The sequence below is a fragment of the Sorex araneus genome, chromosome 7 (genome assembly GCF_027595985.1).
Source record: "Sorex araneus isolate mSorAra2 chromosome 7, mSorAra2.pri, whole genome shotgun sequence".
In the NCBI taxonomy this organism is placed as follows: Eukaryota; Metazoa; Chordata; class Mammalia; order Eulipotyphla; family Soricidae; genus Sorex; species Sorex araneus.
The window spans coordinates 45,614,528-46,191,243 of NC_073308.1; the positions used below are offsets into that span (position 1 = coordinate 45,614,528).

Consider the following 576,716-nt stretch of genomic DNA (forward strand, 5'->3'; position numbering starts at 1 on the left):
TATTAGATGGTACTTGTAATACAGGACAGAACTAGTTATTATGACTAGTTATTACAACTAGTTAAATACAATACTAGTTCTTCCTTCCTCCCAGTTTTGTTCCCCATGGCTGCAGTTCCTCATGCCCAATCACAATCCAAAAATATTATAGATGATATTTTGAGAGAAAAATCACATCCACGTAACCCTCAATGCTATATATAGTTATAGCATTGTTGTATATATATATATACTATAACTATATATACAATATATAGTTATAGTAGTTCTAATGTGTTGTTATTGTGATTAAGTCTAATGATGTCCAATTAAACTTTCACACCAGAGAAATAGCTCATCGGGTTGAGTTCATGTTTTGCATGCAAGAATTCAGAGTTAGAGCCCAAGCACTTTATGGTTCACCAAATACCTCCAGGTGTGGCCCAAAATACACACACACAACAGAGAGGGGCGGGGGGGAAAGAGGAGAAAAGCTTTATCACAGGTACATATGCTTAGGGAAAAAAAAACATAGAGTGCAATATTTTCCACATTTTCAGATGTGCACTGGATGTCTTGGAAGGTATCCCTGGAAATATGGAGTGGGATGTACTCCACTTGCCAAATGAAGGACTGTAATCCAGTTACTGTAGAAGTGCAGGGGATTGAGTAATACCAGGAAAGGGAAGCTATTGAGTAAGTGAATCTCCAGGGTGAAATTCAATGGGAAGAGAAGGTGACTAAAGCATTCAGGAAGGAAACAATTTCTTAACTAGAGGACGTATGTGCAAGGAGGCTCACAGAAACAGAATTTTGATTTGGGATAGTTACTTGGGGGAAAGAAATTGGATTTGACTCTAATGGGATTTAGGGCCAAACATGAGAAGCATATGACATGACTTTGAAGTGGAAGAATTCTTAGAGATATGATGTCCATTCTCCTGTTTTGTTTTGTGTAGAAGACACATATTGAGCACTGCTGGGTGTGGCTAAACCCACATACAACAAAATCCAGATAATGTGGAACTTTGTGACCTTGGACTCTGGACTCAACGGACAGGGAAGCAGAGGTCCTCTGCCTGCTACCCCCCAATCTCCAGTGACCCAGGAGCCACACCCTGCCACACCCATAAGCCACACCCTGCCATACCGTGCCTCTTCATTGGCCACCCTCCAGATCTCAACGGCTGCTCCTCCCAGACAGGAGTATAAAACGAGGTCCCCATAGCCATGCCACCAGACTTCGGGCCTGGCTTTTTTCACTAGGGGTGCCTGAGAGGGGGGCAGGTGAGAGCCCTCCCCACCCCAAGGGACCAAGCCCCGGCAGCTGACCTCCACTACCCAACTGTCGCCACTCTCCAGGCTGATTTCTGACCACTTATAGGACACACATTATAAGACACTTACTATCCATTTTCCATTATTACCATACCATATTTGATGGAGTTTAGCCATAGGCAACAAACCATAGAGAGTAATATATATATATATGTATATATGTATACACACATATATTATATATATGTATATGTATATACACACACACCTCTCAGAGAGCCTGGCAAGCTACCAAGAGTATCCCACCCACACAAGCAGAATCTGGCAAGCTAGCTACCCGTGGCATATTCAATATGCCAAAAGCAGTAATGATAGGTCTCATTCCCCTAACCCTGAAAAAGCCTCCAATCGTTGGGAAAAACGAGTGAGGAGACACCTTCTCCAGATGGAGCCCTGGCGACACTGAGCAGCAACTAACACGGCTCTGGCTTGCGGGACTGGGACACATCCGAGTTGCTGGGAGGGGGCACTGGAGTGGGGCGGCGCCAGCCCAACCTCCTAGTGGTCCCGGCCGCCGGAAGTCACGCCCTCGACCCACCCTCGGCGCCATATTGCCACATTCAACAGAGAAGAGGCCAGGCATTCTGGTGAGCAACGCAGCCGGAGAAATGCTCCGGACGCAAAACCGGGCCAACAACACCGGGGATCCAGACGGAGGAGGTGCAGCCACAACACCTTCTCCAGATGGAGCCCTAGCAACACTGAGCATCAACTAACACGGCTCCGGCTTGAGGGACTGGGACACATTCGAGCCGCGCGGCCGCATTAGCGGCCACGTGACCTTTTCTAAAAACTGAAAACATGCAATCTTTTAATGGAAAACCAATTATCAAATGCTTCCTTAGTAGGGCTGTCTTTCTTTGGGGGAAATTCCAACAACAATAGTGAGTTTTGTGTTGCAATATGGAACGTAATCAAGGTAAAGAGAAAATGAAGTGAAATTCTTCAGTTATACAGTTTGGGGTGGGGGGGCGGGGGCAGTGGGTATACTGGGGATTTTGGTAGTAGAATATGGGCACTGGTGAAGGGATGGTGTTTGAATATTGTATAACTGAGACATAAACCTGAAAACTTTGTAACTTTGTACATGGTGATTAAATAAAAATTAAAAAATAAATAAATAAAAGATAAAACTCAAAAAAAAAAAAGAGTGAGGAGAGGCTGCTAAAATCTCAGGGCTGGGAGGAATGGAGATGTTACTGGTGCCTGCTTGAGTAAATCGATGAACAATGGGATGACAGTGATACAGTGGTAAGATACATATTAAATTTATGTATATAATGAGATATGGGTTGAGGAAGTTAAGATAGTTATTTAGTTACAGCATCGTTTGTTTTGTTTTGGATACCACAGGCAACAATGCTCAGGGGTAACTCTTGACTCTGCACTCATGAATTATCCCTTGATATGCTTGGTGGACCATATGTAATGTTGAGGACAAAATCCAGGTTGACTTCATTCAAGGTGAGAGCTCTACCCACTATACTGATTTTCTCTCCAGTCCCTAGTTCCAGTCTTGCTGATTAAAAATAATTTTATTTCCTCATAAAATTTCGAATGTCTTTGAAATGCTTTAACTTGTGGTAGTGTACTTTGACATAAGATAAGTACTTCACTGAAGTATAAGTACACTGAAGTATAAGGTAAGTACCATACATACTTTTACTTTTTGAAGATTACCCTTGGATAGTCTATAACTTTGCATTTTAATATGCATTTTGGATTCAACTCGTCACCTTCTACAGGAATAAAAATCTTCTGAGATTTTATAGAAATAGTACACGTCTATAAATCAATATTACAAGACATCTTAATAATTTTATTTTTACAGTTATTGATAAATAAGAAATAAAAAATTAAAAATTAAAAATCAGAGTCTCTTACCCCCACGCCTGGCTGTCTTCACCGGGGCCCTCAGGAGGGGGTGGGTTGAGTTTCCCTCCCCGCCCAGAGCAGAGCCCCCACAGCCGAAGACCTCCGGAACCCAGCCAGAGCCATACTCAAGGCCCCTCCACACATTTGGATGAGCCTCACACATGACGGAACAGGCAGAGGAACCCAGGTGTGTGGGACCCGGGGCTGAGATCTCCAAGCCTGCTCGGATCAGGACTGGGCCTCTTCCACCCAGATCCCCCATTTCCCAGTAGCTAGACAGTCACACCCAGAAACTGCCTCCGGCAATATATCCCGTCAACGTTAATCCCATCATCGGCCAACATCCAGAGACTATAAAACCAAGCTCCTGGAAGTGATATCTTATAGCCTAGTTCTCCCTGTTGGAGAACTGGCAAGCTACCGAGTGTTTCCTGCACCCATGGGAGAGCCTGGAAAACCCCCCGTGATGTATTCATATGTCAAAACCAATAACAATGAAAGGTCTCATTCCCTTGACCCTGAAAGAGCCTCTAATGCGGCCACCACTGGGAAGGACGAGTAAATAGAGGCTTCTAAAATCTCAGGGCTAGGATGAATGGAGACATTACTGAGACCACTCAAGAAAATCGACAATCAACGGGATGATGATGATGATGATGATTGAGAAATAACTGAATGATGGTACATATCTCAATTTATTCCACCTTCTTTAATATCGCTCAACAAAAATGTTTAGTGTTTTTCAATACAGAGATTTTGTCTCTCATTAAGCTTTTAGCTTCCGGCTATCAGGGAAATTTTTTGATGATATTGTGAATAACATTGTTTTTTCTCCAATTTGTACTACTAGTAATAGAAAAAATGAATTTTTAGATATTGTATATATCCTTGATGATATTGCTAAACTTAATAATTCAAAGAATTTGTAGTTTTCTTGTGATTTCCTGACATGTAAACATATAAGCTCTGAATTAAGGTAGTTTTACTACTTTTTCAACCATTGGCTCTTTATTTTGTGGGAAGAGGACTTTTGCATTGGCTAGATCTTCCAGTGCAATATTGATTAGAAATATGTTATTATCATTATTTATTTTGTTCAAATCTTAGAGAAAGAGCATCCAGTATTTCACCTTAAGTAAGATATAAACTGTAAGATTTTCATGCATTTTTTATTATATTGAGAAAAATTCCTTTATTCTATGATTGGTAAGTTATTAAATTTTATCAGATTATTTTTCTTTGTGTTGAGCTGTTAATTTGTTTTATCTTCATTCTGTTAATGTGGAAAATTGCATCAATTAATTTACAAATGTCAAACCAGTTTAGTCTTGGAATAAATCCCATTTTACTAGAATATATTTTCTTTTCTATACAATTGCCAAATTTGTTTTACTGTGGGTAATAAATTTCCTGTTTTAATTCTTGAGGGATATAAGATAATACTTCTTCTATTCTTATGCCTTTATTAGACAGGTTTTGGCATCAAAGTTGTCCTGGCTTCAGAAAATACACTGGAAATTTTTCTCTTCCCCTCCATCTTCTAATAAAATGTTAAAATTTATAGTATTCATTTTCAAAGGTGCAGATGAAGGTATATTTGAAAAAATGTCATGTCACTGTCACTGTCATCCCGTTGCTTATCAATTTGCTCGAGTGGGTACCAGTATCATCTCCATTGTGAGACTTATTACTGTTTTGGGCATATCAAATATGCCACAGGTTTGCCACGCTCTGCCATGCAGGCAAGATGATACTCTTGGTAGCTTACTGGGCTCTCTGAGAGGGGCCGAGGAATCAAACCCGGGTTGGAGGAATTGAAGCCAGGTCGCCCTCATGCAAGGCAAACTTCCTACCCTCTGTGCTGCATTTTAAAAAATAATTTATCGACATAAGTCTCTGGGCACTGAATTTGTCCATGAAATTTTGAGTTATATTATTTTGATAGATATAGAGCTATTCATTGTTTATATTTTCCTGTGTCAGTTTCCAAAAATTGTTCTAGAATCTTTTACATTTACCCTAAGTTGTTTCACATTGGCTCACAACATCTTTTTATCACTTAGTGTCTGTAGCAACTGTAGTAATATTTTCATTTTTATTTCTGAATTAATATTTTTCATTTTCTATCTATCTTGTAGTCTGAAGAGCTATCAGTTTGGAGTTCTTTAAAAAATGTCAACCAACTTTTGTCTTTATTACATTTTTCAAGTTTTTAAGTTTTCTGTTGCATTTGACTTTTGCTCTCTTAGTTGTTTTGGGGTTTTGGTTTGTTTTTTTGTTTTGTGTTTCTTTGTTTGTTTGTTTGTTTTTTCTTTTGGGGTTGCACCCGGTGATGCACAAGGATTACTCCTGGCTCTGCACTCAGGAATTACTCCTGGTGGTGCTCAGGGGACCATATGGGATGCTGGAAATTGAACCTGAGTCGACTGCATGGAAGGCAAACTCCCTACCTGCTATGCTATTGTTCCAGCCCCTCTTCTCATTGTTTTCTTCTATTTTCTTTGGGTTTAATTAATTCTTCTATCTTCTTGACCTTGAATATTTGATTTCACTAATTTTTTCTTAATGTATGCATTTAAAGTTAGAGACTTTCTTCTATTCTTTGCTGTAGTCTCAGGCAACTGATTTCTCTAATGTAATTTGAAAATAAGTTCAAAATAGTTTCCAAAATAGTTTTATATTTCAGTTTTTCTTTTTTTTTATATTTAAAACAATGTTTCTTAATTTCTCAATATTTAGAGATTTTCCTAGGCATCTTCATGTTGGAGTTCTGGTTGCTTTTTCTTTTTCCCTCAAGGGGGATCCCAGGTTTTAAGAGCGTCAGGATCACTTTGATGCAATAAAGCACTGGAATCCTTGCAAGGATCCCAAACGGCATAGCAGTCAGAATCTCATCCACAAATGCAGAAGACAACAAAGCCCTCTCCTAGACCCCCTAGCTTACTTTTATTATTTGGAGAACATACTTTCTATATTGTAATCTCTGATATTACATAGGACTGGAGCAATAGCACAGTGGGTAGGGCGTTTGCCTTGCATGCGACCGAACCGGGTTTGATTCCTCCGTCTCTCTCAGAGAGCCTGGCAAGCTACCGAGAGTATCCCGCCTGCATGGCAGAGCCTGGCAAGCTCCCTGTGGCATAGTCAATATGCTAAAAACAGTAACAACAAGTCTCACAATGGAGACGTTACTGGTGCCCGCTCGAGCAAATCGATGAACAATGGGATGATAGTGCTACAGTGCTATAGATATCACGCATGATCCCTGAAGCACCACCAGGAGTGATCCCAAAGAACAGAACCTGAAATGAAAACTGAGCATTGCAGGGTATAGCCCCCAAACTATATTCATATTTCTAAATATATATAAATAGCATTACTTCAATTGTATATGCAAATGTTTTGAATAATATAAATATACATATGAAGAAATGCTATTTACACACATTTGGAAATACTATGTCTTTCTGAAGATTGACGTCATTATTGCTATGAAAGGTCAGTTTTTTCATCTGGCAATCCTGATCTTAAAGTCTAGTTTGTCTGAGATAAAGCAATCATTTGATAGTACTTTTCTCCCAACATAATTTTTTTTAATTTATCGAACACTTGTTTGTTTTAAATAAATAAATGACCATGAAGTTATTAATAAGCAAAATGAATGACTGATGGTTTAAGGAACAAGGTAGAGGAATTGGGAATACTGTTTTATTTATTTTAAGTTACCTGCAGTACTCATAAAGTGGTAGAGTGTTACTTGAAGGAGTACCCATATTTTTTGTAACGATATATTGTAACACAAAAAGCAAGCACTAATAGTGTAATTGATCATCAGAATGAAAATTGTAATCTGTGGAGTTCATGCCCAATTCAATAAGCTTAATCAATGGCTGTATGAATAGCAGTACTCCTACATTAAAAAAAAAAAAAGAAAAATTGTAATCATATAAAATACTCAGTTAAAAACACAGAAAAGGAAGAAGGGAAGACAAAGGAAATATTTTTTTAAAAAACAAGGGCAATGAAAATAGTAACAAACGTTAATCTTAATATAAATGTCAATAATTACTTTACATTGAAGTAATCAATTTATGCTGAGGACGAGAAGACAAACCTCGGATTGTGAAAATATTTTCAAAAGGTACTTCTAATAAAGGACTGCTATCCAAGAAATAAAATGATGTTCTTCTGAAAGTTTTTATATAGTAAAATATTGGCAAACAAATAAAATTTTATATTTTTAAATCAGCATTTAAAAAAATCTTAAAACATGCATAGGAAATCAACAACATATTTTCTTTAAAAAGACCTAGACAAGGGGCTGGAGTGACAGCACAACTAGTCGAGTGTTTGCTTTGCACTCGGCCGACCCGGGTTCGATTTCCAGTATCCCATATGGTCCGCTGAGCACCGCCAGGAATAATTCCTGAGTGCAGAGCCAGGAATAAACCCTGTGCATCGCTGGGTGAGAGCCCCCCCAAAAAAAAACTTAGATAAATACCTCATTCATGATATATAGAATGTGGGTAAGAGGGATATTTTAAAGAACTAGAACATGAGCTTTACAAGTAGTACTCAGTTCCACCCATATGCTATAAAAAATAAAATGAAACATATTAGAGAGGGAAAATAGGCATATTGACAGATATTCCACAACATCTAGTTAGTAAATTGAAAATAAAATTCACAAGAGACCCTCACATACCCATTAGCATGGTTAAAATCCAAAGCACATTACTGTTGTGAGAAATGAAAAATGATTTCTTAAAATAATGTGGAAATTTCTTACAAAATCAAATGTATGTATATAGTTTTAATTTTATATTTATTATATTTAAATATATTCTATTTTAATATTTCTGAAGACCTAAAACCATTTTTAAATAACATAATACACACACACATATATCACTGTCATCCTGTTGCTCATCAATTTGCTCGAGTGGGTACCAGTAACGTCTCCCTTGTGAGACTTGTTACTGTTTTTGGCATATCAAATATGCCACGGGTAGCTTGCCAGGCTCTGCCATGTGGGCAGGATATTCTTGGTAGCTTGCCGGGCTCTCCAAGAGGGATGGAGGAATTAAACCCGGGTCAGCCTCGTGCAAGGCGAACGCCCTACCCACTGTGCTATTGCTCCATATAGATTTGTTTGGGAGACATGCCCAACAGAGCTCAGGGCTTACTTCTCTTGCTGCACTCAGGCAACACTCCTGGCAGGGCTCAGCATTCCACATGGGATGCTGGGGATCAAGCCCAGGTTGGCCACACACAAGGCAATTGCCCTGTCTACTGTACGATTGCTGTGGTCCCTATTTTTAAATATACATATTTATTGGATTGTAGGTAACATGATTACAACGTGTAACTTTTGCAGTTTTGACATACAAATTTACTGCACCTTCACTACCACCACAGCGCCCAAGACCTTTTGCTACTGTCCCTACGTCAGTTCTAGTTTGTCCTTTCCTGACCCCTGTTCGCACTAGAGCTTGGTAATTTCCGTTATACAATCAAAGGCCAAAGGTTTGTCATCTTTTGATATAATATATTCCCTTGTCTTGTTTCTCTAGAAACCATAACACCAACATACTCATAAGATCCAGAAATTATTCTCTTTGCTAAATTTCTAAACAATTTGAAAATAAACATTTTACACAAAACCTTTACATGAATGTTTCTAGCAGGAGTGATTGTTTACCAAGACTTGAAAGCAACCAAGATTGTCTTCCATGAGTTAACAAAGAAATTGTGGTACATCTGTAGCACTGTAGTCCCATTGTTCACCAATTTGCTCAAGCGGGCACCAGTAACATCTCCATTGTGAAACTTGTTGTTACTGGTTTTGGCATATCGAATACACCACGGGGAGCTTGTCAGGCTCTGCCATGCGGGTGGAATACTCTTGGTAGCTTGCTGGGATCTCCAGGAGGGATGGAGGAATCGAACCCAGGTCGCCACGTGCAAAGCAAATGCCCTACCCACTGTGCTGTTGCTCCAGTCTGTGGTACATCTAGACAATGGAATATTGTTCAATGCTAAGAAGGTATTGAGCTATGAAATGAAACAAAGGAAACTTAAGTGCATATTGCTGTAAAAGAAAAATAATCTAAAAAGGTCACAGGACATTTGGAAAAGCAATGCTGTGGAGCAGTAAAATCAGTGGTTGTCACAAATTAAAAGAGAGAGTTGAGGGCTGGAGAGATAGTATAGAGAGTGAAGCACTTGCCTTGCGTACACTGAGACCAGATTTGCTCCCCAGAAACCCATATGGTCTTTCAAGGACGGCCATTATATCTGTTTTGCAAACTGGCATTTAAAAATACTTAACTGTTGAAAGATGAAAAGTAGACTTTAGAGCTTTTTGCATTTTAAAAAAGCTATTTCGGGGGGCTGGAGCAATAGCACAGTGGGTAGGGCATTTGCCTTGCAAGCGGCCGACCTGGGTTCAATTCCCAGCATTCCATATGGTCCCCTGAGCACCACCAGGAGTAATTCCTGAGTGCATGAGCCAGGGGTAACCCTGTGCAACTCCGGGTGTGACCCCCCTTCCCCAAAAAAAGATATTTTGAGGGCTGGAAAGATAATACTGTGGATAGGATGTTTGCCTTGCATACAGCTGTTGTGGGTTCAATCCAACACCTCATATAATCCCCTGAGCACTGCCAGGTGTAGTTCCTGAGTGCAGAGCCAGAAATAACACCTGAGTATGGCCAGGTGTGGCGCACGTGCAAGAAAGAGAGAGAGAAAGAGAAAGAGAGAGACAGAGAGAGAGATATGAAGAAATTGAGCATGTGAAGTTTTTAGAGCAATGAACTTCTTTATATGATATGTTAATGGTTGGTACATGTAATTAGATAGTGTCAAAACTCATAGCATGTATAATACAGAATGTGAATACTAATATAAATTGTGGGCTTTGGGGGATGATGATGAGACAATACAGGTTCAACAAATGTGCACAATGGCACATGAAACAGGGGAAATAGTTGGGACACAGTATTGCAATCTTTGAAATGCAAATCAAATTAAATTTTCTTTCTCCACCAGTTATAAAGGCCCACCCTGAAAGCAATTATAAGACTATCTTGGAACCACATTTCTTCTCTTTTCTCATTGCAATGAACTTTTCATTATCTTCTTCTTCCTTGTAGCACATTCAGGACATGATAATTTGTCTTCTAGGTCTGGGAATGAGAACATATATATTGGAAGCAGCAGAAAAGATATTGTCCTCTTGGAAGTGTCAGGTCCCTAGGCCTGAGTGCCCTGGAATTGTAGGTGACCCAATCCTGTGTACGAGCAGAAAGGATCGGCCACTGCCCCCCACACACTTGACATCAGAGGCTTGAAGCAGAAGAGTGTCGACAGATGTAGGGATTAGCTATGGACTTTGCAGCTTTAGGCAGAACGAAGCTTCAGCTGCAGCAGTTCTTATGCTGCCACTGCGGCTTTTCTGAACTGAAGTCATAACTTAAAATACATTAGTCTTGCTTTCTCTCACTCATCGCATGGTTTTTGCAAATCCTTGCTTCTTGGTCTCCATTTGGTTGGTTTTTTTTTTAATTTTCTTTTAGGCACCATGATCTATAATATTGCTCATCTTGTGCTTCTTTGTACATGACTGTAATCTGACCTTCTAAGATGTTTTAAGAATATTTTGGTTAGTTTTGTTATACTGTAACATGGGCCTCTAATAAACTTCTATTTCTGGACAGCAGCATGTAAATTAAGTTACTGGCACCAATTCTGCAAAATGTCCCAATGCACCTTACAAGCATTGGGACATGCTGAAAAAAATGGTCAGCAAGGGAAGAATTGGTGAGTGGTCTTAATTTTCCTGGGCTCTTCACAAAACACCTTATCCCACTTCATTAAGTTTCTCTTCAGCTGGAACCAATGTGAGAATTACATTCTACATGATTCTGCCCCAAAGACGTCTCACAGCTCTTTTCTTTTGAACATGTCATTTCCAGGAACAATCAGAGGTAACTAAAGCCCAATGTCTTAAGGACTCTGCAGTTTTACTCTTTTTATCCTCATGGCTTCATTTCTCTCTTGCTTGCATTGCATATATATTTCACTTTCTACTTATATTATGTTATTGCTGAATTCCCCTTCCTCATCAACATGAAGTTCCAAGATTATTTGTCCCTGCAAACAGCTCTTAATTCCCAAAGAAGCCCTGAACTAAAGTCCTTGTGAAAAAAGAATGAGCATTCTTTATTCTGAACACATGTGCAGTTTTTCCAAGAGGAACATCGATCACGATTTACTTTATGAGGAATGAAGCTTAAGAGTTAGCTATTTACAACACCCCAAACTGTAATCTGGATGGTTCTCACTTCAGAGTCCTTCCAAAGGGCTGAGATCCTTCCCCCAGAGAACCGCTGGTGCTTTCCCATTGCTCTGGCAGCACCGGAAGTAGTTTTCCAGTGATGTGTTTTAGAGACACAGAATGGCATCTTAGCATAGGTCACGGATCAATCCGTGTACATAGAATCCCACGATAAAAACTTTCCCTCTCGGGGCTGGAGCAATAGTACAGCGGGTAGGGCGTCTGCCTTGCACGCGGCCGACACGAGTTCAATTCCCAGCATCTCATGTGGTCCCCCAAGCACCGCAGGGAGTGATTCCTGAGTGCATGAGCCAGGAGTAACCCCTGTGCATCGCCAGGTATGACCCAAAAAGCAAAACAACAACAACAACTTTCCCTCTCTAAGTCTTACTCCAGGGATTTTTTGTTTCTAATAAGTTTACTGAAGACTCCTTTCAGATTGGCGCTCTCGGGTGTCAAAGCTTCTGCTTACCTTAGAAATGCACCCCACATCCCACCAGATAGCTGATTGTCTCCAGTTCTGAGCACCAGGAGAATCCCAGAACCATTATCTCTTACTTCAGTGACTCAAATGCTATCTATAGGAAATACATTATTTATTCATAACTTCATCACTAGATTTTAAATATTTGGAAAGCATCTAGCAAACATGCGGTATCATCCAAGCGAAGACACGGATGGCTTGTAGCTCTGGGCTGCGTGGGATGTAGGAAATGTTTGTGTTTATTTCTTTGGCTTCTAGAATTCTGCTTTCTTTATAAGGTAACATTGGCACTTCTGTTTCTATTGGGAATAACTTATTGAATAAGAAACTGGATGGATAAATGAAAAGTTATGGAGGCGTTTGCATTACAATTTTAGAGGAAATGAAAGACACAAAGACCCTGGGAACAATACTCCAATTTGTGCAGAATTAAAATAGCTTCAACACAGTATAAGAGGGGATGATGTGGTCACGAAAGAATATTTTGGTATGTCTAGATCTGCCTGATAATATACCCTAATTCTGTTATTATTTAATTAATTCATCATATTTACCAATCACTCCAATTATGGGCCTCTATGCAAGGATCTGAACATACAACAATAAGAGAAGATAATCCTTGCGTGGAACAAGGCACAAAGCTTTAGTTCTGTTAGATGAGGGTTCTTCCCAGTGGAAGGTTGGTTTGTACTTCTCAGTGCATCTAGTGAAGGCAGTCGATCCTGAGAGACTGTAAACTCTTTATAATAGTGTATCAAAGTTCAATCACTGGAGAGAGTTTCTTGGCTTCACTCATTCAGCAGGGGTATCCAGAATAGATAGCCCTGAGCACACAGTAGATAGGCAGCCAATATATATTCCAATAATGAGCTTTCTAGTTACTCAAGCTACAAATTTATTCCAAAATGCTGAATAAGTTTATTATCAATTTTGTTGAAGCATTCCAACTTTGAATGAAAGTGGATTCCTACTTTCAGGGATTCTCAGTCCGCAGGGTGATCGATGCATATACACTTACATTATTTTGCTCAAGGTTCCATAACAATTGCCATAGACTGGGTAGCCTCACATCTCTCATATAGACACAAGGTTGCTTTCCTCTGAGGAATCCTTCACCTCTAGCCACATCTTCATAGAGTTGTCCCTAAATAAATGTGTGCTCCTGGCAGCTTTTTGTGTGTTTACATGTCTACTTCTACAAGGGCACCAGACACATTGGATTATTATGAATCTCCAAAAGACTCAATCTTAAGTTAATCACTCCTTAATGCTGAGAGAATTAGAATTCAACATATGAATTTCCAGAGCAATAGCACAGCGAGAGGGCGTTTGCCTTACACGTGGCTGACCAGGGTTTGATTCCTCTGCCCCTATCGGAGAGCCTGGCAAGCTCCCTGTGGTGTACTTGATATGCCAAAAAAAGTAACAAGTCTTACAATGGAGACGTTACTGATGCCCACTCGAGCAAATCAATGAGCACGGGATGACAGTGACAGTGACATATGAATTTGAGAGAAACATAAAATTCAACCCATTAAAATGTTTATGTTGTAATATGACTAGTCATAAATAAGTTTTAGCAACATGTAGCTTTGTCTTAACAGTAGGAAGGAAATTTTAGATGATACTAGTACTTCCAGTGTGCAAATTTTTTAAGGCATTTAAATCCTAAAACTAGTTTGTATTAAATAGAACCATATTGAAAATATCATCAACTCTAGCTTCTAGAATATTATTTCCCTCTTAATGTGAAAAGTGATCCAATTCTCAATATGTTCCTTTTCAGTATGAAAGCCAGAGTTTAATTCACATTTTAATTGATATTTATAGTTTCTTTGATGTTGTGATACAAAAAAAAATCATTTGGCAGAGATTCACTCTGTCGGTAACTTTCAGATACTAAAATTCTGCTCACCATAATTACACCTAAAAATGACTGAAGCTGTGTTTTGGTCTCAATGGTTAATTTACCAAGATCTATTCCAGAAATTATTTGGAGGTGGGGGTGAATAAAATATGAAGTTTCCTTTACCACTGAAAGTAGGCTGCTAAAAACTGACTCAGTATTAAACTGAATCAATCAAATCAACCAGTCTATCTTTGATTTATTCACGCAATACTTTATTCAAATAAGTGTGTGTTAAATTAAAGAACAGTAAATCAATGAAGTATTTGTTGAACATATATTATTTGCCAAGACTATGCTGAGCTCCATGGGGAATGCAAGAACTATATGAAAGGCTCCCTTGGACAAGAAATTTACAATTAAAATGAGGTATGAAACTGCCACCCATGAGATAGAGAATAATTAAATGACTGATTGCATGGTAGCAATGACAAATTGGGTGAGAATAATTGGAAAGGTTTTAGAGGTGCTGTATGCAAACAGAATCTTGGGTAATGATTATAATTCAAATAGATGGCAACAAGGAGGAGGGAATTCGAGGTGAGGGCTGTGGTAGATCACATTGTGAAACAGAGCTGATATGAGGGCCGGTGGGCTTGGAGACCATTTGACTAAGTCAGATAATCGATGTTAAGTGAGGAAGTATGGTAAATGACATTGGAATTACTGCTAGCTGATCTTAAATCTTGAGTTGAGAAGTTTTGACATACAGTAAGTAAGCAATAGCATATCTTCTTAATACTCTTTTCCAGACAAGTGACATAATTAAATAATCACTGTATCACTGTCATCCCATTGCTCATCAATTTGCTCGAGTGAGCACCAGTAATGTCTCCATTGTGAGACTCGTTGTTACTGTTTTTGGCATATCGACTACTGTATGGGTAGCTTGATAGATTGCTGGGCTCTACCTGGCAAGAGGGATGGAGGAATCTAACCCGGGTCAGCGCTTGCAAGGCAAACACCCTACCCACTGTGCTATCACTCCAGTCCAATTAAATACATATTGAGGTTTAAAAAAGGGGGGCAGGGGCTGGAGCAATAGCACAGCGGGTAGGGCGTTTGCCTTGCACACGGCCGACCTGGGTTCGATCCCCGGCATCCCATATGGTCCCCCAAGCACTGCCAGGAGTAATTCCTGAGTGCAAAGCCAGGAATAACCCCTGACCATCGCTGGGTGTGACCCAAAAAGCAAAAAAAAAAATTAAAAATTAAAAATAAAAAAAATTTTAAAAAGGGGGCAAGGTAAGATAAAGTAAAAGAAAAAGAGGTAAGAATCTGGTTGAGCTGCAAAAGGAAGTTGCAGCAATCTGGGCAAATGGAGATTTGCAGGCTGTAGGGCTAGAATAAAGCAGAAAATGGACTTCTGGGGAAAAATAAGATTATTTGGGGGGGAAAATAAGATTATACCCAAGAGTGTTTATATCATTATATCTGAATAACTTGCGAACTGATAGTATCACTAATAGAAAGGAGATAAGAAGATTGAACCTGTTTGGGGGAAAAATCAAGAGGTACAATCTGATGAAATTTCCATTTGTTCTTTATTTCAAACTTCGTGAGTTTTACTGTAAGTTCATAACACCTGGGAGCAAAGTCTAGTTCTCTGCATGGCCTAGAGTGTAATTGAGTATTCTAAGCGGAATAGTAATAGGGCTCTTAAAGATCAAGAACTGGGCATAAGATAATAGACCTGGAGTAGAAGCATTTCATACGGGGGCTTTCCTCCAAGTAGGTTTCTACACTCTGCATTTGGCGAGGAGAGGAATGTTTTGGTTCAGGGGAGGACCTATCAGGGCAGTGCTCAGTGCTTACTTCTGGCTCTTTGCTCACTCCTAGGTGCTCAGGAGACCATACACATTGCCTGGGATTGAACTGTTGTTGGCAATGCGAGGTAAGCAACTTAAACTCTGCATGTCTTCCTTTTCTTCCTTCCTTTCTTCTTCCTTCCTTCCTTCCTTCCTTCCTTCCTTCCTTCCTTCCTTCCTTCCTTCCTTCCTTCCTTCCTTCCTTCTTTCCTTCCTTCCTTCCTTCCTTCCTTCCTTCCTTCCTTCCTTCCTTCCTTCCTTCCTTCTTTCCTTCCTTTCTTTGTTTGCTTCTTTCTTTCTTTCTCTTTTTTTTTTTTTGCTTTTTCGGGTCACATCCAGTGGTGCACAGGGCTTACTCCTGACTCTGCACTCAGGAATTACTCCTGGCAGTGCTTGGGAGACTATATGGGATGCTGGGGATTGAACCAGTGTTGGTCGCATGCAAGGTAAATACCCTACCTGCTGTACTATCCCTGCAGCCCCACCTCTGTATGCCTTTCTGTTCTTTTATATTTCTTTTTTAATGGAATAAATGCAGATACACATTTAAAACAGAACTTAGATGTTTTCAGATCAATGGAGGAGCAAGGTCATGAGTATGGGATGATTGTGGAATGAGCTCCCCTGGCAAAAATAAAGGAGAGTGAATCAGCTCAGGAAATGAGGGTCAATCAGAAAAGTAGTAGAACCAGAAATGTAATGAGACCCTAGGAAGGATACAGTTTCACAGGGACAAGGAGTGGCTGGAGGTGTGGGAGGGATGTGGGAACAGAGAAAAATCAATACAGCTGAGAGTCCAAGCTAATGAAGGACTAAGAATAAATTGTTTGACTTCAAAAGCATCAATAGCGTCCTCTAAAAGAGCTTCCCTAATAAGCATCAAAAATGGAACCCAGATGACAAGGTTAAGACTGAAACAAGGAGAACTATATATCTTGGCATTGAAGCCTTGACAATCAAGACAGAAAATGGGCAATGGGTTGCGATGCCTATTTGAGGCACTGTGGACTGTAGAAAACAGAATTGTGTAGCCCTGCAAAGGATCTGCTGGATGTGTAAAAGTCTAAGTTGCTCATAGGAAGAGTCTCAATATGCAGGATTCAGTCTCTGGAAACCAACTAAAGCCTGATTAATAAAAATTGCATAGGTACTACTTAGCCGTTTTCAATGTAGTTTGAGCATTCTAAGAAATACGTATAACTGTCTCTCTAAAACAAGCTTAACAGAAGGACAGCAGTCACGACAATCAGCATACCACAGTATGAGCCCATGCTTAGGTGGTGCAATGAATTGTTTGTTTTCTGTGCTGTTGCTGCCTAGATTAAAACCTCTGCTGGTTGCTCCTGAGTGGCTTAAAAGCTAATGCTTGAAAGCAATGCATGCAACTTCACTGAAATAGCCAAATTAGGCTTAACAAATTGATTTCATTACATGTGCCAACACTAATAAGTAGGTTATGGCTGCTGAGGATTCAGAGTTAGGAACATTCTGAGGTATTTTTAGGGAAAGGTTCCATTTGATTAGCAACCTTTGATGTGGGGACTAAAGTGGTAGCATTTAGACTTTCTAACTTCTGTCTTCCTATTAAGTGATTATCTCTTAATGCAAGGTATGCTAAAACCATGACACATTATTTATTTATTTGGGGGCATTTGAACCACACCCACTGTGCTCAGGTGCTATTCCTGGCTCTGTACTCTGGAGTGTCCCCTGCTGGTGCTCAGGCACCATATGTGGTGCCAGAGAATTCTATCCAGCATCTGTGGGATGCAAAGTAAGCAACTTAAAATCCTGTAATGTCTCTCCATCCAGTCTTAAAACCATGGCACTTAAAATTTGTTCTGTTATCTTTTCTATGCAGTCAACTTAGTGGAGACAAAAACCTATGCTATAATGCAAAAGAGTCTCTTGAGAGAGAACAACAAATGAGTAAGAAGAGTCTAGAATTAAAATTTGGTATGCAGAGGAATAACTTGGACTGGAGGTATAGAAAGTTATATAGTTATTATAAAAATATTTATATTAGAGAGAAAGGATTAAATAACAGGAACATAAAATGCGGAGGAGCAGAAAGAGAAATAAAAAGATGGAATCTCCCTTTTCTTCCTTCTATTTATTTCTTCAAGTATTATTTTCTTCATTTTTGTCCTCAAATCAATATTTGGCAGATGGATCCCACAAGGCACGTAGCAGGTTATCTTTCATGATTCATAAAACCTCCCAAACTTGGCGTCAAAGTCCAGTGTCGCTGCAGTAAGACAAGTCTTCCAGTAAGTGAGTAAAATCTGCTTAAATTGTGAAGGTCCAAAACTTCTTTTCTAGATAACAGATAAGCCAGCAATTTTACTTCCATGTGACTCATTATACTGACCTGTACTTCTTGTTCAAACCCAATTCTAAGTCTTTATTTAAATTCCAGCCTAAGCGTTCGAAAATGTCTATGCTCCACATATCCAACTAGAAGCATCATGAAATATTTATTTAACCTTCAAGAGTAGGACTTTGTAGTAGATGGACTAGTTTTGACCATGCTAAAAGCTTACAAGTCCTTGGTGGCCTTTTTAGTTAAATTCAGTGTCATGGAAGCAATTCAAGACAGAAATGCAACAAATTCAAAACCACTGCTTTGTCTGGGTATCTTAATGTACATTATTTATGCTCCCTCATCCTGGAGACAATAGAGAAGGAGAACAGAATGAATCAGCAATTTTTCTTTGCAAACTTGTGTGAAGAATGAAAAGCAGCAGCATGGAAGTGGGGTGACAGAAAATCTTAAGAATATTCCTTGGTATGAGATATACCGGACTCAATTACAATGTACAAAGGCGTCTACCCACTTCTGGTATTTCATTTTAAAATGACCAGGCCACAGTCCAAAAATGGGTATCCTGATGAGCTGCTGCAAGAAGAAACAAAATTATACTCTGAATAACCTGGAGACAGAGCATTCCACATCACCTGGCTCCTTCCTGAACAGGAACTTCGGCATTTCAGGATGATTTTGCCCTGTAAGCCAATTCTTACCATTGCTAGAAGCCGCTCTCATTATCTGTGTCTCAGTTCCCAAGTCAAACGAGGGTTAAAGAAAGATAGTGGAACTGAAATACAGCCAGCAGCTTTCAGGAGCAACAGTCTTTCTGGTAAGACTGGGGTCTGGTTTATTTGCATGAGAGACCCTCCTAGGGTATAAAAGAGTTTTGTGAGATCTGAAGATGGGTTTAGCATCCTTGTGGGGATATGTACTTCTTGTAGAGACATCCAGGTACCCCAAGAAATAGCCTCAGATAAAGAAAGAGCAAGTTAAAGGGTCCACCTTAGCTTCATAGGCGTGCAGACATTCGTTCCTTCCAGAGAAGAGAAGTGAATAATAGTAACCTCCCAAGAGAGGCTCCTCTTATGCTATTAGTGCATCTACTTTCATAAGTCTGGGCTTTATGCCCCTATAGAGGCAATTATGAACAGAGTCGCTTTCTGGCTGCAGAAGGAGCTCAGAGAATAAAGCCTTGAAAGAGCTTGTCCAAGTGGCTAGCAAGGTCTTTCCTTTTTGTCCTTTCTTTCTCATGTATTATGACATTTATTCATGACTTTTCCCTAATTCATAAAAAAAAAATTCATCCAATTTTTTTAAAGTCGTTCATATGCACCTTAAATGAAAGCCACTCTGTGAAGATTCACATAAACTCCAGGGAGTGTGACCCCTTCCTTTGTGAGCCCAGAAGGTCACCCCATTGAGGAGCTAAGAAAGAGTCCCCAGTGGGAGGGAAACTAAGATGATTTCAACATGAGTGTTTTCTTGCGGGTTCTCAAAACACTAATATCATTATCAAAAAGTCGGATAGAGAAGAGCCTCATAAAACTCTCACTTCGACCTAAAGACAGGACCTCATCGGGGATAATTGTTCATATTCTTATAGTGCAGGCCAGCTGCATGCAAGGAAAGTGCCTTACCTCCCAGTCCCCATTAGTGAACACTTAAGGCAGGGCTCTGCTGACTTGCATTCTGAACAAAATCCACAGTCATGGTGCAGTCTCTCCCTGCCCCTCCCCGACAATCTCCGCCCCACTGCAGTGTTCTGCTGCATGCCATTAGCATTCACTGTTAGAGAGCCTCAATTTTGCAGACAGCCGTGGCCCTTTAAAATTTCAGTTCGTTAAGAGGAATTGGCTTCAGTCTGATGAAGGTGATGAATCACAGGAGCTACAAGGGAATAGCATATATTTCCCAGTGTCTGTTCTTGGTCGATAATAAGTAGTGAAAGCAAGGGTGCATGGTCATAGACACATTCTGGTATAGCCTTTATGCTAAACCTTGTGGGTTTGGATACAAGTTCCTAAGACCTGGGAGCACAGTCCATAAGCCTCCACCTGGTCTTTTGTCTGAGGTTTCTACAATCTTAAGCCTTACGATCAATAAATTCCCCCCTGTTTTCAGCACTTAGAATACAGATTTGAGAGAAGACTTTGATGTTAATAAGTCTGAGTCTAAACAGCATGAGGGCAAGTCCATCAGGGTAATTTGATTAGTGTTGTTAAGTCAGCTGAAAATACACAGTCCATAGTCTCCAGAATTTCTTGCACACTCTGATATGGCTGCTTATGGTTTATTCATGATTCAGTGATGCTGCAGAAAAAGCCTGTAAAATGTTCTCCGCTTCTAAATGCATGTGTTCTCTCTCTGCTCTCAGCTGGATCTATAAGTCTCAGCAGGGACTCCAGGCTTGTGAACATGCCATTCCTAACAATCCCATCCCACTGAAAATTGGGGTTTGTTTTTTTCCTAAGGTCTAGTGGAACTTACTTCTCCTTGACAAATAACATTTTTTTAAATGGAATCACGGTGAGATATACAAAGTTACAAAGTTGTTTGTGATTGAGTTTCGGGTCATACAATGTTCCAACAACTGTCCCTTCACCAATGCACATTTCCCACCACCACGGTTCCCAGTTTAAAGGATGAGAACCCTCTTTTAAAGCTTTACATCAATGTTTTTATTGTACTGGTATTAATTTGATAGTCTCACTAACCAATTTTTAAAAGGTACCTAGAACATTTACAATCTTTTGAATATGAATGATTAAAGGGGTGGGCAGGGCGGGATGGGATACTCTCAGTAGCTTGCTGGGCTCTCCCGAGAGGAATGGAGGAATCCAAACCAGGTTGGCCGAGTGCAAGGCAAACACCCTACCCTCTGCGCTATCACTCCTGTAAAATGGCCTGCAAGGGCTGGGCTGCAGCTCAGTGCATTGAACGTGTAAGATCCTGCATCTGATCCCCAGCACCCTCCCCAAGAGGAGCGGAAGCCTCGGAGACTTAATGGCAAGTACCCATGGGATAGTCTATATGCCAAAAACAGTAACAACAAGTCTGACAGTGCTACGACAGTGCATGCTTAAAAGACTAATTCTGTTCATTTAGACCAGCTGATCCCCTCTCCACATTTGATTAACCATTATGCAAACCTAACGGCCAACTGGTTATTAGATTATTTGTAAAGAAGATAGGAAAGGAGACAGAGACTGATAGATTTATGGAGCTCTCTTGGGAAGACAGGCTCAGCTGGAAAGCTTTTAGAAGCAATGATGTGAGAGCGCCTTCAGTGAAAGCCCTGCAAGTTGTCTTCTTACCCCGTCAGTCACAGTCTTGTTTTGTTCAGAACCTGGTAAATCATTGACTTTATTGGAAGGAATTAATGCCTGCCTGTCTTACACTGACCAGATCACCATCTGCACCCAAAGCCTCTGATCTAGAGATTAGTCTCTTTGCTGTGGGCTAATGATTTCATTTCATATTTCCAACCACCGCAAGGGAGGGTAATTAAAAATTTTAAAAAGAGGGATTTGTTCTTAGCACATCAGCATCTCTCAGCTGAATAAAATCATTGGCTTTGAACAAGTCAATTAACTTCATCATTCTTTTTTTGGTTTTCTTTTGACAGTGCTGGATTATAGAATTCTGAGCCTCCTACATCTGAGGCATGTGCCCAGTTTTTCTTGTTTTTGCTTTTGTTTTAGGGGGCTACACCCAGCAATGCTCAGGGATTACTCTTGACTCTACACTCAGGAATCACTCTTGGCAGTGCTCAGGGGACCATATGAGATCTCTACCCATCCAGGCCAATTTTTAAGTAGGGCATCTTATTTCTGTTCATAACAACTTGTGTATATTAGTATCTAAGAATCTGATACCAAAATTATTTGCTTCTGAGCCTTATGCAGAGTATAAGGTCCATAAGGACAAAGTCACAAAATAGTTCATTGGTGATTATGTGCTGAGAGACATATATGTATCATCTAGAATCTAGTTTTTTTTTAAATATGCAGACTGATAAAAATTTTGAAGTAAAAATATCTTTTACAAATGTGTGGCTAGCAGCTTTGACTCTTTTGCATGGGTTATATACTGATATCTCCTCTGAAATGCCTGACATAATTTAATAAATTTGATAGTAGTTGGTCCTGAGGCTTTTTATCATAGGAAGCAGTTTTATAGATTATATGATAAACAGAGAGGAAGCCTCTAAAAGCACCCATGGTAACTTGAAATAAAATACTAGTGTGGATCCTAAGTAAAAAATAATATTATTATGTTGAGTGCTGTCAGATTATGGAAATGAAAAAGGCATTGAAGATTGTGATGTTAGTGAAAGGTGATTCCTGCTTACCTCCAGTAAAAGAATCTTAAGGTCATTAAGGTAATTAAAATGTGAAAAGAATAGCATGGACTAAAATGTAGTAATAACATCTTCTAAAAAGAGATAAGAAAGAAAGAGCAAGCACTGGAGCAATATCACAGCAGATAGGGCATTTGCCTTGCATGTGGCTGACCCAGGTTCGATTCTCAGCATCCCATATGGCCCCCTGAGCACCGCCAGGAGTAATTGAGTCATTACTGAGTACATGAGTCAGGAGTAACCCTGTGCATCGCCAGGTGTGACCCAAAAAGCAAAGGAAAGAAAGAAAGAAAGAAAGAAAGAAAGAAAGAAAGAAAGAAAGAAAGAAAGAAAGAAAGAAAGAAAGAAAGAAAGAAAGAAAGGAAGGAAGGAAGGAAGGAAGGAAGGAAGGAAGGAAGGAAGGAAGGAAGGAAGGAAGGAAGGAAGGAAGGAAGGAAGAAGGAAGGAAGGAAGGAAGGAAGGAAGGAAGGAAGGAAGGAAGGAAGGAAGGAAGGAAGGAAGGAAGGAAGGAAGGAAAGAAATAGGACCAGGGAGAGAGAAATAGAGTGGCTAAGGCCCCATCAAGAATAATACCAAGAACAGAGCACAGCAGGGTATGGCGAAAAGAAAAAGAAAAAAAGAAGGAAGGAAGGAAGGAAGAAGGAAGGAAGGAAGGAAGGAAGGAAGGAAGGAAGGAAGGAAGGAAGGAAGGAAGGAAGGAAGGAAGGAAGGAAGGAAGGAAGGAAGGAAGGAAGGAAGGGAAAGAAAAATGATAGCTATAATTATTCCTCGAATGAATCAGCTACCTACTTGAATAACCTGACTAGTGTTGTTGTCATAGATTTCTGTCTCCAATATCACTGATATTTAAAACAATAAAATTCAGTACAGATGCACAATTAAATAGTATGTTTGTGCATATTTAATTAATAATATTTAATATATATTTGTAGGTACATTAAATCATAATAGCAAATCAATGAACTTTATGTCTTGAAAGTTTAATCCTCAGAAATGACTCATTTCAGCCAAAAGAATCTTCTCCTTATGACTGATAGTCAATTTCTATGAGCGAATATGTACATGCCCCTGCAATCTAAAACATAAAGTGATTCTCTCTAAGGAAGGGCAGATGAAAGCTCTTTCCTAACTATATGTAGAGAGAACATAGGATAGGATTTCAGTCCTGAAGGTGATGAAGTACAGGTGATAATGAAAGATGGTAAAGGAAGACACAAATCATTGAGCACTGGATTAATCCAAAGATGTTGTTAGCCCATGGTCTGTGGCTCGCCAACTATATGACCTTGAGCTCGCCCATTTAGTAATATCTCTTCTAGAACTTAGACCTCAGTGAATTTACTCTCTTAAATTGTGATCTGCAATTTCTAATAAAATTTCTTATAATTACATGATCAGCATTTGTTCCTTCATCCAATAAACATCTATTGAATAGGTATTGAATATTCCAGGCCTTATATTACCAACATATTGTAATTTTCTTGAAGGCAGGTTCATTTTTATATTTTCTATACCCAATTCTAATAATTGGGTGTTTAGTAACTATTGTTGTATTAAATTAATAGTGTTAATTTGTTCTTCAGGTTTTTTGTTTTGTTTTGTTTTTTTTGCTCTTTGGGTCACACCTGGTGATGCACAGGGGTTATTCCTGACTTTGAACTCAGGAATTACTCCTAGCGCTGTTCAGGGGACCATATGGGATGCTGGGAATCGAACCCGGGTTAGCTGCATGCAAGGCAAATGCCCTACCCGCTGTGCTATCGCTCCAGCCCTGTTCTTCAATTTTAACCAAGGACTAAAATGCTGCTGTTTAATGCTGTGATGCTTTGCTGTGTTCATAATAATATGACTTTTAGAGACAGGTATTTAAATTCTGGCACTTATTAACTTGGAGAATTTTTTTCTGTATATAACTTGATATTATTACCTATGTTGCTAAAATTCACACAAAGTCTTTAATGTTCTAACACTAAGATGCATAAAGTTAATAAAATAATTGTACTCATTAAATATTAAATTTCAATGATGCAACATTAAGATATACAAAACTATAGTTTAAAACACAGTAAAAGCAAAATGCATGATGTTATATAAAATAAATATGCATATAAATAAGTTGTAAGAATATGGAAAATGAAAATACTTCAAACGTTAGTGAAGTAGAAGTGTAATTTTAAAATTAATTTTTATTAAAAATGCTGTGACTTACAAAGTAGATTATTATATAGATGTTTCAAACATTTAGTGTTCCAACACCATCAGTGATCTTTTCTCCACCGGTATCCAAGTTTCCCTTCCAATCCCAACCTGGCCCTTTAGGCAGATAGCAAATTTACTTTGTTTTGCGTATAAGTAACTTGGAGAATTTCATTTCAGGATGATTCAGGATTCTCATATGCAAATAAGGACTGATAGTTCCTAGTTCATAGGATAGTTGTCAGGATTAAATAAGAAGCTTTCTGTTAAACCATCCTCAAAATGACTGAGAAAGGCTCTCAGTAGACTATAGTAATGGTTTTTTCTTTGTTTTATTTTTATTGAATCACCATGAGATAGTTACAAGCTTTCATGTTTGGGTTACAATCACACAATGAAAAAACACCCATCCCTCCACCAGTGCACATTCCTCACCACCAATATCCCTGATGTACCCGCCTTTCCCACCCTCCCTCTGCCTCCATGGCAGACAATATTCCCCATTTTGTCCCTAAATTATGTAGGTTTCTGGGGTTCTGCTTTACACTGACTACATTTACCTTGCAACTTTCCTCTGAACTAATTCTCAGAAACCAATTCAATGAAAAAATATGCCTCTGATGTTTCATTGACAAGGTGACATTAAAAATGCATCACCACACAATGGCCCTGAAACCTGAAAGTCAGGCTAGACTGAAGCCCAGATCTCACACTGCTAACAGATTACTGTTAGCAAGTTATTACTCTATTAGCAAGTTATATAAATCTCTCTAAAATTGTGTTATTGTTTATAAATGCCAGGGAAGAAAAAAAAAACAACCACCAGCATTTATACTCACTTTCCATTCAACATTAATTTTTATAGAGTCTTTCTGACTGGTAGGCATTTGGAATGCAAACAATACTTACATAGCATTTCTCTTGAGTTTGTTGCCCAGGAATAATGTAATGACAAAAACAAACCAGATGGTACATGGACACACGCAAGGTGGCACACACTTTGTATCTGGTAAGTATCCCCACAAAGTGCAATCTGACAAATGAGGGGATCTTTGAGGTCAACAACCCCTCTGCCACTCTCTCTTGCCCTTTTTTTTTTCTTTTTGGGCCACAATCGCCGATGCACAGAGATGACTCCTGGCTCATACACTCAGGAATTACTCCTGCCGTGTTCAGGGGACTATATGCAACGCTCGGAACAAGCTGCGTTAAAGGCAAATGCCCTACCCACTCTCTTGCTTTTTTTATTCCAAAAGATGACTTTACACATCCCTCCTACCATCCCTCAGAAGGCTAGCCGGTATTGGGTTAGGACTGCTCCACCTTCCGTGTATTCTAGTTAGTGTCTGTCCTTCAAATCATTTGAGTTATCTCATAATTCACATGATAAAGAAATTCCAGAAATTGCTGTAGTTCTCTACTTCAGAAGAAATAGAAGCTTTGGGGCTGAATCTTTGAGTCTTCCCTTCTTGGCAGCCCAGCATTCCTGGTGTGTTTCAGACAGCTGATCATACTTCATGAGCAGACCGGGGAACACATGAAGAGTTCAGACACAACCTCCAGCATTTATACTGCATCTTCTACTCATCTGATTGCTGACTCACTGGGTTGAGGACAGTGTTGATTTTTAAAAACATAATGATTGTATCGGTGGGTGTTGTGTAGGAATACTTAGTAATTTCCCACTAGCCTAATGAAAATCTGCTCCTGGTCTTCCTGATTGCAAGGATTGCAAGTGTAGAGGAATTTTTTGTAGTAGAGGTAAGCCTGGAGACTGTCCTTTGGGAATTCTTTCACTTCTGATTGCTAGTCTTGGGAGATCAGTGTCAATCATGCATTTCATAGAACATAACATACTTACAAGCATTCGTCATTTATTTCCCTCTCAGAAAATATTTATTTGTTTAATCGATTGAATTTCTGGATTATCTTTATGTGAGTCCAAAATTCTCTGGCAATTCTGGCTTTTATTGACCTTGAGGAACACTATTAATCAGTTTATTAGTTTCTCAGTCTTCAGATTCCACTGTCCATATTCATCAACTTTGTATGACAGAAGATCCTTTGTTTCTGAAGAGACAGGGCAACATTTCAATTGCTCTTCAATAGAAAACATCAATCTTTCTTTGGAGCGTTTTATGCTCAAAATAAGAATTAGAAGGAGCATATTTAAATTCAAAAGAAATAGAATTTAAAGTTTAATCCTATCATATATAATAATTATAACTCTAGTATAGGTATTCAACTAAAACCTTTAAACTTTATATAATGTTTTAGTTTTAAAGTTTTATTCTGAAGCCAGAGAGATAATAAGGCAGGTAAGTCATTTGCCTGGCATGCAACTGTCCCTGGCTCAGTCCCCAGTACCACATACCAGAGTGATCCTGGAGCACAGAGTCATGAGCAAGCACTGAACACCTCCGGCTGTGGCCCAAAACACACAAGAAATTATTTTTATCAAAAAATACATTTTTCTGGGAAAAGAGCAATGATACACGGAAATATTAAGTTGGGCATCACTTTTTTTTAAGCTTTTTTTCTTTTTGGATCACACTCTGCAATGCTCAGGGGTCCCTCCTGGCTCTGCACTCTGGAATTACTGTTGGCAGTGCTCAGGAGACCATATAGGATGCTGGGAATCGAACCTGGTTTGGCCGCATGCAAGGCAAACGCCTTCCCCACTGTGCTATTGCTCCAGCCCTGGGCATTACTTTATTTTTCCTGTGTTTTATATAGCTTCTCATTTCTTCCCATGGAATCTTTATTAGAAACATTTTTTAGAGTTGCACGTTAATTAAATTTAAATTTTGTTTTAAAAGAAAATATTTATTTCAAGCTTTCATTTTCAAATATTGTTACTTAAATAGATTTCAGGGTTTTTGTTTTGTTTTGTTCTGTTTTTTGGGTCACACCTGGCATTGCACAGGGGTTCCTCCTGGCTCTGCACTCAGGAATTACTCCTGGCGGTGCTCAGGGGACCATATGGGATGCTGGGAATTGAACCCGGGTCAGCCACATGCAAGGCAAACGCCCTAGCCACTGTACTATCTCTCCAGCCCCTCAGTTTTATTTTTATATGTCTTAAATTTCTTTTCTCTAAGTGTCCAGTTCAAAGAATTACCCCACAATTGTCTCTAAATCCTGTATCTCTAAATTCTTGCTTCCCTTCAGTAATCCTCTCATGAGTATGCCAAAGTAAAAGGTTTTAAATACCCAGCTTGGTACAGAGGTTAAGACACTTGCCTTTCAATGCTGCCAACTGAGTACTACCAAGAGTCATTGTGAGCATGGCTGGGTGTAGCTCCAAATTCAAATTAATTAAGTAACTTGCTGATTGTATACCCTGCTTTAAATTCATTTATGTTTAATGGATTCTACTATGGGAATCTGTCTCTCCCAGCTCAGACTAGGCATGGAGTTCCTAATGATTCTCTTTCCTGATCCTCAAAATGACCACATACTTTTTTTAATGGCCCCTACTCACTCTCAAGAGGAACATCTAATAAGAAAGTCAGCTCTTATATAATAGAAAAAAATTTTGGCTCAGAGGGGGGAAAAAATCTGCCAACTACTCTCCCATCTTCCATTTGCAAGCTCTGAGCCTTTCAAGAGTGATGTAACCTCTCAGAGTCTCAATCACTTCATCTGTGAAAAAGGGATAAAGATTAATCCTTGCAGGCTGCTGAATTTACAACAATTACTGTGTAGAACCATCAGAAATAGTTCTGGGATGCACTTGGGGTCAGAAAGGAGATTTGCACCAGGCATAACCACGGTCACATTTCAGGCATCTCATAGCTCATGTCCAGATTTCCGGATAATTTCCTAACTGATTGGGGCTCTTCTCTTCATTAATGGATTCTGCACTACCATGCCAGGTTAATCAGCTAAAAGCATTGCTTTTATTATGTCACCCTCTTGGCATAAGAACATATAGCAGAAAAGTATAAAAGTTCTCATCCCAACATTCAGTGTCCTCTGACCCAGCTACAACACAGAATCTTGCCTCTCACCCAGGAAGTATCTCCTCCATCACTGCACATTGCCAGCTCTTCACCTATCCTTATTTTTAAATTTTTTCATTTTATAAGTTAGTTCACAATATTTGATGACATTTCCTATTCAAACACCAATCCCACCACCATTACACCTTCCCACCACCAAATTCAGGATGTTTCCATCCCAAAACCCAATCCCTGTCCCAAAACACAACCGAAAGAATATATTTTGTATTATCTGTTATGAAGAACTGCTAACATGTTTAAAAAAATTGTTCATATAGAAAACAGTGTGAAGATTGTTCTATTTTGGCAGGAGCCATTAAGACATTCTATAGGATAGCACTAACATGTTGTTAAATTTTGGGTGACGTGAGCTTTGGTATATATATCTGAAAATATGCATATATGCATATGTATATATTTCCCTCTATGATTTGTTGCCCACTGTCTGAACCCCATCAGATATGGTGTGGTAATTATGGAGAATGGGTAGAGAGTGTCTTATGACGTGTCCAGGAATATGTTCACTCATATGTGAGGCTCTGTTCGAGCATGTGGGGAGAGCCTTGAGCGTGGCAGCAGTTGGGTTGTGGAGGTCGGCTGCCAGGGCTGGGTCCCTTGGGGCAGGGAGGGCTCTCACCCAACCCCACTCTGGGATGCTCAGAGTGAGAACAGCCTGGCGTGGAGTCCGGTGGCATGGCTATGAGGGTCTCGTGTTATACTCCCTTCCAGGAGAAGCAGCCGTGTGATACTCACCCACCCTCTTATTCATTGATTATTTCCTCTCTAAGCTTGCCTCTGTCTTCCTCCTACACCTTCATAGATAATTCTTTATGTTCATCTGTTTGTTGGTGTGTGCACACCTTTTATTTGGGGGGGGAATTGGGGGGACAGCGAGTGCTCAGGGCTTACTCCGAGTCCTGTGCTTGGGGATCACTCCTGGCCCTCCTGGCTCTGAGACTATATTCAGTACTGGGGACAGAACCAGGATCAGAAGCATATATGGCCAAGAGCCTGAACTATCTATCTGCCTGGTCTTTTGTGGCCAATTCTATCCAAACTGTCTCTCACCCTTCAAGAGCACCCCAGCATGACACACATATTTTCTGCCTATTCAATTTATTCAACACCCAGAGCAGTCATTTTATGCATTCCCTGCCCTCTGAGTATTCACAGCCTAAGAGAAGCAAATAATTGTGTTAAACAGAGTGCTAAATGCATGATAGAACAGACAACTGCTCTGCTAATATTCCACTCCCATTTACCCTGAGCATTCACATTGCTCAAGCTGTAGCATCTGTCACAGAAATTTGGGCTCAGTTACTTCCATCTCTCAAAGACAACCAGTGGGGATCCTCATTTTAAGCTTGTTTGGAGCAGTAAAGGGGATGGATTGAGGTCAAGAGGCCAGACTGAGAATGTGACCTCAGGCCACTTGAACCTAACAAGATGTTTTTGTTTGTTTGTTTTTGGGGGGGGCTATTATTATTATTATTGAATCAGCGTTCATGTTTGAGTTTCAATCATACAATGAACAAACACCCAACCCTCCACCAGTACACATTCTCCACCACCAATGTCCCCAGTGTACCTACCCTTTCCAACCCTTCCCCTGCCTCCATGACAGACAATTTCCCCCATACTCTCTCTATACTTTTGGGCATTAAGGTCTGCAATACAGATGCTGAGAGGTCATTGTGTTTGGTCCTTTATCTACTTTCAGCACACATCTCCCATCCCGAACGATTGCTCCAACCATCATTGACTTAGTGATCCCTTCTCTATTCCACCTTCTCCCCCAGCTCATGAGACAGGCTTCCAACCAGGAATATTTATTCCTGGTCCTTGTGTCTACTGTCCTTGGGTGTCTTAATGGGATGTTAAGGGCAGAACACATTGTGCTTTTCAGCTCAAGCTTCAAGAATGTCGCTGCATCTGCAGACACATCTTCTGCTCTCTTTTGTTCCTAAGGTTCTTCCTAGCCTAACAGGGTCGGGAACATCTCTCTGAAGACCCAGTCACTCACTCCAGCTGACTCTGGCAGCAGCACCACCTTTGCTCAGACTGCAGCTCCTCCTGCAGGAAGCCAGGAAAGACTGTGACAACACCCTTCACCAGGGACCCACATGCCACCCAGAGCACTTGGTGGATATCCAGCAGCTGCCTCCTTCCTTCCTCCAAATTGCTACTGGACAGTAACAGGCTATAGGGAATCCTAGGGTCCAGTCCTGGGTGGGCCTCTCCTCAAGGCTGAGGCCACATTGGGCCTTTCCTGGGGCTTCTACAGTAACCTCGTCCCACACCTGGACAGAGGATTCTGGATGAGTGACTGTGTCTACCCTCTAATGACCGTGGCCTGGGATAAGAAAGTGGACTGGAATCACTGAATTATTTGGAGGTGTCTGCATCATGCTAGAACCTTTAGCATTATGCTTCATCTCAATAACTATCCAAAAACAATATCCTTATCCCTGTTTTGTATAAGAGAGACCTGGGAAGCAGAAAAATTAAGTGATTGGAAACCCAAAATTAATCAATATTTTATTTTAGAGTATAAAATATTTTATTTTTTTAATTTAAAAAAATATGGAACACTTCACGAAGTTGTGTGTCATCCTTGCACAGGGGCTATGCTAATCTTCTCTGTATCGTTCCAATTTTAGTATATGTGCTGCCAAAGCGAGCACGATATTTTATTTTTTAATTGTAGGGTGTTTGCCTTGCACTCTGCCAACCCAGGTTGATTCCTCCGTCCCTCTCAGAGAGCCCAGCAGGCTACCAAGAGTATCTCGCCCGCACGGCAGAGCCTGACAAGCTACCCGTGGCGTATTCGATATGCCAAAAACAGTAACAACAAGTCTTACAATGGAGATATTACTGGTGCCCGCTCGAGCAAATCAATGAACAACGGGACGAGAGTGCTACAGTGCAATAAGTCCATACCAGCAACATTGGTCAGGATTGGGTGGTGGAGGGTGCGGGGAAGATTTACAAGTGTGGACAGCTCCCAGCAGTGCTAAGCCCAGCCCACGGCTTGATGGCTGCAGTTGTATTTGGCACCTGATTTCTGGACCAGTATTTCTTATAGATGATTTTAAACAGAAAATTTGGAGTTTCTTGGTCCTTTCCAATAGCTACAGAGTTGTGTATAAACATAGTATCATTTGCTGAATGGATATCCCATTGAAGTAGAAAATTGTGTCAGTCTTCCATGCTCAGACAGACCAGCTCTGCAAGAACTGCACTGGTGAAGGGATGGGTGTTTGATCATTGTATGACTGAGACTTAAATTTTGCAAGATTTGAAGTGTTCTCACCGTGATTCAATAAATTAAAAATAAAAATAAATTTTAAAATAACAACAACCAAAAAAGGAACTGCACCTTCCTTGGAGCTTTGCTGGGGCATGCGCATCCAGGATTTCTGGCCAAGGTCTGAGGGTCCAGGACGCCAGAATGGTCACAAGGTCAGTAGGCCTCAAGGGTGACTTATGTGAGGTGGGAAGGAGAGACGGTCACTTTCTCCCCATCCGCCTCTGCCACCCAGGACCCAAGGTTACTGGGTTCTTGTCTCACCTCACAGAAAAGAATTTCAGGAGTAGAAGAACATAGAAGTAAAACAGGTTTGGAGGGGGCTGGAGCAATAGCACAGCGGATAGGGTCTTTGCCTTGCATGCAGCCAACCCGGGTTCGATTCCCAGCATCCCATATGGTCCCCCGAGCACCACCAGCGGTAATCCCTGAGTGCAGAGCCTGGAGTAACCCGTGTGCATCACCGGGTGTGACAAAAATAAAAAACAAAAAAAAACTAGATTTGGAGGTTTTTGAAGGGGAGGAGGGAAAGAAAGTGGGAGAGAGTGGAGAGTAACGCACTCAAGAGAGAACCTGGTCTTCTCCAAGGGCAGAGAGAGCCCCTACACACATCCCGGCATTAGGCATAAAAGTACACAGCTCAAGAGGGGAGATGCGGGTGCCACATGTGCTCAGTCACATGGGCACAAACCGCACATGGGCAGCATATGGGGGCCCTTCCTTTGTTCAAGGTGGCTTTTGTAGGGATTTTCCAACCTGCCCCCACGTGTGGCTTCTATCTAGGTAAAAGTCCTTTGCTACAGAAGATCCCAGGGGGAGTAGTGTTGGAAGCGGTGATGGTCTTCTTTGAAATTCCTTTCCTGGCCTTTTGTTTCTGTTGGAGCTTCTCTGGGTCCGTGGCTGGAGCCAGGTGAGGGTCTTTATCAGGCCTTAGTTCCTGTTTTCTGCAAGGCTGGCTTCAGGGCTATCACTTCCCAGGAAATGTACTGCCTTGCCATGCGAGGCGGCTTTCCCTATCTGCCTGCCTGCCTACCTCAGGCAGTGTCCAGGACCACCCAGGTCTGTGGGGGCTGTGGGGTGGGGGGTGGGGAGTGGGGAGATTGCCCAAAATGCCGGGTTTCCTTACTCGGTGGCCATGCAGGTCCTGGCCAGCTGACGGTGCCTGCACTGGGACACCCAGCACTCTTTCAACGTTGCGCGACCACTTAGCCCGTGCTTGAACACCCAGGAGCGGATGCATTTCTCCCCCCTAAATAAAACGGATTTTTTTCATCAGTTCCGTTAGTCCTATCTAAGACCACTAAGAAACGTTGAAATGTAACCTAAAAATTCCAAATACTTCCTGCTTTACACAGTGTGGGCCTGAAGCCTGGGACTTGAGTCCCTCCTGAGAGCTATAAAAGCCCCCACCCCCACCCCCCCACCCCCCACTGCTCTTCACTGGCGCCAGACTGCCTGGAGCAGTTGGATTTGCAGCGAGGCCCAGGGAATTTGGCGCCGCGCCTTTAACAGGGCGTGGCGCCCCTGGCTGCAGTCGGTGCCGCAGTGAGCTCGCTGGGTGCAGGGCTGCAGCCTCCTGCACACTCCCCCTTCTCGGGGCTAGGCTAAGCCAGGGCCCAAAGGCGTCTCCCGCCTGCGGCCAGCTACCAGCAGGACCACCCTGAATTGCTTAGCTTTGATTATGCCCCCAGAGTCCGCAAATTAATACCTGGGCGGTGAACTGCATAAACCGATTTCCTTACACAGGGCTCGGGGTCAGGACTTTGCGCTAAGGCTAGAGGAAAGGCGCGCTGAATGCTGAGCACCTCCACTCCAGAGCTGGGCCAGAGCCGCTCTCTGCTCTACTCAGTAATGCTGGCAGAATTTCACGGAGTTCTAAGGTGTAAGCCACTGGATGCAATATCACAACTTCCTTTACAGAATGTGACTTTTGGGTGGGGAAGTTGGCTTGGACCAGACCCTGCGACACTCTGTGGGGTCTGTGCTCAGGGGTCTGTGCTCAGGGTCTCTCCAGGCCAGGATGGGATGGAACAGGGTTGGCTGCATGTGAAGCCTTATCTCCTTATCTACTATCCCTAGTTCCTCAAGGATGTGACTCTTCTCAATACTTAAGACAGAAGAACCTTCTAAAAACAGATTATTTGCAAGTCTCTGACACAAATTTTTAGGGGAGGTTCCTTGGGGGGGGGGCTACCCAAAAGTGCTTAGGGAGGTGCTCTTGGCTCTGTGCTCAGGGAACCATAATGCAACGCCTGCAGCATGCAAGGCAAGTGCTTGACTCCTGTGCTATCTCTCTGGCCCTGTTTATGTACCTAGAACACGGTGTGCATTTGGCTGTCACTTGATCCCTTGCCTATCTCTATGTTCTAATGTCTTATAAAGTAAGATCCCCCTTTCTCAAGAGCCTGATGTTACATAAAGAACACCGCACCAATTAAGTGTCTTTCCTTGTCTCTTTCAAATTCCCACACCTCCCAGCTCTAACAAAAATGACAAACCCAATTTGGCCGTTTAAAATAGCAGGTCTCTAGGATAGCCCCGTGTATATCGAGAGAAATGTCAAAAAAGGGAAACAAAGATCTAAATATTCCCCTGTTCTCATTGCTTATAATTTAGCTTGTCAAAAATCATCACAGAACTAGATGTTCCAGCCCATTCTGGGACGCTCTAACAACATTTGCCTCCCACTTATTCCTTTGTGAGAAACAAAAACATTAGGCAGGAGCGAGAAAGGTAAGAGCCCCATAAACATTAGTTTATTGGAACATTTGCCATAAGAGAATCCACTCTATAAGTGGCTGAATACTGTGCCTTAGGATAAAAATAAAGAGGGGGGGGCTTAATACATTTTCGGATGTGTGTGTATGTGTGTGTGTGTTTGTGTGTGTGTGTATGATGTTTACACATACCTATGCAAAGTTTTTTTTGGTTTTTTTTTTAGCTTAGATTTAATATTTCTTGTAAGCTCTTGCCACCTTATGATCAAACCACATCAGAGCACAAAGCAGGGAGTGTGTGATTCTATGGTTGAGTTTTTTGGTCTTGCTTTGGCCCCTGGGGATTGAACTAGGCCTTCATATGTGCAAAGCAGGCTCTCTGCCATGAAGCTTCCACAGCTCTTTCATAAACTTTCATAAACAGGCGGACTTCTTTCTTGGACTAAAGCTTGCTGGATGGCAGATTGTCAACTTCCTTCATCAAATTCGTATGTCAAGAGTGTAGAATATTGAGCATGTTTTTTTCTAGGAGACTCCTTCAGTACATTGGAATAGAAGAGAAAGGATGCTTGGCTTCTCAGCGGAACTAGATTCAGGTTTGCCACTAACCAGATAATGTCTATTCTCCTTCCAAACTGGATTGAAAGGAAGATGTTTGCAGACTCACACAGGATGCAGTTATTGGGCGAATGCATATTATACCTTGAGAGAAATGTACCAGGAAAGAAACAAAAACAGTAAGATCTACTTCTGAGTAGATGGGATAAGATGTGATAATGGGATTTTACCTACCAAAAAGTGGTCAGACTCAATATAGAGTACTCAGTTTGGTGTGAAAAGTTCAAAAGCCCCTAGTACAGGCCAGCGATAGTACAATAAGTAGGGCAGTTGACTTGCAAGCAGCCAAGGTTTGGTCCCCGGCATCCCACATGGTTCCCTGAGCACTGCCAGGAGTAATTCCTGAGTGTAGAGCCCAGAGTAATGCCTGAGCATTGCCAGGGGTGACTTGAGACCCCAACCCCCACCATATGGAACAAATTTTGTGTTATAAGTATTTGTAGAATTACACTTTTTTTTTCATTAAACACAATTTTATTTTCAGTCCATTGGGAGCATTTCAGGCATTTCTACTGCTTTCTGGTCTATGTGCTTCCGGGTGAAGATTCTAGTTCACGGCAGGCTCAGGCAGACCTTCTCCTCTTCTTCTCACCTCTTACTTTGAAACATCTAGATAAATAAATGCCCATTATCTGAGTAATAACCTTGTTCACTTTCCTTTAAAAAAAAGGGGGGGGTGGGGGGCTGGATTGATAGCACAGCGGGTAGGGCATTTGCCTTACACTCGGCCTACCGGATTCGATTCCCAGCATCCCATATGGTCCCCTGAGCACCACCAGGAGTAATTCCTGAGTGCAAAGCCAGGAGTAACCCCTGTGCATTGCTGGGTGTGACCCAAAAAGCCAAAAAAAAAAAAAAACTGCACCTCATATGTAAAGGCTCAAGGAGGTAACTCATTCTTTTTTTATTATTATTTTTTATTGAATCACCGTGAGCTACAGTTACAAAACTTTCATGTTGAGTTTCAGTGATGCAATGATTAAACACTCATCCCTCCTCCAGTGCTCATTGTCCACCACCAATGCCCCCAGTATCCCTCCCCATACCCCTTTCCACCCCTTCCCCTGCATCTGTGACAGACAATTTTCAGTGAGATAACTCAGTGGGTTGGAATACATCATTCCCTGCTCTGATCAGAGTTGCTCCAATAATCTGGTGGCTCCCAGAACCAAAAATCCCGAGTAGCACTACATCTACCTGGGCAGCCACGCCAAGTCACCAGGTCTACACCTGCAGGCAATGTATCAGCAGGAGTAACCTCCAGAAGTGAGCACTGCTGATAAGTTCTTATAAAAACAAAATTAAAAATAACATGCATAAATAAAATGTGATTCACCTTCCATGTATTATATCCTTTGGAAAGACAAATTCCCTGAGCATCATTGGATATGACCCCAAAGCCCAAAAATGAAAAGAAAGAAAGAAAGAAAGAAAGAAAGAAAGAAGAAAGAAAGAAAGAAAGAAAGAAAGAAAGAAAGAAAGAAAGAAAGAAAGAAAGAAAGAAAGAAAGAAAGAAAGAAGAAAGAAAGAGAGAGAAAGAAAGAAAGAAAGAAAGAAAGAAAGAAAGAAAGAAAGAAAGAAAGAAAGAAAGAAAGAAAGAAAGAAAGAAAGAAAGAAAGAGAGAGAGAAAGAAAGAAAGAAAGAAAGAAAGAAAGAAAGAAAGAAAGAAAGAAAGAAAGAAAGAAAGAAAGAAAGAAAGAAAGAAAGAAAGAAAGAAAGAAAGAAAGAAAGAAAGAAAGAAAGAAAGGCAAATAAGATTCATCCTGGCAAGCTGAGAGGGATATCGGCCTCACAAGTCCCTTGAATTTTATTTTAAAATGCAGCTCTGTAAATGACGGCTGAGATCTATTTGTCAGTGGACAGGATGTCACTGCTGTAGGACATGAACGAGGTGATCCGAAGGTTGTGATGGATAAGAAAATGCACTTTCCTGTTGATGGGAGGAACTGCTGCCAAGTCTGCAGTGATTAGAGACAGCTAGAACTCTCTTCTCTTCTCTCCTTCTTCTCCCCTTTCTTCTCGCCCTTTCATTTCTCCCCTTTCCCTTTCCCCCTTCCCCCTCTTCCTCCTTCCCCTTCCATTTTCCTCCCCTTCCCTTTTTCCTCCCCCTGCTTTTCTTCCTCTAGAGGCAATGAAGGGCAATGAAGGGCGGAGAGGAGAGAGCAGCTAGCGGAAGGTCAGGCATCCTTGACCTTTGCAAGAATCATGCCACCAGTTCTTCCTTTTTCACCTTGCTCCAGCCTAGGGGAACAGTTCCCATTTCAGCAGCTTTTCTGAGGAACTGGGGAGTGCTCCTGGAATGAGAGCCAGCCCTGCAGCTGCACTCACTGAAAGCTAGAATGGACGGGGAGAAGCTTGGTTAGTGGAAGGGAGAGGGGACAGTGTTCTGCGCTGGGATGTCACTGTTTCTGGGAGGAATGTCTGCCATCACAGTAGCTCTGTGCACAGAAAACCTCCCCCAACAGACTAGCCTGTGTTGAGCCCAGGCTAAAGTCGGCTCAGTAGTCATGGCCTAATTCTGGTCCTGGTTGCTGTTGTTTTTCTCTTTGGGGTCTCTGTAAAATCATTTAAAAATAATTTTCCCAAGCCCATAAAATGAAACAGCAGGGGCCGAACAGATTGTATAGAGTTGGGTGCTTACTTGACCCCAGTTAGTGCTTGAAATTATAAATAGTTATTTTTAATTGTATACACTGTGTTTTTTTTTATAATGCAGACTTCTGGTAAAGATTGATATATAAAGTAGACACATCATGGCATTAACAACAATTATATAGAACAATTATGCTCTCAAACTCAAGAAAATAAACAAAATCAAACAATTACAACAATACATGGATGAAAGTGAATGTGGTTTCTTCCTTTCTTTTTCAAAATATATTATTATGTCTGATTTTAGTACCTGAGTTACCAATAACTGAGGGTAAGTTAAACAATCATCATCATCATCATCATCATCATCATCCCGTTGATTGTTGATTTTCTCGAGCGGTCTCAGTAATGTCTCCATTCGTCCTAGCCCTGAGATTTTAGCAGCCTCTCTTTACTCATCCTTCCCAATGGTGCCGCATTGGAGGCTCTTTCAGGGTCAGGCGAATGAGACCCATCATTATTACTCGTTTTGGCATATGAATACGCCACGAGGAGTTTGCCAGGCTCTCCCATGCGGCAGGAAACTCTCATTAGCTTGCCATGTTCTCCAAGAGGGAGAACTAGGCTCTAAGATGCCTTGTGGCGCGCACTTCTGGGAGCTTGGTTTTATGGTCTCTGGATGTTGACAGTTGAATGTACAACTGCTAGCACAGGTTGGGGGTTCATTTAAGATGTGTTTCTCTTTCACATGATATAAAGAAACAAATGCTTTAAGCAAGGTCAATGCCCCCTTCATGAAAATATCTTCAAAGAGCTTGTTAGTGAGGCAACCAGAGTCATAGGGAACACAAAGCACTCTGAGAGGAGGTGTCAAGCTGGTCTATCTTTAAGATTCAGATCTTAGTTTAAGGTGGACCTTCCATTGCTGGATCTCGATAGAAAAAGAGTAAGAATTATCAGGCTATAGTTTCGAATTGATGAACACTATAAGGTTTTCAGTGAGAATTGAAGTCCCCAAGAGATTCTGAAGAGGTTTTCTCAAGATGTGTCACTTTGACAGTGACTTGGTGTGAGTTAAGGTTAGTCAAGGCCCAGATGGCTGATGAAACTAATCCCTTAACTACCTAGAAGAATAGAAAATGGGTCTATCACCCAGAATTAACATTTTTATCAGATGTAGCCTTTCTAGTACAGAAGCCAAGTCACATGGTAGAGCAAACATCTAATGTTAGAGAGCACCTTGATCTTGTCATATAGAGTTCTGGTCATCCTCCTGCCATCATGCAAGTTTCTCTCCTCTGTCCTTCAAGCCCCAAACCTTTATCCCATTCCTTAACATATATTCTCTTATTTTGACCCATTGGCTTTATCATATGTATATATATATATATATATACATAAATCATCTATATATTCATATATGTATAAATATCCTTGTATTTTTACATGTGTGTAATGAAATTTGTTAACGCTTACTAATTTGTTTAATTGGATTATTCGGCCAGCCTAACAAAAGCTCCAAGAAAGAAAATTCTGATTTGATTTGTAGAGTATTTGCACTATATATTGAATGCAGCCGTCTGATGTTTGTTCACATGAGTTTGACAGGAACCCAAAAAGAATCAAGAACTGGACTCAAATTTAAAACCAGAAAACTCCCCTGGGGTTGAAAATGTAATGTTTTCTTTCTCCTTCCCCACAAAGTCTATACAAGAAAGAAAATCTGTGGTCTGAACCCTTAATCAGAAAATCTTTCCTTAGGTTTATAAATACATTTGATAGTGTCTCGAAGGACCAGCCCACGAGACTTTATTGATCACACTGGCGCCCACCTGTCTGCAACCTAGCCTTTCTAAAAATATTTTCCTGTTTTCCCAGAGGAGCCTCTACTTTTTTTTAATCCCACCCACCTCCCCCTTCCCTTTGTTGTTGTTAACGTTTTCAGCAGTGGTTTCAGTGGCAGATTCTCTCACACACTTAACAGTGGTGTTCACATGTTTTGAGCTACAGAGCTTGCCTGGAGTCTGGTATGGTTATGGTGCTTCCCTTCTCGGCCCAGGGGCTCACCAAAGGAAGGTCACACTCCTTTAGTTGTGGTGCTTCCATCTTGGCTGTGACACACAAGTTATAACAGACACTGCGTTGCTCTTGTGAGTGCTCATCAGAAGCTGTATTTCTTATGAGCCACTTTTTGGGAGCATGCAGGTGAGATGACTCTCTAAGGCGTGAGCCTGCCATCTTGCAACCTGCCAGCTTGCTGCTAATGAAGATCGTTGGTAGATTAAATCTGTCATTTAATCTAGAGCTTAATGGGCCCTATCAGAGCTGCAGTGGAACTGGGCTTTTGCTGTCGTTGATTTTTTTCAGGCAATTCCTAAAATGAAGTTGTTGGTGACTTTCTCTCTATTGGGCAAGAGTTTCCAGAATAGTCTAATGCATTAATTTTGAAGCACCCCATTTGGCCAAAAGCAACACAAGCGAATTGATCCATAGCACTGAGTTTGTGGAGTGACAGTTAAAAGGGAGGGCATTGCACACCTTGGGGAAGAAAAATGAGTACACTGGTGATGGACATGGTATTGGAATTATGTAAATGTGGAAGCATCGTTAGCGGCATTCTATTCAAACTGGCCCAAAGAAATTAGAAAACTAAATTCCAAATTAAAACAAAACAAAACAATTAGCAGGCTTTCCAGGTAAAGATTGTTGCCCATATCTTTCCCCACTTCCAAAAGTTTAAAAAAAAGGACAGGTTGAACTACTATTCAGAATGGACAGTACCTTAGGACACCAGAAGTTGGGGAAATTCATTGTTCATGCTAGTGCCTGCCAGTCTCCCATCCATCTCTCCTAAAAACACACTTCTGGGGCTGGAGCAATGGTAGAATGGGTAGGGGGTTTTGCGATGAATGCGGGAGGGAGGAAGTAGAGAAAAAGGGAACAGAAAGAAGAAAGGAAGGAAACAAGAGAAAGAGAAAGAAAGAGCACGAGAGAGAAAGAGAGAGAGAGCAGGAAAGCAAGCCAGCCAGTAGGCCGAGACTGAAGCAGAGAATTACACCATGAGTCAGCTAAAAAAGAATGCAGAGAAGCCAGGGCCTCTGCAGTGGATTTGAATGTAGCTGACTCACAATCTTAGAGTGACATCTAGAGTTGATAGAGTATAGATCAGCTAGTCCTAGATAACAAACCCCTGCTCTGTATTCATGCTTATAAGGATTCTAGTTTACCAATCACTTAACTTGTATAAATCATATAAACTGTTCTATAACTAATTTTTTTTTAAACTGGGAGTCACGATCTCTTATGGGGCCTCAAAACAGTGTAAGGGTCATGAACAATCTTAAAATTTTATTTTAGGCTCAGACAAATAATACAGGAATAAAGGTGTGTGGGCAACCCCAGTTCATTCCACAGCACTGTGTATGGTCTCCCAAGCACTGCCAAGAGTGACCCCAGAAGACAGAGCCAAGAGAAAAGTCCTAAGCACAGCCAGGTATACACCCCCCACCCAACCACCATAGAAAGAAAGAAAGAAAGAAAGAAAGAAAGAAAGAAAGAAAGAAAGAAAGAAAGAAAGAAAGAAAGAAAGAAAGAAAGAAAGAAAGAAAGAAAGAAAGAAAGAAAGAAAGAAAGAAAGAAAGAAAGAAAGAAAGAAAGAAAGAAAGAAAGAAAGAAAGAAAGAAAGAAAGAAAGAAAGAAAGAAAGAAAGAAAGAAAGAAAGAAAGAAAGAAAGAAAGAAAGAAAGAAAGAAAGAAATGACAAAATTTGTTTTAAATAAGGCTGCATTCTCCAGGAAGTCACAAGTTGTCCACCCCAGAGGAATGGGGTCAGCCAAAGGTCTCTGCTGCCCTGGGGAAAACGGTATTGACCAGTTTTTCAAGTCTGTGTGCTCTGGGGGAGCTCCAAAGAAACATGATGCCCCAGAAATTAAAATGGAGAAACACAAGTCTACTTAGCCAAGACCAAATGGTGACAGGGTGAAAGGCTTGTGCTGCCAGTAAGACTCACCAGCAATATTTCCAAGAGGCTTGTTGCAAAGAATACTTCCCATCCTGGCAATGAGGTAAGGCGCCAGCACAGAGAGCAGACCTCAGGGCCAGAGGGAAAGCTCAGTGGGTGGGATGCCTGCCCTGCATGTGGCTAACCTGGGTCCCATCCAGATGGTCCCTGAGTCCCACCGAGAATGATCCCTGAGCACAGGGCCAGGAGTAAGCCCTGAGCACAGCTGGGTAAAGCCAAAACCAAAAAAAAGAAAGTAGATCTTGGAGAAACCAGCTGTGAAGGGGAACTTCACTGTGTGGTTCCCAGTACTGTTCCTAGAGACCCCAGAGACGGACTTAACCCTATACTGATTTGCCAGGGATATTCTTCTACAAACACCTAGATTTGGCCACTTGACAAGCTCTCACAAAAAAAGACATGAGTACAGAAAATGCATAGGATGAAAGGCTTTTTTCACTGGAGTTTGTGTTCTTGGCACATGATCATCTTGTGAAGAAATCCAGGGGTTAGTCTGTTAGGGGCCATTGGCTTAGGCAGAAAAGGAAGAAGAATTGCAATGTAACTGAAATCCTCTTCCACTAAGCAAGTTGAGACATCAATAGATGACTACTGCCTCAATTATACAAAAAAAAAAACCACCTTGAGCAGAGGAACTGACCACCACAGTCTTACACAAAAGGAAGAGAAATCGCACCTTCAAAAAAACAAAATAGGGGCTGGAGCGATAGCACAGTGGGTAGGGCGTTTGCCTTCCATGTGACTGACCCAGGTTCAATTCCCAGCATCCCATATGGTTCCCTGAGCACTGCCAGGGGTAATTCCTGAGTGCAGAGCCAGGAGTAACCCCTGTGCATCGCTGGGTGTGACAAAAAAAGAAAAAAAAACCAACAACCCAAAACAGATACAAAAACAAATTAGCTTTGTTTTTTCAACCAAGTAAATTTAGTCTAGTTATAAGAACATGCTAAGAAATACTTCTGAATCACCAAATTTAGTGTGCTTTAAGCACATAGTGTGGATGAAAAGTACTGAATTACATGCAAAATATAATTAATAGAGCTTCACAATAACAATTATATTTTGAAAGGGATAATGGTTAACAATAAGAATTCATGAGGTTATTGTATGCTGAGAGTTCATAAGAAGCACACAAATCCATTGCCTATGTAGATCAGAAGACAAATTATAAGTCTTACATTAAATAAATCTTGTATGGGCTGAAAACTCTGGGGCCTTCTCCGAATGGGAGCTGCTAAATCAGCACCACCACCGCAATCTCTCCCCAAACCCCCTCTCTCAACCCCTCCCCACCACCACCAACACCACCACAACCACCAGAAATCCCAACATCCCTGGCCATCACTGTATCACTCTATCATCCCGTTGCTCATCGATTTGCTCGAGCGGGCACCAGTAACATCTCCATTGTGAGACTTGTTACTGTTTTTGCATATCGAATACACCACAGGTAGCTTGCCAGGCTCTGCCTTGCAGGCGAGATACTCTTGGTAGTTTGCCGGAGTCTCTGAGAGGGGCAAAGGAATCAAACCCGGGTCAGCCACATGCAAAGCAAACACCCTACCTGCTGTGCTATCGATCCAGTGGTACAATTGGTTAGCACACACGGTCCTTATACAGCTCTGGCCAAAGCAACATATTTTGGCATAGAAATGGTCCAGCTCCAAAAATAATATCTAAAAGAACACAATGGTGCTAAATCTTCCCAGGAAGACTGGTTGGGGCTAAAAACTCTGAGGCCTTCTCAGAATGGGGGGTGGGCAGATTTCTCTTGCCACCTGAAGGCACCATATCTCTCAGCCACTCTGACGTAGAAAGGACCCAGCTCCACAACTGAACCTCATCAAACCACCAAATCATCCCAGCTCTATAGCCCCCGGCATACGTAGCCGTGACAGCTCCAAATTTCATAGTATTGTCAGTCCAACAGGGCCACAGCAAATCTAATGGGAAAGTTGCATAGAAGACCACCAAGTTGAGTGAGCAAAAACAGTAACACAGAAGATTCAGCTAGCACCCACCAGCCTAGTAAATCCATAAACAATGACTTTGCTAACATCACGGTGCGATATAAAAATCATCATACACTATCCAAAATATGGTTCCTTTTGCCTTTGACAAGCAGCGTGAAATAAAGGTGTTTGTGCTTTAGCTAAGAAGGTGACAGGTGGGAAACTGGAGACATTGGTGGAGGGAAGGTTGCACTGGAGGTGGGATTGGTGTTGGAAGATTGAATGCCTGAAACAACTGTATTATGAACAACTTGGTAAGTCACGGTGTTATAATATAAAATGAAATTTTTCAAAACTGTCTTGTACTTTTTACAGGCAATATACTGCGCTTTCCTTCCATCGTGATAATTGGGCAGGATTTACTATGTGACGTGGTATGGTTTTAATTTTGAACATAGAAAATTGATTTAATTTAATTTCAAGAAAAGATACCACAAAGAGTGGGAAATATTTGTTTCCGTTATTAGTCCCTTAAGCCCCCCCAAAAGAGAAAAATAAGTAGGGACACATAGGATATTTATGCTTGAGGCAAGATAGTCTAGATTATATTTGTTGTAAGTTTGCTTCTTCCAAAACAAACATTGCCATAATTGTGACAGAGTGTATAATACTAGCCAAAAATAAAGATGCCTAATTTATGAAAAGCAAAACAAGAATAAATAGAGCTGGAGAGATAACATAAAGGGCTGAGTGCAGGCTTTGTATCCCTAGTATTGCCTGCTTGTCTGAGTACCACTAGGAGTAACTGCCCGGCAGAATCAGGAGTAACCCCCAATCACCACCAAATGTAGTTCAAACTTCCTCCTCACATACCAAATTTTTGTTTGAAACAGATTTATTTGTTGTTTTTTTTATTTTTTTTGGTCACACCCAGCGATGCTCAGGGCTTATTTCTGGCTCATGCACTCAGGAATTACTCCTGGTGGTGCTCAGGGGACCATATAGAATGCTGGGAATAGAACCCGGGTTGGCTGCATGCAAGGCAAATGCCCTACCCTCTGTGCTACCGCTTCAATGAAACAGATTTCTTGTGAGACAGAGAGATGGAGATAAGATGTTTGTACTTCACACAGCTAACCTCAGTTTAATCCTGTGTGCTATATTGTACCCCTAGCACCACTAGGGGTCATCCTTGAGCACAGAGTCAGGAGTAAGCCTTCAGCATCACTGGGTGTGGCCTCCAGACTAAAATAAATAAATAAATAAATTTATCATTTATCAGTGTTTGCTTGATTTGTACACAAATATATGTATAACATACATATGCGTGCTATACATATATGCATATGTATAATATACATACACCTAAAATATATGTGTGTATATTATAAAATATATGCAATTGCATTATAAAATATTTGCAATGTGCATACATATGTACATGTATATACATGTATATACTTGCTTTGCATATGTAAGTCACTGGGTTCTAGCCTCTGTACTGCAAAAAAGTAAAATAAAATCTTGCAAGTCCTTGGGTAGGAAAGTATCAGCAGCCTTTGTCTAAAATATCTTTGTGAAATAATTTTTTTCCTAAATCTATCATTAGGCTGTCAGTAGATTCTATTTCAGTTATTATATAGGCTCCTTCTGTATAATTGCTTGAGAAGGTCAAGAGAACCTAGTCTATTTTCCTAGTTATTGTTTGGCCTGTTGTTCAGGATCCAGCAGATAGAGGTTTCAATCCTGCCTCTGTCAGTAACACAAATCACTCTCATTCTCAATTTCCTTTCATAAAATAAAGGTATCTATGAGGATCAAATGAAGGAGGAACAAAAACACAGGTTGACAGAACAGGTGTTGAAGCTGTCTTTTCATTCCACGTACCCTCACATAAAACATCTGCCTCCCTGTATTGCAAACCATAATGCCTAAAATGAGTGAGAGAAAGAGAGAGAGAGGAGAGGTATCTGCCACAGAGGCAAGCAGGGGTGGGTGGTGGCTTGAAGGAGTGGGAGGGAAACTGGGGACACTGGGGCTGGGAAATTACACAGGTGGAGAAATGGGTGTTGGACAGTTGTATGACTGAAATGCAATCATGAACAGCTAAAAAAAAGAGAGAGAAAAAGACCAAAAATGATCAAAGGCTGCTAGTAAAGTGATTAATAAAGATATAAGCAAGTAGGTGACATACATTATTTCCTTATCAAACCTGCTATGACAAAATACGGATATAAACGATAAAGTTGAGTTTGCCTAGTTGTGAGTTAGGTGAACTCAAGACCAAAGTGAAATAAAACACTGTCACTGTCATCCCGTTGCTCATCCATTTGCTCAAGCGGGCACCAGTAACATCTCCCATTGTGAGACTTGTTGTTACTGTTTTTGACATATCGAATACACCACAGGTAGCTTGCCAGGCTCTGCCATGTGGGCACGATACTCTCAGTAGCTTGCTGGGTTCTCCGAGAGGGGCGGAGGAATCGAATACGGGTCGACCGCGTGAAAGGCAAATGCCCTACCGCTCTGCTATGGCTCCAGCCCAAAATAAAACAGCATTTGTTAAATATTCAGGCCTGAAACTTTATCATGAACAGTATTGTAAATCACAGTGCCTAAATATTTTTTTAGAAAAAGTAAAAGCAGGCAAATAACAACATAAAACACATCAGCTTCTGATCATCCTACACGTTGGGAAACAGAGGGACAGACTCCCCACCTGTGCTCTGGAGCCTGGGCACCGCTCCCAGTGATATCAGCTGGGTGGCACTGGGCCTCATGTTGGGAGCTGGGCCCAGGGGGCAGGGGATCTCCAGGATGCCCTGGGTGGAGCTCAGGAGCAATTGTTTCTCCTGCTTGATCCCAGGCTCTCTGTTCCGGATAACTGGCAACCACACTCCCCTTGGCCAAACACAGGATCTTCTGAGCCCCTTTACACACTAGGAAACATTCATGGATATGTTCTCAAGGGCCATTTAAGCAACAGCACTTTATTTTATTTTTTTTTATTACTTTTTGCCTTTTGAGTCACATCATGAGATGCACAGGGGTTACTCCTGGCTCTGCACTCAGGAATTACTCCTGGCGGTGCTCAGGGGACCATATGGGATGCTGGGGATCGAACCCGGGTCGGCCGCGTGCAAGGCAAACGCCCTACCCGCTGTGCTATCGCTCCAGCCCCAGCGGCAGCAATTTAGCAGCAACATTTTAGTATCTTACTCCAAGGTCAGGGCATGACTCAAAGAGCTGGAGCACATGCTCTCCATACAGGGGTGCAGGACTTGATCCCTGGCACAGAGAGTCCCCCAAGCACCACCAAGAGTGGGCTCTGAGCACCTCTACCTATGCCAAAACAAACAACAAAATTATATTTTATCAGTTTATTTAACCCAAACCTTTCACTCTTGACATCTAATTTTGTTTGTTTGTTTGTTTGTTTGTTTGTTTTTTGGGTCACACCCGGCGGTGCTCAGGGTTAGCCATGTGCAAAGCACATGCCCTTACCCACTGTATTTTCACGCTGGTCCCAACAGCCGGCTCATTGATTTTGCGGGGGAGGGGGTACACCCAATGATGCTCAGTGTTAAGCTAGGCTGCCGGAATCCAGGCCAGACAACACTGGCCTTCGAAAAAAGCTTTATTGAAAAGAAAAAAAATCGCTTCTTGGCCTTTGGCTAAGATCTAGTGTAGGATTGGAAAGAAAAGCACCTGGAGAACACCTCTAGAGTAAAGGCATCGTGTGCCCCGGGAAGCGAGCGAACTCTATATAAATCTTACGTTGCAAGGATGCGGGAGGGCTACCTCGCCTGAACCACATGTTCACATTTAGCTGGGGCTTAATGGGTCCAGGAACATTCCGTTCCTCTTTTTCTCAGGAAAACCTATTAGCCACATTCTTCCACCCCAGGAGGAAGAATGTCAAGTCCTGCAGCTGTCTGCTGGTCCTGCCTTCCGCACAAGCCTTACTCCTGGCTCTGCACTCAGGAATTACTCCTGGAGGGGCTTGGAGGACCACATGGGACATCTGGGATCGAACTAAGTTAACTGTGTGCAAGACAGGAGCCCTATGAGCTGGACTGAGTCCAGCCCCGACCTGGCCTGTCTTTACGAAAATCCTATCCAGTGATATCGCTCTGGGTGACTTCCCACCCACTGGCTGTACTCATCTATGAATCCTCAGTCTTATTGTTTTCAGAGTCCAATGCTGCAACCCCCACACAATAGTCCTTACCCTTCTCACAGTAGCCCAAATAGTTGTCTTCTTTATTTTTCTCTTTTCTTAGGGGACAGGTGTGGGGGCCATATCACAGTGTTCTGAACTTACTCCTGGCTCTGTGTCCAGGGGTCATTCCTGGAAGTAATGGGAGGGGACCATGACAGCATTCAAGCACTTTAACCCTATGGTATCTCTCCATCCCCAGTCTTACTATTTGAGTCAGAAAGGAAGGCACGTTTGTTGTTGTTGTTGTTGTTGTTGTTGTTGTTGTTTTAACAGCCCCCGAGAAAGGTCACATGGCATAGGCTTGAGGCATTTTTAACACTTGCAAACCAAAATGAAAGCTGTTCAGACTCAACTTTATCCTCCAAAGATTCTGCTGTATCATTCAGGCTCCTGGGCTGTGGGAGCACTGGAAGTGTAGTCTTCTGTGGCAATCTTATGAAAACTGAGAGTCAATGAAAAATTGCTTTTAATCACCAGCATGTCTGGATTCTAGGGAGGACTGGGAATATGAATGATCATGGAGCAAGAATCTGTGATTATTTCTGCTTCCAGATGATGCAGCCAGTGTCAAAACGAGCTTCCCTCATCTAGAAAATGTGGGTCACGTCAGTAAATCACAAGGGCGCCTGCAGCAGCCTTGAACAATTTATTTAGAAAAACCCGGTTTATTTATCTCCATCAACATGTGTTGTCTTGTTTACTTTTCTGACAATGAGGATGTGTTCTCTGACACCGCGAGCCATTTGGTAAGCCCGGAAAACAGTGAGTATGACAAATGAGCTGGATCAAAACAGAAGCTGTAGAGAGAATAGAAGGAATCCTTTCCATTTTATTTTATAACTGGACAGTTTAATCTTCTCTCCAACCAGCTCTTTCTGACTCTTTCTTCAAAAAGGAAATTCATTCTTTGACAGAGAATTATGGAAATTTTGGACATTATTAGAAATGTGTCTTGCATTAAACTAACCCTAACCATTACCAGACTTAAAGCCAGTAAATAAATACCAATTATCATGAAATGTGTTATATTGTTTTCTAGTTGTTACATGTAGTTACTACTTCATTAATCCTAAAAGTTCGTGTTCTCCTGGAATATCCACAAAACTTGAAGCAGCACTGGTTGACAGTAGATACGTGATATTTATTGGTGACCCAAATCTCATATGGGAAATATTGTACGTGAAAAGAAAAAGTCTAATATTGGGGAGTGGGGGAGGTCCTGCAAATACTAGTAGTAACCTTAATCTGTAGTCTGTTTATTAAAACAGATGTTATCTTTCATTTTTACTGTAACATCTAGCACAAGACTGATCACATAATGACTTCAACAGATGATTGGTGACTTGAACTTCTGCTACAGGTGACAGTGGGAATGGCAACCCAGGTTTGCCACACTTCCTAAGCTTTCTTCTTTTCATCCAAAAATTGGCCTGAGACAATGAAGGATTTTCTGGGGGGAAAAAATTTATATCAAAATTCTCATCCTGAAGGCTGAAAAAGCAAGCTATAAAAGAAAATGATGCATATAAATTCTTTCAATAATCTTAAGAACCTTGACAACCTCCTCTCTTTGGAGGAAGGTAAGTCACAGTTAGTATGTGCTTTGTGTAGAGGGAGGTGAAATCAGGACGCTGTATAATCATAAAAGAACAGCATAGTGCCTGGGCCACAAAAGTAGAGTTTTGCCAGCACCGAGTATACTCACTCTTTACCTGCTCTTTATTCCTCCGGATCCAATGTTTCATTATAATATAATTCAGTGGCTCTAGTTTGGAGGGGGGTTGTTTGTTTGGAGGGGAGTGATGTAGACAGGTAGATAGGAAAGGGTCCATGGCAATAGAATTCCTGGGAAGTCATAAAACCAATATCCCTGAGGCTGCAAAGATCACACAGACACAGGAACTAAGGTCTGATAAGACTTCACCTGGTGCCAACAGACCCAGATAATGCTGAACCCACACCCTTCCCCAGAAGCTCCATCAGGAACAAAAGACAAGGAAGGGAATTTTTTTTTCTTTTTGGGTCACACCTGGCGATGCACAGGGGTTACTCCTGGCTCTGCTCTCAGGAATTACCCCTAGCGTTGCTCAGGGGACCATATGGGATGCTGGGAATCGAACCTGGGTCGATGCAAGGCAAACGCCCTACCTGCTGTGCTACAGCTCCTGCCCCAAGGAAGGGGATTTTAAAGAGAACCATCAACCACTTCCAACTCTACCCCCTTGGCAATCTACTCTTCCCAGAGGGATCTCAGGGTGGCAGGGTTGATCAAAGAAAGTGACCATCTCTCTCCTCATCTGCCTCACATAATCCCCCTCCCACCACCACCACCATCCCCCCACCTCACCCCACCATGGGGGGACACCGACTTCAGGAGTGCACCAGCGGTGTTCATGGTTTACTCCTGGTTCTGTACTCAGGAATCACTCCTGGTAGTGTTCAGGGCACCATATGTGGTCCTGAGTAAACTGGGCTGCACACATGTGAAGCAAGATTTTTCACCTGTGTATTTTCTCGCTGACCCTCCATATTTTGCATTTTTCTTTTAAATGACTTGACTCAAAGGAAAATACAGTGCTTCAATAGTCAGTTGTCTCAGGCTGTCTATCATATTCTCTGTCATTCTCAATTTGAAGTTTCACCTCCTATCCGACTGTGGGTACTCCAAAGCCTACTATTGCATTCCAGGTGGTGGAAATTTTTTTAAAAGAGAGGGATTGAAAATGCACCCTTTTCTTCTGTGGCCACAATACAATACATTTCTCACATCCTTTTTCCCAGGATGCAGCAGTACTCTCACCAAGTGCCACAGGGGATGGAAAGGCAGGTTCTATTTTAAATACTTCTGTGCACAGTTAAACTCAAAGGTGAGAGTGTATACTGCAAAAGAATCAGCACTTTGGTTTATAACTTGTTTAGTAATTTAGATTTTCCAGGTGATAGAGAGAGCAGTGGCTCTGAAACTTGTTTTGAAGGTGAGACACCTGGAAATCATGACACAAACATGACCTTGAGATGCTCAATATTAATATTTCCAAATTTTTTCCCTGGAACATTATAGTTTCACAAGATTGGAGGGAAAACATATGATGCTAAGGTGAAATAAATTTGGTAAATGGTATAACTATACCCTTTCCTGAAGAATTGTGAATACATTTTCATTTTTAAGACAAAAAAAAAGTACAATTTTATTTAGTTCAGCATACCACAAACTTATTAAACTGAAGCCTGTATGTGTGTGTGAGTGTGTGTGTGTGTGTGTGTGTGTGTATAAGTCCAAATTTTCCTGGAATTGGTGAATACACATTGGAAGATTTCCTCCTCTAAACTGGAACCAGCTCATTAACAGAAAATCTGCATAATAATTTTTAAAGTTCAATTACAAATTCTATGTTCCACACAAAATAAGCTCTTGGACTAAGAGTAATTATATGTTTCTGAGTGTCTCGCTTCATATGGATATAGGTGTGTGTGTACAAGTCTCTTTCTCTCATCTTTTCCTACAAAAGTAGCAGGTTAAAAATATATATTTTTTTGTAAAATATGACAGAAAACCTTGTAAGAGCTCTATTGATTGGTTAAGTTCCTCCAGGATTTGGTGAAAATTCCCCTACTGATGCATGAACAAAACATCTCAGCCCCACGTCATAAAATAATCTATAGGAGAATAACTTGAAAAATAAACTTTCCTGATTGCAGGGCAGGAGTATTGCTGGATGTGACACCAAAAGTCAGGGAAAAAAAAGAAAAAGAAAAAGAAATGTTTCCAATACCAGTGATCAAACCCAGAGCCTACCAAGATATCTACCTTTCTCTTCTTTGCTATTCTTTTCATCAATGGTCTTTTAAGACACAGTTCCTGCTTTCAAGTATGTGTGACCTATTTTCAAGAGCAAAAACTAACACACAAAATATAGCCCTTTGAAAATGTTTCCTTTTATGTGGTAACACAGAACAGTTGTACCTATCTCCAATTATTCTTTGTCTCTCAAAAAATATTTCAAGAGCTGGAGAGATAGTACAGTGGGTAAAGTGCTTGCCTTGCACTTGGTGGATCTGGGTTCAATTCCTAGAACCCTATATAGCCCAGGAGCCCTGTCCGAAGTAAGCCTTAAGTACATCCAGGAGTGGCCTAAAAAAAAATGAAAAAATTTTAGTAAACAGAAGTCAATTTAGGGGATCACAGTCATTCCGGAATAATTTGAAACCCTTAACTTAGAGGGTGAATGCTGGAAACCCAGGGAAAGCCGGGGTACTGAGGAAGGGGCTACCCTACAGAATCTGCTCTGTGTGAAACGGGAGCTCTTCTTTCACAAGCGAGGATTGCCCCCTCATCCTCCTCACCTGCTGGGTCCATGTTCCCCTGCATCTGATCAGAGATCAGGCTCACCTGCTAATCTCACTCACATCCTGACTTTCCTGGCACCTTGATGCCCATACAGAGTTTCCCTAAATGCCTACATGGTGGTTCCATTCCCCCCACACACACACCCAGCCCTAGGGCTAGTTCTGCTGAACATTTCCACTATTACAGAAGAAACATGATGTGTGTTTGACCAACACGTACCACTCAGCACCACCCTATTGAGTCTGGGCAGTACCGGGCACTAACACACATCTCCAGTGAGATTCAAGGATATCGACATGACAGAAGGACAAGAAGACCTTAAGTACCTTCACATTACTTCATGAAAGTTTTGCTTTAAGTATAAAAGATACTTAAGTATAAAAAAACTATAAAAGTATAAAAATTATAAAAAGTATGAAAACTTTTAAGTTTTAAAAATTTTAAACAAAAAGAAATTTTAAACAATTTGGGGGGTTGACAACAAAAGACTATAGACCTATAAAAGTGCATTATTTTATTATATATATGTGTATATATACATAAATGTATATATACACATATATATACACAAAAGGCACAACTTCTAACAACATTTCAGTGGTTTTTCATAACAAACAATACAAAATATATTATTTTGGTTCTGCTTTGAGGCAAGTATTGAGGTTCGGGATGGAAACACCTGAAATATGGTGGTGGGAAGGTATGATGGTGGTGGGATTGGTGTTCGAATATTAAATGTAATGAAATATTGTGTGTTTTAAAAAGTGCACTATTTTAATCAGTAAATGAATATCAGGGCTTATAAACGTCTTGTAACTGATCAATGTGAATGCACTTCTCATTCAGATACTCCTTTACTCCCAACTCTGGGGACATTGGTAAAGGTTATTGGTCATTTGATGATTGATAGTTCGCTGGAATTAGCAAACACAAGTGTCCCCAGGGTCACATTTGGTCCCCCAAGCCTCATCAGGGGAGCACAGAGTCAGGAGCATGCCTTGACATAGGCAGGTGTGGTCCAAAATCAAACAAGCAAACAACAAAAAAAATTACTTTTAGAAATTGCTTAAAGACACACCCAAGGAGAGAGACCTGTCACCGGCGATGTCCAGGCCAGGTGGTTTTCTAGTTCGTTTAGGTTCAATTTGGTTGTGATCTTTTCACCTTAATTGCTTTATCTTTTTGTCCAGTGTTGGCAACTGGAGGAGAGCGCTGAATGTGCAAGGAGGTTAAAGACAAGCAGAAGAGGAAAACGCTGAGCATGAGGCCAGCAGGGTCAGGGAGCCGCAGGACAGCCTGTCCTCTTTATTGACTGCAGCAGGCAGCCAACAGCTTGCAAAGAATATTAAGGGGGAGGAAAGACTCCAATAAAAAAAAAATCAATAGCTGATGACTTGGCACTTCAACAATGTAGGTGACAGTACACAAACTGAGTGAGCAGAGAAGATCACAGAGCAAGAGTTTTCTCTTGTGCCTGAGTGACATAGGACAAGCGCAGTGTGACACCCACAGGAAAATCGGACTGTACAAGCCCCAAGATGGATTTCAAGAATGTTTTCACCCCCTAGTGGTTCTACAGAGTCCTTGAAAACACTCTGAAACTGTAACTGCGTATCTCACTGTGATTCAATAACATAAAATAGAACTTATTTTTTTCTTTGTTGGGTCACACCCAGCGATGCACAGGGTTACTCCTGGCTGCACTCAGGAATTACTCCTGGCTGTGCTCAGGGGACCATATGGGATGCTGGGAATCGAACCCAGGTCGACCACGTGCAAGGTAAATGCCCTACCCAATGCTATTGCTCCAGCCCCGAAAATAAAACTTTTTAAAAAGAAAAACCACTGAGGCTGTCTCCCCTCTGATAAATCCATTAGTCCTGCCTCATGGGAATACTCAAATACTAGTAGATTATTTATGTAAGTCTTTAATGAAATACTTAGCAAGTCATCATCACTATTGTTAATATACCACATGTTCATATATGTTAACCTATTTATATACTAATTGTTAATAAATCATTGCTACTAGTATGTAGCACTGTCATCCCATTGTTCATCGATTTGCTCAAGCGGGCACCAGTCACATCTCCATTGTGAGACTTGTTGTTACTGTTTTTGGCATATTGACTATACCACGAGTAGCTTGCCAGGTTCTGCTGTGGGGGTGGGATACTCTCGGTAGCTTGCCAGCTCTCTGAGAGGGACAGAGGAATTGAACCCGGGTCAGCTGCATGCAAGGCAAACACCCTACCCACTGTGCTATTGCTCCAGTCCAACCATAAGTAGTTTTGTTTATTCTTTTTGGTTTGGGGGCCACACCTGGCTGTGCTTAAGGCTTAATCCTGGCAGGGATTGAGGGACAAGATGGGATGCTGGAAATTGAAGCTGGTGGGCTACTAGTATGTAACATATATTAGGGTTTGTGAGCTACTTCCTTAGTCTACGGAAATTTGGAATCACTGCATTCTTTAGAATTTATTACGTTTATATTTGCAAAAGATAAAATTCTCATACGAAGTACAGATTCAGTATTTAAAAATAAATCTTGGGTTTGGAGCAATAGCATAGCGGGTAGGGTGTTTGCCCTGCATGCAGCTGACCTGAGATCCCATAGGGTCCCCCGAGCACCACCAGGAGTAATGCCTGAGTGTATAAGCCAGGAGTAAGCCCTGTGCGTTGCCGGGTGTGACTCCCCCAAAAATAAAAAATAAAAATAAATCTCACCCCATGCAATGAGTGTCCTTAATTAGAGCTATGGAACCCTAAGCATCCCCACTGAAAGATCTTCTGACTGTACCGTCAGGCGTGTAACAGTGCCGGAGGACAGTGCTCAGGGCTCAGCACAAAATCACCTTCCTTGTGTCCTACACAGCAGGCATTTGTCAAAAGACCTAAGTGTTTATGGAATTCCTTGGAGCTGTGCAACACGAAGCCCTGGATGGGATATACCTGGATAAGCAAAAAAGCCATTCTGGGACTAGAGCCATAGTAGTAGAGTGGGTAGGGCATTTGCCTTGCACCCGGCCAAACTGGGTTCGATTCCCAGCATCCCATATGGTCCCCTGTGCACCTCCAAGAGTAATTCCTGAGTGCAAAGCCAGGAGTAACCCCTCAGCATCACTGGGTATGACTCAAAAAGCAAAAAAAAAAAAAAAAAGGGGCTGGAGCAATAGCACAGCGGGTAGGGCGTTTGCCTTGCACGCGGCCGACCCGGGTTCAATTCCCAGCATCCCATATGGTCCCCTGAGCACCGCCAGGAGTAATTCCTGAGTGCAGAGCCAGGAGTAACCCCTGTGCATCGCCAGGTGTGACCCAAAAAGCAAAAAAAAAAAAAAAAAAGGCCATTCTGACTGAGAGGGAAAGAACTAAGTAGAAATAGCTTGTGCCTCCCTATAGCTACATCTTTGGGCACCAGAGGCACTACCCAGACTTTTGTGCATCCTCAGTCCTGGAAATTATCCCCCTGTACTCAGGCCTCCTTTAGCAAATCTTTATTCTTATGAGATAAATGCAATTTAAATTCCTTAGGTAGACAAATGAAAGGTCACCCTCTCCTTAATTCAGTCATTTCTACCTCTGGGCTTAAAAAAAAAAAAGAAAGGAAGAAAGAAATAAAAAGCTTTTTTTTTTTACATTCACACTAAAGAGTCATTTAATGAAAATGGAAGATGGGCTCCAGAAAATAAATTATTAATGAGAACTTTTTCTCCTGGAAGGAAATTAAATGACTAGCAAGTAGTGCTGTTACTAGGTTTTAAATGACTTTAATTTCTTAATAGCAATTGGAAAGAGAGAACCAATGTTATAATGAGTAATTTCTGATAACAGCAATAATAATGATTTTACTTGAAATCTTATTATTCAGTGAGAAGATTACTAAACAATTTACCAGAGTGTGGGCTAAGGACTATAAAGTCAATTTATAGACAAATGGGTTGCCATGATAAAGGACTGGTCAAAATAGGCTTGTGTTTTTACTCATTTGAAATGAATCCAAGCAATTATGTAAGAAAAAGGAAGCAACTTTGTTCTCATAGTCCATGGACTCTTTGAAAAATTGTGGGAACAGAGTGGGTAGGGCTTTCGCCTTGTATGCAGCCAACCCGGTTTGGTCCTTGCATCCCATATGGTCCCCTGAGCACCACCAAGAGTAATTCCTGAGTGCAGAGCCAGGAGTAACCCCTGAGCATCACTGGGTGTGACCAAAAGGCAAAAAGAGAGAGAGAGAAAGAAGAATTAAAGAAAAACTGCAATGGATATGTGAAAAGTAAACAATCTAAACCCCTGCTGCTCCTCAAACTTGGCTGTATACTGATCTCTTCTGCAAAGTTGTAAAATATGAAACTGAGTCCCACCACTAGAGATAACAGCTTAGTGGGTCTGAGATTCAGGCTAGAATTGGGATTCCTCAAGTCTTCCAGGTGATTGTACTTGCAATCAAGTTGGAGAAACTTTTGCTCTAGCTGGTGTCACATCCTTTTATCCAGATTCTAGGGCAAATGGATCTTATTATCTAATGTATTTGTGATTCAACATAAAGGAGAATTTTCATTTAGAAGCAATTATATATGTGTGTCTGAAAAGCATGAAAAAATTAAAATTTTGAAACACAACAGATAATATAATATTTGTTATTAACATGCAGTTTTCTATTTTGTACATATCTGCTATAGTCAGATGATTGTATATGACAGATATATAAAATCATAGTTTATTAAAAATGCATTCAACAATACTTAATTTAAATTATACTAGCCCAAAATAAATGACAATCACTTGAAAAAATTAATTTTGTACTTACATCACTTGTATCACTTGTCATCCCGTTGATCTTTGATTTGCTCAAGCAGGTGTCAGTAACATCTCCATTTGTCCCTGTTGTATGCTAGTGTATCTGCTTCCTCCAGGAACACAAAGAGCCTCAAACCACTCGTTCAGGGTTTTGACGAAGAAGTCTGACCATCTCGTAGGTGGGCGGCCATGCAGTCTTTTAACATCCCATGGAATCCAGTCTGTACAGCTCTAGTCCAGCGGTAGTCTCTAAATCACATTATGTGTCTCGCTCATCTGATTTTTGACACCTTGGCAAACGAGACAGAGTCCCTGATTCTTGATCATTGACAGAGGTCGGAACTCCAGATTCCTTCTTTCACTTGAGTGAAATGATATTCCAAGCATGGCTCTTTCGATTCCTCTTTAGGATACTCGAATAGTGTTCTCATCCTGTTTGCGTAGGGCCCAGGTCTCTGAGGGGTATGTTAGTGCAGGAAGAAAGGTGGAGTCTAAAAGATGTGCCCAGAGCCAGAGTTTCTTCATCCTCTTGCCCACTACTTTGATGCTCTTGAAGGCATTCCACACTACTCTCTTCCTCCTGTACAGTTCTGGCTCCAAGTCGTTCCTCATGTTGAGCTCTTGACCCAGGTACACATAGCTGCTGCATTCAGAGATGTTCGTTCCATTGAGAGCAAATGGAACGTCAGGGACTAGTTCATTTTTCATGAACACTGTCTTGGTGAGATTCAGCTGCAGTCCAACCTTTCCATACTTTCTGTTGAAGTGGGCCGGCATTTGTGCCACTTGGCTAATGTTTGGTGTTATTAGAACGATGTCATCAGTGAATTGGAGGTGGTGTACTTGCCGACTGTCTATCTTCATTCCCATTCCATCCCGTTCCGGTCGTCACATGATGTTCTCAAGGGTGGCACTGAAGAGTTTCAGTGAAATGTATGACATCATTGGTCTGAATGAAACGAGAAGGCATCGATCACATCACGTACTTATACATTTTTGAAATACCAATTGCCAGGGACTTGATAGATAGTACAGCAGGTGGGCTGCTTACTCTGCACACAACCAAACTGGGTTTTATTCCTGTCACATCATATTGTGCCCTGATCTCCTCAAGAGTAATCCCTGAGTGATTACTCAAAGCCAGAAGTAAGCGCTGAGCACAGTCAGAGTGTGGACCTCCAAATTTACTTAAAATATTTCACTTAAATTGAATTCAGTCTGAAATCAAAGCCCAAAGAATCTACAAATAATGAAATGAGAAATTTATATAAGCAACAATATTGTTTGTAGTTAGTAGGTGATAAACAATAATAGTTTCTCATCATTATAAAACTTTCTTTTATAGTGAGAAATAAAATTCCTTTTTTTTACTGAATCACCGTGAGATACAGTTACAAAGCTTTCATGTTTGAGTTTCAGTCATACAGTGATCAAACACCCATCCCTCCATCAGCGCACATTTTCCACCACTAATATCCCCTGTATTCCTCAAACCCATCCCTACCCTCCCACTGTCTCTATGACAGACAAGAAAAAGATTTTCTCACTCTTTCTTATGTTCAAAACAGCTGTTCTGTGAGAACTTTTTATATATGGTGATTTAGGTTCCCAGGATCTGTCTGCCCAGGGTCCTACCTTTTCCTACAGTCTCTTGGTCCCCCTCTGTACCCTTAGCATACAGCTGGCATTCCCCAAAACATGAAGGATGGCTTTGAAGGATTTTCTGTAATACAGCATTAGGACCAGCATACATCTCTTCTGTATGCATCCTGTTTTCTAAATCCTATTCACATGCCCAGACTGGGAAATGTAGGGGCTTTTTGTTTAGGAAGAAAAAGAAACGGGCTCATGAACATCTATTCTCTTGTCAATGAAAGTATTTAAGAAGGATGGATGAGGTGCTGTGGTAACTCAAAGCATGATCATTCAGCTGATGAAAATATTTATTTCTCTTATATACTTAAGTCTTCATGCACAATTCCTTGGATCACAGCTTCCAAAAGCCTTGGAATTCCCTAAGTCTTGAGAGTGATACAGGTATGCATCTCTTATTATGTTAATAAGGTCACTGACTAAGGATTGGGGTTAGTTGCCAGAACCAGCCATGTGATTAGAGGTTTGGGACTTTCATCCCACCCCTGGACCTCTAAAGAAAGGGGCTGGGCTGAGACTGAGTTCACCCATCACGCCTAAGTAATGGAGCCTCTATTAAAACCCTCAAAAGTGACTGGAGAGCTTCCAGGTAGGTGAATATGTGAACATTTGGAGAGAAGGAATCATTTGAAGTGTACATGGAAGCCCTATAACCCTTTATCATATCTTGTCTTGTGCAAATCTTCCATCTGATTATTCCTAAATTATACTGTTTCCCCAAGTGCCTGAGAACAGATGACTGGTTAAAGAAACTTTGGTACATCTACATAATAGAATACTACGCTGCTGTTAGAAAAGATGAAGTCATGGCCTTTGCATATAAGTGGATCAACATGGAAAGTATCATGCTAAGTGAAATGAGTCAGAAAGAGAGAGACAGACATAGAAAGTTTGCACTCATCTGTGGAATATAAAATAACAGAAAAGGAGACTAATACCCAAGAATAGTAGAGATAAGTACCAGGAGGGTGGCTCCAAGTCTTGGAAGCTGGCCTCACACGCTGGAGGAAGGGGAAGCTCGCATAGAGAAGGGCACACCAAGTAAAGTGTGGTTTGAGGACCCACACGTGATGGGAGATGCACTCTGAAAATAGAATATAGACCAAACACGATGGCCACACAGTGCCTCTGTTGCAAACCACAACACCCAAAAGGAGAGAGAGAACAAAAGGAAATACCCTGCCACAGAGGTGGGGTGGGGGGTAAGATGGGGTGGGACTGTGGGAGGGATACTGGGAACATTGGGGGAGGAGACTGGGCACTGGTGGAGGGATGTAAACAAAATGCAAACATGAAAGTTCATGTTTGTAACTGTAACTCGTGGTGATTCACTAATAAAAAAAGTAAATAAAAATAATAATAAATTATACCATTTCTTTTTGTTGTCACTGTATTTCATTTGGAGTTGCTGGAGGTCAAACTTGGGGTCCTCATATGAAAAGCATGTGTTATAGTCTTTATAAAAATTAGTGATCCAGGCTCCTTAAGTTCTGCCACCCTCGCAGATTAAAATATCCTGAGAAAAGGGCTCTGGAATCTTCTGATTATCACCTTTGTTTGGATATATTATTGTATAATAATCTAAAGTCTTAAGGAGGGTTTGTGGGAACCTGCAATCTATGACAGGTTGGTCAGTTGTGACTGGCACCTGAAGAAGAAGACAGTCTTTGGGACAGGATGCCCTTAATCTTCAGAACCTGATGCTATCACCTGGAAGATAATGTCAGAACTGAACCGAATGAATTGGAGAAGCTCTACACACTGGAAATTTTGTCAGGACACAAAATTCAATTGCTTTATGCAAAAAGAACTAGAAAAGTAGTCATTTAAAGTGAGACTTGAAATCATTAGGATTTGGAAATACAGAGTTAAATTCTATGGGGGTAGTGCAGAGCGATAATACGGTAGGTAGGGTGCTTATCCTGGATGCAACTGACCTGAGTTTAATCCCTGGTGCCCTTTATGGTTCCCCCAATTCCCACCAGGAGTGAATCCTGAGCTCAGAACCGGGAGTGAACCCTGAGCACTGCCAGGTGTGACCCAGGAACCTGAAAAATGAGAGGAAAAAGAAAAAACCTTTTGTGTGTGCAGTGTACAATGACAGTAAAAATTACACACAAAGGCAAGCAGAAGGATAGTATGCTCCGTACCAGGATCAGGAAACTGAAATGAAAGGGGAGGGCAGTGATAAGCTGGCTAATGCTCACTGACAGAGCAGGAAGAATATGTACTAAAACAACAGGATACCTGTCTTAATAGCTGAAAAAAGTCACTAGTCGCTGTTTCTACATGTCCACTGTCTTGCCAGACCTTGCACTGAGTAGTAACCAGAGAGATGTCCCTGACCAAGCAGGACTCCTAAGGAAACTGCTCCCAGCACCGTGGTCCCATCACTTAAAAAAAAAATTATTGAATCACCATGAGATACAGTTACAAAGCTTTCATGTTTGAGATTCAACCATACAATGATCAAACACCCATCCCTCCACCAGTGCACATTCTCCACCACCAGTGTCCCCAGTATTACCCCCCCCCAACCTTCCAATCGTCCCCCTGCCTCTATGGCAGACAATTTCCCCCATACTCTCTCTAATTTGGGGCATTATATTTTGTTCAAATTTTCCCACCACCATTCAAGCCTGCCTGCCAAGGGCAGATGCTAGGTCATTTATTTTTCCACTCCTCATTTTGCATATCATGAGAGGTTATGCGGCTGCAATAACGGCCATGTGCTTCTGGAATTCTAAGATTGTAAATGGTTGGGTTCCAGAGGCATCTCTGTAGGGAGCTAATCCTTTTTAGGATTCAGTTGGGAGTATCTGGACCCAGGCTGTTGGTGCACCAAGACTGCGCTTGTAGGCAAGTTGTGGGCACGACATCCAGCCTTAAGAATGGACGGGGAGCCCTGTGGATCCGGCTGCGGAGCGAGCATGATGGAAGAGCCCAAGGGAGCGCCCTTGGACTCCAGGCAGCCCACTGAACTAATTCCGGCATGGGACCAGAGACCCCACAGTGCGCTGAAACAGTGGGAACCGGGCATCCCCCAATTCTTTTAACCTGTCTCTCTCTCTCAACTCCTCCCTCCTGAACACAGTGCAGGACTTCTCCATCTTATGAGCACCATAAAAGGGTAAAAGTTTGTAGTGATGTTATTTCTGGTTGTACTTTCCCTGGACTTTATACAGAAACCCAAAACCGCGCAGCCGCGGCAGCGGCCGCGCGACCTAATGTCATCTTAGCATCAGCAATATGTAATGGTTCGCTTTTAATGGGACGGACTTTTGTGGGAGATCCTAACAAGAATAGTAAGTCCTTTGCTGAAATATTGAAGGCAATCAAAACGGTAGCCATCTCTCTAGACTAAACTAAGCTATATCCCCACGCCAGCTGAGAAGAAATTTTCTTCTTTCTCGGGAAGAAACGCGGCGTGTCGTCAACTACAGTGTGATGTCCATTAAGCAAACAGACCTGGTGGCGTGGGAATGGGATATAAGGGGAAAAATTATGTACATGGAACAGCGGGACGCTGGTGGAATCTCGAGCCGGAGCCGATACCAGCGCAAGACCTTCGGTTCCAGAAACTGCTTGCAGACACTCTACTAGTCTATCAACTAAGCCAGAGCCCCACGTCTGCTGATGACGGGAAATAACCATCCTTTTCGTTTTTTGTTTTCGTTTTTTTTTTTTTTCCCTTGTCAGGCAGCGTGGCGATTACTAAACAGGCATGAACTCGGTGGCGCGGGGCAAGGGGGAAAAAGAAAAGTTATGTAACAAACAGCGGGACTTAATATCTCTATATTCTTAGTAGTGGAGAACTATCAAATGCCTCCTTGGCAATAGGACTGCTTTTCTTTTTGGGGGGAAAACCCAACAACGGTAGTGAGTTGTGTGTTGAAACATGGAATGTAATCGAGATAAGGCATAAACGAAGTGAAACTTATCAAGTACAAGGGTGGGGACTGGGGAGGTGGGAGGGGGCGGCAGGTATACTGGGGGGGTTGGTGATGGAAGATGGGCACTGGTGAAGGGAAGGGTGTTTGAGAATTGTATAACCGACATAATCCTGAGAACTATGTAACCCTCCACATGGTGATTCAATAAAATTAAAAAAAAAAAAAAGAATGGACGGGGAGCCGGGGAGGGACTGGCCGGCTCCACTGCTACCATGTGACTTGGAGATATAGGTCTGGAACCCGATACCTGTGCCTTACTCTAGTAGGCTATTGGTCATCAGGATTCCATCTGGAGTAGGCGGGGAGACTGCACCTGCTCCATCTGGGGTGCCCCCGTGAAATCCGCTTAGTATGGGGCCCAGAGAAATCTCTGGCTCTGTGGCGCCTTCCGGGACTTGGTGCTGCCCTGTCTCTGCACCCAAGCTGTTGATGCGCCAAGATCACTTTTGACCGGTCTCCAGACACTACTGGTGGTTATGGATTTTCAGCATTATACCTGAATGGGAGATTTGAGTGAGGGACTGAGAGCAAGATTTGGAGGGGTGGGTTAGAGCTCATTCATAGCGTCCTCAGATGCCTCACTGTGGAGTTCAGATTTTTTCATTAAGGGGGAAGAGGATGTTCACTGAAGAATTTTTTAAGTAGGCAAGTAATACGATCAGAGCTCTGTTTAGAGGATGCTGACAGCAGCTAATTTGAAATGATGTACAGAGAGGCCGGAAGCTGGGATGACATGATCTTTGTAAATGAATGATACATTATTAACACAGTAGGGAGGTCACATCTAATTAGTTGTCACAGCTATTAAGGTAAGAGAAATATTGCCAACATCTAGAAGAGACCCAGCCCTACTGCCTTGTTCTAATTATCTACATTTTTAGCGGTAATCACTGTTGCTCTCTCTGTGTGAGATGCAATATTATTCTGACACGTGGCTGAGTGCTCAGCAAGCACCATGGAATATCCATCTTCCATCTGCTGTCTCAGCTTTCACTGTAAGGATAAGAATATACTCTAGGGGCTGGAGTGATAGCATAGCAGGTAGGGTGTTTGCCTTGCACGCGGCCGACCCGGGTTCAAATCCCAGCATCCCATATGGTCCCCTGAGCACCGCCAGGAGTAATTCCTGAGTGCAGAGCCAGGAGTAACCCCTGTGCATCGCCAGGTGTGACCCAAAAACCAAAAAAAAAAAAGAATATACTCTAGACTACCTGTCAGAAAAGTTTCCCCACATGTATTTTCCCACTATACCACTTCCTACATAGCCATACATCACACTTGAGAGTGTGCAATGGAGAATCTAGACTCCCTGCCTTGGTCCAGCTCTCTCCACCTCATGGTCCTGTATTACTTGGGACTTTGTTTCTTTCCCTGTCTGAGGTGGAGCTGAACTAGACTAATGTCTATACTTTGTTACAAAGAAATAACAGCTGATGTGGAGGCAAAAGTGTTTTGGGAATATGGTGTGCTTTACAGATTTAGAAAACAAGTTAAAAGCAGGTATTTTAACTGAAGGAATTTTCTGAGATTTGAACATGTGAATAAAATAATAACAACAACAAATGATTATCAAACAAATATTGCAAACTTATAATAACAATCTAAGGAAAGCACTGTTGTTGCACTCTTGTCCCATTGTTCATCGATTTGCTCGAGCGGGCACCAGTAACATCTCCATTGGGAGACTTGTTGTTACTGTTTTTGGCATATCAAATACACCACAGAAACAATCATGGGAAGGGGCATTACCAGCACGCCCTCAGCCCAAATAATATCCAGAACCGCTGCTTGCAAAACAGACCTTCTGCTCCTAAAGACTATGGTCCAAGAGGTTTTCTAACCCATTTTGGCACCCAGAGCGGCTTCTTACAGAAATGCATCTAGACTGTGAACTGAGCTAAATATCAGAAATCCAAAACCGAGCTCATAGAATCTTCATTCTCATCAATGAAAAGAAATTATTAAGTGATGCCTTTTCAGCAGGCCTGATTGTTGGGGGAAAATTCCAAAGAATAATAGTGAGTTCTCTATTGAAATATTGAATGTATTCAAAGTATAGAGAGAATAAAGTGAAGATCATTAGCTACTTAGGTGGGGGTGAGTGGGAGGGGGGTATTTTGGGGTTCTTGGTTGTGGAACATGTGCACTGGTGAAGGGATGGGGGTTCAATCATTATATGACTGAGACTTAAACCTGAAAGCTTTGTATTTTTTTCACGGTGATTCAATATAATAAAATAAAATAAAAATACGCCACAGATAGCTTGCCAGACTCTTCCATGCAGGTGGGATACTCTCGGTAGCTTGCCGGGCTCTCCAAGAGGGATGGAGGAATCAAACTTGGGTTGTCCGGGTGTGCAAGGCAAATGCCCTACCCGCTGTGCTATCGCTCCAGTCCAATCTAAGGGAATATAACATATATTATATTTATATGTATAATTTAATATAATTATTTATAATTAAAGAAGCATGTTGATGAGTCATGAATTTAAACTTTTACTCTATTAATTGAATAAATGGAAATATAATAATAATCTAAGGAAATGTAATGCATGTTATCAATTCCCATTTTTTATCGTCAAACCTGACATTCCAAAGAACCTCCAGTTTTGTCTAAACTGATGCTGACCTGAGCGGCCCCTAGTGCAGAGACTCTATCCCTTAAGCATCTCTTTGAATGCAGGAAAGCCTGATGCAGGAAAGCCCAATGCTTATGTTTTTCTTAGAACTTTGATGCCACATCATCTCCAGCATCTTTGACACTTCCTGGCATTCATGCTGAGCTTGTGTATGAGCCTGATTCTCTGGTTAAGATTTTATTCTACGTGGATGGACACAGGTCTCAAGTATCTGCACACCTCCTGCTGTAGCCTCGTGCTTCACACAGTCCCTGCATGTTGCTCTCTGCTCTTACCACAAATGGATCTGGTTAAACACAGGCTTCTTATCACATTCCCCAGCTTAATTCCTCCTGATAACTTCCTCGCTTCAGAAGGAAAAGTCTAGACTGCTTGGTAAGCAGAGAACGCCACTTTCTGGCCTCTGCTTACCACTCTCGTCTCATTCTATAGCAACATGAAAATATCACACACACACACACACACACACACACACACACACACACACCACATACATACACAGAGAATGTAGCTGCTTCTTGCCTGCAATTTCCCTGGAACGTCACCTCTTTGTTTCACCTGGACAAATTCTTTTGTCCACCCTCTAATTCCGTTTATGTTTTCCATCTCCCCTTCTAAGAAACCTCTTCCCGGAAACTGGGAGAGAGTACAATGCTTGTCTTGCATGCAGCTGACCTGAATTTGATCCTCAGAACCCCATACTGTCCCTAAACACCACCAGTAGAGACCACTGAGTACAGAGCTAGGAGTAAGCCCAGAGCACTGCCAGGTATCCCCCCATCCCCCCACCAAAAAAAAAAAAAGGAAAAAGGAAGAAAACCTCCATAGCTCTTTTCAATCCAGTATTAACTTTTCCATAGCGCTCTATACATAATTGTATTGTCACATGGTACTGCTATTATTAGTATCTATGTTTTCCCAACTAGACTATGGGCATCCTCTTGGTCATATCTCCACTTATACCCAAGTATTAGCATGGTGAATAATTCATTTAAGGAAAAAAAAACCTCTTTTAAAGAAGCATATTGAGTAAGTGATGAATTTGAACTTTTGGTCATTTATTGAATGAGCTGATAGCTGATAAAATAAATCTATAACTGACAGAACCAAACCCCTGACATCTGTTTCTTATATAACCTTTCATCGCCTCAATATTGGCTTTCTGTTTATCTCCTCTTCTGATCCATAACACCTCTTGTCTACTTCTTGATCACCCAAGACCTTTGCGTATCTTTGGGGCTTTGTTTTTTTATCTTTTTTAATTTTTCGGGTCACACCTGGTCCATGCTCAGGGCTTACTTCTGGCTTTGCACTCAGGAATTATTTCCGGCATTGCTCAAGGACCAAATGAGATGCCAGGGATTGAACCCAGGTCCCCCGCATGCAAGGCAAATGCCCTCCCTGCTGTACTATCACTCCGCCCCAGCCTTTGCGTATCCTTTCTGTGTGGTGGTTTACCACAATAAAGCCAAACTGACTGACACGCCGTCCAACAGCATCAGTCGAGAAGAATCAGACAGATGAACATTGTGGCATGTCCAGGCTGCAAAGAAGCCTCAACAGCTCCAAACAAGGGGATAAGCTGGTTCACAGTTTCCTCCACCCTGGATCCCTGGCACAAGACACACAAGCCATTGTTTCCATTGACAAGTACATTAAGAGTAGTTAGCAAGCACATTAAGAGCAAGGGCTAAAATATTTCCATAGCTATGGTCTTAGGGTGATACACAATCAGCACACACATTTAAAGGATAGTGTTAAAGCCATGGTAATTTCTTATTCTATACTTGCCTGGGCCAACACAAGTTTACCTTTGGTCTCATTGTAAATAGGTATTAAAGTATATTACTCTTGGCTGGGCAAACATGTGCTGCTTTCATATTTTAAATAGCTATACTTGTCTTATTCAGAGGACTATCCTAATCTGGGGGTTATTATTATAGGGGATTATTTCCCACATTTCTGAATGTTTCACAAGTGTCTGTTCAAAGGCACCAAATAGATATCATATTATTTTATTTTTTTTAAATAATTATTACTTATTTATCATCTGATTTCCCCAAACAAATCATCAGAAGATAAGCTTTTGAAGAAACTTTTTATGCAAGTTTTTGTTGTTGTTGTTGGTTTGGTGTTTTGTTTGTTTGTTTGGGGTTTTTTGGCTACACTAGATGTCAAACCCAGCATCTCACACATAAATGAAAATTTCTCAACTACTGAGCTATATTCCCAGGCCCTGGTGAGAGTGATTTGGTTTTAATCACTTCTGTATCCCAATATCTAATGGGATATCCAGCACTTAATAAATACTATGTAATGTAAGGATTTGGTATACATTACTATTAATTTTCATTCCTGTACTAATATGTAATTACCTTGCTGCTTCATTTTTATTTCCTTTTTGGGTCACACCCGGCTATGCTCAGGGGTTACTCCTGGCTCTACACTCAGGAATTACCCCTGGCGGTGCATAGGGGACCATATGGGATGCTGGGAATTGAACCCGGGTCGGCCGCATGCAAGGCAAACGCCCTACCCGCTGTGCCTGCTCAAGGTGCCTGCTCAAGGAAATCGATGAGCAAGGGGATGACAGAATGTAAGGATTTCCTCCTCTATAAATTGATCTGCCAAGGCTGTTTGTTTTTCCCTATCACGCTTTCCTATATTCAATGTGAATTTGATTTTTTAGTCAAATACTCTATGAGTATCTCTGTATGTACATACATACAAAACTTTACAGCTGAGTTTGACTGCATGGCTATGTGTAAGAGGAAATGATGTGCCCAAATTCCAAAAAGTCTCTTGTCTGAAAAGGAGCTGATACACTTTCCCTTCTCTCTACGTCCTACTTCTTTTTTTTTTTTCTTTTTGGGTCACACCCAGCAATGCACAGAGGTTACTCCTGGCTCTGCACTCAGGAATTACTCCTGGCGGTGCTCAGGGGACCATATGGGATGCTGGGAATCGGACCCGGATCGGACCCGGGTCTCGGTTGCGTGAAGGCAAACGCCCTACCCGCTGTGCTATCACTCCAGCCCCTCTATGTCCTACTTCTTAGGACAGAGATGTGATACTGGGCTCCCTCCTCAATTAGGAGAGAGCAAGGTTCTGAGAAGTACTAAAACTGTAGTGTGTGTGTGTGTGTGTGTGTGTGTGTGTGTGTGTGTGTGTGTGTGTGCCATTCCTGTATCCTTGTTTGAGCATTGAAACCAATTGAAAGCTTACGGGTTTCTTTGAACTAGGTTCTAAGATGGTTTAAAATTTAGACTTCAGGGTCTGGAGAGGTAGTTACAGCAAATAAGGCATTTACCTTGTACATTACCAATCTGGGTTTGATTTCTGATACCCCAGATAGATTTCATCTAAAATGCCATCAGGAATAACCCCTGAGCACTGAGTCAGGAGTAATCCCTGGACTGGAGCAATAGTACAGTGGGTAGAATATTTGCCTTGCACACAGCTGACCTGGGTTCAATCCCTAGCATCCCATATGATCCTCCAAGCATAGCCAGGAGTAATTTCTGAGTCCTGAGCCAAGAGTAACCCCTGATCATTGCTGGACACGACACACACACACAAAAAGAGTAATCCCTGAGCATCACTGTGTAAAACCACGCTCAAAACCAAAACATAAATAAAATTTAGACTTCACTATACATAGAACAAGAGTGTACTACAAACCTGGTCTCTGTATACTGGTAAAAGATCTGTGATTTCCTAGTTTGAATGTGCTAAATGAATCAGAGTCCAATCAAGAAATCGTAAAATATACTAGACTTTCCAGATATCAGAGATGTAATTTAAAAAAATAGGCTACACGGATGTTGGAAGATTAAGGCAACTCAGATATTAGAAACTACAGGAAATAGATTCCATTTCAGTGCTAAAGGAAGGAAAGTGATGAGGAGGATACCAAGAGTTAAGAGCTTGGAGGATGACTGGGTAGGTTGGCTGGTATCTACATTTTTGAGAAGATATTACACAGCAGTAACAAAAATATCTCTAAGAACAGCATCACACAGCAGATTCCATAGTTCTGGAAGAAACCAGGGATTAGGGTGTGCTGCTAGAAGGATGCCAATGGGCAATAGAAACAGAAAGGCTGTTTCACTGTCTCCCACTTCTCTTTATCCCACTGAAACTCCACCTCATGGCTTGTCAGCATAGAGCAGGGTACCAGAGATGAATGGATCCAGGGCCTCTCATTTGCACAGCCCCAGCAGTAACATCAAAGAGCAAAACATTGAGGATGAGTTTTGAACCCAGAGTTCTCGAGTGAACAACCAGTACAAACCCTTCATGCCACATTACATTCATTGAGACATTACATTCATTGAGGCTCAGCTCTGGGTGATGTGTTGGGGGCTGCCATGTAAAGATTGGAAGGGAAGAATTGTAAACCACACATTGTAGTTCCACTGCTGCAGGGGGCCAGTTTATCAAAGACATGCTGGCAGGTCTTGAAAGAGCTTTATTGACAACAAGCTGGCAAGTTGAAAAACGGCTACTCACATCTTCAAGACAGCATCTAGCTGTACTGTCACAATAATTGGTTTTATAGAAAAACAGAACAAGAGGGCTGGAGCGATAGCACAGCGGGTAGGGCATTTGCCTTGCACACGGCCGACCCAGGTTCGATCCTCAGCATCCCAAATGGTCCCCTGAGCACCACCAGGAGTAACTCCTGAGTGCAAAGCCTGGAGTAACCCCTGTGCATCGCCGGGTGAGACCCAAAAAGCAAAAAAAAAAAAAAAAAGAAAGAAAAACAGCAGAACAAGAGAAGCACTTTTTGAAAAGGGTAGGTGATAGAGTAGTGAACATAAGAATGACAATAAATTTCTTCATGGGCTAATCACCTGAGGCGTACTCCATTTTATCTGCTATCCTAAACCAGCTTGCCAGGCTCTGACCATGTGGGTGGGATACTCTCAGTAGATTTCCAGGCTCTCCGAGAGGTATGTGTGTGTGTAAACATGCACACACGCACACACACATATTACTGTATGATTTGTTGCCTACCGTTTTAACTCCATCAAATATGGCGTGGCAATTTTGGAAAATTCTGAAAAATGGGTAGGAAGTGTCTTTATAATGGGTCTGGAGTGGCCTGGAACGTGGTGGCAGTTGGGTAGTAAAGGTCGGCTGCCAGGACTGAGTCCCTTGGGATGGGGAGGGTTCTCATCCGCCCCCCTCTGGGGCACCCCAAGTGAAAACAGCCTTGCACGGAGTCCCTGTGGCGTATTCGATATGCCAAAAATACTAACGATAGGTCTCATTTCCCTGGCCCTGAAAGAAGCCTCCAATCATTGGGAAAAACAAGTTAGGAGAGGCGGAACAAGCGGGAACCAGAGACAGCTTTAGGAATTGGGGTTCCAGCAAGTGTTTGCACCCATGTATGGAGACTGTGAACTAAGCTTTTGCCCCACGCCGGCTAACGGAGGAAATAACCTTCCTTCTTGGTCTCTCTCCCCTCCGGGAGAAGGCGTGGTGTCCGACATTTTGTGGGTCCGTTGAGAAGGTATGAACTTTGGCGAGGAAAAAAAAAAAAATGTGTGCTTTGAACTTGAAACAGCCGCGGGATACAGGGCCAGCCCCAGTCGGGGCCGCGCGGCCGCTACCGCGGCCGCGCGACATTTTATCTCTCCATTCACATCAATGGAAAACTTATTATCAAATATTTCCCTGTTAATAGAGCTGTATTCTTAGGGGATAAATTCCAACAAGAATAGTGAGTCTGTTTTGAAACTCTAAGAACAATAGTGAGTTATGTGTTGAAATCTGGAATGTAATCAAGGTAAAGAGAAAAGGAAGTGAAATTATCACTCACCTATGGGGTGGGTTGGGGGGTGAGGGGTGGTCTGTATACTGTTTTTTCTTTTGTTATTTTGTCTGTTTTGTTTTTGCTTTTGTTTTTGTTTATATTGGTGGTGGAATATGGGCACTGGTTAAGGGATGGGTGTTTGAGCATTGTGTAACTGAGATATAAGCCTGAGAAGTTTGTAACTTTCCACTTGGTGATTCAATAAAATAAAAAAAAAATATATTCAGTTCTTAAATACTTTGGTCTTGTTTTGGAATCACAAAGGATAATGGACAGCACACCTTTTACAATTAAGATTCTCAGCCGTAGCTTTAAGTTTTGGTATTATGATTTCTTTAACTTTGCAAAATACAGGGCAATTTGTATGTAAATTTATCATTGAACTCATGTTTTTTTAAGGTTCTTATTAGTGATTATAATACAAAATTATTTCAGGCTATACAATTAAGTGCAAGTTTTACGATACTGGATATATTCAGAAAAAATATTATTTTAGTTACTAAATTAAAGTATCAGACATAATGCTTTATTCTGGTCAAACCCTTTGTTTTATAAATGTGCAAACTGTTCTTTAACAACTCTCTGTTTCCAAGACCATTATGATGCACAGATTTTAAAGCACGTAAAAGCCCATAATAAATCCACTTTAATTCTTGCAATTGAGCTCATTTCTATAATTAAAAAATGAAAACCAGATGGTAACTATTTGCACAACCTGGAAAAAGTAAGAGACAGATTTGAGAGTCCTAGTTTCTTTTGCTTTGATTTCCCTCTCCAGGCTCACTTATTTCAATGCCTCCATCCCATGGAAATAGAGCGACTTAAAGTTTAGCATTTCATATTTCATGGCTCTAGAATTATTTGGATTTGATGTGAAATGATATGTGTCTGGGCCTAGATCTATTCAGTGCTTCTTAGTCCTTTAATTCTACAGCATTATGACATATATAAATGTATGAATTTAAAGTTATTTCCTAGAGACTAAGAAGTCATGGTAAGAAGTCATGGGATAGAGAAAAGTTCATAAATTTTGCCTGGAATAAAAGTCTTCTATAAATGACATCATCCTGTTTTGGAAACCAGTATTAAGTCAGCCTGATGGGTATGAATTTTAAAAATTTTCTTGATTGTCATTACTAACTCAGGGACATAAATGTAAGGAATAAAACCTTTAAAAGACTTGAGCCTGCTCTGAAGGATTGACAGTAAAACAAAATGCAAATCCATGCATTGTAACTTCAAAATATTTGTCACAAGGGGAGAAGTCACAGATATCAGTATCATTGCAAGTGTTCAGTGATCATTTCAAATCTTTTTTGAACTACTTTAAGAAATCCATTTTGGGGGTTGGAGTGATAGTACAGCAGGTAGACGTTTGCGTTGCATGCGCCCGACCTGGGTTCGATCCCGGCACCCCATATGGTCCCCCAAGCACTGCCAGGAGTAACTCCTGAGTGCAGAGCCAGGAGTAACTCCTGAGCATTGCTAGGTGTGACCCAAAAAGCAAAAAAAAAAAAGAAATCCATTTTTTAAAAAATAGTTTAGTCACTTTCCTTTCAGTCCTTGGTTTTTGGTAAGCAGAGCACCTACATGGCTCAGTGTGTTAGCAGACTTGGATCCGAGTAACTTTAATCATTTCCCATTTGTAACAGCCATCTTAAAAGATAAGCAAAATATATGTAGTAAGACTCCCCCAACCCAAATGGGCACCTTCACAACAATTAACTGAACAATTTCAGTATCAAAATTTCATGGTATTTTTTGTACCTCGGGTGTATTCCAAACGTTGGAATGTTCCTATATTAAAAGGAAAAAGAAAAAGGAAAAACATGGAATTTTCAGATTCTGGTGTTTTGTTAAGGAGTTTATCACATGTTTTATAGACCACACACTTTGTGTCATTAAAGTTTGAATAAATCTTGACAGTCTTTTCCAGTATTTTGTTTTCATGACTTAATGGCAAACTTCCTTTAAAGTAGATGTACTATTTTCCACTGATCACATTACTCTACAAACTACTCCCTAAGATTCATAATGAATTAAAGGCTCACGAACTTAAACTCCTGTCATTATTACATGACATTGGAATGTAATCAAAGATTGAAGCAAAGTAATGTCTCAGTAAGTCAAGTGACCCCCCAAGAAAACTAATGGGCCATCAAAAGGAAAACACTTTGCAAAATTAAATATTAGATAGTGGTAGTGTATGTTACATTGCTTCATATTAGTATACTAAGGTTGCCATATACTAAGGTTGCCATTAGTATACTAAGGGCTGCAGAGATAATACAAAGAGATAAGGCAATTGGCGTGTCTGGGTTCAATACCTTGCACCACGTATGGTTCCCTGAGTACAGTGATCCCTAAATACAGATCGAGAAGAAAGACCTCAGTGCACACACACACACACACACACACACACGTGTGTTGCCTAAATAAAAGAAATTTCGTTTTCATATACATTCATATAAATCTCTCTGATATATATATCAGTTATATATATATGCATATATATCTGATTCTATGGCTTTAAAAACAGAAATTGATTCTATGGCTGATTTAAAAACAGAAATTCATTTTCTCCTAGTTCTGAAAGCTGCAAAATCCAGATCAAAGTTCTAACATGGATTTGTCTTTGGTGAGTTTTCATCCTAGCATAAAGCTACTTTGCCCCATATGACATTTCCTCTTTGTGCCTGTGGAAAGAACAAACCCCATAGTCTCTTCCTTCTCCTATGATGTTACTAGTCCTATCGGATTGGGACTGCACTGTTCTGATCTCATGTGACCTGTAATTTCTTCTCATAGACCCTATCTACAAACACAGTCACATTAGGAGTCAGGACTCCAGCATGCAAATGGAGTATAACACAAGCATCAAGTCCCTAGCACCTTTATAAACATTATTTTTCTGGAGTTTGGACATAAGTAGGGAATAAGGAGGTCAGGGATGTAGCTCAACAAAAGAGCATGTGTTTGGGACTGGAGTGATAACATAGAGGAAGGGGCATTTGCCTAGCATGCAGCCAACCTGGGTTTGGTCCCCGGCATCCCAAATGGTCCCCTGAGCATGGCCAGGAGTAATTCTTGTTTTGTTTTTTTTTTTTTTTTTGCTTTTTGGGTCACACCTGGCGATGCACAGGGGTTACTCCTGGTTCTGCACTCAGGAACCACTCCTGGCGGTGCTCAGGGGACAATATGGGATGCTGGGAATCGAACCCGGGTCGGCTGCATGCAAGGCAAACGCCCTACCCGCTGTGCTATCGCTCCAGCCCCCAGGAGTAATTCTTTAGTGCAGACTCAGAAGTAATCTCTGAGCAGCATCGCAGGATGTGACCTCAAAAGCAAAAAAAGAAAAAAGAATATGTGCATGTCATATGTGAGTTCAATTTCAAGCACTCAAAAAAAAAGGTAATGAATAGTGCAGTCAAATTTCAAGAAAATGAATCTACTTTACTAAAAGTGATGTCCAAGTTAGTAGTTAAAGATCAGAAGAAAAATTAGAATCGGAAAATCAGATGCAGCTCATAGGTACTGACCAGGAGAAATTATGGAACAACCAAATTCAAATGAATTTGAACCACTTTGAAAACTGATCAGATAAAGGGGTTGGTGAGGGAGGGAAATGCCAGAAATGAAAAGAGTGAGCCTCACATATCCACCACCACTACTCACCACTGTTCCCTACTTACCCGACAAATCCTTGCCACAACTGTAGCACTCTGTGTCCTACCTCTGGCAGTCAACATCTTGAAGCCAAATTGAGTCTCCATACCTTTCACCTTGAGTGACTGTTACTCTGCTACTCAATGTCAGAAATTCATTTTAGGGGTATTGGGGTGACAGGAGGAAGAACACATCCAGCAATGCTCAGGGGTTACTCCTGCCTTTACACTTAGTAATCACTCTTTATGGTGCTTGAGGGACCATATGGGATGCCAGGGACTGAACTAGATTGGCCATGTGCAAGGCAAGCAACTTACTCATTTTGTACTATCTCTCAGGCCCCAGAAATCCATTTTAGAAGTAATACGCAAATCAACTGAGTAAATAATACACAAATCAACTTAGGTCCTATAAGAATTTAAGACCTGGATCACCAACTATAATGTAGTCGAAGGCCATGTGGGGGAAGGGAGTTGCGGGCTGAATGAGGGCTAGAGACTGAGCACAGTGGCCACTCAACACCTTTATTGCAAACCACAACAGCTAATTAGAGAGAGAGAACAGAAGGGAATGCCCTGCCACAGTGGCAGGGTGGGGTGGGGGGAGATGGGATCCGGGAGGGTGGGAGGGATGCTGGGTTTACTAGTGGTGGAGAACGGGCACTGGTGAAGGGATGGGTTCCCGAACTTTGTATGAGGGAAGCATAAGCACAAAAGTGTATAAATCTGTAAATGTGCCCTCATGGTGATTCACGAATTAAAAATTAATTATTTAATTAAAAAAATTATAATGAGTTAAAATATAAAAAAAAAAAAAGAATTTAAGACCTAACCTTATCCTAGTTGGCCTCCTCCATTTCCAAAAAACACATCTGTCTCACCTTTTTTTTTTTTTTTGTAAGGAATGGGGTGGGAAGCAGGCTCGTTGTTCATCATTCAAATGCCCTTACTGTAGCTGAGGAATCTCCACTGGGCAACTGTTGGAGGTTGCTAAGAGTCTGTCTCACCACGAAGTTCACATTTTTACAGTGATTTCCTCATACCCTGCTGATTGTAGTAGGGTGGACAAATAGGCCTCAGCAAATTAGGTCCCCTAGCAGGACGATGCTTTGGATGCAATAAAAGGGAGGGGCTACAGTTATTTCACTAATGGCATGAGTCAATGGCAATCTGAGATAGTATTTTTAACTTTCCCTCAGTAGGAGTCCTAGAGTCAGACCTGCCTACAGCATGTACTGGAACCCCAGTCCTGTGCTCCTTTTGGTTGTTGCTGATGTCTATTTTCTCCAGATTCCTTATCATTTCTGTGAGCTCTCTGACTATGGTTTAAAACATTTCACTTGGGCCTTTTGGCCCTGCTGCGGATCGAGCATGATGGAAGAGCCCAAAAGAGCGCCCTTGGACTCCAAGCAGCCCACTGAACTAATTCCAGCACGGGATCGGAGACCCCACCTCGGGCTGCGACAGTGGAAATGGGCATTCCCCAATTCTTTTAACCTCTCTCTCTCAACCCCTTCCTCCCGAGCACAGCGCAGGGTCCACGGCTTTCTGAGCGCAAAATGGAGACGTCGAGCCTCTCTCTAGGTTTCTCCATCTTATGAGCACCATAAAAGGGTAAAAGTTTGTAGTGATGTTATTTCTGGTTGTACTTTCCCTGGACTTTATACAAAAATCCAAAACCGTGAGGCCGCGACCTAATGTCATCTTAGCATCAGCAATATGTAATGGTTCCTTTTTAATGGGTCGGACTTTTGTGGGAGATCCTAACAAGGATAGTAAGTCTGTTGCTGAAATATTGAAGGCAATCAAAGTGGTAGCCATCTCTCTAGACTGAACTAAGCTATATCCCCACGCTGGCTGAGAAGAAATATCCTTCTTTCTCGGGAAGAAACGCGACGTGGCGTCAACCATAGTGTGGTGTCCGTCAACCATAGTGTGGTGTCCATTAAGCAAACAGACCTGGTGGCGTGGGAATGGGATATAAGGGGAAAAATTATGTACATGGAACAGCGGGACGCTGGTGGAATCTCGAGCCGGAGACAATACCAGCGCAAGACCTTTGGTTCCAGAAACTGCTTGCAGACACTCTACTAGACTATCAACTAAGCCAGAGCCCCACGCCGGCTGATGACGGGAAATAACCATCCTTTTCGGTTTTTTTCCCTTTGTCAGACAGCGTGGCGATTACTAAACAGGCATGAACTCTGTGGCGTGGGGCAAGGGGGAAAAAGAAAAGTTATGTAACAAACAGCGGGACTTAATATCTCTATATTCTTAGCAATGGAGAACTATCAAATGCTTCCTTGGCAATAGGACTGTCTTTTTCTTTTTGGGGGGAAACCCCAGCAACGGTAGTGAGTTGTGTGTTGAAACATGGAATGTAATCGAGATAAAGCGTAAACGAATTGAAACTTATCACTTACAAGGGTGGGGACTGGGGAGGTGGGAGGGGGCGGCAGGTATATATCTGGTGGTGATGGAAGATGGGCACTGGTGAAGGGAAGGGTGTTTGAGTATTGTATAACTGACATAATCCTGAGAACTATGTAACCCTCCACATGGTGATTCAATAAAATTAAAAAAAAAAAGTTAATGCCCTGCCACAGAGGCAGGGTGGGATGAAGGGGACAGGGTGTAGGTGGTGGAAGGGATACTGGGATCATTAGTGGTGGAGAATGGGCACTGGTGTAGGGATGGGTACTCAATCATTGTATGACTGAAACACAAGCATATAAGTTTGTAAGTCTGTAATTGTAGCTCTCAGTGATTCATTAATAAAAAACTTATTTATAAATTAAAAAATAAAACATTCCACTTTGGGCTGGAGCGATAGCACAGTGGGTAGGGCATTTGCCTTGCACGTGGCCGACCTGGGTTCGATCCCTGGCATCCCATATGGTCCCCTGAGCACCGCCAGGAGAAATTCCTGAGTGCAAAGCCAGGAGTAATGCCCCCTGTTCATGGCTGGGTTGACCCAAAAAGAAAAATAAATAAATAAATAAATAAATAAATAAATAAATAAATAAATAAAGCATTCCATTTCTGCTTAAACTGACCAGAAGTGCTCTTCATTAGCAACTTAGAAGCCCAAGCTGCATACAACTCTGGTTCTGATAGTGAAAATAAAATTCTAAGCCAAAAGAATGACTAAGAATCTGGCCTATCTGCAATCATAGAGTAAGAAAGCTTAACACAATTTTATTTGGAGCCAATTAAAATATAAATACAAAATAATCTTTCACTTTTCTCTTTTTTCCCTGAGACTTTATGAAGGTCTCACAGACTTAAAAGATCTTTTTCTTGTTGTTTTTTTTTGGGGGGGGGCGGGGGAGGAAGGGTTGTATTGTTTTGGTTTTTGTTTTTTTGATAGTCAAGTTAAAACACCCCGGGACTCTGAAACGCCTAAGCTAAGAAAGGCATACTCTTTTTATTTGCTTAGCAGCCCTTGAAGCCAATTCTGTGCAGTGTATCACAAAAGCCAAAAAACTTTAAAACCATTACAGATTACTTCTAGACTGCAAAACTTAGCCAAGTTTGAGAAGTAATTTATTCACAACCTGATGTGTTCCATCAAGTGCAAGCCCAGGGGTCTCTTTCATATTGAGTGTGACAGGCACAAATGGGCTGCCGTGGTTTTCAGAAAACAGAGACATTTGGGGAACAATTTTGGAGGAACATTCAAAACTTTCTAGCACCACAGGGCCTAATTTGCTGCTGTATAGAATTTCGATGATCCTAATTTTAGAGTTTTATAACACCTGCTGGTAAAGCTATCCAACCTTCTCTTACTGAAGTGGTAAGAGATAATGTTATCCTGCAAGTTGGATAATCAGGAAGGGGGGAATGGTGGGTGGAGAGGGTGTATCGTACTTTCTTTCAGAGAGAAGCACACACAAGTCAGCATGAAGCATCTACATTTTCACTAAGAACTAATTAAAACTACTTGAGCCTTCACTAATTAGAACAATTTCATCTTAGCTAAACATGTAGAAACTCCTGCAGCCAACAGAGGGTATGAGGCTAGTATAATTGCCAATGTATTCGGTGGATCTCTTTATCTAGCAAATATGCATATTTTCTTTTTTTTTTTTTTTTTTTAAATATATTATTTATTTATTTTATTGAATCACCATGTGGAAAGTTACAAAGCTTTCAGGCTTAAGTCTCAGTTATACAGTGCTCGAATACCCATCCATTCACCAGTCCACATATTCCACCAGAAACTCTGACTTTTATGTCAAACTTACTCCATTGAGAAGCATGGTGTGGTTTTTCAAATGTTTCTTGACATTAACAACTCCATTTCTCAATTAGCAAAGGGAGTAAAGTTGATTATGCATATCCATGGGGTGACAATTTATATCTGATTAACCAACTCTAAGGTAAACATTTAAAGGTCACTCGGAATTACTTTAATTTTTTTTTTTGAAAAAATAGTCCTAGCTCTCCCTCTGCCCTACTCCTCCTCCCACCCAGTTGAAGTCTCTATTCTAAAATGTAAGTTTCACAGTCTGTAGAATTTAAAATTTAGTTGTATTTCATTTGTTGTTTCATTGTTGTTTCATTAGGAAACAACAAATGATATTCCGATATCATTTTTTTTAAGAACTATTGACTAAACATAGCTACAAAACTAAAGAACATATCTATAGACCTACAATGTGTTCTGGTAACCTATTCATGAATATATCATTATACCTGAAGGTCTTCCAACTTTTTGTTCTGACTAAAAATAGTTGAACTGTCAGGGGAAAATGGGAGAGATAATTAACTATTCCCTCTATCATGAAGATTAACTGTTCATCCTTGTTTTATGCTCACTGGACTACAAATAGATGTTAATAGTCTTGGATATGAGAAAATTCAGAAAAGTAAATATAAATAGTCACTTGTTCTTGCAGTAGTCAAGTGGTCTTATGATATTCTGTTATTTGGTTTGATGCACCTATAGAATATAAGCTTTATTAGTGTTCTGTGTAAGTCATTGATATAAGTGCTTGGCACCTTTTTTATAAGTGGCACCTCTTTTAGATATGAGATCCTGTGATCTCAGTCCATTATATTAACATATTTTTTGTCTTCTGCATGTTTTTTTAAAGAGTAAACTGTTGTTGGTAATTAGTTTTTCATTTAAAAGTGCACATACTTGGGGCTGGAGCGATAGCACAGAGGGTAGGGCATTTGTCTTGCACGCGGCCAACCCGGGTTTGATTCCCAGCATCCCATATGGTCCCCTGAGCACCGCCAGGAGTAATTCCTGAGTGCAAAGCCAGGAGGTAACCCCTGTAAATATGCATATTTTCTACCCAATTTGAGAATTAATTTCATTGAGGGCGCAAGACCCAAAGGTAAACACCAAAAAAACTGCATTTCAGGCAATGAGTGGATAGCAGTAGAGAAGCTGAGGTTGACCAGTTGGATTAAAAACAGAAACAATGAGATCAGGATGCTACATCCTCTGGCTTTCAGCATTTCCTTTAGTTATGATTTCCTTTTTATTTATTTTGGACAATAATTAAAAGTTAGCTGTCTCCTCCAGAGGATTTCTGGATGCCAATAGGAAGGTGGAAGTTTGATGCTGGTGTTTGATATTTAGTATCTGATACGGATGATTTTGACAATTTCTTCTGCCCTTGGTTTCGACCTTATTCTGTGTTCTGTCAGGGCATTTGGCATAAGAGAAAACACATAATGAGATTCTGACCAGGACAAGACCATGCCTCACCATCAAGATTTTCTAGGTGCTGTGAAAATTCGCCCCCATTTGGAGTTGGGGTACATTTCTAGGTGGGGACATGGGCAGAACTTTCGAGGGACACAAGTGAGGGGAGGGAAACAGGAGCAGAAACAGGAGTTTCTTGAGAAGTGATAGATAAGTGATAATCAAGCCCTCATACTGGAAACAGAGAGAAGATAAGAGGTCTCAGCTTCAAAAGTGAAAGCAGAAATTATGGGGACATCAGGCAGAGAGTCTGTATCATTGCAAAACTTCTGACTCCCAATCAAGGATGTAAAGAAGTAATTCTTGGTGACAATGGAAAAGAGCAAGAAGTGAAGAGCAAGATTGAAATGTCAATCCCTTGCTCTTGAGCACAGCAGAGGGCAATTCTTCACATTCAAGCCTACCCAGTTCAGTATCTTGAAGAACATTCACTGACACCGGGCACCCAACCCTATGAAGCTGATACATCTCAGGCAGGGTTAGTTCCAAAGAGGAAGGAATGAAAGCTTTTGAGAGACTGTTGTAGGACAACAGAAAAAAAACTTTCTTATACAGCCCTGCCTTCCAGCAAGGCAGAGCAGCCTCCACACACGCAAATTCCACCATACCAATGGGCCCAGCCTCAGAGCTGTGAAGCTTTGCAAGCTGCTACATCCTTCCAGGTAAATCCATCACCTGGCTGACAGAAGACCCGGCTTTTCAGAATGTGGGTGGGCAGATCACCTCCTTTCTGACTAGGCCTGGCAGATTCTACACCCAATTCTGCCATATCTGCCAAAAACAGGCCCAGCTTTATAGCTCTGAACTTTTTCATATTGTCACACCCCCCAGCACAGGAGGAACACAGCAAACTTGATGGGGGAAGACATATATGTCCACAAAGCTCAATGAGCTAAAACAAGAAAACACAGAGGGTCCAACCAGAACAACCAGCTCAGCTAATTCTCAGACAACAACTTTAGTAACACCATTGAGAGGATGTTTAATGAGATCACAGAAACAATGGCACAAGTCATCAAAGAGCCAGCAAAAATCAATAGAGACTCTGAACACCAGATTAATAGCAGCTGAGCTGATCAAGAACCGCTAAGACAAAATGAAGGAAACTGCTAGTAAACAACAAAAAGTGGGAAATAGTCTGAAAAGAAATGAACAGCAATAAATGATAACTTAATTTGCTATGATTATTCTCAACATGTATATAGAACTTGAGACACTAATGTAAATATTTATTAATGTTTAAATAATTATTCTGTCAAATATTTTCAGGGAGGGAGAAAGGAAAGGAGGAAGGAAGGAAGGAAGGAAGGAAGGAAGGAAGGAAGGAAGGAAGGAAGGAAGGAAGGAAGGAAGGAAGGAAAAAAGGAAGGAAGGAAGGAAGGAAGGAAGGAAGGAAGGAAGGAAGGAAGGAAGGAAGGAAGGAAGGAAGGAAGGAAAGAAGGAAGGAAGGAAGGAAGGAAGGAAGGAAGGAAGGAAGGAAGGAAGGAAGGAAGGAAGGAAGGAAGGAAAAAAGGAAGGAAGGAAGAAGGAAGGAAGGAAGGAAGGAAGGAAGGAAGGAAGGAAGGAAGGAAGGAAGGAAGGAAGGAAGGAAGGAAGGAAGGAAGGAAGGAAGGAAGGAAGGAAGGAAGGAGGAAAGATCAGGAGAAAACTCTCACCAGGCACCCAATCTGTCAGCATGCTGATCTTGGGATTCTAACCTCTAGAACTGTGAGAAATAAAGGTCTATTGCTAAAACCCTAACCCCCATCTATGGTATTTTATACTAGTTAGCCCAGCATAGATGAAGACAAGTTGAAATGAGTTAGGAGATGACATTAGGAGACTTTGACTCACTTTGCCTTGTTCTCTGGCATTGGAGGTTATTCCCATAATCAACACTCTACGAGAATTTCTCAGTATTCATGTCCTCCTTGCTCTCATTTGCTAACTTCCTGCTTTCCAAGTTGCTGTTCCGCCTGACCTCTGGGTTGGGCTTTGCTGTGCTTTCCTGGCACTTCAGCTTTAAAAAATGACATTTTTCTCTGTCCACTTCTGGGGTCTCATGCTCTCTGACGACCCTGCCAGTACAAATACTACTTCTGAATGATAACTATGCAGTCATTAATGATGAAGTATTCCACCATATCTTAAGATCACAGTTCTATAAACTCATTTTATAATAGGACCCTATAAGTAATTGAATCACCACGGATGGGCCTCTGATATATGTGATACATGCCAAACTCATATCCCAATGGATTGTGTTATGCTAGCTGTACTATATCATTTTAGAGACATTTTTGCAGACTTGCAATAATAAACCCCCCAACCAACCATTCCCCTAGAGCATATCTGAATTTTCAATAACTAAGCTAAAATATTGCTTTAAAATGCTTATCTCTTGAGTGTTCCTTTTACAATAATTGCCATAAATCTGACAATAAGTACAAGGGAAGAGAAAGAAGCTGCATCAGCAAATCTACAATAGAGTCTCGTTTTCTGGGACACACCCTATTTGCGGTGCCTATGGGCATAGCTTTGTTGTTCCATGGCTAAATTTTTCAACGGTAATGTACTTTAAAATCCCAATGACTTGCCTCCTGACACTGTTAAAATGAGATCTAAAGTATATTTTTAAAGCATATTTGCAAAATAAAATGCAGGGCACAAAACTGGAAAGCAAGCTAAGAGCAGAATGCTAAAAAAATATAGAGAGCAAAAACTTTATTAGCATACATTTATGTGTTTGCTGACATATGACAAAGCAGCATTCCTTTCAGAAGAATTCTGGAGTTGAGTGAGGACTTGGATTCCTAAAGAGCAAGAATAAAATGGAAACTCTTCAATTAAGGAGATATGCTCAACTTCCAATTTTATCATCTATAAAACATCACTAGGGAAATTTTACATAGAAGTTTTCTTCATTTATCCAGGGTTCAAAATAATGATATACTATGAATTCGAAGGTTTATGTTTGTCTCTTTACATGCTAAAATTTGTATGCTCCTGTCTTTGATGATCTTGAATCACAGATCCTTTAAAAAATTTGATTAAAGACCAAACAGATAGTGCAGCAGGTAAGGGGCTTGCCTTTTAACCAGCCAACCCAGGTTCAACCCCCCCAGGACCCCATGTGATCCACTAAGCACTGCCAGGAGTGATCCCTAAGAGCAGAGCCAGAAGTAAGATCTGAGCACTTCCAGGTGTCATCTAAAACAAAAAAATAAATAACCTGGTATTATCCCCATTCACCAGGGCTTTGCAATCTGCAAAGCATTTTCTCATGTCCCCACTTTGCTCTGGAATCAATGGGCAGTTCAGCAGGTAAGTAGAGGAGAAAACTCACAAACTCCAAGTCTAGCAATTGGGTCTCCCGCTTCCTAGGCTGTCAGAGCTCCTCCCCCAAGTCCACCTCATTTCAAGTTAATCATGTCCCTGGGGTCTCAGAGAAAAGATGTTCTTCCATTACTTTCAAGGAGATCTGCCCATTCCTCATCTCCTCTTTTTTGTTCTTTGCTATCTTTGGGGGGCCACATCTGGCTGTTCTCGGGTCTGATTCCTGGCTCTGTGCTCGGGGATCACTCCCGGTGAACTCAGGTGCCAGAATTAAGCTGCATTCAAGGTAAGCACCCTGCCAACTGTACAATCTCCCCACCTCCATCATCTCTTCTTTTTGTGGGGCAGAGATAGAAAAAGCTAAGTCTTCCCTATTTTTGAAAGTCTTGATGTCTCTTATCAAGAGATGGACTCAGTGACCCACTGAGAAAGCCAGACCGTCTCTCTTCATGATGAAGCATGAATAAATGACATACTTATGGCAACAGAGATTTCAGGCCTTAAATTATTGCACTATCCACCCCACAGCAGAGCTGGTTTGTTTCTTCCAAGTTCCAAGTGTTGTCCTTCTTGAAGTGAGGAATTCACATTTTGCTTGACTTAGCAAGACTGCACTCACCCAACGGATTCAACTCCATTGATGCTATTAATCAACTGTACTGGGCCAGCAAAAGGCCTTGAATTTTAAGTCCTAGAAAAGCAGAGAAACTTCAGATTGGGAAAATATGTCAAAAGTCATTTTTTCCTGCAAGCAATTTAAAATTTGATCTGCTTACCCAAACTTGGCCTAATACTGGTAATCCAATTTTATGCAGATTCGACAACAGCATCAGCAAGAAAAGTCTCGCAAACCTTTTAGGAAATAGCAACACTTTTCAGACACAGGGTCATCAGTGGAAGTTCAAATACTCTTTTAACATCTTCATCGTCTTGACTAAGATCACCACAGACTTCCTGGCTAGATTGCCTAGCATCCCAGGAGAGTTTAAATAACTAACCTTGCCAAGTATTTTCAAAATCACATCATTCTCTCTGAATTCGATTTGGCCCAAAAGGTTGGCATAAGTCCAGTTTCCCTTTCACTGCTCTTGGACATCTTCCCCTGTTCCCAGTGCAGCCTCAAGCAAAAATGAAAACTCCAGAAAACGTATGTTCATTTCCTCTAAACTCAGCCCCTCCCTGGGGCCATAACCTCTTCCTAACTTTCCCTGTAATACACAGTGCTACCAGTAAAGGGACAATATCTGCATTTTACTCTACAGCATATATATGTTAGAGTTATTTACCCCAGAGTATGAGCAGACTCATGTTCAGCTCTCAGTCACAGGTGAAGGAAACGTGAGAGGTGGCCTGGCACAATGAAAGTCTTAATTCTATGCTTAGGGCTCTGGCCTGTGTCACCTTCGGAACTGGTCTGAGCAGAGTCCGAGCAAAGCGACCATAATCTTTTCTCCTACAAAGATTCTTACCTCTTCCCACTCTGCCCCGCCAAAAGCGCTTAAAGAGCCAGAAGCATATTATATTTCTTTTTATAACCAGTTATTCGTGAGACCTACTCCAGTTTCTTCATTGCAGAAGGGCAAGGTTGTTTTACTAGTAAGAGCAGAGAGGCTCAAATAACAAATAAAAAGAGTTGAACCAATGTTAAATGACTTGGGTTCCAGGGCTGGAGCAATAGCACAGCGGGTAGGGCGTTTGCCTTGCTTGCAGCCGACCCGGGTTTGATTCCCAGCATCCCATATGGTTCCCTGAGCACAGCCAGGAGTGATTCCTGAGTGCAAAGCCAGAAGTAACCCCTGAGCATCACTGGGTGTGACCCCAAAAAAAGCAAAAAAAAAAAAAAAGACTTGGGTTCCAACCCATTCATCCATCCATGAAAGCAGACCATGTACACCTTATGACCAATGTCCCCTTCTGCTAAATCTCATCTACCCTCAAGTGAGAGTCAAATTATTCCAGAAGCATCTTCTAGTTGAGTACTAACTCACTATAAGCACTGCATTGAGATAAAATGCTTACATTGGTTCCCCTCTAATAGTCTTAGAACCCCTAAAGTTTTATTTCCCTACTGACTTCTTGCTGGGCACTCTAAGAAAGTGGGTGAAGGATGAGAATTCATGATGCTTATTCATGATGCTGTGGATAATGAGGGCAAGTTATTGCTCCATTCCCCGCACTAATTCCCAGGATACTGGCCAAAACATGTTCCTTCGCTGGGCTTTAGTTTCCATACATCCAAGTTGAAGAGATGAGAGATGAAGAACACTAAAATCCCTTTGGCCACTAACATTCTTTCCAGATCCCACCCACAATCTAAACCACTGCCTCTTTTCTCTGTGATGAGCATGCCGAGATGAGTTGTAAGAAATGGCAAGGAAGCAAGACCAAGAAAGCAATTCCCCCTCTCCAGCAATATCTGTAAAATATATGCAATTATTTTTCACAGTCAAGATAGAGCCACACATCTCGATAAAATTCTAATAGCTCTGGGAAATATTAAAAAGGCATTCATTGTACATTTGTGCAGCTTTAGTAATTTAAAGACAAAATGAACATTCATGGTAATAACCTATTGCCATTAGCACAGTTTGAGAGAGGACAGAAGGGGGAGGGAGATGGAAATAGGAGTTGCCTTTACCTCTCCAAATTTCTCACTGAAGTGTAGTTAAGTTTGATGTTTTAATCCTTAATTAGAAAGTTTTTATTGATTTGAGTTATTCTGATGTACAGTTGCTCAGACTGGGATATCAACAATTCAGGTGGTACAGTAGAAGGGTGGCCTTCATGAAGAATGGCTTCCACCCTGAGGCCGGAGGGTTAGGAGAGCAAATAGGGCATTTGCCTTGCTCATGGCCAACCTTGATTTCATCCTCTGCATCCCATATAGTCCCCCATCTCCACTATGAGTGACCCTTGAGCACACAGCCAGGATAAGCCCTGAGCACAGCCAAGTGATAGCCCAAATAAAACAAAACAAAAAAGGTTCCCACCCTAATCTCCAGAGTCTATGAACATCACCTTATGGAACAAAAAAGTGAATGTTACTTTATATAACAGAATATGTGATTCCATCAAGAGTATTGGGAAAAGAGTTTATTCTGCATCACTCATGGTAGTGGGGAGAGTGACTTAATGCAGAAACATAAGAGAGAGGGAGAGGAACTTTTTAATAACTCTTCTATGGATTGTATATGCTTAAATTGCCCAGAGAATGAGCTGAAGTGATAGTATAGCAGGTAAGGTGTTTGCCTTGGATACAGCTGACACGGGTTCAATCCCCGGCATGTCATATGATCCCCCAAGCACTGTCAGGAATAATTCCTGAGGGCAGAGCCAGGATTAACTCCTGAGCATCGCTGGGTGTGACACAAGAACAAAAAAATAATAAAATTGCCCAGAGAGGGTACTGGTAGGAGGTGGGGCCTTTGGAGAGTGGGTATACTATAGGGGTGGAACCTTCCTGAACAGGGCCCATGCTTTACAAAACAGACCCCAGAGTGCTCCCTTCCACCAAGTGAGGACACAGCAAGAAGACAGACATCTCTGAACCATGATCTTATCAGATACTGAATCTGTTGATGCCTTAGTTTGACCTTCCCAGCCTTTCAAGCAATACACTTCCATTGTTCTTTGCCAGAGCAGCTCAGATTGATGGAAACACACGACAGGAGAAGACACAGGCGGGACTTGCTCTTCCCCAGTGAAGCAGAGCTGGCAGTAACACAACCAGGAGGTCAGAATGCCCCATACCACCAGGTGGAGGACACAAAGAAACAGAATCCCCTTAGAATCTGGAAGAAGCGGAGTGATGACAACACCTCAGTTTCAGATGCCTGGCAACCAGAAAAGTAAAGAAGCAAATTTCTTTCTTTCCTTTTCTTTTAAATCTTTTGTTTGTTTATTTATTTGTTTTTGCTTTTTAGGGTCACACCTGGCATTGCACAGGGGTTATTCCTGGCTTTGCACTCAAGAATTACTCCTGGCGGTGCTCAGGGGACCATATGGGATGCTGGGAATTGAACCTGGGTTGGCTGCATGCAAGGCAAATGCCCTACCCGCTGTGCTATTGCTCCAGCCCCTCTTTTAAATCTTTTGAAGAGAGCTTCTTGCCCACACACCTGGCTGTCTTCCCTGGGGCCCCTCGGAGGGGATGGGCTCCAGCTTCCCTCCCTGCCCTGAGCAGACCTCCCGGCAGCCGAAGACCACCAGAACCATGCTACAGCCATGCTCAAGGCCCCTCTCCACACATTTGGACAAGCCTCACGCATAAAGGTACCAGCAGAGGAACCCAGGTGTGTGTAATCCCATCAACGGCCAACATTCAGAGACTTAAAAGCAAGCTCCCAGAAGCTTCTTATAACCTACGTCTCCCTCTGGGAGAAACTGGCAAGCTACTGAGAGTTTCCTGCCCACATGGGACAGCCTTGCAAGCTTCCCATGGTGTATCCATATGCTAAAGCCAGTAACAAGCTGGATCCCATTCCCCTGACGCTGAAAGAGCCTCCAATGTAGCATTGTTGGGAAGGCCGAGTGGAGAGAGGCTTCTAAAATCTCAGGGATAGGATGAATGGAGAAGTTACTGAGCACGCTCGAGAAATAGATGATCAACGGGATTTCGTGATTTGTGATTTATGATTCAATCTTTGTTTTGGGGGCCATATCCAGCAGTGCTCAGGACTTAGATTATGCCAAGCAGTGCTCAGGGGAACACATGTTAATCAGACCCAGATCAGCTTTGTGCAAGGCAAGTACCTTGCCTGCTGTACTGTCTCTCTGATTCCCAAGGAAACAATTTCATATTTTAAGCCTCCAATTTATTACAGCAGCCCTAAAAAACTAACACATGAAGCCAAAGTACTTCAGTAAAAAGATAGTAATTATTCATCATTATAAGCAAAAAATACCTACCAAGATAACATTTGACTTATTATTCTAGTAATTATTTTAGAACTATACATAAAACATAAAAAAAATTAGGAGACTTAAAGAGGTTCTTGGGCTTTTTTTCCCTAGAATTCTCTTTAAAGCCTGAAATAATGAGTTCTGTTTTAAATGACATCTGGTTAGCATCACATAATGCAATTTTTCCTATTTCTCCCTAAAGGAGCCCAAATCTAATGTTAATAGGTAATTTATCATCAGAACCAGAGTTTCTTTTTAACATAAGTTTAAATATATGAAGTTTCTTAAATAAATATTTGAATGCATTCATATCATGAAAGAATAGGATTGACCCAGCAAGTCTAAAATTGTAAATAAAAATGACACAGTATCAGTAGTGGAGGAAAACAGACATTGTGATGCAAGTGTGGTACTTGACTGTTGTGTGCATAAAACCCTACCATTTACTGTAAGAAGCAATGCCTACCCAAGTCGCTGCCCACGAATGGCCCATTCAACTACTGATTAAGCTGCTTAACGGCCATGATCCCAAAGACTCACAAACGAATTTCGGAACCCAGCGGTTTTTGGCAGAAATCCCTCCAGATTTAATTATTAAAATTTCAGAGTTCGAAAATTGCAGCTATTGCGGCCACATGACATCATATGCTATTCATAATCAGCAATAGAAAACAAATTGTCTAATGTTGCCTTTTTGGCAGGTCTGAGTCTTGGGGGAAAAATCCCAAGCAATTATGGTGGGTGTGGTGTCAAAATATTGAATGTAATCAAAGTAGAGAGAGAGTAATGTGGAAATCATCTGCCACACAGGTAGGAGGAGGGTGTGGGGTGCAGGGTATACTGGGGTTTTGGTGGTGGAAAATGTGCACTGGTGAAGAAATGGATGTTTCATCATTGTAAGACTGAGACTTAAACCCAAAAGCTTTGTAACTGCTCTCACGGTGATTCAATAAATAAATTTATAAAAAAAAAAGCAATGCCTAAAATTAAAAACTATAATTTAAAATATATAAGAGGGGCTAGAGAAATTATACAGTGGGTAAGGCTGAGCTGAGTTTGATCCCCAACACCCCAGATAGTCCCCCAGGCTCCTTTAGGAGTGATCCCTGAGTGCAGAGCCAGGAGTAAACCCTTAGCACTGGCGGGTATGATCCATCACCGGCCTCAATGTAAAATAAATTTTTATAAATGAGATATATGATTTTTCATCTACACTAAATATGTGCTATTATATGAGACATAGCCACTATGCCAGGCATAGAACAGGTGAAAGAAGATAGGTTGAAGGTTACACAATGTGCGCGGATGCAGAGAGACACATGGCAAACACCAGCCATGCCTCACCCCCACCACTCAGCAGATCCACCTCCACATCGAAGAACAAGAGTGCTTGTTCCTCCAACTTCCCAGGTCTGGGAAATTCTTGGATAACCTCCCTGGGGCCTTTTTTGGGGTCAATTATTGCCAAACAAGTCCTTAACTCCTGTACTAGCTCTTCAACCCAATAAGGCATTTTAATTAAACACAAATTAAAATGTTTTCAACTAATATTCATAACCTATTCATAGCTCTTTAACACATCAGAGATAATTATCCCAGGGGTGGGAACTGGAGATATAGCCAATCAGCTGGACATTTACCTTGCATGTAGCAGACCTGGGTTTGATCCCCAATATTTCATGTGGTTCCCCAAAGCTTCCAACAGTGATTTCTGAGTGCAGAGCCAGAATTAAGACCAAAGCACCAGCACATGTGGCCCAAAATCAAAAACAAACAGACAAAGACAGATGATTATCCAAGAATCACGTATCACTGTCATCACGTTGCTCATCAATTTGCTTGAGCGGGAACCAGTAACATCTCCATGTGAGATTTGTTGTTACTGTTTTTGGCATATCAAATAGCCAAGGGTAGCTTGCCAGGCTCTGCTGTGCAGGTGAGATACTCTCGGTAGCTTGCCAGGCTCTCCGAGAGGGGCGGAGGAATCGAACCTGGATCAGCTGCGTGCAAGGCAAACACCCTACCTGCTGTGCTTTCGATCCAGCCCAGTAAAAATTTAAAAATATATATGTTAATAACAAAATAACAAGAACAGAAACCAGGGACTAGAGTGAGATCTACCCAAGGCAAGTGGGTAGGGTGCTTGCCTTGCACACTACCAAGCTGGGTTCAATTCCCCTGAGTATCATTAGGAGTAATTCTTTAGTGTAGAAACCACAATCTGAGCATCTCCAGGTGTTGTCCAAAACAAAAACAAAATAGAAACAAATGGCCACTAATTTATTTTTATTTATTTATTAGAAAACCACTGAACAGGGGCTGGAGCAATAGCACAGTGGGTAGGGCGTTTGCCTTGCACGCGGCCAACCCAGGTTCAAATCCCAGCATCCCATATGGTCCCCTGAGCACCGCCAGGAGTAATTCCTGTGTGCAGAGCCAGGAGTAACCCCTGTGCATCGCCGGGTGTGACCCAAAAAGGAAAAAAAACTAAATTCTAAATTTTATATATTCATGGGGCCAACTTAGCAGTAGAGCATTTACCTTAGTATATGAGACCGTGGGTTCAATTTCACACACACACTCACACACACACACACACACACACACACACACACACACAGAGTGCTAAGCCACCTTTGCCTTACTAGCAAATGAAACAGCAAAAACAAAATCTGACAAGCAAACATTTCATATCCAGTCAAACCATAATTGGACAGATATGCACTGTAGCACTATTGTCCCATTGTTCATTGATTTGCTCGAGCGGGTACCAGTAACATCTCCATTGTGAGACTTGTTACTGTTTTTGGCATTTCGAATATGCCACAGGGAGCTTGTCAGTCTCTGCTGTGAGGGCGGGATATTCACAGTAGCTTGCAGGGCTCTCTGAGAGGGACGGAGGAATAGAACCCAGGTCGACAGAGTGCAAGACAAATGCCCTACCCGCTGTTCTATCGCTTCGGTCTGGATGGATATGGACAGATACTATTGTTTTTGGTTTGGAGTCACCGTGGACACTGCTGAGGGGGTTCCTGCATCAGTGCTCAGGGATTACTCCTGGTGGTATTCATAATACCAAAAATCAAACCTAGTCCTCACACATGTAAAATATGCACTCCAACCCTTTGAGCTATCTCTTTTACTCCAAGATAGATGAGACCAGGCAGTTTGGGGACCACATCCTACAGTTAAAGTGGTCTACTCCTTATTCCTACTGAGGAATGACCCCTGATTCTGCTTAAGGGACCATATGCAGTGCCAGGGACAGAACCCAAGTTGATCACAAGCAAAGTGCCTTCCCCTCTATACTATCTCTCTGGCTCCTCCAAGATGGTTTTTTTTAGAAAGAAATATATAGGTATTTGTATAAAATTACTTTTTCATCTAATGCTTAAAGGAATTTGACGTGATGTTTCTGGAAGACACTTTAAAAATTTTACATAGGAAACACATAAAATATGTTCATTCCTTAATGCAGAAATTCTAGTTCAGAAACTTACCATAGGAAAATATTCGTGTGTTCATAGATTTACATAAAAATTTACCTCTGGTTGAGAGAGGGAGTATGGGGTGAAAGTGTTTGCCTTACATGTGGCCAATACTAGTTCTGTCTATGAAACTGCAGATGGGCCCCCAACCACTCCCAGAGCTGATGCCTCGCATACAGTCACAAACAGTCTCTGAGAGTAAGAAGGAATGTGTCTGCCACAGAGGCAGGGGGTGGGAAGGGGTGGGATGGCGGTAGAGACACTGGGAACATTGGTGGTGGAGAGTGGACACTGGTGGAGCGATGGGTATTCGAACATTGTTTGACTGAAACCTAATCATGAAAATTTGTAAGTCTGGAAATGTATCTCACTGTGATTCATTAATTATTTTTAATTTTTAAAAAATGGAGACTGGAGCGATAGCACAGCGGGTAGGGCGTTTACCTTGCACGCGGCTGACCCAGGTTCAATTCCCAGCATCCCAGGATCGGTCCCCCGGGCGCCGCCAGGAGTGATTCCTGAGTGCAGAGCCAGGAGTAAGCCCTGAGAATCGCAGGGTTTGACCCAAAAAGCAAAAAAAAAAAGAAAAAAGAAAAGAAATCCTATCATTATTGTAACTCATAATGACTGAAATAGAAAATTCCTTAACATGCTCCATATCCCTGTATAATCTCCGGGACGCCAGGGGAGCCCTGGCGGCTCTCCCCCTTGCCACCCGAGGTGGGTGGTCTTGGGCCACTCACCCAGTCGGGACGGCTCGTTCCATGCAGCAGATGGAGGAGGAAACGAGGGCCAAGCCAGTTGATTGATCAGTTGCCATTTATTCCATTCTCCCCACATGCCTGTTCTAGTCTCACTAAGCTTCGCATTCTCGTCTCACACTGCCCCTCATTCCCGTCTCCTCCTGTCTCTCCCGCTCATCTCTCCATGCTCCATCTCGCAGTCTGGGCTCTCTCTCTCTCTCCATGTGCCTGCTCCTGTACTCTTCTACATCCTTCTCTCTGTGTCCCCCTTGCTAGTCTCTCTGTGCTCCATCCTTCTGTCTTGCTCTCTCTCTCATCTCTCTCCAACTCCCTCATCTCTCTCCCCCAGCACTCTAAGCTGATGCTTTACCCAGTCCAAAATCAACATAAGAAAGCCCTTCCTGAAAGGCTGGACCAGTTGGCATTCCCACCAACAGTAAAGGAGCATCCATCCCTTTTCCTCACATCCACGCCAGCACTGGTTGTTTTTGTTCTTTTGAATGTGTGCCAGTCTCTGTGGTGTGAGATGATATCTCATTGCTGTTTTGATTTGCATTTAAATTTGTGGAGTGTAGGGTAGCATCACATAAGTCTGACACCCAAGGATAGTAGACACAAGGGCAGGGAATTGCCCCATAGCTGGAAGACTGCTTCATGAGCGAAGGGGAGAAGGCAGATGGAATAGAGAAGGGATCACTAAGAACATGATGGCTGGAGGAACCAGTTGGGATGGGAGATGCATGCCGAAGGTAGATAATGGACCAAACATGATGACCTCTCAGTGTCTGTGTTGCAAGCCATAATGCCCCAAAGTAGAGAGAGAGTATGGGGAATATTGTCTGCCATAGAGGCAGGGGGAGGTGGTAAAGGGGGGGTATACCAGGGATATTGGTGGTGGGTAATGTGCACTGGTGGAGGGATGGGTGTTTGATCATTGTGAGATTGTAACCCAAACATGAAGCCTTGTTTCACAATCTCTTGGTGATTCAATAAAATTTAAAAAATAAATGAAAGAAAGAAAGAAAGAAAGAAAGAAAGAAAGAAAGAAAGAAAGAAAGAAAGAAAGAAAGAAAGAAAGAAAGAAAGAAAAAAGAAAGAAAGAAAGAAAGAAAGAAATTCTCCCTGATACTGCTCGAAATAAAATTTAAAAAAAAGAAAAAAAAAAGAAAGCCCTTTCTGGGCTGGAGCGATAGCACAGCGGGTAGGGTGTTTGCCTTGCATGCGGCCGACCTGGGTTCAATTCCTAGTATCCTATATGATCCTCTGAGCACCACCAGGAGTTAATTCCTAAGTGCCTGAGCCAGGAGTAACTGCTGTGCATCGCCGGGTGTGACCCAGAAAGCCAAAGAAAAAAGAAAGAAATAAAGCCCTTCCTGACTGCCCACCAAGCTCAAGGGTGGAAACACCACCTAATGGTGTTCCTCTTCTTCTTAGTCCAATAACCTAATTGACATCTTAATCAATATATTAATTCTACTTCTTAATATTAGTTATTTTTGTATGGACACAGTAAGAGATACAGTGAGGCTTGTAGGGAGACTTTCCTGGGAACATCTTGCCACAGACTGAGACTGCAGTGCTCAGGCCAAATTAATCTTTTCTAACCCTAGCAGGGTCTGAATCTAGTTATTACTTTTTGGATCATGACAGAATTTGTCCATGATCATGCTCTTAACTTATAGTTAAGCATCATGGAAATTTGGCCAGGCCCATTTCAATGCCAGGGTAGCACACAGCTCACGGCTTGCCCTGGGTCCATCCAATCCCTCATCAGGATCCTGCTTTTGGGGCGCTAGGAAGTAAGGGCAACTGAGACTTAGGTTGAGAGAACAGATGTCTAGGAGGTAAATATCATTCAGAGTCAATTAACTCCCACGTTACAGAAGCATAACATTAACTGTCTTCCTGTGTCAATACAGAAAGGACATTGCCCTGAATAAACTATGCAAAGGACTTAAGGAGAAGAGAAAAACAATATTTACAAGTAAACAGGGCACAAAGAAAGACGTTACAAATAAACACAGAGGAATGGGAGCACTGTGATGGAAGTAACCCAAAAAACCTAAGCTCCCTGCAGCAAGGCAGAAAGGACAAATCGATGTTATCCTACATATCCCTAAAATTGAGAAGGCCTGGGGAGAAAAATTCTGCAGATTGGAGTAGTTATCTGACAGCTGAAGAACTTTTTATCTGTTCTCTTTTCACCTTGACACACACCTCTTGTGCAGTAAACAGTTTTCAGATGAGTAAAAGCTCAATTGCCACTATATAAAATCTTTATTTTTGCAAACAATAAATAAAAATCTGCTTTTCATCAAAAACCCACTAGTTATATAACATAGGAGACCCTGGCAAGCTACCAAGAGTATCCCTCCCGCACACAGAGCCTGGCAAGCTACCCGTGGCATATTCGATATGCCAAAAAGAGTAACAAGTCTCACAATGGAGATATTACTGGTCCCCGCTCGAGCAAATCAATGAACAACGGGACGACAGTGCTATAATGCTACTAAAAAAAAATCAAACTCATTAATTCATTATAAGAGTCATTCAATTATTGGAAATGCTCAGAACACATCTATTCAAGTTTATTTAATAAATGAATTAAATTCACAGCAAAAAAATTACATACATACAATATGGTTCATACAATATGGTTCACATACTATTGCATAGCATATGTATAGCATATGTATATGTGTACATATGTATTTGTGTATACATGCATAGAAAAGTAGACAATCACTTTTTGCTATAGTATTTGTGGGATAATAAGTTGTTTTTGAGTAGTTTTTTTTTTGTTTTCTTCATTATGATCCCCTACCATGATCATACATTTTTATATAAAATGACCACTTATTCCTTTCATAATACGAAAAACATCAGTAAACTTTTAAGTACAGGTGTATTGATTCCAGCAGCTTCTTGATAGAAGGACAGCAGAGTACACTCCCTGAGAACCTGTAAGTTCGGGTTTGACAGCTGCGCAACACCTGGGGCAGCTGCATACAGCCTGAAAGAATTTCGTCAAGGAAACTGATGTCGAAAATTATATGAAGGAAGGAGAACCAAAAGGCAGCCAGGAAAATCTTTTTAATTGGCATCCTAAAATAGTCCCTGCAGGGATTATTTGCTAAGCCATGATTTTTCACTGCACATTAGGTCAGAGCCAGGAAAGTCTATGAACTGCCATGGAATGTTTATCCAGCCCACTAAATCATATGCCTTCCTCGGCTATTGACTTGTAGAATATCCTTATGTACCTTCCTCCAGCCTGATCTATAAAACAGGAAGAACAGCCTCTAAATTAAAGACCTGCCGCAGGTTTCCAGTTGGATGTCACTGACCTAACCTATATTTCTACTTCAAAAGACCCACAATGGGGCATACACCCGATTCTCCGTTCTACCACAGTTTTTTCCTAACTTAAACTCCTTCACCTGTCACACCATAGATCACCAAACTGCAAGGGAAAAGTTACTACGTGTAAACATATTTAAATGAGACTTTGATGGTTTTGAAATCCACAATCTGCAATTTTTTGTATAAAATAAAATAAATTTTGATTTAATTATAAATAAATACTATATAATAAAATTTTATATAAAATAATCAGGAAAACCTGATTGCCAAAAACAGTAACAAGTCTCACAATGGAGATATTACTGGTGCCCGCTCGAGCAAATCAATGAACAATGGGACGACAGTGCTACAATGCTACTAAAAAAAATCAAACTCTTAATAATTCATTATAGGAGTCAGGAAAACCTGATTATTTTCCAGAACACTTAATTCAGATGTTAACTCTGAGACTTAGATCTTACTGCAAGTGTATCTTTTCTTGATATCCCAATAGAGGCATGACGTTGTCTGATTCTGCTGCAAACCATTTAATACTTTTGAAAGTCTTTTTCTTCCAGAGAAAGTTTCATGTTCCAAAAATATATTTCAAACACACTTCCATTAATTGTAAAGCGTACAAGTGTAAAGCGTACAAAGCATATAAATCATACAAAGCATACACACATATATATATACAGATATACGTAATGTATAATTTTATGTATTTACTTGATTGGGTCCTAGGATGCCTAGCCAATATATATCAAGCATACTTATAAATTATAAATGTGTTCGTGAGGGTGTTTCTGAGTGAAATTATTTGAATTATAGGAATTGTAGACTGAGAAAATACTGAAAAATCCTGACGTGGGTGGATCTCTTTCAACCAGGTAAGCAAAACAAAAAGACTGAGTCAAGGAAACACCTTCTAACATCTTAGGGAATTCAAAACCTTAAAATCAATTTTGTAAAAATTTTTTAAATTTTTTTTAAAAGACAAGAAAAGCTTCTCAGCACTTAGCACTGAGAATGATAGTCACAGTCTTATGGCTGCCCTCTACTAAGTTAATAAAGGTCTAGTTAGCCTTAGCTTGCTAAGGAATTTTATACTTGTTCAATAACTAATTAACTTTTCATTTATATTAAATGTTCTATGTCTTCGGGTGGTTTTTTACATCTATATAAAATGTTATTATATTTTACTTTTTAATAAATATAATTATAATTTATAAGTATACATAAAACTTATAATTTATTAATTCTCTAATTTATAATATACTTTCTAACTTAAGTCAATATTCTCTTTTTTAGGATAAAATACACCTTATACTTTTATAGATCTATTCAGATTTTCCCTTAAAATATTCTTAATTCTCTCCTCCCACTAGGATTTATCTATTTCATGTAAATATTAAAATGTGCTATCATAGAATTATTCATACAATTAATTTTTAATTATATACCTGTGTAAAAGGAAGATAGACCATTTTTAAATTTCAAATTATCATTGATTTACAGTTTTGTTAATTTTATTCATGTATGTGTGTAAACATCACCATTTCACAGTGAATATTTTTTAATTTTTTAAATGTTTTTAATTTTTAAACTTTATTTTCATAAAGTTGTTCATAATAATTCATTATACTCAATATTTCAACACCAATCCCACCACCATTATTTCGAAGTTTCCCATCACTACGCAAGTCTGTCCCACAGGCAGATGCTAGATAATTTATTCTATTTTGCCTGTTATGAATCGTATAAGATATCTGTAAGGGTCTATCTCACTGTGATTCAACAAAAAAGCAAAAAAATATATGAGATATCGCGCAGCCAATATCTGTTTGAGAGGACCTAAACACCTAAAAAAAGTCTTTAAAAAGAAAATCTTACCCATGAGATTATATAACATATTGCATGGTAGCATCGATATATCATTTTAATATATATCAGTATGTGATTGATAATACAGTTGATATAATATTAATATATAATATTAACAAGCCATTTCAAGTCATTGTGATGAAAAACACTAGGTCTCTGAATCTGTTGACTATAAGTAAGTTTTTATAATTTACTCTTGGCAAATTTTAATTCTCAAACTGCTAGTAAGCTCCTTGAATGTACTAGAAAAATCTCAAAACACCTGTGTAAAACTATTGGGCCAATTTGCAGTTAGTTTTCTCAAGGAAATGAATTACATAAATAAGAATTCTGTAAATGTTTTCAACTTGATTATCTCTATTCAGTTCCTTTGCTGGTTCCTCATCATCTCCCTGAACTCGATGTACTGGAGTATCCCACTGGATACTGGAGTATCCCTTTGATACTGGAGTATCCAAGGGTACTGGAGTAACCCTTGGACCAACTGTGTTTTCTATGTTCAGCCAGTCTCTAAAAGATCACATTCAGTTTCCTTAGCTTCATTGCAATCTTTTCACTATTTAGAATGTGTTTGCCCCGCTCAGACATTCACTTGGACTGTAGGTACACATAGTCATTCCCACTTTGTCTCACGTATATCCCCAAATTGCCAAAACTGAGCTCCTGGCCATTGTCTCAGTCATTGGCAGCTTTCAAATCCCAGTTCTTTCTTTTCCATGATATTTCATTTGTACGTAAGCTATCGATTGTACCTACAAAATGTACTGAGTCTTGCCACTCTGCTACCATGGCCCTGGTTAAAACTGTCACAATTTGGGGCTGGAGCAACAGCACAGCGGGTAGGGCGTTGCCGACCCGGGTTCGATTCCCAGCATCCCATATGCTCCCCCGAGCACCACCAGGAGTAATTCCTGAGTGCATGAGTCAGGAGTAACGCCTGTTCATCACCAGGTGTGACCCAAAAAGAAAAAAAATAAAAAACCTGTCACAATCTCTTGTCTATACTAGAGCATAAAATAATTCCTCTGCTACCTTTAATTGTGTTCAGGGGGGAAACAAAATTCTTCCCAATAGTTCCAAATCTGTATTAATCTGTTATCATGGAGAAGCAAATGTCAAACCAAATTAAAAATGCAAGGACAATCCAAAGTTACTTCAGCAAGACGGCAAATCAGGAAACCGCAGGCCCTTCTTATCTCATGGAAACACCAAATAAACAATTAGAAATCAATTAAATGATTTTACAGGCATTGCAAAAATAAAAATCTATAGCAGTCAAGCATAATCAAGGGGGGAAAGCCATATTCAAAATGATAGAAAATTTTGTTTCTTCCAATTCCCTGGTGAGCTGGGGTTCTAGAAAAGCAGTGACTCAGTCCCCAGTCCTTAATCAGAAAACAAACTTCTATTTAATTCGTATGTGGGCTGTCTGAGGAGTTGACTTTAATATTACCTAACTCAGAACTTAATAGTCAAAAAGTTTGGCTCTCAGAGTGAGGCAAGTCACAGGAGCATCAGGCATGGCTGAGGAAACCAGCAAGAGATCTAGAATCTGCCTGTGACAGTCAGACATGAACAGTGGTGGGAAAATTCAAAATAATGGTGGTGGGAAGATGTAATGATAGTGGGATTAGTGTTGATATATTGAATATAATCAATTAATGTAAACAACCTTATGAAAATAAAATTTAAAAATAAAAAAAATTAGAAAAAGGAAAAAAAAAGAGTTCTGCAAATCCGGGACTGGAGCGGTAGTACAGTGAGTAGGGCGTTTGCCTTCCATGCGGTCAACCTTGGTTCGATCCCCAGCATCCCATATGGTCCCACAGCACCTCCAGGAGTAATTTCTGAGTGCAGAGCCAGGAGTAACCCCTGAGTATCGCTGGGTGTGGCTCTTCATCATCATCCCTTTGATCGTTGAATTTTTCGAGCAGTCTCAGTAATGTCTCCATTTGTCCTAGCCCTGAGATTTTAGAAGCCTCACTTTACCCGTCCTTCCCAACAATGCCGCATTAGAGGCTCTTTCAAGTTCAGGGGAATGAGACCCAGCATTGTTACTGGTTTTGGCATATGAATATGCCACGGGGAGTTTTCAAGGCTCTCCCATGTGGGCAGGAAACTCTCGGTAGCTTGCCGGGTTCTCCCAGAGGGAGAACTAGGCTATAAGATGTCCAGAAGCTTGGTTTTATAGTCTCTGGATGTTGACCGGTGGTGGGATTTCACGGGGTGGGGGCAGTCCCTGGGTGTGACTGCCTAGCTACTGGAAGATGGGGAATCTGGGCAGAAGAGGTCCAGTCCCGATCCGAGCAGTCTTGGAGGTCTCAGCCCCGGGTCCCACACACCTGGGTTCCTCTGCTGGTACCTTCATGCGTGAGGTTCATCCAAATGTGTGGAGAGGGCCTTGAGCATGGCTATGGCTAGGCTCCGGAGGCCTTTGGCTGCAGGAGCTCTGCTCAGGATGGGGAGGGAAGCTGGAGCCCACCCCCTCTGAGGGGCCCTGGGGAAGATAGCCAGGTGCGAGGGCCAGAGACTCTCTGCCCTAAAAAAAAAAAAAAAAAAAAAGAGTTATGCAAATCCACAAACTGCCAGAACAAAGATCACTAATCAAAGACTATCGGATTGATAATGCCCTCAGATAATGCCATTATAATTCTCTCAGGGGGTAAAGTTCAGGGAAATTAAGATATTTAAGAGAAGCCATATAGGGCTAGAGAGATAGTACATGGCTTCATGTATTTGACTTGCATGTGGCCAATTTAATTCAATCCCTGAGCACAGAGCTCAGAGTAGCTCCTGAGTGTGGCCTTAAAACACAAAAACTCTATCGGAGATACAGAGATAGAGTACAGCAGGTACTTGCCTGCACTAATAAATAAAATGAGGAGGTCGGAGAGATAGAGTACAGCATTTGCCTTGCACTTCGCTGGTTGAAGTTTGATTCCCAGCCCCTTGTATGGTCCCCCAAGCCTGCTAGAGGTGATCCTGTGTATAGAGTCAGGAGGAAGCCCTGAAGCGTAGTCAGGTGTGGTCCAAAAACCCAAACAAATAAAACAAGTCACCGGGGGTAAAAGGGAGAGCTCAAAGTGAAGAAAGACAAGGGGGCCAGAGTAACAGTAGAGAGGAAAGGACATTTGCCTTGAAGCACAGTGGGTAGGGGCGTTTGCCTTACACGAGGCCTGACCCAGGTTCGATTCCTCTGCCCCTCTCGGACAGCCTGGCAAGCTACTGAGAATATCCCGTCCCCACAACAGAGCCTGTCAAGCTACCCGTGGTGTATTGGATATGCCAAAAGCAGTAACAAGTCTCACAATGGAGACGTTACTGGTGTCCGCTGGAGCAAATCGATGAACAACGGGATGACAGTGCTACATGACAGTGCTACAGTGCAGTTAATTCTCACCATCCCATATGGTTCCCTGAGCACCACCAGGACCAATTCCTGAATGCAGCAGCAGGACTAAGTCCTGAGCAGTGCCAGGTATGAACTAAAGACCACACAAGAAACAAAATGAAGGAAGATGGGACTAAAATATTTCAAAGAACGTAGAAGCCTTCACATCGGGCAAGTTAGTGCAATTTTTCAACTAAACAGAGCCACTATGCAAAATTAGGAGAGGCAGCTGTGGCTTTCCATGTATAATTTTTTTTAAGTCACAACATATAAAAAAGAAACAAAAAAATATATTGCATTGTGGAGTCAGGAGGCAGCAAGTTACTATCTCTGAAGATGCAAAATTATCAGGTTTACTTGCTGCAGACTTTAAAAATTGTTGAAATGCAAAAAAAAAAAAATGAAACAAACAAAACCTTCAAGGCAACAACTAAAAAGCAAGGTACCACATGTAAGAAATCCTCTATGGGGGCTGGAGTGATAGCACAGCGGGTAGGGCATTTGCCTTGCATGCGGCCGACCCGGGTTTGAATCCCAGCATCCCATATGGTCCCCCGAGCACCGCCAGGAGTAATTCCTGAGTGCATGAGCCAGGAGTGACCCCTGTGCATTGCTGGGTGTGACCCAAAAAGAAAAAAAATAAGAAATCCTCTAAATGACTATCTATGTTTTTTAGCAAAAATCTTGTAAGGGGACAGTGGTTAAGGTGCTTGCCTTGCATGTAGCTAATCTGGGTTCAGTCCCCCCGTCCCCCAGTACCACCAGGAATGATCCCTAGGTGCAGAGCCAGGAATAAACTTAAAGCACTGTCAACTATGGTCCCCAAAAAACAAACTAATAATAATAACAATAACAGTAAAGACAGCATTAAACGTGCACTGGAAACAGCAATAGCAGCATGACCCCCATGGCAGTTATTACTGATCAAATGCCCAATTTAGGACCCGGACACAGGAAGAGAGCAGCTGCAGATCCACTCTTAGGGTCATAGTTTCCTCGTTTGGTTTGGTTTGGGCGTTTCGCCTGGTGGGATTCAAGGGACCACGTACGGTGCTGGGAATTCAAACTGGGGCTGGTGGGATGCAAGATAGGCACTTAACCTCTGTTCTATCTCTCCAGACCTGAGAATCATCACTTCTTAAACTCCCTGCGGTGACCCAATGTGGGTGCAAAACAATGGAGGAGAGCTACAAAAAAGTCGTTTAAAAATACATTTATGGGGGCTGGAGCGATAGCACAGCGGGTAGGGCGTTTGCCTTGCACGCGGTCGACCCGGGTTCGAATCCCAGCATCCCATATGGTCCCCTGAGCAGCGCCAGGAGTAATTCCTGAGTGTAGAACCAGGAGCAACCCCTGTGCATCGCCGGGTGTGACGCAAAAAAAAAAAATAAATAAATAAAAATTAAAATACATTTATGGGTCTCTCAAGCCCATTCTCTTTTGAACACATATCGTAGCTGCCTTACTCTTTTAAGTCAGGGGTCTCTCTCTTGAGCACATATTCTTTTTATTTAGAAAACCCTTCATGGTTTTCTAAATAAATTTCATTTAATAAAAACTATCTTGGGGCCAGAGCAGTAGTACAGTGAGTAGGGCGTTTGCTTTGCACACAGTAAACCTGGGATTGATCCCCAGCATCCCATATGGTCCCCTGAGCACTACCAGGAGTCCCTGGAAAGATAGGGGATTTTTATTTGGTTTGGAGGCCACACGCTGCTGTGCTCAGAACTTACTCCTGGTTCTGCCTTCAGAAATCACTCCTACCAGAGACTGGGGAGCCATTTTGGGTGCAATGATTGAACCTGGGCAAGCACCCTACTTGCTGTACTATCAATCCAGCTTTAAGAGATGGATATAATAATAATAATAATAATAACAATAATAATAATAATGAGGTGGATTTTTTCGGGGGTAGGGTCTTTCTTATTTTTTTAAGAGGTGGTATTTTAAAGGTCCATCTTTGCCATTCCGAACGTAGTTCTCAGTTGACAATCTATAAGAACTTTTATTTTTAAAAAAACAGAAAAAAATAGTATTTTTTATTCTTATGTTGCTAGACATTTCTCTAATAAGGCATACCATACACAGCCATACACAAAAACATGGATACATAAAGGAAAAGATTGATCATTTTAACTACATTAAATGTAAGTTTCTGTTCATCAAGGGCAGATGAACATTGCTCAGAAAAGTAAGTCACTGAAAAATAAGCATTTGTGACATATATAGTAGGCTTATCCAGATTCTGAATTGCAAATATATATATGTATGTATATATGAAATACTAATAATACAATGAAAAAGGGGGAGACAGTATGAACAAGAATGCATCACAAAAATGCGTGTTCAACTGAAAGACATAAAAAAATGATAGGCTTAATTTATTATCAAAGAAATAGTCCAGTAACTTACTATTACATATCCTCTGAAAGTTAAAGGACTAACAATGCCAGTTGTTTATGAGAATATAAAATAAAAGTAGTTCTCATATATTGTTGATGGGCATTAAATTAGTCAAGAACTTGGCTCCTTTTTTTTCTGGAGAGGTCATCGTTCTTGAACAAATCTCTCTTTCTATCTCTTTCTCTCTCTCTCTCTCTCTCTTTCTTTCTCCTTTTTCATATTTTCCCAAATAAAACTATTTTACTAAGCTAAAAAATATTTAAAAGTCCACAAATAAAGCTTGTCTCTCTGGGTTAAAAAAAAAAGGGGTACTAATTTAAGAAAAAAATTGAACAGTATTTCTTTTTTTTTTTTTTGGCTTTTTAGATCACACCCAGTGATTCTCAGGGGTTACTCCTGGTTCTGCACTCAGGAATTACTCCTGGCGGTGCTTGGGAGATCATATGGGATGCTGGGAATCAAACCCAGGTTGGCCAGGTGCAAGGCAAACGCCCTACCTGCTGTGCTATCGCTCCAGCCCCAATTGAACAGTATTTTTTATACTCTTAAATATATTAACATGGTTTCTGGAATTCTAAGGTAATTGTTGTCACACATTTGGATTCCAAAATGCACATTGAATCCAAGAAGTCATGGTGTCATTTTAAGAATTTAAGCTACCTGTGGGGCTGGAGCGATAGCTGAGCAGGTACTGGAGCAGTGGGCATCAGTAACCTCTCCATTCTGAGACTTATTTGTTACTGTTTTGGGCCTGTTGAATACACCACGGGTAGCTTGCCAGGCTCTGCCATGAGAGCGAGATACTCTCAGTAGCTTGCCGGACTCTCTGAGAGGGGTGGAGAAATCGAACCTGGGTAGGCTGCATGCAAGGCAAACACCCTACCCACTGTGCTATGCTCCAGCCCAGCACAGCTGGGTGTGGCCATAAAAACAAATAAACAAAGCTATCTTGGAAGGATGATAAGGAATTCTTTATTATTAAAAAATATTTTTTATCACTGTGAGATAGTTACAAAGCTTTCATGTTTGATTTTCAGTCATACAATGATCAAACATCCATCCCTCCACCAGTGCACGTTTTCCACCACCAATGTCCCCAGTATTTCTCCTTCATCACCCTTCCCCCACCTCCATGGCAGACAATTTTCCCCATACTCTCTCTACTTTTGGACATTATGGTAAAAACTGATTTCTTAAAGAAACTTGAAAGAATTAAGGATTAGGAGTCAACCTGACTCTTTTTTCTTTTTTTTTGAGGGGTGTCATATCTCAAAGTACTCAAGCTCACTTCTGGCTCTGCACTCAGGAATCACTCCTGGAAGTGCTCAGAGGATCATATGAGGTGCCAGGGATCAAACCTACTGCAGATGACATGATACTATATTTAGAAAATCCCTAAAGAATCTACAGAAAAGCTCCTATAAACAATTGGCCAACTACAGAAGTAGCATGTAGAAGTCCAAGGCTTCCCTATATGCAACTAATGAGATAGAAGAAATATTTAAGGGGCTGGGGAAATAGCACAGTGAGTAGGGTGTTTGCCTTGCACGAGGCCAACCCGGGTTCGATTCCCAGCATCCCATATGGTCCCCGGAGCACAGCCAGGAGTAATTCCTGAGTGCAGAGCCAGGAGTAACCCCTGTGCCTGGTGTGACCCAAAAAGCAAAAAAAGGAAAAAAATATTTAAAAGACAATCCCACTCATAATAGTGTCTCTCCTGGGAATTGGTTTAATTAAAGAGGCAAAAGACTTATAGAAAACATTGCTTAAAGAGATAAAAGAGGACACAAGGAAATGGAATTACATCTCCTACTCATGGATCAGGAGAATTAATGTTGTCAGAATGACATCACACAGCATCACACAGATTCACCCAAGGCATCACACAGATTCGGTGAAATCTTTATAAGGATACCCACGACATTTTTTAAAAGAAATAGATCCAGGGCTGGAGCAATAGTACAATGGGTGGGTGTTTGCCTTGCACACAGCCAACCTGGGTATGATTCCCAGCATCCCACATAGTCCCCGAGCACTACCAGGAGTAATTTCTGAGTGCAAAGCCAGTAGTAACCCCTGTGCATCACTAGGTGTGACACTCCTCCCAAAAAAATCAAATGCTCTGAAATTTGTATGAAACGAATATGGAACCCCAGAATAGCCAAAACAATCCTCGAGGAAAAGGAGATGGTGGGCATTGCTTTCCCCAACTTCAAATTGTACTAGAGGTAAGTGGCATGGTAGGGGCATGGAGAGTGGGGAAGAGGGGTCAGGCTGTGGTGGAGGGAAATCCGGGACTTAGTTGGAAGGAGTGGACATTGGTGGATGGATTGGTGTTGGAATATTATGGACCTGAAATTCAACCAAAAATAACTTTCTATCTTTGTCATTCATGGTGGGTCAATAATTTTTTTTTAAGTAAAAGATGAACTTATGCAATTTGCTGCTACATGGGTGAATCTGGAGAGTATTATGCTGAGTGAAGTTAGTCAGAGGGAGAGGGTCAGACACAGAGTGATTTCTCTCATATTCGGGATAAGAAGAAACATAGTAGGGGATAAGAAATGCCCCAAAGCAATAGGAACTAAGAACTGGCCCTCAGGAGGAAGTTTGCCACAGTGGGGGGGGTGGGGGGCGGTGGGATGGGGAAGACAGGGGAGCTGGGGAAATAGGACAAGGAAGAGATCATTAGGACAATGATTGAGGGGGAGAAGGGTGTTAAAGTGATAAAATGATGGGGCTGGAGCAATAGCATAGCGGGTAGGGCGTTTGCCTTGCACGCGGCCAAGCCGGGTTCGATTCCCAGCATCCCATATGGTCCCCTGAGCACTGCCAGGAGTGATTCCTGAGTGCAGAGCCAGGAATCAGCCCTGAGCATCGCCAGGTGTGACCCAAAAAGCTAAATAAATAAATAAATAAATAAATAAATAAATAAATAAAGTGATAAAATGATACCCTAACAGTTACAGTATTGTACCTAGAGTCAAAAAGGAAAAGAAAAAACACCTGCCACAGAGGCAGAAAGTGGATATCGGGAAAACGGAGTACACTGGTGGAGGGACGTGAACGCTGGTAAAGAGATTATTGTTGGGACATTATATGCCTAAAACACAATCATGAATAATTTTGGGATTTATGGTTATTCCAGAGAGTCTGTTGCCCGCACGCCTGGCTGTCTTCCGCGGGGCTCCTCAGAGAGGATGGGTTCCAGCTTCCCTCCCCACCCCGAGCAGAGCTCCCAGTGGCCGAAGACCACCGGAACCCAGCCACAGCCATGCTCGAGGCCCCTCTCCACACGTTTGGACAAGCCTCACGCATGAAGGTACCGGCAGAGGAACCCAGGTGTGTGTAATCTCATCAACGGCCAACATCCAGAGACTTAAAAGCAAGCTCTCAGAAGCTCGAGGCTGCTTCAAGGCCGCACAATATCTTGTAGCCTACTTCTCCCTCAGGGAGAAACTGGCAAGCTTCTGAGAGTTTCCTGCCCCCATGGGACAGCCTTGCAAACTTCCCATGGTGTATTCATATGCTAAACCAAGTAACAAGCTGGATCTCATTCCCTGACCCTGAAAGAGCCTCCAGTGCGACATCGACAGACATCTTTGGGACGGCTGAGTCTAGAGAGACTTCTAAGATCTCAGGGAAAGGACGAGTAGAGAGGTTACTGAGCCCGCTCTAGAAATCAACGATTAACGGGGTTTCATGATCATGATCATGATGGTTATTCCATTTAAGGAATGAAAATTAGGAATTGAAATAAGTAAATGAAGCGTGAGCTCAGATTACTTTATAACGCAAAGCAGGATCTGAACAAAGAACCCCTTTCTTCAACCAATACAACACACAAGCAATTGTGATGATAGAGAAAGAATCTTTAAGAAACTTACATGATATATTTTTAATCAAATAAAACTAACTTTGTTGCCTAAGGATAAACAATGTAGTGCTAGGACCATAAAGCAAAGCAAAGAAATCATTTTCATATTATAGGAAAACTGGTATGCCTCCACCTTCTCTCTAGGGGAAGAGGGTCGGATTCCCGGATTCTGGTCATGGAGGTGATTCCAAGTGTTTGCCTTATATTAATCTTTATTACATACATGGATTTTATATGATTTATGCATCTGTGCTGTATTTTTTAATGATTTTTTTAAAAGAAGTCAGGGTAGTGATTCATTTTGGAGAGAAAGGTTGAAAGAGGGCATGAAGGTTGTGAGAACATGGTAGCCTTCCCGTTTCTGAGTCCAAGTGGGAATTATTAGAGGTGTTTTTAAAAGTGGGCCAAAATCAACATCCAAGATTTTTTTTCACTCTTCAGTATGTATGTTTTACTTCAATAATAAAGGTTAATTGTTTATTTATTTATTTATTTATTTAAAAGGGATGCTAGCACAAAAGAGCCTTCCGTAGTCACAGCTTAATTTACTCTTTATTTTTTATTTTAGGAAATGTTGCCTTTTGGTATCATCTGTGTCATGGGAGAAATACATAATTTCATACTCCATTTCGAAACAGTCCAGATGCTGTTACATTATTTAGCTGGCGCTGTGTGGAAGCGTTGCTTAAAGAGACATTCTGTGCCAGAACTCGCTTCGCCATATATCATGTTAAGCAGCAATGATTTGTGTTTTAAATTTTGCCTAATGCTTTTTGTAGTATTTATAAATGCTCATTACAAACTCTAGGCGCTATCTACAGGGAATCTTGGCCTTTCCTGTTTCTCATTTCCTTCATTTTTGGAGATAACATCACGGTGTATAAAGAGAGAACCCTGTTATTTCTAAACCCATAGATTCATCAAGGCTGGGAAATGTCAAATCAGCACCTGAATAAATAAAACACAAGCCCATTAGAGCAAGCGTATGTGACCTGTCAGCATCATTAGGCTGGGCTGTGCGCAGGAAGCCAGCTGGTAGAAGGCCTTCTATAATGATGGCATCTCTCGAGAGAGCCTCACAAATCCAGGCTTTGCTTTCTGAATAAGCATTCTGATGTTGACTTTCCAGGCCGGGGTCTCACTTCATTTTCACATTGCTGTAATTCAAACCTTGCCCCCCTAGGAGTCTTCCCACCCTGCTGTGAGTGGATGCACCCAACTAGATTCCATAAGGAAACTTAATTCCACAGACCTAACACACAGAATCACCAAGCAGTCACAGAATCTGCTAGGACTTCCGTCTCTGATCTGCTATTCTTAAACGGAGCCTCTGCCGAGAACCCTTTGTTTGCGAAGGTAAGTTTGTCCGTTTAGCAATACAGTCTCACGTGGTGAATATTAACGACAGTGTAAAAAGGAAGAACATGGACCAACACACATACCCTCCAGATTCATAACCCAGCCTTGCCACTTCTTAGCTGTGCCACGTTAGACAAGCTATGAAAACTTTCCTGGCCTCAGTTTACTCATTCAAAAATGGGTACCCAATTCAATCAGCCTAATCAATGGCTGAATAAATAACAGTACTCTTCATTTAAAAAAAAAAAAAGGGCACCATGATGTAATAGGAAACATTGGATAAAATAGTATTTTTTTGTTGTTTTGGGGATACATTTATGGTGTGTAGAGTTTACTTCTGGCTCTGCTCTCAGGGATCACTCCTGGTGAGGCTCAGAGGACCTGTCTGGGGGGCTGGGGACCAAACCCAGGTCAGCTGTGTGCAAGGAAAGTGCTTTCCCTGCTGTACTATCTCTTTGACTCTATTTTTTATATTTCTTTCCCAAGTACTGATATTAGCAATTTTTTCAAGAAAATTGACTACTCCAGCCACTAAAATTAAGAATTTAAAAATAGTATTAGAGGCTGGAGAATAGCACAGTAGGTAGGGCGTTTGCCTTGCACGCAGCCAACCCAGGTTCAATTCCCAGAATCCCATATAATCCCCCGAGCATTACCAGGAGTAATTCCTGAGTGCATGAGCCAGGAGTAACCCCTGTGCATCACCAGGTATGACCCAAAAAGCAAAAACTAATAATAATAATAATTAAAAAAAAATTTTTTAAAAATAGTATTAAGTATAAAATATAGAAAACAGCGCATGTAGTAATCATTTTCATTGTTTGATAATGATGGAGGTGGTGGTGGTTAGCTGTGTGAACTGTCACTGTCACTGTCATCGATTTGCTCATTGATTTGTCCGAGCAGGCATCAGTAACGTCTCTCATTTAGAGACTTATTGTTACTGTTTTTGGCGTATCCAATACTAGTTTCAATAATTTAAGTTCTCTGATTTGGTTTTTTCTTGTCTATAAAATGAAAATAATAAGAAAAAAATAGTGCCTGATCAGTGAATTAGTTCATTCTTAATCCCATTCTGCCGTTATACGCATTTTATACGTTTTTCTTTGGGGGGGGTAGGGGAACCTCCCAAGCAGTGGTCAGGAGTTGGGGGGGGGGCAACCAGCAGTTCTCAGTCAATCAATTCAATGCAAGAACCTGACGATGTCGTGCTGTTTGGGCTGTGGGGGCCTGGAGATTCCTGGGTACCCCAGAAGTGCTGGGAGTCTCCAAAGCTGCAAAAATGCTCAGGAGAATTTGTGGTCCTAGGAGTCAAACTGGATCAGGCTCAAGCTGGCCGCACCCCCTTACTGCTGTCCTATCACCGCCCCTATATTTCCTCTTTTTCTTTCCAGTTCGTTCTCTACCACACACAAACTCTGTGGAGAACTATAGGAAACCATGATTTCAATACTTGTCCTTTAAATTCCTTTTCAAGGAAAACTGTTCTTCTTTTATTTATTTTTTAATTCATTTATTCTTTAATTAATGAATCACCGTGAGGGTACAGTTACAGATTTATACATTTTCGTGCTTGTGTTTCCCTCATACAATGTTCACAAACATATCCCTCCACCAGTGCCCATTCTCCACCACCAATAAACCCAGTATCCCTCCCACCCCCCAATCCCATCTCCCCCCACCCCACCCTGCCTCTGTGGCAGGGTATTCCCTTTTGTTCTCTCTCTCCAATTGGGTGTTGTGGTTTGCAATAGGGGTATTGAGTGGCCATCGTGTTCAGTCCCTAGTCTACTTTCAGCACGCATCACCCTTCCCCCGCGTGGCTCCAACCACATTTTACTTGGTGTTCCCTTCTCTGTCTGAGCTGCCTTTTCCCCAGAATGTGAGGCCAGCTTCCAAGCCATGGAGTCAACCGTTGGGTACTTTCTTCTACTATTCTTGGGTGCTAGTCTCCTACTCTGTTACTTTATATTTCACAGATGAGTGCAATCTTTCTATGTCTGTCTCTCTCTTTCTGACTAATTTTACTTAGCATGATACTTTCCATGTTGATCCACTTATATGCAAAAAAACTGCTCTTCTGTTAGTAAAATTCCTTAATACTATGACTTGGTTTAAAGTGACAGCTGGGCATTAATAATAGTGAAGCTCACAGAAAGAAAGTTAAATCAATGAGAGGAATGAGTAACAATTTTGAAGTATGGAGCAAGCAGTTTAAATTAAAAATCAGAAGAAAGGTTAAAAATTTATTGTGCGGGGGCTGGAGTGATAGCACAGAAAATAGGGCGTTTGCTTTGCATGTGGCCTACCCAGGTTTGATTCCCATCATCCCATATGGTATCACGAGCACTTTCAGGAATAATTCCTGAGTGCATGAGCCAGGAGTAACCCTTGTGCATCGCTGGGTGTGACCCAAAAAGAAAAATCAATGGGGGCGGAGCGAGGTCAGCAAGGAAGGCACTTGCATGTGGCAGACCCAGGTTCAGTCTCCAACATCCCACATGGTTCCCCAAGTCCAAATGTGCCCCCAAAAAAGAAAAAAGGAAAAACTGTAGTGAGGGCTCAAAGGAATGGTGCGGTGCCTTAGCATGTCTGCTTCACATGCATTTGGTCACAAGTTCAAATCTCACATGAGCCACGCATAATCCTAGCAACTTTGCTGTTTTAGTCCAGCAGCTCCACTGTCTGTGAGCCCTGGTGCCACCTGAGATTTCCAGTTGCACCACAGCCAGGTGTGAGTAAATGCCACAAAAGGATGTGACCCCCAGGATGCACACAACTAAAAAGGAAATACATGGAAGCACCACATCCAGGAAGCAGAAACGAAAGCCTGGCAACAACGCATGGGAGCACTACTGCCACTCCTGCTGGACATGAAAAGCAGAATGTGTGATGGGGCTGGAGTGATAGTACAGTGGGTAGGGCATTTGCCTTGCATGCGGCCGACTCAAGATCAATTCCCAGCATCCCATAGCACCACCAGGAGTGATTCCTGAGTGCAGAGCCAGGAGCAACCCTGGTACATCGCTGGGTGTAGCCCAAAAAAGCCACACACACAAAAAAATGCCTGGTATATCTACACAATGGAGTACCGCACAGCTATAAGGAATGATGAGATCATGTAATTTGCTGCAACATGGATTAAATTAAAGATATCATGCTTGCCCCAAAGTAAAGAGAGAGTATGGGGAATATTGTCTGCCATGGAGGCAGGGGGAGGGTGGGAAAGGGGAGTATACTGGGGATATTGGTGTGGGGAATGTGCACTGGTGGAGGGATGGGTGTTTGATCATTGTGTGATTGTAAACCAAACATGAAAGGTTGTAACTATCTCATGGTGATTCAATAAAATTTAAAAAAAGAATAAAAAAAATAAAGATATCATGCTAACTGAAGTAAGCCAGAATAAGCACAAGAAGAGGATAATATCACTTTTATGTGGTGTTTAAAGTAATTGGATGAGGAAATGCAATGGTTTAAAGGAAGGATGGCTAGATCATTGTAGGCCCAGAGCAGAGGAAGGAGAAGGAAAGAAACAGAGTGAAGGGGAAGGGTAGAAGAGATAGAGGAGAAGCAATGGGGGGCAGGAGTCAAGAGAACTTTAGCAACATTAGCGGTGAATGATCGAGCTAAATATCCAAACCACAAAATCAACAACATGAGAACCAAATTTTTTGGAGGGCGGAACTGGGGAGGCAGAGACTTTCCTGTAGAAACTAGAAAACTTGCTAGACAAATTCTAAAAGAGTTGTAACACTGAGCTCCAAGCTTTAATAACCAAACCTTAAAATTTGGTCAAGATGGCTGGGGTGGGTGGGTAGCGCAAGGAATCTGGGAACACTGGTACAAGAAAGTTGACACTGACTGCAGGATTGGTGATGGAACACCGTATGTCAAAAATCCAATCTTGAATAACTTTGTAATTCAAGGTGCTTTATAAGATAAAATTTTGAAAAAATACATTACACTAATGCAAAATATAAAAGAAACTTGTGATGAGAATTAATTCTGCTAATCACCTTAAGGTGATATAGAACAAATTACTTTGCCTAATAAATAATGCACATAGCTACTTTGTAAATAATTCTATGTAGACCAAACCCCTAATTTTTAATATTTAATATGCATAATTTTATTTAAAATGTTTATTGAACTTAAATGTCATTATACATAAAAATAAAGTGGAGGGGCTGAAGTGATAGCACAGCAGGTAGGGTGTTTGCCTTGCACACAGCCAACCCAGGTTCAATTCCCAGCATCCTATATGGTCCCCTGAGCACTGCCAGGGGTAATTCCTGAGTGCAGAGTCAGAAGTGACCCCTGTGCATCACTGGGTGTGACCCAAAAAGCAAAAAATATAAAAATAAAAAAAATAAGTGGAGAAGATCACATTACTTCTGCCTAATTAAAAAAGAAAAGAAAGGAGGAGTAAAGAAAAATAAAAAATGTGCGAACAGTGTGTCCACTTCAATACCAAGATGAAGAGGGCAAAAGTGTTTGTATTTCTTTTCTTTTTTTTTAAGTTTTTAGGCCACATCCAGAAATGATCAGGGGTTACTCCTGGCTATGTGCTCAGGAATCACTCCTGGTGAACTTGGGGGACCATATGGGATGCCACAAATCAAACCCTAGTCAGGGTGTAAGGAAAATGCCCTGTCGGCTGCACTTTTGCTCTTGCCCCTCGAACTTCTATTTCTGATCTTTCGCAGAGGGGTGATCTTCATTCCCTTCTGTGTGGTTAGAGACCTCCTCCTGGGTTGGTTTCTGGACCACTTTGCTCTGCTTCTGTTTATATGTCATCAAAAGATGAAGAGAAAACATGGTCAAGGGGGCTGGAGCAATCACAGCAGGTAGGGCATTTGCCTTGCAAGTGGCCGAACCAGGTTCAATCCCCAGCATTCCATATGATCTCCTGAGCTCCACTGCCAGGAGTAATTCCTGAGTCCGGAGCCAGGAGTAACCCCTGAGCAACACTGGGTGTGACCAAGAAAGAAAAAAGAAAACTTGGTCAAGGGGAATCAGCTTGAGATCTTTTTATCCCAATGGCACTATTGAGCTGTCTCACTCAGAAGGGCTGAGTGTACTCAGCATTGGAAGTGAGCATAGCATATATTAATATTCCATGAACTGAAATCACCGTGAGACCCTGACATTATATCTCTACATAGCGCTTCTCTAGTTATGGTGATGGACAATCTCCTATGGACTGAAAAATTTATAAATGCTACAAATATTAAATTGCCAGAAAATATGTAATGAATAAAAAAATACAATTTCTAAATATTTTATTATAGGATTAAATGATTATATTTAAATAAATATAATAGAAAATAGCAAAAGCAGGAAAACTACAGCTGGAAATGTTAAATTGAACAAGATCTGTGAATTTCATAATTTAAAAAAGAATATTATTGAGAGAAATTAAAGATTTAAGTCAATGGAATAGTGTATGACCATGGACTGGAAAACTTAGTATTCTTTTTTTATTTTTTATTTTTTTGGCTTTTGGGGTCAAACCCAGCGATGCACAGGCTCCTGGCTCTGCACTCAGGAATTTCCCCTGGCAGTGCTCAGGGGACCATATGGGATGCTGGGAATCGAATCCTGGTTGGCTGCATGCAGGGCAAACGTCCTACCCTCTGTGCTATCACTCCAGCCCCAGTATTCTTTTTTTACTGGGCAATCTGACTACAGTTGAGTATCCAATCTGCCAGAGCAGAAATTAATATTTTTGTATTTTTTTTTCTTTATTTTTTTATTGAGTCACCATGTGGAAAGTTACAAAGTTTTCAGGTTTAAATCTCAGTTATACAATGCTCGAATACCCATCCCTTCACCAGTGCACATATTCCACCACCAAGAATCCCAGTATAGCTCCACCCGCACCCCCACACCCCTAACCCCCCCACGCCCCTAGCCCCCCACCCTTAGCCCCCCGCCTGTGTAACTAATAAATTTCACTTTACTTTCACTTTGATTGCATTCAATATTTCAACAAAACTCACTATTATTGTTTGGAGAGTCTCTCCCTTAAAGTCAGACCTGCTGAAAAGAAAGCATTAGATAATTTGTTTTCCATTGCTGAGGATGAAGAGGTATGAGGTCGAGTGACCACACTTAGCGGCCTCTCGGTTTTGGGTTTCTGTATTTTAGTAACTAAGTCCAGAGATATATCTGCCAGAAATTGCATCATTGTAAGCTTGTACCTCTCAGCTACTTTATATTCCACATATGAGTGCAACCTTTCTATGTCTGTCTCTTTCTTTCTGACTCATTTCACTCAACATGACACTCTCCATGTTGATCCACTTATATGCAAATTTTATGACTCCACGTTTTCTGACAGCTACATAGTATTCCATTGTGTAGATGTACCAGAGTTTCTTTAACCAGTCATCTGTTTTGGGGCACTCTGTTTTTTTCCAGATTGTGGTTATTGTAAACAGTGCTGCAATGAACATAGAAATGCAGATGTCATTTCTACTATACCTTTTTGCCTCTCTGGGGTATATTCCTAGGAGTGGTATTGCTGGGTCAAATGGAAGCTCAATTTCTAATTTTTTGAGAATCGTCCATATTGTTTTCCAAAAGGGCTGAACCAGTTGGCATCCCCACCAGCAGTGAAGGAGAGTCCCTTTCTCCCCACATCCACGTCAACACCGGTCGCTTTTGTTTTTTGGGATGTAGGCCAGTCTCTATGCTGTGAAATGATATCTCATTGTTGTTTTGATCAGAAGCAGAAATTAATATTGTGTTTCCCTTATGACACCATTCTTCATGGTAACAACCGAATTTAGAAAGGTTCCTGTCCAGAGGCCAGGCTGGGGGGCCAGTTTGGGGAGGGGAGTGGGCGGATATAGAAGGGAACCTGGGAACACTGGTGGAGGGAAGTTGACACTGGTGGTGGGATTGGTGCTGCAATATTGCGTGTCTAAAACTCAACTGTGAATAACTGTAAATCTCAGTGTTTTAATTTAAAAAATGTGTTGATTGAAAAAAAAATTTCACTTCAGTCATTTGAGGTTGATTCAGGAGCTCAATTTTACAAAAAAAGGAACTAAGAATTAGAAAAGCTAAACCCAGAGCAAGGCTGGAGAGAGAGTACAGTGTGTAGGGCATTTGTTTGCATGAGGCTGACCTGACATGTAATTCCTGGCACCACCTCTGGTCCCCTGAGCACAACCAGTAGTGACTTGGAGTGCAGAGCCAGAGTAAGCCCTGAGCACTGCTGGGAGTGGCCCAAAAGCAAACAAAAAACAGTGACAAAGTCTAGTATTATATTCAGACTAACTATATTTGTGTCCTCTATTTTACTACACAGCCTCTTCAATGACAGAGTGATGTTGAGAACTTCCATCAGTTTCCCTTCTATTTTTTCATCATTTCCCATTTTGTTCTCTTCATTGTGCATGAATAAAAAGAGCCACAGGAGAGGATGGAGAGTTGGTGCAGCTGATAGGGCACTTGCCTTGCATGTGATTTTCCTAGGTTTGATCCCTGACATCACATATTGTCTTCTGAGCAGAGGAGTGATCCCTGAGCAGCCAGGAGTAACCCCTGAGCATCACTGGGCATAGCCCAGAAAAAAAAAATCGAATGATAATGACTCAAGAGAGAGTAGGTTGCCTATGAAACAGAAGAGAAATATTTTCAAATCTAATTGTTATCCTAATAGAAATCTGCAAAACAAGGACAGGATGCAGTTGAGAAAAGTAGGGAAAGAGAAAAAAGAAAATAGAAGATGTCTCACAAATTAAAGATACATATTAAAGATATTAAAAATATAAATTTCTTAAAATTAAAACCCTGAATCATAGTGCTGCATAATCTAACTGGGTCCTAAAAGTGCATTTTTTAAAAAATCTTACAGCCATTAAGACAAAAATGCTAAGAAAAATAGGAGACATATAGGATGAATTCAAGTAATTCAGCTTTCATAAGGTAGATGAGAAAAAGAACAGAGAAAATTCAATGCAGGAAATCATTTTTAAAATTATAAAAAAATAATGCCAGTTGGAGCCACTGATTGGCCTTTGTGAATAAAATACTAGAAGTTTATTTGATTTCGGAGGGACAGGGCTGGGCCACACCTGGCCGTGCTCAGGGGACTATTTAGTCACAGGAATCAACCTGGTTCTCCCTCAAGCTGCTTAGCCCAGTGAGAGATCGCTCCAGCTCTAGAAGGAAGTTTTTTTCTTTCCCTTTTTTTTTCTTTTTGGGTCACACCCGGAAATACTCCAGGGTTATTCCTGGCTTTGCACTCAAGAATCACTCCTGGCAGTGCTCGGAGGACCATATTGGATGCTGAGAATTGAACTCGGGTAGGCCGAGTGCAAGGCAAATGCCCTACCCGCTATACTATCTCTCCAGCCCCTTTTTCTCTCCCTTTTTTTAAAAAAATATTTGTTATCGAATCAGTATGAATAGTTATAATTGGGTTTCAGTCATACAATGTTCCAACACCTGTCCCTTCACTAGTGTACATTTTCCACCACTAATGTCTCCAGTTTTCTTCCCACCACCGCCCCCCGCCCCCGCACCACCACCACCACCCCAGTCTGCTTCTATGGAAGGCACTTTTCTATTTTTCCTTCTCTCTCTATGTCTCTGTTTATCTCTGTCTCTCTCTTTCTCTGTCTCTCTTTGTCTCTGTCTCTGTCTGTCTGTCTGTCTGTCTGTCTGTCTCTCTCTCTCTCTCTCTCTCTCTCTCTCTCTCTCTCTCTCTCTTCTCTCTCTCGGCATTATGGTTTGCAGTACAGGTACTGAAAGTTTATCATGTATATCCCTTTACCAACTTCCAGCACTCACTTTTTGTCCAGAGTGATCATTTCCAACGGTCACTGTCATAATGGTTCCTTTTCTCTTCTGCCCTCTTCCCCGCCCTCCCTCCCAACACTTGTGCCAAGCTTAAAAGGAAGCTTTTCTTCCTTCCCTTTATCGTCATGTTGAGATGACTTGGGGAAGAGCTGGGAATTGAACACTCGGCCCCATGCCTGTAAGTGCTCTACCACTGAAACTACTCTCAAGTCCTCTGGAGGAAAGATCTTTGAGAGAAAAAGTTTGACACTGATTATATCTCATTAAGGTTTCCGCTGAACACAAGAAATAACTTTAAATATTTCTAGGAAAACAAGGACCCAGAAATGCAAATTTATTTCTGGAAAAATTAACTTCAGGACTTATTCTAGTTATAAAAAAAATAGGGTTTGGAGTAAAATCACAGTGACTCTGAGGAACTGCCTTGAAGTGGACAATCACAAGTTCCAATGCCCAGTGTCCCCTGTAGGACACTGTTTGAACCTGACAGTTCTGTGATCTGGGATCCCTGGCATCACAAGCAATTTGCAGCTGCACCACAACCACGTGTGCGCGTGCGTGTGTGTGTGTGTGTGTGTGTGTGTGTGTGTGTGTGTGTGGTATGTGTGTGTATCAGGAAAAAGGAAGTAACTTTCAGCAAGTAGCTCAACTAAAAAGATAAGTGAGTGCTCTGGCAGGAAGTTCTGCTCTTGAGCATGTGTTGGAGGACAACATGAATCCCTCGGAAGCATCACGTCACTTGTGTTCCTTCGCTGAGAATGTGACCGCCAGCCAGCCTGTGTGCAAGCACCACAAGCAAAGGAGTGCCAGCCTCAGGCACTCTGGGACAAGTATGCAAGCACCACCAGTTAAACAAAAAAAAAAGAAAATGTAAGTCAAGTCAGAAAGTACAAAATCCAAACAACTATAGAGTGAACTGAAGAGCAAATAAAGAGACTCTAAGAATGTGTATGTGTTTGTTTTGGAAAGAAAATAATGGAGCCGGAAAAGATTATTTTTACAGCAGAGGGAGGAAAAAAGGAAGGGAAGAAAGACAGTGAAGAGGTTTATAGGAGACAAGTTAAAATGGAGATCAGATTTTTGGTTTTTGGTTGTTTTGGGTTTCTTTTGGCTTTTCAGGTCACACCTGGCAATGCATAGGGGTTACTCCTGGCTTTGCTCTCAGGAATTACCCCTGGCAGTGCTCAGGGGACCATATGGGATACTGGGAATCGAACCCGGGTTGGCTGCGTGCAAGGCAAACGCCCTACCTGCTGTGCTATTGCTCTAGCCCCCAGAATAGGATTTAGGAGCATAGAATCTCATTTTTTTTCTTTTTTTTTTTTTGTTTTTTTTGTTTTTGGGTGATACCCAGCAATAGCACAGCAGGTAGGGTGCTTGCCTTACACACGGCCGATCCGGGTTGGATTCCTCCGTCCCTCTCAAAGAGCCCAGCAAGATACTGAGAGTATCCCGCTCGCACGGCAGAGCCTGGCAAGCTCCCCGTGGCGTATTTGACATGCCAAAAGCAGTAACAACTCTCACAATGGAGACGTTACTGGTGCCCTGTAGGATGACATTACTTTGTCCTCCTCCCCAGTAATGTCATCCTACAGTGCCCACTCGAGCAAATCGATGAACAACAGGATGACAGTGACAGTGACCCAGCAATACCAAGGGCTTTCTCCTGGCTCTGCACTAAAGAATTGCTCAGCGGTGCTCAGGGGACCATATGGGATGCCGGGTATTGAACCTGGTCAGCCACTTGCAAGGCAAACGCCCTACCCACTGTACTATCACTCCAGCCCCAGGGGTTTATTTTTTTCCTATAGATCTAACTGCATTCTTTGATTTTTTTCTGAATAGTATCTTCATAATCATATTGGAAATGTTATTTATTTAAAATTAATCTACAGAGATAAACAATTAATTATAATTACCAGAAATTAAAAACTAATAAAATGGAGCTGGAGAGCTAGGTCAGGGCTAAGGCAGTGCTCAGGGCATACTTCTGACTCTGCTCAGGGATGACTTCTGGAGGGGCTCAGGGGGCCCCATTTGAATCGAACCGGGCTTGGCAGCATTGAAAACAAACACTCTACTCACTGTACTATCTCTCCAATACTGTGAGTTTTTAAACTGATAAACCAATAAATAGAAATATACAAGTGTGCTATTTAGAGTTTGAGGGCAAATAAAATCTGTCATCCCCTTGCTCATTGATTTGTTTGAGCGGGCACCAGTAACGTCTCTCATTGAGAGACTTATTATTACTGTTTTGGGCATATCCAATACGCACGGGTAGCTTGCCAGGCTCTGCCGTGCGGGCATGATACTCTCGGTAACTTGCCAAGCTCTTCTAGAGGGGCGGAGGAATCGAACTCAGGTCGGCCACGTGAAAGGCGAATGCTCAATGCTGTGCTATCACTCCACACAGCGAATAAAAGAACAAGTAATAAAAGTGAATACTTTTTCAAGGGGGCCAGAGAGATCATCCAGAGCTTAAGACATTTGCTTTGTATGTGACCAATCCTGGTTTAAGTCTTGGCACCATGTATGTCTCCTGAGCACTGCCAGGGGCTACTAAGTCAGTAATCCCTTGTGAACACCGCTGTATGCAACCCAAATACCTCACCTTCGAAAAAGATGTTACAAATGAAATCAAGGAATCAGGGAGCAGAGCTGGAGCAATAGAACAGTGGGGAGGGCATTTGCCTTGCATACAGATGGTGTAGGTTTGATCCCCGGCATCCCATATGTGTTTCCCAAGCCAGGAGTAATTCCTGACTGCAGAGCCAGAAGTAACCCCTAAACATTGCCGGGTGTGATTCCCCCCCAAAAAAAAAGCGCCAAAATAAAAAAAAGAAATCAGAGGGCTTTTTTCTAAAACATAGACTTTATTTGATACAATGTTTTGAATAGAAAACTAAGATTATGCTCTTCTCTACAATGAACAGAAAAATAATAAAAACTAGGGGCTTGGGCCAGAGACAGTACAGGGTGCAAAGTGCTTGTTCTGACTCCAGTTCAACCATGGCACCATATACCATCCCCAGAACATCACCAGGAGCGTCCTCTGATCACAGAGCCAGGTGTAGTACCTGGGCACCACCAGGTGTGACCCCCAAGCCCCAAATATAAGCAAAGAAGAATATTTCAGGTAGTTACTTTGCTTTTTGTTTGATGCCCTCTGCACAATCACTGTTTTTCACTATGTGTAATGTAAACAGTGGTCTTAAAGATGTTCTTTTATTGGTTCTCAGAACCTGCTGATTCACTGGCAAAAAAAAAATGGATTTTATGAGGTTATTAAAGAATGGATCGATCTTGGAACCAGACAGAAACAGTATGGAGTTAAGTGAAAAGGGTCATTAATGATCCCTGAGCACCAGCAGGTGAGCCCTCCCAGAAAAGAAAAGAAAGGATATACTATGATAGGGAGGTTATCCTGGGTTATCTGGGAAAAATCAATATTAAACCAGAGGATCCTTCTAGGAGAGGGCAGTAAGGTCAAACTCACATTCATGAAAAAGTGAAAACAGAGGCTGGAGGGATGTACTTTGATGATGGAGGAAGAAGCTGAAAGCCGAGATAGGCAAGTGCCTTCTAGAAGCTGGAAAGGATTCTCCTTACAACCACCAGAAGGAGCACAGTTTAGTGGACACATTGATCTAAGCCCTTAAGACGCATTTTTGAACTTGACCTCCAGATCTGGAAGACAAACACAGTTGTTTTTGGTTTTTTTGTTTAGTTTTGTTTTATTTTCAGATCACACATGGCAGTGCTCATGCCTTATCTTGGCTCTGTGCTCCGGGATCACTCCTGGCTGGGCTCAGGGGAGCACAGGCCGACCCAGGTTCACAGGAATTGAACCTGGGTCGGCCACCTGCTAGTCAAATGCCTTACCCCCAATTTTATCTCTCCAACCCAGGCAATGAATAAATTTGTGTTTGTATTTTATATTGTAGAATCTGTGGGCCAAACCCAGAGTTTACAGGTGCTACTCCTGGTTCTGTGCTTAGGGGTGACTCCCCAAAATACTCATGGGAGTACAAAAGAATGATCCAAGTTCAGGTGTTGCAAGGCCAGAATCTTCACCCCTGTACCTTTTTTCTGACCCTATTTTGTATTATTCTAATGCACAAAATTTATAGTTATTTGCCACAACATCAACAGGAGAAACTAATTCACCGTGTATTATTTTTATCACTTAAAAAAGAAATAGAGGGGTCAAAGCAAAGTAGGGCACTTGCTTTGCATGTAGCCCACCCAGGTTCAATCCCTGGTGTCCCACGTGATCCCCCTGAGCCTGCCAGGAGTTATCCCTACACACAGAACCAGGAGGAAACCCTGAGCACCTCTGGGACTGGCCCCCGAACAAAAACACAGACACAAAAACATCCTAACCCCACACCAGGCTGTCTTCACTAGGGCAACTCGGAGGGGGTTGCGTTGAACTTCCCTCCCCACTCCAGCAGAACCCTGGCAGCCGAAAACCTCCAGAACCCAACAACACAACCATGCTCAAGGCCACTCTCCACAGGAGATCTCCAAGCTCACTCAGAACGGGGCTGGGCCTCCTCCCCTCAGCTCCCAAGTTTTCTAGTAGCTTGGCAGTCACACCCACAAAATGCCTCCAGTGCCATATAATCTCATCAACACCCAAGCCCCAGAGACTATGAAATAAAGCTCCCAGAAGGGAACATCACAGAACGTCCTGGAACGCATGGCCACATCCAGGGCCACGCAACCTCTTATACTCCAGCCCACTGACATACCAAAAGTAGCACACGTTTGTTTGGGTTTAATATATATGCTTGTAATCTCTTATACCAGGGTTCAATGGCTCCAGGATAAAATACAACAATCTCCACACACTTTCCTCTTACGGTGGTGGGGAGGCACACAGTGGTGGGATTGGTGTTTGAATATTATCTGTAATGAACTATTGTGGACAACTTTATAAAAATAAAATTTAAAACAAAATTAAAGAAATGGAAATCATCAAATGTAAGCACGCCAGGGAGCAAGCATGTCCTGGAAGGAAGGCCTGCTCCGCTCCTGGCTGCCTGCACCCACTCCGGGGTGCTAGAGCAGAGAACAAGCCCAGACTCAACACGGTGCCTAGACCCTAAGAGACAGGGAAGGTACAGTGGCCCTGCCTGCCCCAGTCAGGCTTAGACAGGACTGGTAAGTGGTCACAAGGTAGCATCTAAAAGCCTGCCTTCCTTCTCCCTACTCTACTCTGCCTTTCTCTGCTGGCCCTCAGCCCCCACCCCCGTGGAGGGGAACTAGCAGGAGAACTTTTCAGCGCATCACTTAGATTGAGAGGGTGATTTGGGTTTGGGTCTTTTGGTTTTGTTTTGTTTTGTTTTGGCTTGGCTTTTTTGGTCACACCCAGTGATGCTCAGGGGTTACTCCTGGCTCTGCACTCAGGAATTACTTGCTGGCAGTGCTCAGGGAACCATATGAGATGCCGGGGATTGAACCAGGGTCAGCTGTGCAAGGCAAAGGCCCTACCCTCTAAGAAAGTGATTTGGAAAGCACCAGTTGTTGGTCTTACTAGTGTGCTTTAAAAAGGCATGCCCTGGGCCTGGAGAAATAGTACAGAGGATAAAGTGCTTGCCTTGCATGTGGGCTGATCCGGGTTCGATCAGCCCCATACGATCCCCTGAGCCCACCATGAGTGATCCATGAGTGCAGAACTAAGGCTAAGCCCTGAGCACAGTTTAATGAGGCCCCAAAACTCAAAAAATGAGTTAATTAATTAAATTAAAAAGGCATGCTTCACCCATAGGCCCCTCATTTTGTTATTATTGATGGTGGTGTTTTGGGGGACATACCCCATGGTGCTCAGGACTTATTTCTGATTCTATGCTCAAGGCTCACTCCTGAAAGGGCTCTGGGACCATATATAGATCCAGGGATGGAACCTGGGTCTGCAGAAGCTAGGCAAGCATCATATTCCTGTCTATCTGGCTACACTCCAGCCCACAACCCACCTGACTATTTTTTTCCTGGTTTGGGGGCCACACCCAGTAATGCTTAGGACTCACTTCTGGCTCTGAGCTGAGATAACTCCCACTGGATTCGGGGGATCATATGGGATGCCAGGATTGAACCTGCGTTGGCCTCATGCAAGATAAGTGCCCTAATCACTGTCCTAGTACTCCAGGCCCTCCACCTCACTTTTAAGACAACAGTGAGCAGGGTTTAAAGGCACAGGAGATGTTTGAGGCTGGGAGATCATCCTGCAGGTAGGACCACTTGCATTGCATGTGGCAGTCTTGAGTTTGATCCCTCTCACCTTCAGCAGTGGTCCAAAATCCAAGAACCAAAATAAAATAAAATAATAAAAACTACTGGAGATGTTCTTGGCAGTCTTTATTCAGAAAATAGAGCAATTCAAGCAAAACACAATCTCTCTCCAATTAAGGATTGGGAACTCAAGTACAGTTTGTGAGGCAGGAAGTAGGGCTAAAAGACTGCATTCAAGCTGTTTTTTATTTTTTCAAATTTTCTCCATCAAAAAACTTCATGCCAATGAAAAGACCATTAGCATTGATATTTTTCTGCACCTTCTAAGTCATTCCTTAATCAAGGCTTTTTTTCCCCAGTCAATATGATCACTGCACTGTAGCACTGTCATCCCATTGTTCATCGATTTGCTCGAGCGGGCACCAGTAACATCTCCATTGTGAGACTTGTTATTGTTTTTGGCATATCGAATATGCCACAGGTAGCTTGCCTGGCTCTGCCATGCAGGTGGGATACTCTCGGCAGCTTGCCGGGCTCTCCGAGAGAGACAGAGGAATTGAACCCGGGTCAGCCGCATACAAGGCAAATGCTCTACCCTCTGTGCTATTGATCCAGTCTCATAATGATAATTCTATTAAAAACTAGAATGAGAGGGACGGAGAGGCAATATGGGAGGTGAGGCCTTCCATGCCGCCACTTCAGTCAACCCTGGTTCGATCCTCAGCACCACAGATTGTTTCCCAAGCAGAACCCGGGGTCAGTCCTGAGCACTGTGCCAGGAAGAGCTTCTGAGCACCACCAGGTATGGCCAAATCCCTCCCCCTAGACTTACTCCCCCCCTCGCCCCAAAGAAAATAAAATGAATAGCTTCTGTGTTATTTTATATAATATTCCTTCTTTATATAAGATTCCTTCTTAAAAGGATCAAAACCTAAAGGGGTAAAAAATACCTTGAACAAAGAAAATATTTAGTCAAAGGGAATGTGTACAAGAAAGAAAAGTGCTCAATGTGCAGAGGGATTTTCCCTTAAGGAACTAAGGGAAAACCTTTAAAGTCTGTGGATATTCTAACAGGTAAAAGGCTGCTGGAAAACCAATATAAATTTTTTTCGGGGGGGGGTCACACCGGAGACACACAGGGGTTACTCCTGGCAGTGCTCAGGGCACCATACAGGATGCTGGGAATCAAACCCGGGTTGGCCTCTCGCAAGGCAAATGCCCTACCCGCTGTACTATCGCTCCAGCCCCGAAATTATCATGTATCCCTTTTCCCCAGTGAAGAAACTGAAGACAAAGACTTGCCCAGTGCCTAACAGGAAGTAAATGGTAGATCCAAGACTAGTATGCCAACATTCTGACTCCAAACTCAGTGCTCCTGTCTTCCCAAGCTGCCTGTTGTCACAGATCTTTGGGCATGCCAACTTAGCTTATTAATGGGTCAAAAGATTCAACTTGGAAACAGTGTACATCACTTCAGCTCACAATTATTAGCCAGGGAAGTCAGATCAATAGATGAATCAGGCAGGATGTGATTCCTTCTCACAGAGGCAGGGACAGGGAGTGAACAAACGGAAACCAGGATACAGTCGGCAGCACCCTTTCCCTCTGTTCCTGTTCCCACAGTGGCATCAGAAACTTAACAATCTCCAGGCAAGCTCCCTGGCCCTGGGCCTTGCTGGATTCTACATTTCTCAACTGGGGGCCGCGTGGTCCCCTGGTGGCAAAGGTACCACAGGTGAACATTATGCAAAGGGGGAAGCGGGAAGCTATCACAGCACCAGATTAAGGAGGTCAATCAGCAGGACAGTGAGGCCACTGGGAAGAAACAAGGTGGAAGGAGGCCACAACTGGGAGAACGATGAGGAAAACTATCCTAGATCACCCTGCATTGGCAGCCTTATGTTTCAATATTTAAGGGCTCTAGCTTCTTGGTCTAACAGTCTCTGCTACATTACACTTTGAGCATGCATTGGAGGGGGAAAGGGGACACTGGTGAAGGGACTGTGTTGGAACATCATATGTCTGAAGCTTAATCACGAATAACTTTGTATATCAGGGCACTTCAATTAAAAAAAAATATATATATATATAACACTGTAGCATTGTAGCACTGTTGTCCCATTGTTCATTGATTTGCTCAAGTGGGCACCAGTAATGTCTCCATTGTGAGACTTGTTGTTACTGTTTTTGGCATATCGAATATGCCACGGGTAGCTTGCCAGCCTCTGCCGTATGGGCAGGATATTCTTGGTAGCTTGCCGGGCTCTTTGAGAGGGATGGAGGAATCGAACCTGGGTCGGCCGCATGCAAGGCAAATGCCCTACCTGCTGTCCTATCACTACAGTCTATTTATTGTTTTATCAAATATATAAATGAAATAAATATACCATGAACACGTTTTATGATTTAGGATGTGTTAGGCAAAAATAATGTGTGGATAGATTTTATTAAGTAGCATCTATAAAGATACTGTGTGATAATAATCATGATAGTGATCCAACCCTATCAGTTGGGATTTGATTCCACTCTGAGGGACAGAGAATGCAACCCGGGATGGGAGAGATAGTGCAACAGGGAAGAGCACACTCTTTGCATGCAGGAGCCCTGAGTTCAAGCCCCAACACCACATGGTCCCCTGAAAATCACCACTCCCAAAATAGCATTTTTATTGGGATTGGCATAAGAACATTTATTCCTTGGAAACCTGAGGAGATATGATAAATTTTTTCTCTTAAGAGTTATAAAGAGAAAGGAAGTAGCTAAGAGACAACAGGTTGAAACAGAAATGTGCTAGAAATGCTATTATAGAAGCTAAAACTAACGTAGTCAGTGTTTATACAACACTTTTTAAAATTGACAGTTACTCATTAAATCCTCACCTCAAGTTTATGATTTGTATTATCATTCGTGCATGACAAATGAGAAAAGTGAATTCAAAGACTATAAATAGATAAAATAGAGACAAAAATTTCTTAGATACACTAGCCCTTAACTGATACCTCTGGGGGGACTCTGGATGGGGCTGGAAAAGCCCCCCACCCTGCTGAAGCCTTTGCAGCCACTCTCATGCCTCAATAGCTATGGCCATTCCTGTAGCCAAACTCCACCACCTCACAACTGAGCTCTGCAGAAAAGCCAAAACTGTTGAAAACTTCAGGAACACTGAGATTTGGGGCCTGAAAACTCTGGGCCTTCTGGTACTGGGGGGAGGGACTGGGAATGGACTGGACCCTCACCCTATACCACCTGAAGCCCCAGTAACCACACCTAGATTCCACACTGCCACTATGTACACTCACTACCTAGTTAAATATTCTGTTTTGTTTTTTTTTTTGAGACGTCTCCAGTCCACAATACTAACATCCCAATAGGAGCGCACTAGATTGGGTGCGAATGTAATGTAGAAGTCAACTAGGTTTGGCTAATAAAAGCATTAACACAGAAGGCTCAACTAACAACAGCAGCTCAGTATATCCTCAGACAAGCACTTAGTGTCCCCATGGTGAGATGTAACAATTTTCACAAATTTTCTTTTACTAAAGTATTTTTTTATAATTCCATTAGCTATTCAGTGGTAATTCCATTAGCTATTCAGTGGTAATGAGCAATATAAAATAAATTATTGTGGACTGTGACTCGAACAGGCTGGAGAGGTAGTTGGAAAAGTGGAGATAAGGGTGGAGGGAAGGTCACGGGATGATAGGATTGGGGTTGGAATATTGAATGCCTGTAACAATGGCATCATGAACTACTTTGTAAACCACAATGTTTAAATAAAATGGAAAAATGTAACACTGTCGTCCCATTGTTCTTCAGTTTGCTCAAGTGGGCACCAGTAACGTCTCCACTGTGTGACTTGTTGTTACTGTTTTTGGCATATTGAATATGCCACGGGGAGCTTGTCAGGCTCTGTTATGGGGGTGGGATACTCTCAGTGGCTTGCTGGGCTCTCCGGAGAGACGGAGGAATTGAACCCATGTCGGCCGCGGGCAAGGCTAACACCCTACCCTCTGTGCTATCGCTCCTATAATGCAAATAATTTTTCCCAATTAAAAGACAATGAATGAGTGTTCTCAGAGTTTAATTTCAGAATCTTGCCATTTCTCCCCGCTCGCACACCTATGTTTATAGGACTGGACAAAATCCAGATGCCTGTGTTGGAAGTAGATGATGGTGACTCATAAAATCTCTGGCTGAGGACTAGAGAGAGAGTACAGAGGGCTAATCCCCTGCACCACGAACATCCCCGAACACCACCAAGAGTAACCCCTGAACATTGTTGGGTGTGGCCCAAAAACAACAACAAAAATATCTGGATGGTGTATCTGGACACTGAACATCTCTAGGAGGTGACATGGTTGGGTAATTGAAGAGAAGATACAAAACAACTTTTTTTAGTATAAGGACTCTCAGACATGGAAAGCCAAAATTCTCCCATGTGTGGTACAGCGGGGAGGGCCCTTGCCTTGTACATGGTCGACTGCAGTTCAATCCCAGCAGGAGTGACCTCTGAGCACAGAGCTAGGTGTGAGCTGAGCACTGTGGTCAAAAACAACAACAACAAATTCTCCACATGCTCTGCTGCCTCAGATAAAACTTAGCCTGTTTCTTACATTGGGCTGTTTCTATCAATGCTCTCTGAACTACTAGATTTCTAGTCACTGTGAAAGTTGTTTGGTTTTACTTTCTCTTTTTTGTTTGTTTTGTTTCTTTACTAACAAACATCATATCCATGTTCATTGAAGGATTATTCATAATAGTCAAGATGCAGAATTGGCAGTTGAGTGAATAAGAAAGATAAAGGTATGATGATATACGAGGTGGGCCCTAGGAATAATACCCAAAAAAAGCAGCTATGGTATAATAAGCAACTACAAGGATATATTCTTTGGTGGGTTTCAGTTTGGGGTTTTTAGTCTTGATTTTGGGGCCACACCCAGTGGTGTTCAGGATTTTCTCTTAGCTCTGTGCCCAGGGATAACCCCTGGCAGTGCTCTGGGGATCCTGTTGGTGCCAGGGCTCAAACCTTGGTGGGCCATGTGCAAGGTAAGTGCGCTACCTGCTACACTAATGCTCCTGCCACAATAAGGAAATATTCTTGTTACTATGTGGATCAACATTGAGGAAATTGTGCTAAGTAAAAGAAGTCAGTCACAGAACACTGTTATTTGACGCCTCTCATTTGAATTCGCTAAAGTGCTCAAAATCATAGACTATACGTTCCTAAATATCATGAAGTTGTTAATGAAAAACTAGAGAGAATAGGGAGGAGAAATTAATTTAAATAAGTTACTCCTGGTTCTTGTATCACTTGTACCACTTGTCATCCTCTTGATCTTCAATTTGCTCGAGCGAGTGCCAGAAATGTCTCCATTTGTTCCTGTTGTGTGCTAGTGTAGCCCAATGGTATTTACTCACTCCAGGAACACGAAGAGCCTCAAACCATTTGTTCAGCGTTTTGACGAAGAAGTCTGACCATCTCATAGGTGTGCAGCCACTCGGTCTTTTGACGTCCCATGGAATCCAGTCGGTAACAGCTCTAGTCCAGCAGTGGTCTCTGAACTGAATTACGTGTCCGGCATATCTAATTTTCGATGCCATGGCAAACAAGACAGAGTCCCTGATACTTGATTGTTGACGGAGGTTGGAACTCCGGAATCCTTTCACTTGAGTAAAACGTGATACTCCAAGCATAGCTCTTTCGATTCCTCTTTGGGATACCTGTGTTCTCATCCTGTTTTCGTAGGGCCCAGATCTCTGAGGCGTATGTTAGTGCAGTGTGTAAACACAAAAAAGAGGCATGTGGCTCTATCTCTCTCCCGCTGCCCGTGTTCGGTAGTCTTGTGCCACTTCCCCCACCCCGGGGAGGTCTATGGCAATGGGCAGGCGAAGAAAGGAATGGGAGCCAGGCTGGTTGGTCTCAGTTGCAGTTTATTCCATTCCCATCTCCGTTCTCCTCTGATTCTCCTCCTGCTTCTTCCTCACCCATCCTATTTCATTCTCCTCGCTCTGGATTTGGATCTGGCACCCCCCCTACTTGGCACACCCAGCCCACTCTTACAGTTTAGTTAAATCCCTAAGCATGAGGGGTTGGGGTTTACACATAGGTGTGGTCACAATCAATAGGGGTAAAGTTCTTTCCCTCAGTGGATGCTTCTCCTAGGACAGATTCTCTTTCAGCAGGACAACCCACCCAAGGGCAGAATCCCGTAAGTGTGTTTCTCCTCTACTCTTCCAACTAACATATAAGCATTCATAATATTAATCATTTTGTATGGACACAGTAAGAGATACATTAAGCTTATAGAATTGCTATTCTGGGGTCATCTCAATCTCAGACTACAGTGCTCAGGCCAGATTAGTCTTTCCTATCCCTAGCAGGGTCCTAGTCTTGTCGTTACTTTTGGATCATGACAGCATTTGTCCATGACCAAACTCTTATAGTTAAGAATCATGGCGCTTTGGCCAGGTCCTTATTGATGCCAGGGTAGCTCACAGCTTGCCCTGGGTCCCTTCAGTCCCTCGTTGGGGTGCTAGGAACTAAGGGTAACTGAGGCTTAAATCAAGAAAGCAGATGCCTGGGAGTGAATAATATTCAAAGCCAATTAAATCCCAAGTTATAATTGTCTTACTTTGTCTATACAAAAAGGACATTGCTTTAAGCTAAACTATTCAAAAGATATAAGGAGAGGAGAAAGGTAATATTTCACTCATACATATAAAATCATAGATTTCTGAGGACTCTGACCTTACAAGTTAACAGAATCTGATTAGGGGGAAAAGGTGATAGACTGGTTGGGGACGAAAGCATAGAGAGGAGTTTTACAGATCAACGCAGTGGAATGGAAGTGTCTCAGGAGCACTGTGATAAACCTAAGCTTCCTGTGGCAAGGGGAACAGGACATACCACTGTTATCCTACAGTGCAGAAAGAACGGTGGAGTTGAAAAGATGTGCCCGGAGCTGGAGGTTCTTTGTCCTCTTAACCTTTCTCCAGTGCTCTTGAAGGCGTTCCAAGCTGCTCTCTTCCTCCTGCACAGTGCTGGCGCCAAGTCATTACTCATGTTGAGTTCTCGACCCAGGTACATATAGCTGCTGCATTCGGAGATGTTCATTCCGTTGAGAGCAAATGGAGCGTCAGGGACTAGTTCATTTTTCATGAACATTGTTTTGGTGAGATTCAGCTGCAGTCCGACCTTTCCACACTCATGGTTAAAGTCAGCCAGCATGGGACTGGAGCAATAGCACAGCGGGTAGGGCGTTTGCCTTGTACGCGGCCGACCCGGGTTCGAATCCCAGCATCCCATATGGTCCCCTGAGCACTGCCAGGGGTAATTCCTGAGTGCAGAGCCAGGAGTAACCCCTGTGCATCACCAGGTGTGACCCAAAAAGCAAAAATAAAATAAAATAAAGTCAGCCAGCATTTGTGCCACTTGACTAATGTTTGGTGTTATTAGAATGATATCATCAGGGAAGCAGAGGTGGTGTAATTGCCGACCGTCTATCTTCACTCCCATTCCTTCCCATTCCAGTCATCACATGATGTTCTCGAGGGTGTCACTAAAGAGTTTTGGTGAAATGGTATCTCCCTGATGAACCCCTCTCTTTACGTCAATGATCACTTCCTTGTAGAATGGTGAGATCCTGGTGGTGAATCCGCAATACAGCTGGCAGAGAATCTTTTTTTTTTTTTTCAAGCATATCAGCCCCATATTTTATTTTTATAAAATGATTCTTCATTACTTGGGATGATTTGGCCTTATTTTTTTTTAAGGTTAGGAAGAGTAGGAAGAGCATTAGTGAAGGATCTGGGGGTGAGAAGTATAATGTTAAACTACAATTTTTTTTTTTTTACAGTTATGGATTTATACACATCTGTGCTGATGCTTCCCCCATACAAAGTTCGGGAACCCATCCCTTCACCAGTGCCCATACTCCACCACCAGTAAACCCAGCATCCCTCCCATCCTCCCCAATCCCATCTCCCCCCACCCCACCCTGTCACTGTGGCAGGGCATTCCCTTCTGTTCTCTCCCTCTAATTAGCTATTGTGGTTTGCAATAAAGGTGTTGAGTGGCCACTGTGCTCAGTCTCTAGCCCTCATTCAGCCCGAAACTCCCTTTTCCCACATGGCCTTCGACTACATTATAGTTGGTGATCCCTTCTCTGAGTTGCCCTTTCCCCAGAATGTGAGGCCAATGGCAGAGAATCTTGATGTTCTGAGTTTGAATGCCCTGTTTGGCTAGGGCTTTGATGACCGCTTCAGTCTCCACAGAATCGAAGGCCTTCTTTAAATCGATGAACATTAGACAGAGTATCATCTTGAACTCTCGAGAAACTTCAATGAGTTTAGTCTGTGTGGATATGGTCAATCATGTTGAATCCTTTTTGGAACCCGGCTTGCTAGCATGGTTGTGCTTCGTCCAGTGTTCTGCATATTCTATTCAGGATGACTCGAGTGAATTACTTGTAGAAGACGGACAACAGGAAGATTGGGCAATAGTTGCTGATATTGTGGATATCTCTCTTCTTATACAACAGAACGGTCCTGCTGATTTTCCACTGGGACAGAACCTTGCATTCAGACTGGTAGCATGTGAAGAGCCGAGCCAGTGTATTGACGAGTACCGGCGGAAGATTCTTCAGGTGTTCGGGTCTGACCTTGTCTGGACTCCTGGTTCTATGTTCAGTAATTACTCCTGGAGAGTTCGAGGGATGATATGGGATGCCAGGGGTCAAACACATGAAGGCAAACACCTACCCACTGTACTATTGCTCTGGCCCTATACTTTTTTTTTTCTTTTAATAAATTTATTTATTTTTAATTAATGAATCACCATGAGGGTACAGTTACGGATTTATACACATCTGTGCTGATGCTTCCCCCATACAAAGTTCGGGAACCCATCCCTTCACCAGTGCCCATACTCCACCACCAGTAAACCCAGCATCCCTCCCATCCTCCCCAATCCCATCTCCCCCCACCCCACCCTGTCACTGTGGCAGGGCCTTCCCTTCTGTTCTCTCCCTCTAATTAGCTATTGTGGTTTGCAATAAAGGTGTTGAGTGGCCACTGTGCTCAGTCTCTAGCCCTCATTCAGCCCGCAACTCCCTTCTCCCACATGGCCTTCGACTACATTATAGTTGGTGATCCCTTCTCTGAGTTGCCCTTTCCCCAGAATGTGAGGCTAGCCTCCTAGCCATGGAGTCAACCTCCTGGTAGTTGTTTCTACAATTCTTGGGTGTTAGTCTCCCACTCTGTTATTCTATATGTCATAGATGAGTGCAATCTTTCTATGTCTGTCTCTCTCTTTCTGACTCATTTCACTTAGCATGAAACTTTTCATGCCGATCCACTTAAATAAAAAATTTGTGACCTCCTTTTTTCTAACAGCTGCATAGTATTCCATTGTATAGATGTACCAAAGTTTCCTCAACCAGTCATCCGTTCTAGGGCATTCGGGTTTTTTCCAGATTCTGGCTATTGTAAACAGTGCTGCAATGAACATACATGTGCAGATGCCATTTCGATTATACTTTTTTGCCTCTCTGGGATATATTCCCAGCAGTGGTATTGCTGGGTCAAATGGGAGCTCAATTTCTAATTTTTTGAGAATCGTCCATATTGTTTTCCAGAAGGGCTGAACCAGTCGGCATTCCCACCAGCAGTGTAGAAGGGTCCCTTTCTCGCCACATCCTCTCCAACAGCGGTTGCTTTTGTTCTTTTGGATGTGCGCTAGTCTCTGTGGTGTGAGGTGGTATCTTGTGGTTGTTTTGATCTGCATCTCTCTGATGATTAGTGATGTAGAGCACTTTTTCATGTGCCTTTTGGCCATTCGTATTTCTTCTTTGGTAAAGTTTCTGTTCATTTCTTCGCCCCATTTTTTGATGGGGTTGGATGTTTTCTTCTTGTAGAGTTCAACCAGTGCTTTATATACCATTGATATCAACCCCTTATCTGATGGGTATTGTGTAAATATCCTTTCCCATTCTGTAGATAGTCTTTGGGTTCTGGTCACTGTATCTTTTGCGGTGCAGAAGCTTTTTAGTTTAATGTAGTCCCATTTGTTGATCTCTGTTTTTACTAGATTGCTTAGTTCTGTGTCACCTTTGAAGATACCTTTATCTTCAATATCGTGGAGGGTTTTGCCGACCTTGTCTTCAATGTACCTTATGGTTTGTGGTCTAATGTTGAGGTCTTTAATCCATTTTGATCTGACTTTTGTGCATGGTGTCAGGTCAAGGTCTACGCCCATTTTTTTGCATGTGGTTGTCCAGTTGTGACTGGCCCTATACTTTTAATATTGCAGGAGGAAAATGTTCTAGATGCACAGCAATGTAAATACACTTAAACTACCAAATTTCACATTTAAAAAAATATTAGAAATGGTCCCATGATGACAAGAGCTATAGTACAGCCCACGAGGACAGAGCAATAGTACCGTGCCTTGCACGAAGCCTACTCAACTTCCATTTCCGGCAACCCAAGAGTGATTCCTGAGTGCAGAGCCATGAGTAAGCCCTAAACATTGCTGGGTGTGACCAAAAAACTAAACTAATAAAAATTAACTATGGGAGGCTGGAGTGATAGCACAGCAGGTAGGGTGTTTGCCTTGCATGTGGCTGACCTGGATTCTATTCCCAGCATCACATATGGTCCCCTGAGCACCACCAGAAGTAATTCCTGAGTGCAGAGCCAGGAATAACCCCCATGCATTGCTGGGTGTGACCCAAAAGGCAATAATAATAATAATAATAATAATAATAATAATAAGCTATGGAATCTTCCACCTAAGGAATTTCTTTTAGGGAAAATCTGACCCATTTCCTGTTTCTAAGTGCTAGTATTGTGAATATAGTTAAGCACAATTCATTATTATTAGACACACAAATTGACACAAGCACATGTAAAGGCCGAAACTTTATAAATATTTTTGTCTAAATTGCAAAAAAAGCCACATAAAATAATCACAGACCTTTTTTTATTCTAATAATGTTTTTTTTTTTTTTTTTTGCTTTTTGGGTCACACCCAGTGATGCTCAGGGGTTATTCCTGGCAGTGCTTGGGGGACCATATGGGATGCCAAAGATCGAACCTGGGTCAGCTGCTTGCAAGGCAAACGCCCTACCCACTGTGCAATCGCTCCGGCCCCCTAATAATGTTTTCTAAACCTTTATACCTCTGAGTGAATTCTTTTGACTCACTGGAGACAATAAACTAAAACTGACATGAGGAATATAAAAATAAAAATATATTTATATATGAAGTGGCATATATTCTCGTTCTCATATATCTGTCTCATTCAGAGAGACTTTCATTACAAAGCAAAAAATTGGGAATCGGAGCGGGTAAAGCAGGTAGGATGTTTGCCTTGCATGTGGTCGACCTGGATTAGATCCCCAGCATCCTATAGGTCCCCCCAAGCCCTCCAGAAGTGATACCCTAATCATGGCCACATGGCTCAAAAATGAAATAAATAAAGCAAGAAACCATAAGAGGTAAAATAGTGGCCATGAGGTTGATTCCTATCTGACAACCCAAGTTCTGACTCTCCACTCTATTCACCTGTATCAGAGGCTCCCAAACTCGTCTGACATTTATTGCCTGCTTTTTAGGAAAGAAGAAAGTTGGTCACTTCCCTCCCCTCCTACCCCAGGAAATTAAACAAAGAAACAGAAAGTATCCTCAATTTGGGGCTGGAGAGATAGCACAGCGGGTAGGGTGTTTGCCTTGCATGTGGCCGACCCGGGTTCGATTCCCAGCATCCCATATGGTCCCCTGAGCTCTGCCAGGAGTAATTCCTGAGTGCATGAGCCAGGAGTGATCCCTGTGCACCGCCGGGTGTGACCCCCCAAAAAAAAAGTATTCTCAGTTTTACCTGAAGCCTCCAGTACACTGCTCTCCCTGTACTGTTCCCCCGCCCCCTGGAACAATAGGCGTGATATTGCTCACTTAGCTAAGCACTAGATGCTAGTAGGGCTTTCACAAATGAACTAATGCAAAGTTCTAAGCACGTTGTAACATTTGGGTAGTGGAAATAGCGAGACTAGCACAAACACCTGTTCGTACTTTAGAAGGCAGGTTTGAGAAGAAGTTGAAAATTCGCATTAGCCCGAGCGAATAGCTGCAATTTATATTTGTGACAGCAGGTGGCACTAGTACCATAGCTATCTAATATTTTGACTGAATTTTTTTTTTTTAAGCATTCTTTTCCAGCTCGCTATCTTTAGGAAAAGCAACATTATTCCTGTAATTAAAGAATATATGCAATAGTCTTCAACTTTTATAGTTTTATATATTTTTCAGTAACACAGCATGAGCACACAGTCAATTATTGCTTCTAAGATGATACAGACAAATTCGCACTAACTTTATAAAATTTAAATTTTTGTCCGGAAGTTTTAATCTCAGTTCATTATCTTGACTCTATTCTTTGACCAGACCATTGAAACAGGACGTTTTATACCTATGGTCTTCTATAATACTACAAAAGGTGATGCCTTCTTTTCCAAGATTCCACAGAACATGCATTTATTTATTAGTAGGAATGTGAAGGAAAAAGACTGAGTACAATGAGAAGAAAATTACTAACAGCATGACACCTCTCTAAAATTTTTTATTGAAATGCTCACAGTAAAATTATATTTTCCAATTAAATTTGTGTCATTCTCACCAAAATCCTCGGTTTGAAAATATTCCAATGGCGGGGGTTAGGGGGAAACCACACCCTGAAGGTGCTCAAGGATCACTCCTGGCAGATTTAGGGGATCATTCAGGGTGTTCCCTATCAAAGCAAGGTCAGCACGTGCAAAACAAATGCTTTCCTTACTGTGCTACCTCTCTAGCCTCATATCTTCATGTTTTAATATCCTGTACTATTGCCGTGGCATCCCAGGGGGACTAAGAAGTATGACCTTATTTCTGTACATCTGGCTTGAAAAATAACCTGGATCCTAGCTTCCTTATATTATAAGGTTAGAAGCCTTTCCTCCCTCCCTCCCTCCCTCCCTTCCTCCCTCCTTCCTTCCTTCCTTCCTTCCTTCCTTCCTTCCTTCCTTCCTTCCTTCCTTCCTTCCTTCCTTCCTTCTTTCCTTCCTTCCTCCCTCCTTTCCTCCCTCCTTCCTTCCTTCCTTCCTTCTTCCTCCCTCCCTCTCTCCCTCCCTCCCTCTCTCTCTCCCTCCCTCTCTCTCTCCCTTCCTTCCTTCCTTCCTTCCTTCCTTCCTTCCTTCCTTCCTTCCTTCCTTCCTTCTTTCCTTCCTTCCTCCCTCCTTCCCTCCCTCCTTCCTTCCTTCCTTCCTTCCTTCCTTCCTTCCTTCCTTCCTTCCTTCCTTCCTCCCTCCCTCTCTCCCTCCCTCCCTCTCTCTCTCCCTCCCTCTCTCTCTCCCTTCCTTCCTTCCTTCCTTCCTTCCTTCCTTCCTTCCTTCCTTCCTTCCTTCCTTCCTTCCTTCCTTCCTTCCTTCCTTCCTTCCTTCTTTCCTTCCTTCCTTCCTCCCTTCCTTCTTTCCTTCCTTCCTTCCTTCCTTCCTTCCTTCCTTCCTTCCTTCCTTCCTTCCTTCCTTCCTTCCTTCCTTCTTTCCTTCCTGTGCTGAGGACTGACTTCTTGCTCTGTGCTCAGGGATCACTCCTGGTAGTGCTGGAGGACCATATGTGGTGCTGAGGATTCAACCCAGGTTTGTTCTGTGCAAAGCCAGTGCCCTACCCACTGTATCATCTCTCTGGACCCTGGACAATCTTCAAGAGTTAAAAAGTACAGTGGGTAGGGTGTTTGCCTTGCAAGAGTTTTGTCCTTGCCTGAGTCCTATCTCCCCACCTTTCATATAGTCCCCTGAGGCTGCCAGGAAAGATCTCTGAACTCAGAACTAAGAGTAAGCCTTGAGTACCGCAATTTTAACCGGAAAAAAAAAAAAGTTTTAAGTCAAATTCTCAGGGGTGAGATGCTCATCCAGATTCAACTTCAGGTAAACAAGGGTCCTCTGCAAAATGTGTCTTTGCAATCACACCCCAAAGTCTCACTTGCAACCATAATTTTGTGGTCAGCTTACAGAGTTTATTGCTGATCAAGATCAACATAAAGGGTGGGGCTGTCAGCTCACACCTGGTCTGGGAGGTAAGACCCAGATCCCCCAAACACTTTTTAAAAAACATCTCTTGATAAAAGAAGTGTTTTTTTCCCTCCTTACAGGAGGAAATCAGAATGTTACCATGCAATCCCGTACCCCTGAAATGGACCCCAGGGACAAGAGGACAGCAGCAGGCTGACCTGTTTAAACTCTTTCTAGCATGTGAAATACTGTTACAGCTGGGGGCCATAAAAGCAGCATAGGGATAAAGCATTTGCCTTACATCCTGCAGGCCCCAGTTTGAACCCCCAGCATCACACCTGGTCCCCCAGGTACCACCAGGGGTCTCTCCTGAGCACAGGAAAAATCCCTGATGACCTTAGGTATGGTCCCCAAATAAAATGGAAGTTACAGCTAAGTTCTCTTCTCTGTTAAAAGATGGGCAGATTTAAGGAAGGGGGAGGGGGAAGTGAACAAGAAAGGAGGGAGAAAGTGGGGGACAACTTTTCAGAAACCGATATACACTAAATCAGATGCAAGAGTTTTGATATACTTTCTATGGGCTGGAGCGACAGCATAGCGGTAGGGCGTTTGCCTTGCACGAAGCCAACCTGGGTTCAATTCTTCCACCCCTCTCGGAGAGCCCATCAAGCTACTGAGAATATCCCACCCCCACGGCAGAGCCTGGCAAGCTACCCGTGGTGTATTGGATATGCCAAAAACAGTAACAAGTCTCACAATGGAGACGTTACTGGTGCCCACTTGAGCAAATCGATGAGCAACAGTATGATAGTGACAGTGACAGTGATTTTTTTTCCTTTACATTTATAATAAAACCAGAAGAACCAGTTAAAAATATTAAATAAAATCCTGATTTATTTGTTAACAGTAGTGATTCTATGGCCAGTTATACCATCACCAAGTAACGATCATTTGGTCATCTCTATTTCATGCTCATATTTTCTTGCATTAGACAGAACCAACTCTGACTGTCTAACATTGTATCACAGGATTTTATTTCTTATCTCTTGGGAATATAGAGCAGTTCACATTTGACTCTATTGCCTGTTGCCAGTCTTTGGGCAAAAGTGATAATACAGTGGGGTAGGTTGTTTGCCTTGCATATGGCAAACCCAGATTCGATCTGGGCACCCCATATCTTCCCCTAAAACCACCAGGAATGACCCCTGAGTTCAAAGGTCAGAGTAGGCCCCAAGCACTGCCAGGTGTAGCCCTGAAACAAAAACTTAATACATAATCTTCCTCATGTTGAAGTTTACTAAAAATTACTATGAAGAATGAATGTTACATTAGCCAAATGTCTGTTGCATCTCTACCAGATGGTTATTTGGGTTTCCACTAAGAGCTTTTGGTTAGGTAACTGCTATTAACACATTTTCCATTACTTAACTGATCTTGTAATTTTAGGATGGTTTACTCTGTATTGTATATCTTGTACTATTTTATTGTGCATCTCATAGCTGTTTTATATTATGTTGGGGCAAAAATTAATTTGTATTTATATTTTCTCCCACATTTTATTTTTCCTGCCAAGGCTTTATGTGTGTGTGTGTGTGTATGTGTGTGTGTGTGTGTGTGTGTGTGTGTGTGTGTGTGTGTGTGTATACTTGAAGGCACAAAACCAAAGGTGCTCAGGAATTATTGCTGGCTCTGCACTCAGGAATGTGCTCAAGGGAATGTGTGTGGTACAAGAAATTGAACCAAGGCCTATCACTTGCAAAGCAAGCACCTTATCTCCTGTACTATCTCTCTGACCCCAAGGGTTATATTATTTTTTAAAATAAGATAGGAAGCATCCCATCTTCTATAGAATAGTTAGTATCACAGTCTACTGATCTAATATTTGAATAAACAAAAACATGTGCATTTATATTTATTAAATGTGTCTGGCACTTGTAATATTTTGGCCACGTTTCAATTTTCTACTATGTTGTTTGCTTAGATTTTCTTCTTCAGGGCTCAACTTTGTTCCTTTCCATTTCTAATTACTTTGTTGTGATTTTTACCGTTTCTCGAGGAAGTCTAATGTAAATTTACTTCTCTATGATTTTTATAGCGTCCCATATTCTTTCTTATTCCCTGCTAGAGTAAATCGATGAACAAAAGGAGGACAGTGCTACAGTGCAATCATTCATTTTATATTTTTTGTTTTATTCCTGATCAGTGATCTATTCATTTTATTGGCACTCCCCTGCTTAAAATGGTCTGCAGAATAATGAAGAAAATAAAAGGATTTTGAATTTTCCTGTAGTTCACATTCTCCCTAACTAGGAGTTTCCTGTCTTCAGATAATACACAAAGAAGTCTAACATGAATAACCAGACAACAGAATTGCAACAATCAAGAGAGGCCTTTTGGCAATTCGTAGGATAATCAAAACATAGCTCCGGGGCCCACACTTGCTTGGCTCTTGAAACACCAACCAACCCGTACCAAGGGCTGACTTTCAAGAGTCAGACTGTTTCTAAATGCAGTTTGCCTCCAGAAAGAACACAGCGGAGTTTCTTTCTCCTCTCCTAAGAGACTTTGCGCATGGGTGTTATGAATGTTCTGAGGAACAATCCCCGAGGCGTGCTTTTATGGGAGGGAAGGGCTTGTTTAAATAAGACCAGGCAACATGACTAAGAGACTATGTGAGTAAGGAAACCCTAGGGCGCTGATCCAGCTGATTGTTGCAAAATATCGAAAGCTCCCCGGTTATCTGGAAAGAAGTGAGCTCAGGAATATGACCTGAATATGACACAAAGCAATACTGGGATGGAGTCATACCTGAGGCAGAAGACTATATATTTAAAAATGTGCCGGTTGGGGCCGGAGAGATAGTATAGTAGGTGGGGCACTTGCCTTGCACAGGGCCAACCTTGGGGACTGGGTCAAATCTCTGGCACCTCGTATAGTTCTCTGAGCCTACTAGGATTGATCCGTGAAAGCAAAACAGGAGTATGCCCTGAGCCCTGCCAGGTGTGGCTTAAAAACAAACAAAAAAGTGCCTGTAAAGGAGGCAAGCTGTGGAATTGAAAGGAAACTGGACATAAGTAGAAGAAAGTTGACAACAGCAAGTGGGATTAGTGTTGGAACTTTGTATACTTGAAACTTTTATGGGCATATTTGTAAATCGTGGTGCCTCATTTTCTAAAATTGTTTTATTACTTTAATGGAGCCAGAGAGATAGTACAGAGGTTAAGACACTCACCTTTGCATGCAGCTACAGGTTTGATAATTGTTCGAATCCCTGCACCTTATATAATATCCTGAGTACTCTCTTGTGTGGCCTCTGAGCAGAGATCCCAAGAGTAACCTCTGAGTTCCACCGGATATGACCACACATGTGTCATCAAGGGCCCAAAGCAATAGCGTAGTGTGTTGGGCACTTGCCTTGCATGTGACCCACCTGGGTTCAATTTTTGGTATCGCGTAGAGTTCCAAACCCTTCCAGGAGTGAAACCTGAAAGCAGACCCAGGAGCAAGCCCTTGGCACCAAAGGTGTGGCCCAGCAAGCAAACACAGTATAATCATTGCCGTCCAAATGAGCAATCTCTAAAACTTTGAGCTACTTTTATTGTAGCAATAATAATGCTATGCTGAAGGTAGGTCCTTTCGAAGGACTGCTATTCAAAACCATTTTGACTATAGGGACCAGTTAAAGAAAGACAAAATATAGTTGTTCAATCACAATGAACTAATGGACACCCATCTCTAGCTCCAAAAGAAATAAAACCAAGATCTCAAAACAATCACTACATTTCCCCATTCAATTCATTGCATTGTTCAGTGATTAAGACATGGAAACAATCTACATGTCATACTGTGGATGATCGATAAAATACATAAACAATAGAATAGTAATCAGACACAAGAAAGAAGAAAATCTAACCATTTTCAAAAATAATGCTATGCCGGGCTGGAGTGATAGCACAGCGGGTAGGGCATTTGCTTTGCACTCGGCCGACCCGGGTTCAAATCCCAGCATCCCATATGGTCCTCCAAGCACCGCCAGGAGTAATTCCTGAGTGCATGAGCCAGGAGTGACCCCTGTGCATCGCCGGCTGTGACCCAAAAAAGCAAAATAATAATAATAATAATAATGTTATGCCTTTCTTTGACCAATGTCTATCTCATTTCCCCCAGTCTGTAGTCACTGCAATTATATTCTATTTCTGTGACCGAGGCATTTTTCTGATTCCACAAATAAGTGACAATTCCTTTGTATTTTTACCTTAGTTTGTCTGACTTCCTTCACTTAAGTGGCCCTAAAGGTCCACTCTTATTTTTTGCAAATGTTAGATTCTCTTTTTTTTTTCCAGATGATCAATATTCCAATGCCTGTGGATACCATGTCTTCTTTATCCCACTCACCCACAGAGGGACACTTCAGTTGTTTCCATATTTTGGTTATTCTGAACAATGCAGTGACCATGTCTAAGCCCTCCTCTCCTTACAAATCTACTTGTTCTTAATTTCCTCTATTTTTTCAGGTTGAAACTCACATTATGAAGAATTTTGTGGGGCTGCCAACCACTTTACTTCAATGCATTTTTTTTTTTTTTTTGCTTTTTTAGAGCAAGATTCAATGTCTTCAAGATGCTCTCCTTTAATATTCTGGGCTGTGGCTGAAACAGCTCTTATTGATCAAGATGACTTTTTGCATTCTGATGAAGTTTCTCTGGGAATTGGCTGTCCTGTAACCGACATAATTAAAGAGGTGTCTGAGTTTAATTACCTTGTCAGTGAGTGTAGAACGAAGACAGAGACTTTATCCAGTGGGGTGAATTTTTATTCATATCTCCACTATAACAATGCATCAAGGAGTCATTGGGGGGAAAAAAAGCACACTTTGAAGTTTGCTATTTCCTCCCACTCATCATTTGAGGCCACCACTCAAGTACTACAATAACAATTTTACAAAGTCCAAAAATTACCTTTTCTCTGATAAGTCTTGTCCTTACAGAAATCAACCACCATCTGCCTGTTTGGTTTTGCCTATTGGATTCCACACTTCCAGGATCCCTTCTTAAAGATACCCCATAAGTCAATCGAACTTATTTTTTGCTACACTCATTAGTTCACGAGAGTGTAAATATGGCTGTGTTCTAGATCAGTCTGTAACAGTATTCATAATCTAAACTCTGGGGAGTTCTTAAATTTAATTTCTTAATTAATTCCTATAAATTATGTTATTACTTTTCCATGACCTGAGAGGTCATGAGAAGTTAGGGTTGCATTAGTGCATAACACTTCATGTGTTTGTAAGTGTTCCTTTTAAATAAAGTGTCAATGTGGAACTTGACTCTTTGTTGTGATATGGATACATACATTAAAATAAAAAGGTCTCCTTGTTCAGTCCAGAGCAAAGCTCTCGCTTGTGCCTGCCGTCTTAGTTGGAGACAATAGAGGTTAGGCTTTTTAACTTTATGGTTTCTGTAAGTCAGAATAGATTTCAGGGCCAGAGATCTAGCTAAACAGGCTGAGGTGGGCATGCTCTGTATGCAGGAGGCCCTGTGGTCTTTCCCTGGCACTGCATGGTCCACGGGAACCGTGTGGAACAACCACTACGTACAAGGAGAAAAAAAAAAAGAACAACAACAACAAAAACCTAAAAAACAAAATTCAGAGGATCTAGACCCTAGAACCGACACTACTGTTTTCACAAGCCCCTGCCCTCAGGGGTTGGAGTGATAGTACAGCAGGTAGGGCATTTGCCTTGCACACAGCCACCCTATATTCATTCCCTGGCATCCCATATGGTTCCCCAGCACCTCTAGGAGTAATTCCTGAGTGCAGAGCCAGGAGAAACCCCGGAGCATGGCTGCATGTGACCCCTCCCCAAAAAAAAAAAAACAAAACAAAGCAAAATAAGTGCCTGTCCTCTAATTTCTACAGTAACACACAGACAAATATACATATATATACATATATATACATATTTATATATATATTTGAGTTTTGGGTGACACCCATCTGAGCTCAGGGATCATTCCTGGCAGAGCTTGGGGGACCATATGGGGTGTCAGGGATTGAGCCCAGTCACCCATATGCAAGGCAAGTGCCCTACCCACCTCTGGGCTATCACTCTGGCCCCTGGATTAAGTGGATCGAGTGGTTCTTTTCTTCTTTTTTTAATTGAATGATCATGAATTTCAAAGTTACAAAGATATTTATGATTATGTTTCATATGTTGTTCTGACACCAATCCCTTCACCAGTGCCTACTATCCTTCACCAAAGACCCCAGTTTTTTTCTCACTTTCAGCCTAACTCTGTGGATCAGATGTTTCTTCTTAACAGTTGGCTGACTATGACAATAATCTAAATACAGTCCATTGGTGAAAGGAATCTGACACTCTATTGGTGGGTGTGGTGTTAGAACATTGTATGCATAAAACTATCATTAACAAGGGCTGGAGGGACTGGAGCCATAGAACAGTGAGTCGGGCATTTGCCTTGCACACAGCAGACCCAGGTTCAATCACCAGCATCCTATATGCATTCCATATGGCTCCCAGAGCACTGCCAGGAATAACCCCTGAGCACAGAGCCAGGAGTAAGTCCTGACCACCACCACCAGGTGTGGGACAAAAACAAAAACAAACCACAAACAAACCAATAAAAAAAAAAGTTGTAAATCACCATGTCTCAATAAAAATTGGGGGAAAATAATAATTGTGCCATTGTGTTGAAGGAGCTAAGAATAAATCTTTACTCCTTTGCAAATAAAAGTCAAGTTTAGATTTTTTAACTTGCTGCTTTTCCTACATAATTCAGGGATTGCAGCAATTTACTACTTTTATTTATGTTATTTCTAAAAGGCTGAATAAAATTTTATATTTTCTCTTTCCTTTGTGGTAATGTTTTAGGACATGCTAAGTTTATGTAGCTATAATCATAGTGTGACATATAACGTTTAATTACCTTTACTGAAGCTTACATCATAATTTTTCCAAATTTCTTGTGGATTTTAATCATCTCTTATTTTAAGTGGTTTTATCAAAATAATTTCCAACACATATATGACTTTTTCAAGATGGCAAATCCTTTTATCTCCTTCGCATCTGAAAGTTGATCTTTTCTATCAAAGAAATCTCTTCCAATTGCTCAATCACCACTTTCGCCCAAAGGGAACTTGGAGCACATTTTGCTACAAAGAGACCTCAAGTTTTGAAAGTTTGCCTTAATTGACATGAGAATTTGCAGTAAGTCATTTTACTTTTACAAAAGACCTACATGCATACCTGTTTTCACTAAGGGAAACTAATCCAGAGAGGAATTCAACATTTATAACAAAAGAAAAAAATGCAAATAGCGTTCAGTATTGGTTTGCAACTGGGGTCATTCCTTCCCGAGGTAGGATGTGAGCCTCAGCCCTCAGAATGGCATTCTCAGCAGCTTCCCTTAACTACATGTATTTATCATATCATTCCTGTATTTCCTAGATTAGTATATTGTGAGGATAGTTGAGTATATAGTGAGTTTTATGCGTCACTTGGAAGGATTTGGAGCATTTGGAAATGCTCAGAAAGGTTTCCATAAAAATGACTGCTAATGGCTGCTTCCCTTCTGCATATGAAAGGTTTCATAGGAATGTTCCCCTTCCATTCACCAGGGGAGACCTGTATTTGCCCCAAAGAGCAACCTAGAAACAAAACAAAAAGCTTTTTGTTGTGTTCATGAGAGTGGTGAAAGGGTTCATAAGCATCAGTCTCACAATGCTGGTATAAATAACTTTCAAATACTGACCATCATCGCCCCATTCATGAGAGAAACTGGGAAGATCCAAGGAGAGATGCAAAGATGCTCCCAGCCAAATCTTTTGGAGTAAATAATGGGGGAGTAAATAATGGAGTAAATAATGGGGGGAGGAAGATTAAGTAGTGATGTGAGTTTCTAAGGTGTGTATGAGTTTCTAGGTCTACAGAAATCACTCCCCTTGCCCAGTTCAGCTCACAGAACCCAAATTACAACGCATCGCTTTGCTCTTTATATAAAACCACCCTGCCCCAGAGCACTTGCCCTTAGAAGATTGCAAAGCAGTATTTAGAGTCAATTAAAATTTTTTTTATTTTTTGCTTTTCCTTTTCTGGTAGTCCCAGTTCTATGTAGGAACAAAGAATAAGCCTCTTCTCTTCTCTGTATAAGAAAAAAAAAAGTCTCAAACAAAACCCATTGCTTTTCTTGGAGAAGCAATCAAGTCAAGCAGATTTAGTGGAATAAAATTGGTAATCAAGGGAGTCTTTGCCAGTTGTCTTCACATTAATTTAGTCTGTTAAGTATTTTACAGGACAGTCACATAGTCCATGTCAAACTAGACTCCAAAATCATTTAACCTCTGGGGCCGACGTAATAGTATAGTGGGTAGGATGTTTGCCTTTCGCACAGCCGACCTAGGTTAGATACTCCGCACCCTAAATGCCCCCCAAAGACCATCAGAGATCACCCCTCAGTGATCTCTGAGGGGCTGGAGCGATAGCATAGCGGGTAGGGCGTTTTTGCCTGGCACGCGGCCGACCCAGGTTCGATTCCCAGCATCCCAAAGGGTCCCCTGAGCACCACCAGGAGTTAATTCCTGAGTGCATGAGCCAGGAGTAACCCTTGTGCATCCTCGGGTGTGACCCAAAAAAAAAAAAAAAGAGTGATCCCTGAGTGCAAAGCAGGAGCAAACCCTGTGCAATGCTGGGTGTAGCCCGAACACACACACACACACACACACACACACACACACACACACACACGAAAGATAATTTATTCTTATTTCTTTCTCCAAGACAGCTTCAAGCAAAGCCAAACTGTTTGTTTGGTTTTGAAAGACTGTTTGTGGAATATCCTTAGTGTCTCTCATAAAAAAATGTGAGAGGAACAAGGAGAGGCTATTTCTGGGAATCATTCCACCTTTCCATCCAGTGGACCTTCTCAACCTGATTTGAATGAACGATTTTAAATAGCTCCACTTTTTATGATTTAAATGTACTTTCAACATTAAATGTACTTTCAACATTGGGATTTAACCATCTGATATAACAAAGTGGATGAACTTTAGTCTTTAGAGGGAAAAAAAATAAACATAATGAAAACTGTAATTAAAATGTCCATTTCCCTGCAACACCCTTGTTGCAATTATTGTCAAACGTGAAATATGCAGGGCCCAAATTCAAATCTCAAGTTTTAGAAAAAGCCTACAATTCAAGGGTGGTGGAAGAAGCTAAAATAATTTTGTTAGCAACCTAGCCCCCTGGATAAACATTAATATTCCGATATGTATTAAATTTAAATGATCCCAGTGAGTCCGGAGAGATAGTACCAGGGTAAGGTGTTTGTCTTAGATCCTGTTAACACTGTTTGAATCCCTGTCACCACATGTGGTTCCCTGAGCACTGAACCAAGAATTGCCCCTGAGCACTGCTGGGTGTGGGGCAAAATTTTTAAAAATTATTTTGTTGTTGATTTGGGGGGCAGTGCTCAGGGTTTACTTGGGGGCTCAGGGGACCATATCTGGTGGTTTGAATCCAACAATATCCTGCCCAGCCCCACTTAAGCTAAATTAAACTTTACACTAATTAAATATGCCAGTACTTTTATGAAGGCCCTATTCCACAATGCAACTGATTTGTCTCATCATGACCCTTATGTTCTTAGTGGCTGAGACAGGTGTGAGGAACTGAGCCGTAAAAGAATATGGAAGGAAAACTAATAAGGAACAACGTGGCTGCAAAGGCTAAAACAAGGTAGACAACACAGATGACCAAGAAAAGGACAAAGGGACCAGACAGATAATGCAGGAGTTAAGACGTTCATCTTTCTTTGTTTGTGTGTTTGTTTGGGGGCCTCATGTGGCAGTGCTCAGGATTTACTCCTGGCTTTTCATTCAGGAGTTACACCTAGTCCAGTTGGGGACAATATAGGGTGCCAGGGCTCAAATGGGTCAGCTGCATGCAAGGCAAATGCCCTCCCACTGTACTGTTGCTTGGTCCCCAAGGTACTTACCTTGTGTGCACCAGGCCCTGACTCTGATTCCATCTGGCACCGTTTGGTCTGACCCCTTAGCAGTGCCATGAGTGACCCCTTAACATAGAATAGACTTTGAACACTGCTAGTTCTGTGTCCCACAGTACCCCCTCACCCCACCCCTTTATTTATTTAATGTGAAATGAGATGCTCAAACTTCAAATCTTGACTCATTCCGTTGGACTCATCTTGTAGCCTATGTCCAAGGGTAAGATCCATGAGTTCTGAGAACAGAACTATGGGACTCTTTAAGTGTTTCAACAGAATTTACAAGCATTGGGGCTGGAGTGATAGTACAGCGGGTAGGGCGTTTGCCTTCACTCGGGCGACCTGGGTTCGATTCCCAGCATCCCATATGGTCCCCTGAGCACCACCAGGAGTAATTTCTGAGTGCATGAGCCAGGAATAACCCCTGTGCATCGCCAGGTGTGACCCAAAAAGAAAAAAAAAACAAAAAACAAAACAAAACAAAAAGAACTTACAAGCATTGTGTTTGTTTGTGTTGTGGCAAACTTTTCAGAAACATGTTGATCAAAGTACCTGAGGAAATCAGAAGGCTCGTGGTAAATTGGCTCTGCTGACGGGCCATCCGTGGCTCCATTGTACATCACGACCCAACTTTTGGGCGGGGGTGAAGATGGAAAGAGCTGGAGAACAGGCTTGCCATGTGGGAACCTGGGTTGTTCCCTTGTACTGCATAGTCCCCCAGCAACTCCAGAAGTGGCCCCTGCGCACTGGTGGGTGTGACTTCCAAACAAAAAAACAGAACCCAACTTCCTTCCATCGCTACCATTCCTGTTCCGGCCACTTCCCTTGCGCTCTCAATAGTCTCTTCATACCACAGCAGGTAGATTTGATTGGGTGGTTCAAAGGCGCCAGTGTTTCTTTTAGTAACATATTATTACTAGAATAAAGTCCTTATTGTACCTGTCACAGTCTTGCTTTGTCTGGCCACACTGGGCTTCCTGAACCAAATTTTTTCCCTAGGGTTACCCCTTCCTCAGCACTCTCCACCCAGATTCCTAGCTGGTTGCTGTTGTTATTTGTTTTATTTTATTTTGGTTTTGGGTCATGCCCTGCAGTGCTCAGAGGTCACCCTAGCTCTGCACTCAGGAATGATTCCTGGCGGTGCTTAGGGGACATATTGGATGCCGGTGGAATTGAACCCGGGTCTGACACGTGCAAGCAAGTGCCCTATCCGCGGTGCTCTCTCTCCAGCTCCTCCTTGCTGTTTTTCCAACCCGCCAAATAGGCCTTCTGGCCTTCACACTGACTGGTCCCAAGGACAAGCATACTTTCCCCGGGCCCCTCGCTTCCTGCAGATCTTTACTTCAGTGTCACCCTGTCAGAAATGCCTTCTCCAACCACTCAATATAAACCAATTTACTCCATCCTGTTCTCCAGACTTGAACCTTTTCTTGTAGGCCCATCCTCATTTAGCTTACAGTAATGTGTTGTCTTATTCTCTTCCTCTCAAGGAGGAAGAAACACCTGGCCACCCACCTATGAGATGGTCAGACTTCTTCATCAAGACCCTGAATGAGGGGCTGGAGTGATAACACAGTGGGTAGGGCATTTGCCTTGCACGCGGCTGACCCAGGTTCGATTTCCAGCATCCCTTATGGTCCCCTGACCACCACCAGGAGAAACTCCTGAGTGTAGAGCCAGGAATAACCCCTGTGCATTGCTGGGTGTGACCCAAAAAGGAAAAAAAAAAGACCCTGAATGAACGGTTTAAAGTTCTTCGTGTTCCTGGAGTGAACAGACACAACTGGGCTACACTAGCACACAACAGGGATGAATGGAGACATTACTCGCACCCGCTCCAGCAAATCGATGATCAACGGGATGACAAGTGACAAGTGATTCTCTTCCTCTAGACTGCTAGCTCAATGGTGGAGGAGGAACTTCTGTTATTCACTCTGTTGTCCCTAATTATCCGTGGAAAGAAGAAATGATCTAACTGGAAAATAGGTTCATGGTGTCACTGGCAGAAAAAAACAAAGTATTTTCTAGAAATGGTAGGATTCCTTCGGGAAGTCTAAAACATCTTTTTTTGGTTTTGCTTTGGTTTTGGGGCCGTACCTGATGATGCTCAGGGCTTCCTCTCGCTCTGACCTCAGGGATCAGTGATGGCAGGGGTTTGGGAACTAGACGTGATGCTGTCACCATGTGACATCGAACGTGGGTCTGCCCTGGCCTGCATTACTGCTTGTGTCACCTGCTGTGCTATCTCTCTGCCGTTTTTGTTTTTTATTTTTTAATAGGAGTCACACCCAGCAGTGTTTGGGAGTGCTTGGCAGGGTCATTAGGGTTTGGTACTTGGCTGTGCGGGAGGGGAGTGCCAGGTTGGCCGTGCTCTATTGGGTGGGGCAGGCATGGTAGGGATGAACTCCAAGTCTTTGCAAGAGCTAGGTATATATATATACATATATATATATATGCCCGATTACCTCAACTATCTCCCCAGGCCAACATTTTCTTTTTGATTTTTTTTTTTAGCATGGGTGAGTGGTGGTGGTGAGATACATCCTCAGGGCTTACTCCTGGCTCTGTACTCAGGCTGGTGGTGCTCGGGGGAATCATATGTGATGCTGGGGAATCAAACCCTCGTTGGCCACACGCAAGGCAAGCACCCTACTCACTGTATTATCTCTCCAATTCTTTTTTGATTTTGGGTCGCTCCCGGTGGTGCTCAGGGCTATTGCTCACTCTGTGTTCGGGAGACTGTATGCGGTGCCAGGAGCTTGAACAAGTGTCCAGCAGGATGCAAAGCAAGTGCCTTAAACCCCAGGGCAGGGGTGTTTCTCAGCTCTCTTTTTAAATTTTTGCTCTCGGTGGTAGGGATTGAACCCAGTGCTTTATTTTTATTTATTTATTTATTTTTGCTTTTTTTTTTGGTCACACCCAGCGATGCTCAGGGGTTACTCCTGGCTTTGCACTCAGGAATTGCTCCTGGCAGTGCTTGGGGGACCATATGGGATGCCGGGGATCGAACCCAGGTCGGCCGCGTGCAAGGCAAGCGCCCTACCCTCTGTGCTATCGCTCCGGCCCCGAACCCAGTGCTTTATCTCAGAGCCACACTTCAGGCCCCTAGTAACAGATTTTTAATCATCACCACACTTTGTGAAAATATGCCTGTTGACTGAAAAGAAAGTCCCAGAGTCGCAGATAAGTTGGTTTATTTTTTTTATCAGACCCTTCTTCAACCAGGTTTCAGGCCAAGTTTTCTCTCTTTCTCTCTTGAGAATGGGCCATGCGGGAGGACACACAGAACGGTGCTCAGAGCTTACTCCAGGCTCTGCTCAGAGACCAGCAGCGCATCAGCCGCGGGCAAGGCCGTCCCTGTTGTACTTTCTCTCTGGCCCTTTTCCTTTCCTTTCTTGTTCCAAACAGGCAAAACAAACAAACAAACAAACAAACAAAACCCTTCCGGGACTGCAAAGATAACAGAATTGAAGAGCCACTGTTTTCCGACAAGCGGGTGGTAACTTTGAGACATTACATCTTTGTGGGGGTCGCAAAGCTTCCCCGGCCCACCCCCTCCCCAGCTCCAATGCTCATCTCTGAGCGTCTCCAGGGCGGGGCTTGAGGAAGGGCCCCCACAGGGGCAGGCCAAAGGCGTATTCAATCTTGGTCCGCACGCCAGAGCCAGGGCTGGGGTAAGGGTGCCAGCCGCGCCCCTTTCCTAACGGGGAGCCCTGGAGCTGCGGAGAGGACAGTTTTTGGTGGACACCTCCCGCACGTGCATCCTGGTGTTTGGGGAGTCGGGATTCCAAGTTAGGACCTGCAAGTAACCGCCCCGTAGATGGTGCGCCACGCATCCACACATTACTTAGAAGGAGTCGGTCCCCAACGCATCAGTTCACCTAAAGTCGAATGTCCCAGCTCTGATGGCTATACACGGTGCCGCGGGAGGTGGCCAAGGGAGACCTTGTCCGCCCGGAGTCCGCTTCCGGCTCTCTCGGTGTCAGTTAAGGCTCCCGGGGGAAGCGCGGGAGGAGTGATTCTCATTCATTCAGCAAATATTTACCGTGCGCCCGCCGCGCACCGGGCACTGGGGGGTGGGGGGGACAGGACCCCGGGGGTGGGGTGGGTGCAGCTAGCGGGGAGTTCATCCTCGGTGCCCTCGGGGGACCGGGGCGCCACCCGGCTCCCCCTCCGCTGCCCCCCGCCACGGGGCCTGGCCTGGGTGTGCCCAGCGCTGGCAACGCCCTCGGGGGAGGGGGGACCCGCCCCGCGGGATCCAGTCTCCGGGGTTTAATCCGGTGGCTAAGGAGCGGCGGGCGGAGGGTGGGGAGCCAGGGGGCGGGGTGGGGGTGGGGGGGAAGCAAAACCCAGATAAAAAAAAGAAAGAAAAAAGCAAAATCAACAACACAAAACTGGGTCCCGCAGCCGGCGGCGGGCAGCGCGCCAGGGATCCGGAGGCGGCCCCCGGGCTGGGGGTTGGGGTGTGTGTGGGGGGGGACGGACGGCGAGTCCCGGAGGGCGCGGCCGGCGGGAGGGGCCGGGGCGGCGCCGTCTGGGACGCGCTGGGCCCGGCAGGTGACCCGGGCCGGAGTCCGAGCCGAGCCCGCGCGGCCGCAGCTGGGAGGCGGCTGGAGTTGGCCGGAACATGGCGGAGTAGCCGGGCCCAGGTCGCCGCCATGGCCCGCTGGATCCCCACCAAGAGGCAGAAGTACGGGGTTGGTGAGTGCGCGCCCCCCAAGTTCTCCGCGGGGCTCCCGCCGCTCCCGCGGGCGCCGTCCCCGCCTCCTCCACCCCGCGCGCGCGCCCGCCCGCCCGGGGCCGCCCCCGGGGTCCGGGTCCTTTCCCCGGACCCTTGTTTTTGGGGGTGGGTGATGGTGGTGGTGGGGTCTCTCCGGGAGGTGCGGGTCTTCCCGGCTGGAAGTGCATCTGGGCTCCGGGACGGGGACTCCTGCTCCCCCCCCCCCGCCCGCGCCCCCAGATCCCGCGCAGAAACGTCAAAAGCAGGGGCTCTCGCCTGGCATTTTTTCGGGGGGGCGGTGCGCCCAGCTCTGACTCTCCCCTCCCCCAGGCCGTCCCCCCACCCAGGCCGTGTAGTTGGGTGCCCGAGCTTGCAAACGGCCGCAGGAGCGAGTGTTTGCAAGTCGCGGGCAGCGCTGGGCTGTCTGACTTTCTGGTTCTCTCGAACCCCCATCCCTCGCCTCCCCCCACCCCCCACCCCAGACAATCCTGGAAGGCCCACGATCGCCTTTCCCCAGTCGCCCCGAGACACGGGGGCCCTGATAACAGTTGTAAACTGGACGGGCAACTACAGTGGTGGCGTGGAGGCGACCCGAGGGACAGGAAGTGTGAGGCGCGCAGCGGGTGGCCGGCCCCCGGGCTGATGGTGCGGACGCTGCGCGCCTAACGGAGCGAGTCTGCGCTGCCGGTCCGGACTCGGCTCCTGGCGTGGGACTGAGACTGTGACTGCTCCGGGACAGGTCGCGCACTCGGCGCTCCTGACAGCGCCGCAGCAGGGACCCCCGTTAAAGCCTCCACCCCCAGGATGGGTGAAGGGATCGCCCGGGTGTTGGTGTGGGTCCGAAACTGGCGGTGCGCGCCTTCCACTCGGTGCAAACCGTGGTCCTTCCACGTTTGAGTAAGGAAGGGAGGTGTACTGAGTTCTCTGCGATTACTGGGTCAGTAGTCTTTGTGGGCGACTCCCAGTAAAAAAATAGTGTGTGTGTGTGTGTGTGTGTGTGTGTGTGTGTGTTTTGTGTGTGTGTTGAGAAATTGATCACTTCCTCTCCGGTTCATTCATTTGGCCTCTTTATAATTTAATGTTTCCCTTCGCTCCCTTCCACACCCCTATTTTTCCTTCCTTCACTGTTTCTTAGGGAGTGGTGCCTGTACCTATTCTGTGTTTTCAGCTTTTTGACGGAGAAGTCTGTTTGACCTACTCCGGACAACTCGAGGTTCTTTTTCAACGCTTGAGTCCCTTAAACCATATACCTTCCTATTTACTACACTGCTCTCAACTAGTGAGACTTTAAGTCTGCCAACGGGTGTTTAAAAGCTTTCCGCGTGGAGGGAAGAGGAGGAACTGGATGCATATTTTGTGCGTGCGCAGAGTTCCTTGATTTTCAAGACTTCTGGAATAGGCGGAGATATTTTTAGACTCCTCAGACTCCTACAACTCAGAGCTGGGAGTTGTTTCTGCCGCCCCAGGCAACCAGGTCATGGTTGGTCATAAGGCTTCACACGGGGCCTCCTTCCCAATCACGGTGGCACTTACAGAGCCCCAGTTATGTAAGTGAAAGGCCGGCGATCAGAGTAGAGGGGTGTAATAGAGGGGTGTAAGACTTTATCTTGCCTGCTGCTGGATCCACCCCGTAGCACCGAGTCAAGTGCAAAGTAGAGGGAAGTTGTTAAAATATATGTATTTTTAGTATCATCAAATACTATTAAACCAAGGCACATATAGCAGTGCCTAATCATTAATTGCTACATATAAATAAGTTACCAATTCTAGTTTTGTTGAACCAAGATAAAAGCAGTTTCTAAATCTTTATGACTGTCATTGTTAATGCAACTAGATCCCCCAAGTGTGGTTTTTATTGCTGCAGTCTTAGGAGCAAATATGATAGGATAGGTTCTCTTTTCCATCCCTGCCAACCCCCCCACCCCACAACTCTGGAGTTCTGTCACAGTGTTGTGTATTACCATCACAGTAGAAAAATATTTGGAGTGCATTTCCAGAACAGGGGTGGAAGTAAGGTTGCCTCAGGTTATAATTTGGGCCATTTACCTCTATTCCACAGGGAATTTGATTAATCTGGATTTGACAAAAGAACCACTGTTGGGACAGATTAAGTGTAGAGGGGGAAATTGCCATTTCTATAACACTTTGATGTTTTCCTCACCACCCTGCCTGAATAAGCCTTCCGGAGCCTCCAGGGTAAAGTCTGAACCGGGCCCAACTCTCCAGGCTGCTATCATCTGCTTGAACATATCTTCAGCAGCCTTATCTTCTCCGGGTTCTTTCATTCTTCCTCCAGTGCAGACACTGCCCTTTTTTGCTCTTGTGCAATGTGTCCTGGGGAGTCCCTCCTTTGGGACTTTGCCCCTTTGTGCTGGTCCCCAGTGCAGAGTGCCTCCCCATCTCTGTATCCCAGAGTCCAGCCGTTGTCTCTGGGCTCAGGCCTCTTCCTAACTCTCTGCAGGTTCCCAAACAGTGGAAGCTCTTTGTGTAGTTCCTGCAGTGTGCCATGCTCGTTTTATAATTTTTTGGGGTTCTGTACATCAAGAGAACTGATTTTTTTTTTTTTTTTTTGCTTTTTGGGTCACACCTGGCAATGCTCAGGGGTTACTCCTGGCTCTGCACTCAGGAATTACTCCTGGAGGTGCTCAGGGGACCATGTGGGATGCTGGGAATCGAACCCGGGTCAGTCACGTGCAAGGCAAACGCCCTACCCACTGTGCTATCGCTCCAGCCCCCAAGAGAACTGATTTTGTATCTTTGTCCCTTAAGAGGTCAATTGTAGGAGGTATTGCATGCTCTCTTCCAGTCTGCCACAAGAAAGTGAATCTTTTTTTTTAAATTAATTAATTAATTAATTTATTTTTAATGAATCACCGTGAGGTACAGTTACAGACTTACAAACTTTCGTGCTTACATTTCAGTCATACAATGATCGAGTACCCATCCCTCCACCAGTGCCCATTCTCCACCACCAGGAAGTGAATCTTTTCTTGTAGAGCCAGTCACACAAACCTTCGGGTTTTCCAGAGCATATAAAGTTTCGTTTCTACTCTGCTGCAGTCTGTGAAGTGTGCAATAGCGCAGTCGGCCTAGTCCTGTACTGACCGAGGGAGACAGCACAAAGGACTGGAGTGCGTCCCAGCATCCACCTGCCTCCTCCCTAGGATTCATCTTACTCCCCATCCCCACCCCTGGTCAAAGCACACTAACACTGGTCTACACAGGCATTGCCCAATCTGATTGACTGAACATGGACCAGAGTGGGACCTGGGACTCCCGAGCTTTACTAGGGAGCCCCTCAGTACATTACTTAAAAAGACAAAATGTGCATGTCTTAAATATGTGTATATATACGTACCCCTATATATGTGTGTGTGTGTGTGTAATATTAGCTATTGGGCCACACCCAGCTGTGCTCAGGCTTTACTCCTGGCTCTGTGCTCAGGGATTCTTCCTGGTAGTGCTTGGGGCCCATATATGATTATGGGGATTGAACCTGGGTCTGCTGCATGCAAAGTAAACCTAAACCCCCTGTACTGTCTTTCCAGTTCAGTTTAAATAAAATTCAAATAAAATTAAAAAATTTTTTCTTTTCCTTTTTGGGTCACAACCGGCGATGCTCAGGGGTCACTCCTGGCTCTGCACTCAGGAATTACTCCTGGTGGTGCTTGGGAGACCATATGGGATGTTGGGAATCGAACCCGGGTCGGCTGCATGCAAGGCAAACGCCCTACCCGCTGTGCTGTCGCTCCAGCCCCTAAAATATTTTAGTGTTTAAAAATATTGACCCTCTGAGCTTCTAGTGAATTGTGACCTTTTTGGTGGGAGGGTTTTGTAAATCTGAGAACTTTGGTAAAGCCAGGCGCCATAGAACAGGATGTGCAACATACGGACTCTGTTCGGTTTGTCTTTGTACTGGGCTGATGCTCTGAAGCAGACAGACATAATTTTCATGATAACTTAGTGCAGTTTTTTTCCCTGTTAGGTTTTTGTTTTGTTTTGGGTCAACCTGATGGTGCTCAGAGGTTACTCCTGGCAGGTCTCGGGGGACCATATGGGACGTCCAAGAATCTAACTTGGGTAGGCCACATACAAGACAAATGCCCTACCTGCTGTACTGCAACTCTGGTCTCTCGCTGTTGGGTTATAAGCTCTCGGACCTTGGCAGCGCTTTGTTTTGTTCAGTTAGATGGCAGAAGTCAGATGTGGCAGCTTGTCAGGATCTTTGCTTGTAAAACATTTGGTATGCTGCTGAGGAAACAGGAAAGCACCAACTGGGTGGGTTTGTGTAAATAAAATCATCTAGTTGGATTTGGGGAGGATTGCTAACACTTCAGAGTATCTGGGTGCAGATTTTGTTGTTGTTGTTGTTGTTTTTCTTTTTGGGTCACACCTGGCGATGCTCAGGGGTTACTCCTGGCTCTGCACTCAGGAATCACTCCTGGTGATGCTTGGGGGACCATATGGGATGCTGGGAATTGAACCTGGGTCGGCCTGCATGCAAGGCAAACACCCTACCTGCTGTGCTATCGCTCCAGCCCCATGATAGCTGTTTTGAAGCATTTTAATCATTCATATTACCATTTGTGAAGATAGCGCACTGGCCTCAGTTTGAATTGTGCCGAGCAGTCAGCCGTCATCACTGCTCACTGCTACTATTGGCTGATCCTGACATAGCATAGATTTTTCTCTGGGGATTGAAATGCAGTCTGGTCTCTCTTAGTTCTTAAACAGCACTGTTCGCACAATCCCTAGCATTAAGTGGGCCTCAATGACCAGTGTGTGTTATCTGTGTTACTAAGAGAAAGAACCAATAAACATGCTTCTTTCAACTTCTAGTCCTTTGGTGCAGAGGTGTGAAATATTTAGTGCTGAGTGCTTGGGAAGTACTTTCCCTGGAGCCAGGGAAAACTTTGCTTTCTTCTTTTGGTTGTTTTCCTTCTCTGTCTCTGTCTCTGTCTCTATCTCTCCCCCTCTCTGCTTGATGACTTGGATTGGTATGGAACACTTTTATGTGCATTTTTAAAACCTCAGTGATAGTAAATCTGTAAAATTACTCCTCAATTATTAAGCACATTTAACCAGATTATGTTGATGATGGATTCATTTCAAAATGATTTGTTACTATTGTTGAGATTTGTGACATTTACCATGTCTTTATAATGGGCTCAAAGATAATACGGGGAAATACTTACTTTTATTCTTTAAGTTTTCATCAGTTTGGTGGTGCGAGACTCAGCTTGTCTAAAAGTATTTAACTTTGTAGATTATCAAGTGCAGGTGAAAATTAAAACCAGGTTCTTGTGACTCTTCTTTAATGCTCTCAAATGTGTAGCAATACTGGGTATGCCCCCCTTTCCAACAAACAAACAATCCTAAAGATTGGAGTTTAGTGCCTAAAAAGTGAAATTAATTGTTCTGTTTCGGTTGTATGAACTCTCTTTGGCCATCTGTCTACGCCAGTGAACCTCTTTTTTTTCCTCCCAGAATAAGTGGGAGGGGGTGGGAGGGGGTAGGATTGGGTCATACAGGCGATGCTCAGGGGTTATTCTTGGCTTGTTCTCAGGTGAGATCCTTGGCAGTGCTCTGGAAACCGTAAGTACTGTCAGGGATATGAACCAGGGTCAATGGCTGCTGCAGTGAAATGCGCAGCAAGTGCCTTACCTCCTGTTCTAGCTCTCCGGCCCCAGGGCTACTGTTTTTAAGTGCCTAAAATCAGATACAAAGGATCGTAAATGAAAGCAGCTGTATTGAAATAGTTGTCAAGACATTTCTCAAAACTGATGATACAGTATGCATGTTTCTTTATTAACGCGTTTTGTAACAAGATGTAGTTAGGGGTCTGGTAACTACCATCCTTTTGAATTAGCAATATGCATACAGTGATGTTTTTTTTTTAGCTCTTCTGCAGTAACCATAACGTGATATGAAAATACCTGTGATTTCTATGAAGTAGCACAAGCACATCTAATACAACTGTAGTTTATTGCCTGCAATTTTAATTGAAATAAATTTAGTGTCACTTAGAAAATATAGATGGCAGGGTCAGAGTGATAGCACAGCAGGTATGGCATTTACCTTGCATGAAGCTGACCTGATTTCAATTTGCAGATGGTCCACTGGGCGCCACCAGGAATAATTGCTGAGTATAGAGCCAGGAGTAACCCTAACTCCCTCCCTCGCCCCCTCAAGAAACTATAGATGTAATTATTCTTCCTTTTCAAATCTGTAGATCCGGTGAATTTGAACACAGGTTAAAAATCCTTAGCTGAAGATCACACAGCTAATTACAGAATGAGAGTAAGTTACAACAGTAACACTTGTTAATCATTTTCCTGTATGATGAGATAGTAGTGGATTGTCCTTGCTTGATGTGTTTGCATTTTAATAATGCCAAGTACAAGGATAAAAGGAAGAGAAGGTTAATATTTATTAATAACTTACCCCTCGACATGCCCTACTCCAAAACCATTTATTACTGCGTTTTTCAGGGACATGTGGCCGTCTCAGACTTAAGGAGTTTGTGTATGTTGGTTGGGGTGTCCCTATGAGACTTTAAACTTTTCCGGCATTGCAGGTTTCTCCCAGTATTTTAAAGCAAAGCATTCTTTTTTTTTTTTTGCTTTTCGGGTCACACCCGGCGATGCTCAGGGGTTACTCCTGGCTCATGCACTCAGGAATTACTCCTGGCGGTGCTTAGGGGACCATATGGGATGCTGGGAATCGAACCTGGGTCGGCTGTGTGCAAGGCAAATGCCCTACCCGCTGTGCTATCGCTCCAGCCCCAAAGCAAAGCATTCTTAAGCTAGATTGATTAAAGAAGCAATTCTCGGGTCAAGAGCGATAATATAGCGGGGAGGGCATCTTGCCTTGCACGTATCCGATCTGGGTTGGATCCCCGGCATCCCTTATGGTTGCCAGAGCACAGCCAGGAGCATCGCAGGGAAAATAAAGAGGAAATTCTCGTTTATTTATATGGAAAACTTTTTGAGTGTTACCTGACTCAAAAACTAACCTGGTAAATCATACCAGCTAGCAGACCACATCTAAAAGAACCCACTAAGCTGTAAGGGACTCGGGAGTACTGTCATGTGTTCACGACTCATGTCGCAGTGCCCCTGGAGAAGAGCTTGGCGTTGGCCCTTATGGTGCTCAGGGTCGGAGCTCCTCTGTGACGGCCCAGTGCAGATCCAGTGATGGCTGCTTCTGTCACTGTGTTGTCAAAAGCAAAAGTCACCGGGGTGGAGCTATACTGTGGTTCTTGGTGGTGGAATATGTGCACTGGTGAAGGGATGGGTGTTCGAGCATTGTATAACTGAGACTTAAACCTGAAAACTTTGTAACTTTCCACATGGTGACTCAATAAAAAAAATTAAAAAAAAGAAAAGAAAAAAAAAAGAAAAAGTCACTTCAGGTTTCTTCTGGGTAGTCAAAATGTGTACAGTGAGATCTGTGAAAGTGAAGTGGCCATAGTGCGGGCTTTGGAAAAGTGAGGGCTCCCTGGAGTCCTCAGACTGGTTGTCCTGGTCTCTTTACTATAGTTTCCCGAGTCTACAGTAGTTTCCCTGAGGCGACAGTATGAAGTAGGGTATGCCACCAGACTGATGGCAGAAGCTGGTATGATTATCCTGTGACCAACATAAAAGAACTGGAAATGATTTTCCAAGTGCTTTTCTTTGGAAAAATTGATCATAGAAAAGTATTTTGCTAATACATATTTGGTTTATTATATATTCTAGTTTATTTATTATGGTATAGTAGATTTGTTATTTAATTAACAAATAAGTGTTTTTTTTAATTTTTAAATTATTTTTAATTTTTTAATTTTTTTTTTCTTTTTGGGTCACACCTGGCGATGCACAGGGATTACTACTGGCTCATGCATTCAGGAATTACTCCTGGTGGTGCTCAGGAGACCATATGGGATGCTGGAAATCGAACTTGGGTCGGCCGTGTGCAAGGCAAATGCCCTACCCGCTGTGCTATCGCTCCAGCCCCTGTTTTTAATTTTTATATGTGGGCCACCTCTGGCAGTGTGCAGGGCTTACTCCTGGCGCTGTGCTCAGGGATCATTTCTGGCAGGACTTGGGGACTGTAAGAGGTGTTGGGGATTGAACCCGGGTTGGATGAGTGCACTATCTCTTAAGCTCTCCAACAAATATGCAGTTTTAAAATACTTGTTGAAAATTCTAATTTAGGGGTTCTCAGTACTTTTTCTGAGAAATTTGGGCACCGGTGCTTTACCTGGTATTTCATGTAAATCATTGAAGCAGTGCTATGATTTTCATATACTGTGGACTTTTCCAGATAACAACAGTGAGGTGCATAGAGATCAGTTTTCATCTACAGGCAGTGATTTCACTCCTGAGCTGAAATACTACTCTACATATTTCCCTGATTTCAGTCATATTGATACCAGTGTTTCTCTTTTGGGTGATACACCACCCAAAAGAGAAACTGGGAGTTGTGAAAACAATCCAGGGGGTGGTAGTAACTTTTGGTGCCATTGGGGTACTTTTGGTTGTTCACTTAGAGAAGGTAAAGGCTGGAGAGATGATAATACAGTCTGGGTTGACCCCCAGCATACATATGGTCCCCAAGCCCTTCTAGGAATGAACCCTGAGTGCAGAGATAGGATAAGTCCGAGCACTTTTGGGCATCACAAAATAAATAAATAAATGAAATGAAATGAAATTACATTAAATTAAAAAGAAGAAGAAAGAAAAGAAAAGAAGGTAGATTTCCTGGGGGTGGCTGAGTGGTGTCTTTTTCTGGAAGGGGGCTGGTACGGAAGCACTTGGAGGGCCCTGTCCGGGCCCCCTGCACACCAGCTCACGTCTTTGTTACCATACTCATTGGCATCTATTGTCTTTTCTTCTTCGTTCCCACTTTTTGCTGTCTGCTTGTCTCTCGCCCCTGCCACACACAGAAAGCAGTTACTGAGAAGTGAGTACAGCAGGGAGGGCTTTTGCCGTGCATGGGGCTGAGCCAGGTTCAATACCCAGCACCATATATGGTCCCCCGAGCACCACGAGGAGTAATTCCTGAGCACAAAGCCAGGAAGGAGTATGCCCTGAGCACATCTGGGCTGTGGCCCGCAAACCCAATCAAACTAAATAACCGAACAATGAATTGGAAAAAGAAAGTCTTACACCCCTGGCATTACAGGAGAACTAGCATTATTTGCCATGGGACAAAGCCACTGTAAAGACAAAGGTGACAGAAATGAAGCCACAGTAGGTCACACCGGTGCTTGACCGGGCTGGAGCAGAAGGTCATCATTTTTTCTGGTAAAGAAGGCGGAGGCTTCTGCCCAGCCGAAACTTTCTCTTCATACCACAGTTCTCTTATGTGTGGGAGTTCAAATAAGCTGCTGAAAGGAATGAGTTAGTGAATGCTGAGCTAGTGTCCCTAAGCTAGGGTCAAGTCCAGGTTCCTGCTTCGAATCACGTTTCCATTAACTGAGCACCATATAAACTTAGTATGTGTCTTTCTGCTTATGTGAACATAATTCCACATACATCATGAATTCACCAACATTGAATTCACTGCCAGTGGCTCTGCATCAAAATTGAGCCAAATTTATGTAGCACTTAGCTTCTTATCTGGGGCGGGGAGGGAGGATATGGGACCTTGCATAGCCACCTGCAAGGCAAATACCTAACTGTGTTGTCTTCTTGGCCCCTAGTCGTCATCATCATCATCATCATCATCATCATCATCATCATCATCATCATCATCATCATCATCTCGTTCATTGTCAATTTTCTCAATTTTCTCAAGCAGTCTCAGTAACATCTCCATTCATCCTAGCCCTGAGATTTTGGAAGCCTCTCTTTACTCATCCTTCCCAATGGTGCCACATTGGAGGCTCTTTCAGGGTCAGGGAATGAGACCCATCATTGTTACTGGTTTTGGCATATGAATATGCCACAGGAATTTTACCAGGCTCTCCCATGCGGGCAGGAAACTCTCGGTAGCTTGCCAGGTTCTCCAAAAGGGAGAACTAGGTTATAAGATGTCGCGCTTGGTTTTATAGTCTCTGGATGTTGGCCATTGATGGGATTACACAGTGTGTGTGTGCGGGGGGGGGGGGGGGGGGGAGGGGTGAAGTTTGTGGGTGTGACTGCCTAGCTACTGGAAAATGGGGGATCTGGCAGAAGAAACCCAGTCCCGATCTGAGCAGGCTTGGAGATCTCAGCCCCGGGTCCCGCACACCTGGGTTCCTCTGCCGGTTTCTTCATGCGTGAGGCTTGTCCGAATGTGTGGAGAGGGGCCTTGAGCATAGCTGTGGCTAGGCTCCAGAGGTCTTCGGCCTCGAGAGCTCTGCTTGGGGCCGGAAGGGAAAGTCAACCCACCTCTTTTGAGGGGCCTGGTGAAGACAGCCAGGCACAGGGGCAAGAGACTCTGCCTCGGCCCCTAGTATGTTCTCTAAAGCAAGGGTTGTGTGAACATTATGGCCTAGAAGAGTCACTGAAACCCCAAATTTTGCATTACTGGATAGGAAGGGAACAGTGGGGATTTGCTGCTGCTTCTCTTTTTTTTTTTTTTTTTTCATTATTTGTGGCGGTTTCGTGAACGAAGGTTCATTATAGGGTTGGCTAAATGGAAAGAAAAAGCTTGAACAAAGTGGTTAGCAGGGTTTTATAGGTTCTGAGTCATTGGATTAGAGTCTTGTTGAGCACATGAGTTGGAGAAGAAAGATGTAGCCTAACTCGAATTTAAATTCACTTGTTACTTCCCATTAAACACCCTTTCTCCCCCGCCCCAAGCAGCTCGTTCTTACAGTAAGACCGTTTATACCCTTCAGAGATTAATTAATAGGAGGAGAAAAAAAAACAGATCAAGGAAGTAGCTCAGTGGGTGGAGTCCGTGCTCTGTGCACGTGGTTCTCTGAGTACTGCTGGGAGTGACCCTCATGCACTGTAACCGGGAGAAGACCCCGAGCATTGCTGGGTGTGGCTCAAGAGAAAAAGGAAAAGACAGATTAGAAGTAATGAGGGAAAAAAATACAGAGAATTAGGCAGGGGCTTTGAAGCAGAGGTAGGAGTCACTCAAATTTCAGTATTAATTTTAAGAAATGCACGAGTGGGGCAAAGGGTTAAGGAATCAAATTTCATTTCAATGAATTTTTTTCCATAAAGGAGAGTTATTCCAACTTCTTGATTATTCTCAGCAGTATTTACTGTAATGACATTATAATTATGCTCTGCATATAAAGTATTTCTGTACTGTCGAAAGAAATAAAATGGAATATGGACCAGCTCTTTTTTTTTTTCTTTTTGGGTAACACCTAGCAATGCACAGGGGTTACTCCTGGCTTTGCACTTAGGAATTACTCCTGGCAGTGCTCGGGGGACCATATGGGATGCTGGGAATTGAACTTGGGTCTGCTGCGTGCAAAGCAAATGCCCTACCCGCTGTGCTATTGCTCCAGCCCCAGCTTTCTTATTTTTGGCTTGCTTTTTGGGCCATACATAGTGGTAGACTCTTGGCTCTGTGCTCAGGGATCACTCCTGGTGTCAGGGATTGAGCCCAGGTGAGCTGAGTACAAAGCAAGCTCTTTGCCCACTATCTTATCTTCAACTTCCTTATATAATTCATTTCAGTTCTTTGAGATGAATTGTAATAGATTGGTAATAAAATATGTACTAAGATTACAATAGAATTTGATCCATGTGCATGGCTTAAAAATTTGAACATGGAGGCTGGAGAGACAGAGTACAGAGGGTAGGGCGCCTGCCTTGCACACGGTCGACCTGGGTTCCGTCCCCTATATCCCATATGGTCCCCTGTGCACCTTCGGGAGTGATCCCTGAGCATTTCTGGGTGTGCCCTCCACCCAAACCAAACCAAATCAAAACAAAACAAGTTGGATCTGTGGTTATATAGTTTGTTCTTTAGGAAATATTTTAAGGGAGAGCAAAATAATTTTCTCCCAGGTCAAACAAGGTAAACATTTCCCCTGGGTATGTCTACCCTTGGTGGCCACTAAAGAACAGAAGAAATCCTGTGACCTTAGTTTGTAAGTAGCCTCACAGATTTGAAAAAAAGGATTAAATAAGGTTTTTCTTTGTCCGTTCCCCGAACCCCTTCTTCGTCCTGCACTTCTTGTGCTCAGGGCCTACTCCTGAAGCTTGGAGATCACTCTTCGGTAGCACTTGGGAAACCATATGCAATGCTGGATGTTGAACTGGGGTTGGCTTTCACCCCTAACTCTTATACCATCCGGCCCCTGGGGTTTTATTTTTAAGTTTACAAAAGCACAGCTAAGATCTGGATAAGAAATTATTTTGAGAAAGAGAGATGGGTAAGCAAAAGACGGTCTTGTTAATTTTATTTTTCCAAGGGATGGAATCCTGGAGCTGAAATCAGGCCTCATTCAAGGGATTGTCTGAACTGTTGCTGGCATCCAGAACCCAGCAAGAGACAAGAGTAGTCTTTGTCTCTGCCCAGCCAAGCTCAGTGCCCTCGCAGAGCTGTTGCTGTTGGAAGGCGCTGTTTTTGGAGATCGACCGTTCCGGATTGTGCCATTTTTCTCTTCATCTTCCTCACTAGATTCAACCCTGGCACCAGTTGAAGTTGCCGGACCTTGAGACCTGGGGTCTGAGAATCGTGCCTGTGCGTTCTTTGTCTTTTAGGACTTGAGGGAAGGAAATTGTGTCAGAGTCATTCGCATTGGAAAATAGCTCTTTGCCGAGTCAGCCCTGGTGAGTAAGAGCATGTGCTGACTGGTGGGTTACCTGCGCACCTGGGGCAGGATGCACTGCCCATCACGGGCGCTTTCTCTGAGCCTGGGGCTGTGCCCCACCCGGCCTTTCCTGCCAGAGACCACTGATAAGAGCAAGTAAGCAAGCTGTTAGAAAATCCAAATATCATGCACTTGGGTGTATAGAATTGTACATTTTTATTATCGTTATTATTATTATTATTATTATTTGGGTCACACCCAGTGATGCTCAGGGGTTACTCCTGGCTCTGCACTCAGGAATTAACTCCTGGCGGTGCCTGGGAGACCATATAGGATGCTGGCAATCGAACCCAGGTTCGTGGCTTGCAAGGCAAATGCTGTGCTATGGCTCTAGATACAAGAATCGTACATTATTTATTTATTCATTTATTTATTTTTACTTTTTGGGTCACACCTAGTGATGCATAGGGATTACTCCTGGCTCATGCACTCAGGAATTACTCCTGGTGGTGCTCGGGGGACCATATGGGATGCTGGGACTCGAACCTGCGTTGGCCCCGTGCAAGGCAAACGTCCTACCCGCTGTGCTATCACTCCAGCCTCCGTACACTATTTTAAGAGGAGATTCTGCACACATTTCCTCTTGGCTAACACCCTCATTTGTGCGGGGAGAACAAATGCCCCTAAGGTACAATATGACTTAACCAGTATCACAGAGCTAGTAGTAAGTTGTGTTTCAGCTTGCCTTTGAGCAGCTTTATGATTCGCAGGAGAGAGCAAGTTTCTTTTTTTTTGTTTTTGGGGCCACACCTGGCAGTGTTCAGGGCTTACTCCTGGCTCTGCACTCAAGGATCACCCCTGGTGGTGTGGAGACCGTATGGGATGCTGGGAATCGAACCCGGGTTGAATTTGTGCAAGGCAAGCGTCCTATCCACTGTACTTTCACTCCATCTCTGAGAGCAAGTCTCTTTATCGCGTTTACTTCAGGGCTTGAAGAGTGAGTTTTCCCTACTTAGTCCTAAGAGGAAAATACCTATGTCTCCATTGCTTTTTTTCCTAGGTGGAGGTTTTTATATAAAGATTCAACTATTGAATGATCTCCTCACCTCTTTTATTGAAGTGTAATAGATGGCCTTAAGATATGACCTTATATTAGATTCATGTGTACCACACTATTTTGACATTTATTATACACGGTGTTCTTCTGCAATCTGGAAGTAAAGTAAATTCCTACAAAACCTTTCATAAGTCCTGATGATAAAAGCGTAGAAGAAATTTCTGTCATTATTATTATTTGGTTTTGGGTCCACACCCAGCTGTGATCAGGGCTTACTTCTGACTCTGCTCAGGGTTCACTCTTGGCAGGGCTTGGGGCCCATATGTGATGCCAGGGATGGAACCCAAGTCAGTCACGTCCAAGACAGGTGCCCTACCCTCTGTACTGATGCTCTGGCCTCTGTGGAAAATATTTTCATAATTTTATAGTCCCAAAGTGAACTTGAAATCTTATTAAATAAAATATTTTAATTTTATTCACTTCTGTTAGGAGACAACAGTCAGCGGTGCTCTGGGCTTATTCCTGGCTCTGTATTCAGGGATCACTCCTGATAGGGATTGGGGGACCATTTGGGGTGCTGAACACGCTTGACCGTGTGCAAGGCAAGTGCCCTACTTGCTGTACTACTGTTCCAGTCTCTAATAAAACCTACTCAATTATACATAATGAATAAAATTTATGTATTGAATGAATAGAGCCTTTTCATTCAATACATAAAACCTCAAATAACATCATCAGTATATGGTAAAGGGCTGGGGAAACAGTCCAAAGGGCTTTAGTGGATGTCTTACCTGCAAGAAGTAAGGTAAGACACCACATATAATCCCTATACTGCTTGGCCCTCCAGTACCAGTTGACATGAGCAGCATCACATTGCCTGGCCCAAGCACTGAACTATCCAGTCTGTTTGAGCATTACTTGAGAGTTACATCCTACACACACACACACACACACACACACACACACACACACACACACACACACACTCTGTGAAAGCAGGAGTTTGGCAGTGGGGCAATGCATACTTGCAGGATGTGTATTGTAGAAGAATTCTTGCCAAACACATGCTGACATTTGCACTTTTCAGCTATTTTTTTTTGTTTGTTTTGGGGCCACACCCAGCAGTGCTCAGGGGTTACTCCTGACTTTGCTCTCAGGTATCTCCTGACAGTGTTCAGAAGGATTGAACCCAGGTTGATGTGTAAGGCAAGTGCCTCTTCAGTCCCTAAACTCATTTTTTATTTTATTTATTTATTTATTTTTGCTTTTTGGGTCACACCCGGCGATGCACAGGGGTTACTCCTGGCTTTGCACTCAGGAATCACTCCTGGCGGTACTCAGGGGACCATATGGGATGCTGGGACTAGAACCCGGGTCTGCTGAGTGCAAGGCAAACACCCTATCCACTGTGCTATCGCTCCAGCCCCTAAACTCATTTTTTAAAATAAATCACATTCCATGTCTAAGTGAAATGGTACAATATTTTCTTTGTGTTTGTGTGTGTGTTAGCATTTTGTCTTAGCATAATGTCAAAGGTTGATTACAAATTTTAATCTTTTTATGACTGAATATTGTGCCATAGTACATACAGGCACTACTTTTTCTTCAGCCATTCATCTGTTGGCAGATATTTTGTGGTTTCCATATATTGGCCATTGTTAGTGCGATGGAGTGCACTTATCTTCTTGAGGTTGTGTGTTTTTTTTTTTTTTTGCTTCAGATAAATACCTAGGGGTGGGATTGCTGTATCCTATGAGAGTTCTAGCTATAATTTTTTAAAAATTAAATCACCATGAGATACAAAGTTGCAAAGTTGTTCATGATTGGGTTTCAGTCATACAGTGTTCCAGCACCCATCCCTTCACCACTTCACCAGTGCAGATTTCCCACCACCAATGTCCCCCAGTTCCCTTCTGCCCTCCCCCTACACCCGTCCACCCTCTGCCCTCCTGCCTCTTTGGCAGGCACTTTCTTCTCTCTCTCTCTCTCTCTCTCTCTCTCTCTCTCTCTCTCTCTTTCTCTCTCTCCCCCTCCCTCTCTCTAACTCTCTCTCTCTTTCTTTGTTTCTCTCTGTCTCTCAGCTTAATTTTTTTTGCAGAATTTTCATACTGTTTTGCATAATCACTGAAATAGTTTACAGTTCCGCCAGTGGTGTACAATTAAGTGTTCCTTGTATCCTCACCAGTGCTGGTTATTTCTGGCCGTTTTGGTGATAGCCATTCTAGTAGTTGGGAGTTATTATCTCATGTGGTCTCGATTTGCATTCTTTGATGATAAGTGGTGTTGAGTACTTGTCATGTGTTTGTTGGCCCTCTGTATGTCTTCTGTGGATAAATATTTAGTTCCTACTTATAGGATTTTGGATATGAACCCTGTATCAGAAATTTGGTTTGCAAATGATGTCTCTTATTGGGCTGTTTTCCTTCCCATTTTGTTATTTTCCTTTATTGCTTCAGCTTCCCCTTTTTAAGTGTTCGGGAAGGAAGTGTGTTTTTTGGAGGCTCTGACCTGCAAAGTGGAAGTCATGGTGTGGTTCCCTCATGGTCACATGTCTCAGGCCTGCGCCAGGACCAAGTGTGCAAGGCAAGCAGTGTGCAAACCGTGTGCAGGTCCTACCTGATTACATTATTATTGTTATAAGTATTGTTTTAGCTTTGGGGGCACATTTGGCAGTGCTTAGGACTCACTCCTAGCTCTGCATTGAGGAATTATTCCTGGTGGTGCACTAGGGACTGTTTGGGACTCTGGGGATTGAACCCAGGTCGGCTGCGTGCAAGGCAAGTGCTCTACTCCCGTGCTATATCTCCAACTCCAAATTACTTTATTTAACCTTTTTTTTTAATTGATTGAAGCTGGGATTTACTGTTAATGGTGTTTCCTCACCATGATTCATTTTAGACAGACTTGACCTTGTTGAATTTGGAGGCACAGTTTCTGTTAATTTACTTGATTCTATATTATTTTCCTCAATCAAACCAGAGAGCTTGGTTGACTCAGGTTCACTCCCTGGTATGGGCACTGGACTCTGCCCTGAATGCTCCAGGAGTGATCCCTCATCAGAGAAGCTGGAGTAAGACCTGAGCACCACTTGGTGTGGCCCAAAAATGAATAAAAAATCTTTTTCAGATCTGTTCATTCAGTGCACCAAGCCCTGGGCTGCTGCTCTGGGCATTTTGCTTGTCCTGTTTCATTCATTAGCCTCCCCTCCTGCCTCCCACTGCTCTGCTACACCACCCCCTCCTGCCCCTCCCCCCCCACTCTCATTATTCTTTCATTATTGTTTCTATATGATTGACTGATGGTGGCAGTTGGTTGCAGGGTAGCGCATGTGGTTGTGATGCTAATATAGCCTTGGTTGCAGAGCTTGCTGGAGATGACACACTGTTTAGGGAGAGCCACTAGAGGGTTCAGGCGGGGGGTGCCAGAGATTAGACTTGGTGGCCTCATTGGCCTTACGCTGGCAAGGTATCTCTAGGCCCACACTTCCTGTTTATAAAAGGGACGGGAGAATGCGATGTTTGGAAGCAGGGGGGGCGTGAGGGGAAGGATGCCCAGATCACCCTTGACCCCCAGAGTATAGGGAGGAGAAGGGCAGAGAAGGAAAGAAATTGAGGGGCTGGGGGAGAAGAGCTAGACAGCACCAATGGGGAGTAGGAGTCCCAGAGATCTGAATACGTTGGTAGTGGCATAGCTAAGTATGTAAATCACAGTCAAGAACACTGAGAACGCAGTCAAGACACTGAGAACAGGAGAGCCGTACTTCACCAACCAGATTTCAGCTTGCCTGTCAAGGTGTCAGGCTGGGGATGGGCAGATGGGGTGGGAGGGAAGCTGGGGGCTCTGGTGGAGGGAAGAAGACATCAGTGGGGGGTCTCAGTGCTGGAACATGGCATGTCTAAAATAGCAACTGTGAATAACATTGTAAATGATGGGGATTAAATAAAATTAGAAAAAAATCAAAAGTAAAAAAAAGGCATCCCCCAACTAAAAAAAAAAAAATTGGAAATTGTGTTAAGATTGGATTCTCATGTGGAATGAGAATGGTGGATGGTGGAATTCATTGTGGATTGAAAAATCCAATTAAAATTGGCACAGCTTCTGTGGGATATTGGTTAAAATGTAAAATGCACATACCCACTGACTTAGCAATTCCATTTTTATGAGCTTTTATTGCAGAGATATTAAGGTGTGTGGAACAATATGCATAAGATTACCTAGTGTTATAGTAAAAATATGGAAACAGCTAATTGTCAAATAGATGAGAATGGGTTTAGAGATTTTTTGGGGGGGGCACAAATATATAATGGAATTCAGTGTAACCAGCCATCAAAAAAAAAATCAGATTTAGTGATGGACAGAATGTCTAACAAAGATGACACTGGCCTCAGTGGTCATAGGAAAGTATCTCCAAAAAGTGAGACTGGATTAACTGTTTATATATTGAAAAATATACTGAACCCCTGCTTAATGTCAGATGTAAGCTCAATTGCTTCTTTTGGCAGGGAGCAGGGTGCACACTAGGCAGTGCTCAAGGCTCACTCCTGGTGGTCTTGGGGACCATACGGGGTGCTGAGATCAAACCTGAGTCAGTCAGATGCAAAGCCTTACCCATTATCCTGTCTCTTCTACCTCCTGAGAGCTCAATTTCAAATGTATCAGAGGTGTAACGATAAAATATCTTAGATGAAGACATGACAGAATGAGGGTTGGGGCCATAGTACAGCGGGTAGGGCATTTGCCTTGCCTGCATCCTACTCGGGTTTGATCCCCAGCATCTCATATGGTCCCCAAGCAATGCCAGGAGTAATTCCTGAATGCAGAGCCAGGAGTAAGCCCTGAGCATTGCCGGGTGTGACCCAAAAAGTCAAAAAAAAAGAAAAGACATGACAGAATGAATGTTCTTTTTGACCAAGATTTTTTAAAAATTAATTTTATTTTTACAAAGTCGTTCACAATAATTTATTACATTCAGTATTACAACACCAATCCCACCACCATTACCCCTTTCCATACCGTATTTCAAATTTTTCCACCCTGACACCCAAAGCCTGCCCCAAAGCAAGGCCTAAATAATTTATTTTGTATTGCTTGTTATGAATAACCTACTAAAAATGATCCCAAAAAGTTTCCTTGGAGGAAAGTGTGTGAAGATTGTTATATCTCACCCTGGAGCATTAATCCCTTGTATAAGAGATTACTAACATGATGTTAAACGTTGGACCTTGTGTGCTAATATGTGGTGTGCTCCTCTTGGTACTTCCAGGTTATGAGATGTTGTGCACTCCAGGTATTCTAAAATTTTAAATATAGCTAGAATTAAATTTTTAAGTGGATGGTGAATTTGGGGTCTGGAGGCATCTCTGCAGTTGCTCTCTTCTGAGATTTATTTCAGAGTCTCTGGATCACAGCCGTTAATGAGCTTATATGGCACTGGAAGCAGTTCATGGGCGTGACTGCCAGGTGAGCGGAAGCACAGGGATATGTGCGTGGGCGGAGACTGCCCATTCCCAACTCCTGTGCACCTGGAGATTTCGGTTTGACCAAGATTTCTAAAAGGGATTCAAAAACCATTAACTTTAAAAGAAAAGACTATGATAAGATCTACTGAATTAAAAACCAAAGACTCCCTTGAGAGATGACATTTCCAGTACACAGACTTTGCTGTGATATTGCACATATGTAAAAAAACGACAAAATCTTAAGATTAAACAGTAATCTAGTAGACAAAAATGGTCAAGAGATAAGAAAGAAAAAATATCTCTAAATGTCCAGCAACCACATGGAAGGGTTTTGATAGCCATTGGTCAACCGGATGATGGACACCCAATTGTGGACAGTACAATCCCAAGAAATGGGTAACATTGAAGAAAACACAAAAACAACACAGAAATACTAGCTGCTGCCCGTAGTGTGTGGTGGTCAGCATCTCCTGCCCTGGGATCAGTGTACTTTGGTCCAGCAGCTTTAGGAAATTGTTTAGTGGACCAAAAGGGAGACATTCATCTACCCATGACCCAGCAGGTTCCACTCTTCAGAAAGGAAATGACAGGTCCACAAAAATACTTGTACAAAGTGTTCATAACTACGCTTTCAAAATAGCCCCAAATTGAAAACCACACGTTTGTCCGTCAGCAGTGGAGTGGATATATCTGCCATGGTGATCTCATGTAATGAAATGCTGCCTGTCAGTGAGAATGATTTATATGCACACACAGAAATGTGACCCTTCCAAACCCTTCCAAACCTAAAGCGAGGTGAATTGCGGCAAACTCGACACACCGTGCCTCTGAATGTATGAGAGTTTATGTACCAGTACAGGCAAGGCTAATTGGTTTCATCTGGATTTATTTTTTTCCCCTTCCCTTTGTAGTTGGGATGGCTGCGGTCAAACACTTTGGCATGCAGTGCATACACACTTTGGTGGGTGCTCCGCAGGGCTCTCATGCATGTTAGTAGTGAGACTCACACTTGGTTGCAGTGTACTGGCGGTCTCAGACTTCTTATGCCAGGGATTGTGACAGGAGTGATGCTGGCACATGGACCAGTGCCTGGGCTTGAACTCTGGCCCTTGGGCTTGCCATCCAGGTGCTCTTGAGCTGGCTTTGCCCTGTGGCGAAGCTGTTTTTAGCAGACGGGACTGGGTTACCTCCTCTGTCTGCAGGAGAGAGTTGGAGACTGTGCTGCACAGGGCGGGAGGAGAGCAATGTTTGTTTGGTCTCGATATGGGTTCGGTGGGCATACCCCGTTTGCGAAAAGTCAGTGAACTGTCCACGTATGATGTGCATACTTTTCTGCATTTTCAGCTTAAAAAATAGTAGAAAGCGTCAGCTCTGTGTATATCTTCTAATACAGATTTTTCACAGTATATTTGAATAAAAGGACAAAATGCACAGAGTGTGTGCTATTAACTTCTATCATTAGATTAATATCCGTGCCATGTCCATTATGCATCAGGCACTACTCTAGGCACTCAACACAATAGACAAAGAAGAATGTGCGTGGACTTGTGAATGCTGGACTATTTCTCAAAGTAAGAATGCAAGAAGCAGCCCATTGTTTCTTGGAAGGGAATGTGTGATAGGGTGCCAGAATTAGAAAGAAGAGCGTTTATTTAATCTGCTTCACCTACTAAAGTTGGTGCAGTGCGAATGGATACCAGCTTATAGAAATAAATAGAATTTGAAAATCCTGTTATGAATGTCCTTTGTGACCTAAAGGAAGCAAGTGTTATCCTCACTGCTGTCGAGGTCTAGCAACTGAAACAGCTACGGGTGGTTTGGCCCAAATCACAAAGGATATCTGCACTAGATTTGACAAGTAGGTCTTCTACACTCTTTCCAGCTTCGCTGAGTCTTGAGTTTTCTATCACAAAACCAACTTTATGTGTTTCTATATTCTTGATGACTATCTGTAACTTAACACTTGGCTTTTAACAATTCAGCTAATTACTCTGGTTATAATTGAAAAACACATCTACAATTTCACTTCAGTTTAGGGCAAACTGTATTTCATGTTTATACTATTCTTATGTCTTCCTAATCTTAAATTCTTAAACTTAAGGGATCACATTTCATTAATTTTAATTTGTTGTTTTTCAGGTTGAAATGACGATTTTTATGGTGGATAGGCCATTAGTTGCACATCATGACTCCAATCAAAGGCAATGAAGTATATCAGTGCTCTATTTTAATAAGGTAGTAGAAAGTAGAAAGCACGCACAACACTTGACTTTCCATTCCATAAAATAATGCATTACAGGGGGTTGGAGAGATAGTACAGTGGGTAAACCCTTGCCTTGTATGTGCCTGACCTGAGTTTGATCCTTGGCACCACATATGATCCCCTGAGCAATTTCAGGAGTGATCCTGGATCTCAGTACTAAAGTAACAGTTGTATATGATCCAGAAACCAAAAATACAAACTAAAACCAAAGACAAACAAAAAATACATTCATATTTGCGAAATGCATTTCACTAAAGAAACAATTTATACATGATTATTTCTGTAACCTAACAGCACTACAGTCTTTTTTTTTTGTTTTTGTTTTTTTTTGCTTTTTGGGTCACACCCAGCGATGCACAGGGGCCACTCCTGGATCATGCACTCAGGAATCACCCCTGGCGGTGCTCAGGGGACCATATGGGATGCTGGGATTTGAACCCGGGTCGGCCGCGTGCAAGGCAAACGCCCTACCCGCTGTGCTATCACTCCAGCCCCAGCACTACAGTTCTGATCTGCTTAATAAATTTTTTTTTGTTATTAAGAAGCCATGATATACAAAGTTATTTATAGCTGAGTTTTAGACATACAGTGTTTCAACACCAGTCCCACCACCAGTGTCAACTTCCCTTTCCCAGTGTTCCCAGATTCCCTCACCACTCTTTTCCCCTGGAACTTGCCTCCTTGACAGGCACATAAGTTTTAAGTCTGGTTGTTGTAGTTCATTGTAGATTTTTTTTGAATTACAAAATAAATCATGCTCTAAATTAACAACTATAGAGATGAGGATGTAGATTGATTCAGCGCCATGTGGTACACTCCATCAGAATCATGGTTAGTATTTTCAGTCCTGCAGCCTCTGTTGGATGCCTTGTGGCCCATCCGTGCTTGAAATCAGAGTCGTGAAAGTTGATGTAAGAGCCATTCGATACCGAGTGAAGTTTTGGAGCACAGCTTCTTGTGACTGTGACTTTTGAAGTCCAAGTGTGCTAACTTTTATTACTCTTTGCCTCTGTGAAGTCATACAAGGCTCCAAGCCAAGTGAAAGGTAGGAATAAGATTAGCACACTTCCTGGTCCAGCGGGCAGCGTGCAATCTTTATCTGAATGTTCTCTGGGCGGGAGCCTTCTTGACAACACCACCCTGACAAGCAGTTGCCCTTATTTAATTACGAAGTTGTTATATTGGTTTGCTTTGAGCTGGTTCTCAGAGGTCCAGACTGGATTCTGGCCTGGGGCCAGGATCAAAGCAGCTCTGGCCAGTAAGGTTCTGTCTTATTGGAAGGTATCTTCCAGGAAGGCATCTCAACTCCCAGAAGTTTCTGGCTGGTGAGGCCTTTGTTCTCTGTTCCCATGCTTTTGAGGAAGCTCTCAGTCACTGACTCAGAACTGCCTGAGATCCAAGGAGGTGGAAGTAAATAGTAAATCACACAGAGTAAGTTAACGCACATGAATCCTTTGAATCAGGCCAACTGGAATTTGAATCCTCCTTCCTGAGACTGGCTTAATGATCTATTCTGGGGAAGTACATCTTTGCTGAGAACCTGATATCGTCCAGTGACTCACAGGGGATTCACGATTATTTGGGTAAGAAATATGTAGAAGATAGAATGAAGGAGTCGACCAGACTTCACGAGAGTTGTTTCCTTCCCTTTGAACTTGCAGAATGCTCCAATCATCTCCCGCTTCCAAAACTCATAAAACACCAGTTCTACCTCCCAGCTCTAGGTCAGCCTTTTCTGGTTCCATCACACACATCATCATAAAATCTAAAACCAGGGGCCAGAGCGATAGTACAGTGGGTAGGGCATTTGCTTTGCACGAGGCTGATCTGGTTTAATCCCTGGCATCCCATGTGGTCCCCTGAGCACCGCCAGGAGTGATTCCTGAGTGCAGAGCCAGGAGTAACCCCTGAGCATCACCGGGTGTGACCCAAAAAAAAGCAAAAAAAAAAAAAAAAAAAGAAAATCTGAAACCAGAATCCATGAAAGAGTGAATCCTGAAGGATTATTCAGTGCTTCTGTGCGTTTTCCTTTCAGAAGATAGATGCCATCTTGGGTTGAAAACTCCAGTCGTGTTTTAAAAGTCCCTCACAGGCCTTGGAAGTACCCAGTTCATTCCTGGCTTCATGAGGATCACGGCTCAAGCTGTTTTGAGATCGCCTGGTCGCTCCAGGGAGGTCTGTTTATAAGCTCACATTCAGGCATGATTTGATTCTGTAGAATTCTTTTCATGTTTGAACTCTGATCTAAGCCAAGAGCCTTGGAAATTTTGAATCTGACTTTTACATTTTCTACCCTGTCTTATGAGTCTGCTCGCTCAGTTCAGAATTTAATGAGACTTGTTTCAGAAACCAGGAAAACCACCCCTGTAAAACAAGCCGGAAGCCTGTCTCATTTCTTCTCCGATGATCTTTTGTCTAATTTTGTAATTTTGTGACCAGAGGGCAAATTTTAGGCCTAGAAAAGGCCATTTGTTATACAGAGTTGGACTGAAGTATCAAAACAAAGCGTATGATAAGGGACATATGGACATGGCTTTTGGGTATGATTTCTCTTTCTTTTTTTGCTTTTTGGGCCACACCGGGTGGTGCTTAGGAGCTTACTCCTGGGCGGTGCTCAGGGGCTGCTCCTGACACAGCTTTGGAACCCCATGATGTTGGGGATTGAACTTTGATGACCTCCTGCATAAAAAGCATATACTCCAACGCATACGCGATCTCTCCAGCCCTGCTTTGATTTCTTTTGAGTCTCAGGCAACCAAATTCTCTGTTAAGAAGCTTAGTTAATAGTTTACAAAACCTTAGGGAAAATATCATACCTCTGTGTTGCTATCTCCCACCTATCAATGACAGATGGAGGAAACATAAGTGATATCTAAAATGAAACATATGTTCTACCGTAACGTGTCTTTATCAGCAGCCTAGGGTGACAGGTTTTTGTATGCCTGTAGAGGGATTATTTGTCTGCACCCAACTTTTTTTTTGTTTACTTTTGTTTGGGGGCCACACCTAGTGGTGTTCTGGGGTTACCCTGGCTCTGCACTCAGGAATTACTCCTAACATGCTCGTGGGGACCATATGGGATGCTGGAATCGAACCCAGGTTAGCTGGAGGCAAAGGAAGCATCTTACCAATTGCACTATTGCTCCAGACCCAAGGAGTCTTATTTCTTCACTCATTAGACTTTGTTAACCTTAGTTCTGAGCTTGTTTTTCTTTTTCTTCCCAAGCAGGGGTGGGGGTTGGGGTGGGGTGGGGTGGGGATGGGTTAGAGTAAGAATAAGTTTGCTTTTAAAAAGATAAAAAATAGGGGCTGGAGCGATAGCACAGCGGGTGGGGCGTTTGCCTTGCACGCAGCCGACCCAGATTCGATTCCCAGCATCTCATATGGTCCCCCAGCACTGCCAGGAGTAATTCCTGAGTGCAGAGTCAGGAGTCAGCCCTGAGCATCGCCGGGTGTGATCCAAAAAGTAAAAAAAAAAAATAAGTAATAATAAAAAATGAATAAACTTTTGGAATTTATTTAGGAATCAATCCACTTCCTAACGATCACTTTTTCGATTGTTTGGGGTCATGCCCAGGCAGTGCTCAGGGCATACTGGCTCTGCACCCAGGAATTATTCCCAGCCAGGCTCGGTGGATCCCATATAGGACGCACGGGATCAAACTCGGGCCAGCCGTGTGCACTGCATGCACCCTTCTTACTGTACTATTGTTTTGCACCCAAAGTCACGTGTTTTTTATGTTCTTGGACGCTTAAGGCCCAATGGCCAGATCGAGTGAACACAGGAGTACCGGTATCAGGCTTAGGAAACTGGGCTTCTATTTTGGTGTTTGTTAAGACACAATCAAATGGCTAGATTCTCTTAGCTTATTTTTTTTTCTTGAATACAATACAAATCTACTTTTTAAAAAATATTGCTTTTGTTCTACCTTCAGATTCTTTCTACTTACAGAGTCTTAAGAGTGTGAAGAATTTTCAGGTTTTTAAAAAAAATAATTAAGTTTTACTTATTTTATTGATTTGTTATTATTTATTTGGGCCTTTGGGGCCACACCCACTGGAGCTCACTGACGGTTTCTGGCGCCGCTCTCAGGGGTGAGCCCTGTTAGTGCTTGGTGACCACACGTGGTGGTGGCCAAAGCAGGGTCGGTGAAGGGGCGGTGTGCAAGGCAAGTGCCTTCCCTCTTATGATTTTGTCTTTATTTTCTGAAAACTGTGAACTAAGTGCCAGGAAGTTCACATTCATCAACTAAAAGCTTTCACATTCAAAAGTTGACTTGCCATTGAATTTTCTACCTGAAGACTTACTCATGAGTGGTTTGTCAGGAAAAAAACCGGGGCAGAGAAACTAATTTCTTCATGGTCTTTTCCTTCAAGTGCCTATTGTAATTGGATCCTTCCCCCTCTAGCTTCTGGGTGGCTTTCTTATACTCTCCAGTCTGGCTAAATGATCTAACTAATTTCTTCCACTAAACACTGAACTTGTGATCTTGTTTATGTGGTTTCTGCCTCAGTCCAAGTCAACTTTTCCCAGAGTGTTAAAGGGAGATTGGTTATAGGGGAAGTGTGGGGTGGAATTTTGGAGAGAGGAAGAGGGGGGGGGAGAGGGAGAGGGAGGGAGAGATTTTGAAGTATGAAACTACTCTTGCAAGATTGTCATGGTCACTGTTACTGTCATCCCGTTGTTCACCGATTTGCTCCAGTGGGCACCAGTAATGTCTCCATTGTGAGACTTCTTGTTACTGTTTTTGGCATATCAAATACATCATGGGTAGCTTGCCAGGCTCTGCCGTGCGGGTGGGATACTTTGGGTAGCTTGTTGGGCTCTCCGAGAGGAGGAATCGAACCCGGGTCGGCTGGGAAGGCAAACTCCCTACCTGCAGTGCTATCGCTCCAGCCCGTTTTTTAATCTCTGTAGTTTAGGTTCTGACTTTCTCCTCTCTTACTTGCATTTGGATATAGTGAAAACACACACACAGACACACAGACACAGACAGCCTCCTCTCCCCCATGGTAGGTTACTTGTTTTCCAGATGTCCAGAATGAATCCTTTTGTTGCCAGTTGGTGGTGAGGGGTCTGTGGGGGATCAGTGGTTCAGCAACATGCATAGCATCTTTACCAGGAGTACATTGCAGCTCAGAAAGTTACTTTATTTGCTCATTAATAAGAAGCAGCTTCTTTTCCATTTAAGTAGGGCTGTGAGATTGTAGCAATCTGGTCACAACTTCAGGCTCTAATTCAGAATCTCTTGCTCTTTCTGCCATATTTACAGTGATTTCCAAAACAGGTCACATAAAACACCACTGATTACATATAAATAGTGATGGAATAATCATGAATAAAAGTGAAATAATTGAAGACTATCAAAAGGTGACATAGGGATACAAAGTGATTCTATGTTTGAAGAATGATGCTACAAACTTGCTTTTGACATAGGATTGAAAACTTTGATTTTTTTTTTTTTTGGTGGGGGTGGGGGTGGGCTGTGTTTGGGCTGTTATCTGGGGAATCAAACCTCGATTGGCCACATGCAAGGCGAGCTCCCCTTGCACTGTACTGTCAGGCCCCAAACTCTGAAGTTTTCAAAAAATACACCCTGAAAAGCACAGTAACATCAGGTAAAGCAGGACAACAGGATCTGACTGTTGAATAGGTAGATGCTTAGCCTTTTGATGGAGAACTAGTCGATACAACTAACACCCGCTCCTAGAAGTTTATTAAAGTCATGCTTTGCCTATCTGTGATCAGTGCCAGTCTTCAGATTTTTCTATCAGCGGTTTTCCACTGTGGTTCTTTGGTTCCCAGATGTAAAGAAGTTTTGAGAATCACTGCGTCAAAGGACCCCAAGGTATGAAGCCACAGTTGTCTTAAGACTCAACAGAAAAAGGGCTGAAGAGGAATATATTTGGGTCACAGGAATTTAGAAAAATGACCCTAGTCTAACAGGGGATTTGGGGAGCTCTAGGGAAGAAGTTGAAGATTATGGAGAAGGGATTTCAAGTTGTGGGGGGGGGGGTGGTCTGGGAGCACTGGTTGAGCAGAAGGAAGCATGTAAGACCTCTGGATGTGGGTAGTGAGGACAGTGTCCATTCTGCCTGGACCACGGTCTGTAAAGGAGAGCAGAGGGAAACGGCACTGGTTATTAAACATCAGCTTGGTAGTAAGCATTGTTCACCTTTGTTATTTTTCTTTTTGATGACTAATGCTGCAATTGTGGTTTTTTGTTTTTTTTTTTGCTTTTTGGGTCATACCTGGCAATGCTCAGGGGTTACTCCTGGCTCTGCACTCAGGAATTACTCCTGGAGGTGCTCAGGGGACCATATGGGATGCTGGGAATCGAACCTGGGTCGGCCATGTGCAAGGCAAACACTCTACCTGCTGTGCTATTGCTCCAGCCCCGCAATTGTGTTTTTTCATATTAACTGGACTGGGCCTAATTCTTTAGCTTTGCTGATATCTGTGGTGTAAGCCTTCGCTTGTGGCCAAGTCCAAACTGTTTCGGGATAGCAAATAGTTCACAAGATTCCTGAAAATTTAAGCGGGATGCCAGTCCAGGCCTGTTGCAGTGTACTGTTGAGGAGCCTGGTTTGTTGCCTAAGTGACAGCTTCTGAATTTGGGCGCAGCATGCTGCCTTTCAGAAGACCCCAGGAGACCAAGGTAGCTGTGTTTTATACCGCACCTGAGCCCAGTGCCATGGCAGGCTGCTCTGTGGGGGATGCACCGCTATATGGAGGCCGTTGCATTGTCTGGATGAGGACATGCAACGTGCACAGAGTAAGTCGAGTCAGGCTGGTTCCTGCCCTGAGGACTGGAATGAAGGGATCATAAGACTTTTCAGAATGTATGTGGTAGGTGGTTTGGGCCACACTCAGGGGTGCTCAGGGCTCATTCCTGCCTCTGTGCTCGAGGTTCACACCTGGAAATGCTGGAGGAGAATATGAACTGGGATCTACCACATGCAAGGGAAGCACCTCACCCCTGGACTGTTTCTCCAAGATGGCTATATTATACATATATATATTATACATATATATATGTATATATATGTATAATATATATATTATATATATATAGCCACTTAGTGGCTGCTTTTATTTTTTATTTTTTTTACTTTTTAATTTTTTTTGCTTCCTGGGTCATACCCAGTGATGTTCAGGGGTTACTCCTGGCTCTACACTCAGGAATTACTCCTGGTGGTGCTTGAGGTCCATACGGGATGCCGAGGATTGAACCCGGTTTGGCCGTGTGCAAGGCAAACGCCCTACCCACTGTACTATTCGCCCCAGCCACAGTGGCTGCTTTTAGAGAGAGTTCTGTCCATGGCAAAGTTTTGGGCTGAGAAACTGAGGAAGCCGATTGGTAGCAGAAAGGGGGCAGATGTGAGGCGGATTTAAGCCCGTGAGAGAGGGGTGTTCGTTCCCCAAGCCTGAGAACTGTTTTTGTTCTCAATGGCTTTCCAATTCTGCTTCCCCGACCCACTTTTCCTGAGGTAACTTGAGTGGGCCTTTGTTCCCGGCAATGTTGCGACCTAACCAGAAATGGATGTGACCCTTTAGAGTATCTTTCCAGAGCTTTCTGTGAATATGGCAAGTCTCTTAAGAGTGGAGAATAGCTCAGGGGCTTCTGGTTATGATTAAAATCTGCCTCTTAAAATCTCCTTTATTTCTTCGCATGCTTTTTGTCCCTGCATCTTTCCAAATGGCTAATACATTCCCCCACCCCAATTCTTTTGCATTCCAGAAGGACTGGTTTGGAATCCAGAATATTGAAAAAATAGCCAATCGGAAGAACATGGGATAGTGGCGCTATTTTGTTGGCACTTTCTCTCTTAGAGAATGATGAGAAAATCAGGCCAGTGGCACCAGGGAAGGAAAAGGCGTTCTTTATTTGCTGAGGGCATCTGGTGAGTGTGAGTATGTGAAAATGCTCTGCACTGACTTCTGAAATGCCAGTTGAAAGAGGCTTAGGGCAAATTTGAGCCTTCACCCTTGTCTCATGGTCTCACCATGTGCAAATTTGTGAGTCATGAGATTGTTGGAACTGGGAACACGCTTTGCCCTTTTTCGCCCTGGGTTTGGTCACGCACACAGTAAAGTGGTTGGCTGGGGGGTGCGGTGGTCTGAGGGCAAGCTGGCATTTCTGGGGGTGACTTCTTCCTTTCAAATCAGCTTCAGGATGGGGAATCAACTATGATGGGCTTGCTGACAGTTCCATCACTAAGCATTTCTTGGACCTGGTAGAAGTTGCCTTTTTCGGTTTTCAATTTCCTCGTCCATTAGGAAGGCTTTTTGGCCAAGAGAATTTTCACTTTTTTGCTGGAGAAAAAAGGTTCCTTCAGTGGGCCGGAGTTATAGTATAGTGGGTAGGGTGTTTGCCTTGCATGCGGCCGACCCAGGTTCAATCCCCAGTATCCCATATAGTCCTCCAAGAACCTCCAGGAGTATTTCCTGAGTGCAGAGCTAGGAGTAACCCCTGAGCATCACTGAGCGTGACCCAAAACCCAAAAGGTCAAAAAAAAAATGGTTCCTTTAAAACTAATGGAGCCTGTGAATTCTTCCCACAGGGAACTGGGCATACCAGTATTGACAACATTTCACAGAGTGTTTGTGAATCTTCCAGAGCTCTTGGATCATCATGAAGAAGAACCTTGGTATTAGATGATGTCTGAGCCTTTTTTCTCTTGGTACAACTTTATTTTTCAAAGACTTTTTGGATGCTGGAAGGAACCTGAATAGTGAGCAAGACTCTCCTTTTTATCAAATGAGAGACAACCAACTTCTTTAAGCACTTAACTTTTAAAATTTTATTTTATTTCTTTTAGCTTTTTGGGTCACACCCAGCGATGCTCAGGGGTTACTCCTGGCTCTGCACTCAGGAATTACTCCTAGCGGTGCTCAGGGGACCATGTGGGATGCTGAGAATCGAACCCGGGTTGGTCGAGTGCAAGGCAAACGCCCTACCCGCTATGCTATCGCTCCAGCCCCAGCAACAGCTTCTTAATGGCTTTGTTCTTTGTGGTGTACGAAGCCTCGAGCTAGTGGAGTCAGGCCCTCAAATGTGGGTGTTTGTGAGCAGCACCTGGACAGTTTGCTGAAGTCCCAGAGTCCTCCGCCATAACCAGAACCTCCACAGTGTGGGTCAGGCCTCTTTTGTGGTTTGTTTCAAAAACTGGTGTATGGTCCTGGGCTAGTCATGGGGAGACATCGGAATAAGAGAGCTGCATCTCGGGGACTTGTTTGAGAGGGGAGACTGGGGCAGTGCCTGAAATGTTTTCTGGAATGTTTTGTGTTTGTGGAAGAAGCTGATCTGGTGCATAAGTGAAGCATAAAACATGCCAGAAAAAGGATTCAGGAGGTACACACATTTCTTTGCTTCTTATGTTGGTAGTTGTTTGTTTGTTCGTTTGTTTTGATTTTGGCTACACTACAACCAGCGGTGCTCAGGGGTTGCTCCTGGCTCAGTGATCAGAAATTACTCCTGGCAGTGCTTGGGGGACCATATGGGGTGCCGGGGATCGAATTGGCCCATGCAAGGCAAATACCCTACCCACTGCTATCACTCTGGCCCCACATATTTCTGATTGAAGAGGTCAGAGAGCTACTAAGCCAGTTTCCTCATCGATCCATGGGGATGATGCCAGAGCCTGTCATAGGGATGTGAGAAGAGGGGCTAGTGCCTAGAGCTTTTCAAACAGGGTCCATATAGCAGATAATAATTGCTCAATAAATGGGACTGAGCACCTGAGTCTGAATTTCTGAACTATAAATGGCCATCTGTCTGAATAGTTTATCACCTAGTACACTTAAAAATAAAACTCCTTGGGGCTGGAGCAATAGCACAGCAGGTAGGGCATTTGCCTTGCACGCGGCTGACCTGGGTTCGATTCCCAGCATCCCATATGGTCCCCTGAGTACCGCCAGAAGTAATTCCTGAGTGCAGAGCCAGGAGTAACCCCTGTGCATTGCCAGGTGTGACCCAAAAAGCAAAAAGAAAAAGAAAAAAGCAAAAAAAGCAAAAAACCAAAAAAGACCCCATATATGTAAAGAATTATTCAAATAGAAAGAGGCAACATTATTAAAAAAAAAAGAAACAAAACTCTAAAAAAGCAAACCACAACAACAATAAATAAGCTATTAGCTTGATATTGGATCATAATCGTCTAAGTCTAAATCCCTCTGTATAACATTATATTTTGTTCCTGATGTTGATTGTTGTTTGGGCTGGAGTGATAGCACAGCGGTTGGGCTTTCGCCTTTCATGCGGTCAACCCGTGTTTGATTCCTCCGCCCCTCTCAGAGAGCCTGGCAAGCTACCCGAGCGTATTGGATATGCCAAAAACAATAACAATAAGTCTCTCAATGAGAGACGTTACTGGTGCCCGCTCGAACAAATCGATGAGCAATGGGATGACAGTATCAGTATCAGTATCAGTTGATTGTTGTTTAATCCAATACATGAGAACCCTTTTTGATGTCTTTGTGTTTTTCTTTTTGTTTCTGGGCTATACCCAATGGTGCACAGGTCTTATGACTCTGTGTTCACTCCTGGTGGGGATGCGGGGACCGTATGTGGTACTGGGATTCAGAGCTGAGTTAACCTCATATAAAACAAGTGCCTTATTTTTTTTGGGGGGGGGGTCACACCCAGAGATAATCAGGGGTTTACTCCTGGCTCTGCACTCAGGAATCACTCCTGGCAGTGCTGGAGGACCATATGGGATGCCAGGAATCAAACCTGGGTTAAACGCCCTACCTGCTATACTATCATACCAGCACTCAAAGCAAGCATCCCATCCTCTGTACTGTCTCTCTGACCCCCATATATACATATATATGTATTTATCATTATTATTATTATTATTATTATTACTTTTAGGGTCACACCTGGTGATGTTTAGGGGTTATTCCTGGCCCTGCACTCAGGAATCACCCCTGGCGGTACTCAGGGGACCATATGGGATGCTGGGGATTAAACCTGGGTCAGCTGTGTGCAAGGCAAACTTCTCGCTGAACTATCGCTCCAGCTCCTCATATTAGTTTCTTTTTCCATGTTTTGTACCAGCCTTTAAAAAAATCAGCCATGGATCAAGCATTATGACTGCAGGTCAATACCCTGTGCCCAAGGTCTGGAGGAACTTAGACGGAGCCGAGGGAGGTGGGGGGGAAGTAGGTACTTGTAAAAGTCTGGCCCTGTTGAGTAGCTTTCACTAAGTACAATACCACCTAGAAAGGGGACTGGGTATACATCTGCTCACAACATCTGGATCTCATTTCACTTGGAGGGTGTTTTGAAAGGAAATATCCAGAGGCATCATGTGACTGTGACCAATTCATTCAAAGCATTTCAAGTGTGCCTGAATCATTTTACTTATGTGAAAGCCTGCAAGTGAGAGGACTGAAACCCTCCGTGGGCTGCCTGTGTGGAGCCCCTGGAGAAGGAAGGCGCTGATAAGGCCAGTGTGGTGTCCAACACTGCCGTCCAGATGGTGCTGATTGAATCCTGTGCCCACGGAAGGCTTCCCGTGTACATGCTCAGGGACCAAATGAAGACTTTAGGGCTTAGCAGTGTTTAATTGACCTCGAAATTTTGACTGCCAAAACTCCGATTAAGGTTCATTTGCTGTTTAGAGAATAGTCCCTGGTGGTTCTAAGGATAATCTCTTGATTCCAAGAAAAAGACACGGTTGATTCTGAAGCATGAGCTTTGTGAATTGTCCGCAGTGCTTGTGGGTGGGCAAGTTTGTTTGAAAAGGTTTCTGACGAGGTCCTGGCTCACGGTGGTGTGGCGGGTGTGTGGCTTGGAATGAAGGATGGAAAGCTAAACCTTGGTCTCAGTGGGAGTCAAATCAAGAGAGAAGTTTCCTGTGGATCCAGCCAGACCCACGAAGCGGGGGAGGGCCCTCTATTTCCGTCCTGAGCTGGGGGCTGCACGGACAGCCCAGTTGTGTGGCTTTCAAACTGTCCTGGGGTAGCTTCTGGTCCTGAGCGCTCCTGTCCTCCAGAGAGACAGTTGTTTGTTTCGAAGAGTCTGGAGGCGCCTTGAAAAAATGCATGAATGTAGCAAAACAAAGCTGATAATTTCTAGGTTTCTCCCCAATCTGGCTGGGAAAACTAGCTTTTCCTTTGTGTGGTGCTTTCTGAGGGCCGCGTCTGAAGGCTTTCAAGGAGACATGAGAAATGGAGCGGGACCTGGGAGACAGAGCTCGTTTCGACTCATCTTTCGGCTTTCCTCGGGCTCCGTCAGGGTTTCATTAACATGGTCTTTCTAGGAGCCTTCTGAGAAATGTCAACTATCTCCGTGAATACCTCCCCAAGCTCCAAAGGGAAGTCATAATGCAAATTAAATGCATGTCCAAAATGACAATATTCTTTCTAACCCTGACATCATCAACATGCTTTCTTCTTAAAATTTTTGGTGCATTGTGCTTGGAAAATGTGCCTTGTCACAGTGACCATGGCAGAGACATATTGGGGACGGGCAGAAGGGCGGGACAGGGAGATGGTGCTTGAGTGAGCAAACCTGGTCCTTAGCTTCCCTCTCTACCCCTCAACCCATAGAGAAGGCCTGGGGGGTGGGGAGCGGGGGGTACCACACTGGGCTGTATTCAGGGCTTCCTCCAGGCTCTGCTCTCAGATTCATTCCTGGCGGGCTCGGAGGACCTATATGGGATGCTGGAGATGGAACTCGGGTCAGCCTTGTGCAAGGCTGCCCACGGCACTGCTGGTCTAGCCCGAGAATGCGTTCTTTACTTCATTTAGCAAATTCCTCTTGAGTTGAAAACCTTGCGTGTTCTGCTCTTGTTCTGTTCTGTTGCTTGTGTTCTGTTCTGTTCTCCCGTTTGAGTTTAGGGAGCAGGGACATGTGGAAGGACATGTCCTCCGGGCACCACCCCTGTCCTGCATATGGGAAGTGGTGTGGGCTTAACTAATCCAGGGATGTATGGCGAACAGACCCTTTCAGCACCGCTGATGGAAGTGGCATCTTAACACCTGAATGGAGGTTTGTCTGATGCCACAGTACCTGAGCCCCATATGTGCACCGTTCATTCACTGTCAAACCTCCGATTTTGTACGATGAGTTTCACTTTGGGGGTGTTTGCAGAAAGCCCTCACTATGTTCTTATCACTTGTCGTCTCGTCTCTCGCACCCCACTGTGTCAAGGACCAAGTTGGGCTCAGGGCTACTTCACCGAAGTGCTTCTTTGTCCCTTACTGCTGGTCCAACGTGCCAGCGCCTTCTTTTCTGGGGTGGAAGCGGCTCCTGTTGGTGAGGAGACATTGGTGGGGACGTGCTCTGTACCCTGTACATGAGGAGCAGGCAGGGAAGAACGGGGGTTCGTCCTGATGTCCAGGAACCATATTGCTGCGAGGTGATGACACAGCAGAGGGCCAGAGTGGGGGGGGGAGGCTGGCTCAGGGTTCAGATTGCAGCTCTTGTTTTTTGTCCTCTGCAGGCCAACTCCCCGTCCCCTCTAATCAGGGCAGGCTAGTGACGCAAGTGAAGGTCTTGCTGTGCTTCTGGCCGGCCCTCTCCCCCAGGCATCCCCGGCCCAGGCTCTGGGAGGAAGTGGCAGGCTCAGTCATGGGAGCTGGGAAACTGCGAGGCATCCCGTTGCTGGGGAATTCCCGGCTCTCTGAGAGGGAGTCATCCTCCCACTGTGTGGCCGGCCCCATCATTTTTAACCTTTTTTAACAAAGGTTCAGCCGGGCTCTTTGTGTCTGTCTGAAAAGCATAGGGGAATTGGGTGACCAGCTTGATTTCGGCTTTAAGGCACGGATAAGCTAGGGTGACACGGTGATCGGTGCATTCTGTGGGAACAGAGCACCTTTGAGCAAAGCGGAGACACTCTGTAGGGTGGAGGGGGGTAGGGGCACGGAGCAGGCTTTATTCCCATGTCCTGGATTCCTGGGACAGGTCTGGGACGTCCGGCTCTGCATCTCAGTAGTCGAGTCTGGCCCGAGGGGCCTGATATGACAGGCTGGTGGCAGAGGTTCACTTTGGGGGAGGGACACTGCGCCCTTCCTGGGGGCGGACAAAGGAAGTGTTCTTCTCCCGCAGGACAAGACAGCCCTTCGCAGCCTACTCGGCTCTTCATGCTGTTTCTATTTCTGGCAACATCACTTCTGACTACAGTAGTTGGAGCCCCACCTCCCCCCACTCCCACCCACCCGCCATCATTTTTAACCATAAAAAGACCGTCCAATAAAGCAATGTCCTATTATTAAAGAGCTTAGAATAATAGGCGGTGGGAGTAATTAACTTTGGTATCACCCTCTCGGTGTGCGTTAAGTTCATTATAATTTCTGTGTGACGTGATCAGAGGTAAGAGACATCAGAGTTTCTCTCGTAATCTTTTTCAAACCCTGAAGACACTTTATTTAAAAATTTTTTTTTTTTTTTGCTTTTTGGGTCATACCCGGCGATGCACAGGGGTCACTCCTGGCTCTGCACTCAGGAATTACCCCTGGCGGTGCTCAGGGGACCATATGGGATGCTGGGAATTGCACCCGGGTCGGCCGAGTGCAAGGCAAACGCCCTACCCGCTGTGCTATCACTTCAGCCCCCCTTCAGACACTTTAGATGTGTGTGTGTATCTACACATGTTTAATGTATTAGGTAGATAATGTATACATGTGTCTGTGTATGAGAACATTTCACATGTGTGGTTTCATCTAATGTGACAAAATTAAACAGGAGATTTTGTGTACAAGTAAGTAAGTAAGTAAGTATCTCTGGATATTTTTATAATGGGCGTCTTAAGAAATGAAGCAGTCAGTTGCTTGAGTCACTATCAGTTTGATGAATTTACCATTCACTGAGTTAGCCCTCATCTGTGGAATTTGCTTCTTTGAGAGTTTTAGGACCAGTTGATATCGGCGTCAGATGTGCCAGATAGCTGCAGTTAGAATCATGGTTATTAGTGCCTTTACTTTCAGGTACTCAGAAATCAAGCTGGGTGGGATATTCTGGTGGCAGACAATGACTGGAAGTGGGTCCCGAGGGAATGTTAATAGCGGGTTGTGCCCAGCCTGGTGGGTGTACATGCCTGATTTCAGAGAGCTGCGAGGTAATGTTAGAGAGCACCATGCATGGCACTGCTTTAACATTGAATCATATGGTCAAAGACTGAAGCGGGGGCTGGAGCGATAGCACAGCGGGTAGGGCGTTTGCCTTGCACGTGGCCGACCCGGGTTCGAATCTCAGCATCCCATATGGTCCCCTGAGCACCGCCAGGAGTAATTCCTGAGTGTAGAACCAGGAGTAACCCCTGTGCATCGCTGGGTGTGACCCAAAAAGAAAAAAAAAAAAGACTGAAGTGATCCGTTCAGTGAGGAGGTCGTTTGCCTTACATGCAGCTGACCCGGGTTTAGTTCTCGGCAGCCCATATGATCCCTGAACCTGCCAAGAATGATTCCTTAGTTCAGAGCCAGGAGTAAGCTCTTAGCACCGCTGGGTGTGGTAAGAACCAAAAACAACAACACACACACAGTGTGTGTGTGTGTGTGTGTGTGTGTGTGTGTGTATACACATATATATGTATGTATATATTTATGCATATACTTTTTAAAATTTTAGACCTTCAAATGCCTTTATGTCTAGAGTTTTCTCTGGGAAATTCAGATTCTTCCAGCAGAGTTTTGACTTCAGACCTTGGCAGTACAAGCGCAGACGCTGGACTCTTGGACATTACCAGCAGGATAAAGTGGCTGGGAGCTCATTAGGACCCTTTAGTGGGGGACTGTCTTTGTCTTGCTTCACCCCAGCACCCGTCTCTCGCTCATGTCCTTGAGTTTGGAACAGCCCTCATTCAGTTTTTATAGAGGATAAGCTTCCTGTCTCCTGTGGGGGTGGAGAGGGAGCGCTATTTACAAGTGTGGAGGCGGGAGAGATGCCATTCATTTATCTTGCCTCTCAGATTTCCTCTTTGAACTGTCTGCTTCTTTAGACTCTTTGCAACTGGGGTCGATTCTTTTTTTTTTTTCTTTTTGGGTCACGCCCGGCGATGCACAGGGGTCACTCCTGCCTCTGCACTCAGGAATCACCCCCGGTGGTGCTCAGGGGACCATATGGGATGCTGAGAATAGAACCCGGGTCGGCCGCATGCAAGGCAAATGCCTGACCCACTGTGCTATCACTTCAGCCCCAACTGGGGTCAATTCTTGTAGCTTTATTTCTACAGATTATTTTTCACAACCTCCAGCATTATTGAACATGTAGTTTTTAAAAATTGTTTTCCAATTCTAGCTAAATTATGCTTAAAACCTCTTGTTTGTTTCTTGGGGCCAGAGCCATAGTACAGGGGGTTCGTAGTACAGGCTGCTTGCTTTGCATGCCGCTGACCTGGGTTTGATCCCTGGCACCCCAGATGGTCCCCTGAGGCCCACCGGGAGTGATCCCTGAGCACAGAGCCAAGAGTAACTCTGACCACAGCTGGGTGTGGCAAAAACCAAAATAACAACAACAAAAAAAACCCAAAGCCAAAGTTTCTTACTATTTCCAAAGGAATATTTATAGTAAATATTCCATTTAATAGTAAAATTTATAGGAAATAGAAGGAAAATTTCCATTAAATATACACTGGCCTTACTCTAAGAATACTGATTTGGTTTTGTTGGGGAGTGGTTCTTGGGCCACATTCATTGGTGTTCAAGGGTCATTCCTGCCTCTGTACTCAGGAGTCACTCCTAGCAGTGTTCTGGGGATCATCTGTGGTGGAGGGGATTGAACTGGGATTTGCTGCATGCAAACTAAGTCTTAACCCCTGCCAAATAGTTGAAATATTTAAAGATTACTTAAAGTATTTGATTCTTAAAAACTTAGCTACAGTTTTGCCAGATCTGAAACTTCAGTTAAACTCCTCCTCATAATAATATTCGTCACTATCATCAGTCATGTTGTATATCACTGCCACCATCATCTCATACAGTCGCAACCATCATCAAGCATCATTTCATCATCTTATATATTACCGCCATCATATATATATTCCTTCCCTCTATCACCATCTTGTACATCATTACCATCCATGTCTTGTTCCATATGGGATGCTGAGAATCGCACCATATTCATCTTATACATCACCATCATCATATGTATAATTTTCATCACCATTTTCCTCTCATACTTCATCGTCATCCTTTACTTGTCACCATCACCATCAGTCGATGTACAATTGCAGGGACTTTAAGCACTTGACATTTTCCTCTCCTGAGTCCCCTCAACAGTGCTATGCAGAAGACACAGTGTGTGCCAGTTTGGCAGAGGAGAGACTGGAGACTTAGCACAGGTGGTTCTCAGCCTGTGGCCCTGAACCTACCGGTGGTGGAGCTGGACTTCATATGTGGCCACTTGGGTGCCCAGGTTCTTTCATCCTCTTCACTAACTCTTATTTTTTTCTTCCTTTTTGGATCACACCCGGCGATGCACAGGGGTTATTCCTAGCTCATGCACTCAGAAATTGCTCCTGGCGGTGGTCAGGGGACCATATGGGATGCTGGGACTCGAACCCAGGTCTGCTATGTGCAAGGCAAATGCCCTACCCGCTGTGCTATAGCTCCAACCCTGTTCTCTAACTCTTCAGGGCTGTCCTGTGCTCCCTGGCACCGGGTTCATCTTCAGGGCCTTTGAGAGTGAAGAAATCTGCTCTGTTTCTTCCCCTTCTGCTCTGTTACTCCAAAGGAGCAGGGAGTATTCGTTTTTTTGCCGTTTCTGGGAACATTATGTTTTCTCTCAAGTTCAACTTTGGGTCAGTCTCTAACTTGCTTCACGCTGTTTCAGTCTGTACTGCAGTGTAGGAAGAATCTGCTAAACAGATTCTGTACGTGGATGGTGCTTTGGTTTGGTTTCTAAAAGGTGGATGCAGACTTTTTATACTTTCTTCCGGTAATTCCAGTATTAATTTCAAGAGAGATCTAAAAGGCGGAACGTACCATTGGGGGCCTCTGCCTGTCACTTATAACCGAACTTCATCTTTAAAATCAGTGGAGGGGCAGCACTGCGGGTAGGGCATTTGCCTTGCAAGCAGCCAACCTGGGTTTGATTCCCAGCATCCCATATGGTCCTCTGAGCAATGCCTGGAGTAACTCCTGAGTGCACGAGCCAGGAGTAATCCTTGTGCAATGCCGAGTGTGACCCCAAAAGAAAATAAATAAATAAATAAATAAAATCAATGGAAATATAGTTCCTTTGGCCCTTGTCATGTTCGTTTCGGTTTGTGTCAGGCCTGGATCTCCCACAGACTCAGACAGCCCTTTATTTTCTCCAGTATAAATGAAAGAAGGGTGCCATCGCTCCCCTAGCAGCCTCACGGCAGGTCCAAGAGAATAAGTAAGGCGATCTCTGTAAATCCCCCCCGCCCCATCAGATAGGATGGAGACCAGGAATCATATCTCGCCACACTACCATGCGGAGACTCATTAGGAACATTCCCTCCTACCTCATCTGCCTTTGTTCCACCTGTTCCCACCTTTCAGCAGACATTTTCCCTTAAACTGTGGGATGGTCTTGCGGATTCTTAATAAGGACCCAGCCCCCTCAGCCAAAGAAAACTTTTCTAAAGGCAGTGAGCCATTCGTGTTTCCTTTCCTGGCAGCTGGCTTCCCATCTGCAGGAAGGATGGCATGTTTGAGGCCGTGTGACAGAAGGTGTTTCCACACCTGAAACCTCTGGCAACTGCCTGGTCAGCAAACTGGGCAGTCCAATGTCCTTCAGAACCCCACTCTCACCCGACCGGGGGTGCTGCTCTGAGGGCTGCCACTCTGCTCGCTTTTTGGTGGTGGTGGTGGTGGTGGTGTGTGTGTGTGTGGGGGGGGGGTTTCCTTTGAAAGCCCTGGAGCCGAGTACCCGATTTTTCAAGGGCTCTATTCTCAGGCCAAGATATGGACTCTGTACTCTAAACAGTGTGATGTGTTAGAATGTCCTGTGATAGAAAAAGTGAGTCAGTGAAGGAGTTTTAATGTTCCCCATAATGAACCGAAAAAGAAGATGAGTGATAAGAACGGACTGCTTGTTGCCGCAGTGATAGGACAGCAAGTAGGACACTTGCCTCCTCACAGTTGACCTGGGTTCCATCCATGGCACCCCATATCGTCCCTCGAGTACCACCGGGATTGATCCCTGAGGATAGAACCAGGAGTAACCCTTGAGCACCACCCAGTGTGGCCCCCAAATAAAAACAAAACATAAAATAATGGGTCGCTTTTATTATCAAGAGAAAGAATGTCTTGGGCTGGCGACAGTAACAAAGATATTTCAGCTGAGATCAGGGGGCTGCACAGTGGGGTCCTGTGAGCATCTCCTGGCTGACTGGTGACTTCCTCCTTCCGTTGGTGAGAGGTGCATGCTCTGGTTTCTTCACCGCCTCCTAAAGACACTGATCTCATCGTGGGAGCCCTGTCCTCAGGGCTTCATCTCTGCCCAACGTCCAGTACCATCACAGTGAGTGAAGGCTTCAATGCACGAATGTTGTGAGTGACACAAATATTCTTTCCACGACTATATATTATGGTCATTCCATGACTATCTGCTATCTTAGGCTAGATATCTAAGGCACTTGCCTTGCACACAGCTGCTATGGTTTAATCCTACCACCAAATATGGTCCCCGAACCTGCCAGGGGTGATCCCTGAGCAGAGCGGGGAGTGGACCCCAAAACAAAAACAACAACTATAAAGCGTTTTTACTTTTTTGTTCTTTTGTTTTTCTGCAAGCTACCTGTGGCCTATTCGATATGCCAAAGACAGTAACAATAAGTCTTACAATGAGAGACATTACTGGTGCCCGCTCGAACAAATCGATGAGCAACAGGATGAGAGTGACAGTGACAGTTTGTTTTTGGACCACACCTGGCAATGCTTAGCGGTTACTCCTGGCTCTGTGCCCTGGAATCACCCCTGGCGGTGCTCTGGGGTCCATATGGGATCAAACCTGAGTGGGACAAGTTGAGGCAAACACGTTACCCGCTCCATTGTCTAGCCCCGCATATTTACATCTTCAAGTGGATTTAGGGCCTGTTGGGTAGATTCTTAGAAATCCTTCTAGGAATTAATCTTTCTTAGTAGAGAGTCCCTATACCTTGGGTCAGAACTGTGGATACCCCGTCACAGTGAAACTCATCCTGTGAGTTTCTTGTGAGTTTCCCTGGCCATTAACCTGACTATTACCCACTCTCCTCACCTGAGAGGGAAAAAAAATTGCTTTTTTAGAATACTACTGTATCTCCCGAAAGATGAGGATTTCATCCAATTACCGTTAATTGAAAGAATACAAAAATGAATGAATGAGTGGCTTGGTGCTCTGGAGTTGCCCCAAACTCACAAATAAAAGAGAAAAAAAATAAAAGAGAAAAATAATAAAAGAGAAAAAAAATTGAAGAGAACTAAACTAAGTTTAGTTAAGGACTAAATTTAGGTAAGGACTAGCAGGGATCAGCTTGAATCTCCTCTGCAGTGGAAGACAGCCTTCTCCCCCACTATCCCTCTCCCCCCATGCTTAAATCCATTAGATACAAGGACAGAAGCCAATAGTTGGAGCATAAGCAATTTCATGTCAAAGCCAAGTAAACCCAATATATAAATGGGCAAATGTAAGATATTTTTCCAAAGCAAATATCTAAATGACCAAAAAAATTTTTAAAAAATTTTATTTTAGGGGGGCCGGAGCGATAGCACAGCGGGTAGGGTGTTTGCCTTGCACGCGGCCAACCCGGGTTCGATCCCCGGCATCCCATATGGTCCCCCAAGCACTGCCAGGAGTAATTCCTGAGTGCAAAGCCAGGAGTGACCCCTGAGCATCGCTGGGTGTGACCCAAAAAGCAAAAAAAAAAAAATTATTTTATTGAATCACGGTGAAAAAAAATACAAAGCTTTCAGGTTTAAGTCTCAGTCATATAATGATTAAACCCCCATCCCTTCACCAGTGCACATGTCCCACCACCAAGAACCCCAATATACCCCCCACCTAAGTAGCTAATGATCTTCACTTTATTCTCTCTATACTTTGAATACGTTCAATATTTCAGTAGAGAACTCACTATTATTGTTTGGAATTTCCCCCTAACAATCAGGCCTGCTAAAAGGCATCATTTAATAATTTCTTTTCATTGCTGAGAATGAAGACTCTATGAGTGCTGTCGCGGCTGTGCGGTTTTGGATTTCTGATATTTTAGCTCAGTTCACAGTCTAGATGCATATCTGTAAGAAGCCGCTCAGGGTGCCAAAATGGGTTAGAAGACCTCTCGGATCATAGTCTTTAGGAGCAGAGGGTCCGTTTCGTGCGTGGCAGCTCTGGATCTTATCTGGGCGGAGGGCGGGCTGGTAATGCCCCCCTCCCATGATCCCCTATGAGCCACGTCACTGCAAATTCATACCTCTGGGTTGGGAGTCTTAGGAGGTGGCTCTCGCCACATGGGTGTTGCCATCACTGCCACTTTCCCTGCAGAAAAACAGGGTAGAGAGGGAAAATCCCTCCCGGGCGGCACGGGGTTGTAGCACAGCTCATAGTCTAGATGCATTTCTGTAAAAAGCCACTCTGGGTGCCAAAATGGGTTAGAAGACCTCTGGGATCATAGTCTTTAGGAGCAGAGGGTCCGTCTATATAACCAAAACATTTAAGAAAAATATCTAGGGGCTGGAGCCATAGCACAGCGGGTAGGGCATTTGCCTTGCACGTGGCTGACCCAGGTTGGATTCCCAGCATCCCATATGATCCCCTGAGCTCCGCCAGGGTTAATTCCTGAGTGCAGAGCCAGGAGTAACTCCTGTGCATTGCCGGGTGTGACCCAAAAAGCAAAAAAAAAAAAAAAAGAAAAGAAAAGAAAGAGAAGAAAAATATCTAAATGATCAACAAGCAAATGAAAAAGGTACCCAGTGGGGCCGATAGTACAGCAGGTAAGGCACTGTTCCTTACCTTGCATGTGACTGAACTGCACTGGAGGCAGTCCCGAGCCTTACCAGGAGTGATCTCTGAGTGTAAGCCAGGAGTTAGCCCTGAGCACTGTTAGATGTGGTCCAAAACCAAAACCAAAAATAAACAAAAAACCAAAACAAACGCCTCTCACCCTTAAAAAAAAAAGAAAGAAAGGGAAAGGAGGAAGGAAGGAATTTGAATAGTACACCTACACACCCACTAGAGAAAGCTGAACGGCACTCCCTTAAGGACTACTTCCATTTTATCCTGCGGTCCACTTCTGGGTATATACCCAGACCCAAAGAATTGAAAGCAGTCTCAAGGAGAAACCTAGGCACTTGTGCTCCTAGCTGTATTATTCCCGATAGCCAAGAGGTGGAAGCAATCCCAACGTCCATCCATGGATGGATGGTTAAATGAGGTGTGTATGGAGACAATAAATTCAGGCTAATCAAATGGTTCAGACACATAGTACCACATGATTGAACCCAAGGATACTGTTGTAAGTGAAACAGGCCAGCCACGAAAGGAACCATACTACATGATACCCCGTATATGAGTTATCTACAGCAATCAGATTCATAGAAACAGGAAGTATTTACTAGATGCTGCTTGGAGGGAAAGGGGCTAGTTACTGGGTGCAGAGTTTCAGTTTGCTGGCTGAGAGTTCTATAGACTGATTGCTCAATTGTGTGAAAATACTTCATGTTACTAAACTGCGCGTTTGTAAATTAAAAGAGCAAATGCTATGGAATGTGTTGTGCCACAGTTACAAACTATTTTTAAATGAACTGAGAAGGAAGGCAGAGTGGATCATCCGCAAGCATTTCCATGCCCGAGGGGCCAATTGCCGTGGGGGCTTCTTCTCGCTTCCTGTTTACTTGGAAAAAGTGGAGGCTCATGTTACATGTGAGCAACCTGCTTTCCGAGTTTCTTCTTTTGTGAATCCATTTAGCAACTTACACAGGATGTCTTTCCAGGTCAGTGACTCTACTCCTGACTCATGTGCCTCCCAGAGATGGCTCATTATCCGTAGAGTATGTGTGCCACGATTTATTTGGCGTTTCCTTTTTTCTAAACTTTTAGGTTATTTCCACCGTGGTAGCCGCTACAAACAGCGCTTCAGCAAACCATTTTATTTGCATTACCTTGCATACCAATGTTCTTCTTCCGCTAAATTCCAGAAAATAATTGCTCGGTCAGGAGTATTGGCATAAAATTTTCTGGAATGTTGCCAAAGAGCTCATGCCCTCTCCTCTCTTTGTTAGAGGGCAGCTTGCCTATCCCCCTTTTGAGTATTGGCGTGCCCGTCTTTCCAAGTGTTCTTGTGAGAGCTGCTTTGCTTTTACGAAAGACCTACATTACTTTGTGCTCTCAGTACCTGAAAGAAAGCCAAGGAGGATTTTTTTTTTTTTAATAACAAAAGGCTAGCATGAGACAGGGAGGAATGGAGACGTTACTGGCGCCTGTACGAGCAAATTGAAGATTAATAGGGTGACAAGTGATACAACAAAAGGCAAGAAGTGCAAAAAGGTTCAGTGTTTGTTTCGCATCTGTAGCACTGTATCACTGTCGTCCCGCTGTTCATGGATTGGCTTAAGCAGGCACCAGTAACGCCTCCATTGGGAGACTTATTACTGTTTTTGACATATCAAATACGCCATGGGGAGCTTGCCAGGCTCTGCCTTGCGGGCGGGATAACTCTGGGTAGCTTGCCTGGCGCTCTGAGAGAGACGAAGGAATCGAACCCAGGATGGCCGCGTGCAAGTGAAATGCCCTACCTGCTGTGCGATCGCTCCAGTCCTTTTGTAGCTACCATTTTATTTTTATTTTTATTTCTCGATGGCTCCCAAACAGTGCTCAGGGACCCTGGGGCCACCCCCCCCCCCTGGTGATGCTTGGTGCTCAGGGAACCTGGCCGTGCTGGGGATTGAACTCTGGGCTTAGCCTGAGCACATGTGCTGCAGACCTTTGCGCTCTCTCCCACTGACGCCCCCGCAGTCTTTGAGAGAGACTGTTCACACCGGGAACAGCCTCAGTGGCTGTGTCAGGCTTCTTGGTCAGGACAGTTTTATTCAGGGATGCCTTGCACAGAATCTCCTTCCTGCTTTTACCGCATGGTAGTGTCATTAGGTTTAGTATGTTTTTTTGTTATTTTGGTATGGTTTTTATGTTTCTGTGTTAACTTTATAGGAATTTTATAATCTCTCATTTTTGCATTTAGGTATAAGATCCATTTGAGTGTAATTTTGTGCAGTTTGCTTATTTTTTTTTGGCTGTCGGAATACTTAAGAACATTTCCAAGTCAGTTGTGATCGCTGCGTTTACGACTACTTCCAGCTGCGAAAGCTTTATCAGGAATGCACGTTGGCTTATTTTTGAGTTCTAAGGGAACTCAGTATATTTTGAAGTCTTTTATTGACGGTATCTTTTACCAGTAATTTCTCCCTGCTGTGACTTACCTGCTAGTTCTCTTTACAGTTCTTTTGCAGAGAGGCAGTTTTAAGTTTTAATGAGGCACAGTTTATCGTTCTTTCATCGATTGTTGCTTTAATGCTCTATCTAAAAAGTGATTGCTAAGTCTGAAATCATTGAGGTTTGTTTCTGTGTTCACTTCATAGGATTTTTATAATCTCACATTTTGCACTTGTAGCCGGGGAAGCTACCCAGACGTGAGATCCATTTGAGTTAAATTTTGTGAAGAGTGTGAGACAATAGGAAATCCTCAAAAAAGATTTGAATTGGGAAATAGACACTGTATATGTTGTTAAGATGTAAAGTTGGGGGCTAGAGAGATGGTACGGCAGGTAAGGCACTTGCCTTGCATGTGGCCAACCTGAGTTTGATCGGAGCATCCCATATGGTTTCCTGAGCACCATTAGGAGTGGTTCCTGGGTACAGAGCCAGGAGCAAACCCCTGTGCATTGCAAGTGTGGCCTCCAACACATAAGAAAAAGTTTTAAGCACAGCAGGATTATGCTGCCTAGCATTATGTTACCAATAAAAACTAGTTCTCATATTGTTTTAGAAATGATAGTTCATCTTCACACTGTTCATATAATTATTCTTACTTTTAAAATTTAATTAATTAATTATTTATTTTTAAAAATTTTATTTGGACTGGAGCGATAGCACAGTGAGTAGGGCGTTTGCCTTGCACGAGTCCGACCCGGGTTTGATTCCTCTGCCCCTTTCGGAGAGACCAGCAAGCTACCGAGAGTATTCCGCCCGCACGGCAGAGCCTGGCAAGCTACCCGCGGTGTATTGAATATGCCAAAAACGGTAACAAGTTTCACAGTGGAGACATTACTGGTGCCCGCTTGAGCAAATCGATGAAAAGACGACAGTGCCACAGTGCTACTTTTAAAGTTTTCTTTCTTTTTGGGTCACACCCGGTGATGCACAGGGGTCACTCCTGGCTCTGCACTCAGGAATTACTCCTGGCGGTGCTCAGGGGACCATATGGGAATCAAACCCGGGTCGACCTTGTGCAAGGCAAATGCCCTACCCGCTGTGCTATCGCTCCAGCCCCTAAACTTTTCTTTCTTCCTTTTTTTTTTTTTCATTCACTTCTTACCTGCTCATGCTCTGATATTGTAAAAAGCTTCTGGGGCTGAAGGGTGGTAGGGTATGGGTGAGGAGTGAGTTGTGTGTGGGCATATGATATAGGCTCCTTAAAAAATTATCTTGGTCATACATGACTGCTTCTTTTCTCTTTTTAGCCATTTTTTAAATTAAAGTGCCTGGATTTACAATACTGGTTTGTTTGGTATTTTTTTTTTTTTTTTTTGGGTGCCTGCTCGGTGGTTCTCAGGATTCACTTCTGACTGCTCATGGAAGGCTCAGGGAAGTATATGTGGATCCGGTGATTGAACCCGATTTGGTCTTTTGCAAGGCAAAAGCCCTGACTGCTGTCCTATCTCTCCTGCTTACAATACTGTTAATTGCTCTTTTCTACACACATATTCCAGCATGACATCCATAACCATAACCATCCAACATGACATCCATAACCATAACCATCCAACATGACATCCATAACCAGAGCCTGCATCCCTCCAGCAGTGTCTCAAGGGTCTCTCCTGGCCTCCCTCCCCCATTTAAGTTCTATAGACAAAATCTCCAGTTCCAATGACTGGCTATTTTGTTGTTGGGGTTTTAGGAACACATCCGGCAGTGCTCAGGGCTTACTTTTTTGCTCTGTGCTCAGGGATCACTCCTGTGGGCCTACAGAGACATTATCAGATGCCAAGGATTGAACCCAGGTAACCACGTGCAAGTCATCTACCCACTGCGCTATCTTACCAGCTCGACTTTGGCTATTTGTTCTTTATGTTTCTTTATCACTGTCATCCCGTTGCTCATCGATTTGTTCGAGTGGGCACCAGTAACATCTCTCATTGAGAGACTTATTGTTACTGTTTTTGGCATCTGCAATACGCACGGGTAGTTTGCCAGGCTCTGCCATGCGGGCGCGATACTCTCGGTAGCTTGCTGGGCTCTCTGAGAGGGGCGGAGGAATCGAACACAGGTCAGCCGAGTGAAAGGTGAACGCCCTACCGCTGTGCTGTCGCTCCAGCCCTAATGTTTCTTTATATCCTACATATAAGCAAGATCTTTATTTGTTAAAAAATTTGTGGTGGCGGGGGCTGGAGCAATAGTTCAGCAGGTATGGTGTTTGCCTTGCACGCAGCCGACCCAGGTTCGATTCCCAGCATCCCATATGGTCCTCTGAGCCTGCCTCAGGGAATTTCTGAGTGCAGAGCCAGGAGTAAGCCCAGGAGTAAGCCCTGGTGTGGCCACAGAACAGAACAAAACAAAACAAAAAACAAAAAAAAAGAAGAGAGAAAGAGAGAAAGAAAGAAAGAGAGAAAGAGAAAGAGAAAGAAAGAAAGAGAGAAAGAAAGAGAGAAAGAAAGAAAGAAAGAAAGAAAGAAAGAAAGAAAGAAAGAAAGAAAGAAAGAAAGAAAGAAAGAAAGAAAGAAAGAAAGAGAAAGAAGGAAAGGAAGGAAGGAAGGAAGGAAGGAAGGAAGGAAGGAAGGAAGGAAGGAAGGAAGGAAGGAAGGAAGGAAGGAAGAGAAAGAGAGAAGGAATAAAAGATTTAATTTCAGTCAGGAGTAAGCCTAGGAGTAAGCTGTGGTGTGGCCCAAAACAAACAAACAAAAAAAAAGAAAGAAAAAGAAAAAAAAAAGAAAAATTTAAAGGGTAAAGCTGAGTTGGTCTATAGAAGTATAAAAAGTGTTTTAAAACATTTGTTTTTAATTTAGTCACCATGAAATCACGGCACTACTCATGATCAGGTCTCAGGCGTACCGTGTTTCAACACCCGTCTCTGCACCAGTGTCCACTTCCCTTCCCCAGTGCCCCCTCACCTCTATTTGCCTCCCACCCACAAGTCTGGTTTTAACGGACGTTTAAAACCCAGAGTTTCTGCACTGTGGTGTCCAGTACCGTTGCTGATGGGGCTTCAAACCTAACGCTCTACCACCTTTCAGCACCACCTCCTCCTCCCAGTTTAGTGCTCCCCTCCCTATCCTGTCCCCCAGCCCCCTCCAGTGGCATGTGTCCTGCTGAATGCCAGTTCTCCTGTTCTTTGTTTCCATCCCCCTTGGGAATTCGTTATTCCACCATCAGGTTCTTTATATCCCGCATATGAGAGAGATTATTCTGTGTCCATTTCTGTCCCTCTGAGGAACTTCACTCAGCAGGATGCTCTCCAGGTCCCCCTGGGTAGGAGCAGATTTCAACTTTATCTTTTCTGAGGGCCGAGTCATGACATACTTCCATTGTGTGTATGTGCCATAGTTTCTTTATCCAGTCATCTATTATTGAACACTTGAGTTGGTTCCAGAGTTTGGCTGTTGTGGGGACTGCAAGGATCAGAAAAGTGCAAATGTCTTTTGTCCCTTTGGGTTTTGAGATCTTGGGGTATATTCCAAGAAGGGGACAGCTTGGACAAATGGAAGCTCAATTCCTGGCTTTCGGAATGTTCGTATTGTTTCTAAGAAGGCTGAACCAGTTGACATTCCCGCCAGGGGTGCACGAGCGTCCCCTTCTCCCTGCTTCCATGCCAGGACTTTTGTTCTTTTTCTTCTTGATGTGTGCCACTCTTTGTGGTGTGACATGGTATCTTACTGTTGTTTTGAGTTGCATTTCCCAGATGATTGGTGATGCAGAGCACTTTTTTCATGTGCCTTCTAGCCATTTCTTCTTTGAGGAAGTTTCTGTTCATCTCTTCTCCCTGCTTTTAAATTATTACTATTATAGTTTGATTTTTTTTTTTTGCTAAACCTGGCAATGCTCAGGGGTTACTCCTGGCCCTGCGCTCAGGAATTACCGCTGGTAGTGCCCAGGGAGCCGTTTGGGGTGCTGGGGATCAAACCTGGGTCGGCCACATGCAAGGCAAAGGTCCTACCCTCTGTACTATAGCTCCAGTCCCTCTTCTCTCCATTTTGTGATGGGGTAAAACATAGTTTTTGTTTTTTTTTGTCAAAATCCTTTTCTGTTAGTGGTTTACAGAGTAGAAATTGGAACTCTGAGCACTTTCACTGGGAACAAATACAATTTAGTCTTGGTGATTGCTTAGTGGGTAATGTATAATATCAAATAAAATGCAACACACTTAAGCAGAATACCAGGAAATGTATTTTCCACTAGCGTTAAAGTGATTTTTAGTTTGAAATGCCAGAAAAGAAACCAGACTAGATTTTTTTTTTTTTGTGGAGGAAAATGTTATTTTCCTATTAACATTTAGATTTATTGTAAATTAGGTTAAATTTTTATGTGAATAATATATATTTTTTGTGAACTAATTATCTTAATTCTTTGGGCATTCAATAATTGGAGGGAAATCAAATTTGTTAAACTTCTACTTCTGTTTGTCTTTCTTTTTTGGGCTGTAGCCAGCAGTACTCAGGACCTACTTCTGGTCCTGCACTCAGGGATCACTCCTGCACGGTCATGGGACCATATGGGGTGCTGGGTATTGAACCCGGGTCAGTGACATGCAAGGCAAGTGCCCTACTTGTATTATTATTCTGACCCTCTATTCCACATTTTTTTTTTGTCACACTCAGCGATGCTCAGGGGTTACTCCTAGCTTTGCACTCAGGAATTACTCTTGGCTGTGTTTGGGGGATCATATGGGATGCCGGCCGTTGAATCTGGGTTGGCTGCTTGTAAGACAAAAGCCCTCCTCACTTTGCTATTGCTCTGGCCTGGTACCACTTTTATTTCTTTTCAAATATTTGTGAAAACAAAGTAGAAGTCAGGTGAATAGTTGGAGGATTGGTGATTGGGTGTTGGGACCAAGTACAGAGATGTTTGGGTGCTACTTCCAGCACTGTGCTTAAGTTTTCTTGAGATGCTAGAGATGGAACAGGGTCAGCTTCATGCAAGGCAAGAGCATTATTAGCTATACTATCTGTCCAGCTCAAGTTTGTAAGGTTAGTTTTTGGTGTGTGTGTGTGTGGGGGGGGGTGGTGGGAGGGTGTGGGGGAAGCACACCTGGTAGTGCTCAGGGCTTACTCCAAGCTCTGTGCTCAGGGATCAGGGCTTCCTTTTGGCTCTACAGTCAGGGATCACTCCCAGCAAGTTCAGGGACCTATTGGGTGTTGGGGATTTAACCCGGGCCAGTTGCGTGCACAGTAATCTTTTTATTGACTGTACTATTCCTTCAGTTCCTTTTAACGCTTTTTTAAGTAGAAATTTTTTTTTAGAACTCAACTCTCTAGTTTTGTGGTACCAAAAGGCATTCCTGTTGACAAGGACTGAAAATACATATAAAGGACTGGATTTGCGTAATTTAATGGTGATAAAGTTAGTTACACAATTACCTATGGTTTTTGTTATATGACAGGGGTAGGTTTAAGTGCTCTGTGTTTATTATCCTTTAGTCTCAGAAGACACTGTCTTTTGTAGCTGTTTATGGGTGAGGAAATTGAGGCACCAAAAGGTTCAATAACTTCCAGTAAGAATCTGTAAATATAGGGGCCACAATTTGCACATAGCCTTAAGTTCCAGAGCTTTATGATGAGCGGCTATGTAGTATTGCAGAACCAATCCCCATAATCTATCAGATTGCTTTTTTTTTTTTTAATCTGTTGCGTGGAGATCTTGTTTGCTCTTTTCATTGTGATGCTCAAATACGAAGATGCAGAAGTTCTTGAAATTTTAGTCTTGAGTCTTCTGAAGCACCAGCACTACCTGGGAAACGTATCCATATGCAGATTCTCAGCCCCCATTCCCTGATGAATTGGCCAATTTAGGGGTAGACCCAGTAATTTGTATTACAACAGGCCCTTGGGGCAGTCTGATGCATGCTACAATTTCTAAAGCACTGGGATAATGTATACAAAAGTTTATTAACCTGCAGTAAAGTAAGCAGAACTTCATTGTCAGTATGTTACATGTAGATTTAGCTTTTTTTTTTTTTTTTTTTTTTTTTTTTTTTTGCTTTTTGGGTCACACCTGGCGATGCACAGGGGTTACTCCTGGCTCTGCACTCAGGAATTACCCCTGGCCGTGCTCAGGGGACCATATGGGATGCTGGGATTCGAACCCGGGTTGGCCGCGTGCAAGGCAAACGCCCTACCCGCTGTGCTATCACTCCAGCCCCTAGATTTAGCTTTTTTTGTTGTTATAATTAAATATTGAAAAGATAAAAATACACAACTTGTGGAGAGTGTAAAGAGAAATAGTAATTTGGAAACCCGATATATTCCATCCAATGGACTGGGAGAGAAGGGTTTCTCCTCTTTCAATTAATTAATTAATTGATTAACTTGGTGGTGCTGGGTTTTGAACCCAGGGTCTCACATATGCAAAGCAAATAAATGCTCTATTGCTGATCTACATTCCTGGCCCAGGGTTCTCTGTATTTCAGTCCCTTACCCATGTTATTTAATATTGTCTCACGTCTCAGCTCTACCTGGGGGATAAAAAAAAATAATGAAATTAGTGTATTTTTTATCTTCTAGATTTAAACAGTTTTACTGCATAAATGTATGTATATTTTAAGAACCTTATTGTTTAGTTTTATAAGATATTAATTTTTCATATAAGGACATTTTTGTATGTTTGGTTTCCTGTGGTTTTTAAAAATTTGCTAAACATTTTATTAGTGTGATATGCCTATTGCTGCCTGCATCCGTTTTCCCTGCTATTTTTTATAATTATAAACATAATTCATTTTCCTTTCACATCGTGTATTTTATTTGATTTGGTTTATTTTTTGATCGTGAATGGAAGATTTTGTTTACAAAGTTGTATTTTTTACATATAAAATGATAATTTAACAAACGATCAAGTCAATGAAAACTTAGAGTCAGAAATTAATCTAGCATTGAAAAAAAAGCAAAAAGACCCTAATGAAAAACTAGCTTGGAATGCTTATAAAAGGTCAGTATGGTTGGTGAGTTATGGGAAAATGGGAGAATGGAACAAGATGTGATATAGGAGGGAAATAGGATGCATTTTGATGGTTCATATGCATTGTTATAAGAGATCTGTGTTTTATTTTCTTACTGTATTTATAGTGGTGAAGGGTTCTTCCCAGGTATGCTCAGGAGGTCCAAGAGACCCTCCTAGGTTTTCTCAGACGGATGTTCAGTGGATGAGGTGCTCTTTGGGTCCCATGATACTGGAGATTATTGAACCATCCTGGCAGTGCCCCAGCACTGAACTGAACTTAACCCTCCAAGGCTGAATTTAATAGTGCTTAGGGGACCATGTGGTCAAGTCATATGCTACGCCTGTATGTTCCTTATTCCCTTAACTGTCGAACCCCAAGATAAATATTCTGTTGTTGTTGTTGAGTATGGTGAAATAAGTTCTTATTGCATTAGCACGCTTATAGAACTTCTTAATGTATCACGTGTATATCACTGTCATCCCGTTGTTCCTGGATTTGCTCGAGCGGGAGCCAGTAATGTCTCCATTTGTCCTAGCCCTGTGATTTCTTAATGTATAAAACATAAATAAGAACTACAGTGATCTGAAGTTATTGGTGTTTACAGAGATGTAAAGATTTTTGAAAGGATGTTAAGAGGTAGAAAGTGGTACTGGACGGGCTTTCTATGTTATAGCTCTTGGCCTGAGAACAGGACACCTTTGGCACACAGTGTAGCTAAAACTCCTACAGAAAAAAGGGACACTTTCCTGACCTCTAAAAATAACAGATTGAGACAACTACAGCGACTGAGAATTAAAGGCAGAATTTCAGATATTAGAAAGCTAGGGAGCAAGAGTAGTAGGAAACGTAACAACTTTTGTACACAAACTGTATCACTGTTATCAGTCATCCCATTGTTCATAGATTTACTCCAGCAGGCACCAGTAATGTCTCTATTCCTCCCAGCCCTGAGATTTTAGCAGCCTCTCCTTACTCGTCTTCCCCAACGATTGGAGGCTCTTTCAGGGTCAGGGGAATGAGACCTATCGTTACTGATTTTGGCATATTGAATACGCACGGGTAGCTTGCCAGGCTCTGCCCGTGCAGGTGGGATACTCTCTGTAGCTTGCTGGGCTCTTCTCGAGAGATGTGTGTGTGTGTGTGTGTATTACTCTATGATTTGTTGCCAACTGTCTGAACTCCATCAAATATGCTGTGGTAATTATGGAAAATGGGTAGGCAGTGGTGTCTTATAATGTGTAGTATGGCCACTAAGCGGCTGCTTGGTCTGGAAAGCAGCCTGGAGTGTGGCGGCAGTTGGATAGTGGAGGTCGATTGCCGGGGCTGGGTCCCTTGGGGCGGGAAGGGTTCTCACCTGCCCCCCTCTGGGGTGCCCCGAGTGAAAACAGTCTGGTGTGGAGTCCCGTATACAAACTATATAATTCCATATCCTACTTGTAAATTACATGTCCACATTACAAGGAAAGAATCAAAAATTCTAACATAGAATCCTCAAATTTTCGTTTTCAGGTATCAGTTATCAAATGGAGTTTGTTTTACTTTCTTACCTGTAAATTACATGTCCACATGTCAGAGGTAAAGTATCCCATTGAAGGAAAGAAAGAACTGAAAAGAAATGTTATTTTACACGAAAGATAGATTTTGTAGTGAGAATGGAACTGAATTAAAAATCTGAAGATAAGGAAACAAAAGGGGCCATTTCTCAGAGGAATAAAATAGAAACAGAGACTCAGAATAGAATGTATAAATGATCTGGGATATAATCCAAAATTACTCAGCAAAAGAAGAATTGGGACAGTATGGCTCATTCACAAAAGAAAAGAAAGTCGATCTAGACCAATCCTGTTTTGAGCCAAATGTTGAACTGACAAAATAATACCAAGCAAAACTCATTAATAGAATGGAAAACACATTACGAATAAGTGAGCAGAAATGAAATATCTATTGAGAAATAAAATATGCTTATAAAGAAGCATATATAATTTTGAAAATCTAAAAATGAAATTTACAGTTCTCTAAAATCACAGAAGGTGATAAGAAGGAAAGAATCAAAACCTCGAACACAGAATCCTCAAATTTTTGTTTTCAGATATCAGGTTAACAAATGGAGTTTGTTTTCTTTTCGTAAGTCTCTTAATTTTCTCTTGCAGGTTTAGCTGGTTTAGTGACAATGACTTCCTTTGATTTTTGTTTGTTGGGAAGCTCTTTATTCCTCCTTCAAACATGAGTGAAAACTTAGCTGGATAGAATAATCTTGATTGGGTGACTTTTCCATTCATTGCTTTGACTCCATTTGTCACTCCCTTCACATGTAGTGGGGAAATCTGCTAATTGTCTTTAGTGGGGCTTCCATTATATGTGACACTTTGCATTTTTTTTCTTGACTTTTACAATTATTTCTCTTTGATTTTTGTCCTTCCAATGATAATGTCTCTTGGGGAGAGTATCTGGTTGGGCTTCTGTTTGGAATTCTTTGAGTGTTTGAGATCTGGGTGTTCCAACTCTTCTCTCAGTCTGGGGAAATACTTGAAGAAATAATAATTTCTTCAAATTAAAAATTTTGCCGTTTTCCTTCATTCTCCTAATCCTGGAACCATATGATGTCAGTGTTATTCCTCTTGATGCCGTTGTCCCTTATGGCTCTTATGGTTTCTTCATTGTGTCAATTCTTTTTTTTCTCTCTCTCTAATCTGTTTTTTTAAAATTTTATTTTATTGAATCACCATGTGGAAAATTACAATGCTTTCAGGCTTAAGTCTCAGTTATACAATACTGAAATAACCATCTCTTCACCAGTGCCCATATTCCACCACCAAAAGAAAAAAAAACCCAGTATACCTCCCATCCTGTCGCGGTGCCCCCTCTCCCCCCGACTGATAAATTTCACTTTACTTTCTCTTTACTTTGGTTACATTCAATATTTCAACAAAAAACTCACTATTATTGTTAGGAGTTCCCCACTAGAGTCAGACCTGCTGTGAAGAGATATGAGGTCAGGCTCACCGAGCTCGGCGGTCTACGCAGTTCAGTTTTGCTGTGATCCTACTGAGCTGACTATTAAAGTGCCATGAAATTTGAGGTGTCAAATGTATGTGGTTGTACAGTACAATACCTATAGATCTAAAGCAATTTGGTAGTGTGGAGTTTGGTGAGGTTTAGCAGTGGAAACTGAGCTCTTTTTTTTTAGAAAAGATATTTTATTTTTTTTATTTTAATGAATCATCATGAGATAGTTACAGACTTAAAATTTTTGTGATTACGTTTCAATCAGTGTTTGAGTACCCATCCCTCCAAGTGCCCATTTTCCACCACCAATGTTCCCAGTGTCCCTCTCAATACTCCCACCCCTTCCCACCCCCTGCCTCTGTAGCAGACACATTCCCTCTTACTCTCTCTCTCTCCTTTTGGGTGTTATGATTTGCAGCATAGGCACTAAGCAGCCATCATGTTTGGTCCACGGTCTACTTTCATTCAGCACGCATCTACCATCCAGAGAGATCCCTTCAACCATCATTTGCTTAGTGGTCTCTTCTCCCTCCCACCTGCCTTTTCCCCCAGCACAAAAGATCAGCTTCCAAGCCGTGGGGCCACCCTCCTGGCCTTTATCTCTACTATCCTTAGGTGTTATTCTCTTATTATGTTTAGAATCTGGGCCCTTTCTATGTGTAGGCTGTTGGGTGTGCACGTGGGCTGCCATGACTTGAGGCAGAAAGGGGAGTCTGCTACCCCTAGTCTGGGAAGTTCCCAGAGTTCGCAGCCTACCTGGGAATATTCAGTGGTATTGTGTGCTTTGGAGAGTCGTATTGGACTGTTACTGTGCTGTCAGGATGATGAGTGTCACTGTAGGGCAGGTTTCTGCCCCTTGCCTCTCCCATATCCAGCTAGGCTCAGTGCTTACTCCTGGCTTTTCAATCAGGAAATCGCTCCTGGCAGTGCTTGGGGGACCATGTGTGATGCCAGGATTTAATCTGGGTCAGCTACATTCAAGCCAAGTGCCTTATCTGCTGTACTATTGCTCCACTACAGGGCAGTTTAGTCCCTCTAACTCCACTCCTCAGACTAAACTTAGTGTCTCAGAAATATCTTTCTGGGGCCAGAAAGATAGTGTAGCAGGTAGGGCGCTATTTTTTTTTTTGGTTTTTAGGTCACACCCGGCAATGCACAGGGGTTACTCCTGGCTCTGCACTCAGGAATCACTCCTGGCGGTGCTCAGGGGACCATATGGGATGCTGGGAATCGAACCCGGGTAGGCCGCGTGCAAGGCAAACGCCCTACCCGCTGTGCTATTGCTCCAGCCCCAGGGCGCTATTTGTGCTCTTTTTTTTTTTTTTTTTTTTTTTTTGGTGTAGTGGTGGGGTTTGGACCATACCGGGCAGTACTCAGGGCTTAATCCTGGCTTCGTGCCCAACGGTCACTCCTGGTGGTGCCTGGGGGACCCTATGCAGTGCCAGGGATCAAACCAGTGTTGGCTGGGTACAAGGTGAGCACCTTACCCCTGTGTCATCTCCGCCCCCTGTGCTTATTCCTGTGTCTATGTCTTAATTCACTTGTACACCAGTTTCTTTGAACATTGATTTCACAGCAGGTTTTACTTACAGTTCTTAGGAAGAAAATACACGACTCATAAATTTACAGCATGCTGCCAGTATAGAAAAATACAGTGGGAGCTGGAGAGATAGTGCAGGGGTTAAGATACACGTCGGTCATGCCCTTGAATTGTGTTCAGTGCCTCAGACATCACTGCTGCTGCCCTGGAGGCCCCTTGGCATCATCAGGGTGGCCTTAATGGTTCTTGGCACTACAGGATCTGAGCATCACCACATCCTTGCATCCTCCTTCTGAACCATTCTGTCCTGAGATTCATCAGGGGTAACCTCGGGGCCCCCTGAGTGTTGCTTGACAGGCAGTCCCCACCAAAAGAGGCGGAGATGGATGCAATGAAATTTAAATATTGGGTCTGAAACTCTTAAGGAATAGATATTCTCAAACAGTATTCAGGGGGCCTGGTAACCACTCTTATTAGTAATTTCTTGACCACCTGGAACATCAAGGTTAAGGCCCAAGGATGCGATGTTGGGTTTCTATGTGGTACTAGAAATCAGACACAGGTTAGGTATATGCAAGCCTGTGCCTTCACCCCTGTACTATCTCTCTAGGTTATTAATTTTATCAACTATTTTATAAATACCTTAAGGGTTTCTAAGGAGGCTGTATAATTTGCTGGTGTGCAGCTTTATGCCATCTTTGTCAGTTTGAGCTTTTTCTTTTTCTTGTCTTTCACCATTTAAATATAGAATAGAAGTGATGAGAGCAGATTTCTTCACCTTGTTCCTGGTGTCAGGGAAGCACAGTTAATATTTGGTAATTCAGTTTGGTATTAGATGCAGGTAAATCATGTATGCTATTTATCTGGCTGAAGATAATCTCAATTTGTTTGAGGGTTTTGTTATGGATAGAGAATAGATTTATCAAATGCACTTTGTACGTCTATTAAGGTATCATATTTCTTTCTTTTTTTTTAAACACCTTTATATAACCAATTATGTTGACTTTCGAATTGACTTATTTTTCTGTTATTGAATTTTAATTTGATTTTTTTGTATTCAAAGAACATGCATGGCGTGATATGAATCTGTTTCAGCTAACTGGGAGCAGTTATTTTGTCTGATCTTTATCATTTCTGGGTCTTTTTCTATTAATTTGATTTTCTGCTAACTATGGGTAACGCATTCTTTTTTTTTATTTTTATTTTTTGCATTCCTGAGCATCCTGAACTACATGTCAGATTTTACATTGGGAGTCTGGGCCTTATTCTAGGACACTTATTTTTTTTTTCTTGGTTTGCATTTGGTCTTTGCTAGACAAACACTGCCCACAACCAAGAAATTATTCTTTTGAGTATGCAGCCACGTTGTCATGCATTATTATAAGGTTTACAGACTCAGTTGTGAGTGTGGAATTGACCCTTCTGTGTTAGCTGGGAACTGACCTCCTATTTCCTTGACTTTGGGTATTTCCTACACGTGCATATGCTGCCCCATTCTCACCTGAGGACACCAGGGGTAACTGCTGCACCTCTTTCCCTTTGAGTTTCTGACCACACATTCCTGCCACCTGGACCTTCCTGAATTCCCAGTTTTCTCTCCTCTTTGTATTCCCTGTGGGTTCCCCCTAGCTGCACTTTCCCTGGACACTCTCTCAGACAGTAGGTAAGCAGAAGCTATTCCCAATTTCCCTCGTCTGTTTCTTTACTCTCAGGCATCCCTGTCCTGCCCATCTTGCTGATCAGAGTCTGAAAACCAATGTGTTCTGCATTTTGCTCCATTTTTAATTATTTAAGGCAGGAGAAATGTTCATCTTAATGGTTCTTAAGATGTTCTCTAGTCCACTCTAACCACAAGTGGAAGTGGTATACGTGCTCTCTTAGAAAGCCACACTGCTATTTCCAACTCTATTTCGAGTAGCGTGATTTAATTTTTAATTTTGTGCTTGTCTTACCCAACATATTGAAAAATCCTAGTTTCACAGATATTACCGGTAGTTACTGATCTTTATATTTCTTCTCTCTTTATATTCTTACACCAACGCTAAGGTAAATGTTAGTCTGGATAAGGTCATTATATTGATGGAGAAAATGAAGATGGGAAATATTATCTTCACACCGACACACAGACACACACATGCGCGCCATTTCTTTCATCTCCTCATTTATGAAACAAGGAAATATAATTTCCGCATCTCCTCAGTTTCTTTCTAGAGCTGTTTGACTTTCTCATCTGCTGTTCTTCCCACTGGCTATTCATTCTCTCTCACTCCTTTCCCTGGGCTGAGTGAGACTGTGGTGCGTGTAGTGCTGTAGAAGCTGCTGGTCCATTTTTCTCCCTGCCTGAGTGGTACATTGGGTGGAATTCCAGCTGAGTGCCCTAGGTTGGAAGCCCTCCTGAGAAGTAAGCCGTCACTCAACGTGTTGTTGGTATTGCGTCTGCACCTTCGGGTTCAAATGGTTGGTTTTTGGTTTGGGGGTTACACTCAGCAGTGCTCAGGGCTTACTCATGGCTTTGTTTTTAGGCCTCACTCATGGTCGGGCTTTCCTAATCCTTTCTTAAGTGATGCTCGGGATCAATCTTAGTTGGCTGCCTGCAAGGCAAGAGCCTTAGCCGCTGTACTGTCTTTCCAGCTCCCAGTTAACACATTTTAATGGGTTACATTAATGGGTAAAAAAAGAGTTATTTATTGAAGTATAGTTGGCTACACTCTGTTACTTTCATGTGTACAATATGATTATTTTACTTTTTTGTAAAATGAAAAAATGTTGACCGTGGTTTGTCTGTCTGTCTGTCTGTCTGTCGGTCTGTCTGTCTCTCTCTCATACTGAGTGGCGCTCAGTGCTAATTTCTTACTTGTTTTTTGTGCCATACTCAGTGGTGTGTTTCTCTTTTCAGGAATCACTGCTGGCAGTGCTCAGGGGACCGTATGTGTTGTCTGGAATTGAACCAGAGCTAGGCGCAGCAAGGGAACTGGTTAAAAAAGTTCTAATATTCCCTGCCTCTCATGCTGCCTCTCAGGGGATCTCCGAAGCCTGCCCGGGTGGTGGTCTTTGCTAGAGTCCCAAAGCACCCCTGTGCTTCACAGTCACCCGTCTCCCCTTCCATTGACTAGCTTCTTTCTCACCACCACAGCCCTGCCTGATTTCCTGTTTCCTTGAGCGACTTCCAGTGGCGTGTTGGTGAGGGCTGTCTGAGTATCTCTGTGGATGTGGTTGTCAGCACGCGGGAAGTGGGGAGCTGAGCAGAGCAAGAAAAGGGAAGGGGTTTGGGAAGGTGGCTGTCACTAACTCAGTGACTCAGTTCCAGGGGCTGTGCATATGTTCTCCTTTTTGGCTTCCCAGAGCCTTATGGAGAAGGTACTGTGGCCTCTATTTTTAAATAGAGAAGCTGTGGGCAAATGCTTCTCTGCAGAGCATGGAGATGTTGCTCTGTAATTTCCATCAGCCCACTTTGATCTACCTCCTTTCAATACGTCATGTCAATTTCTTTCTCTATGGCTTAGATGTTTTAAGTACCACTGAAAGGATCAATAATCAGTTTATATTTGAGAAGCATTTCCCCAGTTAAAGATATGTACTCCATCCACAAATACATAGAATTCTGGAAATGGAATTTTTCATAGAATGACTGATTCTCTGTTCTTTAAGCTATCTATTCTTATCAGTGGCCTAGAAAACAAAATTTAAAATTCAGAGACAGTAGGGAGAGAGGACAGATGGCTGGAGCATGGCCTTGCATGTGCGAGACTCTTGAGTCCTGTCCCTGCCACTACATGGCTGGCTCCTTAGCACCTTCAAATTGCCCTTCTTGCCTCAGTACCACTGGACCTGGGCACAGAACGTCAGGTTCTCATACTAGTCAAATGTCCCAGGGAACTTCTCCCAATTGCCCTTACCGTTGTCTAGAAATCTCCCTGTTTCTACAAAAATCCCTGAAGAGGAGCTGGAGAGGTAGTGCAGGGGTTAAGGTGCTTTCCTAGCACACTGCTCATGCAAGTTCACTCCCCAGCATCGCATATAGTCCCCTGAACACAGAGCCAGTAGTAGACTCTGAGGAGCACCGGGTGTGCTCCCCAGTCCCAGAATAAGACCCTGCTCCTGTAGAAGACTGCTGCTAAGTTTAGGCTTCTGTAATTATTTATAGCCTGAAGATAGTTCTGAGTCAACAGGATGGTCATCTCATCCAAAAAGGACTTATTTGGAGCCTAATTGTCATTTTTAGCATGAAGTCCTAGATATTTACTTCTTGGGTCATGTATACCATCGACCCTGATTCTCTATTTGTATAGTAGAATGGAATTAAACAGTCAAAGGAAAAAATCCACATGGCCTTCTGTGACCTCATCACAATTGAATTCAGGGTTTAAAGATGTGATGTCTTTCTTTAGTTATTATTATTATTATTATTTTTGCTTTTCTGTTTTGGGTCACACCCAACAATGCCGAGGGGTTACTCCTGGTTCTGCACTCAGGAGTTACTCCTGGCGGTGCTTGGGGGACCATATGGGATGCCGAGGATTGAACGTAGGTCGGCTGCATCCAAGGAAAATGCCCTCCTGCTGTACTATCGCTCTGGTCCTCTTTCCTTTAGTGTTTTGTAACCCCAATAGCCTAACTCAGAAAGACGTAGATCACTAAATGGTTGGATTTGGGGACCAGGATGATAGCTTAGAGGGGTAGATCCTTCTATGCATAAGGCCCTGTGTTGGGTCCCCAGCATTGTATGTACTCTCCCCCTGGCACATCTAGGGAGTCCTTGTGGCTCCCAGTACCAGCAGACTCGGACAGGAAACCTTTGGCACTCATTGTAGGGCAAAGGATCCCTGAGAGAAGCCTTAGATCAAACCGGGATCCCTCTCCACAAACGAAGTTTCATCAGCGCCTGCAACACATGCATACAGAACTTCTTATTTTCCTTGTAAGACTTTTCTTTTTAAAGATTCCTACCGACCAATGAAAGAAATGTTACACTTTAGATATACTTCAAGGGTTTAGAATTTGAAGGCGCATAAAATAACCTGATTGATTATGAAAATTGTAACTCACAAACTTTTCATGATAAAATGTGGCCCCATCTTTTAGGGCCTGTAAAAGTCTGTTGTGTTTGTTTCTTGTGTATAACCCAAAGAGCACAATTTCTTTTCTTTTCCTTTTTTCTTCTTTTTTTCATACAAGCCTGCTTCCCCAAAGCCAAATCAAAGACAAGCGGTAAAATGCAAACTATGTTATATTTGTAGGCACTATCTTGTCCTCTTGACCCTGCCAAATCACACTTTTCCTGATATAAACAGCAAGCTGCTTAGGGAAGAATTCCAGCAATTCATCTTTCCCAACCTTGCACATAGCAGCCCGCAAGACAATTTGTGTACAGCAACTCCCTGGCCTTGTTTAATTTCCTCAGACAAAACAAGAGATTGCAGTCCTGCCTGCTAGTTCAAAAAGGCACATTGTGTTTCTCTTGCCTCTGACCACTGTCACCTCATGAATCAGAATATCTGGGACTTAGGGACCCTGAGTCATCTGGTGCGATGCCTCTTTTGTATCTCTTGGAAACGGAGGGAGACACAGGCTCTTTCACAGTGGGGGAGCTGAGCCTTCAATTCTGTTTTGTTTGACCCGTTGGGTCTCCCTTTTATCTTTGTAACAGTTATTCAGGTTCTAGATAGGAAACATGTTCCCTGGAGTTCCTTAGTTGTACGCCTTTTCCAGATAGCATGATCAACAGTTACTGATTCATAGGATAAAACTTGTTTTTCTAAGACTCTCCTCTAACTCTCTTGTTTTTGTAAGACTTGCTTCTTAGAGAGATCTAAGACTAAACAACAGATTGAGGATCTCTCAGTCTCTTCTTTCTTGTTTCCAGGTCATTCCAGGGCATCGTAGCTGTGCCATGTTGGACCCTCATGGTCATCCCAGACAAGGCCTTGGTAATAGATTTGCTGCTTGGAAAGTCAGGTTTATTGGAAATTCAGAAATGATTTAGCCCCTGGTGTCTGAATTCTGTTCAATGGCTGTTACATGTGTGGAAGTTAAGCTACAAAATCGAATGGAAATATGAGATCTATTTAGGAGGGGTTAGAGATCTCAGAATCCTAGAGTGAATAGTTAGAATGAATCGATGACAAATACAAGTGACTGGAAATCTTTTTGGTGTTTATGTACAGTGAAAACAAGCTTCTCACTAGGGCCAGGAGAGGTGGTCCTGTGCTTTTTTCTTGAGTTACTACTAGGAAGGCATAGTTGCTAGTAGGAAGGCATAGGCTTTTTTTTCCTGAGAAGTGCAGAGTGCTATGGAGTTTAGGGAAAAAGTGGAGAGTGGTAGAGTTGATTGGTAGATTTTATAAGTCGCTTTTATGCTTCGAGCACCTTCTTTGGGTCTAATCCAGTGCCTCAATATGTAACAGGTACAAAAGTAATGTGTAACTGGGTTACATTTATGAGAGGTTTACCATGTGATTAGTGAAGATGGTAATGCAAAATATCATGTGATGAAAAATCCAAACTATTGAAAGGGAAAATTGTTGTGAAACCGCAGAGCAAAGATCGTGCAGGACGATAGGGTACTAGGTAACTATTCATTTGTTTTACTGGAAGTCTCCATGGTTCTTGAATTGTCAGCAAGGGAAAGATAAGCTGTTTCAGGCAAGATTTGAGCACATAATTTAGGAAAGAATGTCAGAGTCTTCACTGGATAAGAGGGTGAAATTTAGCAGATAATGGAGGGCAGTAAAAAAAAAAGATGGTTAAGACTGGGATGCTTTTTGTATACTTTGACTGTCAGCTTTACGAATCTAGGATTTAAGGAAACATGAATGCATACACGCATGCATGCACGTGTGTGTGCGCGTGCTCGCGCTTGAGTGTGTGTGAGTTTACTGCAGTTCTTGGTAGGTATCTATACCTGGAGCTAACAGTGCTTTTGACAAAGAACGAGGAAGAGACGCTTGGTTATTAAGCAACACATTGTGACATAGAGACCTCAGTACTTCCTGTTCCGTCTGAGAGCTGGGCCAGGGGAAGGAAGCAGTTCAGTGGAAGGCTAAGGAGAGTCAAGGATGTGACTACCTTTTTCTACCTTTTCTGCAGAGAAACAGCCATGTACTTAGTGGCCAAAAAATTTGAGTTCGCTAACAGTATCTTCAGAAAGTAGATTAGCCATTGTGGTCTAGAGGCCCATGGGCAGGTCTAGGATTTAGGAATTTTTATTTTTTTCTTTTTGGGTCACACCCGGCGATGCACAGGGGTTACTCCTGGCTTTGCACTCAGCAATTACTCCTGGAGGTGCTCAGGGGACCATATGGGAGGCTGGGAATCCAACCCGGGTTAGCCGCATGCAAGGCAAATGCCCTACCCGCTGTGCTATTGCTCCAGTCCCTAGGATTTAGGAATTCTTAACGCTTGCTGAAGTCTGTGCATTTTCTCCAAACCTACTTCACTGGCCAGTCGGGTCTAATTCCAAGTCTAGCAGTCAACAGTCCTAACATAATTTATCCATACTTGTGTGCCAGGACTACAGAAAAATACTCTTGGGATGATTTCTTAAGAAAAAAGAGATTGTGGGTATATGTGTGGGGGAGTGGGCCCCACCCTGTGATGCTCAGGGGGTCCTTCAGCTCTACACTCAGGAATTACTTTTGGTGCTGCTCAGGGGATTTTATGGGTGTGGGGCATGGAATCCAGATTGGCCGTGTGTGAGGCAAGTGCCTCTGTATTATCTCTCCAGTCCCAAGAAGAGATTTTTTTAAAAAATAAAAGATGTCACTAACAGATTGCAGTGATAAAAGAAAAGACCTTCACGGCCAAGCTGCAGATGTGGGGTGCATTACAGGTTCAGGAGCAGTGAACCTCCCATCACGGACAAATGCAGGGACATCTTGATTCCCTTTTAAAAATTATTTAGCTTGGGGCCACACCTGGTGGTGGTCAGGAAGCACTCCTGGTAGGCTTGGAGGACCATGTCGATGCTGGGGATCGAACCCTGCTTGGCCGCATGCAAGGCAAGCCCCTTACTAGATGGGCTGTTTCTCTGGAACCTTGTGGGATCTAGCAAATAGGTTGAGGGATGATCCTTGTGTTACTGAAGAGATGGGGAATAATGTGTGTCCCTTGGTCATTGGGTAAATGGTTATAGCTAAATATCAAAGATGAGCCTTTTTCTGATAGGATGCAACTTACCGTGGAAGTGGTAAGCCAGAACTAAATCTCCTTAAACAAACAAAATGATGAAAACGAGTGTCACTGAAGTGACATACCCAGAAATCTCTCCATTTTCACTATATAGTTCAGTGATTTTTAGTAAATACATAGTTGTGCAATCATCACTGCAAATAAGTTTTAGGGTGCTTCCATCTCCCTAAAATGCTCCAGTACTCACCATCACAATTCCCATCCCCAGACCAAGGCAACCAATAATCTGCTAATGTCTGATCGGTTTGCTGGTTCTAAACATTGAAAATAACTGGGCGACTAGAATAAGCTTTCTTTAGATAGATTTGATTTAGCTCAGTGGAATAACGTCTGTGTTGTAGCATGTGTCTGATTGCCAAGTAATATGACAAGGATATGCCATATTTTATGTACCTGTCCGTTTGTTGGTTGGTTCATCCTTTGCGTTATGACTGTTGTTAGAAGTGTTGCTTTATGGTTTCCTGTGGCCGCTGTAAGTAATTAGTAAGGCTTGATCAACAGAAATCTATTCTGTCTGAGCTTTGGAGACCAGGGGTCTGAAATCAAGGTTTTACCTGGTTGTGCTCTATCTGGAGACCGACCTTTGGGAAAAAATCCTTTCCCTGCCTCTTTCAGCTTCTGGTGCGTGGCAGCTCTTGATTTGAAGTCACGTACTTCAGTGTTGGTTGGCTTCCCTCTCCACACTTCCTTTCTTCCCTGTATCTCTCAAAACTCACTATGTCACTCTTCGCGTAAAAGTGACTGCATTTAGGACCCTTCCTGAAAATCCAGGAGGAGCTCTTCACTCTCATGAGCATTTATTTAGTCAAATATTTTGCCACATTTATGGGTTTCAGGGATTTGTGTGGCTGTTTCCTGGGGCCACCATTTCCTGCCTGCCCTGGTGGCCAGGGTATCCCCGTTAAGTCACTGTGCAGACATGTTTTTGTTTCTCTTTGTCAATAAGTGGGAGTAGATTGGTAGGCTGTGTTGTAAAGTGATATTGAACTTTCCAAGAAACTGCCAAACTGTTCTTGGAAATGATTTTATCATTCTGTGTACCAGCAGTGTACAGGAGTTCTGGTATCCCACCTTGTTGCCAATGTCTGTCTTCTTCTTTTTTAAAAATAATGAACATTCTAGTAGGTGTGAAGTGATGCCTTGTTGTGGTTTCAATTTGCATGTCCCTTATGACTAATGATACTGAACATCTTTTTTTTTAATGTGCTTTAGCTGTCATGGATGATTCATGGTAAAACATTTCTGCAAAGCTTAGTTACCCATGTTCAAACTGAATTACTGATCTCCCCCTCCCCCTCCCTCCTCGGGGCCAAGGTAGTCTTCTGTTTTTCACAATCTGCCCTCATCATTGCCAGTCCTAAGGACTGTGGTGATTGAGGGCACCTTGATCAGGAAGTTACTGAGGCAACTGAGGTCCCCAGTGTGCCTGGAACTTGGGTAAGGGAGGTATCACGCATCATTCTGTGTTAGTCTGTTTTTAGAGGGTACAGTGGCCTCTTTGGCTACGGGTTACAGTGTCAGTGACCTGAAATGCCTTGCCCTATGCTGCAGAGCTTATTAGCAAGGCCCTACAATATTATGGACCAGCTCTTGTCTGAACAGCAAGGTACTGACTAATATAGTCCTACGATATAGCCTTACTGTAGTGTGATTCTTTCCCTTCACCTATTTTTCATTCCTTGTAATGAAATAATTTTTCTATGAAATAATTCTCTGTAAAATGAAAAATAATATTTCTCTGAAGAACATTTCTGCTTCACATCTTCCTTTAATAGAGCTAAGGGTTTAGAGAGAGGACGGGGGGTAAGGCATTAATTTCCTCAAAGCCAGCCCTGTTTGATCCCGGCACTGTTTATGGTTCTCTGAGCACTGCCAGGAGTAAGCCTTGAGCACTTCTGGGTGGGACCCCCAACAAACAAACAAGTTTAAAAAAAAAAAAAGGACTGTAAAACCTCTGATTCAGGGCACAAATCTGTGTGTTTGTGACACTGTGACCAGTCTTTATAACACAATGTAGACTAGACAACCAGCCACTTTTTTTTTTTCTTTTTGGGTCATACCCAGCGATGCACAGGGGTTAGTCCTGGCGCTCATGCATTCAGGAATTACTCCTGGAGGTGCTCGGGGGACCATATGGGATACTAGGAATCAAACCCCGGTTGGCCACATGCAAGGCAAACGCTCTACCTGCTGTGCTTTCGCTTCAGCCCCCAAACAGCCACTCTTAACACAATGTAGAGTAGACACTCCAGTGGAAGAGTGACTGTAAAACACCACTGTGGGGGTCTGGGAGGATATTCTGTGCTGGCCTGTGGGTGTCTTATTTGAAATTATTAAACAGAAAGATACTGGTTGTATAAATAGATCACCAACCACCCACCGAATGCGCTGCCAGTGACTTTGCATTTCAACTGCCACTGACGCCTTCCCCCCTCTTTCTTTCTCTTTTCCAGCCATCTATAACTTCAATGCCTCTCAAGATGTGGAGCTCTCCTTGGAGATCGGGGACACGGTCCACATCCTGGAGATGTACGAGGGTGAGTCTGCAGGGCCTCTGCCAGACTGCAAAAAAAGCAGTGGTGGTTACTTATTAATAAGGCACTTAGCGCAAACATCAACATGCTTTTACTTCCTAAAGTGGTGCTAGTCACAGTTCAGGAAGTACTTAGGTTATACAAGTTTGTACGGACTGAAGATGATTGCGAAACTGCCCGATGAGCGGTGAGTGCAAACATGCCCAGACACCAGAATCCCAGAAGGTGACTGTGCCGAGTGCAGCAGCCCTGCGGCGCCCCGGCGCTGGCTGCGGACCCACCGACCCCCAGGTGCTGGAGGATTTCCGGGTCCCTGGGTGGCGGGAGCGCCAGAAAGGGCCTGCTGCCTTAGCAAGTCTTTCTGCTCACCCCCAGAGGTTGCCAGGATGAGGGAGCCATGTTGGTGCTGCTGAGATTCTTTCAGAGAATTAGGTCAGGACGGCTGCAGGGCTGGGAAGTCGACTCACATATTTCCTCCCGGTGACATCAGGCTGGGGGTGATGCCAGTTACCCTGTTAGAGGCAGTCACCAGGACTCCCCCACTTGTCTGAAAAAAAAAAAAAACAAAACAGACAAATAATGCCAGGTGCACTCCCATTGCATACCACCCCAGGCTTCCAGCTCCAACTCAAGCCCTCTGAGTCTGACAAGACCCCCACAGCCTCCTCTCATCAAAACCCCCAGTGCTGAAGTGAGGGTCTCAGAATCACCTCAGGATCCCGGATGTGTCGGGCTGTGTTTTCTCTCCGAAGGTTGGCACAAGGTCAGGCTGCAGCGCTGTGCTAGGGCACATCTTGGTGTGTGAGGTCCCGGTTCCCGCCCCGGCACTAGAAAAAACTTTTTAAAAAGTGAGCTGATTTGGGGTATAAATAATGATCCAGAACTAGAATATTACACAAAGGGCCCCATAAAGTAAATTGCCTTTTGTTTCTGGCTCATTTTCCCTGGCAAACGAAATTTCAGACTTATCCAAGTTACCTCATCTATTATTAATCACTACCTTTTATTTATGATTAATATTATATATGTATAAGGACCTTTAAAATTTCTCTTCTGAAAGGAAGTTAGGCTGTTTCCAGCTTGAGGAGATCATTTAAAAGCCTGCATAAAAAATTTAAAAAATTAAAAAATTAAAAACAATTAAAAAAATTTAACAAATAAGTGAGCTGAAAGAAACCAGGGAGGGGCCAGGCCTGTAGTACAATGGGGAGGGTGCTTGCCTCGGACGTCAGGAGTAAGCCCTGAGCACCACGGGGTGTGTCCCCGCACCCCCAAGAAAAGAATGGCATTATTTTTTTTTCTTTTTTGAGAAGGTCAGGCGTGTTTGAAGGCAACTTTGAATTTGTAGTGATGAACCTCCCCCACTCCATGTCTATGCTCCAGACAGTGGGATGGCAAAGGTGGGCATTGAGAATCTCAAGCAGCCCCCAGGACAAACCTGGATGGTGCAGGATGCAGACGTGGACGAAAGGAAGTGGGGTTTGGTCACTTCCTGGCAAAGCTGAGTTAACTGTCCATAGGCAGCACAGAGGATCCTGCTGTTCCTCCTGCCTCTCTCTGGTGTCCGGCTGAGGCTGAATGCTGCTCTGCCCTCCCACTTCCCCTCTCTCAGAAACAGGCTTGCATGTCTCTGGAAGGCAGAGGAGAGGCTGTGCTGCCCACCCGCTTCCTGCGTAATCCTCTCCATTGTGCGTTCTCCTCACCTTCGCCGGTCCATTTGGTCATGGAGGCCCTGGCATCTCTCGGTCCCACCAACACATGGGCACCCTGTTTATCTCAGGATCCTTCCACTTACTGGGCTATGCCACCTTGTCAGGGGCCAGCATCCTCTCTCTGTCTCGGCACACAGATTTTCTCACCCAGTGGGTGAAAGAAAAGGCAATAATTCAATTTTTGACTGTGCCACGTGATCAGAGTCAGGAACTACAGAAATGATACCTGAAAGTAGTCTCAGCGTTTTAGTTATTGTAACTGTTTTTGGACTTGATATGAGGGAGTTACAAAAAAATACCAAATAATATGTTTATTTTAAGATCACTGGGTACAAAGTTCTTTATGTAGCAGATTCTAGTCTGTTTTTTCTCCATGTTTAAGGTTTAAGCTTTCTTCCTGCGTTTTATGTTAATAGCTTTTTTTTGCTTTTTTTTTTGCTTTTTGGGTCACACCCGGCAATGCACAGGGGTTACTCCTGGCTGTGCACTCAGGAATCACTCCTGGAGGTGCTCAGGGGACCATATGGGATGCTGGGAATCGAACCTGGGTCGGCCGCGTGCAAGGCAAATGCCCTACCCGCTGTGCTATAGCTCCAGCCCCAAGATTTATTTATTTATTTATTTATTTTTTACAACGAGAGGTGCAGTGGTGGGGTACGGGTGGTGGTGGTCGACCATATTAGTTGGTGCTCAGGGACTACTCCTGGCTCTCTCCTCCTGGGATGTTCACGGTATTATGTGGTACCAGGGACTGAACTAGGATCAGCTGCATGCAAGGCGAGCTTCCTAACCCGGTACTATCTCACCAGCCCCTGACTGAGATTAAGAATTGTCAAGTCTTCCACTCAATGGCCCTTTGTTTCTCTTTACAGCAATAGCAGGTTTTTGCTCTGGGTCTCTTCAGACCAGCTTTTCAGTCCTCCCAGTCTTAAAATTATTATAGTAGACATTTTCAGTTTTCAATTCATGTTTCTTGGCCTGCCTGTCTGCCTTCCTGCCTGCCAGCCTTCCTTCCTGCAGGTATTTGAGACTTATTCCTGGCTGTGTGCTCATGGGTCATTACTGACGGTGCTCGGGGGACTATTTGGGTTGTTGACGATTGAACCTGGGTTGTCTGTGTGCCAGGCAAGTGCCCTTTGCACTATACTTGGCTCCAGTCTGGAACTTCTTCCTCCCCCCCACCTTTTTTTTTTTGTTTGTTTTGAGGCTCTCAGCAGTGCTCAGGGGTCACTCCTGGCTCTGCATTCAGGAATTACTCCTGGTGGTGCTTGGTGGACCATATGGGATGCTGGGAACTGAACCTGGGTTGGCCGTGTGCAAGGAAAAAGCCCGGTCTGTTGTATTATTGCTCTGGCCCCTCTTTTTTTTTTTAAATTTGTTCGTTTTGGGGCCACACCTGGTGATGCTCAGTGCATGCTCCTGGATCAGCACTCAGGAATCACTCCTGACAGGCCTGGGTACCATATGAAATGCCTGGGATCTAATATGTGTCAGCTGCATGCAAGGCAAGCACCATACCTGCTATACTGTTTCTCCTGCCTGAACTTCTGCATCTTTATTTTTTATTTTACCTGAGTAATACTTTCTGCCTTTATCTATTATGTCAGGAGATGACAGCCAATTCATTAGCAGTTCATGTGCCTTTCTTTTTTTTTTTTAATTTCTGACCTTACAGAAGCATTAGAAATTAGCTTCTCATCTGGTGAAGGACCTTTCCGTAATCCAGCAGATGTCCCACAAGGAAAACAACACCAATTGCAGTCCTGACAGTTCTGAATTTTGATCTTTTTTTCAAACTATAATCTGCTAATTCTTTTTCCTCTCCTGTTAATTCTTCAGAGTGTGTGCATGTGTGTTACCAAGCTTTCTAATTCAGTGGAGTAGAAAGGTATAGAGTTGGTCTGATATAAACCAGACGGTATCTTTTAAGTAGATATTCAGAAATCTTTCTTAATTTCAATGTGGTCTCAGTGCAGTCTTTGCAATGGATAAATAGAACATTTTTGTCCTCAACGGATTCGTGTTAGTGGTGCGTTAAGGGTGTTTAATATTTATTATATTTTAACGAGGGGCCTCCCAGTTGGCTAGCGAACATCCATATTTTCCCACATCCACAGACCTAGCTAATTTGGTCACTGAAGATCGTCCAATGTAAGTATATCGTTTAAATATTCATCTAGTTATTTATTTGATTTGTAATGTCAGGATCTACCCAGGGCCTCACATATGCAAAGCCTGCGTGTCCACTCTGAGACACTTTCCTGGCCCCTGCGCGCACGCGCGCGCGCGCGCACACACACACACACACACACGCATTCACACATGGACACACGCACACACGCGCACGCGCGCGCACACACACACACACACACGCATTCACACATGGACACACGCACACACGCGCACGCGCGCGCACACACACATACGCACGTACGCATACATGCACACACGCACGCGCACTTCTGTTTCAGATTCCTTCCAGAGCTTGAGCTGAGCAGCTCCGGTGGCCCCGGAGCCTTGACTCACACACTGGTGCGCCTGCCTGGAGCCTTGGCCCGTCGCTAATCAAAGACCAGTGTCCGGGCCCTGATGCTCCCTGCGCTGGGAATCCTGACGGCGGGCAGCTGGCTTCCCTGTTAGTTGCTCTCAGCGGCTCTCGGAGTGCCAGCCCTGGAACACATTCCTCTCCAACAAGGACACGGGTGCCCATTTCTGTGGACGGGGACATTTGCCAGGGTGTGAATGAGCAGGCTTAGAACTTGAGCTTACCGAGTTCTTTCACCACCAAGTGGCTTACCGGTTTTACGGAGGTTATATTCTATTAGATTACATTTTCCAAATAGTGTCTCTTTTACGGAATTAATTTTTCAAATAGTGCCTGCCTTGCCAGATGCAGAGTGATAGGTTCTTATATCTGCTAAGGACTGAGGGTTCCTGGCTGGATCCTCAAATTCTTTTATTATTTCAGGCAGTTCAAGACTTAGCAAGGGCTGGACGGCTCTGCAAACATTCAACACAATGGGAATGCTGAGTAATAGCGAGCGCTGCCCCTCCTCCTCACCTCTGCTTTCCATTAGGGGGTGGAAAACGCTGAAAACACTCACAGTTCTGCCAGACAGAATGGAAGGGAAATGCTGGAAAGGTTTTATGGCCCCGTGGGTTCTGTCCGCTTCCTCTTGGATCTGACTTTGGGGGCCCTATTTCTGTGCACTGTGCCCTCCCTGACCTTGGAGATACACGCATGCCAGACTTATGTGTACATTTCCGGTGTGGATGAGTCCACCTTTCTGGAGCCCAGACACAAAACATGTTTTCTGCCCAGAATCCACAATGGAGTATCTCCTGGGACTCCCCCTGTGCTGCTTCCTGCTCCGTGATGGAAGGGATCACTTCAAAAGTGGTAGCTCCTTGAAGGCAAAACCTGCTCTGCCTCCCCCATGCTCCCCTCATTAGCAGGGCCTGACAGAACATCTGGCAGTGACCTGGCAGGAGCCTGTTGAATCAGTGAGAATAAACTGGGCAGGTGAGGGGAGGTTGTGAGAGCAAACTTGGGAACACTGATGGAGGGAAACTGATACTGATGGTGGGACTGGTGCTAGAACATTAGATGTCTAAAACTCAACTATCAACTTTGTAAATCACAGTTCTTTAATAAAATAGAAAGTTAAATAGGAGGTAGGAGATCATAGCAGGCTTGGTGAGGCACTCAAGCTCACGTGGCAGGAAGGAGGAAGGGGAACAGTGCTGTGATGATCTGGATCGTACAGGACAGAGCTTTTCTTTCCAGGAGGAAAATAGAGGCGAATCTAGTGCATTCCAGCCCTGTGCAAGCCGCAGACTGTGGGAGGGCTGTTATTGGTGAGCTTTCTCAAAGGTTGATTAGGGTATATCTTACATAGCATGTAATTTACCCATTTTCAGGATGCTATTCAAGTATCCTAAAGTTGTACTTTTGGGACATTGTTTGTATCACCTGAAAATACTTCATAAGTGGTGTACCCATCAGCTCCAGACAACAAACAACCAAATTAGATTTCTGTATATGTCTGTTCTAGAAACTTCATGTAAGCAGGATCATATAGTGGATGATGGTCCCTTGTGAGTCAGTTCATCTCAGCACTTTTTTCAGGTTCATCCACATTGTAGCATGTGCCAGTTATTTATATCACTTATTACTGGGTAATACTCAGTGTGTGCATGTTTTATCATCAGTCAGTGGACATTCGGGTTGTTTATATTTTTAAGTATTATGAATAATTCTGCTATGAACATTATGTACAAGATTCTGTGTAGATGGGTGTTTTTATTACTTTGTGGGTGTATTCCTAGGGGCATATGCTCAGTGTTTTGAGAAACTGCCTGACTGATTTGTCTCTAAAATAATGATACAAATCTGAACAAGAGGGCTTTGATCACTCCTTTTTTCATCTGACCTTGCCCCAGAACTTTATTGCAAGAGGGATGGGAGTGAAACTAAGTAAAAAGACATATACTTCGTTTTAACTTTTGGGCCACACCCAAAAGTTAAAGTGCGCTCAGGACTTAAACTCTTGGCTCTGTGCTTGGGGCTCAGGGATCACTCCTGGCATAGCTCAGGGGATCATATGTAGTTCCGGAAATCTAACCTGGGTTAGCTGCATGTCGGTAATTGCCCTAACCATTGTACTATCTCTCTGACTCCAGAGAAGGACTACCTGAGATGAGATCGTTTTTGTCTCTGTCTAGGAAAACCAACCTGGGGCAAGACATTTAAATTTTCCATATATAGATGTCCTTTGATGTCGCTCCTGAATTAAAGATGATTAAGTGAAAGTACTTTACGAAAATGTTTCAGCGGAGACTGGATCGATAGTATGGTGGGTCGGGCACTTGCCATGAGCAAACCCTGAGCACTGCTAGGCCTGTCCCACCTAGCTTCCAAAAAGTTGCAGCAACCCTGTTACCATGAAATCTTCCTTTCCCGCGATTAACCAGATTCCGGTCACAGGGACTGCCGCCTCACCAATGGGTACTGACTTCCTCCATTAGATTTATATCCATTGAGTAACATAATTTTTCATTCCAGAAACAACTCACAGGCTTGTGAAGAATAGTTTCTGGGAATATGCATCACACAATCAACCCCCATTAGAAATAATAAAATGAGATAATGTGTCAACAATGTCCCAACTCTGTAGAGGAAGGCAAAACATAAAAGTTTTGTGTTAGTGTAATTTTTACAGACTTTAAAGATAGCTTGAATGGGACCAGAGTGGTAGCACAGTGGGTTGGGCGTTTGCCTTGCATGCGGCCGACCTGGGTTTGATCCCCAGCATCCCATAAGACCCCCAAGCACCGCCGGGAGTAATTCCTAAGTGCAGAGCCAGAAGTAACCCCTGAGCATTGCTGGGTGTGACCCAAAAAGGAAAAAAAAAGATAACTTGAATGATTGGAAGAGAACAGAACACTGAAAATTTGGAGGATTAGGAAATGGAAATAGCACTAAGTGCAGGACACCCTGAAAAAACACACATTATTTTAGCTGTGTAGAATGAGTTTAAAAATGAACCTTAATAACCTGAAAACTTTGTAACTTTCCACATGGTGACTCAATAAAAAAATTAAAAAAAAGAACCTTAATAAAAATATCGCTTTTTTATATGGGGAGAAATAAAAATAGATTATGGAAGCTGGATAGTAAGTACAATAGGTAGGGAGCTTGTCTGAATGGGATTGAACCCGGGTTAAATCTCTGGCACTGACTGTGGTTCCAAGCACCCAGAAGTGAATCCTGAGTGCGGAGCCAAGATAAGTTTTGAGCACTGCCAGGCATGACCCCCCCGACACACACCCCCTCCAGTAATGATTATGGCATGAGCCATACCTGTTTTGAATCTCATCTTTATCAAATAGAGGTCAAGGTTACATATTGTAGGTAAAGTTACATGACATTTTATTTGGCCCCATGGCTGATAAAATTTAATTTTTTAAAGCTTTGTTTACATTTTTAAGAATTTGACTAGATTGGGGCCACACCCAGTGGTACTCAGGGGCTACTCCCAGATCTGTGCTCTGGAGAGTATCTCCCAGTGGTGTGTGAGACCATAAGGTGCCAGGGATTAAAGAGGGGATCAGCACAATTAATGTGACTGTCTAACAGTCTTTTAATAATAAGTAATAAACAATATAAGAAATAATAAACTCTGTTAGAAACAGTAAACTTTCTAACAGTCTTAAAAGATATGAGAATATAATTGAAGATTTTTTTCTTTTTCAAGTAGAGGCATAATAATCTTCTTCTGGAGATGTGCTAATAGGTGCCCTTTAGTGGACCTTATGATTCAGCGTGTTCTTTGCCAACTGTTTCAGAACATTTGATTTAAGAAAGTGATGGTCAGGGCCAGAACAGCAGTGCAGCATGTAGAGCACTTATTTTGCATGCAGCTGGCACAAGCCCCACCAGGAAAGATCCCTGAGTGCAAGTCAGGAGTCAGCCTTGAGCACCACCTTGTATAGCCCACCTCTACCCCCCCCCCAAAAAAAAGGAAATGATGGCCACATCCTTCTGTCCCATATGCCAGTCATTCTGGAAACTATACATCCTTTTATTGTTGCTCTTTTCCGTTCAGTTTCTTCTCTGGTTGGCTTAAGCGTACTCAGTGGCTGTGAATGAAAGACTAAAAGAAAGCAAGAGTAAGTTTTTTTTTCTCTCTTTCGGTCACCCCCGGTGATGCACAGGGGTTACTCCTGGCTTTGCACTCAGGAATTACTCCTGGCGGTGCTCAGGGGACCATATGAGATGCTGGGATTCGAACCTGGGTTGGCCGCATGCAAGGCAAACGCCCTACCCGCTATGCTATCGCTCCAGCCCCAAGCAAGAGTAAGTTTTGAACCTTGATTTAACAGCTCAAGTCAACTTTGATGGTCATGACATTAAGGTATTCTGAGTATCTGTAACTTTTGTTAGTCTATTAGTTGAGATTGTTAAAAGTGTTTAGAAATTCAGAGTCTATAACCTCAGTATGTCCTAGTATAAAAAACAGGTGACTTCACAAACACAAGTGGCAGTGAGCCCAGCAGCTCAGATTTTATGACAAGAATTGCATGCAAACATTCTGGCATTAACCTTGAAAGCTGATTTGGCCATCGGCATTTTGGCCAGTCTGCCCGTCACTTCCCACATCTGTTTGACCTTTACCTTAAGTACAGCTTGTCAGTGGCCACTCCGGGGGACACGTATTCCTCTGAGCTGTGTTTTTCAAATACCTGTGGCAGTAGGAGTGTGTTTACAGCAAAAAAACTCATTTAAAAAGTACAGCCAAGGGGGCTGGAGCAATAGCACAGCGGGTAGGGCGTTTGCCTTGCACGCGGCCGACCCGGGTTCGATTCCCAGTATCCCATATGGTCCCCTGAGCACCGCCAGGGGTAATTCCTGAGTGCAGAGCCAGGAGTAACCCCTGTGCATAGCCAGGTGTGACCCAAAAAGCAAAAAAAAAAAAAAAAAAAAAGTATAGCCAGGGGCTGGAGCGATAGTACAGCAGGTAGGGCGTTTGCCTAGCACGCGGCCGACCCGAGTTCAACTCCCAGCATCCCATATGGTCTCCTGAGCACCGCCAGGAGTAATTCCTGAGTGCTCCTCAGGAATTGATCGCACCATCAGCAAATTGTGCAAGACTCCACCATTGTCCTCCTGTCACCTCTAGTCACATCTTCATTCCCCCATCCCTTTCCCTCCACTGCCTGGTAATCAGTTTTATAATCTAAGGCCCAGGGTTTTACACTGCTTGATACAGCCTCTCTATCCCACAAAATAACTCCTATGATATTATCTATGGAATTCTTTGCCTCCGTGGGTTAACAAAACGGGGCACAAACCCAGGAGTAACCCCTGTGTATTGCTGGGTATAACCCAAAAAGCAAAATAAATAAATAAATAAATAAATAGGAAAAAAGGGGGAAAAAAAGTAGAGCCAGTGAAAAAATTTCCTCTCAGATTTATTATCAAGAAGAGAATGCCTCTTTTGTCTTCCCTTTTCAGATACATTGATGACCTCCCAAAATTATGTCTTTAAACTGGTTTTCGACATGTTTTGAATTTTCTGAAATGAGGGTCAGGATGCTTTTCTGAGTGGTGCCTTAACTTACTTACACTGTCATGAACTTGGCATTTGGGCAGCTGCCGGATCCCTAAGGAAGGCAGGCTTTGCCAGTAGCAGAGATGGAAGAGTGTTTCCATGAGCTTTTGTGATTCACAGTTGTTGACTTGAAGGCCTCTTGGGTGGGATCAAAGTGCTGAGAAGGTGGTGAGGTGGGGGCTCAGGCTCCTTCCCTTCCTGCAGCTACCTGCCCACTGAAGACGTCTCTACAGCTCTGGGGTCTCTCCACCTCTGGGATCGAGGCGAGCTATTCTTCTTCTCATTGTTTCTTTTATCAAGAATTCTTTATGTACCTTATCTGCTATTGTGACCCAACCAAGCCATTGTGAGAAACCATCGTGGGTTTGGATAAGACTCAGCCAAGAATCGGTATAAGAAGAAAGCACTCGAGAAAGTTTAAACTTGAGACAGATAACAGTAATCTATTTTTCTCCTTGCTTGTATCCTGAGAGGATAAATGTAGGCCTCTGCTTTGTTCTTGGTAATACAAGTGGTTTACAATTTCTAAAAGCATATAAGGAGGCTTGTACACCATAAATATATAACTATGCTCCAGTGCTCCATTTTGTTAACCCACGGAGACAAATAATTCAATAGATAATATCATAGGAGTTATTTTGTGGGATAGAGAGGCTGTATCAAGCAGTGTAAAACCCTGGGCCTTAGATTATAAAACTGATTACCAGGCAGTGGAGGGAAAGGGGTGGGGGGATGAAGATGTGACTAGAGGTGACACGAGGACAATGGTGGAGAGTCTTGCACAATTTGGTGATGGTGGGGTCAATAACTGTGCACATCAATGCCATAAGTGTTAACTATTATATCCGTATTGTTATACTTAAAAGAACAGAACAAGGAAACACATATTGTAGAAATAGAAAAATACTGTGGACCAGAGAGATAGTATAGTGAGTGAACAATGGCCTTGCACTCGGCTGACCTGGGTTCAATCCCTGGCATCTCATATGGTCTCTTGAGCCCAGCGGGGAGTGATTCCTGAGTGCAGAACAAAGAGTAACCCTTGAGCAAGGCGAGATGTGGCCCAATGCCCCCCATCCGCCCCCGCCCCCGCATCCCTCCCTGCCCCTGAAAAATACTGCCTGGAAACCTTGTATGCCTGAAGTGAATCTTACTAGCAGAGTTTTGTTCCTTGCCTCACTTCCCCATAAAATTTCAGTCTATAAATTGTTAATGAAGGTAAGAGAAAACAAAAGTTAAAGAAAGCTTTTGATGGATCAGGGTCATAGCTTAAAGGGCTTGAGTGCATATTATTCCTGCTTGAAGTCCCGAATTTGACCCCTGGCATGGCATGATCCCCTTAACACTTCCAGGTATAACACTGGATGTCCCTTATACCTGCTTGGTGTGGCTCTGGTAGCCCCCTGCGTCACTGGCCCCGAGAAGTGCTGCATCTCTGGGTCTGAACTTCAAACCAGCTGCAGGTCACTCCTGAGCACTGCTTGGGATTTCTCCCCCTCCTCCCCAGATTACCTAGCCCTTGAGTTTTCTGTGTTTGTGTATGTTCCATGCTCTGAGGTCACATCTGGCTGTGCTTGGGGGACCAATGTTCCAGGAATCAAACTAGAGTCTATGCAAGGCTAGTATCGTAGCATCTGTGCTGTCTTTCTGTTTCCTCAGATTAATGTTTTAGTGAGCTTTTGAGAACCTATTTTGAGTCTCTGACATTCATCCCCTTCAGAAGAGAAATATCTGTTAAACCAAAATTTAAGTATCCTTTCTTCAGACTTCATGATGTGGAAGGATGTCCATGGAGTCCAGAGGAGGCGGCTCAGGTGGAAATCAGGGCTCGGGTCGGAGGTGTTAAAGTCCAAGCACTGACTTCTCTACTGGCTGCATTCAGTTCCTGCTCAGGTTCTGTGATAGTCCGTGCCACTGTCTCAATAGTTCTCGCTGCCTTGGTTGTCCTGTGGATTGATCATTAAGTTGATTCTTACCCTTTTTCTTGTTTTCTTTTCTTTAAAGTCCTCTTTCCTGCCATTTCTTAAGACAAGGGGCACATTCTATTGGAAAACAAAATTATGTCTTTTTTCTCAGTCCCTACAGGCTCTGTGTGAAGCTTTGTTCCTTGCCTGAGATTCCAACTTCTTATATCTGTTTCAACTTTGTTGTGGTCAGTAGTTTAAGAATAATTTAGAGGGGTTCTGCTCCTTCCAGAGCAGCAAAGACACAGTCTTCAGAAAACAAGTGAACTCCTAATGGTCACCTTTCATAAACAGAACAACCAGGGGGTAGCCATGAATGGAGAAAGTCGCTGGATGTCATTGGCGACCATCAGTTTCAAACTATTTGTGAATTCTTTGGGTCCCATGCATTAAACTGTGGGTTTTCAGGTTCTTAATTTAATTCTTAACTATCCCAGGTGATGAGAGTTACTGAAACTCATTTAATAAATGTGAAAACCAAGATTAAGAAAATTGAAGATGGCATTGAAGTTACAGTGACCCCAATTCAAACTCTGGCAGCACATACCACTTGCCCTCCCTCCACCCCTATTGTCACTGGATGCACTCCTGGAGGCCCCCAAACACCTCCAGTGTGGCCTTGGTGGCCCTGATAACTGCAAGGTCTAAATAACAACGCACCCTTTGGTCCAGCGCAGGACTCTGGATGGCAGAGTGTGAAGCTTCCTTATATTCCAGGTGTTCCCATTCAGATTTTTTGCACTGGTTTTATATTTTGTTTTGTCTGGGGCCACACTCAGCAGTGCTCAGGACTTACTCCCAGCTCTGCACTCAGGAATCTTTCCTGGTGGAGCTTTGCAGACCATATGGGGTACTGGGAACCAAACTCGGCTTGGCTGCATGCAAGGAAAGTGCTCTATCTACCCACCGTACCATTAGTTTGGCTTTCTGGCACTGATTGGTTAAGTTAGAGACATGCTTTGCAGAAGAGGGCACTTTGCTCCAGTACCAAGAACTAATTACTGGTCAGACTATTTAACCAAGAGGGAAGAGAACTGTATCCAGAAAGCAATAAAGGCTTTTGCAGGTCAGAACCATGATTTTGATGAGACCGTCGCATTTCCTGTTCTCAGTGAGCTACAGGGTCTCTGAAAGCACAAGTCTACGTTCTCTGGACTACTCCTTTGCCCTGCCCTACCCTCTACCCTGCACCAGGTCCCTCTGCCCATGTAAGGATGTGTTTAATTTGCTAGTTGAGAATAAAAAAGGCTGCACCGTCATCTTATATTATAGGTCATTAGAAGAAATCGTGATATTTTTAGCTATGGAGTTAGATTTTATGAAGTAAAGACATAGAGGGCAAAATAACATGCTTTGTGGTAGGGAATTTAAGACCCCCCCCGAACCTTAATTCCTTAATTCCTTTAAATGAACAGTTGAAGAACTCGAGGCCCACAGTGCTGTTAACCTGGAGGGAGACCCTATTTAAAACAAACAAACAAAAAACAACTCATTTAAGTTCTTTGCATGAAGAGGAGAACCATCTTTCTGGACTTCATGGTCTCCGAGGCAGTGTGCCTGGCTCCAGTGCTCCCTGCGACCCCCCCACCCCCCGACGAGGAGTCGGAGAGAAGCGGGTCTCAGAACTCGCAGCCAGCTTGCTCTGGAGGCGCGCACAGTCGCATCAGTCTTCTCTCTCCGCCTCACTCTTTCTCTTTGCTGTCTTTCTCTCACATGTCTGCTATGCGCCAGGCACGGCAGATACATGCCCCTTTCTTGTTCACTCAGAAAATAAAGCAGAAACCACATCTTTCTTAGCCCTGACTTGGTGTGTTGCTGGTGATTTCAATCGATGGGATGACATGGCCACGTTCTTCGGGAGCATCCGTCCTCTTGCTGTCCATTCAGTGTGGCCTTGGAGGCACAGTGAGTGAGTGGATGATGGAGCAAGAGAGTGAGTGTGTGTATGTGTGTGTGGTACAGACAGAGGGTGAGGGTATATGCCTGCGCTCACGTAGTGAGTTTGTTTGTTTGTTTTCATCTGCACCCCCAGCTTAGATAGTAAGGCTGTGGTTAACTTTGTTCAAGCCCTTGTTCAATTCCATGCTTTTGCTTCCTCTTGTTTGAAGTGAGGGGGTTAGATTCCTGTAAACTCAGTTCTTTGGGGGCTCAGACTTCAGCATCTGTTGTCTCTTTATTTCAAAGACACGGAGTTAAGATAATGAACCTGGCCGAGTGGTGTAACTCCCACAGAAGTTCAAAGAATCAAATTTTCTTATTGTACTTAGCCCTTTCCATTTCTGCCTCTGAGCTTACTTGCAAAAACCACGGTGAGATCATGTGTGTGGAAAGGGAACATCTTGGAGGTCAGTGGCGCTGGAAGGCAGTAAGTATATTCTGCCCTGAGACAGATGTCCAGCAGCTGGGACACTTCTTTGTCCTGTGAGGGGTGTGGGACAGTGATTTCTCCTCACCAACTTTCAGACGGACTGTGGCACCTCCTTGAAGGACAGTCCCTGGGGAGGGCGGGGGCAGACTACTGCCTTGAAAGCCAACAGTTTACTGGACCCACTGAAGATGGGACTTTTGACCTTGACTCAGTAACTGCTTTACCCAGAGAGCTCACAGTTCAGTGGCACTGAAGTACAGAGTTTAGCACGTGTTGCTTCTCTTTCCCCACCTGCCCCCACCCCATAAACACACACACACAGCGTGGGTTTTGATAATCGGTGGCTCCCTACGTGAGAGGCTCTTGCCATTAGTTCCTGGGAGGTCAGAAATAATTTGTGATTGCACAGTGTGAATATATGTAATTCCACAGAGCTGTGCACTTTAAAAAATGTTTATAATGGTAAGTTTATATTACGTCTGTTTTGCCAGTGTACAAAAATCACTGAGCTAGAAGGAGAAGAACCTAATTTTGCAAGGAATGCAAAATGAGGAGAGGTTTTTGCAAGACATTCCATAATTTACACATCTAAATGATGCTTTTGGTTTAAAAAAAAATCTTCAGAGGCCTGCTCAGTAATTAATTGTCTTAGGAGTCTTGAGTATATTCACAACCCTCCCATTGTGCACCGGCTCCAAGCATTACCATTAGGGCTCCTTTTGTGTTTAATGATTTGTTTATGGGTCCATTTCCTTCCTCCCTGAAGACAGTGTCTGGCACACTGGTGTTTAATAAGTGTTTTCATGTATAATAAGTCAACGATCATGTTAGTGATGTAAATCCTCAGCGTCTGTGTGCTTTTTCAGAGAGACTTTCCAGACAGACTCCCTCTAATCGCCCCCTTCTACTACTCAGTCTTTCATAACGCCCCTCTCTCATTCTTTCAAAATACTGAGTCCATTGCTTGTGTTCATATATGTATAGATTTCTCTTCCCATTATGAAATAGGATTTAGAAGATGGATACATTGTATGTCTTAGGTTGCTGTTATCTGTCTATTGAATAAATGAGTCTCCAATCTGTGCTGGTGTGTTGGTCACCACTGTGGGGGTCCCTAGGCTGTGCACTCACCTCCATGGGGATGACGTGTTGGGGGGGCGGTGAGGCCCACTTTCTTTTTAAAATGACTTTTGGTGGTTTTTGGATCCTACTCAGCAGTGCTCAAAGCTTTCTCCTGACTGCACTCAGGGATCACTTCCGTCAAAGCTCTGGGGGCCACTTGGGGTGCTGGGGATAGAACACGGGCTGCCTGCGTGCATGGCAAGCGTACCCACTGTACTATCTTTTGGGCCCCATAAAGCTCCAATCTGTGATTGAACTTTTTGAAATAGCTTTTGGAACATTTGGAAATATTTCATTCAGTATTAGTTGTTGTGCATGGAGTAATTAAGAGGAATAATTTTTTCCAGGCCCAACAAAAATAATGGGAAATGGTTCTGTTACTTTTCACACATGCATGCCCTCAAACCGGTTTCAGAGAGAACTTTCAATAAAGTTATTAAGTAATAATTGAACAACACTATTAGCATTGAATTCTGTGTTACCTTGAGACATTTTGTAATATTCACTGATACACAAATTTTTGCATGATTTTTTAAGTGGCAATTTATACATATACGTATATATATGTATATATATATATATATGCAATGAAATGCATTCGTGTTAGATGTAAAATTCAGTGAGTTCCAGTAAATGAATGCCTGATACTTTTATCAAGTTACAGAACCTTTGTCTCATTCTCAAGAATTTCTTTCTGGGGCCGGAGCGATAGCACAGTGGGTAGGGCGTTTGCCTTGCACGCGGCCAACTTGAGTTCGATCCCCGGCATCCCATATGGTCCCCCAAGCACTGCCAGGAGCAATTCCTGAGTGCAAAGCCAGGAGTAACCCCTGAGCATTGCTGGGTATGACCCAAAAAGCAAAAAAAAAAAAAAAAAAAAAAAAAAAAAAAGAATTTCTTTCTGCTTGTTTCACATAATTCCTATTCTCCCAGATAAGTAATACTCTGAGTTAGGACCCCTTGGATTGCTCTTCAGCTTTTTATAATTGAAATACTGAGTGTCTCTATTTGGAATCTTCTTTGCACTTTTTTTTTTAAATCCTAGATTCATCCACAATATTACATATAACAGTTTGTTTATCTCATCAAATACATTCCATTATTTGAATATATTATAGTTTGGTTGCCACTATTCCTATTACTTACATTTTGATGGACTCCAGTGGTCATTTATTAAAGATAGAGCTTTCAGGCCAGAAGAAATAGCTCAATGGAAAAAAGCTCATGGTTTGCATGTGAGAGGCTAGGGGTGGTCCCGAGACTGCACGCTGCCCTGAGCACTCCCAGGGGTAACCCCCAAGCTCCTGAGCACCACTGGGTATTACCAAAACAAAATAAAACACAAAAGAATAAAGCTTCCAGGGGCACAGTCATGAGGGCTGAATACTAACAACCTGGTTTACTGCCTGGCATACTTAGAACACACCTTCATGGAAGCTGACCTGGAGTCCTGACAAATAAAACTTCCACAGCAAGGAGTGGAAAGGAAGAGTGCCCAGAGGGACCAGAGAGAGAGAGAGAGAGAAACCAGACTGCAGGACAGCCACGTGACCATCAGAATGAGATTTCTAAGGAATGTTGGAAGTACATCTAGCAGCCCCATCTTGCAGTCCCAGACTTAGGGCTGTGGAGGGGGAAGCCAGAAAGGATAGAATATGAACAGGGTCAGGGCTGCCCGTGGGTGACATGTGAGTAAACCTCTCACAGGTGGCCGATCGCAGCGCTGGCGTGCTTCGTATTGATCTCACTCTCCATAGTAACGGCCCTGAGGCGAGCCCCCCCCACCCCCAACAAATAGCTCACTGGGGCCTGAGAGTTACTAAGATTGTTTGCCCGCAGACAAATAGAATAATTCTCTGCCAGTCTGAAGTTGAATGCTACTGAGGAATCTGTACCCGCTTGGGTCCCTTTTAAGAAGGGGGCTGCCATGTACCAGCTCTGGAGTGGACACACTGCTGGAACGGAGGACCACCTTCTATTTCAGGTTTTTACTTTGGGAAGGGGGAGGGGTGATCTGAACCAGGCCAAGCACTTCGAAGGGGCTGTTTCTGGGTCTGTGCTCAGGAGCGATCCCTGATACTCCTCAGAGTGCCGAGCGCATGGGGGTGCTGGGAGTTGGAACTAGGACCAGACACAGGCTAGGGAGGTGCCTTCCTGCCTGTCTGCTCAGGCTCCCAGCCTCCGGTGAAACATGCGTCAGATCCTCGTGGTTATATGGCTTAGGAACTGCTGGGCACTGGGCCCTTCATCATTGCCTCAGACCTACTCACAGACGCTGCTGAACAAATACTATTTAGGTCCCCCAGTGCCCCGTCTTGATCCCCTGTTTGTCTCCCAGGCCCTCTGGAACTCAGCACCTTGAGACACCTGTGACAACTCACCCCCAGTTGCTTTCCAGACAGGCTCAGGCTTGTCACACAGCTGTCCGGGGGCTCTTGCTTGAATCCCTCATGTCTCCGAGACAGGCCTGACCTCAGTGCCCTGGCAGGGGCCAGATACCAGAGACTGCATTTCCCTCCGTGTCGCCCAGGCTCACTCAAACCAAGGGCCCAGCCCCTGCCCAAGCCCCCATGGATCACTGGGTAATAGGGGGAAAGAGAGGAACTTGTCCCCGGTGATGGATCCAGACAACAGCCTGGTAATAATTCAGCCATTCAACCACTTAAAGAAGATGTCAAAGTAACCGTCTTCATGGTGCTCACAGAAACAGATTGATATGAGTATCTCAACAAAGGAGCAAGTCTGAACTGATGTTTGGAAAAAGGCCAAAAAAATATAAAGCATTTATCAATATAAAAATATATCATCATCATCATCATCATCATCATCATCCTGTACATCATTGATTTTCTCGAACAGTCTCAGTAACATCTCCATTCGTCCAAGCCCAGAGATTTTAGAAGCCTCTCTCTACTTGTCCTTCCAACGATGCCGTACTGGAGGCTCTTTCAGGGTCAGGGGAATGAGACCCAGCTTGTTACTGGTTTTGGCATATTAATACACCATGGGGACCTTGCGAGGCTCTCCCATGTGGGCAGGAAACTTGGTAGATTGCCAGGTTCTCCCAGAGGGAGAAGTAGGCTATAAGATGTCGCGGCCGGTCGCGTACTTCCGGGAGCTTTCTTTTAAGTTTCTGGATGCTGGCCATTGACAGAATTACATGGCACCGGGGGCAGTCCCTGGGTGTGACCGCCTAGCTACTGGGAAATGGGTAATCTAGGCAGAAGAGGCCCAGTCCTGATCCGAGCAGGCTTGGAGGTCTCAGCCCCGGGTCCCACACACCTGCGTTCCACCTCAAGTTCCTTCATGCATGAGGCTTCTCCGACGTGTGGAGAGGGGCTTTGAGCATGGCTGTAACTAGGTTCCAGTGGTCTTCCGCCACCAGGAGCTCTGCTTGGGGCGGGGAGGGAAGCTGGAGCACAGCCCCTCCGAGGAGGCCCCGGGGAAGACAGCCAGGCGCGTGGGCAAGAGACTCTTGATAAAAATATAGAGCAAAGAATATAGTAGCTGAACTGAACAGTATATTTAAAAAGGGCCCAACAGCAGAACAGACTCCTTCAGACTCCTGAGGGAGTCTCCAGCTGTGTTGGGAAGCAGACGGTGTGCAAGTCAATGGGCAGGAAGGCACCCCGCAAGCAGCTGGCCACCAAGGCCGCCCACAAGAAGCCGCACCGCTACCGACCCGACAACGTGGCGTTGTGTGACATCCACTGCTACCAGAAGTCCAGGGAGCTGCTCATCTACAAGCTGCCATTCCAGCAGCTGGTGCGAGAGATTGTGCAGAACTTCAAGACCGACCTGCGCTCCCAGAACTCGGCTGCCCTGGCCCTGCAGGAGGCGTGTGAGGCGTACCTGGTGGGGCTCTTTGAGAGTACCAACTTCTGCACCATCCACGCCAAGTGCGTCACCCTCATGCCCAAGGACATCCAGCTGGCGTGCTGAATCTGTGGAGAGAGGGCATAAAGTTTACGATGCTAAAATCTCAGGGCTGGGACAAATGGAGACGCTACTGGCGCCCACTCAGGTAAATCAGTGATGAACCGTCTGACAGTGCTCTAGTGCCAACAGCAGAATAGAAGAAGCAGAAAATCAAACCAGCGAGCTAGAAGGTAAATGAGTGGAAACCATCCAAAAAGGATAGAAAGAAGAAAGAATAGAAATAATGAAGGAACCATAAGAACCATAGAGAACAGCATTAAGAGGAATAACATTGGTGCCATAGGGCTAGTGGAGAGAAGGAAAAGGACAAAGTTCTTATTTGAAGAAATAGCTAAGTACTTACCCAAACTTGGTAAGGAGTTAAGATACCCTGATCCAGGAAGCTCAGAGAATTCCAAGTAATAGAAACCAAGTCAGATACTCCAGGAGCTAGTATAATTAAGAGCATAAAAATCACAGAGAGTGGTAAAAGCACTAAGGAAAAAAATGCAAAGTGTCACGTGTTATGGAGACCCCACTGAAGACGATCAGCAGATTTCCCCACTGAACCGCTGTAGGTGAAGGGAGTGACATATAGTCAAAGTCCTGAATGGAAAAGTCATTGGGTTGAATCAAGGTTTGCTAAGACATTTGGTCAAATTAGGGTTTGTCAAGATTACTTTTATTTTCAGAATGGGTCATGCCATCCTAATTTTTATTTTGCTGAATAATTTTGAATTGTATCCTAGATTATTTATATATTTTGTTCTGAGTCTCTGTTTCTCTTTCATTCCTCTGAAGGATGGAGTTCCTCTTTATTTTCAGATTTTACTTCATTTCATTCACACTGCAAAGTCTGTCTTTTGGGCAAAGCTGGTATTTCTTCTTAGTTCTTTTTTTTTCTCAGTGGGATGTTTTAACTCTTGACTAGTACATGGTAGTAATTTAGAGGTCAGAGGTCAGTAAGATACTGAGATATGTAATACTTTAGTATATGGAATTTGTTATAAGCTTACTATCAACTTTGTTTCCCAACTTCTTTGTGAGTGTGTGTGTGTGTGTGTGTCTGTCAACAAGTTTTTTGTATACCTCTAGCAATGCTCAGAAGTCACTCTTGGCCAGGCTCTGGGGACCATAAGGATGCCAGGGATCAAACCCAAGTGCCTTAACTGATAGAATATCGCTCTGGTCCCTTCCTTATATTTTTTAATAGCTCTAGTTGTCTCAAAGCTCTGTTGTTAATTTCAGAGGCTCAGAAGATGTCACATTTCCTATTTGGACTCTAGCCACACTTTGTGCTGGATGTGCCCAGCCCCTAGGCCAGGAACTATAACATGGAAAGGCCATCCTGTTCTACTTTCTGTTCTAAGTCTCGACATCCTTCTAAACACAGCCTACATTTTTTTTCCACTCCATTGACTTCAGATAATTTCAGATTTTTGTTTTTGTTTATGGTTTGTACGGTTTATAGTTGCTCTGCAAGATTGCTAATGATGTATGAACTTATCATTGAAATGGCATGCAGTGGAAATACAAATCCCTTATTATAGTAAGGAATGTTAGAATCTGACTATCTACTCTCCATTTCACAACGTGTTCTATTCTTTGTTTTTCATAACTCACCAGCTGGTCTTTCAGAAACATCCCAAACTAGTTCCCCTCTAGCTTTTTGCTTGCTCTTTTTCTGATTCACATTTCAGATCCTAAATCTTCACTTACACGGTTGTTTGTTTTCATTCAATTACTTACTGTTGTATGTGCCCAAAGTAAGTGTCTCTGTAGAAATAAAATGAAAATGAAAGAAAGGAATAAATCATGAAAGCATAAAAGTACACATCTCAAGAGGGGAGATGCATGCGACATATATGCTCAGGCACCACATGTACTTGGCAAGCAGCACATGGGCTCGGGCAGCATATGTGCCAGGCTGTCTTCATCAAGGCTCCCTCAGAGGGGGTGGGTTGAGTTTCCCTCCCTGCCCCAAGCCGAACCCTCATAGCCAAAAACCTCCAGAACCCAGCCACAGCCATGCTCAAGGCCACTCTCCACATGCTTGGACGAGCCTCACCCATGAAGGAACCGACAGAGGAACCCAGAGCCTGGCAAGCTACCCATGACATGTTTGATATGCTCAAAACAGTAACAACAATGTGCTCTTCATGTTCCTGGAGTGAGCAGATGCCATTGGGCTACACTAGCATGCAATAGGGACAAATGAAGACCTTACTGGCACCTGGATGAACAACGGGGTGACAGTGACAGTGACAATGAAGCATTCATGAAAAGTAATTTCTATGGATTTTTTTAAAATGTTTTGAGTATGTTGGTGTGGGACTATTGGCAATTCATGGCAATTAATTTATAAGGAACTTCTAATAATCTAAGAGCCCCGTATTCTTTCCGACACTCAATAATGTCAGTCTTTTTAATTTCAGCCATTCTGATAAATGTATTATACTTTTCAGTATATTGTGCACGGAGTAGAATTTTCCCTAACCGATGTACAGTTTTGTAGGCTTTTTATTTTTTAATCCCTCTCTCCTTCCTTCCCTCCCTCCCTCCCTCCCTCCCTCCCTCCCTCCCTGCCTCCCTCACTTCCTTCCTTCCATCTTGAGTCACACTTGGCAGTGCTTAGGGGTTACTCCTGGGTCTGAACTCAGGGATCACTCATGGTGGTGCTCAGGGACCATATGGGATGCAGGAGATTGAACCTGGGTTGGTCCTGTGAAAGGCAAGTACCCTACCTGCTGTATTATCAACTATGGCTATATGCAACTCTTTTAACAGGATTTACATATGAAACGTGACCACTTTGATGACAAGTAGGTATAAAGGATAAGGTAAATTGTCACTGTCACTCATCCTGTTGCTCATCGATTTGCTCAAAGGGGCACCGGTAACGTCTCCATTGTGAGACTTGTTGGTACTGTTTTTGGCATATTGAATATGCCATGGATAGCTTGCCGGGCTCTCTGAGAGGGGTGGAGGAATCAAACCCAGGTTGGAATCAAACCCGGGTCGGCTGCGTGCAAGGCGAACACCCTACCCGCTGTGCTATCGCTCCAGCCCAAAGAAAATTATATAGGGAATTACCTACAATAGATAATAAGTATTTATTATAATACATAATAATAGAATTATAATTAAACTATAATTAATTTTAATTATAGGTAAATTAAATTATAATAGTAAAATATTTGTTTATGGGTAGATAAAATTTTGTATTTCCTCCTCAATATATATTTGTCAAGAAAGTACCCATGAGGGTGTATAATACTGGGATTTTAAGGAAGAAATTAAAGCTTTTACTTTTAAAGCCTTATCAAGTAAACACATAAAAATTTTTATTGTGAGGGATGCTTATAGCATTGCCAAAAATTATCTACAGTGTTGTTTTGTTTGTTTTATTTTGTAATTTTTCATGCAAATATTTGTATATATAAGATCAGCTAGTTCAAATTAAAAATTGGGTTAGTTCTTAATATAGAAGCTGGGAATTCTGAGAGTGAGCACAGAGAGGAATGTTTTAAGTATCTTTTGTAATAGTATGAGCTGCCTTGTGGAATGTATGTGCATGGATGAAAGCCTGTATTTGTTCATGCAACATTGATTGAATGGCTTTCATGTGGTGAGATGTTAAGACTGCCTTCTCATGCGTCTTTTCCCTTTTCTTTTTCCAAAGGATTAGAGGCCGGGCACAGTTCTAATGTAGAGCCTGCTAATTGACTCTTGGATTCTTTCCCAGTTTTCTAGCAGAATATGATATTGTGCACTGCTAATATCTTTATAGGATCCTATAAACAAAATATAGATTTTGTTTTCTTTTATTCCCTGACAGGTTGGTTCAGAGGATACACCCTCCAAAATAAATCTAAAAAGGTATGACTCGTTACTCAGTTTATTTTTTATTTAATCTCTGCCAAGTTTTGTTTTGTTGTCTGATCTCATTATGTGTTATGTGTCTGTATCTTATCTTTAGGTTTTTGCTTTTCTTTTTGATGGCAGATCTTTAGATTTGAAGGGAAGTTGTCTGACCTCAGTGCTCAGATGAAATAGCACAAATACCATCTTTTTCACCAACCAGTTCAAGGGGAAGGACCATGCAGCTTCTCCTAGGCTCTCACAATAAGCAAAGTGGCAATACAGTGCCAGTAATAGAGTGAGTTGTTTGATGGGCAGAATCATTCCTTAGCTTTTATCCATTTTTAAATTTATTGTTTAAAAATGCTACTTTGGTTTTAAATATCACCACCAATGCCCAGAAGGATAGAGAGAGAGAGAGAGAGAGAGAGAGAGAGAGAGTGAGAGAGGTAGAGTGAGAGAGGGAGGGAAAGAGAGAGAGGGAGAGAGAGAGGGAGAGTGAGAGAGGTAGAGTGAGAGAGGGAAGGAGAGAGAGAGGGAGAGAGAGAGGGAGAGTGAGAGAGGGAGGGAGAGAGGGAGAGTGAGAGAGAGAGAGGGAGAGAGAGAGAGGGAGAGAGAGAGACTGGTTAAGGAATGATATTGGATTAAACTAATCATGAATAACTTTGTAACTGTGTATCTCATGGTGACCCAATTAAAAAAACAACTTTTAAATAACACCCTTTAGAACAATTATTTAACAAGAGCTTCATTTAGTTCATTATTATAAACCAGAGTAGTAGATTCAAACTGAATCTCATAACCCCAACTAGCACCATGTGAAATCAGTTATATATTATAGCCCACTGCTGAGTCAGTTATAACACATTTTACTCAAATTAAAAAAAGTTTGAATAGAAAAGAATGGAATACTATAGTAAATAGTGTTTTGTAGAAATTCTGTTTGGGGTACATGATTTCCTGTATATTTTATGTCTAAAATTTTTGTTTTATGAATAGTGAGTAGTAAGTTGCCATGCAAATCTTATCTTGTCATGGGAAGATTTTTGAAAAGTATTGACCCTAGCAGGTTCTTTATGCCTGTGTCAAAGCTACTAGTCATCAAGCTAACGGAGATCTATTAATTATGTTAATACTCCCTTCAGCTTATTTTAGGTCAGGTCAGCGCTTTTGCTCGGCAGTATAGCATATCAGCACTTTCCTTTGTAAGAACAGCTTTCTTACAAAGCTATTCACTATTTCATCACAAGTGAAATCGTGAATTGGGAAAGGGATGAGGAAAGCTCTTTAGCGGTTATCAAGGATGGGTATCCTTCAAAAGACCTCAGAGACCCGGAAAAACACCTTTCTTCTAAAGATGATTAAAATCAGGTATTATATCCTTGACTGTCTGGGCCAGAGAGTGCCCAGTGGACTGATGCAGGCCTTACGTGCAATTAGACCTGTGTGACTCCCTAGCACCATGTGGTCCCCTGAGCATGGAGCCAGGAGTAGCCTCTAAACACGGCAGGGCGTGGTCCAAACAACAATAACAAGGAAATCTGGACTGTCCTCATCAAGCTTTAGTATTATTGGTTCCGTAGTGCTTGTACATGTATGTATGTGCACAGCCCTCACTTTGTCTACTGAAAATTTATTTTATTTATATTTTTGCTTTTTGGGTCAAACTCAGCGATGCTCAGGAGTTACTCCTGACTCTGCACTGAAGAATTACTCCTGGGATTGCTTGGAGGACCATAGGGGATGCCAGGGATTAAACCTGGGTTGACCGAGTGCAAGGCAAATGCCCTACCCACTTTTCTATTACTCCGGCCCTCGACTGACAATTTAAAAGAGTGTTTTGCTTTTGTTTCTGCTTTGTTGGGGGCTACACCCAGCAGTGCTCAGGGCTTACTTCTGGCTCTCTGCGTTCAGGGATCACACCCAGAGGTCTTGGAGACCCACACGGGGTGTGGGGGAATCAAACTTGGGTCAGCCACGTGCAGGGCAAACACCCTACCTGCGGTTCTAGCCCCGGGAGTGTTTGCTCTGAGGACAACTCTCAATTTTGGTCCGTCCTTTCATCTCTCCCCAAAAATGGCAGTGAATTTTCCTGCCCATGTTGTGCTCCATGACCTCATTCCTAATTTTATAATTTTTCATCTAATCTATTGTATACTTTCTTTTCTTTCTTGTTTTGTTTTTGTTTGGGGGGCTCTGCACAGCTGTGCCCAGGGCATACCCCTGGCGCTGTGTTCGGGGTGTGGTACTTGAGCAGCCATGTGTAGTGCCAGAGATGAAATTAGGGTTGGCTGTATGCAGGGCCAGCACCTTAGCCCTGGGTTATCATAATGCTCCTGCCTAGGGACCTCAGAGTGACAGGTGTTCTGATAGGAATGAGAATGAAAGCAAAACCAAGACCTTTCTTCTGGGGTTGTTTATATGGACTAGAGTTTCTGGGGTATAGTCACTTCTGCTTTTGCTTCTTGGCTTGGGTTTAGCTGTATCATCCTTAGTCATAAGGATGCAAGTAGTAGTTATTTTAAAACATAGTTTCAAATTTGGAACTTCGCTAATTTGCTACTGTTGGGGGCATACCCAGTGTGGGTATGGGAGGTAACACAGTGCTGGGATCAAACCTAGAGCCTCATAAAGGCAATGCATGTGCTCTATCAATTGGACCATTCCCAGCTCTGAAATTTTACTAATTTTAAGGTTCCACATTTATTAATGATGCAAGAATTTCATTTATTTAAATAAGGCTCTTCTTCAGAAAAGATTAATTTCAAAGTATGAACTGAGAACCAGTCTTATGAATTAAAGAACAAATAAAATTCCTGATTTTTTTTTGTGGGGGGGAACGAGGGGGCCACAGCTGACAGTGCTCAGGACTTACATCTGGCTCTTTGCTTAAGGATCACTCCTGGCAGTGCCTGGGACTTTCAGTGCCAGCCACCTGTTGAATAATCACTCCCACCCCATACTATCTCTCCAGCCCTCAAATTTTTGATTTTCAAATTTTTTAAAGTTGGGTGAAACAAGATCACAGTTCACCATTTCCCTTTTCAGAGTCTACATAAGCATCACCTTCTAGCATAGAAATCATCCATTTCTGAGAAATCCTGTGATTTCAGACATTAAAATCCGTCTTGCTGGATCTTGAAAAGTGGATAGAGTGCCCCACTAGAGTGTTCTAAACATTATGAATGAATTCTTTTTTTTTAATTTTATTTTTTTCTGTATTCAGGGCCCAGATAGATAGTATGGTTGGTAAGGTGCTTGCCTTGCATGTGATCCCCAGCATCCCATATGGTCCGCCAAGCACTGACAGGCTTCATTCCTGAGGGCAGAACCGGGAGTAATCCCGGAGAATCATGGGTGTGGTTCCAAAAGAAAACAAAACAAATCTGTATTCAAGCTTTAAAATTTCAACTTTTGGAATGATTTTCAAAAGTGGTTCTCTTAGTTCTTGATAATTATATATATATATATGTATATATATATATATATATATTAACATCCTCAACATTTCCTTTTTAAAGTCCTTAACAGAGGCTTTTTTTATTGAATCACCATGAAATGCAGAGTTACAGCGCTGTTCATGATCAGGTTTCAGTCATACAGTGTTCCAGCACCATCACTCCACCAGTGTACATTTCCCACCACCAGTGTCCCCAGTTTCCCTCCCCCACCTTCCCCCAAGCCTGTCAATGGCAGGCACTTTCATTCTTACATTCTCTCCGTCCCTCTCTCTCTCCATCTATTTTTGTCATAGTTGTCCCTTCTGTATTCCAACTGCCTTCTCCCACAGTACTTGAGGCAGCCTTCCAACCATGGACCAATCCTCCTGGCCCTTCTCTCTACTGTCCTTAGGTGGACAATTATATTTTGTTATCCATTGAAATGATAGTATAAACAAAGGACTGTACATTTACTAACTGATTTCTTTTTAAGTGGTGAGCTTTTCTGTCTTTTACTATTCCCCGTTCAGTCCTCCTGCATGGACTGGGTGTGTACACATGCTTGGCGGTGATGTGTGCACATTTAACTGGTGCTTGCAGGAGTCCACATAGTTTAGTTGAGGGGCTCTAGCTGTGCCCTGGAGATGCTGTGCCAGGGGTCCCCGAAGCCATTTGTACCACGCCTGGTGCATGTGGGTGACACCTGGAGTTGAGCTGGCTTCCTTATTCTTATAAGGCAAGCTTTATGCTACTGAGACTCCCAAGGCCCCTAATTATTAATTTTGAGGTTTTTTGAGTTCAACTATCTTTCTTTTGCATAGATCCAGAGAAAATAGAGGGAATTGAAAGTCAGTTGTCAGGAATTATGTTCAGCTTCAGATACCCTTTCATTAAGATATCCAGCCCTATTTGAAATGCTCATGAATGCTATTTTCTTCTTTGGCAGTCTTTTGTGGCAGAGGATTTGAAAGGCCTATTATTTTAATGGAAATTTTTGATGTCATTTAAAAGCAGACCTAGGCATTTAGAGGGGTAATAAAATGAGCTAGTGGTTTTACAAATTGCAGAAGCCAAGAGCTTCGCAGAAGCTGATTATTGATCCTGGCAATATTGTGGAAGTCTGTGTAAGGGCAATATCTTGAAAATAATTTGTTTATTTTTACTCAAGTGAGTAGGTTGTACTGAGAAAGGAAAAGCAAAATTGAGAGATAGATTTTTAAATAAAACATATATTACACAGTTTTATACTCGCCTCCTCTGTGTATAATGGGATAGGAAATTTTATGTAAGCATCACACTCTACTAAAACAGTTAAATGGCTACCATTGAACATGTGTTATCATTGAAAAATGATTTCAGTGGTAATGCTGTAAAATTATTTTTATCTTAATGTGAAAATCATCATTTTGGTTTTGTCAGTATAAACTCTTTGCTTCATTATCACAAAACAATTTACTGTTGATAATCCTGAATGCTTGTCTCAGATTTTTCTTAGTATGAAAACAGTCATTCGGCTATGAATGCATGAAAATTTTAATCAGCCTGTTGCCTTCTTGATTTGGAAAATCATCTACAAGGATAATTCTGGGCCCAGCCTTATGACATTTTATTTTAACCTCCAAATCTATTTCCTGATAACTGCTATTGGCAGATCCCCGGAGTGATAGTGCAGTGGATTAGGCACATGCCTTGCACATAGCTGACCTGGTTTGATCCTTGGCACTTTATATAGTCTCAGGAGCAAATCCAGGAGTGATCCCTGAGCACAGAGCAAGGAGGAAGGCCTGAGCACAGCAGGGTGTGGTCGACACAGACTAAAAACGAGACCTGTCAGAAAAGGTGCTATTTTGTTTTGACTCAAGCAGTAACCGGATCCTTTGTCTTCACCAATGCTGGAAACCGCTCATGAATGCTCTTTTCTTGACATTTCCTGAATTTTGTTTGTTTAATTTGTTTTTGTGCTATACCTGGGGTGGTTTGTATTCACTCCTGGCTTTGGCCTCAATGATTACTCCCAGAGGGGTCCAGTCTGAGTCAGCCAAGTGCAAGGCAAGTGCCCTATCTGTTGTACTATCACTCCAGCCTGTTTCCTGTTTTATTGGCAAAAAATTAAAAGAAGAGCATCGTACGGATGAATATCATAGACAGTGGCACGACCACTTCTTGCCCTGAATAGATTAAGAATCATTGGCCTTCTCCCTCCTCCCTCCCTCCCTCCCTCTCTCCCTCCCTCCCTCCCTCCCTCCCTCCCTTTTTCCCTCCCTTCCTCCCTTCCTTCCTTCCTTCCTTCCCACCTACTACTGCCTCTGCACTCAGGAATCACATAAAAGGCAAATGCTCTACCTGCTGTACTATCTCTCTGAGCCCCTCCCCTCATCTTTGACCAGTACCCACAAGAGTGTCATCAAAAACCTTGGCATGAAATGCCACAGAATCACATTAACCTTTGCAGGTTCGAGGAGTTGGTACAAATTTAACAAGCCAGTGGGACCCAGTAAACAGGTTCGTTTGTGATCTTTGGGCTTACATGCAATGTTTTATGAAATAAAGATGTAATATCTGTTCTAGGCCCTGTAACTTCGATGTTCATTAATGAGAGTATCACACAGTTAAACACTACCATTTGGAATTTCAGAAAACTCTGTCCAAGATTTGCTTCCTGTTAGTTAGATCCATTCTTCTATTCTTCTCTTTCTACTAAATTATTTCTTCTCTTTCTCTTTAGTCTTCTGGGCCTTAGTTTTCCCATCAGCAACGCCACAGTAGCTGATGTAGTGTTGCCTCTTAGGGATATAGAATTGAGAACAATTTGAGACTGGGAAGTGCTGAAAATAACCAGATAACTAGTACTAATTGATTTGGGGCACATTTGGCTTAAGTGGAAGTGCTGAGAGGAATTGCTTAGCAAATCACTATAATTTTATGGGCCACTAAGTACACAGCCCTCCATCTACTAATTATGTGAAACCCATTTAGGGAAGTGTCTTGTGGCAAATATCTGGAGAGGATTTAGGAGCTCACTACTAAACTCTTAATCATTATTGCAGCTCTGAACGGACCCAGACATGCTTTCCTATTCACTTACAAAACACTACACCTAGCGCCTGTGGTCCCATGTCAGTATACTTTTCTCAGAGTTTCAGCCATCCCTTCCTTTGGGTAGTTCGTCAGTGTAATTGATGACCTGCAAGCTTGATGGCAAAATTTAGTTATTTTCCAGGTATACTCACACTCATTCTTCCATACTTATTCCCCATCCCATCTCTTGGGAAAATAATTGTTTTCTACTTTTGGCAGAGATTTTTATCACCATGTAACCAAAACTCTTCTCTTTGTAGGGCATTTTCCCTGAATCATATATCCACTTGAAGGAGGCAACTGTGGAAGATAGAGGGTGAGTTCCAATCTAGAAAAACTCCTAAAAGGTGCAATGTAATAATATAATTGATGAAGACCTTCTGTCCATTAACATTTTTTTTACATCATTAATTCTACTCATAAGAGAAATGAATGAAAACTCTTTTGGATCATAATTCCTTCTTTGTCTTCTCTTTCTATGATTGTATCTCTGGCATCCTTTCCCAACAGTATTGACTGAGAATTGAAAGTTTGTCCTACTTTGGTCATCAGCTTAATACAAGATTATGAAATGATGTGTATGAGTATGCTCTGCAAATAATTCTGTATCTTATCCACCTTGTCACTTGTCCTGGGAAGTCCGGCCTCACTGACAGCTAAGACAGGTGACACTCTCAGCCTGCAGTGGGAGGGAGAAGTGCTGAGTTAAAGAGTCTGAAGGCTGGCGAGGAAGAGCAGTGAGCAGAGAGGATGTCAGGAGAGCCTGAGATGGTCTTGACAGTTGTGTGGGTCCCAGAGCCACAAAGTTCCCAAGCTGGAGATAGACTCTAAGTTCCCAAGAACATTCTCAATGATTGATAGGTTCTGTACCTTTGTTTAGAAGGCAAGAGATGAAGAGATGGCAACGTTCACATCACTCCTTGGGAGAAAAATTAGAAGTGAAAAACAGGTGTCCTGTCCTCTTAGAGAACTTTTTTCCCAGTGTGCCATTATTGGGTGGCTTCCAGGGCCCCTGGCCACAACCCCACTGGTAGGAAGCCGGGATGAAGAGCAAAATCCCATGAACATTGCTGGGAAATGCACTCTGCACAGCTCAATTACAAATTCCCACATGATCAACTGAAATCTCTAGTAAGCTTTCAAATTTTAGTTTAGTTTAGTTTAATTTTTGTTTTGGGGCCACACCTGGTGATGCTCAGAGGTTCCTCCTGGTTATGCACTCAGGAATCACTCCCGGTGGTACTCAGGGGACCATAATGGCTGCTGCGGAACAAGGAATGCATCCTACCCACCTGAAGATACTACCTTAAGATATTTGAAATCCAAACTTAACTAGCCCTCGTATGTTTATATTTGATCAAGTCTGTTGATCTCGTCATTAGTCTCCATTTATTTGCTTATTTGTATGCTCTCTTTTCTCCTTTCATTCAGATAATACGCCCCAGAGTGGATTTAAGTGGATGAGGGTTGGGCCTACCTTTTTACTCATCTCTTCACTAGTAGTGAGGATTTGAACATCTTCTTTTATTCTGGAAGTGGCTGATTAGGAGACAGAACCATTTCAGAAAGCGCACCCCTGGGGCTGGAGTGATAGCACAGCGGGTAGGGCGTTTGCCTTGCACGCGGCCGACCGGGGTTCAAATCCCAGCATCCCATATGGTCCCCTGAGCACCGCCAGAGGTGATTCCTGAGTGCATGAGCCAGGAGTGATCCCTGTGCATTGCTGGGTGTGACCCAAAAAGCAAAAAAGAAAAAAAAGAAAGCGCACCCCTGCCGTCCCCACCAGCAGGTCTTGTGTGAGGACACAGGCCTTCCACAGAGCCCTTGTGCTGTTTGCACTTCTGTCCACCTTTCCTAACGAAATTGGTAGAAACAGCAGAAATAGAAGACTTCCGCTGGAGTGAGCCAGTTTCCCATAGAGAGTCCACAGAGATCGTTAGATTGCACAACAGCCCGTTCTGCGGCAGAAGCCGGTTCCTTTTTGAGAACTCTGATGATGTTCAGGTGCTTAAATTGGATGAAATTTTCTACACCGACCTCACCACAAGTTTCGCTGGGTTTCAAATTCAGCCAGCGCCAACCCCATCCCTGAGCTGTGGGGGGAATAAGCCCCATCAGGAAAAGCCGTGGGGATGCACCGCGAGTGAAGTGAGCCTCTCTGGTTCTTTTAGGCAGCATGAGACCGTGATTCCTGGTGAGCTGCCCCTGGTCCAGGAGCTGACATGCACGCTGCGAGAGTGGGCTGTCATCTGGCGCAAGCTCTATGTGGTAAGTTGGAACTGGCACCAGCTCTCCTGGGCCCTTGGTCTGCCCCGCTTCGGTGTGTTGGTCACTTAGTACCCTGTGTCACAGATGGGGTGCAGTGATACCTGGGCCACACAATGATGGGGAAGCCTTTTCCCAGGGTAGGAGCATTGATGAAAGGGAGTGGTAGAGAAGTGGGCATAGTCATTCAGTCAGTCTTCTCTGAATAGGGAAGCATTCTGATTGTAAATAGCAATACAGCTATAAACAGATGCTGCTGAATGCCAGGAGATATTATGAGACTTTATAAATTTGGTACTGTGTCAATGATTCCCCTCCTCTCCTCCTCGCCATGTGTCCCAGTGAATGGGATTGTGTAGTTATTTTCCATGCTCAGCCTCTTGAGGACTGCTCAGCAAGTGGGCATGCTTTACCTTGACCAGTAGCACGGAGATTTGGAAACCCACTGCTGTTAAGCCGTGGTCTAAAGACTCTCTTCCTTGGGCTGATGGAGTGCTGTCAAATGGTTTGACTTCAGAATGCTAAGATAGGCTGGTTCAGTTCAGGGGGTCACATAAGACCCAGTGTATTCCTTCCAGGGTAAACCACAATCACTTGTCACGTGTAGGTTTGCTATTGGAATAAGGTACATCTAGGCTTTAACAGAATAGAGGAGCTGGCGAGATCACGGGCCTGAGGCACTTGCCTTGTGTGTGCGGCTGTCCCCAGTTTGATCTATAGCACTGCCTGGGGGTCTCCCAAACACTGGCAGGACTTACTTTGAGCAGAGCCAAAGTCTCTTTTGGCTTCTCAAAGTTTGACCAGTTCCTCTCTCCCACTGCCACTTCAACATAAAAAAAAAAACACCAACCTAAACCGAGAGGGGCAGCTCTCTCACAAGAAACCACAGTACTCAAAGCTCAGTGGCAGCCAGCTTGCGTCTGTCTCCGTTTTAGGAAGCTCTTTTCTTGACACTGAAATGCACAAACTACTTTAAATGGCTCCTCTTTCCTGGAGGCTTCCAGGAGAACCACATCCGGTCTCTATAAACATCTTCGTGGCAGTCCAGGAATTCCTGTGATTAATGTATAGTCTCTTATCTGATGTGCGAAAGAGTTCAGAGAGTAACCGACTGCTCTCAGTGGTCTGGGAACCGATCTTTATCCTTTATTTGGCTTTCGTATTGAGGCCTTTGCTTCAGTAAGTCTTTATTTCACGTGTGTGTTGTGTGGATAGGACACTAGAGTTAGGATGTTGGTGAGACAGAAAGAGGTAAAAAAAAATGAATGGGGGCCTAGCTGGGCACCTGCATACCTCCTGATCTGGGAATGAAATGGCAAGTTCTCTGAGCCTTCATTACAATTTTCAAAAGCCAGTCGTAGAAAACATCTAATGCTAGGTCCTAGAACCTAAGTACTGAAAACAGGAATCACAAGTGCCTTCTGGCAGTTTCTAAGCTTTAATGTAAGAGCCTTGATTCCATCCAGGGTTGTTCCTGTGATGGATCATAGCAGTAGAAAATCACCAGCCACTTTGGTGGTAACGCACGTGATTTCTCTGCCTGCCTATCCTTCAAGGACTAGTTCACATCTTTTTTTTTTCTTCTTCATAATGTGTCTTCTGAACATACCAATCCATAATGCTTCCTTCTCAGCTAAAGGCATTCTTGCTGCCAAGCCCATCATCTGGCCCTTGGGACGTACAGCTTTCTAATGCTAGTGATCTTTTGATCTCTTTGTGTTTGAGGAAAGAGCGAGCCTGTAAGTTCTTAATCACAAGCTCTTGTAGATAGAGGTGCTCTTTGGCTTCATTCATCATCTTATATGTACTTCTATTGAAAACATCTTCAGGTTCTGGTTACTTGCTTGATTAGTGTTGGATCTATATTGGATATATCCACTTTGATGGATGAAAAGTTGCATATATATATGTTACTAAAAATATAAAAGTCCTTCTGGAAATTGGTAATTAGTGAAATATACTGGGCAATAAAGTCCTGGGAGGTTAATTATCACAAAGCTAGCCCAGAGTGTATGAATAAGGAAAATCTTTCTCGCCGAAACACTGCTCTGGACTCCTGGTTCATTATTAGAGACTTACCTCTACCCATCCACAAGCAATTTTGTCAAGTCCACTCTCTAATAAAGGTGAGAAAGATGGAACCCAGGAAGAAGAAATACAATGCCTGCATTCAAACTTAAAATTCATTAGCAATTAAAAGATAGTAAACTTTGGGTTGAGGATTTTCTCTGTGGAAGTCATTTAATAATAGAATTAGATTCTGTGTGGGAAGAAACCACCACCACCAGCAAACCACTCAGGGGGCGGCACATCTTAATCAAATACTTAACTTGTTCTTTGTCAATACTCAAAACTATCTCCTGTGACTGCTTTTGGTTATCTAATAGATGTTTATTGTGGGAATCTTAAATTTCAGTTGATAGAACTGAATAACCTGCTGTTGATTTTTTTTTTATGTGCTTACCCTTTATGAAATTTAGGTTAAATGGGGATTTTATTCATTCGGGCTTTCTCTGTTTTCTTTTTATTCTTTCCTAAAGCACTAACAATTCATTTGAGGGAGAATCTCTGAACTTCTTTTTCAAGAGCTTGTACAAGTAAGAAAGATAATATAAAAGCATTATGTTCCACTGGGTATAAAAGTAAAATAAAGCCACATTTGTAGTTTCATCTCATTGCAACACACACACACACACATACAATTTATTGTGTTTTTAAAAATTATTTGTGTAAATTCTTGTAATCTGTACACTTTTTTAAGATACACATACTTTTAATTTGTTTTTATCTTCTAGTTTTATGGTCAAATTCAATTGTAAAGATAAATATACACACATACTTTTGCAAATGCTTCTATTTCTCTATCTCTCCCTTGGATTTCTTCCCATAGATTAACGGGTCAGAATTTCTGCTGGACATTTTTTTGGTTTGGTTTTGGTTTGGGGCCAAACCTGGTGGTGCTCAGGGCTGATTCCTTGGTTCTCCACTCCTGGCGGCCATGCAAACCCTGTGCCAAGCCAGTGCCTTAACCACTGTACTGTCACTCCGACCCTTCTGTTGGACATTTTAAAAATACTGTGGGGCTGCTGAGATGGCTCAAAGGAATGAGCACGTGCTTTGCAAGCAGGAGGTCTGGGTTCGATTTCTAACACCGCATGTCTCCTGATCATTGCTGAGAGTGACCCTGATCACAAAGCTGGAAATACCCATCAAGGCCTGCCAGGCATGACCCAGCCCCTCCCTTCTTCCCCCCACCCCACACACACATAAAAAGACAACTGTGATGTCTCAGAGCCTCGACATTTTCCTAGAATACATATCTTAGTTCCATTCTTTTCAGTGTACATTCACACGAAATTTGTGCAGAGTCTTATGTCAGGAGAAGATGCAATCCCTTAAACAGATGTAGCCCAGCTGCAGCCCAGCTGTGTAGACACAGGTAATTATTCTGGAAAGGGCTGATATTTGTGTAGCCTTGGCTTATTTTCAGTAGTCTTGCTGTGACCTTGACAAGTAGTAAACATAAATACGATTCAGAGGCAAGGGGATTGCTTGTGCCAAAGAGAGGGAATCACTTTCAACTTAAGTAGAAATGCTCCACATTCCTTCTTTTGCTCTGTTACGTCAATGTTATTTGTTTTTATTTGACTGTGTCTTTCCTGGTGGGTCTGTACGTGGGGAAAGGCAGAAAGTAGGATGCTGACACGGGTTAGGAACCAGGAGGCTTAGCTTTCCTCCTTGGCCCTGCCTGAACTTTCTCTGTGTGGTTCTGAGCCGGTGGATCAAAGTGTTCACTCACCCACACATTCCCCACTCTGTGATGGCGGTGTCCAGCCTGCCTTGTCCACTCCCTAGAGTTGGGAAAGTATGCAAAGCGCCTGAGGCCCGGGAATCCTTGTGTGGGCAGACCATCAGGACTCTACAGATGTGACAGATATGAGCATGTGATTCGGACTGGAAACAGTAGCCGCTCTGCAAATCTTCCCTCTGGGCGGCCTGGGCTGGCATGGGTCATTCTGTCTCCTGGGACCCCGAAGCGCCCTCCTTATCCAAGGCCACTTTGTCTTGTGTCATCGTTGAAGGCACGGTGGCCTTGAACACTTGGTCGCCGGGCTAAGTGTTTCTCACCCTCGATACTGAACCTTTTGAGTTTGGGTTCAAGTTCAGGAAGCCTCGGTCATTCCAGAAAGAAAAGAGGAAGCGTGCCAATGAGGAGGGCAGATTAAGACAGTCCTTGGCAAGCTCTGCTTCCACTGCTGTCCTCAGCTGGAGCCTGTTTACTGGGCATGTTTTCAAGAGCTCATCAGGGAAGGAGACAACGTGATGAATGAGGAGGTGGTCGCCTGGTGAAGGAGCGAGACTGGACAGCATCCAGCACTGACGTGTTGAGTCGTCTTTCTGGGTAGATACTGACTTTTGCTTAGCAGCCCAGAAAATAAGCACAGATCTACATCCCACGTCTGCTATCATATTTTCTTTCTTTAACTAAAAATCATCACTTAAAAATGGACAAGTTTGGGCCTGTGCTACAGTGCAGAGAGCTGAAGTTCAAATCTTTTTTTTTTTTTTGCTTTTTGGGTCACACCCATCGATGCACAGGGGTTATTCCTGACTCTGCACTCAGGAATTACCCCTGGTGGTGCTCAGGGTACCATATAGGATGCCGGGAATCGAACCCAGGTCGGCCGTGTGCAAGGCAAACGCCCTACCCACTGTTCTATCGCTCCAGCTCCTAACATTCAAATCTTGTGTGTGCAAGATCCTGGGATTTGATCCTGGCCACTGATCACCATGGGGTCTGGTCACCCTGGTGGCCCATGGGACCACCAGGACTAAGCATCAAACTGTTATACCCCAAACACCAGGGCTTGTATTACTAGGAGTGGGAACTGGGGCTTGTATCTGGGTACTGGTGGGGTAGGTCCCGACCCCCACAAAGGAAAAACCAAAATGGACAAGTTAACTTGCAGGTGCAGTGGGGCAATCCTTTCTGAAAGAGGGACTGTCTGAAAATTAATTGTGAAGTATTTTATTGTCAGCAACACACTCTTGAATGTCTCCCGAAGATTTAGCACTGTTTTCTTCTCCATCCTTCCAACTGGGGAAATGGTTTGGTGCATTTTAGTCAGCCAGACTGTTGGACTCATGGAAATCCGAGAGGCAATCTGAGCCACTCTCCTGATGGAGAAGGATTCTGAAACATCCTGGTGAGAAAAAGGGACTGAATCAAGTGAATTTGAGAAAATGAAGACCCACCTCTCATTGAAAGCCGGCCGGCAAAATTAAACGTGGTGCCGTTCCGTAGTTCTAGAAATACCCACAAGAAAAGAAAAGAGAAAAAGTTCCTGGAACTGAATTGTGGGGGTGGGGAGAGCAGGCCTGGCACAATGAATTGCCTTTTCTTCTCATTCTTGCAAATCCAGGCAGATTAAAGTCACTCCAGTCTAATCTGTTTTGAACTGGGGGTTATTACTGGCTGCTGGGACGCAGGCTCTGAAGTGTAATTAAGTGGGTCTCGTGTTTGAAACCAGTGTCTCATTGCTCATTACCCAGGACAGAAAATTCCCTTAGGAAAACTTCATCCCAGTGTCAGGGAATTCTCTGTTTGTTGCAAGCCCTGCGCTGCAGGGGCTCCCAAGCGAGGCAGGGGGTGCCCTGGCCCTGGGTGGGAGCCTGCAGGAACAGTACTTTGACTTGTTTTGTTTGACTTTGACTTTGTTCCCTGACTTTCAGGATGACTTGCACAACTTAGAGGGATGAAATGATTTTTCATTAGAACTTTTTTTTTTAGAACTTTATTTTATTGGTTATAAAATAGAAAAATGTGTTGGAAAGTAGAAAAGAAAGAAAAATAACCCCACCCTGCCCCACCCAAAGTGGGGAAGGGCCTTAATATAGGACAAAGTCTTGGAAACTTTTTTTTTTTTTAAGTCAAACCTTGCAGAGGACAAAGTGATGATACAGTGGGGAGGGCACATGCCTTGCATGCAGCAGACCTGACTCTGATCCCCGGCATCCCATATAGTCCCCAGACCTACCAAGAGCCATCCCTGAGCACAGAGCCAGGAGAAACCCCTAAGCATCGCTGGGTCTGGCCTCCAAACAAAATGACAACAATAAAGTCAAGCCTTGCGGGCTGCAAGGAGTTAAGCACCTGTTCTGCAGATAGGTTGATCCTCGTTTGGTCCCTGACACGAGATATGACTCTGCAAACCCCAGCAGAGTGCCAGGAGTGGCCCCTGAGCAGTGCTGCGTCTAGCAACCCACCCCACTGTGGAAAAACAAAACAAAACAAAACAAGAAAACCAAAAACCCCCAAATTAAAAAAAAAAAATCAGGTCCGCACTAGTCAGGCAGTGCCTTTCCTGACAGAAAAATGATGCCAGACTGGATAGAGAGAAGGGCAGGAGCACTTTCCCTAGAGACCAAAACGAGCACCGTTCTCCATCCAGGCTTTACAGCTACTCAGCAAGAGTGAGGAGAACCACAGTGAGTGCTCCGGAGGCGAAATGTGTTTAGGGAGGAGAGCATTGTCTCACGCCGTTCATCAGGAAGTTGCCTGGAGAGTAATTGAGTTCACTGTCCCTGTCACAGACTGGCCGGCGCTCCCCTGCGAGAGCCTCGCGGATGGCAGTCCGGGTCCCTTGATTACTACACAGAAGGGCGAGGCCCAGGGGCGTTCATCTCCCCGGGGTCACTTAGCAGCTTAGTGATAGCATTAGAGAGGAAGACCAGATCCAGACTCAACATTTCCTTCAAATTGATTTTTGTTTTCCATTTGTATTTTTTTTAAAACATTTTTAAAATTTTTTGTGAAAAAACCGGGATTTACAAAGGTATTGATCATTGAGTTTTAGACACGTAATATTCACGCATCAATCCCTCCACCAGTGTCCACTTCCCTCCGCCAGTTCCCTTGCGCCTTTCCCAACTGCCGCCTGGACAGGCACATTTGAATGTTTGGGTACCATAGTTTGGAGCTCGTGTTCCCAGTGTTGTTGACTCCAATTCGGACTCTCTTTATTAGACACTGTTGCAGCTGAAATCCACACCAAATGAAAAGGAAAATGAAATCCACACGGAAGAGGAAAAGTCAAGGAACAGAGGGAAGGGTGGTGCTTTTGTGGGGGAGAGGGGCAGAGAACATTGAGTGGGTGGTGGGAAAGTTGAGTTTTCTTGGTGCTAGTAGCCCAATGTCACCCCGAAGGTGAAATAGACTGTGGATAGCTAGTCTTTTCGTTAATCGAGAAGAAGTGCTCTTATTTGTGACTTGGGTTTTCTGTGGGGGTGTTGGGGGTGGAGGTTGGGCCTCCCTGGGGCAGTGCCCAGGGGTCTGTATTGGATGCTGGGGATGCAACCCAGGTCAGTTGCATGGAAGGCAAGCACCCTACCTGTTGTCCTACCTCTCCAGCCCCCAGCCTCTCTTATGACATGTTTGGAGCAAATGTGGGATGATTTCCACTATCAGATAGGAAAAGATTCTCTGTTAAGTGTAGCTTTTCCTTCCTCAGACTGAAAACGGGAGGGTGTTTTCAGTTTGAGCTGTCAGATTTTGATGTTGAGTCACTCCCGTATGCCAGGAATGTACGGACTCTTAAAGGGAGAATCAGAGAAATTGCTAAGTAAATTATCTGCCCTCCTAAATTATGTAGCAATGTGTGATAATGAGGGCTTCGCATGAGGCGCTTGGGAAGGTACCATTCAACCAGCTTGAACTCTGGAGGAACTGAGAAAATTGTGTGGTGGGAAGCCAAATGTGGCGGGAAAGGCAGCGGTTTCAGAGGTCCTGGTGCGATGGGTTGGTTGGGGGTGCTGGCTGGATTTTCTCCTTACCTGTCTTCATTTCCTTCCCCGAGAAGCCACAGTGTCAGGGGTCAGCTATTGCTAAACCTCTACTTAGAACTATCTGAGGAATGCAACAAAATATTCTTCGTGTAAGTGAAGAAATCGCTGTCTTTGCTGTGTTCCAGCATGTCTCTTCAGAATTAATTTGGTACCGTGAATAAGAGAAGAATGGCTTCTTCGTCCTTTTTTGGGGGAAAAATTGGCAAACAAGACTGATATGGACAGGCAATAATTAAATTGCCTCAAATAGTGTCTAATATAATTGAGACCAGAAACTTGTAAACAAGTGCCTTGAACAAAGCTCTCTCTCTCTCTCTCTCTCTCTCTCTCTCTCTCTCTCTCTCTCTCTCTCTCTCTCCCTCTCTTTCTCTCTCTCTCAGTGGCTCCCTGAGGCTTAGAGCTCTTTCTTTACTATATTACAGGAGTTCATCTCATTATTAATATCAAAAGCAGTTAAAAAAACAAAAACAACAAACCTAACAGGTTTAGGCATGGATGTAGCAAGCAAAAGATTCACTTTTGCCTTGCAGCTTTGAAAAGCAAAATTACAGGGACTTAATTTCTCATTCTTATTCCAGTTAAAATGAGGATGAATTGGGAGACATACAAAATGAACTGTTGCAAAAAAAAGGGGGGGATTCTGCCTTATTTTAAAATGGAATTTAAAAATGTTTCATTTTTATGCTTTTCTAAAGATTGTTGTATCATTCAGAAAATACTAGAGGCAATTCAGAAAATACTAAAAAAAGAAAAAAGAGGGGAAAAAAAGAAAATACTGAAAGCAATGAATGTGGGTTGTTTCCAAATGTAAAAGCAGGCTTTCTTGTCTGTTTTCCAGATCAATAGTGTTAACAGAGCGTATTGTAATCAATAGTGTTAATTGAGCAGATTGCAACCACAAATAAACGAAATCTCTTTTCCTCATGTTCTCAAGGAACTTTGAACTTCCATTAGGGCTTTTCTTTGGGGGTTTGATGCTTCTGTACCATGCTCAGGAGCTACTCCCAGGGATATTTGGTCAACGTGCTCCTGAGGGTTTGGGGTCACCTGGACCCTCCAAAGCTGGGGACCATTAGCACCTCACTGGTGCTATTGGGGTTTCCTCTAGGGCTACCTGGAGCAGTGTCTGGGGTGCGCCTCGTGGTGCCTGGGAGAGTTGTTGTGCCCCTGATAGCTTTTTGACCCCTGTTAGCTCCAGGGGTTTGACCCCTGCTAGCTCCAGCCCCACTGGCTTCTGTTACCACAGTCCCACTGCCGCCTTCCATTGCCCCTTCTCAGCTGCGGGCTCTTACGTCCTCATTTCCTCTGTGTTCAGAGGAATATCTTAAGATATTTTCAAACCTTTTTCTGCCTTTTGCCTGGCCCAGGCATCTGTCCTTGGAATGACCATAGAAGACCATCATTAAGGACTGTATAGCAATGAAAAATGTGTGTGTGTGTGTGTGTGTGTGTGTGTGTGTGTGTGGAGGGGGGATGGTGATTGTTTTAATAGATGCTGTTTTCTTATACGTTCAGAAGTTTTTGACCTTCTACACATACAAATTTTGACTGATAATCCAAAGTAAGTTTTTTTCCTAATATGTATGGTGAGTGGAATGACGAAGCAAGTTTTCCTTTTTTAAAACTATCTCAAAAGATACATAATTTTTTTCCCTGATCAGTCTATCTATAGTGACCTCCTCCCATTTACACCTATTTACACCAGGAACACCATCCATTTTCACCATTCTGCTTTGTTGATTTACCTTCTGGGATTTTTTAGAATCTGAAATTATTGTGTGTATCTGTTACACTTGCTACTGTCTTTCCTCCTAAATATGACAAAATCTTTCCTTTCAGCACATATCAGATGCTTGTTAATTGTTTTTATTATTTAATTAATTTATATTTTGTTTTTTTGGGGCACATATTATGTGCTCCAGACTTACTCCTGGATATGTGTTCAGTGATCACTCCTTGCAGTTTGGGGGACCATATGTTGTGGCTGGAATCAAACCCCAGTCTGGATGGGTGAAAGAAAAGCACCTACCCTCCCGCTGTACCATCACTCCAGCCCCAACTGTTTTTAAATATGTATTTATATATGTACATATATATACATATACACATACACATTTATACACTTACATATATAATGAATTACCCCATAATTTATATAGACTCTAAGTTGTAATTAATGGCTTGGCCATCAAGTACTGACTTTTGAAATCATAAAGGCACAAATAATTGGTACTAAGTTTAGGTCAGTTACGGGAACTTTTTATTGAATCCAGTATAATGGCTTAATGATTCTAGTTCTAACCATTTTCTGGGGATACATTTAAAATTAATACTTAAAAATTTATTTCCATGATATCATACTTCTGAGATTACAGCTTTTTCCTTTATAATTTACTCATGTATTTTCATAGAGTGCTGGCGTGGTCCCAGCTACCTTGCAGATGGGTATGGATACAAGAACTAACAAGCTCTTTGTGCCGGAGGTACTTAGCATCTTTGGAGAGAGTGAAACAAATCAAGATGGTCCTGAGTTCTGGGTTCCGTGATTAGAATCAGTTCTTGGAGTTATGAGTAGGGTTTTGAGGAAGAGAGATTTTTTCCTGGTCTGCAGCCGGCAGTGCTTAGGGGCTGCTCCTGGCTCTGTGCTCAGGAATGACCTTAGCTATGCTCAGAGGACCATATGCGGTGTTGGGAATTCACACCAGAGTTGCTTGCATGCAAGGCAAGTGCCTGACCTCCTGTAGTGTTGCTCTGGCCCCATGAAGAAACTTTTTAGTTTTGATTGAAGAACTCAGATCTGACATTTATAGAGGTGGAGTGAGACCCGTAGGGGATGAAAATGGGGGTGAGTTCGGAGAATGTAGAGAAAGTGGCTCATGGTGAAAGAAATAAGATGCCAAGAGAGTTTGACACACAGACCTCATGAATATAGACCTAGTTTTGAATGGGAGGTAGAAATGCATTGTGTGTGTGTATGTGTGTGTGTGTGTGTATGTGTGTGTGTGTACAAATAAAATACAGCTGCGATTGTGATCAGGAGTCTAGATAGGGAGGGATTACAGTGTGATCTCTATCTGGAGAGCAGTGGAAATCACTGGAAGCTTTTCTACAGACAAAAAACATGGTTGGAATTCTTTTGTGGTCCTTTGGCATATTTATGTTAGCACCAGAGACTCAAGTCAAAAGATGTTCTCACCCTGCATCACACGTTTTCCTCCTTTGTCACCCCTCATTCTCCCATTTAGAACAACGAGGTCATACTCTTCCGCCAGCTGCAGCAGATGACGTACAGCCTGATCGAGTGGCGGTCCCAGATCCTGTCTGGAACACTCCCCAAGGATGAGCTGGCAGAGCTCAAGAAAAAGGTCACAGCCAAAATCGATCATGGGAACAGGTAAACCAGGGATGACCTTTCACATAGATCTTGGAAAATGCTGGTGCATATTCATACTAGGATGTAACTGGCTGCAAGTCTTTGATTTGATTTAGATGTTGCCAAAGAATGGTGTTTACTTTTAAATATTTAAGTTTGTTGGTAAAAAAATTATGCCTGTCATGCCTTCTATGGCCAGGCCCTGTGTTCGGGCTCTAATCCCAAGCAGAAAAACGATGAAAAAGGAAGATAGATCTTGGCTGAAAGTGACTGCACTGAAAAACCAGAAGGGACCAAACATCTCAGACCATGTTTGGGCTTCTGCCAGTCTGTCTTCTCTCCCCATCTTCTCCATTGGAACTGTTGTTTAACAAATTTCTTGGAAGGGTAGAACATGTTTCCAGTCTGTTGGTGACTTCTCTGAGAACCCAACTTCTGATGAGCACATTTGTAGGTTCCAGAAAGTGAGGAATTCATGTCTCTCCCCTAGTTCTTTCTAAAAGACCAGGGGGGCTCCTCCAAGATATTTTATGATGATTTATTTTATACTTAGTTTCATGTCTAAACTCTTGCACTTGTTCATGTGTGATTTACCCCGCTCTCCTTTTTCCTCCTCCAGAATTATGATATACATGAGGCATACTAAAAGGCACCATTCTGCCAATTTGAATTTTAGGAACTATTAATTATATTTAGAGATATCCAGAGTAGACTTAGCCTCGATGAATCAGATTCAGTGATTGTCTGTTAATTCATATATACTACGTGATTATCACCCTATAACATAACTATTATTCCCATTTTATGGTGGAAGAAACATGTCAAGTAAATGTAAGTAATTTACATTTAGGTCATATATAATATGTGGGAAATGAAACATTTGAACCCGATTTCAGTTCTATGCTCCTCCCTCCCTCCCTCCCTCCCTCCCTCCCTCCCTCCCTTTCCTTCCCTCCCCCACCCCTTCTCCTCCCCTCCCTCCCTCCCTCCTCCCCTCCCCTCCCTCCTTCCCTCCTCCCTCCCCTCCCTCCTCCCCTCCCCTCCCCCTCCCCTCCCCCTCCCTCCTCCCTCTCTCCCTCCCTCCCTTCCTCCCTCCCTCCCTTCCTTCCTTCCTTCCTTCCTTCCTTCCTTTGAAGTGCTCAGGGCTTAGTCCTGGTTCAGTCCTCAGGGATCACTCCTGTTAAGTTAGGGGTACCATATGAGCTGCCGAGTATCAAAACTTGCTTGGCCATGTGCTAGGCAATGCCGTACCTGCTGTCCTATCACTCCGGTTCATGTGCTCCTTTCTTAAGGTTAACAATAAATAGCTTCCTCCAGCTATTTGTCCATCCATAGGGCTTTAATCACAGGGAATGCATTGCCAATTACTTAGTGCCGGCAGCTTCCTACACAGGTCACAAAGGTAGGAAAAGGCAGCCCCCCCTGCCCAGATACTTGCTTCATGTTTTGGGGTCTTGCCATGGTCTCACATTTCTTGGAGAGCCTTGGTCTCTGGCAATCTGTTAGCATCCCGCAAACAGCAGGACATGCCGCCTTCCTGTTCCAGCTCTTTGGAAGCAGCTCAGGAAACAATGTGGCTCTGTCAGTGCTTCAGTGACCCCCATCTCTGTGCAGCCGGCGAGGCCATTGCTCCCGAGTGTGGGTGGCCTGTGGGTCTGGCTGCCATGGAAAGGGACTGCCAGATTAAATCAGTTGATGGAGATACTATTAAAAAGCAGGAGGGAAATTAGACATTTTTGCTTCCAAAAAAACTTGGCACGTTTTGCTGTTCTCCCTGAGCTTTTTATGCTGTCCAGCCTTCCACTCCCAGATTGCTGGTGTCTGGAATGTTCACTGCCACTCAGATGCCAATATCTTATTTTCACTACAGTACCCAACTATTTGGAACTAAGCAAAACTTTTCTACTTTTTTTTGTGTGTGCATGTTGGCACGAAAGACTAGGTAGGGATCGTGCCATGCATAGACCATATGGCTTTGGAAAACACTCAGAACTCTACCTTAACACGGCCAAGTGTTTACTTTGCCAGTTGGTGCAATCAAAGCTAATACTTACAAAGAACATATTGGATATTGGGTATTGCATTATGTGCTTTATATGCATTATTTCATGAAATTCTCACCACAGTTCTAAAGCATAGAGAACAGTAATTACCTCTGAAGAAAAAAGGCCTTTGAGAAGTTACAGTGAGTTAGTCAAAGTCATCTTGTTAGCAAATCTTAAAGCCAAGAATCAAATCCTGATCTGACACTGGAGCTCCCGTCATAATGAGGACTGACTTAATTGTTCTCTGTCCTGAAGCTTGAATTCAGTACTGTTCTCCCAAACCTGTACCATTCAGGAAATTAGGTCACAGCCCAAATATGTGTGCCTCCCATCTTTCATAGGTCCTGTGTCAAACAGAGAAATCTGTAAGAGATGTTGGTTAGGGGCTGGAGCATATGATATGTAGGCCACTTGCCTGGCATGCAGCTGACCCGGGTTGTTCCCTGGCATCCTCTATGGCCCGCTGAGTACTTTAAGAAGTGGTCCCTGATGGTTCAGCCCTTTTGGAAAACAATATGGACGATTCTCAAAAAATTAGATATTGAGCTCCCATTTGACTCAGCAATACCACTGCTGGGAATATATCCCAGAGAGGCAAAAAAGTATAGTCGAAATGACATCTGCACTTATATGTTCATTGCAGCACTGTTTACAATAGCCAGAATTTGGAAAATACCCGAATGCCCTAGAACGGATGACTGGTTGAGGAAACTTTGGTACATCTATACAATGGAATACTATGCAGCTGTTAGAAAAAAGGAGATAATGAATTTTGTATATAAGTGGATTGGCATGGAAAGTTTCATGCTGAGTGAAATGAGTCAGAAAGAGAGAGACAGACATAGAAAGATTGCACTCATCTGTGGTATATAGAATAACAGAGTGGGAGACTAACACCCAAGAATTGTAGAAATAAGTACCAGGAGGTTGACTCCATGGTTTGGAGGCAGACCTCACATTCTAGGGAAAGGGCAACTCAGAGAAGGGATCACCAACTATAATGTAGTCGAAGGCCATGCGGGGGAAGGGTGTTGCGGGCTGAATGAGGGCTAGAGACTGAGCACAGTGGCCACTCAACACCTTTATTGCAAACCGCAACAGCTAATTAGAGAGAGAGAACAAAAGGGAATGCCCTGCCACAGTGGCAGGGTGGGGTGGGGGGAGATGGGTTTGGGGAGGGTGGGAGGGATGGGTTTACTGGTGGTGGAGAATGGGCACTGGTGAAGGGATGGGTTCTCGAACCTTGTATGAGGGAAACATGAGCACAAAATTGTATAAATCTGTAACTGTACCCTCACGGTGATTCACTAATTAAAAAAAAAAAAAAGTGGTCCCTGAGTGCAAAGCCAGGACCAAGCCCTGAGCAGTGCCGGAGTGGCCTCAAAACAAAACCAACAAAGAGGCAATGGTTATTTGATAGAAGGATTTGGTCAGAATTCACGCAAGTTTTGCCTTTCCTGTCAAAGTTCTCTCGGGACCACATTACTTTGGAAGGTCATCATACAAGTTTGGTTAATGTTATCATAAGCATCCTAGCTTGTTGTTATGTAAAAAGGACAGAAATTGAAAGGCGAAAAGCCACTGACTGGGTCTTACCTGGCTGTCCTGTGCCTCCACATTCCAGTCACGCATCCTCAGGGGGTCTTATCTGAACTCTTGAGTCAAGTCTCTCTCTCTGAGGAGAACCAACTGAACCACGTCCTTCTTCCTAGAATGCTTGGGTTAGATCTGGTAGTGCGAGACGACAATGGGAACATCTTGGACCCGGATGAAACCAGCACCGTTGCCCTCTTCAGGGCTCATGAAATGGCCTCCAGAAGGATTGAGGAGAAGATCCAGGAAGAAAAGGTACCGTTCCTCAGATGTGCGGAGCTTTAATCACTGAGGTGTCAGTTTTGCTTTGTTATCAAATGAGAGCAAGGGAATCGTTGAACACAGAGGTAGAGCACGTTTTCCACGCCAGAGGCCTGGGTTTGATCCTGGTACTGCAAGGTCCCCTGAGCACTAATGCCAGGAGCATCCCTGAATGCAGAGCTGGTTGTAGCCCCGAAGAGCGCCCACTGTGGCATAAAACTGCACCTGCCTTCACTAAAGTGGAAATACTTGCTTTCTCATTTGATTTTTTTTTGCTTTTTGGGTCACACCCAGCAATGCACAGGGGTTATTCCTGGCTCATGCACTCAGGAATTACTCCTGGCGGTGCTCAGGGGACCATATGGGTTGCTGGGATTTGAACCCGGGTCGGCTGCGTGCAAGGCAAACGCCCTACCCGCTGTGCTATCACTCCAGCCCCTTGCTTTCTCATTTGAAAAACAGAACATAGCAACAAACACCAACAAAAATGAGGGAGCTGTAATCTTCTAGCAGAAATATTAAATGTAAGAGAGGGAGATGCAGAACTGTGTTTAAAACACTATTACTTGTGTTTTGAAAAAGAATGAACATACATCTGTGCTTGCATCTGCGTAGACCAGCTCTGAAATAGACAAGAAATTGTTAATTAACAGATTCTTCCCTGAAGGTGGGGTATGAAGGGGGGAGTCTTTTTACGGTGTTCTTTTCCATATTTGGTGCATTTATTACAATTCTCAAAATAAATAACATTTATTTTGAGGTAAGGTGCCTCAAAAATTCAAAGATAATGATTACACATTTAAGTAAAAAAAAAAAAAAAGATAAAGAATATGTCACCTGGGGCTGGAGTGATAATTCAGTAGTTAGGGCTTTTGCTTTGCACACAGCTGACCCAGTTTGATCCTAGACATCCCACATGGTACCCCCAACCCGCCAGGAGTAATCCTTGAGCACAGAGCCAGGAGTAAGTCCTGAGCCCCACTGGGTGTGGACAAAAACAAAAAATGTTAAAACATGACTATGTCACCCATATTATAACTGCCTAGGTACAACCATATTGATATTTTGGTATATATTCTTTCCCTTTTTTTCTGTTTTACTGAGTAAATGAAAAGGTTTGTTTTCAGGGCTGGAGCGATAGTACAGCGGGTAGGGTATTTGCCTTTTACGCAGCTGACCCGGGTTTGATTCCCAGCCATCCCATACGGTTCCCTGAGCACTGCCAGGAGCAATTCCTGAGTGCAAAGCCAGGAGTAACCGCTATGCATTGCCAGATGTGACCTGAAAAGCAAAAAAAAAAAAAAAAAAAAGTTTGTTTTATTTAGGATTTTTTGTTTTTGTTTTTGTTTTTGTTTTGGGTCACACCCGGCGATGCACAGAGATTACTCCTGGCTCATGCACTCAGGAATTACTCCTGGCAGTGTCGGGGGACCATATGGGATGCTGGGAATTGAACCTGGGTCTGCCGCGTGCAAGGCAAATGCCCTACCCTCTGTGCTATCACTCCAGCCCCTTCTTTAGGATTTTTTAAATTTAGTTTTAGTATAGTTTTATAAAGCTAGCACTGTTGTAATAATATTTGGTTGTGTTTCTAACTCAAATAACTAACCTTGTTCGAAAGTGAAGCACTTCCAGTGGAATCTCTTATTTACGAAAAAAGTTTTCTTCCCAAATCGGAGGTAATGAACCAGGATTTTCTTGCTTTGTAAGTTTACATAGAGGTCATTCTGAGAGATAAGAACTTTAAGTTACTGAAAATGTGAGTTATCACTTTAATTTTTTTGTTTGTTTATTTTTCGGGTTTGGAGGGGTAGGGGCTTGGGTCACACCCAGTGGTGCTCAAGAGCCTGTTTCTGGCTCGTGCTCAGGAGTGACTCCACGTAATTCCAAACTCGGTTTCAAAACAGGATCAGCTGTTTCAGCCTTGTGCAAGACAAGCGCACTTCTGCACTATCTCCACAGCCTGAGTCATCATTTTTAGACAGTATCTGTTGAGTCGCTTGGGTTCAAGGACTTGAACAGGACCCCTCGATCGTTTAGCCACATACACATCACCCTCTCAATAAGAGCTTCTCCCCCCCGGGACGTTATTTCACGTGTCTCCCATTCATAGGCTAGTGCCTCGCCAGTATTTCCCCCTTTTCTGAAACCAACGTGCTTGTCTCCTTTTTCCTCTGTGTCCAGTCAATTCTGCAGAACGTGGACCTGCGGGGCCAGTCCATCTTCAGTGCCGTCCACACCTATGGCCTCTATGTGAACTTTAAGAACTTTGTCTGCAACATTGGAGAAGATGCGGAGCTGTTCATGGCCCTCTATGACCCCGACCAGTCTACCTTCATCAGGTCATTTGCTTTTAACCTCGAAAAATTCCCAACTTTCACCTCCTTCCTTCCTGAGGAGCTCTTTGCTAGGCTGAGAAGGGAAGAGAGAAATAGAATTTCCAGGCCAAAAAAAAAGATCATTGGGGCTACTAAGATTTTATAGGGACTATAGAAATAGGATCCTAACAGTGAGTCATAGAAAACTCATCAGAAGTTGGTGATTGAATTTAAAGAAGTCGAGCAGAGCGATGAGGGAGGGATGAATTGTCAGAGCACAGAGAAACTTAGGACAGTGAAGGATTCGTGTCATTGTCCAAATGCTTAGAATGTACAACACCAAGAGTGAACCATAATGTAAAGGATGGATTGGGGTCATTATAATGTTTGACATAAGCTCTTTATTGTAATAAAAGTACCACTCTAGTGCAGGATTTTTTATATTGGAGAAAACTCTCTCTCTCTCTCTCTCTCTCTCTCTCTCTCTCTCTCTCTCTGTGTGTGTGTGTGTGTGTGTGTGTGTGTGTGTGTGTGTGTGGTTGGGGCAGGCAGGAAGTATGTGGGAAATCCTCTGTACTTTAGATTCAATTTTGCTGTGAATAGCTACTCTGATAAGAATTAAGTGTAAAAAAAAATTATACCCAGAAATTTCACAGATGGAGTGGCGGTTGGATTCTGTTCCCCCCTATAGTAGTCTAACTGCTAAGCAGCTTAAAAAAAAAAAAATCACATTGGATTTTGAGAAGATAGTTGAAAGTAATCACTGACAATGGTTTGTTTATAAAGTGGAAATTATATTTCATTATGATGTGGCATCTAGGGGTTGGATTTGGGATGATTGTTTTAAAATGGTACTCCCGATTCACTTGAGCTGGAACTCTTGTGTCAGGATTTTGAGATGGGAGGTGGGGAGACAGGGCAGGGGTTCAGATGCTCTCCTTGCATGCCTTGCGTGCCACAGCAGTGGTTCAATCCCCAGCTCACGTGGTCTCCGAACATTCCCGGGAGCAGCCTTGGAAGCCCGTGAGCATCTCTACGAGGAACCCTCGCAGGCCCTTACCCGGCGCTACCCCTCAGGTGGCCGGGTCATCTCTGGCACCACAGCCTGTCATTGCCTCCTTCTGCCCTCACATTTAACTGGCCAAGAACCACCCAGAAGGGCCCCTGCACCCCCAGCTCTGCTTTCATCCTTCCAAGATGAAAGGTTTGGAGGTGGAAGATCCTGGGCAGAATCTACTGAAGTGTTTGTGTCTGTATCTTGACCATGTCCCTCTGGGGTCTGTATTGAGTGGGGCCGGGCTGAGGCCCGTTTCCAAAGCCAGGAGACCTGAGAGGAGCCATTTTTGTGCTGTTTTCACTCCTGTCTGATGAAGTTAAATGCTTTTTTTTTTTTTGGTTCTTTCTGGGTCACACCCAGCAATGCTCAGTGTTTACTGCTGGCTCTGCTCTCAGGAATTACTCCTGGCAGTGCTCAGGGGACCATATGGGGTTCCAGGGATTGAACCCAGGTTGACCTCATGCAAGGCAGACACCTTACCCACTGTACTATTGCTCCAGCCCCTTAAATGCATTTTCATAGGCTTTTTTCTTGAGCCTTTTTTTTTCTTTTTTTTGCTTTTTGGGTCACACCTGGCGATGCACAGGGGTTACTCCTGGCTCTGCACTCAGGAATTACTCCTGGTGATACTCAGGGGACCATAATGGGATGCTGGGAATTGAACCTGGGTTGGCCGCATGCAAGGCAAACACCTTACCCACTGTACTATCACTCCAGCCCCTCTCGAGCCTTTTAAATCTGTACTCAGGTCAGCTCCATCTCCAGATACCCACTTATCAAGAATATCTTTTTCCTTCCTTTCCCAGTGAGAACTATTTAATTCGTTGGGGCAGTAATGGAATGCCAAAGGAGATAGAGAAGCTCAATAACCTTCAGGCCGTCTTTACTGTAAGTCCTACCTTCCATTTCGTGTTCTTTGCATATGATACTAACATATGGACATGATAAATAGATGGGTTGTCTACCAGAGACGGAAAATAAAAATTACCCTTCGAGTGGGAAAACAAAAATCATCCTTCAACCCATCACTTACCCCACACATTTTGATGAGGCCATATTTAATGCCAGCCACGGATCTGGGCACTTGAGATCTATCAGTGTACAAAGCCGCTATTCTCAAGGTGCTTTCGTGTACAGGAGAGATAGCAATAGTAATCTAATAAATGTGTCAGTTGTATGGAATGTTGGAAGTCCTCTGAGCTTTGGGGGAAACTGGGAGTGTCTGGGCAGTGTGGAGGTTATTCTCTGATGGGGGTGGGGGTGACAGGACAGGCCTGTGAGAGGAATGAGCTTTGCAGATAAAGGGCAAGAGCATTCCGGCCGAGGTTGCTGCCAGGTCACCACCAGGAAGAGAGTGATCTAGATGTTTCTGTTTGCTTCTCTTCATTCCTGCCTCCCCTCCGAGCTGGGAGGCACCTGCTCTGTAGAGATCAAGACCCAGTGTGGCTTGGCTCGGCGTGCAGGGACTTCCTGTCTCTTGGGAGAAGAACTTTCTGGCGGTTCTCTCATCACTTTCCGTTAGGATATCAGTGTGTGGACAACACACTTTTTTTTTTGTAGTTTGTGCTCTACATTTGTTTGTATTCTCAAGATGAGCTCACATATCTCATTTCTTCAACACCAGAAATAATTGGATCACATCTCTAATTATTGCCATGAAACAGCTGTCTGAAGTCTTTCTACTGAATCAAGAACTAACTTGGTTTGTTTTTGCTCTTCCCAGAGGTGCTCAGAGGCTGCTTTGGCTTAGATGCTTGGCGGGTAGTTCCCGGGGATGTTTGGGGATCATGCTTCCTGGGGTATGGAATCAGGCTTTCTGCAGCATAAAAAAAAGGACTCCAGACCCTTAGCTGTCTTTGTGGCCCCAACATATGACTTAATTTTTTTTTTTTTAAAGTAAGATTGTTTTATTTAAAGAAATTTACTGAGACATGTGGGGTAAGAGACAAACGGAAAGAGACATACAATGTATTGAAGCGAGAACAAGGCCTTCTCTAGAGGGAAAAGGCTAAGAATGAACTTTTCTCCTTTTTTTTCTTTTTTTTTCTTTTTTTTTAGTTTTTCTTTTTGGGTCACACCTGGCGATGCACAGGCGTTACTCCTGGCTCTCTGCTCAGGGGACCATATGGTATGCTGGGAATTGAACTTAGGTCAGCTGCATCCAAGGCAAAGCTATCACTCCAGACCCTCTTTCCTTCCTTCCTTCCTTCCTTCCTTCCTTCCTTCCTTCCTTCCTTCCTTCCTTCCTTCCTTCCTTCCTTCCTTCCTTCCTTCCTTCCTTCCTTCCTTCCTTCCTCCCTCCCTCCCTCTCTCCCTCCTTCCCTCCCTCCCTCCCTTCTTTGTTTTTTTCTCTCTCTCTTTTTCTTTCTCCTTTTCTCTCTCTCTTTCTTTTTTGGTGTGTGTAAAACAGTTTAGAGATTATGAGAAAGAAAGGCATGCGAGAGATAATATTATTCATAAGTAAATGCAGACTTATCCAGCTTTTCAATCATCATCATCATCATCATAATCATCCCATTGATCGTCGATTTTCCCGTGCAGTCTCAGTACCATCTCCATTCGTCCTAGCCCTGAGATTTTAGAAGCCTCACTTTACTCGTCCTTCCCAACAGTGCCACATTGGAGGCTCTTTCAGGGTCAGGGAATGAGACCCATCATTGTTACTGATTTTGGCATATGAATACGCCACGGGGAGTTTGCCAGGCTCTCCCACGCAGGCAGGAAACTCTCTGTAGCTTGCCAGGTTCTCCGAAGGGGAGAATTAGGCTATAAGATATAAAACCTATCAAACCGGGAACTTGGTTTTACAGTCTCTGGATATTGGCCATTGATAGGATTACATGGCGATGGGCGGGGGCAGTTTGTGGGTGTGACCGCCTACCTACTGGAAAATGGGGAATCTGGGCAGAAGAGGCCCAGACCCAATCTGAGCAGGCTTGGAGATCTCAGGCTCAGGTCCCACACACTTGGGTTCCTCTGCTGGTTCCTTCATGTGTGAGGCTTGTCCGAACCTGTGGAGAGGGGCCTTGAGCATGACTGCGGCTGGGTTCCGAAGGTCTTTGGCTGCTGGCACTCTGCTCGGGGTGGGGAGGGAAACTCAGCCCACCTCCTCCGAGGGGCCCAGGTGAAGACAGCTGGGTGCGGGGGCAAGAAACTCTGCTCTTTTTAATAATTATTTAAAAAAAACCAAACACAACAGACCCTTCCCTCTGCTGTGTGGAGCCTGATTAGTAGATTTCTTCTCTGCTTTCATTTAGCTTCAGAAACCTTTTTTCCTTTTGCCTGCACCCTCTTCCCCTTTTAAAAAATCTTACTGTTGTACTACTTCTATGGCAAGAAAACCATAGTGTATGGTAAGTGCCAAACAAAGTGAATAAGAAGTAGTCCCAGTTACTGTTCATTCAATTATGCATTTCATCATTTCGTTCTTCTTATTAATTACTTGAATTTACATCCCAAGCCCAGGGCAAAGTGGCCCTCTTGCTCTCCTTGCACTGATCTCTCTTTATCTTCACTGCCTGGTAAATGTACAGAAAATCAAGCAAAGTAACACAAGAAAACAGTTTAGGACACTTTCCTGACACATTATACCAACACATAGCATTTCCTCAATTTTCAGGAATTTGAAAAGTCCTCAGTTTATTTACTTTTCCCTAAAATAAAAAAGTATTTATCAGATGTGTACATTTAATGAAGAAAAACAAACTGTATATTGAAAAAGTACCAGTAAGATTGCTCAGAGACTGGAAAATGCCCTGGGTCGATTCCAAGTGCCAGACAGTCTCCCTGGCACCACTGGGTGTAGCCCTGGTAGCCTCTGGTTACCATTGGGAAGGTTTAAACAAACAGAGAAGGGACCAGAGAGATAGTACAGTGGGTGGTGCTCTTCTTGCATGCTGCAGACCTGGGGTGGATCCCCAGCACCCCATTTGTCCCTTGAGCCCGCCAGGAATTATCCCTGATCTTAGAGCCAGGAGTAAGTGCTGAGTACCACTGGGTGTGGCCCCAAACCACCCAGGTTTACTTTGTGCAAGGAAAGTTTCCTGTCCCCATTGCACTCTCTCTGGCTTCTGTAATTGGGAACATTTTTTTCAAGGAAAGGGAGCCACACCTGGAGATGCTCGGGGGTTATTCCTGGCTCTGCACTTAGGAATTATTTCTGGCAGTGCTCGGGGCCATATGGGATGCTGTGGATTGAACACAAGTGCAAGGCAAGCTCCCTACTTTCTGTACTATCTCTCTAGCCCCTCTAATCAATAACGTTTTAGAAACGCTGATATCTGTCCTCCTGCCCACCACCTTTTGCCAGTCTAACACCACATAGCATCATCTTGTATGTAACTATCATGACCACCTTTTTCTGCTAAGTAAAATGTGGTGAACATTCCTTAGTCATTAAATATCCTACAAAAAATTCATAAAGAAGGACTACATATTATTAAATAAAATCAGTGAGCCACACTTTATTTCCAGTCACCTGGGTTCTTTATTTTTCTAACTGGAAGTCTTACAAAGCCATTCAAGCTTGACAAACTATTGGCATATATCCCTATTTTGGATACTTGAATTAATTAAGTTACAGAGCTGATTTTTGAATTTTTAATTGAGAAAGTTATTTTTGATTTAGTGATGAGGCCTTGGACAGCTGTTACATGAAAATAATTAGATATAACTCAGTTATGCCTGGTGTTAAAATCAGAGAGATATGTGAGCTCATTCATGAGTTTTCTTATTTAATCCTGAGAATACAAACTACATTATAGAGCCGCAGAGGTATATCATCAGTTCATGTCTTCACTCATCAGCATACAGCCGGGAACTCTCAATGGAGACCGCTCATGAAACTTGCATAATTGCAGTGCGCAATACATGCAAATTTCTGCGCTGCAGTTGCCTCATAGGATTATTTGGAAGATGAAATGGAATATCTCCAGTGTGTGTGGACGCCCATTCCATGTCACTGTCTTGCAGGTTTTAATTTCATTTGACAGCAAAGTGTATCTTGTACTCCTCTAGCTATGTCCTGGCAGGAGATAAAGCTACAGTGACAGGCAGTGCCTGGTTTTTGCACGGCCTGCTAAAACGGTTAAACTCGAGACTGAAGATGGACTATGAGCTGGTTGTCAATTTGAAGGCATTCCTGGGTAATACAAACGCTCTTCTGTGTGTGCTGGAGTGACAGTACAGCAGGTAGGGCATTTGCCTTGCACGTGTGTGACCAGCACCAGATATGGTCCCCCAACCCTGCCAGGAGTGACTCCTGAGTGGAGAGCCATAAGCCCTGAGATGACTGGGTATCCTTCTTCTCCGCCCCCCCCACCCCAAATAATTCCTTTTCAGAATAAAAAGTCATTTTTTTCTTTGCTACCATGCTAGTTTTTTTTTGTTTTATTTTGGGGACCACACCTCGTGATGCTCAGGAGTTACCCCTGGCTCTGCTCTCAGAATCATTCCTGGAGGTGCTCAGAGGACCCTATGACATGCTGGGGATCGAACCCGGGCAGGTTGCGTGCAAGGAAAATGCTGTACTATCGCTCTGGCCCTGACCATTCTAGTTTTGGGACGGATGTGGAGAAAGGGAATGTTGCTGGCATTTTGGTGTTAGGAAGTACAGAAGTAGTGGTACCAGTTTCAGAATTGCAGGTGACGGGGTGGCACAGTGTCACCGCTCCTTTTGTGTGCTCCTCTCTGTGCCCCCTACAGGACCTCAGCAGCACGGACCTCATCCGGCCCCGCATCAGCCTCGTGTGCCAGATCGTCCGCGTGGGCCACATGGAGCTGAAGGAGGGGAAAAAGCACACGTGTGGACTCCGAAGACCTTTTGGGGTGGCAGGTGAGAAGGACTCAGACTCAAATGGAAAGTTGTGTGGTCGTTGTGGAAAGCGGTGTGACTGGTTCTCAGAGAACCGCACGCAGAAGAATTATCTGGTGACCCTCCTGCTGGTGTGTGTCCAAAAAAAATTGAAGGCAGGTCTTCAGATGCTCAGACTCCCAGAAGCATTATTTACAAAACCCAAAGGAAGAAGTACCTAAATGTCCACTGATGCATGAATGGATATGCACTAACATAATAACAACAACATGTCAATGTGTAATGACAATACAGTGAAATAGTATTCAGCATATAGGCACAGAAAGGCTTGAATAATTAAATTCATAGAGACGGAAAGTAGAATAATAATTGCCAGGGGCTGCTCTGTGTGTGTGTGTGTGTGTGTGTGTGTGTGTGTGTGTGTGTGTCTGTGTCTGTGTCTGTGTTAGGGGGGCTGGAGAGTTAGTGTTTAATTGGTACCCAGTTTTAGCATGAAAAATGGTTAGGGGATAGATGGTACAACAATGTGAATGTCTTTTAAAAAATATCCTTGGGGCTGGAGCGATAGCACAGTGGGTAGGGCGTTTGCCTTGCACTCGGGCCGACCCAGGTTCAATTCCCAGCATCCCATATGGTCCCCTGAGCACCGCCAGGAGTAATTCCTGAGCGCAGAGCCAGGTGTAACCCCTGTGCATCTCCAGGTGTGACCCAAAAAGCAAAAAAAAAATCCTTTCTGCTGCTGAACTATACATTTAAAAATGATTCATATGGCAAATTTTATGTTGTTTTAACACACACACTTGTTAAGTTATAAGATGAGGAAGAGGGAGGGAAGAGGGAGGGAAGAGGAAAACCAGCGCTAGTCCGGTGTGCTGTCAGCATGAGACGCAGCGGGTGCTGCTGGGAGCCAGTAGATCCTGATCCTCTATTTCCGCTCCGTGCTCTGCACAGCGTCTTGCATACATTAGGGCCTCCCTGTGACTGCTCGCCTTCTCCCTTCCTGCAGCCACCTAGTCATTCCTGGGCAATGTAATTCTCTCCTGAGGGTAGGAACTGTAATTTGGGAATAGCATATTGTCTTTGTTTCCTTTTTAATCAAAGAACTGTGATTTACAAAGTTATTGATCGTTGAGTTTTAGACCTATAATATGTTTCACTACCAGTGCCATCACCAGTGTCAACTTTCCTCCGCCAGTGTTCCCATATTCCCTCCCCACCTCACCCCCCACCCCATCCCCATCAACTTGACAGGCACATAGACACAGTTTCAGTGGTCGCAGCTTAGATCTCACGTTTTCAGTTATTGACTTTCATGAGGGTCCTTGGCTTAAAACTAATCTACAACTTTCCACAAGCCTCGTAGTGGGTTAAATGATGTTTAATCACTGTAGTTCTATTAAATGATGTAATGAATCCTGATTTTTATTAACATCTTGCTCACTAAGACATTTTGACAGCTATCAATGAAATGTCATCAGGTGCTCCCGGAACACAGGTTGGGAAACTCCATGTTAGCGGGCTTGACCTTGTGGTCCTTTGCATAATGAGGTGCCTCTCGCGCCCCTGAGACTATGTGTCACACATTCCTGAACAGCCCCACTCTTTTCACTTGCTGCTCATGGTGACCAGAGGGGACGTAGCTTCCAGACGGAGAATCAAGAGAAAGGAAAGGAGTGTACTTACTCTTTCAAAAGCATTTAAGGTACATTGGTTCAAGATGGGCCAAAGAGAGTCCAGCATCAAATTTGAGAGAGAGAGAGAGAGAGAGAGAGAGAGAGAGAGAGAGAGAGAGAGAGAGAGAGAGAGAGAGAGAGAGAGAGAGAGAGAAGTGTGGTGTGTGGTGTGTGTGTGTGTGTGTGTGTGTGTGTGTGTGTGTGTGTGTGTGTGTGTGTCGAGTATCAGGATGAGTGGGAATACAGAGGGTAGTAAATTAGAAAGAAGTAGTAATGCAATTCACCAGTGAAATATATTTTAGTCAACCGTACATTTTGCAATATTTTTCTAAACTACTTCCTCATCACATCTGTTGCAGGCTGGGAGTGAGGCTTTCTGATTCTCCCTGCACACCCTAGAAATTTCTCTGAGGGATTCAGTTAGCTACTGTATCTCTGTCTTCCCAACCAGTTTTGTTGTTTCTGACTAGTTGCTTGGGGTTCCTTGTGAGAGTTCCTAGGCGACTTTCAGTGTCCTTGGCTCTGCATGTCCTCTGGCTGTAATTTAGAGTTCTGTGACTGCTTACTGCCATGGCTGCCTTTGTGAGTTTTTGGTGTGGAGTAGGTGATAGGGTTAAGTTATTATTAGTCCGGTGTGGTTGGGGCCAGTTAAGCCACTCCAGTGTGCTGACTCACTGCATTTCCTGTGAAGTCTCAGTCAGGGAAGGATTCAGCCAGGCGGTTCTGGAAACCCCAGAGATGATTCTGCAGTTCTGCTGGGCCAGGGGTCCGGGGGCAAGGTGGGGGTGAAGCAGAGGGAAGACTGAGCCGCTCACCTGGGGAAGCAGATTGCCTCAGATATAATATACAATTATATTAATAATTGTAAAAATTCTTAATATAATTTTTTGCAGAGTCCCATTAAAGTCTGACAGCAAGTTGATGTTTTTCTCCTGTTTCTGCAGTTCAATTTCACTCTAAAATTCTGTTATTTCCCTTACTTTGAGAAGGCACGTCTTTCCCACTTTTACTTTGTCATAAGAACATTATCTCATAACCCATTTTTTAAATCTCCAAACATGCTATCTGGGGTTGTAGATCATTAACCTGTGCTTTATGACTAGATAGAAATTTATTAACCAGAGAATCCTCTCTACCATGGGCCGTCCCTAGTTTCAGCAGCTATGGAATAGAGCTAATAATTCTACTTTGCTAATCAGTCACTCCTGGGTTCATTCCCCAGCTTTACCACAGAAAATGCCTTACCTTGGATCAGTTACTTACCTTTTCCTCTCTCTCTCTCTCTCTCTCTCTCTCTCTCTCTCTCTCTCTCTCTCTCTCTCTCTCTCTCTCTCTCTCTCTCTCTCTCTTTCTGGGTCACACCCGGCGATGCACAGGGGTTTACTCCTGGCTCATGCACTCAGAAATTACTCCTGGCGGTGCCCAGGGGACCATATGGGATGTTGGAAATGAACCTGGGTCGGCTGCATGCAAGGCAAACCCCGTACCCCCACTACCCATCTTTTCTTGTTTCTTAAAATTAGGCTAAACCCTGTATAAAGAATATGTGCAGGGGCTGGAGCAATAGCACAGCGGGTAGGGCGTTTGCCTTGCACACAGCCGACCCAGGTTTGATTCCCAGCATCCCATATGGTTCCCTGAGCACCGCCAGGAGTAATTCCTGAGTGCAGAGCCAGGAGTAACCCCAGTGCATCGCCGGGTTGACCCAAAAAGCAAAACAAAAAAAAAGAATATGTGCAGTAGTTTTAACACATTCTTCATATGCATAGAAAAGCAGATTTTCTCATCATCTTTTCCTTTTTTGCCACCACTGCCCTGGCTTGCCTTAGTTTCTATAAAAACCAGGTGACACTGCACCATGTAAAACAGTGTCTGAGCACTTCAGAGCTTGAGTTTCTCTCCCAGATCTTTAATTCTGTGACACTTATGCAAAATGAAAAAATAAGTGTTGTCTATTTCTCTAATGGCAGGGTTTCTGAAAAATAAAATCTGGTTTCAAGCTTATCAGTTTATCAGGAGTTTAGCAGCTCAGTCTTATAGAGCTTTTTAGTGGATGTTATCTAAGAGCTGAGAAAACCCAAGCCTCTCATTGAGCTCCTAATGAATTGCTCCCCTGCTAGGCTGGGGACATAGGCCTCTCCTTTGGCAAAGAAATGAAAGGACCCCCGCTTGGTATCTTTCTTCCCCTAATGTTCTATTGATCGATGCTGACATTTTCACAGGAACTCACTGAGGCCTGTTGGTTTCTTTAATTGCGTTTATCTTTTTTCCTAGTGATGGACATTACTGATATCATTCATGGGAAGGTGGATGATGAAGAAAAGCAGCATTTTATTCCCTTTCAGCAGTAAGTACTTTGGCATTTCTCCCAGGTGACTTGAGACCTAGATTAGCCTGTTGCATGGTGTATTAACACATAACCAGGTGCGTGAAACCATTTCCCAGTTAAGGAAAGAAAGTCTTGGCTGACAGTTGTCAGATAGGAGTTGACAGAAGAGGATTCAAAGTCCCTTATACTGGGCTTTATGAGGGTGAGAGAACTTCCTCAGTTCTACACAAACTGATTGGAGGAAGATGAGGGCTGACATTGCCTCTGTCTTGAACAGAAGAGAGCAGTGAGCAGTGCTGTGGAAGAGTCAGAAATACCCAGTGTGGGGCCTGGACAGATAGTGCAGCAGGTAGGGCTCTTGTCTTGCACACGGCCAACCTGGGTTTGATGCCAGGCATCCCAGATGGTCCCCCGAACCCATCAGTAGTGATCCCTGAGCACAGAGCCAGGATTAGCCCCTGAGCGTTGCTTGGTGTGGCCCGAAACAACAGAAAGAGAGGCTCAGTGTATCTACTCTGGGCAAGTGTCCTGTACACCAGCAGTCCCATGGGAAGCCCTGAGCTCCCCATGGAAGCTCATAGAGGAGACTGTGTACCTGTCCCTGTGCCTCTCTTAGAACACCAGACTTCAGTTAATCTGGAGTCTGCACCCAAGATGCTGTCAGGTGATGTAGCTGGTTTGTGGGCCGCGCTTTGAGTTAAGGATCTGTGAGAGTGGAGGGCTAAGCACCCCAGATTCCTGCAAGTGGAGATGCGGCCTCCCTGGGCGATAGGATTCCCACAGAACTCCACTGCCCCCATTCCTGAGAAGCAGTTGGTGAGCAAGTCCTGTCCACTGTCTCTTGGAAGAAGTCAAGCTGTAAACCTTGCCGCTGACACCGCTGTGTTCCACTTGCCCCGCATGGGGAAGGCGGCTAGGCTATCCCAGCAGGAAAAGATTCGTCATTTAGAGAAGGCCATTGTCTCCGATAACTTGCGACTCCAATAACAGATGATGACAAACTGAGAATTCCAGAAAGCAGCCCAGGAATATTGAGTTAATATGTATTTTTCAAGTATGATTATATTATAAATCATTTTTATAAACATTTTTTAATACTAAGAATCATAATGAATCATTCTTAAGCAAAGTCAATTAAGCAGAATAATTTGTTAAGAAGATCATCTAACATTTAATAAACACAAAACAAAGCCTGATCTTAATACCTTTTTATCACTTTTCCTTACTATTAATCTCAGTTGAAGATAAGTGCAAGAGATATGAGTATTAAAATACTGCAGGAACATAGGAGTTTTATATAATAGAGATATGTGGGAGGGTTTTCTGAGTCACACAGCAATTATTCAACTAAAAAATTGACAGGTTTAATCACACAACTTACATATGTACATATATATCAACAATATGCATATACACACGTTGCAGATGTTTTGTTGACTATGCATCATGCGTTTATAAATTTAATGAATATTTCATGCATATGAAAAATGATGAGTATTAACATAGAAAATTAATAGGAAGCTGGCAGTGTGGTTCAAGGGGTAGAGCATGTGCCTTGCGTGTAAAAGGCCCTGAATTCAGTTCCTGGCACTGCATGGCCTCCATTAGTTTGGGTCTTCATCCCTCAAGTAACAGGAACAAAAACAGCAAGAAAAATAAAACAATTAGATAGAAAAGGAAATAAATACACATGAAGAAATTACCTATAAATCCACTGGAAATTGACGGAATGCAACTTAAACAAGGAACTTGGTTTTGGTCTTGACCAAGTTTTAAAAATGTGAAGATATCTTGTATCACTCGTATCACGTGCTATTCCGTCGATCTTTGATTTGCTTGAGCGGGCGCCAGTAACGTCTCCAGATATCTTCAGATATCTTCTCGTTACTGGTGGAGATATCCAGTAGGCATAAATCTAGAATAAACAAATCAAACATTACTTAGAGGAATATAAGTTGTTCCAGTGCATTAAAAGCCTCAAATTCTAGGTATTAAAGCTTGCACTCCATTATTAGCAGGGATTATTTCTGCTTATATGAATAGATGATTATTGCCATTTTAGTTTTTTATTTTTCTACAGTAAACATATATGACTTTATTTAAATTCCAAAAATTTCAATATTTCAGTTTTTAAAAAGCATCTTAGGATCAGTTTATAATGTATAACAGGGTGTGTAGTTTATGCTAAATAGTAATTAACTTATTAATTTAGAGGCTATTATCTTTAAGTAATATTAGTTAAAATTTGTACTCACTTATTATTATACTGCTTACAATTGGCGCTCCAAAATTATGCTGATCTAAATGATGCTTAATTCTGATACTAATTTTTGGAAACTTTTAAATTTACATGTTCTGCTCCCAATATAACTATATACCTGTATATTTAAACTTGTATATTAATAAATGTGTTACATTTACCATGGTACTATATTGAACAAATAAATATGCAATATAAAATAAAATATAAATAAAATATATTAAATATATAAAATATATATATACTTAGAAATGAGTTTATTAACTTTTATATATGAGTACTGTTCTTGTGCACATAGCTGTAAAATTATATATTGCTATTAGATATATAATATACTTACATGAAATGTATGAGAGAAGCATTTAGGGTCATGAAAGTTATATAAAATATATGTGACTATGTAATATATATCTACTATATATAAATAACAGGGTCAGTATTCATAACCATAAACATTCTTCTGCTCCATATATTTCTATATATGATTTGGTGATAAATATAGATAAAAATACCACTTACGGATATGGAAGGTAACTCAAATATGCATTCATTCACATATTTGTTTCACCATTGAGGTCCTCTGAGAAAAACTCTTTGCTGTGTAACTCCTGCCCCAGCTCTCAGCCAGCCCCAAAGTTCAGAGCCCTGAGGTGGTCTCAACCGACTAGTGATGCTTTCCGTCTCTGGGAGCCGGGCCCTAGCTGGACCACCACCCACAGTGCAGCCCGCAGCTGCCACCCAGTGTGCATGATGCAGATTTGTGACAAATGAAGATCTGTGACAAATGGTTTTCATAAATTATCTCTAAAGCGTTATAGGGATTATAATATTATATTAGAGTAATTATAATTAACTATTTGACTAATTATAGACAATTGTAATTATAATATTTTAAATGACTGTTAGGAGCATTTTATATGTATATTATACCACACCATCTTGGGCTGGAGCGATAGTACAGCGGTTGGGCTTTCACCTTTCACACGGCCAACCCGTGTTGATTCCTCCACACCTCTCGGAGAGCCCGGCAAGCTACTGAGAGGATGGACCTGCACAGCAGAGCCTGGCAAGCTACCCGGGTGTATTGTGTGTATTGGATATGCCAAAAATAGTAATAATAAGTCTCTCAATGAGAGACATTTACTGGTGCCCGCTCGAACAAATCAGTGAGCAATGAGATGACAGTGACAGTGACCACACCATCTCAAAAGGTGTCATAGGGAGAGGCCGGTAGTACAAGAGGTTACGTTAGAGCACTTGTCTAGCACAGGGTTGACCCAGATTCGATCCCTGGCACCCAGTATGGTCCCTTGAGACAACCAGGGCTGATCTCTGGGTGCAGAGCCAGGTGCAAACCTCGAGTACCGCCTGCGGTGGCACCAAAATGAAACAATAGCCACAACAAAACCCAAACAAAAAAAGGGTCACTTGGAAACAACAGGTTTTGAAAAAAAATTTTCGGTGTTGAGTGACTTGGTGCAGCCACCGCGCCCACCCCCGCCCCGGCTGCCAGTTCTCCCCACACAACACACTCCTTTTGTTAGGCTGCAGATCAGAGGGCTGGAGCAAGCTGCCCGGGCAGTGGAAAGAGCCACAGCGGGGAAGACTGGGGCCTTTTGTGCCCCATCGGCTGTGTGGTTACTGATCGCACTTGTGCTGTCCAGTGAGCGGGGGCTGTGTTTGGAGCTGCGATCATGCTCGGCCATATGTGATCATTCAAAGGACGTCTGTTTGCTGCTGCAGCCCAGCATGCCGATTGGCACCACCCGGGAATCTTAAGAGCCTCCTCCAAACACGGCTCCGTACTCATATCTCTGTACATGGAGTGTCTGCAGGCGGCCCTGGCATATGGTGAGCCCGTCCTCTGGCAAGTGAGCAAACTCAGGCCAGGAGGGGGCTGGCAGATCTCGCTAGCAAAGTCCTGCCCCTTGGCTCGGTCCTTTGATTCCATGACAGAAACCTGTGCTACCTGCTAGAGATCCTCAAGCATTGCTCCTGGCCTCTGGTTAATATTTGACCATCGGTATTGTTTGTTCTTGGATTTTCCTTCTCTTGAGCCCAAGTTAGATGGACCTAGTTTTTTTTTTTTTTGGTCACACCCAGTGATGCTCAGGGGTTAGTACCCCTGGCAGTGGTTGGGGAGCCATATGGGATGCTGGGTATTGAACCCCAGTCGGCCGCATGCTATGCAAATGCCCTGCCCGTTGTACTATCGCTCTGGCCCCGAATCTAGTGTTTTAAATTAGAGACATGTATGGGTGGAGGGTGGGGTGGGGAGGGGGGTGGTGGTAAGTGGGAACCAGTAGTCCAGCAGGTAGGGCACTCGCCTTGCACATGGCCCATGTAGGTTTAACCCCCAGAATTACGTATGGTCCCCCTAGTTCCACCAGGAGTGAACCTCCGGGTGTGGTCCCTACACAAACAGAAAGTAAAGAAAGAAAAAAAAAAAGGAAGGAAGAGATGGTACTCTGGTCAGGTGTGTGTAGTGCTTGTAGTTTGGTTTTTTCCTGTAGGGCCCACCACCTTCCGAGGCTGTGCCAAAGTCACTTTCTCTCTTTTCCTTATCTCTCCTTTTTGTCTTTGCAGAATAGCAATGGAGACCTATATTCGGCAGAGACAGCTAATCATGTCACCACTGATTACATCCCATGTGATTGGGGAGAATGAGCCACTCACTTCGGTCTTGAATAAAGTGATAGCAGGAAAGGAAGTGAACCACAAAGGACAAGGTACACAGCTTATGTACTCAGCAGGGAGGGGCCATCAGTGGAGGTGGCATTCTTAGTTGGTGGTGGGACTTCTGCCCTTGCAAGGATCTTTCCTGCCTATGATGCCAATTCTATTGGCTTCTGTCCATCTCAGCTTCCTGCTGGGGCCACTGAGCACTGACAACTCTGAGCATGCACCTAGCACGGATTGGATCACAGCTGTGTTTTCTAAATTCGATGAAATAGATTTTTATCCCCTGAGTCTTTCCTCGTTTCTATCTATCCTTCAGTCCTGCTGGTGCACAGAGAAAAACAGATCCAGGGATTATTTTGTACTATTCTCTGAATATTTTTATTCCATGATGCTGCCTGAAACTAAGAGGAAGGAGACCAAAGTCTACAAATGAGTATTATTAATACAAAACAATGGTTTCGGTAACAAAACTATTAAGGAACTCTTTAGAAACTTTGTATTCCATTCTATTGGCACCACTTGAAAAGGAAGTTTGGCTTATTGAAATTGCAATTTTTGTTTTTTTGCTTTTTGGGTCACACCTGGCGATGCACAGGGGTCACTCCTGGCTCTGCACTCAGCTCAGGGGACCATATGGGATGCTGGGATTTGAACCCGGGTCGGTCGAGTGCAAGGCAAACGCCCTACCCGCTGTGCTATCACTCCAGCCCCGAAATTGCATTTTTAATTCAAATTACCAGAAAACATTGTTTAAAATAAAAAATGTAAAGACGAAGATAGTGACAACTTTTGGATAATTTAAGATACAGAGTCATTTTTCTTTATTATGAAAGTGGAGGTAATGAGGAAACATTATTTTCAACACATTTAGTTTCCCATGGATACACAGTTATTCTGGGCAAGGAAGAGGCATGAGGAATCAATAAAGAATCAGAAAACCAAGAATGAAACATATTTGTGCTACATATCTTAGATATTATCTCAGTTAAAGTGGAAGATTCTTACACTTAATAGGATATATTTATATAAATATATATATATATATATATATATTTTTTTTACTTTCTTCTTTTTGGGTCACACCTGGCAATGCACAGGGGTTACTCCTGGGTCATTCACTCAGGAATTACTCCTGGTGGTGCTCAGGGGACCATATGGGATTCTGGGAATCGAACCCGGGTTGGCCGCATGTAAGGCAAATGCCCTACCTGCTATGCTATTGCTCCAGCCCCAGGATTTATATTTTTTTAAATAAAACTTATTAATTTTGTTGTATAAATTTTCAAAATAAAACTTAAAAGTCTTTGTAAGTTGTAGATTTTTTTTGTGTGTCTTTTTGGGTCATACCCGGTGATGCTTAGGAGTTACTCCTAGCTTTGCACTCAGGAATTCCTCCTGGTGGTGCTCAGGGGATTATATGGGATGCCAGGAATCGAACCCAGCTCAGTGATGTGCAAGTCAAATGTTTTAGCCACCAGGTACTATCGCTCTGGCCCCGAGTTAGAAATTTTCAATTAATTAATTTATTTATTACTTTATTTATTTATTTGCTTTTTGGGTCATACCGGTGATGCACAGGGATTACTTCTGGCTCATTCACTCAGGAATTACTCCTGGTGGTGCTCAGGGGACCATATGGGATGCTGGGAATCGAACCCGGGTCGGCCGCATGCAAGGCAAACACCCTACCCGCTGTGCTATTGCTCCAGCCTCATTTATTTATTTATTTATTTTTATAATATAGGAGCACTGGTATTTATTCAAGCTATTGATTAAGCTGATTGAATTGGGCATGAACTCTAGATTTTTTTTTATTACTGTTCTGTCAAATTTAAAACTTAATTTGTTTCAGATTTTCAGATTTCTTTTGTTTTTGTGATTTTTCAGTCTCTTGCCGACAAATCCACTGTACCTTTATTTTTATTATTCAATAGCTCTAACTTGTTTTTTTTCTTTCACTGTTTCTTTTTTCTATGCAATTTATTAGAAATTTATTCCACTACGTTTTATTTTTAATATTCTTGGTTCCAGTCAAATGTAAGAACCTCATACAAGTAAGGTGTGTGTTGTACCACTGAACTCTGTGGCCTCTGGAACTTTAAGTGAAAATATGTACTATAAAATGAAAAGATGTACTATAAAATTAGATTGACTTTTTTTTTTTTGGCTTTTTTTTGGGGTCACACTTAGCGATGCACAGGGGTTACTCCTGGCTCATGCACTCAGGCATTACTCCTGGCAGTGCTCAGGGTACCATATGGGATGCTGGGAATCGAACCTGGATTGGCTGCATGCAAGGCAAATGCCCTACCCACTGTGCTATCACTCCAGCCCCAGGTTGACTATTTTAACCAAGAAAATTACCTCACTGAATTTATGAATTTCTTTTTTTTTTTTTCTTTTTGGGTCATACCTGGCTGTGCACTCAGGAATTACTCCTGGTGGTGTTCAGGGGACCATATGGGATGCTGGGAATCGAACCCGCGTCGGCCGCGTGCCCGGCAAACGCCCTACCTGCTCTGCTATTGTTCCAGCCCGAAATTGTTCCTTTTTAAAAATTAGCAATTATGTCTATTTTGCCATATATTAAATTGCCACATATTAAATTACTGATGTGTCCAGTGATGGTGACTATAATATATATATTCAATATATTTCAGTTTACTTTTGTTAATTAATTCCTTTTGAGGCCTGACCCAGTAGTGCTCAGGGTCTGTACATGGCTCTGTGATCAGGTGTGACCTTTAGTAGTGCTTCCGGGGAGTCAGAAGTGATGCTGGGGATTTGAACAGGGGCCAGACGCTTGCAAGGCAAGCACCTTACCTCCTGCACTGTCTCTGTGGCCCCTCCATTGGTTTTTGTTTCTCTTATACCAAGTCATATAAGAGAAACCGCCAGTCACATATTGCTATGGTTTTATGTTTTGATACATATAGGTTGGTCTTTTATTTGTTGGTTATTAATACATATTTAGTAGTTCTTTAAAAAAAAACCGAGGTAAAGTTTGTTTACAGTACTACAAGTTTAGGGATTCAGTAAAAGAGATATAGTTTTATTTTCCACAAGCTCTCTTTACATTCATCAGATTCCCTAAGAAGTCATATTGTGCCTTTAATTGGAGTTTCATGAGGAATATAAGAGAAGTAGGGATAATTTAATCTTTTAAATAGGCATCTGTGTGTAAATACAAGGCATATCAATTTTTCACTGGTTCGGTGTATGTCTAGGATGTCGGTCACATGGAAAACTGAATGTTTGTTTTTATTTCTTTTAAGGGCTCTGGGTGTCCTTGAAGCTCTTGCCGGGCGACCTCACGCAGGTTCAGAAGAACTTTTCTCACTTGGTGGATAGATCAACCGCAATAGCTCGGAAAATGGGCTTCCCTGAAATAATACTTCCAGGTTAGTACTTTGCTAGAGTCCCTTGTTCTATTTCCTCTAGTGCATCCTTCTGTGCAGCAGATACTTGTAAAAGGACAGTTGACTTACACTTAAGGACAGTAGAGACAAGGGCCAGGGCGATCGCTCCATGGTTTGGAAGTCGCCCTCATGTGCTGGGGGAAAAGGCAGTTGGGATGCAGAAGGGATCACTAAGTCAATAATGGTTGGAGGGTTTGCTTGGGATGGGAGATGTGGTCACTCCTAGTGGTGCTCAAGGACCAAGTGGTTATGGAGATCGAGCTGAGATCTCCAGTATGCAAAGCATGTGTTCAACATTTTAAACTCATCTTTCTGGCCCCTACCTTATTTTAGATGTTGGAGCTCTATTTGGTCCTAAGATTCTGTATTGCTTTTGTAGGACCACTAAAAGCAAAGTGCCATGGACTAGAGTTAAACAACAAACACTGATTTTCTCACAGGTCTGTAGGCTGGAATTGGAGATTGAGACTTCTTTGTGTGGCTTATAGTTGGCACTTTTCCCTTGGTTTCTGTCTGGTGTCTCTTCTTGTAAAGTCACCATATTACCAAGGGGACCCATCATATGACCTCGTTTTCCTTCATTACCCTATTAAAGTGCCTCTCTCCAGAAATAGCCACATTTGGAGGTCCTAGGGGTTAGTATTTCCACAGAAATCTTTTAGATGGGAGACAGTTCAATCCACAACAATCTCCCCTTCATATTTTTTCACTTGGGGGATCTCATCCACTCATTGGGTTTCTTTGTATTTCTTGCCTTTAAGTCCCTAGCCCCAGTGCCCCTCTTATGAACTCCATTCTCTTACATTCAATTACTATCATGTTGTGTCGAGAGATGCTATGTGCTATTTCCAACACTCTTCTCTCTTGAAAACTGGTAAAGTCTTACTCTAATTTCCCTCTTGGAACTTGTAATCCTGTACATTTAGTCTTGGCTGAAGCAAGGCAAGTGCCTCCCCACTTTACTCTCTCTCTGGCCCCGACCATATTTAATTTTTTTTGTTTACAACAGGCCTTATATATTTAGCAATTTAATTTCAAAAAATTAAACCCTCCCCCATGCTCTGGAATACATCCTTCTCCAGCTCTTGGAGTCATCTCCACAGAAGCAATTAAAAAAATTCCTTTTTTTTTAAATTTGGGAAGTGGTTGCTCAGGGGTACCTGGACCACTGTTGTTGATACTCTTCCTGATTGAGTAGGTGCTCTAGCTGGGGGATGCTTGGGTCATCTAGGTTATACCTGTCAGTGCTTTGAAGGTCATGAAGTTTCGGAGATGGAACTTGGGACGTTATATATGCAAGCCATGCGCTCCCGTACTCTGAGCTGTCTCCCAAGCCCTGATTTGTCGTTGTTGTGAAGAAGCTGTGTTTTGGCACAGCAGTCTAAAAATTTATTTTGAGACCGCAGAGATAGTACAGTGTGTTGCATCTTGCCTTGTGTGCAGCCGATCCAGATTTGATCCCCAGCAACCTTTATGGTTTCCTGAGCCTGGCCAGGAGTTATCCCTGAGCACAGAGCCAGGAGTAAGCCCTGAGCACTTTCAGGTGTGTTCCCCCCCCAAAAAAAAAGACCATTAAATTTACTTTAGGCAAAAGTAAATTGTGCTTAAATTGATACGGCAAAAAGTAGGGTCTCGGGGCTTGAGCAGGTAGGACTTTTGCCTTGCACGTGGCCGACCTGGGTTCGATTCCCAGCATCCCATATGGTCCCCTGAGCACCGCCAGGGGTAATTCCTGAGTGCAGAGCCAGGAGTGACCCCTGTGCATGTGCACTGCCGGGTGTAACCCCCCCCCCCCCACCAACGAAAAGAAAAAAAAAAGTAGGGTCTCATGTACAAAACCTTCTAGCACTGAGGCTGTGGAGAGATAACAATGGGTAAGGTTCCTGTATTACACATGGCTGTCCTGGGTTCAATCGTCACAACTGCTTGTGGTCCTCAGAGTACTGCTGGGAGTGATTCCTGAGTGCAGAACCAGTAGGAAGCTCTGAGCACAGATAGGTGTGGCCCAGAAACTGAGGGAGGGAAAAACGGAAAAAAACAATTTTAGTACCACACCCTCCAGCTGTGTGTCCACTTCCTTTGTTCAGTCTTCTCCATCCCACTGACACTCCCCACCCTGCCCTCAGCCTTTCTTCTCCCATGATAAGCTTCATACTGAATACTAGTTCTCATTTTCTGTTGTCTTCGGGATTTGCTATTTCTTCACTGTGTTTCCTTATTATCCCACATATGATGGAACTCAGTCTGTGTTTCTTTTCTTTCAACTTCCCTCAGCATGATCCTCTTAAGACCCATCCATTCACGTAGCAGCACATTGCATATTTTTGGCTTGTCAGTAGTATTCCGTTGTGCGTCTGTAACATAGCTTTTTGTTCTGTCTGTTCTTGGACACTTGAGCAGTTTCCAGTTTGGGCTAATGCAATTAGAGCTGCAGTGAACATTGGGCGCAAATGTTCTTTCTGAATTGAGTTTTGAAACCAGGCCCCAAGTTTATAAAATTGTATTTTTTACTGATTAAAAATATATATGTATAGTAGGCAGAAATTCTTTCAGTATTTATAAGCACAATTAAGCTGATTCAATGAATACAAAGAATTCTACAGGCTCTCAGAGATAGTATCTTAGTTTGCTCAGTGATTAAAAGTTAATGCATTTAGTAAGCATTTGGTTAATTTTAGCCTTTACTATTTTCAGATGTGTTAACATATCACACTCTCTAAGGCACTATTGGGGGAAAAAATCTGCTACTCGTGCCTTATGAGCTGGGAGAGAAGGTATCTGGAATAGAGAAGGGATCACTAAGTCAATGATGGTTGGAGGGATAGTTCCAATGGGAGATGTATGCTAAAAATAGATATAGGACCAAACATGATAGCCTGTCAGTATTTGTATTACTAACCATAATGTCCAAAAGTAGAGAGAGAGTTTGGGGGAATTTATCTGCCATAGAGATAGGGGGAGGAGTGGGATGGGGGAGATAGTGGGGACATTTGTGGTGGAAAATGTGCACTGGTGGAGGGATCATTATATGACTGAAACTCAAACATGAAAGCTTTGTAACTATCTCACGGTGATTCAATAAAAAAGAAAAATGTTTAAAAATCTGCTGCTATAACTCATTAAAATATAGGGCCCAAGAGATGGCAAAGGGCAAGATGTTTGCATTGTATGCAGTTTGCCCAGGTTCAATCCTTAGTACCACCAGGGATCCCATCCTCAGGAGTGACCCCTGAGAATTGTTGGGTGTGGTCCAAACAGAAAATAAAGCAGGAAAACATTAAAATACAACATCTGATTATTACTAAAATATAAAGGTTCATTAAAAAGTAGATTACCATTGAAAACTCATGTTTATAATTCACTTTAAAAACACATTATAAAAAAATAAAAGCACGTTATGTAGGGCTGGAGCGATAGCACAACGGGTAGGGCATTTGCCTTGTATGCGGTCGACCCAGGTTCGATTCCCAACATCCCATATGGTCCCCTGAGTACCACCAGGGGTACTTTCTGAGTGCAGAGCCAGGAGTGATCCCTGTGCATCATCAGGTGTGACCCAAAAAGAAAAAAAAACAGCAAAAAAAACACCTTATGTATGGAAAGAAGATGAGGTAAGCTAACGAGAATAATGTGTGTGTGTGTGTGTGTGTGTGTGTGTGTGTGTGTATACAGTATGTATACAGTTTGATGTTTTATTATTTCTTTTCCCCTAGGGACCATACCCCATGGTGCTTAGGGCTTCTCCTAGTGGTGCTGGGGAACTGTATGGTACTGACATGAACCTAGGCCTCATGCATGAGATCATACACTTCAGCCCTTTAAACCATCCCTCCAGTTCTTTGCTTCATTTTTCATATATTTATTGTATCTTAAGATTAAAAGTGATATGGTAGCATTACTCACAGTTTGGGTTTCCTGTTTTGCAGGAGATGTTCGTAATGATATTTATGTTACCCTAATCCATGGGGAGTTTGACAAAGGGAAAAAGAAGACCCCGAAGAATGTGGAGGTGACCATGTCTGTGTATGATGAGGAGGGCAAGCTCCAGGAAGTACGTGACGTTGCCCAGAATCCCTGCTGTCCTCACCCTCTTTCCTATAATAGTAATGGACTCTTGCTTAGATGTTAAGTGTTCCCACATTCTGGTGCATTTGCTTTCTCATAAGGGAAAAACGTGACATCTGTTTAATTTATGATGTGCCTTTACCAGTTTTTCTAAAAAGCCTATTCTCTGATAAGCCTTTACTCTGTCCTGTCCTGAGGAATCGGATAACGGGGTTCATGAGGAGAGGGTGTGAGAGTGATAGGGAGAGGGGAGACAAACACACACACACACACACACACACACACACACACAAACACAGAGTTGAGCAAAAGCTACTTTATTGTAACTCCACAAAGCTTACGTATGCTTAGGCTTCAATCTACTTGCGTCATAGTCTTAAGGTAAAACTAGAAGTAACTAATGGCACCCGGGGCAACTAGGGGAGATAACAATAGATATCCAGACGGCTGATCTATCTGTTCCTGTTGGCTAACCATCCTGCTCTTGTAAAAATGGTCCCAGTCGTCAGGTTCTTGTAAATGGCTTTCTCAACCTGTTTATGTGAATGTTTGACCGCAAGCTATATGCTGAAGGCCCGCTCACCACGTTACTCTGTACATCATAAGCTTGTTTAGAATCTTACTTCCCTTTTTTGGTTTTGTGAGTGTGAGTGTGAGTGTGAGTGAGTGTGTGTGTGTGTGTGTGTGTGTGTGTGTGTTGGCATGCTTACTTCTGTCTCTGCACTTGGGTCACTCCTGGCAGGGGCTCAGGGAACCATAGGAGATACGGGGGTTGGCTGCATGCAAGGCAAGCACCCTACCTGCTGTATTATTGTTCCGACCCCTAGATTCTAATTTTCATATTTTGTTGCTAAAGGAATAACAAGTCCTTGATGGTTTCATGTGTGAGCCTCTGCTGCAGAAGTTCTTTATTATTTTCAAGGTTTTTTGTGTTTTGCCTCAGACCCAGTAAATTCCAGGGGCTTAAGGGAAAGTAGCTGCATGCCAAGATGCATTTGAAGGCACATGTTCCCCTTTGGCTGAGGTACAGCAGAGGACATCTGTCCAGTAGAGCTACTACATCAGTGGAGATCTGGGTCAGCACAGTTGTCAGCTACTGCTGCTCTTTTGTTTTGAGTATTTGGAAACTCAGCTCTGAAAGGATAATTTCTTTGCTCAAAAAAATCATAGGAGCAAGTGGTGGAGCTCGGACGGGATCTACGTATTCTGGCTTTCGGTCCGGAGCTCGTCCAAGTGTGCCAACAAACACCAATTTGAGCAGGTCATTCTTATTATTCCCCCAGCTTTGATCCCTGAGTTTGGGGCCAGGGATCAAACTCAGGGCCTCAGACATACAAAGACTGTGATCTGTCATTGAGCCACTGTCCCAGGGAAGTCAGTCTTGATTCTGATGTCCGTGTGAAGGAGAGGCAAGGGATGGGGATAAAAGAAACTGGTCTCCCCTAAACATGGCTCCTTTGTATTGATTTAGATATGTGCTGGAATCTAAATAACAAGTTCTTGATTCAGTTAGTTCACCTTGAGCCTCATTGCACAGGTGTGCCAGGACACTGTCATATACAACCCCATCTCTTCCTCATGTATATTGTCATCTTTGCCCTACCTAGCGGTGTGTCTGCATGTGAACCAGAGCTCCTGGTCACCCTCACTAGGCCACTGTTCCAGGAGCAAAAAAAAAGTATATGTCTTGGGTTAGGAAAGGAAATAAAAGTTAGACCATGAGTGTGTCAACATACTTCTGTACGCTTAGACTCTCAAGTTCATATTTACTCTGTTCATTGTATATATCAGCAGTCTAAGGCACAGCCTGGTTGTTTGGACTGTAGGAGGCCCACCCTAGTAGTATAGGATCTCTTTGCCATACTATGACTATTATCCCCTCTAATTTTTTTCTTTTCATCCAAAGAAAGCAATTCATCCTGGTGCTGGATATGAAGGCATTTCTGAGTACAAATCAGTAGTCTACTATCAAGTCAAGCAGCCCTGCTGGTATGAGACTGTTAAGGTGAGACCATGGCATTGGTAAACCCTGTCAGATATAAAAACCATTCACATGCCTCCCTTTTTTATCCATCCCTGATATTTTAGGCAGGTTGCCTATGCTAAATAATAGGAAATGCAATGATAACTAGAATTCTGTATAAGAGCATTTATCTTTATTAATCTCAGATTATTATTATTTTTATTTTGGAGGGTGTTTGGCCAAACTTAGCAGTGCTTATGCTTTATTCTGGCTCCCTGCATAGGGGTTGCTTTTGGAGGTGCTCAGGGGAAATAGGCAGGGCCAGAGGTTAAACTTGCAAGACATACTTGAACTTGCAAGCTGCATGCAGGACAAGGACCTAACCCACTATACCATTTCTCTGGTTCACAATTCAATTCTTTCATTTTGGTTGTTGTTGTTCATTCCTTTTGGTGGTGGTGGGGACATAACTGCTCCATGCTTGGGGTATCGCTCCTAATTCGGTAGGTTTGAGGGGGCCTGACTATGCCATGCTGGGGATTGAACTTGAGACTCCTGCTTACAAAGCATCCACCCTAGCTGATTGAGCTCTCTCTCCACCCCTAAACTCAGAATTATTATTATTATTATTAGTTGTTGTTGTTGTTATTTGGTCACTCTCAGCAGTCCTCAAGGGTTGCTCCTAGCTCTGCAATCAGTATTACATCTGATGGGCTTGGGGGACCATGCAGGATGCCAGGGATGGAACTCTGCTTGACCAAATGCAAGGAAAGTGCCCTACCCACTGTCTTATCACTCCAGCCCCGATTACTGTTTTTGCCCCCACACCTGGCTGGGCTCAGTGCTTACTCCTGGCTGGCTCTACCCTGGTGACACTCAGGGGATTGTACGTGATACTGGGGATCAAACTCAGGTTGTATGCATGGAAGGCAATTGTCCTACCCACTGTATCTGTATCTGTATCTTTCCAGACCCTAAACTCAGAATTCTTTGTTTTGTTTTTTTTTCATTGAATCACCAGGAGAAGAGTCACAAAGCTTTCAGGATTAAGTCTCAGTCATACAATGATCAAACACCCATCCCTTTACCAGTGCACATGTTCTACCACCAAGAACCCCAGTATACGCCCCCCCCATCCCACTCCCCACCCTGCCTGTGTGGCAGATGATTTTTACTCTCTCTTTACTTTGATTACATTCAATTTTCGACAGAAAACCCACTATTGTTATTTTGAATTTCCCCCCCAACAATTAGACCTGCTAAAAAGGCATCATTAGATCATTTGTTTTCTATTGCTGATAATGAAGAGCATATGATGTTGCACGGTCACAAAAGCGGCCGCACGGTTTTGGAATTCTGTTTTTTTAGTAATTAAGTCCAGAGGTATTTCTGCCTGCAGCCTCTGCATTCCAAGATTGGTTTGTGTGCCTCTGGAATTATGGCTGTTAGGAGCACAGGAGCTGTTTATGGGCAGCCACTTGGGGTCTCGTTTGGGTGGGGAGCAGGGCCTGTTCTGCCCCACCCATCGCAAGATTTCCCACATGCTGCATCACTGCAAGCTCCTACCTCTCTGTCCAATTGTCTCTGAAAGGTGGCAGTCGCCATGCTGCCGCAAAGGGGAAAAGGCCGAGGGACAAAACCCTTCCCCTTCCGGACTAAACTCAGAATTCTTAAATCACGTTTTCATTCTTAAATGTGCAGAAATTGAAATAGAGAAATTTGAAATTGTAATGCATTCTAGGCTGCCAAGATTTTCTGAAAACAAATGGAGATTTTCACACTCTGCAAGTAGTTGCCTAACATTTTTTCCTTCTTGGCCTCTAATCAAGTTTCCTCGCTGTCTTTTTAGTTTAAATGTGTGTATTACACATTTCAAAGTGCTCTTGGATCATTCATGTCATGTAAGTGTCACAGTCAGTCAGGCAGCTTATCACTGTTACCTCTACTCTCTTTCTGATCCTGTAACTGAGACTCAAAGACACAGAGTGAAGCTCCAAAACACTAGAGCTCCCTGGTGTCACATGCTAAATCGGTGCCTTTTTCTTCTGACTCCCAGGCTTCATCAGATCTGTCTGGTTGTCCTGGTTTCGTAAGCAAGGTAGAAACATTTAAAAAAAAAATCTATGGAGAATAGGAGGTTGAAGATAGGGTGGGAAGGAGCACTGGTGGAGGGAAGTGGGCACCAGTGAAGGGGTAGATGTCAAAACATTGTATGCCTGAAATGCAGTCATGAATAACTTTTTAATATCATGGTGACTAAGAAACAGAGAATTTACACTAACATTTTATTTCAGAAATAACCATTTTGCCACAAATTTATATACTTCCTATATTGTGTATATAGATGCTTATGTGCTTTTAATACATTAAGAAGTTCTTCACAACATGCTTCCTTAGATCCACCTTTGTGGATGTCAATCTTGAACTGAGTTCTACTCGTAAACTTTGGTTTCTTGTAGTTCCAGTGAAAGAAACATCCAGCAACTTTTTTGGTTGTATAGTCAAAGGTGCTTGAGTCATTGGCATGTGAGATCAATACACCTGCATGTTAGTCTTAAGTTCTGATAGAAATGGCATGCAATTATGCTGCCATACTTGACTATCAGGATGTGACTGGTGTGCGGACACTAATAATGAAAATTTCTGCTTGGCAATGGCAGAAGTTAAGTCTCCTATATTCTATAGAGGGATTATGTAACATAGAATTTAGAACCTCAAGGAATAAATGCTTACCTCTATTGAAAAAAAAAAAAAAGAAGTTCTTCAAACATGTATATATAGGTACTTGCCTGTGTTTATTAAGTCCCTAGTGACATTGCTGATTGGTTCTTTGAAATTGTTATTTTTAGCAAAATGATATATAGCAAAGGTGGATCCTCAACAATTTGGTTCAGTGTTAGCCCTTATATTTTAAATCAATCTGATTTTTTAGATTATATCTTCATCACCTTGAAATTGCAAAGTTATTTATGATTGGGTTTCAGGCATAGCATATTCCAACACCTGTCCCTTCACCAGTGTCCACTTCCCTCTATCAGTGGTCTTATTTTCTCAACCCCTCCTCCAACCAGCCTGCCTCTGTGACAGGCACTTTTTGAAAAATGTTTATATATTTTTAAATACTTTAAAAAATTTAATTAAAGAACCATAATTTACAAAATTATTGATGGCTGTGTTTCAACACCAGCCCCACCACCAGCATCTCTTCCCTCCACCAGTGTTCCCAGATTCCCTCCTCATCCCTGCCTGCCCCTCTGACAGGCGCATTACAAAGTTCAGTGGCTGCAGCTTGGCTTTCACATTTTTAGTGTTGCTGGGTCTTTTATTTGGATCTATACCTATATATATCCCTACTTTCCCACATCACAGGTATAACTGAAACCCCTTCCCCTGATCTCCTATAACTTTTCTTTCTCATGTTCTTCCTTCACCTTTGATTTTTTTCCCCCTCTCTGTCTTCTCCCTAAGTTCTGGGGTCAAGTGTGATCTAGGCATCCCCTCTTTACTAAACTACATTTCCTCATCCAGTTATCCTGTGGACCGCAGATACAATGAGCTCATCCTGTTTTGTTCTTCTGGCTTCCTTCACTCAACTTGTTATCTGCCAGTTCCCACTGGGTTGCAGCAAATTGCATGATTTCATCATTCCTCGCAGCTGCATAGTATCCATTGTGTCTGTATACCATGTCTTCATAATCCATTCATCTGTCTGACAGCCCCTTTCCAAATACATTTTTGGCTCTGTGCTTTATAGTACCATTGCTGATAGGGTTTCATTTATAATACTTCACCATCTGTCAACACCTCCTCCTCCGGGTTGAACACTTCCCTCCTTCATTGTTGCACTGTTGTCCTCTCTGTCCTATTCCCTACCCACCCGTCCCATAGAAAGCTTCCTACTGAAGACCAGTTCTCATCTTCTTCATTCCTATTGCTGCTGGACACTTAGCAGCATAGGACACATTTAGTGCATGTCTCTCTCAAACTGACTTCACTCAGCTTGTTACTCTATAGATCCATCTACATAACAGCAAAGTGAATGATTTGTCTTTTTTTTTTAAAGCTGAGTAGTATTCCATTGTGTGTATGTACCATAGTTTCTTTATCTAGTTATCTGTGCTTAGGCAATTGGGCCATTTCTAGATTTCCACTATTGTGAATATTGCTGCAATGAACACAGGGATTCACATGTCTTTTCTCGGTTGTTTTGGGGGCCTTGAGTTATATTACAAAGTCTGGAATTGCAATTCCAGTATGGAAGCAATTCCTAGCTTCTGGAGGAAAGTCCATATTGTTTTCAAAAATATATTGGGCCAGTTGACGTTCTCACCTTTAGGGACTGAGGGTTGACTCAAAATAATACTGAGTTAAAGGGCATTATTGGAGAGCCTGCTGTCATTGCTGTCATTTGTCTAATTAGTCATCACAAACTTTCTGCTCTTTGCTGTTTATCACTTCTGTTCACTGTACCCTCTAAATTATTTATAAGCATAATGTGTAAAGTCATGTAATAGCTTATGTAAAGTTTTCTTTGACCCCACTAATTTACCTTTCGTTCTATTACCTTCTATTTTATACACTAATTGTCACTATTCAGTGTACAGCTTGCTACACATAGATCCCATGTAGACCTCAAAGTCTCTTCTCTTTCCCTCTTAAATAGTTCCTGTTTCATATTTGAGAAAATATTGAAGGAATCTGGCTAGAAACAAAGATGATCTCCTGGCAGCATTCAGGTGTGGATATATCTAAATTTCCCTTCAGTGATATTATATCAAATGTCACACTACTGGAACTAATGATAGGAAAAGATATTAAAAGCAAGCCTATTTTCTATGAACTGAGCTGTGAATAAAATGTACTTTATATATATGCATATACACATACATTATATACATTATATATACATTATTATTTTGCAGGTGTCCATTCCTATAGAAGAAGTTGCGCATTGCCATATAAGATTTACCTTCCGACATAGATCATCTCAGGAATGTGAGTATTAGGACTCACTGTATTAAAACATAGTTTTTTACTAAGCTGTGGTTTTGTGTGTCTGGAGACCCTTGTACCTAGAAATTAGACAGTTGTCATCATTAGTACAGGATGCATTGGTGCTAAGGATATCAGAAAGATGATTTTCCTGAGCTTTTCTCTGTATTCTTTCCTTATCAGCATTCTCTTAGAATGTGTTCTGTACTCACTGCAGTCCTATAAGGTGCTTCTGGAGTCTCTGACACAGAGATTTTGACATCAAATAGGGAAAGAGATGTTGTAGTGTCCAACTCCCTCTCAGATACTGCTCAGTGTATGTTCCCTTAGTAATGAGTTCTGCATTGAGAGATCTGTTGGATGATTTGCAGTCTCTCAGAATTAGTGTTCTGAAAGATTAGTCCCTGACCTAGATTAGCGTTCATAAGGTACGGCTCTAAAATGTGAAAAGAGAAGAAAATAGTTTTCATATGGATTCAGAATTGATCTCAAAAATTAAGTTTATTTTTTCTTTACTGGGGGTTTTTGTTTTGGGTCCCAACCAGTGGTGCTCAGGTGCTTAGGTGCTCAGAAGACCGTACGGGGTGCTAGGGTTCAAACCAGATTTGGCTGCATACAAGGCAACTGCTGTAACCATCTCTCCAGCCCCTATGAATTCTCTTGTTCTTTTTCAACGTGCATAAAAACACAGTCCTGGGCCAGAGATACAGTAATGAGGTTAAGATGCTTACCTTGCTTTGATAATGGTTCAGATCCTGGCCTTACCAGTAACCCCTCATTCACTTGACAAGTGTAACCCCTGAGCATCATTGGATGTGCCCCCCCACCATCTCTTGCCCCACTGCAATCCTTTTTTTCTAAATTGGGTTTATTAAATTTCATCTACATCCAGAGTACTGAGTTGGCCCAGGGCATATGACCTCAAATAAGATACTATCACTGCTCTAAATGTTTCTGTGGTCTAGTTAGAAAGATGGGTGTGAAAACAAGCAATTACGTTCAAAACCATAAAATGTTAGGCAGCCAATTGGGAGTGGTAAGTGACCACATATGTGTGAAGATTATGTGCATGATTTGCTATACTGTTGCTGAGACTAGAAGGTAGAGTTAGTGTAGTTAAGGCAAAAGGGTGAAAAAAAAGGTGTCTGAAAACCACCCAGTGAACTTGGAAAGGCTGAATCATGATAGTACAGGTGAGATTCTATGACATTTTCACTGTTGGAGGCCAAGGTTATGAAATACTAGTAGTTCCACACCATTTTACATAATATTTAAATACCATTTATCAAGACTTAGTTTGTGCCAGGTAAAGAGTGAAGCTGTATTCATACATTTTGTGTTATCACAAATCTTATAAATTATCTACTACTGTATCCAAATTTATTTAGAAACAAGGAAGTTAGTTACTTGCCTGGATTGACACTTTGGCAATCTCTTTCTAGGCCACTTCATGCCAGGTCATGAAGAACTTTTGAGTCATGTTAGGGAGGAACCATTAGAGATAGTCTTGTGGGTCTTGTTGATGTTAGTGGTTGTTCAAGATACATACATACATATATATATGTATCTATGACTGGACTAATTCATGACCATTTTCATAACAGGTTCTGGAGACTAGTGTTTTATGCATTGTCATTTGGACAATATCCACTTTGGGATATATAGTGTATATAATATCTGTATATTTTATGTATATAGTATGTATGTATATATATATATATTTGGACAATGATGTATTTATATATGTACATTTGTACTAGAGCGATAGCACAGCAGGTAGGGTGTTGCCTCCATCCCTCTCGGAGAGCCTGGGAAGCTACTGAGAGTATCCCTCCTGCACAGCAGAACCTGGCAAGGTACGCGTGGCATATTCAATATGCCAAAAACAGTAGCAACAAGTCTCACAATGGAAACGTCACTGGTGCCTGCTCCAGCAAATCAATGAACAACGGGACGGCAGTGCTACAGTGCAATATTTGGACAATATCCACTTTGAATATGTATATTATATATACATACATTGTCCAAATGACCATGAATAAAAGAATAAATAAAAAATATAATTAAATCATACAATATACTACTCTTCAGAGCTTGTCATGAAAATGGTCATGAATGAGTCCAGCTCTAGATAATCTAACACAGCTCCAAGGCCAAAATCTAAAAATTAGGAAGGAGATTCTGTGCTTCCTGGAAGACCAGATCCTTTTCCCCAGATCCTTTTCCCCAGATCCCACAGTGCGCGCTGATCCACAGTTCCTGGCAGTTGGGAAGGAAAACTATCTTGAAAGGAAAACAGAGTAAAAACATTAGCATTATACATTTTGCAATATTATAAATACTTCACTAGTCTGACCTACAACAAGAGAAATGAAATACCTTATGAATTTTTTTTAGAGCGGGACCATAGAGCTAAATTTTTGTTGTCATAATTGTTAATATTTTACTCTGGTCGCAATCTGGTGAGTGGGTAGATAGAGACAACAGAAAGCCTAGTGAAGAAGATCGTGTAGAAATGCAGGAAGAAGTGAGGATGTTCCTCGGTAGGAACAGAATGGCATGGAAGGAAAGGAGCTCACCCCAAAGTATTCAGAATATGGAGTTGGCGTGTGGGTGGAATAGGTGTCATTCCTCATAGCTCTGATTCAGATGATTGGGTAGATACTGAGTCTACTCTCGTGAGTCGATGAACTTGGAGAAAAGAGCATTTGTGGGGGTCTAAGAAAAGTCTATTTGGGGTGCTAATTCCTTTGAGGAGCCTGTGCCACCTTGTATGGCCCTTGGTTGCTTGCTGGACTCTGTTGATGATAGCGTGATTAAACATCACATCACAGCAAAGTGGGAATCAGCCCATGATAATCCTGATTTCTGGCTCTCTTTCTGCACTCACTGCTAAAACAATTTCTTTCTGTCTTTTCAGCCAGAGATAAATCAGAGCGAGCCTTTGGGGTGGCCTTCGTGAAATTGATGAACCCCGATGGCACCACTCTGCAGGACGGGAGACATGACCTGGTGGTTTATAAGGTGGTACCAAGAGAGCAATGCTCAAATAATTGTTGAGGAAGTTTATTATCCGTTAAATTGGTGATTGAGGCTCCCTTCAACTTTATTTATATAAACATCCTCCTCTCCTCTACGGCCATATGTGTTTGCCCTTTCAAATTTCGTACCCAGGACAGCTGTGGTCTCACCATTTGTCAGTCTCCCTTACCATCTCTGAAAGGGTGGAATGTAGCGTTATTTAGACTCTAGAGTGTATCTCTTTCTCTTCTGCAAGTGGTTTTCTGTGCAGTCAGTATCAAGGGGCTGCCCTCTTGCCTTTCTCTCTACTTCATGCTCTGCTGCCTTTGGTCAGAGTGTGGTACGTGTGGTAGGATGTGGTCTTCATATCACCCCGAGTCAGACATGGCTTCTCAGCTTTGGGGCCCTTATCCATCCCTTACACTTTTGTCTTTACTTTTCCCTAGTAAGTGTTCTGGAGCTTTCAGTTTCACAAAGATATGAGAGTATTTAAAACATTCTAAGAGGAGGTCCTATATTTCTAACAATATCCAGGGAACTCTTGTGTGTGTATCTGTCTGATACGTATTTTTCTTAACTGCTCCGGAGTTTGTAGTTTTGGAAGGTATGCCAATCCGGTTCTTTCTAGGGACCAACTCAACCCAATAACTCAATGAATTGTAATGGTGACCTTTGACAGTTTCAAGAGCATGAAATTCTACCTTCTTCCTTTGTTTGCATGTAGACGATCTTGCTCATCATTCCTAACAAGCTTCCTTTTCAGGGTGACAACAAGAAAATGGAAGATGCTAAGTTCTACCTGACCCTTCCTGGGACCAAATTAGAGATGGAAGAAAAAGAGCTCCAAGCATCCAAAACTCTGACCAACTTTACTGCGAGCAAGGAGAGCACAAAGGATAGCTTTCAGATCGCCACTCTCATTTGCTCTACAAAGCTCACACAGAATGGTAAGTGTAAGTGAGGGCAGTGACCGGAGATTGATTTTTCTGCATAGCTTTCTCAGGTTCTTCCCTTTGAGTCAGGAGTCTGGACCCTGCAGAGCCGTGGCTGCTGAGATGGGATATTGAGATGGGAAGTTTCCTTTCAAATGCCGCTTTGGGTGATACTGATCAGATTGCCAGAGCTCATTCTCAGGTTCTGTTGTCTACTTTTGAAGCAGTATGAAAGTCTTTTGATTTTATAAACACACACACACACACACACACACATACACACACACAAGCATACATATTTGTTTGGAGGGGGGGCATACCCAGTGGTGTTCAGGGATCACTCCTGGTGTGACGTGAGGAACCATATGTAGTGTAGGAGATCAAACTGAAGTCCACTGCATGCAAGGCATGCTTAAACTCTTTTTATCAGGTCCATGTTTTTTTGTTTATTTGTTTGTTTGACATCATAAGATTTATAAATGTGTTCATTAACAGACTGTAAAATCCCAAAATCTTTTTTTTAGACATCTATTTATTTATTTTGCTTTTTGAGTCACACCCAACGATGATCAGGGGTTGCTTTACACTCAGATATTATTCCTGGAAGTGCTTGAGGGACCATATGGGATGCCGGGGATCAAACTCAGGTTGGCCGCTTGCAAGGCAAACGCCCTACACGCTGTACTATAGCTCCAGCCCCCCAAATCCAAATACCTTATTGTGACTTTCCTTCACAGAGACAAAGAACTCTAATAATGTTTCATATGTGATAGTTTACTATGTGTGTGGTGATGGTATGTATATACCTGTAATACTCACGCATAATACATGTATTTTATGTGTGATAGTTGTCACAAAAGATATTGGTAATAATTTGGAGGACACTGGTGAATAAACATTAGTTTTCTGCTCAAGGAGGAATGGTTTTCTGCCCTATAGCATTGTGTCTGTTGCACATGTAGTCTCCTCTTTCTCATTTTTTTTGAGCATTAGGAAGTTTTCCATAAAATTAATTAAACTTTGTTTTGTTTCCCATAGAAATATCTGATAATTTTAATTTCTCTTCTCTAATGGAATTTGATATATAAGAAGAGCCCCTATTTCTTTGACCATATCATGTGTAAGGAGACATGCACAGGATTCTGAGCCAGGAATTGGCCTGAGGAATTTTGTGTTCCATATTCTATATAACAGATTAGTCCCTTTGGCCACATAGAAGAATCTGCCTTAGGGAAGTGCTGAGATTCAGAAACCCGCTCAAGGCTCAGATGTGGGTTGATCTTTTGAAGAGATCAGTTTGTTTTGATAGATCATGGCCAGCTAGAAAATAAGAATCGGATTTCAAGTTGAACAAGTGGCTAGACCGGATAGTATGAAGTTCAGAGAGCTAACACATATGGAAAGATAAGACCCTACAGGTGAAAAATTCAGCAGGAAAAATGCAGAACTGTGGATATCATAAAAAGGCCCATTATTTCTATGGACTTGGGAAGAAAAGCAGAAGTGACTAGGCAGACACAAAAATTTTAGGGTAGTGCAATTTTGCTGGCTGATGCATTCGTCAAATCCAACAATATACTGCACAGACTGTGCCCTCAGAGTGAGTGTTGATGTAAATTATGGATTTTAGTCAATGAACTAGAAATTTTGGCTAGTTATAATGTACAAACCGAATGTAAGCTGTCCAGTAAGTTGTGGAGATTCGGGAGCAGAGAAGGGGTTTATAAAAAGGCTGTGTACGTTCTACTTAAGGATTATAAATCTGTGGTGTTCAAAAGATAAAGTATATGAATTTTTGAAAATCAAACATTATGCCTGAAAGGCATTCTGAGTTTCATAAATTACATTACAAAACTGTCTTCATAATAGTACCTGTGTTAGAGAAAGAAATGTAATTGATTGATGTGAGATTAAATAGTGGAAATATTTATTGAATATGATCTAGAAGGTATATCCAAGATTTTAAATGTATTCAGCCCCTTTGGTTCTGTAATTTGACCCCTATCTTGAACCTATGTGTGCAATGAGAGATGTGCACAAAGATTTATGTATGGATGTGTTTCCAATTACTCATCAAATAAATGGGGTCAGTTTAAATGGTATAAGGTAATGATGATATATGCAGCTTCGAAACATTTCAAAACATAAATAATGATGTGATAATTTTGATATTGTTATAGATAATTTGTTTGTTTTAATAAATGAGGACAATTTGGACATTTGTCTGCTTTCTATTCCCAGCTTGGACATTTCATGGTGGGCAAGTCCCTTTGATCTCTTGTGTCCTGGTTTCTTCATCTTTAATATGAAGAAATATTAATGACATGTTAACAAAATATGTTAATATTAATAGGAATTACACAACCATATATTTCAAAGAATGAAGTACATCTAAGTAACAAAGAAAAACCATGCCTATACTTAATGAATGTTAGCTATCATCATTATTCTTAAGGTATGCCAAAAAAGGTAAATGAATAATCACAGAAAGGATAGATCATTCTTTTATTTGTTTTGTAATTTCCATGTGACTCTCATGTGACAATAAGTTATTTTTGAAGACGTTATAGCAGATAATTTTTTAACTTGTTTTTTTATGATAATTAAATTTACTGATGGAATAGAAAATATATCAATCATAATAAATGAATGTCAAATATTAGGGAAATAATAGCTAATGAAAAAATACCAATTTTATAACAAGAATGCACGTAAAATTTTCCATTCTTTAAACTTAACTCAATGTAGATAACAAGGAAAGAATCGACAAACTAGAGAATAAAGAGCCTTCATTATTCACTGTATCACTATCACTGTCACCCTGTTCTCATCGATTTGCTCGAGCGGGCACCAGTAACATCTCCATATGAGACTTATTATTACTGTTTTTGGCATATTGAATATGCCATAGGTAGCTTGCCAGGCTCTATAGCAGATAATTTAAAATGATGTACTTTAAGAGCAATCATAAAAGGATAGTCAAGGTGTAGTTACATAGCATTGATCATGCATCTATTCAGTGATCCTTCTGGGGACTAGAGTTCAAAGAAAGCAATTAATAAACATTTACAAAATTTTAGTGAAAAACAAGAGAACTTTCTGTAGCTATAACACTTATTATACGATTTATTCCTCTTCCAGTCAACTTTTTAAAGAAGCTTATTCAGTTATCAGGAATCAGTTTAGTGTCCATGTGTTGGTATCAGTCATCTTCTAGGTGTTCTAAACCTGTGCTGTCCCATCATTGCCGCTTCCAACTATGTCATTGTAAAAATCTGAATCAGTTTATGAGTTTATTGTCTTCATTGAACTAGTATCATCTCAAGTGCACTATAGTTTGGGCTGGAGAGCTAGTAAGTAAGGATGTAAGGCTCTGGCCTTGCATACAGCGGATCAGGTTTGATCTCTAGCATTGCGTATGGTCCCCCAAGCACGGCCAGGGGTTAATTTTGAACACAGAGCTGGGCATGGCCCTCCGCATCACCAGGTGTGGCCCCTAAACCAAGAACAACAAGGACAACAAAATAAGTTGGTCAGGGGCCTTGTGTTGGCCTGGCCAGAGACACAGCATCTCCATCGCGAAGGACGTTCCCTCAGACGGAACACTACCCTCTGCTGCCCTCTCCTCCTACCCCTACATTTTAGTATCTTAAGAACACTCATTACATCTGCAAAAAGTTTGCTATCTATCTCATATATGCTTTCCAGAAGCAAATCATATGAATCGGAAGGAGTGCTCTGTTGTCACGGACTAGGGCGGCAGAGGGGGAGGGGGTGGGGGCGCAAGGAGTGGGACAGAGGCTTGACCAGGGAAGAGAACACATAGCAAGCATCAGAGAAAACTGGGCCTTCCACAGAACAAAAACCAATTGTGCCCTGGCTATGTATTTGCTTTCTTCTAATTTGATAGAAATTATAAAGACCCACTTTAATTTATTCTGAGAAACGGGAAGCTGAGGAACATTAATAAACCATCAACTGTATGAGGCCATTTACTGATAAAGAGGGTAGCTTTCACATGGCGACCGTGACCAAAGGCATTTCTCCTGAGCCTTAGTACTATTCACACTCGAAAGGTTAAAAGCCACTGGCCTTTGGGACAGACAGTTCTTGTAAACTGTGCCTCATCATTTTTTTCTAAACTAGAACAGAACAAATTTTCTGAGATCGTTTATTGCTGGGCCGATATGGAGGGTGAGAAGAGATTTGTTTCAGCAAAGGAGAAGGAATTATGTCCTTGCACACATGGGGCCCTCTGCCCAGTGATTCACAGTCAGCATTTCATTTTATTTTCCAACACTCTAGCACAGGAAGACTCCAGTAGTTCCACAATTAGCTTCAGTTTACTGATGAGAAAACTTAATTAAGGTCCTTAGATATTTTGTTTACGCACTTAAGTGGTAAACTTGGGTCCAGAAATAGACATTAATAACTCTAATGCCTTTTCTTTTTTTAAAAAAAATTTTTTAAGTGAACTTTTCTTTTTTCTTTATTTTTTTCCTGTTTAAATTTGTATCATCCTCAATCCTTTTCAAAGATAATCAGTACCTAAAATTTAACAATTTTTGTTAGGAATCAACAATTCTTACAGTCTTTGAATGGGAATATAAATTAGGATGTCTTGGGTTAACATTTGGATAACCTCTAGTACGATCAAAGATAGACTCTTCCATCTGGTTTTATACTACAGACAGATGCCTGGATATCAGACACATATAGGACTGCTTTTAGTAAAATGATTTATGGTAGAAAAAAGCAGGAAACCCAAATGTTTAGCAATAAGATATATAAATTAGTCTTATACGACAACCTCTATGAGTTTCAAAACACAGTAGTACAGGTCTGTTCTGGAAGGAGATGCCACCAGTGTTCTAACTCTGGCCTTTAAGCACATATCCTTGATATATTCCTCATGTAAGCTTGGAAACATCTCTAGGGAGAACCCTGAGCTCATGAATGGACCCTTCACAAACACTTAAAGCTCCTCGTGACTCTTTTCCCCGATGAAGTCTTTCAGACATATCCCCAGTTATCATTGAGCAGAGTGAAATAAAGAGTAGAGTGGCACCACTGACTAGCCTGTGGCAGAAATCAGAGACAGGAAATAGGAAAGACATTGTGTAGTCATGACTAAGTCTAGCATGATGCCTATTATTAACTACTTAATAGATGAATGGATTAAAGAATTGTATTGAGCAAAGTACCAGCTTCTTTAGAACTTATTCCTTCCTTCCTTCCCTCCTTCCTTCCTTCCCTCCCTCCTTCCTTCCTTCCTTCCTTCCTTCCTTCCTTCCTTCCTTCCTTCCTTCCTTCCTTCCTTCCTTCCTTCCTTCCTTCCTTTCTTCCCTCCCTCCTTCCCTCCCTCCCTCCCTTCCTTCCTTCCTTCTTTCCTTCCTTCCTTCCTTCCTTCCTTCCTTCCTTCCTTCTTTCCTTCCTTCCTTCCTTCCTTCCTTCCTTCCCTCCCTCCCTCCCTCCCTCCCTCCCTCCCTCCCTCCCTCCCTCCCTCCCTCCCTCCCTTCCTTCCTTCCTTCCTTCCTTCCTTCCTTCCTTCCTTCCTTCCTTCCTTCCTTCCTTCCTTCCTTCCTCCCTCCCTCCCTCTCTTCCTTCCTTCTTCCCTCCCTTTTCTCCTTCCCTCCCTCTTTTCTCCCTCCCTCCCTCTATCTTCCTTCCTTCCTGCCTTCCTTTTATAATGAGCACCTACTAGGTATGTAACACTGTGATGTAATATAAAAATGAATACAGGAACCAGAGAGGTATTACAGCAGGTAGAGTGCTTGCCTTTCACGTAGCTAACCCAGGTTTGATCCTTGGCACCCCTCCCCCCCCCATAGCCCATCAAACCCCATTAGGAGTGATCCCTGACCAAAGAGCCAGGTTTAAGCCCTGAGCACTGCTGTGTGTGGCTCAGAAAAACAAAGCCAAGATAATACAGTATAGTTCCACCCTCAAGTGGCTCAAAGCTTTGGGAACAAACAAAGAGATGGTATGTATTTGATTCCTGTGGGAATAAAGTTTGGGATGGACCTTGAAGTAGAAGTAGGGATTAAACACATATGTAATATTTCTGGGTAGTTCACACAGAATAAAGAGTACATGCAAACGGATCGAGCTATTTCAGAACACTTAGTACTTTGGGAAGTAGCCCACTGAGTTGTCTGGCTGCGAAGGGAGCAACAGAATAGTGGTCAGTTGGGCTTTTAGGAGGGCCATAAGCGGGGTCTTGCTGCTTTCTGTGAGTGGTGACAGGTCTTGTTTCTTGTTTGTTGGTGGGGAGTCTTTAGGCAGTAGGCTTAGTGAACTCCCAGGGACTAAACATAATACATTTACAAAGGTAAAATGCCTTTGAAGCAAATGGGCTATTCTGGTTTATTTATACTACCTATATAGGTTTATACACGTCCTTTGATTAAGAAGTATATATTAGAAGTGGGGCCCAAGAGATAGCACAGCAGGCAGGTAGGGCACTTGCCGTATGCGACTAACCCAGGATCAATCCCTGACACCCTTGTGTTCTCCAATCCCTGCCAGGAGTGATCCCTGAGCACAGAGCCAAGAGTGAGCCCCCAAGTACTGCCAAGTACACCCCCCCGCTAAAAGATAGTTTTTATTAGAGGGCCAGAGAGAGAATATAATAGGAAAGAAGCTTGCCTTGTGTGAACTGGTCAATATTGATTTGATCCGTGGAACCACAAATGGTCTGCCAGGCACTGTTAGGAATAAGCTCTGACCCTGTAGGTATCGCCAAAATAAACAAGAAAATAAAATAAAATGGCGGGGGGGGGGTTGTGCGTGATGGAGGGAATTTTTGGTTTACACCTGGCTATGCTCAGGGGTTGCTCCTGGCTCTGCACTCAGGAATTACTCCTGGCAGTTCTCAGGGGCTATATTGGGATGCTGAGGATTGAACCCAAGTCAACTGCATGCAAGTTAAATGCTCTACCCACTGTACTATTGCTCTGGCCTGAAGATAAATTTTTTTAAAAGAATGTATTGGAGCCGAGAAGATTGCTCCATGGGGTTAGGCACATGCTCTGAGTTTAGTCTATGGAAGGAAGAGAATAAAGCAATTCAACCATGACTTGGTTTTTCAAAATCTACTAAATGTATAATTAAATCTTTTTTTTTTTTTGTAATTCTTTTTTTTTTTTATTAGTTTATTTTTAATTAGAGAGTCATTCATTCATAGTGTAACCGGGACAAGCAATCCAATTTCATACAGCCTAAGTTTTATCATCTGAAAGTTTAAAAATTAGAGGCTAGAGAAATAGTAATGATGGGGGCTTGACTTGCACTTAGTAGACTTGGCTTTAAGCCTTAGGACAAGTTATGGGCCTCCGAACACTGCCGGGAGTAAGCCCTCATCACATACGGGTGTGCTCACACCTAGGAAACAGTGGAAAAATAAAATCTACTCTGCATTGATATTCAACATTTGATTAATTAAATTAATAAATAGAAGTTCCCTTTCCCTTTGATTCCACGGTGACATTGATGATAATAAGAGATAAATTAAGAGATGTAGCAAATTAAAGGTACACAGGTTACTTCCATGGGTTCAGTTTTTTGGGTATTTTTTTTGGCTTCGCTTTTTGCGTCACGCCCAGTGATGCTCGGGGGTTACTCCTGGCTCTGCACTCAGGAATTACTCCTGGCGGTGTTTTGGGGTCCCCATGGGATGCCGGGGACTGAATCCAGCAAACGGCCTACCTGCTGTACTATTGCTCCAGCCTGAGTTCAGTTTTTATAGAAGTGATGTCATTATCTGAGGGATATGAGTTTCATTCAGGTGTTGGTTTTATAATTTTTTTAGAACATTAGTAGTCAGTTTTTTTCCCCTTAGTGACCACAAGGTTTTCTCTAATTTATATGGGAGATATAGCTTCAAAGAATATTTAAGCTTTTAAACACCATTAACAACAACAACATCTTCTAGAGGATTCTACAACTGTATTCTGCAACAGTATGGATTGCTCTCTCTAACAAATGTCTAATGTTTATGGTTGTTCTTCTAGTTGACCTGTTAGGCTTATTAAATTGGCGTTCAAACTCCCAGAACATTAAACACAACTTAAAGAAGCTAATGGAGGTGGATGGAGGAGAGATTGTTAAGGTATGTTTATATTTTTATAGTTAGAAATATACTCACTATGTCAATCTTTCCAAGTTTATTTTATTTTATTTTATAAATAATTTATTTTTAATAATAACTTATTACTTTTAATATTCCAACACCAATCCCACCACCATATTTTGAATGTTTCTACCCCAACCCTCAAAGCCTGCCCCCAAAGCAGGACCTAAATACTAGTTTTAAGTTGTTGAAACCTAGTTCTGTTGAAGCCTAATTACTCCTAAATCTGTATACTGAGCTGAATAAAAAAAATATATAAACTGTTTTTTCTTACCTTCAGTTTTTGCAAGATACACTAGATGCACTTTTTAACATAATGATGGAGAAGTCTGACAATGAAACATACGATTTTCTTGTGTTTGATGCACTGGTAAGCAAACTTTAGTGTTTATCCTTACAACTTTGTAGTCTTTGTTATTTTACAATTTTCAGTAATTGTGATGAATATCTTCCTGCATAAATACTTAAATACGTCTCTCTGATAATTTCTTTTTTAAAATTTATGTTTTTACAAGATATCGTAGTTTATTTATTTTAGGGTAGGAGAACTGCTGTTTATTCAGTAATTGATTAAACTGATTGAATTGGGCATGAACTCCACATTACTTTTTAAAAACAATATTTTTAATTGAATATCCGTGAGATAGATCATTACAAAGCTGTTCATAATTTGTTTTCAGTCATACAATGATCCAGCACCCATCCCTCCACCAGTGTACATTTCCTGCCTCCAATATCCTCTGTATCCCTACCACAGTCCCCCACCCACCCACCCTCTACCCCCAGCCTCCCTCTATAGGAAACACTCTCCTTCTTGCTCTCTCTCTTTTTTTCCTTTTTTTCATTATGGTTTGCAATACAGGTGCTAAGAGGTCATGGTGTTTGCTCAGGACATTCGATATTTTTATCAGGATGGTAAGGCTGAAGTAGATTTTCAATTGGGTGGAAGCTTTGGGGTGTGGATGTGACTGCTGAGGCTTCCGGAAGTACAGGAGGTTGGGGGGGTAGTCCATCCTGACTGAGAAAGCCTGGATATTTCAGTCACAAAATCTATATACCAAAATTTTCACTAGATTATATCTTGATGGACTGGAGTGATAGCACAGCGGGTAGGGCGTTTGCCTTCCACACAGCTGACCTGGGTTCAATTCCTCCATCCCTCTCGGATAGCCCAACAAGCTACTGAGAGTATTCTGCCTGTACAGCAGAGACTGACAAGCTACCCGTGGCATATTCGATATGTCAAAAACAGTAACAAGAAGTCTCACAATGGAGATGTTACTGGTGCCGACTCGAGCAAATCGATGAACAACGGGACAACAGTACTACAATGCTATATCTTGATGAGGTCTGTCCTGAGACAGTGGTCAGGCCGGGATTATGGTGGCAATTTTGGATTGTGGAACCAAGCGGCTGTCAGTGGTTCTGCTTGGGCAGGCACAGGCAAACCCACTCCCCTCCGATTTACCCTGGTCTGTTCAGCTATGTGTGGGTTCGAGCTTAACTGTGGCTTTTGATCTCTTTCTAGATTTATTTATTGGTTTCTGAAGCAAGGCTGGTAGAGATTACATGATGGTGTTGGAGTTGGTTCGTGGGGGTGACTGCCAGTGCTTCCATGAATATTGTGAAGTGCGGGGAGGTAGCCCATCCCAACTCTAAGAAAGCCTGGAGATTTCAGTCACAAAACCCGCATACTAGAATTTTCAACAGATTATTTCTTGGCGAGGGTTGTCTTGAGACGTTGGAGTCAGGCCAGGGGTATGGCGATGATTTTGGATTGTGGAAGCAAGTATCTGCAGGGGGCTCTGATTGTGCGGGCCAGCAGGACAACCTGCCCCCTTCCCATTTACCCCAGTCTGTTTGGCCATGCGCAGGTCTGAGATTAACTGTGGCTTTTGATCCCTTTTGAGATTTATCTATGGTCTCTGAAATAAGGCCAATAAATATGAGCTTCTATAGATGAGCTAAAGGTTGTTTGTGGGCATGGCTCTCATATACCTAACTTTTGGCCATTTAATTTCTTGGTAAACTTGGTCCCACGTTGTTGGGGTCTCTGGTCAAAGGCACAGTGGCAATTTTGAGTTATCAGGAAGCCTGAAGGCACCATCAGGCTGCTGATGCATTCACCCTGCAGATACATGTTGACCTATTGGCAGCACCATATCCCTGGGTATCATAGTTTACAGTGGTATTGAAGTCATTTTACCATTATAGTGCTAGTATACCAATCCTACCTGTATTTCAGTCTCTTTTCATAAACCCCGCTTAATCCCCTTTCCAGTTGTATTTATCATGTCTCTGGGTTTGTTTAGAGATGGTCTAATCCTTTTCCTTGAACCTATATATACCACATATGAATAAGACCTGATCATTTCTTAAGACTAAATTACTCAAAGTGAATTTGAAAATAATTGACTATATTCAAGGCTTCTGTTTGCTTGTTTCCTGTTTAATCTTCAATTTTATGTACATTCTTATTAGGGCAAACAAGGTGTTTCTCTACATTAGAAATTTCCTGCTCATAAACTGAGAGACATTATTAACAAAGAAGATTGTGGTTTGCTGTATTTGTGTGCTTGTGTAGTCATGTTAGAATAGGTAGCTCAGAAGTCAGACATGAATCTTAGTTTCCATTATGCACAATGGACAGCCTAGCAAACACTTAAATTGCTAAACAAAGCGCTTCAACGCACAACTCATTCCAAGAGCTGAAATTCAAATAGAAACAGATGATGTCAGGGTCTGGGAAAGCCAGGAGTGGGAGTGAGTTGACACAATCAGACAAAGCATTGGTTTTTTGTTTGTTTGTTTATGATTGTGTGCATCAAGTATAGTATGGAATTTTACCTGAACACTGTAGCCAAGAAAGAAGGTTGCTTGCAGCTTTAGGTCACTTGGAGAAATTGGCAAATTCAAAAGGTACTTAGTGGACTAAAGTGAAGGATGTGAGGTAGAGAGGCAATGCCCCCCAACTGAGATCACACCAGTCCCACTTCAGAAAAAGTTTTCTGGGACATGGTCTGGAGACAGAATCCTGTGGCACAAAATTATGAGCAGTGGACAAATGTGCAAGTCCCAGGTCAAGTGCCCTTTATTTTGTATTCTATCATGAGTGGGCATAATGTGCTTATTTGTAGAGGGAGTCCCCCTCCCCCTCCCATACACACACACACACACAGAGCTGTTAGGCGTTAACGTAAGAGGAAGAAATTCAGAAGCAAAAGTCAGGTGATACTCAGTTATTGGTCCACTTCCACTTTAGGAGAAAGATGCCCTAGGGGGCCCTGACTGCATCCTTGAATCAGCCTGCATCCCCCACCCTCCTTTCTCCTGTCTCTGGTCATTGTTTTCCCCGGTTTCAGTTACCTGGGCACCCAGGGCCAGGGCTGTTGCCTTCTGTTGTTTCACAGCAGTCACTCAAGTGCCTGACAATAGCATTTTCTCTTCTCGTGTTAAATATTGTGGGAACGCCAAGACTTGACTGTAACTCTGAAATATTAAAGTGGGAACTGCTACTGAAGGGAAAAAGCATCAAGAGTCAAAATCTAGCTTGTTGAGAGAACCCTTGGCGGTTGTTCATTGCTAATCTATTGATATTTTTTCACCCGTTGGCAGGTTTTTATTATTTCACTAATAGGAGACATCAAGTTCCAGAATTTTAATCCTGTTCTTGAAACCTACATTTACAAGCACTTCAGTGCCACGCTGGCATATGTGTAAGTAGCATTCCAGGAAACTGCATGTGGCTGCAAGATCAGTGGTTTACTCCTCGATTGGGCGTGTTTGGAAGGGAAGCGAAGGGATTGAAGGTGCTGATAAACTAAATGTGTTCTAAACTTCTGTGTGAGAATATTAGCTAAAAATGGATTTTCATCATGGGAGAGTTGTTGACTTTAGGCCCTGCCTTTTAAAAAGTTATTAAAAAGGGGGCTGGAGGAATAGCACAGCAGGTAGGGTGTTTGCCTTGCATGCAGCTGATCCGGGTTTGATTCCCAGCATCCAGCATCCCATATTGTCCACCGAGCACCGCCAGGAGTAATTCCTGAGACAGAGACAGGAGTATCCCCTGAGCATCACTGAGTGTGACCAAAGAAAAAAAAAAGTATAAAAAAGAGAAAGTGATTTTTCTTTAAGAATTTAGAGCACCAGGGGTCAAAGCAATAATATGACAGTTAAGACATTTGCTTTGCATGCAGCTGCCCTGGATTCATTCCCCAGCCTCCCATATGGTCCCCTGAACACCACCAGGATGAACTCCTGTGTGTGACCCAGGAGTAACCCCTAAGCATCACTGTGTGTGGGCCCAAGTCTCATCCCCACCCTCAAGGCCCCCCCAAAAGAATTCAGAACACCAAAGTGAGGAATTAAGAAAAATTAGGAGCAGAATAAAAGACACAGACCCATCCTCGGGGCTTTGGAAGAGTGGTTGGTAGGATCAATATTATAAAAAGAAGGACTGGTTTTTTAAGTATGAGGGTCAAATCCTCAACCCTACACAAGTGCTTTGTAGAATGTGTTTCCTATGTTAAAGCATAGGAAACACTCCATTCCTATGAGGAGAATAAAGTTTGCACATTAGTAGTGGTCCCAACCTTTCCATAGGGCCATCTTCTTTTGCCCTGTGTAATCCCCTGGTAGCAAGCTATTCTGTTTACTTTGTGCTTCCCTTTGGAGTATTTGGCTCAGTGTGGCCCTGTATTCCATCAAAGGAAATTTGTAACCTTACCACTTATGTAGGACTGGAGCGATAGCACAGCAGATAGGGTGTTTGCCTTGCACGCGACTGACCCAGGTTCAATTCCTCTGTCCCTCCCGGAGAGCCTGGCAAGCTACCGAGAGTATCCCGCCCACACAACAGAGCCTGGCAAGCTCCCCATGGCTTATTTAATATGTCAAAAACAGTAACAAAAGTCTCACAATGGAGATGTTACTGGTGCCTGTGCGAGCAAATTGATGAACAACGGGATGATAGTGCTACAGTGCAACCTTTTATGTACCAGTTATTTTGGAGAATGCCATGATAAGTACTGGCATAATATAGGTGAGGTGGGCAAAGAGAGTTTTGAGTGTGGCTTGCATAGGATCATATGATAGCCCTTGACTAATCCGTCAGGGTTCCTTGCTCAATCAAGCCCCTTATGCTATCATCTATTGTGTCCTTTGCTGAGCCCAATAGGAAAGTTCTCTGCTTTCTTTGCATGAAAGCCCGAAGTTGTACAGAATATTGGAGACATGAAAGAGGTGCAATGGTTATATGATCGTCAGTTGGCACAATGAATACAATGCCCTCTAGACCGGGGAAGAGCAGGTACACCAGTGGTGGATCCTTCACCCCCCAGGAAGCCTCATTTTTCAAGCAGGCAATAGCTTCACTTGAGTAAATAATAACCTGGACCATCATCCCAGTTGCAGCACTACAAAGGATTGTGACATGGCATTGGTCATTGGAGTTTAGACATGTTGTGTTCCAGCACCAGTCCCACTACCAATGTCTTCCTCCCACTAGGGTTTCCAGATCTTACCACCATTCCCAACCTTTCATCTTGGCAGGCATCTTTGGATGTCTTGTTTTCAGTGTTGTTGACACTGTGATTTGGATATTTAGCTATACGACTCCTTTACACCACCAGTATATTCAGATCCCCTTGGCCCCTGCTTCCTGACTGTCTCTTCTTCCCCTTCAGTTTCTTTCCTTCCCTGCCCTTCTCTTTCCCGTACTCTGGAGTCAAGTGTGATATCATATTAAATGAAGCAGAAGAAAGACAAACACAGGGTGATCTCATTTATATGTGGTATATAGAAGAACTGGATGAAGGAATGCAGTGTTTGAAAGTGGGGGATGCCTCGTTTCCTTTCCTCTATAACCTGACCCCAGACCTGGAGTGCCTCTTGCCCCTAATGACATTTTCCCCCCCTTTCTCTCCCTTTTAAGGAAACTCTCCAAGGTACTGAACTACTATGTGGCTAATGCAGATGACTCCAGCAAGACAGAAATGCTCTTTGCTGCTTTGAAAGCCTTAAAGTACTTGTTTAGATTTATCATCCAATCTCGAGTACTCTACTTGAGGTAATGTTTACTAAGAAAACAGCTTTGCTGTCTTTCTTTTTTTTTTTTTTTCAGTTTTTTCTTAATCATCATGCTGAACTTCAGCGCTGAGAGTAGGTGGGTTTTGTATGGACTTGCCAAATTTCAGAACTTGCGGGCTAAAGGTGGAAACAGAATATAAAGTCCTATGTGAAGATCCATGTGAGAACCTTTTGGATTAGCAGAATTTTGGGAGCGGAAATGACAGCTCTGGGGAGACAAGTTTTTCTGGGAAAGGGTGTATTTAATTCAGCAGCTGTTTCCTCATAACACGGAATATGAGCCTCATATCCTGAACTATTGCACTCTCTTCAGGTAATGGAGAGAGTGCAAGTGTGTTTTTTGTGGGGGAAGATTTTCCCTCAGGTAGATGTTTCATTGAAAATCCCAAACTTATACCTACAACAACTTCTAACAGACCTTAAGAAGGACATTGTGAACAACACAATAGTAGTTGGAGACTTCAACACCGCCCTATCACCTCTGGATAGATCAAGAAGATTAAAACTCACCAAGGAAATACTGGCTTTGAAGGAAGAAATAGAAGAGAGAGAGCTAATAGATTTATACAGGGCATTATATCCCCCCAAAAAAAGAGTACACATTCTTTTCCAGTGCACATGGAACATTTTCCAGAATAGACCATGTGCTGGGCCACACAACATACGAGGCCGACCCGGGTTCGACTCCCAGCATCCCATAGGGTCCCCTGAGCACCTCCAGGAGTAATTCCTGAGTGTAGAGCAAGTGGTGACCCCCATGCATAGCCCAGTGTGACCCCCCAAATATAAACAGTACTGTAAATGCCCCCCCCTTATCAGTGAAGACTCAGAGTCTGCCCCTTGTCCCCCTGTTTCTAGCAACTTGACAGTCATGCCCACAAGCCACCTCTGGCTGGGGCAGGATAATCTCATCAATGGCCATAATGCAGAGACTTATTGTTTTTCTCTCAGAAGAGAGCATAAAACAACTCACCATAGCCATGCCACCGGACCCTACACTAGGCTGTTTCGTTCGGGGGCATCCTGGAGAGGGTCGGATAAGGCCCCTTCCTGCCCCCAGGGACCCAGACTGGGCAGCCAAAAACCTCTAGAACTCAATCACCGCCATGCTCACAGCCCCTCTTCAAATAACTCTCGGGCCGAGCCTCACCCACAAATAAACCTATCCCTGGACTGCGACATCTCATAGCTAACACCACTCATATTCCAAGAGTAGTGCACCACCTTTGATGGGGTTAAGGTAGAAGGCGACCAATCTTAGCAGGAAATGTATATATGTATGTATGTATGTATGTATAGATAGATAATAGATAGATAGATAGATAGATGGATAGATAGAGAGATAGATAGATAGATAGATAGATAGATAGATAGATAGATAGATAGATAGATAGATAGATAGATAGATAAGCACACAAGACTTCATCCTTAGGGCTTAATGTATAGAAGGGCTTAATGGCACCTGGGTGAAATACAACAATATTGACACATTTTCCTCTAAGGAAAGTTTTTTTTGAGCACTTTCAGCAGTTTTTTCATAGCAATACAAAATAAATTATTTCGGTTCTGCTCTGGGGCAGGGGTTAGAGTTTGAGATGGAAATATCCAAAATATGGTGGTGGGTAGGTATAACGGAGATGGGATTGGTGTTCGAATATTAAATGTAATCAGACATTTTGAATTACTTTATAAAGAGAAAAAAAGACTCAGCGTCTGTATCCTGGCACAGTCCTGAGGTGAAGCAGGTTAGCTGCAGCTGAGCAGTACAGAGGGCATAAAGACAGTCACTGATCTGCAGACTAAATCAAGATCAGAACATTTCTGAGTTGATGAGCTTCTTTATCTATTGTTATAATCTTCAAGGCTAGAGAGATAGTATAGCAGGTAAGGTTCTTTCTTGCTTTACACACAGTCAACACTGTTCAATCCTGGCACCCCAAGCCCCTCCAGGAGTGACCTCTAAGTGCAGAGCCAGGAGTAATCCCTGAGAATCACCAGTTGTGGCCCCAAAGGAAAAATAAAAACAAAAAAAGAATCTTCAGGAAGTCATGCAATTTGCTGATCCATGGGTGGATCTGGAGAGTTCTCATGCTGACTAAAAGGAATCAGAGGGAAAGGGACCGACACAGGATGATCTCTCTCATCTGTGGGATATAAAGAAACACAACAGGCAAATAACTAATGCATGGTGGCGATAGAAATGAAGAGCCAGATACCTGGCCTTTAGTAGGAAGCTTGCCACTGTGGGAGGAGAGCGGGATCCGTCAAAGAATCACTATGACAGCGATAGAGGAGAGTGATCTTCTGGACACAGACGGGGTGCTGGAAGGAGGTCGTGTGTATGATGCCCTATCAATAACATTATTGTAAACCATTATGCCTAATAGGGAAAACGGTGAAAAAAAAAAAAAAGAAGTGCCTCCCATAGAGGCAGGCCGGGGGCATGAGGAAAGTGGGGACACTGATGCAGGGACATGAGCGCTGGTGAAGGGATGGGTGTTGGGACCTTGTACACTCAAAACTTAATCATGGATAACTTTATGATTGACGGCGATTCACTAACATTTTTTTCAAAAAAGGAATATTCAGTTAGTTCACCAGGGTTTGGTTATGTCACTGATCAGAGTGACATAAAAGGAGGGTGATCGTGGAGGGTGCTGGAGGGTAAAATGTCGTGATGTGGATCATCAGGGATGTCGGTATCCCCTGCGTAATGGTGGTTCTACAGCTGAGTGCAGGAAGGGTGACAGGTGGGACTCGTTTGCGACCTGGAGCTGCCTGCTGCCCTCCCTTCTGTTCAGAAATGCCCCTTGACGACCTGGCTCTGAGGCCGCTGGGATGGTGCTTTCCCCAGGACCAAAATCGGAACATTAGGCGGTTTGGGAGTCTTTTCCTAACCACTGATCTAGTGAATTAAGTGGAAACAAATGGCTCCCCTGCTTTTTGACCCAGTTTTCTCGCTGAATCCACTTAATATGCCCCGTGACTGCCCTTTTCACAACCGAAGCAGTCACCCGTGAGCTTTGTTCTGGCAGAAAAATCTATTTGGAATTTTCTCTTGATCAATTAGCAACAAACAGCTAAGTAAACCCTCAGACAATGACTTTAATAATACCATTGTGACATATAGAAACTTTCACACATTTTCTTGTACTGAACTATTTTTTTGATAATTCCACTTGCCATTTTGTTGTGACAAGTGATGTAAAATAAATTATTTTGTGTCTGCTAAGGGGGCAGGTTTGGGAGTTGTGATTGAGGACATTGGTAGAAGGAAGACCACACTAGTGGTAGGATTACTGTGGGAGCGTTGAATGCCTGAAACAGCTGTATAATGAACAACCTTGTAAGCCATGGTGTTTAAATCAAATTAGGAAAAAAATTTTTTTTTCTTCTAATGACAAAATATCTTCCTATGTTTCCTTTCTTCCCTGTCAAGATTTTATGGCCAGAGTGAAGATGGAGATGAATTTAACAATTCAATTCGCCAGTTATTTCTTGCTTTTAATACGCTAATGGACAGGCCCCTGGAGGAAGCTGTCAAGATCAAGGTGAGCCTGGCATCCTCATGGGTGGCACTGTGCTGCCACCAAGCACAGCTGGCTATGATCTGAGAGCAGCCAAGGGAATTCCTGGGAGTAAGTTTTAGGATGATTCCTAGAAGACAGAGGAGGATATTGACATACTTTTATGCTTCTGTATTATGTGTTGCTTTACTTATTATGTAATGTTTCTGATGTTTGTTATGTGTTGTTTTTATTTATTATTATTTTTTTTTGCTTTTTGGGTCACACCCAGCGATGCTCAGGGGTTACTCCTGGTTTTGCACTCAGGAATTACTCCTGGCAGTGCTTGGGGGACCATATGGGATGCCGGGGATCGAACCCGGGTCGGCCGCGTGCAAGGCAAACGCCCTACCCGCTGTGCTATCGCTCCAGCCCCATATGTGTTGTTTTTAATGTTTGTTATGTACTGTCAATGATGCTTATGTCTTCTCAAATATCACTTTGCCAAAGACAAGCATATCCATGTATTTATTTGAATGATTTTTTTTATGGCCCCCGTGAGTTCAGTCAATAGGGCCTAGAGATGTTACAGTCAGCAGGCTTTTATTCTTAGTTCTCCCATTCTTCCTGGACACCCAGCGTCCCCGTCATATTCGCCATTCTCAGTGTTTTGTGACTGTGGTGGTGGTTGTTCCTTGTTATTTATAGAGTGGAGGCTCACACCCAGGGCTTCTCTCCTGCACCCCAAGCTCCATCATTACTCATTTTTCACCTATAAAGTGTACAATTTCTGAAAACACAAAATCTGAGCATTATTCTCCTTTTCTCTCTATAAGAACATTGTGAGAAAGGTAAATTTTAACTGCCTTAGGTAGAAAACAAAATTTAAGTTGACAAATATGCCTGTTGGTAGTGAGGACCAAAAAAATGTTATCTTCCAACTGTAACTGTTGAGAAGAAAAGATTATCAGCTTCCTCTGATCCAAGAGAGCCTCTGTGTCCAGTTCCCTGTTGAAGACCCCAGCACAGTCCTTCTGGGGGCCACACAGCTAATTCTGTGTTCGTTTCTTCTTGGCAACTGAATTGAGCTTCAGCGTCTTTCTTCCAGGGGGCAGCTTTGAAGTACCTTCCAAGCATAATTAATGATGTCAGACTTGTGTTTGATCCAGTTGAGCTCAGGTAAGTAGCAAAAGCATTTGGGTTTGACTTTGCCAGTGAAGCACATGTGCTCTTATTCTCGGTCATGTAATAACTGAACACACCCATTGGTGCTGCTTCTGTGGAAGATATGTAAGAAGACCCAACTCCTAGCAGCCCACCCCTCCTCTCAGAGTTTTGCTCTTTTCTTCAGGGAAGTAAGACACACAGACATGAAATTAACTGCAGAGCCAAGAACATAATGATACTCTTCCAACCTAAGATCCTCAGAATGCAAAATCAGGGTGGAGGGGAAGGAGTGTGGGGGGAGGGGGTGCTAGCCAGATAAAAATTTTTGCAAAAATTGCATGTCCAGGCTGGTGTCCAAATACTGATGATGTAGATGCACTTTGACAGCCGAAACAGAGGCCGCTACAAGAAGTGTACTGGACTTGAAGCACAGGCTCTGCTTTGTAGAAACAGACTTGGGATCTTTGGGGAGAGAGTTCCAGACTCGGGGCTCTGTGGCCTGGCCTCACAGCCCTGGGGAGTGGTGTCGTTCTAATTTCCACACAGCAGAAGGAAAATGCTAACTGGGGCACTTTCTCTTCCAGTTTGCTCTTCAGCAAGTTCATCCAAAGCATTCCTGACAACCAGTTGGTGCGCCAGAAACTCAACTGCATGACCAAGATAGTAGAGAGCAATCTTTTTCTACAGTCAGGTAACCCAGCCAAGGCAGCGGAGGCTGCACTTCTAGTTGTGCTGCTTCTTCATCAGCAGGTGGCCTTTCAAAGGAAAATCTCCATAGCGCCTTTGTTGGTTGTTTGTTGTTGTTTCGCCATCAGCATCAGCAAAGAAACCAGTTTTACATAGCACTGAAAATCAGTTGGGGCCTTTTGCAGCAGTAAGCGAAGTCAAGTGTGCTTTTATCTTTAGAACCACCAGTAGGTGTCTCTTAATTAAAGAGCTTCTTCCTCAAAATAGAAACCTTTTAGAAAAATGATCTGACCTGTACTGAGAGTACAACCTGTGAACCCAGGGGTGGAGCGGGGGCAGGGCTTCACTTGGGTCAGGAAGAGTTGCAGGGATATGACGTGCCCCCTGCACTTGTACTGCCCCAGACTGCTAATTATACTTCTCTCCACCTCCCACTGCCCCATGCTTAGGCTTATCAGTAGTTGAAAACTGATCACAGAGCAAGAATTTACAGAGAATTTGGCAAGCTTTATAGATCAAAGGGTTTTGAAGGGTGAACCACCAGCATACTGTTGGGGGGGCGGGAATGGAAGAAATCTCTAAACACTTCTTTTTTTTTTTTTTTTTTTTTTTTGCTTTTTGTGTCACACCCGGCTATGCACAGGGGTTACTCCTGGCTCTACACGCAGGAATTACTCCTGGCGGTGCTGGGGGGACCCTATGGGATGCTGGGAATCGAACCCGGATCAGCCACGTACAAGGCAAACGCCCTATCCGCTGTGCTATCGCCCCAGCCCCGAAATCTCTTAACACTTATAAACTAACCAGGGTCAAGCAAGGAGCCACTACATCTAAGTCACTACGCTCTTGTCCCAGACTTGTCGTGGGACATTTCCCAATAAGTCTTAAGACTTGTTTGAGTGGGGCAGCTGGGGGAAGCTTCTTAAGAAACACCAGCAAGTGGGTGGGGTCCCGGAGGATGAGCACCTGTTTCTGTTGCGAGGAAGGGCTGAGGACCAGCAGAACTTCTCAGTGCTCGAGAAGCTCACTAGGGTATTCGAGGAAGACCCCTCCTGGTCTCCCACCCGGCCCGTAGGACAAATGAGTGACCTTTCCTAAGAGTCAGCTTCCAATGCAGTGGAAGGAAGGACTTAAGTAGGTTAAATTAGCAGCAGCCTCTTCTGGCTCTGGTTTTCCTGGCGCTGTGAGTCTGTGCTTAGAAGAAGTTGTTAGAGAGATGTAGATGGAGATAGTGCAAAAAAAAAAAAAATTATTGTGAATATTCTTTTTTTTTTTTTGTGGTGGAGGCCACATCTTGCAGTGCTCACAGTTTACATGGGCTTAGGGACCACGTGGGGTAGTTGGGATTGAACCTGGGTGAGCCACATGGAAGGCACATGTCTGACCCGGTCCAGCCCCCAAAGCCGGTGAATGTTCTTGAGTATAAACCACAATAATACCACGCATCTTAACATGTTGGGAAAATCTCTGGGAAGCTGAAGGGATAAATGAGACTGCAGAGCAAAGTGTTTGAGCCCGAGAACAAACAGGCCAGGATGGTTCTCGTTAGAAGCACTACTAGCATAGCAGGTAGTCATTTTTATTAGTGTCAGACTAGCTGGATTCATAATGCTTCTTAATCATGATGATCTCAGAAGGAAGTAGTAAAGAGATAAACTTCCTTTTATAAACTGCACTGGCCTGCAGAAGTAAACAGAATAGCTGCGAAACAGATAAATAGTAAAATTCAGCATTTTTAGGAATTGTATGGTAAATGCTCTCTGTTAAACATTAACTAGTTTAATTTTGAAAATGATATCACTTGTGTGCTTGATTAGTTTCATAGGCCTTAGCTTTCAAGTATGAACTTGACTTTTTTTTTTTTTAAATAAAGGGCCAGGGCCCTAGCGATAGTACAGCTGGTAGGGCTCTTGCCATGCGGCTTACCCAGGTTTGATTCCTGGCACCCTATGGGGTGCCCTTAGCACTGCTAGGAGTGATTCCTGAGTAGAGAGCCAAGAGTAACCATTAAGCATCACTGGTTGTGGCCTCACCTCCCACCACCAACCCCCAAAAAATATCAGAGACTAGGAGATAGGAGTACAGTGGTTAGGGCACATACCAGATGCATTCCTGGAGGGCCCAGCACCCCCGTGTGGCCCAGGTGTCCCCAGCACTGCTTGGACTGAGCGTCACTGCATCTTTGGGCCCTTGCACTGAGTCACTGATGTAATTGGCTAAGAATCACCCTGTACCTCCTGAGCACTGCTTGGACCCCCGGATCCCAAATAAAACACATTTAAAAAAATTTAAAAATGCAGAATTACTTAAATTTGTTCAGTATTGTGTGTGAAATAGTTTGCGCATGCTCCTATGATGCAGATCACTTTTAGAGTTAAAATCAAGTTACAGGGCTCTGATGGGCCAGGCCCCCAGCCTGGAGCTCACCCCAGCCCTGCAAGGTCAGTTCAGAGTGAGAGCAGTGGGGACAGGAAGAGGGAGCAGGGGGGGAGAGGGAGTGGCGCATGCGGGCCACACTCCCCCTGCGCCTGGTGAGCGCTCTGCGTGCTCTTCCTCAGAGTCCAGAGACACGCTGCTGCCGCTGCTCATAGACCAGCTCAGCGGCCAGCTGGACGACCACTCCAGCAAGCCTGACCATGAGGCCAGCTCGCAGCTCCTGAGCAACATCCTTGAAGTGCTGGACCGGAAGGATGTGGTGAGTGGCATTGTGGACACTGCCCTACCCAGCACCCACTGGGGCCTTGGGATTGGACCGGCCCAGGGGTGGGAGACTGAAAAGGCACCTCTGGTTCTGCTCTGAGGGTCTCGGTCCAGGAAAAGTCAGTCCGCTCACTGCTGCCGGCCGACATTCCCGGCCTGCTCGTCACTGAGATCCCTGTGACGGCTAGGAACTGCAGTCTACTGAGATGCTGTCTCTGCTGATGCACAAACCTCATTCCCAAACTTTGCTGTTCTCTTCACTCTTCTTACGTCTTTTTTAAAAGATGCTTATCCTTTTTCCCCTTTGCTTTTGAGTTCTTTTCCTTTTGAGTCCAGCTGACAAATGTCTCATTAGAAGCGCCCCTGCTAGGGTACCCAGATAGGTCCAAGACTAGGCAGTGAGTGTCCCGCCCTCAAGAGCTGACCTTCCTGGGCCATCCCTGTATGGTGCCTAATTGGTTTATTTTCATGTCCCAGCTCTTCTACTGGAGTGGAATATAAATTTCTGCACTGGTCCAGATGGGGCCTTGCTTGTATACAAAACCCATCCCAGCACACACTCTTTTCCCTCACCCCAGCATAACTTGTGATTCTGGTAGGGAAGAGAGTGCAGATTGGTTACCTACATGGAGGCAAATCAGCATCTTCTGAGAGGTTGATGCATCACTTTCCTGCAAAGAAATGGGAAAAGGCTGAGTCAAGGTAGCTTAACTGGCTGAGCTTATGATTAACCTCCAGGCACCCCAGATCCCATCCCTGGAACCACATGGTCCCCCAAGCGACACTAGTAGGAGTGATTCCAAAGTAATGTGCAGGGAATAGCTCCCCAGCACTGCCAGGTGTGGCTTCCAAACTTCTGTCATTGTCACTGACTTCCAAACTTAAAAAGACTGAAAAAAAAAAAACCAAAAAGGAAAGAAGATAGAGCAGGGATGCTAATGCTGCTTGATGTTTTAACTTCTGTGTGTGTGTTGGGCGGCAGGGGTGGTGTGGGTGTGTGTGAGTACATGTATACAAGCCCAGAAGTGGGGGACAGTGCTCAGGGGTCATTCGTGGCCATGCTCAGAGGACCCTGTGCTACTAGGGATGGAACTGGGGTTGGCCCTGTGCAAGGACAGGGCCTTGATCCCTGTGTGATCTCTCTGTTCCCCGATTGTCCTTTGGGACAAGAATCTACTTTGTAGGGAATACCCTGAATGAAATTTAAAAACAACAACAACAAAACTTAGGCAGGTTTGGTTAAGGACAGTGAGGCTGAGTCTGGGGGTGGTGACGGCACTTATGTGTCCTCCTCAGGGCCCCACAGCATCGAACATAAAGCAGATCATGGAGCGGCTCCTGAGACGGATCAACCGGACCGTGATTGGGATGAACCGACAGTCTCCCCACATTGTGAGTATCGTCCTCTGGAGCTGGCGCTGCCCCGCTGCCCTCGGCATTCTGCTGGCCTGGTGGGGGACTCTGAGGATCGGTGACTGGACACCAAATTCCCAGAGGCGCCTGCAGCTCTTGGGAAGTGAATGTGGGCAAGAGCTTCAAGCCCTCCCCAAGGCTCGGCCCTTCATTCAAACCTCCAGTTGATCTTTTTCTCACTGGTTGGGGTGGGGCCGGAATGGCCCAACGCAGGGGTAGGGATAGCTAAGGAGAAGAGTTATTAAGGCTGCAGTAAGTACAAACCCTGCTGAGCAGTCCATAAGAGGCACCGAACGATAAATAAAAGCCTGTTTGAGCACTTTAAAGCAGGAGACCTGCTGAGACAGGGGCACTGAGGACGCTGATGCTCAGGGCTCACTTGCCAAATACTCTAAACATTTATGGAGTGTTTGATTGAAGGAAATTCTGAGTGTTTGTGAGTGGAAAAGGAGGGCTTTGGTGGTCCATACCCGGCATTGCCTCTTATTTCAAATAATCTGATTCTCAGTAGAATCTGTCTGGATCTGCCCTCCTTAGAATGCTAATTAGAGTGGTAACAGCAGCAGCACTAACGGTAGGAGTTATCCACTCAGTAGTAGGAAGTATAGTACTTCCAGTAATAATGATAATAGTAGTAATTAATAATTACTACTATAGTAGTAGTAATTAGCTGATTGTGTGTGTGTGTGCGCACGCATGCACGCGCGCGTGTGTGCCAGAAACTATTTTAAGCATTTTGCATCTCATTGAAACCTTATACCAGTCCTGTGAGATGGTTTCACTGGTTACCTTTTCAAGTGAGGAAACATGCACAGAGTGTTCAAGCACCTACTAAGCTGTCAGTACTTCCAGGTGGTAAAATTGACGCATGGCCCTGGGTACCAGGTGCTGAGCAGCCTATGTGCGTGTGTCACCCATATTGAGCCCCACACTGCTTACAAAGCATTTCCAACCAGATACCGTGTCAATGTGGAGGGAGTCTGTTTAGTTTGCTTTCATCCCTTCTACTTCTGCTGATGTTAGGTCTTCATATAGATTGTACCACACGGCACCATCCACTGCCTTTGGATAAGCAAAAAACAAGCACTTCTAAAAACTTGTGATTGGTATTGCATTACAAAATCCTCTGATCTTTCCATTCACCCACAAGCGTTAGCTCAGTTCCATGACCTACAGATTTCGTCCAGCTCTAGCTGTGAATGGATAAGCGAACCCTCCGCCGACGACATTCCTTAACCCCAACCACAGAGAGGCCACTTCACACAGAAATAGCAAGGGCCAGAGAGATAGCGTAAGGGGCTGGAGTACATACTTTCCATGCAAGAAGTGTGGGTGCCAGCAGGGCACTGCCCCTAAACCCTTCCAGGAGCAACCCCTGAGCACATTGCTGGGAGTAGCACCTGAGCAGTGCCTGGTGTGGCTCCAAGCACCCCCGCCCCCCAACTATATAGAAATAGGTAAGTACGTGCCCTTTGAACTATTTTTCAGATGATCAGTAGGGCCTTGCCAAGGTAACTCGCTAGAGAAAAGCAAATGTTCTCAAATTTTGTTTTAGTTGGTAGCATAAGAAATTTCATGTGTGTGATTTTACTTTTTTCCCCTCCTTCTAGGGGAGTTTTGTTGCTTGTATGATTGCCATCCTGCGGCAAATGGAAGACAGTCACTACAGCGAGTACATCAATACTTTCAAAACCGTCCAGGACATCACTGTAAGCCATCTCTGTAGGGCCCTGGGAACTTTTGTTTCCTGCATTAAAAAGTGCTTAAAAACATAAACAAAAGTGGGTCATCGGGGCTGGAGCAATAGTACAGTGGATAAGGCGTTTGCTTGCACGCGGCCGAACCGGGTTTGATTCCCAGCATCCCGTATGGTCCCCTGAACATGGCCAGGAGTAATTCCTGAGTGCAGAGCCAGGAGTAACCCCTGTGCATCGCCAGGTGTGACCCAAAAAGCAAAAAACTGACAAACAAACAAACAAACAAAAAAACCCAAAAACCAAAAACAACTTGATCATTAGCCATCCATCTTTCCCTAACGACCCTCCTGTGTTTACTTAAAGGAAGGTGTGCAGTCTTCTTTTTTCCTTCGGCATGGAATTTGAAGAGGACTGCAATTTATACAGCAGTGGTCTTCACTCAGTCTTCTAAGTCTCTTGGATTTAGATGGATCCCTTATTTTCTCTTATTTTAGGAATATTGGGTCTCTTTTTGCTCTCAGGAGGGGAAAGGGACCATGTTTCATTTTCAGTGGCAGTTGTTCCTTTGTGCTCTGTAAGGATTTTGGAGAAACGGATGTGCAGAGCTTTCTAAGATATTGTTGATAACATATTTAATGTATCTTGAAAGGAGATAGCATATTTGCTCTTTCTTGAAAGCAGTTTTTTCCTGTTTAAAAAAATTGTTCTCATGACTACTGTTCAGCATAACATCAAAAGTTGCATGATGCTCACTTAGACCTTTGGCCACGTCCTCAGGATGCTTCCCTTTAAGAGAGTTGCTAGAAGCTACTCAAATGTTCCTAAAGGTGGATCTGGGTTAGCAAACCTACTTTGCATGCATTACTGGATAACTTCCCTCATCCCTGCATCTTCTGGTCTTCTTTGTTTCTGCCCACAATGTAGTGTAGGATGTAGCTACAATGCTCATTTTGTCCAGCTCCTTTCCTGTCGGTCTCCCCTCTCTTACTGAGGTGCATCTGATGGAAAGATACAAGGGCCTGGGGAGAAAGCACTGTGTAGGGGAAGCAGTAGTAATGCTGCTGCTGATGTTGGAGCTGCCTCTGGTGTTAAGGGCGGTGCTGAACATTCAGAATGTTGTACTGTACCTCGAGGCTTAGGTAGGAACCCTAGTGGGTCCCCACTACCCCCAGCTCTAGCAGGCAGCATGTGTCAGTAGCCCATAGCAATGTTTAAGCATTTTTGCTCTGTATTATGACAGGGGGGCCCGCTGAAGCCAGGTAGAAGAGAACTAATAATAGTGGAAGATCTGGGAGACATGGAAGCCAAGGGCTGGTATAACTTTCTTCCAAAGGCAGATAGAATGATGAGACTGAAAACACAGGTTCCACGGGGCTAGAGAGATAGTACATGGGGTAAGGTACTTGCTTGGCATGCAGCTGATCTATGTTTGATCCCTGGCACCCCGTATGGTCTCCCCAAAAACACCAGGAGTGTTCCTTGAGCACAAGCACAGAGCCGGTTTGAGCACCACCAGATGTGTCCCCCAAACAAACAAAAAATAAAAATAATAAAAGAAATTTAAAAAAAAAACACAGACTCCAGAATACCAAGATCTGGGTTTGGATTCTGGCTATTCCAGTTCCCTCTCACGGGCTGTTTAATGGGGCTCATTTTCCTCACTTGCGCTTTGAGGGTGGATGTGAGCATTGACAAGTCGGTGTCTGAAACATGCCTGGCTCTGTGCTTGGTGTGTCCTTCCTGCCTGGAAAGACGTGCTCTCATAGTTGAGTTTTTTATTGCCCCCCTTTTTTAAAAAAAAAAATATATTTTTTTAAAAGCAGGTAGAGCAATTTGAGAACTGTTCGGTGAAACTGTTCACTAAACACAGTTACCAAGGATAGTTAAATATGGATATTGGCCTGGTTTGTTGACCAATAGAAGAATGTTCATTCTAATTAGATTCTTAGAGAAAAAGGAATATTAATAAGAACACTGCTCTTGGTGTTTTAAGCTTCAGAGGATCTAAATATATCAAGACATTAAATTAGAAAATTAAACAGAGGAGACATAACTATTGATTCATTTCTTACAAGTGTTGTACATGTTTTCTCACACCTCTACTTAAAATAACATTATTAAAACATCTACCATTTTATGCCTAAAAGTTCAAACAAGAAATACAGTCCATCTGTTCCTGAGTCCTGAGTCCATCTGACTGATATTAATTTTTATTTCCTTTATATAATACAATTTATTTGAAAATGGTGTACCCTATTATTTTACATAAGGTGATTTCTAAAAATTATTCTCATAGTATAATCTTTATATACTGTTTAATATATTTTTGATTAACTTGACTGCCATTTGTGAAACTTATCACTTAAATAAACATCAACAAAACTTGTTTGAAAAAAATAAAAGAGGAGCTGGAGCCATAGCACAGTGGGTAGGGCATTTGCCTTGCAGTCGACCAACCTGGGTTTGATTCCCAGCATCCCATATGGTCCCCTGAGCACCGCCAGGAGTAATTCCTGAGTGCAGAGCCAGGAGTAACCCCTGTGCATCGTGTGTGTGACCCAAAAAGGAAAAAAAAAAAAGAATAAAAGCAGGTAGAGTATGGAAAGTAATAAATTCACATGTTTGACAGTTGACTTGTTTATATAAAGAAAAAAAAACAAGTTCAATTTCTACTTTCCAAAATGTGCAGACACACTTTCCTGAATATCATCTCCTTAGAAGGGGATTATTCTCCCGAGGACACTGTCTGTGGCCTTTGCATCTCCTTTGGTTTCTTTTCACTCACTTAGGTGTCTTCTGAAAAAAAAAAAAAAATCACTGAAAAACACCGAAAAGCAACTGATAAAATGGCCTCTGGGCTTCTCTGGGAATTACTTTTATTATGCCATCATTGTTGAGTTTCTTTCATCTCCCTCAAATTCAGAAGTCTCAGCATCATGAGCCTTAAATCTTGCTTCAAAAACCATTAAATTGATACAAAAGAAAAAAGTTGAAGGTGAACACACAAATTATATTGAGAAAAGACTCACAAGCAGTGTCTAAGCTTATAGACTGGAGGCTAAATAGGAGTGGCATCCAGTGAACTGTGAGACAGACTCAGGAGCAGCACGGCCTTCGGGCCTGAGTGATTCTTTCAGCACTACGGGGTATCCCAGATGCAGTTTAACCCACTGACCCTGGTCTCCTGCCGCCCACTAGTCAATAGTCTTGCTGCATGATGTAATTCACAAGATCACTGTCACTTCATCACTGTATCACTGTCATCTTGTTGCTCATCGATTTGCTCGAGCGGGCACCAGTAACATCTCCATTGTGGGACTTGTTGTTACTGTTTTTGGCATATTGAATACACCACAGGTAGCTTGCCAGGCTCTGCCATGTGGGCGAGATACTCTCAGTAGCTTGCCGGGCTCTCCGAGAGGGGCAAAGGAATCAAACCCGGGTCTGTCACGTGTAAGGCAAACGCCCTTCCTGCTGTGCTATCGCTCCAGCCCCAATTCACAAGCAAATTCACAAGATAGGAATAATAATAATAATAATAATAATAATAATGTTAATATTAATTAATATGATTATAATATAATCATAAAAATTCACATGGTTTATGACCAGAGAAATTGGCCTGGGTTTTTATTTCAGGAATCCCACTGGAAAATGTCAGATTTAGCTAACTAGTAAATAAAAAACTTCAAAACACTGCTTTTTGATATTTCTGAACACTCTTTGCTCACAGACTCCTTTTAAGAATAATCTTTTTCCAGGGCTGTGTGGTCTGTGTGCGGATGTTATTGGTTTACTGCCAGCATCACAGTCCGCTGCTGTAGTTTCTGTTTAGGGACCATTCAGGACCCCTCTTCCAGACTGCTTCTGGTAATGTTCCTGGAATAGGAGGACTCGTGATTCGGCTTCTTGCTTACCATGCTTTTCTTCTCTCTCATTACTTTTAAAGAGGAACTGACTCAGAGTTATTAAGAGTATCAGCTTAATTACAGTTTTTGCTGGATTTTTTTAGGACATCTTATTCAAAAACAAAACAAAACAAAAACCAAAAACATTGGGTAGCAATAAACCAAAGATCTGGGGCTCTAAAAATTCTTTACTCAGTTCTCCTTCCTGGTTTTTAATGACCTTAAGGAAATCAATTACTTTCTTGCAGCCTCAGTTTTATCATTTAAAAAATGTGTTTTTTGGTTTTTTTTTTTTTTTTTTTTTTTTTTTTTTTTTTTTGTCTTCTGGGTCAAACCCAGCGATACTCGGGTTATTCCCGGCTCTGCACTCTGGTAGTGTTCAAGGGACCATATGGGATGCTGGGAATTGAACTTGGATTGGCCATGTGCAAGGCAAATGCCCTCCCTGCTGGCCCCTATAATGTGGATTTTAACAAAGAAGCAGATGACCCTTAACACCTTCCTTCCTTCCTTTCTTTCTCTCTTTCTCTCTCTCTTTCTCTCTTTCTTTCTTTCTTTCTTTCTTTCTTTCTTTCTTTCTTTCTTTCTTTCTTTCTTTCTTTCTTTCTTTCTTTCTTTCTTTCTTTCTTTCTTTCTTTCTTTCTTTTTTGCTTGTCCTGTTTACCAGCTTCTGTGATGTAAAAATAAAATTGTATGATGGTGCTAAGTGTACTTTATAGTTCCTGAAAACCGTTTTGAGAGGGTGGCTGTCATTATGGCCCGGGGATTTCTTAATCGTGATAAACCTCTTGTCCGTGGGCTGGGGGAAAAGCTGACTAACATGACCAGTTTTCCTCCAACAACTCCTTTGTTCTCTGCAGGACTTCCTCATGGAAACTTTCATCATGTTTAAGGACCTGATTGGAAAGAATGTCTATGCCAAAGACTGGATGGTGATGAATATGACGCAGAGCAGGTGGGGCTGCTCAGAGCAGGGCCTGCGATACCCAACCCCAAATACTTGCTGAGTAGCTGCCTGATTGAGTGTGGTGCTGTGGCTCCTCTTTTTCCTCACATCCATCATCTGTAAAGTCCGGGGTCTTTTGCTCATAGTCCTTTGCTCATACTCGTAGACCCATCACAGTGGCTACCCCTCTCCGTCTGACCTCCCTGTCTCTCGCACGGTCAGCGTCAGTCCCGCCTCGTCATCTTTCAGTGGCTTGTCTTGGTCTCCTTCACGGTGACGTCGAGGACTTGCAGCCTGGTCTACCCTGCTTCTCTGCACTTCTCTCCCGCTATCTCCCTCTACAGAAAAACCCTTGCCCAGCCCCAGCTTGCCTCTTCCCCAGGCCCTGAGCTGTTCTGTGCTTTTCCTTCCAGCTCCTGCTTCTCCGTGCAGTGCTTTCCCCGTATTCTGTATCAGCATGCCGCTTACCCAGTTCTTTCCATTGCTTATCAAATGCTGTCTCCTAAGGAAAGCTTTTTTTTTTCTTTCTGGGTCACACCTGGCGATGTTCAGGGGTTACTCCTGGCTCTGCACTCAGGAATTACTCCTGGCGGTGCTCAGGGGACCATATGGGATGCTGGGAATCGAACCCGGGTCGGCCGCGTGCAAGGCAAATGCCCTACCCACTGTGCTATCGCTCCAGCCTTCTAAAGAAACCTTTTTGACCTGAATAGCATCTTCCCTTCCTTCGATGCCCACTCTCTCCTGAAGCCTCCCCCAGAATTTTCCATGGTCTTTATTGGGTCTTAGTGTACCAACTGCAAATGAGCCTCTTACCGAATCCGTTCCTTCAAGAAGGTCTAATCCACTGCCCCAATCCCATGACACAGGCTTTGGAATGGAAGTGAAAACAAATGAATATACATATTATACTAAAAGAGCTTGAGAAATTTTTATAAAAGCTAAGACAATAAATCTTGTAAGAATTATTATTAATGGTTCTGATACCTGGTTCGAAAAACTCTTTCCAAATGTGTCCAGATGAGAGTGAAAATGGCATAAGAAATGTTAAGCCTTGGGGGCTGGAGTGATAGCACAGCGGGTAAGGCGGTTATCTTGCATGCAGCCAACCCGGGTTCGATTCCCAGCATCCCATATGATCGCCCAAGCACCACCAGGGGTAATTCCTGAGTGCAGAGCCAGGAGTAAGCCCTGTGCATCGCCAGGTGTGACCCAAAAAATCGGAAAAAAAAATATTAAGCCTTTATCACTGCCCCAAAGTCCTAGGGAAGTATGGTGGGTTTTGGTTTTGGTTTTGGTTTTAGGATTAAAACCCAAAACGTTAGAGAAGTGTTGAGAGAGCATAGCACAATAGACTGGGGCACGAGTCTCAGATCAGGTTTGCCATTTTGGCGCTACCCTCTACCTAAACGTAGATGCAGTCTTGAGCAGACCTCACAGTCCTTTCTAGAAACTGCCCGTCAGTGCTTTTCTCTGCGGACTCTGGAGACCTGAGAGAGCACTAGAGCTTGGGTTGATGAGTTCAGGTTTGGTTTGGTTGTGGGGGATTGACTTTTTTTTTTTTTTAAGAAAATAAGTTTTATGTCGAGATGTGGGTGGGAAGAGAGTTGGTTCCCTGAAGGCAACAGGGAACTCACTCCAGCCCAGGAAGGATGGGAGTGAGTCTAGGATGAAGGGCAGCTGGTTTTGTCGCATAGATGGAAACCGTCCTAGGAGCGTTCTTAGCTGCCTCCTTAGCCTGTGTCTCCTTCCCGCAGGGTTTTTCTCCGTGCTATAAACCAATTTTCTGATGTTCTCACAAGAGTCTTCATGGAACACACAAACTTTGAACTTCAGGTACGCTTCAGGTGATTCCCTTGATCGTGAATTCTTGTGCAAGGGGAGAGAGTACTGTTTCTTTTTCTTTTCTTTTTTTTGCTTTTTTGGGTCACACCTAGCGATGCACAGGGGTTACTCCTGGCTCATGCACTCAGGAGTTACTCCTGGTGGTGCATGGGATGCTGGGAATCAAACCCGGGTCAGCAAACGCCCTACCTGCTGTGTGATCACTCCAGCCCTGAGAGTGCTGTTTCTTTCAGTTTGGAAAACATACTCAGGGGCAGAGGAACGAGTTCCATGGGCTGCAGTATCTACTTTGCTTGCAGAACCCCAGGTTTGGTCCTGGGCAGCACAGGTCCCAGGACCACCAGGACAACTCCTCCTGAGTACCACTTGGTGTGACCCAGGAACAAAATAAAACAGGAAGGTCATTTTCAAGATTTCTTCATTTTCAAATGAAAACCTGTGTTTGTCTTTCTCCTTCCCTAATGTTCATTTCCTAGAACTGTTTATTTTTAAAACACTATAGGTTTTTTTCATTTTTTTTCTGTAAAGGAAATGCATGCTTTTTTTTTAATGTGAAAAAAGTAATAGTTGGAAATATATTAAGCAAGAAGGTAATTGCGGGAGCTGGAGAGTTAGTCTTTCTACCTAACTCTTTCGGGGTTAAGTCGCCTTTCTACCCTTGTTGTTGGGCTCTGCATTATTCTAACCCTTATTACTGGTATTTTTCATTCTTTTCTCCTTTTGAACAGCTCTGGAACAATTACTTCCATTTGGCGGTAGCATTTCTCACCCATGAGTCTCTTCAGCTCGAAACCTTCTCACAAGCTAAACGCAACAAAATTTTGAAAAAGTAAGTGTCCTGTTCAATTTGTTTATGATTGGGAATGGGAGTCTTTTCTTTCTCTGCAGAGCAGGCTCTGTGGTATCACGGAAGTTCCTCAGGACCTCCCATTATTATGTAGATCCCCAGGTAACCCTTACAGGGACCTCCTGTTTCCCATTCCCCATCTCTTTTCTCAAGTTCCCAGCCATTTTCTCATCAACCATCATATTTTTGTGTGTGTGTGTTGTCCTTTTGTTTTTTGGCTGTGTCCAGGGCTTACTCCTGGCTCTGTGCTCAGGGATCACTCCTGGTGGTGATCAGGGGACCATATCAGATACTTGGGATCAAATATGGCTCAGCCACATGCAAGGCAAATGCCCTATCCACTGTACTGTCTCTCCCATCCCCACCACCTTCTTTTTATAGACTCGACCCGGGAAGAGGCCTGAGTGCTAAACAGATGCTTCTGTTTCAGCACATCTGCCCATTTGCTGGCAGCTTTTCCGAATCGCAGACTTGGCGCCTATCTTGCTTACCCCTCCCCAGAGTGCCTGCTTGGGCACTGGGGTTCCACCTCTCACTCATTTCTGTAGACAAACCGACACTTAACACAGCACCTAACAACACCTTCCAAGGCGCTGGGCTTGGAATTTTAAATGGCTTTCTGTGCAGAAGTTTGATTTAGGAGAGCTTGTCATTGCTTTCATCACAGGTCTATTTCAGAGGTCATGGAAACTCAAAGCTTGCTTTGTTCAAAGGACTGATGTATCATGAAGGGTTGTGAAATTTTAGTGCTGTTCTCCTTGCTGGTGTATTTGGGATTCCAGGCAAATTACTTAGCATCACTTTACCACTAGTTTCTCCCTTAAGGACTGGAGCGATAGCACAGCGGGTAGGGTGTTTGCCTTGCATGAGGCCGACCCGGGTTCAATTCTTCTGTCCCTCTCGGAGAGTCTGGCAAGCTACCTGTGGATATGCCAAAAACAGTAACAGGTCTCACAATGGAGATGCTACTGGTGCCCACTCAAACAAATTGATGAACAACGGGATGATAGTGCCACAGTGTTCCCTCAAACACCGAGATCACTGACTAATGACTGAGGCTACAAATATCAGAGTAAAACCTATTTTTATAGATTTCCCTAAGCGTAAAAGATTAAGAATTTTTTTTTCTATAATGGATACCTTGGGTCTCATTCTTTAGAGTATCCTAAGTGACACTATAATTTCCTTAGAGATTGGATTTCATTTAGGTTAACAAACAGAAGTTGACAGACACCAAGTCTGATTAATAAAGGGGCTAGTTAGGATTTTCTTTGAAGGAAATCAAAGAAAAAAAAATACAGCCATAGGGACGACCCACATAAATATATACATAGTAACTATGCAGAAGCTTAGTACATAAAGCCAGTTAGTAGGGATGTAAAAATGTAAATATGAAAAAGTTTTCTTATTTTTAGCAGAAATAATGGTATCAAGAAAGTAGGAAGCATTATCATGTATTATTATGCACATGTCAGACATTGATCAGGTAAACTTACCTAGAAATATTAAAATTAGATTGGGTATTTTTTGTTAAATTGAAACAGTAAGAGAAATTTTAAAACGCAGTTTTTATGCTGGCATTTTCAAAGAAGGATTTGCAAAAAAACATTTGACACTAGAGTAACTTGAGTAGGAAATGTATTCCCTTGGGTAAAAGGGTAGATTATAGTGATTAGAGTTTTCTGAAAAACTGCTTTCAACATGACCCATTCCTGTTTTTTTTTTTCACCACACTCCAGCTCTGACTTATGGTATGTGGTATGAGGCAGACCCAGGTATATGATTTCTTAAAGAGATTTCCAGGTGATGCTGACACACCTGGAACAGAAGAAACTCTGTAGATCCCTGTGCCTGTGTTTCCGTTATCAACTGGCGGTTATCAAGAGAAGCCTTTTAGAAATTGTATGCGAATCACGCCTGGCATGAAAATCAATAGCACAGATTTTCTTTTTGTCTGTATATGTAGGTGTGCCTTATACAGTAAGATCAGTAAACTCGGGGTTGGGGGGGTGCTGGGGAGATAGTACCATGGGCAGGGCTCTTGTGTGGCACATGGCTGACCCATGGTTGGTTCCCATCACCACAGAGCACTGCCACGCATGATCCTTGAGCCAGGATCCTTGTGTCGAGAGTAACACCTGAGCATAGTTGGGTGTGGCCTGACAACCAGAACCATAGATAGATAGATAGATAGATAGATAGATAGATAGATAGATAGATAGATAGATTGAACCCCATGGGCTAGTTCTCCGCCTTTGGGCACATATGTCATTTGTCTTCCTTTTCATTACTGTTATATTTTGTTTTATTTGTTTGCTTCACAGCAATGAGTGTTTCTCTTTTCTCCTTTGAGGACATTTGTTCGTATCATCTTCTGGGTCATTTTTTCAGTGTGGCATTTGGCCTCCTCCTGCTATCTAGAGTCCTTTCCTCTGAGTATAGGGTTCTCTGGGGGGCTTGGGGGGGTGTTAGTTGGGGGTCTCTGTGTATTTGTTTAGCTACTGACATCAGCTCTAAAAGTGTCCTAGCCTTAAATGTGACTTAGAGGTTTGCTCTCCAAATCCATGTTCTCCCTAGAACTTGCATCTCACTTGCTTGTCTCTACTATCTTGGCCGGCTTTTTCTACCCTGGAGACTTCTGTGTTCTCCTTGAACATGCATTTCTTTTTTCTTTTTTTTTTTTATAATTTTTTTTATTTTTCTGTGACTGACATCACACTGAATTTGTAAAAAATAAAAACATTCTGGAAAACATGCATTTCTTTTTTTCATTAATTTTTTTAATGAGTCACTGTGAGATACACAGTTGCAAAGTTGTTTATGGTTGGGTTTCAGTCATACAGTGCTCCAGCACCCGACTCTTCACCAGGGTACATTTCCCACCACGACTGTCCCCAGTTTCCCTCCCACTCAGCAGTCTATATGGCAAACACATTAATACATTCTCTCCTTCTCTCTTCTCTCTCTCTCTCTCTCTCTCTCTCTCTCTCTCTCTCTCTCTCTCTCTCTCACACACACACACACACACACACACACACACACACACACACATACCCACACACCCTTTCCCTTTTGGCCATTATGGTTTGCAGTACAGATACTGAAAAGTTTTTGTGTCTGTCCCTTTATCTCCTTTCAGTGCTCAGTTCTTGTCCAGAGTGACTATTTCAACTATCATTGTCATATGGTGTTCCCTTACTAACTACCTCCCCTCATGCTCCCCAAACCTGCAATTTTGACATGCTTCCAACCATGGACCAGTCCTCCTGGCCCCTGTTGAACAAGTATTTTAAGTATTTCTTCTCTTTCTCTCCCCTCGCATCTTAATAAGCAAGTTTTATTCAAGAAAAGCTATCTTGTTTCACGAAAAAATAAGAAAATGTGACCGAGAGAAGGTCAGAGAGATCGTGCAGGAGTTTGGGCATTTGACTTGCACTTTCCTTGTTTGGAGTCTGGCACAGTTCAATCTCTGGTCCACATGGTCCCCCTGAGCACTAGTAGGAGCGACTGCTGATCACAGAACTGAGAGTGGCCCCCAGCCACCACTGGTTGTGATTCAACACCCCCTCAAAAAGAAAAAAAAAAGGCAATAAGTGTGACTTATAGGAACCTAAGCTCTTTCGGTTCCCCTTATCATTTTATGATATGTATTCATTTCCACTGCAAATCCTTCTCTTGGTTTATGATCTTCTTCCTAGATATGGGGACATGAGAAAGGAAATCGGCTTTAGAATCCGGGACATGTGGTATAACCTGGGTGAGTGTATACTCTTGAATAGGCCCACCTACACCTCCTGTGTGATACACATCCCACAATGAGTTCTTTACCTTCCAGTAACCCTGAGATTTGTTTGTCTTTGTCTGGAGGTGAGAGCTGACTTGGGGATTTCTCACTCATCTCATCTGGAAATATGGGAGATGAGCTATCTTTATGGTGACAATCAAATACAGTCTTTGGTCACTCCCAAACTGAACCGCTATCCTGTCAACTCCTTTCTTTTCTGATGGGCCCTGTGGAGGAAGATTGTAACACTTTTGCTTCCGGTGCCATTGGTTCTTAACACCCTCACTTACTTTCCTTTCAGGTCCCCACAAAATCAAATTCATCCCATCCATGGTGGGACCCATTCTGGAGGTCACACTGACCCCTGAAGTAGAGCTCCGGAAAGCCACCATCCCCATTTTCTTTGATATGATGCAGTGTGAGTTCAATTTCAGTGGGAATGGCAATTTCCACATGGTAAGAACGGGAACTCTCTAATCTCATAAATGCACACGGGCCACGCCTTATTTTCTTAAATACAGAGAAGTATTAGTCTCCATGATGCCATTTATAGTGTATCTAGAACCTTTACTTTGCATTTGGTAATTAGAGGCAGAATGAGAGGATCTAATCTAAGGTCCTTTTTCTGTATGTGTTTCCTAAAGCAACACTCTTATCTCTGGATGACTGACATTGGACATGATACATTTTAATCCTCTCTGATGCAACACAATAATATGGCAGCCAAGGGGAAACCTGTGTAATGCAACTGGGGGAATATTGCACAGGACTGTCATTTGAAGACCTCAGTTTGTCTGATTTATACTCCCGCCAATGCTTCATTGTTCTTAACCTATGTGATATGTTCGAATTGAAGGGATGATTTCACAGTGATGCAACTCTACAGAAGCAATTCAATTGCCAAAATTTAGGCATCGGGCCAGGGATAAAGCACATGTAGTAAAGCACATGCTTTGCTTTGCATCCATGACGCCCTGGGTTTTATTACTGGCAACGCATGAAGAAAGAGATGTAGAAAAGAAATCAAAATAAAGAAAATAGAAAATTAGAATGCCTAATTGAAACAGCCAAGAAATGTGATGTAAACATTTTTTTCCCAGTAATGGTCCCCCTGAGCCCCACTAGAAAATTAGTCGCAAAGTAAAAAGTAACACAAGTCAGGTATAGAAAGTCTTGATAGGACTTTGTGTGCAATTATTGGATACTGTAATGTGTTATTTTCCTTTGTGTATGTTGGAAACACTTTACAGTTCTAGAATGAGGTGGGGCTGAATCTAGAAAGGTAAAATCTAGCACATCGTTTGTATTCTAAGGTCAGCATTCTCCTGTGAAATTCTTTCTCTGCTTTCAGTTTGAGAATGAGTTGATCACTAAGCTGGACCAAGAGGTAGAAGGAGGAAGAGGAGATGAACAATACAAAGAGCTGCTGGAAAAACTGTGAGTGTTTTAAAGAAACGAAAGTTGATTGTATCGTTGTGTGATAGAGAAAACAGACTTGCTGCAATGTTGGCCAATAAAGTAATAGGGAATCACCAAGGTCACCACCATGAATCTGTTCGGCCTCGCAGGATGGATGGAATTGACGCCATCCACTGCCTACATTTGGTTATGTGATAGGAGTCCAATGTGTATGTTTTCTCAGGCAGCCCTAGAGAGCAGGCAAATGGAGAAGAGGTGACAGGTGCAGAATAGCAGCCTTGTGCCTAATATCTAACTGTTAAACTTGAGCAAAAGTGCTCACGCTAATTATGGCCTCAAAGCAACAATTTAAAAGAAGATGGGAGGGGCTGGAATGATAGTACAATAGGGAGGGTATGTGCCTTGCATCCAGGGCCCACCTGGGTTCAATCCCTGGCATCCTTTAGAGTCCCCAAAGCACCTTCAGGAGTAATTCCTTTTCTTTTGCTTTTTTTTTTACGGGGGGTGGGGTCACACCCAGCAATGCTCAGGGGTTCCTCCTGGCTCTGCAGTCAGGAATTACTCCTAGCAGTACTCGGGGGATCATGTGAGATGTGGGAATCGAACCCAAGTTGGCCGTGTGCAAGGCAAACGCCCTTACTCGCTGTTCTATTGCTCCAGCCCCACCAGGAGTAATTCCTGAGTGTAGAGCTAGGAGTAACCCCAGAGCATTGTTGGGTGTGGCCCCCAAAGAAAAGAAAAGAAAAGAAAAGAAAAGAAAAAAAAAGAAAAGAAAAGAAAAGAAGATGGGGAAGGTTTCCAGGTCCACTGCACATTTAAAAATAAATAAGCCCACTAATGAGCCTCCTGGCGAATCACAGCACTTAAGCCAGCTTGGTCTTATCTCTGCCTTGCCCTTCCAGCCCCTTGGCCAAATCCAGCCCATGCACCCCACTACCCCCTACCCCTGCTGAAGACCCCTCACTTGTTGCCCTCGTTCTCCTTGCACACATGCAATTCCCATATAAAACATGGTTTTTACATTCCTTAAATGTGAACATCAGAGAAGGATTGCATGACAAATTCTGTTCACTCCGCAATCAAGGAGTGTGACTCACACAAATGCCTTAACCTGTCTGGCCCTTGATATTATGACCCACTGATCATAATATAATAGACTCCAAATTTGAGAATTGTAAGTTAGGAGTAAATGGTGTGATAGTATTGGTTACAGCATTTGTGATGCTCTGTTGTTTGTATTTATTACTTACTGTTTTGAAAGATTGCCATCATTGGGAATTGTTACAACTTTAGACTGTCATTTCTTATGTTCTCAGAATTTTATACCAACCAACTGTGTCACCTGGTGGCAAATTACGTGCCTAGAGTGTTTATTAATTCGGTTGTTTGGTGGGAATATTATACTTCAGTAATTAGCACACTGGGGATCAGAGCCTGCAGCCAACCTGAATTGGATCCCCAGCAACCTTTCTGGTTCCCTAAACCTTCGAGGAATAATCCCTGAGAGCAAAACCTGAAGTAATCCCTGAGCACAGCTGGGTGTGGTCCCCAAACCAAAGCTTCATCACCACCATCATTATCACCATCATCATCACGCTGGATGAATAGAAATACAAGTGAATGGATGTTTAGTTGATGACTCGTCTGAATTTTAAAGAACAGGATGTCTTTTTAATTTTGTTCTTACTGGGTGAAATGGTCCTTTGTTGATTTTGTAATCCCCTTTATTTATTTGTTTGGGGTCATTCCTGGCAGTGCTCAGAGACTGTTGCTGGTTCCGTTGCCTGGCATTGGCTTACTGCTGCTGGGGCAACAGTGTCGCGTCAGGGATCAATCAGTCCCTGATCCTGCGTGTAGCGCATGTGCTCCAGCTTTGTGAGCCATCCCCCAGGACTCTCACCTGGTCATTTGCTTTACACCTGATCTTATTATCCTATTTATACTGAGTCGGCTTCTTTGAGCTTCAAATCTGCCATTTTAAAACTTTGGCAGTTCTGATTCGGACAGCTATCAAGTGGAGAACTATGCAGGTATATAAACACATTAACAAATATAAGCTACTCATTCTTTTCGAGAGTATCGAACCCGCGAGGCAGAGCCTGGCAAGCTACCCGTCCATATTGGATATGCCAAAAACAGTAACAATAAGTCTCTCAATGAGAGACGTTACTAGTGCCCGCTCGAACAAATCAATGAGCAATAGGATGACAGTGATTCTTTTCAAAATCCTGCAGCTAATTTCTGCATAAAGATATTTTTGCTTACTTTGTTTATTTTATTTCTGTTTGCATAAAGATTTTATTTTATTTTCTTTAATGTTCATAACTGCTAAGTACTAGCAGAAAAATACAGTCTCGAAAAATCATCACTCCATGGGCCAGAGCAATAGTGCATTGGGTAGGGCGCTTGCCTTGCATGCAGTGGACCTGGGTTTGATCCCCGACATCCCATATGGTCCCAGCAGCACTGCTAGGAGTAATTCCTAAGTGTAGAGTGAGGAGTAATCCCTGAGCATTGCCAGGTGTGGCCCAAAACAAGAGCAAATAAACAAAAAAATCTCTCCACAAGAGTAACCCTAGATTCTGGACTAATTCTTTGGGCCCAAGCTGCATGTCTAGATGTATCCTGGCTCGGCATCAAGCCAGACTTCCCATAGGCCTCCGGGAGAATGAAAATAGGGGGGAAAGATGGTCTGCCCCAAATAGAGTAGAGTGCCTCCTCAGGCAGCACACATGCCTCCAGAGCAGTTCCTTTCTGAGGGTATTGACATAAAACAAGCAAATAGTTTAAGGAAAGCTGTTGCGAAAGGCCAAGAAGTCGTGCCCCACATCCAGCTTCAATCCTGGTCCCCTTGAGCACTGCCTTGGTGGTCTCTGACACAACAGGGTCCAAGTACTGCCACACCCTTGAACTCTCTCCTTGAACTATCCACCTGGTTGGCCGAGTACTGCTGGCTTGACGGGAGTAGTACCCGGGGCAGCTGAGAGGTTCAAACTATAGACAGACAGACAGTCACACAGAGAGCAGTTAGAACACAGATGACTCTGATCTAAGATTCTAGATGATGCTAGGACTTGAGTTAAGCTGCACAGGAAACTTGAATTTGAGTAACTAAGGCTCAGTGTAGGTCCCTGGGCCAGGACTGCTGCCACAAGCTTGGATGGGGTTCTCAAATGGATGTGGGGTGTAGGCATTGATCTCCTCCCTCCCCCCCCAGGCTCCTAGAACATTGCCGGAAACACAAATACCTCTCCAGCTCTGGAGAAGTCTTCGCACTTCTGGTCAGCAGCCTCTTAGAGAATCTCTTAGACTACAGGACCATCATCATGCACGATGAGAGCAAGGAGAACCGCATGAGCTGCACAGTCAACGTACTGGTAAGCGCCAAGCCCCAGGCTGGCAGGAGTGCACTGCCAGCTGCCAGGCCAGCTCAGGGGAGGTCACACGAGCTCAGAGGCACTGTAGGGCCACCTTCATGTTGTCTGTGGCCTGCCAACTCAGCCTGGCACTCAAAAGCTTCAGCTGCCATCGATCTGAGGATCAGTTTGGAGACACGATTGGGGAGAATAATAACACTAACTAGAATCTGCTATTTTTGAAGGCAGCCCTTTCTCTAGCTGATATGTGGCTGTTTTGCTGTTGGAATTACTGGGCATAGACAAACTTGCCTCCAAAAGCATTGTAGCAGATAGTCCTGACAGTGCTAGAACTCCAAGGACTTGCCTTTCCCTTGACAGATGTCATTGCAACCATAGACCTTCAGGTTCATGGCACCAGACATTCCTCTCTTTCTTCTGAATTATTATGGGACCACATCTGTGATGCTCAGGGCACCAGTGTTAGAGGTGAACCTTGCACCATTTGAGCCCAACACCAGACCCCATGAATCTCTCTTGAGATAAGCCAAGAACTTACTATGAAATCATCAGCCAACTGTCTGTTCCCCTCAGTTTCCCTCACATTTCTCAGAAGCATCTTTCCCTCACCCCTTCCACATTTTAAAACTTATCTCTTTATAAGTGTTCTTTTCCTTTTTGGGAAGGATGTTTATTCAAGGGACAGATAATCTTTTTTTTTTTTTGAAAAGTGACACCAGTGAAAAGCAAAGTCTTGGTTTGAACATTTTGTATGGGATACTCATCAAAGTTCTTTCATTTACGTTGGTGTTTGTGACTCACTTTTGTAGAATTTTTATAAAGAGAAGAAGAGAGAGGACATCTATATAAGGTAAGCTGATGGAAATTTCTGAAGATTTGCCCTCTTTTCCAGGACTGTTAAGAGACAAACTTGGACATAAACTAGCTACATTTTCATGGGGAGAGATTCAGTAGTTTCCATTAAATTGCCTAAGGGGGGACCTTGACCCATCATATGTATGTGAGCACACTGCCTTCAGGGAAGAGTTCTAAGTAGGATGGATCAAGTAGAACAAAGTAGAAAAGTCTGATGGGCTGGAAATAGCACCAAGGGTTAAAGGAATCGGAAGTAACGGACACCTTTGCAGAAGCAAAAGAGTAGCCATCATCCAGATGAGGATGACGAGGGAAAAAAAATCTGAAAGCAGCCCCTTGTCAATATACTGAATGCCCAATCACTTCGGACAGTAAAATGCCTCCATTTGTCCTTCCTAACAGATACTTGTACAAGCTGCGGGACTTGCACCGAGACTGTGAGAATTATACAGAAGCTGCCTATACACTTCTCTTACATGCTGAGCTTCTGCAGGTAAGTGGATAGATCAGAACACTCTTGACAAAATATAGCCTATCATCTGTCTCTTGCAGTAAATTCTATGCAGTTCATGACTTTGATGAGAAAGATCTTTGTTCAGGGATATGCTTTCATCTGAGTAGGTGTTTGTGTCTTCTGGGTGGGCACGGCCAATTTTCAGATCAAGATTGGAAAATTGTCAGTTGTCATTTGTTTCAAAATCCTTAGGAAACAGAGTACAACCTATATATAGGGCCCTAGTCACCGACACTCTAGAAGAAGAAACAAAACACACGTTGATTGCTGGATGTAAACAGATTTATAAAACTGCAGAGAATTGAGTTGTAAGTGAAAAGAGTGCCATCAGATTACTTTTCTATTTATGCTGTCAGAGTGCTTACATTGTGCCCTAGTTCTACATGGGAGTCTGTTTTAGAGATTTCAAATACTGTTAGCTCTACTACTGCTCTAACTTTAGATCCTTGTATTAACTGTTCTGTCACTCTTCATCTTCAAGTGACTAATTTAAGCCCAATCAAGCTTAACAGGTCAGGAACAAATGCTTTTCTTGAACAAAGGGCACCGCCCTCCGGGGGAAGGGGATCTAATTCTCCATTCTGTATGCTTCTGCATGGGTCTCTGTATCCATGCACCAAACACCATGCTTTTAATAAGTATAACGTATTTTATTTTCTTGCTGTTACTCTACTTTGCTCTCCTTGTTCAGATTATTTTCTTCCTCATCCCTATTTTTTGATAGGGTGGTGAGCCTCCTGAGTGATGCTTGGGAGTAATTCTCAGCCATATGGGCAGACAGTTCAGTGGTTGGGCCTATGATCTCCATCCAGTTCAGAGACCCCCAGGGTTACCCTTGGCAGTGCTTGATGGCTGCCGTGGCTATACCTGGCAATGCCCAGTAGATCAGCCGGTGCCCAGAATTGAACTGGGGTTGGGTAACTCTGCCCTGTCTCTCCACCCCCACTATCCTGTTTCTTTTCAATTTTCCATTTGAATGTTGGAATTGGAAATTCAGTGGTGGAAATTTCTGTTTATGAAACTTATGAAATAGCATTTTCTTCTCCAAAAGCATGGTTTGACATTCCCTTTGTTTCAGTTTGCTTGTTCCCTTCACTGGTGCAGCAGTTTTTCTCTGCAGATGCCTTGTTATATTAAGTTGTAGAGATCTTTTTTAAATTATGGTAAAAATATAGAAATATGAAATTCACCATCTTAACCAGATTTAAGTGTATGGCTTAGTGGCCTCAGTACATTCATATCATTGTGCCTGGATATTTTATCTCTTTAGATTTATTCTTGATGGGGCTTTTCACATTTTAAAAAATATTTTTCGAATATTGTATGAAACTGATCTCTAAATGATTTCTGAGTGTTTTCATCCCACCAGGTGACATTTTCATTGTTTGTGGGGTCTTTTAGCTGACTCCCTTTGTGAAGGGTCTGGTAATGAAGAACACAATCATTGCTCGCCACAAGTGATCATTTTCCTCCTCCTTCCTTTCTTCTACTTGTCATTTCTTTCTTTGATCTCCTTGTGCCTGTGACACCGAGTGTAGCACAGAAGCAGCTGTGCAGGCGGGCGTCCTATCTTCCCATTTGTTCATCAAATCACTTAGTGTTGAGCTAGTGTATCAGTGGACATGTGTGATGGTTCTTAGCGACTAATCAAAAGCAATAGAAGTGAGTCAAACGATATGTTGAAATGTATCTGTGACCTATTTGGGGCTGAATATCTGTCATATGAATCTCCTTTCACTGATTGATTGAGTTATTGTCTCAATTTCTTTTGTCACTTCTGTTTGCTTTTCAGTGGTCTGACAAGCCCTGTGTGCCCCATCTGCTTCAGAGGGACAGTTACTACGTCTATACCCAGCAGGAGCTTAAAGAGAAGCTGTACCAGGAAATCATCTCCTATTTTGACAAAGGCAAAGTGAGTGTGGGTTGTTGGTTTGGCTCTGGGGGGAGAATGGGTGACCCCGGTGCCACTGTGACACTTACTATGCAGTTGCACAGACTCCATGAGGTAAGGACAGTCCCCAACAGGACAGCTCTCATGTCAGAGGCCAGCCTCAAGTTCTGGGGTCCTTAGGTCCCCCAAATATCCAGACACAATGATATGAATGTAACTGAGGCCACTAAGCCAGTTGACTCTAATTTTGGATGCCTTCGCCAGTATTCACTATGTGCATCAACAGTTCTCAGAACTTGCTTTAGCAGTGTGTTCCTGTCGTTACTGTTTTATTATGAAGGAGACAAAGTGGGAAGAACCTAGTGAAGAAGCCCAGGAAGCCAGATAAAGGAGGGTCCCCGAGAGCAGAGCTGCTGGGTCTTCTCCCCATAGATTCGGGGCTCTCCCTGTCCCGACATGCGTTCATCCATCAGGATGTTTCTCTAGGCCTCCTGTGCAGAATGTGAGGTGGTGGGAGCGCATCAGTCATACATGCCTGGTGGATATAAACCATCAGCCACATGAGTAGGCACAACCTCCAGCACTCCTGGCCCTCAGCCCCACCTTGTTTCACCGAGGAACTGGCTGACTTTGTGTAGCTCAAGGCCCAAGTTTCTAACCCCATTGATGGAGATTCTGTGTTGGGAGTCTCCAGGTTAGACCATCTCAAGGCTGCCCTGGGTTCCTTCGTTAGCATAAACTCAGGTGGGATTGGGGAGCTCCACCTTGGAAAAACAAAGACACTCCGTTTGCTGGGGCAAATTCAAGGGTTGGGAAACTCCTACCCACTGTCCACCTGTGTCGCTTTGAATGCTAGTATTTTTCTTGGCAGATGAAGCGACTTTAGATAATCAAGAAAATAAAGATCCCTTTTCTTGAGGGCACTTAGCCCAACGGGGATAAACCTTGCAGTCATGCCCTTCCTCCCTTCACCACAATTTTGCCTTTTCTGTGTTTTTGGACTGAGAGCTGGTACCATCCTTTTCTGTGCATTTTCAAGAGACTATTGGCTAACAATTCTTGAACATCCCAGACCACAATTACTCCCTGTCTGACCACGTAGGTGTTAACAAGCAGCCTAAATCCCTACAGGGGCGAGAAGGTAAACATTAACTGGGCTGGGCCATTATGGAATCTGTGGTCAGGAGAAAGCAGAAGGGCTAGGGAAGAGAGGTGAAAAATAAGAAAGATGCTTCATACTAGCCAGACAAAATATACTTCTGATTCTTCTAGTTTCAGAGGTCTGGATAGTCCAAAGACCTGTACTGCTTCTTCTACATCTGGAAGCAGCCAGTACACCTGTTTCATCACTGGAACCTGTAGTTATAAATACATAAACAGGCTGATAATATTATATATTTAGTGCTAGTAACTGTTTTGGGTGATTCTAGATTTATTTTCCAATTAGATGGGTATATTGCCTGTTTTACTTATGAACTCGAGGACCAGATAGCAAATATATTTGCTTAATTTTTATCGCCTTTGTACCCTTTTGCCTTCCTAAAAACTATTGGTACTGCTTACCATGATTGTAACTTAGTATGCTTAAAATGAAGATATAAAATTAAGTACTGGTTTTTCCTTTTAACATATACTATCTGTTGATATAAATCATATCTTTTGGTGAAAATATTACTCTGTTTCTTAACAAGTGACACGCATGACATTATTTACAACTTCTGAAAATCTCTTTAAGCTCCAGCTTAGATAGAAGATGGCAGAATTTTCCTATCTGCTTTTACAATAGTCTCTGGGAAGTGCCACTGTGTACTTCTATGAGAATGACTGTGAAGAAAGGCAAATAATACTAGGGTAATAAAGAAGACAGTTCTGCCTTTGGGACCCTAGAACTGGAGAGCACAGTTTGTGAGTCACTGTGCTCGGCCCTGTGCTGATTGTACCATCAGAACAGCTGACTTAGCTTCTGGTGAAATGAGGGGAGAACCAGACCCAATTGTTTTAAGCTTGTTCCTGCACCAGTACCGCCCCTCTGGGAAGGTTTCCATACTGCATACTTAAGCAGCTTTTTCGTGATTCAGGCCCTGCCGTTTCAGAGGGGGCAATTTGGCACGTGATCATCTCAAAAGATTTAATTTGAAAATGTTTTCCAACTGCAGATGGGCTGCACATGTGTTCCTTCAGCAGCAAGATACAGTGGGTATAGGCCCTGGACAACGATTATGAGATGTCCAGGGCTGTGTTCTTAAAGGCACCTGGCCATGAGACATTTTATAAACTGCCAAAATGATAGGCAGATTCGTTCTGGGTTCTTAGCATCAGACAGAAGACAGGTGCGTTAGCCTATGACTTCCATGCACATCAGTTCCCTAAGTTCTATTTGACGAAAAGACGGTTTAGTTGGAAATGGGAAATCAAGGCCCTAGACTGGAAAAATTTTCTCAGGTTTTGTGTAGTAGCATAGTTTGCCTGTCTTCTATTGTCACATTCTCAGACAAGCTATCAGCAAGTACACACAGACACACACACACAAACACACACAGACACACACAGACACACACACACACACAGACACACACAGAGACAGAAAGTCCATATCAACTTTATTTCATTTCAGCAAGATAACTTTCAGTGGACTTCCATCCTTTGCCCTTAAACTTTGTCATAGAGATATGTGGTGTTATTTCTTTCCTTCAAACAGAATTACTGATGATGCCCCCGAGCCCACAGCCCGTCTCTAGCAGCTTTATGCTGTTAAGGAAAAGGCAGCTGATTCGAACAATGAGGCCAGTCGGGGACATCCGCAGAGACTCAGCCACAGGGCTCCTCGCTGGTTGTCAGAAACTTTCAAATGGCTTTTGCCGCTGGGCCAGTGTCTGCTTCGTGCTCCACTTTTAACCCTGCTTGTCTTTCTTTCTCTGAAGATGTGGGAGAAGGCGATCAAACTGAGCAAAGAGTTGGCAGAGACGTATGAGAGTAAAGTGTTTGACTACGAGGGCCTCGGCAATCTCCTGGTGAGTCTGGGTCAGCGTTGTGTCAAGTGGCCAGCAGGATGGCTAGAATCTGTGTCTAGGAAGGTGTTTTTTTGTAAGCTTATGAAATGAGAGTAAACGTTGTTTTTTAAAGTGAAAAGGGAAACCTTGCGGTAAATAAGCGTTTTGATGTTCCAAAGGCAGTTACTGTTCTCCTTGACTGAGTGCTCAGGATCCTGTCCGGGCGTCTGCTCCTTTGCCTTCTCTTGGGACCCACCACGCCCCTGTCCTGTCTCCTCTGCCTTCCGTGGATACTGTCCATACTGTAGTTGTTTTCGGACGTCTTCTGTCGCCCGCTTGTTCTGGGCTCCGAGTTCTCAGAGCCCTGCTGAATGAATGAACTCCCAGTCTTTCACTCATCTTTTCTTATTCCCCACCTCCCTTGGGTTTCTTTGTGGATATTTGCTGAGTTATAAGATTCTTCTTCCAGATCTTGCCTCTCATGTCTTCCTGTTCCTCCTGAATGTCCCTGGAGTGCTGTTCTTTTACTGTCCCCTCAACCTGTGTGTTAGACCTGGCTATAGGCACTGACCGAAGCTTTAAAATCAAAAAAGCCTTCTAAATGCCCAATGCTGTATCATCCAATAACTTGGTGGGGGTGTCCTCCCAAGCAGTGCTGGGGGGGGAGGACGGGTAGGGGCTGTTCTTGGTGATCCTTAGCCCAGGCTGGGCAGGACCGATGGTTCAGTCCGTACTTAGGCCAGCAGTGCCGGGGCCACTTTGGCAGTGCTGGCAGTACTGGGGGGGTGGGCATGTGGTGCCCGGGATCAGCCCCGGGACCCAGTGTGTTCAAAGCATGTATCCCGTTCCTTTGAACCATCTCCCTGACCTCCACCTCATCGTTTTAGTAGATGAGTCACAAATCTCCAGATCATCCATTCTCATGCAATCCATACCTGATGGGATGATTTTCAAGTTCACTTTGAAATAAGTTCATCAATGAGAAAGTTACTGACTTCCTATTTAAATTGAGCTGCGATCTAGCAGTAATGTGTTGACTTTTAAGACAGCGTCCTTGTAATGGAAACTGTGACTGGCCTGTATCATGCTTATCTTTGTGGCAAGGGTCTTGGGACCTGCTTCAAGGCCCCAGGGCCTGGCCACCCAGTTTGCTTTCTTTCATGCTGCGTGCAGTCCTCGCTAGGCAGCCTCTCTCGGGGGCAGAACCAGAGATTGAAAATCAGAGCACTGCTACCCCCTTCTGGGCATTCAAAACTGAATCAAGGGCTTTTGCCCAAATTGTCAGCCCAAAGCTGTAGTCTCTGGATCTATTCTCAGGGCCATGCACAGCCACCGTCAGTGAATCTCAAAAAGTGCTCCCTAGCCTTGGTAAGGTCCTGAACACTTTTCAAAAAACTGGTGAAATCTAAGCATGGCCTCCCTCTCCAGAGGAAGAAGCCATCTGTCTCCAAATAGCTTCAGGGACCCCCACCCCGCCTGCCCCCTAGATCTTCTAGACCCGATCTGGAAGATCCTGAGCCTCTGATTCAAGACAAGAATAACTCTTTAGCCACAAACTATTTTTCAGTGATCTTTCATTTTTCATGATGCATGGGAAACAGCAAAGCAAATAGTCTGCTCTTTGATTTTTTTTCCCCCGCCAGCCCTCTGGTTGCTTCCCTATGAAATGTCTTTGTTTTCTTTTCCAGAAAAAAAGAGCCTTGTTTTATGAGAACATCATCAAGGCCATGAGGCCCCAGCCTGAATACTTCGCTGTCGGATACTACGGGCAGGGCTTCCCTTCTTTCCTGCGGGTAAGATTGCTGGGGTGGTCTGCAGAGCCATTAAGCCTGGGGTCCGAAGGAGGGAAGGAATTCGGCTCTCTTCCGGATGGGCCTGGTGGGTTAGCAGCTGCAGACCCCTGTTCTCACCGGGGGAGCTTGGGGAGGGAAACTGCTTCCTGAATGGCGCCCCTTCACCCTGGCCCGGCCACCTCTGCTCTCCTGGCAGCTCTTTGGTAAAATGACTTTTCCCAGGTGGAAGGAAAACGGGAAAAACAGAGCTCTCCCCTGCACAGCTCTGCTACCCCAGGTCAGTCTGGGGAACCAGCTGGATTTAGTTGTCGGTTTTATTTCCAGCCAGAGCTGGTTTGAAAAGCAAACTTCTAATCTCAAGATTGCAAGAGTTCACAAAAATAAAACACAAGTCTGTTGTGCTAGTGAGAAGGACCATGTCTTTCTTCCTTGTCAAAGTTATCTCAACTGAGATACTAGTTTTACAGTCGCAAGAAACAAAATATCTAGCATTTCCTTCCACCAAAAATAAATAAATAAATAAACAGCTTTTCTTAGCACTGAGCTTTATTTGAACATACATATTATTCATCTTCCTTCCCTTAATTAAAAAAGACAAAGTAGGAAAAGAGAGCACTTTGTGTTCCTGCAATTGCCTAAGGAGGAGGCAGTTCATTCTTCCGTTTGCACAGTAGCTGTTTACGGAGCGTCAGTTTTCTGTGGCGAGCACAGACTAGGTATTAGAGATGAGGCACCGATTATCATCATGGTATCTGCCTTCATGGGTTTACAACCCTAACATGTGAGACACTAACGAAACTGTCACACAAATGAACGTATCAGTGAACATGGACAAGAAAGGTATTCTGTTTAATTGTTAACAAGAGTGTATTTTAGGCACCATGGTATATATTACTCTTAATGGCAGAGTTTCTTTCATACACAGTTCCAGTGCCACACCCTCCACCAGTGTCTCCTTTCCTCCCCCATTGTCCCAGGGCCCCTGTGCACCCTCCTCATCTTACTCCCCACCCTCCCACACCCCACTGTGATAAGCTTCCTACTGAAGGCCAGTTCTCAAGTTCTCTTGCCTTTGGGCAGCTGTTATATCCCCACTTTGTTCCTTTATATTTCACATATGAGAGATCACTCTGTGTCCGTCCCTCGCCTTCTGACTGACTTCATTCAGCATGATACTCTCCAGATCTATCCATGTAGTAACAAACTGTGTGCCTCCATTTTTTCTTGCTGAGTAGTATTCCATTGTGTATATGTACCCTTGGTTCTTTATCCAGATACCTGTTCTTAGACATTCAGGTTGTTTCCAGATTTCAGCTATGTGAATAGTGCTGCAGTGAATACTGGGGTGCAAATATCCTTCTGAACATGGCTATATTAACCCGTGTCAAATGCATTTTTTCACACAGAAATTCATATTGTTTTTCTATCACTGTATTCATAAACACCAGAGTCTATATACAACCCAAATGTTTTTCTACCCCCCCCCTTTTTTTTTTGGTATTAACGTGAGATACAGTTACAAAGCTTTCATGATTGAGTTTCAGTCATAAAATGATCGAACACCCATCCTTTCACTAGTGTACATTTTCCACTACCAATGTCCCCAAGTATCCCTCCCACCACCCCTACCCCCAACCCCCTTCCTCTGTGGCATACAGTTTCCTTCTTACTCTCTCCACTTAGGGGCATTATAGTTTGCAATACAGATACTGAGAGGCCATCATGTTTGGTTCTTTATCTACTTTCAGCACACATTTCCCATCCCGAGGGATCCCTCTAACAATCGTTGATTTAGGGATCCTTTCTTTATCCCAGCTGCCCCTTTCCCCAAATCATGAGGCAGGGTTCCAGTCATGGAACAATCTTCTCCGCCCTTGTCTCCACTGTCCTTGGCTGTTAGTCTCATATTATTTTATATTCCACAGATGAGTACAGTCATTCTATGTCTGCCCCTCTCTTTCTGACTCTTTTCACTTAGCATGATACTCTACATGTCCATCCACTTATAAGCAAATTTCATGATTTCATCTTTTCTAGCAGCTGCATAGTATTCCACTGTGTAGATATACCATCGTTTCTTTAACCAGTCATCTGTTCTTGGATACTTGACAACCTAAATGTTTTTCAAGTTAGTTAACATGTAAACTGTGATATGCCCATATATTGAGAAATTACTTGATAATGAAAAGGAAAGAATTTCTGGTATACCAACCCATGGTTTTATTATGTATTCCATTAATAATTAATATCCATGAATGAGATTAGCTGCATTGTGCTAAATGAAAGAAGTTAAACATAAAAGGTTACATGAACTTTTATATATATAGCTTTGGGCCGGAGCGATGGCACAGCGGGGAGGGTGTTTGCCTTACACGCAGCCGACCCAGGTTCAATTCTTTTCCCCTCTCAGAGAGCCCGGCAAGCCACCTAGAGTATCTCGCCCTCACAGCAGAGCCTGGCAAGCTACTTGTGGCATAATTGATATGCCAAAACAGTAACAACAAGTCTCACAATGAAGATGTTACTGGTTCCCGCTTGAGCAAATCAATGAACAACGGGATGACAGTGACAGTGACAGTGATATATAGCTTTATGGCCAAGTCAAGACTATAAGAACAAAAAACATCAGTGTTTCTCTGGGAGTTTGAGGGAGGGTTGGGCTGCAAAGAGAAATGGGAAGATTTGGTAGTGAAGAAATTGTTCTCTAGCTTCATTGTGGTCATGGTTGTGTTTATGGAAACTCAAAAGATAATCATGCACTTAACTTTTCAAGAATAAGAAGAGGGTACTCAGCCAATTTCTGCTTCAGGTGTAATTTGAAAGTTAAGCTGGGAGTTAAGGACTTACATGTTGTTAAGAACTTAAGGAAGGACTGTGACAGGTGAAATGGGAAATTAAGGACTTTAAGAAAGAACATTGCTGGAGAGATTGTGTGGGGTGTGGGGCATTTGCCTTGCATGAGGATTACCCCAGTTTTATCCTTGGTACTACATATGATCCACTAAGCATAAAACCAGGAGTAGCCACTGAACATTGATAGGTATGGCCCAAGCACACCCAGAAGATTAAGAAAACAAAGAGACATCAGGCAGACTAAACAGGTGACAGCATATGGAAATGCTAGGAATGAAGGGTGACCATTGTGGAGGGAACAGGCATTACTGGGTGATCTGGGAAGTGAGACAGGAAGTTTGGGACAGTATGAAGACCTTCATACCAAAAGTGATTTTTTTCTGCATCCTGAGAGTAGTGGGAGGCAGTACCTATCTGTGTTGGTAATGTCATCTGATTTTGGGATCATGAATGAATGGAAGAAGCCTCAAGAGATTATGGCAGATGTTTCAGAGTTGGCAGATGGACCTATGAACTTGCATAGACAACAATAACTATTCCCGTGCAAGGGCCTAAGATGGTGGTTTGCTTTTTTTTTTTTAATATTAAAAGTTCAGTTTTATTGCAGTCAGAGCAGTAGGATAGCTGGTTAGGTTCTTGCCTTGAACATAGCCACCCCGGGTTTGATCCCCAGCATTCCATATGGTCTCTGAAGCACCACCAGGAGTGATCCCCGAGTGCAGAGAAAGGAGTAACCCCTGTGCACCACAAACAAACAAAAACAAATTAAAAGTTTAACTTTATTAAAGAGGGAAAATAATCTTCGCTTGGAAATTAAGCAAGCAGTGTTTAATGCAGTTATTTTGACTGAACTTTTAATGCTGCTAATCTTAATAACTGCTCTAAATGATTCTTCCCTCTATTTTCTGTCCCATCACTGCATCATTGTGGTAGGAGATGCATTGCGTTGATTCTCTTCATGCCTGTCTAAGGCAGTGCTATTCAAATGGCTGTCTTTCAGTTATCCCTGGAGTATGAGATGAGCTTATACCTGCATATAAATTAATGCCTTAAAGAGCAGTTAAACCAAGCTTTGTACTGTCCTGGATCCCAGTTGGGGCCTAAACTCCATATTTCCTGAGTATCAGTGTAGGTAGTTTACAGAGCAGCTGTGGTTACTTGGTCACTCTCTGAAAGCACTGCATGAAACACTTGTTGTGCCTTTGGCTTAGTTCCCCACGTAAACCATGAACGTATGTCGTAGTAACGTGGCTCTGGGGATTCCTTGAAAACTTTGTGGTGGGCTGCTTGCTCACTGGCTGGGAAGGAGAGTAGCTTCTCACCACCAGAATCTCCAGTTGGCCATTCGATGCTTTAAGTTTATGTATTTCCCTTGTTCTCCCTCTCCCTGACCTACAGAATAAAATCTTCATCTACCGAGGGAAGGAATATGAGCGGCGAGAGGATTTCAGCCTGAGGTTGCTGACCCAGTTCCCCAACGCGGAGAAGATGACGAGCACCACCCCCCCAGGAGAGGAAATCAAGGCCTCCCCAAAGCAGTGTATCCTTGCCAGGGGAGCATGGCGCACCTGCCCGAACAGTGCAGAGTGCCATCTCATCTCATCCCCCATTACGTATGTCTTGGGTTTTAGACCGTGCATCGAACCATTCCAGTTATTCTCCTATTTTTTTGTAAAAGCCTCTGGACCCTCATATCCTTAGTTGGTGGCTCAGAAGTATTAAGTGATAAATATGGTCAGATTTTTGAACCTAAAAAGGTATATTTCAGAGCAATCTGGAGGGCTTGAGATAAAGACTTTTTGTTCTGAGTTCTGGATAGAGATATACAACTCCTGGGGGCTAGAGAGATAGTACAGCAGGTAGGACATTTGTCTTGCACACGACCAACCCGGGTTCGATTCCCAGCATCCCATATGGTCCCCTGAGCACTGCCAGGAGTAATTCCTGAGTGCAGAGCCAGGAGTAACCCCAGTGCACTGCTGGGTGTGACAGCCCCCCCCCCGCAAAAAGATACATACCTCTCTTCTTTTTTTTTTTTAAATAATGGAACACATCATTTATTGAACAATCAGTACATTTTTCCCTCGCTCCTGTTTCTCCTGTGGTCATTCCCAGCAATGCTCAGCTCAGCAGTGTGGACCTGAAGGTTCAGTACTCGGCCCAGCAGTGTGGGGCGGGGGGCTGGCTGCGCTCAGGACTACCAGGTTACCCCAGATGTGGGGGCCTGGAGCACCACGGGTCAGACTCGTTCGCACTGTCTTCCAGCCTACATGTTTTCTCTGAACGAAAGAATAGAAACTTAGGGCACTTTAATACTTTGGTGATTTTGTTTCATTTTGACTTTTGGTTCTTTCTTTCTTTTTGGTCTTTGGGCTAAGCCTTGGTTGTGCTCATGACTTACTCCTGGCTCTGTGCTCAAGGGATCACTCCTGGCAGAGCTCACAGAGCCATATGGGGTGCCAGGGATTGAACCCAGGGAGGCCATGTGTAAGGCAAGCACTTCACCCGCTATACTACCTCCCTGACCCTAATACTTATGTGTTTTGTTAAAATGAAGACTTTATAAAATTGAATAGGCCTGAAAGAAAGGTAGATAAGACAAAGGACCCAAATGGGCCTGGTAGATAAAGTGGGCTGTGAAGTTCAAGTCTCCAGCTCTGTCACGTGACCAAGTCACTGCTCTGTGCCTTGGTTTTCTCATCTGTAAAGTGGGGATAATACTTGTTCTTCCTCCTTGAGTTCTTAAATTTAGTGAGTAAAGATCTCTAGAGTATTTGAAATAATGCCACGTACATGACAAAAATTCGATGACTAGGGTCCAGAGAGATTGTAAGCGCCTTGTATGCGGCTGACCCAGGTTCAATCTCTGGAACCTCATATGATTCCCAAGCTCTCGAGTATTGATTCTTGAGCACAGCCAGGAGTAAGCCCTGAGTATAACAGCCTGGAGTATATTAACAAACAAAATTTAATGTCATTAACTACCTTTATGTATAGATGCAGATTAGTGAATAGTGGTAGCAATGTAGCATTGTAGCACTGTCGTCCCGTTGTTCATCGATTTGCTCGAGCGAGCACCAGTAATGTCTCCATTGTGAGACTTGTTGTTACTGTTTTTGGCATATCAAATATGCCATGGGTAGCTTGCCAGGCTCTGCCGTGCAGGCAGGGTACTATTGGTAGCTTAACAGGCTCTCCGAGAGGGACGGAAGAATCAAACCCGGGTCGGCCATGTGCAAGGCAAACGCCCTACCTGATGTCTATCACTCCGGTCCTAAGGAGAGTTGTTGTTGTTAATAATAATAATAATAATAATAATAATAATAATAGGGGCTGGAGTGATAGCACAGCCATTGGGCGTTCGCCTTTCACGCGGCCGACCCGAGTTCGATTCCTCCACCCCTCTCGGAGAGCCCGGCAAGCTACCGAGAGTATCGAGCCCATGCAGCAGAGCCTGGCAAGCTACCCGCACGTATTGGATATGCCAAAAACAGTAACAATAAGCCTCTCAATGAGAGACGTTACTGGTGCCCGCTCAAACAAATCGATGAACAGTGGGATGACAGTGACAATAATAATAATAGATGTATCGGTAGATAGGAGCACCTTTAGGGGGAGAATAGTCATACCCTGTTAACACATAGCAGGCACTTGGAGAACAAAGCACCTCCAGGACAATCCTTATTTGGTGATGGAGGTTCCAAAGCCTAGAAAGAACTGAACTTAGCTCTAGAATTAATTGGATTTAAAAACTGGAGCCTTGGTGCTCAGCCCTCAGTCAATTTCTACATAAACTTTTTGTATTGCCCAAGTGACTTAATTTCTATGGGCCTTGGCTTTCTGAAGTGTAGAGTGATGGAGGCAAGTCTAATTCTCTAGATAACAGTGCTTCTGTGAGGAAGAAAATCAGGAGGCAGTTTATGTGAACAGGCTTTGTAAACTAACAGCATTAGTGGTCCTTGGACTTTATCCTCTCCTAAGAATTACTTTGGAGAGACAAATTCCACAGCTGTGGGGTACAGATTCCAACATGACATTTCTAGAAGTTTCTGTCTTCTGGTGCAGACTTCACTTTGAGAAATACCAGTGGGCTCTTACCCCAGTGCTGAAATTCCAGGGTAAAGGTATAGACTTGTGACACATTGGATCTGCTCTGGGGAGGAGCAAATAGCCATTTGTAAAGCCATTAAGTCAGAAAGGCAGCCTTGCCCCTGGATATGAGAAACAAACAAAAAAGATTTAATGCTTATTAACTACCTTTACTTATAGATGCAGATTCATAAATAGTGTCAGAAGGAGAGTTAATAGTAGGAATAAATATAATAATATTTTTATTATTTATGTATAATTGTAATATATTTTCATATACTATATATATATAATTTTTTAAATATATTTTCACTCAACTTTTCATCCCAGTGGTGTGAGCTGGATTTTCTGTTACTTTGCCTTCTGCCTTATAAGAGGACATTAGTAACAGCCGTCTGGTCATGGTCATATTTATTTGAGATGACATTCAAGACGCTGAGTATAGTGCCCACTGTTGCTTTCAAGAAACAAATGGTGGGGCTGGAGAAACAGTACAGTATTTGGGTGCTTGCCGTGTACACAGCTGACCCAAATTTGGTTCCTGGTAGCGCATAACATCCCATGAGCCCTGCTGAGCACAGAGCCAGGAGTAAGCCCTGAACACAGTTGAGTGTGGCTCAAAACCAAAAATAATACAATAAAAAAATCTGACAAATGGTAACCAAAATTCTTGTGATCTGGGTTCGGGGAATCTACTACAGAAGGATGTTTGTCCAAAGAAATGAGTTTAAAACAGTTTCAGTCATTTATTTCCTGGTATTTCTTTAGCATCTGTTTTCCCATAACAAGTTTGTTTGCTAGGTGTCCAGCCCCAAAGTGTCCTAGGGTTAATGGCTTAATGAGGCATCTTGGTGAATGCATGTGGTAACCATTTTCAGTGGCATCCAGGCATTTGGTAGGAAGGAATGATGGATGTAGGGTTTTCCTCTACGAAGCAGGAGTGGTGGTCATCCTGCCTGCCTGCTGCCGCTTCCCCCTTTGTCATTCCTTAGCGATCTGCTCAGACATGCAGTGTTTCACCGTCAAGCCTGTGATGAGCCTGCCGCCCAACTACAAGGATAAGCCTGTTCCAGAGCAGATTTTAAAGTAAATATGGTTTGCTGGGGGTTTTCGTTTGTTTTGTTTTTCCCAAAACATTTAGCTTTCTCATGACACGTGATCGTGATCTAGATGCCACGTAGAAAGGCTGAAACCCGTCATGGTTTGTCAGACCTGTCTGTTGCCTGAGTCTGTCAGGGCTACCTCTCCCAGACAACTACGGATTTGGTGGCTGAAACAACAGACAAGTGTTTCTCACAGTTCTGCAGATGGGGAAGGACGGAGCCAGGCACCGCCAGGTTCCACGTCGCGTGAGCGCCAGTGTCTAGTACAGAGATGGCCCCTGCTACGTGTGTCCCCCACTGCAGAGGGGGCGCTGACCACCTAGATCTCGCCCTGGGCGGTGGGGTAGGGGGGAGGCAAACTCCCAGTAGTGCAGCAGGGCTTGGGTTTCCAGCTGGTGAATGCGAGGAAACATGAAACACGGAGACCAGGCCAACTGTCTCTTCCATGTTCTGTGTTTGGGCTCGATGACTCCAAGGGCTCCGGGAGCTTGCTCGCTTGCTTTTTCAGGCAGCGGGTGGGGATTCTGAAACTTCCTGCTGAGGTCGTTGATCCTCCCGTGTCTTATTTCTGCTCGGAAGCATTCCCTGTTTCCTGAGTAGCGGCTGACCTCACCGTGCCTGGTGAGGGGGCGCCTTTCCTGAGAAGCTCCGTGCCAGGAGGCTTGTTAGTCTGTGATAAAACTGCGAGAATGAGATGAGGCGCATGCACATAAAGACAGGGGCCTCTTACCATCGTGGAGTTCATTCACGAGCAATGCAACTGAGATGAGAAATCAAGAAGCCTCCGTGGTGGAGACTTCCTGCTTCTGAGTGGGCTTGAAGAGGCTGAGGCTGGCGTTCCCGGCGGGTGAGAATGCGTGGGTGTCAGAATCCCCTGCCTCTCTCATGCAGCTACTACCGAGCCAACGAAGTGCAGCAGTTCAGCTATTCCCGGCCGTTCCGGAAAGGAGAGAAGGACCCCGACAATGAATTTGCTGTGAGTCTTGCCCTTTTGCCCTTTGAACCCAGTGACCCTGCACCTAACCAAGTGGAAAGGATGACCTCTTTGAGGGAGAGCGACAAATGTGACTTAAAACCTGGGCAGTAGGCTGGGGTTCAGTGGCTTGCTGGGCTGGGCGGCTGGGAACCGGTCGTGCCTTGCTCCTGAGTTCATCATCAGTGTGATCTTGGGCGTTTGTTTCACAACGCTCCGCCTCGAATGACCCGTCGAGAGGGTGGGGCCGGTGGGGCAAGTGGCTGATGCCGCGTTGCAGCTCTGATCATCCAGAATTTTTCTGTTTTTGGTTCGCTCACTAAAGAGGCATGTGAGAGTGGGATCTCATTTGACCACAGGGAGGTCTTGCTGTCTCACTGGACAACTGACAGGCGCTTTCTCTTTCCCTTTCTTCGGCCAGACCATGTGGATAGAAAGGACCACGTATACCACAGCATATACCTTTCCTGGGATTCTCAAGTGGTTTGAAGTCAAACAGATTTCCACAGTGAGTCATTTGCAACTGGGACTCAGACAAGTCTTTCTTTCTCCAGATACAGTCAGAGCCTTTGTAAACCCCCCCCCCCACCCCGGCTAGTTCTCGGAGCCTGGCCGGCCTCCTCAGGCCAATTTCGTTTTCAAAAAGAGAAATAAAGGAGGTGCTTGTACGATGAAATTCCTCTGTAAAACTGATGTGACAACAGCACCCCGGAAGGTTATTCATAATGAATGAGTCTTCTATGACAAATGACGCTGGTCTCATCACAGAGCCTGCCAACATCAGAAACATTTGGGGAATGCCTCCCTCGAGTTTCCTGTCAGTCACACTCTTCTCTCCTAGAACTGAGATTCCCCTTGGTTTGTGCCCAGTGTACACATCGCCAGTCACCCTAGATTCTTCATCACCCCGAAAGCTGCCCACTCTGCCCCCTTAATATTTATTCCATTTATCTTACTTCTGGTCTCTTCTTTGGGTCTACAGATACCATTGAAAAAGCTTCCTGCTTCAACCTTCTCAGGCTCATTTTCCTTTCTACCTCAGGAAGGGGAGACTTGGGGTATAAACCCCATCATCTTCACTAGCACCCTCCCCAAATCTGTCCCCAGAGGATAAAGCCCATGATTCTTTTTCTTTTGATGGGTTGGGAGGCCACACCCAGCAATGCTCTGGGCTTACTCCTGACTCTGCACTCAGCTATAACTCCTGGTGGTGCTTGGGGGACCAGCTGGGATGGAACCCGGGTCAGCCACATGTGGGCGAGAGAGCACCTAACCTGCTGTACTATCTCTCTAGCCCCAACAGCCTGTGATTCTTAGCACACATATCCAAGGGCTTTGCTACTCTCAGCCTTTCCAGCCCCCCTCCTATGGAAACTACTGGAACTAAACTATTCACTCCATGCCATTCCACTTCTCTTTGGCAATGGAGCCATGCTCTCTATCCTCACTGCTCTGTCCCCACTCCTTCACTAATTCAGAACCCATGTCACCAAGCCATCCTCGAGTGCCTTTTCTCTGTGCCCTGTGGGAACTTGGCCTTTTGGTAATGACTTACCTACACCATTTGCTCATCTGAAGACCTGCTCTACTATCTCTCCAGTCCTTGGCTGTACCTTCTATGGGAGGGAGGGAGGCTTTCCCCAACCTCTGCTGGGAATTCACCGGTGCTCTGTCACAGGAGGAAATCAGCCCTCTGGAGAACGCCATCGAGACCATGGAGCTCACCAACGAGAAGATCAGCAACTGCGTGCAGCAGCACGCCTGGGACCGTTCCCTGTCCGTGCACCCGCTCTCCATGCTGCTCAGTGGCATTGTGGACCCTGCCGTCATGGGGGGCTACTCCAACTATGAGAAGGTGGGCCCCGGGTTCCCTAGTTCCGGCGTGTATCTGCCTGTGCACCCTTGTTTAGCCGGTGTATTGGTGTCTTGACCTCGGCTCTGAGAGATTTCTCACTCTGCCCTTGTATGCGGGCAAAGGAAATGAATGAGAAGTATAGCACCGGACAGGGGGAGAGGGACAGATGCAGGATTATCTCTCTCATGTGGGGGATAGAAAGAAACCCCGTAGGGGAATATCAAATGCCCAGTGGTAGTAGAAATGAAAGCAGAAGAGCTGGTCTTCACTTGGAAGTTTGGCAGTGAGGCAGGGGTGAGGGGGATAACTTAGGGAGTGGAACCCTAGGACAGTGGGGGAGGGGTAAAAGATCCTGCCACATAGACTGGTAGGCGGAAGGGAAAACTTTGACATTAGTGGAGGGTAGGGCGCAATGGTGATGAGACTGGTGTTGGAACAGTATTACATCCGAAGCTCAAGCTTGAAAATCTTTGTAACTTTGTAATTCACAGTAATTCAATTTTTTTAAAAAAAAAAGCTTTAAAAAGGAGATAGGAGGTTGGAGAGAGAGTACAGTGGGTCGGGTGCTTATCTTGCACCCAGCCATTCTGGGTTCCATCCCTGGCATACCCCGTCCCCTAAGCCCTACCAGGAGTGGTCCATGAATGAGATCCAGGAGTAAGCCCTGAGCACTGCCAGATGTGCCGCCCCCCACACACACACACAAAGAAAGTAAGAAGAAAAAAAATTAAGAAAAGTTTGTTTCAGCTTCATACCTTTCAAGACTTTAGTAATCCAACTACCTGATAATAATGGTACCTGTCTGATAATGACAGGGACAGCCCCTATAGAGCTGACCCTCAGCCTGATATACCTCTAGTTGATACACTTCTGCTGCCTCGCTCACTCCCCCACTCCTGAAACATAGAGACTTACAGATTGACCCTGGGGTTGAGAATGTTCTGGAAATGAAGTAGCATCTTTAGGAAGGGCAGAGCCACACTTTATATAATAACTACTAGGAACCTTCCCCCAACTGGGTGTACCCTGAGATATGTGGGCAGAGGCTGGCCCTGGCTCTGCAGTTTAATTAGTTCCAGTATTGCAAACTACCATTCTGGGAGATCGCGACAGGAGGGCTCACTCTATGAATCCATTGTACGGGGTTCGGATGAAACACGTTTACAAAGGAGGCTGTACATTCAGTAAGTAAAATTCAGTTAAGTTTAATGACTAGAGGCAGGATATTAATTGGTAGGTACTTTTCCAGTGGTTAATGAATTTTGGAGCCCTCTTCCTGAAGAGAAATAAGTGTTTCGCTGGTGCACCCCAGTGGAGAAGCCTAGAGTGTGAGTGAAAAGGAGATGGATGGGAAGGTGCCCACAGACAGGAAGGGACCTTAATTTTCTCACTTCTCTCCATACACAGTGCCCTAGGAAGGTTGGGACCTTTCGGACTGTCACTCCTCTTCCCCAGCACTGTCTCCCATTGGCCACTCAGTGCTCTTGGGGAAGATGAGCCCCAGACTTTGTACCCGAAAGTGTGTGAGGAGAAACCATGACTGGCGGGAGCTTCTTGGCTGAAGGGAGGCAGCCTGTACGTGAGAAGTGAATTAACCATGTAGTTGAGGCCTGACTACAGTTAGTTTTCTTTTCTTCCTTCTCCTACTTGGAGCTGAATGCTGACTTGAGTGTTCGCCGTGAGTGCTGTGGCCGAGCTTGTGACAGCTCCTGCAGCCACCTTCCTTCCTTTCTTCCCCAGCTCTCAGCTTTCGTGAGTCACATTATCCTGAACCGCAGAGACAGACTCAATAGCAGAGATGGGAGGGGTGGGGGAGCATGATGGTGACTGGACCAGAGGTGACACAGGGACAGTTCTGGAGGGTGGTGGGCACTTTGGTGCTCTCGGGGTGTAGCAACTTTGTACGTCAATAATAACATATGCTTGAATACTTGTTGTTTTGGGTCACACCCAGCAATACTCAGTATTTATTCCTGGTTCTACACTCAGGAATCACATCTGGTGGGACTTAGGGGACTCTTTGTGTGGCTGGCCAGGGATCGAACCCAGGTTGGCTGCATGCAAGGCAAATGCCCTACCTGCTGTACTCCAGCCCCACCTAAACATTTTTGTAATCATGTTACCTAAACTATAACACATTTTATTTTAGTTTAGTTTTTGGCTTTTTGGGTCATACCTGGCGATGCACGGGGGTTACTCCTGGCTCTGCACTCAGGAATTACCCCTGGTAGTGCTCAGGGGACCATATGGGATGCTGGGAATAGAACCCGGGTCGGCCACATGCAAGGCAAATGCCCTCCCCGCTGTGCTGTTGCTCCAGTCCCCTATAACACATTTTAAAATTCAGTCATTACACTTTCAGCAACAGTTAAAAAAGGTGAAGCAGGTGAATTCTCTTCTCCCCATATTAGGTTTAAATAATACTTTCTGAAATTACAGTAGAATTCAGCATTATTCTTTTTTAATACTATATTGCCTTCACTCTGTATTTTTCTTTAGCTATATGGCACTTATTTGGGGGTGTTTATTCAACTTAGAGTTTTTCAATTTTTTTAACTTTTATTTTGCTTTGGGATCACACCTGTGGTGCTCAGAACTTACTCCTGGCTCTACACTCAGGGATCACTCACTCTTAGCAGAGGGCACATATGGTAACATGGTCCTGACATAGAAAATTTGCATGCAGTATTAGTACTGCATTTAGTATTTTCAAAACATTTTTATCTCTGTATGCATATTCACCTTTGAGTAAACAGTAAAAAATATTAATTGCTCCTCAGAAGCAGCCTTTTGAATTCAGTTTTAAAAGACAGATACTTAGATTTACTTAACATGAGAAAAAATATGAAGGAGCCCATGTAAACTGTAGAGCGTAAAGCTATCAACTAGCACCTCTCTTATTTTTACCCTTTGCAATTTAGTCTCTGTGTACTTAGTCTGATGAATAATCCTTAGAAATATCATTTAGTCTTGTGCTAGTTCTTCGGGGGAAATTATTTTAATGAATGATGGTATTTATGGAGAATATATCTTTGCTGGAAGTTGCATGATTCCAGAAAGGCCGCAGAATTCTATCTTTTTGAATTGGCCACTGGGATCTAAGAGCTATATGAGAAAAGAAAGGGACATTTAGTCCATCCTGGTGTGTCATGATAGAATAAAAAGGGTTTTCATACTCTTCTTGGCTTCCCTCCGGTCCCTTTTTTAGGGTCATCTACACAGATAGGAATCTGTTCTAATCAACACTCCTCTGTGCTCTGTTTTCAGGCATTTTTTACAGAGAAATACTTGCAGGAGCATCCCGAAGACCAGGAGAAGATTGAGCTGCTGAAACGGCTCATAGCACTGCAGGTATGGCTTGCCGAGGGGAGTGAGAGCTGGTACGCATCTCTGGGGGTTGTGGCAGCCACAGAGCCTGATGCCAGGATGTTGTCCAGGGCCTAGGTTTCATGCCCACCTTCAGGTTGGCTTTTCTTCTTTACAACCTTTCTTTGAATGTTGTTTGGAATCCCAGGCTCTCAGTTTACTTTTTTGCTCAACACAGAGACCTAGGAATGGTATCACTTGAGAATGCACCTTGCAGAAAGGGAGCTTCTTAGAGGAAGATTCCAGAGGGTTTCCTGGCTTGTGTGTCCAGCTGAGGGTTGTTGGTGTGTTTGCTTCAGTTTGTCTCACTGCTGCAGTAAGCACTGGGCGAGAATGCAGCCCCGGCGTGGTCTAAAGCTGGGACTATTGGTTGCTTATGCACACAGTGCTGTCAGGTTCAAGGGGACAGGTCTGCTGGAGCCAGCTCTCCCCAGCAGGGCCCTGTATCATTGATGTTTGTATTCTCTGCCTCCCGGACCCAAGAGCATGGTACTCCCAAGCCCATCGTACTGTTTGGACTTGTCAGCACCGTATCTACGAGGTCACCTCTCCATCCCCTTCCCCAGCCTTCAGATCATAGGTATTATTTTCCTTAAATCGTGTTTCCTTTCTTTCATGCTTTTTTTCCCCCAGATGCCTCTATTGACAGAGGGGATCCGCATTCATGGGGAGAAGCTGACGGAGCAGCTGAAGCCGTTACACGACCGGTTGTCTTCTTGCTTTAGGGAGCTGAAGGATAAAGTAGAAAGGCTCTACGGGGTGATCACACTGGTAGGCTTTTTCTCATTCCTTTTTCCTTTGGTACTATTATTCCCTTTTCAGATATGAATGAGTCATAGTAGCATAGCTCTGCCTTTTGACAATCTGGGGGGCAGAGCACAGACACCGTAGTCTCCCGCTGATGACCTTTAGTCATCATTCCGCTAAGTGGGGTTTCTCAAATATAGACAACAGCAGGAACTGCAAGGTTTGTTGAAAACAGGTTGTTGGGCCATGTCCCCAGAAATTCTCATTTGCTAGATCTGAGATGAGACCTGAGAATTTGCGGCTCCCAGGTAGGGTTGTATGGGGCCCACACTGAGACCCACTATGATAGAAGGTGTGTTTTTTCTGAATCCCCAATAAGTGCTCATCACTTAAGATGTCATCTAATTCTTATGTTCTTCACTAATCAATTTTTGTTTTGATGAAATTTACACTTTCCAGAACACATTTGAAGGGAAAATGAATTGTCTTATAATTTTTATAATTCTTCTCATTCTTTTTTTGGAATTTTCTTTTCTGACAATTCTAACCATTCTCATAGGTACATCTTTTTCCCCCTTCTGGAAAATAGGGTCTGAGTATGATATGCTAATCTTTCCAACTTTTCTTTTGCTTGGCTTTCTTTAATAATCTGATTTTGGGGTCTCTCGTTCTAAAAAGTTCTTTATTCAAACACATGTTATAAAATTCTTTTCTTGTACTCCTCTGCCCCCCTCTCATACCTACGTTTTCCAGCACACTATCTCTTTGATCATCTCTTTTTGTCATCTGAGTATTCAGTTAAGCCTTCCTACAAATTTACCTCTTCCTTTTTTCCTGGATTTACTGCCAGGTTATGTTCTAGGAACATTCTGTCACAAGTTCCTAGATGACAAATTCTGACTTTGACCTAGTGAGTTTAGGTGCTATCCTGGCTATTATTAGTACGCACATTTGATATAGCATACCAGATAATCAGTCCTGTTCGTGACATCTCTTATGAAAGTAGATCAAAATTATTGTACTTCCTAAGATTCACCAGAATAAGTTTGGGTCTATAGTTCCAATGTGAGATTAGACCAGTCATTATTATTTTTAATGGCTCAACGAGCCAAGTTGAGGGACTGGAGAGATAGTAAGGAGGTATGGTACTTACCCTTATATGTGGCTGTGGTGACCATAGTCCCGATTCAAATCCCGGATACCATATATGCATCCCTAAGCACCACCAGAGGCCACTCAAGAGCACAACCGTGTGTGACCCCCATGAATCTAAATTGAGAAAGATGGGGGAGGGGAAGGCGGGGTGGGTGCTATTTTATGGCAGATAATGCAAGCTACTGATGATTAAATTTTACTCTAAGTATAGAAACAATATCAATTGAGCCTTATCTCTATGTCTAAAAATACAAGTATTTGCAGCATGTAACAGTGGATGCAGCCTAGGCTCCAACCAGTAAGGACGTGACTGGTGTAATGTGCACTCACTGCAAACAGTGGGACCTGCAGTGGTTCCTGGGGGCTGAATTCCAGACAACTAACCGTGAGGGACCATTTGTTCGTCAGCCCCCCAACTTGACTGAGAGGAAGCCAAGCCGCACAGGGTCTATGGTGCTCCCCTACATCATGTCCTCTACTCTGCGGAGATTGTCTGTCACTTCCGTGACCTCCTCTGTGATCTCCACCTCTTCCAACTCATCAGATACTGCTCCCTCCAGACCAGGCTCTGATGGGTAAGTGGCTGATCGTGAATCAGCAGCAGGGAGTGTGGGGTGATACCTGGCAAATGTTTGCTTTTCGTTTCCAAAGTGACGCTTAGTAAGTGGAGATGCATCAAGCCATAAGGGAAATAACTCAGGTTGCCTGGATTATTAGCTTTTCCTTTCCTCATGAGGAGTATAATTATTTACTTAATGAGAACAGCAATTATAGATTGCCCTGAAACTCTCATCTTGTATATTTACCAGAGACAAAAATATGTTCAAAGAGGAGTCTAAAGTAGTAGGAGCTTTGTATGACTTAAGAAGGGGCGGGAATGCATGCTTTGCACACAAGAGCTCTGAGTTTTATCTGAAGCACCACCGGGTTCCCTGAGCACCACTGGGTATGCCCTGAAAACCAATAAATAAATAAGTGATTTTAAGAAGCTTATGAGTCAAAAGTAAAGCAGCTCTTGAATCAAACTCTGTAAGTGAATTTGTTTGGATCCTGATACACAGCAACCACCTTTAAAAATAATCATGAGAGGGGCCAGAGCGATAGTATAGCAGGAAAAGCACTTGCCTTGCATGAGGCCAACTTTAATCCACAGTGTCCCATCTGGTTCCCTGAGCTCCACTAGGAGTGATTCCTGCGGGCAGAGCCAGGAGTGACCCCTGAGCATCGCTGGGTCAGGTCTGAAACACAAAAGAAGCTAAAAATAAAACAATCAGGAAAATCCGGAAATTTGAACACTGGCTGAATGTTTGACAAAATGAAAGACATTTCCAGGTTAGGGACACAAAATTAGGTGCCGTTCTAGGGAAGTGGGGTGGTAGTTGGGTAATGAAGATGGTTACTTATAAAGATATGGATTAAAATCTGAAATGCGCTAGGAATGATTATCGATAAATTGCTTCCAAATAATCCAGTAGAGAGCAAGGAATGGGACTTGATACATAAGACACAGCATGCTGACCGGAGAGTACAGCAGATAGGGCGTTTGCATGTGTTTGACCTGGATTCCATCCCCAGAAGCCCATAAGGTACCCTGAGCCTGCCAGGAGTGATCCCTGAGTACAGAGCTGGGAGTGACTGGTGAGCACTACTGGTTGTGGTCCAGAAACAAAGGAAGGAAAGGAGGAAGGGAGGAGAGAGGAAGGGTGGACAAACTGTGCTGAGATCATTTCTGAGACTGAGTTATGTGTGTTTAGGCATGTATTGCATTTTCTCTCTATTTTATATTTGAAATTTTCCATACATACAAAAGCTCATCAGCCAGTTATCTCCTCTAAATACCTCCATTCTTGTATTTAATAGCTAGTGACTTCAAATGTTAAGAAATTATCGTGTATAAATGTTTTTTATATATTAAGGCATTTGCCCTGCATCTGAAATAGGTAATTGTAGTTTACTGATGATGCTCAATCTGATGAAGCTAAATCTTTTTATTTTTAAATAGGCAACACTGCTAAACGTTTTTATTATTGCCCCATTTCATTCCAAAGATTTTTGTTTGTTTGCTTTTTGGGTCACACCCAGCATTGCTCAGTGGTTATTCTTGGCTCTTTGCTCAGCAATTATTCCTGGCAGTGCTCAGGGGACCCTATGGGATGCTGGAGATCAAACCTGGGTCAGCCAGGCAAGACAAACGCCCTACCCGCTGTTACTATCTCTCCAGCCCACATACCAAAGATTTTTATGTTTATGAACTTTAGGAGCAGTTTTATGTTCACAGAAATCTCAAAGAGAAAGTACTGGTTTCCTGCACATCTCTGCTCTATCTGCATATACCAACTCCTCCGTCATCGGCAAGCAGAGTGGCACAGGAGCTGCAGTCAATAAGCCTATATTGACGAATCTTTATCATTTAGCAATTCACGTTAGGGTTTGCTCTTGGTGTTAAACTTCCTGTGATTTTTGTCAAACATTTAATGTCATATTTTCTTTTTTTTTAATTTAATTTTATTATATTGAATCACCATGAAAAAAAATACAAAGCTTTTAGGTTTAATGTCATTTTATTTTATTTTATTTTTTTTGCTTTTTGGGTCACACCCAGCGATGCTCGGGGGTTATTCCTAGCTTTGCACTCAGGAATTACTCCTGGCGGTGCTTGGGGGACCATATGGGATGCCGGGGATCGAACCCGGGTTGGCAAGGCAAGCGCCCTACCTGCTATGCTATGGCTCCAGCCCCTAATGTCATATTTTCTAACAGAATAATTTTGCTGCCCTAAAAATTCCCTGTGCTCTATCTTTTCATCTCCCTAAACTTTTGTTTTTATTCAGCAAAGTCTACTAATATTTGATCAAACCAGAGTTTGTTAAATACCTATTTAGAAGCTATAGGCAATACTTACTGTGAAGCTATATCTTTCTCTAGCCGCCTAAGAAATTGGAGTTTGGGGTAGAGTGATAGTCCAGCATGTACTTAACCTTGCATGCAGCCAGCCTGGATTTGATCCCCTTGTGGCCCTCTGAGCTTGCCAGAAGTAATCCCTGAGTACAGAGCTAGGAGTAAGCCCTAAGCACCACTGGGTGTGTCCCAAAAGCCAAAAAAATGAAAAAAATTGCAGAGAGGGCACGTTCCTTCCTCTACACACACACACACACACACACACACACACACACACCCTTTTCCCCTACTCCCATTAACTCTACCATTGTGAGTAGGCTGCACATAATCATGCTAAAGAGCAAGAAGACTGTCGTCTCTAACTACATACTATGATCTAAGTTTAGGATATTTGACATTGATGGACTTCTGTAAGCACAGCCTATAATCCTGCCTTGGCAGTCGTCCTAATAATGCCTTCCTTAGTAATTTCCCCAGGTAATCCAATCAGGATCATAAGCAACATTAATCTGAAATTATTTCCATGACCATTTATGACTTTTATACTTTTATAATATTAACACTTTTTTTTTAGATCACGGGCCAATTACCTTTAGAATTTTCCTTCATTTTATCTTTATTTTATGTTTATTGGTACTCAGGATTCAGATTATACTTTTTAGTGTAATGTGTGTTTTTCGGATACGTATCCTGAAGCACACATTATATCCATTTCTCCCTTACTGATGATAATTGATTATGTGGTTACAGATTTTATCCAGTTAATGTTCTTTGGTTTTTGGTTTTTGTTTTTTTTTTTTCAGTTAATATTCTTTATAGTTACTATTTTCCCTTTGTGATTAATGAGTAATTTATGGGAAAATATTTTGAGACTCCTCATCAAACATTCTCCCCAACATTCAGATATGGTATCTATTCATAATTCTCAAATGAATTAATTTTCACTATGGAACTTTAAAAATCCACCATTGGGCTAGAGATTAAGAGCAGGGCTTATGGCACTTGCACCAGCTAACTCTGGTTTGATTTTCAGCACCGCATATGTTCCCTTGTGCACCACTAGGAGTCACTCCTGAGCAGGACTAAGCCCTGAGCACAGCCAGGTTTGGCCCCTAAAACAAAGGAAATCGGGACTGGAGCGATAGTACAGTGGGTAGGGCATTTGCCTTGCATGCGGCTGACCTGGGTTTGAGTCCCAGCATCCCATGTGATCCCCTGAGCACTGCCAGGAGTAATTCCTGAGTGCAAAGCCAGGATTAACCCCTATGCATTGCCAAGTGTGACTCAAAAAAGAAAAAATAAATGAAATCATTACAAAAACATTTAAAGAATACTTGGTTAAGCTAGGTATCATAATAAGCACTTTGTCATATGCCTATGAAATAGGTTCAGTTATTATTTCCATTCTACAGATAACAGAACTAAAGTATGAAAAGATTTTCTGCCCAAAGTCATCCCTAAGTAACCATAGGTGGATCTGAACACAGTGTCTCTTACTCCACAACAACTACTATTTATTATCCTCTGCATAGAGCTTCCCTTTACTCTCTTTTCTTATTTGAATTCTTTGCATGTAAATGTAATGTTAAGTAGTAGTTGAAAATTCTGATTTTGAACCTGCGAGGGGTTAGGTCAAATAGCTCTGAGTAATCCTTTCTAGAGTAAATGTTGACTGTCTGGTGATCAGAGTATCTTGATTCTGTCTTTCTTCTTGGTTGATAGGTCCATTTTGGAGCCACTTTTGGAACGCAGAGCCTCTTCAGGTGCCAGGGTTGATGACCTGGCGCTTAAAGAGGACAATGAGAACCGGATGAACAAGTTGAAGAGAAAAGACTGGAACCTGAGCAAGTCCCAGGTCATTGCAGAGAAAACACCAGAACCTGATCTGATGGTAAAGAGAAATGTGATGCCCTGGAGGGTTACCAATAAATGTGTCCCCAGCAGCCAGGCACGTTGCCATTCATTTCCCAGCTGTGAGTCACCCGCGTGGCTGTGAATCCCGGCACACAGAAGCCTGCGGGAGCGACAGATTCCAGAGAGTGCTAAGAAAAGCACACGGAGAGAATCCAAGTCCCTAAATCAATATTGCTGCGAGATCTCGTCCCACAATATAAACATGTGGGTTGAGGCTTGGAGTTGTGGTTCTCCCCACCATGTGCCATGAGTCAGTCCAAACATTACCATTTGTCTTACCATAAAAACTACCTTTTTTTTTTTCCCCTATAAGCCACGTCAAGTATGGCAAGACCAACTTTCCCTGAGAATCAGAGTGACTCGTTTTCAATCTGGCCAGAAAATACTTTAGTGTCTGTGCCAGGGTGCTAACTGCAGGACAAGATGGCAAGCTCTTGGAACCCTTCAACGGGCTTCTGCTCCAAGGAGACGCCTGTTCTCATGTGAAAATGTTGCACTGTTTTTTCTCTCTCTCTACTAGAGCCCATCCAAAAAAGCACAAAGACCAAAGAGCCTTCAGTTGATGGACAATCGGCTGACACCATTTCAAGGCTCTCCACCTCCTCAGTCAATGCCCCTGAGCCCACCTCCACTCACTCCCAAAGCTGCCAGGACCCTCAGTAAGTTTCCCTATGTCCCTTCTATTGCTTTACTAGAGCATGGAGTATGTGTGTGAAGGCACAGTGTATAAGAGACTAGTGTTAAGATGGTTCGGTTCAGTGGTGGGTTTTAGTACAGTGAGGCTAGAGTTTAGCAGGCACCTTAGGTGGCTGGACTCATTAAACTTTTCTGTCTTGTGATCCAGAGCACCTCACGGCCCCTTTCCAATAGTGAAGGTGAATTAGGTGAATCTGAGCTAGGACCAGACAGGAATCAAATAATTTGTGAACTATTAGGTAAATCATCATTATGATCATGATCATTATCATCATCATCATCATCATCATCATCATCATCATCATCATTATCCCATTGATCATTGAATTTCTTGAGCAGTTTCTTGAGCTAGAACATCTCCATTCGTTCTAGCCCTGAGATTTTAGAAGCCTAGCTTTACTCGTCCTTCCCAACAATGCTGCATTGAAGGCTCTTTCAGGGTCAGGAGAATGAGACCCATCATTCTTACTGGTTTTGGCATATGAATACACCATGAGGAATTTGCGAGGCTCTCCCATGTGGGCAGGAAACTCTCGGTAGCTTGCCACATTCTCCCAGAGGGAGAACTAGGCTATAAGATGTCTCTTGCCCACTTTGTGGCCTCTCGCTTCTGGGAGTTTGGTTTTAAGTCTCTGGATGTTGGTCATTGGTGGGATTACATGGTGCCGGGGGCAGTACCTGGGTGTGACAGCCTAGCTACTAGAAAATGGGAAATGTGATTATAAGATATTAGTTAAATATCTATGTTTTTATGTAGAGAAGAGTCCAAAATAATGACCAGCAATGTGCCCCTTCTATATTTTACTTAACATCTAGCGTGGAAAAGTGGCAGTGTGCAGTTCTTAGAACAAGTTGCAAAGTGCCTGTGATACAGATGCATGTCGGACGGAGAGACAAATTATTGGGAACAAATGGTAGAGACCAGTCCACTGAGAATGATAGTTATTCTGTTAAGGTCTGCTGAAGGAAGTGGCTATTGCACCTTGCAAGATAACTCAGTGACTTTTAACCAAAATTTAGGGACTGCCTACTCTGGGGCAGGATGTTTTTTATATTATAAACACTTGAGACGGGTATATCAGACAATCAAGGCATACCCTGGTTTGAGGAAAATATCTTCTTCTTTCGTATAATAATAAAGTCTTGAACAAAGAAGGGGCTGGAGCAATAGCACAGTGGGTAGGGTGTTTGTCTTGCATGCAGCCAACCCAGGTTGATTCCCAGCATCCCAGATGGTCCCCTGAGCACCGCCAGGGGTAATTCTTGAGTACAGAGCCAGGAGTAACCCCTGAACATCATTGGGTGTGACCCAAAAGCAAAAAAAAAGTGTAGAATTTTTCCCTCGGAATTTCTTTTTTTTTTTTATTAGTTTATTTTTAATTAGTGAGTCAACGTGAGGGTACAGTTACAGATTTATACATTTTTGTGCTCATGTTTCCCCCATACAAAGTTCGAGAACCCATCCCTTCACCAGTGCCCATTCTCCACCACCAGTAAACACAACATCCCTCCCACCATCCCCAGTCCCGTCTCCCCCCACCCCACACTGCCACTATGGCAGGGTCTTCCCTTTTGTTCTCTCTCTCTGATTAGGTGTTGTGGTTTGTAATAAAGGTGTTTAGTGGCCATTGTGTTCAGTCTCTAGTCTATATTCGGCCCGCATCACCTTTCCCCCACATGACCTCCGACCACATTTTACTTGGTGGTCCCTTCCCTGAGTTACCCAGAATGAGAGACCAGCCTCCAAGCCATGGAGACAACCTCCTGGTACTTATTTCTACTATTCTTGGGTGTTAGTCTTATAGTCTATTATTCTATATTCCACAGATGAGTGCAATCTTTCTATGTCTGTCTCTTTCTTTCTGACTCATTTCACTTAGCATGATACTTTCCATGCTGATCCACTTATATGCAAACGTCATGACCTCATTTTTTCTAACAGCTGCATAGTATTCCATTGTATAGATGTACCAGAGTTTCTTCAACCGGTCATCTGTTCTAGGGCACTCGGGTTTTTTCGGAATTTCTTGTGATATCTTCTGATTCACTGTATCACTCTCATCCTGTTGTTCATCGATTTGCTTGAGTGGGTGCCAGTAACATCTCCATTTATCCTTGTCACGTGGTACAAGGCATATTGGGGGCTCTTTCAGGATCAAGGGAATGAGGATTGTCATTGTTACTGTTTTTGGTATGTCGAGTACGTCACAGGTAGCTTGCCAGGCTCTGCCGTGTGGGTGGGATACTCTTGGTAGCTTGCTGGGCTCTCCGAGAGGAACGGAGGCTTTTGGGGCAGCCTCTAATCGCCATTACAGGTGTTCCCAGTCTACCTAATGTAAGCTTTTGGTCGACTGGCATGTTGTAACGATCTGCACACTGACAAACACGTACCTGCCTGCATCTCTGGGCAGCAACTGGGACATCTGTGGCCTCAGATTGATCTCCTTGAGGTTGATGGAGTGCTCCCGGAAATTGTTGAGCAGTTGGCAGAGCAGAACCCTATTGCAGAGGGTCTGTGCCAGGTCAAACACCTGTGCCGAGTCCCAGGTCACCTGGTGGTTGGCTGACAGCACCCCACAGTGCTGCCATAGCTCTATGTCCGATGGCACTGTGACTTGGCCCGGCTGGGGCAGGCGGTGACACTGCGGCCAGTACCACAGTTTCTCCGTGCCCCACTGATGCCAGTGACCCCAGTATGAACAATAATTCCCTTACTAGTCAAACTCCCTAAGAGGAGGCCTCCAGTGCCCCGTGGAATTGGTTCCTTTATATCAGAATTTAATTTATAAGGATATTGGGCAGGGGTTATAGTAACTGTGTCAGGGCTGGAAATATCCAAGGTGGTGCTTCCTGCCATGGTGACTGACAATGGCAAATCTACGATTGGAACTCTGGGACTTTGTTTTGAGTCCCAGACTCTGTTTTCCCCCAGTCTAAGAGGCGAAATTACTGGGCCAGGGACTGCCATGCCAGATTTGATACTCTGGGTAACTTGATCTCGGGAAACCAGCAAGGGGGCCAACCCCAGGCCCTGCTAAACCAGGGGACATTCCAGACTGCAGCCCCTCTTCCCAAAACCTTCTGAGTAGTGAAAGTATTTTTCTGGTTTGTCACAAGGGATAAGGGACTTTGCTCTTGTCTCCAGAAACCGTAGTCTCACCGTAGCTGACTAATTCACCAGGTTGGCGTCAATGTTGCAAAGACAAACCAAATCCTGAGATTCCTTGAGGCTTCTCTCTGCCTTCATGTGCTTCGTTTCCTTTCCAGGCTCTCCATCTCTGCAGACAGATGGGGTGACGACCGCTACTGTCCCACCTCCGCCTCCCCCCAAGACCAGCCAGAGGAACTCCACAGAGGTAGGGACAATACCTGAGACCTGGGTCCTTGAGGGCACCCGTTGAGGAATGCAACACTGTGTTTTCTGAGCTTTGTAGCTCTTGTAGTTGACAGGTTTTCCCACAGATTTGTCATTTGAATCAGTTTTTGGTTCCCAGAAGCCCATAAGATAGGGGAGTTTTCAGTGGAAAGAAAATAGAGGGAAACAGGCTTTTTCTTCTGGTTAAAAAGTAGACCCTTTTCTGTACGATATTTTGCGTTAAAAGTGAGTTCTGATTCTCAAGTGAGTTCTGAGGAATTGACTCTTCTGCATGAGTCATCATCATTCCGGAGTGGTTCAGACATTTCCTCTATTCATTCAACAAATATTGAGTGCCCATCACTTGAATGCCAAGGGCCAAGTGTGAGGGTTATGGTTGGGGTATGTCTGATTTATTCAAGAGCAAGGGACAAAACAGCAGTGTGACTACTTTATGAAGGTTGTGTAGATAAAGTTAAATCAGATAGACGCTTAAGCAGAATGATGCTTAAGCAGAATATAGAGTAAAAATGAGAATGGGAAGAAAACACTCACTTCTATGTTCCTGTGTCAACTTCCTCAGATTGCTCCCCCACTGCCTGTCAGAAGAGATGCCAAGGCCCCACCCCCTCCACCTCCAAAAGCTCGGAAATCTGGAGTCCTTTCTTCTGAGCCTGGATCCCAATGAAAGTTCTACCCTTTGGAACTTCAAGCAACTTGGACCGCTGATGCCTGAGAATTGACTGCATGGGCAGCTGCTTCCGAAGCTCATTGCATGCGATGTCCTGCTGCCTACTTTCCTGCTCTCCCATTGGGGTTGATCAGACAAAAATTGGTTCTATTTGTTTAAAAGATTCTTTTGGATCAATACCTATGGCCGGCCACATCTACGGAACATGAGTTCCAGAGTGGCTGTATCCTGTGCATTTCTAAAAGCAGAGCTCTTGTCTCACCATTGTTACATGACAGCTGCCAATGCAGAGCCACTGGCCCTGAAGATGCTCAGAGATGTTCCTCTATGATAGTGATAGAAGAAAATCAGTTCCCCGTTCCTTGGTGGGATTTCTTGTGCTTCTGAAAAACTGCTCGAGATTCACTTTCCACACCGTCCAAGGAATATGTTGGAAGAAACTTCTGTCAAGTACCTTTTGAAAGTTGAAATAATATCTTTCTAAGGTCTTTCTGTCTTCCTTGAAGATAGTAATACTTTTGGATGGGAGACTGTCTTCTTTGGGGTATGTGTGTCTATCATGGTTGAAAAAACATGCACTCAGTTTGAGTTCTGAGTTCGTATGTCCTTCCTACCCCACCACTTGTGACAAGAAAAAACTGCCCGCCTCCCCAGGAGTCACCCGTGTCTAATATGCACCAGTCACTTCTTCCTAGACAAAGTCCTCTGAAGCTTTCTTGTCCCTTTGCCTCTTTTGAGTGCAAATCACTGGATATATGGAACTCTAAAGCCTAGATTCAAGAACTCAACTCGCAGATTCCATTTGAAGGGCCTGTGGCTCCTCTCTACTTTTACCCTGGCGAATACAGTGCAATATCTCATTTTGATTATTTATTCCTCTTGATCATGGAGTTAATTTGATGATGTGTGTATGAGAGCAATGCCAGTACTCTTTAAAAAAAAATGGAGTCTTTTCAATGATCAAGTAATATATTGTACATAAATAGCAGTACAAAGTTAGAGATATTTTGAGCTGGAAGAGTCTCAAAAGCTTAAACATGAAGCCTTTCCTTTTTGTAGATATGAATAGTGAGGCTGAACACAGAAAATTGTACCACATATTCTTACTAATAATGCAGCTTGCTCCAGCAGATAATCCTGATCTAGATCACATCCCCAACTAACACTTTACAACCTGCCCCTAGTTGAAACAAGAAAGGAAAGGTCCCAGGTATTTCTTCTTTCTTTTTTTTTTTGCTTTTTGGGTCACACTCGGCGATGCACAGAGGTTACTCCTGGCTTTGCACTCAGGAATTTCTCCTGGCGGTGCACAGGGGACCATATGGGATGCTGGGGATTGTACCCAGGTCAGCTGCGTGCAAGACAAATGCTCTACCCACTATACTATTGCTCCAGCCCTTGTCCCAGATATTTCTACACTCTTAGGTCAAGCTTGTTTTTTTTGTTGTTGTTGTTGTTTTAAATCACAAATTCCCAGAATTCCCGAGGACAACCTGAGGGTCATCTATTAAGGGTTTCTCTCACAACTTCTCACAATCCTCTTTCCTCAAGGTAGAGAGCAGGGAGGGAGATTTCAGCTTAAAGAATTTGGATCCACTTGCCCACTTGAGTGTGCTTCTTTCAGTGCCATCTCTTTGAGGAAAGATATCCCAGTTGATCACAAGATCCGGAAGCAACCTCCTCTGAAATGTGTCCAGTGACACTCAAGAAATGAGTAAGGATGTTCTAGAAGTGGGGAGGAAAAGAGATCCTCATCCTGTTCAGAAGAACTTCATGATGGCATAAGGAAAGAACGTGCGCTTTGGAATGAATCTCAGCTGGTTTCAGATCTTCCCTGCTCAACTACCTATAAATTTTGCTGATTCTCACAGGGTATTTTAAATTCTCTAAGCTTTTATTTTCTCACTTTTCAAAATGGGATTACGACAGTATTTTGTGAGATTTCATGTCAGCTCAAACGAAATTATAGGTACTCATGAAATGGTCCTTCCTGTTCTCTGCTAGGCCTAGAGCATTGTAATACCATCCTCTTTCCCTCAGGTAATTTAGAATTGAGTGCTGATCAGTTCTTCACACACAGCTTCTCTCTTGGAGTCTCTCACATAATCTTCTATGCCTAGAGACAAAGTGGTATTAAGAACTGAAGAAGATTCTTGGAGCCAGAGCAATAGTATAGCAGGAAGGACTCTTGCCTCTCATGTGGCTGACCCAGGTTCAATCCGTGATATCTCCTATAGTCCCCTGTGCACCACTACAAGTAATTCCTAAGTGCAGAGCCGGGAGTAACCCCTGAGCATTGCCGGGTCCCAAAACAAAAACAAAACAAATGAACAACAAACTCGAAGAAGTTTCTCAGTGGGGCAGAAAATCTAAATAAGTAACGGGAAGTTTACCTACTCAGTGTTGACAGAGCCCAGAGCAGCTTCTGAGAAGTTCCTTGACTGGAGGGGATTTGAATTTTCCCACCCTGCTTTTCTAGTTGTCTTTAAAAGATGTTGTGTTATCTCTAGGGAGGAAAATAAATCCAAACCTTCAGTTACTCCATCAGAGCAGTAGAAATGCAAGATAGTCTTTGATTAAAGGCTAGGAAAACTTAATCAGTGCCCAGATACATTCCCTTCTTTCATATAACTTTTTTTTTTCATTTCCTTTCCACATTCTTAAAAATACTAAGATATCTTCACCTGAACACAAAGCACTCTGGGTAATGTTATAGATAATAAATTACAAAGGTCATTGGAAGATACATCTTCTTGGGAAGCCATTGTGTAGGATAGTTTTACGTTCTACTGAAGCCAAAGAAGAAAACAGCAAAGAAATTCCTGCTAACATTTCATTTTGAAGCGATGGAAGTAAGGGGGAAAAAGAACTGATGTTTACGTTCCTTGAGAAGAACTCTGGAGTATTGAAAGCTGTTAAAAATCACACCCAAATGGTCACATTTGTGGATATTCGTTTATGAGGTCGATTTAAATCCTTTTCTTCTCTTTCTCTGTCATGGTGACTGGTCTTACTTTAAGAACTTTTTTTTTTTTTGACAATTGTTTGATTCAGCGTCTGTCATCCATTTGACCCCTCTGAAACAGTTCAATGTGTTGAATCAAATCGACCCCAAAATACAAAGACAATGATATGCTACGTAATTGGAAAGTTTGTGATGTCTGAAGATAATGAGCCCCCTCATTTAGACTGTGGGTCCAGAGGCTGTCCCCCTTTCTCCATCACACCTTCCCTCCAGAGTTGTAGCATCATCTGTGAGAAAATGCTGCCCTAAAGTTTACCTTTCTTCAATCTTTTCAAGCTGCAAGAGTCTTTCCCCCTTCTTTGCCCCCAGACTGTGGAGTGATTTCTTAGTCTAAAATTGAGACATGCCTCACACACCAGAAAGTAGACAAGTCTGAGGTATATTGATAGATCAAATTTTACATAAATATACAACCATGCCCCATGCCCCTCCCATCCAGCTATGACAGCTTCAGCAGCACTCTAGAAGGTTCTCATTTGTAAAAGGTAACTAGGAGATGCTTTGAATTTGTATCTTTCCTTCTTCCACTTCTCAGGTAACAAAAAGAGGAGAAAAAACTTTCCATAAAGGACCATAAAGACTCTGTATCTTTGGGGAAGTCATCTCTTATGGGCCTCAGTTTCTTCATGTACATGTATATATTTGAGGTGACATGATTTTTAGCACCTTTCTTTTATTTCAAGTGAATGAAAAAGAGAAAGTGAAAATGAAGCTCTGTCTCTGTTTAAAGGCTCTTCAGTCAATGCATGACTTTATTAGGATTTTAAAATGGAATTGGAAAAGATCCTTTTCTCTTAGGGTGGAATAAAGATTGGAACCATAAACTTAATTATCTACCAAAGGAGAAAAAGATAGTTTTCCTTTCAGGTTGATAATTTCACACTGATTCTAATAATCCAGCCAAAGTTGATCTTTAGTAAATGCTGCACAGATACTTCTTTTAGTCAGTTCTTTCATCAAAAAGCGACATTGTCGTGATTTTGTAAACTGGTTGGATTTCCAACATGGACATATAGGAAAATGTGCATCAAAGTAGAGACATTTTGTTCAGATTTGCTGTTATTTATTTTTTAAATTAAAAATGGAAATTATTTTCAAGCTTATTGTGTTCAGTTTCTTATTACCCTTACATCAACAAAATGAAATTATTTCTGGACTTTTCTCTCTCAACATCTTCATGATGCAGTGCCTCTGCAGGCCTCGTGGCCTTATTTCATTGCAGTTCTTACTAGTTTGAGTTTGTAACTCACGGAGCCATTTTTACCTAAATGCTATAAAAGCCACAAACTGTGGTCCCTGCACATCTCATGCCTCTGGCATATGAGCTGTCAGGCTTCTGTACTGATGTTCAGTCAGTACACATTCCTGCTGTTTATTCAGATATTTGTAACACATAATTCAGGTACAGGTGATAACGTGGTGAAGGACTGATAACAAGGAATCCGTAAGAACCAATTCCCCGGCAAGGTTGCACAACCGTAATACCTGGCAAGAGGTCACACCCTAGACTAACTAAATTCACTTCCTAGGGAGGAGAGTGGGAACCAGGCTTTCGTACTTTTGTTTCAGTTTCCTTACATTAGTCCCTGGCAATCTACCTGTGGTGTATTTGATATGCCAAAAACAGTAACAACAAGTCTCACAATGGAGATGTTATTGGTGCCCGCTCGAGCAAATCGATGAGCAACGAGATGACAGTGACAGTGACGTTAGTCCACTGTTCAGTCAATAATAATATTATTTCCTTGGACAAAATGGTGCTCGGGCTGGAGTGAAGCTACAGTGGTGGGGTGCTTGCCTTGCACGAGGTCAACCCAGGTTCAATCCTCAGGATCCCATTTGTGATTCCTGAGTGCAGATCCAGGAGTAACCCCTGAGCACCACCAGGTGTGGCCCTTACAAACCCAAAAGTTGTCTTTGTTTGTTAAAATCGGTGCATGCTGCAGGTGGGGCTTATGCTCTTCTTACTTTCTTTTCTTTTTCTTTTTTTTTTCTTGTTTAACTTTTTAAATGGACTCACTGTAAGATAGACCCTTACAAAGCTGTTCACGATTAGGTTTCAGTCATACAGTATTCCAACACCCATCCCTCCACAGTACCCATTTCCCAACCTAGTGTGCCCAGTTTCCCTCCCATCACCCCCCTCCCCTACTCCCCTTCCTCCATCCTGCCTCTATGGCAGGCGATTTTCTTCTCTCTCTGTCTCTGTCTCTTTTAAGAAAAATGTTCTGGGGCTTTCAAACACTTGCAAACAGTGGCTTCTTAGAGCAAAATACTCCTCTGTGCAGAAGATGCTTGTTAAAAATGCAAATGTTCAGACCCTTGAGACTGATTTTTCAATTTTATTTATTTACTTTTGGCTTACATCTGGCGATGCTCAGGTGATACTTCTGGCTCTGCACTCAGAAATTACTCCTGGTGGTACTTGGAGGACCATATGGGATGCTGGGGATCAAACCCAGGTCGGCCCCCTGCAAGGCAAACGCCCTCCCCCGATGTAGTATTGCTCTGACTCATCCCGGAGACCAAATCATTAACACTGGAATATCTTTGAGTCTAGGGTTCCCATTGGAAACACACTACATTGAGAACCTTTTACTGTGAAAATGTATGAGTGCTGTAAAGCAGGCAGGCTTTTATTTCTTCCAGTTCTTTTTGGGTCACACCTGGCAGAGCATAGGGATTACTCCTGGCTCTGCACTCAGGAATTTTTCCTGGCGGTGCTCAGTGGACCATATGGGATTCTGGGAATCAAACGGCATGCCAGGCAAACGCCCTACCTGCTATGCTATCACTCCAGCCCAGATTTTTTTTTATTAGTTTATTTTTAATTAGAGAGTCATCGTGAGGGTACAGTTACAGATCCATACATCTTTGTGCTCATGTTTCCCCCATACAAAGTTCGATAACCCATCCCTTCACCAGTGGCCATTCTCCACCACCAGTAAACCCAACATCCCTACCCCCCTCCCCAGTCCCGTCTCCCCCCACCCCACCCTGCCACTATGGCAGGGAATTCCCTTTTGTTCTCTCTCTCTGATTAGGTGTTGTGGTTTGCAATAGAGGTGTTGAGTGGCCATTGTGTTCAGTCCCGGCCCTCATCACCCTTCCCCCACATGACCTCCAACCACATTTTACTTGGTGGTCCCTTCCCTGAGTTACCCAGAATGAGAGACCAGCCTCCAAGCCATGGAAACAATCTCCTACTCCAGCCCAGATTTAAGCAAATATTTAAAACTTTAATGAAACTGTCATTTCACTCCTCCTCTTTTAGTCATTTGAAAATACCCAACATATACTTGTTTGCAGTCACCAACATGCCCTCCCCAGTCTCTGGCAGCGGCATCATGTAGTCATCTGGTCTCCCTTCAGATCCCAGTCATGGAGACGCAATTGTATCGAAACCAAGTTTCCTGAAAATCAAGCTTTGGAAACTGGAGAGACGGGGAAGTGGCAAGGCACTTGCTTTACACACAGCCAATCTGGGTCAATTCCTGGCACCACGTAGGTCTTCTGAGCTCTGCCAGGATTGATCCCTGAACGCAACTGAGTGCGACCCAGCCACCCACTCCACACCAAAAAAGGCCAAACTTTAGAAAGAAAATTTAAGCTGTAGGTGATGAATATATGTGTTGCCTTTTAAATGTATTAAGTGCAGTTTTCAAATGATACTGTTATACTTTTTCTTAAGTTACTACAGCAGATGGAAGCCACTTGCTGTCTTATCTATACTGATTAATGAAATAATAGATTGTGAATCACATTACTGTCTGATTTCATTAAAAGGAAGACATTTTTTGATTCCCATTTGTTTAAAGACTCCTCAAATGGAGATACTTAGCAAATCGAGCTCTGAATAGTATCAAATATTTGTTCTTAAAAGGGGAGAATGTTTTCCCTCACGTAACATTCCTGACCCGTGTTCAAATTGAATTTTCTTCCTCAAGAATATTTCTGACTCCTGTTCAAATTCCTCAGCACAGGTTTACCTTGGGTTTTGAAAAGGAGGATAAAGGTTCTATCTGAGGTTTTTGTGTTTTTGTTTTGTTTTTTAAGAAAAAAATTGCCTGAGTCTTCGTCTTGTGAATATAGGTATAATTTGTTGCTGTGACATCAGGTAAGTACCTAGGATCTGCAGTTCTCTTTCTTTTTTGAGTTTTAGGCCATCCTGAAGTTATGCTCAAGACTTCTTTCCTTCCCTCCTCTTCCCTCCCCTCCCCTCCTCCTCCTCCTCCCTCCCTTTCCTACTCTCCAGTCCATACCCTTCCCTTCCTTTCCCCACCCCTCCCTCTTCCCCTTCTTTTCCTCTCTTCCCCATTCCTCCTTTCTCCTCTCTCTTACCCCTCCCCTTCCCCATTCCCCCTTTATCCTTACCCTCCTCCCACTTTCCCCAATCCCTCTTCTTTCCCCCTTCCCCTCCCTCACACCTCGCAAGGCCCTGTGCTCAAGGATCACTCCTACTGGCATCCAGGGAACATTCCTGTCAGTGCTGGGAATTGAACTGGGGACACGAGAATGCCAGGCAAATGGACAGCCCTCAAAGCAAAGATAAAGTTCTAATCCCATGAAAAACTAGCCCAGTCTGCTTTGGGGACTCAACCAGTGTGTGATGCTTTGAGGTACAGGGCAGTACCTTTGAGGTACCTCTGAGTACCACCGGGAGAACCACTGGGTTCATGAAACCAACAATGATGCTGTCTTGCTTAGGTCTTCCCTCATCTGCCTCCTGCACACTCTCACAGAGATGCCCCTCTTATGGCTTACAATGCCCCCCCCCACACACACATACCAACATACATCAGAACTTCAATCAGAGAAAGAATTAGCATTTATGTCACTTTATTCAAGACAGCACTTCATGGTGAAGTATATGCAACTTGGCATCAGAGTTTCACATACAGTTTATAGATATCAAATGGGTCATTAATTTCCATGTCAGAGTAATATTTGGGACTCAAGCAGATTTAAATTTTCTCTGCCCAGCTTCCTCTTCAATCAGACTTTCCTGAAAAATGGATGAGGAATGAATACATCAGAGTTAGTTCTACTTGCTGAATTAAATTAGGTTTTGATATTTTGATTTCTAAAATTGCATCTCCTAGAGTCCAGAACCTACTGGATGAGCTTCACTGTCACTGTCACTGCCATCCCGTTTCTCATTGATTTGCTCAAGCAGGCACCAGTAAATGCGGTCGATCCAGGTTCGATTCCTCTGCCCCGTTCAGAGAGCCCGGCAAGCTACCGACCGAGAGTACCCCACCCACACGGCAGAGCCTGGAAAGCTACCCGTGGTGTATTCGATATGCCAAAAACAGTAACAACAAATCTCACAATGGAGACGTTACTGGTGCCTGCTGGAGCAAATCGATGAGCAACGAGATGACAGTCATGCCCTGAACAACAAAATAGTAATATAAAAGAAACAAATTGATTGGCTTCGAGCACTAGAAGGTACTTTAGAATAGAATAGAGAGTGTCTTTTAAAGTGTTTAGTAGCACTGTAGCACCGTAGCAGTGTCATCCTGCTGTTCATCCATTTGCTCGAGCAGGCACCAGTAAAGTCTCCATTGTGAGACTTGCTGTTACTGTTTTTGGCATATCGAATACGCCACGGGTAGCTTGCCAGGTTCTGCTGTGCGGGCGGGGTACTTTCGGTAGCTTGCCAGGCTCTCCTAGAGGGATGGAGGAATCCAACCCGGGTCAGCCACGTGCAAGGCAAACGTCCTACCTGCTGTGCTATCGCCCCAGCCCTAAATTGTTCATAATAAGCATAATATCTACATGAACGGATTACAAGTAAGGTATGAGAATGGAGGCAAAAGAAGGTTTGATTATTATCTACTTTTTAATCTATTAATTCCTTCTTTCTAAGGTTTATGATCATCCTAAATGCTACAGCCAAAGCATTGTAAGTGTGGAGCTAGACAGATAAGACAGCAGGTAGGTCACTTGCTTTGTCTAGGGTCTGGATTCAATCCCTAGCTCACTGTGTGGTCCCCTAAACCCCACTAGAAGAGATGCCTGTGCACAGAGCCAGGAATAAGCCCTGACCCATATTTTCTTTCTTAATTTAATTTAATAGAATTAAATTAATAGAATTTAATTGGCTCTTCCTGTTCCTGGAGCGAGCAGATATCATCGGGCTGCACTAGCTCGCGACAGGGACAGATGAAGATGTTACTGGCACCCGCTCGAGCAAATCGAAGATCAACGGGACTACAAGTGAATTTAATTTAATAAAGGAGAATAAAGGCCATAAGCAGGGGCACCGAAGGCCTTTTCATCCATCTCTTAAGCTTGATGCTACTATCACTGTCACTTACCAGAGCTCCTTTCAGGTCCCTGAGCGGAGAATGGGGTTTTGTACATTCAAACTGTTGACGTTCTGCAAGTTCATCAACCTCCTTGGCTATCTGGGGGGAAATATAATGTGATCCTTAGAGGTGGAGATTTTAAAGAAAACGAGGGCTAGAAAGGTAGTGTGGGGTTAAGGCAATTGCCTTGCACACAGCCTGTCCGTGTCTATTTCTAGCACTATGTATGGTCCCCTGAGCACCCAGGAGTGAGTACAGAACCAGGGATAAGCCCTGAGCACAGGCAGATGTGACCCCCAAACCCAACAAAATAAACACAAAAGCAACAGCAACTGGTTTTATTAATCCACAAACATTTTGGGGGTTATTAACTAGCTAACATGTACAAATTATCATATAATCCTCACATAAGGATTTCAAGAGTTTCCACTCTATAGGTTTAAAAGTAAGATGTCTGGTTTAGTATTGATACTCATATCATAAATGAATTAATATTAAATTAAATCAAACATATGTTTCAGTACATTGTCTCCTTGGACTGGAGTGATAGCACAGCGGGTAGGGCATTTGCCTTGCGCGCGGCTGACCCGGGTTTGATTCCTCCATCCCTCTCGGAGAGCCCGGCAAGCTATGGAGAGTATCCTGTCCGCATGGCAGAGCCTGGCAAGCTACCTGTGGTGTATTCAATATGCCAAAATCAGTAACAACAAGTCTTACAATGGAGACTTTACTGGTGCCCGCTCGAGCAAATCGGTGAACAATGGGACAACAGTGCTACAGTGTTACAACATTATCTCCTTGGGCTTACTAACTCCTCTCTAGCAGCTCCCAACTTCTATGCTTAAATGCCCATAGGAGAGCAAAAGAAATGATAAGTCATGCATTCTTGCTAAGGATACACATTTATGTTATAACATGATATTAGTAGCACATTAACAAATGTCAATTGTAAAAAGATGAAGTGTGTGTGTGTGTGTGTGTGTGTGTGTGTAGAGAGAGGGGATTATAAACAGAGGTTCTAGAATTCTCTAACCAAGAACCAAAGACTCATCTTATAGATCTCAACTCTGCCCTTAGAACTCCTTGTGACTGTCTGTGTACTTAGACTACACTATCCAGTTCACTCTGCTGCACAGGTTGTTGTATTCTGTTGCAATTGGCTTTAGCTATTTGTTGCACTCATCTCTGAAACTAAAGGATGAATGGGGCTTGACTTTGTGTCTCAGCTCACCAGATAGCTTCCTTGTGAAACTGCCAGGATGCACACGATCTAATGTCACTCTTCAAGGAAGTCACATTAATGTGAAGCTTTACAAAACTTACCTCTTGGAAAGAATCAATCAAATCTTCAGTATTTCTCTTTCCTCCAGGGCGTAATCCATAGGACCAGTGTTGGCTGGAGCAGTCCACCACACAGAAAGTCAGCAGGATAAGTCCCGCCAGAAGTTTGGGAGTTGGTCCCATCCTAAGGATAATCAAAATAGACCCAGACTGACTGGGTAAAGCAAACTGGGAGACACCTTGGTGAAAAGTCTAATTTTCGTATTGTTAGCGTTGCATGGAATGGAAGTGGAAGTCATCTACCCTCATACATAGCACTGTAACACTGTCATTCTGTTGTTCATCAATTTGCTCGAGCAGGCACCAGTAACATCTCCATTGAGAGACTTGTTGTTACTGTTTTTGGCATATCGAATATGCCACGGGTAGCTTCCCAGGCTCTGCCATGTGGGCGGGGTACTCTCATTAGCTTGCCGGGCTCTCTGAGAGGGATGGAGGAATCCAACTCAGGTCAACCGCGTGCGAGGCAAACGCCCTACCCGCTATGCTATCGCTCCAGTACTCCAGTATCACACATAGGCCCTAAAAAACAATCCTTGCCTTTCTTAGCCTCTAAGTACCTTCCATTCATATACTCAATACATTTTAGTGCCAAACTCATCATTTTCTTCTTATGATTGCTCTGGTGATGCAAATCATATGATCCCTCCAATACCAAGTTCACCTTTTAAACTTCTCCTTTACCTCGTAGGATTGGTTCTCCACTGTATTATTCCTGAAACAAAGAGAATGCATTGAGCCATCTGCTCAGTCAGGCTGCACTGTCTCACCGGTTACCTTTTCCTGGGGACCTGTTCTCTCGTCTTTCACACATCAGCGCTGGATGGGTGAGAGAATAGACCCAACACCTCAGAGCACCGAGTCCCACAGCGGCCTTCTCCTGGGGGGAGGGGCCTAACATTATCTACTGCACTGTGGAAGCCTCACCCGTCCCTGAGAGCATCAAAGTCATTTTCATTTGATAGGGAAGAGAATGAAGATGATATAAATACTGGTGGATAAGCTTTTGCAAGCGTCCAGACCCCTGCATCTCTGGGGCTAGGGGTGACAAAGACAATGAAAGCCTAGGTGTGTCTTTGGACAACATCACTCCTGGCAGCCTTACAGGCAGCAATGCGCAGTGTACAGTCAGAGCTAGCAGAACAAGATCATTTACCTGTTTGGGGGCGAAGAGCCAGACGAATTCCAAGCTTGCTTTGGCGTGTACTGAGGACTGTGACTTTTTTTTAATTTTCTCAGCTTCCTTTTTATAGAAAACTTTTCCAGGACACTGAAATCTTTCCCGCTGGTAAATTCTACTGCACATGGCGTTATTATTTTTAAGTAGTAGCTTAAAAAGAAATCTTCATGTAAAATCCTTTAATGGTGTATATAATTGGAACACCCACTGGTGTAGCTGTAAAATTTACCTTTTTTCCTTGTCCATTAAAACCTCAGGTAAGAGTTTTCTAGCTGAGGCCATAATTCAAAGAGATTAAAATCTAGCTAAGTTAGATTCCCTTGAGGAAGCTGACAGCCCTATCAAGAGCTCAAGAAAAATAACTGTCTTAGATTAGAGAAGTTAAATGCACACAAAATAGCTTTTACGAAAAAGCCCATGCAATAATTATAGTAAGTTGAATCAGAACGCCTGGGAGATAATCTCAGCTCTGAAGAGTCCCCATTTGTAACTGGAAAGATTTAGACCAGACCATAAGGTGATCACCAGTTTTAAAAATATGATTGTTACCACTATACCAAACCCATATAAGATCCTAAAATAGATATCAAAAGCTTGAAAATTCCCTAGTCTTCTACCGTCTAGTGCCCTCCTTCATATTTCTTTTTTCAAATTTTATTTTATTAAAGCACCATGCATGAGTTATTTAGTTCTAAAGTTATTCGTAGTTTGGTTTTTGACGTACAATATTCCATCATCAATCCTGCAACCAGTGTCAACTTCTCTGTACCAGTGTTCCTGGGCCCGAGCCCCCTCACTTTTGAAAATCTTTCTCTACCGTCACGGGCCTGGAAGGAACTGCAGGGATAGCTCCAAGAGAAGAAGCATATGCTTTGCATGTAGTGTCAGGGTTGGATTCCTGGTACTGAATGATCCCTGCGCAGTCACAAGCTGATCTTAGAGCCAGTTCCAAGCATCACACTGGGAGTAGCCCTTGAACACTACCAGGTGTGGCCCAAAAACAAGCCAAATGAAAAGGCACGGAAGGGCTGAAGATATAACACAGCAGAGCAGGTAAGGCACTTGCCTTACAAGTGACTGACCCAGATTTGAATCCCTGGCATCCCGGATAGTCCTGAAGCATCATCAAGAGTGATTCCTGAGTGCACAGCCAGGAGTAACAGCAGCAACAAAAAGTCAGGGAGATAAGAGTATATTGGAACAGCTACATGGAAAGCAATTAAGAGGTTCTTTGAAATATAAAACACTGTATTTAGCATGCAACTCAGTAATCCAATGTCAGGGCCTTTATTATTATTATTATTATTTTTTAAACACTGTGGTTTATAAAGTTGTTCATGATAGAGTTGTTGATGTGTTTTCTATGTTCGAACACCAATCCCACCACCAAAGTGACTTTCCCTTCATCCTTTCCCCATTTACCAAACCACCCTCCAAGCTTGCCGCCTCAACAGGCACACAGTAATTTCTTTTATATTTCTTATTGCAACTAAGTGGCTAAAGGAATTATCAAAAATGCTTCAGGAAAAGAAAATATGTGAAAATTGTTCTGAGAATTTATTAAGCTGTTTGTTGCTGATTGAGCCTATAATAATTCAGTGTTATTGTGCTTTTTGTTGAGTTTAGTTGGCTTCTTTGCTACTTTTCCAAGTTTTTTGGCTTGCTCCTTCTGGAATTTCCGTATCAATGAATTTGGAGATCCAGACACTTTAGGATCTATGGTCTGGGTCAAAGAGTTAAATAGACCCTGGAGTTATCTGCCTGGACACCAGGATTACCTGAAATTTTTCCTTGGTTTGGTGTCCGCAGAGATCATTAGTGCAATGCTGGAGTTGAGCCTTCAGCGTGACTGCAGTAGTGGGTTGTGCATGTGACTGCTGGGGCTTTTGTAGGGTGGGGACTTGGCCTGACTTCCCCCCACCCCACAAAGGCACCCTTGAGTTCTCAGCCAGCGGGGGAGTGAGGTGGGACCAGCATGTCCATCAATTTTAGCTGCTTGGTTTACATCACCTCTAGATGTGAATCAGTAGAGCCTGGCCCTGATGAGTCAACACGGTGGCAGCTATGGGGTGGGGTGGGGTGGACGTGGCTGCCAGGGCCTGGGGATGGTTCTGTATCTTAAAGAATGATAACAGGGTATCTGAGAGATACTGGCACAGGCTCACTGCAGTATTAGTCATAATAGCTAAGATACGGGCACAATCTAAGCATCCATCAAAGAAGACATGAATTATGGTATGAACATACATGGAATATTTAGTCTAATAACATGGAATATTATTGGAGAAAGAAGGAAATCCTGCTGTTTTGTGATAACATGTAGACCTTGTATGCTAAGTGAAGTTAAACAACAACAAAAAAATCACACTTGGTTTCACTTATATGTGGTCTAGTTTTTAAAACCCCACGCACACAAAGGATAGGAAAATGGCTTCCAGGGCAGAGAATAGAGTCAATTGAAAGAAATTGATAAGAGGACATAAAATTTAAGTTATAAGGTTGGTAAGGTCTAATAATGAAGTGTATAAAGTGGTGGCTATGGTTGATAACATTGCATTATGTAATTGAAACTTGCTGAGAGCGTAGAACTCAAGTTTTCTCACAAGGATTATAAATATATGAGATATGTATTTATCTATATCTGTCCCTCTCCTTTTGACCCATTTTGCTTAGCACGGTACGCTCCATATCTGTCCATCTATAAGCAGGTTTCATGACTTCATTTTTTCATAACAGCTGCATAGTATTCAGTCATAGTGTAGTTCTACCCTAGTTTCTTTATCCAATTGTCTGTTCTTGGGCACTTGGGTTGCTTAGGAAAAATTTTTGTGTAGCATCACTAAACGTAGGAACCTGGCTTTTCTGTGAATAAGAACATTTAAAATTAAAACACTTGCCTTGTATGTGGCTGACCCAGGTTTGATCCCTGGCACATCATATGGTTCCCCAAGCCCTGCCAGGAGTGATCCTGAGCACCTCCATGTGTGGCACCCAAATAAATAATCAATGGATTCCACTAAGCTTTTGAAGCACAACATACTCAATCAAGTGTTTTCATTTTAGTTTTAATAAGAGAGCACTGAGGGAGAGCTTGGGGGTCCAGGCTACTCTGGTGCAGCCCAGGGGATCATGTAGTGCTGGGGATCAAACACACATACGTGGCACGTGCTCTACCACTTCAGTCATGTTCCCAGCCCCCAACCAGTGTTTTTAAATAGCTCCAACTACGTTTGGAAGGCTTTCTTTCAGCAGCTCTGGTGAACGCAGTGTCTCTTGCCCCTGCACCTGGCTATCTTCACCGGAGCCCCTCAGAGGAGGTGGGTTGAGTCTCCCTCCCCACCCCGAGCAGAGCCCCGGCAGCCAAAGACCTCTGGAACCCAGCCACAGCCATGCTCAAGGCCACTCTCCATGCACTTGGATGAGCCTCACACATGAAGGAACTGGCAGAGGAACCCAGGTGAGCAGGACCCGGGGCTGAGATCTCCAAGCCTGCTCCAATTGGGACTGGGCCTCTTCTGCCCAGATCCTCCTTTTTACCAGTAGCTAGGTGGTCACACCCACAACTGCTCTCGTCATCCCATCAAAGGTCAACGTCCAAGGGCAACATCAAAGCGGCCACTTGATATCTTATAGCCTAGTTCTCCCTCTTAGAGAACCTGGAAAGCTACCGAGAGTTTCCTGCTACATGGGAGAGCCTGGCAAGCTCCCCATGTTGTATTCATATGCCAAATACAGTAATAAGGATGGGTCTCATTCCCCTGACCCAGAAAGAGCCTCTAATGCGGCACCATTGGGAAGGATGAGTAAAGAGAGACTGCTAAAATCTCAGGGCTAGGATGAATGGAGACGTTACTGGCCCTGCTTGAGCAAATCAACGATCAATGGGATAATAGTGATAGTGATGGTATTTATTAACTAAATTGGTAGAAATCCTTTCAGTCTGTATATATGTATATCAAATAATCTCATTGACATTTTAAATATCTTACATTTTCATCAGTTGTACCTCAATAAAGCTGAAAAAGTGGAACATTAGAATGCACTTAAAATATATATAGTTGTTTCAGGGCCATATCCAGCTGTGCGCAGGGTTTACTCCTGGCTCTTTGCTCAGTTGATCATTCATAGTGGTGCTAGGAATAGAACCTGGGTCAGCTGCATGGAAAGCAAGTGCCTTAGCCCCTGTACTATCTCTCCAGCCCATAATACACCAAGAGCAAGACAACTTAGAGCAGACTTAGGTGACAACTGAACTCATTGATATAAATTCTTAGTAAATTAAATTCATGAAACACTGTGCTAAGAGTATAGAAAAAATGCAGCAATGAGAAATCATTCCAGGATGTATCAAGAATAGCCTCATTCATTGTTAGCCCTACAAAGTGGATTTTAAATTATCCAGATGGAGCCAGAGTAATAATACAGCAGATAGACACTCACCTTGCATGCAACCAATCAAGATTTGGTCCCCAACATCCCATATGGTACCTGAGCAAACCAGGAGTGATTTCTAGGGAAGAACCAGAATAACCCCTGAACACCACAGGTGTGACCCAAAAACCTAAATAAATAAAATTATCCAGATGTTGTATTTATTTATTTAGACTTGAATCACTATGAGATAGTGCATTACAAAGCTGTTCATGTTTCAGTCATAAAATGCTCCAACACCCATTCTATGCTTCAGTTATAGAATGCTCTAACACCCACCTCTCTACCACTGTAATTTCCCAGCACCAGTATTCCCCTCCCCTCCTGCCAAACTACCCTCCATCCCAGCCTGCCTCTATGGCAGGTAATTATATTCTCTGTCTCTGTCTCTGTCTCTGTCTGTCTGTCTGTCTCTCTCCCCCCCTCTCTTCCTCCCTCATCCTCCCTCCCTCTCTCTCCCCCACCTTCTCTTTCTCTCTCCCTCCCTCCCTTCTTTTCCCCTCCCTCCCTGTCTCCCTCTCTGTCTCTGTCTCACATTCAGATGTTTTAGACAGGCACTTTCACACCACAATAGCACAGCCTGGCAAGCTACCCAGGGCATATTCGATATGCCAAAAACAGTAACAACAAGTCTCACAATGGAGATGTTACTGGTGCCTGCTTTAGCAAATCGATGAACAATGGGACGACAGTGTGACAGTGCTATAGTGCTACTTTCACACCACCAGAGTTGAGGCTTTGGGGGTATATGCACAGTACAAGTATGCATTTGAAAATTATTCATTATTTTTTAGAACTTTTTTTTTCTTTTTGGGTCACACCTGGTGATGCACAGGGGTTATTCCTGGCTCATGCACTCAGGAATTACTCCTGGTGGTGCTTGGGGGACCATATGGGATGCTGGGAATCGCTGCGCTATTGCTCCAGCCCCTATTTTTTTAGAACTTTGAAAATACTATCATCCCCCTGATATATGCCTGGACCATGATCTTAAAAACATTAACTAGTCCCAGGATGTGAGCTGATGCCAGCAGAGTTTCATTCTTAGTGCCACCCAACATGGCACAGTGTGATATTGCCACCAGTAGCAGAAGAATGATTACTAAGTAATAAATATTTTGCATTTAGTAGGCTTTATTCAATAAGTATACATTTGAATGAAGGAACACTAAGTAACAATCCTTCAACCAGATTGGGTCAAAGATGCCTGTTTTGGCATCAGATAAATTTTACCTGATAAGATTAAATCTTTAAGAAAATTTGATTGTCAGTCCAACTTACATTTGCTAAGTAAATGGGTAATGTTACTGGATATTTATTTGTTCATTTAAGAGCCACAATTACAAGTTCCTCCCCATTGAATGCCAAATCAATCCATCATTGCCCAGAGACCTTAGAAATAATGACATTTGCAAAGATTCACTTTTTAATTACTAATTGATTTCATGTAGACACTGAGTTAAGTGCCATTCTGACATGAGTGGAATCTCATCTCACTGTATTACAAAGGTAATATAAAAAGACTGTTTTTCAACAAGATACTGCTACATTTGAACAGTGTTCTTGTAAACTGTCCAATCGATTTTCTGTTTGCTGAAAGAGATGTGCTTCTAACAGTGTGGGTTAAGTAGATGTCATCTTTGTTTTGGACTGCTGAAACAGTAATTGACATCTGACCCTGGGGCCGCCTGGATAGTGAGGGTTAAGGAACTTACCTCCCACTGACCAATCCCAGGTCTGACCCTAGCATCAATCACATAGTCTCCTGAGTGGAGCTAGGGATAGCTACCAAAGCTGCCAGGTGTAGCCCAAGAACAGGCACCTTCCCTACACCCAAAAGACTTCTGATCCTATTGTGTCTTATATCAAACATGCCCTGAGCACCAGAGCTATGGCTTGAAAACCAAAAGAAATAAATTGCGTTTAAACAACGGAATTTTATACTTACATATTTTTGCTCAATTTGGAAATCTTCACTTTAAAGTATGGCTTTATAGGGTAAGCAGCTTAATTCTCAGCATAAAAAAAGTAATAACCTGGGGCTGGAGCAATAGCACAGCGGGTAGGGCGTTTACCTTGCACGCGGCCGACCCAGGTTCGATTCCCAGCATCCCATATGGTCCCCTGAGCACCGCCAAGGGTGATTCCTGAGTGCAGAGCCAGGAGTAACCCTTGTGCATTGCCAGGTGTGACCCAAAAAGCAAAAAATAAAACAAAGCAAAAAAAAGTAATAACCTCAATATTGTTAAAGTGCTGCAAAAGTTTATTGAGCTTTCAGAGAGACATAGGCAGACCTCTTTTCTCCTAATGTAAAATCTCAGCAGGAAGAACCTGGTGGAGGCAGACCCCTGCTGACAGGGCTGGAAGGGCTGAGAGGCAATCTGAGATAAGGTGCTTACAAGGATAACAGAACCACTTTTCTCTGTAGATGTGTAACTTTTTAACTTTAGAGATAATACTTCCTTGAAAATTTAATCAAATGTTATCACTTTTCATGTTAAAAATGACTTAACGGGGCCCGAGCGATAGCACAGCGGATAGGGCGTTTGCCTTGCACGAGACCGACCCGGGTTCGATCCCCGGCATCCCATATGGTCCCCCCAAGCACTGCCAGGAGTAATTCCTGAGTGCAAAGCCAGGAGTAGCCCCTGAGCATCACTGGGTGTGACCCAAAAAGCAGAAAAAAAAATGACTTTACGTTGATTAGAGGGGAAGACAGTATAAACTAATTTATAAAACAATTGGGAAAAATATTTCAAACATTAATTTATTAATTCACATTAACCAATGTGAATAATTAATTGTTATTAATAATTAAAGGAGCGATAGCACAGCAGATAGGGCGTTTGCCTTGCATGCAGCCAACCCGGGTTTGATTCTTCATCCCTCTCGGACAGCCCGGCAAGCTACTCAGAGTATCCTGCCCGCACGGCAGAGCCTGGCATGCTACCCATGGCGTATTCAATATGCCAAAAGCAGTAACAACAAGTCTCACAATGGAGACATTACTGGTGCCCGTTTGAGCAAAATCGGTGAGCAATGGGATGACAGTGATATACTGATATAGTGATAATTCACATAAGTGAGTTTTCAGTGTTTCTGATAAGTTTCTATGAAATTAGTTGAAAGATTTGCCTATATTACAGAATAACATTTATTGAACTCTAGTTAAGTAGCTAGTACTGATTATCAACAGAAAGACCTGTGGTAAAGTTTTTTTTTTTTTTTTTTTATTGAATCACCATGTGGAAAATTACAGAGCTTTCAGTCTTAAGTCTCTGTTATACAATGCTCAACACCCATCCCATCACCAGTGCACATTTTCCACCACCAGGAGCCCCAGTATATCTCCCCTCCACCCCCCACCTATGTAGCTGATAGATTTCACTTTACTTTGATTACCTTCAATATTTCAACAAAAAGTGCACTATTATTGTTTGGAGTTTTTCCCCAAAGTCAGACCTGCTGAAAAGGAACCCTTTGATAATGTTTTACATTGCTGACAATTAAGAGATATGAGGTCGCATGGTTTTGGATTTCTGTATTTTAGTAATAAAGTCCAGGGAAATTTCTGCCAGAAATTGCATCACTGCAAGCTTTTACTTCCCTTTTGTGGTGCTCATAAGATGGAAAAGCCAAGAGAGAAAAACCCTTCCCCCCTGGCGCCGCTTGGGGCAGTGGCTCAGTTCGCAGTCTAGAGACATTTCTACGAGCTGCTGGTGTCCAAAGTAGTTTAGTTGGCCTCTGGGATCATGCTCGTGCAGCAGTGGAAAGGCCAAGACCTGTGGTAAGTTTTTAAAGAAATTTTTATCATAGTTTAGTGAGGGTTAAAATGTTAATGTTTATGCTTTGGCTGTGTGACCCTCCATCAACTGTTTCTTTGATTCTTTCTCTTCCTCCCTATCTCCCAGTTCTGTTTTCCAAGACCAAGGGTCTGTCATCACTCAGCACTGTCTATTCCTTCATTCTTCATATTCCATACGAGTGAGATCATCTGGTATTTGTCCTTTTCCCTCTGACTCATCTTGCTTCACTCCATACCCTTCTGTTCCATCCAAACTGCAGCAAACTGCAAGATTTCATCTTTCCGTATACTTGAGCACTGTATCCTGTGAACTCAGGTGCGCGACATATTTGGTGGCTGAGAGCTGCTCCCCCAGGCCTCCCCAGCAGAGGAACGTGGAGATGGGGATCAAAGATAGATGGCGTAAATGGCCTGTTTCCTGCAGAGCTGTTAGCATATTTATAGAACATCTGAAGAGGTTTGCGGTATAGGATTGTAGGTCGGTGTGACTGATCATGTACAGAGGTGAAGCAGAGACAATTCTCTCGGGGGGATCAACTCAAGGAGACCCTGTCTCCCAGGCTCTGTACAGTGAGATTTGCCTAGAGGCGCCAAACATTACCTTGCTTTTCTCTTTCCCTTGCTACCAGTACATATTAAGCAATTAGGTTTACTTCTCATTAAGACTTGCAGTTATTTGGATATAGATTCCAAAATTTAGTTTTCTGGATTTATGATAAAAGCTCCCAGACGAAGTCCTCAGGCCAGTTCAGCTTATCCTTGGGGTCCTGTTTCTTAAGGACCCATGGGGTCCCGTTTCTTTAGTCATAACGGCTTACATCAAGACCGTGCTTTTTTATGCATTCTAGACTGTCCAGTTTTGATGCCAGGGTAGCTTTGCCACTCATCCCGGGTCCATCCAAGTCCCACGGCAGGACCCCCCTTTTGGGGGTGTTAGGAACTACTTAACCAAAGCCTGAGTCAAGTAATTATGATGGATGCCCAGGCGTAGATCTATTTCAGAGTCAATCAACTTCCAAATACTAGAAGCACAGCATCAGTGGTCTTTCTGTTTTTAAGCAAAGAATATTGCTCTATAGAAAAACATGAAGAGGTTATAGGGGAAAGAGAAAAGTAATTTGCTACCAAGTCCAGCATGACCGGAAGGCTTGATTTATAAGTAACCAAGCCTGGCTTGGGGAAATCTAGTAACTAACACAAAGGAAAGGTTAAAGATAAACTTGGGCATTAGGGGTGCTCATAGGAGCACCATAAGCTTCTCTGGTGGGGAGGAGAAGGGGAAATTCACCGATGAAGCCTAAATCACTTAGAGTTAATACCCAACAGAAGCTTTTTTATAATTTAGGACTTCAAAGTATAAACTTTTCTAGTTCCCTCCCACAATTTATTTCTAAGGGCTCCCAGTCAGGTGCAGGGCCTGGTGCCTATTCCTAGGGGTATGAGTCTGAAGATTTTAGGATAGAACAGGGGAGGTAGCCCTGCTTGGGTCTGGGGGTCCTGAGGGCCACCAGGTCACAACTGGTTGTACTTGAGGGGGTACCATGCAGTACTTTGAATTATTGAGGGTTAAAAGCATGCACTCCAACCCTTTGTACTATTTTCCCATTCCTCAATAATTGTCATTTACTTGTGTATAATATTTCACTACCCAGGGTAAAGGCAAGCTTTCCTATTTTTCAACCCCCACCTCCATCCCCAAACTTCTTAAAAATTCTCTCTCCCAGTTTTCAGACGAGACTATTTGGGACGACTCAGAGGAACAGAGGCTTAGAAGCATGGCTGCCTTGCAAGCAGATAGATGGTCTTGAGATCAATTCCTAAATGTCTCACAAGCCCAGAGCATGATCCTATGGGCTCTGCTGTATGAAGCCCGTCAGACCATTTCCCACTGTACACAGCTAGGTGTATACAAGGAGCACTACACCTGAAAGGATGCATCAGTACCATGGGCAGGAAGTACAGCTCCTGGCAAGCACATGTGTGAATGCCCTGGTTGAGTGCCACAACGTAATTTGCTTGTTCCAATTAACTCCTTTCCTTGGGTCAGAGATAGTACAGGGCTCAGTGGACTTGCCTTTGCATCCCCATCTACTTGGTTTGAATCCTTGGCATCACATTTGTTCCCCAAGCATGGCCAGGAGTCGCTCCTGAGCAGAGCCCAGATAATCCCTGAACACCACAGGGTATGGCCCAATCCTGCCGCCTCTCCCCCGACAAAGAAGTGCACCTTTAGCAAGCACTGTAACCTAATGTGTAATCCCCAGGAAGTACCCAAGTCAGTTAAAAATGTGTACCACAGCCAAGCATCATGTGATTATGTGTGGTCACGATATTATTATCATCACCAGCAACTACGACAGAAGGGTGAAGGAGAGGGGAATGTCATTAAAAACAAATAAAAAGGTTATATGGGGGTGAGGGGTAGGGAATATATTGAACCAGTCTAGTTAAATATATTCAGCTAAAGAGTAATATAGACAAATTATTGGAAGGAAGTCTTTTCTTTCACTCAGACTTTGTGAAAATTTCTTGCATAATGAACTTGATGGACTTTAAGAAGGGGACGATATAAAATACTCATGCTTAAGGGGCTGGAGTACAGAGGGCAGGGCGTTTGTCTTACTCAGGTTCTATTCCCAGCATCCCATATGTAATTCCCATATGCACCACCAGGAGTAATTCCTGAGTACAGAGCCAAGACTAAACCCAGTGCATTGCCAGGTGTGACCCAAAAAGCAAAAAATAAAATAAAATACTCATGCTTAAAAGAATAAATTCACTTTAATTATATGATTTGTGATATGCTTTATTTCCTTTCCACCTAGAAATTTCAGGGCTGGTCATTAACACTTAAAGCAAGATAAGAAATGCCTTTATTACATTTCATGTTGTTCATTAATATAGCATACATTAGATCCAAAATCTGCAGTTTCTAAGCACACCACCTTTTGATCCTTCAGATCTTTCTGCAGTTTTAGGTTGTGTCTTCAGAGGTACTCTTTAAGTAGATGAGTAACGCATTCTATAATTACTGAAAATATAGTACAGAGTGAAATGATTTAAATATAATTTAGGCACATATTGATTATGAAAATAGATATCTCTCAATACAATACTTTCTGTCTTGATAAAAATAATAAAGCAAAGAAAATAATTATTTTTCTGAAGTTGCTTTCCTTTATGTGTAAAGGTTGGTCTCATCCTACTATGCATATGTAGCCTTTACTGTAAGGAAAGCTTTGCATATGTGTATATAGAAGAAAAAGCCAGATCAATACTGAAGACATGTCATCCTCCCAAAGAAGGCAAAGTGATCTTTCACTACCTCAAACCGATGAGTCGGTAGAATTCAGAACCCATTTGGACACAGTTTATATCCCTGCTCTTGGGGTAGACATCAGGATACCAGTTACTAGTCAGGAAGTACAAACCCCTATCTCTGCTACCGCAGAGAGATAATAACTCAAGAAAATAAGACTACGATGTACTTTTTAAAAAAACAAATCAAAAACGTATAATAAAGGAACCACAGGTGTTGACTGATTGATACTACATCTCAGGCCAAATTGTCTATTTTGTATTTGGGAAGTTTTTCTGGTGGCTAGGTCCAAACTGTCAGCCGAAAAAACTTTATTTCATTCCCACAATACGATGTTAGTTGAAATTATGATGATTTCTAAAAGACTACCCCACCACATTCACTCCTACTTTTATCACTCTGAAGTGGGTCACGATTTAGTATCTATTACTAAGCTGGCCTTTTTAAAAAATGACTTGGCATTTGAGTTAAATGAAATTAATAACACACCTGGGTTTTTGGTTTTGAAATATCTTTCTCTACTTGTTCTAAGTATGGGAGGAAACAAGGCTAGCACTTTACACAGATCAACTGGTGTTGAGTGCAGCCTGCTTAGAGGAAGTCCTACGGGATGCTGATTTAAAGATGCAACTAAAGGGAAAGCTCTTTGTCCACAGAGAGTTCCACTCCCCTTTCTGCCGACAATGATGTATTTCTGTTCACTCTGCTTCAGACGGTAAAAGCAGAGGACTTCTTTAATTTAGCTACTGTTTTATTCTGAAAAATAACTTCTGTAAAAAAAAGAACCTGAAAAGAAAAGTCTGATCTCACCATCGCCACATGGTGTGACAGGCCTTTAAAGGAGAGGAGGTGTCACTAAAGCTATTTATCAACCTGAACAACTTTTTTTCAAATCTCCTAAGGTGTGACAATTTAAATACCCACACTGCATTTAGAGACTCAATAAATAGAAATGCATATATTGTGCTTTTCATAAATTAAAATACTCAAATGCATTTCAAACCAGGATTATTACTCTTCCACATCATCTGCATTTGAAAGCAATTATAATATAGAGAACTCCTGGTCACAAGGCCAGGGAAATCCCCCAGCCGCACTCACAAGGCAGCAACATGAACTAGCTTCTCTACATCTACTGCGTGCTTCGCTGCTAGGATTATAATGTGAGGAGGAAAAAAGTCACTTTCCCTCCTTAGGCACCATTCAGAACAATATAATCCTCTAAATGGTTTTTTGATTCCCTTACAGTATTGTTTCTTCTAGATGACAGAGTGGGAGAAGCAACGGAAGTGATGAGGAGGGCATTTTTTCATGCCGGCGTCTTTTCTCCAGCCCTCACGCTCTCATCTGACACTCTGCGACATATGTAGCGGCGTCAGCATCTCCTCGAAGATCGCTCCTTTCACGTTGGAGCCTCTCAGGTTGGCTTCCTGAAGGTCACACCCAGACAGGTCACAGTTCTGCAAGACAAAGGCATTACTCAGTGACTGATAAAGAAATCTGTCTCTCTTCTCACCCCTAATCCCTAAGGATGACAGAGTACCAGCACCTGCCGGGTGACAGTCAACTTGATTAGTCTTTGTAATGAGCTGGGGAGAGGGAAGTGGTTGCTAGTTAGCCACCAAGCCAGTTAGGTAACTATAAGCAAAGAGGGAAAGTCACTGTATTTGATAGAAAATTGAAAGTAAATAACTGTGCTCTTAATAGGTTTATACATTCATGCTGAGGCTGGATCTTTTTTCTTTTTTTCCCCCTTCTTATCAGTTTAATACAGGCTTCTACCCTGCTGCTGAGAACTATAAAGAGCAATGTTTTTGTTTTTTGGGTCACACCCAGCGACAGTTATGAGTTACTCCTGGCTCTATGCTCTGGAATTACTCCTGGTGGTGTTCGGGGGACCATATGGGATGCCGGGGACAAAATTCGGGTCAGCTGTGTGCAAGGCAAACGCCCTACCCACTGTACTCTCCAGCCTGAAGAAACTAATGTATGTGTGTGTGTGTGTATACGCGCATGCACATTTATACACATGTGCTCTTGTGCAGGAGGGGATCCTCAAGTATACTCAAGGACACCGGGGCTACTCCCAGAGATACCCAGCCGCCAGGCTGACAGTTCAACGCTAGGGCCTGAGGATGTGGCGCTGCAGCGCTCCCTGGATGGCCTGTGGTGCTTCCACAGCTACATCCAACAATGATAGGGACCATACATGGACAGCAATTCAAACTCTGACAAGCTCTTCTCCTACAGCCTAGGCCAGATTTTCTTGCATCGCTGTATACTGCTCAGAATGACAGCAACTCACAGAGCTATTTACATTTAAATGAATTAAACTAAATTTAAAAATCTATTTCTTAAATTGCATTATCCACATCTCAAGTGTGTCACGGCCGAATTTGGTTGAACCACTGTGTGAACAACTTGAACATGTCCATCACTGCAGCAAATGCTGATGCTGAGCTCGCGGCAGCTGGCAAGTCGGCAAGCTAAACTCACAAAGCAACACAACACACAGAATACAATTCTTAGGGAAAAGAAATGATGAGGCTTTTTGATAACCTCAAATTGAGATTCAGGGGCTGGAGCAATAGTACAGTAGGTGGGGCATTCACCTTGCTCATGGCTGACCGGAGCTCAATCCCTGGCATCCTATATAGTCCCCTGAGACTCCAGGATTGATCCCCGAGTGCAGAGCCAGACATAAGCCCTGAGCACTCTGTGTGTGGTATGTGTGTGGGGGGGGGTGGGGGGCGGGTGAGGAACAACAAAAAAAAATCAAGTTGAGATTCAAAAAGGAATATGATGCCGATTTTAAATACTCTTTCCTTGATTCTCATTTCAACCCTGGATATCATTCCGAATTTTCCAAGTAATTCAGAAAATAATTTGGCTCCATTTAATTCCATTTAGAATTAAAATTTAAAAAAAATCACAATAATCAGGGAGCTAGCATAAAGAACTGGAGCACATGCTTTGCATGTAGAAGGTCCTAGTTTAATCCAAAGAATTCCATGGTCCCCTAAGCACAATAGAGTATCTGGAGTATCCCCTCAACACATCAGTGTGGCCCAAACACAAAGCCTAAAGTTTGAAAAAAAAAAAAAAGGGCTGAGGCTGTTACTCAGCAGTAAAGCTAATACCTTATATACACAAGACTGGGGTCAATCCCCAGCACTGCAAAACAACAAGCAAAACATAAAAAGAAAAAATAGTTTAATAAAGCTTCTGACAAAGTTACCTCCTTGACAAACAAGGAAAAGAAGAGGAATGAATCAACTTAAGCTAACCCTCAGAACTGATGGAACTTCAAATCTGAAATGACATCTATGATTTAGGTAACTGAACCCTGCTCTGGATTTCACATTTGTTTAAACAAGCAACTGAGAGAAAAACATCCCTCCAGCCTTGCAGGCATGGTTCTGAGAGTTCTTTATCAGCCAACTACTTTCTGTTTTTCCTTCTTTTGAGAGGTAGGGGGCGTTGCGCAGGGGACCATTTGTGGTACTGGGGATGGAGCTGGAGTCTCACAGGCGCAGCAAGCACCTCAGCCCCTGGACTGTCTTCTCTCTCCAGCTCTACTGTATGTTTTTAAAGAAATTCTGCATGAGACACTGGGGACTGTAAACTCATGAGAACTCATTGAAGACTGATGACTTACCTCTAAATCAGTTCCTGCCAGAGTAGCTCCTCTAAGATTACAGTTCTTCAACTTCGCATTTTTCAAGGTAGCAACTCTCAAGTTAATTCCTGTCATTTGACTTCCTTCCATATCCACACCTTTCAGATTAGCACCTAGAGTGAACAGATTTACTTGAACTTAAGAATATTTACAGTTCTCTACCTTCAAAAACCAGCAAGAGGACTTCAAGGGATTGAATAGACTACTTTTGCTTTAGGGAATGGTTATAAGAAGTATAAATCTGAGTCTCTCAACCAACTTACATATATAAAGTGTTCACTGTTAACAATTTGTTTGCTTATTCTACAAATTAAGAATGTTTGGGGCTAGAGCGATAGTACAGTGGGTAGGGCGTTTACCTTGCACACGGCTGACCCAGGTTCAATTCCCAGCATCCCATATGGTCTCCCGAGCGTCGCCAGGAGTAATTCCTGAGTGCAAAGCCAGGAGTAACTCCTGTGTACTGCCGGGTATGACCCAGAAAGCAAAAAACAAACAAAAAAACTCCAAGAACGTTTTAGGTGCTGGACAGATAGAACAGGAGGTAAGGCACGTGCCTTAGCACAGAGCCTGGAATAAGCCCTGAAAACCAATGGTTGTGGTCCAATTCCTGTATCCTCTCCAAAAAAAGAATGTTTTAGTCTGTATATATATTTGGGAAGCAAAGATGGGAGCTGGGTCACACCCAGGAATGCTTGGGGACTATTCTTAGCTCTGTGCTCAGCAGCTCCACAGCGCGTATGAATAGTCAGCATCACACCAGGGTTTGATTAAAGGCTGGATGTTACCACGGTCTCAATATTGGTTAGTTTATGACTAAGATACATTTCACTGCAAATTCTCCAAGCATGATGACATTAGAAGTCTAGCCCCTTTATAATTGCCATGTTTACCTATAATCATTACTTTGCTGGATATTTTACTTTATGAAACGTTTTCAATTTAGACAAGGTAATTACAGATAGACACTTACCTTCTAAATTGGCTTTAATACCAGAAGGATCTTCAAAATTACACAGTTTTAGGGATGCCCCTTCTGCATTAGAACACACCATCTTGACTCCCTGGAGATTTGCATACTGACAAAAAAAAAAAAAGGCTAAGTTTTAAGGTTTGTTTGGAAACAAAACATTAGCTCCAACAGTAAAGGAAAAAATAGAAAAATGGGACAAATCCCCAATCTAATACACTCATAATTACTTCCTGCTTGTAACAGACTTCTGCATTTAAACCTAACTGGAACTAATAACTTTCAAAGAAAAAGAAATACATATATAGCACAGAAGCACAGACTGATAGATAAAACAATGAGAAAGAAGCAAGATAACTAAGGGAGATTTTCTGTGTTAAAAATATAACAAAAGAAGTTAATTAAATTAAACAAATTAATGTGGGGGGGTCTTTATATAATGCCCCCAGGTAAAACAGATATAAATGTTATCAACATGTCCAAGATGATTGTTATGTACCGCTCTATATTTAACACTGTACGATGGATTCTCACAAGGATGCAAATATGAGAATTTACTCAGTAAAGTCTTTTTATCTTCAGCCACAGAAAAATTTCACCAGTCCCTTTTTCAGGTTAGTGGAGTGAACGGGCGCCATCCCATCTGCGCCTGCCCTCCCCCGCTGCGCCAGCTTCCTCGGACCCTGGCTCCACCCTTTCTGAGCAACGCCCACCTAGACCCTCTTCACCTTCAGCGCCAGCCCACTGGTCCGCTCCCTTTTTTAGGTCTGACTTTTGGGGAGAGACTCTCCAAACAATAATAGTGAGTTTTGTTGAAATATTGTATGCAATCAAAGTGAAAGTAAAGTGAAATTTATTAGTTACACAGGCGGGGGGGGGGCTAAGGGTGGGGGGGCTAGGGGCCTGGAGGGGTTAGGGGTGTGGGGGTTCGGGGTGGAGCTATACTGGGATTTTTGGTGGTGGAATATGTGCACTGGTGAAGGGATGGGTATTCGAGCATTGTATAACTGAGATTTAAACCTGAAAACTTTGTAACTTTCCACATGGTGACTCAATAAAAAAAATAAAAAATAAATAAATAAATGTACTTTCTAGAAAAAAAAAAAAGAAAAATTTCACCAAATATTCATGAAATAATGAGACTTTAGAACTCAGTTATAAAGTAAATTCTAGCTGCACTGCAGCTATAATAACTATATAACTTACTATATGAAGGGGCATTGTGCTTTGATTAAAAACATGTTATTTTACTCACAGTTCTGCCACAAATTGTTAAGGATAATAAGATTATTAAGAATTCTTTAAAACTGATGTGTTTCCATTAAGAGATAAATGAGGAGTTCATTATATCATCCCATTCTGTATAGATCTGATATTGTCCAAATGAAAAATTTGGTCATAATTAAGTAAAGATAAGAGAAACACATGCATTAGATTATAGCTCCAACATTATGAACAAACTAGCTTTAGGAGTTTGTGCAAGTCTCCTGGATTAAGTTTCTCTGTGTGTAAAACACCAGGTGAGACTCAGTGATCATCAAGGTAGGTCTGTTCCAGCTCATATGATTCTGTATGTACTACACTGAAAATATAAAATGGATACATAATCGCTAAATTATTATGCCAGAATCTATGCAGCTGGTATAGACTCTGTAATTAAGTAATAGGTAGAGCATGTAGCAGACATACTCTAAAGCATGCTGACTGGACAGAAAAGTGTGCTACAGATACACAGATACAGATTACTCAACACTTAGAGCAACTCAGATCACACTGGTTTTACATCAGATTTAAATGGTGTCTAAGGCAAGGACAGACAGACAGACAGACAGACAGACAGACAGACAGACACACACACACACACACACACACAGAAATATATGACGAAATGAACAGGAATACTAACTTTGAGACTAATGCACACCCAGTTTACTTCAAAACGTGTCTGGCAAAATACCCTACAATATTAACTTTTTTCCAAGGATGAGAAACATTAACCCGAAAATGAAGAAAAACTTGAAGGTCTTTTCAGCTTTACCCTGATAATTCAGTCATGGCCTTGCTCTTCGAGCCTGTGCTCTCCTCTGAGCATGTATCTCGCTTGCTTGCCTGTGTTTCTTTGTTTGCCTAGTTCCACTCGAGAGGAATGTGGATTCTCTCTTGAACACACATTTCTCCTTGTCTCTCCCTTCACATTTTTCCAAGTAAATTTCAGTAAAAACTGTCTTGCATCCCAAAAAATGAATAAAGAAGTCCTAGTAAAATTCAGTATACTATATTGAATATTTTAGTACTCATTTATTGCTAAACCTTAAAGGTCTTGGTTTAAATGAAGGACTTCAAAGTTGTAAAACTAACCAATTTCATTTTCAGAGCTTTGTCTTGTCAGCTGTTTGTTTTTTCAGCAACTTATTATGTTTTCAAGCAAATGCTCCAATTATGGATAGAGTAAGTTTCTGTTCTTTGAAACTGCTCAACAGACTGAACATTTAATTTTCTCTTGTAGCCAAAAATGATTCTTACATCAAGCACTGATCCAGAGAGATCAGCTCGTTCAAGATTTGCACAGCAGAGATTAGCATGTGCAAGATTGCAGCGACTTAAATTGGCCATTTTGAAGTTAATGTATCGAAGGTCCAAACGAGAAAGATCAGCACCACTGAAGTTTAAACCCTAAAATTAAAAACACAAATTGTTATAGTATTTAAACCATCTGCTTATATTAAATCTAATTACTATAGCCAACCATCAAGATTTTTAGAAGCAATTGGAAGTTCAGTCACTTGTAGTTTATTACAAAACATTATCAAATGAATTACAGAAACATAAAATAACTAGTCTTAGTGGGTTTTTAGTGAAATAAACTCTACTTATACATAACATTAGGATGCAGTCTCATATCTCTTTAGAAGAAGCTTCAGAGAAAGATGTTTTTTAATTATTACCTGGTTAATAAGTATTATCTTAGTTCAATCCAATTGGACTAAAATTAGTTGATTAATTCAATAGTTCAGTTTTATTTTTAGAGTATTATGGTTTTAAAAATCTTTAATGCTGTAATACAGTAAAGTGTCTACCACTGACTAGTTTCATACATTACAATTGTACAATTGGCTTTTAATTTTAATCGCTGCAATTTCCATGCATTACTCACAAGATTTTCTATCTCAGGCATAGTTAGATAATAAAAAGACTATCACATTTCTTTGCCAAGCAATCTGCTTTTTTGGGGGGTTGTGCAGGAGCACATCAGGCAGTGCTCAGGCTTACTCCTGGGTCTGCACTCAAGGATCACTCCTGGTGATGCTTGGGGGACCATATGGGATGCTGGAGATTGAACCCAGGTCAGCTGCACGCAAGGCAAATGCCTTACCCACTGTACTATTGTTCTTGCCCCCTACCAACCATTCTGGGATTAAATCAATGTTATGATCCATAATTAAATAATACCGCATGAAAAAAGGGAAATAAGGCAAAAAAGAAAAAGGAAAAATTTTAGAAGTATATAAAAGATGACTTACAAGTCTTCTGAGACAAATAACTCACATAAAAATCTACTTTAATTACCTGGCAACGCAATTCTGACTTGGTTGGAGTAGCTAGCAGAAATCTGACAAATTCCTTTCGAGATATTGGTGAATGATCCTCAGGTGGTTGAGAATTCTTGAAAATGACATTAAGAAATTAATATCACACTTGGAAAGTTGATTACAATAAATATAACATTAGCTATTGGGAAAAGAACCTTACCTTTATTGCTACTTCTAGATGTTCAATCAATGAGTCAATACCAAAAAATCTGGCTTCTTCTAATACTCCTATCATAATAAAAATGATTTGACTTTTATAAAAAGGTATTTTGATACTTATAGTATTCCTTATGTTAAAATTTCACAATAAAACTAAAATTCAATAATTATCAATATAAGAGAAAAATAATGTCCAGGAAACACATAAAGATATTTATAAAACAAAGTATATTCAACCAAAGAAAAAGACCAAATATCAGAATAGAAACCTTCTTTATATAAAAATTAGGTTTTATACTTGAAATAGGCCATAGCCAAGAAAACTTAACATCATATACTCCTATGATAAGTGACAGTGATTTGGTTAAGAGTCTGAGGTATTTGGAGGCTGATGATCTTTTCTGGGAAAACCCAAATCCTGCTCCAGTATTCTAACTGCAAAACAAAGGTCATCTGATGCCCAACACGTCACTCAGGTGGCTGCCATGGCATAACACTTTCCAATGCACAGAATGGATTTATCTCTGGGTTCTTTAATGATGCTTGCCACATTTCTGTAACTTTACCTGGGAGCCACCAATCATAAAAGGATTCTGGTGGGGTCTACTCTCATTCAGCTAACATCTGAACAAATCAGAACCTTTTAAGAAATGTAGCTAGGTTTTTTTCCCAACTCATTTTTGGAACAAAATGCTTAAAAATATACAAAAAAAAATCTTAATACAGAAGATCCAGTTTGTATCTCTTGTGGAAAATTGAGGAAAGGAAGAAATATTTAGTGTACTTCTATTATCACCAGCTAAGACCTGAATTTAAATCTCGGCTCTGTTAGAGACCCAGACTTAAATCCTAACACTGTAGCACCACATGGTCCCCTAAGCACCCAAAGGAAATAAATCCCAGCTCTGTCACTGCCTTTTTCCCCCCCTTTGGTCTTAGAGAAGCTATTTGGCTCTCCTTTAAGGATGGAGGAGCAGTACAGGAAGTAAGGCACTTGGCCTTGTAATGGCAGCTCCTGGTTTGATTCCCGGCACGACATAACATCGCCTGAGCACCAGCAGGGGTCACTCCTGAACAGAGCCGAGAACAGCCCCTGAACTCTGCTGGATCTGACTCTACTTATACACCCAAGTTTTTTGGTTTTCTTTTTGCAGGGGGTGTGGGGTACACCATACTGTGCTCAGGACTTACTCCTGACTTTTTGCTCAGGGGTCACTCCTGGCAGGCATGGGGGCCCATATGGGTTGCTGGGGATCAAACCCAGGTTAGCTGCATGCAAGGCAAACACTTTGCATGTACTATTGCTCTGGACCAACCAAATCTTTCTTGTTTTCGTGTTTGCAAAATGGGTATCTTATTACTTTCCTCACTAGAAATCTTAAGTATTAGTAGAGATAATGTATCTAATGTATCCATAATGTTTGGCATCCTTCAGGGCCTAAAAAATGATTATAATAATTATTAAGTTGCACTGTTTCTGACAGTACCATTTTCTCTTTTTATAATATCAAACTGGGGTTCGGAAAATTCACATGAACCTAGGGTAATAAATTGAAGTACTTCTAATTGAAGTATTAGAAAGGTTCTCTAAGTTAGTAGAATAATTATATTGAGCTGAGATTTAGCAAAGAGATGGGGAAATGATATAAGCAAGGGAAAGGGTCCTGAAGACAAATGAAAAAGAAAAATATGATTAATGGAACAAGTGAAGGTCACTAAAAGTAGGAACAAAAAATAATGAAAGCAAAAGAAAAATCCACTGATGAAAGCACAAATTAGGAACTATGTATTTTCATGTTAATTGAGATGAAGACAAATTATTGTAGGTTAATTTATTACTTTTTCTTCCCTTTCTTGTGGGGGGGCCACACTGGTGATGCTTAGGAGTTACTCTTGGCTCTGCACTCAGGAATCACTCCTGTCAGTGCTCAGGGATCACATGGGATGCCAGGATCAAACCCTGGCTAACTGTGTGCAAGACAAGTGCCCTCTCTCTCTGCCTCCTATTGGTTCTTTTAAAGCATGTAATTACTTGGAGCAAGTCATAGACAAGGTCAACGATTTTTAAAGAAATGCAGTAATTAAAAACAATGCTTCGAGCAGGAGTGATAGTACAATGGGTAGGGTACTTGCCCTGCACATGACTGACCAAAAACCAAAATCAAAACAATCAACCCCCTCTTTCCAGTACTTCCCCTCGCCCTAGTGTTTAAGCCCGAGAGATGGTATAGAGGTGCTTTTCTTACAGGAGGTCAAAATGGGTTCAATCCCTGGCACCCCATAATGGTCCCCTGAGACCTGCCAGGAATGATCTCTGAGTGTCTTAATCACACCCCCCTCCCCTCAAAAGTAAAAGCTATGCTTTACAATATGAAACTGATAGCGAACTTTGCTTGTCAAACAACTGAATACACAAGAACAACAGCTGTGAAGCTTTAGGAAAGAAAACCAACACCACCTAGGTGATGGCCTAAACTGTTTCAGACAACACGGGCATATTAGATCAGATCTTATTTCCCAGGCAGGGGGATATAAAAATGCAACTAATGATCTGAGGAAAGATTTAAAGAAAAAACAAAGAACCAGACATCCAAAGCTTAGGTTTAAAACACAGGAAAAAGTGAAAAAGAGCCATCTGAGTGAGGAGTTACAGTGACAGAAGTAACTGCAAAGGATCTGTATAAAGTGCAGCACTGACCAAAAAAAAAAAGTGTATCACTGGCTATTTTTATAATTAATATAGTTAAAGATTGAAAAAAAATTAAAAGGGAATTCAGAACAACAGTGAGTTGAAGGCAACAGAAATTCAGTTATAAGCAATTATGGTGCTACACAAACAAATCAACCAATGTCTTTTTTTTTTGTAATAGATAAGCTTTAAAGAAAATATACACTTTAATAGAGCAATAATTAAAGCTGATTGTTTTGTATTTTGCTTATACAAAATACAAAAGCTAGTAAGCTAGTAGCTCCAGGATTATTTTAGCATGTTTGGTATGGAGTAGGATCCAAAAAGAGATTTCGAATACATTTCTGGATTCCCAGCTTTTGAATTCACAACTCTGGTATCATAAATCCAAGCCCGAAGATGCCAAAATTCTGTGGAAGCCGAGGAAGCTGTTGTACTCAAGACTGTCAATCTCCTACCACTTGAAGGCCTTTTACTCATCTTTGAATCTGCAACCCCTGCTTTATATGGACTTTAATCTACGTCACCTCCATGGACTTCCACAAAGATGATTCTGACATAGACTGGTGAGGGGACGCAGACACCTCTCTCCAGTAAATCTATTAAATTGCAGACTTGAGACTCCAGTCCAGTTTTATGAATTCAAAAAACAATTTCTCCACTCAACCACTGAACTTCTCAATATAATGGGGAGGTTCATAACTCTGAAGTAAAATTTCAACTAAAACAAAACAAAAATAAATCAAAATCTTTTAAAATCCCTTCTTGTTAGACCAAATCTACAAATTCATTTTTAAACACTTAGTTTAAAAAATGAAAACAGACAGACTTTAACTGTATGAAAATAATACTATGTTACTAAGCAAGTACAAAAAGCACATGAGCCTTCTAAGTATGTGAAGAATTACACTGAGAACTCACCCAATAAATTAATGCCGTCATTCACAATGAGTTGCCCATGACGTAAGTAGTTCAAAATGGGTTCAAAGTATTCGGGACTTCGGTCAATTAGGAAGGCTCCTCTATGATCTTGCTTATTTCCCCAAACACCTGTGTTACCCATTAACAAAATGAAGAAAGCCCCCACCCCAAAACCAAAAAAACAAAGTCAGAAATTTGAGAGAGAAAAAAAAAAAAACATCCAATAAGGCAGCAAGTTTTTACTACTGTATAAAGTACTGATGTCAGTAAGAGGATAACAGTTTATGGTCAATACAGGAAAATTAGATGATAGAAACAGTATTTTGCACTCACCTTTATCCTTAAACATGTGGGCCAGCATACTGTCGGGTTCTTTATTCACTAAAGTGCTCCTAAGAATTCAGGGAAAAAAATTGATTTCTCCATTTGTCTTTATAAACAAACATATTTAAAGTCAAGAGTATACTTGATCCCAGCTGCTCTTGCAAAAAGATGCATGCTATGACCTGGGAGGAGTAATGCTGGGAAACAAAAACGTGCGGTAAGTTGCCTTTTATCAAATGCCTTTCTAAGCCGGCACTTCCTTTGCATAAACATTGAGTTTCTTCTCATTTCAATATTAATCTAGCAAGCTCTTGTAATACAACATTCTTGACCTAAGTTCACATTATTCTTATCCCTCTAACATACACAGTTGTATTCTATACATTTCAAACATTTTCATTTGTGTCCTATGTGTCTACTAGTATCTAAAAAGCATCTAAAAACTGAACTCATGCTTTTCATGTGTTCTCTGCAAAGACTTGTTAACCGTGCTTCCATTCTTGCTTTTACAAAAAACTTGAAAAATGGTTTCAGATCACATACTATATTTAAGTGGCATTTGAGAATCTTTTAAGAGAATCAGCAAACTAAAGAAAAAGAAAAAAACGATACATAATGTCTTTCAACACACCTGCGAGCGTGCACACACACAGACACACAGACACAGACACAGACACAGACACACACACACACACACACACACACACACACACACACACACACGCCTGCACCTACCGTGTAGTTGTGAAGTACCTCCCTCCAACATTCAAGGTCAGCCAGTCTGTGTGAGATCCTGATGACCCTTCAGGTGGTTTAGAATCTGTCTGTGGATCTAGAAATGATATATAGACAATGATAAAAACTTTAAGGTTAGGTTTTGGGGATGACGACAAAAGCATAAACCAAACACACATTAAAAAAAAAATAGCAAGCCTTGCTCTTCAAGCCCACGTTCTCCTTTGAACACATATCCTGCTGGCTTATCTATGCTTCTTTGCTTATTTTCACTCTGAAGAAGTCTATGTTCTTTCCTGAATACATATTTAACCTTTTTCTCTCCTGTCACAAATTGCTAAGCAACTTTGTTTTTCAATTAAAAAAAAAAGTGATTAGGACAGCAAAATCCATACCCATAGATAGCATATAAAACAAAACTGGGTAATTAGATACTCCTGGCAACAGCAAAGCAAAAAGAGCAGGAAGGTATCAGCACGTTTAAAGGACAAAGCTGAAAGAAACAGGATATCTGATGAGCCTCACTCAGATTCCCAGTAATTCACAGGTATGTTCTTCAGCTCTGCTCAAGTTTGGGCAAGAGAGATAATACAGTGGGTAGCGCACTTGCCCAGCATGCAGCCGACTGGGGTTTGATTCCTGGTCAGGAGTGATCCCTGGGCACAGAGCCAGGAGTAAAAAAAAAAAGGAAAAGAAGAAATCTAAGTTTAGCAAGTCTCTGGGAATAGCAAAATGAAGTGGGGAAGCGTGACCTATTCAATGGAGGGAAGTCGAAGAGCTTGCAGTAGGAGCTGAGCAGTGGGGTCAGGGATGAGGCTCAATGGGAGAGCACATGCTTCCCGCTTACAAGGCCCGGGGAGTTAATATTTTAATACGAATCATACCCAGTGGTGCTGGGGTGGGGAAATGGGGAGCTTGGGACTGAGCTCAGGGCCTCACACATGCGACGCATGTGCTCTACCACTGAAGCCATACATTGGACTCTAAGTCAGTGTACTTTATTTTTTATTATTTTGCTTTTTGGGTCACACTTGGCAATGCACAGGGTTACTCCTGGCTCTGCACTCAGGAATCACCCCTGGCGGTGCTCAGGGGACCATATGGGATGCTGGGAATTGAACCTGGGTCGGCAGCGTGCAAGGCAAACGCCCTACCTGCTTTGCTATTGCTCCAGCCCCAAGTCAGTGTACTTTAAAGAGAGAGAAAAACTTTTTAAGTGATCTGGAATAACTATCTCTTATTAAAGATCAGATTTTAAAAATCTTTAATTAAAAAAAAATTGTTGTTTTTTTGGGGGGGCCACAGTTAGCTGATTTCAGAGCTTACTCCTGGCTCTGTGCTCAGGGATCATTCTAGGCGGGCTCCAAGGACCCTGTGGGGGTGCTGGGGATCGAGCCCGAGTCTGACTGCATGTAAGGAAAGAGTCCGACTTGCTGTACTATCACTTAGACCTCAAAGATCAGACTTTTAAAAAACACCAACATTTTATGGCAGAATCAACTAAAGTAACATACTTGAGATGTTTAAACAAACGGTGAGTCAATGATTTTTATTTATTTCCTTTTTTGGGCCTCCCAACCCAGGGGTGATGGGCCAATTGGCTGGGAGCTCCGGACCTGTTTCGCTAAGGACCTCCAGGCTGCATCAGCAATGCTCAGGGGAACAAGTGATGTTAGGAATCAAATCCAGTTGAGCGCATACTAGGTATAGCCCTCACCACTGTCATCAAGGTAACTGGCAAACAATAAACTATAATTCAATATAATAAATGTTTTGATTTGATATTCAGCCAAATGACCAAGTATGTAAACCACAAACTGGTAACGTGTAGATGTCAAGGAATATAATGCTCACAGGATCGGAGGACTGCTAAAGAACAAGTTCCAGACAGCCACGGAAGGGGTCAATGGGAGATTGGAGGTAAGCATTAAATACAGCTGAGAAAGTACAGCCGGGAGGTTGTAAGACTATAATATATAATAACATCTAGATATTCTGACAATGGATAAAATATAGCCATTTCTTTTGTCTGTTTTGGCGCCACACTGTTTAGTTCTCCTGAGCTACTCCCAGTTCAGTGCTTGAGAGCTGCTTTTGGCAGTGCTCAGGGGATGGTGCAGTATTTAGAACTGAATGCAGGGCTCCCTCATGAAAAGTATGTGTTCGGATAGTCTGAGCTATGGCCCCGGTTCAATAGTTATTTTTACTTTTTTTGTTTATATTTTGTTTCAGTTTGGGGAGCATATGAGGTGATGCTCAGGGAACCATGTAACACGGAGGACTGAACCCAGGCCTGCTGCATCCATGCCCTCCAGCCCACTGAACTACCTCTATCTGGCTCCTATTTTCCTAGCATTCCTTTTTAAAAAAAATATTTTTAAGGAGAAAGAAATGAGCATATATTAAAAAGAAAAAAACCCTGAAGTACCATTAGTAATAATATTGCTGGACTGGAGCGATTGTACAGCAGGTAGGGGGTTTGCCTTGCATGCGGCTGACCCAGGTTCAATTCCTCTATCCCTCTCGGGAGAGCCCAGCAAGCTACCAAGAGTATCGCACCCGCACAGCAGAGCCTGGCAAGCTACCTGTGGCACATTCAATATGCCAAAAACAGTAACAAGTCTCACAATGGAGATGTTACTGGTACCCGCTCGAGCAAATCAATGAACAATAGCATGACAGTGCTAGTGCTAATAATATTACTGTTAAAGGTATTGGAATTGTCACTTTCACACTTTTTGTATAAGAGAAAGTAAATTTGTAATTAGGTGAAATTTTAATTATGTCGTCTTTCCCTATGTCCCTAAAAGCCAGGATTATGGATGAGGAGAAAGTATACATAAACGTTACATAGAAGAGCTTAAATATAACCTTAAATATAAATATAAGCGTAAATATAATCCTGATTATAAACTAGAATTATTAGTATAAGCCCATTACCTATTCATCTATGTATAACTGTACATCTGATACAGAACTTTGTATCACTGTATCACTGTCATCCTGTTGCTCATCGATTTACTTGAGCGGGCACCAGTAACATCTCCATTGTGAGACTTCTTGTTACAGTTTTTGGTATACTGAATACGCCATGGGTTGCTTGCCAGGCTCTGCCGTGCAGGCAAGATATTCTTGGTAGGTTGCTGGGCTTAAAACATATTATATATAAATTTTACCTCTATGTAATGTATAATTTGAACTCTGTACACCATAAAATTTTGTAACCACGGTAATCCTAGTAGCTAAAATCCTAGCACCTAAATTGTGTCTTGAAGTGACAATTTCCATTAAAAGAAACCAAAACTGTATGGAAAAACCATTGCTCTCGATGCAGGACAGATAAAAGTACTTATGCTTGTTATTCCATATAGTTAGCAATTTGTAGCTACGACTAATGGAGTTGCATTGAAAGGACTTAAAATTTATAACTACGACTAATGGACTTGCATTGAAAGATCTGTGTCCACTGGCCAAAGATCTTCAAAGTGCTGAAAGTGCAGTGATGAAAACATACCAAATGTATGTCTTAATATTTTTGTTTGTTAAAGGTATAGTAGAGATGACATGTGCATTTCCATGTTCATTGCTGCTCTGTTTACTATAGCCACAATATGGAAAAAACCAGAGTGCCCGAAAACAGATGATTGGCTAAAGAAACTCTGGTATATTTACACAATGGAATACTACGTAGCTGTCAGAAAACATGAAGTCATGAAATGCATATAAGTGGATCAACATGGAAAGTATCATGCTGAGTGAAATGAGTCAGAAAGAAAGAGACAGACATAGAAAGATCACACTCATATGTGGAATATAAAGTAGCTGAGAGGTACAAGCTTACAATGTTGCAATTCCTGGCAGACATTTCTCTGGACTTAGTTACTAAAATACTAAAATACAGAAATCCAAAACTATGCTGCTGCTGGTGCGGCCTCCTGACCTCATATCTCTTCATTCTCAGCAATGGAAAACAAATTACCAAATGCTTTCTTTTCAGCAGATCGACTTTAGGGGGGAGAAACTCCAAATCAATAATAGTGAATTTTTTGTTTAAATATTGAATGTAATCAAAGTAAAGTGAAAGTAAAGTGAAATTTACCAGTTACACATGCGGGGTGGGGGGCTGGGGAGGTGGGGGGAAGGGGGGAGATATATCGTGATTCTTGGTGGTGGAATATGTGCACTGGTGAAGGGATGGGTGTTTGAGCATTGTATAACTGAGACTTTAACCTGAAAGCTTTGTAACTTTCCACATGGTGAATCAATAAAAGAATTTAAAAAAAAAAAATTTTGTTTGTTGTTGTTTTGGGGCCACACATGATAATGGTCAGGAATTACTCCTGGCGGTGCTCAGGGGACCATATAAAAGGCCGGGGATGGAACCCGGGTTGACCATTCTCAAAGCAAATACGCAACCTGCTGTACTATTGCTCCAGACTCCATACCAAATATTTTTTAAATCTAAGCATTCTGAAAAAAAATCCTAATAATTTTTTTAGTTGGTATGCTTGCAATGCATATATATATATATATATATACACATATACATATATATATATATGCAGTGAAACAGTTAAGCATGATCACTGTCTGCTGACAACTTTGCAAGTGGATGATGGATGAAGATGAAATGGAGGAGAGATGAGAACAGATTTTTCCCCCCAGATTTTGAGGTTTTTTCTTTGTTTGTTTATGGTTCACATCCAGTGACGCTCAGGGGTTACTCCCGAGTCACTCCTGGCAGTGCTAGGGATCATAAGGATGCCGGGGATCAAACCTGGGTCAGCAGCCATGTGCAAGGCAAGCGCCCTCCTTGCTGTATGACAGCTCCAGACGTAATCTTTTAATCTTTTAATTTAAAGTTTAATGAGTCCATGTAAAATATTGATCATTTTATTCTGCCAGACAAAATTTTTTTTTGGGGGGGTCACACCTGGAGATGCATAGGGCTTACTCCTGGCTCTGTACTCAGGAATTACTCCCGGCGGTGCTCAGGGGACCATAAGGGATGCTGAGAATTGAAACGCCCTACCTGCTGTGCTATCACTCCAGCCCCCAAAATTGCTTTTAAAGAAAGTCACTTACCAATAAATGGTTCTCCTTCACATACAAACAAAACATCATCATCCCTGGAGAGATCAAAAATTTAAAAATTAACATAAAAGTATATAAACTACATAATTTATATACCGACTGAGGCCAGAAGATATTCATGTTATAAAATATAGGTGTTTCTATCAGTTTATACTGCAAAACAGCTAAGTTCCTATTGCTTTGTTTAACCTCTGGATCTGCTTGTGGATTTAATTAAAGAAAGATTCTGCACATAAAAGAACTTTTGGGATGGAAAAACGACAAGTGATGAACTTAATTAGTGCCAACTTTTTAAAATTTCTTATTCTGCAGCACTTGTGATTTCTGCTAAATTACCAGCTGTTCTGTGCTGTAGAAATAAAAATATTTTTTGTATTAAATCTATGACAAATATAATTCTTAGGTAACCATGCTGTAAACATAACCCACAGTGTGATCATACGACCAGTGAGGGCAAATGGTTGAAAGAATCCACAGTTTGGATGACCTGTGTCTATCCTCCCTGCTTCAAGACATCTTACCATTAGTATATACTAAGCTAAGCAGAGATCGTACTGATAGCCACAAGCTATTAAACAGGATTGATATTTTCCAGTTTATATAGCTACTCCTAGAGTAACTGTATAAGCCCAGGGACCATATGTGGTGCTGAAAATCGAACCTAGTTTAGCCAATTGCAAGGCAGATGCTCTATCTGCTGAACTATCACTCTGGCCAGATATTTTCTAGTTTAGAAAGCTTCAGTTATGACCTTTGTTGTTGAGTGTTGTAATTTCTTATGAATTATCATAGGAAGATACTGGCTTTGTCTTACAAGCAGTGTCTGTTTTTATAAGGGAAAAAAACTTGATTGATGTAGAATCAGGTCAATTTATTATTCAACAATGTGATTCAACTATCTAAGAAACTGAAAGATACCAAGAGATAAGTATTAAAACACTAAAAAATGATCCCAATTTATATTTTAAAAGAAGTTTTGGATCTTTTCTGGTTTTATGCCAGTTTACTTTTTTTTAACTTTTTCAGTCACACCAGGAATGCACAGGGGTTACTCCTGGCTCATGCACTCAGGAATTACTCCTTGCGGTGCTCGGGGGACCATATGGGATTCTGAGAATCGAACGGAGGTCAGCCGCATGCAAGGCAAACGCCCTACCTGCTGTGTTATAACTCCAGTCCCAGTGCCAGTTTACATTTAATGATTAGCACAAAAATTTGTTTTCTTCTCATTAATGAAAATAAATTATTTAACTGATAGTCCACATAAATCTCTTAATTTCTCAAATGCTTAGCATTCTTATTTGTAAATGATGGGACTATAAGTGATTATTTTTTCATTTTCAAGAGTATATTATATTAAAAAACCTTCTGATCAGTGTTTAAATAGATTAAATTTATAGCATCGTTATCTTCATACCATCAGTTATGAAAATTCATGGTTTTCCAATTAAGAGGTATCTTGGGTAATGCATTTACTGATGAAGCATGTAACCGTTACAACGTAATTGAGAGAGCCAGCCCTGCCTTTGTATTCCTCTGTGGTCTTCTTTGTTAACTTTCTTCCTGTTCCAAAATTCTATGATCCTATAAGGATGGAATGAGATGAACTAGACGCTTGTTTTAAAGAAATAAATCTGCCTGGGATATTTAAATAAAATATTTGAAGGTGAAGGTTACCTGATCAAAGCAATATCATCAATCAGTCCACCTTTTCCATTGTACACACTGGTGGCTTTTATACCGAGTTTACTGCTGGCTACAGAAAGCAAATCAGATAAAGTTCCATATACAGCAACCACCTGTAAAGAAACAAGATTCATTTGAAATTATGTAATGAATGCATCAGAGTTTCACAGACCACCATACTATCAAACAACGACAAATCAGCTGTGATATAAGATCTCCAGAGTTTCTAAAAGTTTCCTTTTCTATGATACACAGTTTTGTATAATTCAATTACTGAGATTCAAAATTAGTTATAAGAAATCATCCCTGACATAAAGTTTATACTCTGAAGGTATTAATAATTAGGAAAGACGGCCATTACACATAACCCTTCACAAAAAGCAACAGATAGGTTTTGAGTTGAAAACTCAAAAGTCATCACTTTTTTATTGTGAGTTTCTATGTTGCGGCTAAATCTGCCAAAATTGAAGTAGGTGTTCTTTGAAACACTAGCTAGTAGAACTTTCTGTGCTGGTGGAAATACTCCATATTTGTGCTCTTTAGTAAGCATGAACTAGTGAGGCTACTGAACACTTGCATGCCATCTATGCTCAGTGATTTCCTTTAAAATGGTTGTGCTAATAATCTTTATAATTTTTTCTATGTATGAAATATGTGCTTCAGAGTCTTCTTTATTTTATTTATTTATTTTTGGATTTTGGGTCACACCCGGCGATGCACAGGGGTTACTCCTGGCTCTTCACTCAGGAATTACCCCTGGCGGTGCTCAGGGAACCATATGGGATGCTGGGATTAGAACCCGGGTCGGCCGCGTGCAAGGCAAACGCCCTACCCGCTGTGCTATTGCTCCAGCCCCCTCAGAGTCTTCTTTAAAGAACAAGCCTTTATAAGGTTCTTACTAATGCTTAAAGATTAATAGAGGAAAGTCCAAACAGATTTTCACATTTTTCCAACTCTCGTAATGCAATGAGTCTAAATCCAGAGACTTAATTTCAGCAAATTAATTTAAAGTCAAAAGATGGTAACTGATAAATGGTACCTGAATGAATAAATAAGGTATACAAAATGCTATATGATTTGTACAAATTATTGAATATTTTGAAGTTCAAGACCTTACTCCTGGCTCTGTGCTCATGGGTCATTCCTGGAAGTGCTCAGGGGACGATATGCAGTGCCAGGCAATAAACGTGAGTCAGCGGCATGCAAGACAAGGTCCCCTGGACCCTGTACTATCTCCCTGGCTCATATACCAACATTTTAGAACATTCAAATATTTGTCTGTGCACCCAGAATGGTAGAACATGTTGAAATCTTTGACTTATTTACTAACTGCGTACGGTTTGTATACTGTCAGAAAGAACTTTTTCCATGATGCAACAACTTGTATTGGTAAGACTTTCAGTTGCCAGTAAGAATTTCCTCAACAACATTCCATTTAGTGAAATTCTACCAAATGTAAGTTTGACTTTAATCCTTGGTGTTTTATTTTTTGCTTCTTGGTCACACCCATCAGTGCTCAGAAATCACTGACAGGGCTTGGGGGACAGATGTGGTTCTGGAAACCGAATGCAGGACAGCTGTGTGCAAGGCAAGCCCTTACCTGCTGCACTATCTCTCCGGCCCCAATATTAAAAGTAATAAAGCAAAATACACTTTGAAAGTGATTTTCACGTACTGGAAAATATTTTTAAATGTCTTGCAATTGGAATGAGTGCATCCTATTATTAGCTAATATTTCAAAGAACAATAGATATTTAGAAGCTTATTGTTAATAGCAGTTTTAATAGGATATCCAATATATCTTTAAAATCTGGCATGTCTTTAAAATGCTGGCTGAGGATGCAGCTCAGCAGCAGGAAGTATTCCTCATATATGTGAGGCTCTGGACTTGATCCCTGGCATAGAAAAGGACAAGAGGGAGAAAAAAGGGGGAAAGGTGGGAAAAGAAAAGGGGGATGGTTACTTCAAACACTGATGGGAGTAGTAAGAACTAGAATAGAATGATATCTCATAATAATTTAAACCCAATGATAAAATATTAAAAAATCAAATATTTCTATGTATTTTTCACACACATAAAAAGAAACTTTTTTTTTTTTAAAGATCTAGTAATGGGCTGGAGCAATAGCACAGCGGGTAGGGTATTTGCCTTGCATGCAGACGGCCTGGGTTTGATTCCTTTGCCCCTCTCGGAGAGCCCAGCAAGCTACCAAGAGTATCTTGCCTACACGGCAGAGCCTAGCAAGCTACCTGTGGTGTATTCGATATGCCAAAAACAGTAACAAAAAGTCTCACAATGGAGACATTACTGGTGCCTGCTCGAGCAAAATTGATGAGCAACAGGATGACAGTGACAGTGACAGTGAAGATCTAGTAAGATCCATTCTCATTCTAACACCACAGTTTATACTGAAAAAAGAGGCCTTGTGGTCATTTCTGTGTTTTTGTATTTGCAAATCAGTAATCTGCAGCCTTCTGAAAGAATCTTTCAAAGCCAGAGTATTTTAGTGAAGGTTAATTTAATTAAAAGTGAGAAATGCGGTCTGGAGAGAGAGGGATGCAAGGCAGTATTTGCCTTTCCTGAGGCCAACACTGTTTCAAGTCCTAGAACTTCACGGTCCCACTGTACCACGGGGAGCAACCCCCAGGCCCTGGAGAACTGCGCCCCCCCCCCCCTCCATCCACAACACAACTGGATAATGCAAATCTTAACCTGTCACTTGTAAGTTTCAATATACCACAATATGCCAGAGTGGCCCAACCAGCGATGAACTCAATTTCAATCTTTTTTACATTTCAAGTCTTCCCTTATCAAGCAAGACCTGCAGACCAGGTAACACATCAAGTGACTCGAAGAGCCTTTGGTTTTCCAGATTAGAGAAGTCAACTTTAGGTATTTCAAGCAACTCACACACACGCCGTAACATTTCTTTAAATTCTCCTGGATTCAATGATATATCATCTCACTCTGAAAAAAATCATTTTAGAGACTACACAACCCTCTTTTAATAGCAAAACACTAACTACTTACATATTTATTCCATGCACAGAAAAGTCACAGTGAGCAATGAGACCCCCCACTTCCCCCAATCTGCCTCTGACAGTGTCCATTTCCCTCAAACCAAATTTTCAAGTCTGGCAACAATTGAGCATGTTTTACTGAAGGGACACTTATTTGACAATAACATCTATCATTTGCATGAAGCAAAAATCGATAAGCAAGAAGATAATGCAAGTGACAAGATACCCTCATGGGTGGGTAGATAGAAAATGAAACGCTATCATAGTAAGAGCTTACTTTCAGGATTTTTTCATGAACTTCATGTTATGTTCATACCATCATGGCTAAACAGTCAGTTTATTTATTTGTAGAGGTGAGCTATATCCATTGGTGCTCAGGCCTTACTACTGGTTCTGTGGTCAGGGATCACTCCTGGTGGAGCATGGCAGACCATATGGAGTACGGCAGATAGAACCCCAGTCAGCTGTGTGCCAGGCAAGTGCCCCTTCTACTGTACTATCTCTCTGGTCCCTATTTTATTTAGATTGATTGATTGATTGATTGAGTACGCAGTGCTCAGGGAACCACATGGATCGAACCTGGGCTGGCTATGTGCAAGACAAACACATTAGCTGCTATACTACTGCTCCAGCCCGAGTCATTTTATACACATGAAAATGCTGGCTGCAATGTGCTATTTTGTTCTTTTGTCAGGTAAGAGTAATTACAACTTTGTTAATGAGCTGAAGGGGGAGGAACAACTCTGCCTCAGAATGTCCTTCAGTTGGACTGAAAGGAATCTTAAACACTGAAATCAGAGTATGCTTTAGTTTGGGTTATCATTTTTTTTCTAACACGAGCACACATTTATCTTTAGCTATTTATGATGATTTCCCCTGCAACTTTTCTAAGATTCTTGAACGAAAGAGTTTAAAGCTTTGAAAGAAAAGGGTTATTATAATCTGGCAAAGGAAGGAGAATATGGTTCTTATGGAGTGTGCATGCCTGGCAACTGTGAGGCCTGGAGTTTGATACCTGCCTCCTGCATCCATTCCAGGAGCAGCCTGGTGGTAAAGGTGGCCCCAGCCAGTCAGCTGGAGGGGCACAGAGAGCATCAGGCCAGCACCTCTGGGGACTCACTGCTGGGTGTGGCACTCAGGAAACCAACCAACCCTGGAAAAAACTAGTGCAACCAATCTTTAACAGGAACAAAATTCAGGGGTTCCAGCTGAGATTAATAGCACGATTAAATATTTAATGGCTGGTTCTAAATAACTTCCTGGAGTATACAACAGATACTGGGTCAAAAGGTCGAGCAGGGGTCTGTTTTTGAGAACGTATCAGAAAATGGAAACTCGCCAACTTGAGTTTGAAGGCAGTTCTCGTTCAGTGCCATCAGTCAATTTCTAAGATCAGAAGTGCACAAAATCAGAGCCAAATTACACTGTGCTTGGAACTTTTAGAGCACGTTTACTCAGAACTGCAGAGGAGCTGGAAAGTCATTTTTTTTTTCCTTCCATGGCACCATTATGCTAGTTAAACATTGACGTCTCCCAAATAGGCAGAAAGCAAAGTGTTCTGCAAATAACACGAGGCCAATTTACCTTTACCTCAAGACTCTCGGCCTTCGTTATTGCTAGATTTCCTTTAGCCGCACCGTGACTGCCCTTGCTTTGTACAGTCACATTTTCCAAAGCGGCCGAACAACTCTCAGGGGTGGGGCAAGAGGCTGAGCAGAAACAGGATTCCTTTCGGCTGGCTGCAGTGGAGGAAAATATGTTGACTACCACACCCTCCACAAAGGCCTACCCCAGCAAGGAGCAGCGCAGGGTCAAACCCATCCAGACGCACTCGGTGCCCGAGTTTTCGTTCCAAGCCACCTCACATACGGCGACCTCACAAGGCTAGGAGGGAAGCTCGGTGGCGGGACTTGGGGCACGGAAAAGGCGGCGGATCAAAGGAAACGTGGATTATTTTCCAGTTTTCTATTCGAGTGAGGATTACGAGTATTTTCTGTGCCCAAGGATCAAGAGTTGAACTCTTTTTGATTTTCTTTTTTTAAACCTGTCCAACCTTGCTCGCCTTAGTTGCTACCACCAACTTTCCCGAGGGGAGCATTACTCAGCACGTAAACGCAGGGGGGACACCGCACCCTCTCGAGCAGGGCTGGGGGCAGTGGGATGGTCAGGGAGGCGGAGGCGGTGGCAGGAGGAACCCGAGGACCCGGCGCCCGGGTGACAGCGACCCTCCCCAGGTCCTCTGCCCCGGGTCCGTGCTCCCAGACCCACACGTGGACCCAGGAAGCCACCGGCCCCGGCGCTGGTCCCCTGGCAGTTGGGGAGTTTCAAGGGCAAGCTCCGGCTTGCAATTCCCGGGGCTGGGAGGAGGCCGCCGGGCCCCGCCGGGCACCTCCTGGACGCCCCGCACCCCGGAGCACGCCCACCTCCCAGCCCCTCTCCCCAACTTCAGCCCTCTGTCCGGGGCGCCCGCTCCGCACCCCGCAGCCGGGCCCGCCTCGCCTCCTCCCGACCCCCCCCCCCTTACCTTTCCATTCTTAGGGCTGCCGTTAAGGAACAGGGTCACCCGCCTCATCGCGCTGCCCCCACCGGGTCCTGAGTGAGCCGCCACCCTCCCACCTGGCTCTCCTCCCACCTTTCTCTTCTCCCGCCCGTCCCCTCCCTCCACCCACTCGGACTCTCCTCCCTTCGCCACCTTCCTTCTTTAACAGACACACACAAGCACGCAGAGTCTGTCCCACACCCCGAGCTTGGCCGGTCCTCTTTCCCACCCCGCCCCTGCGCTCCGCAGCCTGTGAGGGCCCTTCCCCCATCTCCGCCAGACTGACTCTAAGCTTCACCAATCCGGCCGCAGGACCCTTCACACCTCAGCCAATCGCCGGCCGGGATAGGGTGGGCTCATGCTAACCCCGCCCAGACGGTGGGAGGGAAGAGAAACTGCGGTCTTACAGACGGGAAGGTTGGTCAGCCAATCAGAGCAGAACCTGCCGCCGGACGGCGGCTCAGGGCGTTACTGAGCAGGCGCAAATTCTAGCCCAGGTAGCGCTTATCTACATACGGAGGTGGGGTCTGAGGAAAGGAGGTGGAGCGCTCGAAGTAAACCCACACGACTCCGGGCCTGGCCGCCGTAACCCCTCCCCGCTAGCTCCGCCCACAGAGGAAAGGGCGGACATCGGGACAGGCTGATTGGGTGAGAGCCTGCCTGGCGTTCTGTCAGGATTGGTCCAATCATTCTTTTCGAAGTTTCCAGCAGCCAATCGAAAGGTCGAAATCAGAAGTTCATGTTTAGCAAGCGACTTCTTCCGCGAGAGTCTCACGTAAAGTAGTCCCTGCGGGCACAAGTTTAGAAGCTGGTCTGTAGGGTCAGTGTGCCCCCGGCAGGTACCAGTGGCTTTTATCCGGGCCCACGAAGCCACATTTGTTCCTGAAACGGTGAGGCAGAGACCAGCAAGAGTTCGCACGTGCGACGGGAAGCGGCGTAGGGATTCGCAGAGTGACGCCGGCACGCTGAGGAGGCGGGGCCGCGATTTGAATCGAGCGGCGGGCGCCGAGGGACGCGTCGCTGGGAGGGTTTGGGTGAAGTGCGTCGCGGGCTTTCTGGGCCGGCGACTGCCCCCCGGACCGGGCCGACCCGGGACGCCTGGTTTGGTATTAGGTTTTTTTTTTTTTTTTTAGCTAAACTTCGGAACCTAAACAAAACAAAGCTAAAAGAACCCAAAACCAAACGAGATCTAGAAGACACTCCACACTTGTCTGCGGTCGGAAGTTGAGGGGGGAAAAGAAAGCGAACTATCCAGCGGAGAAACGCCAAGCGCGAGACTGAGAGGTAGGACGACGGCCGTGGTTTGTTTTCAGATTTGATACCCAAGAGCTGTTTGTTCGACGTGGGCGATACTGTGTTCCTCAGAAGCGTGTGCTTCTGCCCCCCGGAGTTACTGGCCCAACCGATCACCCCGCGTGCATTTCCAACTTGACTTCTCTGGGGCCCGGCACCCCTTGACTGGCAGGTTTTGGAAGTGTCCAAAGCCGAGTCTTGAGCAGGGTGCCCACATGCTGCAAATGTTCGTTAAGCTGGAAAACTCCGGCTTCCAGTGCGGGGTCCACCTTGTCTCAGGGTTGTCTTAACGATTCTTTCGCTAATTTTAGCTGCGGAAGCACTTTCAAGTAGATAAATCAAAGGACTGTATTCAGGCCTTCGCAGCTTTTTCTTTTTCTTTTTTAATAAAAGATTCCGCTCTGAAGGAGCATCTTGATTCAGTCGCTGCCTATCCATCCCGCCCTCTCCGTTCATCAAATCGGTCGGACCGGTTATTTTTCTTGTTCTTTTTTACTTCAGATGGAGACCCATTCAAAAGACCAGGCCTGTGAAGTCCAGGAATCTGCTGTTAATGCTGGTATGTAGCGATCTCTTGCCTTCTTGTGAAATTTAAGGTTTGGGTATTTGTCCTGAATGTTTCATTACCCCCCCCAACCCCCCACACCATGTTGTGTTTCAGAAAATGCCTCCTTGAATTTGGGAGTTGGGGAGTTTTTAACTCCTCAGAAAGACGCCGCTGAAGTGACTCTTAACCGCTGCGCACCAGATGCTTTTAAGTCGCCCATGAATTTTTCCTCAGTCACCGTCGAGCAATTGGGAATCACACCTGAAAGTTTTGTAAAGAGCCCTGCAGGTAAGAGAAGTTACCTTACTCGTGCAGTGCTTTTAGAGTTTGAAAAGATAACGTTAGGGACTGGAGCGATAGTACCGCGGGTAGGGCGTTTGCCTTGAACGCGGCGGACCCGGGTTCAGTCCTCTGCATCCCCGTATGGTCTCCCAAGCACTGCCAGGAGTAATTCCTGAGTACAGAGCCAGAAGTAACCCCTGAGCATCGCTGGGTGTGACCCAAAAAGCAAAAAAGAAATAAAAAGACAACGTTAAAGTGCTGGGGAGATAGTACAGGGGTGAGTTTAGGTACTTAATTTGCCCTACCTTGAGCAAAGTGAGGAGTGACCCCTGAGCACAGCTGAGTGTGACCCTAACACTCCCCCTCCCCAAAAGAGATAACTAAGATATTCAGATTTATTATTTAATCTTATTGCTCATATGTTACTATTGAAACTGATCAGGGAATTCCATGTGCAGCACATATGGAGCAAAAATGGAAGATATCAAAATGTGTTAATGTCTTTATTCAACAACTGTTTGATGAATACTTTCTACTTGCCCGACATTGCTCTTACGGTCTGCATTAAATCAGTGGGCAAGACTTCCCTGTCCACCTGATTGTATATGTATTATTTTGCCCATGATTTTCTGTTCAGACTCCTGCACTACATGTATACAAGGTTCTCTCTCTCTCTGGTACATGCCTGGTATTCTGAACATGCTTTTTAATGCTTGATTTCAATTTACAAGAAGGTTTCATTACAGGAAAGGCATCTTACCTTAAAAAATCAAGACGACGCTCCACAGTTGGTGCTCGGGGTTCTCCTGAAACAAATCATCTTATTCGCTTTATTGCTCAGCAGCGGAATTTGAAGAATGCAGAGAAATCTTCTTTGGTACAGAATTCCCCTCTCCAGGTATTGTTTTCTTTTCGCTGCTGTCATAATTCTTTTAGGAAGGTAGTTTAACTCGTCTCTGTGTGACATTTCTATCTTTTGGTTCATGGCACCTGTTTTGGATTTTTAATATAGTCATCCCTGTCTTCCTCCCCACTTCTTTTCCCTCTGGATGTTGCTGTGGTGACTTTGGGTCACATATACACTCATTGTGGTGTTCACATAGCCAGGGGCCACACCTGTAGACACATTGCTGCTCTTACCGGGGTCTCACACTCCTTTAGTTGTGCTTACATGCGTGCTCGATGTGGATGGGTGGGGTTGTCACATTCTTGACTGCAGTGCTCACATCTTTTTAGTTATAGTGCTCGTCAGGGGGTCATACCCTTTATTCTCTCTTTGCAAGCATCCAGCTGCAGTGTGACTGGAAGTTGTTAGTGGCTCAGGATATTATAGATGTCAAAGCTGCCAGGATTTTGCTCAGTGCATGTAAGTATGCTGAGTATTGAACTCAGGGCCTCAGGATTGCATAGATAAGTGTTTCAACCACTAAGCTGTCTCCTGACCTTCTTTATTTTTGTCTGACAGAAAATGATGATGCTGAGTATGGGAATAAGGTAATGTGAAATCCTAATGTGGATTTTTAGAGACACTTTCTGTTTGGTTTTGTATCTTTTTTCCTATACATATATATATGTGTGTGTGTGTGTACATGTGTGTGTGTGTGTGTGTGTGTGTGTGTAGCACAGTGGGTAGGGCATTTGTCTTGCACGCGGTCAACCCGGGTTCAATTCCTCCATCCCTCTTGGAGAGCCTGGCAAGCTACCCATGGTGTATTTGATATGCCAAAAACAGTAACAGCAAGTCTCGTAATGGAGATGTTACTGGTCCTGCTCGAGCAAATCAATGAGCAATGGGATGACAGTGATACAGTGATGTATAGATACATATATATATATATATTTCTATAACAAGTTAGTGTTTTCTAATCTTTAATTTCTTGTCTCTTAATCTTAAGTTTCCATCATGACTTTGTTAATATGGAGTTTTAAGAGTGCCCAGGACAAATTCTATTTGGAACAACCTTGTGGTTGTCTTTAGATGTTTTTTCAGGTATTAGAGCATGAGGGTGGGGTAGGTAGGTAGGAGCACATTTGGCAGTACTTAGGGTCGATTTCTGACTTGATCCATTGCTCAGGTAAATGACACCATGTAGTGCTAGGAATGGACTCCATGTTTCTCACATGTAGAACATAAGCTCCAACTCACTGAACTATTTCCTCAGCTCCTTTGTTCATATTTTTACTAGAATAACATATGTTCCTGAGAAGTTAAATAATAGTTCAGTATTTACCATGAAAACTTTGGTTTCATTTTACCCCTCTTAGAAGCCAACTTCTTTTGACTCTTAGAATTGGTGTTTCAATATTTTTTCGTTTATTTGCTTGTTGGTTTTGGGGTCTTACCTGACTGTGTTTGGAGTTTACTCCTGAATTTGCACTCAGGTATCACTCCTGTCAGGTTCGGGGATCATATTGGGTCCTGGAGCTCGAGTCTAGATCAACCTCATGCAAGGCAAATGCAGTGACAGTCCCCACCCCAGCTCTGCAGTGTCTGAGCAGACTCTTACCCTTGGGCCCTCACATTGAACTGTTGACTTGGTTGGCTAAGAATCTCTGAGAATTGCCCCCAAGAACACAGCTTGGGACCCCCTACCTCCAATATATTGTAACTTTTTAGAAGTTGTCCATGCATAAAGCTGTATAGTGTATATGATTCTAAGTTTGACTGAAGCTCCATGGGAATCTTAAGAGTTTTTCATAATAGCACTAAGATATTATTGCTTTTCCACTGGGTTGATGTTATACATGGTACAAAAGCAATGATGACTAAAACTGCTGCCACCTTATCACAAATTCAGGCAAAGCTACCAAGTTGTCATTGTACGGATGCTAAGCATCCAATGGAAATAATGCCATTATAGTTTTACTCACTATCATTAAGAAGCAATGAAAGTGATAATTTTTAAAAATTTCAGCTCTTGAGTACTCTATATAATAGAATAGTGAAAGTGGAACATTGTAGGCTACATAGGCAATGTGAATATTTCCAGAAAAATTCATGTGTGATTTTACTATAAATTGAATAACCACTTTTTTCATGGAACATCTTTTATTGTTGTTGTTGTTGTGTTATTGTTTTTCTGGGCCTCACCCTGCTGTGCTGAGGGCTTACTCCTGGCTCTGCTTAGGGGTCACTCCTGGCAGGGTCCAAGGAACCATATGCAGTGCCAAGGATTGAACCTGGGTCAGCCACATTGCAAGGCAAGCACCCAACCACTGTCCTATCTCTTCAATCCCTAACATCATTTTTATTTGACAGAATTTCTGATAGATATCAGTGAATGTCTGACTTGGGAATAGTCTCTCAAAAATTAGCTGTGTATGGAGCCTTATCCAAAAAAGTAAGAATAGAGCCCCTATTTGAGCTCGTGTTTTCACTTCTTGGTGCTTAACTCCCAAACTTAGAAACACTAATTCGAAAAGATAAAGGCATACCTGTGTTCATTGTAGTGCTTAGTACAGTAACCAGGATAGGAACACAACCCAATTGTTCAACAAAAAATAAATGGGTAAAGAAGTTGTAGCCTCGGGGCTGGAGCGATAGCACAGTGGGTAGGGCGTTTGCCTTGCATGCGGCCGACCCGGGTTCTAATCCCAGCATCCCATATGGTCCCCTGAGCACCGCCAGGAGTAATTCCTGAGTGTAGAACCAGGAGTAACCCCTGTGCATCGCTGAGTGTGACCCAGAAAGCAAAAAAAAAAAAAAAAAAAAGAAGTTGTGGCCTCAAGACCTGGCACAGCAGCTGCTCTTCAGAGCAGAGCCTTGAGTTGTCACTATCATTGTCACTATCATTCCCTCGTGAGTTGCACCTTATCATGATAAGCCGCAGTTCTTAGACAAGATTTATAAAATCTGCTGGAGGATCAAGATGAGCTTCATGCCCGGCATGCAGGTCAAAGGAGTTTTCTATGTAAAAGATTCTCTGGTAAAATTAATGTCTGAGGAAGTGGTGTTAGTGGCTTCCTGTAGGCTAGAAGGCAAATAGGCAATGTGGCAGCCCTGCCTGAGATTGTTCATAGATCTGTCGGGCTTCCTAATGTGATGTTCACTCAGGTTATGGGTTTGCTAGTGGCAATATGGCTGCCTTTGATATGAACAACCCTGAAGCAGTGGTGTACCCAGGGGTGTCGGATTTGATATCCACTGTGGTGTTCACTTACTAAAAACCAATTTTGATGAGAGTGAAGGTCAGCCTTGTGAAGGAGTAACTTGCCCAGGCCATATTTGACCACATTTCGTTGGTGTGGGATCAAAAGGTGTCATCCCAATAAATGCCATAAACTTAGAGGAGGCCTTGGAAATGGTGTGCTGTCAGAAGGCTGTTTCTGGGCTAAGGACAAGCAGCACTGTGAGGCATGTGGGGGATTGCTGCAGACCAACCTCAACATGGTCTCTGCCAGGGCCACCAAAAGAGGCCTACCTCAGCTGAGGGCTTTGGGAACAGGCAACCAGAAATTCAGATGGTGGGTGAAATTTTCAATAAATACGGTGCCAAGAAAATGAGCATCAGCCATAAAGGACAGGTGTGTGTGTGTGTGTGTGTGTGTGTGTGTATGTGTGTGTGTGTGTGTGTGTGTGTGTGTGTGTGTTCGTGTTCGTTCCACCAAAGCCGAGGCACTAGGTGCTTCTGGAAAAATCTCCAAAGAAAGACAAGATTATAACCAATGCCCACCAGTTGGCCCCTGCACAGATTGCTTTGCCAAAGGGCCAGGATTACCTGAAGGGAATAGTAGCAGCAGGAAACTGCTCCTGGGTCAGCCACTCTCCTATGACCTTCCTAACCTACCAGGCTTTTACCAAGGTCGTCAACATAATTCCTGATGACTTGGACCCGAATATGATCTATGATGTTTCTCACAATCTTGCCAAAATGGAGCAGTGTGTGGTGGACGGGAAGGAGCAGATACTGTTGGTACACAGGAAGGGATCCACCCATGCTTTCCTCCTCACCAATCTTATCACTGTCGAATACCAACTCACAGGACAACTAGTGCTCACTAGGGGCACCGTCGGAACCTTGTAGTTATGTCCCTACTGGCATTGGACAGGGCACTACTGAGGCCTTTGGAGCAACCTGCCATGGAGCAGGCTGCACATTATCCCGAGCAAAATCTCAGCATAATTTAAATTTCCAGGATGTCTTGGGCAAATTGGCAAACATGGGAATTGTCATTTGGGTTGCCTTCTCCAAACTGGTTATGGAAGAGGCTCCTGAGCCCTGTAAGAATGTGACCTATGTGACCTATGTCACACGGCCTTGAGGCTAGAATCAGCATGAAGGCCATTAAACAGAGACTGATTTCTGTGGTCAAAGGATAGAGGAACCCGACCCAGGCCGCCGGATACCACTAAACCATGAAATAGACATAGATTCATTTGCTCTTTAGAACTGACTTGCTGTCCGGCAGGCTCCAGAGGCACACCTATAACTGCCTGTTTTAAATGGTTGCTGGGAGGTTGCTGCTCTCCAGAGCCAAAGTTGGAAAGTCACCTTCTCGCAGGAGCCAGATTATCCCCGTTTGGAAAGGGCTATTTAGGCTCTTTCCCTGAAGGGGCCCAGATTTTTAGGAAAATCTTTTGGGTGCAGATAGATCAAGACATTGCCTTACTGTTTCCTATGTCTTTTATCATCAGAAGGAACTTCTCTACACTGAGCTGTTTATATCCTGAGAGTTGTCATGAAGAACATCCTATTAAACAAAGTTTGGAATGTTAAAATGCTGGTATATCCACCCAGTGGGATACTTTGCAGCTACAAGGAAAGATGAACTCATGTAGTTTACTGAAACTTTGGGACTGGGGGTGTCCTGTTAAGTAAGTCAGTACAAATATCAGATGTTCTGTTACTGGTGGTATATAGTGAGAATGGACAGCGTCAATGTGTATAAACCCTTAGCACTAGATTTCAGGAATGAAAATGAAGTAAGAGAGAATGGTGGGGGGAGAGAAGAGGAAGTAACATGAGGCATTGGTTGGGGTCCTTGGATACATTGATATAAAAATGAGGTCATTGTAAGCTCCAGAACTATAGGAACCATTTAAAATGATAAGCATCAAAACCATAAGCTATTGCAACATTTATGCCAAATTATAATAATTAAACCAAAAACATTGGTTTGTTAAGGAGGAGGAGGATGGGAGGGAACTTTAGATCTTGGGTGGAGGGATGCTGACACTGGTGGTATGTTCAGTGTTGAAACATCGCATTCCCGAAACTTTTTTTTTTCTTTTTGGGTCACACTCTGATGCACAGGGGTTACTCCTGGCTCTGCATTTAGGAATTACTCCTGGCTGTGCTCGGGGGACCATATGGGATGCTGGAAATTGAACCCGGTTAGCCAAGTACAAGGCAAACACCCTACCCACTGTGCTATCACTCCACCCCAAATTCCCCAAACTTTTATTCACAGCTTTGAAAATCATTGTGAATAAATACAAAGTTTTTAAAAATCAACTGTGAACTGGGGCTGGAGCAATAGCACAGCGGGTAGGGCGTTTGCCTTGCATGCAGCCGACCCGGGTTTGATTCCCAGCATCCCATATGGTCCCCCAAGCACCGCCAGGAGTAATTCCTGAGTGCATCGCCGGGTGTGACCCAAAAAGAAAAAAAAAAAAATCAACTGTGAACTAAGGAAAAATGAAGATATTTCTTACTACTTAAATAATTTTAGTTTAAGTTGGTATTTTGAAAAACTTGTTTTTACTTTTAGGAACTTAAAAACTTCCCCATAGCTTAAATTTTCTGATAGATAGGCCAGGGAAGATATTAATGAATATTATTTTCATATCGCGTAATAAAATGTGTTAACATTTGGAAGATTTGCCAAATTACCAGTGGATGCTGTACTTTCAGAATAAAAGATCCATAAATTATAACATAACTGATAGGATTCCCTATTTGATATTGTAACACACATTAAGAATTCTTAAGGTTTTTTTGCTGTGTGAAGAAAAATATCCAGGGGTTGGGGCTGTAGAAGAGCAAGTAGGGCACTTGGATCCCTGGAACCCCATAAAGCCAGGAACAATCTCTGAGTAAGCACTGCTGGTGTGGCCGTAAAAGCAGAAAAGAAAAGAAAAGAAAAAAGAAAAGAAAGAAAATGGGAAAGGAAGGGAAGGTCATCAATAAGTTTTTTCTTTTTTCTTTTTTGCTTTTTGGGTCATACCTAGCAGTGCTCAGGGGTTACTCCGGTTACTCCTGGCTTTGCACTCAGGAATTATTCCTGGCGGTGCCCGGGTGACCATACGTCATCAGTAAGTTTAAATGTATAATGATTTTCTGAAAACTGTCTTTAGATACCAAGTGTGCATCATGTAGCTATATTGCTTAGGTTTGAGTTACGGTTTTATTACTGTGATTTGGACAAGTTGCTTAAACTTTCTTTGTGTAAAATGGGAGTGATATATGTGGAAATATTTTTATGAGCATGAATAAGCTAATAGATAATTAATGTTGTTTCTGATAGATTTACTATCCGTGTTAATTATTTTTCAAAAGCAAGGATTTTGTTCTATCACACAGACTGTCTACAACTATTTGGCACTCTCCATTTCACCAGAGTAAATTTACAATCTTTGTGTAAATTCGAGTTTAGAGTATTTTTAATCACGTAGATGTTTTTGAGCTATTGCTGTATAATTGGCTACGGTTCTGTTTCCTTTCTTGTACAACTTGTATATTCTGTCATTAATATGGACTTCTTTTTGTTTGGGGTTTGTTTTTTTAAACTTAATATATTGCACGCTTTCTTCCCTAAACTTTAGGGAAATTAAGGGAATTGTAAATTTGAAGTCTGTTCATGGGTTCTTTATTCTTTGTCTTGGTTTCCATCTAAGTTTGTTTGACAGCTGTCATTTTGTGGCTTCCTTAAACCATCCTTCCTAATTCCCCTTTTCCTTTGATCTTTTTATCTTCTCTTTTTCCTTAATTTTTTTGGGGGGGAGGTTGCTATCTTAGTTTTTGGAAATGCTACATATCTTACTAACCCATTTGGATTTTTTTTTTTGGTCTTAGAGAAATCTAGATTTAAAATATTTTCCATTAATTTATTATAACTGCATTTTAGCTTAGAGAGTTGAGGATGTCATTCACTCAACAAGTATCTTTTGATCCCTATCTTTTGTATGAAAAGATTTCTGAAAGCTCTATTTTTGCTGTTATAAGATTTTACAATATTATCTTTTACTGTGGATTCCTGAGACAATACAGTGAAAGGAGTTTTCTTTCTTGTTTCACAGAATGTTTTTTCCTTCAGATTCCATTTTCTGCCTGGTTATTTTAGGCTGTGTCTGGTGCTCAGATCTTTTTCCAGATGCCAGGTTTTCCCTGTTTATCTTGAACGGTGAGGCACTAGGCGCTGGAGAGTACAGCGGGTAGAGAGTGTACCTCATAGGCCCGTAGCTAGGGTGTGATCCCCAGAACCCCATATGGTCCCCCAAGCTCTACCTGGAATATTCCCTGACCACAGAGCCAGGAGTGTTCCCTGAGCACAGCCAGGTGTACCCCCAAAAGCAAAAAAATTAATTAAAAAATAAAAATGAGGCACTGGGCCAGAGAGAAGGCTTGGTGGGCTGAATATAGGCTTAAAGCACTGGCAGCCCCACGCTTTGCATGCTAGAGGCCTGGGTTCCATCTTGGATTTGAAAAACCTGTAGGGGATTTCACTGAGTGTGTTGACGGATATATTTTTATGTAGAACAAGAGAACTTTGGCAGTGGAAGAAGTCCCAAAGTCAGAATTGATGGCCTTTTCTCATTGTTGGGTCAGTTTTCTCTGAGAGGAATTCCTGGACTGTAGAACTTCAAAAATCTGCTGTGAAATGCAGTAGAAGTTTCACAGTTGGGGCTGGAGTGATAGCACAGCAGGTAGGGCATTTGCTTTGCACGTGGCCAACCTAGGTTCGATTCCCAGCATCTCACATGGTCCCCTGAGCACTGCCAGAGCTAATTCCTGAGTGCAGAGCCAGGAATAACCCCTGTGCATCGCCGGTTGTGACCCAAAAAGAAAAAAAAAAAAAGAAGTTTCACTGTTCCTTGGGGGAGAATTGGACCATTCCTGTTTTTGATGCAACTCTCCTATCCTTATCTGTTTCTGGAGTCTTCGAATCACAACTCTCTCTGGACCCTCTAAAAGCTAAAGGCCCTTGTTGATTTGTCGCAAAACCTGTGGGTTCAAGGGCTGCAGATACAGTCTTAATGTTCTCATCTTGAGTCCTGTCCTTTTCCGTTTATTTTTTTCTAGTAGTTATGCTTTACCTAAATCTTCATGCTATGCTTTACCTAAATCTGTGTGTGGTGGGGGGTATTGTAGCAAACCTGCTTGTTTCCTGTTGTGAAACCACCATCAGGAGACCCCGGGGATCATGCGGTGCCAGGGAACAAATGAGGTTACCACGCAAGAATGCACCTCTAACCCCGTATTACTTCCCAGGTTACTTACATTGTATTTTTATAAAAATCAAAAATATTTTAAAAAACTTACAAGCAAAATTTTTTAATTGAATTGTTTTGGGTGCCAGGGGTGTGGGGGTGAGGATAGTAGGCAGTGTTGTGTAGGATTGATGAAGAAAGTCTGGGACAATGGTGGTGGAGGGTATGGTGCTGGAATATTGTACCCATGAAAACTTATCAGTGACAGTGTTGTAAATCATGGTGTTTAAAATTAAAAACATTTATTTGGAGAATTGGACTGGAGCGATAGCACAGCGGACAGGGCGTTTGACTAGCATGTGGCTGACCCGGGTTCGATTCCTCCGGCAAGCTACTGAGAGTATCTTGCACTCACGATAGAGCCGGGCAAGCTACCTGTGGTGTATTCGGTATGCCAAAAACAGTAACAAGTCTCACAAAGGAGACATTACTGGTGCCCGCTCGAGCAAGTCGATGAACAACAGAGGAAGATGCTACAGGTGCTATTTGGAGAATTATGTCCTTCTGTTCTCACACTTAAAGTGCTGCTCCTGTTTTTCTGTTGTTGTTGTTGTTGTTGTTTTTGTTGATATTTTTTAAATCACTAACTGCATTTTCCTAACAGATCCCATACTTCACTCCATCCTTAATCCATTCACCATTCCACAGATTTAAATCTTAGCATTTACAGTTGGCATTTTGTATTTGTTTTGATTTTGGGGCCCTCAGGGCTCAGGGGCTACTTCTGATTTGGTGCTCCTGGCATGCTTAGAAGGAACGATGTGATGTAGAGGGTGGAACCCAGGCCTCCATGCTTTGAGCTATTTGTTCAGCTGTACATTCATTCATTTCATTCATTACACTACTGAAAGCTTTTTCTTGACCTAGTTTTCTAAAAATTAAACCCAAATTCCTATTGAACCTCCTGGTCAAACTCTACCAAACTCTAGCCAATCAAACTCTAGCCTCATCTCATCTTCTCCCATTTCTCTGGCGTGCTGGCTTTCGGCTTTCTTCTCTTAACTACCACATTCTCACTGTTTCAAATTTCAAATCAAGTGTCACTTCAGCTGGAGCACTGTCCCTGAAGCAGCACTTTGTTTCTAAGTCTCATTTCTTTCTGCCTTTTCAATAACACTTCCTGTACCTACAACTGTACTAATAATGTTAGTCATAATTTTACTCTAGAATGTTATTTTCCTCCCTCTGTCCTAAGCTAGAGTAGTTTCTGCTATGTAGAAAGTGAAATTGACTGGCCAACACGGTTATGAGACAAAAGCATCAAAAGGCTGAACATTCTGAATGTCAGTGCTTTTTACTTATAAATATTGTTCTCTTTGTCTATCAAGAAATAGAAAATTCAATTTGACTGTTGGACCATTAGTTTGTTTGAAGCAGCATTTCAAAGTACTTCAAATTTTTAGGATATTAAAACTATCCCATGTTTAAGTATGACTTGAAAGAAACACTCTCAAGGGAAATTGTAAAATAACTTTGAGATAGCACTTTTCTTTATATTTTATTTATATGAATAAATAATAAGCTTTTTGATAATGACATGTGCTGTTGTCATAAAAGTTTTTACATCATCAATTTCACAAGTTCTATTGTTATGTAATAGATCTTGTTTTATGAGTGTTTTGAACTGGGAATAGAACCTAGTGTATGGCTGGATTCACCATCAAACATGACCTCAGGATTTTAATTGATTTTCCTTGATGACAATATCTAATCAGGAGGTAATTTTTAGTTTTAATTCCAGCCTGTTTTTATTTTTAATTGACAGAAACTCTAAATCAGTGGAAATATATTAGTTTGAGTAGTAAAAGGAAATCAATAAAAAGAATCTGGATGAAAGAACTTAATCAGAAGTTATTTTATGGGTGGCTCTTAAATTTGATGTTATTTGTATTTATCTGTCACTTCCATCCCTGTCAATATAAATTTTATTTGATGACTCTGGTTAAGCCCATGTTAGCAGAGCATCCAGAGAGCTGTGCTTAAACTAACTCTTGGCATTTTAAATGAATGATTGACTTTCAACTGTTAAAGAACTAAGGTCTCATGAAATCAGAAAAATTAGCCAGGGAGAGCTAAAGGAGAGAAGACAAATGTGAGCATATTCTGGGAAGTAATGTGTATGGGTGGCAAACAAATAATGAAATTAAATGAATAATAAAATGTACACTGGGAGGAACCGTGACAAAGGCCTCATGCAGATGATTTAGCAAACCTTTGGTGAAATTTCCAAATAGGTTCATCCTGTCTCTTTTTTTTTTCTGCTTTATCTCCAGGATTGAATGCCATTTAGTGTTATTGTAATCTCTTAGGCTAGCTTTTCAGACTTTTTTTTTCCTTTTGTGTCACACCCAGCGATACACAGGGGTTACTCCTGGCTTTGCACCCAAGTATTACTCCTGGTGGTGCTCGTGGGACCATATGGGATGATGAGAGAATCAAACCCGGGTCGGCTACATGCAAAGCAAATGCCCTACCTTTTGTACTATTGCTCCAGACCCTTCACACATTTTTGTGCCAACTTTTTTCTTTTAAAATTTGACTCACTGGGGATGTCTTAGATTATGAGCTCTAAGCTATGAAAGAACTCTTGTTTTTGTTTGTTTGTTTATTTGTTTTTGCTTTTTGGGTCACACCCAGCATTGCTCAGTGGTTACTCCTGGCTTTGCACTCAGGAATTACTCCTGGTGGTGCTTGGGGGACCATATGGGATGCTGGGGATTGAACCCAGGTCAGCCGCATGCAAGGCAAATGCCCTACCCATTGTGCATCACTCCGGCCCCTGTGAGAACTTTTCAATACCTCGAAAGAATCCTTTGTGCAAGTTGGTTAGCCCCCAACTAAATGAGCTTATGTTTTGTCTAGATGCTCTTTTTTTGAGGGATCACATCTGGTAATGTTCTGGAGCTACTCCTAGCTCTGTGCTCAGAAAGTGACCCTTGGCTGTGCCCAAGGAATTTGAACTAGGACTTCCGTCTTCAAAGCCATATTAAACAAGTGCCTTACCTCCTGTACTATTTTGCCAGTGCCTTAGGTGCCTTTTAAAAAGTATTTTCTGGGGATGGAGCGATAGCACAGCGGGTAGGGCGTTTGCCTTGCAGGCAGCCGACCCGGGTTTGATCCCCGGCATCCCATATGGTCCCCCAAGCACCGCCAGGGGTAATTCCTGAGTGCAAAGCCAGGAGTAACCCCTGAGCATTGCTGGGTGTGACCCAAAAAGCAAAAAAAGAAAAAAAGTATTTTATGCCTTCTCCAGACTTCTTACATGGCTCATGGACTTACATCATTGTTGACATTCCACACAACAATTCCTCTTTGCATTGGTTTTGCTAAAATCTAGGGGAAGAGCAGAGAGGACATTAAGATGATGGCAGCACACTGAGCTTTCACACACAAAACATGTGATTCGAGAGAAAGGAAGAGACCAAAAAAAGTGCCTGTCAGAGAGGCAGGCGGTAAGCGGGAGGTGGGGGTGTTGGGTGGGCAGAGAGGGAACCCGGAGACATTGGTGGTGGGAAATGTACATTGGTGAAGGGATGGATATTGGAACATTATATGATTGAAACCCATGAACAACTTTGTAACTGTATCTCGCTGTGATTCAATTAAAAAAATAATTTTTTTTAAAAAATGCATGATTTGAGAGAGAAGAGACTCCATCCTATTCATATACTTTCATTGATCTTTAAGAAATCTTTATGTATCCACTTTTAGATTCAATGATAGCTTGGATTGAGAAACAATGTTTATTTTGATTAATAGTTTCTATATCAATAAGCTGAATATGTCTGTGTTTCAGCAGAGAAGCCCTGGTCTGTATCCAAAAAATGTCAATACTTTAAGAGAACGCATTTCTGCCTTCCAGTCAGTGTTTTACTCCATAAAGGAAAATGAGAAAATTTTGGAGCAACCTGAATTCTCAGAGACAGGAGGGTTCATGACAACAAACTTGAGTGAGTAGAAAGAATTCACTTGAGGACTTTTTTATTTATTCAGGCAGGCAGGTCTCGGATACGTGACAAAAGATTTTATCCCAACACATGCAATAGCAACACCTTGAGAACACAAACTTATTTGGTTGCTGCTGCAGTAAGGAAGTGGGTTAGGGGTGCGAGGGAGGCATGTGGTGCCAGGGATCCAACCCAGGCCTTCATGTCTCCCAGGCATTTCCTCTGATCCTGAGTCACATTACTCACCCAAACACACTGTGATTTTAAATGAAGTTTGGGACATTTCACACAAAAGTCTAGATATGGGGTTTCCTTTAACTAAAACAGGCCAGCAGGCATTCCCAAACCCACATTTCCACATGGCCATGTTCAAATGGTTAAATGTTCAAATGGCAGCACTGCTGAATTCATTTCAGCATTTCATTCATTTCTTTAGATTATGTGGCAAAATGGTATGTTGTAACAACCTGGGCATGGCTTATTACTATATTTACTAAGCATTTATATGAATAACCAATGGGTCCTGATAGTATAAAGAGATACATCTAATCACACATTTTAATGCCTTGCCATATTCTTTACCATAACTTTTAGATTGTGATTCATTTAATTGTTTTTTTCTCTTACTTTTGTTTTTTCATCATCATCGTCATCATCATCCTCATAATCCCCATCATCCCATTGATAGTCTAATTTCTTTTTTTTTTTTTTTAAAAAAAAGGACATTGCTTTATTTTTATTTATTTATTTATTTTTTTGCTTTTTGGGTCACACCCGGCGATGCACAGGGGTCACTCCTGGCTCTGCACTCAGGAATCACTCCTGGCGATGCTCAGGGGACCATATGGGATGCTGGGATTCGAACCTGGGTCGGCCTCGTGCAAGGCAAACGCCCTACCCGCTGTGCTATCGCTCCAGCCCCGATAGTCTAATTTCTTGAGTGGTCTCAGTAATGTCTCCATTTGTCCTAGCCCTGAGATTTTAGAAGCGTCTCTTTACTCGTCCTTTCTAATGGTGCTGCATTGGAGGCTCTTTCAGGGACAGGGGAATGAGACCCAAATAATTTCTCAAAACAAATTATTTCAAACATGAGGATTAGACAAAATCTTGCACTTACTATAGTTGTCATAACCATTCATCTGCTGCTTTTTTTTTTTCCCTAACTTAATCTTCCAAGTGATTTTGTTTTGGCATTCTGAGTCACCTTCGACAGCGCTTCATTAGCAACTTGCATGTAATTGCATTGTTGTTACTTAGGATAAGTCCCATCTGGCTACCTATTGTACATGGCCTCCCTCTTACTCATTTATATGTGGTGGTTTGTTTTGGGCCTAGTTTTCAGTGTCATTGGTGTTAAATATTTTATGTCATTGGTGTTAAATACTTTATCTCCTACTTTTACTGTAGTTCTGCAGATGCTATAGTTCTGTAGGTCTTTTTGGAAGAATTTTTTGTAGGTACCGTGGCTCTATTTTTTATAAAATCACACAAAGAGAATTAGTATTAGAACGTAATTATAGCTTTTAAAATATTCAAAAGAGAAGGCTCCACTGTCAATTTAAAAATAGAATAAGCTACTATTTAAGATATGTGAGTGTATTTTAGTATAGCCTTGTGTATTTTAAAGTCTAAAAAAATTATTTTTTTGCTTTTATTAATAGTAATATTCTCTTGCCTTTTTGTTAGAGTTATTTTTGTTTTTAGGGCCACAGCCAGCAGTGCTCAGGGCTTATTCCTGGTGCTGTCAGAAGTTTTTACTTATGAACATTGTGAAATAGCATCACTCAGGGATCACTTTTGGTGGTGCTTATAAGACCATAAATGGTGCTGGGGAATTAAACCCGGCCACCCCTGTACTATCTTTGGCCCTAGTTTCCCTTTTTGAGTAACATACATTGTAGAATATTTTAAATTAGATTAAAATATATAATAGAGACTCAAACATTAATATTACTAAAGTCACTATGAAATATGGAGTATTTAAAAATGAAGTTGTAGGGAAAAAAATTTATAACTGTTATTTTGTTTTTGTTTTATGTATAAAGCCCCCAAAAATAGTGTTGGTATTTGTCAGAAGTCTGAGATTTCTGCAAAGTCACCCAAACGTCGACGATTATTGTCGCCAAACGATGAAAATTATCCTGACACTCTTGATCTCCAGAAATTCAGCATTACCACTTCTCCCAATACAGACGGAACACTTGCTGTCCAGAATTGTCTTGCGGATCCTTCTGAGGTAATTCATGTATGGAAACAGGAAAATGAAGCATTGGTTTTCTGGCTAGACAGTTTTAAGATCATTAAGACCTTTTATGAATTATACTGTCTATGGTTTTCCCTTATGACTGCATTTTAAATTTTGTATGTTTATATGTATTTCCAGCTTGTTAATTTGTTGTTGGCTGGTATCATCACTGATCAGTATATTCAGTATTTTGATTATGAAGACTTTTTAAATTTTTGGCCATACCTCGTGATGCTCAGGGTTACTCTGAGGTCTATATTTAAGAATTACTCCTGGTGGTGCTTGGGGGACCATATGGGATGCCGGGAGTTGAACCCAGCTTGGTCACAAGCAAAGCAAGGCCCTACCTATTGGACTATTGCCTTGGCCTCTTGAATACTCTGAAAGGATTAAAGCCTCCATTTTTCTTCTTTTGGTGGGGGAAAAAGGAGGCGTGCACCTGGCTGTACTCAGGGCTTACTCCTGGCTCTGCTCAGGAATCACTTCTGGTTGTGCTCGGTGGTCCATATGTGGTACCAGGGATCAAACTAGACTTCTACTGTCTGTGTGCAAGGCAAGCATCTTAACCCCTAAACTGTTTCTCCTAAACCCTCTGGTGTCCTCCCTTCCCATTTCCCTCTGCTTCCTCCCCTCTCTCCCTTTCCTCCTTTCCCTCCCTTTCTCTCTTTTCCACCTCACGCAGCTGTGTTCAGGGCTTTCTCCTGCCTCTGTGCTCAGGATCACTCCTGGTGGGGCTTGGGAACTATATGGGGTGCTGGGGATTGAACCCAGGCTTAGCTGTGAGCAAGGTAAGCAAGCTCTCTACCTGCTATACCTCCTCTCTGGCCCCTGGTTTTCCATGTGAAGAGATTTTTGTAGATGTGACAGTGTACCATGAAAAAGTTACAGCCCTGTGCTTGAGCTTTTTGACTTTTGAGGGAGGCACACATATGACTATACAAATACCTGGTAAGTGTGGTAGAGATTCTGTATGAGCTGTACGCCTCAGGCCAGGGGGTTATGTTTTTCCTGGCTGGATTTTTACTAAGGCAGAGTCAGAGCACTATTGGTTGTTGTTCTTGGGCACCAGCTGACAGTGCTCAGGGCTTACTTTGGGCTTTGTGCTCAGGGCTCACTCCTGGAGGGGCTCAGGGGGCCATAAGAGGTCCCAGGGGTTCAAACCCAGCTTGACTATGTTCAAAAAGGAATCCTACTCTCTGTACTCTCTCCAACTCGTCAGGGTACTTTTGGGCAGTTTCTTCTTTGCTCTGCTTCTGTCAAGTATTTGTTGGGATTTTTGTACCTTGTAGCCTACCTAATGACTACCAAGGATGGTAACTAACATGAATTAAATAATATAGATTCTTAATTTTGTAAATGGGGAGATAGTTCTTTCACAACTAAATTTTTTTACTTTGTATTGTTAATTCTGGTGTGAACAATAGTTTCCAATTTTTTGTTTGTTTTTGTTTTGTGGGACACCCATCTGTGCTCAGGGGTGTTTCCTGAGTCTGTGCCCAGGGATCACTCCTGATGGGTCTCAGGGACAATATGTGGTACTGGGCATCCGACCTTGCACCTGCCCTACCCTCTGTACTATTGCACTTGCCCCTCTGATTTCTTCTCTTTTTTTGGGGGGGATGCCTGGGGGTGCTTTCTGGCCCCTCCTATTTCTTTTTGAGAAAAATCACCTAATGTCGTTATTAAAAGTTGAAACTTTTCGCTTACCCCCTCTGTCACACAGAGCCAGTATAAGTCCTTTGATCTTACTTAGACAACAATTACTAGTTACTAATTAGTTTAACTAATAAATTAAATGTTCGAGTAATTAATTGTTCTTCAGGGTGCAACAGACTTCATTTCCATCTTTGAGTTACTTCAAAGCTAATTTCTCTCTCTATTCTAGTTAATCTGAATATCCATTTGACAGAATCAATACTAATTTTTATTAGAACTTTGATTATTTAGATGTATACTTTGATTTAGAAATGGGTATGCATTTGTTAGTGTGTTTTCTATCCTATCCATTGAGCTTTTTCCTATCCCATATTGATTTAGATTGTTTGGCCTATTATCCCTCTTAAGAAAAAAATCACCAGTGCCTCCTTGGAAATCTACCTTTTGTTCACTTAAAGAAGGTAGGTTTCCACGGAGGAATTGGTAAGTGAACAAACAGCAGGCATGTGCTGTTCCCCACCTGACTCCCCATGCATGTGAGACCATCGCTACTGCTCTGGATAGGGGCGTGGGGCAGTATCACTCAATTTGGGAAACATTAGATTAAATAATCACATTTTTTTTCTTTAGTTTGCCATTTTTCTCTTTCAAGAAAGCAGTTAACATAGTTTTCTAGACTTGAAGCAATTAGAGAACAAAAACATGTGCTATACATTTTTCTGAGGTCATCAAAAATTGGTAAAGTGTTAAAAATGCAGTTATAAAGAGTTAGATCCTTTTATCCTCGGTAGGTTTTCAGAGCCACTGTGGATGTATGAAGCCATGGATAATAGCAAAACCTGTGTGTAAGCAACTCTTGCAATACATGATGGGAAATCTCTACCCCTGGTAATGTTTGGTTTATAAATTAAGCACAGTAGGAAGTTAACAACATCAGTAATAAAATAGAACACTTACAGAATATACTATATAATTCTTATGTGTATGTGGTTTCTTATCATAATTTTGTTTGATTTTGGGTCACTCGGCTTCCTCAGGGGTTACTCCTGGGTTTGTGCTCAGGATCATTTTTGACTAGGGAAGGAGACTGGTGTGCTGGGTATAAAACCTGGGTCAGCAGCGTGCTAAGCAAGTACTCTGCCTGCTGTGCTAACTTTCTAGCTTGCTCTCAACATCACTTTATAATGTTTTGGGCCTCAGTTGACCTCAGGTAAGCAACAGTAGTTAGAATAGATTCTTCAACCTGTGAGGAGACCACTGTAATCCGACTAGCTTTATAATTTCATAGTAATTAGATAATGAAGTGATTTGTTTTGGTTTAAAATCAGATTTCTTTAATAATTCCTCAATTCTCTATATAGATATGTAATCCTATATTTAAAATTTAATATATTAAATATTATTTTCCCAAGAAATCTTCTGAAACTTGTTTAACACAGTCTGGATATTTGGTTGAAGAGTCTGTTCCATTTTCAGATCTCACCAGGACTTCCAGTGGTAAGTCCTTTTTCCCTAGTACATGTACCAATTCACCCATTGAAATATTTGTTCAGTAGACATTTGTGTATGTTAAAATTTATCACAGTTAAAAGAGTCCTTTCTGTTTTAGGGATTCATGTTTCTAGTAGAAATGTTTCAAAATTCTTAATGTGTGAAAGACAGCAATGTCTGTTCTGAGATGCTACTAGTAAGAGCTAGGGAAATATTTCCAAGCTGGTGGAGTCTATTACAAAGTAAAAGATCTCTAAGCATATTAACAATGCATTTTTTAGAGAAAATATACTATTTTTGTTTTGTTTTTTAATTTTTGTTTTTGGTTTTTATTTTTTTTCCTGGTTTGTATAAAGACCAACATTCAAAAGTTATTTGCCTTTCCCAAAATTGATATGCATGTTCAAAAAAATCACCAGGAAGTTATTATTAAATTTAGTTTCAACTTACCAATCTTTTTTGTTTTGGGGCCAAACCAGCAGTATTCAGGGCTTACTCTTGGCTCTGCACTCAGACATTACTCCTGGCTAGCTTGGGGGACCATATGGGATGCCAGGGATTGAACCCACATCAGCTATGTGCAAAGCAAGAGCCCTACTCTTTAATTACTCTGGCTCCTTAGCTATAAAGACCTGTAGGTTTTTTTTCTTTTTTTAAAATCTATTCATGGGAGAGCCTGGCAAACTCCTAGTGGCGTATCCATATGCCAAAACCAGTAACAATGATGGGTCTCATTCTCCTGACCCTGAAAGAGCCTCCAATGAGGCACTATTGGGAAGAACGAGTAAAGAGAGCGTTCTAAAATCTCAGGGCTAGGATGAATGGAGACATTACTGAGACCACTGGAGAAATTCAAGATGATCAACGAGATGATGATGATGATGATAATGATGATGATGATGATGATGATGATGATGATGATGATGATGATGATGATGATGAATCTATTCTAAGAATCTCTGTTTTAAATGAGTGTATTTGTTATAAAAGTTAGGGAAAGAGAAATAGAGGCAGGCTGTGGTGGGGGGTGGCTCGAAGGTGTGCGAGGAAAACTGGGGGCACTGGTGCTAGGAAATTATGCTGGTTGGAGGGATGGGTGTTTGAACATTGTATGAATGAAACACAATCATGAATAATTTCATAATACTCTGTCTTACGGTAATTCAATAAAAATTTAAAAAAAGAAGAAAAAATAGTTATGGCGCGTGCCTAGCATGCTCCTGACCCAGACTCCTTCCCCAGTAACACCTGGCTATGACATGGAGGCCGCAGATCATCACTGGGTGTGGCGCCGGAAGCTCCTGAGTGTACTGTAATCTCTAGCAGCGTAGGAGCTGAGCAGCACTGCACCCCAAGGCCCGCAGGCTCAGCGACTGAACCTGCTTAGCACCACTTGGTAGGCCCACTATGGAAGAAGCCCAAGAAAGACTGTAAGAGGGGAATGGCTTAGTGTTACTTGCTTATTTTGTTTGTTTGGGGGCCACAGTAGGCTGTGCCCAGTGATTATTCCTGGCTCTGTGCTCAAGGGACCATACGCAGTGCCAAGATTAAACCATGTACAAGGCCTTAACCCCTGTACTATCTCTTTCGCCAGTTATCTCCTTTTTAAAACTACACTCTGATGACTGAGAAATGTGAATAGGAATGGGAGCAGACCAGTCCCTTAATAGGACTCACAAAACAGTGGGCAAAAGAAGGTGGTAGACTGAACCACAGTGATGATAGTGGCTAGGAAGTAAGAAGTGGTTAGATTGTTGGTACATTTGAAGATAAAGCCAACTGTGTATTAGTGGAACTGAAACTTTAATGAAAAGAGTATTGAAAGAACTTTTTTGGCACAAGGAATTGGGTGAATAGTAGTGTTGTTTGCTGAAATGAAGAAAACAAACGGGGAAAGAAATGTAATCTAGACCTGTTTTAGTGTATTCCATGCAATATATTTTGGAGGCTATTTCTGGCTCAATGCTCAGGATAGGAGACTGTATGCAGTGCTAGAGATCTGACCAGGATTGATCATGTGCAGGGCAAGCACCTTGATCCCTATACTATCTCTTTGGCTTTCAAGTTTTTGGGTTTTGTTTTTTATGCAACACCTGACTTTGTGCTGAGGGGCCACACCTGGCAGAGCTTGGGTGACCATATGCTGTGCTTGGGATTCAAGCCAGGTTCATGGCTGCAGATACATGCTAGGCAGGTGTCTCAACTTCTGTACATCTCTTCGGCCCCCTCAAATTAGTTATGGGGGGAATCATAGAAATTATGAGTAAAGTAAGACTATTAGTTTTTACCCGATTTCCTGGATACTTTATTAGATTTCCATGGGCCAGTTCTTTGACTTCTATCTTTGGTTCTTAAATCTGAATAAAAACCTGCTACCGATAACACTTCTCTCTTTTCTTACATTTCTAGATGAAATCCCAGATGCTGTTCCCCAAGCAGGATATGTCAGGGTTGAGTTTCTTAATAGCTTCTATTTCCTTAGCACAAACAAAATATTTTTGGTTAAAAGTAAATGGATTCCAATATCCTTCTCCCCTAATGCGTACATGTTTATCTTGAAGGCATAAAGGTTGCCAGCTGTGTGCAGGGCCAAGGAGCAGGCAGTGCCAACGCACCTGACAGATATATGGATACTAACACAAACCCAGCTCCCGAAGTGAGGTCCATGGTGACCCCACTTTGTGGAAAGAACTGTTCGTCCTCGGAGACCGTTATACTTCGTTCTGTGTTGAAGAAACCCTCTGTTAAACAGCCTGTAGAAGGCCTTCAGGTAAATATCGCACTACATTTCTTAAGTTCATTTGCTTCAAATATTCAACCTTTTAAATATAGTACTGACTTCAAAAGAAATGTTGTTTACTGCCCCCGCCCCCCACACAGCCCTACCTTTTTATTGTAGTTTAGGTACCACAGTTGTGATAGTATTAATGTTTATGGCTTTGTTGTACAAAATTACTACTGTACTTTTACCGCCACCAGAGTTTGCAAGATTATCCACCATAGTCCCGTGTCTCTGTGCAGATACTGCAGTGCTAGGGCTAACCCAGGCAGTGTTTGGGGCCTCTAGGGTTGCAGTGGTGTTTGGGGAACCACATAATGCCAGGGATCGAATTGAAGTTGGCCATGTACAAGGCCTGTGCCATCTCTGTACCATTCCTCTAGCCTCCTTTAATTTGTAGTACTGTACAGTTTGTCTTTCAATACTGTGGAACAAAAATAGAATATTAAAAGGCAAGCTATTTTATGAATTTAATCATTCTTAATGTATGAGTTTTAATTATTCTCACTCAGAATCTGTGGTCTTGGATTCAAATATTTATTCCTCTCCAGCATGCATATTTCTCTAAATTCAAATCATCTGAGAGGAATAGATTAAGGGGGACTTGCAGGTATTTTATGAGTATTTTTTTTCTAGTGTACACTGTGTGCTTTGAATAGAGCAGTATCCCAAGAAGGTTATTAATTTCATTGCTCTAGACTGTTGATCAACTCCCCTGATGAGTGTGATGTTCAGAGCCTGCTGTGAGTACTGTGAGAGGTTGAGAGGATGGCTTCCCACGTGCCTAGTTTCAGATCTTGAATAATGTTGAAAATGGACAAGGGATTTTTCATCTTTCCATACCTGTCTTCTTTGGCTGCACAAGGACTATGTTAGTCACCACATCATAGAATAATTTGCACATTGAAAGAATAATATGAAATTAGAAGCATTTTTTTTCCTTCCTAATCTAATCCATAGGCATTTTAACATATAACTGTGATTGTAAATCTTTTTGGTTTTTGTTTGTCTTGGGGCCATACCCAACAGTGCTCAGGGCTTATTCTTGGCTCTATGTTCAAGGATCTCTCCTTGTGGGACTCAGGGGATCAAATGAGGTGCCAGGGATTGAACCCAGATCAGCCTAGTGCAAGGCTACTGCCCTATCGTCTGTACTGTGTCTCCTGACTCCGCAAATCTGTTTTTAAAGCCAAAGTGACCTGGACAGCCATTTTCTGCATGAATATAAGGTCAAGTCTTCCTTTCAAGCTAACAGTTTTTCTAGTTAAGGAGCTGATTTAGGTCTCTTCTGTTTGCTGCGTCTTCTCCAAGTCTTGGCATGTCAATAATCCATATCACTTTTACTAGTAATGTTCAGAGCAAACATCAGTTCTTGTCCCCCAGATCAAATGAAGACATAAAATTCAGGGTATTTTTATTAATCTGCCCAAAGTGTATAGATATGTTTCATTTGAGTTGTTTGGCAACTTTCATGGTAGCTTTAATTAAATGTAAATCTAAAAGCTAATAAGTGTTTTGTTTTCTGAGTCACTTATTTTACAAATAATTTTTAGCGCTTTTTCTGGTAAGAATAACTGACTTAAGAGATGGTTAAGGAGGTTGGTTTGGGGGAAAATCATTTTTTGTTTTGTTTGGGCCACACCTGATAGTTCTCGGGGCTTACTTCTGTCTCTGCACTTAGGGATCACCCCTAGTGGTGCTCAGGGGACCATGAGGGGTGTTGGGAATCAACCCAGATTGGCCTCCTTTCGCACTATAGCATCTCTCTGACCCCTGAGGATTTAAAAAAAAAAAAATTTTTTTTTTTTCTTTTTGGGTCACACCTGGCGATGCACAGGGGTTACTCCTGGTTCTACACTCAGGAATTACTCCTGGCGGTGCTCAGGGGACCATATGGGATGCTGGGATTCGAACCCGGGTCGGCTGCGTGCAAGGCAAACGCCCTACCCGCTGTGCTATCTCTCCAGCCCCCCCCCAAAAAATTTTTTTTTAAGTTAATACATCATGCTGTACACAGTTATTTACAGTTTACTCTCAGGTATTGAGCTCTAGCTTAATCCAGAGTCTCTAGGTTTCCCGGATCCAGTTGAGCAACTTCCTCCACAAGTGTCTCCAGCTTTCCTCCCATTCCCCAGCTTGCTCTTAAGTGTGGTTGTTGTAGTTAGGATTTCTTGCTTTCGATGTTGCGGACTCTGGTTTGAATATAGAGTTATAGACTGATATACTGGAGACCCTTGGCCCCTGCCCCTCGTTACTTCCCCCACTGCATGTATTTTCTTCCTTGTCCTTCTCCTTCCTATACTCTAGCGTCAATGGTAATCTAGGCTTTTCCCTTTAATACCTTGCATTTCCTTGTCCATTTATTCCAATTCCCACAGGTGAGTGAGATCATCTGAGAATCATTTTAAATCTTGGATTGGCTGCACTAGAGTGAACTGACCTTTTAAAGAATAAACACTGGTTAGATGGTTAGAAGCTAGAGGACAAGCAGTTAAATGTCTCATTTAGCCTAATTTATTACTAATTTAATAGTAATACTAAATTACTAATAGTAATTTAGACAGGAGTTGTATAAATGTATACCAAAAAGTATGTTTGAGAGACAAAACATACTATATATATATATATATATACATATATATATACACACACACATGTGTATATATATATACATATATATACACACACATATGTGTATATATATATATTTTTTGTACAGTTCATACACTTCAGGGCATTTATATTGTGAAAGTAAAGAACCTACAATATTATAGCATTTGCTCTTAACATAAATAAAAAAATCAAAGTTGTCATTCTTCCCCTGCCCCCCACCCCTTTTCTTATTGGATCACCGTGAGATATAGTTACAAAGCTTACATGATTGAGTTCCAGTCATAAAGTGATCAAACACCCGTCCCTCCACCAGTGTACATTTTCCACCACCCCCATCCAACTCCACCCCCTGCAGACAGTTTCCTTCTTACTCTCTCTTTACTTTTGGGCATTATGGTTTGCAATACAGATAATGAGAGGCCATCATGTTTGGCCTCTCTACTCTAAGCACATATCTCCCATCCCAAGTGATTCCTCCATTCACTAAGTCACTCTATCCCAGCTGCCTTCTTCTCTCATTCTTGAGGCTGGAGAAAATAGTGCAGTTTTTATGGCACTTGCCTTGCATACAACTGACCCAGGTTTAATCCCCAGTACCACATATTGTTCCCTATGTCCCTCAGGAGTGATCTCTGAGCACAGAGCCAGGAGTGAGCCCTTGTGCTTGCTTTGGCAGCACATATACTAAAATTGGAACAAACCCTGAACACTGCCATATATGGCCCAAAGACCAAAAACTAAATAAACCAAAGTTGGCCAATCTTAATGCTAATAGTTTTATATGTAAAATTATTTTCTAATGTTTATTTTCTTTAGGAACACTGTGAAAACCTTTGTGAAGATGAAATTCATCCAAACTTAGTCTCAAATCTTGCAAAGTGTTGCAAAGAACGAAAATCAGGTAGGAGATTCTAAATTATTTTGCATCCTGAAGATATCATTTTCTTCTTAATTAAAAAATATCTGGTCTAGTATATGGTGTTTGCAGTGTTCTTATAATGCCTTGATACTTCTGGAACTACAGGCGGATGTAGTAGTTAAAAGGAAAGCATCTGCCTGGAGAGTCTCAAAGTTGGTCTATCTCTTTCACCCTTCTGTGGTTACTTAATGTAGAAGTTGAAAAGCCACGTTGGTAATCAGTTTTGTAAAATTTCTAATATACTTTTACAAAAGTCACCATAAAATTTGTTGCCATGTCTTAATTGGAAATAGTGCTCGTATTTTTTATTTTCAAACTGTTTTATCTACGTAATATTCAAACTGTCGGAGATTCTAGGGTATGTATACCTCTTGGATGAGAAATATACCTTACTTTAAACCTGTGTTCCCATTGCTTATTTATACAAGATCAAGAAGACTGTAAAGGACCAGCTGTTGTAAACCTGAGGAAGAGGAAGAGAGTTACTTTTGGAGAGGATCTAAGTCCTGAAGTGTTTGATGAATCCTTGCCAGCGAATACTCCATTGCGCAAAGGAGGAACTCCAGTGTGTAAAAAGAATTTGGGTAATTTGAGTCCCCATCTTGACCAGTCTCCAGTTCCTGAGCACTTACCACAACCAAACTTTGATGACCAGGAGGAGAATCTCGTAAGTGTGAAAAATGTGGAAGAGGCTTGTTTGTATTTCATCATACTAGCCTGTTTTGCATTCTTTGAAATCGTGAAGTAGACTGAATGATGGGCATGGGCTTTGTATAAATTAAACATTTTTTAAAAGTGTTTTGGCCATACCTGATGGAGCTGAAGATTTACTCCTGGCTCTGTGCTCAGGGATCACTTCTGGCTGGGCTAAGAGGAACCATGTGGTTTGAAAGAGATCAAACCTGGGTCAGCCTTATGTAAGGCAGTTGCCCTACACATTGTACTATTGTTCCAGCCCCAATTAAACATTTTTTTAAGTGTTTGTTACCAGTTTCCCTGTTAAAGCAACAGTCCATGATACTTGTACATAGCATACTTCATAGTATGCTATTGATTGTAAGATCTGTCACTTTTGTGTTTTACTTAGACAAACATCAACTAAGATATATTCTGTGAATTGTAAGATGAATTCCGATTTCAGAGTTACTAAATTGTGAAGGAGTAACAGTCTTAGAATTGATAGGCCATAAATAAAAAATTTTCCTTTTTTCCCCCAATATTTTCCTATGTATTTTTCCTCTGGGGGGTCAACATCCAGCTGTGTTCTGGGCCTACTCCTGGCTTTGTGCTCAGCGATCACTCTTGGTGGGTCTCAGGGGACCATAAGTGGTGCTGGGGATTGAACCCAGGTCAGCTTCAAGAATGGTGAATCTATCCATCTAATAACATTCAGTTGAAAATGTCTGACAGATCATAACACTTGTTATAATTACCTGGACATGGAAGTAATTCGAAAGTACAATGATGGATAAATGAATAAAGAATTTGAATCATATTTACATAATGGAATTCTATGCAGGTTTAAGAAAAATGGAAATCTTAAAAATTTTTTTCTAAGTTAATGTAATGGATTATACAGATTGTTTTTCCCCTTTTTTTTTGGGGGGGGGGGTCACACCGGGTGATTCACAGGAGTTACTCCTGGCTCATGCACTCAGGAATTACTCCTGGTGGTGCTCGAGGGACCATATAGGATGCTGGGAATTGAACCCGGGTTGGCCGTGTGCAAGGCAAACGCCCTATCCACTGTGCTATTGCTCCAGCCCCCAGATTGTTTTTCATATAAAAAACAAGTTTGGTTAAATCTTACATGGTCATAATTTTTATGGTGTTACATGGTGTTATATTTTTGTGAGTTCATAAGGATATTGGGCCTATAGGGTTTTTTGTTTTGGTTTGGGACACACTCGGCAGTGCTCAGGGGTTACTCCTGGCTCTTCACTCAGGAATCACTTCTAGTGGTGTTCGGGACACCATATGGGATGCTCGAATCAAACCCAGTTAGCTCTATGCAAGGCAGGCAAGCGCCTTAACCGCTGTACTATCTGTCCCTGAGCCTGCAATTTTCTTATAAAGTCTGATCATGTTATCAAGTTAATGCTAATATTAATGTGTGGGAAGTGCTTCCACTTTCCAAATTTGTTTGGGAGCGTACATATAGAAGCAGTATTATATTTCCCATAAATGTTTTCTAGAATTCATTAATTCAACCCTTTGAGCCATCTCCCTGACCCCTGACATTTTTTTCTTAATTTTTTATTGGTTCCTACCTTTATGCTTATTGCAACTCATACAATAATTAGTTCTTCTCGTTTTCATTTGGTTACATTATTATGTAACTGTTGAATTTAAGGATGTCTAATTTCTACCTTTTTTCTTCTTTATTTAGGAAAACATAGAACCTCTTCAGGTAGCATTTGCAGTTCTGAGTCCTCTTAGTAAATCTTCAGTCTCAGAGACTCTTTCAGGTAGTAAATTTCCTTTGCCTTACATATGTATACATATACATGAAATTTAATTAAAAAAATTTTTTTTAAATTACAACAATATATGTTTGGTTAAAAGACCATGTAATTTCAAGGAAATTTTTCTTATTCCAAGTCTCATATTTTATATTATCTCTGTTTACCTTCCTTAGATAAACCGTTCCAATTTAGTTTTATTTTGGGGCCACACCCAGAGGTGCTCAGGCCTTACTCCTGGTGATGCTCAGGGGACTATCCAGGGACCTGGGGTATATCCACATGAGTTGAGTTGGCCACATGAAAGGCAAGTGCCTTCCCCACTATATTCTCTCTAGCCCAGGTAGTTCCTTTTTTTGAAGTAGTAAGTAATGGATATGCCCTTTCAATTCTTAAATATCTCCGTAAGGTACTTAGACAGAATCTTAAGTAAACTCCTTTTAAAAATTTTGCATAATCCACCTCACACCACTCACATTACAAGAGTAGTGCACCACATTTGATGGGGTTTAAAGTAAAAGGCAAACAATCTTAGAGGGAAATATATTTTTACAGATAGATAAATAGGTAGATAGATTGATAGACAGATAGACGGATAAGCACACAAGGATCAACCCATAACAGCATATTAGTAATCTCTTATGGAAGGGCTTAATAGCCTCAGTGAAAAACAACAATCTTCACAATCTTCACACACTCTGCTCTAATGAGTTTTTTTGGAGTATTTTCAGCAGTTTATTCATAACAAACAATACAAAATAAATTATGTCAGTTCTGCTTTGGAGCAGGATTTGGGGTTTGGCATGGAAACACCCAAATATGGTGGGAAGGTATAATGGTGGTGGGATTGGTGTTTGAATATTAAATGTAATCAAACATTGTGAACTATTTTATAAAATTATAATAAAATTAAAATATTTTTTAAAATCCTGCACAATCAAAATGGTAAGGATTAGTCTTTAAATATGCAAAATGGTTTATTGACATTAACATAGTATTTGGAGCATATGTTCTTTCCAAAAGCTTGGCATTTTTCTGAGCATGACTAAATGACAAAGAGCTCTCTCAGTTTTCATGAAAAACGAGGACTCCACTGGCAATTGTAATAGGAAAAGCGCTTAGAATGAGAACAGTTATTCATTTCTCTTTCTGGTTGGAATCTTTTAATAGCTTCTGTTGGCTATGAGACACAAATCAGTTTCATTAGCAGAGAATTTTAGTCATAGATTATTAAACTAGAGCTAATTTTTGAGTGTAACCTATTTTGCTCCAAACCTTATATTCTGAAAAACATACTGCCTTTTATTTACACCTTTAAAGGTGAACAAATTGATGTTGGTGGTTTTGGTTTTTGGGGTGTTGAACTCATGGTGCTCCGGGCTTGCTCCTGGCTCTGTTCAGGGATCACTTCTGGTAGGGCTTGGGTGACCTTATGAGGTGCCAGGGATCAAACCCAAATTGGACACGTGAAAGGCCCTTCCACTCTACTATCTCTTCAGGCTCCCAAAATTATTTTTAACTTTTGTAAAGTATTTTTATATGCATCTTAAGTCATTTATTGCAGTTCTATTTTATGGAATGAGGTTGAAAAAATGGACATCATTAAAATTTCTAGTATATCTTATACTATAATTTTATCTGCTATACATTATCTATGCAATCTATGGAAAGAGCAGGAATTTGGGAATATTCATTAAATAAAGCACTAAAATTATTTTTAAATCTTGAAACTTATTTATTTATTTATTTATTTTGAGTGGGGGTGGATTTGGGGCAAATCAGGCAGAGTTCAGGGCTTACTCCTTACTTGGGGTTGGAGCTCAGAGATCATTCCTAATAGTGCTTGGGGAATCATTTGTGATGTTGGGGATCAAATCAAAGACTTATGTTAATGACGTTACCCATTTTACTATCTCTCTGGCCCCTCAAAAACTTACTTTTAGTGTTCAGACATGATATGGTAATTGAAACACGTAGGTATCCAAAAGATTATCCAGTGTATCCAAATGATGATGATTTGTTTGTTAATTACACTGATTTTGCTATCTTTCCTATTAGGCACTGACACCTTCAGCTCTTCAGATAACTGTGAGAAAATATCTCCTCATAAAGGTGCTAGAGTAACAAGAGCCTCTAGCAGAAGAAGTGTATGTATTTAAATATATTTAGTACAATGTTTTTGTTAATAAATCTTGCAGATTTTTTTTTTGTATTCATGATCAGTGATTATAGACAAATCTTGATTTGACCAACATCAGCAAGAGCTAATATTTTCTCCTACTTAGTGTATAATCTGATTGAATGTTAATTCCTTTAGAAGGAATTTTTTTTAAATGTAGGAGTACTGCGAACTTAATCATGAACTCCATGATTACTTTTTTTAATATATTTTTAATTGAATATCCAGAGATAGCCCATTACAAAGCTATTCATAATTGGATTTCAGTCATACAATAATCTGACACCCATCCCTCCACCAGTGTACACTACATTTCCTACAGTGTACAAATTTAGAAGAAAATGTCTCCTGTTTCCCTACCACCATCCCCAACTCCCTACCCCTTCACCCCTAGTCTCCCCCAATGGGAGGCATTTTGCTTCTTGCTCTCTCTCTCTCCTTTTCCTTTTGTGCATTATGATTTGCAATACAAGTTCTAAGAGGTCATGGTGTTTGTTCAGGGCACTCTGTATATTTTTGGGGGATGGTAAAACTGGAGTAGCTTTTTAACTAAGTAGCAGCCTTGGGTTGTGGGTGTGACTGCCAAGGCTTCCAGAAGTACAAGGAAGTAGCTCATCCAGACCCTGAGAAAGCCTGGAGATTTCAGTCACAAAACCTGCATACCAGAATTTTCAGCAGGTTATGTCTTGGTGGGGTCCATCCTGATACTGTGGAGTCAGGCTGAGGGTATGGTGGTGATTTTGGTTTTGGGGAGCAAGTGGCTGTCAGGGGCTCTGCTTGGGCTGGCACAAGGCTGACCCTCTCCCATTTACCCCGGTCTGTTCAGCCTTATACGGGTCCGGGAATGTGGCTTTTCATCTCTTTTGAGATTTATGTATGAATCTCTGAAGCAAGGCCAGTAGTAGAGCTTACATGGTGGTGCTGGAGTTGGTTTGTGGGAGTGACTGCCAATGTTTCCAGGAGTGTTGGGAAGCAGGGGGAGGTAGCCCATTCCAACTCCAAGAAAGTCTGAAGATCCTTTAGAAGAAAATTTAATGAAACAAAATACTTTGAGAGTTTCTGTTAATAACATAAAGTAATCTATTTGATAAGGATTAATGTGGTTTTGTGAACTTCATTGAGGAGTAGAATAGGAAGGAGTGGCATATGCACATGCTGAAGATTGTTTGAACCTAGCATTAAAACTGCTCTTACTGATTCATGTCTGATATGGAGGTTTTTAATCCATTTTTGAGTTTACTTATGTGTAGGACATTAGAAAGAGTTGTGCATGTGGCAGACCAGTCTCCTTCACCAGTTGTTAAAGAGGTTTTTCTTGTGCCACTTAATATTTTTTTGCACCTTTATAGATTAGCTGTCTGTATATGAGGATCTGTCTCTGGATTTTCAATTCTGTTCCATTAATATGAGAATCTGTACTTGTTCTAGTACCTCACTGTTTTGATTATTGCTGCTTTATAATACTGTATTACAGTTTGAATTTGGAGAGAATAATGCCTCCCATCTTTTTTTCCTTGAAGAATTCTTTGGCTATTAGAATGGGGGTGGGGAGGGCAGGGTGGCGGGGTGGTATTGTTCCATATGAATTTTATAAGTATTTGATTTTTTTTTAATATGCCATGGGTATTATAGGGGCTTCATTGAATATGTTTAATGCTTTGGGGAGTATTGCCAGTTTACTATGATTTTGTTAAGGAATTTTGTTTTGATGCTCATCAGGAAAATTGGTCTGACATATTTTTTTGACACTATCTTCTTTGGGTATTCCTGTAATGTTAGCGTCATAGAAGCTATTAGGAAGGATTCTTGTTTCTTCAGTATTTTGAAAGTGCTTAAAGAGTAGATTTTGTAAATCTTTAAAGGTCTGATAGAACCCTCCAGTAAATCCATCTGACTCAAGGCTTTTGTTCTTGGGGAGATTTTTAGTTACCACAATTTTTTTAAAGACATTTTTGCTTATATTGTTAGATTGAATTTTGAATTGAAACTTAGAAAATCTAAGGGTCTGTGATTTCCCCTCCCCAATCCAACAAGTATAAAATGGTAGAAATAGCATAGGAAGGAAAATAAATGTGAAACGTACATTAAATTCCAATGTTTCATGATATTCCTACTTTAAATTCTTTATAGCAGTTGATCAGTTTTGCAGAAGAAAATGTTTGCAACTTACTTAATACAGAAGTTCAGCCTTGTGAAGAAAAGAAAACGAAAAGGAGGAAGTCTCAAGAAAGCAAGCGCCCAGACAGAGTACATCCAAAAAAGAATCAGGTAAATGCATATTTAAAGATGTAATAGAGTTGAAGTGATGCATTTGGCAAGGGTTGAAGGGGGTGAGTTGGAGTCACACCTAGTGGAGCTTAGGGTTTTCTCCTGGTTCTGTTTTCAGGGGTTACTCTTGCTGGTACTTGGGACAATATATAATGCTAGAAATTAAACTAGCTTGACTAGGTTAATCCTGTACTATCTCTCTGGCCAGAGAAGTGATACATTTCTTTGTCGAATTGTTAGAAAAACATGGAAACAATCTTTTTTCTTTTTCTCTTGTTAACCTTGCACTATCTTAGTATAAGATAGAAAAGCCTATAACAAATAATTCTATTATTTAGGCCAATTTTTTTTTGCTTCTTCCACATTATGTTTTGGACTTAGTGGGTCCAACAAAGTACAGTCAATTCTTAAGTAGTGTAATTTTGTTCTATATCATTTTGATAAGAAAAATGATTCCCTGTGGATGAATGAAATGAATTGTTTAAGGACCTGGTTTTGTTTCATGTCATTTCAGTTAAAGGCACAGTTCCCAAGAACCTATCAACATCATTAAGTGAGGACTTAATTTTTTCCACACAAATGCTAGGTTGTTTGTTATTTTTTAATATGATCTAACCTCTCACTTCATAGTCTTTTTTTTAAATTAATTTATTTATTATTATTATTATTTTCACTTCATAGTCTTAAACAGAGATGAATATAGAATCTGACATTTGTTTGACTTAGCCTTTACTAGTGGTTATAACACTTCCAGGTTTTAGGAAAGAATTTAGAAACTAACTCAGTCTTCTTCATTACTCCAAAAGCTAAGCCAGCTAGATTACTCATTTAAAATGTGTAAAACAAACATTTTAATGTCCTTTCTTTGACCCTAGAATCTTCTTCATTTAGCATTCCCATGCCCTTATATATCTCTTCTAGAACTCATTATCTCTGGTTCCTGTAGTTAATCTCTGTTTTTCAGATATGCCTTAATTTTCTGTTTCCTTGCTTGCCCTAAACTGCATATGTAGTTTTCATAACTTGTCAGTAACCTTAGTTTTTTTTCCCTCTTTCAACTTTGGTTGAAAATCTAATTTCAGCACTGTTGTCTGCTGTGCTAATTTTGCTCCTAGAGAGATCTCTGTGGGTATAAGTACAATTAATTGTTGGTGTTTTCTGGTCTTGTCTTATTCTCTCAACTTGTGCCTTTACTGTATTTTTCTAAGACATTTCATAATTTAGTGAGTAAAATTCACTTCCTCCTTTACGGTCTCATTCTTCTTGGCATCTTCATAGCATTTAACAAGACTGAGATATTTGACATCGGTCCTACACTAGAGTTTATTTACTTTCTACTATTACTGGTATATGTTTTTCCCCCATCATCCTTAAATGTTAACATTATTTGAAGTTATATTCTTAGCCCTTCTAAATTGTATGTTTTTTTTTGTTTGTTTTGGTTTTTTTTTTGCTTTTTGGGTCACACCTGGCGATGCACAGGGGTTATTTCTGGCTCGGTACTCAGGAATTACTCCTGGCGGTGCTCAGGGAACCATATGGGATGCTGGGAATCGAACCCGGGTTGGCTGTGTGCAAGGCAAATGCCCCACCCGCTGTGCTATCGCTCCAGCCCCTAAATTGTATGTTTTCTTGGTGATTTGATATGCATTGTGGTTGATGACTCCAAATCTTTTCTCATTAAAAAAAATATTGTCTATATAAAAATATATATGAATGTGTATTATTATTATTATATTCACTGTATCACTGTTGTCCCGTTGCTTATTAATTTGCTTGAGCAGGCACCAGTAATGTGTCTATTTGTCCCTGTCGGCATTCAGGGTCAGGGGAATGAGGCCCATTATTGTTACTGTTTTTGGCATATCGAATACTCCATGGGTAGCTTGCCAGGCTCTGCCGTGTGACATTCTGCATCGCTCTCTTCCAGGAGCTTAGTTTTATATAGTCTCTGAATCTTGGCTGTTGATGAGATTACATTGCTCTGGGAGCACTTTGTGGGCGTGACTCCCAAGCTACTGGAAAACGGGGGAACTGGGTGGGGGAAGCCCAGTTGCGATGCGAGCAGGCTTGGAGATCTCAGCCACGGGTCCCACATACTTGGGTTCCTCTGTTGGTTTCTTCACGCATGAGCCTCATCCTAGCATGTGAAGAGTGGCCTTGAGCATAGCTATGGCTGGGTTCTAGAGGTTTTTGGCTGCCGAGGCTCTGCTTGGGGCTGGGGGGAAACTCAACCCACCCCCCCTCCAAGGGGGGCCCGGTGAAGACAGCCTAGCGTGGGGGCAGGAGGTTCTGCATTATTATTATTATATTATATATAAATATATATTTACCTGCTCACCAAACATCTCTTCCTAAACCATCTATGTGACTTCAAAAGCCTATGTTTTAAGCCTAGGATACGACAGCTTAAGTGGTAGAGTATTTGCCTACTATGTGCAAGACCCCAAGTTCAATCCCCAGCACTTCATGGCTACCCCAAGGCATGAATCTTACCTGCTGTATTGTCTGTTCAGCCCTGAAACTAATACTTTTAAAATCAAACTCATTATTTAATTCTATCATATACTGAACCAAAAATACTCCACTGGGTGTGACCCTGGTGGCCCCCAAGCATCACCAGACTCCAAAAACCAAATTCAGGACCAAAAATCAAGGCAAGCATCGCTGGGAATAGTCTCCAGTTCCCTGAGAGCTGCTGGGTGTGGCCTCTATAAAAAGAAATGAACTTTGCATTTTGAGTGTCTCATGCTCAGGGCTTACTCCTAGCTCTGCACTCAGGGATTGCTCCTAGCAGGGGTTGAGGGGATACATGGTGTGCTGAAAATCCAAGTTGGGTCAGCTGTGTGTAAAGTGAGAGCCTTACCGCTGTACTATCACTCTGTCCCTGAAACTAACATTTTAAAATTGAGCTCATTTTTTCATTCCAAGATATATGTACAAAAAAAACCCCCCAAAAACAGTCAATGAAGTTTCATGCTGTGTGTGGGGGGGGAGCTATTGCCTCTCACGGTCTAAAAATGGCACAATCTTCCCAAGTCAGTGAAGCAAGATGAAACTGGAAGTTTCAATTCATCCGTTTTAGGGCTCTGTCTCCTTTGAAAAAGTCCCTTGCTGAGTACTTCCCAAAACATTGTATAGATTCAATTCATTGCCTATACAAATACCCATGGCGTTTTTCAAAGAAAGAGCTCAACACTCCTAAAATTCAGATGAAACAATAGACTCCCTTGAATAGCTAAAGTAGTCCTTGAGGAAAAGAAGATGGGAGACATCATCTTCCCCAACTTAAATGTGTACTACAAAGCAGTAGTAATTAAAACAGCATGGTATTGGAATACAGGCAGACCTTCAGATCAGTGGAATAGAGTGGAATACCTTGAGACAGATCCTCAGGTATATGATCAGTTAATCTTTGATATAAGAGAAAAAATTTGAAGTGGAGCAAGGAAAGCTTCTTCCAAAAGTGGTGATAGGAAAACTGATCAGCTATGTGTAAAAAAATGAACTCTTACCTCTTTTTAATCTTTATGCACAAAGTCAAATCAAAATGGATTAAAGACCTTGATATCAGACTTGAATCCATAAGGTACATAAAAGAAAACATGGGCAGATCTCTCCATGACATTGAAGCCAAAGGCATGAAACACCACGGACCAATTAAGTGGAAGCAGAGATAAACAAACGGGATTATGTTAAATTACAAAGCTTCTGCGCCTCAAAGGAAATGATCACTAGGATACAACGACAGCCCATGGAATAGGAGAAATTATTCAGCCAACAGTCAGCTGATAAGGGGCTAATATCAAAGATGTATAAAGTACTGGTACAAGCACTTTACAAGAGGCTGGAGCGATAGTGCAGCAGGTAGGGCATTTGCCTTGCACACGGCTGACCTGGATTCAATCCCTGGCATCCAGTATGGTCCCCCAAGCACCGCCAGGAGTAATTCCTGAGTGCAGAGCCAGGAGTAACCCTTGAGCATTGCTGGGTGTGACCCAAAATGCAAAAAAAAAGAAGAAGCACTTTACAAGAAAAGAAATCCAAGTCCATCAGAAAATGGGGAGAAGGGGAGAAGAGATGAACAGAAACTTTCTCAATGAAGCAGTATCAATGGCCATGACAAATGCTCTACATAACTAATCATCAGGGAGATGCAAGTCAAAACAAAAGTGAGATACCACCTCACACCAGAGAGATTGGCACACATCTAAAAGATCAAGAACATCCAGTGCTTGCGTATACTCGGGGAGAAAGGGACCCTCATTCACTGCTATCGGGAATGTTGGGAATGCGGGTGGAAATATTCGTCCAGCCTTTCTAAAAACATCTAGAAATTGACCTTCCATTTGAACCAACTGTACCCTTTTGGAACAAACTCCAAGGGCCCCAAAAACAAATGAACAAAAGACATTTGCACCCTTTTGTTCCTTTCAACACAATCCACAATAGCCAAAATCTCGAAGCAACCTAAGTGTCCGAGAATAGATGACTGGATAAAGAAACAATGGTACTTATACACAATGTAGTACTACTTGGCCATAAAAAAAGATAAAGTCATAAAGTTTGTTGCTATGGAGGGACCTGGAGACTGTTGTGCTGAGTGAAGTTAGAGTGACTGACTGAATGGTCTCTCATATGCAGGATATAAAGAAACACAGTAGTGGAATAGCAATACCCACAGGCAAAAGAAACCATACATGAGAACTGGTATTCAGTAGAAAACATGCCGCTTGAAGGGTCTGGGAGGCAGGACAGGGAGGTGGCAATGTCTGTGATGGAGAGAGCGTTCAGCTGGCGGAAGAGGTGGTGGTAAAGTGTTGCATATGAAACCCTATCAGCAACAATACTGTAAACCATTGTGCAAAAACTTATATGGCAAAAAAAAGCCTCTTGCAAAAGCTGAGTGGGAAATAAATTGAGTGGGGGGAGTAATGGGGGGACATTAGTGAAGGGAAGTGGACACTGGTAAGGGGACAGGTGTTAAAACACTGTATGCCTGAAACCTTTCATGAATAACTTTGTAATTTCACAGTGACAAATTAAAAAAAGTTTTTTTTAATTCCCTTGCTGAAAAAAGTTGAACACAAATTAAAAACTATTTCTATACTTTATATTATTCCATTACATTTATATATATATATATCATTTATAAAAAATGTAAACTTCTTTGCATAAACTTAATACCCTTGAAAGTCAAGGATTGTGGCTTACTAATTGCTTTGTACCTACCAGAATCTCACTAAGTGAAAATAATTGGTATAATAAAAGGAATAGACCTAAAATAGTTATGATTTGAGGAAGGGATATTTAGCAACAGAAGATAGCCTTTAGTGAATTTCTGGAAGTTAAAGCAGATGGGAGCATGTTGACAGAAGAGGTGGAAAGATTTACAGCCCAGAATGTGCTAGGGGGGAGCTAGAGAGGTGCTGGGAGCCAGCCTGCTCATGCAAATCCCGAGAGACCCCGGGCCTAGTTTGGCAGGTACAATGGATGGTTGAGAGTGAGAAGGAGTAGTGAAAAACAGATTAATTAAAGTTTTATATGTGAAACAGTTTACACCAGTCAGCACCCTACCCCCTCTCCCCCACAAAGCTCTGAACAGATGTTATTATGTAGGCTAAAGCCCTCATTCTGGCTCTTGACGGGACTTGATGGTCAGCTCTACCCCTAAAGCAAAGACTGTAGGTGGCCCCTTTTTTCTATACAGTCTGGTGTCAGCACAGTGTTCTTTAAAGAATTTCCATGCAGGAGAGAGCTAGAGAGCATGAAAACCCAGACTAGTTTGTTTGCTCTTTACTTCAGTAAGAATCTGACAATAGAGTAGAACCACAAAAGTGATAGACCAGTAGTAAGTAGAAGAGTTCACCCCATAAAGAAAAATGATTCAGAAGGAAAAGTTTTAAAAAAATTCTGATATGCTTAAATTTAAGACATTATCTGCATAAAACAAAGAAGAAATACTAAGGCTGGGGATGTGTCTAGTGGTAGAGCATATAATATGTCTTTTATATGTGGGACCCTGGTCTTCCTGTACCTATTGGGTATGGTGATGGCCCCCGTACAAAACAACAGCAAAAACAGAAAAGAAGAGGGTGCTATTCAGGGCTGGGGGTGGAGGGAACAGAAAACTACATAATGTAGTGATCAGACTAAGGAATAAAGTTAAGCCTCCCAGAAGGAAGAACGAAAGGGAGATAGCCTTAAAATAGCAGAAATGCAGCACCAAACTTGGAGACTTTATAGGGACTTCAGAAAGAACTGAAAATTGTAGAATGAAAGAAATTATCAAAATAAGAGTTCCCAGATTTAAAAAAGGAAATCTTCAATTTAAAGGAATCACTGACAGCTGGCACAGTAAAAAACAGGTCCAAACTTGGATGTGTCACTGTGAAATTGAACAGTAAGGATAACAAGAAAAGTGGGCCTTTTCTACCCAGAAACAAGAACCAGTGGTATCAAGTTTAACATCAATTTGGCTGCTGAATAATAATTCAGCAGGACTCTTAATGCTTTAAAAGAAAATTAATGTGAAACTGACATTCAGCATGTAGCCAGATTCACTTAACGTGTGAAATAAAAAAATTAAAACTTAGATATGTTGGAATTTTTTCTTTGGATGTGACTAGAGGAAATACTCTAGCAGAACTAGGAAATAAGTAAGAACTTTCAGCACACAGAGTATCTAATAACACAAGGAAGCAGCGCAAGGGAAATCTCTTGATTATAGCTGTTTTGGCAGCCTTAAAGAGCAATGTTTAAATTTGGTGGGGGGAAGGGAGGTTATGGGGGTTTACACCAGATCTCTGGAGAGAAAAACAAAAAGACCTGTGATTGAGAAAATGGAAAATGTGCCATAGAAGAAAAAGAAAGGTAATTATATACTATTTTCAACAAAAGTCTATATAGAAAAGTTTGGGAGGGGGGAAATATGAAATAAACTTGGGTCAGGTGCGACTTCCAGTAATAACTAAGTTTAAGAAAAAGTATATTTTTTCCTTGGGAATCATCTGACAGGACTCAGAGGGAGGAAAGGAATGTGAGCTCTGTACTTGGCAACCACAACTGTTTTCACAGCCTTACCATTGTTCTCAACGAAGACATAGCCTTAACAATTTGATTATTGTGCAGGGTAGTGTAAATGTAGCTAATGTAGAATAGGGAGAAGTTGGTAGAAAAGGTAAAAGTTAGGGTATTAGCACTAGTTTAGTGATTTGGTCAAGCACCTGGGCCAGACACTGTAGCTTCTAAATCCTGGGTTGACTGCTTCCCAGCAGTGGCAAGATTCTTGACTCAATTGGTTAAATTTGCTTCTTTAAAAAAAGTCAGGGAGCAGGTGTCATTGAACCACACCTGGTGTTGCTCAGGGGCTACTGAGTCTAGGCATCACGCTGAGTGGAGCTTGGGGGACCCTATGCAGTCTGAGGATTGTATGCTAGACCTGCAACATGCAAAGAGTGTGTCCAGTGAACTAACTCTCTAGCCTCTTTATATTGGTTTAAAAGAGAGTAGTAATGGTAGTTTATAAGTGTTTTATTATTAAATGAAAAAGTATATGCAGAAACTCTGAGAATAGCGCTTAGCTATCATAAGCACTTGGGCAATAATTGCAATTATAGTTTTTAGTTAATTATGATCTTTAATTAATCTGTAATAGAGATTATCTTTTAAGTTGGTGAAAAAATAGAAATAGAAATTCTGAGGTAATTAATAGAATAAGTGAGGAGTCAGTAGAGATAATGGTATATTATATACTTGAAATTTGCTAAGATTATGATGTTTAGTGTTCTTGGCACAAAGATGACAAATAGTATATTTGAGGTGATGTATACATGTATTAATTTGATTGTGATAGTCATTTTATAGTGTATATATGTATTAAATCATTCTATACCTTTAAAAAGTATATACAATATAAATATGTGCAATCCCTATTCTTTCAGTTGTACCTCAATAGACCTGGAAATTGTTAATAAAATTGCTAATTTAAAGTAGCTTTTGAATTCACAATTGTGGATTACTTCATAACTTAGAAATGGAGAATGCTTCCACCTATAATTCTACAACCAGAAACAGTAGAGTGAAAGATTCATGAATTCTTCTCCATTTGAACCAACCAGTGCATATGAACAGGAAAAAATGCTAACTTCTTGAGAATATTTAAAACACAAACCTAGATAAAGTAGTTTAGTCCAGAGCAAAGAAAAAAAGATTAATACCACAAATTTTAAGGAACTATTGGGTTAAAAAATGCACAGTTATAGAAAAAAATCTGAGATTTCTTTTTTTTATATGCGTACAGAATGAAGGACTGGAGAGATAGTGCAGAGGTTAGGGTCTTTGCCTGCATACAGTGGACCTCAGTTTATTTCTAGCAATGTACAGACCTCTGAGCAGAGCCAGCGTTTGACCCTGAACACTTCCAAATGTGGCTAAAGACACAGAAAAAGAACATACTGAAAATGGTTGTTAGACATTAAAAAAAAAAGTTCAGAATTATTTATCATAATAAGGAAAGTGGAACTCTGGAACACTTTCAGATACTTTTTTTTAAAATTTTTTAATTTTACCATGATTTACAGTTCTGTCCATGTGCATACAACATTCCAATACCACACCATCTAACAAAGTGTCCATTACCTTCCACCATTGTCTCCTCCACCTCTCTCGCCTCTCTTCGTGATAAGTCCAGTTCTGTCACTCGGCTCACTGATTTTCGTGGCCATTTGTTATTCCCTTGTATTGCTTCTTTATATCCTCCATATGAGAGAGATCATGCTATATCTGTCCCTCTCCTGGCTTCTTACCTTTTTCATGAAAAAACCACAGAAATTGACCACATGCTCTGGGCAATGCTTGAGGACAGGTGTGCTTAGATTTTTTTTTTTTCCTGGTACTGCAAATCTCATGAAGAACATTTTGGCAATACCAAGCCAAAGCATATATTTGTTTACCTTTGTTTCAGCAATTCCATTTCTAGTAATGTGGTCAATGTAACACTGTCATTGACATGATCTAGTCATGGATTACTAACCAGTTTGCAGTATAACTACATACGTTACAAGTGCTTAGTAACCATGTTGCAAAGTAATGGTGTGCCACGATCTATAATTTGGTCAGCTCTATTACCAAAATTAACATGATTTATTATAGCACTTTTAATAATGCAAAATAAAAACAAATCAAATGCCTGTCAAAGTGAGGCACTGACTGTTCGAGTGAGTTTTATTTTTATATATGTATATATTTTACTATTTATGAAAATAGTTCACAATAGTTCATTACAGATAATATTCAAACACCAATTCTACCACTGAGCACCTTCCCACCACAATAAAAGGGAAGTGTGTGAAGGTTGTTGTATTTCATTCTGAAGCTATTTTAGCCCGTAGATAAGAGAATACAAGCAAGTATGTTAAAACCAAACAAATGTGTGCTACTTTTGATAAGTAAGTGAGCTAGACTGTAAAATGTCATTTAGTCACAAATGCAGCCACGTGCTCCAGGAAGTTCTGCGTCGTTCTCTTCCGGGAGCTTTAGTTTATAGTCTCTGGGTCTTGGCCGTTGATGAGATTACATGGCACCAGGGACAGTTTGTGGGTGTGACTGCCAAGCTACTGGGAAACTGGGGACCTGGGGGGAGGAGTCCCAGTCCTGATCTGAGCAGGCTTGGAGAACTCAGTCAAGTGACCATTTGGAGAGGGGACTTCCAGTTAAAATGAGGCCGTTTCAGTGATCCTTAAGTCATATTGACTGGTGTACTTAAAAAGGGAAATTTGGGCACAAGAACCCAGACAGGAGACTATGGGCAATAGTAGCTGGAAGAGCAGTCCCTCCCCTACTCCTCTCCAGCCAAGAAGAAGCCTCAACGGAGACTGGCCCTTCTAAGACCTTGAACATGGACTTACAACATCCAGAACTGGTTGAAAAATATTTTTTGAGCAGGGTCAAGTTATTTGTAACAACAGCTAATACGGCTAGCTAATATTGCCTATAACCTAAGAAAACAAAGAACACAATGTACAAGGTAGTAATGTATGGGGACCGGAGTAAAAGGGCCGCAATTAGGGTGCTTGCCTTGCATGCAGCTGACCTGGGTTCGATCTCTGGCATCCCATATGAAATTATCCCTCAGCCTGACAGGAGTTATTCCTAAGCAAGAGCCACAATTAAGTTCTGAGCACCACTGGCCATGACCCAAAGATTAAACAAGAAGGTAGTATATGTACATACACACATACTAAAATATTTTAGCTACAAAAGTGGAAGAACAAGAGGCCAGGGAGATAGTTCATGTGGTAGAACATATGTATGAGGCAGCAAAGTTGTTCTTGGTATTGTATCACTCTGCCTTTGTAGCCCTTGGGCATCTGGATGTGGTTCTTTTTTCTTTTCTTTTTGGCTCACACCCAGAGATGCTCAGGGGTTACTCCTGGCTCTAAACTCAGAAATTACTCCTGACTGTGTGGGGGTATTTGGGATGTCAGAGATTGAGCCAGGGTCGACTGTGCAAGGCAAACACTCTCCCCACTGTAATATCACTCCGGCCCCTGGATATGGTTCTTATTAAAAAAAAATATATATATATATATGTGTATATATATATATATATATATTAGTGAGACTAAGGCGGTGAAAATTGGTGAACTGTAGGGATGTAGGGGACAGAAGAGGGAATTGGAAGGAGCGTTAACCTTCCTCTGCCTGTGTTACTAGTTTTGACTTTGAATTCTGTAACTGTTTTATATGACTAGGAGGCCAATTAAACCTAGGTAAAAGAAAATTTGAAAAGGAAGGGAAATAATTATAAGTCAACATAGTAGTTTAACTCACAAAGAATTGTTTTTCAAAAACAAGAAACTTGAAAAGCTTTGAAAGAGGTGAGGAAGGAATAGGAAGACTAGAATCGACGTCAGCACAGTGGTGACAATCTCGAGTACTTCAGTGAAAGTTCAGTGGTTTTGAACATCAAAACCATAAATGTTAACTTTTAACTACAATGAAAATAAAAAATGAATTTTTCAAATAAAAGTCAATATCTTATAAGTATTTGAATTTAGAAATACCTGCATGAATGTATGGTTCTTTTTCTTTTTTCTTTTTTTTTTCTTTTTGGGTCACAACCCAGCGATGCTCAGGGGTTACTCCTGGCTTTACACTCAGGAATTACTCCTGGCAGTGCTTGGGGGACCATATGGGATGCCGGGGATCGAACCTGGGTCGGCCGCGTGCAAGGCAAACGCCCTACCCGCTATGCTATCGCTCCGGCCCCTATGATTCTCTTTCATTTGAAATGATACAAGCAGAGAGTTATGTTTGGTATCCATATTATAGTCTTTAAATATCATTTTCAATGGGAAGATCAGAGCTCCTTGCTGAAATGACTTCATATTTACAACAAATATAGAAGATGAGCCTGATTTTGTTCCATTATGTAATGAGGGAACCTAAGAAATGATTGGAGCCAACTTTTCTGGAAGATGCTTCCATTGACCAAAGGTGGGACAGTGTCCAAAAAAAATTATTATAGTAGATTGGAAAAAAGTTTAAAGTTATATAAATTTGTAATAATTATTTTGTAAATAATTATGTAAATAGCAACACTATGCAAAAACCTCTTAGATGTTCTTAGGATACTTTTTTCTCTACTCTCTGGAAAATGTTGGAGATCTATTTCAGGTAAACTAGCAGTCACTGAGGGAGAATCCTTTATAGATTTCCCACTAGTCAGTGAAAACACATGTTCATGGAAACTTCAGGAAGACTGATGGTGTTTGCTAAACTGAACTTTGCTCCTGGAATCTGCGTGAGAAATGAGCGTACAAAACTCCTGTGCTTATGATACTAAAGTTTCTTTATTGTATGGGCGTGGTGAGTAGTTCTAGGCACCTCCCCAATGTCCAGGCCTATCCCACTCTGACTCTTAGGTATGGTGTCATGCATCCTGTCCTCTTGCCGATTTCTCTTTACAGTGAATGGTGGTGTCTGTCCTATTCCCGCTCTTTCTTGGTACATGAGACCATTTCCCTTGTTTCCCACTGAGTTCCTAGTGCCAGGTCTGCTGCTGCAGCCTGTTGCTGGGGGTCTGTGGTCTATCTCATATGGCCTTAGCCGGCTGCTCTTTTTCCCTTTGGCTTTCCCTTGTTCCCTGGCCACATCACATGGCTGAGAACTGTTGCTCTTCCAGCTGTTTCCATGGTCACAGGTGAGTGGTCTAAGAGTGACTGCCATCTGTCCATGTGTGAGACTGAGGTCAAAGAGGAAGTTACCAGATTTCAGTCCCCCTTTCCACCAACAGCCATTTCCATGGTCTCTCTCTGATGACCCCTTTTATAGACGAGCTTGAACATGACCAGTTGCCTTTAACTAGATTCCGTGTTGCTCCTCCCCTCTCCCTTTCATTTCCACCATGACAGTGGGTATGAAGTGGCCAGGTAAGACAGACCATTGAGCCTACTGGTCAGCCATGAGGCCACAGCAGAGAATTGTAGGTTTCCTTGATATAGTAAGGGAGACTTCTGTCATATGTGAAATACCCCCTAAAACAGAAGCGAAGTTGAATCCAAGCATTGGTCTGTTGAGCAGCCTATGAAGTTGCAGTGCTGGGGGTAAATGAAACATGCCGTGATGGCAATCAAGCAAATCCAGACTTTGGCTAAGTCTACAGGAGAGATGCCTCACTCTATTCACCAAGTGAGTGACAAGGAAAAGGTCTGTCAACCATAAGGAATGTGTGGAGAACTTATTGGAATCCCGATTTAAAAAAAAAAAAAAACCACTCATGTATGGGCTAATTGGAGAAATCTGTGCTCTGAAGAATAGAAGGGGAATTGCTGTCAATGTTTTGTTTTTGTTTTGTGTTTTTGAGGGGGAAATGCTAACGTGGGTTTTTCGTGTGTATTTTCGCCTTTTGTTTGAGATTCTTACTAAGTTTATGGATATATATGTCCTTCATAAAAGACCAGAGATCCTTAGTACCCTTTACCCAATTTCTTGCCATGGGAACGTCATCCAAGACTAAAACATTTCACAATAGTACAATACCAAACTGCTGTCAAGATACAGAACATTTCCATTGCTCTGAGGATCTCCGCTGTGTCCACTTTCCATCCCTTCCCCTACTGTAACCCCCTGGCAGTCACTATGTTCCATATTTCTTTTTGTTTGTTTGTTCATTTTGGGTCCACACCTGGTGGTCCTCAGGGCTTACTCCTCTTGGGGCTCAGAGGACCATATGGGGTGCCAGGAAGCGAACTCAGACTGTCCATGTGTAAGGCAAGTGCCCTACCCACTGTACTGTCTAACTACCCTGAATATTCTGTATTTCTCGAATTTGGGGGGGGGGAGGGAATAGTATGTAAATGGCATCATAAACTGTAAATTTTGAATTGGCTTTTACCACATAGTTTTTCTAGAGCTGTGTTCAGGTTGTTGTATGTATTCTTTGTAATACAGAGTAGTATTTGTAGCTTTTTTTATTTAGGAGGAAATGAATCAAATAAAATTCCTGGCAATAAGATGTTTCATTTTATTGTAGAGGAGGGGGGAGAAAAAGTTCCTCTTGCAGAAATACTTCATACATAATAATGTAATGTCTAGGATCTGCTTAAAGTCTGAGGGAAATCAGTTACAAGTCAATCATAATTTGTTAGTTGTGAAAAACTAAAAATTGTTTTTTCCTTTGTTGGGGTTTTTCATGTTTAGCAAACTTTCCATAAGCTTAACTGAATAGCTTTTGTTTAAGGCCACACCAGGTGGCCTCAGGTCCCTCTCTAGCTCTGGTTGCCCCTTCAATGTTCAGAGAATGAACTTGAGCCTCTATTGTGCAAAGCCACATTCCAGCCTTTTGAACTATCTCCTGGGTCTTTAACTCTGTTTTTCCAGATTTGTTCTTTCATTTGCAGCTCTGATTTTATTATGTAGCCACTTTATTGTAGTCATTGACTGAAACTTTTTCCATAAGATTCCCAAATTCTCCAAACAGTGATTTCTTTTTTCCTTGTGTAGGAATCAGAAACTTTTAGATATTAAAACCTAACAACATTGACCATAGAATATTAATTGACTGTGTTCCATAAAAGTCCTAAGCATGATTTGATATTCAAATTACTTTCCCCAGGACAATTCTGAAAATAGTATGAAGAAACTTAAAAGAACAGGAAGAGCTAATACATAGTTTCATTATGGGTAAAACATTGCATTAATCGTTTCATGTATTAGTTTATGCATCAAGGTATCCTTTGGTGTATGCTGTCTTGATTCCCATTTTGTAAAGGGACAAAGAGGTATAGAGAGGTGAGTTAATTTGTCTAAGGTTATAAAGCAGTTAAGAAACAGGGATAGAATTCGAGGTAGGAGGTTTATGGGAGCCTGGGTCACACCCTGGGGTGCTGCAGGTTTACTTCTGTGCTCAAAGAGTACTACTGGTGGTCCTTGGGGGAATAAATGTGGTGCCAGGATTTGAAATGGTTTCAGCTACTTGCAAGGCAAGCACCCTAACCTCTGTACTTACTTCTCCCACCCCACCAGTGGGGTTTTAACAGAAAGGATCTAAACCAAAGTCCAAATGTTTCTCTCTTGTAACTCATGTATGAAACTTTTAGTATTTTCTCTCTGCTTCCACATCTATTGACCAAGTTATCATTTCTGCCAACCCTTCCAAGGAATGTTTATGGTTTTTCTATGTGTAGTTCATGGAAAACCATTTGACTCAGCAGTTTCCTAATGTCTATAAAGATTAATTTTACAAGGACTTCTTAGAATTTACTCTTAAGTGTATATTGTAAATCACCCAGAGGAAGATTTATATAGTCCTCAAATTATTTTTCCATGGGATGTTTTGTTTTTTTACAGGAAATCTATAGCTGAAGGAGTTTACTTCCATGTCATTTTGTACTGTTGAAAATCATCCACGGTTTCACACCGTAGGAAATCTCCTATTCTGTCAGCGAAACAACTTTCCTTAAATGGAAACTCAAATGTTGTCAAATAACCGTGCAGTCAGCCCTGCTTGCTCTGTTAGCCTTTGCTCCTTCTGAGTGAGCCCACTGGGCACACACTGCTGCCTGTCGCTCTTCCTCTGGGCTGTGCTGCCTCATTTAGAGCTCTTCAGTATGACCCTCATTTTTTGGGAGAACACCTCTGCCCTGTTCTGGTTCTTGGCCAATGCAGTGCTCATTTCTTCCAGATCATTTTCTGTGGAGCCTGTTGGGAGCACCCATTTGTGTTCCTCCCATACCATCGCATTCCCCAAATGCCCTTGTGTCACCCCTTTTTTTTAAAATTTTTTTATTTTACAGAGTAGTTCACAATATGTCATTACATTTAATATTCGAACATCAATCCCACCATCATTACACCTTCTCACCACCATATTTCGGGTGTTTCCATCCCGAACCCCAATCCCTGCCCCAAAGCAGAACCGAAATAATATATTGTGTATTATTTGTTATGAAAAACTGCTGAAAATGCTACAAAAAAGTATCCTTAGGGGAAAGAAGGGTGAGGATTGTTGTATTTCACCCAGGGGCCATTGAAGCTCTTCTATAAAAGATCACTAATATGTTGTTAGAAGTTGAGCCTTGTGTGCTTTTATATACGTATCTGTTAAAAAAAAAAAATCCCTCTAAGATTGGTTTCCTCCTACTTTGAACCCCATCAAATGTGACGCAGTACTCTTGAAGTATGAGTAGGGTGTGTCCTATGAAGTGTCGCCCAGGAATACGTTTACTCGTGGGTGAGGCTCTGTCCAAGCGTGTGGAGAGTGACCGTGAGTGTGGTGGCAGTTGAGTTCTGGAGCTTTTAGGCTGCTGGGGCTGGGTCCCTTGGGGCGGGGAGGGCTCTCATCCGACCCCTTTTGGGGCACCCTGAGTGAAACAGCTTGGGATGGGGTTTGGCAGTATGGTTATGGCGAGCGTCATGTTATGCTCCCTCCCGGGAGAGAAGGACATGGTGACCGATGACAAGACTTGTGTCACCTCTCGAGAACATCAGGCAGCCTTCCTGTGTGATAAGTTCATCATGGAACATACATATTATAATACAGATTTTAGTTTTGGTACCTGAGACAGTAAGCTTCGTGAAGACCAGATTTACCCAGCAAGTTACTACCTGCACTTAGCAATTTCTTGAGAAAAGTTTGAATGTATTGCTTCTGGGAACATTGTTAAAAATCTCTTCCTTATGTTGTTCTGATGGCTGACTTTCTCCAATATCAAACTGAATGTATCTCATTCTTTTTTTGGGCAAAATAATAATCATTCTGTTATTTCAGTATAGTATTTGAGTTTCCTTTAAGCATTTTTCCATATGAAACTTTTTCTTTTTAACATGGAACATTATAGTTCCTGTTGCTGATACAGCAATCAAAATTGAACTTAGTACTGCATTACAGATTTTATTATCAATCATTTTCACCAAAATGTTTGTCCTTCTTCTTCTACATAGCTTGCTAGGATCTGTTGTATTTGAATTCATTCTCTTCAGTCATCGATTTGAATCAGCTTAGCAAGCTATTATTTTACCTTCAAGTTTTATGCTTTTTTTTTAAAATTTTATGCTTCTTTATCCAGATCTATTACTAGAAAATACTCTGAACCACCAGTAGATAACTCATTCTAGCTTAAATTGTCATCCTAAGAACATACTAATCACAAACAACAATTTAAAAAAAAATTTTTTGGGGGGGGGCAGTTTGTGGTCAGATCTGGCAGTGCATAGGGCATATTTCTGGCTTTATGCCCAGGGGTCACTTCTCAGGGTGCTCGGGACCATGTGGTGCCAGTGATCAAACCAGGTTTGGTTGCAATCCTACCTGCTTGCACTGTCTTCCTAGCCCAGACATCTCATTTTTTCAAAAATAAATTGAAGGAACATTTCTTTGTAACATTAGAGGTTTCAGATTTGCAAAATTAGAATTCAGCATTTGTGTGTGTATTCCAAACAGGAACAAATACCAGAAGTCTATCCGATTCCATAGGATCTTGTTTTTACTTCTTTTGGCAAGTATTTTTTTTTTTGAAATATAGTTTACCCAGCTATTTGGAAGTTGACTCCTGCTTCTTGTTTTATATGACTTTGTGTTAGCCACCAAATTTCCTTTCCCTGACTCAGATTTCTTCCATTTGAAATGAAGTAACCGGTTTTATTATTCTTCTGTAAAAATAAAAAGTCAAAATTATGATGCTGCATCTTTCTCAATTGCAGTGTCTTACTATTTTTCTCAGGCTTTAAAAAGTGGCAGAAAGAAGAGAGGAAGGACCAAGAAAGCTTTTCAGAAGTCTTTATATGGGGAACGAGACATTGCTTCTAAGAAGCCTCTCCTAAGTCCTATTCCTGAGCTGCCTGAGTTCCTAGATGTGATGCCTTCATTTTCAAGCTTTCAAAGGATGGAGTCAGGTATTCTGTTCTTTTCCTTTTATTTAAATGTATGTTATCTGTTCATCCACCCCTTTTAATTACTATTTCACTCTCTCCTCCCCTTTCCATTTACTGTGTAAAAATTACATGAGTTTTTTTGGGTTTTGTTTTTAAATAGTGTTCCCTTATTGCCATGAAAGAATTTGGGTTTGGGTTTTGTATTTTTCGTGGTACTAGGACTTGAACACAAGCCTCACGTGCAAGACACATACTTTACTTCTAAACTCCTGCCACTGTCTGCCATGAGAGACTTACGTTAAGGAGATGTGATTCTTTAGTTACCTTGGCTCCTTTCAGAATCTGTTGTGGATGCTCTGTGTCCTCTCCCCAGAGCAGTCTTCACAGAAGATTTTGCTGATAATATTTGGGGAAATACTTTTTTTTCCTCTCTGACACCTTACATTAAAGAGAAATATGTAAAATGAATATTTTAAATATTTGACTTAAAAATCAAATAAATATTTGATTTTTTGTTTCGATGGAGGTAATGCTAAGAATTAATTAGAATTAATTAGAACTTATTCTAAAAATAAACTTAGAATTAATGTTTATAAGTTGAACTCAGTTGCCTTGAAAGTTGAATTTCAAAGGTCAGATTAAGACAATTGATACTCAAGGAGATAAAAATTGGATTGGAGCTGTAGCTGGTTTGAATTGCCTGGGGTTTAAATCGAGCAAATCATGCTGAAAATAATGAGTATATGCCTACTTGATACAATAATTTTTTGTAGGTTCATTTTTAAGTACCATTGTCAATCATTATTCCTACATTCCATTTGCAACATACTATATTGAATTTAGAATATATTTAAGGATAAATGATAGGTGTCACTGTAGGCTGTTTATTAAGAAAAGCACAAAAGTTTAAACTTATACCCAGTACCCCAGAGTTATTCTCCCAGTTCTCTGGCCTCTGGGTACACCCACATCTGGGCATCCTGCCCCAGAAGGAAAAGAGACACTCCATTTCTCTTACATCTGGTCTCTTAAAGGCTGCTTAGCCCTTAAGATTTGGCTGTGCTGCCTGCCTTTTCAGGGAAACCTTTGTTTGCACTACACCTATGCCACCTGGGGGATAATGATTAGTTCTGCTCCCTGCCTGCAAGTTACTGTCCCCTTGAGACTGGAAGCTAAGTCTTATTTTTATTACCTGATTCCTAACAGGAGTTTTTCTGAAGATGTTTAAACAGTGACTTCATATATATATTTTTTCCATTCTGTATCTTTTCAGATAATTTCTTTTAAAAAATATTTTAACTCTTCAATGATTGCTATCTGCTACAGGGGATAAAAACAGCTTTTCTCCCTTCCCTTCCCTCTATCTTTTTTTTTTTTAATTTAAAAAATTTTTTTTTGAATCACCATGTGGAAAGTTACAAGGCTTTCAGGCTTAAGTCTCAGTTACACAATGCTCAAACACCCATCCCTTCACCAGTGCACATATTCCACTACCAAGAACCACAGTAAACCTCTCCCCAGCCCCCCACCCCGCCTGTGTAGCTGAATAAATTTCACTTTACTTTCTCTTTACTTTGATTACATTCAATATTTCAACAAAAAACTCACTATTATTGTTTGGAGTTCCCTTCCCTCTATCTTCCCCCCCTTCCTCCTCCTTTTTTTCTTCCTCCCTCCTTTCTTGTCTTATTCACCTATTCTCGCTTCCTTTAACTCTTTTCTTACCTTCCTTCTCTAATATTTTAATTTTATGATAAATTTTTAAGTATGCATATTTTAAATTATATTAGAGCCCAAATGACAGTTAGCAGTGAATAGCCTGTTATCTTTTTTTTTTTTTCTTTTTGGGTCACACCCGGCCATGCACAGGAGTTACTCCTAGCTCTGCACTCAGGAATAACCCCTGGCGGTGCTCGGAGTCCATATGGGATGCTGGGAATCGAACCCGGGTTGGCTGCGTGCAAGGCAAACGCCCTACCCGCTGTACTATTGCTCCAGTCCCTGTTCTCTTTGTTTTTAGCTTCACAGACCATGTTTTTAAGTATCCAGATCATGAATGTATACTTTTCATATTGAGATTTGTTTTTGGATTTTGAGATTTGTATATGTTTAGTATACTTTCCAAGTTTTGATTTTGCTCAAAACATTTTTTTTATATTCTTTTGACTGACTAATTAAAATCTTTATTATCAGAGATATTAATAAAGAAGCCACCTAATTAATCCTGTTCTTTCGAACTCACAATACCTGAATGTATTTTGGCTATGTTATCTACTTTTTTGTCTGCAATGTGATGTCATGTGGCAAAAAGGCTTCAGATGTCTTAATATATTGGAAGATGAATTTTCGTTAGAGAATGAGGTAGATTATTAGGATTTTGAAGCAGACATGGTACAGCACAGTTTATATTGATTTAACACAGCTGGAGACTTGAGTATCTTCTGCTGGACCCTTTTAACCACTTCCTCAGTCACCTGAGAATTGGAAGTTTGCTCTCCGCTATTTCAAGGGAGACCACAAGTAGAAAACTTTCAGAAGCACCATATTGCCCATTTTCAGAAATTCAATTTTGAGGAAATGGGAAATGTGACTGCCTCATGCTCCCTGACCTTGTAGTATGTGGAAAGTACATTAGAATAGAAGGAGCAATTTAACACACAGTTCTCATTTTTATGGTCTGAAGTTATGTGCTTTATTAATTCATGCATTAAATACATATTTTCTTAGCCTGTGCATTGAGGAAGAACTCGAAGGAAAAGAGATGACAGATGGGGTGAGGAAACAGTACCACACTTATAAGTCTCATGGTTTTTGAAAAGTTATAACACAGAAACCAGTAGGGTACCTTTCTGGTTTATTTCCATATTTTGTTTTTTTCATTTTAATGACATTTGTACTTATTTACATGCCCCACAGATGATTTTAACTCAAATGGTGAACTTGAAGAAGTGCAACTTCCTAAAATAAACACTCTTCTGCCTGAGAACCCAGAAGACTTGCAGGTGAATCAAGGTTTTAACTGTGATGTGCCTGAATTCCACAGCTCCTACATAAAAAGTTCCACAGCACTTGATAAAACTACTTTTGATCAAGACTTAAATATAGATACTAGAAAAGTTAACACAAACGAAAACATTCCAAAAGCAGAAATTACTTTGGGAAGTGGAAAGGAGCTGAAAAGTGGGACTGAAAATAACAGTCTTATTTCTTGTGCTTCTCTGATGAAACAACCTGTTGATTTAGGTGGTCTAGAACTTGATTTTCTCTGCCAGCCCCAGGAATTTTCTGTGGCCAGTCAAAACGTGGAAAACCTCTCTCCAATCTTTAAAATTTCAGAAGATGAATATGTAAAGCGTGAAAAGCAAGATGACTTTGTGGTAGCTACAGCAGGGAAGTTGCAGACTAAGCATCTAATGACAGGTGCACAGACAGACTTTGATAGTTCAGATGTTCTGGCGGATAAGGTGAAAGAAAGGCAAAGTGAGGAGTCGGGCAGGAGCTCTGCGGAGAGTAGTGGAGGCAGTTGTAGGGACCGGAAACAAAGAAGGCGCTCCCGGTGTCTTTCCAGAGGCCAGAGTTTACCTTTGGAAAAAGGTGGAAATCAACAACCATGTGTAACTGTAGAAACAAATTTAGAAAATCTGGAGCTAAATCCTGAGCTCTACAAAGATTTATCTGACTCCATAGAACAAACCTTTCAACGAGCAAGTAGTAAAACAAAAGTTCGACGAAGCACAAGGCTGCAAAAGGATTTGGAGAACCAAGGGCTTGTGTGGGTCTCTCCTCCGTCTTGCACGTCCCAGAAAACCAAAAGGAGAACAATAAGTACATTCGACCGCAGCGGGTATGAAAATCTGTCCTCCAGTAAAGAAACGGTGTTCTCGGAACAAACGCCATGGGTGCCGCCCATTATACCAAGTAAAGAAAACAGCATTGCCACTTCTTCCAATTTACCTGGCAAGAGGAGGAAGAGCTTTTGTACATCTGCACTTGAAAATACAAGAAATACTAGTCAGTTCAAAAGAAGAATGCATAACCAGAGGGGAGAAAAGTCTTCAAATGACCGATCAGAGATCTGAAACAAGGAATGACATTTTCTGCTAACACTTGGCCAGAAACGAAATAAGCATCGTGAGGAAAAGAATCTCCCATTCATTCTAGTTCTCATGCCTGGTTCACCTTCAAAGTTTGAATAGTTTCAAATAAAACCATTTGAGTCGAATCTACTTTCCAGTAGATATAATTGAGTTTCTTAATCCCTCCAGAAGAAAGCACTCTCTTAAATATGTCCTCACCCCCAATGACAAGTGCTTTATTAGTATTTTGTTGAAAGAATTACTAACTCTTTGTCTTTGGTTTGGGAGCTCCACCTGGCAGTGCTCCATACTTACTCCTGGCTTTGCCCTCGGGATCCCTCCTGCTAGGGCTGGGAAGGTCAGCCACATGCCAGGCAACCCCTTACCTGCTATACTCTCTCCAGCCCAGTTCTTAAATTTTAATTTTCACAGGGCCAGAAAGAACAGTGGTAGAGTGTTTGCCTTACATGTAGCCTGGTTTGAACTGCAACACCAGATATGTTCTCCCAAGCACAATCAGAGGTCACTTGTGAATAGTGAGCCAGGAATAGACCCTGGACACCATCTGGTATGGGCCCCCAACTCCTAATCCTGCCCCTACCAACTTTTAAAAAAAATTTTATGTTAGTACATATGTGTGCCTCTGTTGTAATAACATATGTGTGCCTCTGTTGTAATAAGCATCTTGGAGAAATGACTCCTGTGTGAGAGAAGTTATTCTTTAAAATACAAAATGATAAAATTCATGCAGCTTTATAAAAATTGGAGGTAATATGAGGTTGGAAATTTAAAGGAAGTGGAGTGCAAGGGGGTTTATTTAAAAGTAGTGCAAGGAAGCTGATTAAAAATTAATCAGGAGGGAAGGAAATTATAAAACTTATTTTCCCTTTGGGTGAAAGTTGCAGCTTTCATAAAATTATGGTCTCAAATGAAAGTTTTAATAGATTAAAATCATTCTTAATGTGAAAATTTGAAAAATTCTTATAATGAGAATGGTATAGATATATCTTTATAAAATGAATATAAACTTAATGTGAAGACAGATTTTTCTTCAAGCAAGATTCTTAAATGCTTTGTATGAGGTGATAGGAGATTAGCTTTGGGGAATTTTTTGTTGTTTTTCATGGTTCCAGGAATAGAATTCAGGGCCTCACAAAAAAAGGCCAAATGCTCTGCTTACATCACCAGCAACCCCAAGGGAATTATGATAAAAAACATAGCAGCTAAATTGAACTCATCTCCTAAATAATTCAAAATTTGTCACAGTTAGTTTGGGGTTTCATTCAAGGTTCTCCATAAAAATTTCAAATACAAAAACTCAGTTGAAACCTTAGGAAATTAATTTACTAATATGAAGCTTGGTTAGGGAAAAAGTAAAACTTTTTCCAGTAGTTTTAACATTTTTTCCTACTCCTTTTTTTCCCCCTTGTAACTTGTAACTCTCCACCCCCCCACACACCCCATGGCCTTTTTTCAGTAGTTGTAACGTTTTAATGGTACTATTGCTTATCTCAGATTTTCTAATTCACCCTCAGCAGACCTATTTTGTTAATAGAGGTTTAAAAGTGTAGATTGTTCTAAAGTTGGTATTTGTAAATGCACATAAATCATTGTATCATTAAACAATTGTCTTTGAAACCCTTTAAATCATTAAACTTTCTCCCTCCATGATAGCAGAAACATGTTAACAAATAGAGCTCTCTATAAATAACACAACAGGGAAGAAAGCTCCTGCTGAGAGACCCATTTCCCCTCCTTAGATAGAGACTATTCGTTACCTTCTTGGCACCAATAGGTCTGGAACTCCTGCTGCTAAAGACTAATGTATTTTACATTAACACACAGTGATCCTAATTTCTTCTGCTAAAAGGTGGATTGTTAAAAATTTCTTTTATCCTTACATGTGAATTACTTATGAATTTCTCCAGAAGTTAGACCACTGAAAGGGAACCAATTAAGACAATGAAGTAACTTTTTGGTTTGGGTAATTTAAAACCAAAACAACAAAAAACTTTCACAACTGTTAAGATCTTAGAAGCTTGGTATTTAATGCTTCTTTGTATAATGTAAGGGCTAAAACTGTAATTTTTGGTTACTTTTAAGTTATTTTTGTTTCTCAGAAAACTGATAATAATGTTCCACTTTGATGTCCTTTTGAAAACTTTTCAGTAACTAATTTGGGGCTTGTTTTTTCATGCAAAACTGTTCTCATTTTCTAACATCTGCAGTGAAAAACTACAAGTTTTGTTGGTTTTACATATTTCAATATAAATATTTTGTTGCTGCTTTTAAATAGTAGGCAGTTTTTCTAAAAATCAAAACAATTTAGTTTTATCTAAGTCCCCTTTGCATCATAAAGTTTGTAAACAGTAATTTCTATATTTGATCTATTTGATCATGCTTGTTTTTGACCATTTCTCTCGTGGTTAATGCAAAGTTGACTTCCAGGTCGTTTTGCCCCTTTTTGCTTGCCTGTATGAAATTTTGCCTTGGCCTCTTTTCCTGCTGCTGTAGAGGCTTAGTTGATCCAGAAGATGGCAGCATGGCATCTGTGTGCGTCACCTTCCACCAGAGCAGACTCCTTGCTGCCCAGGCTTCTTGGGAGCTTTTATTGGTATTTACCATAAAAGTAACACTTGTCTACGGAGAAGAAACGGTCTAAAAAGCTGTCTACCCTGCCCTCATGCTAGCTGGCATCCTCCAGTCCTACGGCCTGAGTGTTAACACCCTAGCCTCGACCCTTTGCCTTTTGTCATCTGGGATATAAGCCCTCTGATTTTGTCAGGCTACTCTGTCCATTCTGCAGCTTGATTTTGTTACTTTTTTTTTTTTTTTACCCTCATCTCCCCCCGTACAACTTGATATTTTTTTTCAACAAATACACCAGGAATATTCATCGGTGTTATTTTGGAGACCCCAGCAGCTACTTCAGTCCTTTAAAAGTTACATTTTAGTCATATCCTTATAGTGGATGCTAGCTGTCTCCAGTTTTTTGTTAATGGAAATTTTGTCACTCTGGGCTTGCATAAAAATGCCGTGTAAGATAAGTCCTCAATAAAAATTAAATGGTTAAGTTCTGTTCTTCACACTTATCTGGCGAAGTCACTTTGTAAGGGTTTGGCATCGCTGTCCCCTTTCTATCAGCTATATTCTTCTGCCACTAATGCTACTTTGCTTTCATTTTCTTTCACTGTCCTTTAATTGAGGGTTACGATTACACTGGCGAGACTGGGGAAAACATTAATAATGCCTAAATGGTGCTTTAAAACAAAAAGCTGATTTTTTTCCTTTTTAAATCAGGTTTATTGAGGTACAATCAAAGTATGCTAAATTTCTTTTTTAAGAGTAAAATTTTGAGTTTTATTTTGAGTACATAAGCAAAACTTTTAAAAGCACTAACAAAAATAGTTGGGAGTAGCTGTAAAATCTCACTGTTTCTAGGTTCATATCTTCACTTTATTATCCAATAAACACTTCATCTCACTTGCATGAAGATCTTCTGTTTCAGCCAAACAGTTCCTCTGCCCAGCCCTGGCCCCGCAAAATCATTCATTTAATTTCTATCTTTGTACTTTTGCCTTTAGATAGGATCGTGTGGTTCGTTTGCTTTTGTGTATGTCTTTTTAATGTAGCAGAGTGCTTTGGAGATCCATCTATGTTGCATGTTATAAATGTTGATTGCTGTTTATTGCTTGGTAGCATTCTATTTATCGATATACCAGTTTGTTTATCCATTCACCTCTCGATGGATAGATTTGACTATTATAAATAAAGCTGTTGTAAATATTCACATATGGATTTTCTAATAAATCCTTTTTTCATTGATCTTGGGTAATAGTTTCATTGATCTGGGTGTGGGATTCCTGGAATATGTAGTTGACTGTCCAACTTTTTAAGAAACCTCCAACTTTCCCATCACAGGTATACCATTTTGCGTTCACACCTGCAACAAACTGACTTGCTCCACAGCTTCACCAGCAAATGATGTCTTTCGTTTGAGGTTTCCAATATGTGTGCAGCAGTCCCCTTGTGGTTTTGGTTTTTATTTTCCTAGTGACAAAAGATGTTGAGCATTTTAATTTGCTATTCTTTATATTTGTGAAGTCTATTCAAATCTCTTGCCTGTTTTCTTTTCTTATCTCTTAGAGTCAAAAGAATTTTGTATATATTTGGGTACCAGTTCTTTATAAGATTGTCTTGCAAATATTTTTTCTTTTCAGTATTTTTAACAGTTTCATGAAAAGCAATTTTAAATTTTTATGAAATCTTTTTCTTTTCTTTAATGGTACATGCTTTTGTGTCCTATATGAGAAATCTTTGCTGAACTCAAGAACTCGAGAGTTTTATTTTCTGTGTTTCTTTTAGGAGTTTTAGCCATTGCTTGGGTCTCATAACCATTTGAGTTAACTTTATCTGTGTAAGGTGAGAGTAATTTTCGTTTATTTGTTTTTTGTGAGTGGGAGGGAATAGCAGTTGTGCTCAGGCCTTATTCCTCTCTCTGTGCTCAGGGACCACTCCTCCTGGGACTCAGGAGACCATATGGGGTGCCAGGAATTGAAGTTGGGTCAGTTGAGTGCAAGGCAGGCACCCTGTCTACTGTACTACCAGTACAGCCTCCAAGTGAGGATTTTTTAATAGAAAACATATTCAGTGACATTTGTTGAAACTCTTGTATATTCCTCATTGAATTACAAATGGTACTTTGTTGAAATTCGTTGACTTTTTTCTTTTGGCTGGGGTGGAGGAAGGGTATACCTGCTGGTGCTCAGGGCCTATCCCTGGCACTCTGCTTAGGAGTAACTTCTCAAGGTGCTTAGGGAACTATATGTGATGCCAGGGAAGAAACCCGGGTCAGCTGCATGCCAGGCAAACACTTTACCTCCTGTGCTATCCAGCACTGAAATTGGTTAACATTATATTTAGCAAAACTCCATTATCCTCTCTGACTCATCATGAGAGTCCAAAGATGCATTACAGATGAAACAAAGAGCTATGAATATAATTTTTAGCCTAAAGTTTGTGACCCAAGACAAGAAATTGGTGGACTTTAATTTGCATTTTAAAAACCTGAGCAGAATAGGATAGAAAATCTGAGCAGATTGCAAATAGTAAAGCATTGTTTTAGGATATGTTTCAGTAAATTTATATATACGGCAGAGCCTGGCAAGCTCCCCGTGGCGTATTTAATATGACAAAAACAGTAATAACAAGTCTCACAATGGAGGCGTTACTGGTGCCCGCTTGAGCAAATCGATGAGCATTTTTTTGGGATGACAGTGATATGTGGAGGTCTACTTTTTAATTTTATTTTGTTCTAGTTTTTAATGTCTTCTTAAATCAATATCATAGTTTGATTACTGTTCAAAACTTTTTTTTTCTTCTTTACTATCCTAGTTTTGTTTGTAGTGTTTGAGGGGGAAACAGAGAGGAGAAGCCTATAGAAGCTTCTTCAAGATTGATCAGCCCAGTCTCTCTGGAGCTATTGATCACACCAAGACCTACATTGCCATTTAGGGAAAATAGTGAATAATAAGCTAACAAATATGGTAAGTTGACCAACTTTCTTGGATTCCAGTACATGCAATCTAATCTTATAAATTGGTTTACTGCAGTTCATAATTTTTAAACTAACTTTGAGTCACTCTGTTTACTCATTGAGAAAGAATTCTTTTTTGGACACTATAATATATATCCATAAGAAACTTAAATGAATTCATTTAAAATAAGGTTCAAAGGTAGATTCACTTCTTTTTTACCAACAGATTTTCAATATAATCTTGTATAAAAAATGGTTATATTTATTCAGAAAGTAGCCGTAGCATTTGAAAATTAAAGATTTCCCTTACAATCTAAAAGTAGAATATTCCTATAAAGCTGGTAAGACAAAATAGTAAAAATCAGAGAAATAATTATCATTCATTTATAAAAGAATTGCTGAATGCTCCCAGATACTTCAAAAATAATCTAACCAATCTAACACATAAAACATAATACAAGTATAGTAAACGCAATCATGATGAGGCATATACAGCCTCCATAAAGTGCATCCTCGGGATGGGGCCACCCAGGTTGTATGGGGTATAAGCTGCTGTTACAACAGGTGCTGCAAAAGCTCTTTTTGTCAAAAAGTTTTAGTCAGAATGGCTGAAATAATTAAATCCTCTAGATTTCATTTCTAAGGCTTAAGTACTAATGTCTTTTTGAAAAGTAAAGTAGCATAACAGACTTAAGATATGGGGGATGCTTCTACATGGAAAACGTGGGAAAACAACTGCACTAAATCTCCCAGGTAGACAATGTATAGGTTCCTTAATTTATTTGCCAGGCATTTATTCAACAGTTACGATTGACCAAGCCTCAATTTTTAAATGTATTCAGTGCCTTCAGAATGCATAGCTTTCTCTAAGGGAACAGAATTATAATGTATGATTGTAAAGAAATGTCTAAAATCTCTCCACTACCAATATCAGATTAGGTAAATCTTTCTAGAAAAAGTTTATTACTAGGAGTTTTAGAGGAATAGGAATCCAAAAGGCACAGGCACATTCTATTCCAAATTTACTTTCATTTTATTCACTGAGACCAGGGATTGTAAATTTGCTTCATGTCATACACTTTCTGTTTTCAGTACTTTTTTAACTTTGAATCTAACCAATAAGAACACCTAGACAAAACATGGATTTGAAATTTGTAAAGATTAAATTGCAAGTTTTAACGAAATCTCTTGAATGCTTACGTGTGTGTGTGTGTGTGTGTGTGTGTGTGTATGTGTGTACTGGTAGTGTGTCTGAAGGTTTGGAATCCTAGATCAAGTGAGCATAATCAAGATGAAAATTAATTACAATAAAATAAGTGCTTTTAAAATCTTAAATTTTTGTAAAGATTGTTCCATAGACTTGACTTGGTTCTAGAATGAATTCATTGCTATTGTGTCTAATAATTTCAAGTTTGCTTAATATACTTATATGTTCAATTTTGTATATTTGTAGAAGCTTTATCTGAGAGTTAAATGTAGTCAAGCTATAATTTGCAAAAAGAAAAAATAATTGCCTTAGTGAGAAAATCAGTAATACTGCCATTCTGCTGATTGGTGCTTTTGTCCCCCCATTTTCAACCAAAGTCATACTTAGCCATGTTGTGATTTTAAGTTTTATTAGAAAATTTTTGGAAGTTTTTAAGATATCAGAAGGCAGTTGTTTTGAAACTGCTTGTTTTTTGTTGTTTTGAATATAATATGACTTACATGAAAGGAAAAATAAGTATGCACGTTTTGGAAAAATAAGTTTTCTTAAGGAGTAGCTCAAGATTTTATGACAAATTTCCACAGGATTGGTTTTATTTATTTTATTTTTTCCCAGTGATTGGTTTTAGAGAGCTATCTTCCATATCATTTTCTCTTATGACATCTATACACATTTTGACTGATTTTTAAAAAAATTCTTTAAGATAAAAGTGATCCACAGGGGTGTAAACAACTATTTTAGATATAAATCAAGAAAACAAATTATGAAATTTTGGGATTTTATATTCCTAAATTTATTATGTGTGAATTTTTAAGCTCAAAATGTAAGAATAATTCTTATTTGTTACATCAAATAACTTATTCTCATAACTTTATTATCCACTTAAACTTTAATTTTAAAAACTACTTCCACATTGGTGGTTTATAAGCTAAGTGTATACAGTGATTTGTTAGTGCAATTTTTATTTTAGTATTTAAGATCTGTGTTTTCAGTGTTCTGCTATCCCTGAGTGCTTATCATAAACGTAAGGAAACTCCAGTTTCTTCTCTACTTAGGCAGTAACAGCTTAATAACATCAATTTGTTTGTGAAAAATAAATTTTCCCCAAATAAGATCCAAACAGTGAAATACTTTTATTTCCAGTTTAAACTTCATCACAGAAACAAGTAAAAGGATTTTTTCAGTTTGAATGTATTTCATTCACACACTTGGAGAGCTTAAATGTGAAATGTGTGAATTTTTGCCTAACATTTGAACCAGAACAATGAGTTCCTTTTCTAATTGTTCATAATCCAGCAATAATCCAGTGTAACCAGTCTTTTCTTATTTTAAGTATTTATTAGAAATGAAGATTTCAGAAATAGACCCTAACTCAAACCTGAAAAACCTGGTGTTAGTCTTGGGTGATTTCCAGTGACCCTGTGACTCCCTTCTTCCTGCCCCCTGTGTAGAGTTGGAACTGGGCAGCCATTTTTGTTTTTGGAAGGGAAAGGAGACAGATATAATGAATGACTTTTATTGTGCAATATTTCAAACTCTCTTGAATGCATTCGAATGGGATGGAAACTGTTCTGCCCTATGTCATAGCCAAAACAAACAAAACATATTCCCTAAACCTGGATGTGTGTTTCTCTCAAGCTGGCAGTAGTTAGAGCTCAGCTCTCAAACAAAAATTTGGTTTGACAATTTTTAGCCCTTGTTCAACTGACTATTAGAATAGGTCACAGCCAAAGCAAATACTGTGGGGAAAAATTAATACACATATTTACAGCTTGCAGGTGGCATTTTTCCCCCTTAAATGTTAGCTATTTGTCTCAAGGAATTGCATTTGTGATAATACTTTAAAATTGACTGCACTTTTTTACTAATACTTTTTCAATGAACTTCTCTCCGGTAATAGTAGCTCCAAATGTAAAATTCTATAGAGGTCCCTAAAGAGTGATAAATGTTTGAATTTAAGTATTTAAACATTTAGAAAGACCACCACAAATTTAAGAATCTAGAAATATTAGTCCCAACAAATATATAATAAAACGCCTGATGGCAACTTTCTACTGATTCCCAAAGAATCCTCTAGAGTTCCTGTGACTACTTTATGATGACACCAACAACATGGTTTGCTGGATCCACTCATGTTGCTGAGTGTCCCCACTCTGGATCTGTGGGGGAGAAAGCTTGCTGCAAAACCCAGAGAATTCATTTTGTAATGTGCCATGGTGCTTCGTGACCTTGACAAAACATGGTTTTTATTAGTCACAATAATAACTTAAAAAATTTATAGTCACCTATGACCAATGGATTCTTGGTTTGTGTCTTCACCGAGAAATAAATTGGGAACAGAGCATTTTAAGTCAGATATCTGCCTCTCAAAATGGTAGCATAGAGTTTAACCCATCTTTTAGGTCTTCCCTTTGAAATGGAAAACATTTCATCAAATGTTTTGTTAGATGATTTCAGACATCTGTGTGAGTGTAAATTACCCTTTGGATAATGTTGCTGGCTGTGAACTTTTCCTGTAGTAAACGTTGCAGGAGAAGCATTGCCTGCACCTTGCATTTCAGTGAGAAGCATCATGTATTGACACAGATTTGCTGCGTCCCAAGTTCTGAGAAGTCCAGTTACATTCCTGTCAACTAGCCTGATTACCATGGTCATAAGCCTTTTTTTTTTTCAATTTTCAAATTTTTTTAAAAATTTTATTGAATCACCGTGAGATAGTTACAAGCTTTCATGTTTGGGTTACAATTTCACAATGATCAAACACCCATCCCTCCCCCAGTGCACATCTCCCACCACCAATATCCCGTGTGTGCCCCCCTTCCCCCACACCCCCCTGCCTCTATGGCAGACAATATTCCCCATATACTCTCTCTCTACTTTGGGTCATTAGGTCATAAGTCATTTCAAAGAGTAGTTTCCTGATTTCTTACTGTCTTTATAATTGGTGGAAGAGAGACAGACTTCCCTGAGTGGTGGGTATTGCTAATGTTCATGGCTCTTGGGCAGTTGGGAGGCAAATGTAAGATTCAGGGAAGCAGGGGCTGGAGTGATAGCACAGTGGGTAGGGCGTTTGCCTTGCATGCCGCCAACCTGGGTTCAATCCCCAGCATCCCATATGTCCCCCAAGCACCTCCAGGAATTACTCCAGGAGTAATTCCTGAGTGCAGAGCCAGGAGTAACCCCTGAGAAACGCTGGGTGTGACCAAAAAAGCAAAAAAAAAAAAAAAAAGATTCAGTGAATTAGTGGGGGGTGGAGACACTTGGAGAAAATCTCTATTTTTAAACGCTTTAGGTCGGTGTAAATGTGGCAGATGCATGGGATTCTTTCATGAGTAATGCAGAAATACTTGGACATTGGTTTGTATGAGGCGTTTTTGGTTTAATGTGTGAGAATTACAGCTTTCCCCCACTTCCATGCAAACTTTTGTATATTTAATCTTCCTTTGGGCTAGGGCTGTAGCTCATCGGTAGAGCACATGCTTCGTGTATGTGAAACTCTTGATTTCAATCCGTCTTATCCTAGAAACAATACTGTTCCCTTTCCCAATAAATTTGGAGCCTCTAAATTCCTCTTCTTTCCCCCTTAGAAACAAACACCCTTGCATTTCTACTTAAATTCCTTCATCTTGCTTTTTGCCCTCAGTTCTTATTTTGTACTCAGTGCACTGTGGGAAAATACACAAAACATCACACAGCATTTCTCATCAGGGGTGATGTGGCCTTCCTGTGGGCCCTCAGGATATTCCAAAGGGGCTATAGGTGAAAGTCATGAAAATGGGGCACATGACATGGAATTAGGGGGCCAACCAGTAGGACAGGCTGGTTATGAGAAGGAAACAAGGTTGGAAGGAGGGCACAGTTGGAACAAGACTGAGAACACCGCTCCGGGGTACTGGTTTGTAGTCTCCTTGTCCTAGAAGAACAAAGCACCAAGTTCTTAAACTAAGCTGGACAAGAGAGAAGTGAGTGTTGTCTGTCAGCAGCGAGCAATAGTCCAGTCGGGCGGAGACTGGGAGTCGACTCACACCCAGCCTGTGGTCTGTTTCACTCACTCCAGCTGCCTTCTCCAGCACTAAGGTGCTGTTCAGAGGCCAGCAAGGCGGTTGGGTACTTGTTGGCTGTTCTTGCAGAAGCTGAGTTGGGAGCCCTTGAACTCAATAGCTACAAGGGGATTTTGAAGCCTTCCAGAATTGCGTTTCCAATCAAAAGTTGAATTTGTTTTCTTAAAACTGGTGAATGAGGAGTGTTGATAGACCTTTTCTTTTTTAATATAAATGGGGGAGGGGGACTGCGGAGAGTGGGGAGAGCAAGGAGGAAGCCAGAAGAAACAACGTTTAAACTAGCAACCAGGATGGCATCTGCATTTCCATGCCAGGCATTGGCGGATCAACTCCCCTCCTTCTCGAGAAAGAACCAGCAACCTGCCCCCGTCTTGTAAGTGTCTGAATGGATTTATAGCTTGTGTTTCTCCAAAGGAGGAAAACAATTCTTGGCATATCCCAAACACTTCTGGAGTTTGTGTCCTTTTGACATTTCACTGCTTTCTCAGCGCTGCCATCTCCGCGCTCGCTCTGCTCGGTACTACCAGGCCAAAGCTGTAACAATATTAAGATGTTTTCCTCAACCTTGTCCCCAGAAAGATACTCTGTTTCCAGAAGATTGTTTTCCCCTGAGCATTACATCATGAATTGATTCAGTTCTTGGAGGAAGAAACTGGACAAAATATAATAGATTACCTCCCGGGGAAGCATACTTAGGTTGTTAAGTATTCCCACCAGAAAACTAAGAAACTGCTTATATATTATTACTCTGTCCACATTTAACCTTTCACCTCATTGCAGCTGAGCAGGGTCCTTTTTTTTTTTCTATAAAGGTTTTTGTTTTAGTGGGGGTCAGAGAGAACATTTCACCTTTATTTATTTATTTTTAAGAAACACAAGTATTCTTTGTTTTTGCTGTTCCCCAGACATTCCTCAAGCTGGTGAGCCACGACCCTGGGACAAGTTAGGATGTAGCAGCCACAAATAGGTGTCATTTCAATATGGGTCCAGCACTTTCCTCCCTCCCTGTTTTGAAAGGAAAGGGGAGGGCACTGCTGCTCAATGAACTTTCCTTGAAGGTCCGGTGGCCTCTGGGAGCATCCTGGCCAAGAGCAAAGGTCAGACTGGGGGAGATTTGGGGGACCATCGTGGCGCTCTTGCAAATAGCGTGGCCTTGCAAGCAATGTTCGCACTGGAGTAGAAGATCAAGTTTCCTCTTTGCTGGGAACTAGTTCTCCGAGAAAGATGTTAATGATTGATGAAATAACTCCCCTCCAATAAATAGTGCAGTAAGAAATTGGGAGCTATTTTCTTTCCCAAAGTTTGCAAGTTGGCGTGGAGAAGGAGGAGACAGGCTAGAGTTGGCTGCATGCGTTTAATGACCTGGGAGAGCAGTAACTTGGAAGGAAAGTAGAATGGGTGGAAGAGTGGATGGACCCAGGAACTGCTAATAAAATAGCAAGCCTTTCATCACCAAATGCCCAGCTGGTGACTGAAAGCCAGTCGGCATCCAAAGCCTGGTTAACACATTACAGCAGAAATTCCCAAACTGGTTGGCTGACATAACCCCCGCCCCCACACCCCACACCCCCGCTCTGCCCTCGCTTTCCAGATTAAAAAGAAAAAAGTTACTCTGGAAATCTGCTGTCTCTGAGTAGTGCCCCCCTCAACCCTTGCCGTCAACCCCATAGCATCTGGACCACATGGGGTGCTAAGGATCAGATCCAGGTTGGCTGGGTTCAAGACAAGGACCTTAACTTCATGTACAATCTCTGTGTCACCCATCGCCAGCATCCTTCTTCCTGTTTTTCTTACAGAAGCCCACTCCCATGGAGGCAAGGAAGGGGAACTGGGGCCATTGATGGTGGGAAGTGTACACTGGTGAAGGGTTGGATGTTGGAACATTGTATGACCGAAACCCAATCATGAAAACCTTTGTGTATCTCACAATGACTCAATTAAAAAAATTAATTAATGAACAACATTCCCTTGGAATTGAGAGAAGAAAAGTAGGGTGTTCACTGTAGCAGGCATTTTTAAGATACTGGCATCTGAGCTACGTCATCGTCAGGCCCATACTGAAGTCAAGGAAACACTTTGAAGGAGTTGATGTGAGTTGCTTCAGATCATACAGAGGCAAGCCTGGAATTTGGAGTCTTTCTTCTCGAGTCCATTCTTCATTGATGAAAATACAGTAACTAGACAGATCTGGAGACTGAACAAGTTAAATAGAACAGGTGTTTTCTCTATGCTAGATGGGGTCATTTTAACATAATGCTCTTGGTGGAAACTGACTTTCCTTATGATTTGGGACACAAACATCATTTTGTTGCTTTCCGGATGCATCTCCCAACATCCAGCCTTGCTCTCATGTTGTTGGCCCAGAGCCTCGTTCTCTGTGTCTCTAAAAGAAATCAATTGTTCCCTTTATAAATTTTAAATTCTACACATCCTACTGCACCCTCACTCCTGATTTAGAGTTAAGTATCAAATTGTGGGGGCTTTTGTCCAAATCAGTGTGATTATTGGACATGTAATCCTGTACAAAATGTAGAAGGTTTTGATAAATTTTTACTTTTCAAAATTCCTAGTCTTGCCCTAACGTTTTCCTAGGATTGAAATAAGCAGGGCTGTCCCCACCATCCAACTGCATGTCTCCACCCTTTGTTTTGCAGCAAAGGTCAGGTGTGCATTTTAGTCCAGGACTGTGGAAATTTGCCAGAGTTGTTGCTTGAGTTCCCCATCAGATCCTAAATCTAGTTCTGCAAGTGACTTAGGTTAACGAGAGACCCTCCATTCCATAGGGATAAGACAAAGTCTCAACCCCAAGCTAAAATCTGAACAGTGGCAGATTTTCCCAATCAGCTGCTTCCCCGTCCCTGAGCCCTGGACACGCCTGTGTTGTGTGGCATGTGATATTTACCACTGCACTGGCGTGGTACCCTCCTGAAATGGAAGCCAATAGGGCTTCCTTGTATTGTGTACAATCCAAAGTGACTAGCTCAGTACCGACCACAAAAAGTATTTAATAGATGATTGTCAAGGGCTGCTGAGACTTTGCTGGGGAGGAATCCTCTGCATCAGGTGCCGTGACAGTTATTTCTGTTGTCTCAGCCTAGCACTCTTCACCCTTGGCACAGTCATTGAGTGTGGGAGTCGGTTGGCATTTTACCTGCGGAAAGTGTCCTGGTCTTCTACCTTAAGCGTCCCTGGAACACATCGGCTCCCAGGCTTTTTTTTTTTTAATTTATGATAGGCGCCATGACTTAGAATATTGCTAATGACAGGGTGTCATTCAGACAACATTCCAGCCTCACAGCCTCCACCAGAGTGACTGCTTCCCTCCATCAGCGTCTCAGGTCTCCCACACTCAAACTTCCCCTACATCTTCCTGCCTTAGTAAGCTCAGTTCTGTAGATCAGTTCTTTCGGCCACTTCTTATTTCCTTACTGTAATTCTTTGTATCCCACATATGGTAGAGATCATCCTATATCTAAATACTTCTGACTGACTTTGCTCAGAGCCATACCCTCCAGTTCCATCTGGGTAATGGAAAATTGCATGAGTTAAGAAAAGATGATTCAAGGCTTTTAAACTCTCTACTTCCAAATCCTCCTTCTGTAAACTTAATCCTTTCAATGCCAGTAGCCAATAAGACTTGTGAGTTAATACCAAACATTTGGGGGCTGGAGAGAGAGTACAGGGGTTAAAGCCTTTAGTTTGCTTCCTCTCAATACCAGTTTGAACTTCTCTGCAGCATAAATGATTCCCTGAGCACACCTGAGCGCAAAGCCTCTGAGCATCACTGGGTGTGACTCAAAAATCCTTCACGCTATGATGTAAAAAAATAAAGTCTTAATGAGAAAGTGAGAGAGAGAGAGGGAGAATAACACATTTGAAGTCAGACCTGAATTTGAATCTCAGTGACCCAATTTCTGTGTTATTTGCTTAATAACCTTTCTGAACTTCAATTGCCACATGTGTTAAGTTAGAATCATAATAGCATTTTTTCTTTGACAATTATAGTGGATATTGAATTATATGTGATAATATATATAAAGTCTCGTAGGCGTTTGGTGTGTGGTAGGGATTCAATAAAATAATATTAATTTTTATTTTTAATTTTGACCTAATTTCAGACTCACAAAAATAGTTCAATAACTTTCACTAATAATACTCAAGATTAACATTTTACTAAACTTGCTTTCTCTGAAGAGATAGATAAATGTAGATAGAAAGAAAATGTATCCTTTTCAGAGGGAGAGATTTTCTTTTTCAACGGGAGTAAAAGATATGATATCCCTTCATTTTAAAGTTTTCAGTGTGTATTTTATAAAAGTATACATATGACACTGGGTGACCTGGGTCTCAGCGTGGGTGTTCGACCTGGCACAGACACTCCTCAAGGGGTCCTGCTCTGCCAGCTGCTCAACAACCTCTTGGCACATTCCATCAATGTCAAGGAGATCAACCTGAGGTCGCAGATGTCCCAGGTGCTGTCCAGAGATACAGGCAGTGCATGTTTGTCAGTGTGCGGATCTTACAACATGCCAGCTGACCAAAAGCTTGCTTTCAGTACACTGAAGGCACCCATAAGGACCATTAGAGGCTGCCCCAAAAGCCTCCGTCCCTCTCCGAGAGCCTGGAAAGCTACCAAGGATATCCCACCCACATAGCAGAGCCTGGCAAGCTTCCCGTGACGTATCTGATATGCCAAAAACAGTAACAGTATCAACAATAACGTGCTCTTAGTGTTCCTGGATCAAGCATACACATTTGGGCTGCACTGGCACGTGACAGGGACGAATGAAGACATTACTGGTGCCTGCTCGAGCAATCGATGAACAACAGGATGATAGTGATAGTGATACATAGGACATATGATAAGGTATGCAAATCTTAGTTATCATAATTACAGCAATAAATATAGCTGAAACAGCTCCATGGTGTTTCAGTTTCAGTCACTATTCATCCGAGTCTAGTACTAGAGCACTGCCTGTAGCACTGCCGCACTGTTGTCCCGTTGTTCATCAGTTTGCTCGAGCAGGCACCAGTAACATCTCCGTTGTGAGACTTGTTACTGTTTTTGGCATATCTAATACGCCCCGGGGAGCTTGCCAGGCTCTTCCGTGCAGGTGGAATACTCTTGGTAGCTTGCAGGGCTCTCCGAGAGGGACGGAGAAATCAAACCTGGGTTGGTCGCGTGCAAGGCAAACGCCCTACCTGCTGTGCTTTCGCTCCAGTAGATGCTTTGAAAAGTATTCCATGACATCTCTCACCAACATTGTGGAACAGATAATACTAACAACATTTAAAGACCAAAGAAACTAAGGAGACCCAAATAGTTTGGTTGTTTGTCTGAAGGGTCTTAGTAAGTGTTTTGAAATCAGTTGTCAGGACTCTGAACTCTGTGTTCTTTCCGGTAGTACTTTTAACAAAATGGTGTTTGCTGTTGCCTAGATTTTCCACTGAATTCTATTATGAAATTGAGAAAAAGAAAACAAGTCTCAATTCTGCTGGAGTCCCTCAGTCACTGTGCTGACCTGTGTCCAATGTGTCTCCTATTTCTCAGCTATAGCAGCTCTATTCTGAAAATTCTTCATAATTCTGATGAGCACTTGAGAACTTTATTTCAAGCAGTCATAAAGCTCTCAAAATGATAATATTTGGCTCGGTTAGAACTTCACTTGAGTCATCTGTTGGTATGCCGCTGGCTCGGGTTAGAGACACGAGGAACAGTCAGATCCCTGGATTTGTTTTCTCATGTCCCAGACGAATGTAACTGGTGGCTCTGGTTCAGTCCTCCTTTGCCTAAATAGTAGAGAACAGCAGCATCACAAGCTGTGAAGGTGAAATATCCTTTAAGTTTTCTTATTAGCACTGAGCAATTAATATTAAATCCAATGGTGGTACTTGTGGCCAGGGACACTTCTGGCACTAGCATGAATAAGAACTTCAGAGACTAGCCCTGTGTTCTAATTAGCAGGACTGATTCTCATTCAAATAAAAAAATTCAGTGTAAAAATGATCTTAATTCACATCAACAGTTTGGGAACCATGGTTGATTATCAACCGGTGAAAGAGAGATTCCGGGGTCCCTGTCTATAGAACAGAAATGGGGAAAGAGTTCTTTCAAGACATTGAAATCATAGAATTCAGGGTCAAAAGACCTAGAATCAGGTCCCAGTTCCACCACTCAGCTAAGCATCCTTGAGCAAATCCATCTCAAATTCATTGTCTGAATGAGCCAGTGTTTACCTTTCACATTTTGGTGAGAGTTAATGTAAGCAAAACATGTCATAGGGACTCTGGCCTCAATTCTTAATTATAACAATAATCTTAAGTAGGGCAAAGAATAAATGTTTCTCCTTTATTTCCTTCCTCTTTGTTCTGCTGTCTCTTATGCTGCTCTTTTCCTTATTCTTTCCACATACCCCTCGTCCCTCCACGCCCTTCACCCCCTACAACCCAGGCCTGGATATTCTGGAAGGAAGATGTTAATTATTCAAGAACATCCGGTTCTTGGCATTCTATGTAGAAGAAATCAATGATTTTGAGGACCCTGAAGAGAATAGCTGATTTTGTAAAGGCTTAATAAAAAGTCAACAATCAAACAAAAGCCTTTTCCCCTCTGAATCATTCCATGCTGTTGTTCCCGAACATCTGGGCAGAGGGGAGGCCAGCCTTTGCGAGGCCCCCTCCCAACCCTGCTTCATGGGCTGTAGCTACGCCTGTTTCTGCCTCATTTGGAACATAAGCCATCATTCCAGGACTCTCTTTCTGGAGCTGCCACTGAGTACGTGGATGAGTTATTTCCCAACTTTGAACTTCAGTTTTTCAAATGGAACAAGTCAGGCGAGACTTGCCATAATTGATGAAAATACCACTCAGATTTAAAGCTTAACCGTATACTCTTATGGCGTTTCCTGCATATCCATCTCGTCTTGACAGCAAGGTCTTCAAGCTGGGGGACAGTGTCATACACATAGGCAAGAGCGAAGATTTAGAAGCAGAGGCCACAGGTTCAAAACCCAGCTCAGGCACCTACACTTTCCTCCACTAGCAAATGGGCTGATGTACCTAAAATACGCGGATACTGCAAACACTAGAAAAGGTACTAGAAACAGCACTGAGTAGACTTTTCGAGGGTATCCGTTATTGTCGAATGTTGCTCAGGGTACAGCTTCCGTTGACTTCCATCTGGAACGCAAGAGGACCTCTGGGAGCTGCAGCAGTGAATTGTCCCATAGCCTTTTGATGGGTTTACTTTGTAAATACTTGGTCCCTGAAGCAGCTTGGCGTTCCCAGTCAGCCACTACTGTGTTTGTGGCCAGAGGAGAAAGATATTCACACTGGGAAGAATGGAATATAAAGTTGTCTGCTTTGTAACTGCTGCTTGTAGTTTCCAGAAATCCTGTCCCCCAGAAGACAGGAACCAAGTGGCCATCTGTATAAAATGTCTCCCAGCCCCACACAGCCATGGCAGGGCCATCTCAGCCCTGCTGAAGGAAGAGTTCCGGGTAGCATACAGGGGTCACCATAGCATGGGCTCCCCTCAAATCTCATAAGTTCATTGCTAAGTTTCTGAGATTTAAATTCTGCTCAGTCTAGACGAAGAGACTTGATGGCTTCGTGTCCCTGCATGCAATGCCTTTCTGGGGGCAATGGTACAAAGTCTCAGATCAAGTGACTGAATTTGCCTTGGGCCATTTTTTTCCATGGGCCTGATACTGAAAGTAATCTTCCAAATTTCCTCCTTTAACACACTCCATGAACAGGGTTAATGCAAACTCTCTGCCAGTCACCTTGAGAATCTTCACTATTTTGATGGTTCAAGTCCCTCTTCCTGCTGACTTTCCCCAGAATGTACCAGGACAGAAGAGCTGTTTCTTAATTATTTCTTTGGCCACATCTGTTTTGGTCAGATGTCCCAGGCAAAGTGACCCTGATGAAGGCGCTCTCAACAAGTGGTTTCAAGATATCGTATTTGATCTGAATCCCTTTAACAACACAGATCCACTAGGTCTGGATCGTGGGGACCAATTCATTCCACTAGTGATACTAATTGATAATCCTTTCCATGGTTACTAGTTACATTCACAGGCAATACTATGCTGATAGTATTCATGATCCAACAATGCCACAATGGTTACTAACTGTGCTAATAAAACACATTACAAAGAGCTATGCTAATTACTAAGAATATCAATGATATTAATTGCATGACAGTAATTCTAACTCAATGCAGAAAAATCCAAAGAAATGAAAAAGAACATAGAAGTTAAAAAGGAAACTCAAGAAAAGAATAAAGAAAATAGGGGGAAAAAAACCAAGTAAACAAAATAATTAAGAAAACAAAGGGGAAAATTAAGAAAAAATAAAAGATAAGGAAATAAAAAAGAATCAAGTATAATGAAAAGGAAAAAGTTAAGAAAGAAAAAAATTAAAAAATGGGGTAAAAAGAGAAAAATCTCTTACTGGGGTATTTATGCTAGGGCTCTGAGGACAAAAAGTTAGCTGACTAAAAGCATTGACAGTGTAGTGAACACATAACCCAATTACAATAATTTTATTATTGTAATTATTAATTGTTGGTGGGAATGCCGACTGGTTCAGCCTTTTTGGAAAGCAATATGGAACTTTTTATTTCTAGTTAAACAATCTAGACATTAGTGGGAACAGTGTGATAGTCCAGTGGGTAGGGTGTTTGCCATACATGTGACCGACCTGGATTCAATTTCTGGCATCCCGTATGGTCTCCTGAGCATTGCCAGGAATAATTTCTGAGTGAGAGTTAGGAGTAACTCCTTAGCGTCACCAGGTGTGGCCCCACACCAAACCAAACCAAAATGTTTGGGATCTTTAAAGACCTAATTTCTGTACTTAGAATTTTTTTAATTTATTAAAAAATTTTAAATTTTTTAAATTTATTAGTCTCAAACAATGTTACAACTTAACTAGCACTGTAATACTTCAAGGAAATGTTTTGTTGCATAAGATAAAGTAGGGCACATTATTAGCATCTAGAATGCTGAGAAGAAAATATCTTTCATCATATTTTTGCCAAAGAGTTAATGAGCAGATGAATCATAAACTTTGGATGCTAGAGAGAATAGGGAGTTAATTTATTGAGTTTGTTTGAGTTTTGTATGGGGGTAACACCTGACAATGCTCAGGGGATACTCCTGGCTATGCACTAAGGGGTCACCTGGGGGTGTTTGGGAGATCATATGGGGTGCTAGGGATTGAACCCAGGTTAGTGACTGTACAATCTCACAGGCCCCAGAATTATTCAAAGTTTTTTTGTTTTTTGGAGGAGGAGTGGGGTACATCTAGCAGTGCTTAGGGCTGTACCTTGGCTCTGTGCTCAGGTATCACTTCAAATAGGCTCTGGGGACCATATAGGGACCATATAGTGACTGAACCCAGCTTTGTGCAAGGCAAATGCCCTACCCACTGCACTATCCATCCCTATTCAAAATTTTGAAGACAGTAAGTGGTCAACCAATAAGCCTGTATCTGATAGAACTGTTCCTCAAAGAAAAGGGTGGAATTAAGACATTTTCAGGTAAACCACACTCTCTGAAATGAAGGGGGTCATTCAGGTGGAATAAAAGGACATTGGAAAGTAACGTAAGCTTTATAAAGAAATAAAGATCACTGGGGTAAAAATTATTTTTTTAAAAAAAAGTTTTATTATTATTGATTTAGTTTGAAAATTACTGAGGAATGTTATTGACAAAGTTAAAAATTTCATTTTCAATACAAATGTTAAATACTAAAACTATGCTTTCCAATACAGTAAAAAGTTTGAATAATGCTATGTAAATAGTTTTGATGTTAGTATCCTCTAGGTACCTTAAGATTTGTGTGGTAAGAATAAATATCAAAATTGAACTTGAAATACTAATGCTTTCAGTGGGATTAATTTTGTTAGACTGTTTTTGAATACTACGTGATTTTTCTTAAATTTGCATAGACAAAACTGAAAAATTATTTTCTAATTATAGAAATCATAGAAGTTAGTAAAAATATAAATGCCAAGCTGGTTATAATAGAATTCTCTAGAGAATCAGAACTGAAAACTAAAATATATCTATGTTGATCCTAATATATAGACTAATTTATGTTTATCTTTTATACTAGTATGTATCCATTCTCACAATTAGGGAGTCTGTAAAGTTCTAGGATCTGCAGTTGAAAAGCTGGGGACCTGAGAGAGGAGATGGTTTAAGTTCCAGCCCACAATTTGGCCCAAAACTGTGTCTGAAGGCAGAAGACAAATACCTCTGTTCAAAAACAGGCCTTTTTTTTTTTTCTTAAGCTGGTTCAGGGTTTCAGGTATTGGATGAGACCCACCCACATCATGGAGGACAATGTGATTTCTTGAGACCATCTATTCTAACCACCATTACTCTACTCTCCATGCACCCTCAAAGCCACATGTAAATCAGTGTTTGACCAAACGTCTGGACACGCTTACAGTCCAGTCAGATTGACACCAAATTAACCATCATACTATTCTTTTTTTTTTTTTTTTTTTTTTTTTTGCTGTTTGGGTCACACCTGGCGATGCACAGGGATTACTCCTGGCTCTGCACTCAGGAATCAACGCTGGCAGTGCTCAGAGGACCATACGGGATGTTGGGAATCAAACCCGGGTTGGCCGCATGCAAGGCAAATGCCCTACCCACTGTGCTATCACTCCAGCCCCCATCATACTATTCTTGTATAATATTTGGGACACATAGAAATAAAGAAAGTGTACCCCCAAGTCCCCCATAATAATGATTATTAGAATTTTATTAGTTAATGATTATTAGAGATTGTATAATATTATTCGACACCTTTCTTTTCAGTCTTTTTATTTATTTTTTGAAGTTAGACATTTTTTTATTTTTTAAATAATTTTTTATTGAATCACCATGTGAAAAGTTACAAAGATTTAAGGCTTAAATCTCAGTGAACAATGCTCAAATACCCATCCCTTCACCAGTACCCATGTTCCACCACCAAGAACCCCAGTATACCTCCCATCCCTCCCACTCCCCACCTATGTAGCTGATAATTTTCACTTTACTTTCTCTTTACTTTGATTACATTCAATATTTCAACATAAAACACTATTATTATTTGGAATTTCCTCCCCAAAATTGAACCTGCTGAAAAGGCAGCATTTGAAAATTTGTTTTCCCTTGCTGAGAATGAAGAGATATGAGGTCGCGTGGCTGCTATCACACGATAGTGATAGTGATGGATTTCTGTATTTTAGCAGCTAAGTCCAGGGAAATTTCTGCCAAAAATTGCATCATTGCAAGCTCATACCTCTGTTTAGTGGGCCTTATGAGATGGCGGTCGCCACGCCACCCTCCTGGAAAGAAAAGGACGAGAGAGAAAAACCTTTCCCCTCCTGGGGCGGCATGGGGCCGTGGCTTAGTTCACAGTCTGGAGGCATTTCTGCAAGAAGCTGCTGGTGCGGAGAGTAGTTAGGTGGCCTCTGGAATCATGGGCGTTCAGCAACGAAGGGGCCACACATGTGCGGCCGCTCGGTTCACATCTGGGCAGAGATCCTCTTTTCAGTCTTTTTAAAAAAGCTTTCCAATTGATTGAGGCATTGTGATTTACAATATTTTTAGTAATGGTTTCCCAAGTATATAATTTTAGCACCACACCCATCACCAGTGTCATCACCTCCTTCCACCCAGCTCCCCTTTGTCAACCTCCCTCCCAATTCAGTTTTGTGGGTCATTTTTCTCTTGGAGTTGTCATTGGCCTTTTCTTTCTTTTTTTTTTTTAAATTTATTTATTTTTTTAATTAGTGAGTCACAGTGAGGGTACAGTTACAGATTCACACATTTTCGTGCTTGTTTTTCTCTCATGCAATGTTTGAGAGCCTATCCCTCCACCAGTGTCCATTCTCCACCACCAATGAACCCAGTATCCCTCCCACCCCCTAATCCCACCCTCCCCACCCCACCCGCCTCTGTGGCAGGGCATTCCAATTTGTTCTCTCTCTCTCCTTTTGGGTGTTGTGGTTTGCAATAGGGGTATTTAGTGGTCATCATGTTCAGTCTCTAGTCTACTTTCAGCACGCATTTCCCTTCCTGCGCGGGATCTCCAATCACATTTTACTTGGTGTTCCCTTCTCTATCTGGGATGACTTTCCCCCAGCATGTGAGGACAGCTTTCAAGCTATGGAGCCAACCTCCTGGTATCATATATTACTATTCTTGGGTATTAGTCTCCTACTCTGTTATTTTATATTCCATAGATGAGTGCAATCTTTCTGTCTGTCCCTCTCTTTCTGGCTCATTTCACTTAGCATGATACTTTCCATGTTGATCCACTTACATGCAAAGTTCATGACCATCTTTTCTAGCAGCTGCATAATATTCCATTGTATAGATGTACCAAAGTTTCTTTAACCAGTCATCTGTTCTCAGGCACTCGGGTTTTTTCCGGATTCTGGCTATTGTAAACAGTGCTGCGATGAACATATAAGTGCAGATGTCATTTCGATTATACTTTTTTGTTTCTCCAGGATATATTCCCAGAAATGGTATTGCTGGATCAAATGGAAGCTCAATTTTTTTAATTTTTTGAGAAGCGTCCATATTGTTTTCTAAAGGGGCTGGACCAGTCGGCATTCCCACCAGCAGTGTAGAAGGGTCCCTTTCTCCCCACATCCTCTCCAACAGCAGTTGCTTTTGTTCTTTTGGATGTGTACCATTCTCTGTGGTGTGAGGTGGTATCTCATGGTTGTTTTGATCTGCATCTCTCTGATAATTAATGATGTAGAGCATTTTTTCATGTGCCTTTTGGTGTCATTGGCCTTTTCTTGCAACCTTGCAGTGTATCTTTAAGTCCCACATATGAGAGAACATTCTGCATCTATCTATTTTCCTCTTACTGACTTGACTCAGTATGATATCCTCTAGTTCCAGTCATGTTGCAGTAAAGTGCATGATTTTGTTCTTTCTTAGAATTGTGTAGTATTCCATCCACGTGCACACAAACCACAGCTTCCTGATCCATTCATCTACAGTTGGGCACTTGGTTTATTTTACATATCTTGGTTATTGTACCAAGTGCTTCAATGAACACGGATGCACATATACCCTTTGAAATTAATGTTTTTGTTTTTTAGATGTAGATCCCAAGAAGTGATACTTTTGATGGACATGAAAGTTCTATTTAGATTTTTTTGAGATATCTCCAAATTAAAATTTGTTTTTTACTTCCCCTCATATGCTACAGATCAATTTTTAAACCAGTTTGACTAGAGACCTTTGTTGGTCATTTTTTAAAATTTATTTAGGAAAGTTTCTAAAACTCCCTTAGGAAGTTTCTAAGGAAATGTTTTTATTTAAGAAAGTATTATAAATTTCATTATATGATTTGGCCATAAGATCATTATTATAGAAAACCTACCCCCCAGAAAAAGGAAATATTATAGTCAAAGTAAAAGAGCAAGTCCCATGTCTCACCTACTGCTTTTCTTCCATTTCGTTCATGTGGATACTAAATTAAAGGGGGTGGGCTAGGGGGTGTGTTAAAAAATTCCTGAGAGACCCTAAAGTTTCATCCACCATTTCTAAACTCAGGCCCATCTCAGGGAAACGTTCCCAGATGTCCAGCTTGAGGATCTGTCCCCAACCCCGCACTGAAAGTGTTAACAGCATATCACCTTCTCCCTGTGTCCCAAGGCTGAGGCGTGAGTGGCTAGAGTAGCCCCCAATAAATTAAGGGTGGCAGCCTCCCTGGGGAGGGAGAGGTGCCTTGTTCAGCATTTAAGCCTTTTAGCTAGTGTCCTTTATCATTGATTGATTTATTGGATATTTGTGTAGTGGACAGGGAGATTTGAAATACAACATAAGCGCTTCCTGCGATGTCAGTACTCTCATGTTAGTGGTCTGAACAAGGATGTAATTCATATCTGCAGGTGCTTACTCTAGTATCAAATACTTCAATAACATCATGCGTATGGAATCCACTGCTCCCTGGTGTCCTATTTGTATTCTGATATGCCCACGTCTTTTCCTATGTGTGTTTTCCTTTCTTAAGGAGCTCTCATTTCCTTCAATAGGATATGTTTTATTTCATCCCCTTTCCTGCATTTACTCATATTAATGTCACCACATTCACTGGTAATAGCTGGGTCTGGAAATAACCCACAAAGCCACGTAAATACTTGCCTGAAACGCAACGCCTGGGATGCATTATTATGAAAGAATGGAATGGAGAGGAGTGGAAGTAACAGTTTCTTTTGGAATTTTAGCTAAATGGATCCCAGCGAGCGAATTCTTGAAAAGAACACAGTAAGAGAACGTGGTGGCTTCTCACCAGAGCTGGCAGGGCTGTGAGCTCGGAAAGAAAATGTAAGATTTTGGATATTTCATTTCCAGCTAGGAAGTTTTTGGTTGATTGATGGAAGCATAGCGCAGTCAAAACATCCCTTTGGGTTTTGCATTTCTTTTATTCTTCTTTTAATGCAATAAAGGAATGTTTTCAATTGACCGAAGCAGAAAACTTCTGAACATTTAGATTCTGAGGTCTGTGATGCTGAACTAATGGTGATAAAATGCTGTCACTTCTATCTGTCTCTCTCTGGTTCTTTGCTCTTGTATCTGGGAGACTGGATTGTGCTGGCAAAAGGAGAATCCATTTCGGTTTGCAGGAGAGTTTGTTTTGTTTTATTTGCTCTCTATTCCTTAAACTTAGCATCTGTGAAATGGAGCTAAGAATTTGCCAGCTTTATAGCTCATGGGAATGAGAAAATACAGTTTTGGAATGTTGCAGGCTATAGTAGTTCATAAGCAAGAATAACAGAGCTAAATGAGACTTGTGTTTCATATTACTTATTTAGAACACAAAATGAATTTTCCTCCCGAAATGATTTTTACAGCATGGGAGGCAGGTAATTATTACACTCCTCTGATACTAGTATATTAGACCATTTGATTCATATAACATAGTTATAATTGTTTTGTAGAGGGAGATTTGGTTAGATTTTAGGACGTTTTAAACCTTGAAAGGAATTGAAGATGCAGGAATATAGGTGTGGGCAGCCCGCCCAAGACACGATTGTTCTAGCTTAGCAGATATGCTTGTAGAGTTGTGCTATATTATCTGAAATAGCTGTTTAATGAGTTATAGTAGAGTGTGTATATCTTATCCTTTGATACAGGTTTGGATCCAGAGGAGAGGGTTGTTGGTGGTGGCCATTTCCCACATTAAGTCACTGGTTTAGAAATATTTCCTTCTTGTATGAACTTCTGGGGTGTCATTGGGGAAAGGACCACTACAGATGTTATGAACTTGAGCCTGCCAAAGAATTGTCCTGGGATTTGGGAAACCTTGAGCGGGAGAGGAATACATGTAAAGATGAGATCCTAAAAAACTTTAGGACAAGTCAGTTTCATGGTTGTGGGGAAGACTATATCAGTGGAAACTTTGGTTTTGCAAATTGATTTAATTATTTTTTCTTTCTTGCAAAGAGTGTGTTTTTCAAATAAATGAGTCTTTTTTTTTTTTTGCTTTTTTTGGGTCACATCTGGCAATGCACAGGGGTTACTCCTGGCTCCACACTCAGGAATTACTCCTGGTGGTGCTCAGGAGACCATATGGGATGTTGGGAATCAAACCCAGGTCAGCCACATGCAAGACAAATGCGCTACCCGCTGTGCTACCCAAATAAATGGGTATTTAAGAAAAATAAGCTGTTCAGCAGAATAATGTACCAAGTTGTCTTTGTAGATAAAGTTTCATCTTTATCCATATGCCATAGGTCAAAGAAGCAATTATCATTGATTTACATAGGAAAAAAATTGAGCTCTTTCACCCCCAACAAAAAAAAACTAGCTAATCATATCAAATGATACATAGAACCTAAAAACACAAGTGTACAGTAGAAAAAAACATGGTGTGATTTATACTTGTATAACTTACTTCTAGGGAAGGAGCTTAGTGGGAGCACTTTAGGTGTTCGTGCTTCACACTTCCTTCTAGAATGGTTAGTGCAAAAACCAACATATTTCATGTGTTTTCCTTTTGTCATGAAATAGACGATCCTGTTTGGACTTCATTTGGCTAGCAAACACAGGGGTCAATGTAGGTCTTTCATAAAAGCTAAGTGGTTAAACAAGAAATTCCGAACAGCAGGGCTACTTGTATTATTATCTTCCAGACGAGAAAACCGAGACTGAGAGTAGGTGAGTTGCCCCGGCTGTGCACTGGGAAGTGGGCGAGACAGGATTCAGCTGTGGCAGGCTGACTTCAGAGTCCTGATTCCTAGTCAGCAGAGGCGAGACTACTGTCACGGAACTGTCAATGCTTGTTTACCACATGCCCAGGTAGTGGAGGCACAATGAAGATTTCTGATCACCGAGAGTGCATTTACCGAGATTCTGATGCAAACCCAAGTGTCTCACCCAGAGTGCCACCCAGAGAGTGCCACCCCCTCCTAATTCTTGTCCTGTTGCTGTTCCTTTTGCTACTCAAGACCACAACATTTTTCTTCCCTAGGCACCGCCCTAATTGCTTTTTGTTGATTCCTCTGTGTGTCTAACTAGAGGAGAGGCTGAGGGCAGGACAAAGTGGCCAGAGCCCCCACACTTAGAATCAGAGTTTCACCGGGAAAACAGGGAAGGACAACCAGTAGCCCAGCACTTCCTAAAACAGATTCAGAAAGGGGATTCTTTTTTTTTCCTCTTTTGGGGTTACACTCAACGATGCACAGGGGTTTATGGCTTTGGACTCAAGAATTATTTCTGGCGGTGCTGGGATGACCATATGGGATGCTGGGAATCTAACCCGGGTCGGCCGTGTGCAATGCAAATTCCCTACGACTGTGCTATCGCTCCAGCCCCAGAAAGGGGATTTTGGTGATTGGTTCCAATGGATGAGTAATTATAGGGAAGACTTTCTCATCCAGAATCTGGCCCAAAGGCAACCTGCACCTTACTCACAACTTCAAGCTTGAATGGACTCACAGGTTGGACAAGAACATCTGCTTGGAGTATGAACACACTGGGAGAAGATGATGGCTTCTGATGACAGCTGCGGCATGCCAGGCTCTCTGCCTGGACACTTCCTGTCGGTGACCAAGCATAGCAAGCGCTAGTCTGGGTTAGTTGTACACTGGGAAGAACACCTCCCTGAGGTAATTTCTGCTCTGGGGCTCCCCACAAGCTTTGCTGAAACTCTCAGAGCTGTGATGTAATCTGAGGCTCTTCCTATATCTTCTTTCCTCTGCTCTAACAAATAATAATAGACTTTTCTTACCCCCCCGCCCCCTTTTTAGATCTTTCATGGTATTTCTCCAATAAATCTCTGTTACTTGAGATTCCATCTCAATGTCTGGTCCTCACACGGTGATGTCCTACTAACACACCACCTTATTGAAACCTCTCCTCAGACTTGATCTTCTTTCCCTCGCTTGCTAGCTCCTCAGTTAGCTCCCTGACTGCCTTACCACCAAAACCTTCTGCTTTTCCTAAAAATACAGTGTTTCTGCACCTGTCACATGGCCTCCTAGGATCATTCCACAATGAAGCAAGTAAATGTATATGTGAGTGTGGGATCGACAGTGAAGTTAGTGTGTCTCTGGTCCAAGAAGGAACAGAGACCCAGGGAGCTTTAGCAATTTATGTGAAACTTCAACAGAACATTGTAGGACTCATTCCTTCCCAGTATACTGTTTTCCCTGAAGACTTTTTCTATTTTAAAGTTAAAAAGTTAACCAGTTGCCAACACATATTAAGAACTAGTGTGTACCAGGCATCAGGGCAAGCACTGGGCTTACAAAAAGACCTATCTTTCTGATTATTTATTTATGATCTTTCTCAAGAGTGGCAATCAATGTGGCCATGTGAATACAAAGTGAAATGTGTGACCTTAGGAGTTAATGTTGGGGCTCTATGGGAAGAAGAAATATATTGTTAAGGGGCTGGAGTGATAGCACATTGGGTAGGGCATTTGCCTTTCATGCTGCTGACCTGCGTTTGATGATTCCCAGCATCCCATGTGGTTCCCTGAGCACCGCCAGGAGTAATTCCTGAGTGCAAAGCCAGGAGTAACCCCTGTGCACCACCGGATGTGACCCAAAAAGCATATAGATATAGATATAGACATAGTTAAGAATCTAGAGGTGGAGGCTACTACAGTGGGTAGGGCTGGTTTGCTGGTTCCCGGGAGCACCACCAGGAGTAATTCCTGAGTGCAAAGCCAGGGGCAACCCCTGTGCATTGCTGGGTGTGACCCAAAAAGAAAAAAAAAGAATCTAGAGGTGCTGAAGAGATAGTACAGTGGGTACATTTGCCTTGAATGCAACCAACCAGGTTTGATCCCCGGCATCCCATATGGTCCCCCAAGCAACACCAGGCACCAGGAATAATTTCTGAGTGCAGAGCCAGGAGTAACTCCTGGGTACCACTGGATGTGGCCCAACCACCCTCATCCCCAACCCTCAAAAAAAAAAAATCTAGAACTCTTCTAGGAAGAGGGAAAAGAAAGGATATTTCATACAGGTTTTTGGAAAAAAAGAAAAGAGCCTGTATAGTTACAGATGTTTTATGCTGACTGTGAATTGTTTATAGGGCTGGATCTGATAATTGTTTTCAGCATAGACTTCTTGCACATTTCTTGTTAGATTTATCCCTAAATATTCCATACTTTTATGTTATTGTAAATGATAATATTAAAATTTTTTGATTTCTGCTTTTGTATATTTATTTTAATCCCAAACCTTATAGAACTTAATTGTAATAGTTTTTAATATTTACTGTAATTATGTTTAAAATTTTTGTTATTTATATATCTCCTATTAGGATGCTCTACTTTCTCTAGCACCTTAATAAAACACAATCATAAAAATTTTTTAATTTTTTTCTCTTTTTTGCTATTCAGGTCACATCCAGCGATGCTCAGGGGTTACTCCTGGCTCTGCCCTCAGGAATCACTCCTGGTGGTGCTCAGGGGACCATATGGGATGCTGGGGATTGAACCCGGGTCGGCCGCGTGCAAAGCAAATGCCCTACCCACTGTGCTATCGCTCCAACCCCGATTTTTTTTTCTTTCTAAACTTTTGTATTGTGGGTCACAATATGCAGTATTCAGGGGATATTCCTGGCTCTGTGATCATGACTAACCCCTGGGAGCACTCTGCAATCTGGGGGTTGAACTGGGGTCATTTCATGCAGAGCAAATGCCTGACCCTTTGACTATCTCTCTGGTCCAATTAACTCTTTTCTACTGTGGCCAACATTGGTGTTATTTCTGCCCATTAAAAAAATTGTGGTAGGCATTGGGATTTACAATATAGTAATGGCAGGGTTTCATACATAAAATTTTCCAAAGCTGTATGCTTCACTTGACTCAGTTTCCCTCCACCACTGTCCCTCTGCTTCTCCTGCACAGTGATATGCTTCTAATAAAACCCAGCTCTCAATTTCTGCTGTGTCTGGGCATGTGTTGTCTCCTTGCTATGCTTCTTCACGCCTCATGGAAGAGGAAGATCATTCTGTGTCCCTCTCTCCCTGACTAACTTCACTCAACATCATCCCTTCTAGATCTGTCTATGTAGCAGCAAATTGTGTAGTTTCAGCTCTTCTTACTGCTGAGTAGTATTCCATTGCGTGTATGTACAGTTTCTTTATCCAGCCATCTGTTCATGACACTTGGGTTATTTCCAGATCTTGGCTATTGTGATTTGTGCTGCAATGAACATAGGAGAGCAGATGTCTTTTCTGAATAATTGTTGGGCCCTTAGAAGAGAAGCCAAGTAGTGGAATTGCTGAGTCATTTGGGAGTCAAATTTTTGAGACAAATAGTTTTTTGAGAAGTGTCCATGTTGTTTCCCCAAAAGGCTGGACCAACCTGCAATCCCATCAGCAGTGGATGAGAGTTTCTTTTATCCAACATCCAAATCAACACTGGTTGTTTTTGGGTTTTTTTGGCGTATACCAGTCTCTCTGGTGTGAGGTGATATCATGATTTTTTTTTCTTTTTGGGTCACACCTGGCAATGCACAGGGTTTACTCCTGGCTCATGCACTCAGGAATTACTCCTGGCGGTGCTCAGGTGTCCACATGGGATGCTGGGAATTGAACCCGAGTCGGCCGCGTGCAAGGCAAACACCCTACCAGCTGTGCTATTGCTCCAGCCCCTCACATTTTTGTTTTGATTGGCATTTCCCTGATGATGCAAAGCATTTTAATTTTTTTCCTGTGAAGCAAGGTAGTCTTTTATCGAATGAAACTTACTTAGCTGTGAGGGGAGAGAAAGAGAGAAAAGTGTTCGAGAGACAACACTGGTTCTCTAGTATGGAAAATATCCACAGCAAAGAGACAGAGAGACAAGCAAGTGGGCTACATGTTCAAGGGAAAATACGGGCTTGAAGAACAAGCTACAAAGCATTTTTTTTCATATACCTTTTGGTCTTTTGCATCTCTTTGAAAAGTTTCTGTTCATGTCTATCCCCTATATTTTGAGATTTTTTTCCTGTGACATTCTTCTAATGCTTTACAGATCTTTGATATTGTCTCTTTACCAGATGAATAGTGGGCAAATATTTTCTCCCAGTCTGTGGAGTGTTGCTTGAACCGTCCCTGCTGCCCCCACCCACCCCACACCCTCTGGTCACTGTTTCTTTTAGAGCAGAGTCTTCTTAGTTTGTTGCTGTCTCATCTGTTTTATCTTCGCTTCAATTTGCTTGACCAATAGCATTGAGTCAGAAAAGATGCCTCAAGATTTAATGTTATGAAGGGCTTTCCTTGATATAATTTATGTTTTCTTCAATATAATTTATGAATTTGGGTCTGATAGCAAGGATTTTAAAAACTATTTTTATTTGATTTTGTGCATGGTGTTAGAAAGGGATCTGAAATTTTTTCCCAATATGACCAATTTTCCCAGCACCATTTGTTGAAGAAATTTCTTGCTCCATTTTGTGTATTTTGTTTCTTTGTTGAAGACAAACTGTCCATATACATGAGGATCTTTCTCTAGACTCTTGATTTTATTCCTTTGGTATTCTTATTGTGATACCACACTGTTTTAATCACTATACCTTTATACTATAATTTAAAAAGCAGGAAGGGCTCTGTAGCAGGGGCACAGAAGGTAGGGCGTTTGCCTTGCATGCAGCCGACCTAAGTTCTATTCCCAGCATTCCATATAGTCCCCTGAGAACCGCCAGTAGTCATTCCTGAGTGCATGAGCCAGGAGTAACTTCTGAGCATTGCCAGGTGTGATTCAAAAAGGAAAAAAGAAGCAGGAAGGAGAAATCTCCCATCTTCCTTTTCCTAGAGTTTCTTTGGCTTTTCTGGGGTTTTATTACTCCACGCAAGCTACCGAGAGTATCGCGCCCACACGACAGAGCCTGGAAAGCTACCCGTGGCGTATTGGATATGCCCAAAACAGTAACAATAAGTCTCACAATGAGAGACGTTACTGGTGCCTGCTCAAACAAACTGATGAGCAACGGGATGACAGTGACAGTGACAGTGACATATAAAATTAAACAGTGATTGATCTATAGTTTTTAAAATATCGTGTGTATTTTTTTTTTTTTTTTTTAAATTTTTATTAAATCACCATGTGGAAAGTTACAAAGTTCTCAGGTTTATATGTCAGTTATACAATATTCAAACACCCATCCCTTCACCAGTGCCCAAATTCCACCACCAGAAACCCCAGTTTACCCCCCGCCCCCACCCCCTACCCCCTACTGTATAACTAATGAATTTCACTTCATTTTTTCTTTACCTTGATTACATTCCATAATTCAACACAAAACTCACTATAGTTGACATAACTCTCTCTCTCTCTTTTTTTTTTTTCTCTTTTTCCTTTTCCATTTTTTTTTTTTAATTTTTCCCCCTCATCCCCCTTCCTGCGCCTCATAGTATGGTGTACTCCACGCCACGTTGGCCAGCGTGGGGCTTTTGCTTAGCTCATAGTCCAGAGGTGGCTGTTACATTAAGAACCTTCAATATTTCAACAAAAACTTACTGTTATTATTTGGAGTTTCCCCCCCAAGTCTGACCTGTTCAAATGGAACCCTTTCACATTGATGACAATTATAAATGTTAAGTCGCGTCCGCGCGGTTTTGGATTTCTGTATAAAGTCCTGGGAAAATTCTGCCAGAAACCAATTCCTAAAGCTGTCTCTGGTTCCCGCTTGTTCCACATCCACCGGCTCTGCAGGGGCATGGGCGCCCGGGCCGAAAACCCGGCCGGCCGGAGCCGAGCACGGGCCCGACTAGGGCTGGCTCTGTATCCTGCGGCTGTTTCAAGTTCAAAGCACACATTTTTTTTTTTTTTCCGCGCCACCAAGTTCGTACCTTCTCAACGGACCCACAAAATGTCGGACACCACGCCTTCTCCCAGAGGGGAGAGAGACCAAGAAGGAAGGTTCTTTCCTCCGTTAGCCGGCGTGGGGCAAAGGCTTAATTCACAGTCTCCATACATGGGTGCAGGCACTTGCTGGAACCCCAATTCCTAAAGCTGTCTCTGGTTCCCGCTTGTTCCACATCCACCGGCTCTGCAGGGGCATGGGCGCCCGGGCCGAAAACCCGGCCGGCCGGAGCCGAGCACGGGCCCGACTAGGGCTGGCTCTGTATCCTGCGGCTGTTTCAAGTTCAAAGCACACATTTTTTTTTTTTTTTCCGCGCCACCAAGTTCGTACCTTCTCAACGGACCCACAAAATGTCGGACACCACGCCTTCTCCCGGAGGGGAGAGAGACCAAGAAGGAAGGTTCTTTCCTCCGTTAGCCGGCGTGGGGCAAAGGCTTAATTCACAGTCTCCATACATGGGTGCAGGCACTTGCTGGAACCCCAATTCCTAAAGCTGTCTCTGGTTCCCGCTTGTTCCACATCCACCGGCTCTGCAGGGGCATGGGCGCCCGGGCCGAAAACCCGGCCGGCCGGAGCCGAGCACGGGCCCGACTAGGGCTGGCTCTGTATCCTGCGGCTGTTTCAAGTTCAAAGCACACATTTTTTTTTTTTTTTTCCGCGCCACCAAGTTCGTACCTTCTCAACGGACCCACAAAATGTCGGACACCACGCCTTCTCCCGGAGGGGAGAGAGACCAAGAAGGAAGGTTCTTTCCTCCGTTAGCCGGCGTGGGGCAAAGGCTTAATTCACAGTCTCCATACATGGGTGCAGGCACTTGCTGGAACCCCAATTCCTAAAGCTGTCTCTGGTTCCCGCTTGTTCCACATCCACCGGCTCTGCAGGGGCATGGGCGCCCGGGCTATCGTGTGTATTTTTATTGGGACTATATTGAATCTACATAGTGCTTTGGGCAAGACTGTTTTTGGCAATATTGATCATTCAATTCATGTGTTTCCATTTTCTGATGTCCTCTTTTACATCTCTTTACAATGTTTTATAGTTTTCTTTGGATAATTCTTTAATCTCTGTTATTAAGATGATTCCTAGGTACTTGATTCTCTGAGGAACAATTATGAATGGTATTGTTATCTTTATTTACCCCTCTTCTGTTTCATTATTTGCATATAGAAAGGCCATAGATTTCTGTGTATTAATTTTATAGCCTCATACTTTACTGTACAGATCTATTTTTTTCTAGGTCTGTTCAGTTGGTTGTTTTTGTCCTTACCCAGCGATGCTCAGGGCTTACTTCTGGCACTACTCTCAGGATACACTCCTGGCAGACTCAGGGAGCTATATGGGATGCTAGAGATTGAACCTGAGTTGGCCACGTGCAGGGCAAATGCCCTACCTGTTGTACTGTTGCTCCAGCCCTGGTATGCTCAGTTTTAATGACCCAAACACTTCACTATAAACTAAGAACTAAGAAGCGCTGAGCTTTGGTGGCCAGTTGTCTATCTCTATCATAGTGTTCTATCTAAAATATATAGTTTACTTAGCATGGTTACAATAGTGTTAATATTTATGATATTAATGTACAAAGTTACTACACCCTACCACCACCATAGTTCCCAAGACCATACAAGACTATTTCTATGTCATCTCTAGTCTGCCTCTTCCTTCCCTTTACCCACCCTCACGCTGCTTGGTGATCTGAGTACTGTAATCGAAGACCAAGGGTGTGTCGTTGTCTGATACTGTCCATTCCCTTGTTCTTGTTCTCTGCATTTCACATATGAGTGATAGCATCCAGTATGTGTCCGTCACCTTCTGGCTTATTTCTTTAAATATGAGGCCCTCTGGTTCTACCCACACTGCAGCAAAGTGCATGACTTAGCTTTTCTCTGACAGCAGCAGAGTATTCTGTTTTGCATATATACTGCAACTTCTGTTCATTTGTTTTTGGACATGTGGATTGTTTCTATATCCTGGCTCTCCTACTAAACACTGCAGTGCCCTTTACTGACCATTGTGCAAATGGAAGCACTGTTTGGTTAAGGGAAGCTTCAAATAAGGAAAATTAGTCTGTGGTGGTGGTGGTGGTGGTGGTGGTGATGGTGGGGTGATAGAATTTGTACTGGCAGAAACCATGGACTTCAGTCTCCTAAATCATGTTTCTGTTCAGGGGATTCTGAAAGCCGTAAAATCAGCTGGACTTACAAACTATCTGTTAGAGCCAAAAGGAATTTTGATTGAGAACAATTCTCTCAATAGCCAATGTAGGACTGCAAAAGTTACAAGAAAAAAATGTTAAAGCAAAAAATAAGTTCAGTTTCCAAGCTTAGCTTTGTTTTCTTTGTTCAACTAAACTCTCAAGTTAGAGAAAGTAATGTAGTGGGAATAATTAGTCACAATGGGAGGTATAAATCCAAAGAGAAAAATAATTCATCAACTTTAAAGCAACTCATTTAAAACTGTGAGTGTGGTTTATTTGACCTGCATTTGGGAGCAAATATTAATGAAGAAGTAAAGGCAGCTTATGGCTTTTTCAGTTCTTTCATTTCCCACTAGATGTCTTTGATAGAAACTAATTATCAATGCTCTTGATTTAATTTGGGGAAAAATTGGATGAAGGTTTTTCTTAAGTCCCATGTCAGTATTCATAACCCAGGAGAACTAAAATTAACCCCTGATCCTTCCTCAGTAACTGCTCTAGCCAGTGGAGTCCAAGGAGTCCACTTTAGGAAACAAGAAAAATTATTGTTATTATGGTGATTATTATTTTTTAAATAAAAATTTCTTGTGGGAATGCAGGAAGATTGGAAGAAATTTTCCCCAGTGCTAAAGTTGCTTTTATTAAGCCACTAAGCAGATACCACAAAACTTCCATTAATTGAAACCCAACTAAATTGAGCTCATTTTTTTCTGAGTAGTCTACTTTCATGGAAAACAGAGTCAAAGGCAAGGAAGCAAGTTGACATTTGGAACTTACTCTAAAATTACTTTCAATGCCATATTCAAGACCCATAGATATAATACATACATATGTATCAACCATGAATGCTTTTCTATGTGTACTCTTAATTATTGATTTTTTTTGTTTGCCTGTTTTTAGGTCACACCTGGCAATAGTATTACTCTGGCTCTGTGCTCAGGAAGCACCCCCAGGACCATGTGGATGGCAGGGATCAAAACCAGATCAGTTATGTCCAAAGCAAGCACTTTCATGCCTTCAGCTCTCTCTCTCTCTCTCTCTCTCTCTCTCTCTCTCTCTCTCTCTCTCTCTCTCTCTGTTGGAAATTGGGATTAAAAGTGTGGGCTCTCGCAGATCTCATGTGATGGGGGAAAAGGCAGACAGGAGGGAGATGAGACCACTAAGTAAATGGTAGTTGAATGGATCCCTCGGGATGGTAGATGCGTGCTGAAAGTACACTATGGACCAAGCATGATGACTGCTTAGTGCCTATATTGCAAACCCTAACATCCAAAAGGAGAGAGAGAAAGTAAGAGGGAATGTATCTGTCACAGAGGCAGGGTGGGGTAAGAAATGGGGATGGCAGGAGGGTTACTGGGAACATTGGTGGTGGAGAAAGGGCACTGGTGGAGGGATGGGTACTCAAACATTGTTTGAATGAAATGTACACGAAAATTTGTAAGTCTGTAACTGTATCTCATGGTGATTCATTAAAATTTAAAAAATTAAATTTTTTTTAAAAAATGTGGGCTTTTTTTTTGTTTGTTTTAAGTGTGGGATCTGGGTCTGAATCCTGGTACCATCGTATAAGTTTTGTGACATTATCTAGCATGGGAAAATTATTCACACCTACTCATAGGGTTGTTTAGATCAGGGTTATTCACCCTTTTTGCATCTGAGAGCTGGCACTTCTTTGCACACGGTTCCATGGACTAGCAGTTGGGACCACTGTGGTAGACCATTGGCTTTCAACCTTTCTATGTCCCTGGGCCAGCACTGGTCCATGAACTTGAAGTTTAGATGAATAACCGAGTCATGTACAAGAGCAGTGGTTGGCATCGAAGCATTAAACAGGTGTTTGCTACATTATTATTGTTAGTTTTATTAATGGTATCTCTAGATGAAATGTGTACACCTCTAAACTCATAGCTTTAACTCTCATTTACATGTTATTGTTGAGAGCACTCAAATACTTTAAGAATACAAGTATCTATAACTATGGTTATTTGTTCTATAGCTTAACAGTCTGCCAGATGTTTCTTTCCATTGGCCTTTACTCACGAGGACCTCATGAGTATTATTTAAATAATCATTATCGTAAGTATTATTTAAAGGTGTGAGTACTTAAATAATAAATATATTGGGTTGTGCATCTCTTTGAATTTCACTTCTGCAGGCCACAGTAATAATGCCCATCAGAGACTATGTTATCACTCTATTTTTTTTTTTTTTGCTTTTCGGGTCACACCCAGCGATGCACAGGGGTTACTCCTGGCTCTACAGTCAGGAATTACTCCTGGCGATGCCGGGGGACCATATGGGATGCTGGGAATCGAACCGGGGTCAGCCGAGTGCAAGGCAAACGCCCTACCCACTGTGCTGTCACTCCAGCCCCCATGTTATCACTGTTGATTATTTTTGTCTTCTTCCAGTGAGGTCAGAATCTATTCAGAAAATTAGGTCTCCTTTACAAGTTAAATTCATACAGGCCCTGGATGACTTAAGCCAGAGACTGATCATCACTCTCTTATTCCACCAGGAAACTGCCATGACTTATCCTCTTAGGAAATCCATCATCAGTCCAGTAAATCCACCATGCTTTCTTTCCCTGTTATTCTTAGTCACCATCCAAGATTTCCTAACCTTTTCTCATATATCTAGCTCTCTGCTCCCTCTTACCACACACCTTCCCATTGCTCTGCTTTCCAAGTCTTTTAGAGTTCCATAGTAAACAATTTCTCAGAACCCTCAACCTTTTTAACTAAAAATACTCTATTTCCATGCCTTAAGGGAAACCAGGCTGCTTCCTATGGACACAGCTTCCCTCGGTAGCTATTTCACATGGACACTTTTCATTTGGGGTCTCCATACATGATTTTAGGTGAGAGACAAATCCAGCCTCCTTCCAATTTTTGGAATAGTTAGCTGGAAAGCAGAGATTTTATTTATTCATTAAAATTTTGTTTTTATGGGGCTGGAGCAATAGCACAGCATGTAGAGCGTTTGCCCTGCACGTGACCAACCCGGGTTTGATTCCCAGCATTCCATGTGGTCCCCTGAGCACCGCCAGGAATAATTCCTGAGTGCAGAGCCAGGAGTAACCACTGTGCATTCTCGGGTGTGGCCCAAGAAGCAAAAAATTAAAAAATTTTTTTTGTTTTTATTTTAGACACCCTGGTTTACAAAATTGTTAATGGTAGGGTTTCATGAATAAAACATTCCAGAATCTCACCCTCCACCAGTGTCAGCTTCCCCCTACCATGTCCCACTGTCCCTAGACCCTCTACCTTCATCCTCCTTCCCCATAGTAACCTACTAAAGACCAGTTTTCAGCTTTGTTGCCTTTGGGCATTTGTTATTCCCCTACTATGTTTTTTTTTAAATACCCTGCATATGAAAGAGATCATCTGTGTTTGTCCCTCTCCTTTTGACTAACTTTACTCAGCATAATACTCTCCAGATTCATCCACGGAGCAGCAAATTGCATGATTTTATCTTTTCTTAAGGTCAAGTAGTATTCCACTGTGTATATGTACCGTCTTTTCTTAATCCAGTCATCTGTTCTTGGACACTTGTGTTGTTTCCACATTCTGGCTATTGTGTATAGTGCTGCAATGAAAATAGGAGTGCAAATATCTTTTCTGAATAGAGTTTTTGGGCCATTGAGGTAAATGCCAACAAGTGAAATTGCTGGGTAGTATGGAAGCTAAATTCCTAGCATTTTGAGAAGTCCATATTGTTTCTCATTTTGGCTTTTAATTTCTTACTAATGCTTTTGATTGTTTCACTGAATATGCATGTCCTCTATCAAGCATAATGTTTCAATAAGAATACAGTTATTGAACTGGGATTTTCAAGAAAGGTGTTGAAGGGGAAGATGGTTTTCTTTACATTTTCTTAAAGTGAGAGGAGAGCTAAATTGAGGGAAGATCTGTTAAGCAAAAAGGAGTAAGACTTGTTGAGTTGGGAAATTCTCACTCTTTCAGATAGCAGAAGGTGCCAGAATGAGGATATTCACCATCAGAAAAGTTGTGCTCTGGGGAGAAAGTCAGAGCATATTGTGTGGAGCCAGAAAATATTGATATTGCCTAGAAAGGGAAAAGGATGGAGTATTTGGTAATACAGAAAACTCTTTGAAGAGATTAGATTTATGACTCAACAATCTAAATAGAATCCAGGAATTGAGATGAGATTATCCAGGAAAAACTTGTAGTCTTTTATATAATAAAATAGATCTCATGACATACACAGGAGAGCCACAGGGTTTTTGAGAATATTATGCCAGCAGAAAAACTGATAGCTTGAGCTGAAAGGATAAAAAGGAACCTCAAAGTTTTATAAGCAGGAAAAGCCTAATAAAAGACTGACGAATTCATGCTGACTTTCATCTGAAAACAAGGACAATGACAATTTGAAAGGCAGAAACTTGACACCAGTGGATGGAACTTCAGGCCACAGAGTACTCCTTGTAGGCTTTGAAAACTTATATATCTATATCTATATATGTATATAAATTTTTTCCCCTAGAGTTCCAAAATTTTTAGGCTCAGTATTTTTTTTCTTTCCAATTTCTCCCTTTTCGAGTGAGAATGCATATAACTGGCATCTAATAACTGTAACTCCCCTCCACCCCTGCCCTATTGAATTTTGGAGTAGGTAATTTGCTTTTCTAATGTCATCAGTTCATTTATGGAAAGGAATTATGGAAAAGGAGGTTTTTTTTGTTGATTTTTGGGTCACACTCAGCTTTATTCTGGGGTTACTCCTGGCTCTGCACTCAGGAATCACTCACTCCTGATGGGCCTGGGGGACCATATGGGATACCAGGGATCCAACTTGACAGACTGTCCTATCTCTCCAGCCCCTGTGGAAAGGAATTGGCATCAGGATTCCTTCTCAGTGTCTCTTCCATATCTAATCTAAGATGATTTATGTAATACTTGAGAATTTTTAGCAAAATAATATATGAGCTTTTTATTTTGAATTGATGCAACAAAGAAGCTACGTGGGGATTGGGTCAGTGTATTTTATACTTTGGCTGGGTGTGTATATTTAGGTGTCAGATAGTGGTCAGTGGTAAAAAAATGGATGCCAAATATATCAAGGTCAATAAATCTTTGTAACCTGTGAATGTTACCTTATTACCATATTACAATATACCAAAAAGCTATTTACAGGTGTGGTTAAGGATCTTGAGATAAGAATCGGAGGTTGACAGGGGTACTATGGAAGCATAGTAGATAACGTGAAGGTGAAATGCCAAGAAGCTGGTTGATGCCAGGCAGGTGCCATAGCAAAGAGCTGCAGGCAATTCTAGAAACTAGAAAACAGAAGACAATAGACCTTTTCCTACATACTCCAGAGGGAATAAGCCCTGCTAACCCTTTGACTTTGACTCTATGAACTTTCACTTCTAGAATGGTAAGGGAATTAATTTGTGTTGTTTTAAGTCATACAATTTGTAGTTAGTTGTTGCAGCAGCAATAGGAAACGTATTCAGTGTCCAACTTGCTAGTTCCTAGAACTGCTATACTGAGATATTTCTTCCTCCCCAATAATCTTATCCATCTTTCCAACTCCGGTAGAATGTTCAAATATTTGTTCACATGTTGTGTTCTCGGTGAAACTTGCCTTTATTTCTCCATCTAACATGGCAAGTTGCTCTCTACTTACCCTACCAAGCACCAACTCCTTTCCTGCTCCATTTTCCCATAGTGCTTACAACCTTCTAGTATTACGTAGATCATTTATTATACTCACTGTTTATTATCTGTCTTCTCACACCGGAATATATGCTTCACAATGGCAGGGACCTTAATTGTGTTCATTATTGTATTTCAAATACCCAAGGCAGTGTTCTGCACATATTAGTTGCTCAACAATCTTTTTTTTCTTTTTGGGTCACACCCGGTAATGCACAGGGGTTACTCCTGGCTCTGCACTCAGGAATTACTCCTGGTGGTGCTCAGGGGACCATATGGGATGTTGGGAATCGAACCTGGGTTGGCCGCGTGCAGGGCAAATGCCCTACCCACTGTGCTACCGCTCTAGCCCCTCAACAAATAATTTTTTTTTTTTTGCTTTTTGGATCACACCTGGCGATGCACAGGGGTTACTCCTGGCTCTGCACTCAGGAATTATCCCTGGCGGTGCTCAGGGGACCATATGGGATGCTGGGAATCGAACCCGGGTCGGCCATGTGCAAGGCAAATGCCCTACCCACTGTGCTATTGCTCCAGCCCCCTCCACAAATAATTTTAAATAAATGAATCAAACTTTCTATTAGCCACTTTATGGCTCATCCTCAGAAGGTGATTTTGCTTCTGATTTTACCTCTAACTTTTTCCATCACACCTATTCACTAAGCTTTCCCTTCCTACAATTTACAATAAAATAGTAAACTATTTATTGTTTATTGAAGTTAACATTTAAGTAAAGTACCTCCACCAGGATTCTGTTTTCCACCCATTCCCATCTAATCAGGAAAATTGAATATGAATTATCCCTCTTTCTGCATTATCATTCTTTAACTTTCTCTTTTTCTTGGCTTTCTTTTATCAAAATCTAAACATATTCATGTCTTTCCCAATCTAAAAACAACAATAGTCTCTTGATTCTTGTCCCCCTTCAGATATTCCTCTATATCGTTTCTCCTTTACTGCCAAACATCCTGACCTGTCATTATTGTGAATTCACCACCACTACCCCTTCAATCCTCAGTCCACAGCATCTGGCTTTCACCCACAATTTTTAGTGTCTCTGCACATGTTAAAATAGAAAATGACCCCTATTGCTAAATTCGACGCCCTGTAGTCCTTATCTTATATGAACTCTTGGCAGCAATAGTTACTGATTGCCACACCTCCTTCTTGACATATATCTTACTTTGTTTTCTTTTGTAAGAACTACATTTTAATTCTATCTTGCTTTTCTCAACTTTCCTTTACTTTTTAAAGAGCTTTATTATCTACAACACTTATCCTATTCACAGCATGATTGAGTGGAAGGTTTTCCATATATCCCATTATATCCCCGTCTATTTTCCCATATAAGCATAGCTTTCCTTCCCCATCCTCACAGAGGAAGGTTCTAACAACCAATGAAAATACATTGACACATCATTATTCCCCAGTGTCCATATTTCCTATTAGGATTGACTCTTTTTAGGGGAAGGGTTTATGCTCAGCGGCATCTGAGATTATTCCTGGTGCAGTGCTCAGCAGGTCATATGGAGCCAGTGATTGAACCTGGGGCTTTGCTATGCCTATGCACGTGCTCTTGGACTGGAGCGATAGCACAGTGGGTAGGGCGTTTGCCTTGCACGCGGCCAACCCGGGTTCAATTCCTCCATTCCTCTTGGAGAGACTGGTAAGCTATCCTGAGAGTATTCTGCCTGCATGGCAGAGCTTGGCAAGCTACCCGTGGTGTATTCGATATGCCAAAAACAGTAACAAGTCTCACAATGGAGACGTTACTGGTGCCCTCTCGAGCAAATGGATGAACAACGTGATGATAGTGCTACAGTGCTCTCATTCTTTGAGCTGCTTCCCTGGCACAGGACAAAATCTTTATTTTATTAAATTATGATTTATTTTTTAGGTTTCCTAAGCAATGTCCATGGGGTCCCAGGGATCAGTGAGTTTGATGGCTTAGGAATGTGCTGTTTCTCAGGTAGGTCCTGTTGGGAAACATCAAGGTTACCCCAGAGGAGACTCACATCTTTCTTTGTTTGTTTGTTTTGTTTGTTTCTGGACCACAAACAGTGGTGCTCAGGGATTACTCATGGCTCTGTGCTCTGGGATCATTCCTGGCAGGGCTCAGACAACCTTATGTGACCAAGTGCCCTACCTGCTGTACTACTTCTATGACCCAAGACACATTCTTGATGTTACATATTCTATGCGATTAGACAAATGTGAAATGCTGTGTATCCATTGTAGTATCCCACAGAATTATTTTACTGCCTAAGAATCTCTGTGCTCTCTAGATCCCTTTCTTCCCCCAGCTCCTGGCAACCACCCATCTTTTTAACATCCCCACACTTTTGCCCTTTCCAGAATGTCCTGGAATTGTAGCAAGTAGTATGTAGTCATTTCCTAATGGTCTTTTCCATGTAGTCATTATGCACTTAAGATTCCTCCATGTCTTTCATGGCTAAATTGTTCATTCTGCAGCACTGGACACCATGCCACTATATGTATGCTGCACTGTTTATATTTCCATTTGTGTCCTGAAGAGCATCTGGGCTGATTTCAAGATTTGGTAATTATGAATAAAACTGGTATAAATATCACAGTGCAAGTCTTTGTAAGGACATACGTTTCTAACTACTTTAAGTAAATACAAAAAGCATAATTTCTAGGTTATATGGGAAGAGTACTTTTGTTATAAACTTCCAAAGTGCCTGTACATTGTTACCAGTAAGAAATGAGATTTCCTATTGCTCCACATCCTTACCATCATGTGTTGTTTCAGTTACTTTTTTTAAGAGTCCTCTTATTTTTTCCCCCTCCTTACATGCCATTGTATCCTCTAATTTTGTCTGGGAATAACTTTTCTTCGTACCCTGCATTGTTCTTTAAAACTTCTGGCTTTAAGTACTTACAAGCTGATTGTTCTCAAAAGTTTCATAAACGTGGGGAAAATATTCTTCTAGGTGTTGTGACTGGAGCAGTGCAAAAGGACACAGTATATCTTCAAATTCTGGGTCCTGAAGACAAAAGTTAAGAAAACATGAAAACACAAAGTCCTATCATTTAGGATTTGTACCTCTGATTCCCTGTCCCATTTCAACACACTGCCCCTGGCGTCTGTTCTCTATATCTCTGTGCTGTGTTTTAGGATCTGTACAGTGCTTGTCTTGCACATAGCTCTACATGCTATTTAGCATCCCTCTGGCCCTGACTGATATCATTTTTTACTGATGTATAATTAACAAGCAATTAATATTGCACTAGTTTCAGGTTTGCAACAGAATAATTTAATATGTGTATGTCACAACATGATCACAATAGTTAATATTCATTCCCACATTTACTTATAATTTTTTCTTATGATTAACCTTTTAAGAGCTCGTCTCTTAGCAACTTACAAATGTGGAATACAGCGTTGTAACTCTAGTTGCTATGCTGTATATACATCTCCAGGACTTATTTTATAACTGGAAGTTTGTACCTTCTGATTTCCTTCACCCATTTCAACCTCCTGTCTATGGCATCTGTCTTCTATATCTATGAGCTTAGGTTGTTTGTTTTGTTTTGTTTATGGGCCACACTGGGAGGTGCTCAGGGCTTACTCCTGGCTCTGACCTCAGGGACCATTCCTGACAGGACGTGGGGGATCATATGGAGTATTGTGGATAGAAACTAGGATGGCTGTGTGCAAGGCAAGTGCCCTACCTGCTCTACTATCACTCTGGCTCTGAGTTTGGTTAATTATTTTAATAGTTCACAATTAAGTGAGATCATAAGATATTTATTTTTCTTTCACTCATTTTACTTAGCATGATTCTCTCAAGGCTAATTCACGTTGTCTTGAAAGTTTAGTATTTCATTCTTTCTAATAAATGACTAAATAATTATTTTGTCTTATATACCACATTTTATTATGCTAATAGTGGAGATGTTGGTTATTTCCATATTTCACCTATTGTAAATGATACTATACTGAAGATGGTGCATTATCTTCTGTGTTTCCAATACCTTTGAATAAATATCCAGAAATTACTGAATAATGCCAAGTTTTATTTAAAACATCTTTATGGTTTTAAAACAGATTTATTTTTCATTTTTGGGGGGCGGGGGTGGGGCACACCCAGCAGTGCTCAAGGCTTAATTCTGGCTCTATACTTAGGGGTTACTCCTGGCAGGGCTTATGGGACCATATGTGGTTCCGAATATTGAATCTGGGTTGGATGTATGCAAGGCAAGTGCATGCTTTACTATCTCTCCAGCTCTAGTTTTCACATTTTTAGGAAACTAAATACTGTTTTCCATAACTGGCTGCATCAATTTATATTTCTTTCAATAGTGCATAAGTTTTTCTTTTATTTTACATCCTTACCAATACCTTTTATTTCTCATCTTTTTGATAATAGTTATTCTGAGATATAAGGATATATCTCATTATTGTTCTATATTTTTATAAATTGTTTTATATTTTCTATAAATAAATTTTTAAATTTTTTTGATTCAGGTTCTAAATTTATGATGATATTAGTGATGGTTTTCCATACACATAATTGCAATACTACATCGATCACCAATCACCAGCATACCCACCTTCCCCTCCTTAATGCCCCTCCCTTTAACTGCCCCCTTCACCCCAACATACACACAAACTCAATTGTGCAGATCAGTTATCATTTTGTATTGCCTGTGGCTCTTTGTTGCTACCTTGATGTGTATCTCTAAGTCCCACATCTCATTGTTGTTTTGATTTGTGTTTCCTTGCTGGTAATTAATCTTGAGTAGATTTTCAGTCTGATGCTGGTCTTGACAGTGTTACCATCCATTGCTGGTTCGAGAAATCTGAGCCTTGACAGTTCTACTTAATGATAAACTTCTTTTGGATCCAGCTTCTTTTCAGGCTACCCAGTCTTCCCTTTTCACAGATCCAGGACCATCATCTAATCTAGGGGCATTGCTAAACTTCCAAGTCAGTGTGCAAATTGTGATGCTTCCTGACTTTACATTTCTGTCTCTCTGATCACTTCATCCTGCAACCCAAATCTTATTTCTATAAAATATATGGATTAATTCACTTTCTCTGCTTAATATTATTTTTCCTCAGCACTAGACTAGACTTTTTTTCACAAACTAGAATACTTCTCCAGTTGCATTCACATTGCTGCAAAATGCATGATTTTATCTTTCTTAAAAGTTTTATAACAAATAATGAAAGAGAATAAAGAGACATAAAAAAAATCCCATTCACAATAGTACCTCAGAAAATCAAGTACCTTGGAAACAGCTTAACCAAGTGGTGAAGATCCTATACAAGGAAAATTACAAACACTACTTCAAGAAATAAAAGAGGACACTAGGAAATGGAGACACATTCCCTGCTCATGGATAGGGAGAATTAACATTATCAAAATGGCAATACTCCCCAAAGCACTGTACAAATTTAATGCGGCCCCTATCAGGATACCCATGACATTTTTCAAAGAAATAGACAAAACACTCCTAAAATTCATATGGAACAATAAACCCCCACAAATAGCTAAAGCAATCCTTGGGAAAAATCCTTGGTGGCATCAGCTTCCCCAACTTCAAACTCTACAAAAAAGCAGTAGTAATTAAAACAGTATGGTATTGGGCTAGAACCAGACCTGCAGACCAATGGAACAGAGTTGAATATCCTGTCACAGACCCCCAAATACATGGCCACTTAATCTTTGACAAAGAACCAAGAAATGTGAAGTGGAACAAATAAAGCCTCTTCAACAAGTGGTGCTGGGAAAACTGGATGACTACCTGCAAAAAAAATGAACCCCTACCTCTGTCTAATGCCAGGCACAAAACTCAGATCAAAGTGAATTAAAAACCTCAATATCAGACATGAATCTATAAGGTACATAGAGGAAAATGTAGGCAGAACTCTCCATGACATTGAAGCTAAAAGCATCTTTAAGAATGAAACAGCACTGACCATGCAAGTGGAAGCAAACATAAACAAATGGGACTACATAAAACTAAGAAGCTTCTGCACTTCAAAAGAAACAGTGACCAAAATACAGAAAGAGCCCAAAGAATGGGAAAGAATATTTACCCAACACCTATTTGATAAGGGATTAATATCCAGGATATACAAGACACTGGTAGAATTGTACAAGATACAAAAAACCCTAACCCCATCATAAAATGGGGAGAAGAAATAAACAGAAGTTACCTCAAAAAAGAAATACAAATGGCCAAAAGGCACATGAAAAAATGCTCCACATCACTAGTCATCAGGAATATGCAAATAAAAACAATGAGATATCATCTCATACCACAGAGACTGGAACATATTCAAAAGAACAAAAGCAACCAATGCTGGTGTGGATGTGGGGAAAAAGGGACGCTCTTTCGCTGTTGGTGGGAATGCCAACTGGTCCAGCCTTTCTGGAAAACAATACGAACAGTCCTTCAGAAACTAGAAATTGAGCTTCCATATGACTCCACAATACCACTTCTGGGAATATATCCTGAGGATGCAAAAAAGCACAGTAGAAATGACATCTGTACCAATATGTTCGTTGCAGCACTGTTCACAATAGCCAAAATCTGGAAGCAACCCAAGTGCCCTAGAACAGATGATTGGTTAAAGAAACTTTGGTACATCTACACAATGAAATTCTGTGCAGCTGTTAGGAGAGATGAAGTCATGAAATTTGCTTATAAATGGATAGGCATGGAGAGTATCATGTTAAGTGAAATGAGTCAGAAAGAGAGGGACAACATAGAGGGACTGCACTCATTTGTGGAGTGTAGGGTAGCATCACATGAGGCTGACACCCAAGGATGGTAGATACAAGGGTCAGGAGGATTGCCCCATAGCTGGAAGCCTGCTTCATGAGCGGAGGGGAGAAGGCAGATGGAATAGAGATATGGATGGAAATATGTAAAGGCAGATGGAATAGATGGCTAAGAAAATGATGGCTGGTGGAATCAGTTGGGATGGGAGATGTGTGCCAAAAGTAGATAGTGGACCAAACATGATGACCTCTCAGTGTCTGTTTTGCAAGCCCTAAAGCCCAAAAGTAGAGAGAGAGTATTGGGAATATTGTCTCCCATGGAGGCAGGAAGAGGGTGGTAAAGGGGGATATAAGAGGGACATTTGTGGTGGGGAATGTGCACTGGTGGAGGGATAGGTGTTTGATCATTGTGTGATTATAACCCAAACATGAAAACTTGTAACTATCTCACAGTGATTCAATACAATTAAAAATATATATACTTTTTCAAAATAAGTAAAAAAAAATTCCATTTTACAAACGTACCACAACTCCTTTATCTACTCATCTGTTGTTGGACATTCAGGTATTTTCATGTTCTGGCTTTTGTACTAAGCATTGCAATCAACATACATGTGTATATATAACTTCTTGAATGAATATTTTTGTATTTTGTTATATATGCCAAGAAGTGGAATCTGGGTCTTATAGAAACTCTAGTTTTACACTTTTGAGAAATCTCCATTCTCTATTCTATAGAGGATGAGCCATATGACATTCCCACCAACAGTAATGAAGGTTCCTTTTCACTGCATCCCCACCAATGTAGTTGTTTTTGGTCTTTTTGATATAAGCCACTTTTACTGGTGTAAGATAATACCTCATTTTGTCTTAATTTGCACTTAGCTGATAATAAGTGATGATGAACACTCTTTCTTTTGTCTACTGACCATCCTTTATGTCTGTTTTAGAGAAATGGCATTCATCTCTTCTTCCCATTTTAAAAAATGGAACTGTTGGTGGTGTTGTAGAACTTTGTAAGCACCTAAGTATATAGGATATTTGCCCTTTTATTTTAATAAAACATAGTGTTTATTGAAACTCACTTAGAAAGATGTAAGGAGAGAGAAAGAGGAGTACATGCAGAGAAAGAACACAGGCTTCTCCAGGGTGGAAATAAGTAAGCAAAGAAACACAGGCAAGCAAGCAAAAATTGTGTTCTCAAAGGAGAATACGGGCTTGGAAAGTTAGCAGGTTATTAGCCCTTTATCTGATGTTTATGAGTTAATATTTTCTCCCATTTAGTAGGGTATCTTTTTAAAAACTTTTATTGAATCACTGTGAGGTAGTTACAAGCTTTCATGTTTGGGTTACAATCACACAATGATCAAACACCCATCCCTCCACCAGTGCACATTCCCCACCACCAATATCCCTGGTATAACCCCCCTTCTCACCCTCCCCCTGCCTCCATGGCAGACAATATTCCCCATACTCTCTCTCTACTTCTGGGCATTATGGCTTGCAACACAGACACTGAGAGGTCATCATGTTTGGTCCATTATCTAGCTTCGGCATGCATCTCCCATCCCGACTGATTCCTTCAGCCATCATTTTCTTAGGGATTCCTTCTCTATTCCATCTGCCTTTCCTCCTCCGCTCATGAAGCAGTCTTCCAGCTATGGGGCAATCCTCTTGGCCCTCGTGTTCAGTAGGGTATCTTTTAATTTTAATCTGAATTCCTTAAGTTATGAAAAACCTTTTAAATTTAATTTATTCCCATTTGTTTATATTTGTTTTTCTTATTTTTGCCAACATAGTTCCCTTATTCCAGTTCTAGAACTAGGCTTGTTATATAAGAACTAGACATCTTATAGCCTAGTTCTCCCTCTGGGAGAAACTAGCAAGCTACCGAGAGTTTCCTGCCTGCATGGGAGAGCCTGGCAAACTCCCTGTGGCATATTCATATACCAAAACCAGTAAAAATGATGGGTCTCATTCCCCTGACCCTGAAAGAGCCTCCAATGCAGCACCATTGGGAAGGACGAGTAAAGAGAGGCTGCTAAAATCTCAGGGCTAGGAAGAATGGAGACGTTACTGAGACTGCTCGAGAAAATCGACGATCACCAGGATGATGATGATGATAATGATATTTTTGCCAATAAAATTAAGTCATTGAAGATGACTTGGAAGTTCATATCCTAGAATTATGTCAATATTTTCATTTGATTCCTCTGTCCCTCTTGGAGACCCTGGCAAGCTACCGAGAGAATCACACCTGCATGGCAGAGCCTGGCAAACTACCTGTGGCCTATTTGATATGCTAAAAGCAGTAACAAGTCTCACAATGGAGACATTAGTGGTGCCCGCTCCAGCAAATAGATGAACAATGGGACGGGACGACAGGGCTACATTGCTTCCATAGAAAAATTCAGTGTATTTAATAAATTCTTGTTTTATCTTGAGGTTTTCATTCATTTTGAATTAGTTTTTGTTAATGATGTGAGATATGGTTCAGGTTTTTTTTTTCACATAGTTTACCCAACATCATGTTTTGAAGAGATTTTACTTGGTATATTTAATATACCTTTGTGGAAGATTAATAAATCCTTTGTCAAAGATTATCTGCCCTTAAATCTGAAGGTTTAATTTCTGAGATCTTAATTCTGTTCCACTGGTCTGAGATCTATAGGGAATAAGCAGTAGTGAACAATGACAAAACCTTGGTCTTGGATTACAAAATCTATTAACAAACAGTGTGTGTGGGGATAAATATTGGACCAGAGGTGACAGAAGGACAATGGTGAAGGGTCATAGGACGTTAGTGGAGGGGGATGGGGGTACAGTCACTTTGTATGTTAATGTTGTAAACTTTAACACTATTCTAAACATGTTACCTAAACTATAATATAATTTAAAAAATAACAAAGTAGGGGCCAGAAAGATAGTACCACAAGTAGGGTGTATATCGTCCATATAGCCAACCTGAATTAAATCTCAGGAACCAAATATGGTCTCCTGACCCCTATCAGGGATGATACCCAAGCACATAGGGTCTGTACCAGAACCCCTCACTCCTCCAATTACAAAAAAAAGAAAACAACTAGAGTGTTTAACATTGTTGACAAATCCTTCATATATTTCATCTTCTCTACAAATTTTATATTTCAAGATTCTAATTTTACAGGGGGCTGGAGTGATAGCACAGCAGATAGGGCATTTGCCTTGCACACGGCCAACCCAGGTTCGATTCCCAGTGTCCCATATGGTCCCCCGAGCACCGCCATGAGTAATTCCTGAGTGCATGAGCCAGGAGTAACCCCTATGTATCACTGGGTGTGACCCAAAAAGCAAAACAAAACAAAACAAAACAAAACAAAAAGATTCTAATTTTACATTATTTGGCTCATCTTTTGCCTGCACATGATTTGTTTGCCTTTTCTACTTTTTTTCACATTATATACTTCAACTTAAACATTGTACTCTGGAAAAACTTTCCCAAACCCAAATCCAACTTTGTGGCTTCTTAGCCTCTCTTTGTTGATCCTGGCATGCATCACCCAATCTTATTATTGTCTGCAAAACCACTTCTCTGTTATTTTGGTGAGAGTGGGTTATATTTCTCACTTGGTATCTATCCCAAGTCCTTTAAATCTCTTCGTTTTATTTTTCAAATTCTAATGAAATTTCAAATTCTTATGAAAAATTCTGATGACTTGATGAATGACCCTTTCAGTAGGACAAATGTTTTATTCTAGAGTATCTCCCTGATTGTTCAACCTTGGATATTGGGTCATAATTTCAGGTCTAATTAAAAGTTATATCTTTCTCAGCAAACATGTCCATTGTTTGAAGATTATGGGTGTTGAAGTCTCCTTTGAAAAAGTAGTGTGTGGGGATGGTGATTGGGACATGCCTGCTTAAGTCTTCTGAGTGACATATAAAAGCTTTAAAACAATTTGCTGAGCTTAATTAACATAATTTCTACTTACACATTCTCCTCAGAATATTTGGTTTGTTGGTGTCAGAGAGATAGTATAGTGGGTCGCATGCTTTCTTTGCAATATGTAGTGACCTGAGTTTGATCCCTAGCACCAAGCACTACCAGGATTGATCAATGAGTGCAGAATCAGAGTCTGAACACTGTTGGATGGGTCTCTCTCTTCCTGCAAGGAAACTGTCACTGTCCCTGTCATCCCGTTGCTCATCGATATGCTCGAGTGGACACCAGTAACGTCTCCATCGCGAGACTTGTTACTGTTTTTTGGCATATTGAATACGCCACGGGTAGCTTGCCAGGCTCTGCCGTGTGGGCGAGATACTCTTAGTAGCTTGTTGGGCTCTCTGAGAGGGGCAGAGATATCGAACCCGGGTCAGCTGCATGCAAGGCAAACACCTTACCACTGTGCTAAAAAAAACAAGAGTAGTTGGTGGGATCTGGTGTTTAATTGAAAGTACTTCCATTGACTAGTGTTTCCCTGTAATCCTCAATGGCTTATAGGTTGGTCCTACTTAAGCCTAGAGAATAGTTTGCCTGTTATTTGTCTAATTCAGTGATGCCTGTGTGAGTTTACTGAACTGAGAACATATACACAAGAGCAGGTGACACCTGTAAGGGTTTGGGCTTCCTACCCTCCTCTCAAAAAGAGGCCGTGTAAGTGGCAGCACCTGAGCATGCCGGAGCTCACTGATATGTTTATTAATCAGGTGTCAGTGAAAAATGAGAAGCCTTTCATTTGTGATTCTTCCAGGTGACATTGTGCTCCATTTTATATAGCGAAGTTTAGGAAAACTATCAAAAGTATTAAGAGTATTTAAACAATATTGCTTCTTTTCTTTCTTCATTGGCTGAAAGAAATGAATATTATTTAACTTTTCAGATGGTGTCTTGGTATCTTTATTATGTGCATCAGTCATTGTTCTAGGCCCTCAGGGTCTATTGAGCTGTAAAGAACTCCTACACTAAATGACCTTATTTTTTCATTAGTTATTAGTTTTTATTTGAGTTTACTCATTATCCAATATTTTTTTTCTAGATTCTGTGCTTTCCCTTGCCATTTGATGCACTCTGCATCTTCTTCTCTTCCTATGAACTGCTCTGAATCTGGTGTTGACTGAGAATCCAGAAAACCAAGGTCAGGAGAGCTAGTTGCTGAGTGTCAGTAATTTTCAAGCAAGGAAATGCCTTTGTCTGTGAAAGTTATGACTTTCCGGTTCAGATGCATGTGGTCAGTACTATGTTACATCTGTGCTGGTTCTTAGATGTTCCAATTTAAAAATCACAGAGTGAAACTTGAGATTTGAAAAGATCTTTTATTCCCCAGTTGTTTTTATTGTGGAAAAACACACATAATATAAAAGTTTATATTTTAACCATTGCTAAATATACATGTCAGCAGCATTACGTGCACTCATGTTGTGTATAGCATCTCCTCCATCTACTTGCTGAATTCGTTTTCTCTCTAAGGTAGAAAGCCTGTACTCATAAAACAATAATTCCCTATAAGTTTCTGGCAATTACCATTTAAAATTCTTTGCCACTCCTGTTAGTTTCCACTTCGAGTTGAAAAGTTCTTTTACTGTCACCTTTCATCCAGGTTTTTAGATTTCTATAGGAAATAATCTGAGACTAGTCAAATATTCTGTATTTTCTCTATTGCATAATGTTTTCTTATCTATTAAAGGAAAACTCTTCTAACATTTGTTTTCTTTTTTTAATGTAGAATTTTTTTATTGAATCACTGTGGGATACAGCTACAAAATTTTCATGTTTGAGTTTCATTCATACAATGATTGGACATTTATCCCTCCACCTGTGCACATCCTCCACCACCAATGTCTCCAGTATTATCCCCCCTTCCACCCCTCCCCCTGCCTCTATGGCAGACAATTTCCCCCATGCTCTCTCTCTACTTTTGGGCATTATAGTTTGCAATATAGATACAGAGAGACTACCACATTTGGTCCTTTATCTACTTTCTGCACACATCTCCCATCCGGAACGATTCCTCCAACCATCTTTGACTTTGTGATCCCTTCTCTATTCCAGCTGCCTTATCCCCCAGCTCACGAGACAGGCTTCCAACTACTCTTCCAACATTTTGCACTGAAACTTTTCAGGGATGATAACAATAACAAGAGAATCATGTCTTCCTTGTCTGAAGGCAACTATATGAGTCAGAATTTCTTCTTTCTGGTCAAAGATGTGTGCCTGTAGACAGACTTGGCTAGAGTGTGGCCTGGGGTGGAGGAGGGAAGAGATGGGGAGACACTATGAAGCAGTTCGACCAGAAAGAGAGATCCAGGGATGGAAAGAGACCCCTCATGGAATGAGCATGGGCTGTCATGGGAAGATGAATGAGCCTTGTCCTCATCTTCTGGTTTTCATCTTGTCATTTCTCTGTTCCGCTTCTTATCCTTGGGATAAGAAATAACCAATCAGTTCACTGTGTGGCCTTCAATGGCTGAGCAAGTAAGGTCTTTTTCAAGGAGTTTAGTCATACTGTCCTGGAGTGGTTCCTGTCTGTGAAATGGAAGATGTGGGAGAAACTCGCCTGTTATTTAGAGTCTGGTAACAGCTCATGATTGAATGCATACTTCATACAGAGGACCTAAGGGAGCTGGTGGCAAGGGTGGGAGTGCAGCAAGGGTTGCTTTTGTAAAAGAAGAGTAGGATTGTGGACACCCCAGCAGGTATTTATCATCTATAGCTCCTCAAAAAGGATTCATCTTGATCTTTCTAATTTTCCTCTCCCTGGCCTTGCAGACTTAAGAAGATAGGTCATTTATCTTCCCTAGAATATATTTTTGGAATAGTAGTTAAGGAGAAATTGGAGAAAACTAGACAGAGTTAAATCAGGCTACAGTTATAGAATTATAGATGTAGGAATACAAAATACCTTGAAGAGTTCACTACTTGCTCACTCATGCTCCAAATCTGGCATTACAGATGTTAGCTGGTCTTTTTGCAAGAAATACAAAACATTAGTGGTAGCCTATGTCAGTTTTAGACAGTGCTCACTATGAGATATGATTGTAAGAGATCTGATATTCTGTAGTTTCTACCTAGTTGCTTTGCCTGATAGAATAATTTCATTTATTCCTCACATGCTGACCTAAATTTGAGGGGCGGGGGAGGAGAAGAGAGGGCACACCTAGTAGTGCTCAGGGATTACTCCTGGCTCTGAATTCAGGGATCACTCTGTGCAGGCTTGGGGAACTGTGTAAGCTCTGGGCGGCTTGGAGCCCTGTGGCTCTCTCTCGCCACCTGCATTCGGTGGACAGTGGACTCCAGCCACTTGCCCACCCAGGGACGCCAGCTGTGTAATATCTCCGGGTGACTTGGGAAAGCCCCGGCGTTTCCCTCTTGACATCCACGTTTGGTGGACTCAGGCCACTTCCTGATCAGGGGCGGCCCATGCCATGGGCGAACGTAGGAGGAAATGAGGGCCAGGCTGGTTTATGATCAGTTGCCGCTTATTCCATTCTCCCTACACGTCTGTTCCAGTCTCACTAAGCTCCCCATTCTAGTCTCAAGCTGCCCCTCATTCCCGTCTCCACCATTCTCTCCCACTCATCTCTCCACTCTCCCTCTTGCAGCCGTGTCTCTCGTCTCTCCACGGGCCTGCTCCTGCATTCTTCCCCTACATTCTTCTCCCTCTGTCCTCCTTGCTCGTCTCTCTGTGCTCCATCTTGTGGCCCTGGTCTCTCTCTCATCTCTCACCAACCCCCTGGCATTGGTAGCCACCACACCATGTCCGGTAGCAAAATCAACAGATCCAAAGCCTGTTCTGATTACTGATCAGGCTCAAGGGAGGGAAATACCACCTAGGGGTGTTTCTCCTCTCTTTAGTCCAATAACTTAATTAATGTCTTAATTGACATCTTAATTCTACTTCTTAATATTAGTTATTTTGTATGGACACAGTAAGAAATACATTGAGCTTGTAAGTGGCTCTTCTGGGGACATCTTGCTAGACTCAGACTACAGTGCTCAGGCCAGATTAATCATTCCCAATGATTAATCATTCCCAATGGGGTCCTGCTAGCAGGGTCCTGCTCCAGTTATTACATTTTGGATCATGTCAGAGTTTGTCCATGACCATCCTCTTAACTTATAGTTAAGTATTATGATGATTTAGCCAGGCCCATTTCAATGCCAGGGCAGCACACTGCTTGCCCTGGGTCCACCTAGTCCCTTCTTGGGACCCTGCTTTTGGGGTGTTAGGGAGTGAGGGCAACTGAGGTTTAGGTCGAGAGAACAGATATCCAGGAGGTAATATTACCTGGAGTCAATTAACTTCCAAGTTATAAAAGGATAGCATTAACTATCTTCCTGTGTCTATGCAAAAAGGACACCACTCTGAATTAATTATGCAAAGGACTTAAGGAGAAGAGAACAACAATATTTATAAGTCAACAGAGTCTGACCAGGAGGCAAAGGTAATAGGTTGGGGAAGTAGAGCACAAAGAAAGAGGTTACAAATAAGCACAGAGGAATGGGAGCACTGTGATGGGAGTAACCTAATAAACCTAAGCTCCCTGCATCCAGGGAGGAAGACCAAGCCATATAGGAAGGTTATCCTATAGGGAACCATATGGAGTTCAAACCTAGACTGACCTTTGCACAAGACAAGTGCCCTAACTGCTGTATTATTGGCCTTACTGACCTAAAATTTGTGGGCAACTACTTATGATAATTTCAAAGCAAAACATGAAAGATTTTAAGATTTGGTTCATCTAGTCAATTACAAGCCTCTTAACTCTGTTGGTCATTCTTATCCAAGGAAGTTTCAATTTCTCAATGCTTCTTCATCTGAAGCGCAGTCTGACCTAACAACACAAAGGAAAGTTATATAATCACTACAATTTAGAGATAGCAGAACAAAGAATCATATTGTCTTTTGGATTAAAAAGGAGCTAAATAAAAGCTACTTCTGCTTCTTTATTTTCTGTGTGCATGTGTGAAAGTGTGCATGTGTTAATTTTATTTATTTTTGAAGCAAGTTAGTTTTTTTATTATTATTGAATGAAACTCGCTTAGAAAAATGAGAGAGGATGGAAAATGTGTCACAGAGAGAACACGGGCTTCTCCAGAGTGGAAATACACAAGCACAGAAACAGAGACAAGCAAGTAAGATATGTGTTCAAGGGAGAAAGTGGGCTTGAAGAACAAGCTGGAATTATTGCTTTAACATAGCCAACATGTGTTGTCTAGCATATGCCGCAGGGGTCTTGTACCAAAGTATAAGAAGAACAGCAGGGTTGGTGGAGGCTTTTAGATGACACACAAGCCAAAATAGTCCCCAGGACAGAAGTTGCCTTCAGCCTCATCACATGGCAAATATGCAAGAGTTGGCTTTCAGATTTCCTCCCCAGGAAGGGGAGCAAAGCACTGAAGGCTTTCACTGTAAGTTGAAACTTGGAAACTTTTTCCTGGGGAGCAGGGTGCCAAGGAAAGGATCTGCACAGTCTCCTGGGGATCAGTCCTAACAAGCGCCAAGGGATGAGATAAGAGAGATTGTACTCTTGCATGTTTTACTAACCACAACAGAAGACAGATCAAGAGACTGGAAGGCAAATTGTTTCTGGTGGGCTAATCGTGAAAAATGGTGGAAGTGGGTTTTTAATCACTTAGGGCAAGGTTGTCCTGACTCCAGCCCTTTTGATGTTCCAAGATGCTTGAAGGGGTGTTCTTCGATATGCGCTCGGGGTGATTTTCACATTGAAAATTTATTCAATTTGGCCCATTGTCTCAGACTGAGATGTGGGGCCTGAAATCTGTTATCTATCCCTCTTTCTTTCCTGTCATCTGCGTATTTAATAAACATACCATCTTTGTCTTCATCTAAGTCACCACAAATGTTTAGCAGAACAGTCCAAGGACAAATAGTTCTATGGCACAGTATAAAACCCTCCCTTCAGGTTGACAGCCATCTACTCATCACGGCCCTTGGAGTGGAGCCTTCCAAGTGCTGACTAATCTATCTAATAGTACCAGCGTTGAGCTCAGATTACTAAATCCTGTGCATATGGACCTAGTCTACAAACTCTGTCAGATACCTTGCTGAGTTGTAATTTATTGCATCTTGCAATTCTCTATGCCAAAAGCATAATGAGGTTTAGACTGGCATGATTTGCCCATATATCAGCACACAATCATTGCCACAACATGATTATCTATTCACCTGTATCCTGTGCATCCTAATTTTGCACCTAAGAGAGTTTAGTAATAAATTATTTTTAAATAATGCTTAAAAATACCACTCCCCAAAAGCTTCCTATAATGGTGGCACCACATTTTTGGCAAAACAGTTGGCATAAAATATGCTGTGCCCCAAGGGCCTAAAAACACTATTTCAAAAAAGACGTTTGCTCTCTTATGTTTATTGCAGTCCTATCTATGATAATCAAAATCTGGAAACAACAGAGCATTCAAGAACAGATGACTAGAGAAAGAAAGTGGTATGTAAACACACCAGAATATGATTCGGCTATAAGAAAAGATGAATTATGCAATTTACTGCTCTGTATATGGAACCAGAGGTATCATGTTGAATGAAGAGTGTCAAAAAGAGAGGGATAGATGCAGGGTGATCTCTCTTATATGTAGGATATAAAGAAACTAAGTAAGGAATAAGAAATGGTCAAAGACAACAGAACCTGAGAACTAGTCTACAGAACTGAACTTACTAAAGGTGATGGTGGGTGAAGAGTGTAGTGTTGGAATGTTGCAAGCATGACACCCTATTATTAACAGTGGTGTAAATCATGAATCCTCAAATATTTTATTTAAAAAATCTGCAATAATCATGTAATGAAATTTGGGTTAGTCTTAGTGGACCTATACTGACTCTTGGTGATCGCTACTTTCCCTTTAAATATGTTTTAAAAGCAGTTCCTTTAAAATCCATTTTGAGGGAGCTGCAGCGAGAGAAACGGACCCTCTGCTCCTAAAGACTATGATCCGAGAGATCTTCTAACCCATTTTTGCACCCAGAGCGGCTTTTTACAGAAATGCATCTAGACTGTGAGCTGTGCTACAACCCCGTGCCGCCCGCTGAGGGATTTTCCCTCTCTGCCCTGTTTTTCTGCACGGAAAATGGTGGCGGCAGCAGCATCCATGTGGCGAGAGCCACCTCCTAAGACCTCCAACCCAGAGGTAGGACTTTTCAGTGACGTAGCTTGTAGGCAGTTCTGGGTGGGCTGGTGCTACCGGCATGCCCTCCGCCCAGATAAGATCTGGAGTTGTGGCGAGAGAAACGGACCCTCTGCTCTTAAAGACTATGATCTGACAGGTCTTCTAACCCATTTTGGTACCCAGAGTGGCTTCTTACAGAAATGCATCTAGACTGTGAACTGAGCTAAAATATCAGAAATCCAAAACCGCGCAGCCGCTGTTGCGGCCGTGTGAGCTCATAGAGTCTTCACTCTCAGCAATGAAGAGAAATTATTAAATGATGCCTTTTCAGCAGGCTTGATTGTTGGGGAAAATTCCAAACAATAATAGTGAGTTCTGTACTGAAATATTGAATGTATTCAAAGTATAGAGAGAATAAAGTGAAGATCATTAGCTACTTAGGTGGAGGGGGTGGGAGGGGGGTATATTGGGGTTCTTGGTGGTGGAACATGTGCACTGGTGAAGGGATGGGGGTTTAATCATTATATGACTGATACTTAAACCTGAAAGCTTTGTATTTTTTTCACGGTGATTCAATAAAATAAAAACTTAAAAAAATCCATTTTGAAATAATTCTAGAGAATATCAAGTCTATTTTAGCTCATTGTATTTTTTTTCTGCTCTTCTTCAAAAATTGTGAAAAAGTTTAACCCTCTTCAGCCTGCTTAGATTTCTTTTCGTTCTCAACCATAATTCATAAAAAATCTCTAACACTTCAGCTGAAGAACATACGCTACCACGATGTCCAGCCAGGCCTTACCAAGATATATCATTTTGGCCCAGGAGTTGTTCTGAAATGAAATGGATTGAGATCTACATTCCCATGAGAAACTTTTTACTGTTCTCTTAACTACCTAGAAAAATAAAAATTGGGGGTAATCTTCAGAATAAAGTTTTTATAAGAAATGATTTTTTTTTTTGGTCAGAGAAACCCTATATGGCAGGAGAAGAATCTAATTACAGAGCATCTGGTCTTTGTCATATGAGTCACCCTTCCTTGTCGTGTAAATTCCCCTCCTCTTCCCTTGAAGTCCCAGGCCTACCCTACTCGCTCATTATCTCAGGATATCTATAAATCTATATATCTTCATGCTGTCCCATTTGCGTTAGAGATTACATTCATGTAGATGCTTTGGAATCTACATCCATGTGGATTAGATACTAGATACTTCTTCATACTATCCTGTTATTAAACTGTTATTAAACTCTCATACTATCCTGTTATTAAACTGCTATTTTCTCCTGCTAGTCCAATATTAATTTTGTTGCTTGATTAGCCCAAGACAGTCCTGAAAGGCTAGAGGGAAATATCTCCTACATAGCTTTCATTATTACTACAAGACCCTGGTGGTGTAGATCTGGTGACTTGAACTCACTGGGAAGAAATATGTGTGTTATGATCACTGCGATTTCTTCATCGCGATGTTTGCTTCATCTTTTCTAATATGAAGATCACGCTCCTCGAAATAAGAGGGTGAAAATGAACTGGGAAAAGGTGGTTCCATTTCTCTCCATAATCAGTAGTATCAATCTCTGCTCTAAGCTTGAAAACTTCCTTATTTTTGATTCTTGACAGGTTCCTTGATATATTCTTTTATAAATTTTTTAGTGTTTTTCTATTGACACCGTATCACTGTCATCCGGTTGTTCATCAATTTGCTTGAGCGGGTGCAGTAACGTCTCCATCCGTCCCTGTCACGTGCTAGTGTAGGCCGGTGGTGAATTGGGGGCTCTTTCAGGGTAAGGGGAATGAGGACCATCGTTGTTACTGTTTTTGGCATATCGAGTACGCCACGGGTAGCTTGCCAGGCTCTGCCGTGAGGGTGGGGTACTCTCAGTAGCTTGCCAGGCTCTCCGAGAAGGATGGAGGCTTTCAGGGCGGCCTCAAATCACCTTTACAGGTGTTCCCAGTCTACTGAATGTAAGCTTTTAGTCGACCGATATGTTGTAATGATCTGCACCCTGACAAACACGCATCTGCCTGCATCTCTGGGCAGCACCTGGGACATCTGCAGCCTCAGGTTGATCTTTTTTGAAGTTGATGGAGTGCACCCAGAGGTTGTTGATCAGCTGGCAGAGCAGGACCTCACCGCAGAGGGTCTGTGCCATGTCGAACACCTGTGCCGAGTCCCAGGTCACCCCGTGGCTGCCAGCACCCCACAGTGGATGAGCCACTGAACACACTGCTTCCACTGCCTATATCTGACTTGGCCTGGCTGGGGCAGGCCACGAAACTCCAGCCGCTGCCGCAGTTTCTCCGTGCACCGCTGACGCCATTTTGTCTGAATCTTGCAAAACAGCTGATGATGTCCATCAGGAATCACGCATAGCGTTCCAGCAGGGATCACGCATAGAGTTCCATGCCTGGCATGCTGAGCTGCGCTGTCTAAAGCGAGATGATGAGCTGGGTTTAGGAGAGCATGCGGGATTCAGGCAGCGTCAGCACATCTTAATCAGGCTTAAAGTCAGAAAAGTGCTTATACATTCTTTTGTTAGTTTTTTGACCGCACCCAGTTGGGTCCAGGGATTACTCCTGGCTTTTTATTCAAGATCCATCCTGGCAGGGCTCAGGGGGGCCATGAGGGGTGCCAAGATCAAACCTGGATCGACCACATACAAGGCAAATACCCTTCCATCTGTACTATTGCTCCAGCCCCAGTGCTTATATCTTCTTTTGTATGTGCCTAACATCATGTTATGTTTTTTAAAAATAAATGTTGAAATTTATTCCAGAGGCACCCAGTCTGTGTGAGTTATGGCTCTATTTAGCTCTTTACTTTAGAGATCAGAAAGGTTCTTCTCCCTGTAGAGAACAGCTAAAGCTTTTCTGCAGCTACCACTGTCCTCTGCTTGAGAGAGAGAGAGAGAGAGAGAGAGAGAGAGAGAGAGAGATAAAGAGAGAGAGAGAGGGAGGGAGGGAGGAATGGAGAGAGAGTATTGTATGGTCTTTATAATAACAAATGAGGCTAAATAGAACCAATCAAAATCATTCATCTAGTCAATGACATTTCAGAGGGCTACTATATGCCTTGGCCACCTAAAACTGTATGACAACAATATACTTCCATTCTCCTTGTTTTGGTGTTTTCCTTTTTCTTTTTAAGATCACTGCAATTCAGGATTTGACTATCTATAATTCCCTTTAGTCATTCATAATATTATCTGACTTTCATATTACTTAGTTTGCTTTGTCCTGTCTAGGAGTCCTATATCCTTCCACATAATTTTCTAATAATGTTCTGTATCTGTGCTGCCCTGTGTGACAACCATAAGATACACATGACTTCTTAAATTTAAGTGATCAAAATAGAACAAAGTAGCACTGTCGTCCTGTTGTTCATCAATTTGCTTGAGCTGGCACCAGTAACATCTCCATTGTGAGATTTGTTGTTACTGTTTTTGTCATATCAAATATGCCACGGGTAGCTTGCCAGGCTCTGCCATGTGGGCGGGGAAACTCTCGGTAGCTTGCCGGGCTCTTCAAGAGGGACAGATGAAGCGAACCGGGTCGTCCACGTGCAAGGCAAATGCCCTTACTCGCCGTGCTATCGCTCCAGTCCGAACAAAGTAAAAAAATCTAATTCCTTAGTCACACTCGTGGCACTTCAAGTGCTCAATAGCTCCATGCCTTCCGTATTGAATAGCACAGATATAGAGCATTTTCAGGATTGCAGAAAGTTTTATGTGTTGTGTTTAGCTATTCTTTGAGCCCTTTGAAATCTTTTTGTCAGAGAGCCTGGATTCATTTGATGCAGAGTTCACACTTGCTGATTATTCCTGTAGGTCACCGAAATAAGTTCCTCCCCACCAGAGAATTTTAGTGTAGTTTGTCTCTGGGCTTCTAACTTCTAAGCACATGGAAGGGCAATTTCCATGTGCTTGCTTTAGGTATTCCTCACAGAGGCAAGTAATGACAGTGCTCCTTCACTGTTGCTTCTGTCAGAGAACAATGGCTTGCAGTACCTTGAAAGCAAATAGCTTCCACTGAAGGCTGTTGTAATTACCATGCTTAATGCAATGAGGCACTTGAAGATACTAAAAATGTTTGTTTGTTAGATGCTTTGCTTTTCCCATGTTTTGATAACAGTAAATAATGATAAAGCATCAGGATGTGGATAACTTTTTAAAATTAGTGTTTTAATTTTCTACAGATAAACCCCTAGCACTGGAACTTCTGGATCATGATATAACCCTATTCTTTGTTTGTAAGAAGAGTTGCCATACTATTTTCAACAGTGGCTACATTAGTTTGCATATGGACTTAAAATGCACAAGGGTCCTTATTCTACACATCCTCAACTACACTTGTTATTTCTTATCTTTTGGATAATAGTTGTTCTAACAGTTTTGAGGTAATATCTCATCAGTATTTTGATTTGTATCTAGCTGTTGAGCATTTTTTTTTTGTACCTGCATGTCTTCTTTGAAAAAATGTCTATTCGGGTACCTTGCCAACTTTTGTTTTGTTTCGGGACCACACCTGGTGGTGTTCAGGCTAACTTCTGTTCCTGTGCTTGAGGATTACTCCTGGATCTGTGTACAGGGATCAGTCCTGGTGGTTCTCAGGGGTTCATATGTGGTGATGGGGATTGGATTGGAGTCAGTCACCTACAAGGCAGGTGACTTAAGTTCTGTACTCTCTGCCCCTATCATGAAACTTTCAAAAACATATCCTATTATTAGCTTTATGAGCTTTTTACATATTTTGATATTTACTCCTTATATGTGATTTGTAAATAATTTCTCCCATTCAGTAGTTGTCATTTAAGTTGATGGGCTCCTTTAAGTGAAATGGTGGAGGAGGTCAAGAGGTACAGACTTATAGTTACAAAATAAATACATCAAGGGGCATCATGTGCAACATGGTAGCTATAATCAATAATAATAAAGAGCAAACTTGAAAGTTGCAGAGAGTAAAGCCCAAGCATTAAGTTTGCATGGTGATTGATGGTAACATGATTTACAGTGCTGATCTTTTCACAATATGTACACATTTTGAATCCTAATGCTCAACACTTGAGACCAATATAATGTTTATATCACTTATACGTCATAAAATGATTGCTTGAATGAGGAAATGAATGAAAAGAGATATTACTAGTCCACGTAAAGCTCTCTTATAAGCCAATGAAAAGTATTGTGGTATTAGGAAGAAAAGGAGCATAGGAAAGAAGGAAGGGAAAAAGAAAGAAGGAAGGACAGAGGAGAGGAAGTAAAGATTATGACACTCATCTATAATTTTTTTCTTTTTCACTTTACTCCTCTGCTTCCATATCATAGAGACAGAGGTGGGCTGGAATACATGTTACAGTGGAGGAAGAAGATGAGATAGGACGGGAAAAGGACTTGCTAGGAGGGGGAGGGCACAGAATTTTAAAATTCAGAAAGGACTGCAGAATTCATTTAGCTTAACTCCTCATGTCACTGATGAAATATGAGCATTTCATTTGGCATTTAATACAAGTTTGTTTAAAAAAAATGAAGAAATTGAGGTCGAAAGACATAGGTTAAGCGACTTGTCTAGAGTTACAAAGCTTGTGAGTGTCAGAGCCAGGGCTAGAAGCCAGCCCACCTATCCAGTGATTTCCCACTCTCCCCTGCCCCCACGATGGCCCAGAAAGCAGGGGCAGGGAGGGGAAAGTGGAATGGGGGATAAGCTAAGGAGAAGGAGGGAAAGCAAATTCATATGTCAGCTTTCAGGCTCCCTTGTGACTTTCTTCTTTCTAATTGAAGAATGTTTCACAGCCACTTCACCTACTCACAGTGAACCTCACACTTTCCCTATCCCAACAGATTTCCAATTGGCAGGAGACCCTGCTAGCCTGCACTGTGCTACAACTAGCTCCGTGACCCCAGGGAAGGTATTGCTGGATGAGTTACCCCCAAACAGGTTGCGTTGAGCTTAGTAACCACTTGGCCCTCATAAGCTTGGCCCAGATTCAGTTGATTTAGGACGCAGTTTAAGGGTCCTATAATTTCACCCACCTAGAATATTCAAGCACACAACAACAGAATTTGACAAGGACCTTAAGCAGAACTCTCACATGGCTTTATCTCACGTCCTTCCCTTTTCATTCTAAATAATCAAGAACGGGAGCATATTTTTGAAAATAACTCATGGTTCCTTTCCTTCTCATCTCCTGGAAACTCTCCATGCCCCAACACTCTGGCATTGGAGTGTGGAGTTGGAGGTCATACAGATCTGATTTCAAATGGAAGTTGTCACAGGGCATGTTACCATGCCCAGTGGACTTAACCTTGGATGCTATTTAGACAGCATAGGCAACTGTATTATTCTGGGGGGCCACAGTGGACATGGGGGAAGCATCACATGAGCCAATGCATATTGATCGAAGTGTGGCTAAGGATGAGGAGATCTGGGCTTGAGTTCTGCTACTCTTACCATTTAGCAAGGTGACCTTGGGGCTAGTTAAGTGATTTCTTTGCATTTTACTTTTCTTGTCTTTGGTTCATAGGGTTAGTAATAGTACATACATGTGTGATCAGTTTAGGTAATATTTGCCCAATGTTTAGCTAAAAACTGGACACAGCATAAACATAAGCTCTCGTTGTTAATTTTTTAAATACCTTGTGATTAATATTGTTTGTGTGTGAGTGAGTGTGTGAGTCTGTGTGTGTGTGTGTGTGTGTGTGTGTGTGTGTGTAGGGGAAGGACCTCTCAAATGGTGTCTAGGAAGCCCAAAGACCTCTTGCTGTCCACCAAGCAGACAGTGGTTCAATGAAATAGTCCAAGTAATTATAGTGCTGATCAGGCACTTAGAGTGCTGGGGATTACCTAGGGCTGGTCTCGGGGGCCTCCAGTACTGCACTGGGTGGTGTTCAGGGAATCGTATTTTTATGGGGATGGCCAGTGTCATGCAAGGCAAGTGCTTTAACCTCTGCACTCTCTCCAGCCCATCTTTTTTTTTTTTTAATGTAACTTCATTATCTCTGAGGGACACCAAGGAAGCTGACTTAAATTCATTGGCCCCAAACAGCTGCAAGTGGCAGCATTCACACCACACTTGGGATAAATGTCCTAATTCCAAGAACCAGCTCTCGCCAGGCTAAGAGAGAGGTGAGCATCAGGTTTTATGGGTCTGACGAAGATGTTTGAAATATTGTCCGAGACTGTCAAAGAATCCTTAGGCCCACTCTGAAAAAGGGCCGTTCTTAATTTTCATCTTTCCTGTAAGTCAGAAAGATATATACTCTCCAAATAATGGCAGTTTCCTCGTCCTGAAGTTATGGCAGCTTGGTGATACAATAAACAGCACCCTGTCATAAGGACCGCATAAAACATAGCCTGACGTTTCTTTAAAAGTAAAAAGAAACACGACTGCAGCAGATGACCTTTCCTCCGAGGGCACAGCTGTTTTGTGTGGTTAGAGGGACCCGTGGTTTCGTACTTAGGAGCTACAATATATGACTGGCTTTTCACAAAGTGTTTCCATGAGAAATTACAGTACATTCTGAAGGGAGATCTCACTGCAGCCTTCACACCGGGCAGGAGGTATTCACCCCCCCACCCACCCCCCACTCCCGCACCCTCTTGATGTTTTCCAAATGATATTCTGTTGAATATTTGTCATTAGAAATGTCTTTCGTTCATGAAGTGTAAGTGATACGAAGAGTGCCCAGACAGCTTCTATTTCTTCGGGGAGGTTAGTTTGGGGCCATTTGTCCGGCTGGCGGGTCAGCCCCTTTGAGACTTATGAGGACTCACTCAGAGTTCAGTGCTTCTCTTTGTGAGGACTGAAGACAAGGGGAGGAAGTCAAACAGCCTCTGTTACACACCTGGCTGTTGATTCAAAATTTTGAAATTGTATGTATTTATTTATTGCATTATTTAAACACCCTGGTTTACAAAGTTGTTCCCAACCAATATAGTCGTTACAGGCATTCAATGTTCCAACACCAGTCCTACCACCAGAGTAATGTTCCCTCCACCATGTCCCCACTTCCTCAAACACCCCGTCCCCCTCCTCACCCCTTAGTCCCCCCCGCCCCCCGCCAGCCCTCAGAACAGTTTCACAATACCTTATTTTATATACAGTTTGGTTCAACTAAATGGTATATGGAATTATAAAAGAAAATACAACTGTAAAAGAAAATTGCTGTATCTTACCATGGGGTCATTAAGTCTTTGTGGGAGGGTTCACTAAGCTGTTGTTAGTTGTGCCTTTTGTTTTATTGTTTTTGTTTATTGAGCTTAGTTGGCTCCCATGCTACTTTAATTTTCTTTAAATAATGCTGATTCCTCCTGTAAAAAAATTATTCATGCCATGCATTGAAACGACTTGAGGATAAAACATGTACCGTGCGTGTATTATGTGGGAGACTGTTTTCTTGCTTGTTTTTTAAGTGTCCCCTAATATGCCTTATTGACTTCATAATGAAATAAAAAAGAAGGATCACAATCTTCATTTGATTTTTTTATTGAGTTTCCAGAAGGCATCAACAGTCGCTGCAAACAAGCCTGTTAAAGCCCCTGTCCCCATCGCTAGCCTCTAAATTAGAATAATAAGTCCTCTGAGAAGGGAGCTTGGCAGCCTCTTTGCAGGGTGGGGTGGGGCACGCACCAATTACTGACCACCATTGTGCCAATAGAAGAACGTGTTCTCGTTGTTCACGTTCCAGTCCCTGCTGCTGACCCGGCAACAGCAGGGCGATGAGTGCACGCCCCAATATGGTGAGAGGTTTCTTCTGATTTATCTCTGCTCTCTCACCTTGTCCCCTGTGTGACCAAGGCTGGGGCATATGCAAAATGACTGGCGTGGTTTAGAAGTACAAGCTGGGGCCTTGAACAGTTGACTTATTGGTAATTAGACCACACTGGTATTGAACCCATGACCTCAGCCTCATTAGAGCTCCATTCGGGCCAACTGAGTTGACCAGAAACAGATTCAAAACAGTGAGTGATAGGAGTCTTTGGTGCAGGGTCAAAGGCCTATTTACACTACCCAGTATCATAAGTGGATTCTTAGTCTTCCATGTTAAAGGACTATCAGGAGAGCAAAATGGCCACATGGACAAATCATTTCTCTCTGTTTCATGTACGTGGGTTAGTCATTGCTGTTCTAATCAGTACTCACCTTGCCTTAACTGCATCTCTGTGTGACTCAAGGATTAGTCAATGGAGAGCCAAAATCTCCATTGATTTTTTTTCCCCCTTTTAGTTTCTGGTGACTAATAGTAACTTAAGTACTATGATTAAAACCTGGAAAGGATCGATTTCTTTTGAAATGACACTCTTTATATTAAAAAACATTCATGGTTAAGATTACTATATACATTCTTTGTTAGTTAAAGAGATGTGAAAACAGGTTGCCAGTCTTAATTCTTTGTAGAAAAGAGGATTTTTTCCCAGTGATAGGGCAAGACAAGTTAAAAAAGTCAGGACAAGGGAATGGAAATAACTCGAAATTGTAACAGAAATTCTGTTTGTAGTAATTCTGGCAGTTTAACTCTATGAAAAGAAAGCAGGTTATGTAAGATTGGCTTCTCATTTAATAAGATATTTTTAAAATTCAAAAATCAAAGTAAAGCTTCAAATGTGGAAAATAAAACTTTATAGTTCACAGGCTGGAGAAAGAGCTCAAAGGGCCGGGATACATTCCTTGCATGCAGAATCCACAGGCTCCTTCAATCTCTGGCACTAGGATTCCCTGCTCCTCACCCCGTACCTCCCTGCACATAAACCTATGCACCCAAACCCCTCACTACGTCCAGCACACATTTGCCGAGGCTCATCAGCAATGGCCCCTGGGGCTTAAGGCATTGATGTCCCCCCGACCCTCCCCAAACAAAAGCAAACCAAACCACTGCTTTTATAGTTCTAAAAGATAATGAAGTAATTCAGAAAAAATCTTGGAAAGCCTTTCTTAGTGTGCATGAAAATACAAAAGCCAGGAAGAGATGGAATTATTAGACTCCATAAAAATTTATTATGCAAGCTTGTGCATATCATACTGAACAATATTAAAATACAATCTGAGAAACAATACTTTTTGTGCCTGTGGAAGAGTTAATCCCAAGCTATTTATATAAGGTGCATATGGGGATTTAATAATAAGCATTTAGAAATCAATAAGAAAAAGAGAAACTACTTAATAAAGGACAGACCAAAAAATATCACTTTATGTAGGAAGAAATGTAAATGCCCAGTAAACTTATGAAAATATGCTCATGAAATATATTTTACCTCTCTAGTAAATGTCAAAAATTGCACATTTTAAATGATAGCCAGTTAATTTTTATTCCAAGAAATCAGCAAAGATAAAAATAAAAGTTCTGGCAGTGTTGAAGGGAAATTAGTACTCTATACCACTGTGGCCTTATAAATTGCCATAGTTTTTTTTTAACAGACTATTTGGCAATAGAGAAGAAAAGCCTTAAAATTTTACATGTGCTATGACCCAGAAATTGTGCTTGTAGGAAAGGAATAATCTTGGATTTGTACAAAGCTTTTGCTATTAGAATGTTGATTAAAGCAGTTTTATAATAACTAAAAATTGGAAGCAATTTAACTCCCTACAATAGGGAATTGGTTAAATATATCATGGGATATATCTGATGGACCTTCATACAACTTAATATATTGTAGAAACAATATTGTTTTATGTCATGGAAAAATATTCATGTTACCTTGTTCAGAAGGAGGTATCTTTGAAAGTATAGTGTTATATTATAAAGTTATGTTATATATGCATAAAATAGATGGTAGAATAATACTTATATATCAATATTCTAACATTCCTTCCTCTAGGCACATGAATTATAGATGATTTTAAAGGTTTCTTAGAATATTTTTGGAACGAACAGAAATTACTTGGAAAACTAAAGGTGAGGCAAGACATTTTGTTTCAAATACAAGAGTTAGCATGGTTTAAGCATCAAGATTAAATGGGATAATATGTAAGAAAGTTCTAATACAAGTTTAAAAAGCTTGGTACCTAAGATTTGGATCTGAATCTAAACAAATTACTATGTAGTCTACAAATCTATAGCAATCTCTCTTAAAAACCCACATCTCTAAATATTGCACTGTGTGTGCTCCAACAACAACATCTTTTATTTTAATACATATATTGTCTACTCACGGCAAAGCCTGGCAAGCTACCCGTGGCATACTCGTTATGCCAAAAACAGTAATGGAGACGTTCCTAATGCCCACTTGTGCAAATTGATAAACAACAGGAGGACAGTGCTACAGCACTATATTGTCTACTATTATACTAATTATTATTATTATTTGGGGGCTACACCCAACAGTGCTGCAGGGATGATCCCAGCTCTATACTGTAGTGTCATTCCCAGAGGTGCTTGAGACAATATGGTGCCAAAGATCCAACTGGGGGCTGGAGCAATAGCACAGTGGGTAGGGCATTTGCCTTGCATGTGGTCAACCCGGGTTTGAATCCGAGCATCCCATATGGTCCCCTGAGCACTGCCAGAAGTAATTCCTGAGTATTAAGAGCCAGGAGTAACCCCTGTGCATTGCCAGGTGTGACTCAAAAAGCAAAAAACATCAAAAACCAAAACAACAAGAACAAAAAGATCCAACCTGGGATCCCAGCATGTAAAATAGATATAATTCTTTGAATTATCTTTGCCCTCTGACTTTCTTAGCAGCTCCTGTATATCTCCCTAAGATGGCAAAGAACAGAGGAAAAGCAATCTCAGTTCATTCTCCTAAGATGGTTCTTTTCCATTCATCTTATTCAGTAAGGCGTCTCAGTTCATTCTCCTAAGATGGTTCCCTCCCATTCATCTTCTTCACCAAGAGGTCCCAGTTTGTTCTCCTAAGATGGTGCTTTCCCATTCATCTCCACTACCGTGAGAAGCACAGTAGTGTGTGCAGGAGCAATGGGGTTTTTTTTCTCAAGTAATTCAGGAGTTAACAGCAATTGCTTATTCTATAACATGCTCTTCAAAGGTTGAGTGATCCACAGACAACCAAAGCATCAACCTTAAACACAAAACTTGTGACCATTTCCTCGTTTGTTTTTGTACCACACCTTGTGGTACTCAGGGCTTACTCCTTTCTCTGTGCTCAGGTCACTCCTCTAAGGACTCAGGGACCTTTATGGTGCACCTGGGGAGGCCATGTTCAATGCAAGTGCCCTGTCTATAGTACAGTAAATAGCTGTACTATTGCTTTGGCCACACTTTTAGAAAATTTTTAAAAGATTAAATATGCCAATAGAAAAGGCTGCACAAAGTTTCTATCACTGTTTGGGGTATAATACATCATTTCTTTTGGACTACAGATCTTGTCACTGAGGATGTGTATGTGTATGTGTGTGTGTGTGTGTGTGATTGTGCTCGAGTAGGTGCTCACAAGATGTGTTGTTGTGCTGCTGGCTCCTGTTGATGGGCCTTAGGAGTTAGTGGAAGCTTTTACCTATGTGTGACAACTATAGTGTTAGTAAATTGTTAATTTCTTAAAGATGCACAGGCAGACCATTTAGTGACTGCATTTTATTAATTTGGGGTTCTTCTAAGTGGTTCTCAGATGGCCCAAAGGCCACTCTCCATGAGACTTGGCTCAGCTATGTCGGCCTGGTGCTACTGGGAGCCACCATGGTTGTGTCCTGTGGTGTTTAGGGGGTTCATGCATTACTGGGGATTAAAATTGGGATCATGTGACCCAACATTGCAACTTTCTACCTGGCATACTTTTGGGTGACTTTAAAGGTGCAGAGAAAGAGATAATAGTAATTAAAAAAGAAAAAAAGAAAGAAAGAGTGTGGTGGTAGGGCTCCATATTCTGACTGTGGGGCCTGTTACTGTAGATAAAAAAAAAAGTCTCTCAGAGGTCACAGGACCCAATTTTGGGAATCTTGTTAGGGAACTGGATATTCTGTTGTAGCAATCAGGGCAGAAAATCTCAGCAAAATATAGATTGCTGCTCTTAATGTAACTTCCCTTTAAACCAGGAGCTCAAGTGCCCTGGGAAAATGTGTGTTGCATAGACAAGTGTTGGTTTCTGTGATTAATTCAGCTGGCAAGAGTTTGATACTAATGAGCCCATGGCCAGGACTATTTGCTCTATCCCCTTAGGAGCTGTTAGTGTCTCGTGGCGCCAACACTGAGGTGACACCCGTCACCCTTGCACATGGTGGGGATTGGGTGAGAGAGTATGGTGTCTTGACTCCAGTGTTAATGCTTTTCCAGCACCCATGCTTTCCCCTCTAACACAATGCCACTGCGCTGAGTACACTTGCAGTTCAAATTTTGCAACATGACAATCTAATCAATGACATTGTCCCCAGAGCCACATTACACTTAAAAAGCAGAGGTTGCCTGCATTAGAAACAGTATAGGTTACTCTATTAACTAGTCCTTTCAATGGATACAGCCTGCCCTACCAATTGGTTATCACAGATAAATAGAATTTGAAAGGAAGCAGGTCTGGGTTAACTGAGAGTTTGACTAGCTCCTTGTATAAAACCAGTCTCTGTTTTTTTTTTCTCAAAAACTGTTTGGCATTTTGTTGTCAGGCATATTTATAAGGAATCAAAATGTATGTTTTATTTGGGATCCCTGGGGTCTTGAAGTGCCCCATCACTTTAGTCTTTTATTCTGTGCTCCATTTTATTTTATTATGATTGGGGAGGGTGGGTGGTCCATAACTGGCAATGCTCAGGGGCAACTTCTAACTCTGTGCTTAGGAGTGATCCCTAGAGGTGTTCGAGGGACTATATGTGGTGCTGTATGTGGTGGTCATAGAATCATGGCCAGTTGCATGCAAGGCAAGCACCATAACTGCTGTATTATCAATCTGGCCCGCCATTTTGTAGATCCTATCTAATTGTCCCCTCTCAACTCTTCTTAATCTCAGTGTTTATGAGGATGTGTTGAGCTACATGTAACTGAGACTCAACTCAATCCAGCTTTATTGATGACCTCACACACCTGGGGGAAAGACACGAAGATTGTTTATAGAGTATAAAGAAGTTGCAGATGGGATAAGAGTCTTAGAAAGAAGAATTGGAAAATGACCCTCCTGAAGACCTCTTCTTTTCTTTCTTTTCCTACTACGTAGTTTGACTTCTTTGTGTAGGAAAGTTCTCTCCCTGTAGTAAGTAGCCCGAATCCCCAAGGCATGTCCTCTTGCCTTAGCAACCACAGCTGGAAACTACCTTCTCCAGAATCTTTATAGAAATCCAAGAGAAGAGCTAGTCCACTCCTTAGAGCAAATATTGTCAGGCCAGGGGTTTAAGTACTAAGATTGGCTATGTCTAGGTCACGTGTCCATTCTAGTGGGTTGTGAGTTGGGAGTGAGAAAATTGGGAAAATTGACTGCAGATAGCACAGCTGTTGGGCTTTCGCCTTTCACGCGGCCAACTCGAGTTCAATACCTCCGCCCCTCTCGGAGAGCCCGGCAAGCTACTGAGAGTATCAAGCCCACGCGGCAGAGCCTGGCAAGCTACCCGTGCGTATTGGATATGCCAAAAACAGTAACAACAAGTCTCTCAATGAGAGACGTTACTGGTGCCCGCTTGAACAAATCGATGAGCAACGGGATGACAGTGATAAAGAACAGTGGTTACTATAATTCTCCTCATTCTTTCCCAAGACTTAAGTGACCATACCTCATCCCTTACATAGCTCCCCAGGACACAGTGTAATTTCCGCAGGCTCCCAGAATAATACAAATGCAAATGAAAAAATAAATATAGTTTTCTGAAATATCTGGAATCTAGGGGGTTGCCTGGCATGCAACCAACCCAGGTTTGATGCCCAGCACCCATATCACCCCCTGAGTCTACCAGGAGTGATCCCTGAGTGCAGAGCCAGGAGTAAGCTCTGAAAACCAGGGCTTACTGGTGTTCAGAGACCAGCCACCTGTCCCCCAGAAAACCCCCAAAACTGGTACTTAATATTTATAATTAGGGAATATCACCCAGACCTTTATTTGACATAAACATACATTGAAGTGAATTGCCCAAGGTGAATCTTACCTACCAACTGGTGGGTAACCGGGAAAAAAATCCACATCTCTTCAGCTCAAGATTATTATTTCTTTCCTGCATTAGCCTATATTTGACAGAGTTACTATCAAACTCATTACTGACTTTAATAGTGAAAACTCCAAGCAATGGATTCCATGTTTTCTTCTGTTCTTTGTTTTATTTTTTGTTTTTTGCTTTTTGGGTCACACCCAGCAAAGCACTGGGGTTACTCCTGGTTCTGCACTCAGAAATTACTTCTGGCAGTGCTCAGGGGACCATGTGGGATGCTGGGAATCGAACCTGAGTCAGCCGCGTGCAAGGCAAATGCCCTACCGGCTGTACTATCATTCCAGGCCCTGGATGCCATGTTTTCAGAAAGCTCAGCCAAGATATTTTTTAAAAAATACCATTGCTTAAGGCAACCCTCTACTCTTGCTTCTAGATGAGTAGTTCTACTTTTGGAGGTTAATGGAATAAATTCATGGAGCCAGTCAGCTATGGACCTCAAATTCAAAGGATAAATCCATGGTTTCCTGGTCATATGGGCTTATTCAGGTCTGTGTCATGTCATCTGGTCAGAAGGAAAGGGAGAGATCAAAATTAAGACCCACTTGGGGATTTCACTCTCACCTAAGATTCACAAGAAAACAGATTCTACCTTATCTACAAGAGGCACCACAAAATCTATAACATCAATTTTTGGAGTCTATTAGACAGCTGACTTTTTAAAGCAATGCAAACCTGCATTCCAAAGTGGGAGGAGTAGCAATTCTTTCTCAGGAGATACAGAATATACGAACTGCTGCTCTTTTTGCCGAGCAAGGGAAAAAGTGGTAGTCGCTATAAGCGGCTGAAATTTAGAACATTCCTAAAGGTCAAGTGTGGGCTGATGTCATTAATTAATACTTGGACCATTGATTGTACGTTGGGCAATGAGTAGAGAAAGGAGCACTCCAGTGGTGAGTTGGTTTTGTCTGCATTCTGTCTGAGTGGGTATCTTGGTTGTCTATTTCGATTTAACAAATTTTCTCCAACTTAGTAACTAATGTTTATTGCTTCACAATCCTAGTGCAGCTTAACAGGTCCTTCAAAGATGGGTGTTCAAAGATGAATGTTGGTCATGACTAGTCATTTTAAGGCCCATCTTCGGGCACATGGCTGTTGGTAAGGCTCGGGTTTCCCTCTGCCTGTTGGGTAAAGTCAGAAGTTCATTTTGCAGTTATCTGACAGGGCAGCTCATACCATGGAGGCTAGTCCCCTCAGAGGACATAAGATAAGAGAGAGGGCCAAGGAGATATCCAAGAGCCATGGGCGATTTGCCACCTAATCTCAGAAGTGTTACCCCTTCACTTCTGCTGGATTCTGTCCACTAAGAGTGAGTTCCGAGCTAAATATAAAACCCAAGGGAAGGGAATTACACAAGCACATGTATGTGAGGATGAAAGGTCATTGGTGGCCATCTCCGTGGTTGCTCACCACATAGGGGAAGATTGTATTAAGGCATTCAAAGCTAACTCTCAACCCTTGGGGTGGAGGTATGAGGGGTGCTTCTATGTCAAATAAGACTGAAGCTTGAGAGCTCAGTTGGAGTTGGCAGGATTCCAGAATTTGAGATTTAGGTGGGTCAGGGCGGAAGCGCACCAAGTCACATAAATGACGGATTCTTCCACCTGGAAGAAACACAGGGGTCACGTATATTAAGGTATGCTATTCAATTATCTAAAGAAAACCTAGAACAGGTGTTGGAGCAGAAGAAATGAAGCTGCAGAGACGGTAAGTCTGCCTTTCAAGATTACATAGGTATCTTGAGAGGAAATGGTTGACTAACCCTATAAAATACTACAAGTCATTGACTTACACACTTAACACAGTGAAGTGTACTCTGAATTAGATACATTCCACTACCATTACATTGTGTTTCAATAAATAATTAAAAGAAAGAAACAAAAGATAAGAAATAAGCCCCCACTCCCAGGCATTCTGGGATCAAGGAAAATTTTGACCTAATTGTTTTAGACTTGCTACTAATCTGCCAGGGTTACCAAAACCAAACTCTATGAACAGACTTACAGAGGAATGGATATTGGTTTTTTCACAGCCTGGTGGCAAATTGCTGGAAAGGCTGGCATCACCCGAGGCCTCTCCCTGGACCTACAGAGGCCACCATCTCCTTACATCCTCACAACACCCTTTTACTCCTGTTTCCTGCTTCCTTTGTGTCCAAATCTTCATATTAATACCTTATATATGAAGGAGGACCCACCCCTAACAGGTACATTGAACTTAGTCACTTCTTTGAAAAGTTCACTTTCATAGATGATTATATCCTGAGGAACTGGGTGTTAGGATTGAAGCTATGAATTTGGGGGCTAGAAGACACAGTTCGGTCTACAACAGACTCTTTTTAAAAAGAAAATAGAAGTCTCTTGTATTTGTTAATGGATTTTACTGATAAACATTATCCTGGATTTATTAGTGTAGTATTTATTTTCTTTGGGTAGAACAATATGATAAAATTTTTCATTTACACAGATAAGTATTTGCAAATGGCAACAATTTTAAATGAGCTCATATTGCGATCTCTAGATACTCTTCAAATAAATGGAGGCAAAGCCCAAAAGAGGAATAGTTGGACTAAAAAAAAATTAAGTTGAATTACTGCCGATATTTAACATCTGTTAATATTATTTATCACAAAGAGATAAGTTAAATAAAAGGCATCCAAAATGTGTAATACATGCTAACATGATTTGTATTGGGATGCTATCTTGAGTCTTGCCATCTCTTTACTGGTTACGATACAACTGACAGTGTGCTGGAGTCAATCCTTTGAACAGAGATTCACCAGCCTGGCCTGACGTTGCCTGGACAGCCAGCCCACACTGAAAGGACACATGTGTACACTATTTACACAATGATACGTTGGAATCTTAAAAGGCCCAGACACACACATTAATTTACTGGTGTCCTCATGTGCTTAAATTTTACATTGGATCTACAAGGTGTTTGATAGTGTTTTACTTAAAAAAAAAAAAAAGTAGCACTGTAGCACTGTCCTCCCAGTCTTCTTTGATTTGCTTGAATGGGCACCAGTAATGTTTCCTTTTAGAGGTGTGAATCAAAAACATTTGTGGGATCTTGGAGTTCAGGAGAATGAGTTTTTTTTTTTCTTTCTTTTTAAATTTTATTGAATCACCATGAGATAGTTACAAGCTTTCATGTTTGGGTTACACTCTCACAATGATCAAACACCCATCCCTCCACCAGTGCACATTCCCCACCACCAATATCCCTGGTATACCCTCCCTTTCCCACCCTCCCCCTGCCTCTATGGCAGACAATATTCCCCGGCACTCTCTCTCTCTCCTTTTGGACATTATAGCTTGCAGCACAGACACTGAGAGGTCACCTTTTGAATGAAAGGCCTTGCATCTAATGAGCTGCATGGGAACAGGAACCAGGGTCTTACTATGTGGGGGTGGGGTGGGGCAGTTGTGTGCTTGAAAGAAACACTACAGGACAATTCCAGCAAGATGCTTGATCTAGGGTTAATGAGAGATTTAGAGAGAGGTGAAGGGCTGGAGTGATCTTATAGCAGGTAGGACACTTGCCTTGCACTTGACCCACTTGTGTGTCACGCCCAGCTCTACATATGGTACCTGAGGGATCACAGAGCCAGGAGTAAGTCCTAAGCACTGCCAGATATGGGCCCCAAACAAAGAAACAAGAGAGGGAGACAGACAGACAGACAGACAGCCGTGAGAATCCCTATTATCTGTCCTCCGGACTAACAGCAAATTTAGCATTCCCCAGGAAGAGTCCAGTGTCCTTTAAACTGCCCTTCTGTCTGCTTCCTCCTTCAATTAGAGAAGGCTTTGTAGCACAGAGACCAAATGAGTCCATAAAGGGGCCCTATTTGCCATTTGGCATGCCACTGAAGCCAGAGAGGCCCTTTCCTTTCCAGGTTCTCACTGATTCTATCTCCACCCAGCCCCGCCCCCCTCCCCCACCCCTTCTTTTAAACCAGCTGAGGAAGGAACTGCAGAGGTGGTTCAAGAACCACAAAGAGGTGTTTTTTTTTTTTTTTCCCTTTAGTATTGACTTTTTCAGTCAACAGAAGAGGCCGGCCAAGGCTCCCTAATCTCAAAGACAAACAAAGACAGCTAATGAGGGAGGTAGGAAGGCCGGGTGGGGGAGGAGAAGGGACATTCTGGAAGCTTTAGTAATTCTTTGGAGGAGATAAGATGATGTTAGGCAGGCTGATTTTTAGACACTGAAATCATTTCAGGGGTGACGCTGGCCGTCATACTGGGCTGACCACTGGATGGCAACAGAGAGCCACCCAGGACGCGTCCCCGCTCCCTCAACTCTGCTTCTCTCTGCTGGGGCTTGAGAGCCCTGTTCAGCCCCTCTGTAGGGAACAGTCTTGAGAACTTGACTTAGGAGATGTCTGCTTCTCGCTTATTTCCACCCTACCTTCGGCCCACCTCTTTGACCTGATTCTGTGTCTTCATGGCCAATGTTAGTGGCATTCTTTTTTTTTTTTTTCATTAATAGGCAAATAGATCAGCGTATGGAATGTCACTCAGGCTTAAGCCTTCGACCTAAACTGTCAAGCAATTTACGCCCCGCCCCCCCCACCCTTTTCTTTTATCCAAGGGGATTTGCAGTTCTGTGAAAACCTTGGGTCAGTTCTCTTTCAACTGAGCTAAGTAGCCAGCCTTGTTGGGTCTGAAACAGTTTGTCACTCATCCGCAGATACCAGTGACCGATGGCCTTGGTCAGGCTGTCACACAGGATTTCCTGTCTGGGGAAGTTGATTGCTGCCCTCTTGCTTGTGCCACTGAGGGGTGGCGACAGGGGAACAGGCTTTGAGAGAGAGAGGAGAGTGAAGGAACTCAAGTGGGTCTTGTTCATGGGAGGAAAACTTGGTTTGTAGAGCGAACATGCTTCCTTCCAGCAGTTCATCCTCTCCTGGGACTTCATTGACAGTGTTTTCAAACCAGAAACGGCCGAGAAAGAGTTGGAACAAGCCGAGGGGAAAGAGAAAGCGAGGGTTGTTGCTAGTCATGCGGTAACTGTGAAAAACCCAGACATCTCTCTTGGCTTTGAGTATGACTGGTCAGTGTAGCGACCACTAGTATAAAGAGAGAGGAGTAAGTCTGAGGAAGACAGAAGATTCTCGTGAGGCAGGATGTCCGTCCAAGCTGACATGTACTCAGGCCTTTAGACAGGCCTCCTCTCCCCCCTGTCTGGTCAGCAGCCACTGGTCTGCCTCTCCACTGTGCCGTGTAGAGGGCTCGCCATGGACCACATCTGATTGCTGGACAGTCAAGAGAGCCAAGGGCTGGTTGAGAAGTCCAAATGACCCATGGTGGCACCGCCGGACACTCTCCTGGCCTGGGGATCACAGCGTGAGTCCAGACAAACCCCAAAGTCATGTCTGTTTAGCTGGGAACTCGAGCAGGATTGCATCAATTCCATTGGGAGGTTGAAACCGCCTCATACACGTCAGCTCGTGGTGCTCCAGGAGAAGGGACTGGCCAGCAGGAGGGACAGTGAGGCCACGGAGGCCTTGGGGAGAGCAGGGGGAAAGAGAGAGGCAATTGTGGAGGCAGAAAAAAGCAGGGTGCAGGTATTCAGAGACTAGGTGGGGGACGCAGAAATGAACATCTGTTCAATCACATGGAATACAATCTCACACTGAATCAAAGGATGCAGCTTTGTCTTGATTTAGCCTTGTGTATCCTAAAAAAGAGGAACTTTCTAAGTTCTTAAAAAAAACATGTTGGAAAGACAAGGCATGAAAAAGACTTTGAGAAATAGCAGAACTCAGTTCTGTTTGGGGGGATCAAATTAGAAACGTTTTTATTTTTAAATGAGTCGGCACCCAGTAAATGTATTTGTAGTCTTAGATTTCTGATTTTGGCTGTCAGTGTTTCTTCATTTTATGACTGGCACCAATAAGGTCAGGGTACACCATAAACTCTACCTCAGATCACTTAATAATCCGACTCTATCATTAAATTAGTTTGGTTCGTTCCAACCCTCAGGGAAAATAATACTATGCATTTGTGCAAGGCATAAGGAAGCATGGTCATACCCATTGATGCCCTTTGCTTCACTGTGAGGTTGAGAGGGCATCATTGTAGACCTAACTTGCAAGCTGGAGATATTTTGCTGGTTCACCAAGAGTGGAGTGCTATACTCACATATAAGGTACCCAGTGAGAGGAGCAGGGAGCAGACCTCCCGTTTCCCAGTCTGATGTTTGCTTTGCTTGGTAGCTGAGTTAGTCACATCTATTTACAAGCTATTATCGGTAGCTTATGAAATAGATCTGATTTTTGTTTTATTTTTTAGCTTCATGGCCATTTTCAACTGTCCTTCAGAAAGTGACCTCAGGAAGTGTGACATCAGAATAAGTATCCCAGTGGCTCATTATCATGCTTAGCTTTGTGAGTGGCAGTGGATGATAGGGCACGGGAAGATATTAGGACAGGAGACTGTCAGTGGGAAAAGTACAGACGAATTATTCCTTTCAATTCTGGAGCCAGCCTCCTAAGAGTCAGAATCTTGGTAGGTTGGTAGGTTCCTGTTATTTTCTTTCTATTGTGAGCATTATTTTATTTAGCTTTGACATTTTTCCCTCTGAAGCCCGGGATCACAAAGATCTCATGTGTGCAATGCCCTCGCTTTAATGTTAATCCATAGCCTAGGCTCTTAGATACTCCCTTTTTTGTACCTGAAAATGACTAGACTAAAAGAACATCTGCTTAAGTAAAGGAATATGATTTTCAAAAGTCAGAGGTTTGTATCTGATGATTAGAAAAGGGAATACATTTCTAAAGTGTACATATATAAGGTATTTTTATCCTGAAGGATTTTTTTTGAATATGTCTTGATAATTTTCAAGGTAATGAGTTTGGGAAATCTCTGAAGCCATAGGACTGCATTGGCAGGCTATGAAATGGTTTAAAAAACTCTTCTTCAAGTTACCACTTTTTGGTTGCTCTTCTTATTCTAAATCACCCAGATCTCCAATGGGATTTAGAACTGGCCCTAATGGAAACTCTAGCAGCAAGACTTCATTAGACAATCCCTCATTTAATCTTCTCCTGTAAGATTTTCCTAACATTGGGTCCCTTGGCAAACATGAGAGAGAAGTTTCATTTCAATAATATTGCTTTGTATTTATATAACCTCTATATTGAAGGAGCTTAAAAACACTTAGAGCCAATGTTTCCTTACTTAGTTCAACAAAAACCTAAAAAAAATTCAACACATTTTATGTTAACAAATTTAAGTTTTCCTTTTTGCAGTTAGGTAGTAATAATAATAGCATTTTGTAGTACACTTTTCTTCTTCCTAAAAGATCAAAATAATTTGAATAACTTTATTAGAGAACATATGAGATAAATGTTTGGTCTAATTTAACATAATGTATAATAAAGTATAATGAGGTTGTATATACAATATATCTACATATTATGATATATAATATACATTATATAAATGCACACAATATAGTTTATAATATAGCAATATTATATAGTATAATATGCTATATCATACCATAGCATATTATACTATATGTATGTGATATGCCATTATACTATTATACATGATATACTATTATACTATTACATAGTATAATGAGGTCAAGAGTAGAATTACAATGGGTAGAGAGATAGAACAGTGGGTCAGGCACTTGCCTTGTGTATGACTGACCCAGGTTTGATCTTCAGCACTACATATGGTCTCCCACCCCAACACCTTCAGGAATGATCCCTGAGCCCTGAGCACTGTCCAGTGTGGAACCCCACCCCCCCTCCCCCTGCAAAAAATAAATAGTTGAATTAGAGGCAGAGCTTTCAATTCTCCCATCATCCTCTCATTGAACCTGGGTCATAGTAAATCCATAAACTAATTTATCTGTATAATAGATTAAACAATTAAAACATTAAATTTATTTTTAAATAGAAGGTGACTTATTTTTGTGGTTCTTTATTACAAATCTTTGGCAGTTTTCTCCTCTTTCCCCCCAGGCCCACCTTGACTAAAAGGAAGAAGTCTCCCACTTCAAATGTGAGGTTATATTCTTTCTCTTTGTGTCCTGCCTGGTTCTACTAAAATAATAGAGGCAGGGCAGAACATTGTCTGATAAAGTTCCTATTAACTTAACACTGAGGGAGGGAAGCATTTAAGTTCTTTGAATCGAGAAGTAAATTAATATTTTGCAATAAAACCGTCCTTCTTTGATGGTTACTGGCTTTCTTTTCAAAGTCTGGAGCCCAATTGAATCAGGTCTTCTGACTTTTCTATCCAGATTGTAGCTCTTAATTGTCAAACCTGCTGATCGATCTCCCATGAGAAATGGAATGACCAGGCTCTGATCTCTCTAGGAGGCTCTGGATTGTATATTGACCAAGTATCAGAGAACCATAGTATTTGTCACTTACTCTGGATCCCCCCCCTTGTCTCTTTCCTCATGAATCTATTTCTTCCAAGTGCTTGCTGGATGACTCGTCATTCACCAAGGCCACGTCCCAGCGAATGAGCACAGAGGGGCAGGGGACTGTGCCATGGCCCCTGTAGGCTGACAGTCTGGGCTCTCTGTCCACTGTGCATCTTCCCTTTGTTCTCTTAGGAAAACTCAGAATGTGGGTTTTGAGAAAAGCAGGACTTTGGGTTGTTCTTTCTGCAGATTGTATTTTTTAATTGAAATATTCTTGACATCAACATTGTGTAAATTTAGAGTGTACAACATGTTAATTTGATACATTTATATATTGCAATGTGATTACCACTGTAGCATTATCTAACACCTCAAACACATCAAATAATTATAATTTCTTCTTGTGGTGGGAATAATTAAGATCTAGTCTCTCAGTAGGCTGGAGCAATAGCATAGCAGGTAGGGTGTTTGCCTTGCATGCAGCTGACCCGGATTCAATTCCTCCGCCCCTCTCGGAGAGCCCAGCAAGCTACCGAGAGTGTTTTGCCCGAACAGCAGAGCCTGGCAAGCTACCTGTGGCACATTCGATATGCCAAAAACAGTAACAAGTCTTACAATGGAGGCATTACTGGTGCCCGCTCAAGAAAATTGATGAGCAACAGGATGACAGTGATACAGTAATATAATCTCTCAGCAAGTTTTCTGTTTATCTCAATAGTGTATGAAAAATTGTTCTTGATGTCTGATCTCATACTGCTGCCTCGAACCTTTAAGATTCTTGTATTCTTGCAGTTGGTAGGAAAATAAAACATTTCCAGTCTTCTAGAAAGAACACTTCAATGTCTCTTCTGTCTTCCCAGTGCCCTTCACATTGTGAATATGTGCCTGAAACATAGCTACGCTCCTCAGAGGAGTATAGTATCTGGTCAGTAGAGTATCTGGTCACTCCCATACTCTTGGGTTGGGTTTCTTTGCCCCTAAGGAAGTCTGATTTAAGCTTAAAGGAAATAGAAGCTAAGGGATTAATTGTCTAGAGACTCTAGGTTTCTTAGAGCAAATCTCCCATAGCAGAGACCTCTGGGCTGTTAGGCACAGATATGGCAACCTGAACTTGGCCCCCATTTCGGTGCGCATATGGCATTTCAAGTCAGGATCACACACAGCTATGTACCATACTGCGCATGGGGAAAATATTTATGGGATAATAAATGTGAGCAAAGCATGTTTGTGCTCTCTGCATAATTGGCAGTAGAATATGTAGATGAACTGATTTCTTATATTCCCCTTTAAGGATCTGTGGGCAGATGCCTTCTCAGACACAACTAGAAGCACAGTTTTCCAAGACCAGGCTAAGGACTTGGGAAATGCAAACTGTTAACTAACATAGGTAAATACTTGCCGATGAGCTGACTGAACAAAGAACAGTGATTTATTTTCCTCTAAAAACGGATTATATGCATTTTATATATGAAGTATGGAGTCAGACCTGTGAAGGAAGCTCAGAGTAAATCCTTGCAAGTGCCAAGAAGTAATTTAACATGATCTGACCATTGTCTTGGCAAATATGGCAAAAATCCAGGGGAAATTGCCTAATTCAGATAAACTTCTCTTGAGGTATAAATCTCATTATTCAGGGATTTTTAGACAAAGAATTCAGAAAGTACATTTCAACCGTACAATTGCATCAGCTACTATGCGGTATTTTAACTTCACTGCCAGATTAGAGTTATTGTACTAATCCTTTCAAAGAGCTCACAGACAGAACAATAACAACAAAAATCTCAAAAAACACATTCTTAAACTTAGAGTTTTGAAAGTTTTACTTTTAGTCACTGTCGGATGTGAGTTATTAACTAAGAGGCAGATTAACCGAGTAAAAGAAAAAATAGTGTTCAGGAATCATTTGTACAATCAATGGTATACATTTTAAATAAATTTAAAAACGGGGGTTGCATTTCTTTCCACGAAAGAAATCTCTTGTAGCTTTCTTGCTTCCTTGCTATTGTCATGTAGTGGGTAGATTTCTCTTCACATTCTTTTTGCATTATTGTAACAGACAAGTCTAAGACACTGTCTAATGTTAATTCTACACACTGCTGCCAATTATAATCAGAGCTAGTCAAAATAAACAAATTAAACAAATAAACATGTCAAAACATCTCTGAGTTAGCGAAAATAAGCCAAGTCTGAACTCTCCTGGTGTTTTCGGCATAAATGATGGGCTGTGGGTTGTAAAATGCTCCATAACATTTTTTCACCTTTGCTAGGGGGGAAGGTGGGTCAGTTTAGAATTACAGTGCAGCTCAACTTTGAGAAAGGGCTCTGCGACTGAAACCAAATCAAACCCAAATGTTGCTGGCTTCACCCAGGGCAGTAATGATCTGCCGCATGTTCTAAATGCTTTCAAAAGAAAGAAAAGCAGTTGATTCTTTGCTGACGTGATGCCAGAACCCCTAAATCACTGGAGAGGTTAGACACAATGCAGGTGAAAATATCCCAAAGGCGGATGTACATTTCAATATGAAGCATACTGTCACCATGACATTTCCCGATCAGCACATTTAAAATTCTAGCCAATTAAGTTTGAGAGCTCCATGGACTTCAAGAAGAAATAGAAAAACGACTTTGCTACCCAAGTAGGATATCTTGGCCAACGTTCTGCTTAAATAATGAGAGGGATATAAGGTAGAAGGCACTGTGTGTGTGTGTGTGTGTGTGTGTGTGTGTGTGTGTGTGTGTTGGTATGTAAACTTAGTAAAATATGAAGAGAGGTTAGGGAAGAAGCCTGTCATTCTTGCAGGTGGTTCTCATAAAAAGGTGATCTCTTGAAGTTTAAGAAATTTAAAAATATCTACACCCACTTCTGGGCAGCGAGCCATAGAACAGGTGATTTGTACAACCTCCTTAGGATTCTTCATTTATTGAATACCGATCTAGCACCAACTCTCCAAGTGACACAGGACAAAACAAAGGCTAGCAGGACTCAGTGCATGCCTTCGAGGAATCTCACTTGTGCCCCCTGGGAAGCTGAAACGTTGGGTTTTAGAGAGAAGTCAGTGATGGGCAGCAAGGAAGAGCCCGGGAGACCAGGCTCTGACATACCTTCCAGTTCCAATTTCACTTTTCACTTGTCAGGGAAGAGGATTTGGGTAGGGTTATACTCCTAGGAGAGAAGCTTTGCAAAAGAGTGAGAGAGTGACATTCACTCCCTCCAGAAGACAGAGGACTTGATTACTTCTCTCGTCTCCCATGGCTTTGATTTTCAGTGTGCACTGCATTTGGAAGGGAAAGGTTTGGGGGATGGAAATCACTGTGTCTTTGAGATGTTGTTTTCTGAGGACAGTGTATAGAATCTTGGTTATTAACAACCTCTCACAAGACAGTTATTTTTGGAGTGGCCTCTTAGGAGGCAACCTCTTGGAAGTGAACTCATTTATTTTGCGTCTCACTGTCCTGCCATTTCCTGCAGAGAGAGGGGAAAAGTGAAACCACATGTTTTGAGGGGCGAATGGAGGAAATCCCTCTGAAGACAAATGACGACTCCTCTCCCCTGGCAATTAGTCAAACCTGGGCTTCAGGCCAGCCCAGGTGTTCCCGACTGTGTATAAATTTGCCAAAGAACAATGAAAATAGCAGCTGATTGTGCTGACAGATTCTTCTGGTAATTTCCTGTTGTTTGGCATCTTCAGGTTACTTTCCCACAATTATGGCTGCTGATGAAGTCTGGGACCCTTAGAAGCAATTTTCTAACTCTCTCCTTGCCCCTTTCTCTCATCCCACCGGCAGACAGCCTCTTACCTCCAACCTGAAAATATGATACAATCAAAATCTGAAACCAAGATAAAACATATTTTAGACTTGTGGATATTTCCCTCTTTCCCAGATGTTTGAATCAAATCCCTTTGCAGAATAGATGTTTTAATGAGTCTGAATTTAAAAGAGGGAGAAAAAATGATTTGCACCTGCATCATATAGAGTTTCTTGGCAACTGCAAACTAGGATTCAGATTCCCTCTGACTTTCTAACATACAAGTTGCAAGTTTTCATGCATTCTCCATGACGATGTCAATGAACCTGGAACAGCCGCACTCTGCTGAGAGATCGAACTCCAACTAGGAACTGAACAAAAGGGGGTAGACCCAGAGAAGAGTAAGCATCATTCTGATGTTCCGTGCCTGGACAAGTCCTCTGCTCAACTACTGCTCCCCATTCCTCCTCATCAATTTTACAAATTGAAACTGCTATTATATGTGAGTGGAAGCTATGCTTGCACCCAGAGCATTTGGGGGTGAAATGGAAATAAGGAGAATTGCACAATTTTCTCAAATCTCCACATTATCCAATCTGTCAGGAAGCTATGCATATTTTCTTAGTTACAGCAACTATGTAAAAGATTTTTTTTTGAGGGAATGGGGAGCTGGAGCTATTGTTGAGAAGCTGCCAAGAAGCTGGTTTCTTTCTCTTCACTTCTCCTTTTCCTGGCCCCTCAAACCCCCAGAGGAGAGAGTAAACGTGAATGCTGCAATGTGGGTTTGCAAAAGGGTTGCTTAGGATATATTAGACTGGAGCATAATGTATTGGATTTTTCTAAACAGGGCTCCGTGTCCCCTATTAATCAGGCCTTCTAGTCGGGAGAATTGCTAACCAAATAAAAAAAATTCCATGATAATCCACAGCATTTGAGAAAAGGGTAAATCTCAGAACCTATCACATCTGAAAAAATACTTTTAAGATTGACTTTGAAACAACTGTCAGTCTACTCTGCTCTGCGTATATGTTTGGTGGAAAGACTATATTTCTTTTTATTTGACGGTGAGAAATATGGCAAAAACTCACTGAACAAATATTAAGTTTGAAAGAACTGGAAACTAGGTTCTAAAATGTAATAACAAAATATCCAGGTGGAGGTAGAGTTAAAGAAGGTCAGAAATGATGGGGACATGAAAAGTGCCAGTTATTAGTGACCTTCTCTATGCCCATTCTTGAATCTTATTGCTATATACATAGAAGGGTGGAGTGGATGAAAGACATTATTTCTTTTCATTAGAAAAATGCCCTTAATTCTTATTTCCTTCAACAAGAAAGCCATACACTTATTTTATATTTATTTTCCTAATCATTAATCCACTTACCATTAATCAAACATCTTTCATGTTCAAGTAATAGTTCAAGGTATTTTACCTTTTTCGGTGACCATAACAATCTTTTTGAAATCCCCCTTAGCCTTAAAAATCCAAGTCAGGGTGTGCCTCCTCCAGACATTTTCTCTTTGCATTTTGATCCTTCTTAATCCCCATTTTTTGCTAATGGAATATTGTACACATTCATTCATTTGAACATAGGAGGTGGACACTGAAAATGTGTGTTTCTATAATGCAGAGAGCGTGAGAGAGAAAGAGAGAGAGAAAGAAAGAAAGAGAGAGAGGGAGAGAGAGTGCTTCCATAGAGGCAGGGTTCGGGGGAGGGAAACTGGGGATACTGGACATTGATGATGAGAGATACACTGGTGGAGGAATGATGGGTCATAGAACAATATCTGACTGAAAACTGACCAAGAATAGCTTTGTTAACTTTGTATCTCATGGATTCAATTAAAAGAAATAAATGTATGTTTTGCTAAATGGTGAGAAAACAAGAGTTTAAGGTAATTGTGGCTCCTGTTCTCCTGTAAGTTAAAGCAGAATAGTTTAATACAACAATTAGTTAAATACTTATAATGTACTTAAATGCGGTAATATGGTAGGAGGGCTGGAGCTATAGCATAGTGGTTGGGTGTTCGCCTTTCACGCGGCCGACCCTCCGCCCCTCTCGGAGAGCCCGGCAAGCTACCGAGAGTATAGAGCATGCGTGGCAGAGCCTGGCAAGCTGCCCGTGACTATTGGATATGCCAAAAACAGTAACAATAAGTCTCTCAATGAGAGATGTTACTGGTGCCCGCTCAAACAAATCCATGAGCAATGGGATGGCAGTGACAGTGACAATATGGTAGGAAGGGGGAAGAGGCTCCACTAGGTGATAATGTTTAAGGTAAGACTTAAAGCATGAGTAAATGGTCAGGAAAATGGGGTTTGTATAATATTATAGCTTGAGGAAACTGCATGAGCCGAGAGAGAGCTATGCCACTCAGACAGGAGCACAGGTTATGGTGTCTTAGCCCCACTGAGGTCCAACGTGGAAGGGGATAGATAAGAAGTGAGACCCAGTGGTAAACAGAGGCACAATTTCAAATGGCCTTCACTTTCATAAAACACCATAGCAAGAAAGGTGGCCTGTGTTGAGAGGTAGAGGTGTTGATCTTATTCAATCAAAGAAATCACATTATTAGATATGTGTTGTAAAATGTCCTGACCTCTGGTGTGGAAAACGGATTGTGGGTGGGCAGTGGAAGAGAAGGTTGTTTTAAATGGAAATCATTAAATTTTGCATCCAGTTCTCTCTCACTGTTCTGTGACTTAACTTGCTTCTTAGTCTGATTGTAAACATTTTGAAATCGGGGATTATATTTTATCTCTCTCTGCACAGTGATAACATAGACTTTGTAAATACTGTAGTTTCATTTTAGCTGCTTCCTTCCCATTTTAAATATTTTATGGCAGTGCAAGTCCTTGATGAGTAAGAGAGGGAGAGTTTTTCTGGGTGAATCTCATGAAAACAATATCTGAATCTCAATTTATCAAGATGAAAAGCCATGTTTTAGGTCTTTCTGCATTCATAATTCCCCAAAGAGAGGAGTTGTGATTCTATGTGCCTTACTATTTCTGTTGTGATTCTGTCAATGTTAAAAGTCAAAGTACTTTTGCCAGAAGTTTGGGCAAATTCCAGTTTTAGGAAAGTCAAGCTTGTTGATTGGTGCAGGAATAGAGCAGAAACATACAAGCTGCTGGTTAAGTTCCCTACACTACCCTGGAAAAGTGTCATCTCTCGACAACCCACCAAGCAAATTCCTCACTGTCCACCAGGGATCAGACCCTGCTAGGGCTGAATATTTATGACCAATATTTTCCAGTGATTATATGAACAGTTAAATGATTATAAGTCAAATGATGAGGACAGTCAACTGCATTATAATGCAGTTGTGTGTATGTATGCATCAGGGGCAGATTTGGTTCAAGGGAGATGTGTGCTGAATGTAGATAAACGACCAAACATGATGACTTCTCAGTATCTGTACTGCAAACCATAATGCCCAAGAGTAGAGACTATGGGGAATATTGTCTGCCATGAAGGCAGGGGGAGAGTGGGAAAGGGGGGGTACACTGGGGAGATTGGTGGTGGGGAATGTGCACTGGTGGAGGGATGGGTGTTTGATCATTGTGTGATTGTAACCCAAACATGAAAGCTTGTAACTGTATCTCACGGTGATTCAATAAAAAAAACCAACCAACCAAACAAGCAAAAACAAACAAAAAAGGGCACTGAGGCCTCCAAGAAGGTTTCATACTGGCTTCATGGTTAAGTTTCAGTTAACCATGGAACTGAAACAAGGTTTCTAACCTTCAAGTTCATGTCTTTCCATGTTGGCCCACTCTTGAGTCTCTGCATTTTAGTGCTTGCCTGAAACCAAGCCTCAGGATTCACTACTGACCTAGACATTTCTCCTTCCTCTGACTCCCTTGCCATCTCCTTTGGCACCCGTCATTACTTGTGCATAGAGGGTGTCCATTAATGCCCAAGTCTTTACTTCTATCTCCTGAATCACTTCCAGGCCTGGGAGCCCCGAGTTCAATGGGAGGCTGAGAATTTGCTTCCTTCACAAATTCCAAGTTGGTGTGCACACAGCCTTCCTCTACTGCTACCTCTGTTCTCTCTGTAGTACTGCGGGTCACCTCTATTAGATTCTATTACTGTAGACTCTTAGCTGTGAGTCCTAGTCTTCATCCTTTAGTTTTCTACTTTCACAATAGTTCACATATCAATATACAGACTCTATACAGTATTTTAAATAGATTAATCAATTTTTAGAAACTCAAATGCATTTACTTAAGACACTTTATGGTAATAGCACAAAGGAAACCAAATCATTGGCCAATACAGAAAGTATTGTAGCTCTGTAGTATTGTTGTCCTGTTCATAGATTTGCTCGAGCTGGCACCAGTAACGTCTCCATTGTGAGACTTGTTACTGTTTTTGGCATATCGAATATGCCACAGGTAGCTTGCCAGGCTCGGCTGTACAGGCGGGATACTCTCACTAGCTTGCCAGGCTCTCCAAGAGGGGTGAAGGAATCGAAGCCGGATTAGCCGCATGCAAGCAAACACCCTACCTGCTGTGCTATCGCTCCAGCTGACAGAAGGAATAACTTTAAAATAACTTGGAGAAAAATAAATAAGAACAATGTCATTCAATTCTAGCTAGAGTCACTTGCAAGCTGGGGATATCAGTAGAGGGAAGTTGACACTGGTGGTGGGATGGATGCTGGAACATTGTCTGCCTGAAACTCAACTCTGAATAACTTTGTGAATCGTAGTAGTGCCTAAGGAAAATATTGATTTAAAAAGAAAAATGCTGAAAAGCAAGTGGTGAAGTCATAAGAGCAGGCTTCCTTCTGACGTCATAAAAATTACTAAATGAAAACTTGAAGACATTAGAGAATTCCTACATATGAATCTGTATTTTGATTTATTAATTTTTGGTAGAGGAGGTTCCCACCAAGGCTCAGGGGGGCCTGAGGGCTACTGCTGGTGATACTCTGTCCTTTGCGCCTGACGATGTAAAACTACTCAGGCCCTGGGGCCGGAGCGATAGCACAGCGGGTAGGGCGTTTGCCTTGCACGTGGCCGACCTGGGTTCGATCCCCGGCATCCCATATGGTTCCCCCAAGCACTGCCAGGAGTAATTCCTGAGTGCAAAGCTAGGAGTGCAAACCCCTGAGCATTGCTGGGTGTGACCCAAAAAGAAAAAAAAAAAAACTACTCAGGCCCTGTGGTGCTGGGGACCACCAGAACCAAGCCTGGCAATGCTTGGTGACCTCTAGGGCTACACCCAGTTGTGTGCGGGAGGCCATATGCAACTGGGGCTTGAACCTGAGTCTCACCCCTGTACTGTTTCTTGGTTCCAAAGATGTGAATTTAAATGACTCAAACAAATGCTGTTTATCATCTTCTCAGTGGGTGTCTCCTACTCGGGCTAACTCTGACCTCCATAGTTAATTAAAGTTGCTATTTGGATGAGTCCTGAGCTCTGTGGGAATGTGGAGAGACTGTGATCTTTATTTCTTGTGTCCCTACTGGCTGGCTGTGTTGGTCAACCATGCTAAAACCTGGGCGATGTGTAGCTGGGATCCCGATTTTAAGCTCTCCAAGTACTGGCACCAGGTGTTTGTACCTATTTAGACACATTTACTATGAATCAACATAGATCCATGATCAAGTGCTCCTGATCAGTGTAGTTTGTTTTTGATTACAGAAAAAAAATAAAATTCAGGCTGTGAATATTTCCCCCATCACATTTCAAACTCAGTTTTGTTTGACAAAGAAAATGAAAAGGAGAATTTTCTTTCTCCTTTTCAATTGTACACATTCACTGGGAGTCTTTCCACACAGAGCGTTGTGATATAAAAGATATATACAGCACGATTGTTCGATTCCAGGCATCTGATTTGTTTTTGTCTGGCAGAAGGGGAGAGATCGAGAATGTACTGAAAAGAGCTTTGGAAGTGATGCCAGTGTGAAATGGCAAAGAGACAGCTGACTCAGCTTAGTTTCAGCAATCTCCTTTTATCACGTTCTTTGGGAAGGGCGCCCCCTGGTGTTGTGCAGGTACAGCCAGTATGGTCTTGGAGGGAAAGTGCCCATGTTTTAGTGGAGGCCTGCAATTGTCAAAACTGCATTCAATCTACCAACCGTCTTCCCAGGATGTTTTCATTCTTGTTGCTCTTCTAAAAATTGGGGTAAGCAAATTTACTGAACGATATGGCTTTGGCTCCTGAAATTTTTTTCACTCATATTTGTGCAGTACAGAATGACAAATGATAAAGGATCTGTTCTCTGGAATCAACTTGTGGATTGGAATCTAACTGTGCCACTGTCA

At 42.3% G+C, this 576,716-nt stretch overlaps 5 protein-coding genes and 3 non-coding genes across 8 annotated transcripts; 4 read left to right on the plus strand and 4 right to left on the minus strand.

The window, feature by feature from the left end:
• Positions 1 to 31,176: 31,176 nt before the first annotated feature.
• On the minus strand, positions 31,177 to 31,283 carry LOC129406735 (U6 spliceosomal RNA). The gene has a single exon (XR_008631194.1). It is a non-coding gene; the product is annotated as a U6 spliceosomal RNA (small nuclear RNA).
• Positions 31,284 to 113,021: 81,738 nt separating this feature from the next.
• On the minus strand, positions 113,022 to 113,084 carry LOC129406640 (U7 small nuclear RNA). The gene has a single exon (XR_008631125.1). It is a non-coding gene; the product is annotated as a U7 small nuclear RNA (small nuclear RNA).
• Positions 113,085 to 127,459: 14,375 nt separating this feature from the next.
• OOSP3 (oocyte secreted protein family member 3) lies at positions 127,460 to 143,554 on the plus strand. The gene is given in 5 exon segments (XM_055144224.1): positions 127,460 to 127,576; positions 136,821 to 136,872; positions 143,020 to 143,183; positions 143,409 to 143,501; positions 143,504 to 143,554. Coding segments are annotated over 5 exon segments (477 nt in total).
• Positions 143,555 to 152,798: 9,244 nt separating this feature from the next.
• On the plus strand, positions 152,799 to 384,077 carry DOCK5 (dedicator of cytokinesis 5). Its single transcript, XM_055144886.1, has 52 exons — positions 152,799 to 153,144; positions 221,140 to 221,223; positions 244,257 to 244,297; positions 251,058 to 251,113; positions 252,969 to 253,065; positions 264,153 to 264,301; positions 268,038 to 268,173; positions 270,364 to 270,521; positions 272,361 to 272,442; positions 277,258 to 277,387; positions 281,314 to 281,386; positions 286,215 to 286,357; positions 289,586 to 289,711; positions 293,656 to 293,780; positions 295,701 to 295,799; positions 300,680 to 300,752; positions 303,670 to 303,773; positions 304,534 to 304,717; positions 312,715 to 312,812; positions 313,114 to 313,203; positions 316,449 to 316,549; positions 318,766 to 318,900; positions 322,360 to 322,471; positions 323,535 to 323,605; positions 324,178 to 324,284; positions 326,839 to 326,975; positions 328,277 to 328,372; positions 330,004 to 330,102; positions 334,859 to 334,953; positions 336,702 to 336,780; positions 337,518 to 337,618; positions 341,335 to 341,393; positions 341,722 to 341,876; positions 342,772 to 342,857; positions 346,057 to 346,216; positions 347,026 to 347,066; positions 347,474 to 347,564; positions 349,378 to 349,497; positions 352,398 to 352,487; positions 354,155 to 354,259; positions 358,511 to 358,652; positions 362,206 to 362,287; positions 363,196 to 363,280; positions 363,699 to 363,785; positions 364,956 to 365,132; positions 368,400 to 368,483; positions 369,132 to 369,269; positions 370,809 to 370,975; positions 375,021 to 375,189; positions 375,733 to 375,871; positions 379,176 to 379,264; positions 379,847 to 384,077. Exons 1-52 carry the CDS (start codon positions 153,102 to 153,104, stop codon positions 379,949 to 379,951), a joined length of 5,595 nt encoding a protein of 1,864 aa, XP_055000861.1. The 5' UTR covers positions 152,799 to 153,101; the 3' UTR covers positions 379,952 to 384,077.
• On the plus strand, positions 298,140 to 298,386 carry LOC129406686 (small nucleolar RNA SNORA53). Its single transcript, XR_008631161.1, has one exon. It is a non-coding gene; the product is annotated as a small nucleolar RNA SNORA53 (small nucleolar RNA).
• A 3,830-nt stretch (positions 384,078 to 387,907) lies between the features above and the next one.
• Positions 387,908 to 390,763, minus strand: GNRH1 (gonadotropin releasing hormone 1). Its single transcript, XM_004619158.2, has 3 exons — positions 390,617 to 390,763; positions 389,303 to 389,392; positions 387,908 to 387,984 (listed from the first exon to the last, which is right to left on the minus strand). Exons 1-3 carry the CDS (start codon positions 390,755 to 390,757, stop codon positions 387,934 to 387,936), a joined length of 282 nt encoding a protein of 93 aa, XP_004619215.2. The 5' UTR covers positions 390,758 to 390,763; the 3' UTR covers positions 387,908 to 387,933.
• A 12,055-nt stretch (positions 390,764 to 402,818) lies between these two features.
• Positions 402,819 to 428,869, minus strand: KCTD9 (potassium channel tetramerization domain containing 9). Its single transcript, XM_055144587.1, has 12 exons — positions 428,762 to 428,869; positions 423,208 to 423,329; positions 421,522 to 421,565; positions 416,437 to 416,533; positions 415,711 to 415,769; positions 415,378 to 415,506; positions 411,769 to 411,836; positions 411,586 to 411,681; positions 410,542 to 410,691; positions 408,022 to 408,127; positions 407,028 to 407,161; positions 402,819 to 404,829 (listed from the first exon to the last, which is right to left on the minus strand). The coding sequence occupies exons 1-12, from the start codon at positions 428,807 to 428,809 to the stop codon at positions 404,713 to 404,715; spliced, it is 1,170 nt and encodes a 389-aa protein (XP_055000562.1). The 5' UTR covers positions 428,810 to 428,869; the 3' UTR covers positions 402,819 to 404,712.
• Positions 428,870 to 430,570: 1,701 nt separating this feature from the next.
• On the plus strand, positions 430,571 to 484,342 carry CDCA2 (cell division cycle associated 2). The gene is made up of 14 exons (XM_055144225.1): positions 430,571 to 430,628; positions 430,731 to 430,904; positions 431,645 to 431,796; positions 444,128 to 444,278; positions 446,321 to 446,511; positions 449,589 to 449,673; positions 452,229 to 452,437; positions 455,876 to 455,960; positions 456,407 to 456,645; positions 458,368 to 458,446; positions 460,499 to 460,587; positions 462,750 to 462,887; positions 480,113 to 480,284; positions 483,180 to 484,342. The coding sequence occupies exons 1-14, from the start codon at positions 430,571 to 430,573 to the stop codon at positions 484,340 to 484,342; spliced, it is 2,985 nt and encodes a 994-aa protein (XP_055000200.1).
• Positions 484,343 to 576,716: the final 92,374 nt, after the last annotated feature.

Bases quoted from the DNA above. Each gene is read 5' to 3' on its own strand.
- DOCK5 (XM_055144886.1), top strand. From the start codon at position 153,102: ATGGCCCGCTGGATCCCCACCAAGAGGCAGAAGTACGGGGTTG. The intron at 347,565-349,377 runs GTAAGTGGATAG...TTTGCTTTTCAG, and splicing joins TACATGCTGAGCTTCTGCAG to TGGTCTGACAAGCCCTGTGT. The intron at 363,281-363,698 runs GTGAGTCTTGCC...TTCTTCGGCCAG, and splicing joins ACCCCGACAATGAATTTGCT to ACCATGTGGATAGAAAGGAC.
- GNRH1 (XM_004619158.2), bottom strand. From the start codon at position 390,757: ATGGGACCAACTCCCAAACTTCTGGCGGGACTTATCCTGCTGACTTTC. The intron at 389,393-390,616 runs GTAAGTTTTGTA...ATTTCCCCCCAG, and splicing joins TGATTGATTCTTTCCAAGAG to ATAGCCAAGGAGGTTGATGA. The intron at 387,985-389,302 runs GTAAGTGACAGT...TCCATTTTTCAG, and splicing joins GGGACCTGAAAGGAGCTCTG to GAAAGTCTGATTGAAGAGGA.
- KCTD9 (XM_055144587.1), bottom strand. From the start codon at position 428,809: ATGAGGCGGGTGACCCTGTTCCTTAACGGCAGCCCTAAGAATGGAAAG. The intron at 415,507-415,710 runs GTGAGTGCAAAA...TGGGTAACACAG, and splicing joins CCACATGTTTAAGGATAAAG to GTGTTTGGGGAAATAAGCAA. The intron at 411,837-415,377 runs GTGAGTTCTCAG...TTATTATGATAG, and splicing joins TGACGGCATTAATTTATTGG to GAGTATTAGAAGAAGCCAGA.
- CDCA2 (XM_055144225.1), top strand. From the start codon at position 430,571: ATGGAGACCCATTCAAAAGACCAGGCCTGTGAAGTCCAGGAATCTGCT. The intron at 446,512-449,588 runs GTAATTCATGTA...TATTTTCCCAAG, and splicing joins GTCTTGCGGATCCTTCTGAG to AAATCTTCTGAAACTTGTTT. The intron at 452,438-455,875 runs GTAAATATCGCA...TATTTTCTTTAG, and splicing joins AGCCTGTAGAAGGCCTTCAG to GAACACTGTGAAAACCTTTG.